Source organism: Corvus moneduloides, chromosome 5 (assembly GCF_009650955.1).
Source record: "Corvus moneduloides isolate bCorMon1 chromosome 5, bCorMon1.pri, whole genome shotgun sequence".
Taxonomy (NCBI): Eukaryota; Metazoa; Chordata; class Aves; order Passeriformes; family Corvidae; genus Corvus; species Corvus moneduloides.
The window spans coordinates 62,755,870-63,272,767 of NC_045480.1; the positions used below are offsets into that span (position 1 = coordinate 62,755,870).

A 516,898-nucleotide genomic window follows, 5' to 3' on the forward strand; every position below is an offset into this window, starting at 1 on the left:
TTCCCAGCTACATCACCCTCTCCCTATCCCCATTGGCTGAGGTACTTGGAAGGTACAGACTTCCAGACTCTCCGTCTACATGTCCCCCTCAACATGCACACTCCCCCCCTGTCCCCCTTCCCCCCCCCCCCCCCCGCCTTGCATAAAATAGTTCTATTAAGTCTTTATTCTTTTTCTTTCTAAAGTTTGGGAATTTAGCACGACCTTGGCTGAGCAATAGTCCCTAGCAAACATTTTCTGAAACTGATCGTTTCTCCCGTTACTTCCTTATCTACAAGTCTCTGGCCCTATTTATACGCAGATTCACAGCACCTGTTTGTAAAGACACATTCATTTTACTACTTTCAGTGTTATGACTTGGGCTAAACAGCACCTGCCGAACTGTCGGTCGTGAGACGTTTTTGCCGTGAAAACACAGCCTATACTTGCCGCAGTCAAGAGGTTTTTCAGTGTGGGTCCGAGCGTCGGGAAGACTGAGGGCAGGGGAGGGCTCTGCCAGGGGCTTTACAGCGGGAATTGGCGTGGGCGCTCGTTCACGAGGCCGGTGTCTCCGGGGAGAAAGACGGGCGGCGGGAGGAGCGGGTGCTCCCGCTGCACTTTGCGTGTCCCTACCGACGGGTCCCCGCTCCTCGGGGAACGCCGATGTGCAGCGGGAGGACTCGGCGGCCCCGCCCGGAGAGCAGCGCGGTAGGACGTGCCCCGGCCCTCGGCGCAGGGGGTGGGCAGGGCAGGGCGGCGCGGCGCGGCGCGAACACGCTCGGCCCGCGTTGCCCGGGCGAAAGCGGCGGCGGTGGCGTGGGGGTCGTGCGGGCAGCGCCCGCGGGAGATGCGGCTGCGGCTCGGGCAGGTCCTGCCGGCGCTGTGCCTCTGCGCCGCCTTCCCCCTGCTGTGGTACGCGGTGTGGCAGGGGAGCCGAGGTGAGAGTGGGCGGCGGGGGCGCCCCGTCCCGTCCGTCCGGGGCGCGAAGGGCGAGTGGCGCGGTGGCACCTGCTGTGCCCCTCTCGCCGTGCCGTCGGGGCAGCGAGGCGCTGGCTCCCGCCCCGCTGCGCCCGCCGGACGGCAGCGGGGGCAGTGGGGCCGTCCCGGCCGTCGTGCGGCTCCGTCCCGCCCTGCGGCGGCGAGTCCGGGCAGGGCACGGCTGGGGTTGCGGCGGGGAGCGCGTCGGGTCGCCCCATCCCCTCCCGGAGCTCCGGACCCTCTCGGCTCTCCGGGCTTGCTGGGTAAATGACGAACCTGTGTGGCCCCGAAGCTCGGCCGTGTGTAAGGCTGAGATTGCGGGTCTCCCTTGTTCCCCTGGGGTCATGGCTTAACTGCACCTAAGCACCATCTTGCGAAACAGCTTACAGGATTGGATCCTTGGGCCGTACTTGTCCTATTAAAAATACAACCCTAAATTTAAGAAATAATAAAAGTTTCTTTTAAACTTTTTTCCTAACTCTTTTTTTTCTCCTTTTCTTCTTACTCTTTTTCTAACAAGCATCTTGCATTAAGATGGAAAGAAAAATCTAAATGTGTTTGCTGTGGCTGTCACTTTTAAAGTGGTTTTGATTTTAGTGTCAGGGAGGATAAAGTAGCGTTATCCATCCTGCAACTGTATTTGTTCCTTAACGTACAGTCACTTTTTCCTGTGCATATTTCCAGGACCAGAATGCAGAGAAAACTACCTGAATTTTTGTATTTTATTTCTAAACTTTAAAATGGCACAATGTCTTTTTAATAGGTTATATAGGTGGTACATGCCAGATAGATCTACATAAAGCCATGTCTAAGATTCTCTGAGCCAATATGGGAAAGATAAAACTGATGATATTTTCCAAAAAGAAATGAGAAGGTGTCTCCAAACAGTATCTCTGAGACTTGGCTTGTTACGGGTGAGGGGGTAGTTGGTTTGGGGTAAGGGAGAGAGAGTGGATCTTTGAGTGCTTCCTACATACACCTTTACAATAGATTTGGTTTTATAAGTGCAGAAGAATAAGAATAAACCAATTAGTAATTTCTGGGATGAACACAGATAATTTGTGCTAGCAGATAATTTGTTTATATTAATTGTTCCTGTAACAAATAGAAGTGGTGGTAGAGATCATGGCCCCACAATGGCATATTGAATAGTGTGCTGATCCTCCTGCCTTTTAACATTTTTGGTCAGTTATATGGTTGTTTACCTTACAACACTTCATGTTTTCTTCAGTGGCACTCCTGTTAGGAGTGGGGAAGGAAAAATGAAGGGAGTGTCTTAGGAGACTAAGGCCCGAGAGATGTCAGAATGAAAGCATTTATCCAATCTGCAGTTACCATCGTGTTGTCTTGTGGCTCATGTTTTGGGACTCCTCATTACTGATACTCCATTTTCATTTCCCTTTCTTTTTGACGTTTCTTTGATGACATTCCATGATGGGCTGTTTTGCTTTGGGATTTTATTTGTTTATGTTTTGTTTGTTTGTTTGGGGGAGGAGGGATAATGTGTGTTGTGGTGTATATGTGTTCTCTTAACTTCTCTTTCCACAGTTTCCTCCTCCTCCACAGCAAAGTGAGTAATTAATTCCTCTCAGATGGTATAATTTTCCTAATTACTATTATTATTAGCACCTGTTTTTTTAGCAAACTTTTAATTATTGCATATGTGAATATGTACTCTTCAGAGACCCTCTGAAGCTTGGTAAATCTCAAAAATGTGTAAATAAAATAGTTAATATTATTAACTAAAGGATAAAGTAGCAGTACATGGTGAATGACTTTGTATTATGTTTATTTTACTGAAAATATAGTCTTTGCTCTCAAGGGGTGTTAGAAGACAAGCCTTCTACCCATCCAGAAAACCTTAAGAACAGCCAGCCATAGGTAACAACAACAAAGGTTGTTACCTTTTTTCACAGAGAGAGACTCATTGGGAACAAACCCACTAATGCTCTGTTGTTGTCACAGGGTATTTGTTTAAGAAAGTGGTTTGAACTTAATCTTCTGTTCTGAAAACAGGCAGGTATCTCTGCTTAGATGTTGTTAAACCTCTGTTTTTTCTTTCTGCACTGCTGAATTTACTCTCCACTGCCATGCTTAGAGCACTACAGGAATTGCCACTTTTGGTGTATCTCAAACTACCATGTGTGTTTTCTTTTCTAATGCCCTTTTCACTTAGCCCACCAGTTACTGTAAGGTCAAGTACTGTTGCAGCTTGTCAGCTTCCATCTCTTTCCCTCATTCGTCAAATGTTTTCTGGCTCATTTTCTTCCACACATTTGTTAAATCTCCTCTTACTTTTGTTAACTTCTCTGCTCTGCCCATTGAAATGTTTAGACTGCTCTTGATTTTTGACTACAGTCTATCACACTAAGCAGCAGTAGTCTGAAGTATTACCTCAGGTTTCTGTTTAGTTAATTGTTTCTTGGATAGCAGTGATTTTGGGATAGTAAATAATCTTTGTACAATTAGGACAGGGCACCCGAGCTTAGGACTAGTGGTCTTAAGTACTTCTATAACATAAAAAGTACATAATAGCCCTGTTCAGTTTGTCCGCAGTCTCAGAGCCTTTCAGCCTTTGAATATTTGAAGTTTAAATCGGATATTGGCTCTCTCCTGATTTCTGTGCAAATAAAAATCAATAGCTTAAGCCAGTGACCTTTCAATGCCTTACAATAAAGGTAGCTTGAGAGATTTGAGTTGAAATGTATTTGCTGTCAATGACAGCAGTAAGTAATTGGCTCTTTGGTGCTGCTTGTGACTATTATGTGTAGCCTGAGTATTGACTTGGAGTTGTGAGACTAAAATCGAGTACACATAACTTAAACTGGCATAGCAGGGAAGATGCTCCTCACTCATTCACTTAAAAATAAAAGATCAGAATCTACCACAGTCACTAGATTTCAGTTATTGTGGATAAGACTGTATATATTTTAACTATGGTTAGGAAGATGTTTTTATAGTCACTTTTCCCATTGCTTTATAAATATAAGCAAAGGTTTCATACTAAATATACTGATATTTTTGCGGCCAGGAAAAAAAAAAAAAAAGATAAAAGTAATTGTGAAGACAACTGGTAATGATCAGATCTTCAGCAAAAGCTAATGCTGTGTCTAAAGTTGCGTGGTGATTCCTTCAGCATCTTCTGGAGTGCTTGTGAACACAAGCTGCTGTTAGTGAGCAATCAGCTGGGCTGCTGCAGCAATTCCTGTTCCATGTCCTGCATGGTTTTGCTGTGAAATTTTTGGTACCTCCCCAGGCCCCAAGCCAAACCCGTCTGAAGCAAACAGTTTGTATTTGAGCATAGGAAAGGCTGTTGTTAGGATGATGCAGATGTTTCTACTTGTGAAACTGAGTTACAATTCACATGTTAATTTATCTGACCAAAATTGTTTGCTTTCATAAAGACACTCTTCATATAGATTTGTAGTTCTGAGGAATAGTATACCATTTACAATATATGTAGTGATTTTCTCACACAGTTTTAGCTATTGTTTTCCATGTAAATACTAATCCATTTAAAAAATCACAGGATATAAAAATAATAAAGTAAGTCTAAGGAGGTAGCAATTTTTTCCCCCACTTGAAAAACAGAAGGCAAAAACACATTATAAATTTGTTATGAATTTACATAAAGTTTCTTCAGAGGAAACAGTATTCCTGAATAAAAAGAAATTTTGGTGTGTTTGCTGAATAACAGTGAATTTTTTGTAAGTCACAGCAACGAGGTAAATCAGACCATCTCTTATGTGCTTCTTCATGATGCTCTCAAGAGTTACAAGATTAAATCTCTTTGAATTGATTTGTAACATGTTGCTGCCCTCTTCACCTAAATTTATAGGATACTTTGTCCAAGTAAATTAAAAGTAAGCTTTGCTTGGAAGTTAGGAGAAATTGATGCTGAAAATATGCTGTCACAAGGATCTAGGCATGTTAAAATATACATGTTGAGTCAAACATTGTGAAACCTGAATTTCTTTAGTTATTCCTTTAAGGTGCAATGAACAAGAGAGAAACTGTTCATATGATTACATTCACAGAAGTATATGTAAGGATCACCAAATTTTTTGGTATCTACATTTTTAATTTGTTGCACAAATCGGGGGTGGGTGGGGGAGTTTCATCATTGCAAAGGGTTAAAGAGGTATCTCTGATGAAATATTTTTTTTCCCCGTTGAAGTACAGTAATGTACATGCTAGCCCAGACAGCATGATTACACATTTCTTGTATTTCCAGTCATCTTCTGCCTATGGTGTGATTCTTTGTTTCAGCTGTGCAGCCAAGTGCAGGTCTCCAGGAGATTCTGTTGTTTGTGATGGAGTTCTTTGCAGGTTTCCTGTCCAGTCCCAACTGGCATACTCTGGCTCAAAGCTTCAATTCAATAGTGGCAAATTGACAGATTTGATAAGGAAGTCTTGAATTGCACTGCTCTCACTTCAGCCAATACAGCTTATCCCGATTTCTGAACATGCAGAAGCCAATCTTCCTGTCTTCTCTAGGACTGCTAGACTGTGTTTAATCACCATTTTTCCCAGCTGTCCCAGCTGACTGGTAGGCTATGTCTTCCCTTCATGTGTACATTTCCTTCCAGTGACACTGAGAGCAAACAGAGGTTATTGCACATTCAGGTTTTGCCCCAACATGCAGTTGGGATGTGGCTGAAATTCACAGAGTGATAAGGAAAGAGTTTTTCCCAGTCCATCAATAGCTTACTCAGTTTCTTTGTGTAGTTCTGCATTTTGGCATTAAAAAAACAAAACAAAACAAAGCCAACATACAACAGCCTCGAATGGTCCACTTAAAGCTTAGTATTTCCTGATGCAAAATTTTATATCAAAATTCGTATTCAAGACTTAGAAAAGCTGTGTAGTTTTACTGGCTTCTAAGTGTGTAATTTACTAACTGAAGAGTCTGCTGGTTCTTACTGTTATTTCAGGCAGGAGAGTGCCTAAAGAGTAGAGGAACTTAGTCATATATCTTGTGGTACAAAAAGGAGGCCAGTTATTGTTGGGTTTTGCAGAGAAAGGGATAAGGGAGCATGTCAGACCTCTCTTTGTTTGCTGTACAGTGTCTTGTCATAACCTGTACTTAAGTGTAAACATACGACCTTCATGCTTTCCTAGTGTTGTATATTGAGTCTTGAGGAACAGAGTTTTGCCTAGAAATACCCTAGTTAGTGGCTAGGCATTTAATTAAATGTATGTGTAATTTAGTAGTTGTTGCTACCTCAGGAAGAGAAGTAAAATATTTGAAATACCAACCAGAACAAAGCAATAGCCATTGCTTGAAGTGAATGAGTACTATCTTAAAACCGAAGTATATCAATTACGGGCAAACACCATGCAATATCCATTCAATGTCTATATTTTTTCACTTATTTTAATAATATTGCTTTCCTATATGGTGATGCTCTGACTGTTTTAAGATCACTTTTAACTACATTCTAATGTAGGGAAAGACTTGAGTCAAAAATGAGGACTGTTTGCCTGAAGAAAATATTATTAGAGTTAAATTGTATTTTCTTTGAAACAAGTTTGCTTATCTATTTTCAGTTAGATACAGTATGTAAATTGTTCAGTAAAAAGTATTCTATGCCAAACCCAAGTCCATGTTCATTAGACAATGGTGTGAGTTTTTAAAATCCAGTTACTAACTTTGATCTGCCTTTAATTCTGTAAGGTGTATGTTTGTTTTAATACTGGAAGTATTCTGATTGTCTTCCCAGTATGCCCTGTATGGTAATAGAGGAACCCTATCTCCCCTGCCCCAAATTGCTGGCACAGTGTTTTCTTTGATGTCACTGGGTTAATGCAAAGTCCCTCCACTGCCTTGTAGCTCCTGATGTAGGCACTGTCAAAGGCGAATAGATGTCTCAAACATTTTGGAAGACACAAATAATACTGTGCTGTAAGACTCTAAACAAAGTAGTTAAAGGTAATGCACATTGTTGAATTTAAGTGTTTGCCTAAGAACTCGCTGTTCTGACCTGAGACAGAGGCATTGTTTGGGGAATTTTTTTCCTTCCTTACTTGGAGAGCACAAAACCTGACCATGCAAAGCATGTAACAAGATTCAAAAAGGTCTCTCAGATCAGTTACGGGGAGATAATAAACTGCCAGTTATTAGTGCAATGCATGCCTCAGTGGTTTAATATGCCTCATTAAGCTGAGCAGTGGTTCCAAGCACAGAGTATGACAAGATCTTTTGCAGTTAGTGTGCTTATATAGTTTTCTTTTAAGGAGGCCATTAATGAAATTTCAGTTTCTAAAAGAAACAGTCTTTAGGTATGATAAACAGTGTAGCTTGTAATCAAGAAATGGGAACAAGATTCACTGCTAGACTTTGAAGTGTTTTCTTCCCTCCTTTCTGCCACTCCAAATTCTCCTCTTATTTTCTTTTCTGTTTGAGTGTTCGGACAAGATAGTGATGAATTATTCCACATCTCTTAGATATTGCCAGAAATCATTAATGAGACTGGAAGCATTTATGATCATAGAGGAAGTATATGTGTGTGGAGCTAAGAGAAATAATCAGTTGGCTTTTAGAATGAGTATTTGCTTTAGAGATTAGTATTGTTTCTAAACTGTTTCAATATGCAGTGCAGAAAGTTATATATATAATGTATCTATTAGGAGATAACACAAGAGTGCATTTAAAACCATTTAAAATGTTGTTATCTTAGAATTATAGTATCCATAGGTATATATGCCAATGTGTAGCTAACAGTCAGAGGAAAGCTACAGTAGAGCCGAAAATTCACTGAAAAAGCTTTGAGTGCTATCACTATGTCTGGGAGGTGGCTGGGTCTTTTTTTGCTCTCATGGCTTGTAGCCAGCGTAGCCCCACTGACTTTTCCTAGAAGGGAAATTCAGCGAACCACTCTTAGCCCAGAAGAGTGATTCATCTGCAGCTCACCAAGGGGAGAAGCAGCCTTTACATAGAATCCCAGAATATGCTTAGTTGGAAGGGACCCACAAGAATCATTGAGTCCAAATCCTGGCCTTGCACAGAGTCACACCATGTGCCCAAGAGTGTTGTTCAAAAGCTTCTTGAACTCTGCCAGGCTTAGTGATGTGACCACTGCCTTGGGGAGCCTGTTCAACCTGCTCAACCACCCTCTGAGTGAAGAACCTTTTCCTGATATCCAACCTAAATCTCCCCTGACACAACTTCAAGCAATTCCCTTGGGTCCCGTCACTGGTCACCACAGAGAAGAGATTAGTGCCTGCCCCTCCACTGCTCCTCCACTTCCCCTCACGAGGAAGCTGTAGACCACAATGAGGTCTCTCCTCAGTCTTCTCTTCTCAGGCTGAACAGACGAAGTGACCTCAGCCACTCCTCATATGGCTTTCTCTCCAGACCCCTCCTTTGGACCCTCTCTAATGGCTTTAATGTTGTCTTTATATTGTGGCACCCAAAACTGCTCCCAGCGCTGGAGGTGAGGCCGCCCCAGTGCAGAGCAGAGCAGGACAATCCCCTCTCTTGCCCAGCTGTCGATGCTGTGCCTGATGTCCCCAGGACACAGCTGGCCCTCTTGGCTGCCAGGGCACCGCTGACTCACATTCAACTTTCCATCAGCCAGGACCCCCAGGTCCCTTTGCACAGCGCTGCTCTCCAGCCTCTCATTCCCCAGTCTGTCTGTACATCCCGGGTTGCCCCATCCCAGGGTACAGAATCTGGCACTTGCCCTTGCTGAACTTCCTATGGTGATTGCTCAGCTCTGTTTTGTTGGGGTCTCTCTGCAGGGCCTCCTTTACCTTCATTTGCTTTTTGTAGTTTTGCTGTATGTCCTCATCTCGCTCTTTTCTGGTTTTATTCTGACACTCCTCACTGCTGATGGAACCATTGTTAAACAAGGCATTGCCAAGTCAGGCTGCTGCTGGGCACAGAGAATGTTTCATGCTGCACCCAAAGCTCCGTCTCCCTGGCCCTCCTTATCAGAAAGCACGGTATTTGTAAAAATGCCCTGTATCTTTCTAAGCAATCTGTTGCAAGCAGCTGTTTTAGTTCTCTGTGGGTCATTAGAAGCTGAAAGAACATTTTACACATACACACACACAAATCCATTTAAACTTAATGACTGTTGAAATATTTAGTGTGTTTAGCTTCATATTGCTTTCTAAACACACATTTTTTGCCAAATGTTTAGTAATAGTTAATGTTGCTTATTTACATGTGCTCTAGTAAAATTTAGAACATTTAATGTTCTATTTCAAACTATATATTTTTATAACAAATTCATTCTTCACTAAGGGTGAGTGAATATTATGTTCCTTGTGTCAAACCCTTGCTTCCTGAGCTATCAAAATCAAGGGATTACTAAGAATCTTGTTCTGCTGACTGAACAGAGGGTTCAATTCTGAAAGACTTAAAAATGTAGTTTCCCTTTTCTGGCCTGAAGAAATAGATAAGGCAGATTACAAATGTCAGCTTCTTTGGGTGCACTCAGTGATAGTTGAGTGTTGACCATTTTATTTCCAAGAGGCACCTGTGATATTTTGGTAGGCTCACCTGTAAGTAAGCAAATACAACTGCCATTACTTGGTGCTTGCCAAAATGTCAGCCCAGTGGTGGCATTGGTAATTTTGAGTCACACTGACACTACATAGCTGAGAGGATTGTGAAGAGAGGGACTATGATGTTGTAATTTGTCTGCAATTTCTTTACTAATTCCTTCTAGAAATTGGAATTTTAAAAAAAACCTCACACCCATGACTGTATCTTTAGCTTATACTTCTGAATTTGTCTTGGAATTGCAAGATAAATCTCCACTGTTTACATGTATTGATGTTCTATCTGGAATCACTTTCTTGCTATGAAAATGGTGTGATGATTATCTGTCAGTCACCTAAATCAGCTTAAACCTTCTGTTTTCATTTTATTCGTATCCATTCTGAAGGAAAAAATCCTAAAGATTGGATTATGGCATTGGAAACACAGCTACAAAAGAAAAGCATAAACAAAAAAGTGTATTCCTACATGGTAGCTGATGAAAAGGATCTTCCTTAGGTATACCAAAAATTTAGCTTGTTTGGTGTTCTAGCTCTGTAGCCTGATGCCTTGTGACAGATTTTTAAAATTTGAAATCTATTTTAATCTATTTTATCTATTTTATATTGTTTAAAGATAGACTCTTCATCTGTTTTGACCTTCCATTTGTTTTTGTTTTCTTTTAATTTTATTCTCCAGTTTTTTTAGGGAAGCCTATTTCAATCAAGTAGAAATGTCTTGTTGCATGCAGCTGAAATAACACAGATTTCCCCTTCCTTCAGCAATGCTAAATTTATGTTCATAGCTACATAGTATAAAATGCTCATAGATACTAACACCTTTCTTGCGAGTCAAAACATTTTTAAGAGTGTCAAAAAATTTTAGGAAGCATTCATTTTATGGGCATTTTACTAAATATACTTTAAAATTTTAATGAGGTAAATAATGATAATACAGACCACATGTTTCCTTCTTTTTTCTAGCCACCTTCTTCCTAGATGTTTTAAACTTCAGTCTTCCAATCACACAGTTCGCAATTAAATTAAGGACTTGTGTTTAATGCAAATAAAACCCCCTGCTTATCCAAAATGCAAATTAATTCCAGTTTGAAGCACCTCTGCAAATCCTCACAAATTTGTGTTACCTCTGAATTTTGCTTCTAGTGTCTTTTACAGGTTAGAATCCCTGGGAATTCAGTTTTCCAGAGGGACAATGGTGGGTCCTAGAAAATGAGAGCTGCCACAGATAAGACTCAGCACAGTCCACAAATAGAATGGAAGAAGTCTCTAAGTAACAGCATTTAACTAAAAAAAAAACCAACCCAAACCCAACCAACTAAACCACAGCAAGACCAAAATGAAGCAGAAGTCCCCTTCTACTTTCTTTACTCTCTGTTGCGAAGAGTTGATGTTACTGAAGTATTGCTTTACATTAACCATCTTTAGTAATAGTTCTTAACATACTCCAGACACTTTGTAACTCATAGATGAAGACTGGATGCTTTTAACATCTCTGTTTTATTCTTAATAGTGTTTGATACACAAGACAAGCCATTACATAATTATACTTTTCAGTGTGAAAAGGGTCATCAACATTTGTTATTTGGTGAAAAATGTAGCACCTTGCCCTGCAACTCACAGTCTTTCACTGACTTTTTCCTTATTATGAATTTCGTATTCTTGGTTTTGTCCTCAATTTACCTTTACCCAGCTGTGCTCTCTAAACTCAACCTTTTTAATACTCTTCCAGACTTTTTCTTCTCCTAAATAAACTTTATTATTTTTTATGTGCTTTGGTGATGTCATTTTCTGGACAATCTCCTATTCTTTAACTTCATTCCATCATACAAATCACCTTTTAGAAAAGAAATTGTGTTCTTATTGCAGGAAATGACTTAGATATGTACCAACACCAGTTGCTGGAACTTCAGCAGAGACTATTGTATGCTGAAGAGGAAAATAAAAAAAGATCACACGAACTGAACAGTGCCCTAGATGAAATTAAACATATAATTGCAAGAAGAATGAACATGACAAAAAACCACACAGGTTTGTAGGGGTAATCTCTGCTTTTTTTTTTTGCTTTTTTTTTTTTAAGGACGCCAATATGTGAAGTTTAGTGACCTGACTTCTTCCCATTGTTTAACTGAACTTACTAGTTACCTTGCCTTACAGGCTGTTGTACATCTCTGTCTATCTGCACACTGTAGTTACATGCCATAGATTGACAGGTTGATTTTGTCACCTAAGATAAATGATGTGGTTGTGCTGGATCTGCCTTCCTTCCTGGTGAGATTGGCAGAGCTACTTCCCTGGGGAGAGAAGGAAAACTAGAAGTGGCATCTCTGTGCTGGAGGCATTTCACAGTATACCCCAACTTCAGAAAGAATCTGGGTGCGACTGAAAACTACCATTTAACAATACTTATTTTCATTCAGCACAGCAGGCTGATAATCAGATTAAAATAGGGAATTAACCAGGACTATTACAGGGGAAGAAGGAACAAGGTGCATTTCTTCTTTGTATAGTCAGAATTGTTTCTTCTCCTGTTCTTTCCTGTCAGTTTTTGTCTGTTTATCCAATATTAATTCACTGGGACTGTTCAGACGTGTATAAACAAAGGGCTGAGCATTGGCAGGGTGGTGGCCTTAGGAGCTTTAGAATAGAGTCATGTTGTCAGCCCCCAGTAGCCCCACATGCCGTGGGCAAAGAGTTACTGCCTAATGCACAAAACAGCAGTAAAGGAGACTGCAAGTTTCCTTTGCCCCTCCTTTTGATTCTTACTGGAGCCAGCTAAATTTCAGAGAGTATTAAACCTGTCAGTTCACAGGATTTAAGGCAGAAATTTTTTTAAATCATTGAATAATTTTCCTTTTATTTTTCCTTACCCTTCTGCTTCCCATTCCAGCCATGTTTCATTATGCAACCAAAATTAAAAAGTTTATTGTAGTCAATGGAACTAAACTCCCTTGCCAATACTTGATAGGTACTACTTCCAAATAAAGAAGGAAAGTCCTTGCAAAGTTGTGAAGGTGGTTAAATAAAAACGTTTCTATGCAGCAAAATTCCAGTATATGTAATGGCTTAACAGTATGGAAAGACTTGTGGGTCTCTTTCATACACAAATGTCTGGCCATATATATACATGTGAAAAACGAGGTTCATTCTCCTCTGAGAATTTAAAAGTTTAATAAAAAGACAATAAGAGACACATAAAGCAAAGAGGTAATGGCCAGGTGCCTTGGAGCTCTGCCAAGAGCACACCCGATGCCCAGGGATAGTCCTTTTTTTATACCATTTTTACTGTCTGTTCTTTATGCATATTCAAACTTTTCCAGAACTGTTCTGCATGGCCACTCCTTGGTTCCGCCTTTTTAGAGCATGTGCATTTTTCTGCCTTGCGGTTTTATTTCTTTTGATTCTTAGGCCTGGGCTCGCTAGGTGAGAGTTGATAGTAGAGTGGGCCTCTTAACTTCCCCAGACAGTAAGGGTTGATAGCAGCTTTGGGCCTCTTTGCCCCCCGGGCAGAGTGTTGATAGCCACTTTGGCCTCATCCTCTGTTCGCTTGGAGGTTATCTTACCCACTCACACTTGCTAAATTCTTGCTAAAAAGAAAGAAAACTACATCCACACAGCATTTCTAACATTATATAATATTCACCTTAATACTTGCGAGAAGCCAATATTACGATATGCGTTTATAACATCCATGTATGCTTGTTTGGGGGTTTTTAAAACTGTTTTCTGTAAGGTAGGGAATCTCTTTTTGGTCCTAATTTTCAGTGGGAGTATCTTTTGAAAGATTAAAAACTTAAAATACTGCCCATTCAGTAAGCCTCTGCCTTCCTTGATCTGAGCTGAGTGAATAAAGCTGATGATGGTTTTTGTGATACTTGTATGTAACTTTGAAGGGTGGTAAATTTTGGGAGTTACCTTAGATGCATTTCTTGGAAAAAGTAACTTTCCATCCCAGTCAGTAAACATTCTGTTGTTTTCATCTTTATTTTAAAGTAGTAAAGAAAACAAAATCCCTACTTTTCTCTTAACTGCTATAGCCTTTTGTTTCTTGAACAGTTTTTAAAGGCCTGTATATGGTCGTTCTTTTTACCATAGGACTTTTTATAAACTGAGAACTTTTGCTCAAGCTGTGAAAACCACCATGTGTTACTTTTTGGGGAAAGCATTTAAGTTTATTAAGTAGTTAAGAAGGTTATTAATCAGAATCTGTGCTTCTTTTCATTTAAAAATTGTTTGCCAACTATGTAAAAAAGCCCCCAAACTGAACAGTTTTTTACTGCTGCCTTTAAAATAACTTCTTACTGTGTTTTAAGATGACTCAATCCTGCAAGTGTGTAGACACAGGGAAATACAGATGGTGCTCCCAGGATGTTCAAGCTTATAATGTAATATATATAACGTATAATCACTTCTGAGGAATAGTTCTGATTGAATTGTGTGTGGTAACCTGCCAGTGTTCAGTTGAGCAAAACAGGTGAAGCAATAGGCTGCTCTGCTGGCTTTTTACTTCATGTGTACCTCTGCGTTTGTTGTGTCTTTAAGGTGATATGAAGTGGAAAGAATTAAACTTCCCCAGCAAACTCCCCGTGCATCTTACAAATGTGTACTACTATCTCCCTCACCTTCGAGAATATGAAGATGCAATTTTCCCAAATGTTATTTTTGGGCAACAGAGAACTGGAGGTAGGAAATAAAGTTTGGCTTCGATTTTCTATATGTTTTTATTTTATATTAATTTCTAGCAATGAAGCATACTCAAAAGTTTGGAATGTATTTTCTCCCTTAACTTCCTAATGTTGTCAAGCTGAATGAATTTTAATAGCAATAGCAAAAGTACTTTAAAAATGCCCACCCCTATTTCAAGTCTTTATCTCAAAGTATTCTGAAAACCTTTTGAAATATCAACAAAAAATAATCTTAATTGAAAAACAAGACTATTTTTTGTTTTAATCATATATTCATATGGCTAAGATGCAGTAGCTGACATTTTTTTCCACACAAAATTATTATGGATGAGGAAGCCAAGGCGAATTTACAATGCATTCAGTTTGCCAATGTGAGAAGCAAAGGGAAAGGTGATGTGATAATTTAAAGGATATTAATATATCTTCAATATAGCTTTTTCATCCACATGAGAAATCAGCTGACACCTGTAGAAATCATAATGAATTCCAGTGAACTATAATACAAATTTTAAATGCATTGTTCTAACTGTCATGTGCCAGGTAAAAGAAACATGCAAAAATAGTAAGCAAAGAAGAAACTAGTCAACCGTTCTGCTGAGTTTTGTATTTTGTTGAAATTTTTACTTTTCTTTAGGATGATTTTATATGAAGAAACTTTGGCAGTGATTTTTGATTTAACTAAAAAAAACCCCAAGCCCTGGACCATGCTTATGACAATGGATAACTTTCTACAGACTTCTCATTAATAGGTGTAGTTGTAGCAATGTGATCTAGTGTTGTAGTTCTCACTGCAGTGCCCCATAGATTCAGTGTCACTAATGAAAAAATACTCTATGTTTAATCTTCTTTTATTTGTACGGGAAAATCACAATAGCAAGACTGCAGTTTAATAAGTACAGGATGGCCTTCAGTATATAAAATGAAACAAACCCCAGTGGTTTAGCAGGATATGTGCTGGGAGGGAACATTGGCACTTTGGTGGTTTTGAGCTGACACTGGCATGGAAGTTAAAAGTGAGAAGCAAGCCACTAACTGCACCTACTGTTTTATTTCAAACTGTTGCTTCCTCACCAGCCTTCTGAGATTTTGGAGAATGGAAATCATCTGCAAGGACTAAGATTCCACAGGTTTACTGAGCTATGTTTGGCCACTGATTTAAGTAATGCCCATACTAATGAAAAAAGAGACATGCTGCTTATGGTCTAATGATATAATACAGCACAGTGGAGTCATTTGCTACTAGTGAAGTCTTTGCCAGGGACAATTTCAGTTCCTTTATTTTTAATAACAACAACATCTTAGTTCTTTTCTTCTTATTGATGCTATGAAAATCATTGATGCATATCAATTAAACTGCTCAGAAGGATTTTTGAATTGGATTTCTTTCTGAGATACACAGCATTCACTTCCTGTGAGAACCTGCTCACTAGAGCAGTGTTGGTTTAACCCTTCCTACACAGATCTCCAAAGCAAGAGCAAGCACTTATTTTGCAATACTCACTTCTGAATCTCAGCAGCAAACACCTACGTGTTTGCCAGAGGTAGTGGCATCTCTAAGTTCTCAAATCTAAACCTGGTGTTTATAACACAGACACAGGTGTCTCTAAACTAAACATAGCTGGAGGTATCTCTCCTTCCAGGTAGTAGAGCAAATGCTGTCACAGTGCTAAGGAAATATTAACTGTTGCCAAGTTTCATGGTCATATCAAATCAAAATTAAAATGTAATTTCAATTTCCCTTAAAATTACGTGGCTTGCGGCATTCTCTCTTTGCAGTCTCCCTGGTGATGGGTATTCCTACAGTGAAAAGGGAAAAACAAAATTACCTGATTGATACATTGCATTCCCTACTGTACAAACTTTCTGAAGAGCAAAAGAAGGACTGCATAATAATCATCTTTATAGCAGAGGTAAGTTTGCGTGGAAAGGTGCAGAATGCTGTTAGACAAAATGGAGATTTATGTCTAAGTGTAATATTGCAGGAGAGGCTGCAAAATACTGTTAACTTGGCCTTTGGGAGGGATTTCTTCAGGGCTAGAGGAGATGGTGAGCAGTTAGTGCCTCAATGTTCGTTTGTGGAAAAAAAACCTGTAATGCAGAAGATTGAGGGTAAAAAGTCATATTACATTTACCAACACAGTCATTGGGTCAGATTTTCCAACAAAACCATATGAACTCATTATTTATCTCTGAATGTAAGGTCTTCCGCTTCCAGAATGAAATGTAAGTTCTCCACAGAAAAGTGCTATAGAACCTGAAGAACATAAACTTAGTCTAACAAATTTTCAATTTATTTATCTGCTGGTTTGATAACATATATCTTGCAAAGCATCTTGACATATTGGAGCCTTCTGCATGTGTTTTGGCATTTCCCATGCAAAAGAAAACTGTTCAGAGCCTTGAACATGTTTGGGAAAGTAAACAATGCTCAAGGTAAGATATTAGGGATAAATACATTTTTTTTTCTCACTCAAAAATATCTTGATTACATCAGAAAAAAAGCTACAGAAGGGATTTAGCTAGTAAAGCTTCTAGAAGGTAAAAAGACTGTGCAATTATTCAGACTTCATATTTATTCTTCATGTTTCTTTTTCCTTTCATAGACAACGTTAAATTTATACATGTATTCATTAACAGTTACAGTTTGCTTTTTTTATGGTTTAGTCATCACTTTTGCAGGTGTAAAAGTGTCAAACAGAGTATAGTTCACTTTAATAAGTTTGGCCATGGCTTCCACTTTTCTGTTTGGATCACAATGATGAGTACAGAGGACCAGTTGTATTGGCTGTAGTTCCTCTTCAGCATAGTTTTTAGGAGCTGAACTTACTTTGCAGTTGGTATTTCCCAATGAAGAGCCCTGGCAGTGATGAGCTTTGCCTGGCTGCCATTCAGGTAAACTTCTTATTACAGGGCTTCAGAGAATTCTGTGAGTTTTTAAGGGTTAACTTGTGAATAGTTTCCCACTGTGGAGAATCCTAGTGTGACACTTTGAACAAACAGGAGCTGCGGTTGTAGTAATAGTCCATATCAGCCAATTAAGGATTAAACTGCCATTCTAAGAATTACTCTCCCTTTTTACCCAACCCAAAAGTCATGTTCTCACAGCTTCCATTTTTTCAGCCATGCAGTAAATTGGAGCAGATAACCATGCTGCTATGAGAGGTGATAAGAACATTTTTTTATGAGAGGAGGACAGGTGTGTTCACTGGTCATGAATCCACACTTTCCTTTTTCCCACAAAGTTTTAAAAGAACAAGGTAAATGTTTACATCATGGGTTAAGCTTGAGTAACTTATTGACTGAGAGTGAGTTTTAAGTTCTGTGTATTATTTTTCTTAGCACAGTTCTTCACTTTTTTTTTTTTCACTTACTGCAAATTAAATATATAATCGGTAACAATTATTTGTTTAGTTAAAGAAAAAATCTGAACTCCTAAGACAGTTATTGTGTTGCTTTAGAAATCACATCCATAAAACTTTGTACTCTTAATGTAGTTAACAGATGTTTTGCACACTAAAACTGTTACTTTTTTTGAAACAGCAGTAATGAATGTACTCAAAATTTCCAAACAAAGAGTTGTAAGTTTGTTATATTAGGAAGAAATGAAATAAAAATTTTAAGTATTACTGGCTTTAGAATATTTTGCTTAGGTCATTTTTTTCTCATCAGCCCTAGGCCTCTTTTGTGATTTTTGGATGATTAACCTGAAACAGCTCTTTTTACTGACAGTTACGTGGCTGTGCTTTACTGGCATAGCTGAACAGATTTTTAGCCAGAAAATAGCCTGGCCTTCTGCAAAAGCAGTGAATAACGAAGTGCAGAATTGGCAGCTGGAGATAGTTGGAAGCAAAAGTGAACTGCATTGACAGTTTCATTGGCTTGAAAAGTCCATACTGTTCTTTAGTAGAAATGCTGCTGTAACATACCACGTTTGTTTGGAAGGAAAAAAATTAGAGAATAACAATTAAGTATTTGTGTATAAATATTCCCTACAAAGTGTTGTTTAATACAAGAATGGGTGACTTTTAATGAAACCCTCCCTTCTTTTCTTTAGGTGGATGTAGAGTATGTTAAGAGGGTTTCAGAAAGTGTTAAAACCAGGTAAGTCCCTCAGAGTGTAACACTCAACCACCAGTGTGAACACATTTTGAGCTTTTATGGAAAGAATCAGAACATTTCAACACTGAAATGGAACTGCTCAGTAATGAGGCAAAGGTGCACTCTCAGTATGTGTGCCATAACACACCGTGAAATTCAGAACAGAAGGATGTATATCAATTTATTTTTCGTTTCTTATTTGATAAATGTGCTTTAACTAACCAGTCAAGATCTCAGCTTAAATCTCTGATAAATATTTACTTCTGCCTAAGCTTTTTCCCCACAAAATTAATGATGTAATTCATGCACCTGAGACTACATGTATTAGGTCCCCACTGACTACACAGCCCTGCAGTTCTGCTTGCTCTTATTTTTCTTGAACAAGATCCCTGGGGGAGTTGATCTTTTCCTCCTCATTTGAGGGTTTCTGCACATCCTCCTTCACTCAAGGGTTTCCCCCTGTATTTTGTGTGTGGGTTTCCCCCAGAAGACTCCTCACACTGAGGCTGTTAGCTAAGTAATATTCATCATTTCCTGCCTCCAGAAGGTTTAGCTCAGCTGGGAGTACTGTGTCAAGGACCAGGGGAAGAGGCAGTCCTTGGCACTGCCAAGGTACAATCCCTACAGCAATTTAAGCACTCAGATAATTTTTTTTATTTCTTTTTGGCTTTTGCAATAGTTCTGCAGAGTATTTGCTTTGTCAGGGTTACACAGTAAGATTGATTTTTTTTTTTTCCATAATGCTGGTACTCTGATGTGTTTAACTTTTAGTGTTACCTATTTTTACTAATCATAGGAAATGGGAAACTCAGTTTTGAAAGCTCTACCTGTTTTGTGTTGGGGTTTTAAAATTTTTGTTTGTCTGTTTGTCTTTGTTGAGGTTTTTGTTTGTTTGGTTGGTGGTTTTTTGTTTGGTTTTTTTAGCTGGTTGTTTTGTGGGTTTTTTGGAGGAAGGGGGAGATTTGACTTCAAGGTTTAGCTCCCAAAGTAGGTTACACATTTTTTCAATGTCTCTTTAAATGGAAAATTTAATCCTTGGAGCAGACACTAGATCCAGACTCCCCATTTTAAACTCCTGCTCTGTGACAGCACAATTTTGCTTAGAAAGTAGAATTAGAGTTGGAGCAAGGGTAGGGAAACTGGGAGCTTTCATGCAAGGGGGAACAGTTGTGTGTTGTTCTAGGTAGTAGATTTGGTTGTGAATTACTGCTGCATTTTGGCAACTATCAGGATTGTTAGTAAGCATCTACAGATGCAGGAGGGGCAGGATTTCTGAGACACACTTCTCTCCAGTGTTTTCTGAGACTTGGATGAGTTCTTGACCTGTCTGTTCTAATGGTTGTTAAAGACTCCTTCTTGGTTCCAAATTTGCCGTCAGTTTCTTTGCTAGAGTTGTGAATTCCACTTCTGGAGAAGCAGACTTAACTTCGGGGAGCTGCTGTCTGTGGTTGCCCTTAAAAGTCTTTTTGAGGGATAGGGTCTCACTAAGATTCTCTTCTCAGCTTCCCCAGAGAAGTCCAGTCTGGAGCCCTAGAGGTTATTTCTCCTCCTGCTTCTTATTACCCAGATCTTTCCAACCTGAAGAAAACACTTGGAGATTCTGAGGACAGAGTAAGGTAAGATGGCTATATAAAACCTAAGGACTTTTACTAAGAGTGTAAAATAGAAAATTCAGAAAAAGTCAGCATTATTTGAGCTGATAATGTTTTTGCATTTCAGAGCTAAAGGACCTCCATTGTATTTGTAAAAAAAATTTACAAGGGGATCTTGAGAAAAGCTATGCTGCACATCAGCTTCAGGATAAGAGCCAAGGCATCTCCTTTGGGTCTTGACTTTAGGCATCCAACAGGTTTTAAACCACATGGATAATGCCAACAGGCAATAAGCTATTTCATCTGGTCATAAAGGAAAAAATAGAAAAATCTTTAATGTGACTCATAAGGGAGAGGCTTTGTGAACACACAGAGGAAACCCCATGTGGCCCTCTAGCTAACTACTGACAGCTACTGTGGGTTTAATTAATGACCTAACTTTTGGTGATCATCGACTTTTTATCTACTGTTAATATATCCTAAATGGTGATTTCATTCACTCATGTGCCCCAAATTCACTAAGACAGGGATTATAAGCTAAAAACCAATTATTTATTGGAGGAAAGTAATTTTCTTTCAACCAACAATAACTAATTTATCAGAAGCCTCTGCAACAATGCATCAAGAGAGCTGCCATACTGAGAGTTTAGGCTGGAGGCAATCAGCTAGTATATTTATAAATATGTGTGTATATATATTGGCTTTATAGATAAACCTTATGTGTTTATACCATAGACCATAAACAAGTTTACATACTTATAATTTGGATCAGTTACACTTTTATGTTAATTAAATACTGATAAATTACTCTCTAGTCTTTCAGTGTTGATTATCAAACATCAACTTCATCATCTGGTAAAATGAGAGACTGTCCAAAATATGTGTTTATATTTAAACCCGAAAATTAAGTTTATCAACCTGGTTTTGTGCTGTACATATGTAAAACCACTTACTTTTTCATCTTTAAATAATCCATGTGTGTTTACCTCTACTCTTCATAAAATGAGTAGAATCTTTTAAGTCATTTGACATGAACAACTTGTTAGACATTTTGTTTCAAGCTCCACTGACAGATGAAAATTTTTTGTTTATTTAATGTTAACTTTTATAGGAAAATCAAATTATTTACAAATGTTTACACTGATTGTAGAGGAATGCTTTTGCACTTAACAATGGGTTAGAATACTCAACCTTACAATTTTATTGTAGAAACAAAAAATGCAGAGCATTAGAAGTTCTCTTATTATAGAAATAACCATTGCAACCCCCTCAAAAAGCTTATCAGAATTTGCTGCTTATGTTTAGGTGGAGAACTAAACAGAATTTGGATTATAGCTTTTTAATGCTATATGCTCAACCTAAGGGAACATTTTATTTACAGGTACGTCCATATTATCATTAAGTAGCAGCAATACCTCTGTACTGATGATTAGCTGTGGCAATTTTAATTTGTTTCAAAGGCCTTGATAAAACCAGCAGTCTTTGTCATCTTCAGTGTATTTTGCCCGTGCTCTTTACAAGCATCCACATATTTCTGTATTTATATATATCTTGCAGCCAGGTACTCTTTGATTAAAACCATCTCTACCTTCCTATTTGTGAGGTTGAATAGCAAGGCAATTGAAGCATGAAGCCCTTATTTGATTAGGTTAAGAAAGTCAGGGTTTAATATCTTTTTACTTACCGCAGCCAGGAAAAACAGTGGTGATAGGTCCATGTTATAGCCCAGATGATAATGAACTGAAATCTTTCAGACAGGGAAACACAAGTAGAGTGATACTTGAGATAATGTTAACTACAAGTTGGTACAGATCCTTAATTCTCCAGAAGATTTTGAGAAGAAGATCCCCATGTGTTTAAGCTTAGCTTTAACTATCATTCTAGATTTGTGCTAATTTTCACTCCATAAAGGTCATAATCACCACCAGAGATTCCAAAATTTTAAGACCTGTTCAATCATGAAACCGGTCTATAAAATTTCACATAGCTCATTAACGTGAACAGTTTTTTAAAAAGCTCAGAAAAGCATTTTTGCCTCAGAGTCTGTATTCCATAAGGACATCACAGGATTCCTGGAAGCAGAAGACTGCAGGACCTGGCATCTCCTACAGTTTTTCTCAGGATTCAACACAAACACATTTGAGCTGGGCTACTTAAGAGTCCCCATCCTCTGTTCTCAAATGTGGCATAGGTGCTCTGGAGGCAGGTGGACAAACAAAACTGCTGTCTTTTGAACAGTTACGCTTTAATGGAAAATGAAGTATTTTCCTGTGGCTTTTGTATATTTTTAAGAACATTATCCAAGTTTACTGAGTGCACTAGAGCATTAAGGCATAGGAAACCCAGTGAAGTGAAACGTTAAGATGCTGCCAGACACTTGATGTCCCTTCCTGTTACAAAGTTCTCCAAGCATTCATATTTGCACCACAATGACTTACTTACATATTTGTATTTCTAAAGGAATTTGAGAACATGTGTTTTCTTATCTTGATATATAATGAGACATTATATAAGGACTGAACTGTGTTATTAAGAGCAAAGCCTGGATTGTGGTGGTCTGGTGGGAGTTATGTCTGTTTTCAGACTTTTCTCAAAAAGAAACTATACTTTCCTCATACCATTCCTCATACTGTTCCTACTATATCCTATTCTTCGTTTGTATGTCCAGCCTGCATCTGCTCCTGTAGCACAGATTCTGGTCTGCCCAAAAACTACTCTGTAGAGTGCAGGTGAAAAGAACGAACACTTGCTGCCATAAACTTAGTTATGTCCTTCCTCTATTTAGAATTCTTGTATTAAAGGAAAGAAAATAACTTAAAACTACTTTTCCTTAGCCTGGTACAAAGATTTACTACAGTAATCTTAAGCAAAACTTGAGCTAGCTTAGATTTTATTAAGTTTAGTCAGGAATAGTATTGATTGGGTGGCTGATACTAACTCTCAAACCTTGAAAGAAGATAAGAATACATAATTAGTCTTGATGTCTACAGAATAGTTGATGTTATGAGTCACACAATATCTTTGCTGAGTAAACACTTGTTCTAGGATACTGCTGAACCAGGATTTAAGCAAGTAGTTTTGTGAAGTCCATTGAAGCTAACAGGCTTACACTGGGGATGAACCTTACTGACTGATCAACTTTTCTACTTAAAGCATCTCTTCTCTTCTCTTTTTTTTTTTTTTGTGTGTGTGAAGTTTTCTTCATCAATAAAAAGCTGAGAGAATTTTGAGGTCCTTGTTTCCACTAAACTGCCTAGCATCCACCAGAGACCCTTGAAGCACTTACAGTTATGGGATCATAACATAGCCATAAAAGCAGGCAATCCAATCCCAGCCTAATAGTGAGGAAGTGCATTTGTTATTTCTGTCCATGTAGACTTTGTTCACTGAAGGAATCAAACATTTCAAATCTGAAAGAAACACAGTTTTTAAGTGTTTTCTATTAGCACTGAGATGAAGCAAAAATAAACCATTAAATAAATCTCAGTTTCTTCAGTTAAAAACTGTTATCAAGTTCTAACTTAATGTGTAGTAGTTAACTGAACTACTGCTATGCTTTTTTTATCACCTCATATGGACGCTGGGAAAGCTTTGTGTATTTATATATATTATATATATATATACACACTAGTAATACACATTGCCAGCAGCATTTCTCTAATGGATTTAAAGCCTGAGCAATATCTCAGTGAGTTCACTAGGACTCTTTAAATGGATTTTTTTTCTTCCCCTCACTAGACTCTAGGTTAGGCCTGCTTTTTGGTAGAGCTCCTAAAAGGAGCTTCACAGTCTCTACATATTCATTGTCAGTGAGTCAAAATGTAAAAATATTCTAATAAAATTCAGAAAGGAAGAACTTTCCTGTCTAATGCCTGAACTTTCATAGTATTCTTCCACTTTTTTGTTACTGCTTCATTTTTACTTCTCTTAGTCAGATAACCTGCATAAGAAAAATGAATGGAAACCCATTTGTTGCCTATCATGTAGGAAATTTTCATAGTCTTGCCGTAGTCTCTTGCTGATGTCTCTTTTTTCATTCAAAAGCACTGATGAGTGAAGGGAAGTTAGCTGTGATCGTGTATTTTGCTGGTCTTCCCATGGCAATGGGGCAAGATGACTAGACAGTTCATTATCTTAAACTTCCTGATCCAGGTGTGTGCAGCCACTGCATAACCTCCTTTGCTAGATAAGAGCATATGAGAAAACAAGTGGCTGTAAGCTGAAGGCAGAAAAAAAAATCAAATTAGAATTTGGGTGCAAAGTATTAAACATTCAGGACAATAAAATGTTGTATAACATACCGAAAAAACCTGATACTGGAATCTCTAAGCAATGGGATATGTTCTCCAAGAAGATGTGCTTTAGTTGAACACAAATTACAGGGTTAAATAAGTAACTTTTAATGGCTTGTGCTACATGAGATATCAAACTACATCCTCTCATAATCACTGTCAACTTCAGGAAAGACCATTTCAGACTTTTCACTATTCAAAATTACTTTCTGTTCATAACCACATTCACAATCACTTTGCATCACAGCCTCTGTGCTTTTAATCTTCACTGGTCTTGGATACTTTTCTATGGTGTTTCTTGATATGGTGGCCTCCCTAGGTTTTTGAGATACTCCAGTCTGCTTTTCATCCTTTTTTGGTGCCCCTCAATTTCTCTTTAAGGGTTCTCTAAAACCTTCTGATTCTTTGCTCTCCTCCCTTTACATCTTGCTCCTGGCTAATCCTCTAAGATCATTTAATTTTATGCAAGATAAAATTAAGGGGGGGGAGGAGGGTAGTTTGTTGTTCTCTTCTGCATAATTGTCAATTCAGCTCAATCCCCAGATCTCAGAATTTGTTAAGAAGCATTCATCTTGATCAGTTTGTCTATGTCTGTCTATTTTTTATCTTACCATCAGCAAAAGCTGACAGAGTCAAAACAGATCTCTTAATCTCATCTTTCTAACTTCATTCTATTTATTCCTGGGTTCACTGTTGCCAACATATTTCTTGTCAGCGAGCCCTACACTTGCAGTGATGCCCGAATTCAGCTAAAACCTGTGGGCCTGATCTCTCAAGCTCTTGATGATGACTCTGTGCTGAGTCAGTTGAAGACACAAAACCAGCAGGAAATCATGTTTTGTTTGTTTGGTTTTTTTCTCAAAGGATTAACTTTCTAGCTATTTAGCTTTCTGAAGCTGGTTCCAGCACCACCAGACATGCAGCAGGGCCAGTGAAGTTAGAATAAATTACTGTATGATTACATTACACCCCAGCAGTATTCTCCTGAAGTCTTAGCCTCCTCTTCCTGTGTTTTCACACCCATACTGAATTCAAACCATGAATTATTTGCTCCTTAATTATTTCTCTTGTGTCATTGCCTCGAACCTCCTTGTCTGGATTCATAATCCTCAGCTTTAGTAGCAGGAACAGCTTCTGGCTTTTCAGATGCCCAGTTCTCTGAAAGCCAGGCAAAAATGAAGCCAAGGCTTTTCCCATTTCCTTGATGGATGTCAGTCTCCTTTTCCAGGTACCCTTTAGCTGGCTCTACTATTGTACTCTGTGCCAGCCTTTACAACACCTTGAAAGCTCTGTGTATTCCTGTCTGTCAGTGTGATTCACACAGCACACCCCTTCATTACCAGTATTCCCTGGGACAGCTTGCTGTCTACTGACATCTCAGTAATCATCCACAGTCCATCTCAGTCACTTTGTATGAATGACAAAGTCTGCCCAGGCTACCAGAGCTTTTAACCATCTGCTTTAGACACCTTTCCTTTCAGACAGTTTGCCCCTGTTGCTTATCAATGCTTGTACAACCTAAGTACAATCTGTTTATTGTTGTCTTGCTTAACCTCTTGTCTTCTTGTTTAATGTTTTCTTCTAAGTGAGATCTCTTTAAGGCAGTGAGTCCTCCTTCATCAAAAAAGGGAGAAGCACCCATGGCATTATGGTCGCTCCTGTAGATAATTATTTAATGAGTGATACTAAGCCAGAGATATATGTAGAAGCTAGAGAGCAATCCACTGTAGCTTGGCACAGCTTCAGTACATGCAGTACAGCAGTCAAACACAACACAGTTTTCACTTGCATGTGGCAGTGTTACCACCCCCTCTGCAAGCAATAAAATCACTGCTTGCCTTCTCTTTTTCTCTGTTGCATTTTTCCCCCCCAGCTGGAAGATGATATTATAGCCACACCTGATTATATTGAAAGTATAAAAAGCTTTGCTGCTCAACAGTCCCAAGATTGGATGGTTCTCGAGTTCTCCCAGCTTGGATTTATTGGTAAGTATTAAGACCTCAGCAGGATCAACTGGATTTGGAGCTGTGTAGATCAAAAAGGTCTGTCTTGGTTTGAAAAGACAGGTGTCTGCTAAGGAAGGCAGGAGCCTCCCTTGGAATGGCAGATGCCACCCCCCTTCCCTCTGAGTTATTATAATTTTGAAATCAAGGGGCTTTTAGGCAAAGATGTGGGAAATAGGAATAACAGTTCTTTACTATTATATATCTATATGTGTATAACAAGGCAAACAAACAACAATAACTATGGCAGTAACAGCAAACAATCACAAACCCAGTCCCAGCCTTCTCGGCTGTCAGGCCCTTTCCCCTCGGGTGCAGTTCCGCTCGCAGCCGGCAGGGGCGCTGGCGGCTCCCGGTGAGCAGGGCAGGTGCGATGGTTCCCCCGCGGCTGCAGGGGGCGCTCCAGAGCGAGCTCGGGGAGCACGTGGCACTGGTGCCCTGGGATCCCAGGGAGGGATGGAACAAAGGCTTCACAAACCGCTGGGCAGCCGATCCCAGTGTCTGGCCGGACCCTCGGGAACAGCAGGCTGGAATGGCAGGGACGAGCACAAATCCCGGGTGGCAGACAAGGTGTATCCAAACGGGGAACCCCCCGGAGGTCTGGGCAGGCAGGGTGAGCACGGCTACAACGTAGCGAAGGCTCGAAGCAAGGGCGGGGAAGGGTGGCCATGGCCCGGCTCCCAGCAGGGCAGGGAAGGTGGGCTTGGGATCCTGGGGTTTCCCCGGCAGAAGGAAAAGCGGCCGAAGAAAGCAGCTCCCCTCTCTGAACGCTGAGACCGACTGACCCCACACCCAGATGAAACAAAAAGAGCCTCCAGCTCTTTTGTTTTTCTTAAGTACCCAGCCATTTGTTCCCCTAGCAACATGTATGGGGGAAAATTCCTTTAACAGAAAAAAACCAAAAAACCAGGAGAGCTCCTAAAACCCCAACAAGGTCTCATTCAGAATTACATCTCAAAGCATGGAAGGACTTGCATATCAAAACTTCCTCGGTTCTTCAGGAAACATCCCACTGAAAGTAGTTTACTTTTTGTTCTCTTTAAAACTGTCTTTTTAATACAGATTCTCTTCAGCATAGAATCTAGAGTTGGGTTCCCATAATGAGGAAATTGTTCCACCTCAGGGAACTATGTGCCCCTGTAATGTGTAGTTGTCTTTTCAAGAATGGAATTTGAGCAATCTATTAAAAAAAAAAATTGCTTCCTTTTCATTGTGGAGGAGACTATGCATCCCATATCATAGGGCTGGATGATCAGCAACTCTTCAAAGCCAGATTCTATGTGAAATTTTTCATTAAATATCATAATTACTTTTATGTGTGCAAGGCTGGTATGATACTTAAACGTTTATTTAAATAAATTACATTTAAACATAAAATTGGTGATTTTTGCATTGCAATAAAAATATAACTTCTTGTCTTGCTTTCAGGAAAATTGTTTAAATCAGAAGACTTGCCACTCATAGTGGAATTTTTTCTCATGTTCTATAAGGATAAGCCCATAGACTGGCTTATAGACCACCTGCTCTGGGTTAAAGTGTGCAATCCAGAAAAGGATTCAGTAAGTATAACTGTGAGTTTATGAACATAAGTAATATTCAAACACTCTCAGTGACAAAATTTATTTTCAAAAAGTGGAATATAAATCTCTGAAACTGGACTTACTTTGGACTGACCAGAGTTTCTGCTCCTTCTTGGGTTTTAGGGTTCAGGAGTTTTAACTAGTGTAGCCAGTTCCTGCTCCAGGATTTGCATGTGTTACTTTTGTGTTGATAAAGGAGCAAGAAGAGACAGGAGTTGTGCAGAGCAGGAGATTAAGGGGAGCGGAACAAGCAAGCTTCAAGTTTTACCCTGTAGCATAAGTGACTTCTGGAGATAGCAGAAGGTCCCTGGTTTTAGACTTAGTAATGCACTGCAGAGTCTCTATACCCACTTCATACAGAAAGGAGCAAGCTTTTAAATCCTGCTGTGTGGGTTAGGCCAGCTCATAGGAGTTAGAGTGAGCCTCAAGGAACTAATGTACATTCTTGCCTGCCTGTGAAAACAGATTAAAAACGAGATGCTATTATGTTGACATCACCCATTCCAGATCTAACATGTGCCAACTTACATCTGATAGATGAATATTTTACTTTTATTTTTTAAATGGCTGTTCCAGCTTCTAAGACCTGATTCCTACCTAAAATGAAGCTGTGTTCCTGAAAGTCAAGCAGGCACCTAATGGAAGTCTGCTCTGACCAAGCCAAAGCAGAGTGGTGTCCACAAGTTTCGACTGAGTTTCACTTCTGCATTTGCAATTTCAATTGCTGTGGGTAGTGAAAACCTACTTGGACAAGTCAGTCTCACATGGCCCTTGGGTGGGAATGACCAGTGGCATGACCTGCTGGGACTATTAATGAGAATACAGAAAATGGAGAATGGGAGAAGGCTGGGGATCCCAGCTGCTGTACCTTCTCTGTTTGAGAGGTTAAACCAGTGAACTTTCCGATAGGGACCAGAGAAGGCAAGCTGACAACTCCTCACCCTTTCTCCTTTCCAACCAACTAAGAGTGCCAAAAAGTGATCACACATTGTGCTTCATGGGAGGGTCAGCAGGACACTTGTTTGTGGTCTCTGTGTGCCATGCTGTGGTTATGGATGTTTGGCATGCGTTTATGTAGAATCATAGAATTGTTTGGGTTGGAAAAGATCTTAAAGATCATCTCGTTCCTATCCCCTGCCATGGGCAGGGACACCTTCCACTAGACCAGGTTATTCAGAGCCCCATCCAACCTGGCCTTGAACATCTCCAGGGGTGGGGCATCCACAGCTTCTCTGGGCAGCCTGGTTTTGTGCCTCACCATCCTCACAGGAAAGAACTTCCTCCTAATAGCTAATCTAAGCCTACTTTCTTTTAGCTGGAATCCATTGCTTCCTGTCCTGTTAATCCAGGCTCTTGTAAAAAGCCTCTCTCTGTCTTCCTTGCAAGATCCCTTCAGGTACTGGAAGGCTGTGATTCCCAAAGCCTTCTCTTTTCCAGGCTGAACAATCTCAATTCTCTCAGCCTTTCCTCATAGGAGAGGTACTCCAGCCCTCTGATCACCTTGGTGGCCTCCTCTGGATTCAGCGAGACAGGTCCATGACCTTCCTGTGCTGGATCCCCAGAGCTGGATGCAGCACTGCAGGTGGGATCTCACCAGAGAAAAGCAGAGGGGCAGAATCCCCTCCCTCCCCTGCTGCCCACAGGGCTTTTGGATGAGGACATGTTTGGCTTTCTGGCCTGAGTGCTCACGGCTGGGTCATGTCCAGCCTCTCCTCCACCAGCACCCCCAAGTCCTTTTGGGTAGGACTGCTCTCCATGTGCTCATCTTCCAGCCTGGATTGATACTGGAGGTTGCTCTGACCCAGGTGCAGCACCTTGCACTTGGACTTGTTAAACCTCATGAGATTCCCATGGGCCCATTTCTCAACCTTGTCCAAGTTTTCAGCCTGGACTGACTATTAACATACCAACAAGGTTCAGCTACATCTGCTCACTAAGATGTTGCAGAAGACAGTTTGTGATGGTCAGAGCCATCAGATCTCTGCATGGTTCAGAAACTTTGTGATGTTTACCTCCTGTGAACCATCATCCATTTCTGGGGTCCCCAGTACAAAAAAAAGTCAAGGACTTGTTAGAGCAGGTGCAGAGGCCACAAAAATGATCAGAGGGCTGGAGACAGGCTGAAAGAGTCAGAGCTCTTCATGAAGATTGAAGAAGAGAAGGCTCCAGGGGAGACTGTATAGCACCTTCCAGTACCTAAAGGGGGCTTATAGGAAAGAGGGAGAAAGTCTTTTTATGTGTTGTGACAATACAAGGGGCTACAGTCCTAAACTGAAAGAGGGTATGTTTAGATGGGGTATAAGGAAAACATTCTTTATGGCTAGGGTGGTGAGTCACTGGCACAGGTTGCCCAGGAAAGGTGTAGATGCTGCATCCAGTGTTCCTGACCAGGCTGGATGGGGCTCTGAGCAACCTGGTCTAGTGGACGGAGTCCCTGTCCACGGCAGGGGGGGTCAGAACAAGATGATCTTTACAGGCGTCTTTGAACCCAACCATTCCATGTTTCTGTGATCATATCCAGTGGCCTGTGTCTATCACCGTGCAGTGGGAACTACAGGCTGCAAGGGTGGAAGCCTTGGACTCAACAAGCAGCCTTATCTCAACTTCTGCAGAAATGACCACGCCAGCCCCATGCCACCGATTATTCTCAGCTGCTGCCAGCACTACTTTTGGTAGTGCTGCCATAGCATAAAACAAGAGATTCTAGAGCCTGTATTATTACAGGGATGAATTGCAAACCCTGTCAGTAGAAAGATCACAAATTTATTTTCTCAAAATGATTTCTTCTTTACTGAAGTATAGTGTGCCTTTCAGAGAAACAGCTGCCAATAAATCCATTTGCACACAATATATTGTGGTTTTACATTGTTTTGCTGAACATCTGCTGTGGACAAAAATAAAAATACTTAGGTTTTTTTATAGCTTTCCAGGGCATTTTGAACTTTTAATTAGTACTCCTGTGGAAACCATAAATCCCTCATGAGTTTTGGTGGTTTTAAGCCAGCTGAGTGAAGACTTAATCACTTCTAGCTTTAGAAGGCATTAATATAGTTAATGTAACATTTTTCTTTTATAGAACTGAAAGCACTTGATGGAAGAGGTAAGCACATTATCCTCTCAAATTTTAAGGTATGAGATCTGGGATACAGAAAAGTTAAATGTTCTTCCAAACTCATATAATAATTCTGTGGTAGCACCAAGAGTACAACCCAGAGAGTCTCATTTTAGTTCTTTGCTTTGTTCCTTGCCATTATGCTTCATTGCTGCATTAATTACTGTGGCATGTTTGTGTCATTGTATCAAACTACGATGCACTATAGAGACAAAGAAAATAATTACATTTAAAGAAGTAGTTTGCTATCATTCAAAGATCAAGAAACTCCAAAATTATATTACAGTTATTTAATTCCTTGGTATATGTTATGTCCCAGGTGTAGTAAACTGGAAAATTGTGGTTGAAATACAGTATTTAAGGGCTTTATCTAATTATGTGATAAAAGATCCATAACTTATAGTACATTAAAAGCCTTGCAAACACAACAGAAAGAGGCAGAATTATGACGGTTGAAATGTAACCAGAATCTATCTTAAGAAGGTCAGTTTTGGTCAAAATAGTTTAATTAGAATGATATGGAAAGGCTAAGAGTTGAAATAAAGTTTGCCAGAAACAGCTAAGAAATCAATCAGTTTCAGATTTGAGTCCATTTTTGTCACTCTGAGATGAGATTCATCGCATACTGTGCAGAAATCCCTGAATTACTGGTGGTTGAGCCTTCAAATCTATGTAACAGCATGAGTGGAATTACGAGTTTTGGTCTAGCAACAGTGTATGTGACATAAGGTGACTGTTAATTTAAGGATTACTCATTTAAATATGGATAAAAAATCTGGACCCATACCCTCAACTACATAATGAAATTGTCTTATGGAACATAGTTTGTCTCTCCTTGATTTAAATAATCCTTCACTCCCTTTTACTTTCTTTCCAGACACACTGTGAAAAGGAGAAGTCAAAGTTACGTATCCGTGCTAAACCATCTCTCTTTCAGCATATGGGAGTTTATTCATCATTGGCTGGGAAGATACAGAATTTGAAAGTAAGAATAAGAAATTAATGCTGTATTAAATTATATGCTTGTGTTCTGACTTTTCTCAAAGGAGTTTCAAGGACCACATCTTTGGCATTAGATGGCATTTCCATATCCAAATATGTTGTTTTACAGATTTGGTAGAGAATATTGATCTGGCATCTAAGCTGCAGATGGGGCACACTGCTCCTCCACAAACACCTTTGAATCTCTCATCTGAACAGGAGCATTTCATGGCATATAGGAACCCTCCTCACAACACAAGGTTTCAGATGCTCTGCTCCATGATGGTTTGTTTTGGCTGAGCAGGTCGCATTCCCAATATGAGGGACAATTAGGAAAGAAGGTATATTGGTGGGACAAAGGTGTGCCTAATGTGATGGCCACAGATTTTTAGGGAGAGTTTGCGGGGCAAACCACATATCTGATAAGGACAAGAGAAATGATGAACCAGACTTCAGGAATCTCCTGATGGTGCCATCTAGACTAGTGACAAGATTTCTCAATTGGATCAGGCTAGAGATTGACGTAGCCTTTAGCAGAGCCCAGGAATCACATGTTCTGGCAGAAGGCATCCTAGACAACTATGAAATAGCCTCCTGTGAAGATTTTTATTTTTACATCTTGGCAGTTAAGAAACAATCAGTACACCTCTGTCTACAAATTGTAACATTGAGTCCCAGTGATTACACTGGAATTAATATTCTATATCTATTAAAAATAGATTGTATATTTTTTGACACTGAGGTGATTATTTTCTGGAATAGCTTCCTATAGTAATTATAGATATCAATGCACTTTTTTTCCATTGTATGAGTGAAATTATATTTCTTTATATCAACAGGATAAAGATTTTAGAAAAAATCTGCTACTTAAAGCACATAATAATCCACCTGCAAAACTGGATACAAGCCTAAGAATATACCACCAATATACCTTGGAAAAAGTTTATAAAGGACAAGACTGTTTTTGGGCTTCAGCTCCAGTGGCAGGTGACTACATCAGGTTCACATTTTTAAATCCACTAGAAGTTGAAAAGTAAGTATTACATGGTATGGAACATGGGAGCCTACATATATCCACTTTGGAAATGCTTGAGTCTGTTCGAAATTATCAGTGCTCAACTGTTTTCATAAACCCTTTTACTGACAAAAAATCCATTATTTGCTATTTATCTTATCTTCCTTTTGAACTCCCCTCCTGAAAATACATTTCTTCCTTGGTAATCAGAGAGCTTCTTAATTTTTTTCCTTTGATTTCTTCAGGTAAATATTTTACACTCTCTGATGATAATTCTCAAAGGAATTTAACTGATTAATTTCATCAATGGAGTCAGTGAAAGCTTTATTTGTGTAGTTGCCAACAGGAAGGCTGTTTGCATGATGTCAAGTCTGTATCTCCACCTAGTGAGCTGCAGTGAATGACAGTTGTTACAATAAACACTGGTGTTCTGTATTAATCAACTAGTTTATGCTTTATGAAACTTGGGTAGCCTGTAGTTTTGCATGTTCCTGTTACTGGGAAGCTGCTATGGATGAAGCTGACTTACAAATGGTATTGTCTAATGGCTGGTCCCAGCCCTGTCACATTGCTAGTCTGTGAAAATGTATGGTTAATCCTATAATATTTGGTGGTTTTAGGCCTTGAATATTTGATATCAGAGGAGAGAGTTTGATGCTTGAAATTCTCTTAGTTCTTTTTGGATCTAAACCCCTAAGAACTATTAATGCCAGAAATTTAAAACCAAACAGGGATTTTTATTCTTAAATGGTTTTGACTGGATTCTTGTTTTGCCAATGCTCTTGCTTATTGGCTATAAAGGAAATTGTTTGGAAGCACCTGAGTTGACCAGTATTGATAAAAAAGGGGAATTCTCCTGGCATGTAGTATATGGCTTAGTAGAAACAGAAATTTTTGCTGCCATTCACCTTCCAGAAGCCCATTCCACTTCAGTCTGACAATTATAGGAACAGATGAGAGGGCAGATCTTCCTTAGCTATTTAAACATGGGAAGGTAATTTATTTGGAACTTGAGCACTAAAAAAGGGGAACACTTGCATTTGTGGTTCCAGAGAAAGATGATTTAAATATTTGTTCTGTTTAAAATAAAAAGACTCTATTATGGTTTGGTTTACAGTTTGAAGGCCTATTTCTGTTCTCTATAGTCCAAAAATATGTAAAGAAAATGTATCTGAAACTTTCCTTCAAAACTGGAAAGAATTACTTCCCTAGAACTCTTCTAACGTATAAAATACCTGCAATAATACACCTTTATCATCAGGTACTTGTTCAGAAGTGGAAACATGGAGCACCCTGGTGATAAACTGTTTAACACTACTGTGGAAGTGTTGCCAGCTGATGTAAGTCTTTCATTTCCAACCGTATTTCATTTTCAGAATTATATTCAGCATAAAATGTCATACCCTAGAAAATACTTCTTGAAATTTTATTGCTTTATTTTTCACAGGAAATGCTAATAAAAGAATTGGTTGATAATGGAAGTAAATTAAACTACCCAGCAACCAAAGACGGGTATCTAAAAATAGGTAAATTGTTTATTGTGACTTCAAAACCAGAAATTTTGTTCCTACATATAAAGTGTTTCTGCCCTTAAGGATTTCATTAACTCTGTGATAAATTCAACATTCCAAGGTGAACTAGTAAGGAAAAGAAACCCTTTGCATTACTGCATAGTGTTATGGTGTTTGCCAATGACTCTCCTATTTTGGTTTAAGTATGACCAGTGGCAAAAGCCAAGACATCTAATTAGAAGGAAAACTAATTACAGTCTCTGTAAAAGGTTTTCCTGGCAAGATTTTGGTAGCTGGGGTGGAGGGCTGGGGGTGGTGGGGGAACTACAGGTGTGGCTTCTGTGAGAAGCTGCCAGAAGCTTCCCCTTATGTCCAGTGGAGCCAGTGGCAGCCAGCTCCAGGATGGACCTACATCTGCCCAAGGCTGAATCCATCAGCGACGGGAGTAGTGCCTTGCGGGATAAAATATTTTATAAAGGGGGCGTAAAACCTCTGTGTAACAGCAATTGAAGCTGGAGAGAGGAGGGAGAATACATGAGAGAAAAAACTCTGCAGACACCAAGGTCAGTGAAGAAGGAGGGGGAAGATGCCATGCTGACTCCCCTGAGGAGGAAGGAGCAACAGAGACAATATATGATGAACTGACCACGATCCCCATTCCCTGCCCCCCTGCACCCCTGGGGGTAAGGAGGTAGAGAAAATCAAGAGTAAAGTTTAGCCCAAGAAGAAGGAAGGGTTGGGGAAAGGTGTTCTTAGATTTGGTTTTATTTCTCATTACCCTACTCTTACAAATAATTTTTTTTTTTTTTCCCCAAGTCAAGTCTGGCTTGCCCATGACAGTAATTTGTGACTGATTGATCTCTCCTTGTCCTTACTTCAACCCATGAGTCTTTTTCAAAAGACTTTTTTTTCCTTAATATATTCCTGGATCTAATTTATAGTTCGTAATATAAAGCTTTTCACAAGTTTGCTTGGAAGTATATTTCATTCTAATAAATGTTCGTATGGGTCTTGTGGGTTTTTTTTATTTAGGGGCTTTTGAAAATGGCATTGCAGAAGGCAGCATTAATCGGTCAGTAGGAAGAATACAGGCTATTCGTTTATCAGTCAGTTCTGATTCTCCAGTCTGGGCAATACTGAGTGAGGTAAGCATGTCAATAAAAGCATTTTTATTATTCATTATGAAATGAGTTTTGGTTTTTCCAATCATATAGTATTGTTAATCATTAATTTTATTTAATTTTGAATGGAATTTTGTGTGGAAAAACTCACACAAGTGAAGAATTATATTAATTCTTTTCAGGAGATAAATTTACTTCATTGAAAGTGCTGGAAATGCTCAAATGGGATGATTCTCCAGTTTTGCAGTGCTGTAACTGTAGTTGCTAGGACTTGGATTTTGACAAACAAAGCTTTTTTTCAGTCACCATCTTGGATATTAATTACATTATGTCAACATTTTCAGATGAACCTGTGATTTTTTAATTCTTCCAAGTTTTTCCCAAGTGTTTGAATGTCTATAAGTCCGTAAATAGAAAATACTTAGCAGAAGTCACTAAAGAGAATTACTACATCCTTAAACCCTAGCCATAGCTGGAAGATGGGAAAAAACTAATGTCTTAGGCAAAGCTCCTGCAAGATTTTAGAAAATAACAGATTTTGGTTTTTTCCAGGTACTTATCAAGACATCTGAAAACTGAAAAAAATACATTTTTGATGTGTTACTTGTTATGTATTGTTTGAAAACAAGGCTGACTGCAACAGAAAAAAAAAGGACTGGGTCAAAGGATCAATTCCAAACCCATTTAATTATTAATACTCTGTATTAGGAAAGAGTAGAGATAACTCTTACGTCTTTATATGAAAAGGTATATGAAAAGAATGTTAGTAGTTTCTAGAAAATGTTCGTGAGTAATATGTCATATAAAAATCTCACCTTAGCTTGGCAACATTAAATAGATATTATTATAAACAATTGAAAAGGCATTACAGCCTGCCTCAGGGACTAAAGCATAAAGGTATAAAAAGTTTCACCAGAAATAAAAATACAGACATTTTTGAAAAATATTAAGGATGTGATATTCAACTCCATTAAAAACTCTGGTCGATTTTGTAGGGAAATCAGAACTGAAGGAAAAGTTGTCAATGTTCATTACAAGTATTTAAAGTACTTCATAGGAACAACTTAATGTAATGAAAATTGATCTCAAACTTAATATAAGTGTGTTTCACCCTTAATGTAGCATAAGTTATGTTAAATATTTTTTTAAATGAGAAGTGCCTACAAATTACCATTTGAATAACTTGAAACTTAAACAGGTATTGTTTGGAAGATTGTAAAACTTCTCAGTGAATTGTGCATTGAATTAATAACAGGAAATAAGGGTATTATGTGTAACTATATTTTTGTAGAAAGAAAATCTATTTAAATAAAATTTTGGATCCTATAATTAGATAATCAGTGTGTACTGATATTTCAATCCTTGTCATAAGTCAAAATTCAACATAAATTTGAAAATAAAAAGTAAACCACAGTAGTGTCATTTGAAAAGTTTTTGGGAAATGACAATCCACCCTGGACATCTACCTGTTAATGTGCAGAATTCCGGTATCACTTCCTTAGCACTTGAAGCATGACTGCACCCTCATTCCCCTGCACAGGCATTGCATCCTGACAGCAGGAAATAAGCTGCAATGTGTGGATTTGTATTGAATGGGTTACATTAACGCAGAGTTGTATTCTTAATGCCACATTTAGAATGAGATGGAATTGATTTTTTTACATTAAAACAGTTCAGAAGAGTGTTTTTTTAAAAAACAACCTCTAGTAATATTTTGATAATATTGCTTAGAGGATTATAGTTTATTTATTTTACTGTATTTATTTAGACTTTTATGTACAGGATTGTTTATGTACTGTGGTGCTATATATATGTGCATGTAGATATATATACATACATATATTGGACCAAATATTGCAGCCTTCATTAGGTTAGGAGTTTAATGCCAGTTAAGAATTAGTGCAGTAATACAGCATGCTTAGAGGTATGCTGTGGGACACCTTTATCCCTCAGCATTTACAGTGAAAACATAAAATCTTATTTTGCCATTGCTTTCACTGCAGCTGATTCACTGTTGGGAGTAGTGTCTGCATTCAGGGTGCCTTGCATTCACTTGTTACAGGGCAGTGTCACTAAGGAGGAAATTCCAGAGCAATTATTTAATACAGTGAAAACATAGAACATACTAAAGTAATAGATTTTGCTACCAAAACATCTTATTTTCACAGTGAAATGAGATTTCACTCTAGTTGAAGCGTACTTTCAAGAAGCTCATCAGAATACCTGAAATTGTATTAGGAAATGACTGGACTTAAAAAGATATATTTTTAAATGTCATTTTTCATTCTGTGCTGCCAGCTTGGTGCTTCATTAATTGTTTCAGTTTTTATATATTTTACATAACCGTTGAAATCACAGAATACCCTTCCCATCACTCTGATGTAAATGAGGTTTTAGTTGATGTTGTAAATAATCAATGCTTCACAAGAACCATTAATTCTTCCCTGTGCTTTTGCAAGCGCAGAGGTTTCTTGCACAGTCTGCAGAACCACAACTCCACTATAAAGCCAGAGGAACCTCCTAAGAGGAATTTTGTATCTGGATTTTCACTGATGAAACAATAGCTGAAAAGTGAGTATTCCAGCCCCAGGAAGTTTACATCAAGGGAGTGCAGTGGAAGAATACCTCAGCAATAGCACTTCTGTGTTATTGGCAACAACCACCGCTGGCAAGTGAATTACCTGGGTTTGTTCACAAGGAGTGGTTATGAACACGCAGCTTCCTTTCCACCCTGCAAGCAAGATCTTACCTGTGGTTTTCCATGTAATAATCCTATGCACTGAACCTTCACACACTACAGTTCCAAGACCAGATCAAAGGCTGAATAGAGGCCTTCCCATAGGAAGGCTTCCGTTCAGGTCCAGGGAATAAGGAACTTCCTCTAACTTTACAGGTGACTGGTTTTGAAGTCTAGGCATTGTGATTGTAACTTACAAAACCAAAGATGGTAAACTCTAAGTGAAAAAAATAACTCCAAAAAGAGTTTCAGATTCTCAACCAGATCACCAGGCTCACTGAATGGGAAATTTTACTTCAGTACTTTCATGTGGTTTAAAACATAAGTCTCAAAAATAAGATCTACCTCATGCTCATTGTACATGTACTTAATCAGTTTAAATGTCTGTGTGGTAAGAAAGCACAAGTTCCAATCTAGTTCTGTTACCAAAATCCTCTGAAAACATTGGGAAAAATAAGACTCCCTCAACACTTTTATTGTCTTTTTATTGTTAGGGAGTAAGGCATTACTTTATTCTTGGCCAAGAGGTGTGTGCAGCTGACAGTTTCAGCCTCTGTGCTGGCACAGATACAAAACTTTTTCACTTATTTATACATTTTTAGTAAAGAAAGGAATTTGATGCCCAAAAGATAGACTGGAAATAGTCTATGTCTGTATCTCTATAGAGCAGGTATTTGTTTATTGCAGTGCTGGTGGTGAGGGGGATTTTTCCTCCTAACTCACTCCCCCTTGTCAAGTGCTGTGGTATATTTATACAGTAAATTTTGCTTAATGTTGCTATGTCATTACAGCATCATCACATACGTGCTGGAACTAATTTACATAGCATGATCTCATGGTTATTAGATAATTCTTTGTACTGCGTGTGCACTTCCCCAGTTCGGCGGTCTTGGGGGTCTTTGATGAAGGCTTCTAAAGTCTTCTTTGCACTTGAACTTTTCAACTTCGTTTTCGAGGTATGTGCAGTTACGATGCTCTTCGGTCCGTCCGGTCTTAACTGGCCTAAATTCTTTGTTTTGTGGCTAATTGGCTTTGGCTTGCCAATTTCTCATTAGTACTACACTTATCTATCTCTAAAACTGTACACATGGTAAGTTTGTTGGGTTTTTTTTTTTCTCTTTTCCTCCATTCTGCATATAAGCAACTAGTTAACTATATACTAGCCATTGCATTGTATAAAAAGTTATTAAACTAGATGATATGGGCATCAAAAGTTATGATTCAGGCTATATAAGCATCAGATTATAGGTATAGAAGTTATGATTCAGGCTACATAAGTAAAAGCTATGATTCAGGCTATATAAGTAGAGAAGGCTATGCTTCAGGTTATACTGATAAAAAGTCATGATTTAGGTTATGTTGATGTTAAGGTTACATAGATATCTTATAACCTGAGCTATATAGGCACTTTGTTACTTTGACCTAAGTTATATAGACATCAAATCCCTCCTTTTCTTTACTCCTTTGTAAATTCTTTCACAAGTTATATTGTGGTCTCTGCGTGCATTCCTTGAAAATATGTTCTTTTTTCTATTTTGTGCCTTAACTGGTAACTTTTCCAGTCATCATAAGAAATTGTAGTCTGTTTGCAATACCACAGGAAACATTGACTGAATACACAGGTACAAAGAATGATTATTCCTAAAAGCATGAATAAGTGTTTTAGCAAATTGAAATTTGGGAGCCAAGACGTAAGTGATTCCCACAAGTGGGTTGTCCACGAAGTGTCATCTTTTGTTACTTCATGGAGTACCCTGGCATGTTGCCAGATTGTGTGTATATCTGTTGCTATTTGCCCTGATTGATCTACATACGTACAACAACTGGTATTTACTAGGGTACAAATTAATGCTCATTGGTTCCACGTTACATAATTCTCTTAATTAATTAGTATTCTACCCTCTATTGATTTCTTGCTCTTCATGCTAATTTGGTCCACATCCTTTAGTCCTTTTATCATCTTTTTCTCAGATGGGGAGTCCCCAACTTTCCAGGTGTTAATCCCCTCTCTATCTTCTGGTTACTTCAATATCCTTGAAAGGCCACAAATTTAAGATCCCAGTTGTCCAATCTTTAGTTCCCTTTGGCTCTTTATTGAAGCTTGTCAGGTTAGTTTTAACAAACTTAAGATTTCACTGATTTAAGGATCACAGTAGAGTCTGTGAAGAAAACCAGTGCTGGCTAAAAGCAGGCATTGCTTACAATTAATTAAAATAACTAATTAAAAATTAGTTAAGAACATACGACTTTCAACAGTTTAATATTAATAATGTTTTATTCAACCCATTTTGATTTTCACTGGAGCATGGTTATTCATTTCTTTGAATGATGTCTCCATTCTCGTCTTAAATCTTTTGAGGGACTTTTGAAAGAGGCAAGCCAACACTCGTCTTCAGTACAAATGGCAGATATGAACTTGGCTTTAATAATTTATTTAAAATGTTTTTATTTCGCTCTGCTTCTCGGTACGTATATTGGAGCGTCAGGGTGAGTGTCCAGCTGTAACAAAGTGTTTCGTTAATTTGAGGCTACAGGTGTTGGAAAATTCTTTTTCCGGTCCGATCCCTGGCTGCAGCCGTGTGGGGCAGGGCGATGGGCGACGTCCCATACCGCGGACCGCGGCCATACTAGCAAAGCCCCCGTCAACGCGCCGAATGCCGCGGGGCGGGGCAGGCCAGAGGCGGCAGGCGATTGGCTGAGGCACCCCGCGCTGGGCGGGCCGGCAGCCGCAGGTCGAGCCACACATTGGCTCTCGCCTCACGCCGGGCACCTCCGATTGGCACAGCTCGCTGCCCATCTCCTGCGCCAACACACGCTCCGCGGCGGCTACGCTCGGCTATGCCGTGCGCGCGGGCTGGGTCGGGCTGCGCGTGCTGCGCCGTGATTGGCCGGCGCGGCGCGGCACGAGCGGCGGCACCTGCTCCCGCATCCCCGGGAGCGGTGGGGGTGCTGCGCGCGCGTGCGCGCCCGGGGATGTGCCGGGACGACCGGCCGGGCCCGGCTCCGGCTCCCGCTCCCGCTCCCGCCGCCGGTAACCGCCCGCCGCGGGCCGGGCAGCGCCGGGACCGCCGCCGGTAACCAGCGGTAACCGCCCGCCGCGGGCCGGGCAGCGCCGGGACCGCCGCCGGTAACCAGCGGTAACCGCCCGCCGCGGGCTGGGCAGCGCCGGGACCGCCGGTAACCGCCCGCCGTGGGGGGAGCGGCGTCGCGGTGCTTGGTAACCAGACCTGGGGAAGCGGCGGCCGCCTAGCCTCGCGATACCGGCGGGAGATGCGTGTGGGCCCCGTGTGGCGAGGGGAGGGGGCGGTGGCTGCCCTGCTCCGCCCCCCTCTATTCAGCCCCCGGTGGGCAGTGATGGCCCCGGCTCGGCCGCGCCTCACGGACGGCGAAGGGTCCCGAGGGTGGAATGGGGGGGAATTGGGTGAGGGCGCCGCACGGGAGGATTTGGGGGTCGGCCCCTTACCCGAGGCCGGGTAGGAAGAGCGCGGCCTCGCAGGTGACTGGTGGGGCAACGCCTGCGGCCCTCGTTCTCCCTTCGAGGTATCCAAAAAGGGGGTTCGTGTTGGATACTGACAGAACGCCGGGTGGCCGTTTGATCCAAACGTCTGTTTCGTTAATTGGAAATTAACGTGTTATTGGAGGTTTTAATCGAGCTCGCTGTAGCAGCAAAATATCTCGAGGCACCTGCAGGAGCGCAGCATTGCGGCTGGAGTAACTGCTGAATTTCACATTCGGCATCCATTCCAGCACAGGGTGCTTAACATCTCAGGTAAAGGGAGGGAAGTACAGTTTTCACACCCAATAAAGGAAAAATTAAAAGTTGCATAATAATTCTTGCATGCTTTTCATGGAGCAGTTTCAGCTGGATGTTGTCTTATGTCAGGTTGATGCCAATGCAGCAGAATGGGGGAGGAATAAAGCAGCTCATGGTTGCAGATGGAAAAAGGGATGTGTGAAAAATCCTCCACTTTTTTTGGCCCTGGATGGAATTGATACTTGGCCCTATGAAAAGCCCATGTGTTGGTACTGGATGCAGGAGCTTTGGACTTCGGAGTGAGAAAGGCTGTTAATGGCCGTCTTATGCCCTTTCTGCTTGAGAATCCAAAACTCTGAGAGTTACATGGAAAACGCATGACCATTTTCAAAGTCCAAAGAAAAGTTAGTAATCTAAAGGATCCTGACCTCTTATTTAGTTCTGCAGCAAATGGAATAATGATGCCACTAACTTAATGGCAGGTGTACAATACGCAAAAGGCCATGATGCGGAGGTCCAGAGGTTGACACATTTGCACTGTGCAATGACAAATCAAGTGTCGCGGGTTCGGTTTGTAACCGGGCAGAAACACCAATTTAGTGTAGTGGTTTGGTCCAAAATACTCATTACTGTTTATCTGCTGTGAGATAAGAATTAGGAGAAATGCAAAGCAGGCACCAAACTTGAAAGAATATAAAGAAGTTTATTAACAGACCTAAAAGAAGAAAAAAAAATTATACCACCTTCAGAACTCTCCTCCTCCCCCCACCTTCCTCCCTTCTCCCACTGACAATGTGAAAAGACAACCCTTAAGATGTTCAGTCTGTTTACCACTTCCATAATAACCTTGTTCAGTCCATTTAGAAAGAGAAGTCTCTTCTTGCTCATGCTATGAAAACATTATCACAACGAGACGGCCGCCCACTTCCAAATATTGTTCAGTCCATTTAGGAAGAGGAGTCTCTCTGCTCGCATGTGAGTCCCTTCCTCCAACTTGCAGCTTTTCCCACAACTGCTTTCGAGGGTCCACTCTTGAAGTTTTTTGGGGTACAATTTTAAGGTTGAGCCGTTCAGAAACAAAAACAGAGGCCCTTCTCCTTCCCTGGGAGCAAAGGGTCTTCCTCATCTTCATCGTTAGGACTATCTCTGGGAGCATCTCTAGGAACTGAGGTTTTCTCCTTTCCCATTTGGAGCAAAAGTCCTCATCAGGTTCATCTCTAGGGACTGAGGTTTTCTCCTTTCCTGTTTGGAGCAAAAGTCCTCGTCTGGTCCATCTCTCCCTGTCCAAACTTCTCATGAAATTACAGCTGCGTCAGCATCTGCCTATCTCAGCGCAGGTGCTTTTGCTTACGAGTTGAACACTCCACCCCCCATATCTTCATGGAATTACAATGGGATATTCTTATATATCATAGCTTCACAACAGAATTTCAGCTTTAAGCACCTCCTCTCTCTCTTCCCTAGGGTTTTCAGCTCTTCACAGCAATAAAAAGGGTTAATCTCACCTCAGCCTTGCAGCTTTGCAGCTGGAATGTTGAATTTTTCTTATCGCAGTGGAGAGGGGGGAGAGCCGAGCCGCTCCGGCTGCCCACGGCAAGGCAGTGGGGGGGTTCCATGGCTGGAACAGGTCCATTGACTCCAGGATGGCCGTGGCCCGGCCCGGCCTGGCCCAAGCAGGGCCTGGCCGGGCCTGCTGGCCCCCACACGGGGCCCGCAGCCACCTGTCCCAGCGCCGGAAACGAGAGAGAGCTTGGAGGGGGAGTTTGTCTATTCTTAAATGTGGATCACAGAGGTGATCACAACTTTAAGTGGCTTAGAGAATTGTCCATATTCAAACTGGCCAGCTGATAGGTTCTATCAGTTCCCAGAGGAAACTGTAAGCACCCCTTAGCAAGGACGTCCCTTCCGGGACTGTGCTTGCTAACCTATGACATCAAGTCATTCAGGTGGGAAGGGACACCAGGAGGTCTCTCCTGACCTGCTGCTCACAGCAGGGGCAGCCCTGAGGCTGGTCCAGCTTGCTCAAAGATTTTATCTGGACTCTCTTGGAAGACCCCAAGGACTGAGACTAGGCAGCCTGTACTGATGCTTACCTGTCCTCTTGAGGAAAAAAATTCTAATATCCAGTCAGAATATGCTTTCAGCTTATGCCGTTGTCTTTCATAAATACTAGTCTGTGTCTCAGAAAAAGCAGCTTGTTACTTTAGGTGCAATATTCTGCTGATGTTGCAGCACTGTTGCTGGTCCCTAGAGCATGCCTTGTATGTCTTAAATGTCTTTCTGATGTGTAGCTGTGCTGTGGTCACCCATGGTAGAAAGTGACTGAGCTATGCAAAATGTATGTTTAAAATTACAGGTCTGAACTTGGATACATTGACAAGACTGCTAGTAAATATGTTTGAGGTTTGTGTAAGAGCCACAGACTCTTTTAATTTGCTTTGTTCTGCTGATGAAGTTTTAACAGTGGGAATCCTTTGGGCTTGTTTTTATTGCCACCTTGAAAATAGAACAAGAAGTTTCTCATAGATCTTCATGTATTAATTAGGAAAGTTCAGTAGGTTTTAAAGATAATTAAATGTGTAGTGTGAGTATCTGTTTTGAGACCAGAAACTTGTTGGCTTAGTTGAAAGATTTATTTTATATTCTAAGACTGTAGTGTGGCAGAGTTCACAAATGTAAAAAATGTCTTGGGTTGGCTAAAACCATCTTTGCCTGGCAGTTGAGTGATAACTGTAATTCATCTTGATAGCATATTTCAGCATTTCTGGGATTATTTTAAAAGTGTATCAAAAGGTCAAATGTTAAAATGTGCCTTCTCTTCTTGAAGGAAGAGGTAAGAGATATAATTGAAAGCTGAACGAAATTAGGGAAGTTGTAGGTAGGATCAGGGAGTAGTGAGAACAGTGGGAACAAAGTGAAAGCATCAGAAATTTTGGAAGGGAGCTGTTTGGAAAGGTGAGTACTAGTGTGACTTCTTGGATGCCCTTGTTAGTCTGTGTGTGGAACAAAAGTGAATGGGACTAATTACAGTAAAATTTCAGTTACGTAAGCGAAAAGCATTTTGGATCATACACAATTACACCTGAAATGTACTGGAAGAGAAAGCTGTATCTCTTCATCTGCTTTAGGAGAAGCAGAGACCATCTGCTTGACAAACTAGCTAAAGTGAGGTAGGCAGGCTGTATGCTAAAAATGCAAATCTGATTCCTGGTTATATGACCTATATATATGACACTATACCTAGGAGCTAAGGAGTCCAGAAGGTATTGATATGGAATTCTTTGACTGCTTGTCTTAATACAATGATTAAGGAACAAGAAAACGGGGTTGGTAAAACTGATACTCTTCAGGCAAAGGTGTTCAAAAATACACCATAAGATTAAATGTTCACCTGTGATAAACTCAATTGCTTTAAATCTTCAGGGCAAGATTATTTTAAGTTCTAGAACTGCTAAGGACGTCTATGAATTAACATTATCTCTAGTTTTTAACTAAAAAAAAAATCAAATACAAAACCCTGGTAAAATTTGCAGATAACTGTTGAAATAGATCACCTGCAAAAAGAGGGAACCACAGACTTGCCATCTTCAAGCGAGGTTGTAAAGTCCCACATAGAATGGCAGAGATTGTGGACAGTAGTGGGGGAGAAAAAAAGAATGGTAATATGATTAATGTAGTTTTGTGGAAAATAGGTGTTAGTCCCAAAAAAGGAGGCTTTTGATTATTTCCTAGTATTGACATAGTACTAGTGTGCGATACTTCTTTATGATAATCCTGTGTTTTGGCTCTAAATAGAATCAGTGCAGTTAATATAAATTGGTAAGTCTTAAAAGAAATAAAGCCTGATACTGTTAGATCTCTATATGTGTTGCTTGATAAAACTTGCAGGTGTTAAAAAATGAATGATGAAATAATTATTGCTGCAATTATAATGTTTGAATTGCTTAGCAAATTTGATAGAGCCAGGAAAAAAGAGACTCACACTTCCAGTATAAAATAGTATCTATAATTGCTGGGATATTTAGAGTTGTAGTGTTAAACAATTTAATCTCTAAGGAGTGATGATGTAACTGAGAGGGCGGCTGCTTTCTCAGGTGCAGAAGGCACAGCAGCAGCAGAGCATTTAGTATAACTAGTAGTGGCTACAAGTAATGCAAGGTTTGAAAATGTCTTAAAATAGCAAACTAAATACTGGCATTTGTCTTTATTTAAGCTTACTGTGAATAGAAATTAGTAAGAACCAAATGATAAATACCTGTGCAGAGATGCCTAGAATCTGTCTTCATTCTATTTCCAAATTCAGACAAAAATAATTTCAGAAAGAAGCATTTTTTTGCAAGATCTTTGAGGAAACTTGCATAGGCATTTTTTTGACACAGCACTTCTTCAAACCACTGGATACTCTAACATAAAATTGTATTTGTATGTCTTACAGATATGAAACAAAAATACTGGGCAACAGTCTTTTTCACAGCAGATTAGACTGAGAGGCTGGGGCAGTTGTCTGCTATTGACATTCATACTTACACAGATTAAAGATTTTCAGGTTTCCCTGAAATTAGGAAGGTATTTGCATTTAAGCTTAAACTCTTGCTCTACCTAACTTAAACTTGAAAATTATTGGATAATAATTTTGAAACAGAAAATATTTTCTAAAACCATCTTATACTTTCTTTTGGCACTTACAGCTAAAGTCAATATACACTCTGCACTCATCTAACTGTAGTCATTGGAAGTCAGGGCAAATACAAATGCAATTCTGGTGGTGGATTCTAAATTTATAATTTTATTTTTCCTAATGAAAGGGATGTTACTTATTGCTGCATTGTAGAGACTGATTCAATTCAATTACTTGTTCAGATTGTTTACAAATGAGAAAAATAAAACTAAGCAGTCTTGCTTAGTTCTTAAAAAAGCATATATACTGCAGTCTATACCCTTGCTAGATTTGGCAAGGTAAAGGAACAGGCTACAGGCACTTCCATAGGGAAAACAGGAGGGAAAAGAGAGTCTGAGTCAGGGCTTAATAATAATAAAAAAAAAAAAAGGCAAATGAAGATAATATTACAGTGGCAACACTTTCTGATAGTTATTTCTCATTATTTTAGTGGGGTTTTTTTTCCTCTTTTAGGTAGAGTCTGGGGTAAAATTGAAAGAGTATTGATAATATCCTTGAAATGATACTTAAAATCTAAAACTTTCAGTTCTTCAGATAACCAGGATGCACTTCCAGTGGGACTGGCTGTGCTTGGGTGTCCTAATAATTAGCTCAGTGACTGCAGGAATAGAAAATGAAGAAAATCTGGATGCAGATGTCGAAGTGGAGAATTTTGACAAGCAGTCCCAAGAAGCTGATGTTGACCGAGAGAAATCTTCTATAGAGGTAAGATTATAGAAGTCTTTAGTTCAAGCTGGTTAAATATGAGATGCATAGTCAAAACTAGAGCAAGTTAATCTGTGTTTGACAACTGAGTGCATGTCAAATACAGCAGTCTAAGGTTTTCAGTAGCTACATGTGACATACAGGGCAAACTTAATGAACTAATGTCTTATGCCCAAGTGTAAAATCTCCTGCCTGTGGTCGATAGTCATGAAAAAGGTTTTACTTCAATCTGAATACAGAACCTTTTGTTGCAAGTCCTAACATGCCACTTCTAGAGAAGTAAATGGTAAGCATCTTGATCTCACTGAGACTTTGACTTTAGACCAGTTTGACTTCATCAGTCACAACTGCCTTTTGGCACTGTCTCTATTACCAGAAAATCTGTATGCTGTTCTTCAAAACAGATGTGGGCAATAGATGGGAAAACAGAAGAATGGAAAACATATATAGAAAGAAACAGGGAGGAAGCCGATTTGGTGAAAGTTCAGAAATTTTTTTTGGGTTTTGTTTCACATAAGATGTAACAAAGCTTTAGTTAGGAGCTTTAAACAGAGGAAGCAACTTCTAAAATTCAGAGAAGTGAAGTTGCTCACTGTTGGAGGAATGCACTCAAACTATTGAAATGTGGGTGGAGGAGAAGGGGTTTTATGCTGCTAGGTATTTGGAATGAACAAAATCTGTTGATCTGCCTGGGTGGATTACTTCTGGAGGTATGAGAGTGTATTTCAAATGAAAAATTGTAATTTATGTTGGGACATGTATCTGTACATATCTCTTAGGTTGTGTACCAGACTCCAAAGCCAACGGGGGAAGTGTATTTTACAGAAACCTTTGATGAAGGATTGTCTGGGTAAGCTTATGCCTTAAAATGATAAACTTTTACTTTCAGGAGTTTAACTTACAGTGGCAGGACTTACTTTGTTTTCATTTTTCTGCTAGTATCTTTATAAAAATTAATTTTTACAAGGGTTAGAATTGGGAAGGCTATTAATGCTTGCTCCAAATAGATCATAATGTTAAGCTGGACACTTAACATTCCAGATATGTTACTTTTTTGTGTCTGTTTTAAGGAAGCTTTTAATAAACTCTGAGTTTGTGGACATTAAGAAAAATAATACAAAGATTTAGCCAGTTGGGTTTAACTAGCTGAGAGGTGAAGTGCCATTACATTTCAGTAGCAAGCTCTTTCTTTTCACATGATCTTAGGTATGTGTCAATTCTAAATGTTAAGTGCAAAAGCAGCACCTGTGATGACAGGAAAAATTATTAAATAGAAGAGGTGATAATGGTTGTCAAAAAAACCAACCAAACAAACCACTGAAAACCTTGATTAACAGATGCAAATATTTAATGGTGGTACTTGAATGATACCATTCATCCAAATTTCTAGCTTTTTGAGATCTGTTATAAGATTAGTTTGTCTTCCTACTAAATCTAATGTTCAAAGTTTTAGCTACTATGCTTGGGATTTTTTTAGTCTAGCTATACATAATTTACGTAAAACTAAGGCGTATGGGAGACAGGTTTATGGGAAAGTAAGCAGCATGTTGCCTTTCTTCCCTAAAGTGTGGAAAAGAGTACAAATAAATTGACTACGTAAGAATAGAGTAGCTTTTTTGAGAATGGACCTTGAAAATCTTTCACATGACTTGTAGAGATGTTTTATTTCCTCACTGGTCTCTCTCATGGTAGGCCAAGGATCTTGTTTGTTATTTATGCTGTGAAGCTTTCCCAGCATCTCTGTTAACAGTGAACAAATGTGACTACAATTCAAGCAGAAAAGATAAAGTATTCATCCCTGAAACACTCCATGTAGAGGATAGTTCAGAATGAATGAAAACGGTTCTTTCCTGAATAAATGATTAGAATGTATTCTTGTAATTGATACAATGAAGAGTTCAGCAGTGCTATTGGCTTAAGGTATTCCTGTGCATGGCTCCAGATAGAACCAGTGTATGTCCAGATGAGGGTGGACTGCCCTTTTCATTTTCCTCCTCTCCATATGAGCGCTTTGTGTAGAGACTGTGCATATCTTTTGGTAACCTTAATAATAGGCCGAGTTTGCCTTGCTCACAGAGTCAAGGAGATCTGCTGGATCTCCTGTGTGCAGTACACTTGGAATCTTGTGTTTGTCATTTGGACACTTACCATTCCCTTTTGTCCTCTGCTATGCATGTGTACTGTTACTATCAGATAAAATTAAGATTCCTTTGGCTGAATTCTTTTTCTTTTCTTATCATATTGAAGGTATTATACTTGAAACTTGCTATTTTCTGTGCATTTTTTACATTATATGCATATTACATTCTGCCAAACTCAACTTTTACATAAAACTGAATTTTATTCAGAATTAAATAACTCAGGAATTTAATTACTTTAGACTTATAATTGTATATTCATTGACATTTTTAGGAAATATTTTGAAATGCTGTTATTAGACTACTTTCCTTTAATTTTTCTTTGCAAGTTCTCTGAACTACACACAGTTCCATGATGCTAACTCACAATCAGTATTACAGGTTCACAGTCTAGAAGCAAAAGCTGTTTTTCCTTTGTTAAATAATACAGCTTTGCATAGATAGTTCAATGACTAGTACAATTTTTGTTTTAGGTGGGTGTTGTCTGTAACACTGAAAGAAGACATGGATGATAATGTTGCTAAATATGATGGTAAGCAGTTTTAAAGTTTACCTCCACTACGTAGTTGTGGATGTAATGTTCTGTTGCTTTTTGAGAAATAACTACTCTTTCTTTGAGAAATAACACAGAACTTATCTTTGAATATCTAGATGGCATAGGTCAAAAATGTTAGTTTGTATAATGACTGTTAGCCTGAAACTGAGATCTGAAATGTTGCTCACTGGGTTACTTAGTGTGAAGATAACTTTTTTATGTCATTCCAACAATGTATTGCCATGGATGATACCAGAATACCCTCTGGCATCTGAATATTTAATACTCTTTATTTACAAATATTGTTTCTTTAGAACTGTCTTCTCTGAAATCATGACAGAGATATTTATCACTTCAATTTCAGTTGTTAAACAGGTTTCTAAAGCATCATGTTCCATCTTGCTCCATCTGTCCTACTGATTCATGGATTGGTCTCTTGGTACAGCCTCTGAAACAGGAAAGTTAAAACTGCATGATGTTTTTTTTTAAATACTTTTTCAGATTGCCTGTGCTTGAATGTAGTGGTTCTTGTACAGTTTAGTCTTAGAGTAGCCTAAAACAAATTTGGAAAGCAATAATGAAAAAGTTGTACTGATGGTTTAATCATTTGTGCTTGTGATTTCCTAGTCTAGAACTGGCTGCTTAAATGTAATTTTAAACCATTTGGCTATGCGTGATCTGTGGCAATAATTTGCGACCTGAGTTTATTTCATTCAAGAGGGAGTGGGGAGAACAGAAAAAGTTTCTACTGCAATAGAGAAGTATTTGCTACTGTTCTTATGTCAAATGAAATCAATTAATGTTAACAGAAAGTGGTAAGCAAGCATAACTTGCAGAACTTTGGTGTGCAGAACAGAGTAGAACTGATGATTCTAAATTTAGTGGTTACCAGGGTAAAACTGGTAGTTGGGTTACCTAGGTAAAACTAGGAAGTTGCAGAGGAGATATCCACGCAGATGAGATGCTTATGAGAAGTGAAGTCTCTCTGATTACTTGGTTTCATATTAGATAAAAAATTGTCTTTAATGTCAGAAAAGTTGTATTTGCCTGAAATCAGAAAATTCAACATTTAATAAAGTCTGTGATAAAGACACATTTTTGAACTACTTTCCAATTCTTTTTTTCAGTCTTGTTGTTTTGCCTTGCATTTTTGTTTGGTCTTAGTTTCCAAGAAGGAACGCTATTGAAGAGGATGGGATCTTTCTCCTTCCTGTTTATTAGGCTAGAAGAAACTAGGAATTTGTTACTGACTTACATATCTGCCTTTCCTTAACAACTTTGACTAATCACACTTCAGTTGAATAAAAGTAAATCACTGTTGCATTTGCATTTTACAGTTTATGAATCTTCTCGAAAATACATGCTGAGGAACTCCTGATTGTCGCTGTTGAGATGGTCACGACACATACACACACACACCAACTGCTCTGGGAAAAAGCCTTCTTTAATACTCCATAGCCTCTTTTATACAATTTCTTAGCATTCGTGTTACATGTTCATTTACCATTGGCTTACTAACTACAATACAATATTATTGATTGCCTATAACTAGCACACATTCTTGCTACATATCAGCCAGTTTCCCTCCCTTCTGCAGGTGTCCATCCTCCCTCTTTGTTTATGCTTCGCGCTTCTGTTGATGTTACAATTCTCATGGATACAAACTGAATTCTCAAGAGTACACAATGATTGTGTCCAAGTCGAAATCTGTAAGACTTTCAGACTAGCTGTTGGTTCCCACACCTGATGTTTTCCTCCTTTTGACATTGACACAGGCATTCTTCAAGATTACAGTGGATTGTAGAAGTAGGGTGTTTTGTGCTGTATTCTTTCCTGGAAAAAAAGCCAGTGAATCTTGTCCTGTTAATCTGTGAGACAGTGTAACTGCCCTTTTAGAAAAAATCCTGTTTTTTGGATATTGGACACGTGTATTCAACTGTATTTCTCCCAAACTTAGAGAATGTATAAATATAAAATCTTCTATTTTTAAAGCTGTAGGCTTGTTTTGGACTAAATCTGATAATTCTTGGAAAGACTTTGGGGAGGAGGAGGGAACTTCATCTACCTTGTGATTTGATTTGACTCAAGAGATTCTAATTCTGTGTAAGCAGAAAAAAAAGTAATGATGCAGGTCTTTAGCTTTACACAGTGCTTTGTGACTAACGTTTTTTATGTAATGATGGTAGGAGTAAATGTAAAATCTGGAGAAGTATTTTATGTTCCTCTAGCCATTGTCGGATATCACAACCTAAAGATACAGATCTACAGTATTAAAGTTTACTTACGGATGTTTGTAAATTTGAGAACAACATGGAATAACATCATTGACGTCAGATGCCAACATTTCTTCCCTACTGTGGCAACTAGTCTTTATTTGTTGCTAACTCTTTGCTTTCAACAAGGCTGTGATTTCTTTACTTCAGACTGCATTTTTTCAAAGACTTTTGTGTGTGTGTGTTTTAGGGAGATGGGAAGTAGAAGAGCTGAAAGAAAACGCTGTGCCTGGAGACAAAGGATTAGTATTAAAATCAGTGGCAAAGTATCATGCAATATCAGCAATGCTAACAAAAGCTTTTTTTTTTGATGATAAACCTTTGATTGTTCAGTAAGTAATCCTTCAGTTTTTTTACTTGATGTTTATTAGTTAAGGTAAAACGTTTTGCTTTCATATAAATGTTTTGACAGTAGTTACTAATACGCAGTCTTAATATATTCATAATTAGAACTGCGGACTAGCAGTTAATTTGTATTTTTCTGATACTTGGAATGTTCTTTTTAACTTTCTCTTTGCCCAGATACGAAGTGAATTTTCAAAAAGGCATTGACTGTGGTGGTGCATATATTAAACTTCTCTCCAGTAGCAATGACTTGAATCTGGTATGTCCTCTTGCTTAATATTTGCTATCAGTTGTTCATTTGAGGAACAGCTTGGTTCTCCATGGGAGATGCCTGATATCCAGGACAGATGACTTTTGTGTATGTTTTGTAGGACTTTCTGTATTAATAGAAGCCATAGGATCTTAACTCATAACTTGTGAAACAATTTTTTTACTGAACAGCACATATGTATTATTGTGTATTCCAAATACAGGAAACATGAATAATTAAAAAGATACTGACATAACTGTAATGCAACATACTCTGAAGGAGAATAGCTATATCTGATATTTTCAGGGTTGTTTGTTGCTGTTACTTAATGCGGAGAGAAAAAGGTACTGATAAAATACTGGATATTAATATCCTGGGGTTTATCTTTATTGGAAAATAAGATTGTTATGAAGAACAGTAACTAGCTCCCTTCCATCTTTTGCTGTAATGTTTGTAGAGGGATAGAGATACTTGGATGTTTTGATTTGTGACAGGCGTTCCTACTTAACATAAGGATAAAATCTAAATATATATATATGTATCCATATATATTTTTTTTTCATCTTCCTTGAAGAGACTGAGCGATAGTCCATTCCCTGAGAACAGAGAGGACCCAGCAACTCCAGAGGGCTGTTGAGTTCCTTTCATGATTTACCCTACCACTTTTCATTTACCTTTTAGAAATGGGTAACTATGCTCTATGCCAAGGAAAAGAAGTACCAAAAATGACTTAATAAAATGTCCAGTATAACACATGCTCAGTTTTCTTGCTTCTACAGGAATACTTTTTTGACAAAACACCTTACACTATTATGTTTGGACCAGATAAATGTGGAGAAGATTACAAACTACACTTTATCTTCAGACATAAGAATCCTAAAACTGGAGAATATGATGAAAAACATGCTGAACGTCCTGATGTAGACCTAAAAAAATTCTATTTGGACAAGAAGACACATCTATATACTCTTGGTATTGTTTAATTCTTACAAGTTTAAATTGGAGAGGAGAGATTAAAAATGTGGTTTTGTCTGCTGAAGTTTTGTAATTGAGTCTGCTTGTTTGTAATAGCCTGTTAATTCTGAGTGGTGGTTGCTTAATGATTTGGGTTAAATGGTTTAATGACTGGGCTTAACTGCAGGACATAAAAGTAGCTTTCAGATGCTACTGTTTAGTATTCAATTACAGGAAAAAACATATCAGCCCTGACTAGCCTTTATTTATAAATGCCTTCAGTAATTATTATAATAAAATATTTTTAGTGGGGATGATATTAAAATGTACAACTGCCCAATATTCTTGGAAGGTGTCAGAGTTCAGAGGAATTCAGTTAAATCTGTAGCATGCCACACACCACTCTTTTCCACATGTTAAGAGTTCTCACCAACACCTGCATGTGAAGCAGTGTGCATGAACAGATAGGTCAGCACAGACTCTGAAGTGAATGAATATGGGCTGGTTTTAATTCATGTGACGACTCTTCTTGTACCAGTAAACTGTACAGAGAAATGAAAGTTAATTTTTACCCCCTTTTTCTAACTTCTGAGGAAGAATAGCAAACAGAGAAGAATGGGCTGATCTGTGGCATGCTGCAAATCCAGCCAAAATGACTGTACTTACGAACTTCCACTGAATAATAATAGAAGGCATGTTCAAGTGCTGTGCCACGGGAAAACTTAGTGGTTTCTAAAACAGATTGCTGTAGTATGCCACAGCAAACTTTCACTTTTAAATAATGGGAATCTTATAATAAAGGAATGCATGTGTTCCTGTATTTGGGTTGTTTGTTAGAAATTATGAATCGAGGTACTTAAACTTCGATTGCATTTATTCTGTTATAATTGTTCAAATAGACTCCATAGAGCTATGTGATTCCAATGCATTATGTGACTCGTAACAGGAGTTTAAAAATTAGTTCTTTGTATTTTATCTAAAGGTGATATGGGGATTTCATTTTTGCATTTATGGATATATATACTGTTGAAAACTTTCAGGCTGGAAGGCCATTGTTAGATATTACCGAACTGTTACAAGACTGTTACTCTGGTTTTCTTAACCTGTCTTTAGAAAACTGTCATAAAAGTGGAATAGTAATTACTTTCACTTACTAATTTTCATCATGTTGAATGGACAGTTGAATCTGCTATTTAACCAGTGAGCACATTTATAAGTGCTTGTTAGAAATGGATCTGGATACATCTGGATACTGAGTCTGACACTGCTCAGTTCTGTGACCTTGGCTTCTCAGTTACACTTGCTAACATCCAGCAAATTCTCTTCAAATGTTTAAGCATTTGCAGTGTGGCATTTGAGGGAAATGGCTGTTAGAGGTTTGATTCTGAGAGAAAATGCTGCGTCGATCCTTCCACTATGTTACTGGTGCAGTTCTTGTGTTTTCATGCTTTCAAGTGTGAGATTGTAATTTAGTAGCAGAGATGCCTTTTGGGGTAGAGATTCTTTTTTCATTGTCTGTGCTTTTGAAGTAAAACCACAGAATTTTCCAAGTTGCTAGGTTTTTGAAAAATCTCTTAGAATGTGTTTGGATGTGTTTCAGCAATTGAATTTTCTTCGAGTTTCATTTTTGGGGGCCTGATTCAGGTCATAGATCCCCTCAAGGGCAATGTTTGTGTCCAGATCCAGTGCTTGAGTGAGGAGTCTGTCTCCTCTGCTAGTGAGGATCCTGTTTGCTGTTATTTGACTAAGTCTGTGCTCATTCTATAGTTTGGGTTAAATATATTGGTAAAATAAAATGGCTCCCTTATTTCTTTAATATAAATTTCTTCAATTTAGTGCTAAAACCAGATGACACATTTGAAATATTAATCGACCAAACAGTTGTCAGTAAAGGAAATCTTCTTGAGAATATGATTCCTCCAGTAAATCCTTCCAAAGAAATAGAGGATCCTACTGATAAGAAGCCTGATGATTGGGATGAGAGACCAAAAATACCTGATCCAAATGCTGTCAAACCAGATGACTGGTAAGGAGAACATTTTTATTTAAATTTTATTTATTTTTAATTTAAAATTTCTTTTACATACATGTTATTTATTTGAAAGATTTGACTGGTTTTATTTTGGGGTTTGCTAATGACAATTGGAATGCATTTCACTAAAAGCACTGAAATTTGAAAACATAATTGAGGTGGGTATAAGGATCTGGTCATGTTCTAAGGAGACAAATAAAAATTGTTATTTGCTGATTTTGTACTCTGCATGGTTGCAATTCATAACTAAGATTGCTACACCTGAATAAGAAGTTTTTTCTACCATAAAGTCTTAATTTACAATGAATTTCTACTTTTGTGTGAACTACTGTTCTTATGGCAACTCGGGAAGAGTAGGGAAAAACTCAGTGGGAAGACCTGACTGACACCTGCCACTTGATATCAGCAATATCTGGTCTAAACAGCACTGTAAAACAATGTAAATATAATAGATATTTATAAGCAGATAATTATATGTCTAATGCTCATGATCAGCGAGTCTAATTCTGTTGTTGTGTTTTTGAAAATCATCCCTTTCGTGCCAGTTGTAGTCCTCTGAACAGAACATTGGTCCAAAGTCAGGCTGCTGTATTTTCTAACCTAAGTCTGTAATTGAAGGGATGAAGATGAACCTGCCAAAATAGAAGATCCTGATGCTGTTAAGCCTGAGGGGTGGCTTGATGATGAACCACAGTATGTTCCAGATCCTAATGCAAGAAAACCAAAGGACTGGTAAGTGCAGGTTGTTAATGTGTCTTGTAGATAAGACTGTTCTGTGGCAGATTATTAGTTGTGGAAGTCAGTCCAAATCTCATTGTCTTTTGAGACTGGAAGTTGGAATGTGTAAGGTATGGCCAAATATTTGTTGGTGTGGGGGACTGCTTCTATAAAAACGTGAATTTGTCCTTGCCTTCTGTTTTCTGAAGATATATAAGCAACACCAGAATATGAAGGACCCCTCTGAAAGAATTTTCTATAGTTTAAGTTGATAATTTGAAATCATAATGTAAGTCTTAAAGGGATCTCTAAGCATCCTGGCTAGAAGTGTTTCAAGCTGTCTGCAGAGGCAGGAATGTAATTGAAGTCAGTCATGCTATGGTAGTTATGCACATGTGACCTTTAAATAAAAAGGTGTAGCACTCCTTAAAAAAAGTGTTTATACTGTTGGGTAAAGTTCTGTGAGCTGCCCAGAGTTCTGAGGTTGTTACAACAATATACATGGACCCTCACTTCAGACTGCCAGTGTTTGACACCTGACTGACCTTAAATCAGTTGTTTGTAATTTTTTTTTCTCTCTAGGGATGAAGAAATGGATGGAGAGTGGGAAGCCCCTCAGATCCCTAATCCAAAGTGTGAGACTGCACCTGGTTGTGGAGAGTGGGTGCATCCCATGAAAAATAACCCAAAATATAAAGGAAAATGGAGAGCACCTATGATAGATAATCCTAACTATCAGGTAATAGCCAAATTGTAGGTTATTGCTAAAAGATACAGAGTTCAGCAGAGCAAGCAAGTCACAGTTGTATATTTATTTAGGTTTTTTTACAGTATATTTATATTTTAGAGTAAGTCTGAATACCCTCACTAATTTGAGATTTTTTTTTGCTTTTCCTTTTTTTTCCTTTAAGTATATTGGGAAACCATAATGCTTCCTATATTAAAACAATTTATCTGTTTAAAGTTGCCTTTTGTACAATTTGCATTGGTACCATTTATTTAATATGGTCTTCGGAATTGTATTCTGAATTACATTGGCGTTTTAAATGTATTTTGAATTAATATTTTTTTTATATTAAAAAATGAAGCCTTTCAGTAAGCAGATCGTCTTACTAGTTCAGTTTTAGAGGAAGCATCAATTTTGGATAATAAATTCTCTTCATCCCCTCCAAATATAAGAAGTAATTGGCTGGATATTAAAGAGAGTTACTTTGTATTAGTTATGGCTGGGGAGTACTTGAATCTGATGTCTCTGAGGGTAAGATCCTAAGTAGGTTTGCAAACACAATTTGGCTCTAATTTGCACAGGTTATCATAAGGCTGAATTTTCCTTCCCTAAAATTTTCTCTAGCACTTCTGGTAAGAGTCAGTTATTACTGTAACCTCTACAGGAAAAAAGAAAAATCACTTAAGAAAAATCACTAAGCCATATAACTGAGACCCATCTGCCAAAATCCTGTAGGCTATTCCAGTTCTGTTTTAGGTAGGTTAAACTACTGCTTGTCTTTTTAAATAAAAGTTCTTATTATTTTAAAATCTCTCTCACAAGTTGTTCTTTTGGTGATCTATAGGTAATGTGATTACATTTGTTTCCATTAACAGGGAATCTGGAGCCCTCGGAAAATACCAAACCCAGACTATTTTGAAGATCTTCACCCATTCAAGATGACCACTGTCAGTGCTATTGGTTTAGAACTCTGGTCTATGACGTCTGATATCTACTTTGATAACTTCATCATATGTTCAGAAAAAGAAGTAGCAGATCGCTGGGCAGCTGATAGCTGGGGCTTGAAAAAATTAGTAGCAAGTGCTAATGAGGTATAAACTTTACTATGTTCTTGATAGTAGAAAGTAGTGAGGAAGCTGTGGTGTTGGAATAATTTTCTGTCAGTGCTGACAGAATATTAATTTGTCTGCAATTAATAATTTTGCTGAATAACTCTGATAGGTTTTCTGTCTTGTAGTTTGACTTTTTACTTTTCCCAGATCAATATTTTGTTGAGGTTAAAAGGGTACTGCATTTTACTTAAACACCTAGTGAGAAATTGACTTCCTGTGAAGCCTTCTGCTGTTCACATTGATATTAGAAATTCAGTACCTCACAGCAAGTGAAAGAATGAAGGCTGAGTTACTTACACTCAAAGACTTCCCCTCCTGCCCCCTGCCCTCTATTTTCCCTTGTGGCAATATCCATGATATATATTCTTTAGATGCTTTCCTCCCATGGAGGAAATGGATAGTCTAGTGTTTGTTTCTGTTTAATAATTTTAGGCCTTTGGCTGCTTAGATGCGTGTTATGCAGCTCCAAAAATATTGCATGTATGTTTATAGGGCTGCATCTGTTCTTCTGTTTGTATATATGCATCCACATTTTGTTTGTGTACTGCACTTTGGCGGCCTTCCTCTCTCTTCCCTATGCTGTGGGATGGATCTGCCCTGCCACACAGGATCATGAGCCAGTCTAGTGGCTGCCTGCACTCCTGTTTCTGTCTAACAGTCCTCTATTCTCTTTGATTAAATGCCAACAGCAGGCTGCAGTTGTGGGGGAGAAATGATGGGTTGGCAAATGTGGCCAATTCCTTACACCTGCTGTTTGGCACAGAGTCGCGAGTAGCAACAGCATATCTGCCCATGCAAGCAGGAAAGCTATCTCTTCCCACAGCCTTGCCCTTTTCCAAAATGTTTGGGTTTATGTCTGAACCTGTATCCATACCTGTACACACAATGGCAAAAAAATTCCTTTGAGTCCCTTCGTTCTACTGTGCCTCTCAAACTTCCTTAGTTGCTGATTGACACTGAACCGTGCCATAAATCAAATCCCTCCTGATGGGAGAGAATGTTCTAAAAGTCCTTGCAAGGAGTTTCAAAGATAAACTGAGACTTTTCCTGGAGTTTCAATGCTGCTGGATAGTTGTTTATTAAGTCTTATCAGAGGAACAGAGCCACTAGCGTGACCCAGGCATAACACAGAGCACAGAAAGCAGGAGAGAAGTCTAATTATCAAGATTTACATGGCCTTTTAAAGATAATTTAACCAATAGTTACTAAAAATATATATTATTTTCACTTTCCTACTAATTATTCAGTAACACAGGAACTGCAGAATTCTCTATCCAGTCATTCCAAACTACTTTTACTGCAGAACATGGAGTAGTAGAAGAAGGAGAAGAAGGTTTAGAGAACAACAACAATCCTCCATTTTGATATTTTTTACTCTTATCTATTTACTACAAAGAGAAGCCCAAAACCTCTAAATTTTCAACCTGTGACAATCTTACATAGTAGTCTATCACCTAATTCACACCACTGTATTTTCTAGTTCTTGTCTGACTGTTGGTAATTTTTTCCAAGGTTGGAGGTTAAAACAGTGTTGTTCAGGGGGGTAAGAACCCTTCAAAACAGGCAGAGAAATATTCTCGGCACTCTGGGTTCCTACACTGATGTACCTCTTCCAGAGATGCACCAGGCACTTGCCTAAGTGTCTCTACTGTATAAGTCAGAGCTGGGCTGGGAGGACAATTTACTCCCTGAATAATTGGCTGTCAAAGGAGAGAAGGTGGTACTACAGGTAGAGCCAGCATTGCTCCTCAGGAACTGCTGCCCTCATGTTCTTGATGCTTTGGGAGCTTTCAGCTGAGTTGGCATAGTGCACAGGAAAAATAGAGTAGCTGGGAAGGGTGTAAAGTATGAGATTGCCAAGACTCCAAATGTGACTTCACAAAGTTGAGTTGTGGCCAGTCTGGTACGTTTGGAGTTCTACATCTGTTCCTTCTTACTCAACACCTGCCATTTATTTGCAATTTGTAGAGTTGCTGCTTTACTAATATTGAAATGCAATATTGTTGTAGTCATTAAAATGCAAAGGTAAAGAAGGGTTTTGCACAACATAAATGTATACAGTACACTTCATGAACTTATTTAAGTGTTGAGAGGGAAGTAAAAGCAATTCTTTTAAATATTTTTTTTTAAATACAGCCTGGTATGTTTAGTCAATTGGTGACTGCTGCAGAAGAACATCCGTGGCTCTGGGTTCTTTACATCTTGACTCTAGCTCTCCCTGTTGGTCTAAGTGTGTTGTTCTGCTGGCCAGGAAAGGTTAGTGAAATTTACTGTATTTTTATTTGGTTTTATTCTTAATACTTTATTTGGAAATTCTTGAGCATCTGTGCAACAATTTGTACTTTTAATGTGCCATTGGTATTACTTAGCTTACAGTGCCTGTTTAATTCTTAATTGGAATTGAAATATAAATAGATTTTTAATTTGTTGTAGAAATCAGATGAGTATATTGACTTCAAAAAAACTGATGCATCTAAGCAAATTACAAAGGAAGAACTAAAAGAAGAGACAGAGGAGTTTGAAGATGATGAACTAGAAGAGGAAAAAGAAAATGAAGATACTGGTGAAGATGGTAAGATAAGTGTGTCAGCTTGCAGTTTGGTTAAAGACACGAATAGAACTAGTTCATGGATTGCATTGCCAGTAATTGCAACCTGTTATCTTAGACTATGTGAAATGTGCTTTGCTCTGAGCCTTTTTTCCTCTTTGATAACTTCCAGTGAGTGGCATCCATGGCTAATAGCTCTGATGAATACAAGCAGAAAGTAAGGCTCTACTCAGTATTTCTTCACTTTCAAGAAATGAGCATGCTTCCAACACTATTTTTTATGTTTGTAGACAGTGATACATATTTTATCCCTTCTAAATATTTCCTATATTGAGCACATTTTAATTATTCAGATATTAGTACCTGAAGCAGTCAAAGTCACTTTATTGTCTTTAAAATGTGTCTGGAATAGCTTTAAGTCTCTAACATAAATCTGCTTATGCCTCTCTGGGAGGGTTATACTATTCTGTTGGTCACTGATTTCAGTTATTCTTCTTAAAGCCTGACAATACAGTAGGCTTGAAATACTGAAATCTGCAGCTTCCTTTTATGTTGCTTTTTAGCAACCTGTTGCATGCCTGCAGACGTGTGTCCTACTGCCCAGGGGAGAAATTAATGACCCAGTAGGTTGAGCTGTACTTCAGCATCCAAGGATAAAATCATCCCATGTTACTGTATCAAAAAGTACTGAGTACTACTCAGCTTATAGCTTTGAGGTGCTGTTAGCATTTTCAACTGTGTCTGTATAATGAATAAAAACCAAAGCACCTAACTTACAGTGCACTATCTTGACTTTCATGAGGAAGTTTTTAGCTTCAGAACTCTGCAAGATTCTGCCTCTTATTTCGCTCTTCCATGGTGAGAACAAAGAAAGTGACAAGGGACTGGCATGGATAATTAGAGACATGGCAGACATTCATGTTTTGCTGGGTTTTTTGTCTTGGTTCTGACATCACTTTGTATTACTGACTGAAACTTGGTGGGTTTTGTCTGTCTTCGCACCATGTTCCATGAGTGTTGATGACTTCTGTCTGTATGACTTAAAAGTTTACTCAGCATCAGCAGTTCCCATGCCAGTACTGACAGTATTGAGTACATTTTTGGCACAGTGCTTGCCACACCAAACTTCGTCTGTCTGCCTTGCTATTGGAGAGCCTTAACCAAGGCACTTAATTACTCTGGTTATGCTACATATATTCTTTACTTCAGCTTAAATTGTAGGTATGTGATTTCAGCATTGTATCTTCCTATGTTTTCCTTTTGATCTTACTCTACTCTACCTCTTCTTTGCTCCTGAATTGCAGACTCTGTTTCATTCTACCTAGTTTTGATGCAGATCACAGATAGTTTGTACCTAATATGCTGCTGTTGCAAGGCTGCCATTCCTCAATTCCGATATTCTTCTGTTAAGTCAGTCAGTTAATTTAGTTAAGTACAACACATCACTTAATAAATAATACACTAAAGTGTGTGTTTCAATGTTAGAAATAAGGTCCAGGAAACTGCAGAGGAACACTGTTCAGCTCTTACAACTTTCTTAAATTGTGCTTGGAATGGCTGTTTGTGATGTTATAAAGGTAAGTTCTATTTTAGACCTTTACTTTTAGTTACTAAACAGAGCACAGAGTAAAACTAACCTAGCTAGCTTTTGTATGACTATTCCAGGGTTTTCCAATTAATTCTAGGCTTCAGAGGGAAGGATTACATTTTGCTGTCATATGACTTCATGCTTTCTAGCTTTAAGAAGAATTGCCTAGCTTCCGTTAGCTTCGTGCCACCTTTTACACTTGCAGGTTGAAACCTTCTTTTCTTCTATTGCTCTTTTGCCTCTTCATATCTGAAAGTATCAGAGAATTTGTCTTCTGCCTCCTTTTCCTGATTCTTTTTGCTACAGAGAGAAGAGAAATGGAGGAGACAAAAAGAGAGCTTATAAAGGATACAAAGAAGATGGGAAGGGAGGCTCCTGTTTCAGGTACTGGGAAAGGGAAGCAATTTGGGCCAGGACTCACAAGCGGGTCTGTCTCTCCTGTTTTCTTCCCTCTGCTTCCTTGTTGATTGTAGAACTTCAAGCTGGTGGATGCCAGCTTCCATCAGGTGCAGATGCAAGTTTCCTCTGAGATTTCTCCCTGTGGTATCTGTAGTCATAAATATTTTCCACTAGTACCTTTTTCTCCTTATGATTTTTATGGTTCTTTCATAGTCATTATCTCCTCCTTTGTTTTTTTGGAGTTGAAGGCAATGGGAGTTTGAGCTGTGGAATACTGAATGACTTGAGATCTGCATTGTATCATGGGACCATTTAAAAAACAAAGAAAAAGGAAGTGTGGCACAATAGCAAATTTTAGAAACACTTGGAGATTTCTTTGACACCAGTGACAATGAGTTGCTGGCAGAGTACTTCTTGAAGGGCATTGTCCCTGGGATTTATGGTTTTATTTAGTTCTATGTTAATTTTTGTGGCATTGTCTAATTGTCTGCGTTGTCTCCTTGCTTTCCTTGACCTCTAGAAAGATATTGCAAGAAGTAAAAGAATGTTACCACAAAATGGAATTTCAGGGGCACAGTCTGAACCTTATTTATCAAGTTCTACATTTATTTATATGAAATAATGCTTAAATTACTATTTGATTAAATTTAAAATAATAATTTTAAGTAGTATAGTTGTCCACTTCTGAGTTTTACAGCTTCTGATGTCTGAAGTATTTTTGTTTGGGGCTTTTTCCCCTCTATGGAAAAAGGTACTTACGGGAGGAGCTGGATTTACATCATTTATCATTTCCAATCTCTTCATTAGAATAGGAGCAAAGGCTTTGTGAATTTCTGCCAAGCTCTTCTATTAAGAGCATATTTTTAGGACAGAGATCTTTGTCTACATCTTTCTTAAACCATGATCTTCATTATTTGGTCATATATCTCCTTTTGATAATAGAGACATATTGTAGACATGTACCAGGTATATTGACAGATGGCAAAACTAACTTAGTTCATACCAATTAGTGAAGCTCTGTTTGGCTCAATTTATAGCTATACTGCAGCCAAAATTCTTGGTAGTTCTACAGAAGTCTCAAATATTTTAATAAATGAGGTATTTCTAGATTTTCATCACCAAGAATCAGGAGAGTCTCATGTTACATATGACTACATTCTAAATTTGTATGGATACTTTTGTTTCAGTTTAGCTGAGATATAACAGTAAGAATTTGGGTGTGGGTACAGTTTTGTGGTATTTGTTTTTGGTTTTTTCCTGTTTTTTTCATACCTAAGTGGTGCTTATGAGATGTAGGTGTGACCTGACAAGGACAGAATTGAGCACTAATTCACTGCTGTTTTTAAATAAGCCACTGGCAGACTGTTAAGTTTTAAAATGCTAATGTATATCCTTTTGTCAGATTTAAGATTCCTTGTTTACTCTTGATAGAAAGTATTGCAAAGGGTACTGGTAGTGCAGTAGTAGTGCAAGCTGGACATTCTTGGAGTGAGTTAAGGGGAGTACATTCTTTTCTGACTACTTTCTGCATTGCAAAAATGCACAAGAAGGGGGGGAAGAAAAGAGCTGCTTATCCCTCAGTCAAAACAGTATGCCAGAAAAATTCTCTGTTGAAAAGGGGAGTACCCTTAGGATGTAGGTGTCTCCCATGCTGGATAACTGGTAACTGCAATATTGTACTTCCCCATCTAAGTCAGAATTTAGTCAGAGTTGGGATGCCTGAGTTGTCCTGTTTTGGACTGTGCTCTCAAAACTGTCCAATACAATAACTAGTTTTAAAGTAAAGTAAATCGAGTCCTTTAAGTCAGTAACAAGTCTGAAGACAGTATGGGCTATTATGAGAAGAGGCAAAGTTGGAGCTGTTGAAATTGGTTATTAAATCTGACAGTTACCACTTGCTACTAATTAATGAGAATTCTATTCTCTGTATCACAGAGATGTTTTTATGGGTTATTCTAAACAAGCAGTTCATTCTAGGACTGAAATTGGCTTATTTTCCTTACTAATATGTCTGGATATAGTGTATTTGTAATATAGTTCTGTTTACGAAGTAAAATCAACTTCTTCTGCAGAAGATGAAGGTGAAGGTGGTGAAGATATTTATGATGATGAAGAAGAAAATGAAGTTCCAGATGAGGAAGAAAATGAAATTGCAGATGGAAGTCAGGAAGGTGATAGGTTAAATAAATCTGATTCAGAAGATGAGGTAAGTTTGCATTTTTCCCTACTTTCTCCTCGCCATTGTCTGACATCATACTTCTAATTAAGCCCAGTTACCTAAAACAAGTGTTTTTCTTCTGTTGAGCCATAAAACAAATCCTGAGGTAGAAATATGTTTTCCTTTGAGTTTGACACCTCAAATACTCTGCATAAATACAGGTATTAGTATAGAAGTGTTCAGGCAGCTCCCTAAACATGAAATGTTTTTACAGAAGTATAGTTTTTAACAGATTATTAAATTAATTTTAAGTCTTGAAAATTTGGATGCTGCAGCAGATTGGTCAGTTTTCACTGTGCTTCTTAATTGATAGAACATGTGCTTCCAACTGAATAGCCTTTTCCTGAGACCTAGAAAAACCATAAGTTTTCCAGTTACGTTTTGGGGTTTTTTATTCCAAAATAAGGTTTTAAGCAAAATGACAATACTGTTTTTGAACACAGCATCTGCAGTTTCATTTTTCTTGTGCAGATTAATCCAGTCATCCAGATATTCTACAAAATGTTTCTCATAAACTATCATTGTAGATGGAATTTGTGCTTTTCTTGTTTGTCAACTGCTCATTATTCTTTCATTTAGAAACTGGTGTGTCTGAAGCACTTTAGATCCACCCATTGGTCATCTTGTGCTTGTCACTCCCTAAAGGAGTCACTTTCCAGGTTAAGGGTGTTGTTTAATGTAATGTTAACTCCTTTTCACGTAAAACTTTCTAGGAAACTACCTTGCATGAGATTGCATTGTTTCAGCACTAAAATTTTTTATTAATTACCCCTTATTCTATACTTTTTCTTGTTCCTTTAAGAAGTTTTCTTTTCCTTGTACATTCACCCAGTGTCTGCTGAACCCTGCTAAGAGTCACATGATTCCTTTTGAAAATAATAGCAAGCTCTGAATGTGTCTGTGGCATTACACAGTGTCACAGTTATGCCATGGCTTGCTTTTCTCTGAGTATTTTCAGCATATAGGTATTTCTGTTGTGAATTGGCTGGAACACATCATGTACCCCATGTCCTCACTCAGGCTGGGCCACATTCTGTGAGTTGTTCCTTCTAAAAGAGGTGCCCTGCTATTAGGTGATGCAGGAAAGTGAGGAAGCAATGCATGGTCTGCGAATGGATTTCTTGTTGGAAAGGCTTTTCCTGTGCCTCCGTAAGCCCATTGCTTTTAAACTGGGAACAACCCATTTGATTTAAGGACAGTTTGCTCTATTTGTAGCTCTCCAAAGGGAACAGTTAAAATGTTTTAAATGTGTCTTACTTCAGAAGTGGAAATTAAAATTAGCAAAAGGTGCACTTTAAGGAAGTTTCTAAATTAATTTAAAAGTCACCACTTTTAAACCAGCAAAGACATGGGCAAAACCAAATTTTTGACATCAGTTTAGACATAGTATCCTCTTCCTTCTGAATATAGAAATGAAAAGTCTTCTACCCATTTTATTCATCATTAGATCAGTAGTGTGGAAAAAAATGTCCTATCACTTAAGTGCTGCATTTAGTGATAAAATGACTGGGGGGTTCAGGAGGAGGAATAATGTAGCATGCCAGTTTCAATAATTAAAATAGGTTTACAATGCTAATGCTGAATTTATTTTTTTTCCAGAAGAAAGAAGCTGATGAAGGAATGGGAGATAATCCACTGAAATCAGTGCGCAAAAGAAGAGTACGAAAGGACTGAGTTACTTCCAGCTGGTGTTTTCAGATCTAGAGACAGTGACAGTAACTTTTGGTGTGCCACTTCAGTGGACCTGGCAAATTCCTGAGCTTTGAAGGGAAAAGGGGGGGCTCACTGCTTTTTAGCCTCCTATTTTAATTCTCTGACCTCTTTAACCATCCCAAACTTCCTTAATTCCCTTTTTTTAAGGATAAACACTATCTGTGAAGAATTAGCTTGTATTTCAAATTCAAAATAAATGGGAAATTACAAGTTGACAAACTGATTTTTAGGTGAAGATTCTTAAGATTTGAAGTTTCTTAGAAATTAGTATTAGTTGGAGATAAACTTATTCTAAGTATTTTTTTAAATGAATACATTATAATACTTTTGTAGCTCTAGCACAAAATCAGCTGTTTACAGTTTTCAGCTAAAAGAGGATGGTAGTATAGATGTAGCATCTATAACAGTTCACATTGCTATGAGAAAAGCTTTTTTTTTCTGTGCAGAGCTATATGCAATAATTGTTTTTGTATGATGATTTTGTGCTAGCAACAATTTTTATTGTAAATTATTTATTTTAGTTGATCTTGTTACATGGGTGGTCACCTGTTCACTTTAGGCATTGGTTACAATAATTCATTTTCAAGATATATTTCAAAATAGAATACAAGTGGTAATTGATGTGACTTGTTTTACTTTTGAATGCAGATATCAAATCTGCAGAAGTGATACACAGATGACTTTTTCAAACTTTTACACTTCTCATGTTCCAAACCAGAGTGGTATAACCTGTTTATAGAATACTTGCTAAATGTATATTGTCACCTAAAAATATTTATTAATTCTTGCTTAATATGAAATTTATTAATATAGATAAGAATTTTTGATGGATTTAAGTTTTTTACGATGTGAGTAACTTGAGCATTCGCATAATGTAGTTTAAATAAACTGCATATTGTAAAGAACCTTTGTTTTGTTAAAGTTCAACTGTATATTAAACAATAAAATTTCAGTCACCAGAAACCTCTTGCTGCTTGGCAGCTGCCTGTAGTGGTAGTAATAGAATGTGTAAATGCTAGCAAAAGTAGTCATACATTACAAACAAGTAGAAATACATTAATTCATAAGGAATTGAACAGATTTTCTTGTGCCTGTCAAAAAATTTGTCTGCTTTAAAAAGAAGTATTTTCACAGCAGATTCCATGAAAGTGTCTTAAGAAATGAATGCTTAAACCTAATGAAGAAGCCAATGTCCTCAAGTGCTTCAAGTGTTTGAAAGTTAATTATATTTTACTTTTACTTGGTGTGAATTACATGGAAATGTCTCATATGTTTTGTTTAATTTGGGGCTTTTTGTGTCTTTTTTAAAGTTAACTGCAAGTTCCCACCTCTTTATTTAAGGTCTCCATGCAAAGGTAAGAAATGAAGGCTCCAGATTACTCTTCAGCAATAGATGGAAGCTGTTACCAGTGTGGTATCCTGCTAGTAACAGTTACTGTGAGCTGTCACAGAGCATTTCAGCCCATCTTTTAAATTAATTATGTCTGAGCCTGATAAAAGTCGTTTGGAATTGTTACAGCATTTGGATGTTGTTCTGGGGGTCTGGTTTGTTTGTTTGCTTAGGGGTTTTGGAGGTTTTTTTTTTCTCTGATATGATATAGTTACTCTAGTTACTATAGTTTCTTTGATGTGATTTAGTTACCCCATGGGATTGGTCACCCCATGGGGGATGCTCATCTTCCCTTAGTATTTTGAACTTAAAAGTTCCCCTAAAGTATTGATTGACACCCCATCAACTTTGATCACCTAGAACCTAGAGATAGTATACATCCTGAGTAAGCATATCAGCTTACTCAGATCGAGATTTATGCTGGTAATTAGAGGAGAAATACCAGAGATGTTGGGGATTTGAGACTCTAGATGTAGAAAGCCAGGCAAAAGGGCAATCCCTTGATTGATACAATGTAACAGTGAGATTTCACCCACACTTCCTGTGCATTGTCCATTTTTATCTGAACAGGTATTTCAGAAAAATACTTAATCTTGATATATGGCTGTTTGAAAGAGCTTTAAAATTAACAAAATAATGATTTTCAGTTCCAGCATGTCTTGCTATTAAAACTGTCAGTCATCTTTGGAACTGCATGCGTAGCAAGACCTCCACAGCCGGCACTCCCACTGTCTACGTTGTAGCTTGGTAAAAGAGCTCTTACTGAGGATGCCAGATCCCAGACTGAACACTTTTTACATGCAGGGAAGGCCAAGTAGTACTGAGGCCCTTTTATTTAGTTACAACTGAAGCTACTCTTCCGTTGGCACCCACATTCATGAAGGCATGATGAAGTAATTCTGGTTTCTCTCTAATGTAAAGCCCACTAACAGTGTAGGAAAAAGTAACATTTCTAACTTGGCTTGACAGTCTCCCACGCAGAGAAGTGCAAGTTGTAGATTTTTGACAAGACTGGATGCAGTCTACCAAACCTTTTTACTTTAGCAAGAACAGAAAAGTAGATAGAAATGTACGATTCATGGCTGAAAATAGCAAGTGAATCAGGAACTGAAGCTTTGCTAAAACTAGATTCACTAACCCAGGTTTAATCTCAATTACATCTAGTTTTTCAGAGAGCTCATCTATGTAGAAACCATTAAGATGATCACTAACCCTACTGCTTTTTCACCTTTTGACTACAGATAGTTATGAGAAGTTTTAGGGTTTACAAATGTTAAACCAAACTAATCGAGACAAATGAAAAGTTTTTATTTGGTGTAAAGTCAGAAATACAACATCTTTAAAATGTTCATAAGTTAAATGAAGGCCACAGTAGTGGGATGTAAAATGGCATGGAGATGAAATAACTGCTATATACACACTGATGGATAAAATACCACTATCCGATCTACAATACCAAACCATAATTTTAAGATTACTTTATCCTGGGAATTGCTGAAGTCTAACAAGCACATGCTGTGTTACCAGATGATCTCCTACAGTGCAGATGGAGATGGCAGTGACATGGCTTTAAAGCTACGATGGCTGTAATGCAATGCAATCTTTAGAAGTCAAGTGCTTGCTGTGATTGTTCTTCCTTTAATGCTCAAACTCTGGACTAGCCGTGTGATCTACTCTACCTGCTAGCAGTTCTTGGATTAATTTAGAGTTCCAGTAATGTGTGAAAGTAGTCCACAGAAGATTAAAATTAAGTTTAGATATTGACAAGGACTCCATGACACAAATGGTATCATCATCCATTTTTCATCATTGGGTTTCTTGACCCAGACTTGTAAACAGCCCTCAAGACTGTGCTATTAGTGCTTTGTTTGCAGTCTTTTGACTTTGTTTAGAGTCTTTTGACTCCCATGAGCATTGTACAACCATTTTAAATGGGGAGAAATGGGAAGCCTCACCTTTGGGAGGGGGAACCTCACAATGTCAACTTACACTTAGAGACACAGCAGTGCCTAGCTGCTAAGAAACTTGGAATTTGAGAGGGATTTACTCTTCTATTACACTTACTCATTCACATCATGCTTGAGAGAGATCCTTGAACTAGTGGTTTCCTTTCAAAAGGTCAAGTAAAATGGCTTCATTACTGAAGCAAGAACTCAGTCCTAGCTAACGTCCATAAATAAATCTGCAGTGCTGCTGTAGGGCAAGATGAAACAGATGCAACTAAGTACTGCTAAAATTTACATACTTGTTTGTATTTCAGCTTCTGTTTTCCTTTAATACTGATTATGCTGGACATGCTGCCTCTGTGGGAAGTGCTCAGACCCCTAATCTGGGCTGAGCCCCCCTACAAAACCTGCTCACAGCCAAGCCAGTAAAAAACAGCACCTTGACACCAGGCATTGCTCAGAGCAGCACAGTTTTGAGAGGCAAAATCCACCTTTGTTCCACTGCATGCTTCTCCCCTAGATGCTTTTATGCAGAGCCTCAAAAAGCACTTCACAAGCTTAGGCTCTGAGGCAGGAAAACAGCTGCTCTGAGGCCTGAAGCAATGAGAGGTTTGGCACTTCAGGAAGAAAGTAAAAGGTGGGAAGGAAGGACTAGTTCTCAGTTCCTCACTGCAGATTGTTCACAAACATGCAGAGCACTGCTGACCTCTTTATGGAGAGTTTATCACTCAGGTTTTTACTTAACTTTTCATCACACAACAGAAGAACTTCAGAAGATCATACATTGTGATGATGTGCCTGATCATTCTTCAGGGAAATGGGAAAGTGGCAATAGTTTCAAGTGCACATAGTACAGCACACTGATGATACTGCATCAGTTTGGTATTTCCCTGATTAAGTTGCTTGCCCTTGTTCCTCCTCTCTTACTCTCCCCCTTCCCAAAAAATCTGAGGTGTTTTTCTGTATGCAAGCCCTGCAAACAATGTCATACTGTTTCTACTTCACAGAAATGCTGAACCGGTTTACAGGTTTTTGTTTTGTAGAGCTATGAACGGTACTACACAGTAAGCACATCTCAGGTGAAAAAAGTGATGCAATTAAACTCTGAATATTTTTATCAAATGGGGTTTCAACACAATATTGTAACTATTTCTTGGCTAGTCGAGAATTCTACTCTAAGACATCAGAGTGCCAACAGACCTTTGTTTAACCTGACAAACTGAATCTGCTTTTTAACAAGGTATGCTCATTTTTAAAACAAATATGAAAATTTTGTAATTATCTACACTACATTTGCACATTGCTTAATCTTAATACACAAACTTCTGTCTCCTGTTCATGATAATGCTCTTAATTCTGTTTATTACCAAACTTTATACTTTGAGAATCCAGTAAGCCACAAACTGAAGTATTTTAGCTTATGTAGCCTATGCCAGTTAAAACAAAAAAAAAAGACAGCAGCAATACAATGACATAATCTGTGAGTCAACCCTTACTTCCTTTTGCTTTTTGTGTCAGTTGTTTGGAAAACACTAGATGCTGACATCAGATTTTCTATATACTGTCCAAGAACTTGGTTTTCTGATTTCAGTTTCAAGTTTTCTTCCTTAACAGCATCTACACGTGCTGAGAGATCTGCGAAGGTGATATTATAAGAAAAATATTAGACACTATTGCATACAATAATGAATACGTTATACGGGCCTACATCAGACTAGTCACACCTTTAATGCAGAAAACATTACCATAGGGTATTATGTTATAAAACATTCTCCTACTCAAGTTTTACCTAAAGGCCATTTTTCCTATATTATTTTGTAGCACAGTATTTTGACCCACTTGTTAAACTTACTGCTAGTCTGTAAGTTTATTACTTTCTTGAATTTTTGAATTAAGCTATTGCAAACTAGTTTATTGAGAAACAAGAGTTCAGTGATGAGCAGCCTCAGATGTGTGTCTTCTAATAAGCCTGGACACATTAGATGTATCACCCGTTCTACTTGCTGTGTATTACCAAGGTTGAGCAAACGTAATGTTGCATAAAGAGGAAGAAAAAAACTATTTCTAAGACCTTGGTTTTGTACCTTCAACTGCTTTAAGTAACATACTTCTGGACACTGTGACTAACGGCAGAGCACTCAGGTTCTCTTCTTTTACTTATTACTGTGTACTTGTAAAAAAATCTGATGTGTCAAGCTGCTAACCTTCAAGTGTGTGCTGCAGTTCCAAAACTTGATTAATAAGCCGTGTTTTCTCTTCTAATTCCACCTGATTCTCAGCCTCAACAGCTGCAATAAATCAGGAGAGTTTTAGTGCAACCTCTGTTAACAGTTAGAAATTATACAAAATAGAATAGCAATGAAGAACAAGAACATTAAGAATTTATACCATCCATGTCAGCGTTCATCATTGTAGTAGGGGCTCTTTCCACTTTTGAAGAGAGTTTTCTTGAGCGATACTCTGCTTAAAGAAAAAAAAAAAGAGAAACAAAAAACAAGAGAGGTAGCAATTATTGGAACGTCTGTTACATTTGGATTTTAGATGCATTTTTTTAATTCTGAAAGACCAGTGCTTTAGTCTAAGGCAGAGCAACCTTCTTCACCATTCTTTAATTATTTTTCCTAGGCCTCATGCCATGCATACCTATGATTCGTTGAATAACTGTGCCTCTGTTTACAAAAATAACTGATCTAGATTACTGCAAAGCATGAAATATCGCTGTTTTAATTATGTAATCGCCGCCTTCTCAGCTCCGATCATTCTGGAATGGGTTATTCCAGAAGTGGCTATTCCTGAATGCCGAAGAGGAAGGGCCCCGCATTGTCGTCGGCCCCCCCCTCCTCCCAACTCCCACTCCTGGCCAGTGCACGGGCCTGCGGGACGGGGGTCACGCCCCTCGCATCCCCCCACCCCGCCCGTTTCCATCTCGCGCTGCAGAACGCGGCAGGTGCGGTAACAGGCGGGGGGGGATGGCAGCACTGCAGAGGGGTGTCCCCGCAGGACCCGGCCGGCAGCCCCGCGGCCCTGCCCGCACACCCCACCATGCAGCTCCAACCTGGGTCGGCCTCACGCCCACTCCCACCCGCCCCGCACCTGCCCCGCACCTGCCCCGCACCTGCCCCGCACCTGCCCCGCTGCCGCCGCCTCCCGCGGGCTGCGCCCCAGCCCGGCCCGGCCCGGCCCGGCCCGCTCTACGCTCCCAACGCGCTTGCGCCGCGCGCGGGGCGGGGCGGGGCCGGGCGCGCGAAGAGGCACGAGCGGCATCGCCTCTCGTCACAGGGCGGTGCGGACGAATGCGGGACCGCGCGTCACAGCTATGTCCCCTCACAGGCTGCTGCAGTCGTACCCGGCCCCCTCCCGTCATATCCCGCTGAGTACCAAGTAAGATGATGTTTCTGATTAATGCGTTCTGTGCTCATACGCCAGTGTTCAAAGCAGCGGTCCTCAGTGGTTGGTCGCTCTGAGTAGTGTTTAGAAGAAATTAAGAAAAGGCATTTGTTCCCTGGTGCGTAACCCCTTCAGATGTAGGTATGTTGGGAAAGCCTGAGGAAGGTCCGAGAAAGCAGCATGTGTATGGCTGCTGTTGACTCCCAGGTGCTCGTATGTGGAGCTTTGGGAGAGAGGAGCCCCTTAGCCGGAGTCTAGCAGGCCCCAGTTCAGTGCCCAGCTGTTTCCAGTCTGGCACATCAGTAGCCTTTTTCACAGCAGTGTCCACAGTAAGAAACTTGTAATTTAGCTCCGTGCCTCTGGGTCTCACAGCACTGAGATCACATCACATAAGAACCTAAGTAACTTCACGGAGTCGCTCTCATCTAATGGCTCAGTAGCTCCAAAACAACACTCCTGTGTCTTTGTTCTTTCCCTGGTTCCCTGGAGGGAATAACCCTTGCAGAACATGCTACACATGGTCCTCACTTTGACCTCATAGCACAGTCTATGAGCCACAGCAAAGGAATGAAAAACATTCATGACCCGAGATAATTTTAGTGGCTTCACTGAAGTGATTGCATTGCATAACCTGTAGTACTATGTAGTTTGAACCATATGTTGCAGTGAAATATATTCATATTGCATCTGTAAATTGCAGTAATATATCTGGTTATAAATAAATAATTCAGTGCTGTGCAGACACTCAGGAAGATAAAGGCATTTGGGAAGTGAGCCCTCTACTGTATTTTTAAATACACTTCAAAAAGTGTATATTTCTAACATCTTCATCTTCTGGCTGCCTCCACAGTATTATTATTGTGTCAATGACATTTTTTAACCTTACAATCAGTTAAGTTCAGATTAGACTGAATGCTATCCAAGGTCTAAAAACGTACTGCAATTAGAGTCTTGCTGTCCGTCTGTACTGGAAAATGAGTCTGTTTCTAGTTCCACTAGCTAGTTCACTTAAAAGCATATCACTGTCCCTACAAAAGGCATTTTTAACACAGCAATCCTCCTTATTTCTTGCAAGCAGTCCTCTCAGGTGGTAGCTGGGCTTCAGGAGCTTGTTAGAAAGTTTCCTTCATTGCTGTTTTTAAAATGCCAGGTGCTTGAACTGTTTTGATCTTGCTTGCTGCACTGGCCATGTGGCAAACCTGGCAGTCAACAGGTTCTCCTAATTCTTTCTAATGAGACAATCTCCAGCACTTTGATTAACGGGGAAAAAATTATGGCCAGATTCTCCAGGTGTATGCAGATGGATGGAAACCTTGCTTACCTGGTGAAGAATGTGCTATGTTTTCATGCTGTAAGAGGGGGAATAATTATTGTAGGCTGATCTTGAGGAAATGCTCCTCTCTGCTGCAGAAATTCCACTTTTCTTGCTGCATTATAGGTGGAGATTATTGTTGAAATTGTCCCAAAATGAGCATACGGGGGAAATCCTTGATGTTAAATTATGGGACAGAATGAAAACCAGAGATATTGGTTCCTGTGCTGTTGTAGCCAAAACAGTAGTAATTTCAAGAGCTGCTGGTTTACCTCCTGTTTCCTTTTTGGTATGTGTGCTGTTGGGGGTTCATTCTGCTTTGCCTGGTTGTGGTTTCTCACTGTAGTACTTTCTTCTGATTCTGAACTCTGATGTTTGAGCATGAGCACCAGGATCAACTCCTTTTCAGAAGTCAGCCTCTGTGAGAGGTTTTTTTGGTTTTACTTTCAAGAAAGCTGTTGTTCTGAGCTTTTACTGTTGGCATTGCAGAGAGGTTATCAGCAGAGAGAGCAGACAGCATTCTTAGTCCACAGAGTGCTGTGTGTTATGAGGTTAGCATAGAACGGTCCAGGGACCAAAACATTTGGATTGATACTGCTGGGTGTAAATTCCGCAGAGAGAATGCCTAGATCATCCTGTGTTCCCTTAAAAAGGCGTGCATTCCTAACCCTTCCTCTATTTTCCGCTGCAAAGAAGGAAACTCCAGAATTCTGAATATCCAATGCACGACTACTTTTAAACAAACACCAAAAAACATGCACACACTCAAGAACCCCAAAACACAAATGCAAAAATGCCCAAACCCAATATATAACAGGATAAAGTATCCACAGCCCAAAGTATTCTTGTTTGAGAAATCAACCAAGAAACCAGAAGCTTAACGTATCACATGGCTTTTCAAATTCCTCACCTCACCTGTCTTGCATTTGCATAATACATTATCAATTTAAATTTTTGTGCACTTTAAATGTAAAGCTTTAGGGACTTAGGATATATCCCCAACAATCAGATTCCTTTTATATCATAGAATGTGCCACAGGGAAGGCACCTATGCATATTATGACACCAAATTGGGTGAGAGTGTTGGTCTGACAGGTCCTGCACTTGGGGCACAACAACCCCAGACAGTGCTACAGGCTATTTTCTAAGGCGTTTAGTTAAATCAGAGGAGGCATTCATAATATTGTCATTATATTAAATCTATAGGAACAAGTTTCAGTTTATAAATGCAACTATCTGTACTTATTTGTATCCTAAGTTCTAGTCAGATTTTCTAAAAGTAGCTGATGTCACTGGCAAAATGAATTAATTTATTCAGTTTCACTGAAAGAGCAATTTTTGTTTAAAATACAACAATCTCCCTAGGATATAAAGTATCATTAATAGTTTTCCTGAATTCATGTACAGGTACAAACTGAGAGGAGAGGATTTTATTGCTCTGCACTCTGACTCTCAGTCATTGCTGCTAACTACAAACATTTTCAGATGTTTTATTTCTAAAACTCTGTTTTACATCCCGTTTTTTCCATGGCACACAGTGCAAACCAAAAAGCCTCTGACTTCCCTTTTGGCGACATTCCAGGCAGCAGAGGCATTTGCGTAAGCTGACTGATGACAGAGGCTTCACTGTTCACCACTACAATAGAAATGTATTCTCTTTTTCACTCACAGAGGAAGGCATTGAGCGTATTTGTGAGATGACTTTGCTATTCGAACTGTAGTGTTTGCTCCTTTGACTAATTATTGCCACAAAGCAAAAGATAAAAATGAACACAAGTGGCTTAAGTCTTTTTCCTTGCAATGCTAACTCATGAGACCATTTACATCAAATCTTCATCCTTTTGTTTCTCTGCAGAAATAACAGACTCTGAGGACGGTTTTTTTTTCACTTAATGTTGCTCTACACCAAATTCTCTGCAATTCTTATTATTCTTTCAGAGCAACCTCAAAAAGCTTCTGTAGCTTAGTGCATATCCTTGTGCAAATTTACGATTAGGGTCTTCTGTTAAATGCAGAATTTGAGTGTTTCTTAGATTGTGCTTTTTCCAACTAAGTCAGTTTATACAAAATGAGCAAATACTTTGGCTTACATTGTTCTAACTCCTCTGTGTCCGTACTTATTGTGCATGTCTTGGTTTTGCCTTAGGTACTGAGAATGGGACCTCATCAGATGATGTGACCTGTGAACATACAGTTGGAATGAAAAAAGGCAGTCTCTTTAGAAAGTGTACAAAAAGCAAGCCTCAGAAAGTCATAATTTCTCTTTATCCCTGAAGAGGCCTGCCTTCATATAGCTACATACGGCTATATAGTCAACATATAGCATCCTATCCTTTGTGAGATTGAGCATGAGTGCAAAAGTTCTCATTTCTACTGACTCCGCAAAAATGCATTTTTAAATAGACTGAGGTGTTGGGGTCCCTCCTCTGCCATGGAGCCCTGGGAGAGGGGCCCTGAGGGGAGACACGGGGTTTCCCTGCCCCTGGTCACCTTTGTTTCCCATTGGTTGGTTTGGGTTCCCCGGTGTGGCCAAGGACCCTTGGGTCCCGTGACTGCGGAGTTCCTGAGCTGAGCCCCGGCCATGCGGCTGGAGAAATAAAGATCTCTGAAACATCTGCCACGAATCTGTTCATATATACTTCCTTTCCACGGGACTCCTGGTTTGAAATATGCTTGTTGCAGTAATCCCCGCTGCAACACTGAGGAACTGAGCTCTTTGCAGCTTTGGGCTGTGAATACCAACATATGTTACATAACATTATCCTCTTAACTGTTTGATCCTTCTTGTAATCATCAGCTATAGGTTTGCCACCAGATTTTGTGGAAGGATATCTAGCAAGGTTCCATAAAGCTTTACTAGTAACTTAATGAGATGAAAAACTGCTTTGTCTTTCTATAAATTAAGGGTTTGTATCTGCTTTTAAAAGGATGGGTTTACATGAGAAATGTAGTCACTAATGTTGGCTTTCTGTAAAGCATATTTGAAAAAAGAGTAAGATAATTTCTAGGTACTCTACAATGAGGAAAGAGGGCCTTGATCTGCTTATTTAACATTGATTGGAAGTACGATAAAGACATTTTTGCAGATGTTGGACAGCATTTCACTGTTTTGTTTTACTTTTGGTTTAATTTCCTCTGTGCTTTGTTTGGGTAAGTAATTTTTTGAGGGAACTTTATCTAGTGCTGTGAGTTTTTAAATTGAAAGGTACTTCTTTCATTAATGGTGAAAATATTTTCACAAATGTTTTCCTTGATTTCATGTGCTGTTACTATTGTCATTAAAATACTTACCAGAAAGTTTCTATGTTGCTACCATTTTGTGTTTGTCTTGATTTACATGGAAGTGTTTTATTTTTAATACCCGCATACTTAACAAATAGAAAGACACTGCTGTTTTGAAAGAGCAATAGCTATTAAATATTCATGGCTTGTGCTTGGTTAATGAGGCTCAGTAACCCCTGTTACTTTGAAACAATGGCTTTTCACTGTACCATAGAAAGTTTGATACGAAGGCTGTATTCTGATTATCCTTCAGATTGTACGTATATAGCATGTTGTTCTACTTGCTTGTTTAGTATCTTTCCAGTATGTTTTAAGAAATGGGGAGAAAATTTTATGCAGTAACAAATGTGCTGAAGGTCATTAAAACCAGTGCACCTTTGTGAACCTTTTTAATATTTAATTCAGGAACACTTGCATGTAAAACATTGTCATTCACAGACAAAGTCCACTTAGGATCTTCGTATTGGAAGCCTAGTTTCCTTAGTCCTTGCTCGAACTTGTTCTTGTCCATCCTAAGGAATCTTTTTCTCTCTCTCACTGTGTAGACTTTTAGCTTCCCTGCTCGTCTGGAATTGATGCTATTCTCCAGTCTTTCTGTTAGAGCCTAATAAGGCCCACTCTCTTTGTTAGCTTCAATGCCCCAGAGTTACTGTAATTAGTCTTAACTTCAGCTGGGAGAGTTAAGGAAGACTGTTTCCTACAAAGTTTATCATAGTCTCTTCCTGTTATAGGTTAGGAATTTTCCTACATTTTCTAACCTCCAGGTGTTGCCCCCTGCCAGATGAAATGGATCAAGGTTATCATGTTCACCGTGAATCTTACTATATTTACCCTCTGTGCCTTCAAGCTATAAGCTTGCCTGAAAATGTCACTTGTTTTCAGTTATTCTGATTTTACTTCTACTTTCTGAGTGGTGGTCCCCACCTCTTCACTACCAGGGGAAAAGCTGTAATACTGGTAGCAGATCTTTAATAAGGAAGCCTCTGTATTGTGAACATGAGCTTTCTCTGACCCTGGGTGTTCTGTTTCAGTCAAGAGTCACGCAAATCTGAAGTGTTCTGTTTCTGAGGTGCAGTGTTGGGGTCCCTTCCCCCCTGCCATGGAGCCCTGGGAGAGGGGCCCTGGGGGGGAGACACGGGGTTTCCCTGCCCCTGCTCAGCCTCGTTCCCATTGGTTGGTTTGGGTTCCCTGATAACGCCAAGGACCCTTGGGTCCCGTGACTGCGGAGTTCCTGAGCTGAGCCCCGGCCATGCGGCTGGAGAAATAAACATCTCTGAAACATCTACCATGAATCTGTCCATATATACTTTGTTTCCATGGGACTCCTGGTTTGAAATATGCTTGTTGCAGTAATCCCCGCTGCGACAAACTGGTGGAGGAATGCGGGCAAGATACCAATCCCTGAGGAAAATTCGTGAGTAAAATAACCACTCTAGACCTCTCTCTTCTCATCTTGGTTTGGATATTCTCTCTGGACTATGGAAGAATCATGGGAAATGGGGCTCTCTGAGCCACAGAAAGAAATGTACCTAGAAGTTAAAGGAATCCTTGAACAACAAAACAAAAAAGTAATGGAACCAGGAGACCTAGAACTTTTTTTTAACTGGCTTTTCAAAAATTTCTCCTATATTTCTCGGGAGTTACTTTTTGATATTGAACCTCCTGGATCTTGTCAGGGGTGTTTTTGGGACGAGATCTTGTGGGAGATGAAAAATCAAACAGAACATGTATTAGTGATTGAACCCTTGCGTGGATCCATGGTAGTCAATGAAGCTGAGCAGGGGCAGGGAAACCCGTGTCTCCCCCCCTGGGCCCCTCTCCCAGGGCTCCATGGCAGGGGGGAAGGGACCCCAACAGTGCAGTACAGTCCTATTTGCTGTGTTGCTAAGGAGATCTCTTTTATAGCAGTGACATCTGTCAGGGCTTGGCTTTGAGTATCAAGCCCCAAATGCCAAGATTGACTTGGAAACCCACTGGCAGTTGGTGCTTGGATAAGAGAGTTTTTAACCTTGTGCCTCTGTTTTCTCAAGGATATCAACATTTTCCAATCTGCAGGGTACTGAGGTTAGAGCAGGAGAGGAGGCTGGTGGGTGTTCACCTTCTGAAGAAAGAGACTTGACATCTCCTGAAAGACTAAGAAAGCTACATGGCAAAAACACCCTTGTGTGAGACAGGGCAGACTGAAACCCATCCAGTATTATGGAGTCATCCCTACCTCAGCTACTTCTGGATGCTTTGCAAAGATAAGACGATTATGCCACTGAATGCTGCCCCCCGTCTATTCTTGATATGTTACTAGCTGTGCAGCAGGTCACAAAACAGTGTCCTATAGGATACCTTTTCTCTACTCTTCTACACCCTGCTACAGGAAAAAAGTGAGATTCATTGTGAGGAGAACCCTTCATTATTGTACAGCTTGGACCAAGCTCTGCCAAATTGTCTTCTTGTGAATAGTTCAGGCCAACCACATCTTGGTGTCAGTAGCCCTATGTGAGGTACAAACGAAGTGCATTCAAACATCCAGCTCAGCCCCATCACACTAATATGGAATTGCTAATAGAAAATTCTGTTCTAAAAATAAGATGAACTTAGTGGATTTTGGTTGTTTTTTTGTTTGGTTTTTTTTTAATATAGGAGGTAAATACAGCATGCACAATAACATTCTTTATCTGAAAAAAAAAAGGGAGGGGAAGGAAATGTGGCTCGTATTGTTCAAAAATAAGCCCTTCAGATCCCTAGTAGTGTGAATTAGCACAGCTCTTTGGCAGCCATGCTGACATGATCAAGTTGATACTCTGGCCACACCCTTCTAAATAATTTATTGTCAATTCATATTAACTCACTCCATTTTTCCACTATGTAGGACTCTCCTACTTCCCCTTACAAGTAATTTTTATTCCGTAAGTGGGGAGGAGGGGGCTGGAGGGATAGGCAGTCTTTGCTTTTGCAGTTTCTTTTATAACAATTAAAGGCTTAACAGAGGGGCTTTAGAATACCACCTTATTTCCATTACCAATTAACTTGCATCGCTTCTCATGAGTTCTCAGTAGAGTATGTCAGAGGTTTGTTATTCTGTATACAGCATTATCTATATTTTATTTGATAGTAGTATCTACTGAGTTAATATTTCTGTAACAGTGTCTCTCTAACCAGTAAAAGCTCTATGTGCTCAGAAGATGAGTGTGTATTACCATACGCTAATATATGAAAACTGTGGTAGCCACCATACCCCCAAACCCTCAATTCTTAGCTCATCACAAGCCTTATTGAAACTATGCAACTAAAAAAAGTTTGCTGGAGGGTATTTGCTAAAAATATGTTGTACCTGGTAATCAGGACAAACTTGCCTGCTCCCACAGTGCTGTTATTCAGCCTGTGGAATTTGCATTGTATCAGTAGCGTACTGCAGTCTCTTACCTGAATCATCTGCCAAAGAAATATTGGTGAATGTGCCATCCTCCTCATCTGAAGGTAACTCCATTTTGCTGCCCTTTCCCAAAGTTTTTGAGATGTGTGTTAAGCATGGCAGTTGTCAGCCATTTTTAAGCACACACGTGATTTCTCTGGTTAAATCTTTAATGAGTCCAGCACAGGTGTTATTGGCAGGTGCACACGTCTTGCTCTGTGTGCCGTCCCTTCTGAACCTTGAGCTCTTTGCGGAAATCGTTCGGCTGCAAGGCTTCTGACTTCTCACTGCTTCATCAGACAAGTGCTGAACAAACACTGCTATTACAGCTTCTTTCTATAACAGAATTGTATCCATCCTGGCTGGCTTTTTGTTATCATTATTCTTTATTTTCTCTAGGGCTGCACATGGGGCTTTCTTGGAGAGGTTTTTTGATAGAGAAAAGAGCAAAAGTAACTTAGTGTTCAAGAAATGTTGCTTGCAATCCAAGAAAATGCAATGGACAGACCTGGGAGCAGCAATTTTAAAATACAGTCTTCAAATATTTAGGAATGTGAGTGGTTTTATTTACATGAAACAGCTGCATCAAAACAAATCAGGTAATGTGAAAAAGTGAAGTTATATAAGTGAGTGTCTGACATTCTGTGGTAGAAGACAGGAAGAAGGAAGAGAAATCAAGTCCAAAGAAAACCCCCTCCCAGTCATCTTATTTTGCTTCTTAAAGAGTGCTGGACATAGTTTTAACATACTAATTAAAAATCCACCTATAATTACTTACTTAAAGAATATCTTTAAGAGTATCTTTTGTTTGTACTCCTAGAACACAATGTTTACTTGCAGTTAATTTGAAAATGTAAAACGGCCCTGGCCTTGATTGAAGACAGAATAGTGAAAGTGAATAGTGGAATCACTATTTTCAGGGTGTTGCGTGTTCAGAATCTACCTGTCCTTTAGTTTTTTAATTTTGTATTCAGAAAAAGACTGTAAATTAAGGGTGTTGACAAATACTTTTTTTTCTTATTGTAATTCAGAACCCCTCTAAAGTCTTACTAAAAATCAAATCCTAGTTTTGTGAAGCACTGAATGAGAATTCTCTGAATTTACAGTTTGCGTTTCACACTTTTTGGCTCGTGAGACAGCTTCTATGTGCAAAAAAAATGCATATAACTTTGCAGGACAAAGGGCATAAAACACAGAATCACAGAATTAATTAGGCTGGAAAAGACCTCTGAGATCATTGAGTCCAACCTTTGACTGATCACTACTGTGTCAACCAGACCATGGCACATCCAGTTGTTTCTTTAACACCTCCAGGGGTGGTGACTCCATCACTTCCCTGGGCAGTTCATTTCAATGTTAAAAACCCTTTCCGTGAAGAAATTCCTTCTGATGTCCAACCTGAACTTTTCCTGGTGCAGCTTGAGGCTATTTCCTCTTGTCCTGTTGCTTGTTGCCTGGGAGAAGAAACTGACCCCCATCTGGCCACAACCTCCTGTCAGGGAGTTTTAGGGAGTGATAAGGTCCCCCCTGAGCCTCCTTTTCTCCAGACTGAACATCCCCAGCTCCCTCAGCTGCCACTCACAGGACTTGTACTCCCTCAGACCCTTCCCAGCTCCATTGCCCTTCTCTGGACACGCTCCAGCACCTCAATGTCTTTCATGTCGTGAGGGGCCCAGAACTGGACACAGCACTCGAGGTGTGGCCTCATCAGTGCTGAGTACAGAGGGACAATCACGGCTCTGGTCCTGCTGGCCACACTATTGCTGATCCAGGCCAGGATGCCATCGGCCTTCTTGGCCACCTGGGCACAGCTGGCTCATGTTCAGCTGCTGTTGACCAGCACCCCCAGGTCCTTTTCCACTGGGCAGTTTTCCAGCCACTCTGCCCCAGCCTGTGTTTCTGCCTGGGGTTGTTGCAGCCCAAGAGCAGGACCTCACACAATTGGCCTCAGCCCATTGATCCAGCCTGTCCAGATCCCTTTGCAGAGCCTTCCTGCCCTCCAGCAGATCAACATTTCCACCCAACCTGGAGCTTACCATCATCCACGAGCTTACCGAGGGTGCACTCGAACCCCTCATCCAGAGCAATAATGATACCAGACTGGACTCGGCCCAATAGTGAGTTCTGGGGGACACCACTAGTGAATGGCCACCAAGTGGATGCGGTACCATTCACCACTCTAATGACACCAAGCACTGGAATTGTTGCAGCTTACAGAAATTATAAATGTAATGCTCCTTTTTGGTTTTTTTCTTCTGATCTTTTAATTGCTTTGTTTTATTTAAGCTTTTCTGTTGGTGTTAGTGAAGTTATTGAGAGCTGCTTTCAGACGTTGTTGAAAACCAAACGTCTTGCATTTTCAGAACTGTGTTGAGCTGCTCATTTCTTGCTTCATACTGATCAGAACCAGGTCAAAACTTACCTTATTGGTCTTGGGGTTCTCCTGCCCAAGGATAGGGGTTGGATTAGATGATCTTGATAGGTCCCTTTCAACTCAGCATATTCTATGGTTCTTGATACTCTGTAAAGAGACTTACTGGTTTCATTCCAGATCCCTGAGTATCACAAGGGGGTTCTGGATCAGTTGGGTTTTTTTTTTCTTCTTTCAGGGATGCAACAGCATGCTTTGAAGCTCTCATGATGAAGATAAAGCTAGGAAACATTTTGATCTTTTGTCTTTATTATGTCTTTTATTGTTCTCAGACATGTTATATATGGTAGAAGCATTTCAGCAAAATAGTTTGGAAGGTCAGTTTCTAAAAACATATGCAATTATGTAATCTGTTAATCTGTTACCTCTGAATTTTTAAAAATTGTATGCTTGTGGAACCTAAGGGCTGTATCTTGTCTGAACTGTGAAGCCCCCATCCGACTGGTGTAATTAACTTCTCGAGCCTGTATCAATATTGTTCTATTATATTGGCCGTACAGGTACCCTCTGGTAGATACACTTTCCATGTAAATTATTAGCTGGTTTTAGACAGCCTGTCACAGCAGCCAAGTGAGTATGGATGTTGTGGAGTTGTTATTCATCTCTAGATCAAAGCCATTAGCAGAAGTGTTGCAGAGCAAAAGCTGTATTTTAATGAGTCAGTAAGAAAGACTCCTCCAGGTGAAGGAGCATATGATTCAGGGAGGAGTTGGGCTGTCTCCTGAGATACACCAATCCCTGCAATTTATGGAGTCAAGCTCTTGTATTGGTGCTGAGTGCATTCCACTCCATATGGCGCCAAGGAGCAAGTTACCTGAGGAGTTTTTTGTCTTGCCCTACAGAGTCAAGACTCCAAGGCTCAAAAGTAAGGCACTCTGCAAGTGTTTCAGAGCTCATTAAAGCTCCCTGTGAAAGGAGGGCCTTTGGACAGATGGCTTGTTTGATTCATTTCCTTAATCAGTGCCTCTGCCTCTGAAGGAGAGAGGGAAGGTATAGATACATGTCTTTGGGTGCAGGTATCTGCCTTTATGCACGTGTATATAAACGAAGACAATGTGGGACTCAAGACCTACATTGTTTACAGAAACCCTTTGCTTCCCATGAGGACCTGGGAATCAGGCTTGTGGGAGACTTACATAGATTGCTCATGGGAGACTCATTTACCAACACAGTGATGGGATTTAAAAGAAGTCTACAGTGTGATCTTGTTTTTTTCTTCCCCTAAGAGTCTTCATATTTAAACATGCACCTGTGTTCTATAACTTTAAAGGCACTGTAGAATTGTCTGTGGCTTGCTTGTTTCTATGAGTGCTATGATGAGAAACATTTTCTTTGGTGGTGTCCTGATATTTTACTAGTGAATAAACATCTTTGGACAGGAGATGCCATGTTGAAGTACCCATTTCTTGCTGTCACCATGTTTCTTTTAAAAGGAGGAACATAAAGGAACAGCAGCAGACAGAGGAAGAAAAAAGCTTAAAAGAAAGCTATGTAATGGAATTAACCGTCACACCACAAGGAGTTTAGTAATTTCCATGAGTGAATTATTTTCACTGGAGTAATGGACATTAATGTAAAAGTTAATTTGGTTATAAAATAGTTCATCTTTCTGAGGACTTCATTACCAAGTTGAGCAGAGGTTGTGGAATGCTGAGCAGCTGTCTGGCTGCCTTTTAAAATAGATGTCAGGAACTGTCAGAGGAGGTTGACGGTAGGGGAAGTATGGGGACATCATCTTCTACAGCTGCTCCTGAGCCTTTTGTTTGACTTTATAGCAATAATATCAGTTCACGTAGCCATGTGCTGGCCCGGTTTTGATGACTGTTGATAACAAGAACATCAGTAGATCACTGTCTGCTTGTGATGGCCAGGAAAGCAGTAGATAAATGCCCAAGAATGTCTTCAGGCTTGGTACTGAAATGAAGCTCAGGATTTTGTAGTTGGTCTATGTCAAGGGCACAATTGCAGAAGGGTGTAGATCCTTAGATTTAAAACACTGTAGCTAAACCTGCCTGGTAGTAGGTTTAATTTTTATTACTGTAAGTACTGTGTAACTGTTTTCTAATTAAAGTGATTTAATAGTGACCTGAAAAGGAAGATGGCTCTGAGTTAAGTATGGATTTATGGAGTATTTTAGCTAAACCACAGCATGTGCTATGACTCCTATTTATACAAACAGCATAACAGTGCTTATAGCAGCATGGTTGAGGCGGACTTCAATACCATTCCTTTATCTAGGGTTCAGCCTTGCTCTTACAAACTGAGCTAGAACATCAAAACATTCAACAGCGCTCTTCACCTGCTTAATTAGTTTCCTATTACAGTGCTAATTTCTTATCTCTGTGAGTGCACAGCTGCAATTTTCAGTGGCTCTATTTCAAAGAGGGAAGAGTTCAGTCGCTTGAGACACATTTTTGCTGTCTGCACCCCTTGGCAAAACCTCTCTGACTCCTTGTCCCAAAGGTGTAATCCTCTAGATGTGCCTTCTCTTGCTCTGGGACTTTCTGCGTATCAATAATAGAAAAGTTTTGGGATTTTTTTAAGTCAGAAAAACACTCAAGTAAAAAAAGGTTACTGTTGCTTTCAGAGAAACATCTGGGACAGAGAGAACTGTTGGTAAGTAAGATCCTTGTTGCAATGCAGGTGTAATGGCTGATCTTCCATCAGGTGCAGTCCTAATGTGTTCTTCTGCTTTTGTTATACAGTGGTTTGATCAAGAGTCTAACTTGAATGCACGTTTTGCAAATGTGGATGTATATGATATAACCAATGCAGTGTAGTAAGTAAGCCACTAAAAGATTCTGAACTAAGAAAACTACGTTGTGCATTCTTAGGAAATGTATTCTTCTGCTTTTAGGCCACACATTTAAAAACAAACCCAAAAATACTCCTTTTGATTTTTATTTTTTTTTTCAAATAAGACAATAAGTTCTGAGCAAAGTATTAGGAATTCTTTTTCTTACACAAAACATTCTAAAATGCATCCAACATAGCAGTTTCCCACTGTATATAAACCACAGCATTTTAAAACTACATTCCTTGTTAGGAAATGGCAGGTGCCAGTCCATTTCTCTTTTAATGAACTTTGACAGAGGGAACTGTGGCATGTTTAGTGCATGCTAATAAAGCATTAATCATACCAGTGAATTCACAGGATGTTCAGTGCTAGGCTGACTGACACTGTGGGACAGTAACCTACTTGCAGAACAACAGTTTCCTAAGGTGGTGACAGAAGTATATGAAATGTGTTGCTCACAAATTTAATCTGTAAGCTATGTTTATGCTTGTCACTAAGTGTCCTAGGTGTTTATTTTCTTCCTCTGCTTCCTTTCTCACTCACCCCTTACTAGTTTAAGGTACTTACAAGCCATGTTGAGGCTGTCTTCCAGATTTTGAGACGCTCATGTTATGCAGATGCCCATCGTTATTTGCAAATGCTGCTTCTGAAGTTGCATCCAAAATCACCACCTAGGAAGCAGCCACAACTGCCCACTTGTACTCATATCCCCTGATTCACTACATTTGATTTTCATGAATGCATACATACTGTTCTTTTCTGCATGGATATTTTTTTTTTCTTATTTGGACCCACTCTCTCAAAATGAGTGACTTGTTCATAACATCTGGTAGGTATGTCTTAAAACAGACCCACTTTCCTTCACACTTGTACATTTTACCCTCAGATTTCCTGTCATGTGTCTTTCTAGACTTGGAGAGCATCTTCTAAATTAAACGTCTTCTAAATTTAAAAAAAAGGAAAATTAAAAAATCTACTATTTCAGACTGCTTCACATACTCCTTAATGAGGAGGTATCTTTTCAGCTTTTTACCGGCTAGCGCTTGTATTTCAATGCCTTAGAAAGCCTCGAGCAACTGAGAGAGGTAGCACGGGCAATCTAGCATTTAGTAGCTCTAAAATCAGTACCTGTATCAGCTGCAAAGCAAATACCACCAGCAGAAGCAAAGAGGGAGAAATATAGCTCTCTGCTCGCTCAATTTCCCGCAGTTAGAAGCTTTCAAAAGAAACAGACGACAAGAGATGATCGCAGAAAGGTAGCAGAGCCAAGAGAGGGCGGGGCCTCCCTTGATTGTCTCTTTTATTTGGAGAAGGGGAAAGGGGAGGACTGGGGGCAGACCCAGGGTGACCGGCCAATCAGACACTGCTAAAGAGTTTGAGTTACATTTGGTTTTGCCCGCGCTTAGAACAAAGGAGCTCGGAGCACATGGCAGAGGCAAGTGTCTTGGGGAGGGGGAGGGGAAGCTCAGAACAGGCAGCAACACCTTAAAGTTTGATTCTGTTATGATTCCTGGGTAAACCAGACAGTGACTGGGCAATGGGTGAGCCTATCTATATTTCACTAGTGTGTACTTTTCCTTTCCTGTTCCTTTTTCTTTCGTCTGATACATCATCATTCTTACCTAGGTGACTCAGCATATGTACACTGTGCAGCAGAACAGGACTCTTCCCTGGACTTTGGAATGATCAATCTGCTCCTCTCTTTGAATGAAAGCCCTTTCTGCTTCAGTCCATTGATCTATGATTCTAGAGATAGCACTAATTCAGGAACAGGCCTCAAGTAATTTCTGCATCTCTGTTATTTCACTGTTCATTGAAGAGGGTACCAGTGTAGAAAATGATGAGACACTTTTTTTCTTTCATCACTTTATAGTCATACTAAATATTTCCTCCACGTCTTTAGAATAGAGAGATGTAGAGCATTTGGCAGTGCATATCCTGTCCCAGGGTGTGTGTTCCTTCTGCTTTTGACAATGTATCTGACCACTAGCATCCTTCTGAAGTGAGCGTGACCCAAAACACAGGAACTCTTCCCTTCTTCTTGGCCATCCCTAGGCCCCTCCAAGTCTGTAACCAGCTGACCCATTTGCTTCTTCCGTTCCATAGTGCAGATAAATGCAAAACATTTCAGATTTTAAACGTGTAGACATTAAAATTATCATTGTCAAATGGATGGGGGAGGCTTAATCCAAAGAAATCTTGTTGATTAACCAACAATTAAATGCATGTAATACTAATAGATTTTACTTTGTAAGAGGATTCCAGAAACGGGTGGATCCCAATATAGCCACAGAAACTTTCTGCACAACAGTTTAAGTACTGAGATACCTAGCTGAAGTACTTAAGCTATGTAAATGTTGGGGTTTTAGGAGTTCCCCTTCTGGTTTTTTTCCCTCTTGAGGAATTTTCCCCATATATGTTGCTGGGACAACAAATTGCTGGGTACTTCGGGAGGACAAAGGACCTAGCCACTGAGAGTGTGGTCCAAGAGACTACTCGCTTTCACCTGGGTGTGTGGGTGGTGGGTGCTCGGCGTTCAGACGGAGAGAGAGGCTGCTGCCATCTCGTCAGCACTGCAGGCTTTCTGCTCTAGGCTGCCTTCTTTCTACCAGAGAAACCCCAGGATTCCCAAACCCTCCTTTCCCTGCCCCCGCCGCTGCATTCGAGCCTTCACTACTCTGTAGCCCTCGCACACCCTGCCTGCCCAGACCTCCAGGGGTTCCACTACAGCTCCAGAGTTTGATACATCTCATCTGCCATCCAGGATTTGTGCTCATCCCTGCTGTTCCAGCCTGCTGTTCCCGAGGGTCTGTCCGGACACTGGGATCGGCTGCCCAGGGGTTTGTGAAGCCTTTGTTCCATCTCTTCCCGGGACCCCAGGCCGCCGTTGCCGCGTGCCCCCCACGCTCGCTCCGGAGCGGCCCCTGCAGCCGTGGGGGAACCATCGCACCTGCCATGCTCACTGGGAGCCGCCAGCGCCCCTGCCGGCTGTGACCGGAACTGCACCCAAGGGGAAAGGGCCCGACAGCTGAGAAGGCTGGGACTGGGTTTGTGATTGTTTGCTGGTACTGCCATAGTTATTGTTGTTTGTTTGACTGGTTATACACATATAGATATATAATAGTAAAGAACTGTTACTCCTATTCCTCATACCTTTGCCTGAAAGCCCCTTAATTTCGAAATTATAGTAATTTGGAGGGAAGGGGGTTGCATTTTCTTTTTTTCATTTCAAGGCAGACTCCTGCCTTCCTTGGCAGACACCTGTCTTTCAAACGAAGACAGTAATTTTAGTACAGATTTCAGTGCTGGCCTCAGAATTACAGCTGGTTTCAGGAGTAGAGTAAGTTGCCTTATTCTGCAGCAGCAAGGCAGACATTGGTACATAGTCCAACAGGGTATCAGCCTACCAGCTCTTCTGCATCTTCTCTCTAAACCTTACCACTTACCAGGGGCAAAAATAGGGGAGATACACAAAGTATTTTGCCATTTCAAGCCTTTTTTGCAAAATCAGATGCGATCTCTTCATGGCCTGTATCCTGCCTACTCTGGGTTTGATAAACTTCATTGGATACTCTTACTGGTCTGCCTGCTGTTGCTGCAGGCTTTGAAAGAGAGTCATGTGGAACTGCATATGCTGGTCTTGGGTACTTTGTGTGTGTACCGAGGGAGGACTTTGGCTTGTTCACAGCCCTGTAATATGCAACCGGTGAAGAGGACTGGGTCCAGGGTACCAGGCAGAATTCCAAGCCCTTGATGACTTATTAGCTGAAACAAATATGGCATTTGTCATTTTCTCTGCTGAAGCAGTGACCAAAGCGCATAAGCAGGCTGCTGCTCCTCACTTGGAGCACTCTGCAGAATAAGGTGTGTGTCAGTCAAAGAATGACAAAGTCTATGCATGTATATCTATTTTTTCAAAGCCCCATACTTTAATAAATATTATTGTCACTTGCATGCAGATGCCCATTTGAAGATCTCAAGTTTCCTGTTGTCACACATCTGGTTTCTAGAGGAATCTGCAGTGGAATGCAATCATGTGACACATTTGCTCAGTCATTTGTTTTTTTGCTTATTTTTGGATGTTACCTATTTGAGCTGCAGCTACGCTGGCTTTTCTTTAGTACAAGTCTCCTGAAGGGTTATTGCTGACAGCATCTGTGGCCAAATCTGGTCTGGGGAGATGAATTATTTAAGGTAACTAATGTGTTTAATGGACTTGATGATCAATAGTGCTTATAACAATACCATAGCAGGGAAAATCTCAGTTGAGAGTGAGAGATGTTTTCATGTATGATAAAAACAATTTCTGGAGGAGGAAGGGGTCTTTGGACATATTTTTTCCCCTATAAAATGGGCTATTTCCCAGTGACTTTAGTAGAATTGTGCATAAATCTTAATTTTGAGTCTTAAAATAGTTAGTGTTTCCTTAAAAAAAATTTCCCTCTGAAATTATGTGAGAATCTTCATGGGTTTCATTTCTAAAATGCATGACTTGTGATAAGGAATGAAAGCTAAAAGAAGGATACCTGTGAACTCTGGCAGAAGCTGAACACAAATGTGAAGTATCTGAATGTATTAAGGAAAAATTCTGGTACTTTAAATCCACAAGTCACAGACTTTAAATGGTGGAGCAGTCACTTTGTTCCCATGTTTCACTTTAAAAATGTTTTATCAAGGCAAGGGTTTTTTTTCAGAAGTTTAATTTCTTTCTTTTTTTGAGACTGTGGAAGTGGTTCCAAGGTGTTTGTTATCTTTTATATTTGTGTTTGAGTGGCTTTGCTTACCAAATTTCCTGGGTGGGAGTTGCATTATCTTGAAGAAAAGGTTTTCTGTTTTGATTTTGGAAAGCTGAAAGTAGGTGGGGAAAAGAGAAAACAGTAAGAACTAAATGAAACTCAATTTCCAAACCAAGTAAACTATTCAAGAAGGAAGGAATGAAGGTGTGACAGAAATGCCGAACTCCAAGATTCAAAAATGCTACTCTGTAAATGGTTTGACCTGAAAAAATAATATTTGGATTGTTCTTAAACGTTGTACTTTTTAGCCATGGGCAGTAATGCTTCTAACACCTCTTTGGCCCCAAACAAATCTCTTTTTTTATCGGGCATCAAATCTAAGATGTCATGAAAGTGTATAATTTCAAGATACAGGAGGAAGTACACCATTATTTGGACACAGTCCAGGATAAAACTGCAAGAGTTGTAAAACTTCATGTAGTGAGAACCAGTTGCAAGGCTCGTGCAACAGTAACACTACATATTCTATCTGAATGTCTGATAAAAAAAACTCACCAAAAGCCAACAAACAGAAAAGTTGTTCTCAGAAGTTGCAAGTCTAATGATGGAATTTCCTGGCATGGTCCAAAAAATGGAGCAGATGAAGGAGCAGCAAGAAGCCTTCATGTGTCTGTGCCTCAGCTGAAATTTCTGTAAACATGGGAGGGGACCTCAAAGCCCTTCACTCACCTCTGTGCTGTGGTTCACATCTTCCTAGGCTTTGATCATAAATATAAGGCAAGAGCCTAGTACCTGTTCTGGGGAGAGGGATGGGTGGGAAATCTGGCCTTACTTTTAGGAGAACTGCAATGAACAACTTAATGTGAAATGATACCTTCATAGTGCAAAGTTAAGATTGCTTTATAATTATCATGGGTTTTGTCCTTTGGGAATGAAATGCAGCGTGTTTCATTGGAACAGTTTTAGAGGTGTTTCATTGGAACAGTTTCAGACAGAAAGTGAAGGTGTCTGCACATACAAGAAATTAATGGGTGAAGAGCTTTCCTAAGCTCCATGGATTCTCTGTAAAAGAAAAAAAAAGGGCTTACTAGTTCTCCTCATCTAGTGTATGAAGAGACAGATCCTAAGATACATGCATGGTTTTTCCTTTGACAAACTCTGAGGAAAATTGTGGTTAGGAAGTAAACAAATAAACCCATCTAAGCATCCTCTCAGGATGTGACTCTTTACAGTACTTTTTTCATTAGTCAGACCAAACTGTGAGATGATGTATTTGCCTTACAAAGGGAAAAGGAGACATCTTTTTTCTTGATAATCTTTTCCACAGAAGGTCCCCTTCATCCTTGACTTTCCCAGTAGACCTCCGTCCTTTTCCTTGTATTAGTTCCCAGTGAAGCAGTAGTGCCACACTCCAGCAGTGTTGTGAATCAACAGCCAGGCTTCCGTAGTGAGTTTGACATTCATTAATGCTAATTTTTCATGCTCTGTGTGTTGTATGTTTGCATGTGTATGGATCCCAGAACTCTACAGCTATTTGATTTGATTATCTGAGAGTTTTCTAAAATCCATTGCTTTGTATGCAAATTATCCTCTTTAATGAAAGTAGGGAAGACATTTCCAAGCCATTTTGTAATGTCCCTAAATAAGTGTCTGGAAGTGGGCCCCTTGTCATTTAGATTGAAGCTGGTTTGAAGGACTGCTACATAAAGTGTTAAATTTAATAAATATTCCCCTCTCCAAGTCCATGGCAAGCATAGCATGAGACATGTGGGGTTTCGGGGTGGTATCTCTCAGATAAGATTTTAAATCATTATGCTTCTGGCTAAATTCCAAAGATGGACCCATGGGAATCAGCTAAAGGGTGCAATACCAGGCTTGACTCCTTTGGAAGGGATTTTCTTGCTGTATTCTGAACTGGAGAGTGTTGATATCTGATCCAAAGGAGGGCAGTGTTTTCTTTTTTTTTTTTTTTGAAAGGAAGCATTTCTTTCAGTTTGTTTGAAAAAGAAGTCTGACTGAGAGACTTTTCTACATTTTTTTAAATTGAAGTTGCTGTGATAGTTGTTTCTTGGGTCAGCAGAGTGCACGGTCAGCTTCCAATTACCAGTAGCTAATGGGGAAATATATTTTACTAAATCACTGCCTTGATATAGTGTCATTGATTTTAAATTATGGATGAGGCAATGAGCATTCTCATATGCTCACAAAGCAGGTCACCAAGGTGAGCTAGACTAACACACAGTGCTTGTGGCATACTAGGAATGCATCTATCATCAGTTACTGCAAGACTAACTTGGGAAGTCCAAGGGTAGTTCATTTGCATTTCATTCTGCTAAATATGCCTAACATTTATGTATAGTTCTTGTAAGTTTTTTGGTTTTTTTTAGTTTGTTTGGGTTTTTTTTACAGAATGTATTTCTGAGCAGACTAGAAAGTAGGACTAAACAAATCTATAAACGCTCCTGTTTTGGTGGGAATGTTTGGTGGAGTGCCAGAGTAACAAAACTCAGCAACTAATTCTTATGCACACAGAGCAAGGAAATCAAACCTCAGCATTTCTAGTTCTGCTTTTTGTTGTTGTTGACCCCTAATTTTAGCACTTTTATGCTGTGAATCTAATATCCACAGTACATATCCCTAATTTAAGTCGATTTTGTGTGATGAGGCTCAAGTAAGTGATGCAGTTGTCATCTGGACACACAGATTTTTAAAAGTTTGGCCTATGGATATATAAATAAATATTAGGAATTCAAGGTCTTTTGGTGGCTCAATAAGCATAGCAACATTTGTAATGCTGAGTTTCCCTGTACCATAATTGCCTTCACAGTAAAACTTACCTCAGGATTTAATGTAGAGCACAGTAATTTGTGAAGTTCTTGCTTAAAACTGTGCCAACAGCCCTGCAAAAATGCTTTTTCTTGATTTTTTTAGCTCTGAAATATTTTTGATTTCTGACAAAATGTATTTTTAAATAACATTTTTCCAGAAATGCCACCTAGAAATACTACAATTTCCTATAGAAATTAAAAAGTGTGCCAGGAAAATTTACGTAAGTGTAGTCCTCCGTAACAAATATGACTTGAGCTTTACTGGCAGCTCCTCAGGCTCTGCCCTGCAGTATTTTCTCAAAGAAACTGTGAACCTCTTTGATTTCATTATTGTTTATATTTATGGTGTACCTGATACTTAGCTGCAGATGGACAGTTCACTGTGTTTGATGCTGTACAAACAGAACAAGAAGATCACTGCTCCGACGAGGCTGCAATTAAGAGAAACTAAAAAGAGGTGGAAACATGAGGAGCCAGTGGGATAATGGCCATATGCCAGATAGTATTTTCAGCACACTCACAATCTGACTGTTGTCAAAGTTTTCTTTAGAGCATCAAGGGAAAACTGTGGAGAAAGGTAATCAGACAGTATTGTCGATATGTTGCAACTGTCTTTAGGGAATCACCACTTTGGGAATATAACAATTAGGCATCCCAGCTTGCATGGCAGTGTGATTAGAATGGAGCATCTCAGCAAGGCACAAGAAGGGGAGGGAGGAAGAGAACTGAGAAGTCTGAGCAATCAAAATGGGTTGAGTTTGTAGTAGAGAAGCAGCTGCTATTTGAAAACTACAAGGAGAGAGAGATGGCCTGGTCCAAAAAAAAAAAAAAGGAAGAGCCAAGAGAAAATATCTTTGCAGTGGTGTTTTGAATGAAATAAGACAAGATTGCATCTGCCAAGGCCAAGGAGAAGGATGTTGTGGTAATCAAGATGAGAATCAGAGTTCCAGCTGTGTGGATGGGTAAGGAAAGTCATGGCTTAGATTTGTTATCCAGTAAGAACATAGAAGACACACAGGTTGTCTGCTTGTGCTGAACAGATTAACTTCTAATGGAAAGTACAAGTCATCTGCCTCAAGCAGGTGTTTATTAAAACAGTTGTCAAACTGTTCATTTCAGAGGAAGTGGGAGGAAGGGTGAAAAGACAGGTGAAAGAGGTAAAGAATAAACTGTAAGAAGGTTTTTCAAAGCACTGCTTTCATATGTCACCATACCACAGCCAGAGGCTGATGGCATATATCTGATCATAAGGTGAAAGTTGGTCTTTTTCTTCATTATTTCAGTGCTTCTCAAATCAGAAGCCGTGGTGCTATAACATTGAAGGAGTGTTGTGCATCCACCCCTAGAGGTGATGATTCTCATGAGCTAAACTGAACCATCAGGGCCTGCAGGATTCAACAGATACACCTCTGCCTCAAACTCCAGCAGAGCAACTTACTGGGCTTAAATTATTAACCAAGCCCTGACTTAGAGGTTTTCACCAGCCCTGTGTTGTGCTGACAGTAACCACTTTCCTAATGAAGTTTGACTTGATTCTCCTTCCTTACTTCTTAACAACGTTTGGGTTCTTTTAAATGTTATTTACTGAAAATGCCATTGGCTGGAGTAACAAATACATTGTTTTCTCCCAGATCATGTACAAGTAAACCAGTTTATTTGTTAGAGTTAAGACTACAGACAGAATCTGGCAAACAAGTGGTCGCAGAATTTGCTGCTCTCTGGAATATCTAAGGGTGGTAATTGGGCCTTTTATTCTTCTGACATTCAATCCATGGAATAAAGCTTTAATGTAAATTGATTTATATGGTTAAAAAGATACATAATTCTGTCTCAGTATTACACTTCACAGATAAAAAGCACTGAGTCCTAGTTGAGTCATTACTATATTCTGTTACCAGGGGTCTTTCTCGTATGGTCCCCAAACAATCTTTTCTATGTAATGAATATGAGTTCATGTGAAAGATAGCTTGTAGCTCAGAGCACTTCCTTGGAATATTTCCCTGTGAAATCTTGTTGTGAATGTGAGGGAAGGATTGCTCCAAACAAGCAAATGTTTTGATAGCTACTCCTTTTACTTGGTTGGGTGATGAAAATAAGTCCTGAATTCACAAAAGCTGCAGTTGCATGCTGTGAGATTTCAGAAATAAAAGAGAACAGTGCTGAGACCTGGGAACCTTTTCGGTAGAGTGACTTTGCTTCTTAAGGAAAAAAAACCCCACAAAGTGCAACACATTTATTACAATGGGAAGCAAGATCTACGTTTCTGAATAAATGTGTGGCTCCTTCTGTTGCTGAAGAGCAGTAGGTGGTGTACAAAGAGGAAGGAATACAAAGAGCTCAAAAATCATGTAACCTGTCATGCAAGGTTTTAGATGACATGATACCTCTTTTCTGCTAACACTGTGTTGTTAAGATTTCACAATCCAAGGAGGCAGACAAAGTCTTCTGCAATAATTAGAGAAATGAAAATTCTTTTCCTGTCAATTGTGTTGCAGTAGAAGAATGTGTTGTCCTGAATTATCTTTGAGGATCTCAGGAACCTATTCTTTGCTTAGGGTGCTTATGGAAGAAAAAAAATCAAACATTCATCAGGTGAAATAATGTTTGTTTGGCTAATATAATCCTTGCTTCTTGAGTGGCACATTAACTTCGCCCATAGTTTCAATGCCACTTGAGTGACTTGAATAACATTTAACTCTTATGTTATCTTGGGGTCATTTTATACTTGGGTCTCCTATTTCAATAAAAATATCAATAGGAATAGCACTTACAGCTAAATGTACTTGAATTACAGCTTCCCTTTTGTGAAATTACTGCAACAGGCATCTACATCAGGAACAAGAATTTATCATTTGTTGTTCATTGCCAGAGATTTGTTATTTTTTTACTTAAAGTTCAAAACTTTCCCACCTATATTTTGTAAATATGTGTTAGTTTATTACCAGTTAAAATATTTGGTATATATTGTTACAGCCCAATTATTATTATACACACAACCTGGATCTCTGCATTTGCTATACCACTCTCCTTTGGGTGTCATGCATTTTCAAGTCCTTAAGAGCTAGTACATATAAGAAACAAAAACATCAGTGTGCTTGTTTGTTGAAATGGTCCTGTGCCGGTTTGGACAAATTTGGAGGAAAAATAAAGTCGCCCCAAGACAGGTCCCTAAGTTTGTAAGTGGTCCTGCATTCAGGGAGACATTTTCTTTTAGTCTGTGCTACTGTGGAAGCAGAGAAAGAGGAATGCTTCTTAGAGACTGACACACTAGGAAATCAGAAGACAGAATGTGGAGGGCTGGGAGCCCTTGGCACAAGAGCCCTCTGCACTCCCTTGGAGGAGAGAGGGCTGAGGGCAAAAAGACTTTCCCCAGAGATAAGCAACCTTCCTCTGGGTCATGGTGAGAAAGTGAACCACCCCCAGCATGCCTTGTTTCTATATGGTAATAGCCTGTACCCAGTTGGCTAGTTGGTTTCTACCCCACCCTCTGCCTTCCCCATATAACCTCCGTCCTCAAGCCGTGATGGGAGGGAGTCTTTGTCCCTGGCCTTCCCTTCACAGAGGCTGGGGGACAATAAAAGCCACCTCTGTGGAATTGCCATACGAGGCTGCTGTCTCTCTGTCCCCGCGTTCGCCTTGGGTGGTTTCACAAAGAGCTGAATCACACGAGCTGGAATCGCTTGAAGCTGAGAAATGCTGAAATCACTTGCTGCCCAGGGAGGCTTGCCACCACCTCTGGAAGAGTTGTTCCTTGCAGGGCACTCTCGCTAGGAAGGTCACGGCACTCTGGGTTGACCACCCCCGGCCTCCTAGGAAGCAATAACAGAAATTCAAACTGTATCACTGGTAAAAATGTCTAGGATAAGTTTGGGCAAGGTCTGGTTGTTCTTCTCCCTTTTTCTGATTTGGGAATATCTCTTCTATGATCTCTCTGGCTCATCTGTTTATACTCTTTGCCCTACTCTGGAGAACTGTTCGTTATTTTATATTTGAACAGTACCAATTTTAGTGGGGGTTAATTTATTCCATTAGTAATCTCTGTTCCCATTTGACATTCAGTTGCTCTTCCTGTTCCAGTACTTGTCAAATACTCACTTGCACTTGTTTAAGAAAACTTTGGGTTTTCTAGTGAAGATTTAAATTTTTGATTAGCAAAGTTCGAATGCAATTGTCTTCAGCATCTCGTTTCCTTGGCAACAGAAAGCAGACTTTGTTTCAAAAGAGAGGTGTCTACTATAATATTAAGGCCTATAGCACAATCCTGTAAATCAGACTTTACCTGAAAAGGATCTAGCCACTGCAATGTGACTGTCAGGATTTTTAGATTTTCAAGGAATGTAGAGAAAAACCACCTACCTCTCCATATTTTCCATTTGCATAACTTTAGATTATGACCTTTTTTTGGTACTTAACAATTAAATTGAGCTGTGTGGTTATTCTTTTGGGGAAAAGATTCTAAGTTTTCAGGCCCCCGATCTTTTGATTTAATATTTCAGTGCACAAGATATAAACCTATCTAGCTGCTTTTCCAAATACATGGGCCAGCTGACTGCATCCTGAATCTAATGTTGTCAATGACTTTCCTAAGATAAGTTATGGTATCTTGATTGCTTTTCACTAGTCATATTCTAAGCATAAGAATTTAGGAATTTACCACAAGGTGAAGTTGCACAAAACTGGAAAGGTTACAGGTCAACATAAGTGGGTGGTTTTATGTACTGATCTAACAGAATATTTGAAATAATTATATTGAACCTGATCTTATTATGTCTTGGTATTACAAAGAACAGGAGGAGAACGTTTCTTTTGTCAGAAGGTTGCTTTAGTAAGTTATGGTGACTTCTGGTTTTTGTTGAACTACATAAATTAGATGCTCCTGCATCACTGGGGAGCAACCAGAAAGTTCTCAAGTATAATTGTTGACCTTTAAAAAAATAGAAATTTAAATCTACATTCTTGTAGATGAGCTAGGAGTGCAGAGGTTTCTTCTAAAGTCTCTATTTGAGTGTCTGTTGAGGAGAAGAACTGTTGGAACTACAGGATTTTGTTGATGCAGAAGAAATAGGAGAAGTGGGTTAAGACTGGGGCTAGAGAAGCTATGATTAATTTGAGCAGAGTATCTTTGTTTGACAGCATTTTTGTGCTCACTTGCCTGAAGAGAAAACTGCTGTAGAGGGTACAAGGCAAAGGCAAAGCATCCAAGTGAACTACATTTGTTTTACAGAAAATTTAAGTCCTGTAGCTCTTCTCCTGCCTCTTCCTCCAGAAACAAATGCATATGCCTTTTATCCAGATTTGTTTGCTTGCCAGTAATTAATGCTTCAGTATTCCACAGCCTTGGTTCTAACTGTGGATCAGGACACTGGAGAGCATGACAGCTAAAAGGAAAGAAGTGAGTCCATTCCGATCACTGTATGCTAGGAACTGAAATACTTTGGCTGATTTTCTCAGAATAAAATTCCCTCTCTTTCCTTAGAAATATGATAGGTAGGGTACATATCTGCTACCCACTTAGTGGTTAAACAAACAGTTTTCTTTTTCAAACAGATGTTGCCTACAGGAATGGTTTAAAATGTACGGAATGTGCATTACTTGAGTTTCATTTATTTTTATTCTTAACATTTACTCCAAAATGTTCGGATCAGAGTGAAGTTATTAATGCTTATGTAAGTAACAAAAGAAATTTGCACATTTACAAATGAAGTGTGATCCCTTGGTAGCTTTAAGGTTTGCTTTTGTTGTTTTATTTGCTTGCCTGTGACTTTCACATTAAAAGTATGCTTCTAAAATGCTTATTTGCAGATGCCACTTTAAATACTATTTTTCAAGAGTTTATTTTTCTTAGAAAACAGATGTCTGTAATTATCTTCTTTGACCTTGAGACTTATCAAAGTCAAATAGGTAATCATCCAATCAGACGGGGTATCATTATCAGAAGAAAAGTAATTATAATCTGAATATGTTTGAACATGATTATTACAAACTTTATACAGTTACACTTCTGATTGGGGCAGAACTAAAGACATTATCACTTCATAATTCACATGATGTAACTTCACTTATCCTTGTCATTTTGGAATATGAAGAGCTAAATTTATTGAACAGTGTAGTTCTTAAAACTTGAAAAAAGTATGTAAAATCAGAAGGACTCTCAAAATCTTTATACTGAAATTAAGGAAAATTGTATTTAAAAATACAAGAAATAAAACACAATTGAGAGCAATCTCTGAAAGGGTTGAGGAGTACAGCACGTGTTTCTGTATGAAAATGCTTGGAATGAAGTAAAGCAGAAAAAAGTGTTGATAATTAGAGGATGGAGAATAGATGCGGAGAAGGAGAATGTCGTGGTGACTTGCAGTGCTGAATGGTGAGGTGCTGCGACTTTCCGAAAATGTCTCCAAGGTGAAGCCACTCAGCAGGACCACCACTCACACGTACACGCACACACACACGGATAGCTCCAGTAAATGGGTCAACAACAAAGAGACAGAAAGGGTCTTCATATGGGGTTCCATGGGAGGGGTTTATTGCGGCTACTCACATGAAGGGGTCCAGGGATGAAGACAAATAACACAGGAGGGTCCAGGTTTATATATGGGAGTGGAAGGAGCATCAGGGACCAATGATCTGAGGGCACAGGGGCAGTACACAGCCAAGACTAGGGAATGGGGGCCAATGGGGAGCTCTGAGGGAGAGGTGATGGGGCAAGGGCCAATGGGGGAACAGGGAGTGGAGAACTTTCTAGGGCAGGGACATATAAGGTACAAAGGGGCAGGGAGGCCAATGGGCCAACTGGGGAAGCGGAACTGGAGTACATTAACATAACAGAACAGAGCATCCTGGGGGAAGCCTTTTCTGTCTCCCTAACCTGGGGAAGAACCTAGGAACTGTCCCACCATTGGACTCTCTTCGTTCCTTGTTCTGCAGGCCCACTGGCCTCCACAGGAGAATTCTTAAATACACAGGGTAGATTATTTGATTGTTAGGGTGTCGTGCTTCCACCTGATCAGACAGATAAAACTTGAGCTTAAAGCTCAGAAGTCACACTAATATCATAGCCAGAGAAAGAGTTATTTTAAAAGAAAATTCCTGAAGAGATTGTACCTGCTGAGGTTTGTGTGGGTCTGAAGAACAATGTGACCATGTTCAGTTGCTGAATATTCCTGCTCTGCATGAAATAACCGTGATGATTGACTTCACCAAGTGTGAGCCAGCAGAGCCAGAACCAGCTGACAGAAAAATGTTCACCAAGGGATAGTCCGGATTCTGTTTAGAGTATTTCAGCACTGTGCTTTATGCTCAAATTGAGTGGAGCAGGGTGATCTGAAACTTTCTGCTTAGGATTTTGAATGTTTTTCCCCAACATAACCAAGACACAAATTCTATTATATTGGTCCTGCACAAAATGCATGTGTGGAGTAGGGGCTGGCTTAAACAGTTTCAAAGAGGGCAGAAGCTTCCCAGATCCCTGGGGAAATCTGTCAGACTAATCTAACTGCACCATTGGCCATTCCTTGCATCTTGCACATAGTTGGGAAAAATTACCAGCACTAGATTCTCTGTGAATTACTTGATTTGAAAATCAAGTAATTTTAAAATATGAGGTGTCTTGGTTTGAAAGACAGGTGTCTGCTAAGGAAGGCAGGAGCCTCCCTTGGAATGGCAGATGCCACCCCCCTTCCCTCTGAGTTATTATAATTTTGAAATCAAGGGGCTTTTAGGCAAAGATGTGGGAAATAGGAATAACAGTTCTTCACTATTATATATCTATATGTGTATAACAAGTCAAACAAACAACAACAACTATGGCAGTAACAGCAAACAATCACAAACCCAGTGCCAGCCCTCTCGGCTGCCGGGCCCTTTCCCCTCGGGTGCAGTTCCGCTCGCAGCCGGCAGGGGCGCTGGCGGCTCCCGGTGAGCAGGGCAGGTGCGATGGTTCCCCCGCGGCTGCAGGGGGCGCTCCGGAGCGAGCTCGGGGAGCACGTGGCAATGGCGGCCTGGGGTCCTGGGAAGGGATGGAACAAAGGCTTCACAAACCCCTGGGCAGCCGATCCCGGTATCCGGCCGGACCCTCGGGAACAGCAGGCTGGAGCGGCAGGGACGAGCACAAATCCCGGGTGGCAGATGAGATGTATCCAAACTGCGGACCTGCGGTGGGAACCCCCCGGAGGTTTGGGCAGGCAGGTTGAGCACGGCTACAACGTAGCGAAGGCTCGAAGCAACGGTGGGGGCAGGGTGGCCATGGCCCGGCTCCCAGCAGGGCAGGGAAAGGCGGGCTTGAGATCCTGGGGTTTCTCCGGCAGAAGGAAAAGCAGCCAAAGAAACAGCCTTCCTCTCCGTCCAAACGCCGGGGACCGACTGTCCGCACACCCAGGTGAAACAAAAGAGTAGCCAGATGCACCCCACCCCCATAGCCAGCTCTTCTGTTTTTCTTAAGCACCCAATAATTTGTCCCCCTAGCAACATGTATGGGGAAAATTCCTTTAACAGAAAAAAAAACCAGGAGAGCTCCTAAAACCCCAACATGAGGAAATAGATTATTTCACAGCACGATATGTCCTGTGGTGATATGAATGGGTTTGGGGTTTTTTGCTTGGGACATGCTTCAGAGCTTCACAGAGACTTGTAAGGAGTCTTGTCATACCTAGAAGATGTCTCGGTGCTTACTACACCTCTGAAGAGGAATCAATACTCTCACAAATTGTTTAGAATTACTTGAAGGCTACCAATCTTAATTCAAGCAAAAGAAATGGAAGTTGTTCTGGACAGAGAGAAACCACTTCTGGCATAACCAGTGAGATGAGAATTTGCTTGGATGAAGAGGGAGTAGGGAGGATGGAAATTCTGCAGAACTATCTAACTCCCCCCAAAACTCAGTGGTCTGCAGATTTTTGAAGGGCTCCATTCCCATTACAGAAGGTTTATCTGTATGTGTGCCCATATTTCACAATCCCTGCATAGGCTGGATGAAAAAGGGAAACCATTCCAGGAGTCAACCACATGATTTAATATTTTTCAGCACTGAAAAGGGAGTTTGTGCACTTTTCAACTCAGCTATGTCTCAGAGTCCCTCTGATGCTAAACTTCACTATTAGAACTTACTGTCTGACATAGAACACAAATGATATTGCTGGCTTGCTACAGGAGAGATCTAAACTCTCCATGGAGAAATGACTTGCACCATCTGAAATTTACAGCAGTGATTAAACATACACAACTTTTCCTCTGGTATCTGTAAGAAAGAAAGGTTATAGGCAGGAGATGACGTGCATCACTCTGATGGGGACTTTGGATGCAGAAGTTCTTCATGTTAATAGAAAAATTAGTATTTTGATGATGCTGCTGCTTTTAAGTCCCGGCATAAACAAAATTATGCTGCTGGTGTCTGTAGACAGTGTTGCGGGTGGTTTGTTGTCTTTCCATGCCGGAGAGCAGGGAAGTAACTCTTCAGTGAAAAATGTGACTGCTGACAAAGAAAGCACAGTTGTCATTTTTCCTCCTTGCTTGTCAGAAGTGTGTGAGTGACTGAGACACAGACCCAGACCGGCAGGAAATCTGAATCATTTATTCAAAGAAACGAGCTGGTTTTATACACTTTTTCAAGGCACAGTATTTCCTTACATGGTAATTCTCACTACGTGACCTATCCCATGTTGCCACATAAGCAACACACTGTCCAAATGTCCTTCTATGGGGTGATCACTCGCTGTTCATCCATCTGTCAGCTCCCGGCGGGCTCCTCTCTGTAGGGCTCTGCCGTGTGACACCTCCTCCCCCCAGGGTCCGGCGGAGACAAGCCTCTCTGTGCCGCCATGTGCTCCTTTGTACTGCCATGTGCCTCTGCAGGCATGTCCTACAGCCCGCAGTTCAATTCTATCTTATCTCTCCTCACAGAAATGGAAATATCTTAGTCCCCTGGAAGAAGGAACACGGAGACCAGAATTAGCCTCTATTGCAGTTAAAAACTTCCATGATACTAGAATAATGTATGACTTGCAATTTTAGTTTCTAGTAATGAAATAGAACAAAATGTTCATATTCTACTCCTGGCATTCCATGTCAGGGATGAACTAGAAATACCCTTTCCTCATTTGCTAAAGGAAATTTGGGAGAGAAGGGGAAAAAAGCTCTAGAGTGACGTGGACAAGACGGAAATCAATTTGGGTTTTTGTCATGAAAATGCTGAGATAAAAAGGATAAAACAATTATTCCTTAAGTCAGTTGTTGAGTTGCTTAATTCTTGCTGGACTGTGTTACTCTCAGAGCTGACATTTGGCACCCAGGTAGGAAGTGGGTTAGTTAATGATGAAATTATTTGGCATGCATAACCAGGTTTTCTTTGGGCTTTATGGAATTAGGTCCTTTTCTCAGTAAGAAAAGTGAAACACTAGAAGCTATTGCCTGTGGTAGCATGGTGTTCATGGAGAAGAGCTGTGGAAAAGCCGGCTCAGGAGAAAAGAGATTTCCCTGCTGCTGTTGCCTAATGTAGAGTCTAAGGCATTTCTAAGTGAGAACACCAGTGAAGGTTATTTGAGAGGCAAGAGAAACAGCTTGTTAAAGCACAGGATAGATTAAAAGGCAGGCTGGGATTTCGGAATGACAGCTCTTTGTCCCTTGTATATTCAAAGAATCACAATTTAATATATATTTTAGCAGAGAAATCTTGTCTTGCCAAAGAAGTATTCAAAGAATACCACATTGTTTTTGCAGTGGCTCTTTGAAGGGGTCGACATACTGTGGTTTGGTTCAGGGTGAAGGGGCAACAGTGTGTTTAATTAACCAGCTTCCTTTGGTTTATTTTTCTGATTTTGCAGTAATCTTGAATTTGTTTTACTAATGCCATCACTTCGCAACTGCAACCTGGTGTAAGTTTGGAGAATGAGTATTGTCAGGATTTATCCCAGGACTTCAGTCAATAAAGTTTGACTGTTTCTTCTAAATTCTTTCTTGTCTACACATCAGTTTATTGTAAAAATGGTCTGTAAAATTCTTGGGTAAAAAACAGGTCTCCCCAGACATTTCACTCTTCACAAATAAGTGAAACCCATGTAAAGAATGTATTTTATAGTGAAGAATTTTATTGTGTGGGAGAGACAAGAATTTCTTGTCTGTTTTCCAGCCATTTAACTCCTTGGTCAACACAGAAATTCAAAACCAGATGGGACATCTTTCTTCAAAAACATATTCATAAGTTCTGCTTACATCATCTTTACAGAGTTTTTTGAGCTAAAAAAAAAATTCTATTTTACAATTTTATTACTCTTCAGCGAGTAAAGCAATGCTGTGAATATGAAAACAGCTCTAATTATTGATTATTTAACTTTTCTCCTATTTGGAGCTTTTTTCCATTTCTTCAAGACTATGAATATTTAGATTAAGGAAGAAAACATTCAGGTTATGAATGAGTGATGAAAATTGTTTTACTGACAGGTGTTTTTTTTCTATTTTATTAACAAACTCAAAACCTGTTCCCATATTTCAGGCATTTTAAATTTCCTTCATGTGCAATTTGTTCCCTTCCCTCTTTTTTATCAAATTAAATCACATAAGTCTTTTTGCAAAAATACCTTAACAACCTAGTGCAGCCTGTTGCTTTTGTTACTGTTCTGCCTCACTACATGCTCATAAATTCCTTTACCTGAACTAAGCTTCATCTTGTTGGAGGAATCAGTCTTTTATTCCTTCGATTTCCTTCTCTTACATGATGGGTTACGGCTGCTTAACATGGCTCTTTCCATAAAAAGGTACTTTTCTTTGGTCTGAAAGATTCCACTGTTTGTATCATCTTCCCTGTCCTTCCTGCCCCCAGAGCTACCTGTGGCCACACTTCTTTCTTGAGGAGGAAGTCCTTCTGGGCACACCAGGAACATAACTTTGGAGATTTACTAGAAATGGCTCTATACTTAAAAGTGATTCCTGTTTGGAAAATATGAAACTATAGGCAGGTGCTGAACTTCTTTATATGGTCCATTCTCTAAATTACTTACATTCCAGGTTATGAGAATGAAATAAATTATATCTCCTCTTTTTAATGTCAACAGTTTGGAGCTGTGAGTGGTGACAGCACACTGGTGTTTATAGACAGCCAAGTATATTCATGGAGCTCAGTTAATTGAATAATAAAACTAGTACATGTCTCCCAGTTCAAAAGCATCCATTCTTTGGATCCAGTGGCATCTGCCTCAGGGAGCCAAACCATGCAGTAGTAGGGCTTGAAATGTCTGGAGCAGTGCTGTTCTTTGACTTAGAATAATGTAGCGTCTTTAACTTGAGCTAAAATACAAACTGAAATATAGATTCAGTAACAATGGGATTCCTATAGAATTATTTCATCACTAGGAGAATAATATTCCATGCTTCAAATTTTCAGCAGCTAAAAGCAGCAGAAATTTTGTGAGCTAACTTCTCTGGAGAAAATTACCTGCAGATAGGCTTCCAGGGAAGCTGCACATATGCATGATTATATGTTGCTGTAAGTTAAAACAAAATTTGTCTTGCAGTTTTTGTAATATATTTCTTATACAAAACCACTGGTGGTCTCCAAGAAAATTACTTTCTAGTTCTTATTTATCACACATTTACTTCCTTTCAGTGTTCTCTTATGAACTACCTAACCTAATCTTGAACTTCCAAAATTAGGCCCTTTTCCCTTTCATTCATCTGTTCCCTATCCTATTTTCAATTTCTTCCTCTGAACTTAGTCCATGGTACTTGTGCATGAAACACAGATAGTCTGCTGGCTAAGCTTAAATTAGGAGTGCATTTACATTTGTGTTGGGCAGATTCTGAATGCAGTGATAAACCCCACTTGCAAGGCTCCCAACAGAGCAACTCCAAAATAAAAGTGCTCTGAAATACAAGGTAGCCATCCCATTCTTAGTGCCAGATCTTAATGCCTTGATGTATTGAAAAGGAACTATAGTTCTCATCTGGTTTTGCACAGACAGTATAGAATTGTGCATCCTAAAAACTCCCTTGTCTCATCTAAAATGTCTAATAGGCCATGGGGTGGGTGGCAGGGATTATAGCAGTTTTATTTACATTGGATGCCTTTAGCTTCTCAGAAACAAAAGAGCAGATTTTGCAATTTTTAATATCTGCTTTCTATCCAAAGTTATTGACATTTATGTCATTTGCTAAAATTAATCATAATTTTCTAAATCTGGATGGATTTTTCTGAGAGGGAAAACCCCCTGCTTTTTCACCTTTTCTGCTAATTCTAGCACTGACTTGACACTGTGCATGTCTATTTCTATTGCAGAATTCTTCACTCTGTCTTAACCCCAGTATCTTTCCTAAGGAATCTGAACTTGCTTAATTAAGTAATTAATCTAATCCTGCTTCAAAAATTCATCTGTTCTGCATCACAGCTAATCCTGAAACTTGGCATGAAACTATGCACAATTTATTTTGCATTATCATGCTGTATTCTTCAGAAAGTCTGACAGCAAGGTTAGTGGACACATTTTCAGAGCACAAAAGACTGAGACCTATTTAATCTCTACCTTTGGCTCAAGGAAGTTCATGACCTACAAACAGTTCAGGCTGAACGGACTGTTTGATAGCTCCTCTGTAGATGTTCAATCACATTCCATCAAAAAAACTGTACCCAAATTTGAATAGAAAGTATTTGTACTGTGCTATAAATAATACCTCTTACACCACCATTGAAGTTATAGCAAGCAGATGGTGTTGATCTTGAATTACGACATACTGGTCTATTGGAACAATGGCTTCTGTCAGTTCATTAGGTGACCTGCAGCTTCCATCAGTTCTGTTTAACTTCATTGGATCTGAATGTTTGTAACATCATAAGCATAGAGAGCATTTTTAGAAGAGGAGTTCAGTTGAATCAGGGTTGATACATATGTATCTTGGCTGAAAACCCACAGTCTCACTTAAAATGCTTTTATGTGGACTTGTGTCGTTACATCCCAATGCTTCTAGACATCTTCATCTTTCACTAATCCGACCAAATATCTTCTCTTGTGACCAAGTTTGGGACAATAGGATTTGAACCTTTGTTTCATACTCTGATATCAATAGCCCTGTCTTTTGCATGATATTTACTGATAGCTCTTCAATTTAATGCAGATTAAGAACCTGTTTCAATGAGGCTCTTCTTGCTCTAATATGTGTAGCTGACAAATAAAACAATCCATTGCTTTGGAATAATTTTCAGCTTTGAGAATGGTGAATATTTAGTAAATAGTTAGCATTAATAAATCCAACATTCCATTGTTCAAAATAAAAGTATTTTTTCAAAAAAAAAATAGAGATCTAAGACTAATTAATTTATTAAGTATTTTTAAAAATCATATATTGCACGTAGTGTTTCTATAGACATTCATTTATGAGAATAATTTATGTATCTGTCTATACTCTGTCCACACACAACTAATTTGTAATAACACTATTGTGACTGCGAAGTCAAGTATTTAAAATTGTGGACTGTCATAATTAACACCTTATATTTAACCTATTTTATTTTATCTTTTTTGTATTTTGCTTTGTGATGTACAATTTGAATATCATTGTATTCTGTTGGTTTGGGTTTTTTTTTCCCTTATTGATCTGTCCCAGTGTCTAGCAAGGGTGGTGTTAAATGGAAACAAGACTGTGCCACAAAAGAGAAGTCTGTAACCTGGAAGGTACAGGTTACAGTGACAGTGGTGTAAGGGTTACAGTGACAGTTACTCAGGCTTTGCCCACTTCATAATGCCATCTCTCTTATTTAGACATTTTGTAAAATTTTGGTTCTTCCCTTTCCTTTCATCACTTCTTGGTCTTTGTACATTAGACTAGCTCTCCTAGGTATTCAAGCATCTCATCACACCTAAATTCAACTGCCCTCTGGTTTGCAGGTCGACTTCATTTACTGTGGTACCTCAATGAATCAGTTCGTTCATCATCTCTAGCTTCCCTCCTTGATTCATACTCCTACACTACTTGTCAGGAGAGTTCGTGTCTGTTTCCTTCCCTATTCCAGTTTTTAGATTGACTCTATCCCTAAATGAGGTCTTTTTTCAGAACTGCAGTGGTTCGTGCCTTACCATTGACCTCTCCATAGCTGATTCAATCAACTGTATTACCTAACTGAGAACTGACTCTTGACTCTCACAAATTTTCCCACTGAAAGGTTTTGAAGAAGGTTGAAACATTTCCCCAAGTACAGAAGAGAGATGGCAGTGACACTGCTTCCACTTGAAATCTTAGAGAGTTGCAGAAAGCAAAGATTGAAAATAATGTATAGTACTAACTATTGAGCAGCCCCACTAGTAATATATTTGATCATCGCTCTCAATTTCTGCTTATTATTATGGGGTTTTTTTAATAGCAAAAGCCACGATACATCTTGCAGAGAAGGCTTTTGACAAGTGAGGGTAACTTGTCTGACTTTCCTTGACATCCTGTGTGCTATATGCATTTGATTGCTGGTCACATCTTTGCCAAAATTTTCCCTGCATCTTTAAATATATTGATATAAAGCAAAGTAAAACAACTCCTATGTTGAACTGTAGTTATTAAAATATTATAAATATGCTTTTAAATGTACTTTATTATACTTATCTCCATAGAATCATATCGGTTAGAAAAGACCTTTAAGATCATCGAGTCCAACCACTAACCCAGCACTGCCAAGTTCACCACTAAGCCATGTCCCTAAGTGCCACATCTAGAGTTTTAATAAATGACAAGTAATCAGTTTAAAAGCAGTGCAGGAAAAAAAAGGAGCAGTGGAATGTAGCAGCAGTTTTGTTATGTTGTCTTTGTAAGAATAATTTTTTTTTTAAGATGAGTTGATTGGAACTTTTAACTGAAGCTAGAAGGGAAATAGGTATTTTGCACTTTGCCAAAAGGAAATGACTTCTCAAATTACTTTTCCAGGACTGTGTTCTTAAATATTTAAATATAGGTGCACACATGAGGAACACGGTGTATGTAAATAATCCCGGTTGCTTTAGTAAGTGATACATTTATACACGTGCTCAGGAAAAATGGATATCAGATCTGGACATGAAAATGCTGTTTTATGGAGCAAACAACAGGAGTGAGGATTAAGTTTCTGCTGAGGATCAAGGAGAACTTCCCAATGTTTTTTGACAGGCCTTGCATTGATGTGTGCCACAACCATACTTCCACCTCCAGCACTGTCACTCTTGCTTTCCTCATGCAAAGTTTCCATCCTGAACGCTGCCACTACACTGTCATAGCCACAGTGCTGCTACCACAGGGAAATTGGGTTCTGGAAGTCTAGCGGTGTCTTAGAGAAATGGCTGCCAAGCTGACAGGAGAGCAAGAAGAGGCAGGGTTTATTGGGATATCACGGCAGAAATCTGCAAAAAGCAAGTGCTTGTAATAAGATTATTAGAAAAAAATTTCTGAACAAGGCTGCTAAAAATGGTTTTAGCGTGGGATCAATGTTTTTAATTGATCTGCACTCTCTGGATTATACAGTATGCCATATTCACCTGAACTGTTCTTCTTTAAATATAAACTTTATTAACAACAAAGAATATTTTAAAGTTCTAGTGAATCTAGTCCATTGTTGCATTTTGGAAGGGAAGTAGTAATGACGTACTTCAGCTCTGTTTTGGTTTGATAGGTCTTCTAAACAGTCACTGTTAGTGTTAGCTGTACATGTTCCCTAATTGTTTTGGGGAAGTAGATTTTGTTCAGTAGGCATTTTAACATGCCTAAGTGAGAGGAAAGGATCCTCTCACTGTTCCTGAATTAAAAATTTCTTCTGATGCAATTTACACAATTAAAAGAAACTTGTAGTAGTATGAAATTTAATGGTTAAGGTTTGTGGGTTTATAATCTAGAGGTATTTCTCAACTGCTGTGTTCTATTAAACCACATGAGCTCTGGTTTGTTCCTCTTTGAGAAGCGGTGTACTTGCGTTACTAGGAGAGATCACAGTGTACTGTGAACTCTTAGAGAAGAAAGGAAAACAAATTGCAGCATTTAAAGCAGTGAGAGTATGAAAAAACTGAGGGTGTCTGGAGATATTTTACATTTGTATATCACCTCCTTTCCCAGCATCCACAAGGTTACAATAATGCATTACAGACTCGCAGTATCATGAACTGTGTATTGCTACCTCCATTTCATTGACAGGGGGCTGAGATACAGAAATACTTGTGGTTTCTCAATTCATTCCATGAGCTAGCTTAAAAAATGGAAATGTTGTTCCCCTTTTTTTTTGTGTTTCAAGTAAAAAAGGTTTTTTCCTCTCATAAAATAATAGTAAAAGAAATGGAAGGGATATCTGGCAGCTATAAACTTTTTTTGGTAATCCCCAATATGAGTTCTTTTTTTTTTATATCCGTCTCAAAATATGTTTGTTTAATTTGTTTTCTAGTGACAAATACACCACAACCTCTCCAGGCAATATGTTTCAATGTCTCCCTGTGCTTATCACTAGTAAAGTTTGCTGCAATTTAAATCTATTACTTGTTCACAATGGGCAGGCAGAACAAATTACTCCTTTCCTTTGAAAACGGTGGCCTTACTCCTCCTCAGTCTTCCCATCTGGAGATAAAACAGTTGCAGTTCTTTTGATCCTTCATTGTAGGCTGTGTTTTCTAACCCTCTGATCACTCTCTTTGCTCCCTGCTGATTTTTCCAGTTAACAACATTCTTGAAACGTGCCCAGACCAAGGTGCTGCACTGAAGCCTGATGCCTTACTAGTGATGAATACAGCAGAAGGATTACTTCACTTGTCTCACAGAGTAATTTCCTGTTGTACACCAAATATGTTTGCCTTTTCCCCCCCACAAGTGACTCTGCTGATTCACATTGCTTGTCCTGATAGTTGAAGACCTGTTTTTCTGTGGAAAGGCTTTCCTACTATTCCAGTTCCAGCCTGGCCTCTATGTACCCACCTTGCAGTTGTCATAAGACATTTGGTTTGCAGTTTTAGAATCAGGCTGTCTTCATCCTTTTTCGACTGGATAGATAGGGGTAACAGGAACATAAAGCATAGAGCCCACCCAAGCCATCATTACAGCAACCATCACCATGAAAAAACTACTACTATAAATTCTTCAAATATAAGTTTTTTTTCTTGCCTACACCATGTTGATTATTCCAGGATGTTTGTTACCATCCGAGGGTGGTGAAATATTTGATCCAGTTGAACTCTATTAACTTGTTTTCATAACAGAACATTCTCAACATTTGCACTGTATCAACAGTGTTGATACCTGTGCAAAGAGCAGCCCTGTCCCTTTTCACTATCACAAGGCCCTACAAGCCAAGGCATTTTGATCTCCTTTTGTGTGTTGAGTGCTCTCAGTGACAGGATCACTTTTGGCAGCATTGCATGTTTGACTGTTGTCTTCCTGGGCTGGGGTGACCACAAAAAAAGAGAAAAGGATAATCTGCAGCATCTGGTAGGTGATAAACAGGTGTTGTATTTTACTTTATTTTCCGTTTCTCTTCATTGTTTTCACTTGTTCTCGTCAAAACATTTTATATGAAATTTTATTCAAATGAAAGGTAATCCTCTCACTAATGTGTGGCGTATTATGTCCCGCCTTGCTGCATCAGTTTCAGGGACCATGGTACAGCCGCTCATGCTGGACCTGCCCTCTCCCTGCCCGTTTGTGCCAGTCATTTCCCTCTGGGAAGCTGCTCCTCAGCCACTCCCCCCGGGCCGGGTCGGGCGCGGTGTCGCCGCTGGCCCCCAGGTGGCGCCCCTGCAGCGGGGCCCGCCGGTCACAGCGCCCGGGGAGCGGCGGGAGCGGCTTGGGGAGGCGGCGGCTCTCCGCCGGCAGCTCCTCGGGGACAGCCCCGGCCTGGCACACGGTGTGTGGTGCCGGAGGAGCGCGCCCCGCTCCGGGAAGATCCACTCCGCAGCTTAGCTGCGGCTTGCGGCGGGTGTTCTCCAGGTCTGGTTTCCCTGCAGCCCGGGGTTCGGCGCTGTGCGCTGGTTAAAGGGCATCCCGGGTTGGGCAGCGCCGGGCACGGGACGGGCGTGCCCGCTGCCAGCACCCGGCGGGAGAGGTGCTCGACCGGCCTGGCACAGCCTTTTCGGGGGAGCGCCGCAGCTTGAAACGGGGGGCTCGTCCCGCCCTGCCGTGCGCTCCCTCCGGGCGCAGCCAGCGCCTTTGCAGCGGCAGCGCGGAGCGAGTGACGGTGCGCGGTGGAGCGGGAGCGGGTCTGGAAAGGGCCTGCTGGTGATCGCAGCGTGGAAAGGCTGGAGACTCAGTGCTCCTGCTCCGTGCTTTGAATGGTGTGCGGGGGCACATCCGTCTCCCAGAATTTACACTTCACTTAGTGGAAGTGCTGAAATAATCAAAAAGGCTAGATTCAGGAATATCAGAAGATCAGGAAGATCAGAAATAAAGAGTCACTGATGAGCCAAACCTGTAGTGTCCATGGTGTTGCTTCATGTTCTCCATTAATTTCCTAACGGTTTTTGGGAAGAGGGCTGTCAGAGACGGTAGGGCTATATCTGCGTTAGGAAGTAGTGGGATGCAGTGAGAGTGGATCTGTACAGTGAATCTAGGTGGTGCTGGATGACCATGCTATGTGCTTTTCAGGATACTTCACTTTGTGCTAGCTCTGGTCTGGAGCAGTGGACTGAATGTCCAGTAATGGCTGGAACGCATCTTTCAGTTTAGCTTCATTTGAAACTAATCCGACTTCAAACTGCTCCATGGATTGAAACAGCCTGGATGAAACTGTCAGGAAAATCTCTTCAAAAGCACACTCCTGAAATGGTAGTGCCAAGGCACTCTGTGCATATTTTTTGTCATCTAGTCTTACAATGCTTACTCGCTTTAAGTACCATGGATGTAATTAATCTATTCCATAAAGTTTAGCAGGACTGCAGGCCCAATCCTTGCTAATCACCTGTGATCAACTGGGGTAGAACAAGGGCTTTCCAAGAACAGCATGGGCCTGTGTGGATTTTGGAATCAAGATAGCTGCATCTCTTTCCAAGCCTGAGATCAAGACCACATAGTGGTTATGTTAAGTGAAAAGAGTAAGATTTTTAGAGGACTCTATGTAAAATATACTACATTTTTTTCTTTATTCCTCCAGAAACAGCTAAAAAAAAAAAAAAAACCAAAAAAAAAAACCAAACCAGAAAGTAAGAAAGTGCAAGCCTGCCTCTGAAAGTTCACAGAATCTCAGATCTATCCCTCTTCCTCGTGCTGAGCGACATTGTAACAGTACCTACAGAATCCACCTCAATTAAACAGTATCTGTATAATTTCCATTCAAACTTTGGAAATTTCAGTGTGAGTACCCAGGCTGAACACATCTGAACCCTGCTCTAAGTACAAACACAATGAGTGTTCACAGTTTTAATGTTTTCATCATAATATAGGCATATTCAAATAAAAGTAAGATAAAACATGGGATCTGTTTTGATTTCTGAAGAGCATTTGTATTTTGTGCTGGGGTGAAGGGATAAGTTCTACAACATTTGCTTCTAACAGCGGGTGCTTACAGCTGATGTTGGATTTTTGTATTTGAAACTGGAACTGGCCAGTGGAATTACCACTGAATCACAGAAAGCAGAGATAGAAAAGCCCGGTTATATCATCTAGCCTTTCTGCTTCCTGGTGTAGAATTATTGTGTACCAAATACTTCAGTGCTTTTTCCAGTGTATTTTTAAAAGTCTTCAGGGATATACCATGCCTTTTTCTTCAGGCAAATACTCCATAACTTTCTGTACTTTACCATTAGAAATCTTTTCCTGCAATTTGACCTAAATTTCTCCTTAAGTACATTCCATTTGCTGAAGATTTATTGCTTTGAAGCATTCTAAGTAATTCCAGTCACCTTTTGGTATTGACATCTCTAACATGCTTGTTCTTTCCTAATGCTTTGTCCTTTAATCAGAACAGCTATCCATGCCTAGCCTGTGTCATTACAGTCTTATACCACTTCTGCTTTGGTCTGTGGGCTAATAAGGATTTTTTCACTATTTATTGCACTTCCACCTTAAGTTCATTTTCTTGAGAGTAACTTTTATAAGAGTGACTTTTTTCATGGTTAACATGCCTGAAATTGCAGGTTTTTTCTGAAGGAAAATTGTAAAAATGCTGTTATTATGGTTATTATTTCTCAAAGATGTACAGAGAGAAGTAAAGGATTGTCTCTAATTACCAAGCAGTGGCATGGGTTGCCCAGAAAGGTTGTGGAGTCTCCATCCTTGGTGATAGTCAAAACTCAACACACCTCTGAACCTGTGGCTTGGAGCAGAGCACTTGGAGCAGACAATCTCTAGAAGTATCTCTTAACCTCAGCTATTCTGTGATTCAGTCAGAAAAGGACAGATCTGGCACTAACAGTGCTAATTACATGACAGTTTCCTTTGATTTCTCACACTCAATTGTTAGTGCTATGTAACATGAGGTGTATGAGACCCTAAACATTTTTGTTCGTCTGTTAAATCTGTTCATAGGTAGAAGCCTAAGAAATTTCCTTTAGCAAATCCTATAGCTAAGTCACTGGGAATCACAAATTGCTTAAAATGCAAGAGTCAGATGAGCTTGCTCCTTCCAACAGGTCAAGATTAGAATTTTGAGGTCCATCCTTGAAGGTGGACAAATGGAAATTTGCATTTTTCTTCAGGAATACTAATAAGGAATTAAGTTTCAGAGGTTATCAGAAATTGAAAAGGCAGAACAAAGAAGTAGCCAGTCCAGGTGTGTATCAGTGCCTACACAGCCTCCTCTGCTGCTTCACCACTTTGCTTTTGTCCCCGAGTCTCACACGCCTCAGGACACCAGGACACCATTTAGGTTTATCTTGAACTTTGATGACTGGCAGCGAGGCTTTTGCTTTTTAGAAAATAAAAATCCTGCAGTCCCGGTGAAGTTCACAGGAGCTAGCACACAGCATTCAAAAAGGGTCTTAATCTCCGGTTTCTGACCCTGTGGGGATGCACAGCTCCCCGCCACAGCGCTGTGGGATGTGCAGTGCCGGCTGTCAGCCAGGGAGGGAGCAGCACAGGAGTGGGTCACTCGGAGCAGCAGCCGGCTTTCTTCCCTTTAAATAGATGGATTTAGGGGAAGGAGAAAAGGGGGAGGGAATCTGAAATACCCAGTCCTTTTAGTATCTCTGAAGGCTAAGTTGGAATGTGGCTCTCTCTTAACTTCTACTACCATAGTGTGGGAACCTCCTTGTGGGTGTCCATGTAGCAAAGCCTGGGGGTTCCCCAATCCTGGGGGCTCCGAAAGCCTGGGCCTAGTTCTGGGCAGGAAGGTGCTGAGTGCCCTGCTCTCAGCAGCCCTCAGCAGCTGGTTGTAATTACACACTGGAGCTTCAGAGGAAGTTGGCTGTGGGGAGTGCTCAATGCTTGGCTGCAGATCCGCTGCTTTTAAGGGTACAATGGAGATGGAGAGAGTAAAAAATGATGGCACAGAGTGAAGGGGAGGGTGAAAGCCTAATTATCCCCCACTTGAACTAGCTGCCTTGTTAAATCATTACGTATTTCTGAAAGTCCCATGATAGATGTAGATCCTAAATGAAGTCAGATAAAGGAAAGACCGTGTTCAGATGCCAGGAACTCTTGCCACAAAGGATTAAAACTTAAGCAACAAACAAAAAAAACCCCTCTAAAACGTTTGTTATTTATTTTACTACTCTCTACCAAAAAAAAAAAGAAAAATTAGGCTAATTTATCTCTTTTGGAAAGAAAAAATTACATTGAGCTAACATATTGCAATAACTATTTTTGGTATTACCATTTAAAATTATAGAGTTATAAATAGAGCAGTGCAAAATGCTGCTATTTTGATTCTCACTGGGGTTCACACAAACATTTGCTTTGCTTTCTACCATTGGATTCAACCCTCCACTCAATTCAATTCTTCTTTGAATACAGAGGATTCCTCCTTTTTTAATTTTTAAACAGCCAGATCAATTTGTAGTTGAGGGTTTTTGCTGACACTTGACCTTAAGCTATCTACTGTTTTAACATCACCTCAAGATTGCCAAAAGAATTGCAAGAATTTCAGTGAAGGTGGCTTATAGTGCTGGTTTTGTGATGAAAGCCAGAATGAGGCAAATTTTGTCTGGCAGTGGACATTGTAACAAAAGCTCTGGTTATAAGTCTCAGGAAAAGAACATTTGTAATGAAAGTGACCAGTGAATCCTCAATAGCAACAGAGTATATTGCTATGAAATGTGTTTACCTAGAGGGGGAAAAAATAATCCCACTTGTGACAGAAAAGCAGCAGCTTACTCAGAGCTATTCTCAAATGTTAGAGTCAGTCATCAACTCCCTGGTTTGTGGTGGCATCCTTCTAAATTTTGGCCCCTCCAGGCAACTGTGATTTATGTTTTTAACAGAAGAAGCAGCCAAAGTGCATAGAGAAAAGGTGGGCAAGGCTACCCGCTGTGCAAGATTATATTTAGGGGTACAGCAGAACTGTGACTTGCATATATTTGGGGTTTTTTCTTTTACTCTGTTTCTCAGATGTGGACAACTTCTTGAGGCCATCCAGGTGAGTTATCTTACATCACAAAGTGTTGATTAATTACGGGCTACCTAATCAACATCAGCAGTTCTTTCAAGCAATGTCTGTGCTGTATGTGGATCCTACGTGTTGCTAGACAAGTACAGCTAAGCTTGAGTCTGGGAGATAACTCAAGGTTGTTATGGCTGCTTTACTACCAGAGTATAGTAGAGGATATTAAAACTGGGATGCTTTAGACAAGCTTCTCAGATGAGCTTTCCTGTTTGAAAGCCTTTTAAAGGTGTCTTGTTGAGACACATGTGGTCATGAGTTAAAGACGTAGTCATTTAAGAGGTCTGTGACAGGGAGGTGGGTTTAACCAAACTAGTGCCTAACTATTATGCCATTGCTTCTTTCTTTCTCTCACTCATACAACAAGTATGTAAGACAGAGTATTATGTACCTCTAATGGACCAAAGTCTACTTTAATTTACCCAGTTTAAATATACATATTTTTACATATGTTAAAAAAGTAACTTCACAGCTTTCAGTAGAATTACTCCAGAGAATCCCAACTCCAAAGCCCATTGTGTCTCCAGATGTCTCTTAAGGTTTTCCTAGATCCTGGCTCCTACTTACCCAAACCAAGAACTTGTTGCTATTCCCATCTTACCATGCATTAGGTTTCTGTGGGAATCAGGCTGTAGAGGGAAAATGCTGATATCAACATGAAGACAAGATTTGGTCAAGACCTAGGAAAACTCTTGTACTTTATATATCATCGGGTTACCTGCACAGGTGGGAGGGAAATAGAGATCTGTAGCCCATAAATCTGTGTTTACTTGGGTGAATAAATAGCTCTGTTGTTGGAGACAGAGAAATGCACCTTCATATCAGAGCAACACAGCTTATTTTATGGCAGGAGCATAATTGTAGCTTAGGTACTTATCTCAGGCATGTAGTATTATAGACAGTTTGACCCAGAGACACCACCTTTGGTGGGGCTTTTGCCTTGCAAAAAATTACTATATTTAATAACATTTCCCAGACAGTTAGACATTCAAAGGTACATTTATTAGCTGATACATTGCTCAGAAAAATACCTGACACTACAAAACCCAAAAGCTTAAAAAGCAGATGGATTTCTTCCGAGCTTAAAATTAAAATGCTCATAGGCTGAAATTTCTAGTAGAACACATTGTTAAGAGGAGCTTTTAAATCTGTACAAATAGGGAGTTACTGTAAATAGAAGCAGTGGCACTTTTTTAAAATATAGGAACAGTATGGATGCTGACAGAGGTTTATAGAGTTTGGAGATGAGTTACTGTTTCTTTGCATTAGGCATTAATGAAATAATTTGAAGATACAGGAGAAATTCTGCTCTTAATGGTGGGAGTAAGTAATACTGATGAAACCGTCTGAATTTACTTTATGCAATACTTCTTTTAATAACAATCTCTACTAAAGACATCTGCTGGAAGTCTGTAACACTGATTTAAGAGGGAGAAAAATTAACAAAGTTCTTTAGCAATTCTGTCTTCAGTGTAATATTATGAACTGTTAAAAGAGGGTTTATGTGTGCTACATTATTAACTGAAACTCTGCTCAAATTGAAATCAGGCCCACAAAATTTGCTTTTCTTCAGATCATGTGTCTTGGTTTTGAAAGACAGATGTCTGCTAAGGAAGGCAGAAGCCTCCCTTGAAGTGGCAGATATAACCCCTTTCCCGCCGAGTTATTGTAATTTTGAAATCAAGGGCCTTTAGGCAAAGATATGGGAAATAGGAATAACAGTTCTTTACTATATATATATATATATACATATATATATATATATGTATATATATAACCAGTCAAACAAACAACAATATCTATGGCAGTAACAGCAAACAATGACAAACCCAGTCCCAGCCTTCTCAGCTGTCGGGCCCTTTCCCCTCGGGTGCAGTTCCTCTCGCAGCCGGCAGGGGCGCTGGCGGCTCCCGGTGAGCAGGGCAGGTGCGATGGTTCCCCCGCGGCTGCAGGGGGCGCTCCGGAGCGAGCTCGGGGAGCATGTGGCACTGGTGGCCTGGGATCCCGGGGAAGGGATGGAACAAAGGCTTCACAAACCCCTGGGCAGCTGGCCCCGGTGTCTGGCCGGACTCTCGGGAACAGCAGGCTGGAACGGCCTGGAGCGGCAGGCTGGAGCGGCAGGGACGAGCACAAATCCCAGAGGACAGAGGAGATGTATCCAAGCGGGGAACCCCCCAGAGGTCGGGCAGGCAGGGCAAGCACGGCTACAGCGTAGCGAAGGCTCGAAGCAGCAGCAGCGGGGCAGGGCGGCCGCAGCCCAGCCTCCAGCAGGGCAGGGAAAAACAGCTTTGGGATCCTGGCGTTGTTTCCAGCAGAAAAGAAAAATGGCCGAAGAAAAAGAACCAGCAGCTCCTTTCTCTGCAGCTTCTCTCTCTGAACGCCTAGAGCGAACTGACCCCACACCCAGGTGAAACACAAAAGGGTAGCCAGGTCTTTTGTTTGCTCTCAAGCACCCAGCGATTTATCGTCTTAGTAACAGAATGGGGGAAAATTCCTTTAACAGGAAAAAAAACTAGACCTCTTAAAACCCCAATGGTCATGCTAGGTTTTTAACACAAATATTTAAAATTACACAAGAGAATGAATATACTTCCACTTTCTTTAGGATTTTCTTTTTAATCAGGCCAGGCAGAGAAATATTTCTAAACAGCTATTCTCTCTTTTACAGTATGTGACCTCTCTAGCAATGTTAAAGTGCAACAAAAAAATTACCAGCTTCCTCCACTAAGTCATTACTAGAGAAAGAAAATCACCTCCAAAGTGACTGAATTACAACTTGTAATAAAACACCCAATACTTTATACTGGCTTTGTCAGGGCTAAAAGATAAGTCTTTAGTTATGAGAAAGACTGGGGGCAGACAAAGGTGGGAATGGAATTGCAAAGATCATGGTCTGGAAGAAAGCTTCCTTACAGGAATTAAATACTGAGTTTAAATTAATCCCATGGTTGCCTAACTGTAAGTGACATTGTGGGGTTGATCTTTTTTTCCAAACATAAATTATAAAGATTAAAGTAATAAAATATTTTGTATTTTTATCACTTAAATTTGGAGAGGCCTCATGTTTTCCACACCTGTAGCCTTGATGATTCTTTAGGCAGTTCTGCCAGTGGTAAAAGGAATAAGTCACCACTGTCAGAGAATTTGCCTTTTTCATCACATGAGAGGCCAGCCTAACTCCATGGTGATTGCTGTCTAAATGACTTAATGTAGTTTCTTTGGGTACTTTTTGATTGAAGAGTGATAACCCAGGCAATGAGTTATTTGGCATCAGCCTTCAAGACAATCTGTTTTCTTTTTATAAATCCTACAGCACCTTTCAGCCACTCAATTTTAAATAAGGCTGTGGTGGGTTCGGTTCTAGTGTGCCTTGTGTATTTAGTCAAAGAATTGTTAAATTAGGTTTTGCTCCTTTTTTTATTTTTTCTTTTTTTGTAAAATTATATTTCCTGAAGTGGTATTGAGAAAATGAGAGGTGAACTGAAAGACTGTCTTTATTTTACAACATAGGAGTGTGACAGGGCATTTCCTTCCTGGTGGTAGTGACACTGTCTCTTCCCAAGAATCCAGAGGGGAAGAAATACACTAACGTCAGCCTAAACTCAAAGTCTTAGACACACCCAAGAGGAAGGAAAACAATAAGTAAAAATTTTCTACAACTGAAAAATTATTAGGGATTGTGCAAGGGGGGAGTTTGTTGTGCTTTAAATTTGGTAAACAACAGGTAGAATTATGCTGTGAAATGGACAGGTTTTCATGTTTGGATTTTTTCTCAGCTCTATCCAAGCATTTGGATGAAAATAGCAGCAGCTTCCTTGCTCTAGATTTTCTAGAGTTTTATTTGGTGGATTCCTCACATAACAGGATGACTGAGGAGTGTTAAATACAATCTGAAGAGCTGCAGAGGTGATGGGTGCTTTGAATATCCCTTTCTAAGTGTCTTTTACTCTTTTTATTAAAGTAAACCAGTTAAATCTTACAGGGAGAGTTGCAGCTTGTGTTTATGTTAAGCCAATCAATCTCTTATGTTTCTCTATCTTTTTTTCACTTTGGCTCTTAATTTTTAGACAAAGCAGTGACTGAAAGATATAGGTGAATTTTACACTATTTACGCCACAGTAATGCACAAGGGCTCCAAGTTAGAATCCATATCCTTTTAAGGCAGATGTTGTTTAAACAAATGTAAGGATGTAGTTCCTTCTTGAAACCATGTATGAGAACCATCTACATCAGGCATGTGTCTTGATTTGTGTCACCAAAAGAAAGATACCGCCTTTTGCCAGTCCCATTTAAACCTTGAAATGACAGTGCATCATCGTGTGGTTACTTTCAAATAATTCTAGCTATACAAAGTTTAGTATTTGTCTGTCATTGTCAGATTTCTTCTCTTCATTGTCAAAGAAAAGAATAATTATACATAAGGAAAGAAGGATAGTCACAAAGAATTTGTATGTACAGAGTCAAGACTGTCCACTGTCCTTACTGAGGTAGTTCAGTGAGTGTCACCTGGGTTCATTTCATATGAGAGGTTCCCGTTAGTCACCCAAAGCAACCGAGAACAAGATTATGACAGATGAGTGTTACCAATTCTTCACTTTACTCTCACTCTTCAGTCTTTTCTAATTTTTTCTCTTTCATGTGTATTTTTAGGTTTTCATTTGTATTTTTATTGTTCAGGTTGTGCTCCCTCATGAAAAAGAAGGACTTGCAGTCTTCCTCACTGTCATGGGAACAGACTGATAACTTTTTGATTCCAAGCAGCGCCCTGGAGTTCATGGCAACAGGCGGGGCAGGGCTGCTGGCCTTGGCAAACTGCAGGGCATGTCTGATATCCAGAACTGCCTGCTGTACTCAGTGGGCAGTCCTGAGAGCTCTTCTGGTGGAGAAGAAGTAGAGTTCAGCAGCAGTCCATGGGTGTGCAAACTTCCCACTCAGCCATTTCCATGACTGCTCCATTGATGCTGTGGTGGCTGCTACATTGTGCTTACAGTAGATCTTGCCTTCTACTCCACTTCTCATTCACTCTATTCAAGGGTTGCTTGAAGGTCCAAGCTTTCAGATCTGAATTTGCTTTTTTTGTGATTCTGACATTCACATTTATTGATGTTTGATTTTTCAACCTGACAAAACCTCACTTTTATTTTTTAATTCATTTTCACTCTTTCTCTACAGTAAAACCTGCCAGTCATGGGAAATTACATGAATGATTCTGTGGAGGCTAACCCAAGATTGCTGAACTAATTTTCATGCATGGCTAAATGCAGAATTGAACCTTGTGCTGCAGAAGTGAAAGGTTAGTGATTTTGGATAATTTTAAAACTATCCTATAGGATTTGATACAGCTACTGTCAGTCTACCCTAATGCTGTTTTTTGTTGACTCTGCCCTTGCGAAGGCACTGCTTTCTGTCAGTGGTTAAGAGGAGAGAGTGGTTTTCAGTGCTCTGCTGATTCAGCACAGCAAAGAATCAGTGCATTAGCAAGGACTGTGAGGGAATTTTAAATACTGGTAGAGTACCAAACTGTTACTGTCACTATGTCTTGGAGGTGAAATTTCAGTGTTATTACTTGTTGGGGTTTCAGTTTAGTCTTAGTTTTTTTTCCTGTTAAAGGAATTTTCTCCCATATGCATGTTGCTAGGGGACAAATAGCTGTACTTAAGAAAGACAAAAAGGGGGGTGGGGCGGACCTGGCTACTCCTTTGTCTACACCTGGGTGTGGGGTCAGTTCGCTCTGAGCGTCCGGAGAGATGAGCTGCAGAGAAAGGAGCTGCTGCTTCTTTCTTTCGGCCGTTTCTTTCTTCCTGCTGGAAACAACGCCGGGACCCCAAAAGCCGCTTTCCCTGCCCTGCTGGAGACCGGGCTGTGGCTGCCCTGCCCCGCTGCTGCTTCGAGCTTTCGCTACGCTGTAGCCCTGCTCACCCTGCCCTGGCCTCCGTGGGGTTTTCCCATCTGGGTACATCTCGTCTGCCACCCGGGATTTGTGCTCGTCCCTGCCGCTCCAGCCTGCCGTTCTAGCCTGCCGCTCTAGCCTGCCGTTCCAGCCTGCTGTTCCTGAGAGTCCGGGATCGGCTGCCCAGGGGTTTGTGAAGCTTTTGTCCCGTCCCTTCCTGGGATCCCAGGGCACCAGTGCCGCGTGCTCCCTGAGCTCGCTCCGGAGCGCCCCCTGCAGCCGCGGGGGAACCATCGCACCTGCCCTGCTCACCGGGAGCCGCCAGCGCCCCTGCCGGCTGCGAGCGGAACTGCACCCGAGGGGAAAGGGCCTGACAGCCGAGAAGGCTGGGACTGGGTTTGTGATTGCTGTTACTGCCATAGTTGTTGTTGTTTGTTTGACTGGTTAAATACATATATATATATATATATAGTAAAGAACTGTTATTCCTATTTCCCACATCTTTGCCTAAAGGCCCTTGATTTCAAAATATAATAACTTAGAGGGAAAAGGGGTTATATCTGCCACTTCAAGGGCGGGCTTCTGCCTTCCTTAGCAGACACCTGTCTTTCAAAACCGAGACATTACTGTACCAGGCAATGTGGGAGAGGTGACAGCTCTCTAAGCCATAAGAGAGAAAAAATGGAGAAACCTTGTATCCAGTTTTTGGCTTGTCAGCGTCACTGCTATAAAATTATGATGTGCAAAATATAGGCCTATAGAGCTAGTATGCATTCTACTGGACTCTTCATGTATTAACAACATGACATGGACAGCTGAGTAATAATTAACTCTGCCAGTTCAGTCTCTTTGCACTTTATGGAATGATACTTCATAATCTTGAGGTCTCTTCTTGTGGCTTTTTTTTTCCAATCTGCACACGAAGTTAGATGCTTTCATAAATACAATATGCAACTTGGTTGGTTTTGGTGGCTCATGAGGTACCTTTATGCACATAAAGCTCCCTAATCTGTACATCCACCCAATGGTGTGACACTGACATAGAAACTGAAGTAGTATGCCATTAAACACCAAGGAAACCCCACAAAGAAAGATTTATTTTTTTTCAGCTGGCATTGTGCATAGCTGCACTTGGGACAAAACTGGTATAATAGGGTTAAAGGGAGTAGCTGCTGAATATTCCAGCTTGAGATGGTATGTGACACAGAACTTGCCTTGGTATCAAAATATTGCTTAAAAAACTAGATGAATAACATAGATTAATAGGAGAAATGGGAGGCAGACAGGTGAAGTGGAAAATGAATTACTGTGTATCTCCCAGGACAAGAATTAAGCAAAGAACAAATCTATACATACAGGTATCGATGCTATACCCTGGAAAATTTAAAAGTGCTGTTATTTATGTCTTATTTTATCAGGTATTGTTTATGGACTATGTGCTTCCGCAAAGATAATGCTTTAGTGGTTTTGGTAGGTAATGCTGGATTTCTCTAGAATATGTCCCACATGAGTCATGGGAACACTGATGAGCTCAAAGGCCCAACAACATGAATGTTGTGTCTGTATCACCTTATTCAATCAGAATGCCTTGATGAGCTATCAAATACTAAACATGCTTAAAAAGTTAACAAGTCACCTTAAAATATCTGTTGCATGAAAATCACTCTATGTTACATTGTTACAACACAAATATTTGTTATATACAGGTGAAAGAAGGACTGGAAATAAGGATGTAAACACCTCATCTGGGCATGTTTTCCACATAAAATCAACTATAATTATAATAGCAATTTGAAAGCAGTGCCTGCAGTAGTTTACAAAGTCTGGGATCCTAATAAATAAAGGCGATGCCAATATAGGTAGCAGAGTGAAATGAAGAATAACAGGTACTGTCTTTTACCACTTCTCTGTTCTGTGGCTCATAAATGCTCTGCAAAGAGGAATAATGACACTCAGAAAGGTCTGAGAACCACATGCAACAAATGCTAATTATTATCAGTGTATATTTCAGGCAAACTCAGGAATCAGAACAGATACAAATGAACCCTCAATTATGTCTGGTTACATCCAGGAAAACCAGAAGGCCTTTTGCAGTTGTCTGTCTGTTTACCAGCCACATCTGCCCTATAGATATAATTTGCACAATTATGTATAATGAATACATACACACATACATAAGCATATATACACATATATACATATCTATCTTGCTGAACATTAAGATTGCTCTTCAAGAATGACATAGCACCCTTGGATTCCATATCTTTGGGGAGCAATAGAGGTCAAAATGCCCACTACTGTTGTGTTCATTTCAACATGGGGGAACTATGTGAAAATGAGAAAGTGTACCAAGAACAGAAAAAGAATTGCACACGAGACAATTAAATCCATAAAGGCAAGATGAAGACTACAGAAGGACACCCAACAGGCAGCAGAGGGCCAATACACACCATTTACTGAACATGCCTGAAGTACAAAGAAGCAGTCATGGCCAAACAGGAAACAGAAATAAAGAAGGTGTTCTTCCAAAAGCTAAAGACATATGCAAGTGAAAAAAAAAAACAACAAACCAAAGTATCATAAACACTGACAGATACACTCTAATAACTATTATGAGTCTGAGCCCCAACTAGTGAGAATCAAAAATTGGTCAATATTCTTTTTCAGTCCATCAGGAAGGAAAAATTTGTCAGTGAGTCTGAATATGACAAGGGTGTAAACTGAACTCTCAGGGAGGGGAAAGTCACTGGAGAGAAGCTGAACAATTTATATTCTTTGTTTGCTGTGGAAGATGGGGTTTGATGACTCTGACAGTGCTTTGGTGCCCACCAAAGCTGCTCTATCACAGCCTTCCTCATCTGGACAGGGAAGAGAAAATACAATGAAAGGCTCATGAGTTAAGGACAGGGAGAGATCACTCACCCATTACCATCATGGGCAAAACCTCCTCCCCATCCTTCTGCACTGACCTTGGTGTCTGCAGAGTTGTTTCTCTCACATATTTTCACTTCTCTCTGTGGCTGCAGTTGTGCAGGGTTTGTTGTTTCCCCTTCTTAAATACATGTCCCCATAGGCACTACCACCATCACTGACGAGCTCAGCCTTGGCCAGTGGTGGGTCCATCTTGCAGCTGGCTGGGATTTGGCTCCATCAGACACAGGGAAAGCTTCTGACAACTTGTCACAGAAGCCACCCCTGTAATCCTCCCTTTCTACCAAAACCTGGCCACACAAACCCAACACAGAGGAAATCAGGGAAATTATCTTTCCAGAGCCCTTTTGGGGTATTCCGGGAACTTGGCAGAGACTGTCTCTGAAACTGAAATACCTGGAAGGGGTAATGGTACAAAAGGCAGATGAATGCATATGAATCTCCAGGATCTGAAGGATTTAGCCATGAATTCTAAGAGAACTGAGGGATGCAATACCTACTAAAAGCAGGATGTAACGTCTCTTCACTATTTCTCAGTACATGAAAATCAGGTGTCAAATGTGGTGTCCATCATTAAGAAAGGTTCAAGGGTATCCAGCAACTTAAAATTGATGTCTGTTCCAGGTGAATGACTAGATATTGTAAGAGAGAGAATTAGTATCTACCTGAACAAAATTATCTTATCAATGAGAGTTAATAAAGCTCTCAGAGTTCTTCAAAAGGGATCAGTGATACATAAATGAGGATCATCTGACTGATAGAGTCAACTCAGACTTTTAAAAGACATCTGACAGAACTTCCAAATTAAGATGTTTTGGGAAAACCACGCAACACAAAACTGTCACTGGCATAAGAAGGAAGATGCTGAAATGGATGAGAATATTATTTAAAATATGGGAATGTAAGATAGACCATCACTGGATGGAGGAAAATGGTCAGTTCTTGTGCAGGAGGGAGAACACAGGCAGAATTTCATACTATTCCATATATTCTTAAATGTCCTGAAAAAGGAAGGTTATCAGCAAGGTGACAGAGCTTTGCTGACTATAGGAGGTTATGCAAGGCAGTAAGGATGAAGGAGACTGCATAGCCTGCAGAAAGATTGACTGTAGAAAAAACACGGTGCAATTCAATGTAGATAATTGTACAGTGGTACATTTGGGTAAGAATAATTCTATCTTCACATCTTGGATAATTTCTCAGCTGACCCAAAGGTCTTCAGGAACAAGACCTTTGCGTTATGATAGACAGTTCCATGAAAATATCACTTAGTAGTAGTAATTCAAGAAAAAAAAAAAGGTTAGGAATGACTAAGTAAAGAGAGAACAGACCAGAAAGGTTTGTTTTGTTCAAGTCTGTTCAAGTCCATATGCTGCTGTAAAAATCCAGGGTTCTGGTCCATTTATCTGGACAGGATACTCCAGAACTGAAATTATTCAGAGATGACCAAGGATGGTCAGAGGTATACTGTGACTGCCATTACAACATGCAAGGAACCCCATCCACTGAATATCCAAGAATCTTATTTGGAAAAACACATGACATAATGGGAAGGGAAGAAGAGGTCTGGAGAAAAGTAGAGTGGGATTGACTTTTCCCTGGCTCTTCTAATAGAAGCATGAAGGATATTGGAAGTTAGTAAGATCTTCATTCATAACAAACCAGAGGAACTAGTTCTTCAGACAGCCTATGTGGACCTATGGTGGTACTCCTCAAATGACTTTCTGGATCAAGGAATTTGTAAAGAGGCAAGGAGAGACTGGAAAAAACTTTTGAAGAGATGCTGTAGAGTCCACTAACTAGATAAATCACATAACCTGACTTGAAAATGTTTGAAGGCTGGGAGTCGGTATGTGCTTACCCTGTTCTTTTTTTTCCTGAGTGTCCACTCCCGTGGCTACTGTGGGAGATGGAACACTGTGCTAGATGGACCTGTGGTCATTGTACTCCAAAGTCAGAATTAAATAAATGAAGTTATTAACAGCTTTAATATATTTATGGCTTTCAAGCTCCCTAAGTAAATGTAATGTTATGAGAATTTAGGACCAGAAGGAACTTTAAGAACCTAATCCACCACTTTGTTCCATGGCAAAATCAATTACATTTGTGTCCTTAGTGGCAAATTTTTCTAACCAGTTCCTTAAAGCTTTCGATGACGGAGACTCAATGGCCTCATATGTAATTGTCATGGTTTGACACTGGCCCAGCACCAGGCAGCCATGAGAGTTGTTCGCTCACCCTCCCCTACCACAGCTGGGCAGAGGAGAGAAAGAAAAAAAAAATTAAGGCTTCATGACTTGAGATAAGGACCAGGACGAAACACTTCAAGGGCAAAACAAGCTTAATTTAAACTTAAAAATTGAATTTATTGCTAACAGAATCAGAGGAGGATAATGAGAAGTAAAATAAGCCCATAAAAAAATACCTTTTCCACCCAGCCCCTCCCTCCTTCCCACCAACAGCACAGGGAGATGGGGTATGTGGGTGTCTGGTCAGTTCATCACTGAGATTTCCTTCTGCTGCTCTGGGAGAGGAGTCTTCCCCTGTGAAGCCATGGGGTCCCTCCCACAGGAGACAGTTCTCCATGAACTTCCCTAACGTGGCTCCACTCTCAGGAGCAGCAGCCACACCGCACCTGCTGCGCTGTGGGTCCATCCCAGGAGCACACAGTCCTCCCAAAACTGTTGCACCGCGGCTCTCTCTTTCCATGGGGTGCAAGGACAAGTGCTCCAAGGACAGGTTGTTCCAGCCTGGAAGCAGGGGCCCTCTCTCTCCACCGGGTCTCCCACTGGATCACAGCCTCCTCCAGGCATCCACCCGCTCTGGCACGGGCACCTCCCCCATGGGCTGTGGGTGGATCTCTGCATCCCCCATGGATCCATGGGCTGCAGGGGCACAGCTGCTGCACCATGGTCTGCACCACGGCCTGCAGGGAAATCTCAGCTCCAGCACCTGGAGCACCTCCTCCCCCTCCTTCTCCACTGACCTTGGTGTCTCCATGTTGTTTCCCTCACATGTTCTCACCTCCTCCTCTTCTCTGACTAGAAGCAAAAACCTGTGACTTCGTTTTGATTTTCTTCTTAAATATGTTATCACAGAGGCGTTACCAACCTCTCTCATTGGCTCCGTTCTGGCCAGCAGAGTGTCCATCTTTCAGAGCCATCGGAGATTGGCTCTGCTGGACATCGTGGAAGTTTCCAGGAGCTTCTCACAGGAGCCATCTCTGTGGCCCTCCTGCTACCAAAAACCAGGCAGTGCAAAACCAATACAGTAATCTATTTAAGTGTCACTATTCATACTAGGAGAAGGATTTTTTCCCTAACTGGAATCTAATCAGCTGTTGTTTGCTGCAAACCATTAGCTGCAAGCCTGAGCTAAGATTGGAGGCGTCCTAGACTTCTGAAGAATGTTGTCCAGTAACTTCTGTGACTCTGGAAATAGCCTGCACACAGGCTTGGTTTTTAATGTAGCTAACAGTTACTTGTTTTGTATTTTGGTTAATATGACCAAGCATGATCAGGGATTTTTTCTGTATCCTTTTAGGGTTTTTCTTATTATTCTAATGTCTTATCTCTTTAACATTTTCTGGCTTCACATAAACTTTCCCTGAGCAGTACTTTCTGAATACAGCATGTTTTGACTTAGCTGCAGCAAAACCTATTTGAAAGGTGTGTCTACAGAAAAAATAGAATGAAAAAATTTCTTTTAAAATATTATTGAAAACCAGCATATAGTATTTTGTTTCCTGTAAGGTCTAATTTCTGGTTTTGCCTGTAATTCACTGAACTGTATGTGTTTGAGATTAAATGTTTGAGCTTTCTTACATGATGCTACTCAGTTCAGACGAACTCTGCTTTTTGCAGATGATCATTAATTGCATTCCTCATTCTTCAGGTACCTCACTTGAGAAGAGGGTTCTGCCTGGCAGAAATGCTAAGAACCTACAGATTCAACTGAAGTTGATGTGGGCTGCTCTTAAAAATATAGTGTGCTCTGAGTTGTGTAAGCCTTTATAAAAAATAAGCTCAATTGGGGCATTTTAGCAAAACCTCTTAAGCTTAATTTCCTTCTTCTCAATCTCCACTCTCCAGTGTAAGAGCACTGTCTTCTCACTTGCTGTGGATTGTGAAAATCAGTTTATTGGTACAAGTGAAACACTCAGGAGAAGGAGCGGCAGCCATTCTTAGGAAATGAATGTATATGAACAGGGTTTAAATTAGTAAATACCCATGAGGTGATATGAGGAGATAAAAGGTAAAAAAATGTGTTAAATAGCTCCTCACTGGTGAGTACTGGGATTCTGCGTACAGAATGAAACAAACATCCTGTGGAAAAACAGTGTGTAACGATGTATTTGAAGACTTCATCATGCTGTGGATTGTGCAAGGAAGCCAACAAAAGATGGCACAAGTGCTTTGATTTTGGTGGTTTTAAACTCATTGCAAGACTGCAACCTCAGTGATGTACTTTTAATACAGGTTTTTAAATGTATGTGATACAAAGGTTTATTTGTAGGTTGTAAACTCTAGCAGTTGCAGTGAAACAATGGCTGTTGTCAGTCAGCACATTGGCCCAGGGAGGAAAACATTGTGTTTCTCTTTCTTGAAGACTGAACTTACAAAAAATTACCACTTTGGAAAAGTACCCTTTATTTCTAATTCCTTGTAATTTAAGAATTTATAAAAATGTTCCTATTCAAATATTGAACTTGATTGATTATGCCAAGGATTGCCGAACAGTTTTCAGTTTCCCATATGAAGGAGGATGAATGATAGTTTTCAGTAGCTTCAGTCTTTCTTCTGGCTCAAAAAATTCAAAGTGATCATGTTCACACTGGAATTCTTATAAATGGCTGACATCTATACAGAATTACCTTGGAGGAAAAAAAAAATTCCTGTGACTGCTTCCTCATTACCAAAGTTGGGCATTTGATTTCAGTGACACGGGATTTTTTGTTTATTGCCCTGCGAATTCAGGCTAAGTTGAAATGGGGCAGTCATTACTGAGAAGCAGTGGGCTGCTCAGTTTAAGAGTGACTAAAGAAATTTAAGTTCCTTCTTGTATCTTTCTAGTGAAAGCTTCAAGGAATCTCCAGAATCGTCTCTCTGGGATTTTTCTTAGTGTCCTTTCTTCTCATTGTATCCTTTCCACTCCCCTGCCTCCCCCAGTTATTCTCTTGAGATCAGTGTGACAGATCAAAGGCTGAGATGGGGCCTGTGCCTGAGTGATGACTTTCCTTTCCCCCTTCAAGGTCTCTGCTAGCTGTCTCCATGGATATCTCCTACAGCTGTTAGCATCAAAACTAGAGCTTCAAATTAACAGAAGGACATACTGTGGCATATCAGGATTAATTCTCTGAATTCTTCCTAAACTAAGATGAATGGCAATAACAGTAATCTGACAGGATAGTGTGTGGATAACAATGCCCATTCATGGCATTTACTTTTCTTTTTTATGTTCTTATTGTGGCATATCTGTAATCAGAACAGGAGAGAACAAGTCCACATTTTGCATGCCTTTCCATATTTTTCCAGCCCTGGTTCAAGCAGAGTACTTAGGTATGTGTGTATCTCAGTCCATATGCCTGTCCTGTTATAATAACTGCTGAATTGGGGCTTTCAGTATTGGTCACAACTGGAAAGATTTTATAAAGATTCTGATTTGGATTCCCCATGTTCTACAACTTGACATGTACAAGCTGGAAAATTTGTTTGGAGGGTGTTTTGGTTTTGTTTGTATTTACACAGACTGATGTCTCCACTTCCTGCAGTGCCTTAAATATCTGCCTTTTGCAATTTGAACTTGCTTTCTGATTTTCTTTGTTGCTTCCCCTTCCTCCCTTTATTATTTTGTTCTTATGTTCCTCTGAAGCTTTGATGACTTTTTCCTTAACTATTTAGAGCAACTCTTTTTGCTCCAGACCCAGTTTATCCCTTGAAGAATTCCTACAGTTCTGGATGTTCTGACAGCCACAGCTTGGGGTCACCCCAACTGTCATGAGAATTTGTGCCATGCTGTAGTTGGATTTCACATATACATTTATTCATGGAGGTTGTGGGGTTTTTAGTTTTCAGTCAACCCTCAATATACGGTTTTCCTTTAACTATTCTCCAAATGACGTTATTATTATTATTCTTTTTTTGACTACGGATGTATTAGACAACATGCACTTCAGTAGCTTGTGGTAGTAATGGAAGCACATCTGATATGCTGTTAGGTAGCACTGTGTCCAAGAGAACCTACAGCAGAAATCCTCTGAAACACTTTCCAATATGTAATAAAGCTGCTCCTTGCAGACCCAAGAAGTTCAAAGTTATTCAGTGAACACATTGTGTGGTTGCCTCTAGGTTTGCCTTCCAGCAGGCGCCTGTTTCACCATGTCATCCACTGATTTAGACATAAACCATTTAATTATAGTAGGAGCTTTCAGAAAGATTTCTGCCCAGGTGGCCCCTCTGAATGTTAGTCTCTTGTCCAGGATGGTTTGAAACTTGCTGTCACAATGATTGGAGTTTCCAAGCTGACTGGCAGTGCCAGGAACTAAAGTGTGGTTTCTAATAGAGCGGGATTCCCATTTGTCCTCACTGTGGTATTCTTCATGTTGCCCATTGACTGAATAACCCTCTAGCTCAGCTGACCAAAGGAGAGTGGTATGTTGCTCTGCGAAGGCATCTTTTCTGTATTTTTTATGGAGCCCCTCCCACTAATATGACTAGCTAGATTATCTGTAAGGCTGTGCTTGTTCTGAAACCACTATTGATTAAATGCTGAGATGAAATTTTTTTTAGAAGCTGTCATTGGAACATGCTTAGACTGCACTTGCTGTCAGCTTAACAGTCATGTTTCTGTGTCTTCCTCTAAATTCCTCTCCCAGCTGGGCTCTTTCATATCTTAGCATTAAAATAGTTTCTTCCTAATTAGACAGATCTCTGTCATGATAATCATCTTGAGAACGTATGCTATATTTTCATACTGCGTATCTTTTCACAGATCACGCTTGTGCTTTATAATTTTTCAAAACTCACTGAATAGATCCCTCACCAAGCAATCATCTTCTGTAACTGGTAATTAGTGTCCTGTCAGCTGATATCGGTAGGCATTAGTGTTCATCTGCTGCCATCAGCAAGTTCATCTTACATCATTTAGAATTCTGATAGATTTCATTCTTTTAAAATTCCAGTTGTGAAGATAATATTCCAAAGCTGATGTGCAGACAGGAAAAAAAGGGTTATAGAGCAAATAAACACATTTGTGCATGCAAAGTGAATTCCTACAGAAGAGGTGTTTGTAAGTCCATGGTCATAAAAGTAAGAGCACACACGATCATGAGTGAGTCTGTGCTGGTGTCTGACTACAGAACAGAATTGTTTAGTCAAGGTTGTGAATAACATCTGCTTTAATGACAATAATCAGTAGTTAGAACAAAACTGAGATCTATTTCTTGCATTGCCCAGGCTATAATACAAGGGATTTGTTTCCTGGTTTTATTTATTCGGACTCAGAGGCTTAGCAGAAGTGTTGCCCTTCACAAAAATTGAATTTAAATAGTTCACTAAATAGCTCATTTTACTTCAGCTTTTTAGAAGCTGGTAATTGTTTATGTAAGTGTCCTTAAAACAAATGATGCAAAAATGAACTGTGAAATCTTATCTCTATTATGCTATTTTACAATTGCCACTCAATACTTGACTTCTCCTGTCAGCCTCCTGTCAGAAGAAAAATTTTAGTTAGCTCTTAGGTGCTGGATGACACCTGTAAAATAACAGAGGACAACTGCCATTTTTTATGAAATGCTGATTCTGTTGATTGTTTTGAGATATAGGAAGGAGTGCCTTATCTTATAAAAAGTTGTACTGTAGAATAATGCAAGAATCAGCACTGTGCTGTTAAAATGAGTGGGGAAATAGGTATATATTTGCTCAGCTTTAACCTCAGCCAATGAAAAAAAATCTTCTAATAAGAATCAAATGGTTTTTGAATGTATTCAGATGGAGAGGTTTTCTTGTGGGAGGGGTTGTGTTTTGTTTTCTTTCTTCTTTTCTTTGGTTGGTTGGGATTTTATTTCCACAAAACTGGTGATTTATTTGTTTGCAAAACTTCTAACAGTAAGCACTGGTTGCTCCAAAACTTTTTTTACTCAAATCATCACCCTTGGGCTGTGAAGCCTGGCAGAACCAAGGCGCATAACTGAGAGACGAAAAAATTTTAATAGGCTGGAATTAAATTCTATAGCAATACAGCATACATTTAAAAATTACCACGTTGACAGCTGCCAAAATGATATACTGGAAGTTAAGGTGTGTTTGTGGGACTTTATAGAGATTGAAAAACGCTATTAATTGTAGTCGTAGGAAAAGAAGACAGCTTCTGTAAAATGCACCAAAAATGCAGTCTGTAAGAAAACCACAGCTTTTACATGTATTTCTGACCCTGTGGGTATAAGAAATGCTGCTTTTTTTGGACTCGAGTGTTGCCCAGCCTGTGGAGCCAGGCTGCCGCACATGAGCTGCGGGCTGCAGGGGGCACTGCGGAGGAATCCAAAAAGTACTCGCTCCAAGTTAAACGTACTTCACAGCCTTCTTCCTTCCTGGCGTGATTGCATTTTCCATTTCAATTAAAAAAAAACAAACAAAAAAAAAGCAACAAAAAAACAAACAAAAAAAAAAAACCAAACCAAAAAAAAAACAACCAAAAAAACCCCAAAAACAAAACAAAAAAAACCCAACAAAAACCCACCAAACTTCAAGTCCCTCCCCCCCTTCTTTTTTCCTCCTTTTTCTGTTCTTACATTGAATCTTAACTATTCAATTCAGTAGTTACTGGAGAGTGTACAACACATCCCCCGTCTCCAAATTGAGAGGCACGAATCTCTATAACTGACTCAGGATTGCAGTTTCCCCACGTTCTTATGCTGCTTCTGAGCAGAGCTGTGTTTCCCCCCTGCTTGTTCTGTGATAAAGTAGTAATCTATGATCATGAAGAACTTTGAGTATCTGCACTGTGGTTCTCAAACTGATACTACAGAAAAGTTGGGTTTTTCTCTGGGGGGAAGACGTGTTTGTTAGTCCCAACGTAGGGAAGGTACTAATTGCTATTTTTATTTGTCCACTATTATGTTTCATCTCAACATAGTCATGAATTGTGGCCATAGGCATGAAATCACCCCCAAATTTCATACTGCTGAGCACTTAAAGAAGACAAAGACTGCTCTTTGCCACTGTATCTTAGAAATAGTATCCTATGCTAATCTGCAGTGGCAAAAATGAAGATGGTTTAAATCAGATCTCATGACTAATGCATGAGTTCCCAATTTTCTTTATATCAGCTGCATGTTAAAGAACAAAGGTGTCTCTCTGAGATAATTCTGTTCTATATAGGTGTATTTAAAAAAAAATTGGAAGTGCATTTCTCATAGGGCTAGGTAGAAAATAACCATTAATGACAATTGTGGGTGCGATGGCTTTGTCTGCAAAATAGTTTAAAACTACATTCCCGGGATGTTATTCTTGATCCATTAATCACCCGCGCTCTATATGGAGGCAGCCACCGTTCGCTTGGAAAAATGTTCCTGCCCAACGTGTCATGTTTCTTCTGTTGTTTAAAATAGAAAGTTCAGCCCCGTGCCGGGGAGGCGCAGGGCTCCGCGCTCCGCTGCCATTCATTATGCAACAGTTGACACAGAAGGGAAAGGCGGCACACGCCGCTCGGGCGCGGCTGCGGCCGCCTGCCCGCCGGGCCCCCGCCTGCGCCCCCCGGCGCCCGCCCGCAGCCCTGGCAGCTCGGCCCCGGCAGCTCGGCCCCGGCCCCGAGCGCGGGCACGGCGCGCCGCAGCCGGCGCCGGGCCCCGTGTGCCGGCCGGGAGGCACCGCCCGCCCCCGCGGTGCGGGGAGGCCGTGGGGCCGGCAGGTGTCGGGCCCCGCTCGCTGCCGCCCGCCCCACGCCGCCGCCGCCGGCAGGCGTGAGCGCTAGGGGGGAAGCGCCATGTCCGCTCCTGCTGGGCGACGTCCGTGCCGGGTTTTGCACCTTGTCCCCGGGTCTGCCTCACGGCCCAGAGGAGCTGCTGCCGCCGCTGCTGCTGCCGCTGCGGTGTTTACTGAGCGCTCCTGTCCTGATATCACTCCGCTGGCATGGAGGAGGAGGAGGTGGAGGAGGAAAGCATTTGATCATTGTGATGGTGGCAGGAGGAGCAGCAGCCAGCACGACAGAGCAAAGCGCTAGGCTGTATCAGCTCGGCGTTTGGCAGAGACTTCAGAGCGCTACTTTTTTTTTTTTCTTTTTTTTTTTTTTTCTCTCCAGCTCGGTCCGGATTGTTCATGTGTTTACTTCTCCCAACCCGAGGATTTGCTATTTAGGTTCCTGTTGAAATGCAACTGAGCAGCCAAAGTACTTTGCGAACACGGTGCGGCATAAACACCAAAACTTTTTTCCAGAAGGAAAATACAATAAGCAAGCGGTTTTGCCTGTCTTTTGATGCCGGGGAGTGCGAGTGAGTGTGCCGCGTGTGCCCAGCGTGTGCCTCTGCTTGGATGTGTGTGTGCGAACGTGCGCGTGAACGGGTGTATATATGTGTGCATGTGGAGGGGCGCGTGTTTCTCCTTATCCATGGGGAGAGAAGGCTTTTGGCAAAATCTCCGGAAATCTCATGGAATCTGTTTTGAAATAATGGATTATAAAAAAGAAAGAGGAGGAAAGGAGCTGGTCTGATATCTCCTGGAGTTTGCTAACCCGAATTGCTGCTGCTTAGTTTGTTGTGCTTTTCGTGTGTGTGTGTTGGTCGGTTGTGTGGCTGGCGATAACATTTTAGCACCTTCTCTCTTTATTTCCCTCCCCCCTTCCTTCTCTCTTTTTAATGTTTTGGAGCTTCTCGAGAGGGATTGGCTGGGGGAAAACAGAAACATTTGCTTGGGATCGCTGTTTCCCTGATACATGATGGTGCCCCCTTCCCCCCCCTCCCCCGTTCTCTAAAAAGTATCCCATCAGGACCCCAGAGGAGACTGCGTGTGTGTGAAGTGTAGGATAAAAAGTTCTACCAAAATAGTGTGCACGGGGACGAGGATGGGGGATTTTGCAGCCCCCGCTGCCGCCGCGAATGGCAGCAGTATTTGCATCAACAATAACCTGAACAGCAGCCTCAGCGGGGCCGGCGGGGCCGGTATCGGGGTTAACAGCACTCCCCATGGCCCTCCTGCCGCCGCTCCCGGTAACAATAACGCTAATAGCGGCGGCATTCCCAAGCACAGCACGGTGGTGGAGCGGCTGAGGCAGCGCATCGAGGGCTGCCGGCGGCACCATGTCAACTGCGAGAGCAGGTACCAGCAAGCCCAGGCGGAGCAGCTGGAGCTGGAGCGCAGGGACACGGTGAGCCTCTACCAGCGGACCCTGGAGCAGAGGGCCAAGAAAACGGGCACCGGCGGCGGCAGCAAGCAGCAGCACCAGAGCAAACAGCAGCAAGATGCTGAGCCCGCCACGGCGGAGCAGAGAAACCACACGCTGATCATGGTAAGGGGATGCGGGCCGCGAGGCGGAGGGGTCGCTGTCCACTCCGCGTCGCTCGCCGGGATGAGCTGGAGGTCGGCCCCGTAGATTGTCAAGGGGAACGGGGCTCGACTCAACTTAGGCGGTGGCAGGGTCTCTGGCGAGACGGGCAGGCGGGAGCAACTTCTCACGGGCTGGGGTGGAGGGAGCGGACAAACTTTTTTTTTCCCCGTCCCTTTAGAAAGGGTAGACCTGCTCTGGGGTAAGGGGGAAGGAGCAGTGCCGGGCGTGCGCCGCGGGCTGCCGAGAGCCGGGGGAGGATTTTGTGTGTGTGTGTGTGCGTGCGTGCGTGTTTCGCCACGGCTTCTCCGTGCAGGGGGCTGGCCGCCTTTAAATCCCGCCGCGGAGGAAGGTGGAAGGTGACTCCGCAGGCTGGGCTGGCGGCAGGAGGAAAAGTTGGGCAGGTTTCTCGCCTGGGCTGCCCCGGCGTGCAGCAGCTCGGCTCCCCACGCGAGCTGAATCTCTTCCCAAAGTTTCCTTGGGATTTAAGGAGCTTAGCGAAGAGCGGATGGGGGGAAGGGGGCGGGGGCTGAGCCGGTAGGAGCGTAGCGGCAAGTAGGAAGCGGAGTTTCCCACTCCCAGGGTGCACCGATAATGAATAATAAGAGGAGGTGCGGGGGGCGCCGGGCCCCGCGCTCCGCCAGAGCCTTATTTATAGCAGGTCGCGGCCGTCAGTCGTTCTGGTGGGGGGGGCTGGTGGTGTTCGTCCTGGCCGGCGGGGCCAGGCGGGCGGCTCTGCCGCGGGAGACACGCGTGTGTGTCCTGACGTGTCCCCGCGCTGGGGGCAGGGGTGCCCAGCGCTCGGGGGCGGGCACGGGGCAGCTGGGTCCCCGCCGTCTGCCGGGCGTACAATGGGCGGTGGAGACGGGCGGGGAGGAGGGGAGGTGCGATCACAGGGTCTGGTTTACAAGCCTCGCACGTCCCTCCCTCTCGCCTTCCCCTGCTGCGCGGGGAGGCGCGGCCGTGCGGGAGGGTCCAGCAGGGTGGCAGCTGCTGCCGGCCCCCGCCGGGGGAGGTCTCTCTGACAAAGCGGTGGGGTGGCGGCAATCCCGGTGGTGGTTCTTCCTCTCGCCCCCCCGTACGTGAGAGGAGGGAGCCTTGTGTTTCTCCGGGGCCGCGGCGAGCGTGCCCAGCCCCGGCCGCAGTGACGGTTCGGTGCCGGGCAGCTCCTCCCCTGCGGGACGCCGCGCAGCCCGGCGGGCAGCACCCTTCCCGCTGCCCTGCTGGGCGCTTTGCCTGCCCCCAACCCCGCTTCCTCACGGTGGGGTGGCTAGAGGTGGGGATCGCTCCGCCAGCGGCAAACAAAAGCTCAGCGCCGAGCACTGCCCCCGCCTCCTGGCCTCCCCGGGAGCGCAACCCCCGGCAGCCCGGCGCATCTCCAGTCGAGGCCAGCCGGGAGGCGGGCAGCGGGATGCGGAGGGAGCGGGGCCGGGGGGAGCACGGGCAGGAGCCGCACAAAGCGGCGGGGGTGGCGGAGTGTGTGCGTGTGCGCTTCGCAAACAGGAAGTAGAACGACCTCACTGACATCTTGTTGCTTTCCTGATGTTACCAGCGAGGCATAACCATGTCCTTCTGGCGCCTTTCCTTAGGACCGAAGCTTTTAAATACACGCTGCAGCGCAGTACTTGGCCTCGGCTTACACTATTCCCGGGACAGCAACAGAGTCACTCCCTAAACCCCACGAGCAGGGGACTAGCTTTTCGTCAGCCCGACTGTCTTTAGATCCCTTTTCACATCTCATCTCGTTTCCACAAGATACAGGAAAGGGACTGGAGGCTGAGGAGACGTTCTCAGAATAACCTCTCTTCAGGGCAGCGTTGTGGTGCCCTGTGTCCCCGTCCAGCTCCAGAGCAGTTCCAGTGCTTTTGGGCCCAGGCTAGTGGTGGGTTGTCCTTTCCCCTTATTCTCAAACCCCGGTGCTGAAGCAAGCATTAAAGCCAGGATTTTTAGATAGGCAGGTCATTGGTCTTCCCTTGAAAATGTGAGACGGAAAGCCAAAGCTATAATATGAAAGTTGTAGAAACAAAATAACAAAAGGAGGAAGTGCAGTTTCAGCTCTCACTGTTATTAGATTCTTTTAGGTTGGGACATTTGAAGAGCTAAGAGTAGCCTAATTAAGAGGTAGTTTGCTATGAAATTCATTGTAACTCAATTCCTGTGCCATGATCTTCATGTTATTTAAATATACTCAATGTGCCCTATGCTTTTAATCTTAAAAAGATAAATTCTACTGCCTTATTACAAAAAAAGACCCATTTCCTTTTTTTTAAAGGAAATACACAGATGTTGCAAAAAAATTTAGAAACATCATCTGATTTGTTTCACTTGTAAAGTGTTAATTACGAATTTTGACTCATGTCTAAGAACATTGGGGAACATCCATGGGAACATGAAAGCAATACTTAAAATCCAAGAAATTACTCTAAAGCAGTTGATAAGCATTTTCTCTAAGACACTTAAATGCTTTTTGCAGTAAAACCAAATGCAACCCCCCAAATTTCCTAATTTCTAGCAATCATAACAGAGTGGTAAGTATAACTGTTTATGTGCATCATACTTTTTATTTAGTGAAACAATTGAACTTAATTTAACTTTTTTTTTTTTTTTAATCACGTGAGAAAAAAGTTAACTACATTTAGGGATTTTCTCAATTTCTTTATTCTCTGGTAAACTTCAGTGGAGAGTTTTACAGTGGAATAGTCATAGATCTGCTACTGCTTTACTCTTCACACAAAAATCATTATTAAATTTTTTCCTCAGATTATTAACACATGATTTGGAAAAGAAGCTGTTGGGATTAAATGACTACAAACACAATGAGAACAGCAAGAAATGCATTTTCTAATTCTTTTTTTTAATCAAAGCAATTTAAAGGAAAGTAGTATCTGTGTGTGTGTGTGTGTGTGTGTGTGTGTGTGTGTCCTCCAAACTGAGAGATGCTGAGCAGGGAGAGGAGATGTGCTTGATCCCCAGTCACCCAACAAACCCTCCCAGAAGCTGGTGCTGACACATGCTGAGTGCCCTCCAGCAAGCTGAGTAAAAACACCAAAAACATCTTTAGAAGATGATTATTTAAACACACTCTGATTTTCTTTACTGGATGGAGTACAAGCAATGCAGTTTGTACAATGATTCTTTTTGCCACCCCCACAATCTGCACCCTCCCGGAGTTCATGGAAGGCACTGTGCAGTTTCCACTGTTTAGGACTCTATGTCAACTGACAAGAAGTTATCAATGGAAGCCTTTTGTCAAAATGGGGTGTAGGAGCATAGGCTTGGCTGTATTTCATGAGTTGCTGATCTACCCTGAATTTGTGTCTTGTTACAGAGAAAGTTTTCACTTGCTGAATTTTGAAATACCTGGATTTATTAATTCAACTTCTTCTATTGAGGAGAACAGTGGGTTACAGAACTAGTTTGCTCCCACGCAGGCATAGATTGGGGTGTGCACAGAAATTAAAATAGTTTGTAAATGTCTGTGGAGACCTTTCCCCCTCACCCCAGTTCAACCTGGCAAAAACCAAAGTTGTTTTCTGTGGTTTTGAGTTGGATTATTAAAATGCTGTACCAGCCTGGTTTTCAGAGGAAGTATTGGGAAAATTTGCTATTCATCCAAAACTCTGCTGCTCTTCTTTGGATTGGTTCCAGGAAATATCAACACAGTATATCAGTTCTGGGGTTCTTCGTGAGCTAATCTGCTTTCTTGTTTCCTTCTTTCAGTGCAAGAGTCTTCTTGGCTCTGCATCCATGTTATTGTGTGGGGTTCAGAGGTTGTATGTGTGTGTATACACACATTATATACAGAATAAATAATAAATAATGTATATTTAGTATATAGTAGCCAAATACATAATAAATACTGCAAATTATGTCACTTCTGTTTCTTATCCCTGTGACTGTTGTTCTTACATTGTTGTGCATTTTTTGTCCGGTGACATGTCTAATTATGACATGGCCTTCTAGTGCACATTTATTTGCATTGGAGCTCTCTTGTGAAGTATAAAGAGACTGGAGTTACTTTTTCCTATTTTAAGGTTCTTCAAGACTTTTTTTTTTTTTAATCTGGCATTATTGTGGGTTTGATACCCACTGTCTTACTGACCATTTTTAACCCTAAACCCAGTTCTTAGGAAATTGCGTTTTAAACACCATAAACCTAAAATGTTATTTAGATCAGAAAAATTAGTGACAGAAGTCAAATGACCTATTAGATCATCTTTTCTGTTCCCCTGCCAGAGCATACTATGCCAATTCAGAATTAGTTTAAAGACAGAGAAAACATGGCTGGAAATACATGGTATTTTCCAGTCCTGCTCTTCACCCATTCTGGGCTAATGCACTGCCTTCCAGCAGTTAGTGATCACACTGAACTTCTACCTGAGGGAAGGAAGATGGGCAGGCCACTCCTTTCAGCTTTCTCTGTGTTGGGATAGAATGGCATGTCCAGAATTACAGAAATTTGGTTATATGTCTTCCTTATTGATAGATATTCCACCACAGAAAAGTAGTTCCTCCCTCCACCTCAGTCTCTTCTTTTTGTTGAAAAAGGTATCCAAAGTGGAACATCTTCATTTGTCTTAGTGATTCATGGATAATGCCAGTAATGAAATTGAGTGCCAAAGAACGTTGTCAGGCTTGTGAGAAGTTTGTTAAAGCTTACACCTGCTGTATTTAATATGTACTTGTATGTATGTTCACAAACCTGAGCACATTTCTTGTGTTCTTTCTTGTGTAATATTGCTATTCAACTTACTTTACAGTGCTTAGGAGTTCATCACTTACACTATAGGAAAAGTCTATTTCTCTAGCATTGCAAAGATGAAAAAAGAAGATAAATTTTTAGATGTTTTGTTTTATTTTCCACAAGAGGTCAAATACTTGTAGCCCTTACTCATGGCTGATGACTAAGTAGGATTAAGCATCTCTTCAGTTAATAAGCTATGTCTGATCTTGTTCATACAGGGGTAAAGTCAGTAGTAAATACACAACAGGGATGATACCAGAATTAAATCCCAGGCCAGCAATGCTCCTTCTCTTTCGTAAGCATCATAGAAGGAGTCATTGTGTAACCCTTTTTATTTTCCTTTTCCTATGAGGGTGGATCTCTGTGTCTTTCTTACTCCACAGGCCTCTCCCACTTGTTTTCTCCTTTTCATACCAGCTCGCGCTTGATGCTTCTGTGTGATTACCGTCCTTTAGGACAAGGAGTTTTTGTGCTGATCTCCTTTTGCAGCTAGTCAGCACAAAAGGTTTCAGTTTAGCAAACTGAGAGGAATGAAGAGACTCTTAAAGCACTGCTAGCCTCTGATGACCTTTATTGCTCTGATGGAAAGTGTGTTCCTTTCAAAGATAGTGGGTTGGGTTATTACAAGCCATAGATGGAGCAGGGCAAGTTGTATTTTGACACAGGATATCCAGTCATAGTGAAATCTCAGCTTCAGATTGACCAAACAGAATGTGTTGAAAGTCCTGCAGTGAAGTTCTAGGCATTGTTAAGTTCGGGAAGAACAGCTTTGTCTAGAACACATCAAAAACTTGTTCTGCTAATGCAGAGCCAAAATTACTAAAATATGATTGTGTTAGGACAATTGCTTGCATTAAAATTAATGTCAATTTACAGTAACTTGACCTAAAGCTTAAGGCTTCACAAATGGCTTCAGCTGGTGTAACCTGAGCTGCCACCCCTGAGGAAGTCTCCTTTTTCCTGCTCTTGTCAGGGACTGTGTTTTCTGCCTTTGCTATGGGTGGCTCTTGCTTGTGTAGCCCCATGGCCAGCAGGTTCACTGAGCACGTAGGAAGGGCAGACACACTTTTTCCTTTTCTTCTGGGTTAGTTTTTAGCTGGATCAGATCCATCATTTGTTCGACACTCCCTCCCATGGGTAGCACAGCCTTACAACATCTTAATCCTCTTGTGAAACTTCACCCTTATCCCAGGATAAACATCTGGGACCTCTTAGTTCAAGCATGCTTGCATACATTGAGCCTCAGTTAAGTTACACCTAGTGTCAGTGCACAATTCTGTTCCTGAGCACAGACACTGAAACAGGGGAGGCTGTATGTAGCAAAGGAGTCAGGGTTCATTTTTATTTAAACACTTGCATGTATATGACATTTAGTTGCATATTACTCCAATGTGTATAATTCATGTGAGATGTGCTGGGATTGGCAGAGGTTTAAGAACAGGCCTGACAGCCAGTAACTGCTGACTGGAATCCTTCAAGAGTGTTGTTTTGTGGATTGAAATGTGAGGTACAATGTCTGACTGAAGTTACGAACCTGTAATCAGTTTTCCAGTCTGGGATCTCACGGGCTGTTCAGATAAGCAGCATGCTTGTACATTCAGAGGGAGTTTGGGAGCCTTAACAATTTGAAATACACATTTTCCTAGTTTGTCTAAGCTGGTGAATCACAAAATCATGTAACTTTGATTTGAGGGAAGCTCTTCTGCTTCCCTCTTACTTATTTTAGTTTCCCGACATTTGTAGCTCAAAAGTCACTACAAACTGCTCCTGTTTGTTTTCTGAATGCTTGAAACTCAGTTTCATAGGGCTTAAGAGAAAATGTCTTTTTAAACTTGCAGTAGTTAATAAGATTGCAGCTGCTGAAATTCTGTGCTTACACGAAGGGGGGCTTGAGCTGCCTTCTTTCAAGACTTCCCTCTTTCAGATTGATTTTGTTTGCCACCACACACCATTAAAGTTAGTGAGGAGATAAGAATAGTTCAATCTTCTGTTGACCTGAGAGAAGTATGTCCACCCATAGGAACTTTGCATTTTCTAGAAGTTTGTGAAAGTGCTAAAGCTAATGCTGCAGTGCTGTTGGTAGCACAGATCACCTATTGCTGTTTGCTTGCTATCAGTTCTTCACAACCACAGCACACACAGAGTAGGAAAGAGGTTTGAATTTATGACTTTCAGAATAAATAAGGGAATAAATAGAAAGATCAACAGGTCAAGGATTTTTTTTCTTTTTCTTTTTTTTAAATCACTTTCTGTAGGGTTTTCATATAGGGCTCTGTAGTGTCCTTTAAGTTCTCAGCTCTCATCAGCTGAAGCTTGGTGGAGTTGTGCTTTCACTGATGGAAGGTGGGGCTGTGCCTCTTCCCCTCCTCCCTTCTTCCCTCTTCTGTCTCCTCCCTACATTACTTTTACTGTATGCCATACAGGAGCAGTTCAGGTTTAATAGAACAATTCAACTTCATTTTCCTCTGCTCTTCAGATTCAGAGGAATAATTATTCAGTGCTGCAGTGAAGGTGTAGCTTTTCTGCACCATCTTTATGATGCTTTTGAAAATCTCAGGCCAATTCAGAAAGTCCTTGGATATTGTGTACCTTAGAAAAAAGCAGAGAATTGGTTTTTAACCTTACTCAGACCCTGGGCAGCATCACAACAAGAAGCCCATATGCCTGTGTATGTGTGTTTGTATAAACCAGTACCTGTACTTAAACACTGGTTTTTAAACTGTACTTCATGGCAAAGTGAAAAGATTTATGATCAGTTTTGATGGTGAAAGGGGATGTAATAGTCCAACAAGTTTAAGAATCATTGATATGTACCCATTTTCTACATATTCATCCTCTTTCTCTCTCCTTTAGCTCATATCCAGTCTCCTGAGATGTTTTGGCACTTCTGCCTTGTGTTTCATCTAAAGGAGGAAGGGAGGTGGCTATGGCAAATGAGATTGTAGAAGAGTTCTGGAAACTATGGGAGTTTTTTAATCATTTAAGGTAATTCCTTACATTAAGGAGGATAGACCAGCGCTTTGCCAAAAAAGAAACTGTTACATTCCCTACCCCTTCTGTTTATGCAGAATATTGTATTTCAGACTCTCTAGTATCTGCAAAAGTGACTTTAAATCTGACTGCCTTAGCTGGCACTAGTTGCCTTTGGACTGCTAAAGGGATTATTCCATTTCAGCTGTGAACTGTGCTGCTGTTCCTTTTTGTCTTCAGAGCTGGTGGCTGTTCTGATTTCTCTGGATTGCATTCCAGTGCATAACTGAGGCAGCAGAGGGAAAACTGCTATTGACATTAAATAACCTATTTTTAATGATATTTTTGGTAAGCGTTGCTATTCATTATACATATTTTTAGTTGTCATCAAAACAGGTAATGTAGCTTTGAAGGCTTTAGTGGACTTGTGCAGAAGACTATAGATTTCTGTAACTGAACGGGGGTCACATTATTTGAGCTCCAAATTGGCTGAAGTGTTCTGGTACGTAATCCCTGGCTGGATATGAAGCGGTGGTTCAAAATAATCTGTAGGTCCTTCTATTACTGCATGTTTCTGGGCTGAGCTTGCAGTCTTTGCCTTCCAGTAAAAGTGGAGATATCATGCTGAGGTTGTAGTGCTTTATCTCTTTTTTTTCTTTTCCTGATTTGTGTCAAGTAGTTTGTACACTGAAAGCTTTAAAGGCTGGACTGCTACAGTTTTGAAAATTTACCTGAGAGAATTTGGCTTTACATTTTTTTCATCCCATAGGATTTTGCTGGAGCTTGTTTTTTCTAACCCATGTTAATATGTATTCTACATCATGTAAAACAACAACAACAAAAAACATTTATTTTCTCTCCTCCGTTTAATTTACAAGACAAAACCACTTTATGGTCACAGTAAGGTTTACTGCCCTTCTCAGTAACACTTTTGCTGTGCAAAATTTCTGCAGTTAGTAGGGGGGATGGAGAATTGTGAATGTAGAATAGAAAAACCAAAATTAGTTTGGACTAGTAGCATTGAAAATTTCACCTATCACTGTGATAAAGTGTCCATTTACTTACACCCAGACAGGGGTTCTGGGAAGTTGGGCATGGACTATATTCTTTTCCACTTAATGGCGTCTTCACATGATACTGCCTTGGGGTTAATTAGATGAAGCAGCAGAAACAATTTGCTGCCATGAAACAGGGTAGTCTCAGGGCTGTAGTCCTACACCTACAGTCTGCCTGTGGTATTAATGTAGGAGGAAAATTAGCTGTCTAGGAGGAAAACACTGGGGTTTTTTAGGTGTGAGGTGAAGGTACATGGTGCTGTACTGGAGAGGAGGGACTGGAGGAAAGGGGAGGCAGAAGGTCCCATGTAGTTTGCTTTAAACTTCAGTAGCTCTTGTAATCAAGTTGATGTGAAAAACGAGGTTCACTCTCCTGTGAGAATTTAAAGGGTTTAATATAAAGACAATAAGAGACACATAAAATAAAGCAAAAAGGTAACAGCCAGGTGCCTTGGTGCTCTGCCAAGAGCACACCTGATGCTTGAGGTTAGTCCTTTTTATACCATTTTTACTGTCTGTTCTTTATGCATATTCAAACTTTTCCCGGAGCTGTTCTGCATGGCCACTCCTTGGTTCCGCCTTTTTAGAGCATGCGTATTCTTCTGCCTTGCGGTTTTATTTCTTTTGATTCTTGGGGTTGGGCTCGCTAGGTGAGAGTTGATAGTAGGATGGATCTCTTAATTCTCCAGACAGTCAGGGCTGATAGCAGCTTTGGGCCTCTTTGCCCCCCGGGCAGAGCGGTGATAGCGGCTCTGGGCCCTCCTGGCCCCCCAGTTCTCCAGGCAGAGTACCCTTGGGCCCTTTCGTTCTCTGGACAAAGTGTTGATTAGCAGCTTCTTGGGCCTCATCCTCTGTTCGCTTGGAGGTTATCTTACTTGCTCACACTTGCTAATATCCTTGCTGAAAAGAAAGAAAACTACATCCACACAGCAAAAAGCATTTCTAACAGTATATAATATCTACCTTAATACTTGCGAGAAGCCAATATTACAATATATGTTTATAACATTGATCAACAATTCAAAGTATCTCCTGTAATTTTGCATCTGCTGTCCTTTACAGTTCTGCAAAGACAGCAGTTTTACTCCCAGAATTCATGCATAGAAATGCAGCTATGCATTTCCATGGACAAACCAGTTCTAGATATTAGGAAAAGCTTCTTTGCTGAAAGGGTGGTCAGACATTGGATCACGATGCCCAGGGAAGTGTTGGGGTTGACACCCCTTGAGATATTTAAGAAATGTAGAGGTGGCGCTTAAGGACATGGTTTAGTGATGGGCTTGGGCAGTGCTGGCTTAATGGTTGGACTCGATGACCTTAAGGCTCTTTTCCAACCTGCCAGTTGAAAGACTGGTAGTTGTGGTGCATTGCTGGAGTTAATTTGGGAGTGAAATACTTTACACAGTTTATGGACCATCAGGCAGAACATTATTGGAAGTGTCTTCTAGTGTTATGGGTACTCTTAAGGTACTCTATAGGTACTCTTAACAGCAAAGTGATGATCCAAAGTGTAAAGGATGATGAGGAGACTATCTTTTCAATCCAATCTAGTCTGAAGAAGACATTGGTTGGCTACAGCATGGACTTGTATCAGCTAGGTGATAACTGTCCTTCATGTGAGGAAAAAAAAAGGGGGGCTTGTGTTAATTTTTTTTTTTATTTGCTAATTCCTTCTGAAAATTGATAAACTTGGTCTTTTGATAAAAGAAGGAAAAACATCATTTTGCTTGATCTTTACAGTACAATGGTTGCTTTTTTTTTTTTTTTTTTTGGCTCCTCAATGTGTTATGCTCATTTTAATTCCATGTAGAACAATAACTAGGTTAAATAATTATGAAAGGTCCACATAAAAAGTTACCACCATTGTGGTGTCTTGACTTGCATATGGGACTTGAGGTAACATTGAAGCAAGGAGCTTTGTCCAAGACAGACAGTCACAAGTACTTTTATTTTCCTTCTATCTGAATCCAAGTCTGGGCAATATGATAATAATAGTATAAGTTAGTGATGAAGAAGTTCAGTGGGTTTTTTTGGGGGGGATTTTTTGTTTATTTGTTTTTCCTTCTTTCTCAGATGTTTTATTTCAGAATTAGCTCACTTGCTAGAATCCAACCTGTTAGCACAACAGGTAGATAAGAGTATTAGCAATATTGGTATTTCTAGTGCAGTGGGTTCCATATGTTAAGTTTCGCTAGTGGTTACTAGTGGAGAAGACATTGTTTCTGGTTTGAAAATTATTTACTTCCCAAATCTGTGACTTATCTCTTGTGAGTAGTGAACACATGGTGAAAATATGTCATGAAGTCAAATAAAGGGTTTATGGGAGCAGGTTTGGACTGGCTAGCTTGTCCCTAAATTTGATGGAAGGAGCAAATTGTACTGCTTGTCTCAAACAACAGTAGAATTGTAACAAATTTTGACCAAAGTACTTCACCTTATGTTTTTTTCTCTACTTTTACAATATGACTTTTTTTTTAAGAGAAGGTTTTCTAAGCTCTTCATCTATAAACTTAGACATTTGTAAATGTAGAAAGATAATTGAGGCCAGTAAGTGAAAAACAATGAGTCATATACATAGGGCTCTGTAAGGAATGTAGCACAAACAGACTCATAAAATATTTCATAATCTTCAGAGATGCTTTTTGTTTATAAATACACAATTCTTACATGTTTCAAGATTCAGTATTTAAGCTGAAGATGAAATATCTTTCCTATTGTAAAGGGAAGAAACTAAATGCCTACAGTTGTATAAAACTTCTATTAATGTGATATCAGGCATATTTTTTAAAATTAGACAAGATCCATATTTTTAAAATTTTATAATACACAATTTTTGCAATAATTCATTTTATAGGATATTTTTCTTGCCTTTTGCCCTTGGTTTGATTCGTTGGGGGTTTTGTGAGGTGGGTTTTTTTTTTTCTATTCTTGGATGGTTTTTGGTTGGCTGGTTTTGTGGTTTGGAAGGAGAAACAAGGTGGTGCATCAGAAATGCAGGGACCTGAGGAAGCAGATGGTAGGACAGGAAGAGAGTGTGGGACAGAAGATGAATGGAACCCAGACTGGGGTAGACAGGGTGGAACTAAGCAGAAATCAGTTGTAATGAAAGGATAGAAATATATAGGAGGGTATTGGACTTGTTGAACCAGGCTGAAGAGTAGAACTTTGCCACTGCCCATGTACTTGGGCTTCACAAAGTCAGTGAGAGCACAGGTAATTGTAACGAACTCAGCTTTTGTCATGTAGAGTAGCCAGAGTTTGGTGTTGGGGCACTTAACAGGGACATACTCATGGTTAGCTGCAAATACCAGGCAAATGAGTTACTTTGGTTTTCTTGCTCTTCCAGGTCTTACATCCAGCAGACCATTACAGTGTGTTACGCTAGCTGATTTTCTGCACTGCTGTTAACTGGCTGGTGATCTTTGTTTTGTTCAGATTTCAGGAATGCTGAACACTTTCCAGTGACACAGCTAATAAATATATATGGGAATCATTCAGCAAATGTAAGCCTCTGGACAGCAGACTTGCTTTTCTTAGTTACCTGTTGCATATTCCTTGGAAGTCACCAGCGGTTCATGTGAAAACCATTGCCTAGGTAACTTCTTACACATGTGTCCATTACTAATGTGTATTTTAAATCCTTTGTGTCCAAATCCTATTTACACATTTCTAAAGTTGGTCAAGTAAGTGGTGTGGGGTTTTTTTCCTCCTGATGGATTAGCTTTGTTTTGCTATAACAAGCTGCATTTCAATGCTTCCCCCCCCCCCCCAATATGTCCACTGCTAATATAAATCAGTTTAAAAAAGTGATTGCTATGGCAGGTAGAAGGCAATGTGTATTTCTCAAACCAGTGGAACAAGTGGAAAGTATTTTAGGCGGTTTAGGCACAGCGTTTTGGTGGCTGGCTGTGATCCTGTTTTCTGATGGATACAGAGAGAAATGTTGAGCAGTATACTGCAGGCACACTCAACAGCAATGAGAAATTAGAGTTTTCCTTTCCCTTGAGTGGTACTGTCTCATATTTTGGGAAGGGAAGGAATAAGCTTCTGTCCCTGAGGTCAAAATGCCACACCAAACAGCCAGGATTTTTGGAAGATTTACAGTTCAATAAGCCACAGTTATAGTCATGTCCTCTTGTTGGCCAAGCAATCCTATCCATGCCTTAGTGCATGAAGTTGGTGCTTCAGATATTTGGGGTGATTTGCATATCCTTAAACAGGTAAGCTTGAAAATTAGTGCTGTTTTTCATCAGATCTATATGGGCCATTACTGTCTCAGGCAAAACAGCTGAGTTTTCCCACAAGAATGTCTTAAGAACTCTTCACAGTGTTTTGTAATAGGATTTGTATAATCAAAAATTAGATGGTTTGGGGAGTTGACAGAACTAAGTTTTATATGCCATATTTCATGTTTCAGTCATAATACTGAGATGTCAGCATTCCTCAATTAGTAATTAGACAATAGTAAATTAGACATTTCAGTAAGGGTATTTGTGTCGCAGAGTTGCCTTCTTTGGTCTGGAGGGTGGCAGAAGGACATATGTAACTGACTATGTGTTTTCAGCACAATGTTTTATCTGTCCAAGAAGTATCTGAGCTCAGTTTGGATAATTTGACTTTGGCCCTAAGGTAAAAAGACAAAGAACAATATGGACACTTATTCTTGGGAGAGCATGGGAAAATCCAACCATTTTCATACCTAGTATGTAGGCTGCACCATGAGAGAGACCCTTTCCTTTCCCCTGGGACTGTAGAACTGGATAGAAGGTCTCATGTATTTTGGTAATATTAAGTAATAGTGTGCGTATTTTCCTCTCTTATTATTGACAGTCGTGTTTTTGTGGTGCTTCTGTTACTTTTGTTGTTCTGTAAGTATCAATATGAGTCAATCTCTTATTCTTTGTTATGTTGTGAAGAGATTGTTTTTGTAATGAGATATTAATAGTGTTCTATAACTTCAATTTAGTTCATCTTTGAGACACAGAACACATAAGAAAAGAGACAAAGTGAAATATGTCTGTGGTGACAGAAGTGAAATCTTACTGGTAATATTTAGAACAAATTTGGGGGTATATCTTAGAAAGTTACTGCTGACAGGCAGAACCCAATACTTGCTAAAGAACTATCATAATTCCTGTAAGAAACAGAGTTTTGGCAAACTGTGTGGAAAAGAAGATGCTCCAGAAATCCGCAAATCATTGCTTACATTTGAGCCATTTATATGGATGATTTTTTTAATAATTTTTTTCCTGTCATATGTCAGCACTTCCTGGCCCTGTTTTCCAATAATCCCTATATATGTTTTATTTCAAAACCTCTAGAATTTAGAAAACCAGAGCTGCCATTTCTCACAGTTAAGAAAAACAATTTGTGTACAGGAAATTTCTGGAAGTCCTCTGCATCTCTGCCAGAAGAAAGCCCTCCCTCCCTGAAAGCTAAGGATCCACAAACCGTAAGCTATTAAAAACTAATAAAGACCTTAAGAACCACATGTCAAGTGCAGATTTAGGAGATATTAGATTCAAATGACTATTGAGGTGTGTTGGCTGGGCTCATGACTGAAAGGAAGAAGATAAAGGGTTTATGAGTGTGAAACCGATTTTTTTTTTCTGTTTTTTCTGTTTTTTCTTTTTTTGCTTTTTGCTTTTTTCCTTTTTCCCCTTTTTCCTCTTTTTTTCCCCTTTTTTCCCCTTTTTTCCCCTCCTTTCCCCCTTTTTTCAGGCCCTTGTTTAGAGTGTGATTTGATTTTTTTTTTCTTTTTTTCATGCACACACACACACACACACACTCTCCCCACCTGAAACACTGAATTTTACCTAGTTCTTAATTCAGATTTATGAGTTTTATTAGTAAAGTGAAAATTAATTTTCCAAATTAATTTCCTGCCTTTTCCCACCCTTCCCCCCCTTTCCTCACCCTTTCTTCCCCCTTCCCTCCCCTTTCTTCCCCCTTCCCCCTTTCTTCCCTTTCCTTTTCCCTTTTCCGCTCCCTTTTTTCCCTTTTCCTTTTTGTTTCTGTGGTAAGGACTTGTGTCAGTCCTTCAAGGGGAAGAGACACAAATCTTCTGAATTTTAGTGTTTATGACTGTTATTTGGTATAACTGATGTAAAAGCACATAAATTCTGTATTTCTAATTACTCACAGTAACCCTGTACTATATTTCATATATGTATGTATAAGTCACTGTATGATTGGTTTTGTTCAGCACAGGTGATGCCCACTGATGGTTCAGTTTTTATTAAGAAAAGATACTTTCACGTGTTCTCTGTAATAATAAATACGTTCTGTTACTCTATCACTCTGTAGCAGAGGATGTTGCATTAGTTTTTTAAGTGTTGGGGCAGAGCCACACAACTAAGTCTTTGCAGTTCAGTGGCCTCATGCTGAAATTGCTCAAAAGACAGTATAATTAATATAGAGAGAACCTTGCAGTGAGCAATGGATTTATTTATGGTAAATGTGTGTTTTGACAACTGGGACTATACTTTTAATTTCCGTTTCTAAGGTGGAAATTTGAAGAATTGGAGGGCTCTGACACTTCAAGAAAATTATGTGATTGGGAAAAGGCTTAATTTCCTCCAAAATCATTTTTCTGCAAAGGCCTTTCATCCTGGCACAGCTAAGTTAGTTTAATTCCTCCAAGGGAAGTGTGTGTCAGTAAAATCTCACAACAAAACTCTCTCTGTTTCTGCAATAGGGTTTACTGGCTGTTTCAATTCAGTACCCCCTATTACTGCATATGGATTTATCTCTAGAATGGCTCAGTCACATAAAGGAGATGAAGTTTCAGAAACAGGTCATATTTAAAAATTGTTTAGTGTTGGCTTTATTCTTTCTGGCTGAAGCTTCTGTCAGGTGTAGACCACTGCTTTTAAGAAAACTGGATTGTAATCTGGGCATCTCATTGAGCTGAATGTGTGGGAATGGAGAAGCGGCAGTATCTTTCCCAGCAGTGGTATGTGAAACTATTTTCATTTAGTGTGATGTTAGGAGAAATATATTCTGACCCATATAGTAAAAAAGGCTGCAGGTTTTCCTCAGCACAGCCAGAAAAATAAATGCATCTTGAATTTTAGTAGCAAATAGCCAGTGGCTTGGAAGGGCTAATTCCACACAGCCAGGAGACCCTGATGAGCAAAAATAAAATTAATTTTTATTTCAGTGCCTATTCTCAAGGTGATGCTAGCTCTGTATTTTTGGAGTTGTTACACCTGTCTGTATTAGTCCAGGAAATGAGGACCCATCCATGTTGGGTGAATGGTTTTGAGGTAGGGGAGAAAATACTCTAAAAAAGATACTGTACAAAATGTGTGTCTCTTTCATATTCCACCTCTCATATTCTGATTTTTATTTCATTTTTTTCATTTGGTATTTTTCTGCAGTGGTTTCTTCCAATGCACTTTGTTCAGTCTCTCTCACTCTGTGCAGTGGAAGAAAGATTTGACAAGAGCTTTAAAACAAACATAGTATTTCTGCCTTAGTTTTTCCTATTTTTGGCATGGACTGATGTGTGAGAAAGGCTCACAGGTTCACTGTAGCTTTGAGCACTTTTATATGGGCGTATTCCTGACTGCCCTGGTAGTTCAGCTTCTGCCCCAGAAAGCTGACAGAGGCAGCAAGGGAAGAATTCACTAAGACAGAAGAAAGAACCCCAAGGTGGATTATCCTGGTAAAACTAGCAGTTCTTGGTGTCTTTCTCAAGAACTGCTGCCATACTTAGTAAAACAGATTAGTCTGGGGAAAGGAAAAATCTACTGCCTTTTTTTTCTGCAAATAGGAGTGATGCTGCTCTTTGTGAGCTGAAGGAGTATACAGGGAGCCTAAAATTAAGCCATATCTGTTGATCACTACAGAGCAGTCTGAGGGGTTTCTTTCAAATTTCCCATAGCATAGTTCCTGTCACGGTGAAAAAACACTGATAGCAGTGTCCTACCCCTCTCATGCACTTCAGCTGGATTTTCATGTAACTCGCTTACTTTGATGGCATTAGAATAGAAAGACAAGAAACTTTGAAACAAGATCTAGATATTTAGAATATCATATCCTAATGCTCCTTTTCCTCAGGTCCATAAAGAACTCTTCTTCTCACAGGTTTTGAGGTGGTTATAGAGCCATAGAATGGGTTGGAAGGGATCTTAAAGATCATTTACTTCCAGCCCCCTTGCCATTGACAAGGAAACTTTCCACTAGACCAAGTTGCTCAAAGCCCCCATCCAACCTTGTGCTATTGTCCTCTGGTTACTTGCAGTCTATGTTCCAAAAAGATTATTCAAAATTGACCAGGTTAAACTGATGGATGAGGATGATATTTTTTTTTTTTTTTCACATGTCAGCTGCAGTTATTCTTTCATGACTCGTTTGTCATAGGTGTTTATTTCAGTTTCTCTGCTCAGGCCCTTGTTTGGAGTGTAATTTGATTTTTTTCCCCTTTTTTAACATACACACACATACACACACACACACACACTCTCTCCCCACCTGAAACACTGAATTTCACCTCGTTCTTAATTCAGATTTATGAGTTTTATTAGTAAAGTTAGAATTAATTTTCAAAATACAAATCAGATGTGAAAATAGGATAGCTTATGCTTAAACTTACTGTCACCTGTTAAAATAATCCAACCATTAAAAAAAGGCAACTGAGCACCATATTTATACTGAAATTTTGAAGGAAATTGAACCTGAAAAGGTTGATATTTAAGAAATATTCTGGAACAAGGGGGTCTTGAAATTCTAAACAAGGCAATAGAAGCCTTCTATGCTAATACTGACATGGCATCTTCATCAGTTTACTAGATTCAATTAGTTTATTTAAGGCTGAAAGCTGAGTGTGAGGACAGCTGGAGGAGATTTCTGCTTCCCAGAAGGTGAAAGCCAAGGTATCTATCTACTAATCTTTGAATATTTGTAAATACAGAAAAAAACACAGTTTGATGAACTTTTATTTTTACGTAACAGGTGCACTGAAGGTATTTTAAAAAATTAATTAGAAAACAGTATTTTGGTATATTAATGCAGAGTGGTTTGTGTGTTCGTGCAAAGGGGACATATGGAGTTGCCAAGTAACACACTTTAATAGTTACCAATCAGTAAGAATTGACCCTTCCTTAGAAAAACTAGTACAAATCCAACCATGCTCCCAAACTGATTTATTCATATCAGGATTTCCTGCTTGATACTTTAAATCCTGTTTAAGTTCAGCAATTTAAATCACTTTGATTTATATCAACCATTCTGCCTTCAAATGAAGTGGGAATGTGCTGGGACTGAGGTCCTTTGCCATTTAGCACTACACTTATTCTATCCTCCAGTTTTAAGTCGCTTACACTGTTTGACTGATACCTATCTGCACTTCCTTTGCTGTGCTCATCAGTTCAAACATCTTCCTTTGTGTGTGTTTTTTTAATGCTTATATCAGAATAAGGAAGGGGTTGAGTAGTTTAACAGGGTAATTTAGATGATAATGCAGCACAAATGTATAATTTCTACAGATGTTCATGACCAGTAAATATTTTGTATCACAATGAAACTTGTTTATATACAGTTAATTTCTTTGATGTATTTTCAGTTCTATTTGTTTTTTACTGGGCTAAAATTCAGTGAGATCTTGATGAGTTTTTTTTTTCTCTTTCTTAACTAGGCACATCAGACTCTGGCCCTCCCTGTCTCTTTTCCTTTAACTTAAAATCACAGGGGAAAATGGCACTTTTTCTACCCCAGTCTCTAGATCAGATGGGCTTTATCTGTGCTCAGCTGCCAGGTGGTGAAGGTGTCTTGTGGTCTTCAGACCAAGCAGATCTCATAAATGCACTATTCTACTCACTAGGGTAAATTGATTACTTTTATTTACTTAAGTTAGTTATGGTTTATGATATATCATAATGGGAAGGTTTTTTTGACTCGCCAACTGGCATTTTGGAATAATTTGTCATTTTGAGTGTCAAAGACATATAAGAAGGACAAAGTGTTCAAGTAAAACACAGAAGTTTCAGAGAAATTTAGTAGTGAACTAGGGGTCCGTTGATTTAGTAGAAGTGATTTAGTTAGAAGTGCAAAGTTGCTTTGGTGGAGGGTTTTGAAGAGCACACCACCAACCCCTCTCCCTGTTGAAAAACTAGTGAGCAAACATTGTGACAAAAGATATATTTGTGTTTGAATTGAAGAGTAGGACACCACATTTCACACCACGACATTTAATTAGAAGATGGGCTTGAGGGTTGTGGAATGCTGATATCATCTCCAGAGTCTCAGTTTCAGTGTTGATTGTTAAATGGCTTGTTTCCCTGTTCTTCGAGGGGAAGGAATCAAATGTAATCCAGAAAGTTTGAAGTAGTAGTAGAGGTGAGTTCAAGTGTCCAATCTGTATTGTTCTGTTAGCCTGGCTGGCTGGAATGAGTCTTTTTATATACTCTCCTCCTCAGCATTATTTAGTGTATAGATTGCAATAAAATCAGTACAGACTGGGATGTTTCCATCACCAGTGAGTTTTAAGTCTGTGTTGGATTTGCTGGAGACCTGATCCTTAGAAGAATATGGGTGGGAAATATGAGCGTGTTGGATAGTAAAATTTCTTGAGGAAATAGATTTATGTGGGGATTAAAAGAGAGAACTTGTTTGGCAGATGTTTTACTTTTCCGATTGTACAGATCTTCCCACAGTAGAAAGTGAAGAGGAGGGTTGGAGGTTTTAACCTGTCCTGGTAATTCCTTGGAACAAGAAGGCTGTGACTATATTTGGGAAGTATCTGGCACATCTGGCATGCACCACTGATCAGAGGGAATAGGCAGCATGGTTCACTGTTGTTTCAGTCAGTAAGTTTCCATCATCATGGAGACGGGTAAAGTCAAGAAACAAATTTTGAGGTCGTTTTTACAAGTGACTGAAATGAGCAGTTAGTTTAAAGACACTGTGTGTGTGTGTGTATATATATATAATGACCTGTAGTTTTGTCAAAAATGCTAATGTAAGTCTATGTTTACCTATTGAAAATATAATTGATATTGTTGCCAATTCAGCAGTCCATAGAGATCTAGTAAATCCAGTAAATGTAGCAAATTACATCCTGCGTATCTCAGGAACAATTTAAGTGTAGTTTACCAACTGTAACCTGGTTGACCATATTGGAAAGTGCTTAGCTTTAGGCTGCTCAAATCTCGTGATCTTTTCTTTATTTGTAGGTATGCATGTAAGGGAGAACTCTCTTCTCTTTTGTTCTTTGAAGTTAGATATTGAGTGCAGGGTGATAAAATATATTTGCATACTTTTCTTCCCTTACAGATTCTGTGGTTAGGAAAACATTAGCAAATCTCAACTTTGACCAGCCTTTCCTTTCTGACGATGGAAAAAGATCAAATTCTGATAGACTAAAAATAGATTTTCAAAAACTGGACTGTGGGAAAAATGGGAAAACAATTACATGGAAAAAATTAATGTAGAAACATTTATGTGGCTTGATCTGCTTTCCCAGTTACATTTGTGTTAGAATGTAGACAAGTACACCTGTATCACTTCTTTACAGACACACTTGGCACTAAAGTTCTGTAAATAATGGAGTCTTGAAAAATTAGTCATCTGGTTATGTTGTAGGAACAAAAATGGATACCTAAAGAAGTGGCACAAGAGTAGAAATTATCTACCATGCATCACAGTTGTTAATCAATAAATAACTGCAGAATTTATTTCTCTATTTAACGATACCTGGAATGCTTGGCCCAAATCTGATTGGTGTTCACAATAGGTAAAATCTTTGAACCATTCTGTGAAATTCAGACCAGGCTCTCAGTTATGCTGGAGTAAATAATCTATACTCTAATACTGATTATTCTTCCTTAATTGCTATAACTGAGAAACAATACTGAAGTCACTACCCTTCCCCCCACCTTTCCTTTTGGTGAGAAATTACTGCACTGTTTTCTAGAAAACACTTTTCCTGCAGCTTGAAACTTCAGTTAAATGTAACATTTTTTGGTAGATGCTGGCAGGCAGAGTAACTCTCAGATAATCCTGAGGACTGCAAGAGCCTGGAACAGAGTGTATGGATAAGTACCATGCGTTCAGACAGATTAGATTCAGTATGCACACCTGTAGGTGGATGTAGGGTTTAATATAATAAATGTTAATGAGAAATATGAAAACTCATTAAAAGGGCATGATGAGGAGAGAAGGTGCTGGAAATGGCAGTGATATCAATAGTGTCCAACTGTTCATTAAGTACGGTCATAGTTTTACTGGTTGTGGCTCACTAAAACTACAGTGCACGTTTCAAGATGAGTTTGGAGTTACTGAAAAGTTTCTCTCAGTTTCTCCATAGCTCCTTGTTGCGCAAGTCCTCACCTTCCCTAAATGCTGGGTTTTTTCAGGGGAAGTGCCTGTGGCAGCCTGTAATTTAACACCTCTCATTACTCATTAGCAAAGGCATCCGGGTTCACGTTGTAGGTGTTTCCCTTTAGTCAGGCTTCACTTAAGAGAGGTGGTTGTAATTTGTGGCTTTCTTTGCAACTAATATTAGTTTACCTGTTGACATATGGGAATTTTCATTCATGACATATTTTCTGTTTTCATCTGGAAAATCTCTTAATTGTTACATCATAGAAAAGGAAATGTTTTTATTAATCTTTCTCTGCTGCACATATTCTTTAGGATTAGTCTGTATCTGCTGTAGGGAGGTAGGGGAATAATACTAAGGGAGAAATGCTGTGATTTTTTTGTGGTAGATTTTGTCTTTCAGGAAGGAGAAGATCTGGTAGGGGATTTCTTGTGTTTATTCCTGAAGAATGATTGAACACTAATTCAAAGTTACATGGGTTGGATGCTTACCAGATTCTGTACTAGTTCTACAAAACAGTAGTTAAATGAATACAATTTTTCCATTAGCAAAACCATCCTCACACATTTGAGAAAGAAGTAGTGAAAGGGGATTTCACTCCTGTGAGTCTGTATCTATCAGTCAGCTACAAGTGAAGCTGTATTACAACAGTTCTCATTGAAGTAGCTGAGTTTCTTGGCTCCAGCAGGAGGTCAGTACTGTGAAAAGTGTTTGCTTGTTGTGAAGTAAACTAGGAAGGTATTGGTGAGATTAGTTACATTCTTCATATTGCATCCAGCCGGCAAGTCTGCACCATCCTTAGACTTCAGGTGGGATTTTGAAACTCAAAGAACCTGCAAGGCAAGATTTTAAACATAGGGGGGGAAAAAGTGCTAAGCAATAGGTCTTAGACAACACAAGTTAGGCATGTCTTTGGGTTGTTGCAAAGCTTAACAGACAGCTGTTGTTATGAGTGCAGGATCCTGCGTCTACTGCATCTGTATGAAAATTAAATGTGAATAAATTAAGCCTGCAAGGATAAATAAATACATACCAGAACAAAAATACAGTTAGATACTAACACGTGCAGTGACAATGAAGCTGGAGGTGTCTGACATGTCCAGTTGAACATATGACTTGTTTGTGAATGTGATGGCTCATAAATATAGAAGCAGTCACTGAATGGAAGTACTATATGTGCAGGGACATCTGTATCTGGTGTGTCCGTCTAAAAGCACCTCAGCTGACAGAGCAGGTATTGAGTATTACACCTCACCACTTCAGCATGCTGCCAGCTGCAGCACTGGCCTACAGAAGGCACCTCTACTTTTGGAGGAGATGTGTGATAGATGTGGAAGCATGTGAGGCATGGGTACACATCTCTGTGGTCACTGTTTTTGGTGTTTGATGCTTCCTCTCACTTTTAAGTGTGATTCACATTTCTGTTTGTGGTTCTGTTTAGTTGTTTAGGGTTTTTTTCTGCTGCCTGTTGTGCTCGTTACATTTTGGCTTCCAGTAGTCTTTATCTATAAATAGCTATAAATATTATATATAAATATATATATATATAAATTCAGATAGAGGAGACTATATCTCAGATTTTCTGACCCATATCAGTGGTAGGATTTTGCCCTTCTGAATGCTGAAGACTCTTTGGGTCGTTGTGGTTTCCATGTAGGTTCAAGGTCTTTGATGGCTCTTAGCCAGAGGAGTAAGAGTATTAACAGACCAAATGCCTCAGATCAGCAGAGTTCTGATATTGAGCACTTGGATTTTTACCTTTATATTTTTGCACTGGGTTTCTGCTATCAGGCCACCAGACCCGCTTCTCCATCTGGCTCTTTCCAGCTGGCTTGTTGCCAGGAAGCCACAGTGTAAAGTCTTCTGTGTGCATGCACAAGATCCTGGCAAAAGCAGTGTATTCTTCTGTCCTGTTCCCCATGACCCTGTGCCACACATGATAAGGAGTGACATCCTTGCAGCAACTGTAGATGTGAGGGAGGCTTGGGGAGAAAAAGATGCCATCACCATGTAGAAGGCCAGTGTTTGGATGGTGGGTATGTGGAAGACAGGGATGCTGGTGAAGGAGCTTCCCAGCTGCTATTCCTCTCGTAGCTGAACTGCACCAGAGACACAGAACACCGAAACTGGCTGGATTAGTGCAAAGGTAGACCTGTGACATTTCTCTAGCCTGTTTCCAGTACAATTTTTCACTCCAGACTAGTTGTACGCAGTGTCAACGAAGATCCTGTCTGGTGGTGGTCTGTGGCTGTTCCCTGTGGCTGCTTTGTGCCTGTCCCTAGGCAAAGGCACCTGCACATGGAGAGGCACTTACTGGCACATTTCACCTCATGCTATCCAGAATTTGCTAGACAAGATGCCTTCTGACCACATCAAGTTCAGTAAAGCATGCTGTTGTGGCCTTTGGCTTCCCAGGGTCATTCTTGATGTCGCCCCAAGCAGGGAGAACACTTGGGCAGTTATGAATGAAACAGTCTATTAAGGAGTTATTAATTCTAATTTTTGCTCTTTCCTGCCTTGGTAGAGTCTCAACACTCTGACCAGAGCTTGCTTTTCATTGCAAATTTGTAATAATTAGAAAGATTTTTGCATAATAAAAACCAGAGCATGAAGAAAAGAGGAGAACCTAATCCTCATATTTATCTAAACTGTTATTCTGATTTACAAGATTATGCTTTTAGTTCTTGCAGTGGCTTTGGATACCTGTTCATTTTCTGACTGTTCCATCTACAGTGGCAGCTGGGCTCTGTCACACTAATTCAGCTTGTCTTCCTTCTGGACAGTGTGTGTGTCATGTATTCTGCACAGGGACATTTATCTCAGATTAGCATTGACGAATAGAGCCAGCACTCTTCCATAAAAGCAAGAATTGGTTTGCAGACTCTACTTGTTGGTTATGCATCCCCTGTATGAATTAATAGTGGTTTAGTAAGATTTAAAAGAGAAAGAAGCACCTCAACTCTAATACCTTTCTAGAGGTTGGGTGTTGCACACAGAGGAACTCCAAAAGACGTAGCTTGTACAAGACTGAAAATATGTTATTTGAATTGATCTTTCCCATGGAAAGAAGAGAGAAAGGAATTAAGCACATAAATGTGAGGGGACAGGAACCAAATCTTCTTTGAAGAAATTCTGAAGTAAATGATGTTTGACACTCTAAGATATCTTAAAAGAATAAGATAGAAGTTAGTGGAGAAGTTTTGATAGTACTGACATGCAGGTATAGCAGAAGAAGAAATACTCACACTGCAACAGTAAGACATCAAAGAAGTGAAGACAAGGAATCTATTTGAGACACTCTACCTCTGCATTCCTAAAGTAAGAAACCAGTTTGAGGATGTTGCCTATCTCTGTCATTGAAGAGTCACCAAGCCTCCATTTAAGGGGGCTGACCCTGATTAATTCTTCACTGGGAGACGTCCAAGGCAAGCCATGGTGCTGGAGGAAGCGCTGTGCGCAGTGCTGTAGGTGGCACCCTTCCCTTTGCGATGGTGCTGAACCAGTGCCAGAAGGCAGGAAGGAGTTGGGGGCACTCTGCGCGGGGGAGCCCTGGACTAGTTGCTCGACTGGTATAAAGCCACACAGATCTACCGGGGTGCCTGCTTTACCCCAGCTGAAAAATCTGTCCTCTCCCTCAAAAACACCAGGTGAAAGCAGGGCTTCACCTACTTGTCATCAGTAGAGATTTTCCGACTGATGCTCTATGGGATCTGCTGTGTAGGCAGAGCCCGTGCCAAGCCATGGCTACTGCCGCTCCGAACGCATCCCTGTGCCCCCTTGGGCAGCCTTGGCCGTCTGTGGTGCACAGCCATAGCACTGGCTGTGTTTCTGTGGTGCAGGCACTAGGTTTGTACCAGGTTTTGGGAGGGAGTCAGAGCTTTACAGAAACTTAAAGATGCTATTACCTTTGTTGTTTGTAACATTTTATTTGGCTAACATGTAAAAAGATGGTCATTAAATCACAGCATTGCTTCTCTTTAAAGTAATTCTGCCATGAATGCTGAAGGTTATTTCAAATGCGTGTTTGAAATACATCAGGACTGAGGGTCCTCAGCCCTGTTTGTGTTCTTGTAAGTACAGACCAAAAAAGACTGACTTTTTATTTACCTTGTGGTTTGGGAGTTGAGAGTCAGGACTCTTGGGCCCAAGCTACAGTGGGGTTACTGTGTCAGCTGAGCCAGGATAACCCTGTATGGCAAATGCAAGTAATGTGCTGTGAATGAAGCTTTCATTTCCTGGTGCCAGTGCTGTGGCCTAAAGCATCCAACTAAAAATATGTCTCTAAAATGGGCAACCATTTGACATTTTATTTACTAGTGTGGTTTGGACATGGGTGGATGAAACATTTTAATAAATTACTGTATCTTTTTGTCTGTCTGTTCCTGATTTATCACCTTTTACTAATTCAAGGGGTATTTATTGCATGCCTAATAAATTGGAGCTTTGACGTGCTGACTGATTTGCATGAAGGTGCTTGGAGGAGAAGGATTGGGACAATGCGTATCAAGCAGAAAGCAAAGCTTCTCATTTATTATGGATATGTCCTGATCCTCCAGCACAAAATTATGTGCCAGAAGGTGTTGTATTTCTATCTACTTCAGGATGAGAGTCCAGGTACTCGCTGTCCAACATTTGCCATAGTTCAAAATAGGTGCTGCTGGTCTGTGTCATGGCTGGGTTCCTTCTGTCCTCTCAGTTCCCTACAAGGCAGGGAGTCATGTCCCTGTTTTACAGGTGCAAACTGTATATCATTTTACCCTGATCTCCATCCTAATTATGGCTGTGGCCATAGACAAAGGAATAACATTTTGGCATTTTCTGCCAGGGATGTAGGGAATGCAGTGATCCTTTAGGGTCAGGGATCAGAAAGGGTCAAATTCTGAAGCTTTGCCCTGCAGTTCTGCTTTAAAAATAAAAAATGAAGGGGTAGTCTGTTATAGAGGATGGAGAGGAGGAGCTGCTGCTCTGCTGTCTCAGACACAGGGTTCCATCTCTCTTTAGTGACATGGTCATCTGAAGAGCCATGCTGCTTGCTGAAGCTGCTGCTGCTGCGCAGTGCAGCATAGTGCTTGGAAGAAGTTTTCCAGGAAGAGGAGGGGCAAAGAGGGAAGCTAATATCCTCTCTTCACCTTCAGTGCAAAACTAAAAGGATCTTGAGTGATGCTCTACGAATATAAGAGAAATTTTCATTTATCCCTCTTAGTGGTTGGTACATTCCCCTGCTTCTGATTAGTCCTTCAGCACTGCAAAGAGCCAGTTTGCTCACACTGCTGCATTTTTCTATCAGGCACAGACTTGCTTTTCACTCTTTCACTCCCTTCCAAACCCACTTAAGGTTTCTTTTGAGGTTTGTTTTCTTTTTTCTTATTTCTTTTTTTTTTTCTTTTTTTTTTTTTTTGCAAAGCAGCCATGTGAGAGGAATAAAATAATTTTGAAGAGCATTATATGGTGAGAATTTTGACAATGAGTGGAAGATTGTAATTACTCTTTTCCATTAGACTCAGTGGCTTTGGACAGATAAGCTGTATTGAAACGTGTGACCAGGGCATGGGATCATGGATTGTCTTTCACTGTTGTCATGGTGACAGTGATGCAGGTGGCCTATAACTGCCTGGCTTGTCAGATCTTATACATCAAACTGGTGCTAAGTGAAAATATGTTAGAGGCATGGGGGGAAAATTGCCAGCAGTGTTTATAGGATCAGGTGGAAGAGAGCTAGACAGCTTTAAAAGCAGCTTTTTGTGAAAGCTGTGGATGGCTCTTTAGAGATGCTTCTTTAGATAGTTTATGCCTTCGTATGAGAAAAATCAGTTTTAAAGGGGAAAAATATATACAAATATACATCATTATTATGTCTTTGCTGCTTTCTCAAAGTCAAAATTATGGTGGTGTTAGGCTGAGTTGGAAAAGAAATGGGAAGAATGGCAAATACTTCTAGCTGACAGCTGAAGCAGGCTCTAGAACCCAATAGTTACAGAGGAAAAGATGATGATTCACTACTGTACCTCAGAGTTGCTAATAGAAAGTTGTCCAGATTTAGAGATGTGAAAAAATCTTAAATTGTGAAATAGCACCTCAAAGTTGAGGCATCTTATAGAAATATTTGTTAGATTTGCTATAATTTTTTTTCCAGAGCTTTTATTTCTCATGGTCTTGTGGCCTATATTCTGTGAAGTTTCAAATAGATTCTGACTCTCATCTCCTCCCCTTTCCAGCTGACGGTACCTTTCAAACTGCTGAGATTTACAGTAGCTCCTGACACTAAAATTAATCTGTGTCATTTGGGCAAGTCTCTCTTGCCTTGTACTAGCCATTGAACCATCTTCCCTCTCTAATGGAGACAAACCCTTTGCAAAGAGAATAGTGAAAGTGATGGTGAAAAAATGAACTTCTATTTTTGTCAAATGTGAGGTGTTTGTTTCCTGCAGTGCTTTGTCTATGCGAATTTAGTTGGGTTTTGTAATTTACTTTGATCTGAAGTGGAAATGCTACTTTGTCTACTGGGAGAGCCTATGGGAGACTTGCTTACCTCTTGCAAGTTTTAATTGCACCCTTGTAATTGTTAATTGCATGCAATTGTGAATTGAAGAACATCAGCCAAACAATGTAAATGTTTTATCAGTTGAAGGTTATGATCAATCTGATGTGGCTACAATTTTAAATAGAAAAATATATATATATTTTTTTTTTTAACTTCCTGGCTTAGTTCTTTCTAACCTGGTATTCAGCTTCTCTGCACTCCAGAACCCAGCATTACATGTTTTGGTTTGATGTATTTCTGGGTTTGTAGATGATACAAATGTTTTTATTGCTAGTAGGAGGAACTTTTATTTTCATCAAAATTCCCTACAGAGCATTTAACTGGAGTCAAATACTTACTTATGGATCTGTCAAGGATACTATTGATGTAGGAGTTATTTAATATTTATAATGCATTGGCAAAATTAAAATCTTTATACAATCTGTCTGGTAAAGATATATTGTATAAAGGGAAGTTTTGATCTAGGTGAGAGTGGAAGAGCTTCTGGATTCGTTCTATTTTTCATCTCTCTGTTTTTTTTGCCATTTTTGGACCAAGTTTTGACCAAGGTTAGGTCTTTGTCCTTGTTCTAAACATTTCAGTGTTTTAGACAAAAAGTGAAGGATGGGGTGGGAAAGGTCCTGCAGTTTAACAGTTGGTCCTGGCCAAGCAATCTGTTCTTCCTTCTCTTAAATGGCCTGTATGTTTGCAAGAATTTTGGGGGGTTTGCCTGCTTTTTCACTTTATTGATGGAAGGCATTAGGTAAGTTAGATACTATGCACAAATGCAAGAACCGAGCAAGAAAGATTGGGATAGTAATGAGGGAGTAGTGTCAGATGGTTAGAACACATGAAAATAAATTGAGCACTGAGGTTTCCATTTCAAGTTTTGCTGTTGGTGAACAGTGCAGCATGGAGAAGGAAATCAGCCTTTCCTATGCCTTAAACTGGAGAGGAAACAAAAACTGTAAAGATGAATTATTAGTGTTACTAAAACTTTTGAGACTCTTGCCTCAGAAGTGTTGTGAAAGTACATCTTTGCCACTAACTGCTTAAGTATGTTAAGTATGAAACCGTGTAGTGATGTTCTATACCAAATACTGGATGTTAGGTAATGGTACTCAAGTAACTCAATAGGCATCCCAGTAATCCATGAGAATTGCCTTCAGGGGGTGTTTACTGACAGAAAATAATCTTAGCTGAGATTTTGGCTTCATTTGTGGTTGTCTTTAAAAGTACTGTGGTGTCTTTAGCTTTCATTCAGACCCCAGATGCATTAGACTAGCGTACATAAAGATTTACATCTTTAATATAGCTTTGAGATCATTGAGAGCAAGAAAAGGCCCAGATGTGTGTATATATAAGGGTTTTCTAGTTTAAGATGAAAAGACCATGTTTAAGACAATGCCTTAATTCATGTGCTTGAGGTGCTTCATTGTTTTTTTAATCATAGGTTGTTGGTACCAAATTAGCATTTTGTAATAGTTTTAGCATTAGTATTCAGGACAAGTCTGGGTAGGAGGGGGTTTTTTTTTTCAGTGTTTTTTTGTTGTTGTTGTTCTTTTTCTCTTGAAGCTGGAACATACAGATGGTTTGATGTGTATGTTTACAGTAGCCATACACAATTTTAAAGAGCAAAAATAGGTGCAGAAATGTAGCTGCTCTAACTATTTTCTGACTAACAAGTTGGTCTGACTGGTGAGCTAGACTCTTGTTTCTGGTGTTGTGAATTGCATAACACAGTTTGGATGTTAATTTGGAAGTAACCACAGAAGCTAGAGGCTGGGAAGTGTTATTACCTCATTATCCATTGCTCAGGGTTAGCTGTAAGGTTTTGACCATCTGTACACACACAGAGAGGAGGAGGGAAATGGACAATACAGATTACATATTTCAAGCCAGTAGGGATCCTGACTAAGTTTGCAGTTCATCACAGCAGGACAGAGCTCTCTGGTTCTGTCTCATCTTTACAGCTCAGAATAGTGGCTGCAGCTAGTGCTTGCTGTAAACCCATGCCATTTAATAGGTATTTTCACTAGGTTGCTGACATCATGCTTTCTGTTTTGACGGTAAGCGATGTTTTCTCATCCCAGTTTTGCTGAAAAATTGGGACTTCTGACTTTTGAACAGTTTAATCATACTCTGGGTGAAAAATAAGCAAGAATACTATTATTCCATCCTCAAAGTTTTTTAAATACAATGCTATACCTAAATAATTAATAAGAAACCACTTTAGTCCTGGCACAAACAGGCTGTACTGGCATTGTGGTCATTGCAGCTACCACAATGGATGTTGTTCTACATTATTAGCAAAAATAATATGGCAGAAGCCATATGGTGGCGTATCATGAGTTTTGTACTATGCTGTTTGCTGTGCTAACCCACAGGAAATATGTTTTTGTAATATCTTGTTCACTGTCAGCCATTTGAATTAGAGCAGATTATTTGTTGGGTGAATTGAAAGATGCTGCTTCCCCGAGATGTTTCCCATTTCAGCTGCTGTGCCGCGCGTTCCAGCAGCTCCTCCCGCTCCTGCAGAAAAGGGAGCAGCAAAACGCAAGTACTGGTAGGTGCCTCCGAGAATCCAGCGCTGCAGAGCGGGGCGGGGGAGTTTCCTGTTGTAACAACAAAGCCAACAATCATCAGGATGCTTGTCTGCCATAGAGGAGTGTCTCTGTTTGGGTGTGAGCTGTGTTTCCTGCCTCCCTGTGAATCAAGAATCATTTATTTTGGACCTCTGAGGGTTTCTTTTCCCCTCTCTGTTAAAGGCTCCCTCCCCTTTCCTCCCTCCCCCTCCTTCCTGTCCCCCCCTTCCCAACATATCTCTCAGTGGGCTGGCTTTATGTAATGAAATCCTATGTCTAAGAACAATGGCATCTGCAAGAGTCTCTTGCACAGCTTCAGTGCTGCTGACAGGGATGTCTCTTGCTGCACTAACAAATAAATGCAGCAATGTACTTCTTTTAATCGGGTGAGTAGAAGGAAGTTTGGGCTCTGAAGTTGTGCAAAGGGAGAGGCTGAAGTGACACATCAGTCCCCTCTGCATATCCTTAGTTTGTGAACTGCTTGGGATGAAGATACAGCCTTTTGTCTCCCTGCAAATGTCCCTTGCATGTTAGGTAGTACTGGAAATAAGGGCAGATCAGGGTATGTTTAGAGATGAGGCTATACAAAGGCCGCTCTGGGCACTCCTGAGTTGGAGATGGGGGAGAAGAGCAGAGATTTAATTCCCCAGGGTGCATTTTTAGCTCTCAGATTTCCTATGTTACAGTATTGGAGCACACACAATTTCCTGCATTAAACTCAGTGCGGATTGGAGCGTGCCTGCCACATCCATTTGCAACTGCTTAGCATGAGCCTTAATACTGAGACACGTGCCACTTAAACCAAGTGGCTGTGTCTACTGCCAAGAGCCTTAAATCCACTCGTGGTTAGTGTGCTTTCCTGCACACTTACCCGGCATAGTTTAGCTTGTTTACAAAGAGATAAGGCAGTGCAGGCATTGCTAGGGCTGTAGGGGCATAGGAAGTAGCCCTCTGGATCTGTCTCTGTTCACCAAATCCATGCTCTCTTGCACAAAACAGTAAGAAAAGGCAGGGTTTATGAATGGTGAGCCCTCCACACATGGCAGATGGGCAGAGCTTCCTCCTTTAAAAATTGCTCCTGGTCCAGGTGTGTCCTTTTCCTAGAGTTTGCACTTTTTTTTTTTTTTTTTTTTTTAATATTGCTGCTCTTAAGGAGCCTAACAAAGTTTCCCTCTCCTGTGTCAGCCTTTGTCTCCTTTGTTCTGCCAGTGATGCTAACACTGACACGCTGTCAGTTCGAGTGCAGCTGTGGCACAAAACAAAGGGGACCAGAGCTTGTGCTTTTACATGAGCATCATTTGGCTGATCAACATGTGCCCTGGACCAGGCAGAGGAAAGCCAAAACTTTTCACTTGTTACCAAGAAGCTGTAGCTGTGGTGATTTATCCTGGCTTTAAGATGGGTAAAAATTGCAGTGAAGGTGGAGTAGTTACATAGACCATTCTCAGGACTGACAGACATTCTGTGTCTCAGAGTTTCAACTCTCTTTGAGAGCACATCCCAAAGCCTGGGCTGTATCAGGCCATGACTGTCATGCCAGTTTGATGGGTACTTCACATGCCTTTAGATTACTACGTGCCAGTGAGAGCAACTCTTCCTTTCTGTCTGCCTGGAAATCCCCTTGCACAGTAGAGGCAATAATAAATATGCTGAAGAAGAAAACGTGCCTGTCCTCAGGGGCCAGGGTAAAGAACTTCAGCAACAGAGGGTTTTTTGATTCTTTCTAGCAGTAATGGAAGAATCACAGAATCAGTTAGATCGGAAAAGACCTCTGAGATCATCGAGTCCAACCTATGACCTAACACCACCTTGTCAACCAGACCATGGCGCTAAGTGCCATATCCAGTCCTTCCTTAAACACCTCCCTGGGCAGTCCATTCCAGTGTTCACCCTTTCTGTGAATAAATTCTTCCTAACATCCAGCCTAAATCTCCCCTGGTGCAGGTTAAGGCTGCGTCCTCTCATCCTGTCCCTAAAGAAAAGAAAGGTAAAAAAGCCACTGCCCAAGTAGCAGAGGAGGTGATGATGATAGTGGTGATTTACAAAGCTTTCGTGCAACTATTTTTGATGGAGGTCAGCACATGTAAACGGACTGGTATGTGCCCCTATGGGTTAGTGTTGTAAGTGGTCAAATCTATTAAACCTTCCTGCAGTTTCCCTGTTGCTGATGCTCTTAACTTTCTTGTATACCAGAGTATCAAGAGCTTAGCCAAAGCCACGGCTCTCTTGTGTCAGGAGCTATACTAAAAGATGATTGTGTTCCAGGTATAAGAACACATCCCAGATGGACAGCAGGCAGAAAACAAAGTGGCTGTGGCTGGATATTAATCAACGTGATAGCAATGGTCTCTCAGTACATTCTCCATCCCAACACTGGAGGAATTTGAGCAATTATGAGGGTTTATGGAGAGCGTGAAGAGATTTGTTTGACAGTTTAAAAAGTAGAGAGGGGTCAGTGTCTGCCATGGGCTGATCAGAGGTGGAAGTCTAAATGTGATTTGGAAGAGACAAAGAGAGGCTATGAAGAGCCTTGAATGGGAAGAGAAGTAGCTTCCTGGAGAAGTGAATGTAATCTGTGAGACAGTAAAATAATCAGTCCAGAACCTAACACAATCTCCTTGCAGTGCATTTGGGATGGGTGTAGTGATGCCTGTTCGTTGAGGCAAGAGAAAAGAATGCTGGACTTGGTTGCCTCTCCCCACTTCTAAAGTGGAGGATACTTTTTCTATCCAAATAGCTTCTTTTAAGTGCTGAAGTACACTTCTGGGAACTTCTGGAAGCAAAACTTCAGGCAGGCAGGTTTGAAAATTACTGAGTGCAGTATAGTAGTATATCAGTGCTGGAATTGTTCTTCTGTAATAAAAGCAAATTGGTATAGCGTATATGGTTGATTTGTAAGTTCTTTACGGACCTCTGTTTGCTAGGAAATAATAATTTTGCTGAGTACCTTTTGGAAAGGGAAATAGATGATGAGAAGCAGGAGCATTCTCTGATGAACTGTACATTTGGGAGAAACAGAAGCTTTAAAAAGGTGTGTTTGATGCTATTACTATTTCACAGATTCGGTAGCCAAGTATTGTATGAGCTGGCAAAATATTGCCTTTTTCATCCTTTCCCATGGTTTGACTTTACATCCTTAATTTTCTTTTATTAGAGTTTACAGTGTACAGTGAAGTACTTCTTTGCTTATGGGATTTGGAGTTATTAAGGCATCTCTCATTCATTTATTAGTATTCATTAACTATTGAGATAGAAGGAATGTTTCATTTAGTAAGCACTGCTTGAACTGAACACGTTGGCAGTGGGCGAACCAGACCCTGCCTGGGCTCTGTGGAAATACCTTTCGATTTAAATGAGTTACCATGTGCAGTCCATTCCTCTAGCCCTTACTGGAAATGGGTTGGAGGGCTTTGGGGTCTTGGGTAGTCTTGATGGCCCCCCCCCATACACTGTCATGATCCAGTTATTAAAGTTCTTAGAAATGCCTCTGCCCAACTTAAGGTGCAGACAAGACCATATACCAGTGACAATAGTATGGATTTTATTTAATAGTAAATGTGAGAGAGAGAGAAAGGAGAGTAAAAGGAAGAGAAAGAAATAGGAGAAAGAAGTGGGGGAAAAGAAGGAGAGTGACAGAGACAGAATAAGGAAAGTATCACCATCCGTGGATCCCAACGATGTTCTGTTGATCCTCTCCAGCTGGTCTTCTTGGTGGTGAAGCCCCCCCCCCCCCAAAAAAAAAGCATAGAATCTGATGGGTTTATATACACTCAGGCTAGGTAGGAAAACGGAGGCACCACTCCGGGGTGGGGCGGGGCGAAGTTTGCCATTGTCTCTTACAACAGACTCTGGATCTGTTGCATCACATGCAGTCCTGTGGTGCAAGGCCCATAGGAGTCTTTGATGGATTATGACACCCCCTCAGCTGCCTCTCATATGAGTATCCTGTGGATGTGGCCTGTGGGGCTGGGGGTTTCACAGCTGGGCCGGTTTGTGTAGGGGAGGATGGGTGTTCACTGCCTCTGACCAGAGGTTACACCCAAAACCTTCTCCCCACCTCATTTCAGGGGGAGTAAACCTGGCTTCTGTGGGCTGTGGTCTCCCCCACACCAAACTTAGCAAGGGAAGAATCTCTGCCATGTTTGGCTCTCTTGTGGATGCATTCTTCTCCTTTGGCCTTGTTTGTTTCTCCCTAGACCTGAGATGATTAAACAATAGTGTGCTCTTTATCTTATCTAGGGGGCTTGACTCACAGTCCAAAGTTCTTCAGGGAGGCTTCTGTGGTTGTAGCTTCTTTATACAGTTTTTGCTATAACAGGCAAAACTTCATAACAATGTTTAAGGCATGAACCATTTCAGTCCCTGGCATACACTCAATGTCCATTTCTCAACCTCATTCCTGCACTTGTGCAGTACTGCGTCGTGCTTATGTCCAGGAGCTAGAACAAGGATGTTTGCCCTGGTACTGCCCTACTTCTGCATGGCCCCTTCTCCAGCTGCATCTTGTTCTTTTTCATGGTGTGTCATAACCAACAATTCTTGGTCAGCTCTGCAGCCATCTGGCTGTTGGTATTTGAGACATGCACATTAGCCCCTTATCTTCTGGGATTATACACCACCCTGTGGCACAAACATTGATATGGACTTGGTGAAAAGTCCCATTCTTTGAAAAGGGAAAAGATGAGAAAGGTTATAGAATCATCTGCCCCTTTCTCCCTCTATCTCTACTATTTAGGCTTGAAAACAAACTAGTGGGAGATCGCAAGTCAAAAATATAATTTAATAGGAAAATTAAAATAAATGAAGTAGTACAAGAACACTGAAAGAGTCAGGATACAACCTGACACCCTGTTAGTCACAGTGGTGGTAGCAGTCCAGATAAAGCAGTCCTGTTGAAGTAATGATCCAGTAGAAAAGGGGCTGGTCTTTGTTGGGGTCCCTCCCCCGCTGTGTAGCCCTGGGAGAGGGGCCCTGAGGGGACAGACACGGGGTTTCCCTGCCCCTGCTCAGCCTCGTTCCCATTGGTTGGTTTGTGTTCCCTGCGCGGGCAGAAGGACCCTTGGTCCCGTGACTGTAACAGTTCCTTGGCAGAGCCCCGGCCATGCGGCTGGAGAAATAAACATCTCTGAAACAGCTATCAAGAATCTGTCTGTCCATATATATTTCCTTTCCACGGGACTCCTGGTTTGGTATATGCATGTTGCAGGATCCCCACTGCAACATAATGGTGGAGAATTGTGAGCAGAACGATCCCCGATCCCTAAGCGACTGATTTGTGTGAGTAAACCCTGGAAGCTTTGGATTCCTCTTCTTGGTTTTGTTTTGCTATTCCATACTGTGGGAAGACTCTTGGCTCTCAGAGCCGCATATGGACATTTATCTTAAACTTAAAATGATTCTTGAACAACGATTTGTGAATTTTAGCTTGATTCAAGCTCAAAAAGAACTGAAACACTTCCTGGCATGGTTGTTTAAGAACTTTTTCTATGTTTCTTGGGATTTAATTCTTACCAAGGGCTTTTGGAAAACCGTTTGGACACAGTTAATACTGGAGTCAAAATATATGCCGATGGAAGAATATTTTCGTGAATATTATTTAGTTACCGAGACTGTTGAGCAATGTCAGCTGTGTCTTGGCGAAGGGAAGCCTGGCGCAGAGACCGTGCAGCCCAGGCCACGTGCACCGAGTGCTCTCCGAGCAGCAGCGAGGCAGTTCCCGCGCGCGGGCGGAGCCACGCGAGCCGCAGCGTCGGTGGCGGAGCAAGGAGCGGCGGGACCCGGCGGTGCCCGCATGGCCCCGCGCAGCGGGTGGTGGAGCGAGCCCCGTGAACGCCCGACCGAGAGGGGTGGCGCGCGGGCGGCGGCTGGCGGCGGTGGCGGTGGAACGGAGCCGCGCCCAGCCGAGACGCGTGCTGGAGCAGGGCGTGGGGGGGTCGTCGCTTGGGGGCCCGGCCGAGACGTGGGTGCAGCGCCCGGCAGCAGCAGCGAAGCTGCGACCAGAGGAGGCGACGCACGGAGAACTGAGCGGCACGGCCCGGCCCGGCCCGCGCAGCCCCGAACGCGACCCCGGGAAGAGCGCGCAGGCACGAGCAGCCCCGACAATTCCAACACGGGAGCAACCGAAGGAGAGAGCAAAGACGCAGCGAGACAGAAAACAGCAGCCACTCGGAAAAAGGAAAAGATCATAGTAATTAAGACCTTAGGGATAGTAAAATGGTATAATGTTAAGCAAAATTATGGTTTTATAATAAGGTGTGACAACCAGCAAGACATATTCGTGCATAGAACTGCTATTAAAAAGAATAACCCTGAAAAATGCATCCCAAGCTTGGGAGATGGAGAGGTAGTGGAATTCAAAATTATACGAGGTAGAAAAGGGTTACAAGCATCGCAGGTCACTGGTCCTGATGGTGTTTCTGTGAAAGGCAGTATATATGCTAAAAATCGTAGTCACGTTAGACAATAATCTCCCTTGTAAACCCCCCCTACGGTCTCCCTTTCCTAATCCCACCTTTCCCTTTTACCCTATGTCCTATTACCCCCAGTGTATTCCCAATCCGTTTTTTCACCCATGGTTTCCCTCACAAAACCATGCTTTTGCCAATTGTTTCCCCAAAAATCCCTTTCCAATGCCGAGTGGGGGATGAAAAGGGGGAGGGAAGAAGTTAAACCCTCTCCTGCCTCAGTTTCCCCACAAAGCATGCTCAGAGAGTCCTGTCTCCCTTCTGTCAGCCCTAAGATGTTCCAGAGAATGTGTTTGGACATTTAAAGACTCAGGAGGGTGGCTTGTTTTGTTTTGAAACTGTTCTTGTTATGTTTATCCAGTTGTTTTCATTCTCCTTTTATTAAAATAAAATGGGTGAGGTGTTGGGGTCCCTCCCCCGCCGTGTAGCCCTGGGAGAGGGGCCCTGAGGGCACAGACACAGGGCTTCCCTGCCCCTGCTCAGCCTCGTTCCCATTGGTTGGTTTGTGTTCCCTGCGTGGGCAGAAGGACCCTTGGTCCCGTGACTGGAACAGTTCCTCGGCAGAGCTCCGGCCATGCGGCTGGAGAAATAAACATCTCTGAAACAGCTATCAAGAATCTGCCTGTCCGTATATATTTCCTTTCCACGGGACTCCTGGTTTGGTATATGCATGTTGCAGGATCCCCACTGCAACAGGTCTTTACCTGAAGATCCAGTGGTAGCTCTTGTCCTCTGGGAATCCCATAAGTAAGGGCTGCCTGTGCTGTTCCAAACCTCAGATTATATCCAGGTGGGAATGCTTGGCTCCTCCCCCTAGGTGGAGCATCTCACAATGGGCTGATGTAATTCTGTGAGTCATGCAGTGGGTCCTTGATTGCCCATTAAACAGAGATAGACCCCAGAGGGAGTTACCAAGGATGAGTCGTGGTAGGAGATAACGAACATTGCCCCACCTGCTTTAACAGCTTGTGAAGATGATAATAGAATGCATGCTTTTGGTTACATCTTACATTGTAACCTAGGACAGAGGTAATCTCTCTGTAGTTCTTCACAACTTGATGTACAATGCGATTATCAAAATGAAAAGCAGAAAGGTTGATATTAAAAGAACAATCACAGGATGCAACACCTTGTTAAAAACTCCTATTGCTGTCCGCAACCATCCAAATAACATGTCCCAACAATGTTGTTCTTCATCTTTTTTCACCCATTCCATCACCTGGATTTCTTTCACATCCTGAGGAGCAGTAATCAGCCTTTTGTCCGTTTTCTTGTACTTGCTTCAGTAGCAGCTTTATCAAGCTGAGATTCATTCTAACAGGGGTAGGGTTTAGGTCTTAAATCAGTATTAAATCATAACAATTGATAAGATGTAACAGAAGTTCAGTAACTAAAATCAGATCCCATGATTTCAACACAGTTACAGACACAAAGATAAGGGTGATTGCTTTTATCTACAACAAGGTTATCTACAAGAATAAAATCTCAAGGGGTTCTTATGCAGACACATCCGTTCCATTGGGCCCTTACTCTGTGCTCCAGGGAATAGAGTACAGCTCTGTTGGGATTGAATCCTGACACAATGATTGGGTATGTAGTATATACCAAAGCATTGCATATTGTTAAAACAAAAATTTTGGCTTTACTCTTGGTGGAGTCATAAGTGAAATTAATTAGTTACCAGCAAGAGTGGAATTTCCTTTCAAATTTGGTTGCATTATCTCAGGCTACCATTTGAATTTCAGTGGGTAAATTACTTTCATTTCCTTCCTTTATAAATGCTGTCATAATAAATTGCCCCCACAGCTGTGGTGCAGAATGTACTATTGTTACCATAAACAAAGAACAGAGAGTCTCCAACCTGTGGGTTCAGCTTGTTGATGTGTGAACCAAATTTGGTTCATGCTGGCAATCATTGCTCCTGCAAGAAGGATAAGCAGTCCTTCCATGGTTAACTTGATCTTCAGTGGGGGTATACTGACATCATTCCCAGTACCATTCCTGAGATGAGAAAATAATACGAGTCCTGGTGGGGTTTGTCTGGACAGGTTACCCCTTAGTGGCTCAAGCTGTTTAATGGCTCAGGCTGATGACAAAAATGCTTTTTCTCCATTCAGAATATCTGTCTCTTTGAATGTAGTTGAGTTGAATAGTAAAGATCTCTTTGGTCTGTCAGGGCCAGTTTGGCCTTGAAGTTCCTCAGGTGGAATCTCAACTTCTACTTCATGAAGTGCTTCCTGTACTGCTGTTTCTGCTTCCCCCACCCTTTTGGGAGGCCCTCCTGTGGTTCAAGTTGCCCCCACAAATGGGATGCTCTCTGAATTTGAGTTACTATTAGAAATGTTATTATTTGTTGACAAGAACCTACTGGAATTCGAATAGATGGGCCATCACTATGTATGCAATAGGATTCCACTTGCTGGATTCCCATCTCATCTGGCTTGTGACCATAATGCTCTTGGCAAATGAACCACCAGAAGAAAATAGAATTGAGTGGGGGGGGGGGGGGGAGGGCGGGGCAGGTGGGTAAATTTTTGTGTGATTTTTCCACTCTAGCCTGGCGTCTAGTAGATTCAGGGAGACTTGAAGATAAAGAAGCATCTTTCCCCTTTTCAGTGTTGTCGGGATCAACCCTTACATTTCCATTCTATGCAAGACTGCTATACTCTTTGTGGAACTCTGGTATCTGCTGTATACAACACTGTTTTGGTAGCAGTTTGCTGACCCTGACCATTGTCTGTGGTTTCAGTTTTAATTAGGGGTCCTAATGTTACTTCCTCATCATCAGATGACAATGCAAACATTACATCTCGCTCTGTCAGAAAAATAGACCTGTCTACTGTCTTCCAACTTCTTCATTGGATACAAAAAGTCAGTGTTACAAGTGGTGTTCCTGCAAGCGGTCGAAATTCTAAATCCTGCAATTGCTCCTATAATATCTCATCCACAACCCAAAACTCCACCTGAAGCCTCCTAGTATGCTCATGCTCAGCAACGAACAATGTTTTGTCCCAAAGCCTACTTTCTCTCTTCTCATTTAACTGGTCCTGCAATCTTTTCACCAAATCCTGCAGACATCCAGTCATTTTTTTCCCCTCTACTTGTTTGTTGGTATACCTTTCCTTTTGGGTAGCAGTAAAAGCCGCTCCCAAAATCGCACATAAAATCACTTTACCTTTCCTCTTTTGTACCTTTTGTTCTCTTAATACCACATTTATGCATTTAACCACCACCTCAGGATTATACCAATTTTCATTTGCTTATTCTGTGCCCATGGGAATTGGGAAGGCATTATATTCTCTCAACTTTTCCAAAATCAGGGAGCAGTCCAGCACTGACATTTCTTGGACTGTCTTGGCTTGCAGGTGCTTGGATCCCTCCTGGCTGTTAACAAGTGATAGATCACTTCCCAGCATGCCCTGTCCAGAACTCCGGGGTAGTGATGGTATCCCAAATGGACTCTTTCAACCACAGCATCCTGCCCATGACACCAAAAATGTGATGTCACACCCTTAAGGAGAAGGGAGCACACAAGATTCATAAATGCTCATGGTCGAAAGGAAGAACAAAAGCCAGAGGGTCCACAAAAACTCACGAAGCTTTATTAGTAAATTACACTCTTGGCATAGAAATTGGTGCGTTAGTCCCTGTCCTACTATATAATCACACAACAGTGGGTTTTGGATGAAGGGGTAAGATGAAAAGGAAGAGAAAAGAAGAAAAAGAAAGGAAGAAAGAGGGCAAAAGAGATCACCAGTCCTGATTCCAAAGCCAAGCACCCAAACTTCAGTTAGGTTCCAAGATCAGTGAGTGCTGTCTGCCTCTGGAAATCTGGCTGATGGCTTGTTGTCAAGATGTAAATTATAGCCAGGTTACTTCTGCCTGCTGTAGCAATTAAAGATTGCTGTTAATTAAACTGACTGACCATTAGGAGAGAACCTGAAATGCATACCCTCTCAGCTGTTTGGATGATTTATGCGCATGCATGCACAAGAGAGCTTTGCCTCTGATGCAACACTAAATCTCAGTCCCAAAAAAGTATTTGTCCTCTGTGGATTAAAAAAAAAAAATGTAGCTATTTGTTGCAGTTCTGCCTGTGCTTTCCTTACTGAGAACCTCTGGAAGACTGCACGCATTATTAATCTTAGAGCTGTTTGTTCATATTGCTTGACTCATTGTATTTGCTTGGGGATGTGGGGCAGGCAGAAAAGAATCTGGTGTAGTGTGCGTCCTACTTGAAAGTGGTCCAGGATTTCAGTGCAATTTGTCTTGCTTTTTGTAGTTCCATGTTTCAAATAATTACTGCCACTCAGCCAAAGGTCCCAGTCTATCATAGTTAGGAGGACCCAGTGTACAGTCTCAACCTAACCAGTCAAGCTATTGTTGTCTCTTGTTGGTTCTCTCTGGTGTTCAGATAGCATAATCCTCTTAAGTATTCAGTATGAAAAGGTATTGGACATGTGAAGATGGTGGTGATGATCCCTAAAACAATGAGTTTTAGAGAAGATCTAAGATTTTTCAAGAAAATTACATGTGGAGAGTGCTTCAGACCTGCTAGTAGTACATGGAGTGTAGATACTGTGTGTTGTTAAGGAAGCAGCATCTCTGTGTAGGATGGGAGCATGTACATCCTTCAGTTGGTATGACAGGGACAGCAAAATGAGGAGCAGCAGCAGGTTTTAGTCAAAGTTCCATAAAAAGTGATAAAGGCTTCCACAAATGTGCACTAATTCAGCCACTCTCATGGGAAGCTGAGCCCTCCATGGCCAAGATCCTTTGGATGAGAGCTGGTTGGACCAGTCTCTAAAGGCAGGATTAACAGGATAAACTTGAGGTGGGGCATTTGGGAAGTCATCTCTCCTTAGTCCCAGAACTAAGGAGCCCCCCTCAGTCTTTACCTACTGTCTTTGCTGTGTCACTTTGAGAAGCAGTAACAGTCAGTGAATTCATCCCAGATGATTCCAGCAGACCGTTCTTCCCCAGCTGTCATTCAACTTCTCTTAAGAAATTCCCTCTGTGGAACTTCTTTTCCACCTAACAGTGCCTGGATCACTGTTCCACTTTTAAAAGTGTGGAAAAAATTTACTTCATAAATGCAGATTTTGAGTTTGGAGAACCAGATTGGTAAACCAAGTAACAAAAGGCTGTTATATTTTGTAGCAGGAAAAAACCATAAATAATACAGAATTACAAGACAACATGAGGCCAAGCCAGTATGAACTGAAACAGAAAGATAGCCCTGTTTATGCCATGGTGGTGTTCAGAGGCAGAATGCCTGAGTCAGGAGTTGTGTGGACTGTAGTGGTGGGAGTTTTTGTTCTGAAGACCCTGTTTCAAACCTTTCTTTGCTATCTGGCTTAGCATTTTTGTTCCTGGTGGTAAATAGAAGGTTTTCAAATTACCATTGTGTTGTGATTCAGCGCAGGGAGAGGGAGAAGACTTATTTCCCATACAAATTTGTTTTGGCTTGGAGACAGAAAGAGAAAAGAGCAGGTTTTTTGGCTCAGGTTAGCAGGTAGAGAGCCAGTAACTGATCAGCTTATTAATACAAAGGATTTCAAATACACAGTCAGCCAAAACAAACCCATTTAAAAACAATTAAAAAGAAACAAAAGAAAGGGCAAATTACTTTTCTGGTGGCCTTCAATTAACCATAGTCCAATCTCTGGCTACTTTTTAGAAGCTGCTTTAGCTTATTTGTTTAAACATCCTTTATTTTTTTTCCAACAAGAGAGGTCATGATGGCAGGGGAAAATAAGCTCTGTGTGAGCTTTACATGCAGGTGACCTTTTAGACTTGAAGTGGCAATCTAGGTGTCACAGCAAATCCAAATCTTCCATCACTTTTCTGGTGGCTAGTTGAGAAGAAAATGCAAGCAGTGTGTTTTGTTTTGGTTTTACTCGATCTCTGATTTTCCTTGGTTAGCATGGAGCAAAATGCTTCTCAGATATGCTAAGGATAGTTAGCATAGCCTCTGAGCTAATAGCCTCTGATTGCAGTGACAACATCAGTGACAAACAACCTTTCCATAGCACACTCCTAAGTAGGAGGTAGCATTTGTTCTGCACTTGCTGGCTATTTGTATCCCATTCCATTTGGGCAGTGGGTGGACAGTCTGAGTTGCCCACAGAATTTTTTTTAAAATTCTTTCATGGGAAAACCCATGGAAATGCATCTTGTCAGTAAATAAAACTGATGGTTCTGTACCCCTGATTCTTTTTGGCTGCAGAGATCAGAAGAAATACTATTTTCAGTGACAGGGGCCATGTTGAATTAGATCTAGCTGAAGTGGTTCTTCCCTCTCGGAGGTCTCTGCTGCACCTCATGTGGTGATGAGATGTCACAGAGCAGGCTGACAAATGCAGGCACCACAGACGTTTCTGTCAGTGAGGAAGAGTGATCCCTGAGCTCCAAATACTATTAAGTAAATTGATTGTTTAAAGAGCTGATATACCTCTAAAACTGGTGGTAAATTTTTGTTGTGATACTTAGCAAATAGACAGGCTTCAACCTTCAATGAAGGCAATCCATTAAGTGTTGATGAATTTTTACATGTTATTGTCTTAGCTGCACTGTTTAGGAAGCAAAGCAGTAGGTGTGAGCAGCTGTAGGTGCTGTGTTTTCATCTTGCCTCCACAGAGTATGCAGTCCAGCAGTTGTCCTCTGGAATTCCAGCCTCCTCACACTCATCCTAGACCCTCTTGCATCCATTAGCACACCACCAATATGTATTGTGACCATTCCCTAGCTGAGGAGCTGAGAATCCTTGTTTTATCCATGTTCTTCCTTGACCAATCCAGTATCTTCAACCTGCTCAAGTACACAAGTATAAGCACCCAGCATTGTGGGCCCCAATGTGCATCTTCCACATGTGGGTACTACAAGAGTATAACTACTGGTGCCCTGTACTCACACCCTGGTGAGACCTCAGATGGAGTAGTGTCCAGTTTTTGGGTCCTTAGTACCAGAGAAATGGAGCTCCTGAAGGGCTGTGAAGGTGATTATGGGGCTGGAGCATTCCTCTTCTGGAGGAAAGGCTGAGGGAAGTGGGCCAGTTCAGCCTGGAGAAGACTGAGAGGGAACCTTATCAATGTCTATAAATACCTGAAAAGGGTGTGTCAAGAGGATGGACCAGGCTCTTATTGGTGGTGCTGGGCAATAGGATGAGAGGCGACAGGCTGAAACTGGAACCGGAAGTTCCACGTGGACACGAGGAAGAACTTCTTTACTGTGCATGTGACCAAGCACTGGAACAGGCTGCCGGAGAGGTTATGGAGTCTCCTTCTCAGGAGATATTCAAAATCCACTTGAACACAATCCCGAGTTCATGAATTTTAGGGGACCCTTCTTGAGCAGGGAGGTTGGACTAGACCTCCAGTGGTCCTCTCCAACCTTACCGTTCTGTGTGAAGTACTAAAGAATAGTCATACTGAAGTACACCAACTCTGCCTGTTGTGCAGCTTTGCAGTGCAAATGGATTTGGAGTAGAAAAGGCAGCTCGGGATGATGCAATATCGGGAGACACAACAGAAACAAAACGTGTACCATTGGTATCCGGCATGTCTTTCATGTGTGACTTCCTCCTGAAAAACTGCTCTGTGGCCTCTTGCAAGCTCTCAGTTGGGCTTGGCATGTCTTTCCCATCCCTGGCCATGGCGGTTCCCTGAGTGCCCCTTGGAGCACAGCGTGATGTCGGGGCGGGGGGGGGGGGGGGAGGGAGGATCCTGGACCCCAAGGACATGGTGTAGAATGGCTTCAAGAATGGCTTGACTTTGCTGTGTGTCACCATGCCTGGTGCCTGTCCCCTGGCTCCTGATGGCACACGTTGAAATGCAAATGACAGCAGTAATTGGCTAGAGATAAACCCAGCTGGGAGGGAGCCGGGCGGCGGGGAGTGAAGTGCTTAAGTGACAATTACTGCTCTGCATCCCCCAGCATCCCCAGCAGCAGTCGCCTTTGGTCTCTGCTTTAGAGGAGCTGTAACACGTTAATTGGAGTGCTTCTCTGTTAACATGTCTCAGTTTCTTGTCTGATGCTGCTTTAGTGGGGAGGTGGAGGAAGGCTTCTCTTTGTTGAGGTGGCTGTTTATTGTTAAATCCTATTGAAATGTGTGTCGTTTGTCATGTCTGTCATGTCGTCTCCTAAGATTGACTAGCTGCTTTTTTTTTAAGATTAGAAGCTGCAAGGAGAGAAATAATACAAGCTAGATGTAATATTAGCTGCAAGTTGGAAATAGGGTTTAGTATTCCTGCTAATTACAAATTAAAAATGTACATTTCACACTGACCAGCTTAGGGGTAACATACTTCCTTCACATCTGAAGAAAAACACTGGTAGCAATAACTTAAATGGATAGATAATATATACATTTATTTTACTGAATAGTTATTTTTCAGTCTACACATAATTTATCCTTAATTTGAAGATTATTTTTTACAGCTTGCAATTCAACACTAGCCATAGTTTGGAAGACTTTGACTGGGCTTCCTCAGTGTGTTTCCACCCTGACTTGCAGTATTAACAGGTGAAAGTAGTTAATTCAATAACGTTTTTAAGTGACAACCAAAACTTCCTTCTTTTAGATTTTAAAGACTGAGGAGAAGAGAGTCCAAGAGACAGAGGCTCATGCTATGACAGAACAGGTTGGCCTGGCATGTCTGAGGCACAGTGTGGGCAATGAATATTGTAATGCTTGACACACAACAAACTCCAGAGAAAACACAGGTTGCTTTCACCCATGGAAAGGTAATGCATTACATAAAAGATTCCAGGAGCTCCCTTGCAGGAGTGTTTCAGCTTGAAAGCCTATAAAGTAGAGAAATGGCAGGGATAAAAATTCTAGGATAGATAGTAAAGTTGCAGCAGTAAGTAGTGTGCTGTCAGTCTCTGGATCAAAGCAGTGATAACAAGTGCAGCAGCTCAAGAAGAGTTTAAAGACCTGGGAAAATCAGCCAGAAGGGCAGTAATGGCTCCACCTGCCCACTAATGTGAACATGTAAATGATAGAGGACATAGCTTGTAGGAGTGTGTAAGGACCACAAACAATGTTTTGAAATGGGGTTGGTTTTAGTTTTCTAAAATATTCAAGAGAAAGACTGTTTTCTTTCTAGGAAATGTCTGGCCCATTTCAGCAGCTAGTTTTATGTCTTCCAGCAATTATCCTCATAAAAGAATGTGGTTGCACTGTACTGTGAAATGCTGTCTCATCTCATCTTTTAAGTTACCAGACTGGCAGGTCACTGTTTGGTGGGAAACACTAATATGACTAATTGTAGATGGAGAGGGAAAGGTGATAATTTTACTAAAAACATTACACTCCTGCACAGCCTAACACTCAGGTACCTACAGCTTAAATGCCTTGATTCCGTGCTCAGGTATTGTTAGCTGCATGATGAAGAATAAAGGGAAAACATAGCTTACATGAAATGTGTGCTTTTAAGAAAGGTACAGGATGGAGCAGAATAGAACTGCTCTTGCACACTCCTGATCTACGGCTGATCTGCAGCTTGAAGCAACTTCAACATTATTTATGCACCTTAATGGTCTGACACACAAGTAGAGGTGATTTACATTAGGATAACTGGCCGAGATATCACCCTGAGCTATCTGCTGACTTCTGCTATACAGGTGGCAGAGCTGCTCATGATAGCTTTTGAATCTATGGTTTGCAGCCTGATGTCTTAGGGATACTGAATCTGATGTCTGCCAACCTAAAAATGGGGTGGTTGTTACAAGCCAGGATTGGCTGTAAGGCACACAGCTGTCCATGGGGCAAATATTGTGATCAGTTGTCCCAAGTAAGCCAAAATGTGCTCATGAGTGACTGTGTGTCCTGGGATCCTGTGCATTGGCCACAGGACCATGGCAGGTCTGCAGTCCTGTCTGATAGGGGCCCACTGAAATGTAGTTCTGGGGATTCTTGTTTCATGCATAGTTTAATGGTGAACATGGTGAGGGTGCTGGTTTGATGGTTGAATTTGATGATCTAAAACATTTTTGCCAACCTTCATGATTCCATGATTCTATATTGCTGCTTGGAAACTTTTCCAGGGAAGACCATGAAGTTAGCTGTAGAGCTAGCTCTCATTTTTGCCACACCATGGGAGCTTTCATGTTGATCTTCCCATCCCTGTTTCTCTTTCAGTACACAAGTACTGAAGCAAGAGCTGAAATTTCACCTCGTGTATTTTGGATGAAGTGTTTACTCGAGAATTTGAAAAATGTTATTAGTAGTTATCCCATGACACTTTTCCTAGGAAAAGGGTGTTAACAGTAATGTTTAACCCAATTCCAGGTTCTTTTGCTCACCGAACTTCTTGCTACGTTGTCAATCTGCAACACTCATCCTATTGTGTTCCGTGTTTCCATGTGTTGATAAACAGCTGCTGCATATCCTCCTCCTGTTCATGGATGAGTTGCTTCAGTCAATGAGACTGTGTAGGGTTTCCAAAGCTCCTTGGGATTCTTTTAGATAACAGACACTATGTACACTGAAGTTATTAGTGTTAATGTGATGCCTAGCATCAAGGAAGGGTTTTTTTCAGGAAAGAAGAATGAAAGAATCATCAGGTTGTAATTACCAGAAAAGAAGACTGTGGAAACTAATTAAAAAGAGCCTGAAACAAGGTGGAGTACTCCTTTGACTTAATATGAGGAAGATCGATTTCTCTCCTAGTCTTTGGCTGCACTGAACAGCTCTATTTTAGAACATTTTGAGGATCTGGCCCTGAAAAAAAAAAATTGAGAACCTAATTGTTTACTGCATTAAACTGATGACCGCAGGGTGTCTCTGAATCCATCAGCTTGGTGCTACTGCATCTGATTAGATGTTTATATGAATAAAAGAGTCACGCACAATGATGACACAATTGTATAGTGTAATGGGAGATAAAGGAGTATAAGAAGAGAAAAAAAATATTTAAATGAGAAGAGACAAATACTAATGCAGGGCAGAGCAATAGTTGGTGAGGGGAAAATAAGCTCGATATGAGTCATGCAAGTAGTGAAGTGTATGCTTCTGTAGGAAAGCTAGAGCCAAGATGAATGAAAGGAATTTAAAAGGACAAATATATTTAAAAAAGAAAAAGAGTAATTTTCTTCCAGAATTGTATTAGAAATCCACTAGAGAGCTGATGCGCCTGAATAGCTCTGGAGGCTCAAGGGACAATTAAGAGGAGACATTTAGAATATAAAATACTTTTTACACTGGTCTTCTATACAGAGGAATACCTGGTGAGCTTAATCTTACCTTTTGGTAAAGAGTAGAGATACTTTTATAGTTAATAAGCCCTTACTGAATCTCATGATTTACCAGGCAATGAGTATGAGACTTGGACTCTGCTTGTAACTTTGCCCCATAATGCCCTTGTCTGTGCTTTGTTTTCCTGGTCTTCAAAACAGCTATAAAGATAGTGGCTTTGTTGTTAAAGCAGTTTGAGATTGACCGACATGTATATGTAAATGTAGAGAGTATTAATATTATTAATATTTGGACTACATTAATCTATTAAATCAGTAGTTAGTTTCTTTAGTATTAGCTGAATTACCTCCTAGGAAAAAACAACTTCAAAATAAATGTTATTTAATTTATCGTTACAGCTATAATAAGAATCTGGAAGATTGCCAGTGCTCTTTTTATTGAGGTAGGAGAGATGATAAGGGTGATCCAGGGAATTATTAACTCATGACCCTCATTTAAGTGCCTAAGAAAATTGTTGAGAAAGTCATCATAGATGTCATTATAAAGTACCTGAGGTGAAGCCAGCATAACTTTCTCTGAGTGTAAACTTGCTCTAGTTTATTCTATTAGAATTCTTTCACAAAGTTAAGGTAGTGCACAATAGGAGAGATGTTAGATACATCGTAACTTATTTACACTCCTAAAAAGCTTTTGTTGACATTTCTCAGAGGAGGCTGTTAGGGAAAGCTGGTAATCAAGGAATGAGTCTTATAGTCATACTGGAGGTTTAATAACTATCTTAAATAGGAAGCAAAGAAATTGCAAATTTGTACTAGGGGAAATGGCTGGTTTGTCATAGTGGGAAAATGTTAATAGCAGAGCACCTCGGGGTATGGAATGATGACAGTACTAATGGTCTGGGAGAGAGGCGAAGCAGCTTGATTACCAAGCCTTAAAAGAGATACAACATTGGTGTTGTCAATCAAGCGTACAAAGATGAACTGGGAAACCTTCCAACAGGAGTTTTCAAAGTGCTTGGTCCAGCTGAACCCTCAGTGTGAGGAAACCTCCCCTGGAGCATTAAGGACTTTGGTGGTGCCCAAAGATAAGACAAACCCAGGCATATAATAAATATTTGACAATACTTTCAAGTGTTTGTGGCAAAGTCATGTGAAAGCCTCTTCAAGAGGCTTAATGGTGAAATAGTCAACTTTGCATGAAGAGGTCAGCAGGGGTTATGTCCAGCTCTGATCCATGCTTGGAAAATAGCCTTGTTCTGGAAACAGAACAGGCTTGGCCTTATTGGTTGGGACAGAACCAGTTAAAACCAGTGTCTTCTGGGATGGTTTTGGGCCAAGTTGTATTTATTCTTCTGATACTTGGTAGCAATCATTAGCAGATCCCAAGAGGGCAGAGAGCGATCCTTCTTACATCTTGCCTTTAAGCCTTCCAGTTTGTGATAATCAGTGGCCAAGGAAATTTCTCAACCAAAGACCTTCATGTTTAGAAACAATTCTAAGGACAACAAAGGGAATCTACAGTCTATTAACTTGTTTTAATCCCTGGTTGAGCCCATTCCTAGTTTTGGTCTGCACCCACAATTGCCCAGTTTTCTGCAGTTGCATAGCAAGCAGCTTTTTCCTGTTGGTTTCAAACCTTTCCCGAAAGGCTCGGAGATGGCTTGCTGTAAAACCTGGAAAGAGAAGAAATAGTTTTCTGTGTGTGACTTTCACTACACACACAATTTCCAGCTTCTGGTATCTACTTCCTCACTGTTTTGTCAATTGTTAGGCTGTCTCAGGAGATTTTTGTTTATTTTGTTTGTTAAAACTCCCCAAACCACTGGAAATCCATGTAGCTCTCCTGCTGCCCACCCCCTATGCTTTGTACCCTTTTAACATACTAAGATGGCTCATTGGCAGATATGACAAGGATCAGTGCAACACAGAGTAATCTTTGTGGTTGGGAGTAGTGAGAGACAGGAGGCAGAAAGAGAATATGGGAGCTCCTCTTTTTTGGTGCCTGTGAGTTAAGGGGTTTTGTGCCCTAAGCATGACTTTACATCTCCTAAATACTCATCCATACTTCTCTTTGTTTGTACATTCTCATGTTCAAAAGAGTTGTTCCAAAAACTAGAGGATTTTTACAGCTTGTGAGTAGTTCTTAAGAAAACATGCAAGATGCTGAAAACCTGTAGTCAGATTTTATCTGTTTGGAAGTGAACATGCATTATTTTCCCTTTTATTGTGGGGTTCCCCTGGATACCTGCACGCCTCTGGATACACTTTTTTCTTTAGTGAAGAAATGGAGATGTGTGGGCTAATGCAAAACTGAACCCATGTCTCCAGATGTGAAAAGCTAATACATTCAGAGACTGTTTTTGTGCACACTCTTGAATATAAAGGAGACACAGTGGGGGAAACACAGCAGGAATTCTTTATGTTCTGCAGCTTCCTGGCCTTATGCTCATGCAGCAAACCTCATTGGACAGCTACTCTCAGGCTATTCTTTTTTCCTATGGGAGCAGTCACTTCAATTTAGCCCTTCGTTGCCATGGCTTCTGCTGTAACTTTACTACTCTCTTAGATTTCTTAGAACAGCCCTTCAAAGCCAAACTTCCCTTTTTCCAGAAAGGCACATGGCTGTAAACTAGGGAAAGGTTAGTATGGGAAATGTAAATCTGATCGAAGGAGTGATAGTTTAAACAAACTGCAGCCCCATTCCAGAAGGGCCTTTGATGCTCATGATATGCCCTGTTTATTAAGGTGGGAAGGGCACATGCTGCCTACCTCTGGGACTGCAGAATTCAGTTGCTCTGTTTTAGGCTTCTGTGTAGGTGAAATGGCAAATACATGCCCTGTCTACTAGAGCAGTGATGAAATATGATCTGCCAGAATTTAGTGTGTACTTCTACCAAGCCAGAAGCATTATGGTGTTAATCCCCTTCCCGCTTTGCCCTGCTGGGGTGGGGACGTGCACTGCCCCACTGTCATAGCACTAGCAGAATTTTGTGTAGATATCCACTTTGGCCCAAAAAAGCAAATGTGGCCTCAGAGCAAGGAGTCACCTGTTTACATTGTAGCAGAGAGCATTCATTACCCCAAATCCTTTTCTTTGTTGTTCCCTCTGTGTCTCTGCTCACCTCCTGGTTATCATCTTGATTCCTACAGTGAGAATTTTTTATGTGTGAGTTCGAACGTATGTATTTTCTTTTCATAGTAGAAGGGGAAAATGTTACATTGCACTGAAAAGAAATTACTTGGGGAAAAGAAGTTTTCAGAAGTGATGTTTATTTCACCATCACTTCTTAAAAACTTGATAGCTATCTTTCATAATTAAAGTTTGTTCATTATCTGGTTTTACATCAGGCAGAATTTAAAAAAATAAACGGTGTGGGGCGCCTCTCTATTCTTAATTGAACAGTTCTTTTGAAGTCTGTAAAATATTTAATGAGTGGTTTGAGGATTTTGTTGTTTTGCTTTTGATTATTTTGAATTTTTTTCTTTTTTTCTTTTAAACACATTCCTGTCCGTAGGTTGTCTTCACACAGCTGGGAAGATAGTTCTAATACTTACAGTCTTTTTAAATGTGTTCAGTTCTGGTAAATTAGTGAACTCCAACTATGTAAGATGATCTTAAAGATCTTTTTTAACCTAAGTGATTCTATGATTATAGAAAAAGTGAAGCCAGAGCATGTTAAATAAATAAGACAAAAGGAGAAGATAAGCTGTCAACCGTGGTCTTTAAAGAGAACACAGTTGACATGAAATAGTCAACTCTGTCCTTATTTTGAAAAAGAAATTTTCTTATTTCTTATTTTGAAAAAGAAATAGTCATAAGTAGTAAAGTTGTTTTGGAGACAGCACCAGCCCAAAGCTGCCTGCCAATTAGTGTTTTGTAGCAAGTGTCCCTACATGGTAGCTGGATGTCTCTGTGCAGTGTCTGCAATTACAGAAGTTATGAATCAACAACTTCACTGGGTCAAAAAGCCAGAAATTTTTCTTCTCTAACGTGTTTCCCTTATGGAGCTTATAGATGTTAATTGTAAGAATAGCAAGTGTGAAACAGAAAAAAAAGAAGCACACAACATGGGTCTTAAAACCCATGAAAAAATCTCACTACCTTGAGGTACAACTATGTTGGAGTTTTGCCTGATTTAAGTCAGAAAAATGAGATGCTTTGTTTTTCGAGGTGCTTAGTTCTGCTCTGTCTTATTCTTCAGTTTCATAATATATATTCTGCTTTATCTGAGAAAGAAACAAACTGTGATTTTGAAGCACTAGGGTAAATTCATCCTGATCAATCCAAGTGGAATTGAGGAAGAGTTTGGCCCAGGCTTTCTGAATATACTGAGAGAGCAATTAATAATCTAAGCTGAAAGGAAAGCATGGAAAAAATCTGAAAGAGCACACTGTTACCAACAGCATTTCTAAAGCACTTTTATTTGTCTTCCCATTATTTTATGCTGTTAAAGTTGTGCTAATTACATATGTTCTCTTCTTCTTTCCTGTAGCTTAACCATGGAAGGAGAAATGTATTTGCACACAAATATATTTACAATAGAAAACTTTGTCATCCTTTTTAAAGAAAAATCTATGTATTGCTTACAACTACAATTTTATCAGATCTTAAACATTTGTAAATAGAAAGAAAAAATATTTGAACTACTAGATTTGCTTTCAGCTTAGGAAGAACTAAGATAATAAAAATATACCGTGTTTGTCTCTTCTATATATATCCCATATTAAAAAAACCAACAGTATAGAAAGTTCAGATAATGTCTCCTGTCTTCTGTAAGAAACTCAGTATTCCTTACCTTCTCCCTACTGGCTTTTATAGGTTTGGACATGTTATTTAGATTCTTGGTGCATCAGGTTGTATCGTCAGTGGGATCTGTAGAATGAATATAAATGTATCTTCCTGGAGGGTGTTTTAAACATCTGAATCAAGTTGAAAATCACTAGTACCAGTGTAAGTCCATATCTGGAGCATCTTTGTTGTATAGGGGTGCTCTAGAGTCCCTCTAGCATGACTGAGAGGAAAAACCATTCCACTGGCCTCCATCTAAGAACTGCTGGATTTGATTCACCTTGCTCTATTTTCTAACTGTGTTACCTCTGTGGAAGTTATGACAGTATAAAACTAGTGTTCTAGAATGAGCTCTATGCCATGAAACACTGCTTATTGGCAGTGCACATGTTCAGTTTGGCCTGGCCAATGAGTGCTGAGGTTTGACATCCCAGGAGAGAGTTGTGGATGTCAGCTGCTGTCCTTGCATGATGGTCCCAGCCCTAGCCAAACTGAGCAGCAACTGCATCCTCTTAGCAGGTTAAACTGCACTCACAAGTTCTTCAGCCAAAAAAACCCCACACACACATAAAAAACCCAAACCCAGCAAAGTAAATCTGAACTGCTATAGTAAAATGTTAGAGTACCAAAATCTTTTTTAAATACTGCTTCAAAAGGGAAAAAAGATCTGACTTCATTAACAGTACATGACAGAAATTACATCTGTTAATAAGAATTTAGCCAATTGATGGTTTCAGGGCCCACTCAGAAGTGTGACTTACGCTGTCATCCTTTTAGCTAAGCTAAACCAAACACGATCAAGATGTTCTTGTTCCACAAGGGGTTTATCCACAGCTGCAGTTCTTCAGGATCCACAGTTGTGCTTTAGTTTCACATCCTACCTTAATCTGAATTACTGTTCAAGTCCAGGCAAGTACTTTCCTTGGAGGAAACAGACCCTGTTAGAGCAGACAGAAAACCAACTATGTGCTGTATGTGATTAAACGTTAATTTCAACATAAATCCACCCACACAGTGATCTTGCTGTTACCCAGAGTTCATAAGACTTATCATTAGAAAGTGGAAACGTTGCTATCCCAGCCCTGCTTGTTGAGGGACACAGCTTCATGTCTCAGCCTGATCCCAGCCCTACCCAAGCTCCTTCATGACCACAGCCAAGCCTTGGCAGCAAAAAAAACCACCACTCCAGCACACAGATTTGAGATGCAGCAGTTACCAAAACAAATTGTGACACTGCTTTCTGCAGCTGTGTCCCTTCCTCTGCAAGTCCCATCACTGTCTTGCTGATGTGGAGGGTGCAATGCAGCAGCCCCACAGTGCCTGCCTGCCTCTGTACCTGAAACACTCCCTTCCTCTCCCTCTCCCACCTTGATGTGGTGTCAGAGCAAGCTGCAGCACTGCTCTGAACTTGTTCTATCCAGTTTATGTAGCCAGCCTATTCCTAGAGATACATTCCTGCGGCTGCCTGAAGTTTCACAGAAGGAAAAACCTTCTTGAGCTCCCCCCATGCCTCCCAAGCTGTTTTATAGGCAAAGGTCAGATCATAATTTCTTCTTCTACTTGTTCCCCAGTTTCACACTGTCTCTTGTGGCATGACTTGGGGGCGGGGGGGGGGGAACCCAACACCTTTTATTTAAATGTGTGTTTATAAGGGACGCTGTGGAATGAGAAAGAGCAGAATTAATCTTCCTAATTTTTAAAAATGTTTCCTTTCCCTAATTAAACATTTTTAGATAACCAAACCAAATCATCAGAATAAGAGGTGAGCAGAAGATTTTACAACTCCATCTATAACTTTATTTAAGAATGCAGAATTTCTTTTGAGTCCTGTGCTGTGAACTTTGTTAGCTTAGGTTGCTGACAAAAGCAAAACTGTATTTATAGCACACAATCCAGGATAAGCAGATGACAGCTTCATTAACTAGCAGCACAAATGGCCAGGGACATGACTAACCAACAAGGGATCATGCTCCCTAGTAGCCCTCCTGGAGGACAGCTGGTGGAGGCAGCAATGCTGACCAGATCAGTCAGGGCTGGGGGAAGATGGTTTTATCCTCAATTCCTCCTTGTTTTCAGGCAGTCAGGTCATGATGATAAAGCACCCCTTGTTCCTTCATGTTAAGATTATTCTTTTGGTCTGCACTTCTGTGGAACTGCTTACACTGCACTCATGGTGGGCTGTGAAAATTTATGCCTACAGAAAAATAAAGATAGTGACTCAGCAGGCCTTACTCAGTGCAGATTATTGGAAAGATTATGTATCATGTTCACAGCTCCATGTGAATAAATGGCTTGAGAGGTATCTGTATCCCAGATGGGTGTTTCAAGGCAACCATAGACAGGTAGCTGGAAATACTTGCTCAGGGAGATTGTGTATGAAGGTCAGTCAGTGTTGATGAACGAATACAGTTAAAGTGGTGACAGCTGTGTTCTCTGGTAAGAAAGCTGCTGAGAATTGTAATTGTGGAAATGATACACAGATGCTCAGTGCCAGGGCTTAATGCTGCTCTGAAGCCTGCACAATTCAGGTTCTGCTCCTGGGCATGCTCCTGCTGGTGGCTCACTTTCTCTGCAGAAGGACCTCACTGAGGGACCAAACCCTGTTCCCCTTGGTCACTGACCTGGCAGAATTGCCGCTATGAGGAAAGGTGGAGGGAAGGGAGACTCTGGGAGTCTCCACCTTGTAGGAGCAGAGTTGGAAGTATGAAGGTCAGATGTGATGTAGCTCAGCTAGCTGTTTACTCTCATAGGCATGGAAGAATTGGGGCTCTAGGACATTGCTACGGAGGCTGCAAAAGGCTCTGCTCTGTGGCATGGGGAGGGAAGGTGTGTCAAGTAGCCTTGGGGAGGGAAGCTGTGTTGAGCATCCATGTGCTTCCTTGCCCAGCTGTCCTGGGCTGTGCTTTGGTCACTGGTGCCAGGCTCTAGAGGGACATTTCAAGACATGATCTTGCTTGGGACTGTGCCAGTAGTGTGCATGTTCCCAAGTACCTGATCCGTTTCCAAATCATCTGTGGGAGCTCTGGTACCCCAAGAGGGGTTATTTGTTAATTAACTGTAAATGCTTTCCTGTTCAGAACACTCCCACATAAGCTTAACAGCATCTGTTTCAGAAACCTTCCTCTTAGTGTCTTTAATGCTTTGGCTGGAAGAGAGTAAATCTAGGAATGTAAGAGGCCTTCTCTTTCTGGGTGATCATCATTATGCTGTCTGGGTGTGGATGACCCTTCCACAGCAGACAGGTCCCTCCTTGGTTTGGTGGAAGAGACACCAATAAGTTGTGTTGGCCATTCACTTGTCTCTTGGTGAGATTTCAGACCACATTTGGCTTAACAGCTTTTCCAAAATGCTTGCACCCCTGAGTAACAGAAAGCAGGGTGCTGAAAAGCAAATTGGTGCCCTGGTATTCAGAAACAGTGACTAGAAACCCAGCTCCTTGCTGCAAGGGGAGATGTGTCCTGCCAGCATGTGGTCAAGATGTCAAAGGTGGTTACCCTTGGTTACCCTTTCAGTATCCATCACATACCTGCAGTCTTGACTTTACAGAGACCCTGTGGCTGGCAGAGCAGCCCAATGCACCCCTCAGTTATACCTTTGCCCTTTTGCAGCATGAGCTCCATCCTTCTCAATGCAGCCACAATGTAAAACCAGGTCAAGTAGTTCTGTCCTGAGGCTGAGGCACATTCGTCCTGGATGCAACTCAAGCACAGTGAGTAAAAGTTTCCCCAGGAAATAAATTGGATCCTTAATAAGCAGGTGTTTTATGAGCTGATAAAAATGATCTCAAAGGCCAAGAATCAGCCTCACAAGTGGAGAAAGCAGAAATGATTGGTGGCTGTTTCTCCTGCTGTGAGTCAGAAATCAGTCTGAGGGTTTAGTGCAAAGAGGGTTAAAACACTTTTAATTCAGTGTCTGCCAGCTGGAAAGAATAATAAAGCCTGCATTTCTGTGTTGGTGTGGGGCAAATGCTGTAGAAACAGGAATTTTATTATATAACTGTGCCTCCTACATAAAGCTTTGGCGGGGAGGGGGAAGCTAGCAGGGCTGTGCGTCATTAAAATGACACAAAATATGCTGCCACAATCAGAATCCTGTGTGTGTTCAAGACTGTACGATACGCACATATTCCTTGTGGCCTTGCCACATCCATGGATTTCAGTTCGCTTGGTGCACAACTGGGAGAGAGGAGGCTGCCTGAGCAAAACGTGCCGTGCTTTCTGCCATGGAAATGGAACATGGGAGCGTGGGAGGGGTGTTGTTGTTTGTTATTGTTTCACCAAAGATTTAATTAAATGATTGAAAGGAAAGGGAGGGAAAATGTAACTCCCAGCTCAAAAAATACTGAGCTGGGCACACTGCCTCTTAGGAGCAGGGAGGCTTGGGAGCACTGCAGGGTCCATGAAGCCCTTCTGGATCACGTGTAGTTGTTTTGTGGTGGCCCCTTTTCCTTCTGTAGGAGTGCTGCTCACAGACACTGGTGGAAGCTGCATTCAGCTGTTGTCAGGATGAGGTGGTCCACTCACAGTAAGAGACCAGGAATGACACTTGGAGACTTGGGGAAAAAAAAAGAGGTCCTGGTAATTTTAATATTGGAGTAAAGAAGACCCTTTATCTCAAAGCACTGGCTAAGCAACAGATCATCTTAATGTCTCTTAGGATGGATTGAGCAGCACTTTTCCTGTTGTGCAAGTGAAAACTCTGATGTTAAATGATTGCAATTCTCTCCCAGAAATGGCAGCTCCATGGATTTTCTCCAAGCATATGCTTAATGGTCTGTCTGATGAGATTTCTAAGTGTTTTCTGTTGTCTGCTTCTTCTTTAAGATCCAAAGCACAAAGTTAAGAGGAAGTGAGAAGATATTTCTGGTTTTGTGTGTGCTGTCAGTAAGACACCAATGCAGCCACGAAGAACATTCTTCTATCTGATTTTTCAATTCTACGTAAGCCAAAATTAAAGCATTCTTTCTGTTCTGAAGAGCTGACAGTTAAAGGGTTTCATTCAGAAAAGTATTTAAACCATCTGTATTTAAACAGGCATTTAAGCACTTCTTTGGATTGTATCCTAATAAGGATGCTTAGTTGAATGGGGCTGACATAGAAAAACTGAAGGTAAGGTGTGTATTATATTAGTGAAATACCTGGGGAAAGCATTTTGCTGCTTCCATTTCAGTTTTGCTTTGTTTTGATTCCATTTTTGTTTAGTGAATTGGAAGGAAGCATGCAGACATAGCCCCAGTGGCATAGGGCAGGGAGAGGAAGCAAAAGAGTGATGTAGGTGATATACCCAGGGTTGTTCTACAGGGGAGTGGCAGAGGTATGAATGAAAATCAGCTTCTTTTTTTTTGACATACAAAACAAAGATCTAATTATTTTAGTTCCCATATGGTTGGGAGGAATTAAGAGCTGGGTCATTAATACTGGGTTCCTCTAGGTGTTTACTTGGCTGTTGATACCCTGTGGGGGATAATCATGTGTGGCTTCTGTCAGTACTGGGAAAAAAAAAGCCAGCTCAGAAATAATGGTTTAAATTTTGACCCTTACTGGTCCAAGCAAAGTTAATGGGTTTGCACTACCGTAATGAGGAATGCAAAGGTTTAGAGGTTGTTTAGTTACTGGGCCTGCAGAGATTTCAGACAGCATGACATAACTTGCATATCCCCCAGGTACATTTTTATCACCACAGTCATGATAACATATGTCGTGCTGCCACTCTGCCACTGCAGATGAAACATTTCAGTTGGTAGTCTGTGTGTTGTGCCAGAGCATGCTTCTGTGTAGCCTCCCACTTTTTCTAGAGGATCATGGAATGGTTTGGGTTGACAGGAACCTTTGAAGTTCATTGAGTTCCAATTTCCCTGCCATGGGCAGGAATACCTCTCACTAGACCAGGTTGCTGAAAGCCCCATCCAACCTGGCCTTGAACACTTCCAGGGATGGGTCATCTGCAGCTTCTGTGTGCAACCTCTTCCAGTGCCTCAAGACCCTCCCAGCTCTGTTGAAACCCAGCTTTTGTTTTGCCATCTCTATGTTGAAGGATCTCTTCCTTCTGTGTGTGTGCGAGGCCTCACAGATGAGCACATCAGCACCTCACAGATGAGCATCAGTACAACATGCAAGGTTCCCAGACTGCAGTGCAGCTGCTCCCAAGGTGAAACCACAGTCAAGTTCCTCTGTTTCAGGAGATCTTTTCATTGCACATCCAGCAAGTTGTAATTATTCATTTCAATGACATAACTAAGGCTTTACTCCTATTAGCATTGCTATGTTAGTGGAGTAGCACTGCTGGGTCTCTTTTGCCTGAATGCAACAGTCAGGTGGTTCTAGCACTGCTAAGTCCTTGGTAGTGGCTGTAATGCAAGAGGCAGAGAAAAGCAAACTTCGCAGTGGATCTGTTCAGTGCTGAGCTGACAATAGCAGAGGTTGGAATCGATCCAAAATCACTGAGAGAGAACAGAAAGGCTGACTTCGTTTTAACCCCATTCTTCAAGTGCTCTCTCTGTCTGTCTTAACATGCAAAATCCCAATAGCCCCACTAAGGTCAAGGAACGGGAGTGAATACAGCAGTTTTGTCTGCCTTATCTACAGAAAGCATTTCATGCCTGACTGACCTGGCTGTGCCATGAATGAGTTACTTGATTATAAACCAAGCATATTAGAGGCAGAGATGTTGTATAAATCTCCCTCTAAGTCTGCAGCTAACTTAAAGAGGAGGTCAGCAAAATTTTTTAGCAGCCAAACAGTTTGCACAGCCTGTCCAAGTATAAGTTGCCTTTATGAAGTCTCTGCCTAAACAAGGCAGGCACAGGAGGCATGTTCCATGTTCATAATGTTTGCTGAACTTTTCTTATGTAGTGTTAAATATTGAAATTAGCCTGCAGTATTTTAAAGTTGTTGTTAAAAAACTACCATGGCTGGTATGCTGTAAATGGCTCGATAAGAAAATCCTGTGCAAAGGTGAAGTTCTGGTGCTGCTGAAGAAAGTGGCAGGCCTTGTGCTGACTGCAGTGAAAGGCAGTTTTACAGTTTGCAGTGGCTAGCAAGTTGAGAGTCAGGCCTAAGCTTGTTATTGTTTCCCATTTCCTGTCACCTTCCTTGTGAAGAGACAGATGCAGCTTTATTTTTCTTGCAATTACTGTGAGCTGAGAGGAACAAGAGAGGGCTGAGGGTACATGAAAATAGCCACTGAATAGTCTGTGCAGTTACATATAGGAATATAATACACAAAATACCCATGGCATGATTTGCACATTAAAATCACAACTTGTGATGTGTTACTAGTTATTAGAAACTCTATAAATGTGTACAATAAACACCTCAAATTACTCTTTGCTAAAGCTTATAATACAGAACACACAAATTCTGTCCAAAGACCCTTACAGATGGAAGGCTAGAGGAAAACAGTCATGAAGATGTAGCTGAATAAGCCACAAGCTACAGTGTGTTTGCCATCAAGCTTTACACACTTCTAGTCAACTGTACCTGTACTGCAAACAGACTATGTCCTATTCTTTGTCTGACATGGCTGTGCTTGTCCACACAACACAGTATTCCTGGGATCAGCCCAGCATCATATGACCTGTTCTCAAGCATTTGCTTTCCCTTTATTGATTAATGAATTTAAGTGACTAATTTCTCAAGTGATGGACTTTCCCAATAGTGAACTTGTTCCCTTCCCCTGGATTATGAAACAGAAGAAAAATTTAATCTGCAAATATTGAAAGGTATGGGAGGCTGGGTGGTTCTGTGTTTAGTAAGGCACCCTCTGCTCTGAGATTATGTCCCACTATTTCCAGCAGTCATAGAGTTCAGAGATCTTCACTCAGTGTGGGGCAAGGTGACTGTTGGGGTTTTAGGAGCTCTCCTGGTTTGTTTTTTTTTTTTTTTTTCTGTTAAAGAAATTTTCCCCATACATGTTGATAGGGGGACAAATCACTGGGTACTTAAGAAACCAAAAGAGCTGGCTACTCTTTTGTTTCACCTGGGTGTGTGGGCAGTCGGTCTCCGGGCATTTGGACAGAGAGGGAGGCTGCTTTCTTCGGCTGCTTTTCCTTCTGCCGGAGAAGCCCCAGGATCCCAAAGCCCACCTTCCCCACCCCACTGGGAGCTGGGCTGTGGCCACCCTGCCCCCACCGTTGCTTCGCCTTCGCTATGTTGTAGCCGTGCTCAACCTGCCTGCCCAGACCTCTGGGGGGTTCCCCCCTTGGATACATCGCATCTGCCACCTGGGATTTGTGCTCGTCCCTGCCGTTCCAGCCTGCTGTTCCCGAGGTTCTGGCCAGACACCGGGATCGGCTGCCCAGGGGTTTGTGAAGCCTTTGTTCCATCCCTCCCTGGGATCCCAGGGCACCAGTGCCACGTGCTCCCTGAGCTCGCTCCGGAGCGCCCCCTGCAGCCGCGGGGGAACCATCGCACCTGCCCTGCTCACCGGGAGCCGCCAGCGCCCCTGCCGGCTGCGAGCGGAACTGCACCCGAGGGGAAAAGGGCCTGACAACTGAGAAGGCTGGGACTGGGTTTGTGACTGTTTGCTGTTACTGCCATAGTTATTGTTGTTTGTTTGACTGGTTATACACATATAGATATATAATAGTAAAGAACTGTTATTCCTATTTCCCACATCTTTGCCTAAAAGCCCCTTGATTTCAAAATTATAATAACTTGGAGGGAAGGGGGGGTCGCATCTGCCATTTCAAGGGGGGCTTCTGCCTTCCTTAGGAGACACCTGTCTCTCAAACCAAGACAGGTGTGACACCTGTCTTTCAAACCAAGACAGTGACTCAGAACTTATCTTCATGCCCAGGACTGCCTGCTTTTTGTTGGTCTTTTGCTAATATGAGAATGCAAAGTGTGAAGGATCCCATTTCCATTCCTTCTTCTGCAATTTTCTAATGGCCAGAATGCAGCCAAACTCCTGAAGGATGATTGAGGTGATAAGGCAGATAAAATTCCTACAGACAGGATTATGACCCAAGAGTAAAAGAATTCCACTGGGCAGAAAAAGGGGATTCAAGTTCAGTTTTCATAGACCAGAGATGCCAGTAAAGTTGAAAAGCAGATTCTGTTTTGCATTATCACCACCCACTTTTTCCAAAGATGTTCTACTTTTCTAAGCAACCTTCCTATTGCTGTAGCTATAAATAAGTATATAACTGTATGTATGTGAGAGATTCGGGTTTAAGCTTATATTTAAGCTGAAAGGTTATATATAACAGAACTGTATTAAAGATGACAAAAGCCTCATTGTTCTGTTCACGTTCTATCTCAGTGTAGCATGCGTGTTCATGGGTATGTGTGCATACAGACAGATATTAACATCTGTAGACATGCATAGGACAAAAAACCAGTCCAGATTCTCTACTTTATTTCTGTAGTTGGTGTAATTAGCTTTCATTATGCAAAGGGAGTAATTCTATTATAAGGCAACAGGCCAAATAGGCAAAACCCTGTCTGTTTGCACACACAGACTAGAATTTAAATAAGTGTGTTATGTGGCAAAATGTGTAATTGCTAAGTTTGGTCATTTCAGGTTCAGTTTAAGACACTCATTTTCTAGACCTTGCCAAAGGATTTCTGATTCTGGTTTCCTCTTGGTGTCTGGAAAGTAACCATATTTTATCCTCCCAGCAAGCTTCATAGTGCTTTTTTTATTAAGTAGAAAGCTTTGTTTTGATCATTGCTTAGAATGGCTGTGCTTTTGGGGGCATGGAAATGCTGGTGAAGTTTATATAGAACAGGGAAAGTTATTGGCACGGTAGCTGGGAAATGCTTAGATAGTAAGGATCACTTGCCAAAAAGAGCATGAGTTTGGGATGCTCATCCTTTGTTTAGAGAAGGCCTTTTGGTAACCTGCCAAGGATGTGCCTAATTTCCTAATTGAGAAGCAAGTTAATGGTGTAAGACCATAGTACCTGTAGTTCATTTTGTTGGCTACCAAGATCTCAGCACAGAGGTTTTGGAGTGTAGTTTCTTCATTGCTCTTGTTCTCTGCAGGCTATTAAAGAAGCAAACTAAACCAGCTAGAAATTGGGCAGTCACCCCTGCAAAATTGTTGGAGGACATATCCCCCCACCCAGTCTTTGTTCAAAACTGCTTCAACCAGCCTGGCTGTCAAAGGTTCAGAGGGCTATGTCAGGTCGAACAGAGAGATTCAAATGACTGTAATGAAGTTGGCTGGCATGGAGTTGTGCAGGCAGCCTTTGCTCCCCTGCCACGCTGCAGAGTGGTGACTACTGAGAACGGATTTTCCACATGGAGGATGCTTTTGCCTGTGAACATAAGGTTAGTTATTAGCCCTCAGCTTAGGCTCCTGTGCCTGAGGGAAATCCATGGCTTTGAAAGCTTCCTGGCCTCAGCCAAAGAGTTAAATGATTGTGTGTGAGCCCTTAGGAAATACCAGGTATGAAGTGTTTGTAGGTCCATGGGAAAGTTGTAAATTAATGAGCCTTTACCTCATACTTGCTATGATCTAGCAAAACACAATTACTTACTGTGGCTCATCCGAGTCCTGCTAATTTGTTGTGCTTGTAAACTTGGCTACTTTGTGAACTCACAGACGCTAGTAAAATCCAAAGCCTGCCTTATTCCGTGTATCTTCTTCTTTTTTTTTTTTTAATTATTTTTATTTTTATTTTGACTGATTTGACATCTGTTGCTAATCAAATGTATATGGGTTTTAGGTTAGTAAGATTTTATGGCTGGGTCAGCCATTTTCAATGAAAATTATTATTTTTCTTAGATACTCACTGTTGGGGTTTTAGTTTAGTCTGGTTTTTTTCCCTGTTAAAGGAATTTTCTCCCATATGCATGTTGCTAGGGGACAAATAGCTGTACTTAAGAAAGACAAAAGGGGAGTGGGGCGGACCTGGCTACTCCTTTGTCTACACCTGGGTGTGGGGTCAGTTCGCTCTGAGCGTCCGGAGAGAGAAGCTGCAGAGAAAGGAGCTGCTGCTTCTTTCTTTTTGGCCGTTCTTTCTTCCTGCTGGAAACAACGCCGGGACCCCAAAAGCCGCTTTCCCTGCCCTGCTGGAGACCGGGCTGTGGCTGCCCTGCCCCGCTGCTGTTTTGAGCTTCCGCTACGCTGTAGCCCTGCTCGCCCTGCCTGCCTGGGCCTCCGTGGGTTTTTCTCATCTGGATACATCTCGTCTGCCACCCGGGATTTGCGTCCGTCCCTGCCGTTTCAGCCTGCTGTTCCTGAGAGCCCGGGATCAGCTGCCCAGGGGTTTGTGAAGCCTTTGTTCCATCCCTTCCCGGGATCCCGGGGCACCAGAGCCGCGGGTTTCCCGAGCTCACTCCGGAGCGCCCCCTGCAGCCGCGGGGGAACCATCGCACCTGCCCTGCTCACCGGGAGCCACCAGCGCCTCTGCCGGCTGCGAGCAAAACTGCACCCGAGGGGAAATAGCCTGACAGCCGAGAAGGCTGGGACTGGGTTTGTGTTTGCTGTTACTGCCATAGTTGTTGTTGTTTTGTTTGACTGGTTATACACATATATATATATAGAGTAAAGAACTGTTATTCCTATTTCCCACATCTTTGCCTAAAGGCCCTTGATTTCAAAATATAATAACTTGGAGGGAAAAGGGGTTATATCTGCCACTTCAAGGGGGGCCTCTGCCTTCCTTAGCAGACACCTGTCTTTCAAAACCGAGACAGATCTTGGCGCCCAACGTGGGGCCCGAGGGCATTAAGAGATAGAGGTGAAAAAGGAATAACAGTTCCTCGATAACTTTATTTTGTGTGCTGGATATTGGAACCTTGTTAGGCAGCACTATGTGGTCTAGTTTACCCTGGTTTGGGTGGCATGTAGCCGTGGCTATATTCTTCCCCTTTGCAGCTCCTTACTTGAATATGGGTCCTCTGACTAAGGCTACCATTGCTGTTATCCAGCTTGCATTATGGGTCGAGAAGGTGAGGAATTCATGGGTTTTTAACTTCCTCCGGAATGTGGGCACATGGATAAACAGCTATCACACACTGAGCACATGTTTTTGGGGTTATGTTAACAATGGTACTTTCTGTGAGGAAATGACACCAGGGGAAGTTTTCTCCCAACCCCTCAACCAGTTCTTTGGGCCCACCCCATCAATTTTCGAAGGGTTTAAATTCCCTCTGAATACTAACCATCTGCTGCTGATAGGCCTACTCTATTTAGCATTCAAGGATAAGTTGAGATTGGCTTGGATATCTACCCGGACACCAGCCCCAGAGACTAGAGATCCTGCCCCAGAACCTGACATGGCCCCAGAGAGTAGAGTTCCTACCCCAGAGCCTGATCCTACCCCAGAGCCTGATCCTGCCCCAGAGCCTGACACGGCCCCAGACACTAGAGATCCTACCCCAGAGCCAGAGCCTGCCACAGCCCCAGACACTAGAGATCCCGCCCCACAGACTGATACTGCCCAACAGTCCACCTCAGAAATGGACTACCCAAACTGGGTGGGGGTACTGGCAAAAGGGATGCAGGAGATGTGCCAAGAGATGGGTCAGGTGCGCCAGGGGATATGCCAGGAGATGGGCCAGGTGCGCAAGGAGATGTGCCAGGAGATGGGCCAGGTGCGCCAGGAGATATGCCAATTGCTAAGGGAATACACCTCCTCAGCTAGTGAAAAACCCTCTCCCTGCCCCAAAGAGGGTGAGTCCGATGGTGCAGCAGCGGAACCCACGGATGTTACAACCGTCCAGGCTTCAGCTGAACCACAAGGACAACCACAGCCAGCAGCAGTCGCCCCTGTGCAAAGGAGGAAGTGTAAGACCAAATCAGTACGACCAGTTAATGATGATGGGCAACCAGGGCCCTCACAACCAGCAGGAGAGCCAGAGCCAGAAATCATCACTGAGTCCCTGTCGCACGACAGTCTCCGTGCTATGCGAAACGACATTGTGCGAAGGGGGCGTGAGCCTTATACCACCTGGCTGCTTCGGGTTTGGGACCTTATGGGTACAAGTGTGCAACTGGATAGTGGTGAGGCAAGGTATCTGGGATCGTTGACCCAGGACCCAGGTGTGGACCAGATATTTGTGAGGGAGCCAGGGCCTCTCTCTCTCTGGGAGCGGCTCTTAATGAGTGTGAGAGAAAGGTTCATTCACAAAGAAAGAATGCAGGAGTATCATCATAGAATGCAGTGGAAGACACTCGAGCAAGGGATCCAACAGCTAAGAGAGGTGGCAATATTAGAGGTACTCTTTGGGAAGGATGGACAGCATGATAATGACCCCGATAAGGTCAGGTGCACAGGATAGATGATGTGGAACCTGGCAAGGCTAGGGCCATCGCAATACACCACCTTCATTGCAACGATTGATGCTGACAATACCCGAGAAACAGTGGGCTCTGTTGCCAACAAGCTCAGGCATTATGACAGCATGATCAATGGCCCGCTGAAAGCTCATGTCTCTGCTGTGGTCCAGGACCTCAAAGAGGAGATGAAGGAGATGAGGAAGGAAATGAGGGAGGAGATGAGGGAGGAGATGAGGGAGGAGATGAGAAGGGTCAGTGTGGCACCAGTGCGAGTCACAGGCCCCGAAGTCAGAGCCCGCCGTCCCCCTGCTAGAGAGAGAGGGTACACCCCACGAGCTGAGCTGTGGTTTTTCCTGTGTGAGCATGGGGAAGACATGAGAAGGTGGGATGGGAAACCCACCTCTGCCCTGGCAGCGCGGGTGCGTGAACTCAAGGAGGGAGGCACTAACCGAGGGGGTTCCGCTAAGGTGAAGGTAGCCTCAGCCTCCCGTGACCGAGCTGCCAGGCATTACAGAAGGGAGGATGATATGTCGGATCCCCTTGAAGGTACCTCGAGCATGTACGCCCAGGGAAAGAATGATAACCAGGGCTAGAGGGGCCCTGCCTCTAGCCAGGAAGAGGCACGGGAGAACCGAGTTTTCTGGACGGTGTGGATCCGATGGCCTGGCACATCAGAGCCACAAAAATATGATGCATTGGTTGATACTGGGGCACAGTGTACTTTAATGCCATTGGGACATGTGGGGGCAGAACCTGTATCCATCGCTGGGGTGACCGGGGGATCACAGCAGTTGACCCTTTTGGAAGCTGAGGTGAGCCTGACTGGGAAGGAGTGGCAAAAGCATCCGATTGTGACCGGCCCAGAGGCCCCGTGTATTCTGGGCATAGACTTCCTCCGGAATGGCTACTACAAAGACCCAAAAGGACTCAGGTGGGCATTTGGGATTGCTGCTGTGGAGGCAGAGGGCATTAGGCAATTGAACACCCTGCCTGGACTATCTGAGAATCCTTCTGCAGTTGGGCTCCTGAAAGTGGAAGAGCAACGAGTGCCAATTGCCACCTCGACAGTGCACCGCCGGCAGTATCGGACAAATCGAGATGCTGTGATCCCCATCCACAAGATGATCCGCGAGCTGGAGAGTCAAGGGGTGGTCAGCAAGACCCACTCACCCTTCAACAGCCCCATCTGGCCTGTGCGCAAGTCCGACGGGGAATGGAGATTGACTGTGGACTATCGTGCCCTGAATGAAGTGACTCCACCGTTGAGCGCTGCCGTGCCAGACATGTTGGAGCTTCAGTACGAGCTGGAGTCCAAAGCAGCAAAGTGGTACGCCACTATTGACATTGCCAATGCATTCTTCTCCATTCCTCTGGCAGCAGAGTGCAGGCCTCAGTTTGCCTTCACCTGGAGGGGCGTGCAGTACACCTGGAACCGACTGCCCCAGGGGTGGAAGCACAGTCCCACCACCTGCCATGGACTGATCCAGACTGCACTAGAAAAGAGTGAGGCTCCAGAACATCTGCAGTACATTGATGACATCATTGTGTGGGGGAACACCGCAACCAAAGTGTTTGAGAAAGGAGAGAGAGTAATTCAAATTCTCCTGCAAGCTGGTTTTACCATCAAGAAGAGCAAGGTCAAGGGACCTGCCCGAGAGATCCAGTTCCTGGGAGTAAAGTGGCAAGATGGACGATGTCAGATTCCCATTGAGGTCATCAATAAGATCACAGCAATGTCTCCACCGACCAACAAGAAGGAAACACAAGCTTTCCTAGGCGCTATAGGTTTCTGGAGGATGCACATTCCCGAGTACAGCCAGATCGTGAGTCCTCTCTACCTGGTTACCCGCAAGAAGAATGATTTCCACTGGGGCCCTGAACAGCAGCAAGCCTTCACCCAGATCAAACAGGAAATTGCTCACGCCGTAGCCCTTGGCCCAGTCAGGACAGGACCAGAGGTGAAGAACGTGCTCTACTCTGCAGCCGGGAACAATGGTCTGTCCTGGAGCCTCTGGCAGAAGGTGCCTGGTGAGACTCGGGGCCGACCACTGGGATTCTGGAGCCGAAGCTACAGAGGATCTGAAGCCAACTACACTCCCACAGAGAAGGAAATCCTGGCAGCTTATGAAGGAGTCCAGGCTGCCTCAGAAGTAATCGGCACAGAGGCACAACTCCTCCTGGCACCCCGACTACCGGTGCTGGGGTGGATGTTCAAAGGAAAGGTTCCCTCCACGCATCACGCCACCAACGCTACTTGGAGCAAATGGATTGCCCTCATCACGCAGCGCGCCCGAATTGGAAACCCAAGTCGCCCTGGGATCTTGGAAATAATTACCAACTGGCCGGAAGGTGAGACTTTTGGGTTATCTTCTGAAGAAGAAGAGGAGCAGGTGACACGTGCCGAAGAAGCCCCACCATATAACGAGCTACCAGAGAGTGAAAGACAATACGCCCTCTTCACTGATGGTTCCTGCCGAATTGTAGGCGCTAGCCGGAAATGGAAAGCCGCTGTATGGAGCCCCATACAACAAGTTGCACAGGCTACTGAAGGAGAAGGTGGATCGAGCCAATTTGCTGAGCTCAAAGCTGTCCAATTAGCTCTGGACATAGCTGAAAGAGAGAAGTGGCCAAAGCTCTACCTCTACACTGATTCATGGATGGTAGCCAATGCTCTGTGGGGTTGGCTGGAAAGGTGGAATAAGGCAAACTGGCAGCGCAGAGGAAAACCAATCTGGGCTGCTGAAGAGTGGAAAGACATTGCCACTCGGGTAGAGGAGCTATCCGTGAAGGTCCGTCATGTAGATGCTCACATTCCCAAGAGCCGGGCTAATGAAGAACATCGTAACAACAAACAGGTAGATCAGGCTGCGAAAATAGAGGTGTCCCAGATAGACTTGGATTGGCAACATAAAGGAGAATTGTTCCTAGCTCGATGGGCCCATGATGCCTCAGGTCATCAGGGCAGAGATGCCACCTATAAGTGGGCACGAGACCGAGGGGTGGATCTAACCATGGACAGTATCTCCCAGGTTATCCATGATTGTGAGACATGCGCTGCGATCAAGCAGGCCAAGCGGGTGAAGCCTCTGTGGTATGGTGGGCGATGGTCCAAATACAAGTATGGGGAGGCCTGGCAGATTGATTACATCACACTGCCTCAAACCCGCCAAGGCAAGCGCTATGTGCTCACAATGGTAGAAGCCACCACAGGATGGCTGGAGACCTACCCTGTGCCTCACGCTACTGCCCGGAACACCATCCTGGGCCTGGAAAAGCAAGTCCTTTGGAGGCATGGCACCCCTGAGAGAATCGAGTCTGACAATGGGACTCATTTCAAGAACAGCCTTATAAACACCTGGGCTAGAGAACATGGCATAGAGTGGGTGTACCACATCCCTTACCATGCACCAGCAGCTGGGAAGGTTGAGCGGTGTAATGGACTGCTTAAAACCACCTTGAAGGCACTGGGTGGGGGGACTTTCAAAAACTGGGAGATGCATTTAGCAAGAGCCACCTGGTTAGTTAACACTCGAGGTTCCACCAGCCGAGCAGGCCCTGCCCAATCTGAACCCCTACAAACAACAGACGGGGATAAGGTTCCAGTGGTGCACATGAGAGGTATGCTTGGAAAAACTGTTTGGGTAAAGTCTGCCTTGAGCAAAGACAAACCCATCCGTGGGGTTGTTTTTGCTCAGGGACCAGGTTGCACCTGGTGGGTGATGCAAAAGGATGGAGAGACCCGATGCTTACCTCAAGGGGACCTTGTTTTAGGGTGAACTACCCATGGCTCTGTACTTGTATCAGTATCAGCATGTATATTTGTATATAATTTGGGTAATGCATAGATTTATATGGTTAAAAAAGTTAAGTTTCATGTAACATGTTAGTATGGGAAAAAATTCGGGGTGGATAATGTTGGGGTTTTAGTTTAGTCTGTTTTTTTTCCCTGTTAAAGGAATTTTCTCCCATATGCATGTTGCTAGGGGACAAATAGCTGTACTTAAGAAAGACAAAAGGGGAGTGGGGCGGACCTGGCTACTCCTTTGTCTACACCTGGGTGTGGGGTCAGTTCGCTCTGAGCGTCCGGAGAGAGAAGCTGCAGAGAAAGGAGCTGCTGCTTCTTTCTTTTTGGCCGTTCTTTCTTCCTGCTGGAAACAACGCCGGGACCCCAAAAGCCGCTTTCCCTGCCCTGCTGGAGACCGGGCTGTGGCTGCCCTGCCCCGCTGCTGTTTTGAGCTTCCGCTACGCTGTAGCCCTGCTCGCCCTGCCTGCCTGGGCCTCCGTGGGTTTTTCTCATCTGGATACATCTCGTCTGCCACCCGGGATTTGCGTCCGTCCCTGCCGTTTCAGCCTGCTGTTCCTGAGAGCCCGGGATCAGCTGCCCAGGGGTTTGTGAAGCCTTTGTTCCATCCCTTCCCGGGATCCCGGGGCACCAGTGCCGCGGGTTTCCCGAGCTCGCTCCGGAGCGCCCCCTGCAGCCGTGGGGGAACCATCGCACCTGCCCTGCTCACCGGGAGCCGCCAGCGCCCCTGCCGGCTGCGAGCAAAACTGCACCCGAGGGGAAATAGCCTGACAGCCGAGAAGGCTGGGACTGGGTTTGTGTTTGCTGTTACTGCCATAGTTGTTGTTGTTTTGTTTGACTGGTTATACACATATATATATATATAGAGTAAAGAACTGTTATTCCTATTTCCCACATCTTTGCCTAAAGGCCCTTGATTTCAAAATATAATAACTTGGAGGGAAAAGGGGTTATATCTGCCACTTCAAGGGGGGCCTCTGCCTTCCTTAGCAGACACCTGTCTTTCAAAACCGAGACACTCACTGAGCCCAGGGGAGGAATCTTATTTTTGTTTTCCCTAAAGTTGGAGGTAGCAAACACTTTTTCTACTGGGCATGAATAATAGCTGGTTTCACTACTGGTTAAGTGAAGGAGTCACATTTTGTGGGGAGTACTGGTGTTTCTGGAGCCTGAATGGCAAAGAGAACGGTCCCTGTGTATTTGCACAACACTGGATTTGCAAGGGCGTTTCTTTTTGTTAATGCTGTTTGCTTGTTCTTTTCAAATGATCAAGAATGGCGGTATTAGCAAATGAAACCCAGCACAGAATTCACCACCAGCCACTCAACAGTGTGAGGCAGAGGAGCAGGGGAGAGAGGGTTCCTCCCAAGCATGCCGGGAGGGATCAGCTGAAGGGTGACAGGCTTTCAGTATTCTGCCTGAGTGTCAAGCCTGGAAATGGGATTACAAACCAGTGACAACTGTGATGGCTGCTATTATGTGGACACCTGTTCACCCAGTGCTGGACACAGGCTAGCATCCATACAGGATGTTGAACAGTCACCAGATGGTGATTGCTTTGAGTTGTTAGGCATTTTTTCTAGATTTGATCCAGCAATTCAGACAAGATGCTCTTAGCTAGCAAAACAGCACTAGAAAGGAATTCAAATAAAAAGGTTTGCTAATGAACCACAAAATCACTGTGTAGAATATATTTAGATTATTGTCACTGAAGTTTAATTATGTGCCAAGGTCTAAGGTAGCCACTAAATAAATGGTTCCATCATCCAGTCATTAATGTCATTGTGTTACTACTGCTTTTGTTGGTGTGTTTTACAAGTTGTTTCTTTCAAGTCTAATGGTAATTATTTTTCTTGCCAAAAGACTGTGTTAATTTTACTGGACAAAATTTGGACCCTGATGTGGACCCGCCCAGGCAGGGTGGGTGGAGATGAGTTTGAGTGTGAAAGGAGGGGTCTGCTGACTTTCTTCCTCCAGTGGTTGTGTCTGTATGGCCTCTTGTTGGACAATGAGCTGTGTAGTGTCCAGGGAAGTCCCAGGGTCCAAAAGTGGGGAGAATGGAGAGGGGAGGAAGCCCCTACAGTGGCCTAGACTTAACAGAGCTCCTCCAAAGTCACTGGAGCATGGCCTTTGCTGGCAGAAACTGCTCTGGCTTCATCAGCATTGTACACTGTTATCCTCAGAGATGTAAATCAGCATAGCTCACTCTGGCCCTGAGAATGTTTGAGGTCATTGTGAAATCCACAATGCTTTTTAAATGGTGAAGATGTGGTTTATAAGACCCAAAACATACCCCCACTGATGTCTGCTCATCAATCTCTGCTGCTTAGGTATGATGCTCCTGTTCTCTGTTCTTTAAAGTGCTCCATTTGGTGCTCAGTTTACAATAATTCTCTTAATTTTGGCCATATATTGCCCTCTCAGTCCCATTTCAGATTTTCTTTTGGATTTCTCATGGTTTTATCCTAGATTTGCTGCTGTGATGTCTCTGTTCCTTGGTGTCATGTGATTAGCACATTAAGGTGAATGTCTGTCATGTTTCACTTCCAAACTGTACTAAGGATTTGCTATACAGGGGAACTTTTTATATTCGTGCTTTCAAACATTTTGCACATCTTCTACCTTGGGACTTTCTCCCATAATTATTGTGTTCTTCATTTGGATTTCCTTGCATGTAGATGACATCTTAAATTTTACATTATTGCAGAAGGACATGTCAAACTTGAGAAGAAAATGTTGAGTTGTTGAAACTTCATTTACAAGATCCACACTGCAGTTATCCTTTATCTCAGTGTTTTATCCCTGTTTTACAGAAAAGGTTAACACCTGTACTTGCATGGCTAAAGAGAATTACTGGCCTGGCTGCTAATTATCTTCTCTAGTGGGTCAGACTTTCCAACAATCAGTTTATTACAGTGAGAACTAACTGTCTCTCTCATCTCTCTCTTCAATATCTCTCTCTCTTCTTTCCCCCCCCCCCCGGAAAATATTTCAGAGGATGTGCAAAACCTGCTTTATTGTTTGATGAGGAATAGTTTTTGAATTTTAGGTGAAAAAATAGTTTGTGAATTTTTCCTTGCGGATTTATTAGTGGAAGATTTTGCCTGTATCACTAAAATGGATATATGGGTGTTACGTGGATAGTCGTTCCTCTTCCTTCATTGTATTTCTGTTGGAAAGTGGAGTCCAGCCCCCTTGATACTTGGGATAGTTTTTAGCTAGTGATGTATACACAAGGTAATGTTTAGTTCCATCTCTAGTTCCTGTATCCCTGGTCTGTGTGGATTTCTTGTTTGTGCCTTTGTGTTACCTCTCTATCACTTGATAGTATATGGCAGAGAGGAAGTGTTCCTCTTCAGTAACTATGATATTGTTCGGTGGTGGGGTGATTAACATTCAGTTCATTTTTTGTAGTGTAGAATATGGCTGTTCCTGCATGCTTTCCCATGGATCAGTTGCTTTAAATTTTTCCAGTTTCAATTACTACTCAGTAATTTTAGACTAGTGAAATATGTAATTGTAAATGCTGTTTGGGTGCCCTAGTCAATTCTTTCCTTTCCAAACTTAAAAGGCTGACAATTGAATTGTTGCAGTTGTCACTAGAGTCACATTTTGGGCTTGCAGAAAGACACCATGCACATCTCCTTGTAAGACTTAAATCTTCTGACTGTCATTTGCGGGTGTCGTTTTGCTTCATGTGAAGTTGATTTGAGGGGCACTCCTTTCATCTTCCATGCTACTGCTGTGGGTGTCAGAACCCCAGGGCCGCCTGGGGTACCTGCATCTGTGGCCAGATCTCCCTCCTCAGTTTCTCACCAGGGTATAGGACCCTGTCAGGGTAGTCCAACCTCAGGTGGGCAGAATTGTCTGTCAGGTAGCGGAGGATGTCACACTTGTCTAGCACCCTGATTTATTGTTTTGGTTCCCCTGAAGTACTTGGGCTGTTTCACATCCTGACTTTTATTATCTGAGGAATATTATCAGTGACAGATAATTTCTCTCAGTCATGGAGACAGATTTCAATTCATGCTTTCTTGAGTTTGAGACTGGGTTATTTGATTGTATCTGCCTCCACCCTTTAACTCTTTTAAGCAAAATCTAAAAGCTGCAGGAAGGCTGCTGCCAAAAATCAGCTTTTCAGAACAGAAGTCTTTAGTGTTCTGTGTTCAGTGGTGTGTCAGTTGTAAACTCTTCATGATGATTTATAAAGCTTTGCATGGCCTTCGACTGTCTGATGAAACTGTCTTGATAACCACCCACTGGTGCTGCCTTCCTGACTGGGGGACTGGATTTCATTCTGCCACTCACAGAGCATTTCACCATTATTCTTCTGCCTTCTGAAATTCTCTTTCCATGATAAGAACTATCATTGCACTGAAGCTTTGTAAAAGAAGCCTGGTTTTTGGTGGAACTACTTGACACCAACAGCAAGATTCTCAGCTGGCATTCTGTTACCAGTGATGCAAGCAACATATAGCAGCAGCTTTACCAAATAGGTCATGATTGTTTAGAAATGTGTTTTATTGTAATTTTGTAAGATGTTTTTAAAGAGACAATTAATGATGCAGTCAGAAAAAAATTAAGGCCAGGAGTTGACTACTTGAGCTTTTCATTGTCATGCTGCTATTTTAATATTTTTGTGTGATTGAGCAGTTATGTCAGCTGCCTCAGTGCTCATCTGTAGGAGGAAAGGGAGTATGTATCCTACATCCTCTGCCCTAGACATGCTGTAAATGTGCTATGAGAATTGGTCAAACAGTAAAATGTTTTGGGCTGAGTAGGGTCTGATGACTCCTCTGGGAAAGAAAGGTGTGACCCCACTGAAACGTCTCGAGTTGCTCTGATTAAATGAGGCAGAGGAAGGGCCTCCCACATGAAGAAGAGAGTCCATTATAAAAGCAAAGAGGCAATGGTTTAGTGCCAGGTCATGTTTAGTGAGGAGTCCTCAGAGACAGTGTACAGGGTGTGCCAGTTAGCAAGATCACATCATGGTGTTTTGCTTTCCAGCTGTTCATCTGTCAGCAAAACACCTTTGTTCTGTTACTGCCTTAATTTCTGTTCTCCCAACCAGCAAGGACATTTTAATAACAAGCTGTTGCTTAAAGAGGATCTATAGAAAATATAACTAAACCACCATTTTAGAAGCAGTGGGGAACTCCTTTGTGTACATTAAGAAAACCGATATATGTCAACTTTTCCATTTAGGCTACAAAACCAGTTTTGCTAAAATGAGTGGCATGGTAATGTGGGGGCTTAGAGTTTGTTTGTGTTTGTCACAACAATTGTATTTGCAACATGGTAGAGGCATGAATGGGATGAGGGATTGGGTGAAGAGTGATACCCCCACCACCACCCCCAAAACAAACCCTCCCAAAACACAGCAGGTACTGAATCACGTGCATAGAGTGAGGACGTGTGCTTTGGTTATTGCTTTATTCTCTTGTCCTGAACTATTCCTCCATGGCTACTCAGGAAGGACAGAAGATAGCTGGGTATTGAGAGAGAGATCCAGACCATTTCCAAAATGTTTTTCTCCTTTAGGTTTTTCTTGTTCTCGGTATTTTTTTCTGCTTTTCCTTCAATGTGTTGGAAGGAGCAAGTTTGTTTATCTTGTCTATACAGAAAAACTCTTCCCTCTAAGTATGCTTAGTTTTTATTAACAAAACAGAAACTAGACAAAAAGAAGGTTTGGCTTTTTTTTTTCTTCTAAAGAATTATGTATTGTTTTCCTTAAGGTAAATTCCCTATTTTCCCTTACCAAGTGAGAATCTTTAACTCCACAGAGCAGAGTATTGATTTGTCTCCTACACTGAAATTGCTGAAGCATATAGGAAATGTGATGCTTGTGGTGTTTAAAAAAAATTGCTTAATTATTCCCTTTCTCCCTGCTTATTCTGGTAACTTAAGGTACAAATTAAAAGATGGGCTGTTAACAGACATTGTTCTTCTTCAGATCATGCCAATTCAGAGGTGGGCATGCAACTCAGTCCCTCAAGTGAGAGCTTTTAAACCGTGTATATGTAATGTGGAGATTGTGGGACTTTGAGCAACCTGTGAAAAGTGGAAGGTGTCTCTGCTCATGGCGGGTAGTTGGAGTGACGCCTAAAGATTTTTAGCTTTTTCATATATTTGTAGCTTTGTAGATTTATAATATATAATTGTATAGTTTCTAGCACTTTCTTACCCTTTCTCACACTTTAGAACAGTGGCTAACCCTTTCTCACACATTATGTCACACTCTTGAAATTCTATTTAGTCTTATTTTCAAGGAAAGAATTTCTAACAGGGACATCTTGTTTTGCACCAGCACTTGGGAGACATAACAAGAAATAGGGCAAAGAACCTCCTGAACAGACTCCAAGAGGCAGGGCCAAGGGTGGGTCACCAGGACAACCATTCTCCTATTGGATGTACTTGCTAGATATACTAATTAATTAAACTTATAAAAATGTTGATAATCTGATACCGTGGGTGTGCATATCTATATTTTGTGCACCTGAAAGCTTTCATTAAAGAACTGCTCTTTGTTATCACCTGTAATATTGTTTGGAAAGTTTCTTTCAATCCTAGGCAACAGGAACAAGATGATCTTTAAGGTTCCTTCCAACCCAACTATTCCATGATTCATTATATTCAGTATCATACTTCCTGCAAGCACAGAACAGGCTGCCTTGAGAGATGCTGGTCTCTCTTGGCTTCCAACTCTTCCTAAGCTCGGAGTTCAGCAATAAACAGATGACACCTTCAGAGCAGAACTAATTCCCTCCTCTCTGCAGGGCTGTTGCTGTTGGCTGACAGTGCCCAGGACTTCAGTGCTCCGCATGAGTTGGGCACTGGGTCTGTGACAAAAATGTTACTTTCATCTCCTTCATGCTGCAAAGAATGAGAGAAGAGGAAAAAAGGCCTCAGAGTTTACTCACAGGTGGAGCATGCCAGTGCTACTGAGTTCAGAGCCCTGGTATCACAGGTGTTTTTATTTTATTCTCCACTTAAAATGCGATGTGCAGACACATGAAAATGGGATGTCAGAAGCCTAAATATATTATTGGGTCTGGCCTTTCATTTCAGTGTACTGTATTGATATTGCAAACAGATTTCACATTCATGAGATAATAACAATGACCATGAACTTCATTTAAAATTATGAATATATCCCAGTGGGAATCCTCAAAGCTATCCAATACCCAAGTTTGCGTTTTCAGTAAGTTTAAGCACTTGCAGAAGACGACTGCAAATTCAAATGTCTCAAATAACCTCCCTGCCAAAAGTGTCGAAAGGCACCTTCTAAAAAGTCCACTAACTCTCAGGTAGGCTTTCTGCAGTCCTCAAATCGCTGCTTCTTTCCCTGGAGCTGGGTAGCTGTGTCCTTAGTGCCACACATTCAGGCATTGCCAGAGCAGTTCTGCAGAGGGGAAGCCACTGTGGAAGTCACCAGGTGCCATGGTGGCTGGGGAGACAATGGCAGACTGCAACCCAGGTTTTAGGTAATGTAAAACTGAGGCCCTGGCAGAGTCTGAGGAAATGGAATAAGCCTCTTGTGGTGTCCCTTGAATGCAGGTCACCACATTCACCAACAGAACACAAATTTTAGATGCATATGCTGTCATAGACCATCATAGACCTGTCATAGACTGGCTTCTATGTCATGCCTTTCATACTACTGGTGAAAATGATCAGTACTTCTTTAAATTATAAAATCTGAAGAATTTTCAGTAAGAGAGCATTCACATTCCCACTGGCTTTGGTAAGAGTTTTCCTGAAGCACAGGAAAGGTGACCACAACAGGACCTCACTTCTCTTAGGCCACTTTCAGTCTCTTTGGCCCTGCTCAGCCAGATAAACCTCTTATGTTTGTTTTTCCCCCTTCTTTTTTTTTTTTTAATTTTTTTTTCTTTACACCAGGCTGTTTCTTATAGTACCAGTGGCCTACTCTCAATAGCCAAATTTTTCCACCTCTGCTCAGTTCCTGGAATCTGTAGATTTTTGTTGGCAAGGTGGAGTCCTTCTGTGGAGGAAATAATAGGAGAACTAGGCCTGCAATCCATGCTGTAGTTCTGTTCCTTGAAAAATATAGGTTCCTCTTTAAGAATTACATACACGTTTTGGATATATTGAATCTAGGGAAGTACCATTTCCTTTCCTTTATTACATATCCATTGTGTTGTTGAATATAAGGAAAATATAATAGAATTGTCACACAAAAGAGGTGAAAAGGATAAAACAACACCCTTGGTTGCTTTTAAGCTCCTCATTCTGAATAGAAATAGGGTCCTGGTTGAGCTGGGTTTTTTTGAGCTGATCTGTTTAGAGCTGTTCAGCTGCTGCATTTCAGTGGGCATGATTTGCAAGATTAGGAGTTCAAAGTTGGAAAGGCCAGCAGTGATACACTCCACATGTAGAGGGACTTAGATTTAGTTTTAAAATTAAAATTTTAAATCTACAGAAATGTAAAGCAATTGGGAGAAAGAATAGGGTCAGTGGCATTGGCTCTACAATTACTTTATTTGGGGATGGGTGGAGAGGAGGGAGACATGCCTTACATATGAGGAAATGATGCTTTCCCTGGTGGTTGCTCAGAGGTCTTCTGTAACAGTGACAGGAAGGAAAATATCTGATGCCAGTTGCATGGGAGGGTTGCAGGCTGTATGTTCCCTGTCGAATGATCTGCATGAAATCTCTTATGTTGCTCTGAGCTTGAAGTAATCAGTAATCTCTCAGCACAAGCCTCCTGTGTTTCATAAAGGAACTAAGATCTGCAAAATATGTATTCTCCTGTCTTAACACCTTCCTCTGCTATTTCTTTCCCTGCTCTGTAAGAAACTGTTATTCAGAAGCAGCTGAGATACAAGCTCATACTTCTGGAGGTTGAATAATGGTACAATGTCTTACTGCAGTTGGTTAAGTATTGGGTTTTTTACTAATAAATAGCGGGAGAAAAAGTAGATGAAGGTAAACTCGTTTGTCCTTTCTGCATAACCTAATCTCTGGCTTCCTTCCTTTCCCATCTTTTTCCTTCTAACACATCGCATTTTGCATCCATATTGTTTCATGCACAGAACCTGTGCTTTATGACTTGCGTTAAATACAGGCTTTATTGAGATTTCTGTTGTTGTTGCTGTTTGTAGGCTCTAATGAAGTTCCTGTATTAAAAATGCGATATGCTGAACTCTCAAGCTGCTTTCCAGCACCTGTTGCTGCCATCCCTGGAGGAGCCAGCAGTAGTGCAGAGTGGACCCTCTGCAAGCAGGGGCAGAGATCATCCTCTAAGCCATCCTTCCTATCACTCTCTCCTCCTCTCTCTCACGGGTGTGCACACACACATTGCCACAGTTTTGCTGTCTGCTGTTTCTGCTTTCTGTTGCTACGTGAACAGCTCCAGCTCACACACAGAGCAGAGCCAATAGCATCCTGACCTCCAAAGGCTGCTAAAAGCTGAAGAAAGGGAATCTTAACGGTGCCATCTTTTCTTTGCTCTCCTTTCACCCCCCTTTCACAGGGATGTGAGGAGGGAAGAGGGAGTATACAGGATGGTGGAGATAATTCATAACAGCCACTCCTGTTCTGGTGATACATGAAGTAATACCTGGGGAAAGAAATAGAATATTATGCTCCTTTGTATTTATACACACACAGAGGCAAACATGTTTTTCCTTGTGCTGTGAGCTCCAAGCTGTGATTAGGAAATGAGTTAACACTATGAAGTTATTTTGCTGTGCTCTTCGCAGCTGTTAATCTTCCACTAATCACTGTCACTGAAATATACTGTGAGGCTCATCTTTCCCTCGACCAAATACTGAGCACTGGTTCAGCCTTCCTGACACTAGTCATGACACATTTATCACCTTACAGCTATTGTTTCCCTGCTCTTCTTTAGGAGTATTTGGGAAGAGGGAGCTGCTCAGCATGCTGCAGACACTTGTGTGATGGCTGTAGTCCCGGTAAGCACACAGCCACATGGTCAGTAGCTATTGGAATTGGCCATTTTATATCATATTTTGTTAAAAAGAAATTTGTTATGACTCCCTTCTCACAAATGCAGCACAGGATTTTTGTGATTCAAGTAGTAAGATAAAGCATGTGTTTGGTAGCTTAATGTTCTGTGGGAACCTAGTGTAGGTTGTTTTGTATATGAAGTTTTTCCTGATTAAAGATGTTTGCATCTTCAGCACAGTTTTTAGGCAAAGAAATGAGTGAATTTTATCTGTAAATCATCAGTGCCAGTGACAGAAAGTACTTGTGTTTGCTCTATGGCTGGATTGAGTCTGCTGGTGTTATGTGAGGAATATAGCACTCACCTTGCCTCTAAGCAGCAATGTGGATGATTGGCAGTTAGTTCTGGATCTGGAAGGAACCAGATATAACATAACCTTCTTGCTAAGTGTAAATGAGATCAGCATGTGCAGTATTATTGTTTGCATGTCACAACCACCAAGATTTCCCAGCTGCAAATCTCAAGGCAAATGGTGGGTAGATAAAAGGTATCTACAGAGGGACAGTGGTTGGTGGGATGAAATGCCCCTCAGAACTGGTGGTTGGACCTGATGAGCAGGGTAAATTAGTGAAACTCAAATACTCCATTAAAGAAATTAGATTTTTTACAAAGATTTTACTCATAAATGACAATTGATCCCCTTAAGCCACATCATGATTGTTAACAGCTTATTGATGGCCCTGAGCAGTAGCAGTGAAGGATTTCCTGTGATAATCTAAAAGCATCAGGACAGACCTCTGTCTTCTCCAGTTGCCACCAGAAGATGATGAACAGTGAAGTCCACAGTATATTAGGTTGTACAATGTAACCCACAGGTTGTAGGGGATGTAATAAATCACATAGGCTGGACCGAAGGAGAGCTGAGCTTTCCCTGTGGTGCTAGCATCTCCTCCTGCAGTGGAGAACTGAGGGCAGGGTGGTGTTTGGGGAGGATGTCAATGTCCAGGCAAGGATTTGGGGGCAAAGACTGTTCTGTCTGCTAGGGAAGAGCAGCCTGAAATTGGAATGAATCTGAGTGATGGAATAGTTTAACATGGGGTCAGCAGTGCTTCACTGGACGTTCCTTGAAACAAAAGGTTGCTCTGCTTTTACAGTCAGGTACCATGTAAGTCACTCATGTCATTTGCCTTGACATGTCACAGCTGCCACTGTGCAACTGAGCACAGACACAATACCAGTCCTTTCAAGCCAACAGAGCCCAGCTGTATGTGGCAATCTTGTTTAGTGCTTTGTAGAGCTAATACTGTGCTTGCCTCCTTAGCCCAGCTGATGACTGTAAAAGAGTGATAAAACTTGGAAGAGCTTGCCACAGTCGATAATTTTGCATTGTACAATGAAATATAATGTTAGAGTTGTCACCTTTAATTAACAGATGACACGTCAATCTGCAATCAATTGAATTTAATTTTCAGTTTTGAACTCCCTTTGCATTATTACCAGATTAACTGTCCTTACATTAAAAAAAAAAAAAAAGGCATAAAAGCATGGAATTGTGCTTGATGAAAAAATTGTTCTGATCCATAGGTTTCAAGAAAACAAAACAACTCAGGGTGAAGTCTCATTTGTGTCTCTGCTCTCAGAATTATCTTTCTCCCTTCATGCAAAGTCTCAGCAGATTGTGAAGGGTGTAACAGGTATCTGGGCCTGTAGTCAAGGTTGGGGGAGTCCTGTTCCTTAAGGGGTCACTTTCCTTCATGCAGCTTGGCAGCTGAGCTCTCCTAGTCTGTTTGCAGCCCTGTTCTTCCTCTGGCTGCTCCTGCCTGTTCCTTGCTGCCCCTGCCTGGATGGTGCTGCATGAGCTGGTGCAGGGCAGGCACTGGTACCTGTCACCTTCTACAGATTTTTTTAATTCTCTTGTACAAAATTCACTACATACAAATCCATTTGTCTGTCTCGACTGTTGTGTTGAGTTGTGTTCCCGGTGTGCTTACTGCCATGGTATCTAAGCACTTTTTAATATGTTCCATCTGAAATCTGCCATGTGTTTCAAGCTTAACAAAGCTCCAGTGAGAGGAAGGCCTGGACTGAGGAAGAAATGACGCTTTGGAAGAGCAGTTAAAGAAGAAAAATAGGTTCAAATTATCCTAGTTGTTATGTTATTCCTTTCTTCTCCTCAGAAGATTTATACAAATGAAATTGTGGTATGCAAACTAAGGCTGATTTTCATCAGTTTAATTTATCCTCTGAACCTGGAGTTTATCGATTGCTCTGTCACTTCCCATAACTGCACCATTCACTAATTTTCTCTGCCTTTCCCCTCTTTTTCTGCCCCCACACAGCTCACTTGGGCTTTGTCTGTGTTAGGCAAGCTTGCAGTGTAAATAAATTGATGTATTAGTAGCTGCACGATTGTAGGCTTCTCTTACAAGCACCCTTCTGGCACAACGGGAAACTCAAATTGTTTATTTTGTTTGGCAATTAAATCCAATTAGGCTAATCTGGACTACAGCCTTGCAGTGTGCCCATTTAAAGATTTTTCACTGGTGTAACTGAATCTATGCATGTGCCAGTATAGTTTTTTCTCTTTGTGCTGCACAGTCCAGTAGTAGAGATGTGGGTTTTGAACCTCTCCATCAAATGGTTTAGTTGGTCAGCTCAGGTTGCTGGCAGGTGGGAGTGCCCTCACAGTGTTTTAGGGACAGCTCACGAGTGCCTGTGGCTGGCAGCACAGTTCTGGGCGTGGTTATCCTCAAATCTGCCCCTTGCTGGTGCACAGCCCAGCTGTGGGTACACAGTTACCCCCTTGCTTTATGTTGCAATATGAAGGACTTTGGGGTTTGATCCCGTTGAGGTCTGGGTGTACCTTTGCACGTGTGCACATCTGTTCACACAGAAAGCACGCTCTGTACCAAAAATCTTATGGGGAAAACCAAATATTGACTTTCCCTTGCTTTGCACATTACACAGGTGGTTGTTTCTGAGCTGCCAGGTTGGAAGTTAAGCCACTTCCTATAGAGTCAGAAGAATATACTTGAGGTGAAAGTGGAGAAACAGGCTGACTTAGTTTTGTCTTCCTTATGTTCAAAACCACACTGTACAAGGGAGAATCTTACCATTCTGTACCTGCTGCTCCTGATTGCTTGAATTTATATAATTCATCTTGTCTGGAGAGCTCCAAATGCTTTAAAAACTATCCTTGGTGTCGGAGAGTTAATTTCAAGACACAAAATAAGTGTATGTATTAGAATGTAATATAAAATCATCTGTGGCTCTTAAAATATTTAACAGCATAAAGTGGATCATTCCTCCCTGATTTTAGACAACTGTGTAGAATTCATGTAGTGTCATACACTCGCTATTAATCATACAGATAGAACTGTCATCTTCGTGGGCTTCGTTGGAATTGCTAAGGTGCCCTCTGCAGAAGATACTGTGGCTAATGTTCTCATTACCAACTAATTGGCTAAAGGAATTCTCTCACACTGCATTTAGTCTGATGGATATTTTCTATCACCTGATGGGTGGAATGGACAGCCAAACCAATTATCACAGCAAAGAGTGCTGTATACCCGAAAATTTCAGGCAGAGAAAAAAGACCCTTGTAAGATTATGTCTAGTCAGTGCCAGGTGAGATTTCGTTAAACTATTAAATGGGTTTGGGTTTGGGTTCTTTGGTAAAAGCGCAATTCAGAATACCTTGAAGCTTCTGTAAACCAGGCAGCCCCTGTGCTGATTTTGGGTTGTGGTGTTAGTGCTTTGACATTAAGTGACCTTAGGTGGGTGTGGAGGACTAAAAACAACTGGAGGCATCCTGAGGAGTTAACGGACAGTATTCTAGAGAGTTTATACCTGAATGAGCCTTGTGATTCAGAGGTGTGGAGTATGTGCTATTTACATAGTAACCCTTAGACGTAGGCATTATTCAAATTCTTTTTGTGATTATTTTCCTTTCATGTAGCTCTAACATATTTGAAAGAATATTTGTGCAGTAATTGAGATGGAAAGTTGTTTCATTTTTTTCTTTGTAGTTAATGCTTTAATATTTGAGATCTTAGCTTGAAATGCAAAAGATAATTTTCTGGAGTAAGGGAGAACATCTTGTACAATTCTCTTGCAGGCCTAGCTTTCAGTGCTTTGGGAACATTCTGTGTTTTCCCAGCATCGGTGGCAAAGCTAAATTTCCTTCTCTCTCAGCCTGGGAAATTAGCATGGCCTCTGGAGCATAGCCTGTCTGCCCTGTGGCCACCCAGAGCCTGTAGTGCTGCTGCTCTTTGTGAATCCTTCTGTTAGTGGCTGGACTGGTAAAGGAAAGGAGAGATATGCCATGCAATCAAATTTCGATGAAGAAGGCTGAGGAGAACATGAGAACTGATAAGAATCAATGACGAGGACAGAAGATGGCAGGAAGGCCAGTGCCCTTTTGTGGGGCTGGGAGTAGAAGCCATGTGGGGTTAGTTACTGTATTCTCCTTATCCCATCCTCTCTAGCCCCAGCACTATTCCCCCAGCTCCTCAGTCCTTGGGGTGTCCCCATGCAGAGCTGCCTTCGTCTTCCTCCAGCACAGCAGAAGCAAGGTGCCCCTCTCAGCCCCTCTTTAGTGTTCAGGTGTCTCCTGGAAGCAGAGATCTGCCTCCCTGATACTGTCCTCACCATGGATTCTGGAAAAACATGCTCTTAACAGAGTTGGCTAGGAATCTCACTTTTAGTAATGCATTCTTTTTTTTTTTTTTTCTTTTAAGTCAGATCATTTGTAGCAGAATCATTTTAAATAAGCTTTCCTTGCTTCATTAAAACCATAATGAGAACCAGAAGAAAAGAAATTTCTCAAGTAAGGGCAGGTGACACGGGAGAATGTAGATTCCTTTTCACATACAAAATGAAAAGTGTGTGTGCTTGTGTTTCTTTTTTGTTCTTTACTGTATATTCTGCCTCCTTACTAGAGGGGACTGCACAGGTGGTCAGATTGAGAGTTTGGACTCTGTTCCTGGGAGGCTGTAGTTCAAATGGATGAAGGGAGAAGGGCAGTGGGGAAAAGGGCAGAGGAAAAGGAGAGGCTTTCCATGAGAAACTCACGTGACTGTGTGCATGCAAGTGCATGGATTGCAGCCTCTCCAAGTGTTTTGGTTTTGAGAGGGTAGAAGCCAATGCTCTGAAAGAGCACTCCAAGAGGGCTGAGTAGAGCTGAGGGAAAATGCATTGGAGCTTTGAATTGTCTTTAAATCTCATCATGTACTTTAGCTCTGCATGGCGGGCCCACAGATTATATCTTTGGACGGCTGCAGTAGTGAAATAAGAGAAGCACTGGGCACTGCTGATCTACAGCTGTTTTGAAAAAGACAAGTTTTAAGTTAAGCATTTCTTTCATCCTTGCTTCTTATTGACTGACAAGGATGATGGAAGCTGGAAGCATTCTTGCCCTGTTTTTTGGGTAACAGTAGCTTTGTAGAGAGTCTGCACCCTCCTACACACTGGGAAAAGCCAGGGAACATGTAACTCAACATGACACTAGGGCTTGTTTGTATTACTGAATGTGTCCTCTTGCATTAGCATGTAGATTAATCGAGAGCCAGTCTAGGAAACATCATGAATATGCATGCTAAGTGTTGATGCTTTGTTGTTTCATGAATGCTCCAAATAATGTGGACCAAAGGGGTAAGTGCAGTTAGTAGCTGCAAGAACAGCAAAGTACAGGTATATTGTGATGGCAAACCACTTAAAAACACAGCAAGCCTCATCTCTTAATTCCTTGAGCAGTTCACTCCCTTGCATAGACAGGCTTTGTTTCATGGTTCAAAGTTCATTTCAGTTCATTCTTGAATATAATGCAGCTCCTTATAGGCTGCTCAATAATAAATACATCAGAATAAAACTTTAATGATAAAATAGACGCTATTCTGATCAGAATTAGACCAAAGCATTTGCTGTCAAGCTCAAGTGGGTGAAATTCGGTGTTAAACTTTATGGTTATATTAGCATTTTAATGAAAAGACTTCTCAGGCATTCCCTAAAGATAAAGAAATGAGCTATCTCTTAAAAACTATATTTTATTGAGAGATGCAACCCAAGATGCAATAAGTGCACTCCTGGGTAAAGAAAAGGACAGTTTGGGCCAAGGCTAAAATTACAGTCAGCAAAGAAGCATACATTTGCTTCTTTCACCTGCTAATAATGTGTGATTTTCCACATAATGGCCATAACCAGCTGAAGTGGGGTTTTATTTGGCATGAACATCTGCTTCTCATTGTTCTGGGTGAACCATCCCAACTTTTTTCCTTAAAATATAGAATTGTATTTCAAAAATTTGATTGTCTCTGTCCACCCTACCTGGATTCTAGCATATTGATCATAGATAGATAGAATTATGCTGCATGTGAAGAATTATTCAAGATTTCTTGACTTAAGTCTTCTGGGAGATCTCAAAGTGACAACTGCCCAAATGTCAGGATGATGTTGCTCCCTTCACATAAAGCAGCTGAGGCTGAGTTACTTTTCACTGCACAATCTCTGCTTGCCCTAATGTGAATATAATATTTTTCACTTCGTGTGTGTCTTGTAATTGTTAGCTATGTGTATTTTCTTTCAGTGTTAATTAAAAAATTGTAATTAGTGGAACAGGTAATGATGTCTTCTTTGAGACATTTGGTCTCTGATTCAGTCCTATGAACTCTGCCATTTATTTCACCATGTCTAGATTGCACTGGATGTAGTTTTCATTTTAATGTAAGCATGTCGATGAATTGATTTTTTATATAGTCACGTAAACTGAATGTCTGTAGGACCTGCCAGTACCATACAATGTGGTTCCATGCTCTTGGCACCTGTGCCATATACTGAATGTTTCTGGAACAATGTGAAAATGCCCATCCCTGGGTTGCACAGCTCACATTCAGTAATATTAGAATGAGAAAATATACTCTTTGATTATTTAGTCAAGTCAGGTGATAAAAGACACAACAGAAGTGGGCATGCAGAGAGATAGAGCATACTAACACTGAAAATTACTTCTAATAATTACCTCTTTCAGAATATTTATGAAATAATTAGATTACCCACCCTTCACATTTGCAGTCAGATTTTTGCTGTCCTCTTCTCCAGCACAAATTCACAACTGCGTTCTTTACTACAAGACAAGTTGCTTAGGCTTTTGGTTTCAGTTGCTCTTTCAATTTCATCTAAGATGAATCTGCACAACTGTCAGTAGTGAAGGTCCCACTTTTGGACACTTTTCTCATGTCAGCAGCAAATATCATACAGTCACAAAATGAACAGACTTGTAGGGCTCATCTAGCAGAAAATAAATTCAGACCCCTGCCCTACTTGTACCTACATGGTGTTATGATGTGTTAAAATGGTTGTATGCTGGCACCTGAATACTGTGAAAAGAAAGCTATATCTAGGTCCTCGGCTCTATTTTGGGAAACTTAATTAAGGATTGGCATCACATTCCTAAAATAACCCCCTGATGACAAGTTGCCTTCCTCAGAAAGCTGGCCATCTGAATTACAAAAAGTGTGGGTGATGGGATATAGTCAAAGGCCATGAAAATATGTAAATAAAACCTGTGTAAACACAGGGCATTCTTATTTTGCTTTCTTCATAATTTCAGTATCATGTTTTGAGTTATAGGCAAGGCCAGATTGGATGGGGCTTTCAGCAACCTGCTCTAGTGGAAGGTATCCCTGCCCCTGGCAGGGGGATTGAAATGAGATGATCCCTTCTGACCCAAACCGTTCTGTGATTCTATGTGTTTCCTTGCAGGCAAGAGAATGCATAGCTGCAGAAGACTATAATCAAAAAAGCAGAGTATTAGCAAGGCTTCAAATGCAGGGACAGGGTAACTATGTAATGTACTAGTTTGAAAACAAACTAGTGGGAGACACCAAGTCAGAATAACAATTTAATAGGAAAACAAAGTAAAGGCAGAAAACACTGGGTTAAACTGACAGAGTCAAGATACAACCTGACTCCCTGTTAGTCAGGGTGGTGGTAGGAGTCTGGTAGAATGGTGGCTGCAGTCCTCTGAAGCGGTGATTCTGTAGAAAAGGGTCTGCTCTTCCTCAGAAGGTCCAGTAGTGGCTGTGTAGCTCCTGTCCTCTGGAAATCCAGTGGAAGGGTTGTCTCTGGTGTTCAGCATCTCAGATTATATCCAGGATGGGATGCTTGGTTCCTCCCTCTGGGTGGAGCATCAACAGAAGATTGTCTGGAGGGAGTTATCTCTGAGTCATGCGGCAGGACAATGATGGGCCATTAACAGAAAGATAGTCTGGGGGCAGGAGGCAAGGAAACACTGCCCCACCTGATTTCAACAGCTCATGAGGATGGTAACCTCATGCAACCCAGGACAGTAACTTAACTTGCAAAGATTTTTCCAGTCATAAGACACCAAGTGAAATGTGCTGTTATAAGTTGAAAGAAGGATGTTTTATTGATGTCTTGGTTTGAAAGACAGGAGCCTGCCAAGAAGGGCAGGAACCTCCCTTGGAATGGAAAATATGACCCCCTACCCTCCAGATTATTTTAACTTTGAAATTACGGGGCTTTCAGGCAAAGATATGGGAAAAGGAATAACACTTCTTTACTAGAATATACATAGACACATACATATACATATATATATATATATAAAACAAGACAAACAAACAAAAACAACAGCAGCAGCAGCGGCAAGCAGAACCAGAAGCCAGTGCCAGCCTCTCTCGGCCGCGGGCCCTTTCCCCTTGGGTGCAGTTCCGCTCACAGCCGGCAGGGGCGCTGGTGGCTCCCGGCCGGGCAGGGCGGCTGCGATGATTCCCCCGCGCCTGCAGGGGGCGCTGTGGCGCGAGTTTCGGCCGTCTCTCTCCACATGGCAATGGCAGCTCTGCCACTGGGAGGGGAGAGACAGAGAGAGAGAGAAGGGGCTTTCCTTTGCAAACCCACAGGAAGCAGCCAGTCTCAGTGCCCCTCTGGGTCATGAAATGGACTGTAGCAGGAACTTCGGAGCAGCAGGCTGGAATGGCAGAGGCAAGAACAGCCAGGGTGGCAAACACAGTGGAGGAAAAACACCAAAGCCATGTCAGGAGCCACGGGGGTCAGGGGGACATGGGATGTCAGGTTAAAGTGTAGCAAAATGCCCGAAGCAGCAGCAGAAACAGCAGGGCTGGGCAGCTGCAGCCGGGCTCCCCCAAGCGACCAGGAGACATTCCCTCTGCAGGGGGTCGGGGTCCCGGATTTTCCCCTGAGGCACCCAAGCAGATGGTGAGGGTCCTTCCCAGTGAGGTCAGGTGTTGAAAAGGTCCCAGTACAATGGCCGCTCTTACAAGCAAAGGCTCACCCAAGGTAGGAGAAGCAGTAAAGGACAGAACTCTGCCGTGGCAGCGAATTCTCCCTGGAGTAGCAGCCCAGCACCAAGACCACGACTGTCCCCCCTCCGGTCACGAGAGCGAGAGAGGGATCGAGGGCCGAGCCCAGCCTCTCACCCCCAGCCAAAATCTCGAGGTATCTCTGCACTTCCCAAGAGAAAGTGCCCCAGCTAAGAGATGGTAGTAAACTGCACCCTTCCCCCTCCTCCTCCTCCCAGCCACACCTTTTGTCTCTTAATTATTGTCATTATCATCTCTTAGGCAACAAATGGGAGAAAATTCCCTGAGAGAAAAGAAAAAAAAAAAAAAAAAATCCTAACCTCCAACAACTGACCAGGCAGAAATGGCAGTAGGTAAATAGAAAATGAGGACAGAGTTGTAAGACAAGCACTCCTCTAACAATACAGCCTGGTAGCTCAACAGAGTCAAAGCAGCATTTACAGCTCGAAGTGGATACAAAGGGGGTATTAAAAGTGTTTGTGGTTACAGTGGATCAAACTTTAGAAACCAGACAAGGTCCTGAAAGCCAGGTCAGAGTCAAGATTTGAGCATGATCTTGGCAATAGGACAAAAAGCACAGGTAGATCTTCAAAGTAGAATGCCAAGGGATGAAGGCAGAAAGGAAGACAGGGCTTATGCTGCAACCATCAAGTTTTATAATTAGTTTTAATACACTTTTTTTGGTAAAAAGTCATCGGTCATCTGATGAAAGGATTTATTACTGTTCCCTGTATGGAGAGTGATAAAAAATAAGTGACAGTAGGGAGTATCTATTGGGGCTTCTGCCCAACCACTCCAAACAACTCCTGTTGCTGTAACAATTTAATTTGAAAAAAAGTAAAAGTCTGTCCTAGAAAAGATTTTACTTTGCATGTGGCTTAAATCTTTCTCTGCACAGGCAAGGAAGTTATATATGGTGAGAGCAAATATTTAGACTACCATGACCTCTCTTGCAAACTAAAATATACAGTAGTAAATCAGCACCTCTAAAGGATCTCTGCTCAGGCCTGCTCAGTAAGGGCTGCTTGATCTTGGAAAATGTATCTCACCTCTTCAAGAATCACAGAATTGTTAAGGTAGGAAAAGACCTCTAAGGTCATTGAGTCCAACATTAACCCAGCCACTGCCAAGCCCACCACTAAACCATGTTCCAAGTGCCGCATCTACACATCTTTTACATACATCCAGGAATGGTGACTCCACCAGTTCCCTGAGCAGCCCATTCCAGTGCCTGACCCCCCTTTCAGTAAGAGATGTTCCCTAATATCCAGTCTAAACCTCCCCTGGCATGACTTGAGGCTGTTTCCTCTTGTCCTGTTTGCTTTCTAATTGGGAGAAGAGACCAACCCCCACGTGGCCGCAACCTCCTTTAAGGGAGCTGTAGAGAGTGATAAGGTCTCCCCTGATCCTCCTTTTCTCCGGACTAAACATCCTCAGCCACTCCTCACTAGACTTGTGCTCCAGACTCTTCCCCAGCTCCATTGTCCTTATCTGGACAAGCTCTAGCACCTCAGTGTCCTTCCTGAATGGAGGGGCCGGAACCGAACACAGGATTTGGGGTGCAGCTTCACTGGTGCTGAGTACAGGGGGACAATCATGGCCCTGGTCCTGCTGGCTGGTCCAGCTGATCCAGGTCAGGATGCCATCGGCCTTCTTGGCCACCTGGGCACAGCTGGCTCATGCTCAGCTGCTGTTGACCAGCACCCCCAGGTCCTTTTCCACTGGGCAGTTTTCCAGCCACTCTGCCCCAGCCTGTGTTGCTGCCTGCAGTTGTTGCAGCCCAAGATCAGGACCTGGAACTTGGCCTTGTTGAACCTCACACGATTGGCCTTGGCCCATTGATCCAGCCTGTCCAGGTCCCTCTGCAGTGTCCTCCTACCCTTCATCAGATCAACGTTCTCACCTAGGTTGGTGTTGTCTGCAAAATGACTAAGGGTGGACTTGATCCCTTTGTCTAGATGATTTATAAAGATATTCAAATATCTTTATTTAACCCAAATACTGAGCCCTGGGGAACCCCCAGTAGTAACTGGCCTCCAGCTGGATTTAACTCCATTCACCACCACTCTTTGGGTTTGGCACCCAGCTGTTTTTAACCCAGCGAAGAGTATACTGTCCTAGCCATGAGCAGCCCATTTCTCCAGGAGAATGCTGTGGGAAACAGTGTCAAAGGCTTTACTGAAGTCTGTGTAAGCAACATCCACAGCCTTTCCTTCACCAACCTTATGCCTCCATTTCCTTTGTCTAAAGACAAAGTTTGTGGTTTGTAAAGCTCCCTCCTTTTATAGGAATGGAGTAGTGTTTCCAGCAGTGATGAGCGAGAAAAGGAAGACTGGAAATAAAGCTGATTGTACTAGCAAGGGAGAGAAAGAATGACCAGGATAACAAATCCCTGAGCACAAGGGATGCACAGATGGGAGAATGAAGGGGTAAAAGAGCACAGTATAGTGGTCTCCAGACCATACGGTCACTTGGGGTGAGCCCCCCAAATGTTCAGCATGACCAGCTTTGGGGCTGTGAGGGCAGGGGCTGGGCTGCTCCTGCTCTCTCCAAATGAAGGACACCTATCCCTGGGCTGCAGACATCACCTCCAGTGTTCCTCACAGCTAAGGAAGCAAGAGGCAAAGTGACAGAAAAGAGGAGAGTGTAGCAGATAGCGTTAGAAGCTGTAAGAAAGAGTTTCACAGAAGGACAAATGGAAGAGAAGCGGGGAAGAGGAGTAAGGAATAACACAATCTTATCAAGCAAGCTAAACAAGCCTTTTTAATGTCACTTCCTCCTCTGAGCATCCATAGACTAAACAGAATAGGGCAGGAAAAAGCTCCCTAAAAGAGGAGATAGAGGGGAAAAGGATGCTTTGTGCAACTTTATGCTGTTCAAAGGAAATAGAAATTCTGGGTTAAAAATCAAGTCTATTGCAAAAGAGATACTTAGATTAATTTATCTATAATTTACAGAAAAAAATAAATTGGCAGTTTGCTTATTGCATTTTGTGAGGAACGTGCACAACTGTCAGGCTAATGTAAAAATGGCATTTCAGTAATAATTATGGATATCTTGCTTCAGCCTCATTTAGAAATGTGTAATTGAAGTGATAGATGTAGTGCTTATAAATAGTTTAGGTTTCCTAATGTAATAATGAGCAGTTCTCTCATTCTCTCTAGTTTTTTTCCTTTCCTACATGTTTTTGCTTCTGAAACTTTTTTTTTTTAATGGCTCATTTCCCTTCCCTGCTGCTGACCAAGAGCATTCACAGGGGCGTGCTTTGACACACTTTTATGGTCTCGTGCCCTGGGAGCCCTGTCCCTGTCCCTGTCCCTGTCCCTGTCCCTGTTGCTGTGAGTCCTGGGCAGGTGTACACAAACAACACTGAGTTGTAACAGGCTGGGGAAGGCGGGTGGGTGGAAATGCAGCTGGTTGAGGGGGTCCTCACTGGTAGTGAACCAGCAGGAGGGAATGAAGACTGGGGAGAGAGAGAGAAAGGGCTGGGAGAGGCAATGCAGTGTGTCATGGATTAGGAAAATTAGTGTAGCAAATCTCAATAGTGAGAGATAGAAGACAGTGGTGATAAATGGCACAAGAGATGAGAAATAAAGGGGTAATCACGTCGTGTACTCTTTAAGTGCTAATGAAGTCCAGGGAAGGAGGATGAGCGAGGAATGAGAAACTATGGGTGCAGTACATACGGGTACAGTACATATGGGTACTCCCAGGCAAAAGATCCTCTTCAGACAGATGACTTCCCATGTGCAAATTCTGCCACTCAGCTCTCCCCAAATTTTAGGAAACTCCAAGTTCTTTGCACTTGTAAAGTAAGGATAAATGAATACTGAAGGAATGTGAGACCAGCTGAAGGAAGAAGGCATGATACAGGTTGGGGAACTGCTAGAAAAGACTGCTTTGGGGGCTGTCCCCAGCATTACGTAAAGGACTGTCTGGACCTCTAATATCTGAAGATTTTTTTAGTGTTTTCCTAGGGTTTAAGGGTAACTGGTGTCTCTTTTCACATGCTTTATGATCTACCAAGGAAGCTCTTCTAACATCTGTGAGGCAATGACTACTAGCCAGGTATCCATAACCTCTAGTATTGATACTGCAAAATGTTCTTAAAAAAATTCTGGGGACTTCTGCCCAAAAACAAGTTTCTTTGCTCTCAGTGAATTCTGATGGAGTGTTGCCACTTAGTGGTCTTTTATCTTACAAAATCTTCTCCCCACTTGCATCTTTCATTTGTGTTCTTGTGCATAGGCAGGGTAGGTGTGAATTGTTGTTATGTGCTTTTTATTTTATCTGAACAAATGTAAACAGCATCCAAACATTAAACTGAAGTACAGAATGAAGCTGAACAAGCTCATAATGGCTGGAAAGGAACATTTGTCTTCGTTTGTAGTGAAGTGGTTTGAGGTGCAATCTTCGTGTGGCAATGGCTTCCTGCATTATGTCTGCAAGGAGGACGAAAGATTATCTTCAGAAGTAGGGACAAAGTACATGCAGCATAACACCAATGCATTTCCATTTTTTGATGTTGAAATCATTTGTCAGTGTGATTTTTGCTCTTCCTTGTCATTGGTGGGGAATGTTTCCAAATATTGGCAGTGTCTTAAATTCTTTGCTTTGAACTGCAAAACTAGTAACCTCTCGGAGCCAAAATCAAGCATTAGTTTAGAGGTCTCTTAGTGAAATATTGAACATGACCCAACACAGAGAATGAGGCAGGCTCAGGGTAGTCAGTAAAAGCAGTGTTTCATGTGTAGTAGATCCTATGATATATGAAAAAAGTTGTTCTAAAATATATTTTCTTCTTAATTGCAAAATTGCAAAGAAAAACTTAGAGTCAATAGGATTCGAGTTGTTTTCTGTGATGCCTTTTGTTGGATTGGTTTTCACCTACAGGCTTATTGCTTAGTAACTCTGTGTGTGGACACACCAGGATCGGGCATCTGATACAACCTCTTTTTGCTCTCACAGAAGAAAATGGAAATGAAAATTTCCATTGAAAGTTTGATTGAAGCCGAATTGCCTTTAGAAGGCAGGGGCAAAAAGGAGGTTGGGGAAGAGAGGTTGTTTTTTTAATGGGTAGATAGCTCATTTATGTGGGGTAGAACAAATAAAGTTGGGACACAGGTCAGCATTTGAGATCCAAGTACGGCTGCACTTATCTTAGTACGGTAAATGTGGAAAGTAGGACTTTGTTTCCTCAAGATGTGAAGAACATCCCCTTCTCCTCGCTTCAGAGCAAGCTGAATAGTTTTCCCTATGCATCAATTCCCCAGACTGAAGTTGTCAAAGAGAGGCTATAGGTGGGAAAGGAGGGTAGAATAGAGCATTTAAAATAGGAGGAAACTGAAAATGTAAGCTTGAGAGGCAGATGCCTGCCCATAAGGACATGGTAATGTTGCAGGGTGGGAAGCTCCCTTAGTGCTGGTGAGTGACTAGCCAGCTTGTAGCCATGACACCTGTGTGTCACCCTGATGAAGGATGGATACCTGCAAATGATGGGTCCATGATAATGTGGGATTTAGGGTTTTTTGGAATTTTTTGCCTTTTTTTGTTGTTTTTAAACACACAAGAAGAAGAATACTTCTATGGGATGGCTACCACATCCCTCCTGTCTGGGTTATGTGCAAGGCCCTCTGTAGAATAATGAGAGACCTTTTATGTATCCTGTTACAGTTTTCCTTTCATTCAGTGAGCAGAGCTGGGTATTTAATTTCAGTGTCTACTAAAGCAATCTCCAAAAGCAGTTAAAATAAAACTCATTACAGTGTGTATGTGATATGGTATGTTTAGAATCCTGAGAATGTGCTGCAATAAAACTTTTGCTAGCTTTCCCTCTCCATGGCAGCAGATAACAAAATTTCCACTGTGTCTAGAAACTGAAAAGATGAATCCCCCCAGACTGGGGACAATTGTTTCTTTGTCTGCTGAGCAGTAGTTATTTATTTGTGAGGAAACCCAGAAGTCATCTCCAAAGGTGAAATCTGTGTTTCTTGAAGATGAAAATAAGCATTCTGTGACTGATAAACAGCTGAGTTTTCTGCAAATGTGGATTTATAGTTTTCCCCACCCTTTATTTTACCACATGGTTCTTCTGAGCGACGTGGAAATACCTTTAACTCCTTTTATTCCTGGGATGCACTGTCCTTCACAGAGGTTGGGCTGGTGTTTGTATAAAGCTGCTTATGCTGGGAAATCTTGCCTAGTGTGGCGTGGCCATGCCTGAGATAGCACAGGCCTTATTAATACTTAACATTGAGTAAACAAGGCAGCTCATATCCATTGTTACTACTTACATCCAAAGGTAGTGCAGCATCCTCAGCTGACGAAGGTCAGGTGAAAAACAGGTTTGCTCTCTGTGAGAGGGACTTTTTTTTCTGTAAAAGGTGCAGAAACTATGTTTCCCAGCTCTTGAGGGTTGCGCTGCAGAGAGGCTGTATATAAATATTGGACAAAGTGGGAACCCCCTGTGCCACAGTGCATCCCGGATGCTAGCAACCGGAGGTATTTGGAAGGGGCAGAAGAGGTAAGGGATGGCCTGGCTTGGTTTGACTGGAATATTGTTTGGTTTATTGTTAGAGTGCTGTTGTTTCTTTATGGGTCATTCATTTTCCCAGTGCATGATAATCTTTGTTTTGTTACCTCATGGATAAGGTTGCTGCACTTTGCCATCACTTGCCTCCTAGAAATGTCAGCTTTTGTTGTCACACTTGGAGAGCTTGTGACAGCTGTTTCAAAAAGAATTTTGCTGAATAAATTCACAGCCACATTAAGTATCTGTAGTGAAGCACCTGGGATTGAGGGTTTTTTTAATTACTTGTTTGAGCACATTGAAAGACATACCTCTCAAGTACTGCTGGTTTTCTGTTAGAAATCCAGTCTTGCCCTGTAGAATCTGTTAAAAATACAAAGTAGCTGTTCCCCCTTCCTCGCCTAACTCTAAAAGAAACCTCTAAAAGAAACCGCATGCCAGTGTCACAAGTAGAGGCATTGTCCTGGCTATGGGGCAGACAAGAAAGAGAAAAATGTTTAACAGAGTCCCATCCCCAAGGCTGTTTTATAGAAATTATTCCTCTGTTGTAAACCTCCATCTTCATGGAATAAAAGTTTGATGTATGCAGAAGGACAGTGCTTGGGTTAGGGTGGCACTCAGACCAGTTGGGGTTGATAACTAGAACCAAAATGCAGTAACCTGAGGTCTGCTCTTGGCACCATGGATCAGAAATACCAGAGAATCTACTTGCATATCCTTTTTGAGCTGTAACACCTCACAGCACCTGCAGTAGCGCAGGAAACATTTTGCTGAGTGTATTGTATTAATCTCAAAATGCCCTGGGGGTGGATTGTATCCATGAAGTTGTATCCAAATGACGTCTGCGCAGCCACCAGACATAAGTGGCAAACCACTCTTGTTGCCTTTGTATCAAAATAAGCGTCCAAAACAACTTGGCACCTTACTAGATTTTCGAGTTGTGGACTTTATTAACAAGTGATGATAACCAGATAAGCAGGCTCCACCTGGGCAGCTAACACAGGTGTCACCACATCGTTCTCCCAGTGGCCTCCCTCCAGTGCAGAGTGGCTATGAGCACCTGTACATTGGCCAGGGCTGAAGTTTTGCCCATTGCTGAAATGTTGCTGCCTGTTGTCAGCTGCTTACTGTGTATCTGAAGTGGGAAAAAGCCTCTTGCTGGAAGTGTTTAGCACCTACTTTTACAGATATCTGGCTTCTTCCAACCTTTAGGCCTATCCAGGGGAAAGGGTGACTGGTAATAAGCATGCAAGATCCAGTCTCAGTCTAGCAGAACTTTAGGACCTTTGAGATAAAGGATACTATATGTGATTGTTACAAACGATTTGTTTGAGTTCTGCACAAAGGCAGCTAAATCAACAGAGAGACCAGGAGGTGATCCAGGCTGGCTTGCAGGTTTTCAGAACACTGTTTTCCGTGCTTTCCAGCATAACTGAAAAAGTGTTCTCTAGCTTGTGGCTATGCACATAATCTTCCAAATGTGAAAGGAATCTAAATTGGCACAGAGCAACTTGTCAGAATCAGCACCCAGTCTGCAGCAGGAGCTTGGGAGGGATGTGAACCGCCTTTGTTCTTTGCAGTGGGGGTGTTAACGCTAAAGTCTATGATAATGTACTTGCCAGCATTGTTAATTATTCTGCTGGAAGGAAGGAGTTGGAGAGTCTGCACAATTTGCTGTCACTAAGGGGCTTGTTTTGGCATTTCAGTTTGGCATCTCAAATAGGGGGTGTCTGGGAGAGTCCTGTTCTCTTGGGGGGTATGTGGGGCTGTGGAAGGGGCTCTTTTCACCCACTGATTTGTGTCTTCATTCCTCCTTGATACAAATAGGATTCTTCTGGAAACTTGGATGAGCAAGCTCTCAATGCTTATGGTCTTAAAGAAATTATTTTTTTCCAGTTGATCCTCATGACTCTGAAGCTCATTAACCTGAATGGCTCAATTAGCCAAATGCTAACATGCTGCCAGCACTTACTGCTACTGTCACTGATGCCACTTCAAAAATGTTATGTTTCATGCATCTGCTTTAAATGTGTGTCGCTTCTGTTTTTCTCTGGGGGAAAAGATCAAGCATATGCACTAAAAATATAGATATATATCTTTGCAGTAGTAACTGAGATAGTACTAAGTAGTACCTGCCATAATATGAACTTGTTCAATAGCTTGAACAGCAATCTGTTTCTGACGTATCTGGAGTAAGAAACTTTGACTGTAGTGAGAGGGTTACTGCAGTTAGCAGAATGAAATACATGTGCTTCTCTTTGGCATTGTGTTAATGAATTTTAGTTTTACTTGAATATTTTAAAGCACATTTTTAAATAGCTGTATAGAGGTCAAACTTGTTGGTTTCAGTCATTTTTTGTCTGTTGTGTGTTGCCATTTAGACTCTCAGATGAGATGTTATGTCTTGTTTACATCACAGTGCCCATGCTCAGGACAGTGCAATCACATCAGTTCAGGGCAGTGATAAAAGAAAGCCTGATTTTGGGCATAGTGCATGACTGTACAGGCTGAATGTGCACAGTACATTGATGTGGGGTCTGATCAAAACAGGCCTTACTTTTATCCAGTTTCACAACATGATTTTAATGATGGGGGTCTTGCCAATAATTATTGTTGGGTAACTGCCTGAAGCATTAATTTCTTTAGCTTATGCAGTGAAGCTGTAAAATGAGCATAATCAGACAGACTAGCTTGTGTTTCATGTTTCCAAAGACATGGTGTATAATTTGGGTGTTTGATGTGATTTCTCCATACCTGACCAACAAGACAGAATGCATATGGTTTGTTTGGATTAGCTTTTCCTCTCTTTTTCTTAAAAGAATAAATAAATCTACTCCCTTTTTGTACCTCAGGGCGATTCTGTGTTACCAGCCTCTTTCCCAAGTGTTCCAGGATCTCTCTCAATGCAAGCTTTTGTTTTAGAAAGTAAAATAAAAACAGGAAAGGATGTTTATATTCCTTGGGTTATGAAAATAAGAATCCAACTATCAGTTGGTACACTGGCTGATTCTTCCAAATATTCAGTGTGAGCCTTCCCAAGTAGCAGAAGTCTTATTGTATAAAACACCATCCTGTGTAAAATGAAGCTCTTGCGGGCAGAGGAAGATGATTTACTGCAAAAGTTGTTGTCCGTTTGCATTCATCTGTCTCTAGAAATGGTGGTGCTGGATGAGCCTCTGCTTTTGCCTACCTCGGCTTTGCTGAAGCTTTGCCAACTCTTTTGAAGCCTGACACTGCTCCCACTGTTTCCTGTGGGGAAAGACAAAACATGAAGGCATTTGATGTAGCCAACAAGCTTACTCTCCTTTTTTCAGGTAAACAAAGCTAACTATCTGAGAGCCTTGCCCAAGAGGTGCATTGTCAGGTAGTTTAAGAAGTAATCAGGTTTGTGTGTGTTAAACCTCCTGCAGTATGTGCTGTAGCAATGATCAGGAGCAGCCAGCCAGACCAGTGTTAGGTGGTACCAGCCACAAAAGGAAGGACCCGACCCTGCAAGTCAGAGCTGAGTAGTGCGGGAAGGGCAAAGCTGTCTTTGCGCTCTGAATTTCCAAGTCTGCAGTAGCAGTTGCAAGTAATATTTTTACCTTTAACTTGTCTGGCTCTCTCTTGACCTTCCTCTCTTGATGTGCACTCTTGCTAACCATTTAGTTAGCAAGGGGACTGGGGAAACAACAGCACAGTGGAGGTTAAGGCTTTCCATTCATCCTCAGTCCAGCCATGCTACTCTGCAGAACAGTACACGTGAAACAGCCTACTGGCCTTTTTTACAAGGCCTGTTGCCATTTAAGTTTACCTCCATCCCACGAACCGGGTTCTGGTATTTCTGCACTGCAACACTTTCTCTTAAACAAAGGGTAAAAAATACATTAATGATGTGTCAAAGCATGACACGGATGTCATCTTCCTCATCTGCTTCTTTTACAGGGGATCTCTTATTTGGGCTCTTTATAATACATATAAAGGACAGAAGCAGTGGGAAGGACTTCCATGTGCTTAGCAGTGACTCAAACCTTTGTGCAGGCTGGTGCATTTGCGGGGCAAATATGGTTGGAGTGAAACTTTGTTTCTTACTTGACTTGGTGCTGTGTTTTGTGTTCCAGTCTCAAGTAATCTGTTTTGTGGGGCAGGATGGAATGTAACAGTTCGGCTATGATGGAACTATTAATACCACACCATCTTAACTTCTTGTCAACTCTGCTGTAGGTGATAGAGGGTATGGGTCTCATTTATTTGTTCCACATTGTTTAAAGAAATGAGATGGGGATTTCTTGTTATGTACTTACACTGAAATTTGCTGGTTTGAGGTCCAGAGGACCCACTGATCTCTGAAACACTCATTGTGTATTGCATGTCCCCAGAGAAGGGAGGGCAAAGATGCAGTGCTTGGGTGCAGCACTGCTCTCTGCACAGGGTGTAGCTCCCATTATCTGCTGGAAATGCTGTGAAAAGCCACCAGCTCCTAGCTGGGACACACGGAGCCACTCAGGGCAGGTAGTCCTCTCTTCCCCCCTGGGCCAACTCACCGCTCCATGAAGACTGTCATTAGCCAAAATCTTTAGGAAGGTTGCCTGTGATGTTTTGCACAGATTCCCGCCCCCCACCCAATCCCTTTTGTGATGTGCTGATTCTGAAATGATCCCATCCAGTGCTATTCCTTCGGGGGATGCCCTCAGCGTCAGGCACAGCTCAGGTCTTGCAGTGGGTTTCAGTGAAGAGAGCTGGGTGCTCGTCACCCACAGGATCCCAGGCTAAGTCAAATAGCCATTTCTGTGTGTTTTCCAGTGCATCTCCCCTCACTCAACCTCTCCTTTCTTTGTGCTTTATTTCACCTCACCCAGTAGAGTTACTTATCTAACCAGTTTAGGGGTAGGGAAGATACAGTGCTTTGTATTTTCTGGGAAAAGATGGAGAGAGATGTCTAGAGCTGAGTTCTGAACATTGCATAGAAGTAAAATAAAGGAAGGTAAATGCTCACCTCTCCTCACAAACTTTAGATTATAAACTGAGCTAAAGAAAATTAGTTGATTCCTTGCCTGGTGGCCAGCTCTGATTTGTTGTAAGGCTGCGCACAGAAACATTGCAGCTAAGAGCATGCCAGGCTTTGTTTGCTGGTTGGTTGGATATTTATGTCAGGTTGCCAGGCAAATTCATATACTGCTATGCTGCAGGCAAGGTCTTGGGGGTGGGGGAGATGAGTAAACATCTTAGAAAGATCTAAAGGTGTAGGAAGAGGTTTGGAGGAAAAGAATGAGGAGCTGGGTTTGTAAGTTGTAAAACTTGCATCTATTTTTGTCTTCTGTTGCTGAAGCAGGAGTATCCAGAGCTGAGCTGTTCTGCAGCGCTGCCAGCTTCACATCTGTGCTGCTTTGTACCCTTGCGCCATGAGCAGGCAGCATCTCATGGAAAACTTCACAAAGCAGTTGGTCCCTGAGATGTGATTTGAGTTTGTGTCACTGCCTGGACAAGTGCATGTTTATGGACTCCTGCATGCTCCAAACCTGTAATAGTTTCAGTTGAAGTTTCTTCTGCCAGTACAAACCACAAAAAAGTAATTAAACAGACAATATATCTCTCTGTGCTACGTGAAACAGTTCCCTTTCTCACCCTTAACTGCCTTCTTTCTCCAGCCTCCTCAGGTTCAGACCTGCAGTTTATGATACAGGATGATTTTCTAATCACCATTTGAGTGCCTGGGAAAAGCTGGTGACTCCCTCTGTGTTTGCAAGTGTGTGCTGTGATTTACTGGAAGACAAAGTGTGCAAGCCAAAGCAGTGATGTTCTGAAAGAAAAGTTAAATCAGGAAACAGAAATAAAGGCCCATATCAATCTTTTATATATTTAGTTACCAAACGGCATCTCGTTTGTCAGCAATACATGTAACAACCGTGAAACAGAGCTGCCCCTCACTTTTAGCTACTGTCTCTGCCAGGGCATTCTGTTCTTGTATTCACTCTCAGAAACAGCTGAAATGATTATAAATATTTTTGAGCAAACAGCAGCTTTTTTTTTTTTTTTTAGCAAGTATAATTGCTAGATAAACTGTGGGATTGCAAAATGCTGAGGTTTAACACTTTGCTGGACAAGCTGTGTATGTTTTTGAGACAACCAGCATATGGGAGATTGTCAGCAAACTACTATCAAAGACATTTTTTACTCACAGCAATGGAGAGTTTTGAAAGGGAAATCACGTTAGGTAATCACAGCCTTTGCACATCAGTGAAAGCATGTTTTTCAGTTATTGCTTGAGTCCTTTCTCAGACTTGGTTGAAAATCAGTTTGGTTTCATTCTCTTTTGATTAGGAAATTAGTAATTTGTATTTTCAATCTATCATTACTTTGCTTTCAGAATGTCTTGGGGTGATCTTATGATGTGTATCCCATATTACTGCCTATGCCCAGAAATTAATTTTTGTGCTTTTCTATGCCTCTAAACTGAGCCTGAGGGGGGAAGGAAAAAACTGAGCAAAACTTTTTCAAAGCAGTTTGCATCTTGTTCAAGGTCACACAGAGATAGCAGGGTTTTTTTTCCCCAGCTGCAGCAAGGGAGCAAGGAAGCACCCAGCATGCTGCTTTCCAGTCAGCTTTTGGCCAGTTGTTTCAGTTTCTTGTTCTCTGGAGAGAGACTTAGAGTTGGACTTTGTTTTTCCTTCCCTGGAATTCTGGATTTTCTCTCTTTTCTACTGGGCTGCTTTCAACCTCAGAGCACATCGGGATGACTTTCCATCAGGCACAGAGGGCCTGGCCCTGGCCCAAGCCCCAGTCCGAGGAGACCAAAGGGAGGACTCTAACACTTCCCCAGGTTTTTCCTCCACAGCAAAAAAATTTATTATTTAGCATTATTTTCCTTTTTCCGTGTGTTTGGTATATAAATAGTTTTATCTCCTTCACTTTCTTTCGAGGAAAATTTATTTTTTCCCGAACCTGGGGGGGAAGGGGTGGTTGTGCCTTCTCTCAGAGGATATATTTCTAAATTTGGCCAAACCAGAACAAATTTAGTGGCGCCCAACTGCGTGGCTCAAAGGAAATTGAAAAAAACCTGTGCTAATTACATTTTGGTTTGAATTTACTTATTCTGTGTTGGGGTAAAGTAGTCACCATGCTGGTTGAGTTCATAATGTCTCTCTGGCTCAATGTACTCATGTCTTTCTGGTCCTTAGGCTTCATTGAGGTACTAGTGGTTTTTTGGTCCCTAGGGTTGTTTGCCTATCCACAACTTGCTCCAATCTTGTCCCTGATATGTAAATTTTACAGAGCAGGGAGATGAATTCGGATTTCTATTTTGCTGTGCTCGGTAATAATGATTTATAAGAACTTGGCAGAGGTACAGGCAGCTGTTCGAGGTATGTATGATAAGTGGTTTCTCCGTCCTAACCCCAGTCCTAGCTTCGGTAGTCTGTTTTGGGAATTTATTAGTAATTGCACCCAGATTGTTAGAGGAGTAGGAGACGGGGTTTCCCTTCTCTTTAAATTTGGTAGGTTATCTTTTGAGAGTGTTCAGTTTGCCCTGGATGTTAAAGAGACCACCTTCCTGGTATTTCTGGTATTTTATCTGGTAAGCTTCCTCTATGTGGTTCGCAGCTTGTCTAGAATGAGAGCTCAGATTTCCCGGGCAACTGCCGAGACACCTGACCCAGAGGTGGAACATCCTGAGTAGTGTGGGGAATGGGAGGATATGGGCCAAATCTTGAAGAAATTCTCTGACCCAATGGTTTGGAATGTTCCCCCTGAACAAGTTCAGAAACCAGCTGAGGTAGCAAAATATCTGAAAGAGAAATACAATGACAATTCCAATGAGAACAAGCTCCTTGCAATATGTTGGGCTTTGGCATATGCCTATCGCACACTGCAGCAGGTAAAGGTAGAAAGGCAGGAAGATAAATCAGCAAAGCTTGCAGACACCCCAGTCACTCAGGCTGCAGATAATCCAGACAGCAAGCCCAAACCAGATGGAGAGTCTAAGCCACTGACAGTGGCTCCTGTCGCGAGGAAAAAACACACAACCAAAACTGATTGCCCAGTGAAAGATGAGGATAATGCAGGGGAAGGAACCTCAAAAGATGCAGGGGAAGGAACCTCGAAACCACCAACTGACTCAGGCACCGAAACCATTACTGAGTCCATGTCCATAAAGGACCTTCACAGCCTAAGAAAGGATTACACCCGACGGTCTGATGAATCCATGATAGGATGGTAGGATGGTCCGTATTTAGGATGCAGCAGGTGATGATGTGATGCTGGACGGTGCTGAAGCGAGGCATTTGGGATCCCTGTCATGTGATCCAGTTATCGACCAAGCGATGATAAGGGGGGCTGACTCTGCCAGTCTCTGGAGACGGGTCTTGACAGGCGTAATTGAAAGATATATGTGCGGAGATGATCTCTACATGCAGCAAACCCCGTGGAAGACCATAGAACAAGGGATCCAATGCCTGAGAGAACTAGGGGTGGTAGAAGTTGTCTTCACAAATGACCCAGGATTGAGGAGTCCAGACCGGGCCAGAGTTATTCCATATATGTGGCGAAAACTTATATAACTTGGGCCACAAGAATACGCTTCTGCTTCAGCAATAATGAAACCGGACTATGGTGCGAATGAGACCATGCGGGATATGGCAGTGAAGCTCCGAGCATATGCAGACTCTGTGCATGGCCCAACACATGCAAGAATCACAGCTGTGGAAACACGTATGCAGAAAATGGAAGATAAGATGGAGAAGAATCACCAGGAGATTAAAGAGTGCCTCCTCCGCGGACGTTCCCCAGAGAGAAGGAACATCCCACGAAATGAGCTGTGGAAATTTCTGTGTGACAGTGGGGAAGACACGAAGAGGTGGGGTGGACAACCCACTTCTGCTCTGGCAGCACGAGTGCGTGAATTGAAGGAGTGCAAGTTTCAGAAAGGAAGCTCTACCAAAAAGGAAGTAGCTCCAGTTGCCTGTAGCCAAACTGCCGGAAATGATGGAAAAGATGATGGCCGATTCCCATGAAGGAACCTCTAAGATGCAGGACCAGGGAAAGAAGAATAACCAGGCATAGAGGGGCCCTGCCTCTAGCCAGGTGGAGGTCAGGGAAAACCGTGTTTTTTGGACTGTGTGGATTCGTTGGCCTGGTACATCAGAACCACAAAAATATGATGCCTTGGTTGACACTGGTGCGCAGTGCACAATAATTCCATCGCAGCATGTGGGGGTAGAATCTGTTTCTATTTCTGGTGTAACAGGTGGATCACAAAATTTGACTTTGGTGGAAGCTGAGGTGAGCCTGACTGGAAATAAGTGGAAGAAACATCTCATTGTGACTGGCCCAGAGGCCCCGTGCATTTTGGGCATCGATTTCCTCCGGAACGGGTATTTTAGAGACCCAAAGGGACTCAAGAGGGCTTTTGGAATAGCTGCTGTGGAGACAGAGGGCATTAAGCAATTGAACACCCTGCCTGGACTATAAGAGAACCCGTCTGCAGTAGGCCTTCTGAAGGTGGAAGAGCAAAGAGTACCAATTGCTACCTCGACAGTGCATCGCCGACAGTACCGAACAACTCGAGATGCTGTGATTCCCATCCACAAGATGATCCGTGAGCTGGAGAGCCAAGGGGTGGTCAGCAAGACCCATTTGGCCTGTGCGCAAATCTGAAGGAGAATGGAGATTGACTGTGGACTATTGTGGCTTGAATGAAGTGACTCCACCGCTGAGCGCTGCTGTGCCGGACATGTTGGAGCTCCAGTATGAGCTGGAGTCCAAAGCAGCAAAGTGGTACGCCACTATTGACATTGCCAATGCATTCTTCTCCATTCCTTTGGCAGCAGAGTGCAGGCCTCAGTTTGCCTTCACCTGGAGGGGCGCACAGTACACCTGGAACCGACTGCCCCAGGGGTGGAAGCACAGTCCCACCGTCTGCCATGGGCTGATCCAAACTGCATTGGAAAAGGGTGAGGCTCCAGAACATCTGCAGTACATTGATGACATCATTGTGTGGGGGAACACTGCAACAGAAGTGTTTTGAGAGAGGAGAGAAAGTTATCTGGATTCTCCTGGAAGCTGGTTTCGCCATCAAGAAGAGCAAAGTCAAGGGACCTGCCCGAGAGATCCAGTTCCTGGGAGTGAAATGGCAAGATGGACGGCATCAGATTCCCACTGAGGTCATCAGTAAGATCACAGCAATGTCTCCGCCGACCAACAAGAAGGAAACACAAGCTTTCCTAGGTGCCATAGGCTTTTGGAGGATGCACATTCCCGAGTACAGCCAGATTGTGAGTCCTCTTTACCTGGTTACCCGCAGGAAGAACAATTTCCACTGGGGCCCTGAACAGCAACAAGCTTTTGCCCAAATCAAGCAGGAAATTGCTCACGCCGTAGCCCTTGGCCCAGTCAGGAAAGGACCAGAGGTGAAGAATGTGCTCTACTCTGCAGCTGGGAGCCATGGTCTGTCCTGGAGGAAGAAGGTGTCTGGTGAGACTTGAGGTCGACCACTGGGATTCTGGAGCCAAAGCTACAGAGGGTCTGAAGCCAACTACACCCCAACAGAGAAGGAAATCCTGGCAGTTTATGAAGGAATCCAAGCCGCCTCAGAGGTACAGAAGCACAACTCCTCCTGGCACCCGGACTAACGGTGCTGGGGTGGATGTTCAAAGCAGAGGTTCCCTCTACCCACCACGCCACCAATGCCACATGGAGCAAATGGATTGCTCTCATCACACAGCGCGCCTGTATCGGAAAACTGAATCGCCCTTGGATTTTGGAAATAATCACAAACTGGCCTGAAGGTGAAAACTTTGGTCTTGCTGATGAAGAAGAACAAGTGACACGCGCTGAAGAAGCTCCACCGTACAACCAACTGCCATCAGAAGACACACGCTACGCTCTTTTCACCGATGGTTCTTGTCGCATCGTAGGTATGAAACAAAAGTGGAAAGCAGCCATATGGAGTCCCACACGACGGGTTGCAGAAGCTACTGAAGGAGAAGGTGGATCAAGCCAACTCGCTGAACTCAAAGCTGTTCAACTAGCTCTGGATATAGCTGAAAGAGAGAAGTGGCCAAAGCTCTACCTCTACACTGATTCATGGATGGTAGCCAATGCTCTGTTGGGGATGGCTAGAAAAGTGGGAAAAATTAATTGGCAGCATAGGGGAAAACCAATCTGGGCTGCTGATGAGTGGAAAAACATCGCTGCCTGAGTAAGAAAGCTGGTTGTGAAAGTCCGCCATGTAGATGCCCATGTCCCCAAGAGTAGGGCTAATGAAGAACACCAAAACAACAAGCAGGTAGATCAGGCTGCAAAGATAGAAGTGTCACAGGTAGACTTGGACTGGAAACACAAAGGAGAGTTGTTCCTAGCTCAATGGGCCCATGATGCCTCAAGTCATCAAGGCAGAGATGCCACCTATAAGTGGGCACGAGACCGAGGGGTGGATCTAACCATGGACAGTATCTCCCAGGTGATCCATGATTGTGAGACATGAGCTGCGATCAAGCAGGCCAAGCAGGTGAAGCCCCTGTGGTATGGTGGGCGGTGGTCCAAATACAAGTATGGGGAGGCCTGGCAGATTGATTACATCACACTGCCTCAAACCCGCCAAGGCAAGCGCTATGTGCTCACAATGGTAGAAGCCACCACAGGATGGCTGGAGACCCACCCTGTGCCTCATGCTACTGCCCGGAACACCATCCTGGGCCTTGAAAAGCAAGCCCTTTGGAGGCATGGTACCCCTGAGAGAATTGAATCTGACAATGGGACTCATTTTAAGAATAGCCTTATTAATACCTGGGCTAGAGAACATGGCATAGAGTGGGTGTACCATATCCCTTACCATGCACCAGCTGCAGGCAAAGTGGAATGGTGTAATGGATTGTTGAAAACCACTTTGAAGGCACTGGGTGGGGGAACTTTCGAAAATTGGGAACAGCATCTAGCAAAGGCCACCTGGTTAGTTAACACCCGAGGTTCCACCAACAGAATCTGAATCCCTGCATACAACAGATGGAGATAAGGTCCCAGTAGTGCATGTCAGAGGTCTGTTAGGAAAGACTGTGTGGATAAATTCTGCCTCGAGTACAGACAAACCCATCCGTGGGGTTGTCTTTGCTCAGAGACCTGGTTGCACATGGTCGGTAATGCAGAAAGATGGAACAGCGCGTTGTGTACCGCAGGGAGATCTGATTGTTGTATGAGAACCACCTGTAGTGTGAAATGCCTGTGTACCCCTGCTTGCTGATTGTCACTGTCACTGTTCATATATAGCTGTGTATATATATATATATATATATGTATTAATGTGTGTGTAGAATTAGAATATCTTAGTTTGGGCATTGAGTCAACAATATGGGATAAGGGGTGGAATGTCTTGGAGTGACCTTATGATGTGTATCCAATATCGCTGCCTATGCCCAGAAATTAATTTTTGTGCTTTTCTATGCCTCTAAACTGAGCCTGAGGGGGGGAAGGAAAAAACTGAGCAAAACTTTTTCAAAGCAGTTTGCGTCTTGTTCAAGGTCACACAGAGATAGCAGGGGTTTTTTTTCCCCAGCTGCAGCAAGGGAGCAAGGAAGCACCCAGCATGCTGCTTTCCAGTCAGCTTTTGGCCAGTTGTTTCAGTTTCTTGTTCTCTGGAGAGAGACTTAGAGTTGGACTTTGTTTTTCCTTCCCTGGAATTCTGGATTTTCTCTCTTTTCTACTGGGCTGCTTTCAACCTCAGAGCACATCGGGATGACTTTCCATCAGGCACAGAGGGCCTGGCCCTGGCCCAAGCCCCAGTCTGAGGAGACCAAAGGGAGGACTCTAACGCTTCCCCAGGTTTTTCCTCCACAGCAAAAAATTTTATTATTTAGCATTATTTTCCTTTTTCCATGTGTTTGGTAAATAAATAGTTTTATCTCCTTCACTTTCCTTCGAGGAAAATTTATTTCTTCCCGAACCTGGGGGGGGGGGGGGGGGGGGGGGAAGGGGTGGTTGTGCCTTCTCTCACACAGAAAAAGGAAGGGAGTTTATTTGAAAGGTGGGTTGCAAGAGATTCATGTTCTCTGAGTATGTGAGAAACATTCTTTACATTTTGTTTAAAGTTGTGAAATGCAAGGAAGTTGAATCCTTATAGCTATGTAACAGATCCTAGGGCGGGTACATGGAGCTAGTTTGCTTTCAGCAGAAATAAGGCAGTTTCTTGTGTGGGAAGACTAGAGGAGCAGGAATTCTTAGGGAAACAAATTCTGGAAAGAGCCAGCCCAGGAGAGAGGTAGCTCCCAGTTTATTTAGGAAAGCTCATAATGAAATGGAAGATAACAAGTTAGCATGATGTACAATCTGGAGGGATGAACCTGTACTTGAGATTTGACAACACTACTCTTAAAAATATTTATTGCTGCTATTTAAGTAGAGAGTACCAAGAGAAATAATGTTTTATTTCTGTCGCTTGGCCTTCACTATAACATAGAAACAAGTAATTTAAATAGTAAAGGTTCCAGTGACTATTTTGCACATTAATATTCAACTTAGTGCACACCCAGACAATGCTTAAGTGTTCTTCCTTGGCCTTGAGTGGAAGGCTGGGTACATGTAGCCCCTGTGCTGTCACTGTATTTTCCCTGTCCTGCACCTCCAAGCAGTATCTACATGTACCCTTGGATATCTTGGGATGATGTCACTGCTTATGTTCATTGACAAACCAGTTAGGTTAGAAGCAGGATTGTTCTGTATCTGGACAAGATGATTTCTGCTATCTTCAGTCTGAATATATGCAAACTTACAGGTGTATTCTTGCAAAGGAGCAGGTCTGTCCTGGGGCAGTAACTGGATTGTAATTACTCTGCCCTGGATGTATGAACAGACTGGGGAATGAGAGGCTGGAGAGCAGCACTGTGCAATATGAAGCTATGTCTTTCCTTGTGGTTTCCCAGCAGTAGTCCAGTAACATAACAGGTTTGATTTCCTGGGGGTCCTGGCTGATGGAAAGTTGAATGTGAGTCAGCGGTGCCCTGGCAGCCAAGAGGGCCAGCTGTGTCCTGGGGGCATCAGGCACAGCATCGACAGCTGGGCAAGAGAGGGGATTGTCCTGCTCTGCTCTGCACTGGGGCAGCCTCACCTCCAGCACTGGGAGCAGTTTTGGGTGCCACAATATAAAAAAGACATTAAGCCATTGGAGAGGGTTCAAAGGAGGGCCACGAGGATGGTGAAGGGGCTTGAGGGAAAGGTCTGTGAGGAGTGGCTGAGGTCACTTGGTCTGTTCAGCCTGGAGAAGACGGAGGGGAGACCTCATTGCAGTTATAACTTCATCAGGAGGGAAAGTGGAGGGGCAGGCACTGATCTCTTCACTCTCCTGACCAGTGACAGGACCCAAGGGAATTGCATGAAATTCTGTCAGGGGAGGTTTAGGTATCGGGCCAAGGTTCTTCACCCAAAGCAGTTGAGCAGGTTGAACAGGCTCCCCAGGGAGGTGTCACAGCACCAAGCCCGACAGAGTTCAAGAAGTGTTTGTAAAGTGCTCTCAGGCACAGGGTGGGATTCTTGGGGTGTCCTGTGCAGGGCCAGGACTTGGACTCAATGACCCTGATGGATCCCTTCCAACTCAGCATATTCCATGATTCTGTGATAGAAATTCCATCAGTGCAGTAACAGGTATGCATGTCAAAGGGCAAAATTTGTCTTTAAAGGCTTTTTTGTTTTCCTTTCTTCTTTTCTTTTTATTTCTTTCCTGTTGAAGGTAGCGGTAAAAATCTTCATTGGAAACAGTGTCTCCTTTATTTTAAGCTACTGATGAAATAAAGTAGTATTTTTCTTGTGACCTGAAAGTGGGCATTGATAAAATTGTACGTATTAGTTGCTTTTAATGACTTTATACTTTTGGACAATTTTTCTTTCCTTTTCTTTGTTCTTCCTCATTACTAAGGACTAAACAAAATATTTTGCTTTACTGGCAGAGCTTTCTGATCCTGCAGTATTTCTTTTGCAAGGAGACTTGCTTTGTAGCTGTTAGGCATAGGGCAGCATTAGTCAATCACAAATAAGTTTGCTTCCCATAGTTCCATTTGAGTCCAGAACAGAAAGCAGTCAGTATGGGTCAAGATCAAGAAGTGGAGAAATCAGAAATTGTGCCATTTCCCAGATCCAGATGAAAGCATTGTCAGAGGCCAAGGCAAGATATTATTTGATGGTACAGCCAAGTGCCAGGGAGTTCCCATGGGGAAGAGATGGGGTCAGAGACAGGTGATAGGGAGAGCATCCAGAGTGCTACTGCAGCAGGAACAGGGCAGTCCCTTCCCTCAGACACCCAGCTGAGCCGGCACTTGGGCACAGAACCTGCCAAGGTGCTTTGTGAACGCAAACCTGCCAGCAGTGCTGTGGTTTAAGCCCAGCGTGTCTGAGGCTAAAAGGCTGAAAGTGAGCTTCTGGTGTATAACCTTCCATTTGAAACAACTGTGTGTGGCAAAAGTATTCTGAAGCCTTAGATCCCATAACTCTAAATGCAGAGCTTGGGGTTGCTCCCTACAATTACCTGAGATTGTAATTTTTTTATTTACTGTAATTTTTTAAATACTTTCCAGGAAAAAACCTTAGAAACCAAGAGTTGACTAGTTGAATTTTAAAATATGAAGCTATGTCTTTCCATGTGGTTTCCCAGCAGTAGTCCAGTAACGTAAAGCCCCTGCCTCAGTTTTACATGATGGAATCAGCGGTCTCTCACACTCCCACTTCCCAGATAGGCAAAGGATTTATTAAAACTCTAGCTACCTCCTTGGCTGCTTCAAGTCTGTTCTTCTTGTCACAGTTCTGCTTAATATGTTGGCATTATTAAAAATCTAAACAAGGTTGCTCCTTGGTGTGACTGCAAGTTCCTCTATCTGGTTTTGAGCTTTTGCTGTCTGTCCTCTCTCACAAATGTGAGTCTCGCAATCATAAAGAACAAAACTCTCACAAGAAAGGCAAAATTCAGCAAGGAAATGACTCTTCAACTACTGAAAACAGGACAAAGTGAACCGTTCTTAATTTGGTTTTGGGGAAGAAGAAAAAATTTTTTCTGGATACTCTTTTTTTCTGGTCAGTAAGACATTTTGTCAGGCTTTCTATGTACATAGGCAAAGAGATTCCTAAGAGTCTCCCTAAATGAAACACTGCATCATCTGAAGGCACTGGTCTTGGACAGGGATGTCTGATAGTGCAAATTTGTGTTGGAGCAAATTTCATCTTCATTTAGGTAAAGGATAGATCCCTCATGTTTGAAGGAGTAAATCTAGTAAAACATTCCAAAATAAATAACACTGCAGTTACTCTTAGGTATGGGCTTCATTTTGGATTCCCTCTCTTAGTCCCTTCTTGATGGTAAACAAAAAAACCAACTCTGAGTCCAGAGCTACAAAGGAGGCTGCTATCACCTAAAGCTGCTTCAGTCCTGCTTGCTTTCTTAGTAGTCCTCATCTGGGGTCCTCTCCTCTCTCTTATGAGCTACCTGCCAGAGGGTTGGCTGGTCTCTGGTCTTTAGTAGAAACACCTGGTTCAGCACAGCTGTAACTCTTCAAGGTCGAGGCTGCCTGCAGCCCATTCTTGTTCTCCTACACCTTCTAGCACAGCCTTCCAAGAGGCAGACGAGAGGATGTTCCCACCACAGTACTGAAGGGACTGCTAGGCAGGTGGGCCAGGCAGCTGTATGAAGTTACTTAAAAATCCATTGCAGAAACAACTGTATATTAAAAAAAAAAAAAAAAAAAAAAGGCAAAAAAAGCATGTGGCTCATACAATTTTACAGCTCAGGTATCAGGAGGTGCAGGTTTATGTTCAGAGATCAGTGCAGGACAAGTGGAATCTATCTGGAGAGTAAAGCCACCTTTTAGGCAGGTGTACCTGCAGAGTTGTATAAAAGGCCCTGGTTAAGCCTGGAATTCAAATTGTTCTTTGCAGATAGTTTAAGCAAATGTGAATTCTCAGCCCCTCCTCTCATTAAGGCAGACCGATTTACTGCATTTTGAATTTGTGTCCATCCGAGAAGGTAAAGTTTTACTGGACTTTCAATTTGTCTCCATCCCAGGGCTCATAGGATGCCTCTTCCCTCCTTCTCATTCCTTCCGGTATCAGAGATGTTGAGGAAATATTACAGAATCAGAGTGGTTTGGGTTGGAAGGGATCATGAAGATCACCTTGTTCTAACCCCCCTGTCAAGGGCAGGGAGGGACACCTTCCATTACAACAGGTTGCTCAAAGCGCCATCCAACCTGGACTTGAATACTTCCAGGGGTGGATGTGGCATCCCCAGCTGCTCTGGGAAACCTGTTCCAGTGCCTCACCACCCTCACAGCAAAGAATTTCTTCCCAATATCTAATGTAAACCTGATTTCAGGTCTAACTAACTTCTGTTAGTGTGAAGCCATTCCCACTTGTCCTGTCACTCCATGCCCTTGTAAAAAGTCCCTCTCCAACTCTCTTCTACTCAGTACTTTATAACTTATGCTGCCATGGACTGAAGCTCAAAGGGAACTTTGTATTGGAGTAGCTTGCCATCAACATACCATGTTGCTCCTGGGGATATCTGACATAAGGTGGGAAAAGTTCTTGGAAGATGGAAAAGTCATTTTGAGTTTAAGTGTTTGGAGTTAATTCCTCAAGTAAAGCTCTGTAATAGAAAATGGACAGAAAAATTGGCTGCCCTTGCATTGCTGATTTTATTACCTCTTCAGCTCTCAGAGAGGGAAGAGGTTATTGTTCCTTGTGGTTTGACCAGCTTGGACTTTTCAGACAACGGATGAGGTGGGCAGTGTTTGGAAGTGGGGACTGAGGAAGAAGAGCGGCAGGGAATGATCCCATGGGCTTTACCTAGCACTGGGCAGGTAGTGACTGTGTGTGTGACAGCGCTGCCTATGCTTGGTGCCTCCATCTGAAGTTTAAGGCATGTTTAATGGGGACCTCCTGCCACCCAGAGAAAGAGAAGTGACAGACCTGTCTGATTTGCCTTGTTGTTGATAATTGAATTTAGTTAGGGCAGCACTGCATCTGTGTTGCAAAGTTAAGCAACAGCTTCTATTTCAATCCCATGGTGCCAGCATTCATGTCTCAGTCTTCACTATTCCCTTGTGAGTACCAGGTGTTCTTTGTCTGCAGTGGCTTTCTTGTCTTGCAGGTTACTATTTTAATTCACTTTCTAATTTCTTTCTCTCCCTTTCTTCTTTCGGTCTCCCTCCAAATCTCTGTTAGGTGATGCATGTGTGCAGAAGGGGCTGTTTCTAATGAGCTTCTAGGCAGGGAGAAGGCAAAAGAGATCACTTTTAAAATTGAAAGAGAAGGGTGTGGGTGGGAGTTTACATTGAGGAACACTGTTTTTAATAGATTCTTATTTAATTAAGGGCACTTCTGGAGGGGTGAGGGATGATGGTGTCTTTAGTAACACTTCTTAGAGAACAGCAGTTAAGATATTTTTTCCCCCAAAAGCATTCCATGAATTTTCTTTTTGAGAGCTGCCTTTGTGCATTTACTTTAAGTGCTATGGTTAATAAAGAAAAGAACACAACCATAAACCCATTGTGAAGTGCCTGTGTTGTCTGAAATGCATTGAAATGAACTCTTTTTGACATACATGTGAAGTCTGATGTCTGTCTGATTAAAAATGGGGAGAAGGTTCCAGGCGTACAACTGACATTGATTGGATCAGATACACTCCCTTTAGTAAAGAAAAAGTATTTTTAATTAAAAATTCAGAAATAGAAAAGAGGTATAATCTGAAATTTAGAACTGTCACTCTAATGAATGCAACCAAAATACTAGTTAGACATAGGTCTTTTAGTACAAGCCTTAATTTAAGAAAGAAAGAAACTGATCCAACTTGTGGGAAAACCCTGCTCCCACCTAAGTTAGTTGTGGGGCTCATTTGATGTCCTTAGTGCCAGGAGCTCATCCTCAGCGTCTAGCATGATTCTGCAGGGTGGGTGGTAAAAAAAGGGGTGTGTTCCACCTAATCTGAGTGCCGCCCAGAAGTGGAAAAGGTGAAGTGAGACTTCCCTGTACCCATCTAGAAAACGGTTCAAATAGTGCTTGCATCTTCAGGTGCATTGCACAGGCTTAGTGGCAGAGGCAAGGTTGTCATAAGAGTAAAGGAGTCATGACCCACGAGGACTTGGCTGGCTCCTCATCCTTCTCCAGGCAGAGTTCCATACTCCCTCCATACTCTCCAGCTGATCACTGACTTGGGGGCTACATCCTCTCCTCCCTCTTCTCATTTCCCTAGCCTGTCTTTCCTAGAAAGCCTAAGACCTTCCATTCCAGTGCTCCAGTCATAGGAGCCATCCCACCATATCTCTGTGATGCCAATGATATCATACCCATGCAGGTGTGTGCACATCTCTAGTTCCTCTTGTTTGTTCCCCATACCACATGGGTTTGTGTACAGACATCTGAGCCAGGTCCTGGGTAAAGCCAACTTGATGGGTGGATGTACTGGTTTGAAAGTAAACCAGCAGGATGAATGAACTCCACACAATTACCTTGCAAGAGATTTCAGGTCAGAGTTACAATTTAAAAAAAGATTACAATAAATGCAATAACACACAGAAAACTGGCTTAAACCCACAAAGTTAGAATACAACTTGGCACCCTATTGTTCAGGGTGGTGTTCACAATCTGATTAAGCAGTGGTTGCAGTCCTGTTGTAGTGATGGTTGCAGTCTTGTCCTGTGGAAGTTCTGGTCCCCCTCTCGATCCATCAACTGGCGGTGGTGATGGTGTCCCAAGTCCCAAGTTACAAAAGGTCAAGTGGGAATGCTCAGTACCTTCCCTAGGGTGGGGAGTTTCACAGTGGCGTGATTTCATTATGTGCATCATGGGATATTTTTTGGAGTTGTTGGTGGTCTCAGTCTTTACAGCTGCCCCTTATGCTGGAGCCCTGTAGCCATTATGGCCCATTAGCAGACATGACACCCTCAGGATAGGTGTAACTGTGCTGGTGCTTCCCCAGAATGGGTTATCATGGTCGAGTAATTTGTGAAGACAAAATGAAGAAACACTACCCTGCCTCACAGGGTTTGCCTCTTCTTTATTTCCTTTAACACCCAGCTTGTAGCCTGAGGTGTCGGGTGTGCACTGGGCAGCTACTTCGAGCTACCCATCGTTTACAGTTTGTCAGAAATGGCAGTAGAAGAGAGTAGAATACACAGTTTGGTTACACCCCACATTAACGCTCTTCTTCTGCAACCCAGGACACTGGAGCATCTGGAATCCCTTTGCACTGTTCCAGGCATCCATTACAGGTTTTGGCATCTGACTGGCAGGACTGGGATGGATAGATGCCCTGATGAATCTAGTTTAAAGCCCTTCACCAGTCTGGCAAGTTCCTGACCCAAGACAGTTTTTTCCTTCTTTGTCAGTCTGATGGACCAATAACATCCCTGATCCAGGCTCCTGGAAGGCAGCACACTTCCCTTGAGCACAGCTCAGGCTGATAGACTAGAGCCTCTGTACCTCTCAGTCATCCACTACTATCACCCACTGCCTTTTCTTGGTTGAACTAGTTGTTAATTTCTGTATTTGTGGAGTAGGTTGGGCTGTTCCGCTTAGCTCTGGCTGTTCTTTCAGTGTGTGGATGTTGCCTCGTTAGCCTACAAAGCTAGGAAGTGGTACTGAGTGGGCATGTCCAGCTGGATGGGAATGTCTGGCTGTGAAGGAAGTCCCTTCCTTTTGTTAGTTCCTTTCCTCCTTTTATGTTGTAGGTTTTTTTCCCCCACTACTTCCCAAGCTCCTGTGTTAATGCCCTCCCTCCCTTCTATGTGTGCCAGGATGTGAAATTTTGGCTTGTCCTCAGCAGGCTGTGGTTCCCACCAGAGGGGCTTGGAACCAGCTGTCCAATTCCATCTAAGCCTCCACGATGTCTCAGTCTTTTGACTGTCTCCTGCAGCTTGACACCCTGTTTCTGGAGGTCCTTCACCAGGGCACACCAGCTACAGTTCAGTGAGCTACCTCTCTTGTACTCCCTGATACTCCTTGGCCTCTTCACTGCTTCCTTCAGCTGTGCTACCAGGCTGAGCGGATCATTCCCCTGTTCATACCTCAAACGGACGTTGTCTCGGCTGCCCTCCGGCATCAGTGACAAGCTCAGGCATTCACTGCAGCCGGAGACTTGGACAGCTGCATGTTGATGTGTGAGGTATCTGGGTCATCCCGTTCCTTCTGATAGTAGCTTTGACCATATTGAAACCATGGTTAGTCCTCTTCCAGACTGCTAGGTGATGACTGACTCTCTAAATTCTTAGCCCTGCCTTTCTGACCTGTTGTGCCTTGTGTGCCTGTTCCTGTTTGCCACACTTCCTGGAGACACTTAGATCTCCTTCGGATGCCCCTGGAAATGCCCCTCACCTGGTTGGCTCCCACGGGCTGCCAGGTCCTGATGGAACTCCGGGCCACTGACTGTGTGTCCCTGAGCTCAGGAACCCTCACTTCAGTCAAAAATGGCTTCAGTTAACTAAGTGTTCTGTATTTCCTAAGGATGAATAGTTTTAACAGAAAAACATTAGGGAGCTCACAAACAAGGGGTGGATTGTGGATATGATGGTGCCAGCAGAGATGCCAGCTAGTACCTCCCTGAGCCCGGCCATGCTGGGATGCAGTTTTTCAGCACTGAGTGATGAAGTTTGGGGTTGAGCATTTCTGTGACACTGGTTTGGGAGCTAGGCACAGTGTTTAAATCTACTTCTTTTTATCTGCCCCATGTCCTCACTATTAGCTGTGATTGTGCTATCTACACTATCTTGTTTTCTCTTGTTAAAAATAAGAACAAAATCTTCCTGCTCTGTTACTGCTGTGTTAAATACCAGTGTAAACCAAGAGAGCATTTGAGAGCAGAAAAAAGTGCCTAATGCAAAGCACTGTCTGATCCCTTCCCACCATAAAGACACAAAACAGGCTGGTTTCTTGTGATGTCACCTCAGAACAGGATGGTTAAGCAGATGCAGGTCATGTAAAATATATGGGAGTTCCTTTTAATCACTTTAGGAATACAGGAGTTTGTTTATTTTTGAAGCAATGCTATTATCTACAGGTCCCATTGTATCCTAGCAATTTAGCTGTGTCAAAGATGTGATTAAGCCTCAGCTGTGGTACTCAAGTAAAACTGCCAGATCACGTTAGTAATATAATTTGTGACTGTGCAGCAGCCATTTCCAGATTTTTTTTCTATTGCAAGGCTTTGCTGCAGATTGGGTTTTCATTCCTCACTCCTGTTCATTGAAGGGACACATGGGATTATAAATTAGTAGTTAAAATTCATATTAGTTGGAATTTAGGAATTAAGAAGTTTGACTTCTTAATGAAGAACTTTGACTTTTTGCATTCACATTTGAATTATGGTTGATGGCAAAGCTGAGTTGGGGCCAGATGTGTTCTGATTTCCAATGAGTCTTGGCTTTTCAGGCCTTTGGCATATATAGTATCTGCACTCCATATAAACCCCATGCATGAAAAGATGACCTTAAGATTTGGCCTCCACTGAATTTATATGTGATTCAAGGGAAGGTTTTTCAAAATCACATAAGGCAGGAAGGGCCTTCTTCCCTCTTTCCCTTTTTTCTTTTCAGTGGAAATGAGGTCCTAACCAGTGTATATTCCCAGATTTCTCAAAAGAATCCTAGTCCTGTCTGGGACCAAAATGTTCTGTCTAATATTTAAATAGCTTTTTAATTTCTACTATTTTTGTTTAAAAGATTTCGATGGATTCTAACTGGTTTAAATACACCAGTCCAGATCCACTAAGCATAGCAAACACTAGATTAATGGATGAAATCAGTCCATTCACGTAATTTTTCTTGAACAAGTAGTATTTTCTATTTAGCCATATATATATCCCTTTAAGACTCCCAGTTTTATGCTTGCTGCCTTATCAAGAAGCTGGGTTTGTGATTTGCAGTCTTGATCATGAGAATTGTGTAAGTTTTATTTAGCAGATTGAGAGATGTCATAAAGAAAAAAATGTGAGCAGGCATTACTTAGCCCCATGTTTCTTTTCCTTCAGTCCCACAAGTGCTAAATTCTGGTTTTAATTTCATTATTGAAATTACAGGACCTTCTAAAGATCTGGCTGCATCCCAAAATGGCCTGTTGAGAAATACCTCTAAAGTTGCAGCTGTGTCAAGTAACCTTCTGCAGACAAAACTCTCAAGGTATCAGTAATTGCTTGTTTGCAAGGACACCTTAGTATCTCTCACTGACAGATCCTTTGGGAAATGCAGACAGGGATATGTGTGCCCTGCTCTCTCAGCTACACCGACTGCAGTGAGGTAGATGAAGCACCCAGTCAGACCTGTGACTTGGGCAACACTTCAGAGGAGCTGAGCCTAGAACTAGCTTGGATCCGGGCTGGTTCCACCTGGAAATGACACATGCAGATGATGCTTCATGAGCTGTCAGTTTTGACCACATACAAAGATCCACGAAGGACAGGAATACCCCAGTGTCTGCAGCAGCTGCTGTGGTGCCCCTGAGTCTTGGAGCAGCTATAGACCATCCTGAGCAGGTCCTGTCTGTTTCAGGAATGCTGGCCTGATCTAAAACATGCTTCAAAAAGCAATGCAAGAAGAGAAATAGTTTCTCGGTTTCTAGTTTCGATTGTTTTGGTGTTTATGTTTGTTGGGAATGAGAGAAGTCTATGTATTCTGGCTGGGTGTACATCACTGCAGGTGACATGCTGCTCCATTTGAGATGAACCTCAGCAAAGGCTGTAAATTTTAAATGTAGGAAGTTTTCATCTTCAGTTCAAAAGTGCTACCCAGTAATGCCAAAACTGCAGGCACACTGCAAGCACCAGCTCACAAGGGTGCACACGAACACTTCTACTGATTGTACAAGACTAAGAGAAAGCGTTTTGAATCATTTTGCTTAATTCTTTTTAAAAAGAGTTGTTTAGGCAGTGTCTTGTGAGAACACACAAGCTTAATGTACTGGTGTCAGTCAGTGTGCAATTCACAACAGCTCAGGTTTGATAGGAGCATTATATTTGTGTTTGCTAGAAAGGATACCCTGGACAATTTTCAAGTGCCACAGCCACTTGACCTTCTCACTCATGAAGACAAAGTGTGGTAGCAAGGCTTAGCTATGCTGCATTGTGTGTGCATGAGCCTACCTGCAGGGTTTAGTGGCTGGTCATGAACATTCCATAATCAGATTTTGATGTCATCAGAAGCAGTCTCTATAGAAGCCCCAAACCATTACAGGATTCCAGTTAAAGTTTAAATTAACTTCCTTTAGTTTATTTCCTTTATGCTTCAAAAAGTTCCTAGACACGAGTACTGGCAGAATCTGAAGAGAAAAAGCAATCTCATTTTCAGAAATACTGAAGTTATATCACTGCCACTTTCTAATTTGTTTTTCAAATTAATAATTCCCATGGGGACCAGGAGAAAGAAAAAGGCAGGAAGGGATTGTGTACTGGTGGTGAAGTGGACCTATGCAAAGTTGCTGTGTATCAACTGTGTTTTCAAAACGATCAGTTGTGATTTTCAGATCCCTCAGACCATGTGAGTTATTTTTGACAGATTCTGCCAACTACATTCTGTGACGTCTGGGAGTGAGGGCAGTCTGGCAGTAGCTTTTGAAAAAACATTTATCCTCATCAGTAAGATAAAGTTGTCAGAGGAACCCAGAGACATCCATGGAAACAAATAATGATTCAATATGGAAAACTAGTTATCTGGTCACAGGGAAAGGTAAGAGAGGCACATTTTTGAGAGCTGCATTTGAGCATCCAGATGAATGAAGGAAGGGAGAATTGCAATGACATGGTGAACTGAATATTCTGGAGGACTTGAATGATAGGAATTATTTCTGAAATGTTTGCTCAAAATACCAACTTATCAAAGATAATATTTGTGGCATATGGCATATCAGGCCCTGACGTATGCATCTCTATACTATACACCTAATACACTGGAGAAAATGCTGATGTTTCTGATATTGTGTATTAGCTGGGTATGTGGAATAGCCAGGAGAATGAGTAGACTGAATCTGTTGCAGGAAAGGATTAGTTTATTGCATTTATTTTGAGAGTTGAATTGTTTAATGGAATGCAATAGCAGGTTACTAGTAATTGCCTCAAAGGAGCCCTGAGATGGAGCAGGCAGTAAGAACAAGAATTATTTGATGCATAGCATTAGCAAGTTGCATAAAAGTAGCTACCTCTCTGGTGTGTTCTCAGAATTTTGTGGCCAAGAGGCTCACTGGGAAATCATTCTTCATTGGTTTAATGTCTTCTCGTGAGGATAGGATTTGCTTCCCAGATTTTTGCCTTTTAACATACTTTAATTGAACACAGAGTGATTGGTTGGTTGGTGTTTTGTTTTTTGGTTTTTGTTTTCCTTGAATGTGTGTGACAGCATATGTTGGAGTGAGTGCATTCTATGTTAGTAAAAAGCACCTGACTAGCATCCTCCAAGCTGGCAACAAGCTCATGCTTGTTTTGGAAGTGCCTGTAAGCCCTAACCGCGTATCAGGATCCATTGTAACAACTGAAGGTATCAACACCTGTGCAGCCCAGATATAGCAGAAAAAAAGATACCCTTGTGCCTTCATTATTCACAACTGAAATAATTAATTGAAGTAATGAGAGTGCTTGTTTCTCCATTCTCACCTTCCAGTGCTGTGCTATCTTGCTGTATTCCATGGCTAAAAGCAAGAAGAAATCCCCAGAGCTATGTAGGTTCTTCCCTTAAAACCTGCATTGTGGAAGAAGGATCAAGTAGTTGCAGCTCTTGAAGGTCATCCAGCGCAGCCGCTGTTTAAAGCTGGGCCAGCTGCTTCAGGTTGTTGGGGATTGTATTCAGTTTGGCTTTGAGTATCCCCAAGGATGGAGACTCCACGGTTTCTCTGGCCCACCTGCACCAGTGTTTGGCTCCACTCACACTGAACACCTTTTTGCTGGTATGTAATTGCAGTTTCCTGTGTTGGAATTAATGCCTTGCCCCTCTATCTACCACTATGTGGTCCACTAAGTGACTGACTACACCATCTCATTCCTTGCGGGTAGCAAGAAAACCTCCCTTTTGCCTACAATTTCTAGGGCAAGCCCCAGTTTGCTGTCAATATTGTAGGCAGTAGTGGGGACAGAGGGATGTGATTGTTTGAGCTGTAGGTACCTGTGCTGAACCTGCTGCTGCACAAGGTCATTTTGTGCAGACCAAGTTTGATTTTCCCCAGCAGCCTGGCTTTATGTCTTGAACTTGTCAGCCTCAGGCAGCACTTACTGGAAGGCTGGAACATTTGGAGATAGGAGAAGCTTTTTCCTTCTGGGAAAACGATACCCCTTCTGGGGTATCTTGAGCCCTAGAACTGAGGTTCTGAAAACTGGAAATTGTGATGGATTCCTGTGCCATTTTCTGCAGGAAGAAGGGAGGGAAAGAAGGGATTAACTGTCATTGCTGCCGTACTTAGCTTTTTCAGTAATGAATAATTACTAACTAAGCAGGACTCTTAGTACAAGCTTCTTTCTTAAGAGTTTAATGAATCCTCGCTGTGCATTGTGGTGTGGATTCTTCTTTTCATTCTATGCACAATGAGTAAATTTTAGCTAAGAATCCCAATAGTTCCTGCATTCTGCCTGTTGAAACTCCCCCCTGCTGTTCAAGCAGGTATGGAATACACTGCCTTATGTCCCAGGCTGCTGCTCAGTGATGAGGTAGCCCCAGAATAGATGAGGAGGAATCTTGGCACCTGGTTTGCAAAACGGCTGGGTGGTACAGATCTGCACTATGTTAATTTGCTGGTTTATTATTATTTGAAAAGTAAGATGTTTTCTGCAGTTAATTTTCTGCATTCAGGGAAAGGGTTGCCAGTGAATACACAGTTATCTGCAGAACTAGCTGCTACAAATTCTCCTCAGACAGTTCTGTTTGGTAATTTCTTCAAAATTTATTTTTCTTGTGATGATTAAATGCAAGTGTACTTGTAAAGACATTTTTGAGTATGTTCCATCTTGCTAACTGATCCATATGGTCAGTCAGTGTTACTGTGGGACTGTCTGCCCTATAACAGAAGGAAGGCTGATTCCCCAGGGATGAAAAGTTGGTTTCAAATGCCCAGAATTCCAGTTCTGAGAGCAAAGGACCATCCAGGACATGAGGTCTGGTCTAACTTACTTTTATTGCCAATTAGAGAACTGATTTCCTCTGTCAGAGCATTACTTTTGGTTTAGCCCCTTAAAGGGGGGGTATAGTCCCCTAAAATTAAGGGTATAATTTTAGAAATTTCTAACATGGCATTATATCACTATGCAATTAATCTTTTTTCTGTATAGGAATAGGGAATAAATAACCTCTACAGTTAAAGCAGTAGAACAAGGTCTTAGTTATTTATAAATTACAATGAAAACTCCAAACCTTCACCCCTCTCCCAGTCATTAAAAGGAGGAGTGGTGGTTTAGGTTGCCTGAGACAAACTAAGAAATGTTTGCCCCAACCTTACACTCTCTGAAACCTGTGGCAAAAGTTTTACCTTCCCTAGTTGTAAAAGTTGGGAAGAGATCAACATCTTGAGCTAATGATAATGATGAGGAGGCCAAATCACACTGGATCACAGGTCAAGCCTGGGAAAGTAATGTCAGGAAACAGGTAACCTGTTACACAGACTTCTGGAAGTCAATATGTACAATGGTAATACACTTTGTTTCCTGTGACAGATCATTCTTGAAGCACTGCGGGGTCCCTGCATGTGAACTGTTGGCCCCACAGATGGCCATAGCATTTCCAAGTTGTATTGTTTTATGGGAAAGAACATGCTTACTCCTAAGCAAATACTTATTTTATAATTTTAAGCAGGGTGGCAAAGAAGGAACAAGCCAATTTGCTTGTTGACTTTGAGGATTTTGTTGGTACCAGCCCCTTCTTCCCTCTTATCTATGGGTAGCCTGTTAGTATCAGGGTGGTAGCCCTCGAGCTGCCGAGTGCTAAGTGCATTTAATCAGTATCATTAGCAGCCCCAAGTAATTGATTATCATCCATAGCTGAGTGTTCAGAGCAAGCACACAGCCAATGGCAGCCACTTAATCTGTCATGCCTGCATGTTCTTGTCCTCCTGAGATCTATCAGCTGTGTAGCCTCTGACCCCATCAGCAAAATCACTGATGGCTGCTTCGTATTTACTGTGTACCCATTATGTCACCTGTATTAACCAGCTGAACTGGCTGCAGTGAACATGGGAGAAGGATTTACAGCAGCAATGGTAGTTTGTAGGTCTTATTTTAGTCTTCCTTTTCGTGCATATCTAAGCCTGGATTTTTGTGGGAAGAGGGGGTGGTCTTTAAATGTACACTGCTCAATTATTTTTCTGGTGTTAGTATTAATTGCAAGACTCAAAATAGGTTGATTAGAATAAGACCTCACAGGGATGTTTATAATTCAGATTTTGGAGATGTGACTAATGAATAACAACCACAGCTAATCAGTTCTCAAAACTGATGGTAATGAGCAGAAGAGGGGGAGGAAGTCAACCTGGATCTCTGCTAATGCACTGCAGTGGAAGACAGCAAGGTCTCTTAACATGTGTTTGATTCGGATGGAATTCTTTATTTTTCACAGGAAAAGCCTTTTTTTAAAAGCAGAGCTTGAAGATAAATTTTAAATAACCAGTAGTCAGTTACGGCCTTTAAAGTTAGGGTAGTATTTAATTGTTTGAACTGTTCAGAGACTTGAGTATTCTTATGGCATCTTTGGGCTTTTTATTTACAAGTTGAGTTTTTCTGCATTCATAACTGCTACAGAAATGACAGCACTGAACACTGGAGTCCTTTATTCACAGAACTGGCACCACAGGGGCATTGACAGTGTGTTTTTTCTCTGTGTTTCCAAGATTTTTGACCTTGATCAAGGTCATTTCTTAACAATGAGATGATGTGGTAAGTCTCCTGCTATAACCTGATCAGTCCTCTGCCTCTGTGCACGTGTTTGTTTAACCATGTAGTGAATTTGCTGTCCTGAATAAAAAAGAACTTGAAATGTATCAGATGCTCCTGAACTGGAACTTCAGTCAGGAATGATCCTGATCCACACAGGAATTGGGATAGTATTAGTCTTGGAAAATGCCTTTAAAATCATAGGCAGACATCTTCATGTCAAATTTTCCTGTTTCTGCCATGCACCATATCCTTGTAAGGAGAGAATTTCCTACCAGCCCTTCAGGTTGTACATTTTAGTTTGGGGATTTTTTGACACTGAAGAACACGTTTGTTGTCAAAGAGCATTCTTTGCAGTTGAACAAATAATTCCACTTACACCAGTGAGACTGTGGAAGGAGGATGAGAGAAGAAACTGTCCTTGGCTGGTGAGGCACTTGTACACATTTCAGTGTGCTCAGGGAGGCTCTGCAGATGCCTGCTGCCTTTAAGAAAAAAACAAGAAGCAGTGACCAAATACAATTTCAGTAACTCAGTTTTGTCGTTTGACATAGAGCTGAGCTGCTGGTTTGTGTCATTTATCTTTAAATAATACCATAGAACCTAACTCAGTGTGACCATGAAAATGAGGTTCTTCTTTTGACAGTGAGCAGTCTGGTTTCTAAATAAAGCAAATGGTAGAAATTGATTGTGTTTAATGCTTCGAGTACTGGGGCAAAGAGTACACTAAGGTCAAGGTTATTCCAGTTTCTTATGTCCAGCAGGAGTCTTTGGGGAAGTGAGACAGGCACCTCCACATGTCTCCTGCCCTTTGCTTTCTGTTTGCACTGTTTATCATTCACAAGATCTGACTCAGGAGCAGTTCAGCTGAAAAGTTTCCTGTTTTGGGGGACCGTGAGTTCAAATCAGGGAGCAGTCCATTGTGCAGCTTCATGAACATTACTGCTGGCATGGGACAAGGAAGTGGAGAGCCAGGGAACACTTGCCTGAGAAACAGGCCTAGTATGTTGATACATGGGTGTATGGGTGTTTATGCTTGTCTCCGTTTGAGAGACAGGTGTCTGCCAAGGAAGCCAGGAACCTCCCTTGGAATGGAACGTATGACCCCCCTTCCGTCTGAATTATTGTAACTTTGAAATTACGGGGTTTTCAGGCACAGATATGGGAAAAGGAATAACAGTTCTTTACTAGTTTGTACATGTATATCAAGGCAAACAAACAAAAACAACAGCAGCAGCAGCAGCAGCAGCAAGCAGAACCAGAAGCCAGTGCCAGCCTCTCTCGGCCGCGGGCCCTTTCCCCTTGGGTGCAGTTCCGCTCACAGCCGGCAGGGGCGCTGGTGGCTCCCGGCCGGGCAGGGTGGCTGCGATGATTCCCCCGCGCCTGCAGGGGGCGCTGTGGCGCGAGTTCAGCTGCATCTCCCTCGCGTGGTAATGGCGGGCGGGCTGGATGGTGAAAATGGGCTGCAGCAGGAACCTTGGACCAGCTGCTGGAACAGCAGGGCAGGCTCACCCGGGGTAGCAAGCACAAGGTAGCAGAAACTCAGCAACTGTGACAGGAGCTGCAGGGTGTCCCGGTAGGCACAGCATGTGTGGCTACAGGCAAAAAAAACCCCTGGAGCAGTGGCAGAGAAGCAGCAGGGCTGGGCAGCGGCAGCCGGGCTCCCAAATGCAGCCAGGAGAAGCTCCCTGAGAAGAGGAAGGGACTCGGGGTCCTGGGGTTTCCACTGAGGCACCTGAGTGGATGGTGTGGGTCTTTTGTTTTGTGAGTTAGGGTGTTAAGGTCCCAGTGCCACGTCCGCTCTTATGAGCAGAGCTCCACTCATGGAAGTGGAGTAGAATACAGCAGGAGACAGAGCCTTGCAGTGGTGGTGAATTCTCCCCACAGTGACCGCAGCCTGTCTTCTCTCCAGTGCTGAGAAGCGAGAGAAAGAGATCAAGGAGCTGCGCCCAGCCCCTTCCCCCAACCCAAATCTCGAAGTATGTCTTGTGCCTCCAAGAGAAAACCCCCCAGATAAAGAGAGTAGCCAGCTGTACCCTTCCCCTGAGCCACAGCAACTTCTTTTGTCTCTCTTAAGTGCCGGTCATTATTGTCTCTTACCAACATATGGGAGAAAATTCCCTGAAAGAAACAGAAGGAAAAGTCCTAAGCCCCAACAATGGTCAAGAGAGACAGAGAGTCAGCTTAGAAAATTTTCTATCAGCAATGAAGTTTTCTGTTTCAGAAGCATTGTATAGAATAATTCTGTTTTCTGCAGAAAGTTGAGCCCTTTGCTGATCAAACAACACTAAGCAACTTTCTGTGTCTCTTAAGCATTTCACATGCACAAGTATACATATAACATCAGTCAATATATAATAGAGATGTAGAATATTCTCAAGTCATGAGAAGTTCTGCAAAAGCCCGTAGCTTTTTATGGTTCCCTGCACTTAATGGTTGCATCTCCTTTGGATGACAATGGTCACGGCAACATCTCCATTTTTGCCCGGTGCTGATGACATGATGTGGCCATTGATTCCTGCAGGAGGGTTCATGGCACCTGATGAAAGTTGTATCAGTCTTATTAGACTTTTTGGGTAACTTTTTTATGGTTCTGTCAATCTTCTGCATTATTACACTCCACTAGGGTTCAGAGGCCCTAGCATCAGCCCATTGCATGGGTGCCATTTGCAGTATAGCTTCCTTTTGGGTGTGACTGCATGTTCCTAACTCTTCCATAACCTCAGCTTTAGGATTTGCAGCAGCAGCAGCATGACTATGTGAAGACAGCTTCATCAGCACTGGGTTCCTCACTAGCTGAAGTTTTTCATGAGAAAAAGGCTCATCGGTCAAAAGGCTTTTGTGGGTATACATCACCAAAGTCCACATCACTTCCTGGGCCAGTGCTTGCTATGGAGATGTGCCTGTTACGGTTGATTTTTTTTAAGTTGTTAGAAATGCCTCTGCCCAAATTAAGGTGCAGACGAGCCCATATGCCAAAGTCAATAGTATGGGTTTTATTAAATAGTAAATATGAGACAGAGAGAGAAAAGGGAAGAAAAAGAAGTAGCAAAAAGGTGGGGGACGGAAAGAGAGTGACAGAGGCAAAATAAAGAAAATATCCCCACTCTGTGGATCCCACCAGCATCCCAATGATCCTCTCCAGCTGGTCTTCTTGGTGGTGAGGGTCCCCCAAGAAGCGCAGAATGGATTAACAAACGCTCAGGCTGGGTGGGAATGCCTAGGTACCTCCCCAGGGGAGCAGAGTGGAAGCAGTTTAACACAGTCTCTTGCAGCAGACTCTGGATCTGTTGCATCACTTTGTGTCATGTGCAGTGCTGCGGTGCAATGCCTCAGGAATGAGTCTGGGGAGCCCTTTGGGGGGTCTTTGGTGGATTATGACACCCCTCAGCTGCCTCCTACATGGCATGTGGCCTGTGGGGCTCAGGGTTTCATAGCTGGGCCGATTTGTGTAAGGGAGGATGGGTGTTCACTGCCGCTGATCACAGGTTATGCCACACACCCTAAACCTCCTCCCCCCACCCTCATTTGAGGGAAGGGGTGTCTGTGTAAACCTGGCCTCTGTGGGTCGTGCTCTCCCCCACCCCAAACCCAGCCAGGGATGATTCTCTGCTGTGTTTGGCTTTCTTGTAGATGCATTTCTTTCCCTCAGCTTTGTTTGTTTCTCTCTAGACCTGAGATGATTGAACAATAGTGTTGCCTGGTATCTTATCTAGGCGGCTTAACTCAGAGTCCAAAGTTCCAGTCAGGCATCTTCAAGGAGGAGTGGGCTTCTGTGGTTTTAGCTTCTTCATACAGTTTTTGCTATAATGGACAAAACTCCTTCATAACAATGTTTAAGGCATGAACCATTTCAGTCCCTGACAGTATGTTATCTTCATTATTGGAACATGAACATCACATCCTAGGAACTGTAGAGACAGGAATGTGTGTTGGGAATGGGGGGAAGAAGGAGCAGTCTTTCTTCTTTTGCTTTGGCTGCAGGCTCTGAGGAAGAGAAGGCTTTTCTTCATTCTTTCAACCCCTCCTCTAATTCATTTGCGGCCAGCCCTGGCAGAATAATCCTGCTGAACAGTTAAAAATCATATATTTTATATTGCAGCTGTGATCTTCACAAGAACAGAGGTGTGAGGGACAGAGCAAACTCATGCAGGAAGCACCTTTATAAACACACAGCGTTTTCATTTCTTACATTTGAGTTTTGAATGTGTGAACATTGCCTAAAAGGGAGCAGTGCAGCCAGCATTACACTGTATGCAGGAGGGAAAGGGAGCAGAGATGGAGATGCAGGACATTAGTCATTTATCTGCTTAGCCAGCCTCTTCCTCTGCCAGGGCAGGCAGCTAGTACTGGCAGGGGCAAAGTCCTAGGGCCCTGTCATTCATAGAATTGTAGAATGGTTTGGATTAGCAGGGACCTTAAAGACCATCTCTTTCCAACACTCCTGTCATGGGCAGTAACACTTCCCACTAGACTACGTTACTCAAAGCCCCATCCAGCCTGGCCTTGAACACTTCCAGGGATGGGGCATCCACGACTTCTCGGGCAAACTGTTCCAGTGCCTCACCACCCTCACAGCAAAGAATTTCTTCCTAATTTCTGATCTAAACCCATGCTCTTTCAATTTAAAGTATTTGTGTGAAAATTGCCTTGCAATTTAGGGACTAAGAACATAAAAAAAATTAAGTCATTAGTGGTCGCAGCCCCATCAGGCTCACACTCAGCCATGAGTCTGTGATACAAACCAGGGGTCTTCCAAGAACAAAACAGCTTAATACAGGCAGAAAAGATATTGACTGTCTAAAGTAGTTACACTTAAAACTGTAGGGAATTAAAGCAATGCAGAGTTTTGTACAGAGCATCTTGGCATGTAACTCAAATTAATATAATTAGTGAATCCTTGCAGTCACTACCTTCTTTTAAACTAAGAGTCAGTGGAACAAGAAAGAGAAGGGCATTTTTAACATGCTTTTCACATGCCTGCAGTTAAGCACTGAAATTTGTATCTTTGCACCCAAGTAAGAGGCTGGATGTTTATACAATACATGTAAATGAGCAGTAAATGGTGATAATAAAGACAGGATATGTCCCTACAAATAGCTCACAGCTCTAATCTAGTAACAAAATAGAGCTTATTTTATCTCAGGCTCATTTAAGGCCTTCCTAGTAAAGCCATGTTTGCAAGGGTGTTTCAGTCTGTAACATTTACTTGGCCTGCTAGTACTGTGTGAGTAGGGCTAAATGCTTCTACACTGGCAGTAAAGTGTGATAATCAATCAAATTAAGGCAGTTCACTGGAATCAGCATGTTTTCCCTAGTCTGAACAGTCCCAGGGGAGTTTTCTAAAGTTCGGTGTCTGATACTATGCTCTCAAAATGGAGGCAGCACAATCCTGTCTTTTTTTTTAATTTCTCCTTTTCCAGGCATGCAGTGAAAGTGGGTTAAATTTGGCCATGCAGGCTGGCCAAGGGAACTGGCTGAGGATAAAGTGTGTGGAGGGGCTTCCCGGTGGCCAGGCAGCACTGAGGTGGAAGGCAGCAGCAGAGCACCCAGTGGGGACACTGGGAGGGTTGTGTCCAACCAAAAGGGTGGCCATGGAATGACGCAGGCCACATTCCCACTGGCACGTCACTTTAGGCTGGGATGTCACACTGGGCCTGCTGCTAGAGCTGGAGTATACTTGTATATGTGCCAGCCAGAGAGTCCTTTTCCATGGTTTTCAGCTTGGTTTGAGGAAATGCTCCGCAAGCTGCACTTTTAAAATAGCCCTTGGCTGGTGCTTGCACTAGCTCTGCTGGCAGATGCCTTTGTGTGAGTGCACATATCTGGTTAGAGGGAGTCTATTCCACACTGTATTTAGGCAATACCTTTGCTGTCTGCATTTTCTTTTCCTTGCCACTAGCAACAGAGAGACTATGTTTGTTTTGTGCTTAAATCCTCTTTATACTCTTTATTCTCTGAAGGAGCCGGATAAAAAAAAAAAAATCTTTGGATGGCAGTTAACCACTGGAGCAGATTTTTATTTTGACTAATTATGTTTAGGTAGCAAAATATGTACTTGGATGACAGGACTAGAGAACCGCTAAATTGAACAGATGGATTTTTATTTTTAAGTGAAAAAACTTCATTTCAGATTCTGAAAGGATGTAGGCCTTTGGAATCTGACTACACCTGGGTTACAGCTGATACTAATGTGCATAACTGGGAGCAGAGGAAAGTCACAGTCTCTGAAGCAGTAATTTACTGTGCTCCAGCTCTGAAAGAGTTTTATCTGTCTATAAACAGGAAGGCACAGAAAGCTGAAGAACCTTTCAGAAATATTTTTGTTCTACAGCATGACCAAGAAAGAATTTCAATCATTAGGACATATTTTGCTGGAACCGACAAATTCATTTATGTAAATTGTGGTCTCACCTTTTAAAGTTTCTTGTGAACAGTGTTGTACAGTGATCTCTGTGAATTCCAAACGCACACTAGAGATGGAGAAGTGAGAACACAGCCTCTTGTTTTTCTTTGATAGTGGTTCCCTTCTCTTTTTTTTTTATTTCCAGCAGAAGAGCAGATGAATTCAGGGTGTTCTAAGAAATGTTAGTGGTTTGACTGATACTGTCCTATTACACACCTTTGGAATAAGCTTGCTCTTCCTAAATAGAAACATCAGTAGATGAAGTATGGCTGAGACGAAAACTTGGACTTTCTACACTGCACAAAGGCAATTCTATATGAGCACAAACAAATGTATTTAAATATCTGTTAAATATTCCTAACACTGAGCAGCAAAACTGCTATAGAAGATAACACAACTGCAGGAAGATTTATTTGTCAGCCTTTTAGTGGGACACTTATAACGAAAAATCTACTTATTTCACTTGTCCATCAAAATATGACTTGCCTTGAGTGTATGAGTAAAATTTTGCAACTCTGCATTAGAACAGAAACAGACTGATGCTGGGGCTGCCTTGGGAATTGCATTACTTTAATGTAACTTGTGCTGAGGGAGGTGTCTTGTTTATGCTTTGGTTTATTGCTTTTAGCTGGTGTGACTAGAAAAAGACACCCACAAGATGATGATTTACACAGTACTGCTGATGTTAATCCCATTACTTTGCCAGATATTTTTCATCTCTTCACCTCCCACCCCTTGAACTGAAACTTTCTTTGCCGTGAGTCAGAGCAGAGCCTGGTGTGCTGAGCAGGTGTGGCTTGCAGTGCAGATGTGCCTCCCAGCTTCGTGCAGGCACCCAGGATAAATGGAAAGGAAGAGGGGATGGCTGCTCTGTGTGTGTAAATGCAAGGGAGAGACAGAGGGAGGGAGGGAGGGAGAGAAAAAGAGGGCGCACATAATTTTCTGGCATGTAAATCCTGGAGAACACTGAGCAATATGGGCTGCTCTTACTCCCAGTACAAGGGGAAGAAAAATATAGTGGCTGCAGTCACATAGGGCAGAATATTGTCACTGTAGAAGAGTGGCTTTTGTGCTTCTTGCCACCACCAGTGCCCAGAGTAATAGAAGCCTCTGTCCCCACAACACAGTCTTGGGCTTCAAGGAGTATATGGTATATGCTGGTTGGCAGCATCATCTCTCCTTCTCCTTGGACAACATGTACAAATCCTTTCAGACTCCCCTGTGGGCTGCGTACATTGTTCCTGCATGCTCCTGAAATGCCCTCAGTATGAATGAGGAGGGCTGTGTTGTGGGTAGCTTGGGCACTCCTGATGAGGCAAATGTCACGCAAAGGGACAGGAGATGAGTTTCCCTCCCTTGTACATGCTCGGCACTGAGACCAGGGAGCCTAAGTCTGCTAATCTGCTTTCTGTCCACTGGGATGGTAAATTGGCTTCTTTCCTCAGAGATTTGAACTTAGTCTTCCATCTTTCTGGAATCCTTTATGAAATGAAGGGAAGGTTTTGGTTGACTGTAAAACCCAAGCTAAAAGGGCGGGCCTGCAAAGTGCTCAGCTTGGCAGGAGCAGCCTTGACTAATGGGGCAGGGTCACTGACTTTGCAGAATGAAACTCTCCTGCATGTGTTACTTTGGTCAGTTCAGGCCTGAAAGTGCTGAAGTGAAGCTCAGAGGGGAGCTGGGGAACTCTGTCGACGAGTAATTGGGCAAAAGATAGAAAGGATTTGTGACAGGAAGCCATCAGTAGCGTTAAAAGGAAACAAACAAGCGTCAGTGTTTTGGATTTCTTTGAGTTAGGAGCAATTCCTTAGGCCAAGCAGCTCCATTTATACATTCTTGTTGTAATTGCACAAACCATGAGACTGGTTTGTGCAATTTGAAAAACAAAACAAAACAGAAAGCCAGGGGGGTGGGGGCAGGCAGGGCTGTTCTTTACTTCTCTGGAAAGAGGAGTCAGTTCTAAACTTTTGTTCATCTGCAACAATACATAGGGGCTGTGCAGTGACTGCCTGAATGTTAAATTATAGCACTTGTTTTACTCTTTATGTCTGTGTCTTGCATGACGCAGTTTGTACCAGCAACATCTGAATGTTTTGGCTTACTTTGAAAGACTAGGAGAGTTAAGGCTCTTTCATGAAGTAAAAGAAAATCCTGAAAATAGCCTTCTGTGATTTCAGAATTGTATTCTTAGCAGTATTAGCATGTAGCTGGAGTTAATTCATTTGCATTAGTGAAAAGTCAAAGTGAGAGCAGAATTAGGCCTTTTTGAAAACCAAGCCAGAGTTGTATCTGATGCAACTCCGTCTTGGCTTTGAACGGGAAGCCTGTCACGTTGCTTGTGAACCTGGAGACGTGGATGTGTCACATTTATCCCAAATGGAAGCTGTGTGACATACCAAAGGAGAGGGTTGTCCTCAGAGTTGGACTGGGGCCCCTGGCTTTCCAGAAGTGGGCAGAGCCCCAGCACAGGATTTGCTGAGGTGATCCAGCCAAGTTTGTTCTGTACAGTGGCTTGGGGCAGAGACCTGTCCCTCCTGTCCTCCGTTCACCATCCACAGAGCCCATGCTGAGCTGGCCTCTGCTACTTTTAGAGCAGTCTGGTTCCCCAGGCTCTATTGCTGCTTGTCTCTGGCCTTATGTAGGCATAGCTTTAGATGTTTAAAGATGTAGGTTTGTGTTTTGGGGGGAATGAGGTGGTGGTCAACAGCATTGTGGGATCTCAGCACATAATTGCCATGGATTTCAGAAGGAACTGGGTGCTCAGCTTGCATAGGCACTTTGGAAATCCCAAGAGATGCTATAGTGAGGCCTTCAAGGAGGAATTTCTTCCTCTCCTTGGTTATCCCAGTTATCCTTTGGCTGATGCAGAAGGGTTGATAACCCTTATAAATCTCCTTAGCTGTGAACATGTATTATTTTTGAAATCTTTGAGACTATGACTCAAGAAGACATTGAACATTATTTTTAATCATACTGCCCTTTAGATGTATTTTCACTAAATGCCAGGGTCTTCATTTATTTCTGTTTAAGAAAAGAATAAGAAAAAGGGAGTTAGACCTTCCTTAAAGCATATATTATTGGACATAATTTTTATCATGTCAGTACTGACTTGAGTTCTCTCTGAACTGAATAGTTCGGATCTCTAAAATCCTTCCTCAGATGGATTCTCCATCCCTGTAATAACATGTATCCTTTTTGAAATTAAGTAGCAAGTATTTGAGCAGGAGTGTTCATGAAGGCTTTACTTACCCCTTTACTTTTTTTTTTTAATTTCATGGTATTAACACGTTCTCCCATCCTGTTGTTTTGTTTCTTTGCCTCTTCTTTGCCACTTTTTTGTCCTTCTGTATAGAGCAGGTGTTTTCACTCAGCTGCCTACAGCAGTGCTGAAGAATTTTCTAGGCAGTTGGAGTTAAGGTAACATCCATCAGCAGGCATGAGGAAACCACAGTTCTGTATATGCATTACCTTGCATTTGTCTACATGGAATTTCAGCTGATCAGGGAATATTTCCTCAACATCTACAGAAATTATATAGTTATTGACTGGGGGAAGAGAGAGGATAGAAATTAAATGGTCACAACATTTGCTGAATATTTGCTAGCAGCAAGGGAGGGCTCCTTTGAAATGAGACCAGTTTCTCACAATCTCATATCTCTGTGCTGTTCTCTCTCTCTCTCATATCAACCAACAGGTTTAGGGAAGGTATGCAAGAAATTTCCTTTAGTTGTCTTCATTTTGTGAAGACAGGGCAGTGTGAAGTTGCAGGAGTTGTGTGCAGGGATTGTTTCAGGGCTTCCATTTACTCAGGAAAGGGAAGGTGGATCCCCTGGCCTGGATGGGGTGGGGAGGGTGGAGGAGGCTGATGGCAAACGCTTGCCCCTAAAACTGAGAGCTGTAAGGGCGGAGTTCACAGCAGGCTTTCCAGCGTGTAATACGGCTTCCAGGGTTAGGAGGCTGCCCTTCTGTTCCCTATGCTTATGGGTGGATTCCTCACCAAGACAAGATTTTGCGAAAATCTCTTTCTCCTTGAAAGAAAAACAGCTAAAAATAATACACAAGTTCCAATGCAAAACAGAGTTATTGTTACCTCCTGCAGGTTTGTGCTTGCCTTCTGTTAGGAGGGACACTGCTCTATCACTTGAGGTAAAACTGACCAGTGCTGGGGCACCCATCTGGGGCAAAGGCTGTGTTTGCTACCACAGAGGACTCTGAATCACATTAAATAAAGAGAAAGATGACTGTAACCCACATTGGGTTCAGCTGCCTGTAGTTGAGGACACACAATTTGGAAAGTCTTAACCTGATTTTTATAAACAGAAAAGCACTACCCAGAAAGTTCAATTCAATTTTCAATTGTTCAAGCCAAGACTCAGATCTGTTTTCCATCCCAAGCATCAGGAGCTTCACTGTTGTCACTTCTGTTTCTTCCCTATGCCGTGGTTCATTTATTGTCCAGGAAGCTCTAGGGCACATGAAAGTTCATTTTCTAAGCAGATTTACACATGGTCTTGTTGAAACTTCATTGATATTGTGGAGTGATGCAAGTACATATGTATTTAGGATATGTGTCTGTAAACTTTCTAGGCAGCCTGTGGCAAAAGCAAACAGAATGTTTCAAATGTGTTTCTATCTTTGAAGACCAAACACACCAGCTGAGGCATCCACAGTTCCCATTGCCATGCAAGCCCCAAACCCTGCATACTAAAGCAGTCGGGGTGAACCAGTTTTGAGCACCACCTCTAGCTGAAGATTTGGCATATGAATTTGTGTGAATGACTTTTAAACAAAACTCTGATCATTCTTTAAAGAAAATTTCTCTTATTTCATACCGGCTGTTCATGTGTTTGATATGACACCAAAAGGTGGTAAAGCACCATTTTAAAAGCATCTTTCTTGAACGTGAGTTTTTGTTCCTACACATGCTTCTCCCTGAGCACCCATCTGCTCTGGGCTTGTAAATGGCACACATCACTTCACAGGGAAGTACAGCCATGGAAAAGTGCCCATGGCTGATGCTGAGATCAGGATCATGTGTGCAGAAAGGAAGGTTGATCTTGGCCTCTCTCCATGGAGAACACCATCCTGTCAGAGACCCATGGATTTCATCTGTGGCCTCAACTCTGGCACTGAGCTTTCAAGGCTTTAGGGGAAACTTAAACATGGTTAATGTCTTTGTGTTGGTTTGCCAGAGAACCTGCTACTGCACTGTTTCACTATGGTATGTACTGGGCTGAGTGAATTTTGGAAAGCAGAGTAGTGATCAAAATAGTGCACTGCAATGCTTTCAGTTCTTACCTGGTGTGAAAAACAAATGTCTCAGTTTTAAAAGGCAGGTGTCTCCTAAGGAAGGCAGAAGCCTCCCTTGGAATGGCAGATGTGACCCCCTTTCCCTCCAAGTTATTATAATTTTGAAATCAAGGGGCTTTTAGGCAAAGATATGGGAAATAGGAATAACAGTTCTTTACTATTATATATCTATATCTGTATAACAAGCCAAACAGACAACAATAACTATGGCAGTAACAGCGAACAATCACAAACCCAGTCCCAGCCTTCTCGGCTGTCAGGCCCTTTCCCCTCGGGTGCAGTTCCGCTCGCAGCCGGCAGGGGCGCTGGTGGCTCCCGGTGAGCAGGGCAGGTGCGATGGTTCCCCCGCGGCTGCAGGGGGAGCTCTGGAGCAAGCTCGGGGAGCACGTGGCACTGGTGGCCTGGGATCCCAGGGAGGGATGGAACAAAGGCTTCACAAACCCCTGGGCAGTCGATCCTGGTATCCGGTCGGACCCTCAGGAACGGCAGGCTGGAACGGCAGGCTGGAACAGCAGGGATGAGCACAAATCCCGGGTGGCAGATGAGATGTATCCAAATGGGGAACCCCCCAGAGGTCTGGGCAGGCAGGGTGAGCACGGCTACAACATAGCGAAGGCTCAAAGCAACGGCAGGGGCAGGGCAGCCACGGCCCAGCTCCCAGCGGGGCAGGGAAAGGCAGGCTTGGGATCCCGGGGTTTTTCTCCAGCAGAAGGATAAGCAGCCAAAGAAAGCAGCCTCTCTCTCTGTCCAAACGCCGGAGACCGACTGCCCGCACACCCAGGTGAAACAAGAGTAGCCAGATGCACCCCACCCCCATAGGCACCTCTTTTGTTTTCTTAAGTACCCAGCCATTTGTCCCCCTAGCAACATGTATGGGCAAAATTCCTTTAACAGAAAAAAAACCACCAGGAGAGCTTCTAAAACCCCAACAACAAGGTTCACTCTTCGTAAAATTTTAAGAAAAATTTAATAAAAGGGACAATTAGGAGACAACAGCAAAAAGGGTATTACGACCGGGTGTTTTGGCAGAGCCAAAGGCACAGTTCTACATCCAAAAGATCATCTTTGAAAGTACATCACTTATTGCATATTCATCATCATCATACATAATTCATGAATTCTTTAGAGTTTCTAAGTATCGTCCGTCCCATAAGCCTTATCTTCCTCCTTGGCTCCATTCTGTCTCTGCTGCCTCCATCAATTCTCTCTGGTTTCGGGTCTTCTTCTTCTCTGATAAGATATTCCAGGAATGTGAAGACTCTCTGCCCACCTTCTCCAAACCAACTACACAAACAATAGACATTCTATACCGTGCATTACATCCTAGAACCTAGGCAAAGTTTCTCCAACATTAAGTAACATGCAAAAAACCAACATCACAATACATTCATAACAATTATGTAACATGCAAAAAGCCACATCACCATACATTTATAACACCTGGTCTGCTTTTCATTTTCCCTTCTGATTTAATATTTGTCATAGAATCACTAAGGTTTCAAAAGACCTCTAAGATCATTGAGTCTAATTGTTAACATAGCACTGCTGTGTTCATTGCTAAACTGTGTCCCCAAGTGCCACATCTACGCATCTTTTAAACACCTGCAGGGATAGTGACTCCACCACTTCCCTGGGCAGCCTGTTCCAATGCCTGACCACCCTCTCAGTGAAGACTTTTTTTCTAATATCCAATCCTAACCTTCCCTGGCACAACTTGAGGCCATTTCCTCTTTTGCTGTCACTTGTTACCTGGGAAAAGAGACTGACCTCCCACCTCGCAACAACCCTCGTTCCTGACTTTTCTTCTCAAAGGGCACACCCCCCCCACCCCCCCGCAATGTACTACTGTGTAGTCTTGTTACATGTATAAAATGTTCTTTAAGCATATATCTCCTGGGACTTTTTTACATGGCATTAAAGTAGTTTTCTGCTTGTAAAGTTATACCTGCCTATGGCCTCTTGAGAGTGGGTGTTCAGAATGCAGTCTTCACCAGGGAAAGATGAAGCATGTTCACTGCTAGATTACTATTTAAAGAGAAGTGACTCAGGTGTTGTAATTGGAACACCCAAATCATGGGCTGAGTTCCTCCTCCTGGGGTCCTGTTGCAACTTTGAATTACAGACTTTGCTAAAGGTTTTGAAGCCTGCCAGGAAGAATAGTAGCAGAAAGCAGGGAAGATCAAGATATCAAAGGGAATGGTACTGACAGAGGAGAAGTCTGCAGTGATGAGGCTCCTATGGATCTTTTCCTTTCTCTTCCCAGGGTTCAAGAACTCTCTCCACCCAGGAGAAATTTAAATGGGAAGCAGTGGGCATTAATACTTTGCACTCATCAAGAGTGGCCCACCAGAGCCCAGGGAAGGAGGGAAGAGAGAGAGAGAGAGCTGTAATTTACTTCTTTTCTTGCTGACTTCAGTGAACTTGGCTCACCATGGATCCCTCTCTTGCTCTTGTAGAATACATCTGATTTCGGTGCAGCATAAATGTGATTAATTTCTGGTCTGTGTTAAAGAGCACAGAGTGGTGCTGTCTTGCTCTTGGGCTTGCTCAGATATATACTTCATGTATCACTTACCTACCATGCAGGGTAGTTACGAGGATTAATTAGTTAATGTTTGTACAGCACTTCGAAAATGTAATGCACTATTAGGCTTTAGTCTCTGTTTGATGCATGAGTAGAACATCCATTAATCTAATAGAAGTTGCATGCATTCCTCAAGCAGGGAATACATAAATGCTAAATATAGTTTTAATTATTATTGTATTTCGCAATGTTCCTTGATCATGCTTTTGTATTTTAGCTTAACTTTTTTTAATATATAGCTTGCAGAAATAAAAAAATGTTCTTAATTTTTAATCTTGCTTTCAAGAACTCCTTCAGCCTGAAATAAGCAATCATCCTTTGTTCCTCCTGTTTCATTGTTTTCTTCCCCTTTTTCTATCTTGTGCATGGTCTGACCAGAGGTAGGTTTCTGTGTTCTGCAATTGGCAGAAGTATCTTGCTAGCTAAGGAAGCAGACTCACAACACCTCACACAAATAGTATTTGATTACTGCTAATTACAGTGCTGTCACATAGACAGGGGGAAAGAACGTCGGCTGGCTTTGTCAAATAGCAATGAAATAACCTGCTGTCTGTCTACTGACTTAATGGCTTTAATTGCCAGTGCATAATCAAGATCTGGTGAATTTGTTTGAACATATCAGCAGGCACCAAATATTTCAATTAAGATCAAGTTGTATAACTAGTGTTGCTTTACCTAGAGCAGGATTCTGGTAAATTCAGGTTTTTGAGGCTCACAAAATGGTACTTGGCAAGAGCCAGCAAGCAAACTGACAGATGGGTTGTTTCTTCTTCATTTTTTCAGACTTTGAGTAACCTTCCCCTCTGATGCTACTGGACCCTTGTAGGTGTTTCCCTTTTATTTTCTTTCAGTTTATTTTCTTTCTCAGGATGATGTCTCCCAGAAGAGTTCTTGCACTATAAACTTTCTACTGTGAATGAAGTCTGGTTGTGGTGGGCCATTGAGACAACTACTTTGGCCGAGAGGAGAGTCTGTCCCAAACTCTTGAAGGAGGCTTGCTGTAGCAGTCTGAGTGGTAGTTTAATAGTCCCTGGAGAAAATCATAGAATCGTACAATGTCCTGAATTGGAAGGGACCCACAAGGATCAAGTCTTAACTCCTAGCTCTGGACAGGACAACCAAAAGAACCATGTGCCTGAGAGCATTGTCCAAAAAGAAAAGAAAAAAAAAAGGAAAAGCTGTGGCCTGGCACACCAAAGGCGGTCTATTTCTTCCATGTAAATGTTGATAGATCTTTTTTCCCCTTTTGTCACTCATCCTCTTGCCAGGACAGTCTTTTTCGAGAAATCAATCCCTTTCCTATAGCCAGTGGATGATACAAGAGTTTGGAATAAATGCTTGAATTATGTTCAGCTTTCAGAGATGATTTTGTCCCAAACTGTCAGAAGGCACTTTATTTTTGTCAAAGCCTCAGTCAAAGATTTTTGTTCCATCTTTGAAGGATCCTTCCTTCAGGGATTCACGCCCATTCAACCAGATCATTAGCAGCTTCTTAAGTACAGAAGAACAGGCCCTTTTGATAAAATCTGCAAGGCCCTGAGCCAGACTTGCCTTTGCTCTTTCATTATAGGCTGAAACAGGAACCTTGCACTTCTTTGAGTCTGCTTTGAGCACTGGATCCTGTAGACTACCCTTACCTGTCCTGTTCATATTTAATCACGACATTTGAAAAGACCCAGCTGGACCAAGTTATGTCTGTTTACCTCATCAGTTTTCATTTTGCTACATAGTTGAATTTTCTGGTTTATTTGTGTGGTTCCTATGGCTTGTTGCCTGGCGGGTATTAGTCTGGATTGGTGGGTGGATTTTCTTGGCACAGAGGAGTCTCACTTAAATGATCTTCTTAGCTTTTGTGGTTAAAATTGATGCCTTGACACCAAGAGAAATGACATTTGCTTGTCTATATGTTGTTATCTTATCTATGATGCTCTTTTACCTTCATCCACATACTACTCGGCGCAGCTTTGTCTCCAAGACACAGCTATGACCTGTCTTCTCCCTGCCTTCATAAGCCATGTAATTTTAGGGATCCTGCTCAGTAGGCATGCAGTCAAAAGCTGGCATGCAGAAAATCACAAGTTTCTTCTGTTTGTTCTGAAGGACCTTTAGAAAGTTGTACCCACCCCCTGCTTAGTTCTGGCAAAGCTGGGGTCATTCTTGCGTGTGTTTAGTGGGAGCTGTCAGCGCTCCACAACTGTCTAGATCAGACCTGGAGCTCGAGAGCTAAAAACAACCAAAATGCAGAGATGATGTATGACATTGACATTTGCAGAAAGGCAGAATATTGAGCCAGAGTTTCCTTCCTATTTTTTTTTTTTTTAAGCTGAAGAGAAGAAACCTAGACCACTAAATGCTGCTACCAGTTTTGTTTCTTTTAGATGTGCGTGTGGACATGCTTCAATAAGTTCACAATATTGTAATGGGTTCTGTATATGGATATTTTAAAGGTGGTATCGTAGTAGTAATAATAGGGTAGGGCAGAGATGCTAAGCAAAGTCAGTGGGCTTGCACATTGATGAAGTCAAAGAGTAGGAGGAATGAGGAGGGCTTGTGAGAGTACATCTTTTGTACTTGCTACCCCTGAATCTAAATTTAGCTGAATTCAGGAAACTTGAATCACAAAAAAACCCACATTAAAAAAAATCAGATATTCTTTAAATTTCTTCCTTTTTTTTTCTTTTTTTCTTTCCCAGATACTCAATTTCATTGCTCAGCTTAAATAACTTATGTATCAGTCACACAGCTGCACTGTTCTCAATGATATCACACAGAACTAATGTGATTAATAATGTGATTATGGACTTTCCATCTCTACCAATGCAGAAGATGCTGGGATAGCAGCTGCCTAACCATTGCAAGTAAGAGCCACCACTGTGATGGACAAGAAACAGTCTGTGATCCCTATTTTGGAAGCGGAAAAATAACAAAAGAAAACAGAGGTTTCACACTTTGTTCTTTTGCTGGTGTGCTTTCCATTTTCTGTGTTTACTAATAGGGTGCCATATAGGTAGCCCAGTAAGAACTTCCATGTTACAAAGTTCATCTTCATTTTCTGCTAGATAAATATCTACCCTTTGGAGGATGCTGCTTCTGTTGGTTTTCCATTTCTCTATTGGTTTTCCATTTCACTGGTTGACTGTAAGCGTCAGTGTTATTAAAAGAACAGGCCAGATGTTTGGAAAGGGTAAAGCAGCACAGCAAAGCAGCTGCTTCTGCTTTTGCCACCTGAGACCCTCTTGTTATCTTTTTTTTTTGTCTACCCTTTGTGCATTTTGTAGCTCTGAGCAAACTTTGTTAATATTGTTATTGGCAGTTATATCTTCATTAGTTTCTGTCTTCCCTATAAATGTTTCCAGCATTCCTGCCTTGTTTATTTCTGTTCAAAAGCTGTAAAGCTTTGGTAATTTTTCAAGTTGTCATCTCACACTTCCAAAATCACCAGATTTCTTTCATTTGCGAAAGTGCAGTCTTTGAAGTGTCTTTTACTTCCGGCAAAGAGGTTACATTCAGCTTTTTAAAAAACTTAAAAGTCCCGTTTCCTTCTAATTATTCTCCCCAGTAAGAATTAGTCTGCGCTGGTGCAAGATGTGTGTCTTCAGGAGCTCTGCTGGGTAGTGGTGTAGTTAGAAGCTCTGCTCTCAGTCTGCATCCTCTTTAATATTAATGAGGTGTAGGGATTGTGGGTGGCAGATGTGTGAAATCCTGAAGGTTTTTACATTGCCTTTTAAATTCAGTCAAAAATAGTACTGCTGAAATGCTCCTACCATAAAGAATTGTTGGGGATGCATGTGCTTGGGTGTTGAGAGAGGTAGCAGAGAGCTTGCAACAAGTGAGGTGGAACAGAGCAGGGATAGGCACTACCAAGGTCAGATTCTTCAGTGCTCATTCCACTATTTTGATTATTTTTGTAATTCTCATTTTATTTTTTGCTGATGAAATTTCTTGTTGGATGCCCTTCCATGGAAAACTTAGTAATTTTCCTACGTAGTTAATATTCAGATATAAAAAAACCTATTACAGTCTAAATGATGAATAGATGCTAATTTATACATATATACATATACTCAGAATGCCTAATTAATGATCTTCTGTGTCAGTCACGGATATGCAAATGGTTATATTTTGCGAGTCTTATCATAATTGTGTTGCCCTGCTGGCTTCAGTTTGGGGGAATGTTTTTACTGCAGTTTAGGAAGGGATAAAAAAGAGACTGAGCAACAAGGCAGTAAAGAACACAACTGCTGTGCTGATCAATCAAAACCAGGTAGATCCTGGTTGTTTTCAAGGGTGCCAGGGGCATTTCTGGAGCAGGAACTAAGTTAGAGGAATCCAAGTAGCTCTCTGGAGAGCTCACCTAGCCCTGTCCACTATAACGAGGGCTATATTCACTATACCTTACTGGAGGTATTCTCTGGCAAAACCACTATACCTTAATGCCTGAAGTAATGTTTGGAGCTCTTCATGAACACATCATTTCTCATTTTTCTTTCTCTTTGCCATTGATGCAGATGTTCCTCAAAAAGTAAAAGATGCACAGTGTATTTTATTAGAGTTTTTGAGTATGTTTCACTACATAAATAATTCTACTCTCCATAATTATGAAGGACATTCATAAAAATAATTATTTTCTCCTGTGATACATACTTGCACTGAATTGCTCCAAATCTGCAAGTCCTGGGACTGAGACAAAGGAAAATGGACAATGTTAGTCATTGTTATGTCTGTCTTTTTGGTATCTTGGACTGAAAACAGCTGTGAAGGTGGAAAAATCTAATCCTGAAAAATTTGATACAATTACTGGCCTTGGAAAATAGATATTTTTAAAAAATGAATGAATGCAAGCTTGTTTCTAACCTTCCAGCACTTGTATCAGGGTGCGGTATAGGCTGAGGATTTGCTGGGGGCAGCTATTTTATCACGTCCCAGGTACTTTTTAAAGGCCTCCCTTTGTCCCCTTTATTCCGTGGTGGAATTAGCTTGTATTGTTTCACCTGAAGCTGTGTCTGTAAGCAGAAGGTGGTGATTGTGCCACAGCCCAGGAAAAAGACAGGCTGAATGTCGCTTTGAGGAAACTCAGATCTTGCCTCCAATAAGGAGAGTTCATGGCTCTGCTATTGGCACAGCTCTTAAATCACCGCTGGGATTTGCAAGGAGTTCACAGCAGAATAACTATGAAATCATGGGTCTGAATTGATCCTGTGGGCTGGGATGTTGGACCCTGCCTGGGGAAGCTATTGATTCTCAACACACAGCCTCAGAGGACAGGGAGGTGGTGTGATCCGTACTGCTGTGCTCTTTCCTCCCTCACACAGGTATGACCATTGTGACCCAGGGATCCAGTTCTTCTCCATGATAGCTGGGTTACCTTGGTCCTTACTGCTGCAGGATTGCAAAGTTGGAGTCTGTGCCTCCTGACATTTCTACTTCTGCTTCTCCTCTTTGCCTGCTTGCATTGGCTTTGTGGTCACTTTTAGCCATGCCAGCACATTGAAACTTGCTAACAGTAAACACCAAAGGCATACATGCATGCTACTGAAAAAAAGAAACAACCACAAGGAAAACAGCCATGGGTAAATAGTGGATTTGCTCGCTGTTAAATGTTCACGGCTTCCACACACAGCCGGGAGCCTCCTACTAAATACAGGGCTTGGAATTTTCTTTTTAAAGGACATTGATACAGGCTGTGACACTGCTCAATTTTCCATGTGACTTTTGGTATATGCAGTAGGAGGGAGGTTTATCCTGCATGGTGCTGTACAGAACAGAAGTATTAAGACTTCCAAGAGGAACAGCAGCCGTAGGCATGCGGGGTGCTTTATGTCAGGAAGTTTGCCTGTCCATCCATAAGACAGCCTGGGGATCAAAGAGGGACACACAGGTCTGATGCTCTGTGCTGTCACTGTCATGCCCACCTTCAGGAAGGTGAATGATGTAGTGTGCAGATCAGCATTAAATGCTGTGCACAGCAGCAGGCCTGTATTTTGCACAGATTAAATGCTGGGAAAGGGAGGGCAGAAAAAGTTACATCCTTGGGCTCATCCAGGGTCATGTAGACTGGGGAAACATGCTTCTCTTGTAAGTACCTGAGCACATCCCAATATTTGGTAGTATTGCCAGGGTATTCCCATGTTCCTGTAGCTCTCCTGTAGGTTCAGCTTGGCCTGGTTAGCCATCAGGGATGGAGCTGAGGAGCTGGATTCTGCTTCTGCCAAGCTTGCCTAGGTGCTGCACAGGTCCATGGAACTGGCCACAAAGCCCAGAGCCCAGCTTTGAGCTGCATGTTGTCAGCAGCAGGGCTCAGCTTACAGAGTGCAGGGAGGAGCAGGCTGGACTCAATCAAAAATGGATTTTTGCTGGGAGCACGTTGCTATTTTTATAGTTTACCCAGCTGCTTTGGAGACATTACAGCTGTCTGAAGCAGTCGCAATGCACACCTCCTTGGAAACACTCAATCCTGCCTGGTGTTGTGTTACAGTGTGGATACTGCAACACGATGTATCAGACGAGGCCCATGGAAAGAAATATATATGGACTGGTTCTTGATAGCTGTTTCAGAGAGATGTTTATTTCTCCAGCCACATGGCCAGAGCTCTGCCGAGGAACTGTGGCAATCATGGGACCCGAAGGTCCTTGCCCGCGCAGGGGAACACAAAACAACCAATGGGGAACGAGGCTGACCAGGGGCTAGGGAAACCCTGTGTCTCCCCCCCGGGGCCCCTCTCCCAGGACCCCATGGCAGGGGTGAGGGCCCCAACATTAAACAAAAAGAGATTTAAAACTTAACATTGAAAACAACTGGATAAACATGAGATAACAAGGACAGTTTCAAAACAAAACCAGCCACCCTCCTGAGTCTTTAAATGTCCAAACACATTCTCTGGAACATCTTAGGGCTGACAGAAGGGAGACAGGACTCTCTGGGCATGCTTTGTGGGGAAACTGAGGCAGGAGAGAATTTAATTTCTTCCCTCCCCATTTTCATCCCCCCCTCGGCATCGGAGAGGAGTTGTAAGGAAAGGCAATTGTATAGGGAAGCCATGGGGTGAAAAACAGATTTGGAATACACTGGGGGTGATAGAATATAGGGTAAAAGGGAAAGGTGGAATTAGGAAAGGGAGACTGTAGGGGGGCCTTATAATGGAGATATTGTCTAATATGACTACGATTTTTAGCATATATACTGCCTTTCACAGAAACACCATCAGGCCCAGTGACATTTGCTGCTTGTAACCCTTTTATACCTTGCACAATTTTGAATTCCACCACCTCTCCATCTCCCAAGCTTGGGATGCATTTTTCAGGGTTATTCTTTTTAATAGCAGTTCTATGAATGAATATGTCTTGCTGGTTGTCACATCTCATTATAAAACCATAATTTTATTTAACATGATACCATTTTACTATTCCTAAAACCTTAGCTACGGTGATTTTTTCCTTTTTCCAAGTGGCTCCTGTTTTCTGTCTCGCTGCGTTCCTGCTTTCTCTTTCACTTTCACTCGCTCCCATGTTGGAGCCATCGGGGTTGCTCGTGCCTGCGCGCTCTTCCCGGGGTCACACTTGGGGCCGCGCGGGCCAGGCCGGGCCGCGCCACTCAGCTCTCTGTGCTCCGCCACCTCTGCTCTCAGCTGCGCTGCTGCTGCCTGGGGCTGCGCCCACGTCTCGGCCGGGCCAAGCAACAGCCCCCCAGTGCCCTGCTCCAGCGTGCATTTCAGCTAGGCATGGCTCCGCTCTGCCGCCACCAGAAGCACCTCTTAGTCGGGCGTTCATGGGGCTCGCTCCACCACGTGCTGCACAGGGCCGGGCGGGCACCACCAGGTCGCACCGCTCCCACCGCGCCTTTCTCTGCTGCCGACACTGCAGCTCGCGCCGCTCCGCCCACGCGCGGGAACTGCCTCACTGCTGCTCGCAGAGCTCTCGGTCCACATGGCCGTGGTCGCATGGACTCTGAGGCAGGCTTCCCTTCACCAGGACACAGCTGACATTGTTCAACAGTCTTGGTAATTAAATAATATTCATGAAAATATTCTTCCCTCGGCATATATGTTGACTCAGAAATTAACTGTGTCCAAACGGTGTTCCAAAAGTGTTTGGTAAGAATTAAATCCCAAGAAACATAGAAAAAGTTCTTAAACAACCATGCCAGGAAGTGTTTCAGTTCTTTCTGAGCTTGAATTAAGCTAAAATTTACAAATCGTTGTTCAAGAATCCTTTCAAGATAAATGTCCATATGCAGCTCTGAGAGCCAAGAGTCTTTCCATGGTTCCTCCATAATCCAGAGAGAATATCCAAACCAAGGTGAGAAGAGAGAGATCTAGAGTGGTTTTTACTCACAAATTTTCTGTCCTTAAGGATCGGTGTCTTGCCCGCGTTATCTACCACTTCTAACAGTGCGGATACTGCAACACGATGTATCAAACAACGAGGCCGGTGGAAAGAAATATATATGGACTGATTCTTGATAGATGTTTCAGAGAGATGTTTATTTCTCCAGCCACATGGCCAGAGCTCTGCTGAGGAACTGTGGCAATCACTGGACCCGAGGGTCCTTGCCCACGCAGGGGAACACAAAACAACCAATGGGGAACGAGGCTGACCAGGGGCTAGGGAAACCCTGTGTCTCCCCCCCGGGGCCCCTCTCCCAGGACCCCACGGCAGGGGGGAGGGCCCCAGTAGTGTTGTCCAACTCAGAGTTATGTCCACCTCTTCAGAGGCTCTCATCAGTAGCCACTTACCCACCCATGAGAAGTTCCAGCAGCATGGGCACTGCCATGGAGGGTGACCCCAGAGCTTCCTTCCTCTTTGCTTTGCACCAGAGATGGTACAGGATGCAGATGAGAAGACCTGCAACCTGGACCAGAAATATAGAGATAAAATACAGGCTAGAGTTCAATTTCTCCGAAATTAAAAGAAAGTTTGTTTGGGGAAATTATTAATTATTCTGCCATCAGATGATGCAGTTAGGATTTGGAGCTGATCTATATTAATGAAAGGAATGAGGAGGAGGTGTCTTTAAAAACGAACTGTGGGCCTGCTGGTAGATAAACACAGATACTGATAGGTGAAAGAAGCAATGCGAGGAACCATAAATTCCATAGGAATTCCACTAATTGACACAGACTGTTGCTTACCCAAGGCCATGCTAAATTCCTGGACTTTGAGAAAAAGAACAGAGACACAAAGAAAAATAAGGGGGGTGGGATGCACTTTAGAAGGGGGTCTGTATTAGGTGATTCGGGAAGCCCACACCTCTCAAGTACCTCAGCCAGTGGGGAAAGAGAGAAGGAAATGTGGCTGGGAAATTAGGATAGAAAGGAGGCTGCATCCTCTAACAATTTGAGAGACCTCAGGGGAATGCCCCATGGCCTCTCCCTTTATTTGAGTAAAGTTACAGGACTCCTCTGTCTCCTTTTTTGACATAAAACCTCTGATATTGTGGATTAATTTTCCTGACATTAAGAATATCTAATTAAGAAGATGGTTTCCAAACTCAGTTTAAATTTGGTGTGGTCTCATTCATGCCTGTCAGCCATGCTGCATTTTAGAATGAGCTAGTCCAAACTGGCTTAAATCTCTGCTTTAGACTGAATTAAAGAAAGACAATCCAAAGCTGATGGAGTCCTTACTGCCTTCCCAGCTCAAGGTAAAATGTCATGAGAAGCAGTTGCTGGAAGCTGGGTAAAGAGATCAATATTAGGGGAAAAGTCAAGGGTTAGGGGGATTTGTCTTTGTGTTGTGTGTGTGCTGCTGCCTGCTTGAGCCAACAGGCCTGGCAGAGGCTGCTCTTCCTGCCTGTGAGTAGGGGATGCTCTGCTCTGAGCACTGTGTAGGCAAGGAATAAACCAACCAAAATTATTGACACCAGAGACTACATTAAATCCCTGCTGTAAAGTTCCCTGCACTGGAACCCCAAATATGTCTTAAAGAATTACTAGGTGGAGGCTGGCATATACTCACTAATTTTGTAAATCTTGCATTAGAAAGGGGGTTGTACATTGGAGAGCCTTCTGCTATATTTAGCATAAAACTCCATGCTCCCACTGTCAGGATGGGAGCTTAATTACAGCGTGCTACAAACTTTGCTTTTGTGAAGGATATTTTTCTGCACTGCTTGCTTCAAAAAGCACAGTTTTGCTGCTATTTTTATGATGCTTTTGCAACAGTAGCAGGAGTTTAAATGGGTTAGGTGAAACTTGAGAAGGATTCTCTGACAAAACCAGCCACAGTATCTGTGGTTCCCAGCGTGGAACTTCTCACCAGCTGAAATGAAACAATGTCAGGAGGAAGTTGTAGCAGGTTGCTGTTGCTTTTTTTTCTTACTTTTTACTTTTTTCCCCCTTCCTGCAACTTGCAATTCACTTTTTTATTGCACCCTAAATTATCTGCTCAGATTTTTAACATGGATTCATATTTACTGCTTATGAGTGGGTAGCTACTAGAGAATTGCAATAGAAAAATAAAACTAATAAGTTTAGCAAGTTTTACATCCAAAAACAATGAAAAGGTGCACATGATTCAGCCTCCCTGCCTTAAGAGATAGCTGCTATTTGCTTACAAGAATTGCCAAGCTCTAAGGAGACTTTTGTCCTTATCATGAAATTGGGATGCATTGTGCAGAGGCCAGCATGCTTTGCTGCAGGGAGTAGTGTTGTGTGGTGTGGTGGTGGTTGAGAGCTTTTGGGGCAGGTGTTGGACATAAACAGCAAAGGATCTTAAGGCTGCAGAGAAAAATGCTTAGAAAACAGAAAACAAGGAAGATTTGGGGGAAATGGGGACTGGGTGGTCTGTGTTTGTTTTTTCTTAAGGACTCTTTCCCTCATTCAGAGGAGTTGTTATCTGTCTTCTTGAGCTGTGTGTGCATACAAGGTAACTTGTGGTGGGAAAGAGTTATAGTTTAAGCAGCGTAAAAACCTTGACCTCTCCCCAAACAGTGCTATGTCAAGGGATACATGTTTCTTACTTGGGCGGCACAATTTGCATAATCCTGCGTGTTTCTGAGGGTAAGGATTACAGCCTAAATTATAGTGGTACCTTTAAGAAAGTTCTCAAATGCAATGCAGGACTGAGTTCCCATTGGAGTTACTCCAAGAAATCTGCATTGCTGCTGTTAGCATTCTGCTGCAGGAGAAGGTTTCAGTGTTTTGCAAAAGTCAGATGCTGGGGGAAGTAAAGCAGAGCCAAGGTATGCTGAGCTGTCTGATCAAACAAAGGAATTTGAAAGTCCAAAATCAGTCTGCACCTAGGAAAAGATTCCCTAAAGAAACGAAGTAATTCAAAGTGAGCAGCATCTGCCCACCTTTTTAAAAAATTATTTTAACATTGATTAACGCTGTCATAAAGTGGAAAAAAACCCATTTTTTAATGGTAGCAGAGAAGTTTTCTAGAAAATATTAATTTGTCAACATGTTACACTAAAAAGTAAATATGAAATAATCTGCTAGAAAAAACATTATTTTCACTTTCTCAAATAGTAATGTAAATGTTAAATTTGCTTCTATTTCCCCTTCTTGGTTTTTAAAAGGAAAATAAAATAATTGGCCAGATGTCTTTGAAATTTGATGATAGATGACACAGTACAGAAGCTTGACACCTGCTACAAAGTCTTCTTTCTGCAAAAGCTTTTATAATGTAACAATATAAATTCATCTACCTAGGGTAAACTGTTTTCCATTCCAATGGGACCCTCACATGGTGTAAGGATTCTACTGAGACTGCTCACCCTATGAGCAGAAAATGTACACAGGTGCCATTTGCAAAATCCCGAAAGAGAGAAACTCTAGTTGGAAATAATAATAATTGAACACATTTTTAATTTAGCCATAGCCATTCTCAAAGACAGTCCAGCAATTTACTAGAATATTAGTGGTACAGTAATAACCCCAGTGGCTGGGCATAGGTTAAATAATTCAGGATCAGGAGGTGGTATTTTGCCTGTGTGCTCTGTTTCTTGGCCTTAAGAGTATCATGGCTGCCATTCCATGAGAAGCATGCTCATTTCCTATAGAAAGGATGAAAAGCTTCCTCACTTTCTGAAATACTGAAGGTCCCTCAGTTTTCTGAAACTTGCCTGAGTAGAGCTGCTATCTGAAAGTCGAACAAATAAACCTCTTCCCTGTGATTTTGGCCTCTCGGCTCAAGCAATACTTCGCACAGTGAAGGAAAGAATGTTTTGAGTTGCATTTATTAATTATGGGCTGGATTTTGACATTCCAGTTCTTTGCCTGTCTACTCTACGACAATGTAAAAACAAAGCCAAGACCTTTATAATCTGGTTTTCTTTATTGACAGTGTGCCAGAACAAAGTGGCATCACCTGGGAAAGTAGAATGAATATCTTGCCTAGAACAACTCTGGTGTGTTTATGTTTTTTAAACATAATCTGATATGTTAAAATCCTTTCTGTCAGTGAGATCTAGGCATTAATCTTTACACAATTCTTGCTGCAGTTAAGAATTACATAACAATCTGATTGTTATGGGTAAAAATAATAAACTAGTAAGACAAACAGAACATTTGTCTAGAAAAAAGGAGACAAAAAGATTGTCTTGTCTTTCTGTGGAATGTGTAGAGAAAAGCTCTTCCACAGAGACCAAAGCTTTTGGAAGAGAACAGATTGAAATGGTTGATTTAATGTAGCTTCGTAGGATAAATGTTTTGACTAATACTTTCCCCAGGTCATTAAATAAATGGTAAAGCAGAGTTTCTTTGTATAGTCTGTTCCATTGCCATGAAGGCACTTCCATGAATTTGAGTGCTTGTTGCTGAGAAATACTGACTTATTGAAGCAGACTGGGCAAAGAGCTTCATACACAGAACATTTTTACCTCCTGTTGGTCTCTCTCAATCCCATATCTTCTCTTTAAAGGTCCTGTAACATCTCTGCATTAGAGGTAGTTTTAAGTAAGGATGCTGTGATTTATTTTTTTTATTTCCCTAGTCCTAGTCCTAATATCAGTATGCTCCTTTAAGGAGAGCTGTATTAATGCCATTCATCCTCTCTTTAATGTATTGCTACTTCATTGCAAGGTTACTGCTGGCACCTCAGGGCTTGGTCTAGCAGGAATGGCCAAGAGGATAATAGACACCTTGAGACCTTCTGTTCTCCAGCTCCGCTGAGAAGTGTAGATGGGTGGAAAGGAGAAGGAGGGAAGCGCTGGAGAGAATGTTGCTCTGTCTCCCTCCTTGCTCCTATAAACGGTAGTGCTGGAAACTTCAGTCTGGGGTGTAAATCTTTCCATCTGAGACCAAAATTATGGCAGGTCTGGCTTAAAAGTAGCTTTCTATCATCTTCTCTTCCCGGACCCTAATGCAGTGACAGCCAGGCTCTGGTTTCACAACACACCCATCATGGACCTCGGGAAGCAGAGAGGAAGAGGCTCTTGACCGAAGGGTCAAGAGTCACCTGTTACTATAATAAGTTTACCAGGCCCGAAGTTTGATTGGGTAAATTAGATCAGGTAAATATTTAGCTGTCCAGCCTGTAAACATCATGAAGTCTGTAATGTATAATATATGAAGGGGTAAGCCACCAATAGCTGGGCAAAGGCCCAGAAAATGCCAGGACAGCCATGCAGGGTATTCCCTGCCCTGAGCCAGGGCACAGCCTCTTGGCAGAGCCCTAGACACAAGAGAGCTGGTCCAGGTAGGGGCTGCCCATGGGAGCTAAATGAGGGAGAGAAGAAAAAAGACATTCTCCTTTCTCTCCCGTCTTAAAATCAGTGCTGGCTGATGTTCCTGTTATTACTGACATGTTTCAGGAATAAACATCAATAGGAGCTGGGGTTGCAGAGATAAAATCAGCACAGCCTTTGTGTACTTTTGATCCACGGGGTTTCCACTTCCCTCCTGTCACTTATTCTTCTGAGGAGACTTTTTTGACTAAGACAATATTAGGCTGCTTTGTTACTGGCTCTCTTTTTGTCAGTCCACCAGCAGGAGACACTTTGTAAGCTGGAATGAAGATAAAGCCCTGGAAGACAAAGTAATCGAAATGAGGCAGGGTGGAGGGGGCTACCTGAAAAGTGCAACTCAAGTATTCCCTAACTTTGTGGCATTCACAGCTGAGTTGTGTTTGCAGCTGACACAAGGGACCTGGTTCCTAATGGATCCGAGTCTTCAACACTGTGTGTTACTTGCAAAATCTGCCAGCTTGCTGTCCTGAGGTCATTCTGGCCAGCATCGAGCAGGAAAACAGAAGCTGCTGCAGGTATTAGCTGCCAAAATCAGGCAGCCCAGAAGGCTGCTCACTTGGCCTACCCATGATGTCTGTTGTGGTTTTGATTCGCAGCTGTCACTCAGGTAGGGGATTTATGTGAAGTGTGGATCATAATCCAGAATTAAAATAATCACAGGACTGTTTAAATTCTGGAAGCTCAGGTTGGGAGTGATCACTTGTTCAAATTGCAAGAAAATAATCTCTCAACTTTTATTGGAAGAGCATCCAGGAAAGGCTTTGAACAGATTGTTTCTTTCACTCTGTACAACACTGTTGCTGACGGTTTCTGTGCTTGCTTCTGAAGGAGAAATGCCAGCCAAACAATGCAAAACTTGTCACTTCCATAGGCAGAACTATCAGCCTGGCCACTAATACAGAAATGCCAAGGGAAACATTATATTTTCCTGGATTTTTTTTTCTTTTCTTCAAGATTTCTACAAGATTTCCTTGGGTGAAACAAGATGCAAGGCAGAAGTACAGCTGAACAGATGCAAACTGGATAATTAGCAGAGACTGAAATGTGTAGTGAACTTCTTCACACATTGACATGCATCCACATCAGCACACATCCCTGTGAGCCCAGAGAGAGGAAGGAAGCTGTTATAGGAAAGGAAGTATGTGATGGTGTTTCCTGTATAAGAACACTCTCACAACATGTCTAAAGAAGTATAAGCTGGAGTTCTCTGGGCCACTGTAGAGCTGAAGTGACTTAGAGAGGATTGGATACCTGTCCCATAGCTGGGTGAGGTTTCCTGTAGGTGTCAGTGTTAATTGTCTGTGAATAGCATGGCCTCTGAAAAATTACTTTGTAATCTGAGTTTTAGGTTGACATCTGAGTTTTGATCTCTAAGTTACCTGCTACAGCGGGGATACTGTAACATGCATATACCAAACCAGGAGTCCCGTGGAAAAGAAATATATGTGGACAGACAGATTCTTGATAGCTGTTTCAGAGATGTTTATTTCTCCAGCCGCATGGCCGGAGCTCTGCTGAGGAACTGTCACAGTCACCGGACCAAGGGTCCTTTGTCTGCGCAGGGAAACACAAACCAACCAATGGGGAACAAGGCTGAGCAGGGGCAGGGAAACCCCGTGCCTCCCCCCCAGGGCTCCTCTCCCAGGGCTCCATGGCAGGGGGAGGGACCCCAACAGTTACCCTTGCCAGTTACTGGAATTACATTACTCTGATTTATTGATTTATTTTCTTTATTGTTACCATTAATAACCATTCCTCGGATTATCTAAATATGCCATAGAAAAAAGAGGAAGTATATGCTACTGGATGACCTTAAATCTATAAATCCTGGTGTCTTAGGCCAAAGAAGGCAGTTGTTAACTGGTAGAAAAAAGCCCTGATCAGCCACAATCCTTTTTATAAGTGCCAGTCCTTTCAACCAGCTGGCAGTGCTCAAGACACCAGAAGCATGCTGAAAATGGTAATTGGTTTGCCTTGCTGACATGGGCACCAAGAAAAACTACCTTGCAGGCCAGATCCAGTCCTTATGGCACAGGCTGGCCATGCTCAGTCCTTAGCATCACTGCAAGTGAAACACTTTGGCTCTGTCACACACTTTATTTGGGGAAGTACCAGAATCCACTTTGGAAATTATTTCAGTGAGGCATTTTAAGGTGAACCTGGCACTGTTTTCAGTTTGTTTTAAATGCTGTACTATGAGTTGCAAGAATCTGGGGAGATGGTTGAAATACAACACCAAAGGTTCCAGCGTGAGACATGGCAGATGACCAAAAGTGGGGATATTTTCAGCTGTTTGAAACCAAACCAGCCTCCCTTGTCTGTCAGTAACACAAAGCCATCAATCCCTAGAGTGCTTTCCAAATTCTGCCCCCTGGCCACTCTCAGGGTGTTCTGCAAAGTGCTTTCAAATAGCATCTAATTTGCCTCCATTCTTCAAGCTTCTTAAAGAGCCCATCCAAAACCACATGTAGTCAGCAGCTTCTGATGTAAGTTTATTGATGCTTGGGCATATCATAACGTTCTCATTAGGTACCTTCAGGGAAGTACAACTGATGACTTGCCATTTTTGTGCACTGTTATGTGGCTGATTTTTGTATGGTTAGTGACAGTGAATGCCAGTCTAATGTTGCTGATTTCAAGGCAGGGATTATTGATGTGAACTGGCAGGAACAAGAAACATTTCCAGAATTGTCTTTCAGTTTTGGGATACCTGTTCAGAGTTCCTTATGTGCAAAGGTCTCATGTTCAGAAATCTGACACTTGGCATTTTTCAAAACCTGGCTCCTTTATACATGTAGATGAGACACACTTAATATTTGAACTGTTCTGGAAATGGAAATGTAGGTGGTTGCTTTTGGTGTTTTGGTGGGTTTTTTTCCTCTCTTGTTTCTGTAACTGACAACCTGAATTCCACTTCCCAGGCCAGTAAGTGTATCTTCTATAGTGGAGCTTGTACTTACCCTACTCAGGACCTAGAAACCAAGATTGGAAGTGACAACCCCCGTTCCTTACTCTTCACACCTCCACTTTCTCTCGCTGCCCTTCCACTTCACAGAGGCAGAGTTCAGCCACTGCTGCTTGTAACTGAGTGCTTCCCTTGGAGTCCTGGGACTGCAAACAAACCATTTAGTCTACATGTGGTAGTTCAGATTTGTAATGATGAAACCTAGCTCCAGATTCTCTCTGGGGGAAATGAAGCAGGAAATGGCATCTTCTCCATTTCCTTTACCTCAGCATCACACTGTGCATTTTCTGATGAGATGATACTATGGTTGAGGAACACTCAGGGGATTTTTTCTTTCCCCTAGGTTTTTCTCCAGACAAATGCAGTCTCTGTCAATCCTTCCATTTATTTCCTTGAAAGTGTGAATTATAAGAATGTTCAGGTTTTTTATCTAAACAGATTACAGACAGTGGATGTACAGCAATTTATTACACTTTTCTTCCACAATATTGATTAATAGGAAACTATCTCCATTGTGTGAATCTAGGTTCTAGGTTCCTGGAAAAAGCTATTTTATTCTGAGGAATGATCAACTTAAACTGTAAATGTATAACTATGCTGTCATAGTGCATTTTATTCAAAGTGGATGGGAAGGAGGAAATTCTTGTTGCTTTAAACCTTACTGTGTTCTCTGTGCATTTCCTTGAGTCATATCTCAAAAATGGAAACCAGTCAGTCCCTTCAGAGGTACCATTTCAAATCAAATTGTGAAATATGTTTTAAACAATTAACAAGTATGTAATGTATGCCTTCAAGTAACTGAATCTTTAAAAATTGGTAGTAATTTCATTCTAAAATTAAAATCTCCATGGTGATTCAACTTCAGTGGCCCTGTCTACACATCTATTTTGTCACTTATGCTAGTCTGTGTCAGAGAGCATGTATGGTGTGGTCCAGGGCCAGCTCAGTGCCCAAGGAGGTTCTAGGCTGAAGGCAACAAGCGAAAACTGGAAGTGACTGAAATGACATGGGAGCTGGGTGAGGCAGACTTTGAACAAGCTGAAGGGACCACTGGATGCCTTCCTTGAATCCCAAGATATCTCCTTAGTGGTTCACTAGTAACATATAGGAAGACAGTGGGTGGCAGATCCTCTAGTTGCAGTGCTAGAGTTAAGAGCATGAAAATAACATCCAGCACACCTTGTGTTATTTAACAGCCTATTCTGTCTTTCATGGTGTAGCTCCCTGTGCATCTCAAACCTGAGGAATTGAAGATTATCAACTCGCCAGCACAGTGGGGTGTCAGGAGTCAGGAAAGCTTGTCGAGGAGCTCAAGGATAAGCAGTATACCAGGATCCAAAAGGAGACAGAAAAGAGCCTCATCCCGTGTTGCAGTGGGATGGAACACATGTGTAGGTGATTGTGAGATTGCAAAGCCCTTCTCTGACTGGGGCAAATGCTGATATTCTTTGTGGGATGCTGTGGCTAGACCTTTCCACAGGACTTCATCTGCAACTTCCTCTGACTGCTGAATGTAAGCAAGTGTGACATCTACCTTTCCTGTCAGCCAGAGCTTCCCCAGTAACAGTAGAAGGACAAAACTGGCAGGATTCTTGGCAGTTTTGCTGCTGCCCATAGGGTACTGATTATCCTTAATGAGTCTTACTGATTTCACGGTGCAGCTTCTTGGGAACAGCAGAAGCCTGTCTGCAGACTCAGAAACATAAGCACATCAATGGGTCATATTTGGGAAGTTATCTGTGCAATCACAAGGGCTGGGGTTTTTGTTCTTGTGCAGTCTTGTTCAAATTAAAGGCTAGATTCTGCAGCAGTTGATGATTTTAAGAGCCACGTCGTTCCCCAGTCTCATCAAGAAATCATTCCACTTGCCACTGGTGAGTAGGTGAGTGGATTTCTCAAGCCCTCACATAAACTGTATTCTCAGCTTCAAGAAAGTGAAGGAGTTATAATGTGACAAGAGCCTCTCGGGGATCTCTAGATGTGATGCTTTCAAGACAGCCTGGTTTTTGTTTTGGTATTGGTTAGGCTCTGGCTACTGCACTGCTCCACCCAGGACAATGGTGCTCTTTGCCCTGTCCTCTTAGTAACAATCTTTGTTCTAAGGTGTGGAAATTAAATCTCTGGATTCCAAGCACTAACTGAAGAGCAGTGTGTGGAAGGATTCCCCCTTTACCTAGACATTATTTCTCCAGCTCATCCTCCCCCCTGCGTCAGCTCTGGCAAGGAATGCCAGCAAAAACAAGTGCTGTTTGTTTGTTTGTGTTTTGCTGTAAAACTGAAAATAGGAAAGTTACTGTGCTTTTTTTTATATATAGATATAAACAAAACAAATGTTTCCCAGCACTTTTACACTCTTGGTTTAAAGCTCCTAATTTCTGTCAAAACACCCATCAGGCAGTCACTCTCTTACTAGCTGTACTCAGGCTGCCTGTGGCATCCTGTTGCCTGCCCTGAGTTTGGAGTCTGCAGGGTGTTTGCAGCTCCAAGAGTAATTCTAGAGCAGGAAAGGTGAGATTTTGGGATTAATTCCATCCTCTCCCCACAAGTTGTTTTCTTAAATTGTAAGAAAATAAATAAAGAAGCAGTCTCCCCTGTAGATAGCCCTTTTCAAAACTAGGCAATGCTTCTTCTCCCTGCCCTCCTTGCTGCAGTGTGGAGAATGGCAGTTTCTCCCAGTGGGAGTGATGACAGTCAGATGATATTCATCCTTCAGTAATCAGCTAATTGGCACAACCCTCTACCTTTCAGTCTGCAATTCTTAGCATCTCACTGCATTTCTGACCTGTGAGAACTTTGCTTTGAAGGGACAGCTTGATCCTTAAGCACATTAGCCAGATGTCAGCCCTGCCTGGGGCAGTGGTCGGGAACTCTGGGCATGGGCTGCTGCCAGTTGTGTTCTGCCAGCTGTGTCCTTCTACAGAGCAAACTTGGCCCACAGTATTGGAGACTCAGCTCTGAGGTGGACAGGTTCACCCTCAAAGATTTACCCCCTGATTCCCAGCTGTACACGCAATCCCTTCCCTGCAGCATGGAAGGGAAAGTTTTAGCCCCCCACACTCTCGGAGCTGTGGAACACAACTAGGGGCAGGATGCCAAGCTTGCTGGCTTGCTGGCCTCATCTGGTACAGCAAATCCCCTTTTCCTAGGTTTCTGAGGGTAGCTGCAGCCACAAAAAGTGCTTGGAAAACTTTCCATAGCATTTGCAAAGCTGCTCTCAGAGTGAGGCCATCTTACAGAGTCTGTTTAAAATCTTTCACTTAAAAGTAAAGGAAGTAGAACATTTTAAAGCAGCTTTGTTTCTATGGATTAAATGAATGGAAATGCGTCTTCTTTCTCCCTTGACTTTCTGCCCTGAGCCAGGTAAAGAGCAGGTCCATTGAAATATTGACTGTCGTTAGTCTGAGATTTGGATTTTTTTTTCATCTCTCGATGAAGCACAGATCTTTTTTTGGTTACCATCATCCCGCTATCATAGCTGCTCACTTTCCCTTTGATATGACAATGACTTTGTACAGAGGAAAAGACCTTTATCAGGGGAATAATTGTGTCAAGAATTGATGAAGGACGAAACAAAATCGGCAGCATATAATTTAAAATCACAAAAAAAAAAATAAAAGAAGCAGGGTGGAGGGGGGGAGGAAAGAGAGCACACCTTGGCATGTGGATGAAGGGGGAAGGAGCTCTGTGGAGGCAGGAGAGCATCACTACCAGGCCAGCTTTAAAGCCCTCTTAACAATGTGCAGTTGCTCTCCCCAGCTCACCCATTGACTTCCTCCTGCCCTCCACAGGCCTGGCTGCAGTGAAACCTCGTGTCTTCCTAGTGATGCTGAACTGAATCAGATTTTGCTTTTAGTTGTTCGATCAAATTTTCCTTCCTTGAGCTTAGAAGGCACACTTGGGACTTTATAGTAATTGCCTCCCCATGCTGAACTGCTGATACCTTTATTGGATTGGCATAGGGTTTCAGAGGACTGTGTTTAACATGCAGTGAGCCGCAGCAATGCAAACAGTTCCAGTGTTTAAACAAGCATCCATTAGTCTGGGAAACAAGACAGTGCCAGCCCATTTGGTGCTCTTTAGAGCTGGCAGCTTAAGAGGAAGGGTGCAGCAGGGTTTGCCGGGAGGGGGGGAGGGGGGGGCAGGATGGGGGAGTCACAAATGCAGTGTCAGGAAAACAAGCAAAACATCTCTGTAGCTTTGTGAGAAATGAGCTACAGAGGGGGGGAACTCTTGCAACTGGGGATATGTGCAAAGCTCATTAATATCTCATTATGTTCGAATTGCAGTCTCCCAGCAGACTGGCATTAATGTGTGATGTGCTGGAGGAAGGGGCTACAGGAGAGCAGCAGGGATATTTTAAGCAAGCTTTTTTTTTTTTTCCTTTTTTCCTTTATATTGAAGAAGCAGAAAAAAATAGTGTGTGCCAGCAAACCATGATCTTTTGTGCATCAGCCCAGTACAGTGCACTTCATCAAACAAGAACAGTGGTCAGTTGGGCTTATCATAGTACCCACTAGCATCTTTCAGTATTTCCAATAAACCTCCTTTATTTTCAGCACTGCTTAAGTCACTTGCAGAATTTGGCTCAGTGTGAAACTTCCAACATTTAGCATCTCAGCCCAGGCTTAATTCTCCCCACCCCAGCTGGAAGGATTGGGGAGTCCAGGGGGTATTTAGACTTTTTTTTTCCCCTCCCATATGTTTGTAGGTAGAATGATGTCCAAAATACTTTTTCTCATGCTCCTATACTGAAATAGCTTTTGTTTTATCATTAACTGGAGCAGTGCAGTCATTAGCTTATCAGCTGATAAAGTGCAGTCATTAGCTTATCAACTGACATCAATGCCTGTACTTGCTTCTGCAGGACCATGTAACATTTTTCTGATAAGATCTTGGCTGCCATGTTACTGCGAAAAGACCCATTTGTTTTAGGGCCAGTTATTCCTTGACTTTCTGTACCTGAACATATAAATTTTCTTAAAAAATAAAAGGCAACTCCCAACAATGGCTTATCCAAAGAAGAACCATGAAGGACTTCATGTAGCAGGAGCACCTCCCTGTGCTCCCAGTTGCTGAGTTGTCTGATTTATCTCTGTAAACTTTTGTTGGGAAGACTGGAGTCACGAGAGGGACAGAGAATGTGCTTCTTTTGTACTCTGCAGCACTGGGCTTTCATGAAGAAATGTTTTACTAACATGTAGCAAGAAAACCTATGGGTTTTGCTTTCCTGCAGACACCTCCTCATTCTGCAATTGCATACAAAACCATTTTTAATAGGTATTATTATAGGTGTATTGGAGGAGACATTTTTAGCCAAACTGTAGGAAAATCATTCTTCTTCAACTCCTTTTGTGCTACAAGAGCAAAATAACAGTTAAATTAGTCCTGACTCTTACGAAATGCTTGCAAGCCCATAGATCTTGGTTCAGGTTGAGTATTATGTTTGAACTTTATTGCCCAGGCTATTTATATGTTTATCCTTCCTAGTAAACTTTCTTTTGCTTTTATGAAACAATATTGGAGCCCTCCAGTGGCCAAACTAATCATTCTGAGGAATGGAGTTCAAGTTCTGCCAACGAAGTTGATTTTTTTTCCCCCTTCCCTATTAAAAAATTAATTTGGTGATTTTTTTATATTCAGAATTTATGTGGAGTTAATTTGAGTCACAGCATCATATGTGAAAAATAAGGAAAACTAGGAAAAAGAAAAAATAGTCTCTTTGCCTTTCTAGGATCTCCATATATTTATTCTTCTATATTTCAAAAAAATTAATTAGTTTATTGTTTAATTCAATTCTATTAGATTACATTTTCGGAGAGGATCCCATTACACATACAAGACAGAGAAAATGCATTCTGAGTATCATAACAATTCACATTTCCTTAAGTGACTTTTATCAGTTCTGTGACTTTTTATCTATGATGTGACTGGTCTGCTCTGTAGCAAAACCTAATTTTTCAACATAACATCGTCCTTTGTATCAGGAACCTCGGCACATTGAAGATTTTGGCCTCAAGGTTCTCTCGTCTGCAGCTCCTACTGGTGTCTTTCACTTTCCATGTGAAACAGAAACTCTCTGTATATGAAAAAATATATTTTACTTGTATTGTATGCACTGTGTATTAGTGAGAGGAGTTCTCTTTACAAAGGATGTTGAGATCCTAACAGCTAAAATTGCTTACATATGCCTCCTCATGTTTGGTGTGGTAGTTATCACAGTTCTTCCTTCTTCCGAATTATAGTAATAGTCTTTCAGAACCCAAAATCAGATAGGTAGGTTTTGGTTGTGTTGGAGCTGCAAGTTTTGAGAGGAGGTGGGGGATGAACAGGGGAAGAACAGAAAGCATGGTCAATTGGTTATCTTCTGACAGGATGGCCACAATCTGGCATTCAGTCCATGTTCAAAAAGCAGTAAAGCAGTGGATTAAGGCTGTTCTTTTGCACCAATGCCTCTTTATTTAGGGGCTACTAGAAATGAGTTTGTACCACATTGCCTTGTATAGCTTCTGCTTTGTAAAATCATACATTATCATCAAAATGCTTCATAACATGAAAATCTGGTAGAGGAAGGGTTCTGTTTGTTTTATTTTAGTAAAGATCTTCTAAGTAACATTTCTTCTGCAGATGCTGTGGGTATAGGAACTGTTGTACTGGGTCATCTCAAAGGGGCATTTAGCCCGGCGTCCACTCACCAGTGAGCAAGTAGAGTGTAAGAAACAGAGCAACCACACAGTCAGCCTTCCCTGGCACATCTTCCAGATATCCCAGGTCTAAGAACTTCTTGCTGAGCCCATCTGTACACAGTTTGCTTTTGCAGCCCCCTGCATATGTGAAGAAGGTTTCTTCTTGTTCCTGAAGAGTGAGGTGAAATGAGGAAAGCCAAGAAAACAGTTGTAGCAGAAGTTTCTTGTTTGCACTGAGTATGGGGGGCATGTTATGCAAATTCCTCTCACTGGTGGTAGATGGAATTCCTGGAGCAACCCTAGGCTTTGTCTCCTTTCATGTTTTTCATGTGAGTTTGAAAATTGCTGGAGGAGATGAATGCCCTGCTCCAATTGGCTTTTTGAGGAAACTGGTAATGAGGGCTGTTTTTCTCATGGCTTTATTCAAGACCTGTAAACACCAGCAGAGCTGGGAAGAAAGAAGTCAGAAAGATGGGGAGAGGCTGTTTGCAGCATATGAACATGCACCGGGCAAGCAGAGGCCCTGTAGCTGTCACAAGGAAAGCTCATGCTCTAAGGCTACCTTGCTTTCTGCAGCCACAAAACTTGAGGCTGCAGAACGCTCACACTGTGAGGCTGTGAGATCTGAACTGGGACAGGAGAGGGAAAAAGATGGGACTCTGCAAGGGGGGAGCAAATGTTTCCCACCTGCACATTTCACACCCAGCTCCCTGCAGCCTCACATCACTGCACAGATCTGCAATGGTATCTTGCCACTTGTTACAGCCTCCTCCAATCACTGCTGCCACCCGGTTGAGAGCTCCAGGGCTCCAGCAGAGCACTGGGAAAGCAGAGGAGGCAGGGACCAGTTGTAGCTCTTAGCAGGAGAGCAGCTTTATCCCCAGTGGGAACTCCTGTGCTGTGTGCCTTTACTAGGAAAGGTTGGAGCCAGGAATGCCAGAGCACACAGGCCTTGTGCAGCCCTGCTGTGCTGGGACCAAGAGGAGAATCTCTGCAGTTCTGTGGTTTAGTCTGAATCTTTTGTGGTTTGAACCTCTGCTCCAAAATGGCTACCTGGGGAGACGGCATTCCCAAGAAGGGTGCTATGCCCTTGTGTTCCCCTGCGGCTCCTTAGGGAGCCTTTTACCTGGGGTCCACTTAGTAGTTCTCTGGTAACATTTCCACGCCCTGTATGGAGAGAACTTTGTTGGGTAGATCATGCTGCTGTACAGACATTGGGAACACTCAATGGGAAAAATATCTGCTTTAGTTCCAGGCATTGCAGTCCTTTCTCATTAGCAGGGAGAGGAGAAGGCTGCCACTACTTTACTGATGAGTCAGGAAAATCCTCTGTTTACAGCATTGAATGTTTCTAATATGATTATTGCAGGTCTGAATTTGGAGTTTGGCAATATCAGAAAGCTTTTGAGTTTTGGAAAAAAAGTAAAGAAAATAGTAATGACTTATGTCCCCAGATATAATGAAATCACAGTCCCTGCAAATCCTACAGCCATAAGGAGCCACACTATTCAAGGTTGTTCTTGGCCTTGTGTCATCCACCTGGCATTGAAAAAAAGTCAGGCAGCTGTGCATTTTAAAGCTGGGCCCTTAATGTAATTCTGAAATATGCCAATTGCCAGGCTTTTATTTTCATTTGATTATTTTGAAAAGCTTAGAAGAAATGAGAAAAAATAAAGGAGTATTGTAAATAGCCCTAGGAAAAGCCTCAACCTGCTGTCCATGTAATTTCCTTTAAAAACAAATTTTGTACTATCGGAAATGATCACACAGCAGATTTGCACACAATCCTATACGCCCGATATCTACATGGTTTTATATAATTTCTTTAGCATGTTTTCTCATAGTTACAGTTGTTACTAAGGTTACTATAACTGTAATTAAAGAAGGAAGAAGGGCTTGCTTACCCCAAAGCTTGTCCGCGGTTCCCTGTGTGTCTAATTAAAAATACTTTTTTTTTTTCCCCTTTCTGTAGACTTTGCTTAGACCATCATGGTTGTTACACTACTTACTGTTTATCTGGGATTTAAACTGACAGCTCCTCCTGCTAGTTCTCCTCTTCTCCTTGCCTCTCTTAAATAACCCAGAAGTGATTGAACATGAAAGTTAGTTATTAAGCAAGAACTTGGAGCTGCACAACCTTCTTTCCCTTGGCAAGGCAAGAAAGTAATGCTCTTTCCAAGAGCAAATGTAGTATCATTATTATAGGCCAAACTAGGAAGATTTTAAGCTTGTTTTCTTAGAGTTTAGAGGAACAAAACTGAAGCCTCTGGAAATGAAACTGGGGGAAAGACCCAACCCAGGCAGAAATCTTTATTAAACACAGATGTCAACAGCAGTAGCATGTAATTAGTGCCCTAATTGTGACTGGGCAAATAACGGTGGCTTGGGGAGGGTCCACATGAAGGTATCTGACTGTGGATGTGTCTTTTTCAGCTAATTACCAAGGCTCCCTTTAAGATCAGTGAACAGAAAAAGACATTTCTGGAGCATGATTTATCTCATTCCCATCTCAGCCTGGTATAGGGGATATGAATTGCATTCTTAAGACTGGAATGACTTGACCTGTTTTTGCCTGCATCTTTCTTATGGTGCCTACAACAGTTCCCAGACTCCGTGTCCTGTTCATAGCTCCCCATACACACTCCTTTTTTTTCCTGAATAAGAAAAAAAGGAGACATAAAAGCACATTGATCTGACAAGATAGAAGATATTTTGTATTCCCATTGGCTGGGGACAGGATTTGGGAGATTTGAGTCAAATTCTAACCCTGCCACTTATTTAATACACAGCTTTAGGCAGCTGCCTACTCTGTCTTCTGAAGTGAAATTTAGAGGTTTAATGTATGTTTGCATCTGAATGACAGCATTTAAGTGATAAATGATGGTTGGGGGGGTAGACACACAATTAGGTTTATTTTTCTTTTTAGATTCATCTCACCTATGTTTTTCTGAGACTAAATCCACATAATTCTGGTAGTAGCCCAAGAGTACTGTGTCTTCAGACTAACAAATTAAAATCACTTAGTACTAGGTGGCTTATCATTCCTACAATATGAGAAAAAGGAGGGAAGGAGAAGTCTTTTGAAAAGGAAAATAAGATTAGTGGAAGCCCATTATATGAATTCACACTGGCTTATAATGCATTTCTGTGGCTTATTTAATAGCAAACTATGATGTCTAGTGCTTCAGACCTTCAAGGGGTTTAGGAAAGAATTGTAGTGTTCTATGTGACTTGGTCTTTGCCTACTACAACAAGTGTTTTTTAGTCTTGCATTTATTTAGCACTGTTAAAGGTCCAAACCTTCAGTGGTGAATGGGACTTGAAGTCTAAATTTAATTTTAATTAGCTGCTAATATATGCTTAGTAGGCATAGATTTCTGAGATTAAAACCCATGTGGGTATCATGGGCAGTGACTACATGTGCATGTGTGCACTTGTGTGGAAAAACCAGGGAAGTTTTTTTGATAGCAAAAGGAAAAAAGTAAAAAAACCAAAAAACTGTGTTGTGTACACTGGGAATGTACAGACATCTATAGCATTATGAGTTGCAGTTCCTTCCCTTGGAGGGCTGTTTTCAAAATACACAAATAGATTAAAGTGCCTGGTTGGAATGTGGTCCATGGCCATAACTAACTGGGAACGTGACCTGTTTGGCAGAACACTGCCCACCTTTCTCCTGGTAATCTTTTTTGTTTGTGTGGAGAGATCTCTAAGCCTTACACACCTCTGGGATTTGGGAATCTTCCTGCCGTTGCTGCCATGAGTTCAACACTGTGTATGTATATCCAGAGTAAGATGGGAGAGAAGAAGAGGTTTATCCTGTGTTGGAGACAGCTACTGTAGATGAAATAAAGAAGGTAAGATCTGAGCAAAGGTCTTGGTCTGATGTCATTTATTGCATAAACCATTCTTTGTCTTTTAGGTTGCTTAGTGTACTCAAGGTGAAGCATGTGCTAAATACTGTGCTGAATCAGGGCCTTCATTTGCTTAAAATCTTTTTCTTTATACTTCATCAGTAGACTTAAATAGTACATTTGCAGTTGATGCCACACAGCAGGTCCAGCCTTGTGAGTCTGTGACTCTGGTAATTGCTGGGAGCTGGGAGACCAGACATGTGCTTTTCCATTAGTTGTGCTGTGTGCCTTTGTGGGACCTGAGATCAGCTTGAGGTGAAGGTACTGAGGCCACAAAGAGCTAAAGTTTGTATGGTTTACTTGGCCATATTTAGGGCAAATCTGCTGTTCAGTGCTGTCTGGCCTTTAGCCCTTGTCAAATAGCTCTCAAACTGTGCTCAGAACAATTCAGAACATGTCTGGGGCATCCTATACAGTCCTTTGAGTCCTTGAGTCTTCACAGAGCTTCAGTGATCCTGCATTTTTTTTTTTTCCAGTACTGTCTATAACTTGCATTGAAGCCAAAAAATAAATGCAGAGAGGAGTTGTTCCATCAGACATAGTGTCTATCTCTGAAGAAATTTTGGTGCAGAAGAAATTACCTTATCAATGTGCCCCTGATTCCTAGTGAGCTTAAGGGGATTCACCATGGAGTGTTCAAGGCAGGTTGGATGGGGCCCTAAACAACCTGATCTGGGGTGTTATCCCTGCCCATGGCAGGCGTATTGGAACAGGATGCTCTTTAAGGTCCCTTCCAACCCAGACCTTTCTATGGTTCTGTGACCTGAGGGCTTCAGCACCTTTCAGGATTGATCCATGGGTTTTGTCCACAAGTCTTTCAAAACTGCTGCTGCCTGTCTTCTTTTAAAGAGATATGTAAAGTCAAGACAACCAACCAGTTCCTGCATTTCTCCTCTTTCCTAGAGATGGATCAAGCTGATTGTGCTGATCAGGGAATTGTCTGACTGAAGGAAAAAGCTGTCTCTGACATATTTTCTATTTTGGCATTTTCAGTTATGTGATTTTATTATTTATTTTTAAATGGTCAGTAGCTGAGCACAAATTTATTTCCAAACTCATCTGTCCCATGTTGGATTTTTTTTTCCTTTCCCCAAAAGATGTCTCATTACTATGCAAACAATTAAAATGTAGAAAAAATATGAGAATTAATTACCATGCAAAGGATTCATTTCCCTCCCCTTCCCCCATGCTTGGGTCTCCTTTGCAATGCTTACTGTATTGTTAATTGTTCAACCTGTACTTAAATAACCTGCACCCCTTTAAAGGTATTTGTCATTGCAGAAAAATCTTCAGCTGACCTATGTCCTCAGTGAAGCTGCCCATTCAGGCACGGGGAACAGATGGGGCAGAGGAGGCTAAATTCACCATTTTGTTTGCAACACAGTATAACTGATTCCCAACATTTTTTCTTTTAATGTGTTAGTTGTGGAAATCTGTTAATTTGATATTTAAATTATTTTCAAGTGGAAGTTTCATTTATGATGTTACCCCAAGAGGGTGACTAAAATGTGTGGGCTTGAACAGGTACAGTGTATAGACGATGTGGCTCTCATTTCCTTCCTTTTCCAATTGTATGAAACATTTTGCTTCAAAAAGCATGAACTTGAACTTAGTCATGTGGAAGAATCCCCAAAATTACTTAGCCCACATCGATTTGAGGAACTGGAAGGTGCTGCTTCATGCACATATGGAATAAGTATGTTGCCATGAAGTGATGTGTGTTGGGAGTTAACACCAATGATATGAATGGAAGACAACTGTGCCATTTCTGAGTTCAGCCTTCTGTCAGCTTGCTAGCTGGCTTCTAGAGATCATGCACTAGATAGGCTTTAGTAATAAAAGAGATCCAACAGAAACTCCTAGTCCGTGGAAATCTATGGTGTCATCAGGGGAGTACTGTCATGCCTTCACCATCTCTTCTGGCTCATTCTTCAGAGTTTCTCTGAGAATATTCTGGAGTAATATATTATGTATGTAGATTGTGCCATGGCAGTATTTTGCAAGCAGCTGGAAGGTAATTTGCTTGCCCTAAGTATAGGAAGGGCTTTTCCCTTACATCAGTTGGACAAGGTTTTAGTCTGTCAGTTCTGAAGTCAGGAACAGGGCTCACATCCTACTGGTGCCTTAATGACAAGGAAAGCAGAGGCTGTCACACAGCTGCTCCTCCTTTGCAGAGGACAGGAATGCTTTCGTGTCCCACATACACCTTTGCTAGTCAGGCAAGATGCCAACAGCGTATTTCACTACCCTGCTATGACTTGTGCTCATCCAAGGATGAACTAGGACAAAATTTTCCCCAGGAAACCATTCCTCATGTCACATACACAGTTTAAAGAGCTACTGAGTAGCTATGGTGCATGTGCAACAACTCTGGGTATGTTGTTTTGCTGGTTCTTAAATTAAAATACAAGAGGTTCCTGCATATCGTTTCTACCCTGATTTGTAGGAGTTCGTTTGGAGGCACAGCTTTAATAATCTCCAATGTCTTCTTTTTATCATAGCCTGTCTTCTGTCCAGATACAAAGCAGACTGGAAATGTTTTCCAAGGGTGAAGACTTACCAGAGCAACTGCCAGACAAGTCAGTTAGAGGTTGCTTGACTAAATCCTCATAACACACCCTGAAAATGCAGCTCATGCCATCTGCAAGGACACTTTCAGAGAGAGTAGAGCTCTGCTGCTGGGTGTGAGAGGCACGAGTAGGCACGGCCAGCTCAGTAGTTCAGTTTGCAGGCTCTTAGCACCTTCACTAAGACTTTTGCACAAATGGAGCAGTGCTGGCACTCCCAAAGCAACGAGGTTACTGCTTTGTCAGTGTTTACCCTATTGGGCCTGTCCTGGGTTGCAGTGTATTCCATTACCATCCGCATGAGATGCTGAAACCAGGTGGGGCAGTGTTTCCTTGCCTTCTGCCCCCAGACTATCTTTCTGTTAATGGCCCATCAATGCCCTGCTGCATGACTCAGAGATAACTCCCTCTGGACCATCTTCTGTTAATGAGTACATCAACGCCTGGCCTCATGACTCATCATCCCATTGTGAGATGCTCCACCCAGAGGGAGGAACCAAGCAAGCATTCCATCCTGGATATAATCTGAGATTCCAAACACCAGAGACAACCCTTTCCACTGGATTTCCAGAGGACAGGAGCTACATAGCCACCACTGAACCTTCCGAGGAAGAGCAGACCCTTCTACAGGATCACTGCTTCAACAGAACCACATCCACCACTTCAGGAGGACTGCAGCCACCATTCTACCAGACTGCTACCACCACCCTGACTAACAGGGTGTCAGGTTGTACTCTGTCAGTTTGAACCAGGGTTTTCTTTTATTTTTTTCCTTTTCTTTAATTTCCCTATTAAATTGTTATTCTGACTTGGTGCCTCCCACTGGTTCGTTTTCAAACTAGTACATATTTTGGCGCCCAGTGTGGGGCTTGCTCTGAGAGAAAGTCAGAATTACAATTTTGTATAAACAGAAACCTATTCACCGTGGTGCTCAGCTTGTCTATATGGATACTGTATCCTGGTCTCTATATTTTTCCTCACATGGGGAACTACCTGCCTGTTGTATTACTCCTGTTAAAACCAGGGAATGGTATAAGAATTTCTTTATTGGTTTATTATGTCTATAGCATAATAACCTGCGAGGCGATGAATACCATTCGGAATATATACTCAGTTTTGTTTGGCTGTCCTAGTCTGGGCTGCTATGTCTGGGATCTCCTCAGCAATCACACCCAGCCCCTGGTGAGAAGAGTAGAGAGTGGTTTCTTCCAGCCTTTCAGGCCAGGCACAGCAGTTTTTGAAAATATTGAGTTCCCTCTGGATGTTAAGGATGGTATGATCTTCTTGTCAGTTCTATTCTTTTTTTTCTCTATGGCCTTCATTGTGTACCCCATGCTTAGAAACAAAACACTACTTGGTGTGGTGCAACGTCTGCTTGAGGAGGAGGGAAAAAGGAGCAAAGCAACAAACACCATGTCTATACAGCCTTTCACAAAGAAGAAAGGAACCAAAAGCAAAGCAACAGTGTCCATGTCTACGCAGACTGTCACAGAGAAAGGAACCAAAAGCAAAGCAACAGTGTCCATCTCTACGCAGACTGTCACAGAGGAGAAAGAAACCAAATGCAAAACAACAGCATCCATGTCTAAGCAAACTGACACAGAGGAGAAAGGAACCAAAAGCACCATCAGCGTCTCCACGCAAACTGTCAGTGGACCAGAACAGCCTAAACCGATTGCAGTTGCCCCCGTCCAGAAGAAGAAATCAAAAAGCAAATCAGTCCGCATAGTGACCAAGGAGGATGCAGCAGGACCTTCGCACCCAGCAGAAGAAACAGAGCCAGAGATCATCACTTGGTTGCTATCCCTGGGTGAGCTGCGTGACCTGTGGAGGGAATTCACCCGCCAGACAAACGAGTCCATCCTGACCTGGCTGCTCCGCATCTGGGACACTGCAGCCAATGACACCATTCTGGACGGAAATGAGGCCAGGCAACTGGGATCTCTGTCCTGGGATGTGGTGATTGACCAGGGGATCGGGAGAACCCAAGAAACTCTCAGCTTCTGGCAGCGACTGCTTACAAGTGTAAGGGACAGGTACCTTTGTAAAGAAGACCTCCAGGTGCACCAATGAAAATGGAGCACAATGGAACAAGGTATCCAGTGCCTGAGGGAATTGGCTGTGCTGGAAATAATTTTCTCAGAAGACAAGAGATTTCCTAAGAGCCCAGATGGTGTCCAGTGCACATCACAGGTGTGGTTGAGATTCACACGTCTTGGACCAGAGATATACTCCCATTACCTGGCAACGCTGCAATGGAGGGAAGGTGAGGACAGGGTGGGCATCTTGGTCAACAAACTGAGGATTTACGAGGACACTGTCACAGCCCCATTTCGCACCCACGTCTCATCCATGGAAACAAGGCTGGCTGAGCAAGTCCGGAGCTTGATTGAAGAAGGCCATCAGAAACTGAAAAAGGAACTTAAGGAAGAAATTTACCACATCTTGCCAGAACCAACAAGAGTCTCTGCCATTAGGAGCAGGCGTCCCCCAACCAGGGAGAGAGGATACGCTCCATGAGATAATCTCTGGTTTTTCCTTCAGGAACATGGAGAAGACATGAGTAAGTGGCATGGAAAACCCACCTCCTCCTTAGCAGCCAGGGTACATGAACTAAAAAGAGGGACAACTACCACAAGAAGCTCATCTAGAGTCAACGCTGCTCCAGTCTCTCATGCACAGAACTCCAGATGGTATAGGAATGATAATGTGACCGATCCTCTTGAAGGGATCTCGGGAGCATATTCACCAGAAGAAAGCAACGTGTACCATGACCAGGAATAGAGAGGCCCTTCCTCTAGCCAGGTAGAGTTCAAGCTGCCTCAGAAGTAATTGGCACAGAAGCACAGTTGCTTCTGGCACCCTGACTACCAGTGCTGGGTTGGATGTTCAAGGGAAAGGTTCCTTCCACGCATCACACCACCGATGCTACTTGGAGCAAATGGATCACCCTCATCACGCAGCGTGCCTGTATTGGAAACCTGAATCGCCCTGGGATTCTGGAAATCATAACAAACTGGCCTGAAGGTGAGACTTTTGGATTATCTTCTGAAGGAGAGGAAGAGCAAGTGACCTGTGCCGAGGAAGCCCCACCATGTGATGAGCTACCAGAGTCTGAAAGACGATATGCCCTCTTCACTGATGGTTCCTGCCGAATTGTAGGCACTATCTGGAAATGGAAAGCCGCTGTATGGAGCCCCACACAACAAGTTGCACAAGCTACTGAAGGAGAAGGTGGATCGAGCCAATTTGCTGAACTCAAAGCTGTCCAATTAGCTCTGGACATAGCTGAAAGAGAGAAGTGGCCAAAGCTCTACCTCTACACTAATTCATGGATGGTAGCCAATGCTCTGTGGGGTTGGCTGGAAAGGTGGAAGAGGGCCAACTGGCAGCGCAGAGGAAAACCAATCTGGGCCGCTGAGATTTGGCAGGACATTGTCGCCCAAGTAGAGAGGCTGACCTTGAGGGTTCGACACATGGATGCGCACGTACCCAAGATTCGGGCTAATGAAGAGCATCGCAACAATGAGCAGGTGGACCGAGCTGCCAAGGTGAAAGTATCTCAGGTGGATCTGGACTGGCAGCACAAGGGAGAATTATTCCTAGCTCGTTGGGCCCATGATGCCTCTGGTCATCAAGGGAGAGATGCAACATACCGATGGGCCCGTGACTGAGGGGTGGACCTTACCGTGGACAGCATCTCACAGGTCATCCACAGTTGCGAGACCTGTGCTGCAATCAAACAGGCCAAGCGGGTGAAGCCTCTGTGGTACGGTAGACGACTGTCAAAGTATAGGTATGGGGAAGCCTGGCAAGTTGACTACATCACACTTCCCCAGACCCACCAAGGCAAGTGCTACGTGTTGACCATGGTTGAAGCAACCACTGGATGGCTGGAGACTTAACCTGTGCCTCATGCTACAGCCCGGAACACCATCTTGGGCCTGGAAAAGCAAGTCTTGTGGAGACATGGCACCCCTGAGAGGATTGAGTCAGACAATGGGACTTATTTTAAGAACAGCCTCATAATCACCTGGGCCACAGAACACAGTATCGAATGGATATATCATATCCCTTACCATGCACCAGCTGCTGGGAAAGTTGAACGCTGCAATGGACTGCTTAAAACCACCTTAAAGGCACTTGGTGGGGGGACCTTCAAAAATTGGGAAGTGAACTTAGCAAAGGCCACCTGGGTGGTCAATACCCAAGGGTCCATCAGTTGAGCTGGTCCCACTGAGTCTGAACCCTTGCACACAGTGGATGGAGATAGAGTCCCTGTGGTACACCTGAGAGGTATTTTAGGAAAGACTGTTTGGATTAATCCCACGTCAGGCAAAGGCAAACCCATCCGTAGGATTGTCTTTGCTCAAGGACCCGGTTACACTTGGCAGGTAATGCAGAAAGATGGGGAAACCCGTTGTAGGGTTTCATTGTATATGTATGTATGTGTGTGTGTGTGTGTGTATGTAGAGTTTAAGGACGGTATTGATTTGGGATGATGTAGATGGTAATAGAGTAAGGGGTGGATAACGTCCTGGGTTGCAGTGTATTCTATTACCATCCTCATGAGCTGTTGAAATCAGGTGGGGCAGTGTTTCCTTGCCTTCTGCCCCCAGACTATCTTTCTGTTAATGGCCCATCAATGCCCTGCTGCATGACTCAGAGATAACTCCCTCCGGACCATCTTCTGTTAATGAGCCTAATCAACACTTGGCCTCATGACTCATCATCCCATTGTGAGATGCTCCACCCAGAGGGAGGAACCAAGCAAGCATTCCATCCTGGATATAATCTGAGATTCCGAACACCAGAGACAACCCTTTCCACTGGATTTCCAGAGGACAGGAGCTACATAGCCACCGCTGAACCTTCCGAGGAAGAGCAGACCCTTCTACAGGATCACTGCTTCAACAGAACCACATCCACCACTTCAGGAGGACTGCAGCCACCATTCTACCAGACTGCTACCACCACCCTGACTAACAGGGTGTCAGGTTGTATCCTGACTCTGTCAGTTTGAACCAGGGTTTTCTTTTATTTTTTCCTTTTCTTTAATTTCCCTATTAAATTGTTATTCTGACTTGGTGCCTCCCACTGGTTCGTTTTCAAACTAGTACAGGGCCGAAGCAAGATTAAATTAGATGGATCTGAAGAGGAGTAGATCATACATACATGTAGATCATATACTTGGGCAGGAAGGCTCTTTGACAATGATAACAGCATTCCATCCATTAAATAATTTGTGCTCTTGTCGTGGTTTGACGCAGCTAAGCGTCAAGCACACAAAATCTGTTATTTTCATAAGGGGAAAATAAGAAAATATTGAGGAAAACTTGAGAGCTGCGAGGTAAAACAGGTTCAAACTGAAACAGTTGCTGTACAAAGAAAAAAAGTTTATTACTAACAGAATTAAAAGTAAAAAGAAATAACAAAAAATTAAACCAAACCTCCTCTTTTTTCCAGCACTTCTCTCACTTATACTCAACTTGCACAAAGGATAACAGAACCTGGGGTTTTAGTCAGTGTTGCAATTCTTGAAAAGTCTCTCTTTTATGCTTAAGGAAAAAAGGGTTTCTTCTGCTTCATGTGGTTCCTAAACTGCCACCAACAGCAGACCCACCCAGAAAGAAACAATCTGCTCTGGTGTAAAAACATCTCTTCCATGAAAAATCTCAGTTCCTTCACACTGCCAAACATGGGCCATCACATGGGGTTATTAATCTTTTTAAGGATGAGTTATTTTGACCCGAACACAAAGGCCTTCTTCCCCACAAGTCTCTAAAAGCCTCTCACTGCTTTTATATAGCCTGGCATAGGCACTCTTCAGAGTCTTCACGGGCCACACATGAATTCTCCATCCCCCCATGTACTTCAAATGGATTAAAGAGACAAACAGATTGTGATATTACAGTTTCTTACCACGGCAGGCAAGAAAGTTTTTTTAAGCTACGCGCGAAAAACGCGGCACCACCCTCTTTTCTCCGGTTGCCATTTTCAGCTTTGTCTCACATGACTCACTTTCTCTTTCTCTCTGGCTCTGAAACCACCACGCTGAAGAGTGTTCTTGTTCTGGCTTTACAGTGGAAGAAAGCCTCGCTCCCTCTGTGCTGCTGGCTGCATGGTGTCTTCCTCAGTTTAGCGCCAAGTGTGCTGGCTGCAGAAAGGAGGCTCCACTGGCTCCTGCTGGCTCCACCAGCTCCGCGTGGAGAGGAGAGGGACCCACCAGTCCCAAGAAGTCGCGCCAGATGGGTTTAGCTGTGTGGCAGACTATGGCTGGTTTTAGCTGCCTGCTGCTCTGGGATAGTTCCTCCCCCAGAGATCCAGGGTCCGTGCCGCGGCGTTGGGAAAAGGGGAAGGTAGCAGGGGGCCCGGCCTGGCCCAGTGGGGCCCGGAGGCTCTGAGGCCCCCCCACCTTCCGGCAGGCGAGCTGGGACAAAAGGCAATTCCTGCCTTTCCACGCGGTTTAAATACGTAAATTGCGAGAAGCGTCATTAGTCTAAAAGACTGTCCATCAACTCAGGTTCAACTTTGCATCCAGGCACCATGACTTTTTACTCTCACTCTTCAGTGAGAAACCCTTTCTGTCTGACTGGCTAAAATGTGAGGAAGTAGGTTGGTTTTCTCCCTGTTAGCTCTTGCAGGTTTAACCAGTGCCTTGATCATCATTTTTCTATTACTGCGAGGTGTTTCGTTCTTCTGGTGACTGATGGCAAAAACAACGGTGATGACAAGAGTCCCCAGCAGCCCTTTGCAGCGTAAGGGGCAAAAGGTTGACCCCTTCCCTGGGACAGAGGTTACTCTGTGAGCCTGCAGAGTTGTACAGGTTACTGGCTAGGTTGGCAGGATGAGATTTTACCAACTTCAGACAGATTTCACGTGAATTTCCTGCATATCTGAAACATTGCCCTGGCCAACAAGAGCTGGGCAGCCAGGCCTAGCATGGAAGAGCACAGCATGTGCTTTAAATGAGCAGTTGTGCTCCAAAATCAATTTGCTACATCAGGCTTCATCCTGCGAGTTAGCAGGCATCAGTGCCATGCTTTCAGCAGCATGAGGAAATTCAAATAGTAGGGGAGTGATTGGATGCATGAAATACTTTCATTTGTGGGAAGTGGTGATATGTAACTCGCCTCCACTTTGCTTGGCTGCTTGTCTGAGGTCAGTTCCAACGGGTTTTTGAAACAGGTCCTGTGATCCCCACCACCTCTGCAGGACACTGGAGCAGGTGTCATTGGGAGGCCACTATGGAGCTGGTGGACTTAAAACACTGGTGACAAGATGTGGCTGTACCTCAGGCAGTGGCACTCTGGCAACACTGACTTTAGAATGGCAGTGTCAGAGGTGATACAGCAAGGTGAGTGCAAAAAATCTTTTCAAACGCTGAAGCTGAATTGCTGGCATGCAAATGGCAATGCTGATTATTCCTTACTGATCTCAGATGCTGTCTTGTCAAATCCACTTGCTTAGTGTCACTTCACGGCCACCCCTGGGACACTTCCTAAATTGTTGATAGGATTTGTGTGCAGCACAAGTTAAGTAGCAAACTTGACTCAGTCATCAGGTTGCAGGCTGGAGGCTGCTGAATTGGGGTGGTGTTTGGCAGAGCTCATGGTAAGTACTCCCTGTTGGAGGTAAAAAGTATCAAGATCTTTCTGGAGAAGCTCTAGCAGAAAAAGGGAGAAGAAAGGTGGGGCAAACTCAGGAACAGACACACTGATGGAAGGGAGAGTAGAAACCCTGGAGGAAGGGCCAAGACTTGAATTCATTTCATGGAAAGGAACTGAAGGTCATGATGACTGGTGGGCCAGACTCATGCGACATGAAGAACTGAAAAGAACAATTTTTAACAGAAAGAGTCACAGAAGAGCATGTGGAGAAGATGATAACTCTTGTTTTTTCTACACATGCATATTCTCTGTGGAAGAATTTCGGCATTGGCTAGTTTCTCTGCTTTTCCACAGGGAGCAAAGATAGCTCCAGAGCAGGGCATGTTCCAGCAGAGCTGGGGAGCCAAGTGGACCAGACCTCTCAGAGTTGTTGCCCTTGTATTGAAGTGGCTGGAGCTGCCCTAGGGAAAGTCAGTGGCTACATGTAGCTGGTACACAAAAACATCTGTAAAAGTGATATCAGCCTCATCTGGGGGCTCACAGAGGAGAGGTGGACCTGTGTTAGACCCTGTGAATCATGTCCAACTTCTATTGGCATAGAGAGAATTTAGCCTCTCGGCTTCCCCACCTCCCCCTGGTTTTTGTGTTGGGGTTTTTTTAAGAAGCAATGAAACGACTATTCTGCTGCCACAGCCCCAGTCACTCCCCATGGACGACTGGAACAGCCACCCACCAAAGGCAGCTCCACAGTGGAGGATGGGCTAGTGAGTGGCTCGGCTGTTGCTATAACAACAGTACCTCTGTCTCATTTCTTTTGAAAAATGAATTGCTGCTGGTGAGATGAAGCGGAGCAGCTTCTCCTCACAGATGAAAGGCCTGCCAACAGCCTCCACACAGTCTTGTTTATCTATTGGGTCTGTCACGGCATGTCCAAGAAGCTCTGCCGAGGATTTCAGGATGGGTTGGATTAGACTGTTCGGGTCAGTGTGCATTTGCGTGCACAGCTTCTGTCCCCCTGCCTCTCCTCCAACTGAAAGTGATTTAAAAAGTCAACGTGCCAAATTTGACCTTTTCTCACTCTGCAACTGGAGTTTCTCCAAAGGCATATAAAGAATCGAGAGTCCTGCTTCACTCTCTTTTGCTTTGGGGTAGAAAACCGCTGTGAAATGAAGATTCATCAGCCAAATATTTTGTGTGATTAAAGCTAAAGGCTTATGAAGCTGGCAAGGGGGTTGTTTTATTTTAATATTTTCCTTTGATTTTAACATTTTCCTTTTTTTTTATGTGGCAACAGCCTTCTGTTCCTAGACATAAATCTCTCAGCTCCTGCTAATATCTTCATGATGCATGCTGTAAAACATGCACAAACTGTGTATTTGTACTAGGAAGGAGAAGGAGGGTACTTTAAGAGATACTATTTTACTTCAGGGATTGTGTTTATAGAGGGAAGTGCTGAGGTTTTAGTCTAAGACACTGTGGAATCCTGGTGGTGGTAAACTGTTTGCCAGTATATGCTCAGTGTAGGATATCCAAACCATCCAAGAGTTAACGTGGTGATTGGGAATGAAATCAAGATATGAAAAGGAAAGTTTTCATTGAAATCATTTGATAAGGGTATTTCTGTGTTGTACCTCAGAAAAAGAAGATACATCTATTGTTATGGCTCCCAACTCCTCCAAAATGCTGGAATCAAGGTGCTTCCCCACCTGCAAAGGTTGTACCCAGCATGTTGCCTTCAAACAAACCTTTCATGTTAAGTTTTTGTCTACCTACAGTTTTTCAATGAGCAAAAAAAGAAAATAAAAAGATTAGTGCCTGTTAACCTACCAAGTCCTAAAGTCTCTGAAGGAGAACAATGTGGAGGTACAAACTTAGAAGAGGTTTAATTTCTTTTTGCAACAAGGCACAACTTCTGTAAGCTTCATATTTGATAGAAAATAGTTTCCATGTCAAGCTGCTTTTTGTTGTAATGCATAATAAACATGTTTATTAATATTTATATACTGGGCCTGCTTTTACTTTCACTAAAGTCACTGTATATTTGTAGAGGAGGACATCCAAGTTCCAGCACATGATGAAACTTTAGGAACTGATATTTTTAGGGCTGGTTATTTGCCAGACTAGATAGATTCTTTTGGTGAACATTCATATACAAATAAGGTGATAGATTCAGGATAAAATAAACCTGAAAGCGTGAAACCATGTGAAAGCATATCACTCTTACCAGTATTTTGTCAAGGATTCATTCAAACTTGCAAAATGTATGGAGTCAGTTTGCTTGTATTCCTCAGGAGATAATTACTCTGACTACTCCCTGCCTTAAGACAACTTTTTTCCCATCTTTTCCTTATAGGAACTTTACTTCATGATGAGAAGCCTGCCACCAGGTCCCGTTCTTACTTTAACCCAGCATTTGGTCAATATGAACTTGGGGTAAAGGGCCACGACACATTTTGAACATTTCTTCAAATCCTGTTTTTGCCTGTGTATGCCCATTGAGTTTGGTCTTGAGTCACTTGCTGTTTGGTGAATGTTTTTCTGATGTGGCAATAGTGACTCTGTAGTGAGATGGCTTAGGAGTTGAAATGGGTGATTTCAGCTGTAAATTGTGTGAGTGGCCCATTAGCGCAATATTTAAATATGCTATTTTAACCCATTATATCAACTGACCACCTGCACTTGAGGCCAGCTCATGCTTTTTCTTTTCTTGCCCTGGAGCTGTGCTGCTGTGCCATTACCGCATCTGTACCATCCTTTCCTGTCTCCAGGGTCTGATCCAGGGTTACATAAAGATCAGTGGAACAAACTCAACTGTAGGATTCTGCAGCACGGCAGATACACAACTCAAAAAGCAGCAGGGAGCTGTAATGTCACACACACTGGTGTTCAGCTTAACATGGGTTTTTAGGGTAGGGAAGGAGCAGAGGTGAGACCTATACCATAAGTCCCCTTGTGGGATCTGATTTTGATCCTTCACACTAGTCTTGGGTGTTGACTTCCTTTCCACATGGCTGCTAACTGGCACAGATTGAGGCAATTACCACCTCTGGGCAAGCACCCAGAGCTCTGCTGCCGTGGCACAGAGCTGAGAAGGTAGTCCTTTCCTGCAGGGCTCTGCGCTCTGCAGCCTAGTGGGTTCCTGCAGACTATGGCTGATAAACCTGTCTATGCCAGGCATTAATCCAGAGAGAGTGGCACAGTGTGCATTCCCACCTGCATCTGCAGAGCTCATGGGGACAAGAGCTGCTGCAGGTGGGAGAGGAGTGGTAACACAGTGACAGGGACTTGATAGGGAGGCCCAAAATATGCTCACAGCCTTCCTGACCTCCACATTGCTGCAGGCTGGTTCCTCATCACAGCCTGCAACACAGGGAGAGGAACTTCGTATGCAAACCACTGACTGGGCTGTTCCCTCATCTCCAGAAACTGGGGAGGGGAGAGTCTCAGGGTGCACAGAGGCAGTGCTGCACAGGCATAAATGCACAGAATGGTCTAAGTTGGAAGGGACCTTAAAAATCATCTAATTCCAACCTCCTTGCCATAGGCAGGGACACCTTCCACTAGACCAGGTTGCTCAGAGCCTCATCCAGGCTGGCCTTGAACACTTCCAGGGACGGGACATCCACAGCTTCTCTAAGCAACCTGTGCCAGTGCCTCACCATCCTCACAGGGAAGAATTTCTTCCTAATATCTAAACCCACACTCTATCAGTTTGAAGCCATTCCCCCTTATCCTATCACTTGGAGATAGTCCTTCTCCAGCTTTCTTGTGTGCCCTTTGGGAATTGGAAGGTGCTATAAAGATCTGCCCAGGACTTTCTCATCTCCAAGATCAACATCCACAACTCTCCAAATTCAGAGTTTTAAGAGCAGACACCAGAGGAAGAGATCAGCCATGTGGCAGAGGCTGTGGTCACCACTCGGCTGGTCTGTGTGGCACCACAGAAGCCAAGAAGTGGAGGAATTTCTGCCTGTGGGAGCTTGGCACATGCTGGCTTTGTGCAAGGCAGAACAGGCAGCAAAGTCTCAGTCACTTATGCCAACAGTGACCCACTGGCGACTCTTATTCACATGTTAATTGATTTCCTACATTAAAAAACTGTTCTGCTCCAGTGCAAATCAAAGAATTGATGGTCTGCTTAGACCCACAGCCTTGCCTTTCTGCTTGGTTCTCTGCAGAAGAGCAGCCTCACCAGTAGCTTGGTGTCCCATGCATGCTCAGCTGTGGCTGCAGCAATGCCTGTGCCAGCCACATCCCTCTGCATTGTGTGCTGAAACAGGCCACGCTGGCCTGAGGGGCAGGAGGAGGGCACAGCCTTCCCAGAACCACTCCCTCCAAATCCTGAGCAAGATATGGATTTGCTTGCCTGTCTTATACATGGGATGAAAGGGGAACCAGCCCTCTGGGATGGGAGAAATAAATGGGATCTGGATTGTGAAAAGAAAGAAGGTTGAGGACCTCTAGGTTAGGGAAGGGGTGGGAGCTTCGTATCTGGGACTTTTCTACCAGTAAGAATACTTTAAAAATTGATAAAATCTTTCAGTATTTTGTCTTCTATTGTTCTAGTATCAAGGATGCAAGTGTGTCCTGAAGGCATTTGCTAGAGCTGTGACCTCTTTGCTTCCTCTCCTCCCCACTATTGTTTTTTGCCTTAGCTGAAGAGAGATGCTTTTTTTAGCCTGGTACGTAAGTGAAGGACTCAACTTGGGTGTGAGTGGGGAGGACTGTACCTTGTTACAGTTCTTTGCTATGCTTCTTTAACCTGACTTAAAGCTGATGTTAACACATTATATTTTATAAAATTCTTATATTCCAATTTATTTGCTTTTCTGGAGACTTATCTTGCTATTATTTCTGTTAGCTATTTACATTTTATGTTAGCTCCTAGCACACAGCTGATTTCCTTTTTTTTCATTATTTGATTGAGTTAACGTTATGCAAAGTGCCTTCTATTTTCTAGGGTGGATATATTTTTTCCTCCCTTAAAAGTGATTCTCAATATGTTAGCCAAGAACAGAGGGCTAATCAAATGAAACTATATTAAAAATGTTTTTTGTCAACAACACATTTCAATATAAGTAGTCAATCAATTGTATTGCAGTTATATTTAAAGAAGCTTCTAGAAACTTCCAACAAAAAGAATTTCAGAGGGAAAAGTAAATTTTAGTGATTCCTTTTTTCTTTTTTTGTTCCAATTTAAGAGTCCTCACTGTGTTAGGCACACTGCTTAAATCTCATCCCTGTATTAGGCACTAACAAGCTGAATTAGTCAACTTGCTCCCTAAATTTCTTGGAAGTTAACACAGACTTGGCTTGGAAAGCACAGACTTATTTTACGGTTCTGCTTTCCTAGTCAAGGGAAGGTTTGGTTTGGGGCAGGGGGAGGTGTTTGGTTGTTTGGGTTTTTTTATACTGTGTTTTCAAATTGATCAAGCATAAGAATGAAATCAGAGGAACTTCCTAATCAGTTTTAAAACTTACTGTCACTGGCTTGATGAGGAGTATCTTGTCACAGTGCCCATGAGCACTTTTTTTGCATCTGCAAATGGTTAATTTTTTCTTTCCTCTTATTTTCTTTAAGCTTCAAGAGACAGTCAAAAGGAAGTTGGAAGGCACACGTTCACCTCTCAATGGAGAACAGCAGAACGGAGTTTGTGATGGGAACTTTTCTCCGACCGGCAAGCGGACACGAAAGGATGTGTCAAGCATTGAGGCAATCAACAGCTTGCCCATTAATTTGCCTTTGCCTGCTGTTTCTCCTCTTCACCAGCTTGACATGAAAGCTTCTCTGCCCCTGCAGAACAGTGGAAGTCACAGGAGTGGTCTAGAAGGCTTGGGTGAAAATGGTGGGCTTTCCGAGATAAAGGTCCCTGTTAATGGCTGCAATGAGCTGGATGATAGTTTTAACATCCTGCAGAACAAGGAACTAAAGCAAGAGCCTTTGGATGACTCCAGCTGCATAGACACTTCTGAAACATCTCTTTCAAATCAGAACAAGCTCTTCTCAGACATTAACCTAAATGATCAGGAGTGGCAGGAGCTCATAGATGAGCTGGCGAACACTGTCCCAGAAGATGATATACAGGATTTGTTCAATGAAGACTTTGAAGAGAAGAAGGAGCCCGAATTTCCCAGGCCTGCCACAGAGACCCAGGAGAGTGCAAGCGTAAAAAGCGATCCATCCCATTCTCCATTTGCTCATGTCCCATTAGGGTCTCCCCAGGTCAGACCATCTTCTTCCGGTCCTCCATTTTCCAACATCTCCACAGCCTCCAGCATTGCTTCTGCATCCAGCGCACCACCGGCCCCAGTCCGTGCTGGATCACCAGCAAACTGTATTGCCCAGTCCCCTCAGACTCCCAGCCAGGCCCACACTCCCGGACAGATGCAGGCACGCTCTGGAAATGGCTTCCTGATGAACCCAGCATCGGCTGTTGCAGGATCGGGGCCTGGGCCAGTGTCCCTGCCGAGCGCTGACCTGTCCCCAGCTGAGCAGCTCAAGCAGATGGCAGCCCAGCAGCAGCAAAGAGCCAAGCTCATGCAGCAGAAGCAGCAACAGCATCCAAATCAGCCCTCAAGCTGGTCACCGGTGGGGCCTCCATCTAGCCCCTACGGAGGACCCTTCAGTGCAGACAAACCAAATAGTCCAATGATGTACTCTCAAGCCTTTAGCAACCAAAACCCAGTAGTGCCTCCTATGGCAAACAATCCCCAGAAGACCACAATTAATAACTACCTCCCTCAAAATCACATGAACATGATCAGTCAGCAGCCAAATAACTTGGTCACAAACTCCTTGAGCAAACAGCCCAATATGCTTTCTTATGGCAACACCAAACCTCTGACCCATTTCAATACTGAACTGAGTCAGAGGATGACCTCACCAATGGCAAATCCTGGGAAGAACCCCATGATGCCATACATCCAGCAGCAGCAATCCCAGCAGCCACAGATGCCAGCTCAGATGGCACACCTGAGCGAGGAGCAAAAACGCATGCTCATCATGAAGCAGAAAGGAATGATAAATCAGCCCATGGCATATACAACACTCCCTGCCCTTGGTCAGGTAAGTGTGAGTGCATGACAACGAGAGGCCAATACAAAGGCTTAGTACCTCTTTGTCCAGTCTCCTTCACTCACCTCCTCTTTCTCCTGGAAAGCATGGAATATCATTGCAGATGCTTCTTAGATTTTTCACATGGTATTGGAGCATGATCATTTTAAGAAACAACTGAAATTACGTTGCATTATACTTTAGACCTGTTGTTAATTCACTGCTCTTTCCTGTGCTTCCTCTGATGAGTGTGTAGGGCCACTCTGGGAAATTTTGGGTCAGAAATCACTTCTCCTTGGAGGGTTTGTTTCCTTTTTTTTTCATAATGCAAGACTTGATGGTTGTGGATCCCAAACCACTGCATGGCTTAGTTTCCCACAGTGCAGTTAGCATTGTAACAAAAAGATGGAGTGGTTGGTCCTTTCTTCTTGGGGTAGAGATCAAGCCAGCTTTAAACAGCATTTTTGGCATTTTGGCTCTGGGAACAAAGGATGAACATTTTGGGTGCCGAGTGCCTTTGGTTTTGACTGGAAAAAGTAAGAACAACAGAATGCTTTTAGTGGTGCTTGGACCATGATGATGAGATGAGATGGTTTATTCTGGGACTTTCAAGCAGTCTTTAGCAACCCAAAGTGTTTTGTCTTTCAGCAAGAGGCTAAAGCCATTTGGCTTCAATGCTTTGGCATCACTGTCTCACGTGTATTCCACGCTAAGCTACGGTGCAGCAGTTGCCAGACTTGGGGAATGCTTTGTAATGAGTTAATAACCAGTTTGAATAGTGGTTACATCAATGCCCTGTCGCCTCCTGGGTCAGCAGGGTATTCTTAATTGTGCAGCCCCTGTAAAGATCTGGCCACTGGTGTGATGGAAAGGTTCAAGAACAAATTTTCTAAATGTTGTTTTGAGAGTTTAAAAATTATTAAAGTTAGTAATCAATTACCAAAGTAGGTAGAGTTTAAAAATGGATTAAAGTTAATAATCAATTCCCAAAGTAGGCGATACCTTCACAGAAGTTACATGCCACCAAAACATGTCAAGAAGTCTGATATACACTAATAGTGTATAATACACGAATAGAATTGTTAGTTGATCATTTTAGCATAACAGCTTTTCACCAAATTAGCTGTTTCCACACCACCTACAAGGAATACTTAATTCTGAGCATGGTTTAACTGTGACTCACACTGTAATGCATGTAGAAATACAGCAAAATTTGTCATTCCTTCAACTTGTGGAGTTTGGGGATCAACCAATAAGGAGGAGTAGGAGCTTTACCAGGTCAGAGGACATCACATGTTATTTAAAATTAATTGCAAAACAAAAAGAAATGTTCATCTGCCTCCTGGTTTTGGTTCAGGATGTATGGTGACAGCTCAAAGCTTTTTATTTTTACATTAATTCTGCTTGCCTATTGCATTAGACACAGGTGATCTAAAGCCTCTTCTCTTTGGGAAGGCTTATCTAGAGAACTACTGCAATAATGACATGGAACTCAGACTGTAATTGGAGCTACAGATTTGTTGGTTTGTAACTGAGAGGCAGAGGATGCTTGGTCATGCTGTCTAATGCTTTATTGTTTCTTTCTTTTGCTCTTGTCAAATCTGTTGAACTCAAAGACCCATCAAACAGTTGAGAGGATGAACTGCCTGTGTGAAAGAGTTAATGCCACCTTCTCTATTTCATGAGTCAAGAAATTCATGTTAGTATCTCTCTGCAATTCCCCAATATGAATGGGTAGTCAAGGTTTCATATATCTAATCTCACTCAGTTCCTCTTTTTTTTTTAATATAGGAAAAACTAGATATTTGGATACAACTAGACATTCTTCCATAAACAAGTCCAGATATTAAGTCATTTCTGTGGCATACAAAGAAGAAACTTAAGGAAGAGCCATACTTTGTTATATTTTATGTGCAATTCACATTTATTGATCCATCCAGGATGAGGGAGTTCTTGCTTTGGTGTAGATGTCAAAAGGCCCCTTTACTACTTGTGGAACCCACTTGCCTACACTGAAGGGATTTTTTTGTGAGAAAGGTTGAAACAATAAGTTTCTAACTGTAATTTCTTCCTTCTTTCTCTCCTGCTTCCCTGAAAAGCATTTTCCTGTGGAAAATTAGAAAGCTTATTATTGTGAGATGCGCTTGATGGAATTTACTGTTTTTGCAAAAGTGGTAAAATGTTGATATTGTTAAGTTAAACCCAGACTGATGCAGATTATCTGCTTACTATGTGGTCACAGATGAAAAACAAGAATATTGCACTCTTCAGTTTGAAATACATTTCTGAATGTAAAGTGAATGTATCTTTCTGTCAGTTTATAGTTTCTACTATAAACTATAGTTTTGGGGTTTGATGGAGATTTGTAAAAGTGTATGTTTGTGTTAAATAATCACAGTGATTTAACAAATTGTATTTAAGAGGAAAAAGAATCTACCTATTGCATCTAGTTAGCAGTGACCATATACTTCTGTCAAGTTACTCTTACAAGGGCATATTTGAGAACCAAAAGCTGATTTAGACATCATCAGAAAGGCTTCCTCTCTTTACAAGAGTAGGCTTTGGGCTTGTGTCCTGGGCATGCTGAGCATCACTGCCTACTCTTGTAAAGAGAGGAAGCCTTTCTGTTCAATATGTGTATGAGTGGTTGGACAGGTGGAGTGCTAAATTAGCAACCTAGCTAGCAGAACTAGTATCCAGCAGAAGTAGGATTTCTCTAAAGGCTCTCTGCACTGTGGGTATTGAGACTCTTCCTGTCAGATGTGTTAGTCCTTTGCTTTTCTGTGGAGATCCAGGACTGGTACTGGCACTACAGTTGTAGCCCTCTACACACTGTTGCTGAACAACCCATGTGCCCTGAACCATTAAGTCCTGTATCTTATTCTATACCTTGTTTCTCTTCAAAGGGGCATTGGATGGGGTGTTTTTGCATGAAGCAGATACTGGTTTGGATTTTTGAGGCAGGGATTTTTCCAGGGGTGGCCTGAAGGTAATTTTAATGGGATTTTTTTCTGGAACTGAGTGTTAAAACCATAGGCAGACCCTGACCCATCTATATCCAGCAAAACTCATGGTCGTTCCTGACTCGTCTACTTTATCAAGACTCTGTCCTACTAATATTCCCTCATGCCTGACTGTTCTCTACTTGGTCCAACTCGTACTTAGAATTCCCTGCTCTTTACCTTGCTCCATGTACCCTGATCTGCCCTAAACCCAGTTGTCACAGGCGTTGCCCTTTTTTGCTCTTGCTTCTTCTGGGTGGTTCTTCCATTTTTGCTTAGGTGGAGTTTATAGGCTAATCCAGCAAGTAGATTTTCACAGGGATGCTAACTTAATAGGTATTTGAGGGGTAGAGGTCCTCTTCTCTTCTGGCTCTCAAGTGATAATAAAAGAAATCAGTTCCACACCAAGATGCAGAAGTGACTTTGTTTAGACTTTTTATACGATTTTAGAAATGAAAGGAAGAAAGCCTGAACCCACCTCCTTTTCAAAAATTACACTGTTGTTTTACCTAAAATGTTCCATTAAGTTTTTGAGATGTATGCAAGGTTTTATGGGAGGCACTTTTTTCTCTTTTTCCTCAAACCAAAAAGTAATTTCAAACTGAGAAAAATAAAAACGTTTTCTTTGGGAAATTTAAGAATAATTAATTATGCCCTTTCTTGGTTCCAGCTGTTCAATACAAATGCATAATGGTAAGAGAAAAAAGCAGCCCAATGGAAAAAAAGTTGGAGGGCTGAGGCAGAATTTGATGTTTGGAGCCAAGTGTGTGAGGGCAAGTAATGAGAGGTCAAAACAAAACAGAATTCTCCATGGGTGTAAGAAAAATAAAACTAGACTGCAGCTCTTTGCCTGCATGGGACTGTGAGGATGCCACAATTATTGCCTATTGAAACCACTGCTTATATTGTTAAAATTGTAGGGATGTGAATGAAGGAGAAAAATGACACCATCCTGCAAGCATATCTTCACATTTAATTATCTGTCCTTTGTTTTAATCTTACACATTCAAGAGGTATCATCGGCTCAGTCTGGTTTTGCATGCCAAAGATAAAGGGAGAGACCTGTGTCTGAGAACATTTCCAAAACATAATCATTGTTGTCCTTTAGAAGTGAAAAGGTGTGTTTCTCTCCGGAATTGTAAAAGAGATTTTGCACTTTTTTGAAGGTTATCTTTGGGACAGTGGGAAAAAGAGATTGTTCCTGTTCTGGAATTTGGCCTTTTTTAAAAGCCTACCTGAAAGTAAAGAAGAAAGACAGATTTGTATTCACTCCATGAAAGTGTGACAGAGACACAACTGTCTTACCAGATTTTAGGAGAGACAGGCTGGAATGGAAATAAGGAGACAGTGAGGATCATTTGCTGAGCTGCCTATAGAGCTGTAGTGAATGCCTACATGAATGAATATGTCTATGTTATATTTGACTTGTAGACACTGCTTTCCGCAAAAGCTTTGACTTAGAGTTTAGATGCAGTGCCTGCCTTTTACAAAAGTCCAAATGTGCTCCCTAGAAATCAGTCTCTGGTAGACTTTTAAGGACAGGTGGGTTAACAAAATTTGCTCGGATGGATTCTGACCATTTTACCAGGTAATTTGTGAACATAGCCTAGCCTTCTTACCATGCCTGCTGTCATCTGTCCATTGTGTTGGGAAGGAGGCCATGTTAGCATGAATCACTAGAAACAAATATTGGATAGCATTTGGCAAAGATCTCCATGGCATAATCCTAAAACCCAATTTTGTTGGTGTTTCCTCATTTTGTGACCTGTGGGTGTGTACTTATTAATGTAATACAAACTTCGTTCATTTCATATGGCAGTGTTTTTCTTCAAATTTTTTTCCCCAGCCTAAACCTTGCAAAATCAAAGTATAAGAACATTGCTCCCATGCCCCAACTAAACCACTCATCCTATTGTAAGGAAATGGGAACAGACTGCTCAGGAAAGTGATTGATTCACCATCCCTGGGGGTATTTAAGAGACATGCACATGTGGCCCTTAGGGCTGTGGTTTAGTGGTGAACTTGGCAGTGTTGGGTTAAAGGCTGAACTCGGTGATGTTAGAGGTCTTTTCCAGCCTAAATAACCCTATGATTCTATTAAATTATTTGGTGAAACCTACTGTCCTGAAACCATGCTGACCAGTATTCACTGTTAAATCCTCCAAGTCATTGCTGGTAGAGAGCTGAAACCAGTTGTTCCATTGTCTTGCTAGAGAGTGTGTCTGGTCTTTTCCACTTTAAAAAACACAGTTGTAGTGGTAAATCTTTGATTCCTAGAAACTTCTCCATTTGTTTAAGATTTATAAAAATACATTGTTGAGTTATTTTCTTCTTATCTAGTTTCTTGAAGACTTACAGTGTGTATTATTCACATCTGTAAAGAAAATGTCCTACGTTATTTTTAGATGCAGATAATTTGTATTACTGACTGCACAAAGTGTATATTAAATGTCCCCTATACTTTTTTTTTAGACTTTTCCTTTCTACATGACCTAGATTGCTATGTAAAATGCAGTTTGTCCTGTTAGTTAGCAAGGTCCAATAGTTTAATGATTCGATGTGTGCCAATCAACTCTCCTTCAGTTTTATGCACTACAATTGCAGTTGTGAAGCACTGTGGTTTTGAAATGTCTATAGCCAGTAGCAGCATATTTTTACATAGAGGGCTACCCTTTCCTTGGGGGCTTTTTGTGCCATTTTTTCCTGAAAGCGCAAGTTAGCATCATTCATTTTAGCTTTCCAGTCCCATGACCTGTTCCACCTGCTTTCAGCAATAGCAGCCATAACCAACTTCTTATTGTCCCCGGGCCTTTGTAACTCTTCGTGCCCATTGTGTTTATTGCAAACCAGCACCTGTCCTGTTTTCACATAGATAGTGAGTTCAGCTCATGAGTTAGATTTTGTTATTTTCCATTTTTATTTTGAGAGAAGACTCATTCCAAAGACAAAGAGTAAGTTTCCCATCCTTGAGAGTACTTTGTCTATTTAGCCTTTAGTGCCTCACTACTGGTTGCCAGAGCTTGCAGAGCACTTGTCTGAGCATTTTGGTTTGACTTGTTCAGATACCTTTTTCTCCAGTCTGGGATCTTGCATGACCAAACCATGATGCAGATTGAATCCTAGCTTGCACTTAGATAATATTTAAGTTTTAGATTTGTCCCTGTGTAAATTTTGTAAGTCCATATATCCTTAGCTTTACCTTTTCTTGGATTGTAGACATTTAGAATACTTCTTGCCCCTATATTTATTCATTTCCCTTCCACAATTTCTGAGCTTGCCAATTTGCTTCTCAACATCTCAAAAATATTAATCAGACCTTAATTTTACAGGAATGTATATTCCTGTGTTTAAATTCATAAATATAGAAGTCTGAATGTCTAAAAAATAGTCAACTCATGCCTCATAACACTGCTGGTTGGAAATATTCAGAAATTCTAAAATTGCTTTAAGATCATGAGCTCATAAAATTAATACATATTGGGGATAAGGTAGTAGTTATCTTCCTGTTTTCTGAACTCCTAGGATTCTTGACTTCCAGCTGTTCTGTATCCATCTGGGACAGGAGTTTGCTTTTTAGAGTAAAGCTGTGATTCTCCCTTCCCCTTTTGGCTTTAGAATATGAAAGTGAAGGGAAAACATGTGAAATTATGAATCTTGCAGTGGCATTATAAGATAATGTAATACTGGGGATTTCCCTTATCCCCATTCCAATCCAACCTGTTCTTTTACCCAACTGTACCATCAAGGTTCTGGTGCAACTCCAGACCTCTTTCTTGGAAGCTTCCCTTTGGTTGTACTTGTATTTCTAAGGTGTCACATAGTCCTTTTTGAAAATACACGTCAAAAAAAGGAAATTACATTGTTTCCAAGTTACAGTCCATACTGAATACACAGGTGAAGTAATTGCTCAACGTGTACCAAAATTCCTTCATCTGCCACCAACAAGAAGGCTGTGAGTGCAGTGGATTTACTGGACCTTGTAGTTTGCAGCAGTGATGAAATCAGCAGCAGCTCCTGGCCAGATTTAACAGTACAGATCCAGGGCCAAGAAGGTCTCTCTACTTCATCTCTTTTTCAGAGGGGCAGGGAAGATCTCTTCTTCCTTCTCTGCCCAATCTTCCAGGTCTCAGGCTAACCAGTGAGATTGGTGGTCGGCTTTCCCTTGCTGGTAGTGGGAGTCAAGCAAGTCTTGCAACTCATTTTGGAAAAGAACAGGCCTTGCTGGAAAGGCCAAGGAAAGGCTTTGCAGTTGTCCACCCATTTTCTCTGGCACTGTTTTGGATCTGAACACATTCAGACCTATCTTATTTCCACAGAATAACCACTTAAAGGGGAGTGGGTGAGGGTCCTTATAATTTCTAAAGATCTGAATACAAATAATTAAATAAATAAATGTTTAGCCTTCATCAATCATATAACAATGAACTTTAGATTACTGAGATCTGGGCCCTTACTGCTCTCTGTACTGATTATAAGAGATGAAACAAACTGCCTCCTTTCAGGCTCCATTTCCACCCTCAGCGGCATTTCTAAGCCTCAGTGTCATTTCATGTATCTCTGCCGACATTAGATTTAAAATTGCCTTTTGACTATCCTGTTCTGCAGGAAACAAACTGTTAGCAAATCCCTTAAGAAAGCCTCTTCTGGGTAGTCCGGGAGTTTATTTTTCAGTTTAAGCATAGTCTCATTGTCTTTCCCACCCTTTGTAAAGAGAACAAGAGACTGGATTAAAAATTAACTTTTTCCATCTCTTTTTGCATCTCCCTCCAAAGTAGGGGCATATACAAGCTGAGATTTAATTAAAAGCAAACTTGATATTTAATTTTTTCAGTAGTATTTCAAGAAGAGTTTAATTGTACATATAGAAATATTCTTGCAGCAATAATTATTCTTGAACAAGCAGTATTCTCCCCTGTGCTCTCTTTACTGTGTGAAGGATGGACTGTCTTTGCTGCTTAACTCAGTTAAGTAGGTTTCATGCAGTTTCAGTTCCACCGTGATCACCCAGCCTGCTCTGCCATGGACCTCCTTTTCTTCCCCTGCATTCTCCCTCTGCTCTGTTTTCTCTGTGTCAAGGAGCTTGCAGCAAAGAAAACTATCAAATAATCAATCAATAAGGGTAAAGAATATAGGGTATCCTCTAATTTTTGAACTAGATTGTGATTATCTTAAAAGCAACCTCCATCCTGTTGTTATCTTTATTTTTCCTCAATCTTCTCCCTTTTTTTTTTTTTTTTTTAAAACGCGTGGGTGACTCCTTCCCTGCCCATGGCTGTATACTTAGGTAAATGGAAGAAGAGACATCCTCGGGGGAGGAAGGGGGGGGGAAATTATGAAAGTCAGCATGGGGTCCTCCTCCCCCCACAGGACTGTTTGCTGACTCCCCATGCTGTACACATCCTCCTTTTCTGTCTCCTGCAACACCTCCTCTTTCCTGTTTGTAGGCTAGCTAGGAATGGCATTGGTTTTTGTGGGGGGCAGGCCAGAAGGGCTGGTGCACACAGAGAGCTAGCCTAGGGAACAGGGGAAAATGCAGAGTTCCTCTCCCCATGTACCAATCACCAGTTACCAGTGTAATCGGGAAACGGGTTCCTTTGCAAATGGGGGAATACATGGCAATCCTTTCCCAACTTCTCCTTCAGGCAGTCCTGTACACCTGATCAAGCTGTTAAAAAAACCAACATTGTGAGGGAAGAAAATCTAGGTATTTCTGCTGTGATGGAGCTTTGTGGAGGGTATCAGAGCCACATGTCGGAAGAGGCACTCCCCACCTCAGAGGTGTTGCAGCTAATTAAAGATTACACACAGTGACAGCTTCATTTTGGGTAGCATTGTGAAGAGCACTGAAAATCAGAAATGCCACAACTGGAATGTCCACAATTACCTGTGCTGCTCTGTAAGGTGCAAGAAATGGCAGAAGAGAAAGAAAGACACAGAGAGAAGTCTGGGAGACTAAGCACTGCCAAAAAGAGAAAATCCCCTCTCTGTTGTAATCCCTGTGTTCCTTAAACGTCCTCCCTCCACTCCCCTGCCCCAGGAACATTTTGATGGCACTGAAAGAGGCTGTTTGTCCCAGAAGCATGAATACATCTCAGCTCTTTTGCTTGAGGAGGACATCAGTAAGTACTGACTAATGTTCTAGCTAGGAACTTAGGACCAAGTAAGTCTCGTATTTTCAAAGGAAAAGTAATAGTCCCATTTTTAGGGGCTCATTTTTGTTTACCTTTGTTTACTGCAGTTCATGAGTGTAGCTCAGGAGTGTTCCGAACTTGTGAGCAAATGTCATTGTGTTTTGTGGAGTTACATGTGGAGCCCAACAGCCCTTTATAAACTTGTGTTTAGATACTCCTTTGTGGCTAGTATAACTTTTTGGCTTTTCGGACATATAATACCAGGAGCTTTTCTGTCCCTTCTCTACAGCAATGTGACTTACAGCCTGGTTGTGCCTCAGCAGAGGGCTTGACCACCTGATCCCAGAGCAGCAATACCAGAAGCAGTGTCAGCATCCATTCAAAGCTTTGAGCTCAGCTTCTACCTAACCTGTGTCTGTATGAAGGAGTGCTCTCTGATAATCACTCTGTGCTCTTTGGATGGCAAGAATGTTCCAGCTCAGCAGCAATGTGTACCTTTCACTTCTGAATTCCTATTTTGTCTTTCATTTTATCTATGTGGATCCTATTTCTGGTGCTTTCCAAATAATTTCTAAATATTCAAGCCTAATGCTACCTAGAAGCAGTATGTTATCAGCATGTGTGTTCCCTCCAGAAAGATTTCCTAATGCTGCAACATGTATGTGTCCTTAATAGGAACACTTAATACTTCTTGAAAGACTGTCCCAGTAAGTGGTTAAGTGCAGGTTTGGAGTCCTGTGCTCAGGAGGTTCTGCCAAATCCCAGCTGATGCATCTAATTTGCTAAAGAACGTGGCTTCTGCTCTCTCAGCAAAGATTTCATTCCTCATGGGCAGTGGGGAACTTGCCCTCTTTATGTTAATGTTCACCAGCTTAGTGTTGTCTGAGACAGCCAAATTTGTTAATAAGAAGAGGAACTGGTCTGTTGATCTCTATGTACTTTGCTCTGTTGTTGCTTTCTGAAGTCCTCCCATCCTGTACTCAGCCCCTTTTTCATGTGTGAGAGGAACATTTTGTATGCATTAGCCTGCAAGCATATCTTACACATTGGGACAAAACCACCCATTCTATGGCAACACATCTTCTTCCAAACAGGTGCTTCCTCATTTACACCCGGTGGGAGCTTGTTAGCAGCTCTTCCTCGACTGTTAATAGAAGAGCTGCCTAGAGAGGGTCAAGTATCTCATAAGAAAGCAAACCCGAGTTTGGCAAAACGTGTTTCCTCTGTCTCCTTTTCACTTCTGTTTCACATTTGGGCAGCATTAAAGCCGATTACTCACTCCAGAAGCTTTGTCTTTGGCTGCTCATGCTAGCACCCTTCTGTAGAATCTGTTCTGCTAGGTCCCTCACTTCTGGTTAAAATCTGCTGGTTTGAAAAACAGGTAAACCTATAAGATGCCTTTTGTTTGCTTATGTTGTTTGGAGAAACTAGAGAAAAGTCAGTGTCTTTAAAAAACAGAAAGAAAAATAATTTGAAAGTGTCTACCTAGAGAGTGTGTAAGGTCCATCCTGAGATGACTCCTCCTTTTGTGACATGATATTCCTTCAAGAGTAAACATTCTCAAAGGAATCTGAATTTTAAATTCATTTTTGTACGTGATATTGCCTAGAGAAAGCAAGATTCCTGAGACTGCTCAATATGCACTTTCCAGGGAATTATTTTTCCAGTGTGTACTTCTTTCCCTCTGAATTCAGCAGGTTGGGGAGGTTTGGGGGTTTTTTTCCCTCTTGTTTTTCGGTTTTAATCTGTCCTATATTTTTTGTCTGCTCCTTTTCTCTCTCCCTCTACTCCATGATCCATTTTTCTTTCTCTCCCTCTAAGTTCCCTGCTCAAGTGTACCTCCTGTTTCCTCTCATCCAGCTTTTCGCTCTCTGCTTCCCCTCCTTACCCATTTAATAGCACAGGACCTTGTTTTGGTATTGCCACAGTTCACAGGAAATTACTGCTGACACCACGGCTTTCTGTGATCTGTATACCTCTGGAAGATGGAAATAGTATTAAATACTTGTTGCCATATTAAATGGTTTTTTAACCAGTCATGGGACAGATGAAGGACTGGGGAATCTCAGCTATAGTCTTACTCATGTAGTAGCACCATCCATGAGATAAATTTGGCCTCCCCACCTGCAGTCTGACCACTAATCCATCTCAACTAGAATTTTAGTATTCCAAACTATGGAAATGCTTCACTGGATCAAGATTATTTGTAGTTTTCCCTTATCACAAATGGCTAAAACAAAACTGAAAATGTAGGAATTTTCTATTGTTAAGTTGCCAGGGACATACACACTTAGAGGATTTGTCTATGGCAGGAGAATGCAGTAAATTAGGGTTACAAACCCTTGCAGACTTACAGATGGAAAAGCAATTTTAAGTGATTTTTTTGGGAGAGTGACTTTTAAGCCCTTCATATCATGTGAAACTGGTCCCATCACTTGAAGACAGCTTCATTGTTCCCACAGACACATGCATAGAACAGAAATATTTAAAACCTTTTAAGACATTTCTGGAGTAGTTACTATGTGTATCACAAACTACACAATGCCCATGGGTGTACAGTAAAATTTAGTGTATGCGGTCACTCTGAAGATGGATTCACCTTATTCATCTGACTACATGGGGGTTGCTAGTCCAGGATCAAGGAGAATCATTTCTGTGTTTGTCCAAGCACCTGCTCACATCCCCTAGGTAAAAGACAATACAATGGGGAAACTGTATGTACCAAAAATTTTGTGTCTGAAGCAGGTAAAGCTCTGGATGTCAGTGGGAGATGTCAGAGATCTCTCACCATGACACAAGAGAAGTCACCAGCTGTGCCGCTCTGGAAATTTCCCTTTCCACTTACCCATTCCTGTACCTGGTTTGCAAACAGCACAGGGATTACATCCCCAGTCCTTCCCAAGGTGCAGACAGGAGTGAAAACTGCTATCAAAATAAAAAATCCAGGTTACATAAGGGGTGGGCTGTTTTCCAAGGGCCCTGCTGAAAGGGACATGGGTGTCACCTGCAGGCACCCTTGCTCGAAGCCTGCTTTGGCTGGGGATGGACAGCGTGTCAGATGCACTGCAAACCTGGGATTTTTGTGCTAATGGAGCAGTGGAAAAGGCCCCAGCTTGGCAATAACTGGGGGTCAGGAAGGGGGAAAACCATGGGTACCAGTGCAGTCCTTCAGGAGAAAGCAGACTGTGAAAAGAACAGGGCCCCTAAGCCCTTCTGCCTTTCAGTAAAAGCTGCACTGCTCACACCACGCATGTCAATCCTGCATTGCTGTCAGCAAGATGTTTCCCACTGCAGCTGGCCAGGGAAAGCTGAATAAACGCCAACAGAACCCTTACGCCTTATTATCCACTCACCTGTCTGGAGCATCCTTCTTGCCTTCTCTGCTTCCCAACTACTTGGCAAGCCTTGTGCCAGAGAGGGTGCACGCTCTTTGGCTTCTGGGCAGCACAGGTCAGAGTAGAGTGGAAATGTCAGGGCTGTAACTTAAGCAGAACTTCCAGCATTGTGCTTCCTATAGCAGACAGCAGCTGTGGAGTGGCCAGCACAGACTGGGAGCTCTCCTGGGTGCACTCTGGCACCTTTGGCTCTTTCACCCAAAGGCAGCTGATGTGTCTGCTTTGCTCTGCTTCTGTCTAGGCTCTCTGCTATAATACAATGTACTGGGTCAAAAAACCCAAAACATTCATGTCAGTATATAGGGTAGTTTATTCATGCTCCTGAGCATCACATTCCTCTGTAAAAAGCAAGGACTTTTGGAAAATCCTAATGGGTAAGTCTGAAAACAGGTACTGGAGGGGACACTGAATGGCAGGGCATTGTTGTTTGTTTTTCTTTTAAGGTGGTCTTTTATCACCTCTCAGATTTCTTGAAGAAAATAACATGGGTCATTGTGATTGATTTTCAGTTAATTGAGAATACGTGGTGTCTCTCTCTCTCCTCCATTTTTCTTATCTATTCCACCACTTTTATTTTCCTATTAATAGACCCTGCTTTGCCTTTTCAACTTAGTGAGAGATTTCTCACCTACACAACCTCAATGGGAGCACTTATGTAAGGACTGCACAGTCTGCCCCTGTGCATCTTAATGAAATTGGAGAAATTAAGGGGTTTTTTTTTCTTTTTCTTTGGGATTGCATTCTTCTTTCTTAAAGACTTTTTTTGGCCTCACAAAATTAGATCACTACTGTGCAAAAAACAACCCACTGTGATCACAGCTGTGATTGCACAATGCCTGAATTTTCTTGAATGTTGTTCCCATCTCTTCAAGATTAAGTAAGATCCAGTGGGTTGGACCTTTGATCTGCACAATAAAAGGCAAGGAGGTAGCTTGTAAATTCTTCCTTTTCATCTTCATTCTTTGCAGTTTGGGACCTGAAGGCCTGAAATAATTTTTGCTTGCTACGAGGAAACTTTATGTAATATATGTGGAGGTGCTATTATGATAATTAGTGTTGTTAGGAAAAATCAATGTGTGTAAGTCATCCAACAGCAAACAATGATCTTCGCACAATCAGCAATTTATCATGCGTTGCCAATGCAGGAGGGCTAGGACTATTTTATTCAGATAAATTTCTCATTCATTTAGTCAGTAAATCATGGTGCACTTCATGATAGTAATTTTTAATGTGACTGCATTTTGTTAAGTTTTAATCACACATAATGGATTTTATCTGACAATGAGGTCAACCTGTAGTCTCTTCCTCTGTCATTTGTATCTTACCATCTCATCATGGGCAAGATCACAGTCATACCCGGATGCCCCAGACTTCCAGGGGATAGGGAAATACAAAAGGCACAGGAAGATGAGCTGTTAAGACTGATTTTTAAAAATTGAGGCTTAGGTGAGGATTTACTCTCAGTGGAACAACAACAGATTATAAACTTGATGTATCTTTGTGTCTGAGTGTAGCTGAATTTGTTTGAAAACTGTTTGCATGAGCTCTCTAATGACACTTTTGAGCTGACCAGTTTGAGTCGGGGGTGCAGGAGCACCTTTAATCCACTGGATACCCTGGCAGGGATGTAGCTTATGCTGCTCTTTTGTCTGCATTCCATGGTGGACTTTTTCATTGGAAAAGCAGTGGAAGATGAGGCATAGAAGTGAGGCAAGGAACCTTTGTGGTTTTCAATGAGAGACAGGCTCTTTTCTTCAGCGTCCTCATCTTGAGTCTGAACTCTGCTGCGACTTGCTCATTCTTAAACTGGTAGAAAAAGCCCTGTGATGCGATGCGCGAGTGGGGGGGTGGAAAGAGTCCATCCTGATTGCGTCCCTGTCGGAGCAGCTCTGGGGGATGCCGCGCAAACGCACTTGGACACACTCTGACACACCAGAGTTGGTAAATACTCGCAGCCACTCACACACACAAGTTGGATAGCTCCTGCAGCGTCGCCGGGGATAAAGAGGCGGGAGGGGTCCTTTGTATGGAGTTCCAAGGGGTTTATTGGGGTCCCCGCTCGAAGGGATCCAGGGACAAAGAACACAGAACACTGAGGGGTCCGGGGTTTTATCCAGATCGGCGCCAGGGGAGGGCAGAACATCAGAACCTGGCATTTGGCAGCCAGCGGGTGGAACGGACATGGGGTGACAGGACAGTGACCACTGGGGAAGGCAAGGGGTGGAACAAGGGACCCGGGAACCAGTGGGGTATCAAGGAAAGGAGAACTAACTAGAACATAGACTTTAAAAGGGTAAAGGGGGGTGGTCTTAGACCTTTGAGCCTGCCCACCAGCAGACCTCCACTGTTTTGGGGCTCTGTGGCTCCTTGGTCATTCCTGCAGTGGACTCAACCACTGCAACAGCCACGTTGTCTTCTTCTACAACAGGAACGTGCCCTGGATCTCCCTTGCAGCTTCAATACAATTCTCCAGGTCTTGCTTTTGTTTCTGAGTGGCTGTGGAGTGTTTCCATTTGCTTCTTATATATGTGGTTTGACTTGTTGTCCTTGCCCTTTAAAGCAAGCTGTGGCTGTTTTTTCCCTCTTTCCTTCTGGCTTCCCTATGGTTTGGTCATCTTCTTTCCCCCTATGTCCCGCACGGGGCCCGCAGTCACCTGTCCCAGCACCGGAAACAAGAGAGAGATGTGGGGGGGGGGGGGGGGGGGGGGGGTGGTTGTCTATTCTTAAGTGTGCATCACAGAGGCGGTCACAATTTTAAGTGGCTTAAAGAATTGTCCATATTCAAACTGGCCAGCTGATAGGTTCTATCAGGTCACAGAGGAAGCAGTAAGCACCCCTTAGCAAGGACATCCCTTCCGGGACTATGCTTGCTAACCTATGACAGGATGAAAGGTACTACAGAAGTATAAAATCCTCATAATGTCCCAGAAGGCTGGCCACTGATCTTGAAAGACCCATTTCAATTCTCCCTCCAGATCCCCTGATTTCTGTCTTTTGTTGTTCCTCTGAGAGAGTGACAATCTGGAGACTGATGACCCTTTCTCTTACTACAGTACTAGAGGGGGGAGAGGGAGAATTAATTGTCCATGAATTTTGCAGGAGTTTTTTCCTCCTGTATCAAAAGATTGGGATACCTTGTGTGTACTGAAGCTGTGACTTGCCACCCTGTCATGGCTTCCATGTGGAGCCTGACCTACTCTTTCTAGGTCAGACTCTCTCTTGTTACACTGCTGCAAGTCAGGAATATTTGTTGAAGATAATGAACTTATGCAGAAGCCATTTTAGAAAAAAAAAAGGTCATTTGTTTGGTAAATTGAAATTGAATAAACCTTCTCTGATGTTGGGCAGTTGAGGGGGTTTTTGTTAGTATTGAAGAGAAGAGCAACCTGAAAACATTTTGTCTTAGCAGGTTTTTAGTGTCTCTCTCTGTGTCTTTCTCTGTCTTACTAATGTGACTTTGCCTACAGCCTCATGCATTAGCAATGCAAAGCAGATTTTGAAAGTCAAGGGAATCCAGGCTCTTCCAGATGAACACTGATTTTAAAAAAGACAAAAATCTAGAAAGAATAAAGGTTGTCCAAGTGACATATGGTGTGACAGTGACCCTACTGTAAAGACAGATGTACAGAGCTAATGGTAATCCTACACCAGAGCCAGATAACATTCTGAGGTTAGGAAATCAAAGCCCCATGCTTTGGCTTAGCAGAGAATTAGCATGTGGAGCCTGCCTTAGTTCTGGAAACAGGGCGATTCAGTTCTTAGTCATGTTGCATTTGGGCTTTCAGCTTTGGTAGCAGCAAGATCCTACCTCATCCTGTGCAGGAAAATCAGACCCATGTAGTTTGAGAAGGGAACAGAGTGTATTTAGTAAAGCTTCAGTGTTTAGATGGATTTGTAGAGAAGGTGTATACTCCTTCTGATAATTAGTTCTGAGAAATTCACATCTATTACTGCAGAAACAGGTCATACACTGCTTCAAAGCTGTGGGGCTTTTAAGTTGGGGAATAAGTGCTGGGGAATAAGCAGCAGTTGGTACCCAAGGGATATTTTGGAGCCTTTTTCACATGGGGACCCCAGGAAGTAACCTACAGCAAACTAAGCCTCAGGTTTGTCCAAGAGCCACCTCTGCGCATGGAAGTTTGCTATCCTTTAATGACAGAACCACGTCCCAAGGTTTGGAGTGCAGCTGTGGTTGCCTTGAATCCCAGCACAGGCAGCCCCCGGCCAGCAGAGTTTTGGGGCAGCTTCAGGTGGTCAAGCACTGTGCAAAGGCACATTCTTCTTCCAGAGAAGACAGGGGAGTACATCCGATGCAATTATTTTATTTGCCAGTGGCTTGGTATTGAGTGAGTGAATTCCTTTTTGCATAAATGCCCTTCTTAAAAAAAAAAGTTGTGGTCAGTAGTGAAAACCAGGAATGTTTTGTGTTGTCTGGCAAACTACCTCTACCTCACGCAAGCCCACCTCTCTGCTTGTGACTCCCCTCTCTTTCTTCTGGTTTTTAAATATATTTAGGAATGAGATCTTCCTTATTTGTATTTTCTGAAAATACAGAAAGTAGGTCATGTCTTCCAATCGTTATATCAGTAGCAATTCTTGGAAAACAGAAATTAATAGGGTAGGACCATAATTTTTTGGTGCAGTTTTGGATGCCTTAGCAGCATTCAGTTAGGCTTGATTTTTAAGATGGCAAAATCATCCCAGTATCACCAAAAAAGATGATCATCACTGAGACATTTTGACCATACTCATTGCATTTCTTTTTTATGTTTACTTTTGCTTTCCCACAAAGGAAGTATCTGGATACAGGAGAAAAACACAAATCTAAAATGCCTAAAGGCAACATATGATTAAAAAGAAAAAGGTGTTTTCAGGCTTATTTTGGAAGGAAATATCCTGGCTCAGTTGCAGAAGGCAGACAAGGGTTTAAAGAATTTGTTGATGTTGTTCTTCAAATCCTATGCACATGTTTTGTACCATTATTGGTCAGGAATGGGGACCTGTCATATTTTTTTTCTATTTGCTATCAAATGTTTCTGTCATAGTATCTGGATCCAAGTACAAAACTACAGTTATGACAAAGTGTTGTATTTAAGTCACTCTAAAGTTGAACTGTTTTATCTATTTAAAAGGCACATGTCAGATTTTTTTAATAAAATCTTTTTGAAGGATTTTTGGGCTTATTCATTCCTTTTAGAAGCAAGCTTGGGTGTTTATCGTCATTTCTCTTTGCATTTTGCATTCAAATGGTGGTGCTATTAAAATAATTTTTTTTAATTGGCCTCTGTGCGTATCTGTCCATGCTTTCCTGTTGCATCATCTGCTTCTTGTTTCCATCCTGCAAGCAGAGTTACATCCTCTTGCTTAGAATAATGCATGATGGGGGAAAAGAGGAAACTAATTTAAATCCTTAAACCAGGAAACAGTCCACTTACGCAATCCCCTCTTGTTTTTGATGGTGTCCCTGGAAGCCAGAGCACATTTAGTCATTCCTGCACACACAGACAAACAGCCACCATGAATAGTGAATATTTAAAATCCAGGCTGTTAACACAGGATCTGTATTGGGTTTTGTTGCAAGTGATGGATCGCTAATAGTTTAAAACTCAGAGACTGGGAACTTCTTTTGTAAATTGAAGGGGATTATTTCATGCTGATTGTCCCTGTCAGAATAGAAAAGTCTATTAGCAGAGGTGGGATTGTGCATCCAGGGGTTGCTTGCAATATGTAATTTACTGAAAACACACATGTAGCAAAAATCAAACCAAGCAGCTAAGATTTCCAGTCTGTGCTGCTACTCTCAGATCAAGCACCTGAAAAGGAGACACTACATAATACTCACCTGGCAAATGTGGCCCGATCAGGTTTTTGCCTTGTGAAATGTGGTTTGGCTCAGCAATTGATAAAGTTGCTTGTAATACAGAGGGCTTGCTCAGTAATGGTGTTGTGAAAATTCTTTTAATTATTACACATAATCAATCCTGAACTTTATGGTAATTCCGTTTTGGAGCACTAAAAATTAATTTAATAGAATCATAAGAACTGAGGGGTGCAGACACAGTCTGCCTGTTCTTGTTCCATACTCTTGACAGCAGGTCTAGCATTTCAGTTCACATGACTCTGTTCTTCACATGCAAAGGGAAGTTTTCAAAAAGGCAGTGATGCTCCTGAATCCCACAGAAAGTGAGTGCAGGTTGAGTCTCTAATTCTCATTTCTTCTTTTAAAAATTTCTCTCTGTATCTTTATTATTTTGATCTGACTAGACAAGAATGCCCAAACATCTTCCACAGTTGGTAAATTTTATTAGTAACACTGACAGATAAATATAATCCCTGTTACCCTTCCTATATTCCTGGTTTCACAGGCATTGGCTGTTAGCCCTCAAGAATTGGCAAATAAAATGTAATAAATCTTTCATTTCACCTGTTTGTCACCCTGTTCCTATCAGAGTTGCACTAAAGGGGCTTTTGGTCCCCATGACACCTCTCCATAGCCTGTGTCAGGGATGATACAATACTGGCATTTTGGGAAATCCCTGTAGTTTTGGGGACTTAAAGATTGGGCTCATGGCCCCTTTACTTGAGTCAGTGATCTTACTAGAGAAGTGTCCTGGAAACAAAGTTGTAAATTTTTGGAGAAAGATGGACAGCCAGCTGCAGGACACAGTTTTTTCCCTAGAACCAATGAGCACCTCTGTCATCAGAGTAGAGCAAAAGGCTCCAGAGTGGCAATGCTGTCTTGGCAAATGCCTTTTCCATCGCAAAGCTGAACTGCTCAGGGTCCCTCCAAAATAGTGATTGTCAGCAACTCAGACTTTGACCTACTCAAATTTTATCCTACTTCCGTGCATCTGCACTCCTGTTCCTTTAAAAATCCCACTGTTCCTTGAAAGGGCAAAGGAATGTACTGCTAATTCTTACTTTCCGATGAATTATGCCCTTGAGTGGCCTCTGAGGGAGATAACACTTCTCAGGTTTATCACCTTTTTCGTTTGGAAAACCTGTTTTTTCCCCTCCAGGGGAGGTATGTGTCCTTGGGTCTCTTGCCTTGAAGTCCAGGATAAGCCTTTGCTCTCTTTCTCTGACAAAAGCACAGGGAGTGGAAGGAGACTGGGGCATTCACAGCTGGCATAGAAACCTTGTGAAATACAGAAGCTTCCTTCAATATAGAGTAACTGGGATGTCCAGAGTTATCCATGGACATAGAGAGGAGGCCTGGTCGCTCCTGTTGAGCAGACAGGTGATCACTGAGAAGTGTCCCTTGCTGCAGTTCTCCTTGGGTTCCTCAGCCCTCACTCCCAACACAGCTGCTAAGGACTATTCTTAAATCAGAGGGAGATTTCTTCCCCTCCACACACTAAGGTCACTTTGCCAAACAATTAAACAAAAGTGAGATAGAGAGAGGGGCTGAGACATCATCTTCCAAGATGGCAAATGTTGCAGTACTCATCAAACCCCAGCAGAGAAAGAAGGTGCCTTTTTCTGTCTCATCTGTGGATGTGCAAGGCCCAATACATCCAGTCTCCTTGACCTTACCTATGATTAGTGCACATCTCTGTAATTTCCAGAACTGTCTCACTTTAGGAGATTTGATCCTGACTAGCTCGGAGTCTGGCAAATAGCAGAGAGTATATAAAGGGTGCAGACACAGAGAACTACTTCTAGGCTTTCTGATTTGTGAGCTAGAATAATGTGTAGCAATAGTGACAGCTTCATATCAAAATGTTCTAAAATACAGAGCTTCTTATTTGGCTTGCTTTGAGTCACACCTCCCCAGAATCCAGCCACCCACAAATGAAGCACCAACAGCTTCAGCTTGACACTTTTAAATTTAGTAAAAAGCTCTTGAGAAGACTTCCAGGACAGCATATGCTTTTTGGGAGATGTAGATCCATTTTTCTCTGTAAGAAGGAGAGGCTGCTCTGTGCAGCATGAACAGGACTGTGGAGCAGCAATGGGAATTAGAGTGAATTTTACCCCATCACCCTAGAGAGTGATCACTCTAGAGTTCCACCTTGTTAAATGGCTGGCTGAAATAATGCATGATGAATGGACAAAATGAAAATTAGATTATGTGTCTTCACTCTTCCTGTGACCTCTACTTTCTCCTGTATCAATTGAAAGCAGCTGGAGGCAGGTGGGGGGGGGGAGGGGGCGGGGCGGGGAAAGGAAATGAATTAAAGTCCTGTATAAAACTCCAGAAGAGAAAGGGAAGAAGAACGGGAAGAAGAAAGGAAAGGTGCAGAGCCCCTCTGTAAATTGTATGCTGTCCCCAAGAATCGTAGCTTCTGAGGTATGAATCCTACAGTACTAAAGCTTGAGGAATTAAAATGTGGAACAAATGCCAAAGTTTCAGGGTGCCTGTCAGTAGTGCCTGTCAGGGTGCCTGACCATCTATGTCAATCACCCATGTGGAACTGCATCCTATGGGGAATTTGGTTTCCCTGCGCAGCTGCACACAGAAGGTGACCTGGGGTTCAGATACAGTCAACCTAACTGGAACAGATGCTTTCCCCTTTCTGGAAGGAAGTTTTAGTGTGTTGCCCATTTTTGGACTCCTGTTTGGGCTATAAATTTGAAGATATGAGTCTTAAAGGCAGTGGGAAATCACTGCTTGCCTGCAGTCATGGGGTTCTTCAGCAATTTTGACATCCTTCAGTGCTGTCTTGTGATCGGAGCATGGGTCTCTGCACTCACTCAGTGGCACCTGCATGTGTGGAGGCACCAGGAGCCTGTTCTCTTTTCATACCTCTGTCTGTAACACTAGAAAGCAAAGGTTTTCTTTTCCACTCACAGACTGCTTTGACAGAAAAAATGTGTCTTGCTGTGCCCTCTACAGCTTCGTTCTTTGAAGGAAAAATGCACATATAGATCCTATATTCACTTAAAATAGCTAAAAAATCAATATGTTACATGATTTGCTACCTCAACAACCTCAACGGGTAGGTTAACACAGGGCGAGTAGCACAGGAGTATAGTATCAGACTGCATGAAATTGCTTATTCCCCCCTTTTTTCCATATGTGGCCATTGGTCTTGGGAACTCAGGCAATGGGATTTCATTTGAAGAGACCAAAACACACATGTGACTTCTCCCTATTCCTGTGTCTCAGAAGTGTTGATGAATGAGAACCATGCTTTCAGAAGACAATCCATGTTTTCCAGCTTACATTTTAGCCTGGAGTTGTTATTTGGTGTCTTCTTTGAAAGGTTTCACACTCTAACAGTCTTCATTTTTGTGTTTTGGAAAAGGCATCTTCTAGGAAAGGAGAGCTTGAACCTGGCACCTGCAAAAATGGACAAAGGAGAAAAAGACAAAACATTATACTAAGAAGAAATATTGAGGTCTGATCTCTTATCTCTGGTGACCAGTGACAGGACCTGAGGGAATGGCCTGAAGCTGAGTCAGGGAGGTTGGACATCAGAAGAAACTTTTCACCCTGAGGGTGGTTGAGCCTGGAACAGACTCCCCGGCGCAGTGGTCACAGCATCAAACCTGACAGAGTTCAAGGAGTGTTTGCACAGTGCTTTCAGGCACAGAGTGTGATTCCTGGGATGTCCTATGCAGGGCCAGGAGTTGGACTCTGTGATCCTTGTGGGTCCGTTCCAACTCAAGATATTCTATTCTATGATTTTAGGGATTCGCTTCCTGATTTTTAAGAATTCAAGGTTGGCTGCTGTGTGATGGTCTTTTAATCTCCCTTGCATAAGAGTAACAAAAATGCTGTAAGAAACTTCAGGGTTTCCTTTGGGAGTCACTAACTAGATCGTGGGTATTGCTGCCGTGTAAGTACATATAGTTTCCTTAAAATTGTACTGAAAATCAGAGGCTTAAAGGAAGAGAGGATGGTTCTGTGAAGAAGCTCTATTTTAGGATTGGCATGTTTCTCCATCCTTTAATCAACTTGTCCAGAGTCCTTTCCTCTTTTGTTGTCACTTGAGTTATCAGAGTTGGGCAGTACAAAACTGAGGTGGGTAACGCTAACTGTAACAAGGACCTCACATGACCTCTTTGTGCCTAACATTGCACAGTTCTCAACAGGTTGGTTTGGCCACTTTCTGCCTAAAGTCTTCTGCTGTTCCACTGGCCTACAGCAGGAGATCACATCTCCATGGCATCGTGCAGCAGGGGCATGCTGAGGAACCCAGGACATGGTGCACCCTTGTTCTTTGTCTCATTCATGCCTTTTTTTTTAATCTGACTTCCATGTCAGAATTCTCTGTGCCTGTCCTGTCATCGTCTAATGGTTTCTTTTGTAAAGGGGAGCCCTCTGAGAGTGTGTCGTATCTGCTAGGGCTGTCTGTTGCTACCAGGAGAGATATAACTGAAGTGACCCACCTCTGAAAATCATAGTGCTTGGGAGACCAAGCACGGTAGTTTTTATCTGGAAGTTGCTCATCGAGGTCAGTCTGGTCCCTGAGAAATCTCTCTGTCTCCTGTTTCTGGTACAGTTCTACAGTGAGCTTGCAATTCATCGTTCAGTTTGCTCCCTGTAAAAATCATCCTCTTGTGTGAAGGGAAAGGTAGAGCCTTAGAGAATTGCAGAAAACATCTTAAATGAGATTTTTGAAGCTCCTTTGTAAAGGCTATAATTTTCTTATGAAGCCCATTGACTCAAATGCCTCAAACAGCAAGTTAAGGACCATGTTCTTCGTAGAGGTGTAGGTGGTCATGATACATGTCCAAGAGTTGAATACATGTATAATTGAACATACATTTCTACTCAGGTACTTTGACCAGTCAGCTAATAGCTGTGAATAAGATAGTCTGCCCTCTTCTATCAGTTCAGGTGCCACTCTCACTTGCTTAGCAAGATATATGCTTCTTCTTACACATATAACTCTTGTTAATGCTAAGGATCATTATGAACGTGGTTTGAGAGGTGTCCTTGCTTCATCCTTTCAGGATATTGTCCCTGAGGAGAAGGAGTTACTGTTTTGTACAACACGGCTGTCCAGAAATGCTTACAAATCAAATGCTTTCATTTGCTGTTTATGCTGGGAGTGGGGAGAAGGGGGCTGCACACCTTAAAAAATCCTCTCACTCAGCATCTGACTTTAAAGAATAAAGTCTTTTTAGGTTTGCAGGAGTGCAAAAAGGCATTCAGTCACATCCACTTTGAATAATTTGATGTGAACCTGTCAGTTAGATATCTCTCTGTAAAGTCTATTTTTAAAAAAATTCGTTTTGGTTTGGTGCTATCTCTGTCTAAGCAAGGGAGCGGGTGTCAGGGAACCCTAAGTTTGTTTCCAGCCTCTAACGCAGCTGGCCACATAACATACAGTGAGTCAGTCACTTAACATCTCTTTTTCTTCTTCTCTTACAACAGTTTCCCAATGTATCTTTTTTTTCATGTTTCCCATCTGTTGAGTTCTGTCCTGTTGGGTTTTTTTTTTTTTTGGCCCAGGATTTCCATTATTCCTCCAGCAAGGCATATAGTCAGGGCATAAGGCGTAGCAAGTGGTGATTGTCTGTTCAACATATAGCAAACATGAGTGAAGAAAAGCAGAGCTTTATTTACACAACAGTCACAGTCTGTGCTGTGGCGCCACAGTCAGTGTGCAGGAGGCTCGCAGCCACGCAGCTACACATGTTCTGGAATATGGGTACTCCATGTGTTGTTTTTCAGCCTCCTGGGAGAGCTTGCCTGCTAAAGCTGTACAATCTGGATCTGCTGTGTATTCAGTGTCATTTTTGTACCAGCTGATAGCATAAAGACTGAATAAATTTGCTTCATGTTAGACGTAGCCCTCTGCAAATAAACGTACATGTTAAGAAAGCCCTCCATGACATAATTAGTTGTCTGTAAGCTACAGTATCATTGTGCAGGGTAATTAATTCTGTTTATTTAAAGGAGCCCCAGAAAGCTATTAGCAGTTGCCATTGGACCAACAAGAGGAAAAAGAAAAGATAAAGCCCCATGTGTGGTGGTTATTAGTCCCTTCATCATACTAATGGACAGCTTGTAAGAAATTGAACTTGCTATCAGTGGCCCCAAGTACCAGCAATCATGCACGGGCATTGTTTCTCTTTGCCAGTGATAAGGGCGACTTGTGGTGTCTTGGGTAGGATGCTAATTTTTATCTGCTAAGTGCATGATGCTTGTAAAAACAGCAGTGGCCTTGTTACCACTTGACACGACACTAGTTTTGGCTATTTATGCTGACACACCACTGCAGTCTTTTAAAGCTCCAACCTGGGCTCAGATTCATTAGAGAACTTCTGAAATGATAGTGATACAGCATCTGGGCTAATTTCTTTATGCTCCCTGCTCCAAGCAAGAGGGAGAGAGGCAGTGTAGCCCGGTGGATGGTCTTCACTTGCTTGTCAGATTTACTTTCTGTGGTGAAGTAGTGGCTTTTGGAAAAGCAAATGAGGTACTTCATTTATCTGTAGGTTGACTTACATGAGGGATAGAGAAAGGAACTCTGTCTGCAACCATTGAGAGATGGAAAGGAAATGGGCTCCAGCATAGGTTGTGTGCAGCTGGCTGGTAGCCCCAGCTCCCAGCAGTGATATTTCTGAGGGAAGAGCTGTCGCAGTGGCTAGGCTCAAACAGATCTTGCAGAGATCTAGGCCTCCTGAACTCAAAAGGCTTAAAGAGTGTCGCCTACAGCATTTGTTTCTGAAACCTGTGGCATTTAATAGATTGGAGTTTTTTCCTACAAGATTTCTAAACCACCTTATATAGGCTATTAGTGAATTATTTCCCTGTTCTATAATTGCCTTATAAATTTTACAGAGTGGTTATTAGCTATAAAGCGTTGTGACAAATGACCTGTGCAAAGGAGGAAAACTTAGTTAAACTTTTCTGCCCTGCCTCCACCCCTAGATTTAGCAGCTATGCTAAGTGTACACAGGCTTTCCATCATTGTAAAGATGGGTACCTGTGAGGAGATCAGTGAGTGATCCCAGGCTCCAAGGAAGGGGTATCTCCTGAGACGGGGAGAAAACCTTCTGGAGTTCCCCATTGAGACTGCAGTAAGTATTAGTGATGAGCTGCCTGAGTCAGCTGAAATAGAGACTATAGGTAATTGTAGGGGCCCTGATCTGAGCCTCTGCACTGAGAATGCTCCCATTTACTACCCTAAATCCACACACAAGTTGGAACAGTTTTGACGGAAGCAAAGCTGCATCTCTCAAATTCTGTCAGGTCAGGCAAGAGGATGTTGCTACCTGCAAAAAAGGGACAGTCTTTACAAAGTGCTAGGAAACCTCTGGCAGTGGTGTGTGACTAGAATCCACTTAATATCTGTCAAGGCTCCTTTGTCTGAGTTTCTGCAGAAGTTTATTTTCAGATCTCTGCTCTCCAAGGTGTCCTGAGTAATTTCTGTATACAAACCAAGCCTTAAATAAATAAGTAAACCCCATCTTCTCAGTACCCTCAAATCACATTTTGTATCGGGGCTGTTCCTTAGATGTCTTTTACTTCTAAATGCTCTCACTTCAACATACCATGTGATATAAATAATACTGCTAGCAATCTGAAGGCTGCAGCTTTTTATGGCCAAATTGTGATATTATTCTCTGAATTCACATTACTAATTTTCCTGCTTGTAGATGGCATCCGGCCCTCCTTTACATGCGGCCATCCTGCTCTGTTCCACCATCAGCTGCCCTGGGATTGCTGCATGTGTAATGCACCTGTAATCATTCAACCTGAAAGCATGGGGGAAGGTAGCCAGCCAAACATATGAGTAAGATTTTTGCAAGCATATTTGAGTAATTTGTCAGGAGCTTCTTGTTTCCATGGGAATTAGTGAGTGAGAGAAGACATAAGTGAATCTTATTCTTTGCTTTAGCCTCAAGTCTGGCTGCATCAACCTGCAGGCCCTATAATTTAGACCCGTGGGGGACTGAGAGCTCATTTTCCTTTTTAATTATTATTGCAGTGAGTAGATGGTGACCTATGATGGGAGGAGAGGAATTGTGTGTCTACTTCTTAGAATAGCCCAGCACTGCAGTCCAAACTTCCTTGTGCAGCTGTAAATATGCCAGGCCTGCCTTTGTGGTGAACTACAAATGCTCTCAGACTTTTGAGAAGCCCAGGGAGTCAATTCCAGATCCTAAGGAAGAACAATTCATCTCTTTTCCCATCCCCCTGTACACACATACACCATCCCCTTGTCTCTTTTTAGGTCATTTATAATCAGCAGTCATGGAGCACTGGCCTCATTAGTGATATAGCCATTCCTTCAGTGTTTCAGAAATAATCATTTAGAAAAAATGCACGGTTTTCTTCCCTTGAGAGCCCATGAGTGATGAATTTATTTCAATCTGGCTGTCTTGGCTGTCTTGCTCAGCCTTATCTCCGTATTTATTTCAACAAATAATGTACTATGGGAACAACAAAACAGAGACAGACAGGACAGTCTGGGCAGGGAAGGGTCAACCAGGGAGATGGCATTGGAAAGCCGGGGCTCAAGGGGAGGCATTTTTATTCAGAATAATTTTTTAATGTATATACTTTCTGAGTGTTTGTGTCTGTAGAGGTTTAGAAGCCCTGGGATTTGGACATTGATTTATTCATAGGACACCATTTAGAGAACAGACATTGTCCACTGAGTGGTCCCAGCCACCAACCTTTCTCCTCTAGGGACCATCCCTTTTGTAAGAGCAGACAGGTGATTAGCTTTCCATGCCAGCTAATGACTTGGGTCTCTCACTAGCAAGCACTGCTAATTGTGACTGGCCGGGAGGGCCACTGTCCTGGGACCCATGTCCTCAGCAGCCCCTTGCACTCAAGGTCCAGCTGCATATTCTCCATCTCCAGGAATCAGAACTTGCAGCTGCTGTAAAGCAGGCTCACAGAGGGACTTAAACTTGTGATTTTCATTATGCCAATGACCATTCCAGTAATTGAGTGTTACACTCTGGAAGCTGAAGCTCCAAGGTCAGTAGCCAAGGACTGGGAGGCAGAGCTCTTTTTCAGCCATCCTGGGTAGCCCAGCTGTGCCATCACTTCCCAGTGTGCACATCAGAATTAAACACACTCTTTCCCTCCAAGCTACCACAGTCACAGTAGGTTTATTTGAATAACAAGCACTCTGAATTCCTTGAAATTATGCTTTCCATGGATTGGCTTTCCCAATGGGTAAGCTCTTCCTGTTAGACCACTTTGCATCCCTGCTGCTGGATTAATAAATCTGAGTATGTGGCATCACTTCATGCTATGTGGTTGCAAGCACAAGTCAGCTCTGCATGACAGGTGTTTTATTTGAAGTTTGGGTTTATGTGTACTTACAAAAAGGAGCACTGAGCTTGTCCTCTGCCAAAATATAGCCCCTCTCCTTCCCTCTTCCCCTCTCATGCAAGCTCACATGTGAAGTGTTTTTTCCACTAGGGCTTGTGCCTGCGTTTCATTTGTTTCCTGGGATGGCTTTTCTGAAGCATCTGGAACTTGTCGTTTTTGTGTGCAGCTGTAAAGTATGTGTAATTTGCCTTGCTCTACGTTTTCAGAAGCAGTTCCTATCCAGATTTACTTATGGGTAGCCTTTGTGAACAGAGGACCCAGCAGCTGACTGCAGGGTTCCAAGCACTGATGCACATAGCAGCCCTGTTGTATCTTTTGTGTATGTGCACACATATTCTTAATGCCTCTTCCAGGTTTTGTTTTCCTTAGTGAGCATGGCATTCATTTACTGAAAACCCTTCCCCTGCTGGCTTGTTAATTAATATATATTCCCAAAGTTTTCTTTCCTCCTCTATCCCTTTTATACTGAACTTTCAGAGGCCCAAGCTAGCCAGCTTTCTGCCAGGTTAAGAGGTGAGCGACTAATATTTTAAAGCCAGCTCAAATGCTGCTTGTGTCAACCTTCAAATTTACAGACAAATATCCCCCTCCAGTCTTTTCTTTTAAGGCAAAATGATTTTTTAGTTATTTTCAGCTGGTTTCTTTATGCATTGCTGTCTAATCACCTTGGTAGCAGGACTGTAACCAGGTAATGGGGGCATAAGTAGCAGTTGGCTTGCTGTCTTCTTCCCTAAGAAAAATCAGTGCATGCATCTGCCCTACCTTAGAGATAAGCATCAGCAGCTCAGGAAGTCTGGGGGGGTAGTGGTATAACCAGGAGGGCTCGGAAAGGTGGCATCTCTCTGTGAACAGGCAGAGTTCTCAGGGGAGGAGTTTAGCACTTTGTTCTTTCCAGCTGCTGGTTGGGAATGCTTTCAGCTTTTGCAAAGTCATACCTCCCTTGCCTTAGAAGAATTTACCTAAGAGCAAGCACAGAGCCATATCTTTGAAATACTGTGCTGGTCACCTTTATTTTACAGGTGGAGAAAATGACTTAAAAAGAGTTTCACATCAGACAACAGGGGAGAAGGGATGGATTCTGAAAGAGAGCAGGTAGCTTTCACTTTGCTGTATAGGCCTCAAGGATATCTCTACTTTCTGACAGAGAAACCCCTGAAAGTCTCAAAGACATTTTTTTCATCTTTATTGAAAAGCTGGAAGCTTTGCATTTACAGAACAGATGTCCTTTGTTACAAATTCTTCATTCCTTATTGAAATAGATATGAGGAAAAATTCATACCACACAAACTCAGAGGGAAGCAGCATTTTAAATGGAATGATTAAAAACCTTGCCTTCTGCCATTGCTTCATTTTTTACTTGTGACTCCTGTAATGTCACCCGTTTGCTTTCCTCCAGTTGTCATCGCTTTTGCTAGAGAAGAGAGAAGAAACTCACCTTGGGTGTCCATATTCAATGTGAAAGGTAAGGGAAAAAGAAAATAGAGGAGTATCTCTCTTAATCTCTTTTAATCTTTCCAGATCAGAATGAACTCAGGATCAATCCTAGGCCCACACTTGATATGCTTTCTTGATGCTCATTAAGTTGAGCTTGTGGTAACCTAGTGTAAAACATTAAGGCTCCAGAGCCAAAAGCAGGCTAAGATGCTGTGCTGGCCATCACTCCCAGATGAATGATCAGAAGTGATGGGTCAATACATCCAACAAAACCATGACTGAGACCAAGCTCATCGTTAAGGCAGGATGGAAGGAGGTCCCTCTGTGCAACTGAGGTTGCTGGATCCTACACCTAATGGGTGAGCCAACTAAACCACAGTTTACACCAAAACCTTGTGAGCTTCTGGGAACTGTATGCTTGCTAGTGATATTAATTTACTACAAATTCTTCCTGTAAGCTCTTTGTACAGTTTCACACTGTGAGCTTCTTTTTCTGTTAATCTCCTCTTTTGTGAGGCTGAGTTTAGTGCTGGTGAGGAAAGGCAGCCTGATGTCCATGGAAAATGAAGTCCTTTATTTATCCATAGACTAAGCACCAGCTGTTCCAGCAGAAGAACCCACTGCAAGATTGAATTCAGCTCAGTCAGCCCTCTCCTTCCCCTTGGTTTGCCTTCTCCAATTGCCTGTTGTGCAGTGAAATTGGTAAAATGGATGTATCATCCATTCTAAATTAGACTGACACCACTCAGTTGCCTTTCAAAAGGTTTTCAGGTTTTGTCAAGTACAGTGAGACTGAGCCACTTGCTTCAAACCTGTCAGACAAAGCAGGTGCTTCGGAAGAGATGTGCTTTACCTTTGAGATTCACAAACTATATGCTAACCACTAGCAGAGCTCAAGGGTGTAGGAGTTTCTGCATCTACCTATGGAGAAACCCTGCAAAACCCTGGCCACCACCCTGCCCACTACAAAAACACCACACAGAGCTCAGTTGCTGCTGCTGCTTTCACGCGGGATGGGTAGGTTGTCCTAGAGACACCACTCTTCCAGCATCCTCATGTCCCAGCTGGACCACAGGGCTCCCTAAAAGGCTGAGTTGTAGGATCCCTGCTTGACCACAACAAGATTCAAGCTTCTTCACTGCCTGGGTCTGTGACCTGTGTGTCATAAGCAAGGTGACTTTCAATGTGCATTCTGGCCTTAAGAAGTGTTGAAGCCTTCATCAGAAAAGAATGATTAAAGGAGACTCAACAGAACGCAGACCAAAAGCTGGAGGAAGTAGTGAACGTTTTAATGAAAAAAAATATTAAATTTTCCATTTACTTTTGCTCCCAACACTAGGTCGTGATTCCTTTTTATCCCTGTTATATTGGTTTGTCAACAGCTACTGAGGCCAGTTTTAAAGCTGGAGCAAAACCACCAAGCTTGCACTATTTATCCTTATGTTTCAGCCTCAGGTGTATTTGCTTTAGGCTGTGAACACTAGCCAGCCCCCTATAGTGCTTACCTTTTTTTGCATCTGTTGGTGTATCACATAAGAGAACCTAGATTAATTGTATTTTTCTTCCCCTCTAGACCTGACTATCTTGAATGTCTGTAACACTTGCAGGATATGGTTCAGTCAGGGATTCAAATGGATTAACATCTTCCTTTAGCCCATGGCCAAATGCAAGATATCCCATCCCAAAGCATCCTAGCTTGCTTTAGTTTGTCTGTTGCAATACTGATTTTAGACTTCATCAGATTTCCACAGCTTTGGCTTGTAGATGATATGAGCAATCCTCCTTACCCTCCTTCCTTGTACGCTTAGTTTTGCTGATATTTTGGGAGTGAGCAATTCATCACACTGAGCAAATTCTGCCCAAATCCACACAGAGTGATTGCATTAATGGGAAAGTGATGTTTTTACACCAGAAATCCTGAAACAAAAGCAGCGCCTCCAGTTACCAAGCTGGCATTGAGCAACTGGGCCCTGTTTCTAGTCTGTGCCTCGCTCTCAACCCCACAGCCATTTTTTAATTGCCTCGTAATAGTTTCGCTACTTCCACCACCACTGAGCCCCGTTCACCAGAGCCACCAAAAAAAGGAAATTTTGCAGAAATTTGTGCAGCAGGATTGTGGCTGGATATGGGATCAGAAGTCACTAATTGTTGATAGCTGCTGGTGAAGCTGCTGCTATAAGAGCTCTGCGCTAGCATCAAGCTAAGCCACCATTCCCCTAACAAAACTGGCTGTCAAATTTTTGCAGCCTTTGGCTGATATTTCACGCAAGTTTGCTGAAAAGTTTGCAGGTTTCCTGACAGACTTACCAGGATCAGGATTTAACCCTTCTTAGCTGGTATGGTGCTGAATGCCATAGTTTGGCTTATTTCCTCCAGGTATGGAAATAAGATGCATTGTCTTATGTAACTCAGGGGCTTGCAGTCATGCCTGAATGCAAGGCTCTTTTTGTTACATGTAGAAAAGTTGAGGTGAGATTCATTTTCTTGCAGTTTCTTTCATTTTTCTAAAAATCTGTTGGAGATGGTAGGGGCTAAGTCCTTGGTTTTAATTCATCTGAGCCTAAACTTAGGTTTATGTATAGGAGAATAACCTCTGACAAAGCTGTGGGACCAGTAGGTAGGGATGATATAAGCAGCAATGGCAGAAACATCATAGAAATCTGCATGTAAAGTACAGGATGCAGGTCTGGTATAATTTCTGCTGCTGGCACATCTCGCTCCCCTACACACACAAAAATGGGGAGTGAGGAGCTTTGGGTTAGAGTAGGTTTTGCAGCCCTGCATCAAAATGGCCGTGCTTTGTTAGGGCTTTTCTTCCAGAATTCCTTCTTTCCCGGCTGACACCAGACAGGAATGAGAGTTACGGTGTTTTCTTGGTGCTTCGCCTTGGTGCCATTCTCCTTTTCTCCCCTCTCCATCCTCCCCCCTCCCCTACTCCCCTGCACTCCTCTTACTCCCCACTGCCCACAATGAACATGTACAGATTTCATGGTTCATTGGAGAATAAGTGGCTGTCATTTCACAGATGGGCCAGGATGTAATTAGCCACAATGCATCGAAGTAATGGAACAGATGTCTCTTTGTAAACTGAGTTTGCTGTTGCACACTCTGTGTGTGTGACCTGCCGACTGCTCCAGACGATTCCTCCTGGCCCCCTCTCCCCCTCCCCTCGCTCTGTTGCCCAGCCAAGGGCTCAGCTCACATCAAGTGTTTGTGTGTTTGCAGGTTTGTTTGTCTCCCTTTCTCATGCAGTCTCTCCTGTTGTAAGGCCACTGACAATGTGATGGATTGTTAGCAAGCAGAATCTGCATTTATCGATGGAGTCATTCAAAATAGAAAAGGTGATACCCCTCTTATGAGATAATTGGCAGTTTCAAGTTGTTCTTATTACCCAATGATAATACACCAGTAAAATCATAAATTACTGTTATGATGCCCAGCCTCATCGTCTCTTTTTCTCTTCTTTCTTTAACTGAAAATAAAATAGCTGTTCTTCCTGAGCCCTCAAATTAGTATTTATATTTTAGGTAAGAGATGGGCTGTTGGATTGATTACAATGTGATAATGCACACAAGCTGACAACAAACACAGGCACTCTCAGAAAGGTGCCCATCTGACTCAGATAGGAACTGCTATCCAACCACCAGTACAAACTTAAAAGGGGCAAAAACAGAACCTGCTCATTTTGTAGAGCATGTTTTTCTCTGTCAGGTACAGAAAATGGATAACTTTAATTCAATCTAGTGGAAGGTGTCCCTGTATGTGGAGGGTTGGAACGAGATGGTATTTAAGGTCTCCTCCAACCCAAAACCGTTCTATGATTCTACAGTTCAAAGAATTTTCTCCCTTAATATTATTGATATGTACTTTCAGGCTATATCTATGCAAGTTTTGCATTCCTTTAGCTCCTGAACCTTGTGCATCTTAACACTGGCAGCTCTCCAGCTGTGCTGCTTTAGCTGCTCCTGCTGAGGGTTTCCTAGCAGTGCTCCACACCAGGGCAGGGGGCAAAGAGACCCACAGGGCCAGGCCGGCTCTTGGCCTCCAACGCTGAATTTGTCTCCACTTATAGCTCAGCCAGGAAACAGAGGAGCTGAACACCACGACCAGGCATCAGTTACTATTGGCAGAAACCTAATGGTGACACAAACAGGAAGGAGATTTAGAGAAAACCCATGATTGTGTTCTTGATGCTTCTGGGTATTGTCATTGTTTGTGTGTCAGAACGCTCATAGTCAAATCATGTAGGCAGTCCTTCTGTCTCTCTGTGTGTGTGCTTGCATGCAGTTATGGTTTATTTTCACACAAATTTCCTGAAGAGACACAGTGTTTCCCCAGGGCAGTTGTGATGAGAAGTTCCCCGTTAGTTCCCCCGACTTTCACCCAACAAGCTTAACTTCAGATTGCACATATTCTGAGTGTTAACAGTGGTGTGATACATTCATTAAGGATGGCAAAAAGCAGGTCCTTTGTGTAGGTAGGACTAAGTTTTTACCTCGAGCTAAAATGATAAAGAGGCAAAGTAGCACAGTGATGTGTGTAAATACACTGGATGTGTGGAACCTAGAGAACAGTATCATAACCCAGGATAATCCTCTGCTATTTTGTGGATAAGGCATTGGCCTGCTGCCATCTTCAGCCCATGGAGTGGTTGATTAAATATTTTAAAGGACACAAGAATTTGGGATAGGGCTGCAGCTTCATGGGTACATCTCAGAATAGCCATAGTGAAACACGAGAGAAATAGTAACCCAGCTGGTGCCTGCCCTTGAAAGGAAGTCATCATGCAGTGGGTTTCTCTAACCTACCACAAAGGTCTTTTCACTTGTGTGGACACGTGCACTGAGCAATCCCCATGCTGGCCTGAAAATCAGGAAACACAGAACCTACCAGCCATGCAAGTACCCATCATGGAGGGCACCAGAGCTTTTCCAGTAGTCTTTCAGGTCAGCTGGGTATGTGCACAGGATTGACAGTGCTGGAGAAGTCTTCAGAGTCTTATAAGATCAGCAGCAAATTTTACAAACACTGTAGTGCAGATTCCTTTGAGTCAAAGACCATATTATGAGACATGAGAAGTAGCCTTTAGTGCAAGAGTGTGCATTTCCACAAGAAAAAAAATAAAGCAAATTATGCTATGGAGGTGAGAGTAGTTGAGAGCTTTTAGTTTCCTCTGACAGTTTAAGCAGTAGGTATTTTGTGAGACAAGGAATATGGAATTTTGACATGGTTTTGTTATGCTGCTATTCCTGGCCAGGTCTTATTTCTGCCTAGCAACTAGTGACGAGAGCAAGGCACAAGGGTGCAGCCCAGGCCCATGACCTCACTAAACCCACTGACCCAAAGATCTGCGTATGGGGTTGAGTGTGCAGGTGTCTCGCTCTGGCAGAGCCATTCACATCTGCAGTCACACTTCCATGGAGTGCTGTCGATGCTGATTCTCTGCAAACCTCATGTCCCCCAAGGAGGACTTCCCTGAGCTATCTGCTTCCAGCTCCTTCCTTTGTGTTTGGTTTTTTTCCTTTTGACACTCATCTCACCTGCATTGATAGAAAGTACTCTTAACCCACATTAATGGGAGAGAAAAAAATGGTCATTTGTTGTGATTTTTCAAACTTGTTTTTAAAAAAATGGTCCTATGGTTTCCTTGGGTTTCAGTCAACATTGTACTCTGTATAGGTCGGTCTGTGATGAAGCTGATACTTGCATGGTATTTGTGGCTAGTTTCATCTGGTCCCTGCCTTTCAAGAGACAAAACTTGAGGTTTGTTATGTCTTTGCAATACAGTAAAATTGCAAAGCAGGTACAGTGGTTGAGCTTTTCTTTTGCCTTGTCTCAGAAGAACCAAGCCTATTGTTGCAAATGCAGGATGGTCTCACGTTAGGGAGAAAGAGGGAGTTTCTGTTTGGGTCTAAAGGAAGGCAGTCTCTGGCAGATTAAACTCAAAGTGGTTTGTCAGTCCCTCATCAGTGACAATTACACAACACTTAGGAAGTGACTGTACAGCAGGAAGTGCTTATGACAATGAACTATCCCTACTGAACTCTTTTTAAAATAGTATACAGTTTATTTGACAAGAATGATTTTGTTTTACTGAGTAAACAATAACTTTCATGCTCCCAAAGGCCTTTCTCAGGCAAAGCTCCCCCTGACCCAGCAGAAGGAAGACTGAGTTGAAACCGTGACAACAGCTCTCACAGAACCACAGAATAGTTTGCATTGCAAGGAACCTTAAAAGATCATCTCATTCCAATACCCCTGCCATGGGCAGGGACACCTTCCACCAGACCAAATTGCTCAGGGCCCCATCCAACTTGGCCTTGAACACTCCCAGGGATGGGGCATCCATAGCTTCTCTGGACAACCTGTGGCAGTGCCTCACCACCCTCACAGAAAAGAATTTGTTCCTAATACCCAATCTAAACTTACCCTCTGTCAGTGTGAAGCCATTCCCCCTTGTCCTGTCACTACATGCCCTTGTAAAATGTCCCACTCCAGCTCTCTTGTAGGCTCTCCCTTAGGTACTGAAAAGTGCTATAAGGTACTGGAAGGCTGCATATAGTATTTAAGTGCATGTTACTTGATTTTAAAAAACAGCAGGTGATCACCAATATGCGCATCTGTCTTTGCAAACACCTATGACAGTTCTCACACCATCCCAAGATGGTAGTTTTTCTGTATACTCTGCCAGTGTACCATTTATGGATGGGGTAAACTGAGGCAGGAAGCAATTAAGTACCCAATTCTGTCCCCAGCACACAGTGAGGGTCATAAAGTGTGATTCTGTGGTTCTGAATGGTAGGACATGCATTAAATGTGGAGAATCATGACTTGTCGCTGATATTTAATGCTAGGTTGTATTAGTGGAAAGACCTTGCCTGCACATCCCTGTGCTTCCAGCATATGTGTTATATGTTATACACATATAGGAACCCTCTAGCTTGTTAGTTAGTGGTGGGTCCCTGGCACTATGGTTTTGGGGATTGCTGCTGCAAACCAGCACAGGTACTGAGAGCAAAACCATTTACCCTTCACAAGAGCAGTGCAACTTTACTGTGATGTGAGGGTGACCCTGAAGGAAACACAACCAAGCGCTCTTGGTTTTGTGCTCAAGTGCTACTGGAGTCTGGCACCACTTGGGCTCCTGTGTAGCTTTGACATGTTTCAAAGTGTGTCCCTAGGTCCAAGGGCAACTTTATGTACCTTTGAAAAACATGGCCTGACCCCTTAGGGCAGCATAGTGGCCTGGCTAAGGTGGGATTAATTCACTTTATGGTGAAGCAAAGCTCCTGCTTGCTGTGCTGTGCTGCAGGGAAAAGCTCTGGGTGCCAGGAGCAGGCAGCCCAGGAGACAGGCAAGTGTCCAGGAAGACATGGAAAAAGCCTGTGTCACAGGGCAGGTGAAAGCTGGGCCCAGGATAATCATCCATCACGACAATCATTCAAGAATATGTATTCCTTTCTCTCTCTTTTTACATCTGACTGGTTATCTATTGCTCCTCTTTACTGCAGTCTGCTTGTAGGGCTTCATAGCTTTTGAAGGTATAAGAATAGGGCTTTTTTCCTCTTTTTTTTTTTTTTTCTCTTGCCTTGAAGAAATCATCTATATTTAGGTCAGTGACATGATGAAAGATGTTTATGTGTTTTTATCTAAAGCTGGAAATTGCCTTTCCGGATATCACTGAATGGAAAAAAGCTAATGGAGCCTTGTTGTGCTTTCATTGTTTTTGCAGTGGTCTTCTTGTTTTAGTACTAAGGCACACGAAGCATCCCTTCCTCACCACATGGCCCTCGGCTCTCAGCTCCCTCTGAGTCCTCTGGTGGCTCCCCTGTACAGAGGGGACTCAGAGAAGGGCAAGGGGAAGGTCACGTAAAGTTGTTTCAGTCTCCAGCTACCTGAAGCAGGCATTGCCAGCTCTGGCCTATTAAGTAGAAAATGTGGCACTGATAAATCCTGTCCACTAAGGAGCTGAGCCTTTTTAATATGCAAGTGCTCAGTCAAAGAAAGTAAACAGACATCTCCTTCTGCTGGGAATTACTAGACAAATGTCTCCCTCCCCTTACCCTCCTTCCTTCCTCCTCCCTTCCATTTAAATGTAGGAAATTCTGCTTGCTTTATTTGATGAAGAGGAGGAGGGGAAAAGACATGTACTGAATCATGGTTAAGCTGCTGTCTTCTACCTCAAGACCTTTCAGTGTAGATGTGCTTCATTAGTTTGATAAGCAGAGACCAAAAGGGGGGAGGGGTGTGCATGAGGGGATCTGCCTAGGGGCTGCCCGAAGGTTTAAGAAGATGAACTGCTAATGATGTTGAAGCTGTACCTTTTTGGGACCTTGGCTCCTGGAGGAAAAATGGGCCCTTTTCACTAATTGTGTTGTGCTCAGTAGTGTGATGGAAAGGATCTCACAGGGGAACAAAACAGAATGAATATTGGCTGGGCTCTTCCCCTGCGCAGCCCCCTCTCCACTCCTCCCCCATCCCAACCCTCCTCCTTTCAGCAGGGTATCTGGCATGAAGTAATCCTAAATATTGGGAGATAACATTAAGAAAAGAGATTAACTGGTCATTTATTTGGACAGTCTGGTGCTAGCCTTGTGAACTGAACATAGATTTTTAACAAATGTTGTCCAAATTGGCAGTGGAAATATTTTGATGAATAGCTACCAGCAAGACTGTGAAACTTGGATCTGGCCCCGCCTGTGTGCAAACACGGGATCTGAGGACTTTCAAATGTTGCTCTCTCTAATCCTGTGCCAGCCCCTTTCCTCTCTGACAGATCCATGTCTTGAGAGTGGATAACTGTATTTCCCCTGTGCAGCAGGGTATGCAGGTTTTCACCTCAGGTGCTATTGTTTCCAGGTGTATTTATTTTCCTTTCAGCAGCTGGATGCCGCCGCAGTTGGGAAGGTAAAGAGCAATTCCCAGGTGCGATTATGGAGCATCCTGACTCACCATGGCATTTCCTTTCTCCTGCAGGGACGTTAGCCCAGCTCAGCAAACTCTGGTGTTACACTGTATTCTCTGTGAGTTTAGGGTGGGAGGGACTGGTAGTGGAGTGACAGGCTGTGCTAGGCTATGCCTGGGAGCCTGTTTCCAGACTTCTGCCAAATGCCACCCCAGTGAACCCCACGTTAACTGGGCTCCTCCTCCCCTAGACAAAGGAGGCAGAGGCTTGGCACTTCTACTTTCTCAAATACCAGCAGGCACAGCAAGCCCAAACCATGCAGATTGATGGGACTTTTTTAACCTAGGCATAGCATCATCCTAAAGTTGTATATCCCTGCCACAATCAATGGCTGCCTAGTCAGTGACAGACAGGTGGGAATCACTTGAAAAGCTGTTCAGTAAAGGAGACGTGGAACTTCAGGAAGCAGCTGGGTACCCAGGGAACTGCCCCAAATGTGAGATTTCCCATGATAATGTAGTGTCTCTGCAGCATTTCAGCAGCACAGGAGTGGGTAGTAGGTTTAAAACTGAAGCATGTTTTCATTTTCATTTTGTTTTGTTTGTTTTTCTGCACAACATCAACTCAATATGCAGAATTCCCTGCTGCATGCTGCTGCAGAGATTGTATGTAAAAGGAATCATTTAAATGCACCAAGGAGAGCTTTGCAGTTGAGAACAAGGCTGTTAGATCTATACAGTCAACAGCACAGGATGCTCTTAATCCTAATTGATGGACACTGGGAGGGATCCCAGGGGCCGGCTCACTGTGCATCTGTCCTTTTTCCTTTTACACTTTCCTTAAGAATTTGTGGCTGGCTACTATCAGAGATGGGACACTGGGCTAACAAAGTCTCTAAGTGTAAGAACATTATGTTACCCTGACAGGACAAGAATAGAATGAATGCCTGAACTGGGACATGGTGGGATAACCTGGGCAGCCCAGGCTGCAGAGCAGAGCTTTATGGCACTGCTGCTGATTATAAGTGGTTCCATACATGACTTCCTCAGCATTCCTTTGATGGGGTTGGTAAAAGGAGGAGTGCTGGCAGATGGTGCAATAAATGTTGATGTTATATGTGTTGTAAACCACTTCACAGGGAGAGGTGAACATTTCCCAGGGATTGGTGTGGCGAGGCCGAGAGACAGACCATTTGAAGTTATGACCAACTGCATCTCTTCCTTTCTTTTCAGAGGTGACTTTACATAGTGGGTGACACAGACAACCACAGACAACCCCAACTAGAGCTTATTTGAGAGTTTTTGCCCACCTTCCACCCTGCTGGCTCCTGCCTCAGCCCCTTGCCTGTCCTCTGACACTCAGAGAGGGACCGACAGGGGCAGCTGGTGGATGCTCCCACCCAGCCTCTCATTTTGTAGTGCTACTGGTCCTCCCTCTCACTCAGCATATGTTATATTTGCACTGCTGCCCTGACCAAAATCCCTGCTCTGTCAGCTCCCAGCAGCAGAGGTGGTGTGGGGAGGAAGTTGGATCACCCCCACTCATGGGGGGATGCAAGGCAGTCTGTTCTTGTAGAGAAAATGTGCATCATATGGGGTGGTGGAGAAGAGACTGTGCCTTGGTCCCTGTAATTATACCCATCTGTTACTTCCCTGTCTCTGCCGCCACCGCTGAAACACACAAAGAATCACAAGCATGATTTAAGACCCTGGAGAATACAATGGCTACATTTGAACAAGCCGAGCTGACCTCCAGTGCCCCACTTTTACTGGCCCAGTGCTGCATGCTGGGCTGGGGAGGGCTGTTCTGGTCCAAGCCATCAGCTCTCCTGCCCAGTCATTATTAACTCACTGTCTTTTTGTGGCTTCTGCTGCTGTTGTCAGACTGGTGCAGAAGGGACAATGTTAGAGCATTTCCTCCTTTCCCTATCACAGTGACTGGTTCGGGAGTTCAGTGCTTTCCACATTAGTGGGACTGGTAAACTGGTTTGCATTGCAGTTGCTCTTGTTTTCTGTGCCCTCTTGTCATTGCTGTTGACTCATCAGGCTGAAGTGTCTGAGCTTAATTGAAGCAGTAACAATGCAATCAACATTTCTCTCTATTTTTATCTGCATCTCCCCCTCCCCTCTGTTTTTTCTGCTGCTTGACATGCTATTTCTGGGGCTGAGAGCTTGGCAGCCTTGCCAAGGGTTGCACTGGAAGGGAATGGAGCCACCAAAAGAGAGTAAACCCACCTAAAGTAACAGGGTTTTTTTCTTTTCCTGAGTACTGCTGGACTCCCTGCATTGCATTCATCCTTACTGTGCCTTGTCACCTCCCCCTGTCATCCTTTCTGCAGCTGAAGAAGGCCTGGGCAGGGGGAAGTAATTCTATAGCAGGGCTGCATGGATACACCTAATTAGCATAAAATTAGCATAACCCTCTTTGTTTAACAGAATACTCAGCTCTCCTCCTTTATCCAAGTGATATGACTAGAGGCAGGGAGGAGTGACTGATCTTGGTGCAATCTTTATAAGAGATTGTGGGTGAAGATGCTGCCAGCTTGGTCTTTAAACACCAAAGCATTCACCCCTGGCTTGAGGAGGAGAGCAGAGTGTTCCTACCAGCTATAGCCTATAGCAAGGAGATCATTCTCCTGGGGTATGGGAGCTGGAAGTTCTTAAGTCTCTGTAAACATGCCCACTTAGGGGAAAAGTAGTGATGGGAGGCAGGAAGGAATAAGAAAATGTGGCCATATTGTAGTAAATGAAGTAACATCTTTTGAGTGCAGTTTCTGTGGACAGAGTAGCAAAAAACACATGTAGCTTAAAGGTTTTGCATTTAAAAGGATGCTAGCTGGCTTTAAATTGTTTCTGCTTCTGAAATCAGTTAAGGTTACTATTGATGATGGCAAAACCTAAAGTGCCAAGGGGAAAAAGTATGAGGCAAACCAGTGTTTTAATTTTTTCCCCTATCAAATGTTTTGGTGCACTGAGCAGCACACCTGTCATTGGTGTCCGAGCTTTTTTCATCACCCCAAATGCATGTTTAGCTCTTCTGCAAAGTGATGTCAGGCAGAGAATCATCTGAAAGTATGAAAACATCAATAGAAGAAAAACAGAAGTGAGAGCAGGCATCTGGGTAGGTGAATTTATTGAAAATACTGTAGCTTATGTCTGGGAAATGCCTGGATTTCAGGTTGACAGAGTCCTTTGCCATGAGACATGCCTCTTGCTTGTGTGAACTATGCCACCCTGCATCCTCTTTCTGTACCTTTTTAACATTGTTATTGGACTGCTCATCTCTATTTTGTAATCCTATTGACTTTTTTAAATACAGAATTAACATGCTCTTCTCCTTCCCCCTACCACCCTGCAGTACAGAGAAAGACTGCTGCTTTGTATCAAACCCAGAATTGTTTTTAAGGCAATAAATATATATCTAGACCTCTCAGCATTGATGCTGTAATCTCTGCTGGCATCCTCAATAATTTTATGTCCTTGTGTTAGACTTTGCGTCCCAAATATATATACAAAGCCCAAATCATGTTATCTAGAGAACAAATGCTTTCAAATCTGTTCAAAGTGTGTGCAAGAACCAGCCACTAAAGCAAAGGAAGGCAAGAGACAGCTGACTTTGTTAAATACTTGTTAATACCTCTTGCTGTTGGCAGTGCCTGAAGTTGTAATCAGCTTTGTCTGTGTGTCTGTCTATGCCTTCTGCCTATGCATGTGCCTTTTGGGCACATTTTTGGGTGATTTGTGTGTAGCTGCATGCCTGCTGGCATGTCTCCCGCGTGTGCGCTGCGCTGCGGCGCGTGTGCCTGCCTGCTCTACACAGTCTGCTCCGGTGTGTCCCAGCATGTCTGCCTGCATGGGGTCTCTCTGAAACATGCCAGTATCTGCCTCCCTGTGCTCCTGAGTGGAATATGTGTATGTGGATGTCCCTGGCTGCCTGTGCACATCTCTCCCTGTGCCTTGGCATATTTGTGGAACAGGATGCAGGAGGCTTTGTGTGCGGCAGGGCTGACAGCATTTTAAGATGACTGTGCTCGTGTTGAGATGGAGACTCCATCGTTTCCCTCTGTCAGCCTAACAGACACTTGCACTGGGGAGGAAAAGCTGTTGCTTTCATGGCTTCAGTGAAGTGAAATAAAATGCCGCTTCAAGTCGGTGGGAGTGGGGATCACTTGCAGATGTCAGCTCCTTAAAAATGGCCTCACTTAAAATATATATAGAGAGAAGTAAATGGATTTTTCTCTTACAGGAGGGGCTTGTACCCTCATATGGTGTTGGATTCCCTCCCCCTGCCAAAATCCAGGCAGAATGCTGTGCTCTGAAGGGAAGGTCTTTAAAAACAAAACAAAAGGCAGCTGTCAATTTAATCCAAGCTCCCTGATAAAATTCCAGCAGAGTTCCTTTTTTCAGAGATGAAATAAGAACCCTGGCAGGCCCTCTTGACTGGCCACATAAATCATTTGTGGTAATTGCACTGAGAAAGATGAGTGCCTCTTAAGTGCAGGGAGGGGGGAAGGCACCCACAGCCACTGCACAGCACCCCAGGTACCCCAGCTTGTGGAGACCCCTGCCCCAGGGGCCAGCTACCTGCAGCAGGGGTGGGTGCTGCAAACCTGAGGGGACAATGTGCTGCAGAGGATGAATAATAGGGTTTCCTGTCGCCTTCCCTTTGTTGTTGGTCCTGCTTTTAATTGCCCTAGAGGGATTAGAAGTCAGACAGTGGGGGGGATTTGGGGAAGGAGGGGCTGAGAAGGAAGAGAGGGGGAGGGAAGAATGAAGGCACAGGGAAGGTGGAGAGAATGAGATGGAGGTGAATGGAAGAAGGAAGAGATTGATTTGACTAGCATTTAGTGCAGTGAGGCACAGTTTCAATTAGCTAGTATCTCCTTGGGTTGGTGCATGACTCCGCATGCTCCTTGTCACTCCAATTAGGAGAGGAATGGCAATAAAAAGCAGAGTGCCAGGCTCTGGTGTCAGCTTTTGCCGGCTGCAGCAGTGCAGGGGGACAGCTGCTCCAGGAAGCTGCAAAGCTGTGACTTCACTTTCCCTGGGCACTCATAAAGATGGGGATACTAAAATAACAGGGATCTGAAGCAGTGCTTACAGGAGTGGCCACCAGCTGCAAACTCCAAGAAGAGGGCATTGCTCAATTCAATCCTTCTCTTTCTGAGTAGAAGCAGCAGGGTGTAGTTGTTATTGTATTTAGTATAAATCTGCAACTGCTGCTTCAAAATGGCCTGAGTAGTTTTTGTGGCATAGCTGCGACTAAGAAAAAAAATGTAAATTTATATAAAATAGAGTCAGTGCATATAAGCAAGGAAGCTAAAGGTGACAGGCATGAGGACCAGAGTAGGAGCCTGGAGGTCTGGCTTGTGTTCCTGTTCTGCCACTGGGCCACACTGGACCAGACTCCTCTCCCCTGAGCCCACCACCCCTTGGAACCTACCTGGAGCAGCCTCTGGCTTATGGAGGGATATGTGAGCTGGGCAGCAGAGTTGCATGATGGCACAAGAGCCACTGCTGTGGGAAGACCAACATGCTGGCTCTCAGCATTTCGTAGGTGTGCTGCTGGTTCTCTGTGTGAGCCCTGCCTGCTGCCTTGCAGGTGAGTATTGCTGTTCAGCAATTTATCTTTGAAATACAACCTGCACCAATTGGTTCTGTAGTACCCACTTATTCTTCTGATCTCCCCAGGGGAAGCCCACTGCCATTCCTAGTGCAGCGCCAGAGCTGACATGGCCTCTTTTCCTTGCTGCAAACAAGCTGCTCTGCCAGTGCGTCAGACATCTCATTCCCTTCCTTCTTTGTGGGCATGGAGCCCAGCTGCAGTCTCCCTCTGAGCAGGGCCCTAAGAGAAAGACTAAGGAACAAAGGAGTGCAGCCAGCATGGCTGACAGGCAGCTGGAGTCAGTCTCCCAGACAAGTTGCTTTTACTGTCTCCAGCACAGTCTCTGGGCTGAGAAGAGGGGACAAATGTGTGCTCACTGTGCATTCTCCTGCTGCTCACTCCCAGGTTCCACAAGTGCCGGGCCCTGGGCATGGCTCGCAGAGCCAGTAGCATCCTCCCCTTTTTGGGTTGCCATTTCCATGCTCTTCAGGCACTCCTCTCTCCATAAAAGCACACAGGCACTTGCAATAGAGAGGAAAAGATAGTTTATGGGCTTGTCTGTGGGTGGGAATGAGTGAAGGTGTGTGGGAGAACAACTGCAAAGGGATGGCACATGGCCTTACACATGTGTGTGGCACACCTGACAGGGTCTATATTAAACCAGACTGTGGTAAGTCCCTCAGTCACCCTCCCTCCTTCTGAGGGCCCTGGCCTGGAAGAATGTGTGAGTTAACATGCAGCAGTGGAGGAAGTTGCTGTGCCCAGCTGTCATCCATCCCTGATCCCAAAGTAGCTGCCCCTGGAGCAAGAGACACTTAATCATTTTTGAATCAGCTCGTGAACAGCCATAGCTCACAGCCCAGCACATTAAGGTGAACTGACACAGACTGCAGTTTGCCTTAATGGACTGCAGCTGTGCAAGAGAGGCTTTTCCAGCAGTGAAGCTCTCCCTACCACACAGGTAGCCCACTGTGGAAGAGCAGTGGGATGGACACAGCTCCAGTCTCATCTGTCAGAGCTGACAGATGGAAGGTGAGTGAGCTTGCATGCTTGCAGGGGAGTGCAGGGATTTTAGCCTGCTTCCCACACATGGTGGGCCAAGCCTGGGGAGCCCTCCTGGCCCAGTACCCCTCTGTCATCACCAGTAGGTGTGCCAACAGCACAGTTAGTGCTGGGGTTAACCTCCTAATTATCAGAAAGGAAGCAGTTGATTTCCCTTTTAGGAGAACTGGGACACAAACAGGTAAAGAGCCAAGGGTGAAGAAGTAGTTTGGGATAAAGACCTCTGTGTCAGCAGTGGCATCCTACTATTTCTCTAGTACACACTTCTTGCTTTCTTAAACCCTCTGGTTCATTCTAATCAGTTCTGCATGAAATGTGTGTACTGTCTTGCAGGTACAACTTTCGGTTTCCTGTTTCATTTATTCTCTCAATTGCCTACATTTTTGCCTTTCTGTTCTTACCACTTTTGTAAAACGTATTAAACTACATTTCCTGCTGTTTAAAAATGAACTAGAATTAAAAAGCACCTTGCCTTTGAGGTGAAGCTGTTAGGAATCATAAAATGGTGTTAAAATATCTGTATCTGCATTCTATCTCACAGTGAGTCTCAGTTCTAAGGAGGCTGCTGACTGAGTGGAAAAACTCGCAGTTCCCATGTGGATATGGGAGGGCTGATTTCCTGCACTGAAATCCTTGTGACAGTGGTGATGAAGCCCTTGTGTCACTCAGCAAGGACTGTCACCTCAAGAGCCACTCTCCCACCCTTGCAGATGGGTTCATTGATCCTGCAGGCTGGCATGGGAGAGAGAGGTGAACTGTCCCTGCTCCTTGCTACAGCCTCTGGATAGCCTCACTGAGAGCCACATTTAGTCACTGGCATCTCTCACCAGCTCTCACTGATGGCATGGGAGTGGTTCCAGTTTCACTGGGGGAGAGACAGTGTGAGGGACTATGGGAGTTCCCAGTCAGAGGGAAAAGGAGGATGGTCCAAAGAAAGGGCCTGTCTCTCTCTCCTAGCAGTTCCAAACAGCAATTGCAGGGCCAGCTGCCAGGTGTTTCATTTGTTACATTGCTGAATCCATGGATGCTGCTTCATAGGATGGCTGTCCAGAAAATTGGGATAGATTCCCCCATGAGACCCAGGCTGCTGAAGTTGGTGTGTTCCAGGTACCTCCCAGAGAGCTCCTTTGTGAACAAAGCTCTGGGAAACCTTCACTGAAAGTGTAGAAGAGTCTGTGTCTCTTTTAGAGTTAGGTGTGTGCTCATCTCTGTTGACTGATTGTGACCTCTTGAAGCACTTCTGAGTCATGGTAAAGTTGTTTCATTACTTGCTTGATTTTAAAATAGTCTTCTTTGTGTCTTCCTCAGAGTTTACTAGGGCTCTAGTTTGCACATGGTTCTGCTGGAGGTGACTTGAACACATTTATTTCTACTTAGCCAGCTGAAATGTCTATCTCACTGCCATCTCTTCAGGTGGAACATTCAGAGATGCTCTCTAAACCTGAGCCATACAGGCTCACGAGGGCTGGTTGGATCCCAGGGGTACTTGGACACCTTGTGTTGATATTAATATCAGTTGTCAACATGCCAGTCAATGTAGTGATATAAAGGTAAGCAAGTGTATGCTCCCAGGACAAAGCTGGAAGCTTCCCACAGAGAATAGGATAGGATTTTTTTACAGTTAAAGCTATCTCCTTTTGGATCTACAAGCTGTGCAGATGAGTCCCAGTTGCAGTGGGAGCTCTCCCTTATTTTTCCTGGACAGCACAGAAGGTGGAACTGAGGGAAAACTTTACTACAGGTAACCTCATATGTGCTTGGGATCAGAGAGAAACACTGTACTGGCATTAACCCAAACCCCAGTCCTGTTTTTAACCTCTACTGTGTGAAATGCATAATCCAGGGTTATCTTTTACTTAAGTGTAAGCAATGGCTAAACTAAGTTTCCAGCTGTGAATACAGCTTACCCTATTACTGCAGCACTTGGATGCTGACAGATGTGTGTGTTACCAGCTGACACTTGGAAAGCCTGATTGATTGGCTCAAATAGAAATTCAGAGATTTATTTGAAGGGTTGTATAGGATCTTCAGAGCATCTCCTCCATTCAGGCTGTCAGTTCTGCCTTATAAGCACATCTGAAAGGCGGCTGTACAGGTTCTGTTTAGATGCAACATGGCAGAATTACAGTTTGTTCTAATTTTTTTACAGATATAGAAAAATAAAGTCAAAGGTTTGTTTCAGTTCATTGCATAAGGTTATCTGTAAGCTACAGATCTGGGAACTGTTTGCTTAGTTCAGGCTGTGGTATATCTAGCCCCTCCTCTGAGGCTGTGCAAAGTATTAAAGCAGAGAGCCTCAGAATCTAAATGGTATTTTAGCATTATATATTTCATTCTGTTTTCACTGTAATGTCTCTTTAAGGACAGTACAGAAATCTCTGCAAGGTGTACTTTCCACCTGTATCTCCATACTCAGGTCTCATACATTTGTATTCAGGAGGTATATCCACTTCGTTCTTCCTAAGTTGGATCAAGCCGATTTTGTTTGAGCACATCTCTGGCTGTGTTATGCCTTATACCTGAATAATCACAAATTGAATTCCCAATTAGCTTGCCTTTTGCAACTAAAATCCTGTTGATTTCAACAGTATAGCCTGGTTTGAAATACACAGTGAAACTGCTCTCCCAGTGCATCCCAGGGGAACCTAGTAATCTTATTAGATGCACCTGCTGCCATTTCATTTTAGCCTCCAAGTTTTTACCTGCAGCATAATGAATTCAATATTCCTCTGCCACAGAAAACCTTCCCAAATGTGCTTTGCCATCACTTTGAGGAGAAGCATACCTGCCTCTGAGGAGCTGCCAGCAGCACCTGCATCCTCCACTGCCCAGCCTGGAACAGCTGGGAATCACCTCCACCTTCTGCAGGTACCAGCAGACCCTCCCAGGTCCCATGGGTGCTCACACGACCATTCCTGGTGTGTGCCCCAACCCCAGAGAGGCACTGCGGGTGCTTATGTGGAGCTGTGTGGTCCTCTCAGTCTGCAGAAACTTGGCTCTAAATCTTTTCATGTGGCTGTTAAATCAGTAATAAAACAATATAAAGTGTTTTTGCAGCTTCTGGGACATCACGCCTCTTCACTGCTGGCTTCACAGCTGTTACCTCTAATCAGCTGGGCAGGCACCATAGAAATGTCAATATTAATAAACACTCTTTCATTTCAAGTTGGGTTTAGGTTTTACTGGTGGAGAGGGGGGACTGCTGACCTTGCGATCTTCCATGTCAGAGCTGCTCACAGAATATATGTTGCTTCCTCCCTTGCTGCCCTCCCTGTCCTGAAAATGCTGGGGGCGGGGGGGACATTAAGCACCTGACAGTGACCAGCCTGAGCCCATGGACCTGGCATCCCAACCTAGCATCCCATCCTGGACAGTGGGTCAGAGCCAATGCCTCAGGAGGAATGTGAGGGCATGAGAGGACTATGAAGCTTTCCCCAAGAGACTCTCTGAGCTCTCAGTGGTCTTCATCTTAGGGACTTCAAGAACCACCCACTATGTCTCTGTGTTTAATTAGAGGTGTTTAATTAAAAGTGACTCCGTTTGGATCTCAAGCTGCTCTGAGTCCAGACTGTGCCAAACTTAGTAAGTACTGTAGAGCAGCCACTTAAAAATCTGGGAATAAATAAATGGCAGAGTCAGCATCTTGACTTGAATCCCTTCTAGGAGCCTGACATGATGGGCTGAGACCTGGATCTTGCCTTCAGGGCTCAGGTTCCTCTTTGCACCTCCTGATCCGTGCCAGGCCATGAGCTCTCAAAGGAGAAGACCTGCTCTTGCCATAAGGCTTCAACTGCCCACCTCCCTTCCCTCACCCCTTCTCCCTGCCATCACTGGCAGTGATGTCCCCCACCCTCACCATCTCTACATAGGCCATGTCCATCCCGTTCCCTCCCCTCTATGAGCCAAAAACACATGGGCATCCTGTAACATTTTTATTGCTCTTTGTTGGCCTTGCTATGTCTGGGAAAACTCCCAGGTGTTATCCAAGATTTGGGGAGAATAGCTTCTTGTGGGTGCCATTTTTTATCAAAGCTGTGTGAGTTAAGGGAAGAAAAAGAAGAGGAAGAATACTGATTTTTACATTTTTCAGTCACTGCTGTGGAGTCACAGGCACAGGAATGAATCCATTCCCAGGAAGCCACCAGCAGAATTTGTTAAAGGCTATGAGATGAAGTATTCTCAGCAAGTGGAAGTAAATCATGCTGGGAAAGAGACAGGGAGAGGGGGAAAGCCCCCATGAGCCCCATTGCAGATGCTGCCTTCTCAGCCCAGCAGCATCACAGGGCAGACACTGATGCAGTTTGGCTCGCCTGACTCCCACCACCACTTTCAGACCCAGGAAAAGCATTCCCCTCTCACAGTGCTGTCAGCAGCTGTTGCACAAGAGGCTCTGCGTGTCCATGTGCCGCTTGTGCCTGTGCACCTCAGCATGGGGGGAGAGCAGGCAGGGTTTCATGCTGATCCTGGAGAATTTGGCTTCCTTTAAACTCAGGATCTCTGCTCAAACTCATTTTTTCCCCTAGCAATCCCTCTTTGTCAGGACCTCAATATTTTCTGGAGACATGTAATATGTCTGGCCATTTCTGTCTGTTGAGGAGAATCGACGTATGGGTTGTAATATGTATTAATTCCCTGGAGGAACATTGAACTGTTTCCTCTGCCCAGGTGGAAAAGGATAAACACAGCCACTGACATGCTGTTTAGTCTGAAAATAGCCCACTGAATGCATAATGAAGAGCCTCCTGAGGTGTTACTCTGCATGTTAAAATGGTGTTCAGCAGCCTGTGCTGTCACACAACATAATTTGACAATAAATGTGCATCTAATCAGACTCCCAATAGCTGACTGTCACCGTCTGGCCATTAGTATTACCTGCCTGTTCAATGGTAGCTGCATCTTTGGGAAACGAGAACTTCGTTGGTCCCAAAATACGTCTTATGTGTGAGAAAGACAAATGAGGAACTCTGTGTCTTGGCTTTGTGCTCAGTGCGCATTTCAGGCTGAACAGCCACTTGTGTTTAGCTGGTGAGGACAAAGGAAAATGAACATTTTTCTTCATGGGAGGAAAATGGGAGGATTTCTGAATGATCAGGAGAAAGAGCACCCCATGTCCTTTGTAAGCCTAATGAAGGCAGAGCGGCTGAGGGTCCTTCAGTGAATGATGCTGCATCTTCTTGTGCACGCAGTCCCTGCCTGCACTGAAATAGAAATCGTCAAGCTTCATCCTTTAAAGTGCAAGCCAGGGTTTGAGCAAAATGGCTCAGGTTGGAATCAATTGACAAGTGACTTCTGCTGTTTAATTCACACCCTCATAACAACACTTGCATGAGTGATACATAGACAACCACTTTTGTCTCTGAACATTTGACAGCAATTAGGGCTTCACTCCAGGGGCAGAACATCATACTAACATTGGAGTGCTGGAGACGGAGGTTAGGGTAAAGAAATTAGCCATCTGTCTGGTGGAGACTGTATCCTCCAGGAGGCAGTTGGATGTCAACAACAGGCAAAATGTTTCCATTCTCATTGTCCCACACTTCAGTTGTACACAAAGGCATGAAAGACACGCAGAAGCCCCATTCACTCCCAGTTATATAGAGGTCTGCCACCAGCCACCCCAACAAACACCCCCTGGCTGTTGCAGCGAGTGGCAGCTGAGAGCTGCTCGCCTTTGTGCTGTTTGCAAAGCAACCTCTCAGTTTTGGCTGTCCCATCATGGAGAGCTGAGAGGCAGGGACATAGGTGCTCAGCAGGGGAAAGCAGAGTCTGACTGCAAATGAGGCAAAGTGGTTCTTAAGCCTTTCCCTCCAGGCAGGATGGTGCAGGCTTGGGCTCCGCAGCACGTTTCTGTGCTGTGAGTCCTGGATACAACACTGAGGCCGTGCAGGAGAGGAGCAGGCAGATCTCATCAGCTCTGGGTGGCTGTTTATCAGCTCACCCAGCGTGGCCATGCTCCACACTGCTTGGAGCAGCGCATCTATCACACTGATGCTTGGATCCTTGATTTAAGGAACTCATCTCTGAGGACAGTCCTGCTAGATTAGGCTGGTTGAGGGTTTAGGGAGCATGTGTTGACATTTGGTCATGTTAGTCACACTGAGCTACACAGCCAGAGAAAACTGCCAAGTCTCTTGCTGCCTGCTCTGAAAGACTGTTTCTATAATTTCGGCTGCACAGGCATGTTACTTTTTTCTTTTGTTTTGTTTTCTTTTTTTTTTTTAAGAAACCAGTCAGCTACAGCATTTTCTGACAGGAGTCTAGTTCTGATAAACACAATGCCCTTGCACAAGTCCCCTAGCTTGATGATTAAAAAAAATTCAAATATAGGACAATTTTTCTTACTTAATTTTTACATGTGCCTGTATGTCTATAGAGAAAAGCGCTTGTGAGAGAGCAAGGGGCAGCAGAACATATATTTTCATTGTCTGTATTTGTCAGCTCCAAAGGGTAAATTATCAATAGCATAACTTGATTCCAAACTACTGTCATGGTAAAAAAATACAGCTCATCAGTAAAGCTCCTCTATCAGCCTTCCTAATGTGCAAAGAAAGCCACACACGATGGCTAAGATAGGGCTCTGGCCCCCTGGTGTGTCCCAGATGTCAACCAGTGTCTCCCTCCAGATCCTTCAAACTAATTCTGTACATTTATTAAGTGGAAGACTGTAATGAAAGTTAACTTTCTGAAGCTTCCAAAACTCAAGAGAGACTTGCAACAGTGACAGAACTAGGAACTCCTCTGTTTCCTTCCTGGACTTCCTCAAGTCTGCCTTGCAAGGCTTGCGCATCAAGCTGTTACCTTTCCCCAGTCTCATGTCTGACATCTTCCTACTTCTACACTGTATGTACTAACTTGTGGTCAACTGGGCTGAGTTTGGACAAATCTGTTTGGCTTCCTCATAGGAGCATATGGCCAGTGGCAAACCAAGTTTTCTTTATTAACAGTAGGGACAGTCCCCGTGATTAAATATATTTTAAATCAGTGGTGCCCATGCACACCTGCCTGCCCAGCAGATGATACCTCCAGTAGATTTTTCAGGACATCCCAGTAGATGTCCTTCTCAGTTGTCTTTCCTCAGCAAATGCTTTTCTTTTTCATAGAGTCCCTCTCTGAACTTCTTCAGTTTTTGTTCTTGCTCCCCCCTGATTTGTATGGAGTCCTTCCCAAACCATTTGTTAGCTGGCTAGACGCAGGTAGTCAGACCTGCAGTGCTGACAGGGCACATTTTGTCTCCCAGCAGACCCATGATCACTCATGGATGGCTTGCCAGGACTACTTATTTCATTCTTGGTAGCCTTTAATGAAAAAAAATCATTACATTTATGCAGTAAACATTACACTAACCAGGTCAACTTATACAACTCATAAATTGTTACTGTGGCTGTTTTAGGGAACGAAGATCCATTAACCAGCCTGGCACAGAGATGCCACAGGACACTTCCTGCACCTTGTATGAAAGTCATAGATTTAGTATTTCACAGATTCAGTATTTAGTATTTCAGAGCAAAGTTTGGTAGGAACCCCTTCTTCTTACCCAGTTGTTAGGATTTAATTACATATTCCAGAAGCAGTCAGTACCTAAAATAAGTGGAGGACTGATGTGAAATCCTCCAACCTCTTACAGTCCCCCACACCCCTTGGTAGAAAAGAGCAGGGAAAGAAAAAGATTAAGTAGACAATAATGACAGTAGAATCCTTGGGAAAAAAATGTGAAAAGAAAGTAAAGGAGAAGGAGAGAAATTTTATTACTCCTTTCCTTTTGTAGCATGGATTGGGTTTGGATGTCTCTCTGCAGCTGCTGCTCTTGCTGCTGCTGCCACCAGTACTTAATATTCATTATTTTAGCACAGTTAAGGAAAAAGAGTTGAAATAAACTCACGAGCATGACACTGGGTAACAAATGATTTTTAATTCTGTCCTCCAGCATAAAGTTTCAGATTCATATTTCAAAGGCTATATAGATGGAAGATCCCACTGTGGATGAAAATAAAATCCAACTGGTGGATATGTGGGTCTGTAAATAGATGCTGGTGGGTTTTTTTCCCTAATCATCTGGCTGCTGAAACTTTCAGTAGCCTGGACCTGACCACAAGTGCATCTCTGTCTTCTGACAGAGGTACTTTTTGAGAGGCTTAACACTGTACCCAGTGTTAAGTTCACAAACATGAGTTATGAGTGAGTTTATTATTTCAAAACAGGCAGGTCACAGATGAGCCCAGTACTGCAACAGGGCTTTGAGCTGTCCTGCCCCTCCTGGCACCCCAAATTCTGAAATGGCCTCATCTGGGAAACCCCATTTTCTACAGAAAAAGGTTTTAGGTGTTGGTATAGAAGATGTAAAAATGCTAAGCATCAGAAACCTACCTAAGCAGTTTACACAGAGTGTTGAAATTATGTGGGTAGAGATTCTCTGAGAGGCATTTTTGGTGAAAGTGAAGATTTTCTGGTGACAGCAATAGTTGGGTGTTACTGGCTCATTTACCATCTTCACGTTGGTTGTGATCGCTGCAATCTAAAATTGTTGACTTTTGTTGGGACTGGTTTGTACAATACGAGTTTCATTTAGGTCAGTAGAAAAGATGCTGGTGTGAAGGAGAGGGCCATATGTGTGCCTGCCTGTTAAGTCCCTGAAAACAGATGTTTCTGTTGGATAAAGAAACATGTTGAGGCTGAGAATCCTGGAGCACTTTACATGCTGCTGCAGACTAATATGGAAAAGTAGAAGAGAGCAAGGATGGGCCATGCACTAAAACAGAGAACTGTTGAGAATGGGTGGAAAGCCGTCAGCATAAAGAAGCATCATGTAGAAGATTTGAACAGAAGTTACCATAGTTTTGCTGCCCCAGAAGGTAAAAATTTGTTCTTTCCCCTTCCCTCAGCCAGATGTCCCTTCTCTTTCTTTGCATCAAAAGTGGACACAGCAGTAAAATTCCTCACGAGCGTTGTTTCTTCATGAAGGGTAACTGCTTCCTGCCACATCTCTATGATGTGAAGTCTGGGATTTGCTTCATGAAATGAGGCAATCGTGAACCTCACAAGCAGAGATATATGTGGACAGCAATTAAAACTAAAGCTATGCAATGTGTACCACGGCCTAGAGGAGAGGCAGATCATTTAACAATGAGAAAAATAAGAAAAAGAAATAAACGCTTCCTTACAGACCTTGGTGCAGTCCCTTCCTGCTTTCCCAAATGAATCCTCTTAAGTTTCCACAGAGGGCATGTGTGGTTGAGGAAAACACTTGTAATTTGTTGTTTTGCAGAAGGGTGGTTCCCTGTACCTTTGGAAAGAGGCCTTTTCTGAAAACCAAACAACAACAAAAACTTTCCCTCCACGAAGCCAAAACCTGGTGTTTGAAGGTGTACAGGCACATCCATTGTTTTTGGCATGGTCTTTGTGCAAGCGTCCAAGAACAAATTTTGCTCTGTAAGCAGTGAGACGTGTGTGGAAGAAGCAATAACATTCTGCACGTGTGTCACAACACACTGGAAATATTATCCTCACTGTATAATACATTCAGGATCTCATAGTGGATTCTGGGCAAGCAAAGGGCTGCTGCATCTTGTATTTCTTGGCTTGTAGTGCTCCATTTAAACTTTGGGGGAAAAGTCTTAAGAAATGGGTATTAAGCAAGAAGCAAAACCTATCTTCCAATTCTAAACATAACTAAATGCCATCATAACATTTTGTTACATTGGCAACTCTATAAATAAATTTAATCAATTTCTACATGATTTTGCCTTAAGTTTCTGCCTTCCCAGACCTCTTCAGGGAGAACAGTGTCTCTTCTGTTTATCCCTTTTGGAATCTGACCATGTGGTAATGTTGTTACACCGTGGGATTTTATCTGTTGGGTTTTGTCCCAAGACTTGGATTCCTGGAGTGAGATGACTGAATGTCTCACTACAGCTCTTGTATTTTTTAAGCAAGTTTCTGTACTCCATGGATGTAAAGTTTTACATCTGGAACAGAACAGAACCAAGTGCGGGTGTATCTTCTGTCCTTAACTCTGGTGAACAAAGGCAAGACGAGCTCCTGATTTTGAAACATGAGAGAGCTGCAGCACTGAGATTTGCAGCACTCCAGAAACCAGGAGCATCTTGTCATTCTGCGAGTTTCGTGCAGAAGCAGTGATCGTCAGGGAGACGCATCTTCCAGTGGTATTTACAGCTTGATGTTGATTGTAGGGCACAAGTCATTATAAGCCTGACCACTTTCTTATCCTCTTCAGTAGTGTGAGTAGGGTATTTCACTCCCAGGCTGTGGAAGCTTGCAGATCACTTTCTTGCCTATCTCTCTCCTTCCCATTGGGAGGTGTTTGCCAAGCCTCAGCAGCACTTTGGAGCTGAGTGAAACTCAGAGGCATCTTCTGTCTGAGTAGGCACCTCAGGTTAAAGTTAAGCTCCCAGATCTCCTCTCTCAGTGCCAAGTGGCAGCTTCAGGGAGTGCATCCAAGGAGGGTGGTCAAGTAGCACCTTGCTGCACATGCAGGGATGTGGTTTCACTGCCAGTGTAGCCTTTACCCACTGGCATGTCACCCCTCCTGGGGCAGGGACCCAGCAGGCTTGTGGCATGTTGGTGGCTCTGACAGAAACTAACTTGGAAAGCTTCTGATGGAGCTCATCAGGAGGAGGCTTGTAGGGAAGGCACCATTCCCCTTTTGTGAAATGCAAAGGCAGTTTTACTCCAGAGAGCCTCTGAGGATGCTCCTCTCCCAGCAGCCATGCAAATAAAAGACCACAGGTAAAGGCTACTGGGGAAAAATATCCACCACATTCTTCCTTTGTACCTAGTTTGACTTTTTTCTTTTAGATGTGAAAGAAAGAGCTGGCAGAGAATGCCTTCCCTTCCTGCAAATGAGATTTCAATACCCAAAGAACTTGACGGTGTTCCTCTCTATCTTGTTCTCTGACACAGTGGAAAGCTTCAACTTAACCCTGGTAGTTAAGTCATAATTGTCTGAACTGAGCCAGGAAAGAGCTGTGGAAAAGTGACACATGTATCCCTTTTTTTTTTTTAAGTGTCACTCATCCCACTGGCTTTTAACAAGAGCACTCTCCAGGCCATCTCTAGAAGGACCTCTCTGCTAACGGGCATATGTATCACAAAGTTCTTGATCACCTCCTCTTCCCTTTTCATTGTTTGTTAAGGAGCATTGATGTGCTGCAAGATTCTCTCATTACAGTAATTCCAGTGCGTTGGACTGAAAAGTCCTCATGGGAGCTGAGAGACAGGCTAGCTGATCTTCTCCATCACTGTCTCCTGTGATTCCGTTGTTCATACATGACACTTCTCTAAACAGTGCCCTTAGAGAGCACTGCTGGCAATACAGGTCTAAAATGCTGGGATTATCCAAGGAGACCCTTTTTAGCTCAAAGCACATCACATAATAGAAAGTATAGACAGCTTAACCAAAGCAGTGGTTTTGCAGTCTAAGTATCTGGTGCATACTCAGGGGACTGTGGCTTGACTCCCATTATCTGCCAATCAGGTAATGACTTGGCACGGCAACTTTTTGGGAGTATGGCACATTGCTCTGCAGAGCTGTCACCATGCTGAAGAGCCACCCCAGGAGAGCAGGCTGCTGAGCAGCCTCGTACCCTGGCACATGCTCTTGCAGCTGGACCAGAGCCTTGGTGCAGAAGAGGTCCACAACTTCCTCAGTTCTTCCACTCATGGGAAATCTGTGGGGTTGCTCCCTGCTTGGGGAGTCTCCTGTTCACTGAACTTTGCTTCCTGTGGACACAGCAGTGAGTGAGTGCTGGTGGTGTAGCACAGCCTGAGAGACACCATCACCAGCCATCAGCGTTGCCATCAGCGCTGCCAAAAGCAGCCCAGAGCAGCAACCATGGCCAGCCTTGGCCCTCATCTCCACATCCTCCCTTAAATCTTCTGATGGCAACCGAGCATTGCTCTGGTGCGGCAGAGGTGCCTGTAAGGAGGGGCCAGGTGTGTGCCTGGTAGTGTGCAGCACTCAAGTGACACATGACAAAGGGGAAGCAGTTTGCTGAAGTGGGAACACATGGCTGTCAGCTCCCAACAACCGTGATGGATTCATGGGGCTCTGCCGCTCCATCTCACCCTGGCAGAAATGAGGAGATGCTTGTCTCAGCATCCGCAGAAGCTGGCACTGCCTGGGCCACAGCAAAGCCCTCAGTTTTAGCCAAGAATCCTGCTGTCCTTTTCCTGCCTGCTCCTTAATCTATGTTCTTAGTGACATTGCTCAAAGGAAGTGGGAATCACATAGGATAGAGAAATTTATTTTCTTTCTTCAGTCTTGAGGAAAGGTTTTTTGTCAGTTGATTTGTTTAGGCACATGCAGACAAGAAATAAAATTCTGGGCTTTTATTTGGAGAAAATGTTTTATCTGAGGATGTAACTAAAGCGTGCTGGCACTGTAGCTCCCTGGATCCTGTTGCCTTTCTGGGGTTGGGGCAGTTTGTTGGAATCAGAGGAACTGTCACTGTTCTGTCTGTAGGGGTAGGGATGCTGAGGCATCAGGCACAGCAGTGATTTGTCCAAAATGTGGATTGTGAATATATCAGGCTGCCAAACACCAGTCTTACAACATCTTCTCCTGTGTAGGGTTGATAAAAACATATCCTGCACACTTCCTAGGCTGCATACACCTACCTGCCCCCTTTCCACCAGTTAATGACCTGTCTGGAAGCAAAGAAATTTATTTGTTCTTGGGAGACCAGTCAGCTGTAGCCAGGTGGCACCACAGGCTTTTTGCCTGAAAGAAAACAGGTTGATCTAAATAAGATTCTGAAATCAGTTCCTTTTTTTTCTGTATCAACAGCATGCAGGACCCTAAGACCACAGTACTTCCTTACAATGCTACTGACAGAACACTGAATCCCAAGGAGCTCTTCAAAGAGGGACAACTTGTTTACATTTACACATTTTTGATCTTGCTTCATAAACACACAGAGCTGTCCTGTCACTGAGCAAAGAGAGGTGTACTCTGGCTGACTGGAATTGCTTGGATGGTACAGAGCATTCCCAAAGCTATGAAATGCAAACAGTCAGCTAGCCATCACTTGAGAGAAAATGACAAGACAGAGTAAGAAAGCACCTACTAACAGAAAACAGGACCTGGTTTTGCATCCTGCCTTTTCATTATCTCAGTAGGGAAAGGTTCTGTGTCATGTTCATGCCTTAACTGTGGTGAAGTGAAGGGGCCTGATCCTCCTCCAAGACTGAGGCAGTAGGTGAGGTTATGGCCAAGGTACCCCATGCTTGCCCAGTGCTGGAGAGATTGCTCAGGAGCCATGAGAGCATCAGGCAAAATGCCATTTAAAAACATCAAGAACAAAGATTTGACAGGATTCTCTGTCTGTTCACTTGCCCTGCAATTGGTACCACAACCCATGTGTAGATATTCTTTAATGGAAAAGAAAGCCTATGTTAGATGTGTGTTCTTTTTTATGATTTCTCTCTCTTGAAATGGATCTGACAACTCTTAAAATTTCTGAAAGCTTCAGAGGAGGAGGAGATCTCTGTGTGCTCGTTCAGCACAGTAGCGCCCAGTTCTCCCTCCTCAGACTTCTCCCCCTCCCCTCTACTCATGAGCGTGGGATTGGGAACGGGATGTATCAATTCAGCCTTATCCCCAGCAAGAGAAGAGCCTCCTCTGTTGCTATTTTGGGTTCCGTGGGTGCACCCTGCCTGCCATGAACCCAGCACAGTGAAGTGTTTAATTCAGCCTCCTCGCTCATTTGAAAGGAGGCTGTTGAGCACTCTGACCACCCCACTTTTACAGCTGGCCGTGAATTTCTGAGTGTGCAGTGATATCTTTAGCTCTGACTCCAGAAATTTCCTGTGGAGCTGCGAGATGCAATCCCGCAAGTGCACTGGAGCTAAATATTCTTTCTGGGCTGACATGCAGCCAGGCAAACAGGGGCAGTGTCAACACTAGCCTTTCCAGTGCTGAACAGGTCGAGTCATTCTGGAGGAGGTGAGGCCTAGTTCAATTAATTAGGTAATAAGTTTGTTTTGGTATTTAACCAATCTTTGGACCTCTCTGTGCTAATCTTGTTTGTAAATCCCTAGAAAATGCCATGTGACCTGCATTGCAGCACTGCACTCAGCTTTGGCAACCAGGGCCATTGCGGAGGAAGGTTTTCACCCTCCAGGCAGACTTTGGCTGCAGAAAAGTGTTGTAGGTTTTCACTTGTGCAAGGCCACAGCACTTAAGAAAGATGAGAAAGTAAATTTTGAAGCAGTCCAAGTTTAGTGAGGGATAATAACAGTAAAAGCCTGGAAATTAGACACACAACACTGGCTCGTTTCGCATAAAATCACCGAACTGCCAAACTGGTGCCACACATTTTAGACCATAAGGAAATATTTTGAGGGAATGAAATAAAGCTAATTAGTCCTTCAGGCTGTGCACCTTGATTTTGTCATTATAAATCTTCAGTCATTTTATCCTGCAAACAGCTGTGTCCATGCCCAGCACCTGCTGAAGATGCAGCAGCTTTCCTCCTCTGCAGCTGCATTTGGTTGTTGACCGGTGTGAGTGTGGAGCTGTTTGGTTTTCCAAAGCAAGGGTGCTTCCAGATGACATCTATGGCTCTCACTGCACTTACAGTCACTGTAGAGAGCTACAGGATAGAGGTTCACAGTGTGCTGTGAGGAGGAGCAGCAGGAAGATAGGGCCATTCCACAAGCTTCCTGTACCACTTCCCCCAGCAGCTTTTGAAGGCTTGCGGCTCTGCCTTGGCTTGCATCTTTGCTGGTTTTAGTGGCGAGCCAAAGGAGCTGGAGTTTGCTGCAGAATTGTTTCTGAAATATCAGGGAGAGGAAGACTGTGGTTTATTTATGCTTGGGGTTTTTTCCTGAGCATCGTCACCATGCCTTTTTCAGGCAATGGTGTGTTCATATCTTTTAAGAGAGAAATGTCTCATTGTAAGCAGTGAAAACACGTACTACTACCTCAGCTCGGAGTAACAGATTAATTTGGAAGGAAGCCAGCAAAGAAAACATGCCACTTACATTTAAACAAAAATAATAATGCTGGTTGATGAGTATAGGGCAACAATGTACATTGCTAATGTGCTATGCTTGTTAAGGAGCTGGTGTTTTCACAGTGACAAACTGAACACTGAAGTCTGACTCTGTTACAATTTGGAGATGTCTGACAAAGTTAGACATGTGTCACCATGCTGAGAATCCAAATCCTTTTTATACAGCTGAACTGCCTTACTGGGGTGCACAGGTATTCTGGCTGCAGGACAAGGAAGCGTGAGCACTGCAGTTGAGTTGCTGGAGATGTCCATGAGGTGTAAAAGCAGCACAGCACTGGAGAGTCCTGACACTTCTGCCAGTAGTGTGGCCTTCCTGCCTGACCGCTGGGTTTCTCACAGAGGAAATGCCCCAGATCACACCCTGACCACTGGCTATCTCTGGCAGTCCCTAGGATGTCTTGGAGAAGAGGCCTGGTAACTTTGGAAAGACCTGGAATCAGCACACTGAAAGCACAGTAACTCAGACGATATAAACTTGGCATTTTTCTAAAAGCAAAACCCCCACTGCATTTCATTCACAGCCGAATGGGTAAAGGCTTTCTGTCTTTGTGCCTATCTGTGGTAGCAGATCCTTAGCAGCATCTTCAGCTCCTTGTTTCCCAGAACTTGTTGGTTGCTTTTGGTGAAGCCCAGAAAGATGCCAGCACCAGGATGGATGGTGATTCTGATGGACACCCCAGCTGCCAGTCTGTGTGTCAGAGATATCTCAGTCTTACATATGTGTTTTCATACATAATATCTAGAAAATCAGGTGTGGGGTAATTAGGTTGAAATCCAGTGAAAATTCAACAAAATGTTTGCACCCAAAGGATACAGCTCAACATTTTCAGTGGGCTACCGTGGAGATGCCTGAGTGCTTTGATTTTTGGACACTAAGAAGCAGATGAGAATCTGCAGAGACTCACAAAAATTGTGACACTCCTAGTAGTGATGACTGCATCTTTTATTTGAAACATTATGAACCCAGCTTACCAGCTGGAATATGGCACGGGAATATTGCCTCACATGGTGTTAGAGGGAATATTTGATTAGCGAGTTTGCTAATGAAGCAACAGTGCTGCTGAAAAGTGACCCAGAGCCGTTAAACCTGTCTGAAGTAAGAATTGTGATTCATTTAGGTGTTTCCTACTAGGTTCCCAGTCTATTGCAGTGTTGTAGGTAATTTTGGAGGAAAAAATTTTTAGGATGCTAATAACAGAGTTACAGCTACAACCTAAGGGGACGTGGAACTAAACAAAAGAAGGATTCATTAGAGAACAAAAGAAACATTGGAGACTTTGAACCTAGGAGTCTCCCACACATTAACTAGGTGTACTGCCAGTATGCTACAGATATGTGTTACATGAACACATAAGGTAATGATATGTCTACAAAGGGCTGAATGTATCTGTTTGATATTTTGTAGTGAATTATATTTAAGCAAGTGGGAAGCTGCACACTCCCCAGTCCCTCCACCTATCAGAAATAAGGTATTAAGAGATCCAAAGCTATCTTCTGCAGTTTTTGTAGACTTACAGCTGACAGCCACACCACGTGTTGGTAAATTGGAACCTGGCTCTATCACTGGGAAGTACAGCCCATGGTTTCACAGAGCCACTGTTGGCTTTGCTTTGTGAAGGGTTTGAGATATCAGCTCTCTGGGCAAAGTCTTTTGAACACAGACAAAGGATAAGGAAGGAAGGAAGCAACCCATATCGCTGGGGATTTCAGAGGCTCCCTTTTTCCATGGTGCACCAGGTGAATACTGGTGGGATGCTCAGAGAGGGACCCGTGTTTGGGACAGGACACACACAGAGCACCCAGCCAGCCCCTGTTTCCACAAATACCAACTGATTTCAGCCTGGGAAGCAGGGGGTGTGCATAGCACTGATTACCAAGAAGACTGTGCAGTCAGACTCAAAATAATTTGGCTTCCAAATCAGGATTTAGTCACTGGGAAGTGACTGCTGTGCCAGTAACCCAGGGTGTAGCAGAAGGAAGCCTAAGCAGAGGTACTTACACCAGAAAGTTGTACTGCAGGAGTTTGCCCAACAACCTGCTTTGTGCTTCACCGCAGAAAATAAAGCAACATCAGTGTCCAGGACTGTCCCTTGTGATCAGGATTGGGAGTTCCTGGCTTTACTGTAGTTTTTCTTATTCTTTCCAAGGAGAGCACAGCTGGGAGATATGGATAAGGTGTGGCTTTTGCTAGTGACTTCTACAACAGTGAAGCTGGACCCTTACAATGGGGCCAATGAGATCACAAGGGAAGCAAGAAAGGGGATGGGATTCTTGCAGCTGCAAAAAGATCAGGGTCAGAATGCAACTCCATTACAGACACTTATTCATCCACAGAGATGCAACCAAAATATGCCATTAGCACCAAGTTCTTCAGAATTAGATTTAGCTCTCGGTGCATCTGTATAGTTTCTCTCCTGCTGTTCCATTTTTTGCTATTGCACATTGGTTTCTCATTGAGCATATAACAGAAAAGGTATCAAAGCTGTTTTGGAAGTTCTTTAATTGTAGGTTGTTCCCTTTTTCATTATACATTATGAAAAAATGTAGTAAGGAAATGTGAATGCTCGGCTAGAGGAGGTCATCAATAATCTATGCAACTGCTAATGCCATTAGCTTCTTTGGATTTTGCACTGTATGGGGCCTAAAGGAAATGTTTCCTAAAAATAGCCTTCTAACTTCCAAAAATGAGTCAGCCAAACTTTCCTTCAGCGGAGCTGCAGCTGTCTGAGCATTCTGAGCAGTGGTAATAGAAAGCTGCAGTACGGATGCTTTTTCCTTTTCTCAGGAGACTCAACTTTACAAAAGATAAAGAATGATGGATGGGAGATCTGCCCTGTTTTCAGTTAAATAACTTCTAATATCACCTAAGAGGGAGCAGAGAGATTCTGTCATCCCATCAGTATTTTAGATTTGTGCAGAGCACAGCCTTGGTTTGGTGTCTGGGATTTTGAGTCACCAGTGCTCTGCCACTTACTGTTGTTTTTTTCAGATACACATATAGCTTTGCATTGGGACCCTGAGACATGGTCAAATTCACAGTGATGGCAGGGTGTATTAATGAAGGGCATCATTCTTTGCGAACAGTGGTGTTTTTAATTAATAACTCCAGCAGGACTTTTCTGAGATTTGCATTTTTTCTATTCCATGTCCTTTTTAAGTTAGTGAGATAATGAAATTACAAGGATGAAAGTGGGGGCAGGGGGAACCCAACTTAAAGTCTGGAAAATAATTGCTGTATTTTTTTCTAAAGAAAGACTGTAGTCTTCATTCCTGTTAGTGATAGCTCAAACAAGGCACCGCAGTTGAGTGGCAACTGCACCAATTAGCAATGCTGCTGTTGGTTTGTGAATTGCATGTGAAATGTAGAATTTGTCCAGAAGTGCTAATGCAAATTGCTCAACAAAAATGTGCCCTCTGTGTCAAGTCTTTTCATTTGTTCTGACACACTGCTGTCTCCCCAGATTTCTCTGATCGGTAGATCCCTCTCTCAGTTGACAGCTACCAGAGCTCGTAAAGTAATGAAAATATTTCTTATTGCCATTAGCTGTGTCTCTTCAAGGAGGGCACCAAGCCGGCACCAGCTACTTGCTATTCAACATAATTCTGACTTTCATTTATAGGGTATTGGACTTCACATTTCCAGACTTAAATGCTAAAAGCCCAGTAAATGCCTAAGATTTTACCTGCACAGAAGTTCAAAGACCTGGCTATCTGCCATGACAGTAATTTGGTCACTTTGCATGTGTTCAGCATCCCCTGTTATTGTACATGATGATAACCTTTGTGCTGCACTGGAGGGGGCTGAGTTACAATTGCCGTGGGAACTGTAACTTATTTCCTGGCTTTTTCAGCACACAATAGCTCATCCTTATTTAAAAGAAGGAGAAGTGAAGCAAGGGCACAGTAAAATGTTGGTGTTTTCATACCTACAGAATATAAAATAGTGTATTTAGCTGTATGCAGATTGAAGTTTTATTTGTTACACTATTTATTGCACCTCTGAGCCATGGTCCCAGTTTAGGAGTCTCATTGTTCTGGGCTCTCTGCAGATGCAGGATGTAAATATGTTTCTTTCCCTACAAATACTTCTAACTTAAGAGTAAGATAAGAGATAATGCAGGGAAACAAACACACCAGGGAGTACAAGGAAACAGAAGACAGCTGGACATCATGGAGACAGAAACTTCTACAAATGTAACTATACTGGGGGCAGAATTCAGGGTCAGATTTCTGTGATTTGGAGGCTGTCCTCCCAAGAATGAGATCCAGCAGGGAGGAAAGCATGAAGGCACTTCTAGCTAAAATGTAGCATGTGGAAAAGAGTGGGTTGTGATGGGGTGACAGAAAGTCTCAGCAGTGAGAGAGAGATGATGTGTGAGGTGGCATATGCTGCAGCTGAATTTGAGAGCAAGGGAGGGTGTGGAAATCCAGAGTAAAGGGAATCCAAGAGAGGTCTGCAAGGAGAGAGATGGCACAGGCGGGATGACAGGCAAAGAAAATGAGCAGGACAGCAGAACTTGGGCTGTCTACAAGCAGGGTAAGATTGCAAGTGTCAGGGCGTGAGGCAGTGGGAACCTGGCTGTGGGACTGCACAGAGCATGGGGGCATAGATAATAACCAGGCCATGGACTGAGTGACAGCCAGGCCATGGTGCTGCCCACAGGGACTGAAGGAACAGGAAGGAGAGCAGGCCTAGGGAGTAAGATGAGAGCCTTCTTCGAGCTTGATCTGACAGATATCCACAAGACAATCCCAGAGGCAGAGCATGAATTTAGTCAGAACAGCTGGGAAGTGGCCAGGGACAGAGAGGCAGGTCGGTGAGTCACTGGTGCAGAGAAGGTTCCTGAATGTGTACAGAGGGAGAGCTCACTCGGAGACACAAGGGAAAGGGAAAGGAGACAAGGAATGAGGACACAGAGCCACAGAATGGCAGCAGGTAGAAGGGTGAGCAGTGACGAACTACTCTGAGTAACCCTGAGCAAGCACATGAAGGTGTTGGGGTCAAGTAGGAGCACTGGGAAAGGAGGACCAGATTTTCAGAAGGAGTTGACAGGCTATGACAGAGAGCCTGGTGTAGTGCAGACCTGCAGCCAGACAAAGGAAATTAGAAACTCTGTGATTCCGGTTTTGTGACAGGAAAGATGTGAAAGCCTGTTTGGAAAAGAATCTGTTGGAGATGGAGCCTAAATTCAGTCTAAATCATATAAATCAGCAGCAGCACACTCAATAAGCTTAAAGCTGACAGTGAGAAGAGATAGAGTGAGAGCTGGAGAGTCACTAGGAGTCAAGGGTTGACTCATAGTGACTTTTTTTTTAAGCATAGAGATAAAGCATGCATGTGCTGCAATGGGAAAGAGCGAGAGAAGAGTGAGATATAAAAAAAGGAGAAGGAAGATGGGGGCAAGAGAGATGAGAAGAGAGGACCCAGTGAGACTGCCAGGACAAGCAGAAGGGCTGGGAACCATGGATGAAGCCGCCTCCTCTGTGGCCAGGAGCAGAGAGGTGGGCAGGATGGGAAGTGGGGGTAGAAGGAGATCATGTCTTGCTTTAAGTCTCTCATGGGAGAGATCAACACAGTTCTGTGCAAAGACCTGTCTCCAGTGAAGGCAGGGTTTCAGAGGTGAGTCAAAGGCTGCAAAAAGGCAGCTGGGATTGCGCTGGGAGGGCTAGTTAAGCTGGCAAAGATAAGTAGGCATTAGGAAGATGGCAGCATAGAAGGAGGCAAAAAAAGCATTCATGTTGTGGAGGAAGTAAAAAAAAAATTTAAAAAAAAGGAAATTTAAAGCTTAAGCGGTATCAAGGCTATCTAGAAAGCCTCAGACAGCATAAATAAGGGCTTGATCAGCAAAGCAAGCTATACCTTAGAGACCTGGAAGTCTAGGGATAAAGTCAGTTCTTCTAAAACCTGAGCTGAGCTAGGCCTTGCAAAGGAAATTAATTCAATTGTGAGGTTTTCCTTAGTTATACAAATAGAGGAAACCATACATATGGGACATGTCAAGGTGAAAGACCTTAAAGACAAGCTAGGCATAGCCCAAATCAGAATACCTTATCTCAGTTTTCAGTAGGACTAAGATGACTGAGTGTCAAAGTACAGGCCAGGTGGCTGATGGAAATACAAAGACCACATCCAACAGGGAAGAAAAAATCAAATGAGTTTCAAGTGCTGCAACTAGGTGATCTGGGTTGCTTGAATTCAAGGATGTTAAAAGAACTGGCTAATGAAATCCTACACCTGTTGTGCCGTCCCAACCAGCTTGGTTTATCAGCAGCTAATTATGTGAAACCACAACAAAGATCCTGTGGCTTTGCCAGGCAGCTGGACCACTTCCCTTGGGCCTGCCGGCTACCTTATGGAAATATTTGGCTCTTGATTCGAGATGGAAGTCCCACCTCCAGAGGGCCTGCACAGACAAGCACATACAAACAAGGCAAGGGAGTTATTCCAGCTCTTTGAAGTCACTGTCAGGCAGAGGAAGATCATGGAATTTATGCATGAATAGATACAGATGACCATTCCTCGTAAGCACCAATGCTTTTATCAGTCCCACTTGTAATCTGCTGAAGCCCACCAGGGATCTGAGTTACTGGGTATCCACGGTACACTCTCCCTCTGTGTCCTGTATGGGCACAGAGCAGAAGGAAGGCCTCACTGCACCCGATCCTGCTGGTGTGTGATCTCGCTCTCCTGAGGGCACGATGTGAATGAGGGAGAAGAGAGCAGTGTGAAAGGAGCAGTTGTGAGCTGCAGATCACGCCCAAGCTGTGCCAGGAAATACCCAGGAAGACAGTGCCGCTTTACTGCAAGCACCAGGGACATGGCAAACACACTCCCTGACCCCTCCCTGCATTCCTACCAGGCCAGAGACCAGCCACAGGGTCAGGGACAGTGCAGGAGAGGTCCCTGGAGCCGTGCAGGAAGAGGGCTACTTTGTGAGAGCCTTTGCCATACATCTTTCTGTGGATATTTTTTTGCCTTGGCAGAAGCAACACCATGGGGGTGATCGCAGCTTCTTCCCAATTTTTGAGGTAAGGTGCCTTCTGCATATGAGAAGGAGAGCATATGGCCCACTGTGTTTATTTCTCAGCCAGGATTCTTTCAGGCTTGGCAAATTACACACTGCTTGCTGAGGAGCAACACAAGTGCCAAGTTGGAATTTCTAAAAATGAAATATTTCATTTATCACAGCACTGAGAAGAGGATCTGAAAAACGCCCCTAAGTGTGAAAAAATACCTTTTGTTTATGCTCAAACAAAACAACCAAGAGGAAATTTAACAAAATTCCACCTAGAGTAAAAAAAATCTCTGCAGTCATCCACAGGAGACTTCAGGCAGCTTCTGCTAGGCGTGAGCTAGAGCCAGGCTCTGCAAAATACCTCAACAACCAGTGAGCTCCATGGGGTCCAAGTGATAATATGGTAGAGGCTCAGGCCATTAGAAGGAAAGGGGTTGCCTGGTAATGGGGAGTGTTAACTGCTAGAGAGCTCCATTAGAGCATCTTTTTCTTACACTTTTGCTTTTTCCAAGCCCCACATTTTTCCCTGTGTGTGCTTAGAAGCTTTTCTTTCTCTTACAGCATTTATTTTTATTGTGTCATTTTCCTCTGTTCCCCCTTTTCATTGGCCCTGTGTGAGTGTTTGTTTAAACCATTTGCCTGCTTTCATCTTCCATTTTTCTTCTCTCCCTCTTTCCAGGGGCTCTCTAGCTGTGATTATCCTTACGCTTCACATTAGCTTTCCTCCCTCCTGTTCCAGGATGGGCTTGAAGGGGGCATTGATTAAAGCTAAAACCTGCAGCAGGAGAATTTCTATCAGGCACCAGCTTCAGGGTCCAGTGGCCTCCGTGAGCTCAGCTCTCACTTAGTTTTTCTCCAGAACCAGTTTCCAAAGTCCCAGGAAATCGACCAAGACAGAGCCGAGCTGGCACTGAAAGGGCAGGTCACAGCTCCTCTTGAGGGGCTGATTTGTACCCTTGGAAGCCCTCAGCTGTGGGAGAAGGCAGCGGGGATATGGCATGGAAAAGTTCTGGCATGGGCCAGGTTTTCAACTCCCTCCTCCTGCCTTTTGCTCCCTGAAGGTTCCCTCTTGCTTTCTGAGTGGTAGGACACACTGTGGAATGCCATGATGGCACAGCTTCACGCAGCAGTCTTTGAAGGGAGTAATTACAGCCTTCATAATACGCCTAAATTATAAGGTTGGGCATTTCAGTGTTTCTTCAAATCCTTGCCCTCCTTCCCACCCTGCCACCAGCCTTGCCTGGGGGCCAGTGCTTATTTCTCCCTTTTTTTTTTTAAGGTATGAATGTAAAGAGGCTATTTTGGTTTGAATTTGGGCTGATCCACTTTTTTTTTTCTCTCCTAAAAATAATAAGACCAATAAAAATTGCAATTACAAGTTATTTGAAAAATAGTTATTTGAGATAAATTAATACTTCTCAGTGCACAAATCCAACTGTATGAAAGACCATGGCAACCGGGGGCCTGGGGGGAGAGAAGAGGTTTGTAGCCCCTCCCTGAGGCTAGATGACAGAGGAAATAGGTGAAGCAATCTGCTCTGCTGAGCCTGCTGCTGGAGCTGGAGTTGTGAACCAGCATATTCCATCCCTTCATCCTATACACTGTTTTTTCTGAGGCAAAAAACATCCCCAGAAGTCTGAAATGAATGGATTTGTAATTCCCTTAGTCTGTCAGATGGTACCATTCTGAGAAAGGTGGTTTTCCTGTGGGCAGTCTGATTTAGAGAGAGGATGAAGATCCCTGCAAGACACAACAAGTCACAACATTATAAGGAATTCAATAGAAATATTTCTGGGGGAGTATAGGAATGTGCTTTCAGGTTGCCCTGAAAACACTGGGTAGGGATGATGTTTTACTGTGACCTAGTGTATGGAAATGGAGTAATATTTTTGATCCCAGTAATAGGTTGAAGATCCCCCTTCTTAACACACACACACACACGCAGTGCCTGTGTGCCCAGCAGCAGCTCAGGGCTGTGTAGAGGTGAGGGCTGTTCTACCTTGTACATCACAGCCATTCCATTGCAGTACGGTTTTGTTTATCCAGAAAGGCATTCATCCTTGAAGACATCAAATTGTGGAGATCTGCCGTTTCTGATGCGTAATGGAATCAGAGGGTAAAAATGTGATTCTTCTTTCTGATTTGAATCTGTCTTCAGCTTCCAGTCCTTGTATCTGGTTTTGCCTTCTTCGCTGGATAAAAGAGCTCTTTAAGGAATTTCTTGCCTCAGGAAGGTATTTTTATCCACCATGGTCAAAGCATCTCTCCGTTCTTTTTGTGGTAAGCTAAATGGATTGAGCTCTTTAAGTCACTCACTGGCAGGCACTTTCTGCCACAAATCATTTTTTTGTCTTCTTTTTCTGCTCTGACTCTAAAATGTAGATGTCTGATTGTATGCATTTTTCTAGTGTCATTCTTCGTATGCAGTGTGCAGGATAAGCTATCTCCTGGGTTCTATTTGCTTTGTATATTCAATATCCATTCACTCACATGCCACAGAATATTATGTCTGTTCATCTGTTTTGCACATTCACACCCTGCTTTCCAGGCTATGTTTCTCTCAGCTTTTTGGGCAACAAGTTGTTCCCAGACGTGGAATACCCATCCTCTGTTGATTTCTGCCAGTAGTTGCCTGAGACAGCCCCCTTTTCCCTGAGATGCCACTTTGCCCCCTGACCTTCAGCGGAAGCATAGCTGGCTCCTCCACATCCAAGGGCTCTGATATCAGGCTGTGCACAGAGGGATAATGGGCAGGCTTGGCTGTCCCTGCCTGGTTCTTGGGGCTTCACCTGGTGGTTGTTCTGCTTGTTCTGAAAGGAAATTGTGTGACTGCTTTTAGCTGCAGTTGGGGGATTGAATGACATGTGGAAGGAATAAATTGCTGCATGATAAGGAAGAGGCACATAAGATTTGAGACAAAGAGGAAAATCTCATTTCCACTCCCCTTTGTTATCTTTTTACTGTGCATAACTGTACATATCACACATGTTACTCCGAGATCCTGCAGAGTATCCCATCACTCCAGTAGAGCCCTGGAAATACACTGGGAAGACACAGGATTTATCTTTCTGTTGCTTCACTAATGATCAGTTTATCCACAGGGGGCAACTCCCGTGGAGGCATTAAGTAAGCAGCCAGATCCTTGCACAAGTTCATCTTACCAGGTGCCCTGCAGCTCTACAAACCTGCCCAGGTGTGTTATGCTGACCATTTGTAAACAGTGGCTGCTTTTTGGCTCTGTGAACAGGCCGCTCTTTGGCTCCTTCAATACCTGGTTTTGCTCCCAGGGGCCAAGCTCTCGATTCTGTCCCCAGGCTGCCTTAAAAGTGGGCAGCGGAGGCTGCAGGGGCAGGAGGGCTCCTGGGAGGCTGAGCCAGGGCCAGCCTGTGTCTAAACTCACTCTGTGGCACAGCTGAGGGGCCTTGGCACCATCCTTCCTTTATGTAACCAGCTCTTGGCTTCACCTGTCCCTTGGCAAGGACCCTGCAGTGGAGCTGCAGCACCACTGTTCCTGACTGGAATGCCTGTGACTCTGCTTGAGCCACTGTTAGCAAGAGAGAGCTGTTTGCAGCCTGAGAGCAGCACACAGTGGCTTTGGGTGGTGTTAAAAAGAGCCAGAGTGAAAAATGAGAAATCACATTGTACCATTTTCCCAGATATCACAGCCTGAGAATACAACTTGTGTTTCCCCTTCTAGGGCATCTTGTCACTCTCTTCAGGGACTACCTGCCCACAGGGCACCCCCGTACACACATGTCCACATGCACACAAGCACAGGGCCCTGGGGGAAGGAGTTGGGCAGTCCCCTTGCTGCTGCAGGTCTCTGGGAGTTACAGGGTGAGCCAAGCTGTGAGCATGGGCCACTGGGGAGACCAGCATGGGCAGCTGCAAGGGTGATATGCAGCCACAGGCTGGGTGCTGATGGGGGTGTTTGGAGAGTGAAGCAAGAGGCAGCAGTGCCAGCTGGTGGAGAAGGGAAAATGCAAAGGCTGGGCAGAGGGTGTAGGAAGGAGAAAGGGGTAGCAGGGAATGAGGAGGAGGAGCAGGAAGTCTAGGGGCAGGAAGGCTCAGGGTGCAGTAGGACAAAGAGGGAGCTGTCAGGCAAAGCAGGAGCAAAGAAGGTTGTCAGTGAAGCTTGAATTAGTTTTGTTTTTAAGCTAAGTGTGGAAGTGCTGCTTGACTTGGTGTTCGGCTCCTGTGGTGAGACTGCACCTGAGTCTGGAGCTGCCATGGCTTGTAAGAGGCAGCCCTATAGAGTCCAGCATTGCTTCCTTCATCCCCAGTTCCCTTCCACACAGCCCATTGCCAGGTGTCATCTCCACTCACTCCCCTCAGAGGATAACAGCAGCAGTGCTGGGCTGCAGAGCACTGGGGAAAGAGCTCTGCTCCCAGGTGCTAGGGAGCATTTTCCCGCCTGCAGAGAACTTTTGCCTGGGCTGTATTGTTATTTTCAGGACACTCAACCCAGGGCTGCTCTCAGTGATCTCATAAGGGCCTTTCATCATCAGTTGGGAAGAGCTCTTGCCAAGAAAAAAAAGGAAAGGAGAAGAAATATTCTGGGCAGGAGGGTGGTCTAGATGAAGAAGGCCTGGCTTTAAACCTGTTAAAACCAGAAACAGGAAGTTTTCATGATGTACCTCAAAATGACTAAGCACACAATACTGGAAATGATACCTTTGCGCTAATCTTCGTATTTTCTTCAGCTGCTGCACAGTGCACCAGGCTCACGTCAGCTGGTGGGGGTCCTTTCAAAACTTTCTTCCTTTTAAACTCCAGAATTAATTTATAATATAATCCAACAGAGAATGGAGTGCTTTTTGCTTGGGGTGAGTGTGTCCCTCAGCTAAACCCATGTGTGCATTAGGAGCCAGTACAGGAGTTCTGTAGGAAGATTTTTTTGAAGGCAATTCAGTGACAACTTGGGCTGGAGCCCCAAAGGCAGCTGTGCACTGAAGCTCGCAGAGGAAGTTCCAAGGGATGTCACTTCACAGCATGCCCTTCGGCTCCTGGGTTTTTTCCCCTCCTTTTTCTCTGCCTTGTAGTGGCTGCAGCAAAGGCTCCATTATTTGGCAGCATGGCACTGCTTTTGTCTATAAATGGAAGCAGTTGGCCTGTCTCCCAGGCAGGATAGTCCTGTGCGTCAGTTATGCAATTGGTAGCTTGATGACTTCATCTGAAGCTGGGGGAGGGCCAGGGGGTGGTAGGAAAAAGCCTTTGCCATCAGCTCTGCTGGAGACAGCCAATGAATGTGTGTGTCCCCCCAAAGCAAAGAAAGCAGGAGCTTAGCGACAGGTGTGGATGAAGAGTTTGGTGCAGGAGCAGCTGAGGGATCCTTAGCAATTCCTGGACTCTAGCTTAGGGGAGACGCAGCCACTGCTGCAGCCCTAGTCCTTAGGATGCTTCAGGGACCGTGCTTGACCGAGTTGTAAAGTGCAAAGTGCAGTGGGGGATAGTACTGGGGGAGAAAGTGGAAAGAGGAACAGGGAGAGAACTTTCAAACCAAAACAGATGTTAAAAGGGGAAAGAACCTAAATACCAGAGAGCTGCCTTTCAGCAGAGAGCCCTTAAGGGAGTATCTGTGCAAAGTAGAAATGTGGACAAATTGTATTTTGTTATTTCCTCAGAAGGGTCATGAAAACCTGACCTTCATGCAGAAATGCTGATCTTCATTTCCCAAGCTACACTTCAGCATTGAACTTAACCCTTTCCTTGACTGGGTTGGGGTGGGTGCTGCAAGATCACCTTTCTGTACGTCCAGATCACACAGTGACTGACGTAACTCAAACCCGCAGTGAAGCAGGTGAACCTGAACCTCACCCTGGCAGGTTTTGCACAAAGGGTGCTAAAGTGACACAGGTCCTTTCCATCAAGTTGGTGGTTTTGAGTAAGTCCCTGTCGTCTCTGTTCATCAATTAAAGAGGTTCTACGGGCTCTTAACACCCGAGACAGGGACCGGGCACGCAGTCGCTGGTTTTCAAATACGGCATCAGGGGCGGCGTGGTGCCAGGCCGGGCCCCTCGGGAGCTCTGGAGGTGTCGTGAGCCCCGTTTGCCCTGGCCGCGGGACAGCCTCGGGCAGGGCGGGCGCGGCTTGGGAGACCGCAGCCGACTCCTGGGAATGCTCCCTGGAGGCGCCGGCAGGACGCCGGCCCCGCACGGGCAGGGCCGCGGGCGGGCAGCGCCACCTGCCGGCGGCAGCAGCGCCGGGAGAGCTCCGCTAATCCCGACCCTGATCCCGACCCTCCGCCGGGACGCGGGTTGGGTTTTACCCCGGGCTTTCGTTGGTGCTTTTCCTAGCACTAAAAGGCAACAAATTGGATTTAGAACATGAAGAGAGAGTGAGGTGTGTGCAGGGAAGGTGCTTGCACTGCGTCCTTCCAGCCACACACACTGATTCTGTGCTGCAGGATGGCAATCTTGAATAAACACTAACTGGAGTTAAATCCTGAGGATCTGGAGAAGAATTAGTGCTGCCAGCTCCCACTATTCGTTGTGGGCACCTAACAGCTTGGCTTCTCAATCCAGACGGCTTTGTTAAATTGCTGTTATGAAGAGAGGGAAACAGAATGGAAGAGAAAATGTACTTGTCTCCTTGAGAAGGAAGAAAAAGTTTAGAAAAACATGACTCTGAAGCATGAAAAAACTTAGCACACAGCTTCACTGTTTCATTATTAATGAATTATAAAGTACTCCTGCTTTACCTGAGGGGCTTTGGATTCCAGGAGAAAAGAGGAACCTATTCCCTGTGGGGAGCAGTCCATGGCTCAGTCACAAGCCATGAGCATCTTTCCAAGGACTCACTTTCTCCAAGCTCTAGGCTTCACCCACAGACTCTGTGCCTCCTCAGCTTGGTGATCTGTGATTTCCCTTGCCTGTGGAGCACCCCGGTAACAAGGTCTTCCCTCTCTCTTTGCACAGGAGCACCAGGTGGGATTGTCGCGACCCACAGGGCCCATGCAGCCTTCTGTCCCGGCAGGCTCCAGCAGTGTAGTCACAGGCACCAGCTCTGGGGGGCCCTTCCTTGGGAGCCAGCCCCAGGTGGCCATCATGAAGCAGATGCTGATCGAGCAGAGAGCGCAGCTGCATGTGATGGAGCAGCAGAAACAGCAGTTTCTCCAAGAGCAGAGGCAGCAGCAGCAGCAGCAGCAGCAGCAGCAGCAGCAGATCTTAGCGGAGCAGGTACAGTATCCGTCTCCAACGCATGCTGGGATGAGCATGAGCACTACAGACAATGCAGCACCAGCTCTTCCTCCTAGATTTGGGAATTCCCTCTCTGTGGCTCTTGTCTGGGTGTTTCAGCAATAGTTGTCAAAGAAGAGGCAACTGTATCAGTCCTACCATTATCTTGGCAAATATTACCCATGTTTCCAGTAGTGGGCTTGACAGTCACCTTGGATTTTAGGCACTGGAAAAGTTAGCTCTTAACCTGGCATCTAATGGTGCATTTACTCCAGCAGAAGCAGACTCAGCTGCAGTTACAGTCATAGGTCCTCTCCCCTAGCTCTGATTATGGTCTTGCACTGGCAAAATCTGTGCATAGCTGCACAGGAATCTGGGACAAAGAATGGATATGGGTTAAAAGAAGCCTTAGCAAAGAAAAATGTTACTATTTACCCAGACCAATTCCTTAATCTGGTTTATTGAGTGCCAGTAGGAGCAAATAGGTTATACAAGGGAGAGACAGCAGCAAGGGGAGAACCAGAGACTGAAGTGGGACAACAGTGAAACTACCTCTGGCAGTGGCAATGTGGAAGAGCTGCATTGGAGCTATCACCTGGCTTCCTCAGCTGTGCCACAGAGTGAGTTCAAACACAGGCTGGCCCTGGTTCAGCTTCCCGGGAACCCTCCTGCCCCTGCAGCCTCAGCTGCCCACTTTTAAGGCAGCCCGGGCTTTGCAATATGGATGTTAAACTACACAGTCTGAATGGCGGTGTGTGCTTAATTCAGCTGTAGTTTCAAAGCAGCCCAAGAGAAAACCACTGGAAAGTCACACTGTTGATTGACTAAACTTGATCCAAGTTTAAAGTTCCAGCCCCCTAATGTTACTTAGATAATGCTCTGGTAGGTCAGCAGTTGCTTTAAGCTTGGCTTCTCCTCTCTTGCTAAGGAAAAACAGCTTAAGACCATCTGCTTAAATTTGTGTTAGAAAACATGCATGCTGTGTAACCACAGAAATACAGATTGCCTCCCCCCCCTTTCTCTTGTTGCTTCTGAGAAACAGAAAAATTTACTCTCAGTGAACAGGAAGGATGCTCCTAGAAATATTTAGGATAAAGATGCCTGAACTGATTCAAATGTGAACAAGTGCATGAGAGTGAGGATGCAGTAATGCATCCCATGGATTGGGCCAATTCACATGCATAAAGCCAAGAGCCAGTCAGTGACTTGGCTGCTGGGGGCAAGCCTAAAAGTATTAAAAAGCCACCAAGCTGAGGCTGTCAATTATGCTGGCAGAGATGAAAAGTGGCAAAGTCACAGTCCTCAGGTTCCTAGCTTTGGGGTAGTTTGTGCCTAACAAGAGTCCCTCTTTCTTTTTGATAATTTGTAACAGATACTTATGAATGCAGGGATCAATACTTCCTTCTTTCCCATCTCTGCCGTTCTTGTACCTTTGTTACACATCCTTGGTTTTGGACACAGTATTTGTACGGCTGCGGATGATGTTACAAGACATGTCCTTTCAGTAAGTGCTTAGTTGAGTACACCTTAGCATCTGAAAGCTCTGTTTTTATAATCAGCCCTTGATTCTGTTTTAAAATATTCACAAGTATTTGTAGAAAACAACCAGAGAGGAGCAATGTGGTCTGGATCAAGGGAGCAATGCATTTTGCAGTCACCACTTCCCAAATATCATTCACTGAAGCACAAGAGGAAATGTGCCTTAGTATCCATTTCTGTTTTGGCTGAGGAATGTTTCTAGGCTGCAGTGCTTGGGTCAGGATGCAGAAATCCTTGCAGCTGAGTGTTATGAGTGCAGACATGGAGCAAAGTCTTGCACCAGGAACACAAACCTCTGGACCTTGGCAGGACTAAGGGAAGGAAAGTGCGTGTGGATACAGTTGCCCTTAGACCTAGGTGAGCAAAGTTAGTTCACATCCCTCCTTCTCCTTTCTGCATGAAGACAGTTAAGCTCATGCTGTAGAGGTCAGGATGAAATGGCTGTAGGTAAGATGCAATGATGTCGGCCTCAGTGCTTGTTCCTTTTTGAGCCAAAAAGAGTCTGAGTGCTGAGTAGCCCAAGTGCTCTGAGGAGGACTCTCCAGATGACTCTACCTGTCTGTCCAGAACACCTCGCCAGATAAGAACCAGTGCAGTTCTGCAGTTTTGCAATCAGTCCATTAATTAATTAATCACCTCTGTCTTCTGTCTCTTCTGCTTTTTTTTTTCCCTCCTTCATTTGCAGCAGTTGCAGCAAGAGTCACATTTGCCTCAGCAGCATCTGCATCAACAGCGAAGCCTATATCCAGTGCAACAGGTCAATCAATTCCAAGGTAAAAGTCAAATTATTTTTCCTGTTTTGGAGTCAGTGCCCCTCAAGGTAGCAAGTGAAAGCTTGTGCAGTTTCTGAATACCAGGGTTTGAGCAGTGTACAAGAAGAGGAACACAGGCTGTTGCACACACCACATATTTTACCAAAGGGGAATTCCCAAGTTTGCATATTCAGTTAAGTTTATGTTTTCCTTTCTGCTTCCTTCAGTGAAAGCTGCTTTTTTTTTTTTTTTTTTGACATTTGTTTTGCCTCTTTGACATCCAGACATCATGGATTCATTCACAGGTTTAACTTGTTTGCTTCTACTCTTATGAGTTTTTTTTCCTGATAGCATTTCTGACTGTATCTTGGTTTTTCCCCTCCTTCATTCCCCACTGTATCTAATTTGATGAGCAGAGAATTTCAGAGAGGTCATGCTTACCTGGAGAAGGACTGATAAATCTCAGGTGTGGGAAACACAGTGAAATATCTGAGATGTAAATAGAGATTTTTTTAATGACCTCAAAAAAAGCACAAGTATTATTTTGATGTGCTCCCAGGTAACTGAAGAATGTAAGTGTACTCATTTTAACTTAGGAAAATAAGTTAATTCTGAGATTTTAGGTGCAAAGCATCAGCTGAATGTCTTCACTAACCATGATTTCTATACAGACATGAAATGAACACACACCTGTGCTGTATTTTCATGGTAATGTCCTGTAGCTGCAACAGAAAACAAGGGAGGCAATTCTGGACAGTTCACATTGCCATTCTGGTTCCCAGGATATGAACAGGCAGCCACGTCTTCTACTGGCATATATCAGGGTGACTTCTTCTAATCACCTCTTCATTTTTATCTTTGGCTCCTTAAGTTCTGTATGAAATTACTTTTTTTCCCCAATAACTGATTTTCCAAAATTAAGAAGTGTGTGCACGGTCATCCACTGAGATGCACACATACAATCTCTCTGCATTCATGCTTCTTTGGAACATTGCCTTTGTATGTGTTATTTAAAAGAAACAGAGAAGAGAGTTCAGGCTAATCTGACAGAGCAAGGAATTCATTTTCATAAATTAACTAATTTAAATAGTTCACCATTTTTTCCTTTTTAGTCACGTGAATGTAATCCAGTGCAGTAGGTTTTGTGTAAATGAGACCAGAAGGTGGCCTAAAATCTTAAAATCCGTTGCATCTCTCATTTAACTATTCCTTGTCTAATCTCCTGTCACTTATGCCAAGGACAGTAGTTAACAAAAGCAGTATGTGAACCACTTGCTGTTATTGACTCCTTTGGAGCTTTTCAGCTGCCATTTCCAATTAAAAAATAGCTGAAGATGCATTAAGATTTTAACAGATTCTCTGTATCTTACGCACTTGCTGGAGTCATCATAAAAAGACTGTTTCTAATCATGGAAGGAGCTGATCCAAATTAAGAGAAATCAAGGGAACCCCAGTATCCAGTCATTAAGAAAGCAGTTTGATAGCATGAATAAAATAAAAGCTGCCACAACATGTGGCCTGTTCCAGTGAGATCCAGATGGTCTCTCTTCATGCTACAAAATGTTTCATTTAGCTGTGTGCTGGAGCTAAAAGCACCCACCAGAAGCTTGTGGTGCTGCAGAAAATGGAGTTGTAGCCATCCTCTGCATTATGTAATAGAATGACATGTATAGACATGATGCTTCCTTTATCCAGACCCATTTCTCATGGAAACCAAGCCAACATCAATAACAGGGACCAGTGTTCAGGGATGTTGTCTGCCACTGAGGGACAACAAATAGGGGCTGATTTAAAAACATTCAGATTCTGTTGTACAGTTCTGAATTCTTAAGCAATGATTTTATATTTACACCTGGCATTTAATAACATTTGAGCCTGGAGCAATTGTGCACCTCATACACTCTGAGCTTCACCTGCCTTGTGTTGTATTTAGTTAGTCACTCAAATCTGAAGAATGTGACTATTTAGTTAGTGACTCAAATATGACTGTTGTATTTGGTAGTGACTCAAATCCCCAATGAACCTATGGCATAATCTGGGCTCCAGGTAATTGTCTTTAAATAAAGATAGTAAATACAGAAGCATATTGGCTTCCCAGAAATCAATAGCTCCCCCCTACCCCTGAAAGTAAGACGCAAGCATGGTTAAGTTATCTGCCACAGTGTGGAATTTAACAAGGCTAGGTTTTTCTGGTTTCCCATCACTGGCCTACGGTGAAGTAAAATGTGCTTATAGTATTGATTCACTAATATACTCTCCCTGCTTTAAATGTCCACAAAAGCCCATTTTTTCTTCTTTCCTAGAATTAATCAGTAGCAATGCTATAGAAAATCCATTCATTTATGCCTCCTGAGCTATTAAAAACATTGATTGGCCTTCTGGGCCTGACATTTCCATTTTAAAGGCTTACTTTCCAAAGACAATGGAGATATTTAAAAGAGAACTTCAAATGGTAAACTGAAGTTCAGCTGTCTTGCAGCCAATGAAGGAAACCAGTGGAAGTTTTCCCATTTGCTTGCTAGAAGCTGAATTAGGTGTAGCTGAAGTAGATAAGTGCTGCTGAGGAGGCTCCTACAGATTCTCTCTTATGCAAAGATGTGTTAATTAAGCTTTACAGGGTTGTGGGCTCTTTCTTACCTTCCTCCCTTTTTGGTGCAGGTTCACCCCAGGATATAGTGGCTGTGAGAAACCAAGTAGCACTCCAGAGCATGAGAACATCCCGAATGATTGCCCAGAACGTGAACATGATGGCCATGGGTCCCTCCCAGACCCCAAGCACACTGCCCACCACTGCAGGCCAGTCGGATATGGGCATGGCTCCTTATAGCTCTTCCAGCCAGCCAGGAATGTACAGTATGAGCACAGGGATGAGCCAAATGTTGCAGCACCCAAACCAAAGTGGCATGAACGTGGCACACAGCGCAGGCCAGGGAACAAGGCAGCCTGCCTCTGGACAAGCAGTGGGAATGGTTGGCAGTTTTGGTCAGACCATGCTGGTAAACTCTGCTCTTCCCCAGCATCAGCAGCAGATGAAAGGACTTGTGGGCCAGGTCTTGCCAAGGCCACAAGCACCACAACTTCAAAACCTGATGGGGTCTGTCCCTCAAGGAACACAAAACTGGCAGCAGCGAGGCTTGCAAGGCATACCTGGAAGGACTAGTGGTGAAATGGGGCCCTTCAACAATGGCATCACCACATATGCGATGCCATCCGGGCAGTCACGGCTATCCAAGCAGCATTTCCCACAGGGGCTCAATCAGACAGTTGTGGACACAAGTGGGACAGTGAGAGCCCTGAACCCAATGCTGGGGAGACAGTTGCTGCAACCACTACCTGGGCAACAGGCAGCCAGCCAGGCCAGGACGATGGTGATGCCAACAATAACCCAAGGGGTCCCTGCCATGTCAGGCTTCAGTCAGCCCCCAACGCAGCAAATGCCAGGCGATACCTTTGCTCAGAGTGTCCAAGGCCAGGCCTACGAGAGGAATCCCACCCAGGACATATCTTACAACTACAGTAACGAAGGAGCAGGGGCATCATTCTCCAGTTTAGCAGAGGGCACAGACCTTGTGGACTCCATTATTAAGAGCAGACCAGGGGATGAGTGGATTCAAGAACTTGATGAGTTGTTTGGAAACCCCCAGTGAATGTGCTTGTATAGTCTGGAGCTTTGGTTGTTATGTTTGAACAAGCAAAGAGGGAGTCAGATGTTCTCCCCATCCCTGGATTGTTGGGTTTTGTTTGTATTGGTTTGGTTTGGGGTTATTTTGTTTTCTTTTGTTTTTAATTATGTAAACTGAGCTGATCTTGTAGCCAGCTTTGGAAGATTGAGGGGACGATGAAAACATCAGCATCCCAAAACTTCCACCAAGCAATCTTTGTTGTGTGGGGGCACCCACTCTGTGTGTGTGTGAGGCAGAATGGGGAAACTGGAAAAGCCAGCTGATGCCTCTGGCTGGGAAAATTTGTTCTCTCCCCACTTAAAACAAAGCTTCATTGCACAGTAGTGTGGGGTGGTCCCATATCTCCCACCTTATATGACTGTGCACATTGCAGCTTCCAGGGAAGCAGATGGAAGAGCTGGGAGCAAAGCCTAGAGATATCCAGGGGCAATTGCACAGGCCCTGGTCAGAAAGGGGCTTAACCCCGGGGGCAAGCAGGTCTCGGAGAGCCATGGCCAGGCCCATGGGGCTGGCTCTGAGCTGTCCTAAGGGAACATGCAACACTCACATGACAAACCTAAACAATCACAGGGAGGTGACCATTTTCACTGTAGAGTGATAAACCCCACTACAAGTGCAGGAGAACATAAATTTGGCAGTGTTGTGAGGGCAGATTGATTATGTGACTGCTGCTGGAGACAGCCTAGTGGTGGGTAAACTTAATGAACTGCTCAGTCCCCTTGGGACTTGCAGTAGTGCTTCCCAAGTCAGAGCACTTGGCATGGCCCTGCTGCCTGGGGTGTTGAAGGGCTGAGAGGTACCAAGAGACATTAGCAGAGGTCCTCAGTGGGACCCTCCCTCTCCTTCCTCCCCAGGTTGTTCTCAGTTCACTCCCTTCCCCTCCTGTTCTTTCAGTGTAAAGCAAGCTGAGCTGGCTGCACTTTTTTTTCAGGCAAGCCACAAAGGGGCAGGCAGGGGAGGAGAAAATAGGCATGAGTACAGTGAGGGTTTGGCAGACAGGAAGACTTTCTCCTCCCCTCTTGAAAAGTGCAGGTTTGGCAGGTAGTATTACCCCAAGGTGTCTGGGCTCTCTATGTGATATGTTCAGTTTTAAACAGATGGTTTTGGTCTAATCCCTCTGGTTTGCTGGAATAAAATTCACTGCAATATTTGAAGAGCAGGAGTCAGTGAAGGATGACTGTAAAGAACATTCATGAGTGGGTAAAATAATTGATATTACAAACATGGGGTCCGCCCAAATAAGGTTGTAGTTAATAGGGATGTATCACTATCTCCACTATTTGGACCAGTGCTGAGCAGCCCTGTGATGAAGTTGTGATAGATCTCACACAATATTGAGTCACCATCCATTCTGAGTGTGTACCCAAGCTGCAGTTGGAGGCTGTTTTCTGTAACCTATCACCTCTTTAGTGTTTTCAGCTGAGAGCTGCTTATCAGGTTACATAGTTGTGCATAAAAAATGTTAACATGACCCACAGTCCAGAGCTTTAGCACCCTCTGGCCTAGTGCTGGCCTCTGTGAGCCATGAGTCTTGCTCTGCAGCAGAAGTGCACAAGTGCCAGTCCCAGTTCCCCAGCTCCTGATCACCTCTTTTTGTGCTGCTCTCCCTGGGCCCAGCTATGCCAAGTGCTGAGCCCTGAATTCCATGGAGGCTGAGGGCCTTGGCACTTGACACTTTCATGTCCTGCCTTTTCCTGTGGAGCACAGATATGCATCACATTAAAGACCAGGAGCAAATGAGCCTGGAACCATCTCACTGCCCCACTGAGACTCTCTTTTGAACAGTTTCCCTTGCTGCGCTTGCCTAGTGGGGGGAATTACCTGTTCTAAATGCTGCGATGCAGCAGTACAAGCTGCATTTTTAATGGGCTCAAGGTGAGCCATCAATCCAGCCTGCTCTGACTGCTACATTTTAAAAAATGGCTTTAATTACATCTCTTTTAGCTGACCCCTTTTTAAAATACAGCACAAGGGCCAATTGCAGCTCCTCCTGAGGATGAGCATGGTTTGCCTGCCTGCTGCTTCAGCAGGAGCCAGGTTGGGCCCTAATTCAGTGAAAGGGAGCACCAGCCAAAGTTTTTGGTTCATCCTGTGGGTCAGCATCTCTTGGTCAGAATGGAACAGATAGGCAAACGTTGGGAGAAGCAGCACCCTGAAGGGACCAGGGTGCTGTGGCTCTGTGTGTGTCAGCGTGAGCATGGGGCACAAACCTGTGTGACAGAGCTGTGACAGGGTGAAGAGGCAGCCACCCTCCTGGGCAGAGGACAGCGCTGGGGACAACACAGCACCTGTGCCTCGGGTGAGAGCAATCAGGGCTCACCTCTCAACACAGAGCTGGGAAAGGAGGACTTAGAAACACACATCCACCACACAGCAGCCAATGCAAGTCGGTGTGCATCAGGGAGATACAGGCCTTGGTAATAAATGGTGAAGACGAGTCTCTGTTGTCTTTGTAAAGCTTCCTCCAAATACTCCATACTGGGATCAAGTACTAGAGAATAGATTTTACTAGATTTGGGGTTGTTTGGGTTTTTTTTCTTTCTTACTATGGTGCTGATGTATATGTAATGGTAAAAAAAAAAGTCATTTGTAAATATGTTTTTACAATTCTACAGATATCACTGGGTCTACTATCTGTAAAATATATACATATGAAAATATATATATATATATATATATATATACTGTTTGTTTAAAATAGAGTATTTTTATTTCATTCCTTGACTCATCCTTACTGCAGTGGTATTGCACTTCAGATGACGTCTAATTACTAATTTGTACTGTATCCCTGACAGCAACTTGCTCCATTTTATTCAGATTTTTCTAGTTTTCTGGTTTTACTTGGTACATTAAGTATTGTTTATTTCCTGTATTTCCTAAGACCTGTACAGAGTCTAAAAATGTAGAAAAATACCTGATGTTAACACACCTCTTTTAAAGAAAAAAAACCAAAACAAGAACAAACAAAAAAAAAGAAACCTAAATAAAAGATGGTTATCTGAGTCATATACCTGGTGTATATGGATCATGTCTTGCCCCACTCCTGCACCTCAGTGAGCAATCTTCCATGGAGGAGAGGGAAGCTGTATGCAGGCAGGTCTGAATCAGCCCTGGGGTTTCTGTATGGCTGCATCACAGCACCTGGTGGAGTTACAGGTGTTACACCTCAGCAGTTGCAGGCTGGGTATGGCACATCCCAGGATGCCCCTCTTGCTCCAGCAGGTTCAGCAGCCAGTGAATAACGCAGGGTTTGGTGCTCGAGGCACGAGCTCTGGCGTGCTCCAGGTCAGAGACAGTCCAGTTGCATTACTTCTGCCCGTCACAGAAGCGACTTCGGGATCAGGAAAAGAGCTGCTTGCTGAGCTAGCTAGCTGGCTTCTTGGCAGAGGAAACATGGCAGGAGTCGATGGGATCGGCTCACGTTAGCTCAGAGACAGAGGAAGAGAGAGGCTGTTCAGGTCTGGCTTCCAACAGGTTTAATGCGATGGGATCATGATGAAGTGGGATTGCTGAGAAGGGATGGAATGGCTCCTTGGAGCCTTGTCCTCAGTTTTATAGAGAATTTGAAAACCCCGGTGAAAGGGGAAAACAACCAATGAGTTATAAGCCAGGGAGAGGATACAATGTAACAAGAGCCACTGGGATAAACCGAGAGGCCAGAGTTATAACAGAACCAATGAATGGCCGAGTAACCGAGAATTTTCCCGAACCGGGGGAGGTGGCTTGGACCCGGGGTCCGCCTAGGGGGTGCAGCTTAGGCTTCTGAGCCGCCCTCTGAGTCTGACTCTTCGGGGAACTCGATCCAGGGGATGGGCTGGGATTGATTGGCACGCTACCCCAGCCCTGCAGTGGGCTGGGTCACCCCAACAAGTGAATCCCTGCATCCCAGGCAGCTCCAGCAGCTGTCCTGGTGCAGCAGAGCCCAGACTGCTGTAATGAGCTGCTGGATGGGACATGCTTCACCACCTTCTCCCATGTTGCTGCTTTCTCCAGCAAGGTGGGCCACCAAAGCTTCCTGTGCTCTGAGGAGAGGCTTGTGCTCAGGCAGATGCTACAGGGAAGTTGGTCTTTAATTTGGCCTGTTAGAGGTGGCAGCTCCAACCTTTTGTGTTTATTCTGTGCTGGGAGCGAAAGTAGGGAGTAGGGAGGTGCTTTCAGGGGAGGAGACAAGATGGAGATGAGGTGGGGTGGAAGAAGGGAAATGCATAGCTGGACATAGAAGTTGGAGAAAATGGGAAAACTGGGAAAGGATAAAGACACACGCTTAGAGTTATTCCCTATCACCTACTGCTACAACAGGGTGAGAATTGTGTTTTCAGAAGCCTTTTGGAATGTGCACATGGACATATTGGACATGTATGGTCCAAGGTAAAAATGCCATGCAGCCTTCAAGGCTTGACACTACTTCCTGTCTGTTCCCAGCCTACCAGGGAGTCATGGAGGATCAGACACTGGATCTCTGTTCACTCAGCTGGCTGTTTGGGATGTCAGGTGTGGTTTGGCTCCACACACAGCCTCTAAGGTGAGATTCCCCTTCTCAATGCCAGACTGAAATACTATAGTTTATGACTTAAACATCTTCATGAAGGACTTTTGCCTATTGTAGCAAAAACTGTATTACAAAGGCTGCAGAGAAGACCACCACACCCTGAATGGGGTCTTGACTGAGGCCCTACACTGCTCGCTGATGAAGATAAGATAAAGTAACAACTCAAGGCTGGGGGAGAAGAATAGCACAAGCTTAACACCTTCAGCCAGCCATGTTCAAACAGGCCCTCGCACCAAAGGGTGGGGGAAAGAAGCTTTGGGCGTGTGGTGAAGAAGCCTCTGGTGAGAGGCAGTGAGTGCCCATCCTCCAATGTGCAGACCAGCTCAGCTGTGGGGTCCTTCACCCTGGGAGAAGGTGCATCCACAGCAGAAGGGAGTGTCATCGCCCATCAAAGACCATGGGGGCCCAAGGAGTCCCCAGACCCTGCACCAGAGCACTGCAACATGAAGCAACAGATCCACAATGTTGCAAGGGACAGTGCCAAACTGGCCGCCTGCAAGGGAGGCAATGTGGGCATTCCCACCTGCCCAAAACATATATTAATCCACTGGATTCTATACTTTTTGGTGTGGCATGGCGTGGGGTGGCATGGCGCAGCAGCGGGGGACCCTCACCACCAGCAGACCAGATGGAGGGGCGCAACGAGATGTCATTGGGACCCTCGGATGGGTGATATGCTTCCACCTAACCCCTGTCATTCTCTCCCTGTCCCCCCACCCCCATACACACTTATTTTTCTATTTCTTTCTTTCTTTTCTCTTTCTTTCTCTTTGCCTCTTTTGCTATTAAATAAAATATATCAATTTTTTGGCAACAACATCTAACATCATTTGGTTTTAATAATGGTTTTGGGTATATTTTGAACCTTTCTAGATTTTATCTGCTTTATTTGCAGAGACTTAGTTTCCTCTGCTCTTCTGTGTTTAAATTGGATCGTAACAGCCAGTTCCTTACGGTTCTAGATGTGGGTAAGGAGGCACAAAGAAGAAGACTGGCCCACATCAGAGCAGCTTGCTGGAGTTGCCCCTCAGCATGTGCTGGCACAGAAGAGTCTTTACTGGGAAAAGATGCTTTCAGCAAGAGACCCCTGGATATCAACTGGCTTTGAGGCCGCATCCTCATTTCTGGACCATCATCATTTCTGGTCGTGACTGACAGATGAACGTTTGCAACAGATGAACATTTGCATGTTGAATGTGCAGCCTGGTAGCCTGGTACTGACTCCTCCATCAGCAGGCAGGAAGTGATGTGCCAGGAAGTGACGTGCTTCTCACCATAGCCATATTAAATACTGACACTGCCAGCATCCATCTGTTATAGGTGTATTTTGTTTTTAATTATAGTTGAGTCAGTCTTTAACACTTTTCCATCCCAGACGTTCTGCTCTGGCTTACTGGGGACAAAGCAGTGATGCAGTAAACAGGTGGCATCCTTAACTCCAGGCCGACTTTTGCCCTCTCATTAGCTGGAGGAGCTTCTAAAATGTTCTGTTTATGTTTATCCCCTTGCTTTGTGTTGCTGGATGATGCTTTGCATTCTCACACCTGCCTTTTCTGGCATGTGAAATTGTCTCTGTTAATTTCTTGGAGGGGAGGGGAGGGGAGGGGAGGAAACACACCAAAGCACTACAACAGGTAAGCTTGGAATGGAATCATTTCAGGGGCAAAGAAAGACTGATTTGAACCAGTAGGTGACCTTTGGACCTCCTCTAATCTGTATTTCAAGTCTGTTACATAGTTTGGAGCTTTGTCTTGATTTTGGTTCTGGCAGCAGTGCTTCCTGCTGCCTGTGTGTCTTGGTTTGAAAGACAGGTGCCTGCCAAGGAAGGCAGGAACCTCCCTTGGAATGGAAAATATAACCCCCTACCCTCCAAATTATTATAACTTTTAAATTACAGGGCTTTCAGGCACAGATATGGGAAAAAGAATAACAGTTCTTTACTAGTATGTCTATGCATAACAAGGCAAACAATCAACAACAATGGTAACAACAACAAACAATACCAGAAAACCAAGTAAGCAGTCTCTTTCCACTCTTTAAGCGCTTTCCCCTTGGGTGCAGTTCCGCTCACAGCCGGCAGGGGCGCTGGTGGCTCCCGGCCAGGCAGGGCGGCTGCGATGATTCCCCCGCGCCTGCAGGGGGCGCTGTGGCGCGAGTTTCGGCCGTCTCTCTCCACATGGCAATGGCGGCTCTGCCGGTGGGAGGGAAGAGACAGAGAGAGAGAGAAGGGGCTTTCCTTTGCAAACCCACAGGAAGCAGCCAGTCTCAGTGCCCCTCTGGGTCATGAAATGGACTGTAGCAGGAACTTTGGAGCAGCAGGCTGGAATGGCAGAGGCAAGAACAGCCAGGGTGGCAAACACAGTGTAGGGAAAACACCAAAGCCATGTCAGGAGCCACGGGGGTCGGGGGGACATGGGATGTCAGGTTAAAGTGTAGCAAAATGCCCGAAGCAGCAGCAGAAACAGCAGGGCTGGGCAGCTGCAGCCGGGCTCCTGCAAGCGACCAGGAGACATTCCCTCTGCAGGGGGTCGGGGTCCTGGATTTTCCCCTGAGGCCAAGCAGATGGTGAGGGTCCTTCCCAGTGAGGTCAGGTGTTGAAAAGGTCCCAGTACAATGGCCGCTCTTACAAGCAAAGGCTCACCCAAGGTAGGAGAAGCAGTGAAGGACAGAACTCTGCCGTGGCAGCGAATTCCCTGCAGCAGCAGCCCAGCACCAAGACCACGACTGTCCTCCCTCTAGTCCTGAGAGCAAGAGACCAAGCGAGGGCCAAGTGCAGTGTTGTATTTCCCCACTGCTTTTCTTATTAAATTGTCTGCCTTCCACATCGCCCCTTCCCCTGCCCCTAGTCCTGGCCACATCCTTGGATTCTCCCTATTGGTTCCAGTACCCCAACTCCACCCATGTACCACCCCTGCGCCCTGAGATAATTCATTCATGTGCTCTCTCCACCCCCCTCCTCCCCAGATAAGACCCCAAGCTCTCTGACCACATGGTCTTTCTGCCTCTGGGAACTAGCTTGTCATCCTGTAAAATAAAAGTTCCTCTGAGGTTGCTATGCAGGGACCCTTCTGCCTCCTTTACCATCACTGTGTTGCAGAGCTGACAGCTAACCAGAGCAGGAGTGCGGAGCCTCCTGAAAGGGCTACGGGAGAGCGGAACAGCTGCCCTCCCCAAAGCAGCCCTGCTGCGCTCTCTGGGAAGTCTGCTTGGCTTGCTAAACCAAACCAAGCAACACAACAGCCAAGCCCAGCCCCTCACCCCCAGCCAAAATCTCAAGGTATCTCTGCACTTACCAAGAGAAAGTGCCCCGGCTAGGAGATGGTAGCAAACTTTGCCCTTCCCCCTCCTCCTCCTCCCAGACACATCTTTTGTCTCTTAATTATTGTCATTATGATCTCTTAGGCAACAAATGGGAGAAAATTCCCTGAGACAAAGGAAAAAATAGGAAAAATCCTAACCTCCAACACTGACTGACTGAAGGCATCACTGGCAGGTTCGTATGTGGATTTTTCATATTTTAGCCCATGGATGGAAAATTAGTGGAAGAATTCCTAAGGATTTCTGTGGTTGTTAAATCTGGCCCTGATATACTTTCTCCGTGAAGGTAAGTGATGGAGAGCTGCCCTTTCTGCAGCTGTGTCAACTCCAGCCTGTTCACCATCATGATCTATCCTTTTCCCCTCAGCAAACACTGTTGGACTCAGATCTTGCATCTTTCTACTTGTTTCATCTTATGGTTTCCAATGCCATTTCAACCTTTCCTACCTGCAGGCACTAAGTTATGTCTTTTTATCATGAGCTGACTTAATAAAATCACAGGATGGCTTGGGTTGGAAGGAACCTTAAAGATTATCTTGTCCAGCCCCACTACCATGTGTCCATACATGTCCACCTTTTTAATATGAAAGGTTATGATGAACCTGATCCACCTCTCAGTTATCTTGTGGTCTGGTTATCAACCTCAGTGTACTACGGAACAACAATAAGCATGTTCACTATATAAATTTGACTGAACGCCACTATGAATGTGCAGTGGTTTGGGCCAAATCATGTCTTCAAGAGGCATGACAAGGAAAGTTTCTTCTTGCTGGCTCTCACATGAGTATATTCAGCATTGCCTAAATAATTTGAATTATCAGGAGCTGCCAGAACAGGCATGGCCTTGCATCTCTGTTCTTCTACATAGTTTAAATTGGTCATTGGCATACTTTGAGCTCACAGTGGTAAGCCATGACTTTTCCCTTCTTCTGGCAGAAAACTGTTTTTAAAGTCCGTTTACTTTTCACTGTGACTTTATGATCGCCAGAGCTGTGGTCATGCTCTGGGAATCTGGGAATGTTTGTGTAGTCTTTCTCACTCCCCAGCCGTCTTGTGCCTTGGTGGGAGGTAGTGCAGTGGGTCCAATTGCTACATGAGCATCTGTGCCTTCTTTTTGTCTGGGCTGGTCTCCACAAGTGGTGTGTTTTGGGCACAGCCTGTCTTCAGGAGGCTTCCCGTGAGGACTGGGATATGCCCACAGGACGGCCTCACTTCTACAAGGAAGAGTGTTTGAACTATATGTGTTGAACTATAAGCACATTCCAAAATATAAAAGCCAAAAGTCCTTTGCAGAAACTTGGGGCCAAGTGAAGCTTTAAACATTTTTCTGAAGTAAGCAGTGTTTCCATATATGCTTATACAGCAGTGGCATTGGATATACCTGTAATATGGGGATCTTGCAGCAGCATATTGCATGGAAGTGTTTTTACATTTGCACAAAACAGAAGGCACGGCTGGGGGAAACGAAGAGCAGTGCAGGAAGATACAGAAGCATTGGCAAAACTGAAGGGCAATGGGTAAGATGGGCTGATGCTTGCAGTGCCAGTTGCAACTAAATTACTTAGTGAATTAATGGGTTTGTTTTTATGTGATTTGTTTGTGGGGTTGCAATACCATAGAGGGAAAGAGAACATTTGAGAGAGCAAATGTAGATGTGACATGACATTCTGTCTCACTGACTTTTCCTAGAGTGTAGGGAAAGGAGCAAGTGTAAACAGCTCAGGAAAAACATGCGTTTTACATTGCAATGAGCTGTTAGGAAAGAGCCCTGATGTTTTATTCACATACAGCTTACCATCTTTTTTGGGGTTCAGGCAAAGCGTCCATGTCATTCATTTATTTAAAAAAAAACCAGTCTTCAGAGCAATTTATGGACTTTCTCCATTATGCTGAAGTCCAAGTATTCATCCAGAAAGCTGCTGACAGTCCCAGCTTCACCCAGGGTTATCAAGCAAATCAGAATTATCACACTCAAATAAAACCCTGTTAACCTCGAAGTGGAATGCAGGAAGTTATGAGCTGTTATGAGCTGTCCATAGTATGTTGTTACAGTGCAGATACTGTAACACACGTATCAAACAACAAGGCCCGTGGAAAATAAATATATATGGACTGATTCTTGATAGATGTTTCAGAGAGATGTTTATTTCTCCAGCTGCATGATCGGAGCTCTGCTGAGGAGCTGTGGCAATCACGGGACCCGAGGGTCCTTCCCCGCACAGCGGAACACAAAACAGCCAATGGGGAACGAGGCTGACCAGGGGCCAGGGAAACCCCATGTCTCCCCCCCAGGCCCCTGTCCCAGGACTACATGGCAGGGGGGAAGGCCCCAACAGTATGTTACAGTGAAACTGCTGGTCCAAAACAGTTGAAGTCTATGGAATCAGAAAGGACATGGCTGGAACACTGCCTTGGAGTGTTTTAGTAATAAACCATTCATATGCATGACTTTTGCTAGAGACAAGAGATTCCAAGTACCCTCTCTAAGGGAAAACTTTCCCCCAGTGTTTCTAAATTTTCATGTGGAAGTTAAGAACTTGCTCCAGGATGAGGCTACCTCATCCTGTGACATGAAGACCAGTAGGTAAAGCCACAGAAAATCTTGAGCACCTGATTGCAACTCCAGGTGTAGGAGTGTGGGAAAGAAGCCTTAAGGAACTGACGGAGAGGTGTGCATGTCTCTTACATCCATATCTATTGGGCAGGTACCCTCTGCTGAACTGGGAGATCTGCTACCAGTCATCACTTTGACTTGGAGATGGATTTCTGGACCAGAAAGGAAGAGCCTGAGAATCTCACTGGTGCCTAAAGACTTGATATAAATAGCCTTTCAGGGCATGCCATGTCTAGATGAAAATAGTGAAGTATTTTCTCAGTTTCAAGAGAGCATGAAAAGAGTCTTTCGCTTAGCCCTTCTTTGAGGATGCAGATCGGGTTTGTCTTTATAACTAGCAGGCCTTGGAGGAAAACCATTTCCCAGGGCTGCCAGGCTGGCTCTCAACACCTTCTGTTTGGTTTAAAATCAGTCTCACCGAAGTGTGATGCTCTGTCTAATAATGAAGCCAGCCACTCTTCTACAATTTCCTTGAGAGGCTGAATCTATTGGTTTAAGTAAAGCATGGGAAAGATTTCTTGAACAAAGGACTTTTTCATTTGTTGATTAAAGAAAAGTCCATTATGCTCTGCTTGTTTGTTTATTTACGTTTCTGCTCCCTAAACTTCCTTAGCAGTTGCAAGTCTTCTAGCTGGTGTTCATAGCACTATTTGAATTACTGCATCTCCTACTGGGAGATATAAAAGTATCTCCATATATTTGCTCTGGAAAACAGCCTCTCCCTTCTCTCCAGCAGCAGCTCTTCCAAAGAGGGTAAAGGATTGGTGGAGCTGTAGTGAAGGAGAACGGGAACATCAGTACACAAGCCATGGAAAATAGCCCTGTAGGACAGTCTTCCTGCTGCTGCAGGATTGTTCACTACAAAATAGTCTGATTGTTTCGTATCTTCCTCTAGAAGACATTGCAAGTTTTTAATTTTATGACAAGCATATATTGTGCTATTTTCTTCTTATGACTGATAATGGGTGGTGGAAGAGAGCCTTAGATCTGGACACAGAAGACAGTGCAGTGCCTTCAGTGAAAAGAAACAAACCATGTATTTCAGTGTTTATAGTGGAGGGTTCTAGAGGAGAAAGTTTCACGAAGGATGTCTGGACTTCAGGCGGCTCTCTTGAAAGCTCTTTCTTGCATAGGCGAAGTTACAGCATTTCAGGGAGTGGGTATCCAGAGCCAGCCCTACAGCTGCCAACTCCAGCTGTAGGCATACCTGAAGCCACTTTCTGTTCAAGTTACAAAGCATTATATACTTTTTTTTGCAGAGTATCTTAATACATAACAACCAATAAGCACCATACACAATACCTTTACATTTGCCTATAGCCTATCATAACTACTACTATTACCATCTTATAGTCATTATTATCCAATCACGAGAGTAAGTTACAATTTAAGCTTACCATGGAGAATTCTCAGACCTCTCTTCTTCTTCTTGCTACATCAACATTTCTTGTTTGCCTGCGATAGCTCTTTTTGGTAAAAACATGTTTTCTATTTACATATGCTCTTCTTGAGACTTATTTACTTGGTGAAAAACAGGTGCTTGTTTGTAGTCACATACCTTTGTCCTATTCCTAAAAATCTCCTTCCAACTCATCTCCAACCTTTGCCTTCTCAGTTATTCAGGGGTCAGCGTTTCAGCAAAACATCTTTTACTCTATATCAAAACTTGCTTCCATTTCTACCTCATCATCAGTTTCTACATTCAGAGATCTTTCTGCCAAGCCTACATAGCTGGGAAACTTTCTTACCAAACTTTCATCCTCTCCTACAGTGTATACTGCTTTACTAGTTTGAAAACAAACCAGTGGGAGGCACCAAGTCAGAATAACAATTTAATCGGGAAATTAAAGAAAGGGGAAAAAAAACTAAAAGAAAACACTGGTTCAAACTGACAGAGTCAGGATACAACCTGAGTCCCTATTAGGCAGGGTGGTGGTAGCAGTCTGGTAGAATGGTGGCTGCAGTCCTCTGAAGCGGTGATCCTGTAGAAAAAGGGTCTGCTCTTCCTCAGAAGGTCCAGTGGTGGCTGTGTAGCTCCTGTCCTCTGGAAATCCAGTGGAAAGGGTTGTTTCTGGTGTTCAGAGTCTCAGATTATATCCAGGATGGGATGCTTGGTTCCTCCCTCTGGGTGGAGCATCTCACAATGGGGTAATGAGTCATGAGGCCAAGTGTTGATTAGGCTCATTAACAGAAGATAGTCCGGAGGGAGTTATCTCTGAGTCATGCAGCAGGACAATGGTGGGCCATTAACAGAAAGATAGTCTGGGAGGAGAAGGCAAGGAAACACTGCCCCACCTGATTTCAACAGCTCATGAGGATGGTAATAGAATACACTGCAACCCAGGACATTATCCACCCCTTATTCTATTACCATCTACATCATCCCAAATCAATACCGTCCTTAAACTCTACACACACACACACACACACACATACATACATATACAATGAAACCCTACAACGGGTTTCCCCATCTTTCTGCATTACCTACCAAGTGCAACCAGGTCCTTGAGCAAAGACAATCCCACAGATGGGTTTGCCTTTGCCTGACGTGGGATTAATCCAAACAGTCTTTCCTAAAATACCTCTCAGGTGTACCACAGGGACTCTATCTCCATCCACTGTGTGCAAGGGTTCAGACTCAGTGGGACCAGCTCAACTGATGGACCCTTGGGTATTGACCACCCAGGTGGCCTTTGCTAAGTTCACTTCCCAATTTTTGAAGGTCCCCCCACCAAGTGCCTTTAAGGTGGTTTTAAGTAGTCCATTGTAGCATTCAACTTTTCTGGCAGCTGGTGCATGATAAGGAATATGATATATCCATTTGATACCATGTTCTCTGGCCCAGGTGTTGATGAGGCTATTCTTAAAATGAGTCCCATTGTCTGACTCAGTCCTCTCAGGGGTGCCATGTCTCCACAGGACTTGCTTTTCCAGGCCCAAGATGGTGTTCCGGGCTGTAGCATGAGGCACAGGGTAGGTCTCCAGCCATCCAGTGGTTGCTTCAACCATGGTCAACACATAGCGCTTGCCTTGGTGGGTTTGGGGAAGGGTAATGTAATCAACTTGCCAGGCTTCCCCATACCTGTGCTTTGACCATCATCCACCGTACCACAGAGGCTTCACCCGCTTGGCCTGTTTGATTGCAGCACAGGTCTCACAACTGTGGATGACCTGTGAGATGCTGTCCATGGAAAGGTCCACCCCTCGGTCACGGGCCCATCGGTATGTTGCATCTCTCCCCTGATGACCAGAGGCATCATGGGCCCAACGAGCTAGGAATAATTCTCCCTTGTGCTGCCAGTCCAGATCCACCTGAGATACTTTCACCTTGGCAGCTCGGTCCACCTGCTCGTTGTTGCGATGTTCTTCATTAGCCCAAATCTTGGGTACGTGCGCATCCATGTGTCGAACCTTCATGGTCAGCTTCTCTACTCGGGCAGCAATGTCCTGCCATATCTCAGCAGCCCAGATGGGTTTCCGTCTGCGCTGCCAGTTGGCCTTTCTCCAGCGAACCAGCCACCCCCACAGAGCATTAGCTACCATCCATGAGTCGGTGTAGAGATAGAGCCTCGGCCACTTCTCTCATTCAGCAATATCCAAAGCCAGCTGGACGGCTTTAAGCTCTGCAACCTGACTCGATCCACCTTGTCCCTCGCTAGCTTGTGCCACTCGTCGTGTGGGGCTCCATACTGCAGCTTTCCACTTCCGGTTAGCCCCTACAATTTGGCAGGAACCATCAGTGAAGAGGGCATAACGTCTTTCAGTCTCCGGTAGCTCATCACATGGTGGGGCTTCCTCAGCACGAGTCACTTGCTCTTCCTCTTCTTCAGAAGATAATCCAAAAGTCTCACCTTCAGGCCAGTTTGTTATGATTTCCAGAATCCCAGGGTGATTTGGGTTTCCAATACAGGCACGCTGCGTGATGAGGGTGATCCATTTGCTCCAAGTAGCATCGGTGGTGTGATGCGTGGAAGGAACCTTTCCCTTGAACATCCAACCCAGCACTGGTAGTCAGGGTGCCAGAAGCAACTGTGCTTCAGTGCCGATTACCTCTGAGGCAGCTTGAACTCCTTCATAGGCAGCCAAGATTTCCTTCTCTGTGGGAGTGTAGTTGGCTTCAGACCTTCTGTAGCTTCGGCTCCAGAATCCCAGTGGTCGGCCCTGAGTCTCACCAGGCACCTTCTGCCAGAGGCTCCAGGACAGACCATGGCTCCTGGCTGCAGAGTAGAGCACGTTCTTCACCTCTGGTCCTGTCCTGACTGGGCCAAGGGCTACTGCATGAACGATTTCCTGCTTGATCTGGGCCAAGGCTTGTTGCTGTTCAGGGCCCCAGTGGAAATCATTCTTCTTTTGGGTAACCAGGTAGAGAAGGCTCACGGTCTGGCTGTACTCGGGAATGTGCATTCTCCAAAAACCTACGGCCCCTAGGAAAGCTTGTGTTTCCTTCTTGTTGGTCAGTGGAGACATCGCAGTGATCTTATTGATGACCTCAGTGGGAATCTGACGTCATCCATCTTGCCACTTTACTCCCAGGAACTGGATCTCTCGGGCAGATCCCTTGACTTTGCTCCTTTTGATGGCAAAGCCGGCTTCCAGGAGAATCTGGATGATTTTCTCTCCTTTCTCAAATACTTTCTTTGCTGTGTTTCCCCCACACGATGATGTCATCGACGTACTGCAGATGTTCTGGAGCCTCACCCTTTTCCAATGCAGTCCGGATCAGTCCATGGCAAATGGTGGGACTGTGCTTCCACCCCTGGGGCAGTCGGTTCCAGGTGTATTGCACACCTTTCCAGGTGAAAGCAAATTGGGGCCTGCATTCTGCTGCCAAAGGAATGGAGAAGAAGGCATTGGCAATGTCAATAGTGGAGTACCACTTCGCTGCTTTGGACTCCAGCTCGTACTGAAGTTCCAACATGTCCGGCACAGCAGCGCTCAATGGTGGCGTGACCTCATTAAGTCCACGGTAATCCACCGTCAGTCTCCATTCTCCGCTGGACTTACGCACTGGCCATATAGGGCTGTTGAAAGGTGAATGGGCCTTGCTGACCACCCCTTGGCTCTCCAGTTTGCGAATCATCTCATGGATGGGAACCACAGAGTCTCTGTCGGTGCGGTATTGCCGACGGTGCACTGTTGCTGTGGCGATTGGTACCTGTTGTTCTTCAACTCTTAGCAGTCCCACGGCAGAGGGGTCATCTGAGAGGCCAGGCAATGTACTCAGTTGTCTGATATCTTCTGTCTCCACAGCAGCTATCCCAAAAGCCCAGCGATGTCCTTTTGGGTCCTTGAAGTACCCATTTCTGAGATAGTCTATGCCGAGAATGCACCGGGCCTCTGGGCCAGTCACGATGGGGTGTTTCTGCCACTCGTTCCCAGTTAAACTCACTTCCGCTTCCAGTACAGTCAGCTGCTGGGATCCTCCTGTCACCCCAGAAATAGAAATGGGTTCTGCTCCCACATACCTTGATGGCATCAGATTACATTGAGCGCCGGTGTCAACCAAAGCCATGTATTTTTGTGGGTCAGATGTGCCAGGCCATCGGACCCACACAGTCCAAAAGACCCGATTATCCCTTTCCTCTACCTGGCTAGAGGCAGGGCCCCTCTATTCCTGGTCATGGTGCATGTTGCTCCCTTCCGGTGAATACATTCCTGAGATCCCTTCAAGAGGATCGGTCATATTATCATTCCTATACCGTCTGGAGTTCTGTGTGTGAGAGACCAGAGCAGCGTTGACTCTAGATGAGCTTCTTGTGGTAGTTGCCCCTCTTTTTAGTTCACATACCCTGACCGCTAACCAGGAGGTGGGTTTTCCATGCCACTTACTCATGTCTTCTCCATGTTCCTGAAGGAAAAACAAGAGATTACCTCGTGGGGTGTATCCTCTCTCCCTGGTTGGGGGATGCCGGCTCCTAATGGCAGAGACTCTTGTTGGTTCTGGCGAGATGTGGTAAATCTCTTCCTTAAGTTCCTTTTTCAGTTTCTGATGGCCTTCTTCAATCAAGCTCCGGACTTGCTCAGCCGGAAGACTTGTTTCCACGGATGAGACGTGGGTGCGAAACGGGGCTGTGACAGTGTCCTCGTAAATCCTCAGTTTGTTCACCAAGCCGCCCACCCTGTCCTCACCTTCCCTCCATTGCAGCGTTGCCAGGTAATGGGAGTATATCTCTGGTTCAAGGCGTGCGAACCTCAACCACATCTGTGATGTGCACTGGACACCATCTGGGCTCTTAGGAAATCTCTTGTCTTCTGAGAAAATTATTTCCAGCACAGCCAATTCCCTCAGGCACCGGATACCTTGTTCCATTGTGCTCCATTTTCATTGGTGCACCTGGAGGTCTTCTTTACAAAGGTACCTGTCCCTTACACTTGTAAGCAGTCGCTGCCAGAAGCTGAGAGTTTCTTGGGTTCTCCCGATCCCCTGGTCAATCACCACATCCTGGGACAGAGATCCCAGTTGCCTGGCCTCACTTCCATCCAGAATGGTGTCATTGGCTGCAGCGTCCCACATGCGGAGCAGCCAGGTCAGGATAGACTCGTTTGTCTGGCGGGTGAATTCCCTCCGCAGGTCACGCAGCTCACCCAGGGATAGCGACCAAGTGATGATCTCTGGCTCTGCCTCTTCTGCTGGGTGCGAAGGTCCTGCTGCATCCTCGTCAGTCACTATGCGGACTGATTTGCTTTTTGATTTCTTCTTCTGAATGGGGGCAACTGCAATCAGTTTAGGCTGTTCTGGTTCAGTGATGGTTTGCATGGGGACGTTGACAGTGCTTTTGGTTCCTTTCTCCTCTGTGTCAGTCTGCGTAGACATGGATGCTGCTCTTTTGCATTTGGTTTCTTTCTCCTCTGTGACAGTCTGCATAGAGATGGACACTGTTGCTTTGCATTTGGTTTCTTTCTCCTCTGTGACAGTCTGCATAGAGATGGACACTGTTGCTTTGCATTTGGTTTCCTTCTCCTCTGTGACAGTCTGCATAGAGATGGACACTGTTGCTTTGCGTTTGGTTTCCTTCTCCTCTGTGACAGTCTGCGTAGACATGGACACTGTTGCTTTGCTTTTGGTTCCTTTCTTCTTTGTGACAGTCTGTATAGACATGGTGTTTGTTGCTTTGCTCCTTTTTCCCTCCTCCTCAAGCAGACGTTGCACCACACCAAGTAGTGTTTTGTTTCTAAGCATGGTGTACACAATGAAGGCCATAGAGAAAAAAAAGAATGGAACTGACAAGAAGATCATACTATCCTTAACATCCAGAGGGAACTCAATATTTTCAAAAACTGCTGTGCCTGGCTTGAAAGGCTGGAAGAAACCACTCTCTACTCCTCCCACCAGGGGCTGGGTGTGATTGTTGAAGAGATCCCAGACATAGCAGCCCCGACTAGGACAGCCAAACAAAACTTGAGTATATATTCCGAATGGTATTCATCACCTCGCAGGTTATTATGCTATAGACATAATAAACCAATAAAGCAATTCTCATACCATTCCCTGGTTTTAACAGGAGTAATATAACAGGCAGGTAGTTCCCCATGTGAGGAAAAATATAGAGAGCAAGATACAGTACCCATGTAGACAAGCTGAGCACCATGGTGAATAGGTTTCTGTTTATACAAAATTGTAATTCTGACTTTCTCTCAGAGCAAGCCCCAAACTGGGCGCCAAAATATGTACTAGTTTGAAAACAAACCAGTGGGAGGCACCAAGTCAGAATAACAATTTAATCGGGAAATTAAAGAAAGGGGAAAAAAAAACTAAAAGAAAACACTGGTTCAAACTGACAGAGTCAGGATACAACCTGAGTCCCTATTAGGCAGGGTGGTGGTAGCAGTCTGGTAGAATGGTGGCTGCAGTCCTCTGAAGCGGTGATCCTGTAGAAAAAGGGTCTGCTCTTCCTCAGAAGGTCCAGTGGTGGCTGTGTAGCTCCTGTCCTCTGGAAATCCAGTGGAAAGGGTTGTTTCTGGTGTTCAGAGTCTCAGATTATATCCAGGATGGGATGCTTGGTTCCTCCCTCTGGGTGGAGCATCTCACAATGGGGTAATGAGTCATGAGGCCAAGTGTTGATTAGGCTCATTAACAGAAGATAGTCCGGAGGGAGTTATCTCTGAGTCATGCAGCAGGACAATGGTGGGCAATTAACAGAAAGATAGTCTGGGGGGAGGAGGCAAGGAAACACTGCCCCACCTGATTTCAACAGCTCATGGGGATGGTAATAGAATATACTGCAACCCAGGACAACCGCCAATGTTTGTCGAAGCAGAATTCATATCAGGAGATGCTGTGAACTCAACATTCATTAATGTATACTTATCTGGAGACCTGTTCTCTTACCTGATTGGTAAAGGTTCATCAGCCTACAAAGCCAGATTTGCTTGCTTCCTTTAGTGAAACTTGTGTGGTTAGAGAAAAGGTCTTAATGTGACAGAGGGGAAATGCAGATAGCAGACAGGCAGACGTGGTGCAAGTCTTGCATGAGCAGCCTCCTATGAGGAATTATAAGGTAGAATTGGTTGTGAGCTGTAAAACTTGCCTGCAGAGGCACATGGCAGCACAAAGGAGCACATGGTGGCACAGAGAGGCTTGTCTCCGCCGGACCCTGGAGGGAGGAGGTGTCACACGGCAGAGCCCTACAGAGAGGAGCCCGCCGGGAGCTGACAGATGGATGAACAGCGAGTGATCACCCCATAGAAGGACATTGAGAAAATGTGTTGCTGATGTGGCAACATGGGAAAGGTCACGCCATATAAGGAAATACTGTGCTTTAGAAAAGTGTATAAAACCAGCTCCTTCCTTTGAATAAACGATTCAGATTCCCTGCTGGTCTGAGTCAGTGATTCAATCGCTGACAGCCTCCCATCCTACAGCAGTCCTGAGATGCAAAACTGCTTCTGTTTCCAGATCTCTCTGAGTGTAGCTGTAAATTACACCCAGTACAAAGCAGGTGCCCATAACGTGAGCATCAAAACTCTTCTTTTTCCTGGCCTGCAGCACATGCACATCCTAACCTAGGCTTATGCTGTAACACCCAGCCCTCTTCTCTGAGGGTTTCCAGACCCATTGCTGACACTTTACACATGTTGCATTCAATTATAATCACTTTTCACTGCCAGTCCGTGGCTCTCAGCCCAGCTTCAGAGCGCAGCCTGGAGCTGTTAACCTGTATCCAGTTGGTAACTTCTTACCTTCCTTTCACAGACTGATGTAACCATGGAAGTACTTGTAGCAGGCAAAAACATACAACACACCCAGAAAGGAAGCTAATTCTAAGAAAGAAAATATTAATATGGAGGGAAAAACAGTTAAAAAACTAAAAAATGAGGATTGCACATAGTTAACCACTCTAGTTATGTTTTCTAGTTATATTGCTTTGGGAATTTTTACAGCTACCCATAACTTGGGAAGTTATCTTGGAAAAGAATCATTCAAAAGAGATGTATGTATTCTTACACAGTCACTGAAGGAGGCTCTTCATATGGGTTTACAGATAGGGGTGGATATAGGACTGTCCAAAAATATTCAAAAGCATTCCTTCAAAAGGACATCTCAGGAACTGACAGGAATCCTAATCCCCCCCAGTCTGGTGATTATCCCACAAACAGGATAGTGGGTTGGAGCACTGTGGCTTGACCCAGCTCTGTCATTTTGTATTGTTATGGCAGTTTGTGCTAAGGGGGAGTGTTTGTTTTGGGAAGAGAATCCTATTTATGTTGTTAATAACCTGCTTTGCATTTCTATAGCAGCTTTTATCCGAGGACATGGAAGGAAGCTGTAGTGAAGTTAGCTTTTTGACCTCCCTGAGGGAAGAGTAAAAAGTCAGCTCCACTTTGTGGGAGTGTGTTTTGTTTGGTTCAGTCCCGGTCTCCCCTTTGGGTTTTGTGTTACTGTACCATCCCATTCCACCGGACCCCACGGAAGGGACTGATTGGACTTCCAAGTGCGTCCTTGGGACGCCAAGCTACCCCAGTTGTAGCAGGCTCCGTTTTAGTGAGCTGCGCTCCTGGGGAGGAGGACGGTAGCTCCACCAGCACCAGCAGAGTCATCTTCGGTGGAAATCGGGACGCCTGGAGCTTGCCTGGACACCAGCAGGTAAGTATTTCCCTGGGGGGGGAACTTACCGTAAAGCCTATCGGGGCAGTTCCTGCGTGCAGGCGGACCCACGTGAGCCGCAGTGTCGGCGGCAGAGCGAGGCGCGGCGGGCGCGGCGGGACCCGGCAGTGCCTGCCCGGTCGCGCGCAGCACGTGGTGAATGGCTTCGCACGGTACGCGGCTCGTAGGAGCCCCGGGTGGGCTGCGCAGCCCCGGGGCGAGTGTGGTCCGGTCGCCTCCGGTTTCTGGTGGGAGCTAGTGTCCAAGGGTTGGTTTATTTTTAAAGCTCCAGACATCGTGCTGTGGATTATGGGCGCAAAATTGTCCACAGCACAAAAGGGGGTATTTTTCCAAGTTGCGGGACTCCTGGAGGGGGGGGGAAACGTTTTTCTAAAGGGTGTTTAAAACGGTTCGTGCGGTGGCTGTTCCAGCACTTCCCTCAGTGCTCCCACAGTTCGGTTTTAAGTGATCCCTTTTGGAACGCCGTGGGAGCAAAATTGGCGCAATCTCAATTGGCAAAAGAAAAGGATTTAGATAAGTTTTCTTTGTTATACCTACAAATTCGGTCTGCTTTAAATCAAAAAAGGGAGAGGGAAGCACAGCCTACCCCCGGTTCCCCAGTTGCTACCCCTAAGCCTTCTCCTAAACCCGTGTCCCCTAAACCGGGCGTCCTGAAGGAAGCAAACCGCGATGCTGCGCAGGGTTGCTACCGACTCCCTGGCTTCCCTCGGGATTCTCGGCCCCCCGGCCCAGACAGTCCTGGCCAGACTGCCCGGGGCTTATCCCGTTCCCCGACTTCCCCAGTTGCTAGACCCCGTGTTCGCTTTAGTTATATTGAGAACTTAGAAAATGGATTCCCTGCCCGACGAGGACAAGATGGCGGGTGCCACATGGCAGAAACCCCCTCTTGCCCTCCCCCCGTTTCTTCATCCCAAAACCCCTTTCTCTCAAGTCCCAACCCCTTTCGTCATGACCCCTCCCAGTACCCTAACTCCTTCCACACCCAAGCTGGGTCCACCCCTGTTGCCCCTCCCACTTGTCATCAGTGCATGCCCCCGTGCTCCGCCCCTAGAAGTTGTTGTAGGTCCGTGTCTGGTTGCCACCCGCTTCCTGCTTCCGGTTCCCACGCTTGGCCTTCTGGTTCCCACGGTGAGGACCGGAACCCAGAACTGGACTCCATTCCTTCGGCCGCTCCGGTTTTTTATCAAAGGTCCAGGAGTGGGGGAATGACCCCCACCAACTGGGAACCCCTCTCCCACCAAACGATCAAAGAACTCTGCAAGGCCCAGAAGGAGTTTGGGAGAGAAAGCGAATATTTTCGCTGTCTTTTAAGGGCAAATCTCTCCGGAGCAGTAATGACGCCTTTTGATTTGCATCAGCTTTTCTCGTGCTTGCTTTCCTCAGTAGAGTTTCTGCTCTGGAAATCAGCATGGGAAAAGGAGCTCCGTCGACTCCTTCCGGTGCTTCTGCAAAGTTCGGATATGGCCATTGATGCCGACAATCAGGAAATAATGATGGACCATTTAAGTGGCGAGGGGGAATGGGCATTGGCGCCGAAGCAGGCCCAGAGTCTGCCCCTAGAGGTGCTGCAGCAGGTCAAGGAACTGGCCGGTAAGGCATTCCTTGGCCTGAGACCGGATGCGCCCGTAGAAAGTTACTCACGGGTCTGTCAGCAACCCACTGAATCGTTCTTAAGGTTTGTGGAGCGATTAACCCGAGCTGTAGAGTTGCAGGTTAAGCAGCCGGTGGCCAGAGAGGAGGTCATCACAGAGATGGCAATGATCAACGCCAACCCGCAGTGCAAGGCGGCCATCCTGAGCCTCCCCCTGGACCCTCCACCGACGATACAGGCGATGTTAGAGGTTTGCGCTGTGAAGGCGCCACACCTACAACCTGCCGGCTCGGATAAGCAGCGATCCCGGGGAACGATTTCGGTGGGAACAGCAACACACCATACTGCTGCGGACCAGAAGAGGACCGCGGGCGGAAGCAACAGACCACCTCCAGCAAAGAACAGCCAGAAGCGGCCTCAACAGCAGACCAAGAACACCTGCTTCCTCTGCGACCAGCCCAGGCATTGGACCAAAGATTGTCCACTCAAGAGACAGTTTTATCAATTTAAAAGAGAACAAGGGTCAGGGGGGCTTGAGGGCCGGGAACAAAAAAAACTGAATGAGGAGCACGCGCCCACCCCACGTGAAGACAAAAAAGGGACGGGACGCGAGGGGGAGGAGGGACAGGGGAGGGCAGGTAGCGATGACACAAAATCACTGGATATGACACTTCAGCCAAACTTGACTTCCTTTTCTGACGGTTCTTTCAGGTTGCAGCTGTTGACACCGCTCCTCCTGAGGAATAGCGAGTGGCACGCCGCACCGGTGAGCACCGGTGGTGAGCTGGGGGCGGGAGATCAGAGCCCTGACAGGTATGTCATCGTCGGAGATGTTAACTGCACACCACCCGAGATTGAAGTCGCTCCGGGGCTAATGACATCTAGTCCCGAAGGACCCGTTCTCTGGCTGCGCTGTGTCCGTCCACCTCTGTTTCTGCCCAGAGGGCAGATGGTCGCCCAGGCTATCCGTGCAGGAGGGCCACACCCAGTGGTGTGTGCCACTCATGTAATAGGGAAAGGGAAGCCGAGGGTAGACTGTAAAATCAACAGAGGGGAAGAAGTCCTTCACCTCAAGGGACTTCCGGACACAGGGGCAGATGTGACGATCATTCCCACACAGGAATGGCCGGCACATTGGGAACTGCAAAACGTGGCAGGGCACGTAGAAGGTGTTGGGGGCATCCAATTGGCAAAACAGTCTAAAAGCGTCGTACAAATTAAGGGGCCGAGCGGACAATTGGCCAATATACGTCTGTTCGTATTGGATTACAAGGAACCCCTCTTGGGGAGAGACCTCATGCAGCAGTGGGGAGTCACTATTGACATTCCCGACCCCCCACAGAATTTTTGCGCAGTGGTCACTGAGGAGCGCCCTACCCAGAAACTGACATGGAAAACGGACCGTCCAGTGTGGGTAGAACAGTGGCCGCTCTACGGTGAGAAATTAGAGGCGCTTGAGAAGCTCGTGGAGGAGCAGCTCAGGAAGGGGAATATCATGGAAACCAACAGCCCCTGGAATTCCCCTGTCTTTGTAATTAAAAAACCTAACAAAGACAAATGGTGGCTCCTCCAGGACCTTCGCCAAACTAATGATGAAATTGAGGACATGGGCTCTCTCCAACCAGGGATGCCGTCCCCGACGATGCTTCCCCAAAATTGGAATTTGGCCGTGATTGACATTAGAGATTGTTTTTTCCAAATTCCTCTACACCCTGACGATGCCCCACGTTTCACCTTCTCGGTTCCGGTCATCAACCGAGAAGCCCCAAGAAAGAGATATCATTGGAAGGTGTTGCCACAGGGCATGAAGAACAGCCTGACCATCTGCCAATGGTATGTCTCTTCCTTGCTTGCCCCAGTTCGCACAGCCGCAAAGGAGGCCATCATCCTTCATTACATGGATGATGTCCTCATGTGAGCCCCCGATGATGACATGCTTGCGAGTGTGCTTGACCTGACAATCGGAGCATTGGTTGCTGCAGGGTTCGAGCTCCAAAGTGAAAAAATTCAAAGGATGCCACCTTGGAAATACCTGGGTCTTGAAATTACCAAGCGGACCATTGTGCTGCAAAAATTGGCAATTCAAACAGATATTAAGACATTGGCGGATGTCCACAAACTGTGTGGGTCCTTAAACTGGGTAAGGCCATGGCTGGGTCTGTCTAATCAAGACCTAGCCCCCCTTCTCGATTTGTTGAAAGGGGGAGAGGAGCTTAGTTCTCCCCGGATGCTTACCCCAGAGGCACGAACAGCCTTGGAGAAGGTGCAACACCTGATGTCCACCAGGCAAGCAAGCAGGTATAGACCTGACTTGCCATTTAAGTTCATCATCCTGGGTAATCTGCCACACCTGCACGGCGTTGTCTTCCAATGGGAAGACAAGAGGAAGAGCAAGGAGGACCAGGACCAGAGGGACCCCCTCTTGATAATAGAGTGGGTCTTCCTCAGTCATCACAGGTCCAAAAGGATGACTAAGCCACAAGAGCTGATGGCGGAACTGATCCGGAAGGCTAGAGTCTGGATCAGGGAACTATCAGGGTGTGACTTTGATTGCATTCACGTACCAATCAGGACACAAACGGGCCAAATTACCAAGGCAATGTTGGAGAGCTTGCTTCATGATTGTGAAGCCTTGCAATTTGCTCTGGAAGGTTACACAGGCCAAATTTCTCTACATAGGCCGGCCCACAAAATTTTCAATTCGGAAGTTCAATTCGAATTAAGCACAAAGAGTGTTCGGAGCAAGGAACCTTTAAAGGCCTTGACCGTTTTTACTGACGCGTCTGGGGCGTCTCACAAGTCAGTCATGACTTGGAAAAACCCCCAAACTCAGCGGTGGGAGGCTGATATTAAAGAGGTGGAAGGATCACCTCAAGTCGCTGAGTTAGACGCAGTTGTCAGGGATTTTGAAAGGTTTCCCAAACCCCTAAATTTAGTTACCGACTCCGCATATGTTGCAGGAGGAGTCTCCAGAGCCGAGTATGCCATCTTACAAGAGGTCTCCAACACGGCTTTATATGAGTTGCTCTCTAAATTGGTTAACCTAGTCTCCCACCGAGAGCAACCCTATTACGTGATGCACGTTAGGTCACACACGGACCTGCCCGGGTTCATCGCGGAAGGCAACAGGAAGGCAGATGCCCTTGCTGCACCAGCCGCGATGGCCCCGATCCCAGATGTATTTGGGCAGGCCAAAATTAGCCATCAGCTGTTCCATCAAAACGCACCTGCCCTGGTCCGGCAGTTCAATCTGGAGCATGACCAGGCCAGAGCGATCATGGCTGCGTGTCCAGAATGTCATCAATTAGCTCTTCCCGCCATTGGCACCGGCATTAACCCCCGTGGACTCAGTAGTTGCGAGGTGTGGCAGATGGACGTGACACATGTTGCTTCATTCGGCAGAATGAAGTATGTACATGTGTCAGTGGACACCTTCTCCGGAGCCGTCTTTGCTTCTGCCCACGCAGGGGAAAGGGCTAGCGATGTCGGAAGGCACCAAAGTCATCAAAACGGACAATGGCCCTGCGTATTCATCCAAGGAGTTCAGGGGCTTCCTGCAGCAATGGGGAATAGAACATAAGACGGGCATCCCCTATTCCCTGACAGGTCAAGCAATAGTCGAGAAGGCTCACCAAAATATCAAGAGGATGCTACAAAGGCAAAGGTCCTCAAAGAAATTAGAATCCCCAGCTGTCAGGCTCTCAAGGGCACTGTTCACACTAAACTCCCTCAACTGTGCCTTTGAGAACCTGAATCCATCGATCGTGCGGCACTTCAGGCAGTCTCAGCAGCTGCAAATGAAAGAAAGGCCTCCGGTGTTGGTTAAAGACCCGGAGACTCGGGAAATACAGGGGCCTCATGAACTAGTTACATGGGGGAAGGGATATGCATGCATATCCACCCCCGAGGGCCCCAGGTGGATCCCATCAAAATGGGTGAAACCGTGTATTTCCCAGCCCACTGGAGGAAGGAATCAAGCACCCCCTAAAACCGGGGTGGGTTAATCCTACACCCCTTTGGACCCTAAGTTCGCCCCCAGGTATTCTTCCCAATTTTAATATTCTTCCTTTTGAGTTTCTTTCTAGTTTAGAGACTACAGAAATGGATCCTGCACCGTCCATCCGAGCCGTCGCCAGAAGCCTGCAGCTTGTTGTCATCCTGCAGCTGCTCCCATGGCCTGCGTCGCCGTGGATAGTTCCCCAACAGGCAGCAAACATGTGGTCAGTCCTGGCGCAAACCATGGGCCAAGACCACATATGTTTACATCAAGGGCAGAGAATATCCACAGACAAGATGCAGGCCATGGTGATGCAAATTCGGAAAGAAACTGGTGACTGGCTCGGCGACATCTTCAGCAAATGGGGACTATCCGGATGGGCAGGATCTGTTTTCCGACCTGGACTGATTTTTCTTTTTGTTTTGTTGGTTGCCCTAATTTTGTTCGGACTCCTCAAGAGAATGTTAGTAAAGTTGATTACAAGCTCCCCCTCCCCTACGGATATTGACCGAGCCGAGGTACTCCCGGATGCAGAGACCCTGCAAGAACCGGAGCTCGAACCTACGGCTCCTGAGTTGCAAGAGTTCGAGGTCTTTTATCCAGACTCTGAATATTACCCCCAGCCGAACTTTAAACCATCTTAAAAAACAAAAAAGGGGGAGATGTGGGAGTGTGTTTTGTTTGGTTCAGTCCAGGTCTCCCCTTTGGGTTTCGTGTTACTGTACCATCCCAGTTTATACCCTCCTGGTTTCGTGTTCATAACCCTGCTTTCTCTATTTGTCTCCTCCCAGACCCCTGCCAATCTCTCCGTCACCCCTCCCAAGCTTCCAGAAAGCTCTGGCAGGGGCGTCGAGTGATTGGTCTTGGGGGGAGGATCCCTCCCTTCCTTTCCCAGGATAGGTTCCCTTGTGTGTCCCTCATCCCGCAGACCCATCCTTCTCCTTCCCTGATTCGATGCCGTTGTCATCCCTCCCCTGTCGCCACCCTCCCATAAAACCCCTGGCAGGCGCGCTCAGGGTTGCTCATTGCTGGACACCCCCGGGGGGCGAGGTCCCCTGTTCGGAGACACAATAAACCTTCCGGATTTCATCCACAATTGAGCCTGCCTCCTTCTTCCACCACCTGCCTCTATTGCCGCGGTCCTGTGGAAGGACCCACGAGCCAGACCTCTGGTCTCCCGGATTCTGGAGGCTGGCCCCTGCAGCCTGCTGCGTCCAGAGCTGACCGGGCAAAGTGGGAACTGCTCCAAAAAGGACGCAGAGGCACCACTTGATAGATGGAGTAGTGTATGGAGATCAGTTGTATTACCCAGGACTAAGCAGCACTTGTTAATTTTGTGGTTTTAAACTCTGTGCGTATATTATAGAGGACAGCTTTCACTGTGTGCTGGATTAACTCCTGTAAACATACCTGTGGGACATAGCTGAAACATTACTTCAAGGGGAGGTTATAATAATCTTTCATTTCTTTCATGTGACAGCACCTGTGTTGCTGGCTAGCAGCTGTGATCTTCCCTGATTCAAGTGTCTGTCTACGAGCACATGTATTATTTCCTATCAAATTTGCTGATTTAAGTGGTGCTTCTTTGGATTTACAGTGGATTTATAGTGGAGATGAGACTGTAAGAGAGCCCCAAACAAAAAATTACTGATTTGGAGCAAAGAGAAAATGAAGAAGTTGTTTAGGAAGGAGTGATGGACATGAGCTAGTTATCCTTTCCCCAGCACACACACTTCATGCTTCTAAAACATTACCTGGGAAATGGTTAATAAAGGAGAATGCAAAGGTTAGGCTGTCACAAGTTCTAGCTCTATGAGAACTCCTTGGTTTGCAGAGAGAAGGGAAAGCTGTTGGGGCTCTATGAAATGCCATGGGGACTTCAGTGTCACTGAGCGTTCTTCTAGGAAGGCTGTGTTAAGGTAATGCAATTAAAAGAAGGGAAAAAGATGTCTACAGTCAATTAGTTCCTGATAATGCTAACATTTTAAAAAGTTATGTAAAACTTCTCAGTCCAAGATAAAAGCAGAAAGTGTTTACCTTGACTGAAAAACATCCTGCAGTCCAGAGGTCAGTCAGGAATAACGGGTAAAACTCCACACAGTTTTGTCTGCAGAATAAATTTGAAAGAACATTGGTCCCGAAAGGTGGGATTTTCAAGGAGAGTCAGCTTTGGCCTTGTTTTGTTGCCACTGAAGTTAATGCTGTCATATCCAGTGGGAGTACAGTCAAGCCAGCATTAGGTACTCTTAAAATTTCTCATTTTTGAAATCTCTGATATAAACTGTTTAAAATATTTTCCTGGCATTTAAACTTAGGCAAAGATCTGGATCCCAGCTACATGGAAATAAATAGGACAAATAATCCTCAATCAAGTGCCTGTGCAGCAGAGATAGGCTGAAATTCCAGTTCATTGATGTGATGTTAATCACTTATCTTCACACTTGGTATGCAAGTTTTGTGGGTCAGCATTCCTGGGACTGCCAGAGGAATTTGGATTACTCTGCTGAGGTCAGCTGCCTTTATGAAGGCACAGGCAGCACATCATAGATTTTCTTATGGCAAAGACCATAACACCTTTATTTGTGGACATCAGTTTTCCCACCAATATATTGTTGGGGTATCTTTTCTCAGTTGCTCTGAATTAATTTCTTTTTAAGGAATTAGGCAAAATTCTGTGTCTAATGAATCATGTTATCTAACAAGTTGTCTAATGCATATTATGTCTCATTATTGTTATCCACTACAACTACAGTTACAGCAGATGAGATTGCTTGAAATAAATATAAATAATTTTGGACAGGGTCATTAGTTAATCACCAACTGAAGCCCTTTAGGAAAACAATCTTCTTAGATAGGATATTCTACCATTATCCACTGCAGACGCAGGTTTTCTTTGCTCATCTTCATCTGTGGTGTTAGCCACAGCCCAAGAACTGACAGCACAGCTTGCTAGATCCAGAACATCTGAATTCCCTAGGTTACAATCAGTTGGATCTGAGACCCCAGTTAAGTTTGGGTAATCTGATTGCCTAGTTTGATCAGAATTTGAGCAGTGACTTTGAAATGAGCTGGACTTACCCTATTATTATTATTAAAATAATAGCTGAACCATTTGAAAAACCATCTGTTCTATCAGTTTTTTTTTTTTTTTTAAGCAAAAGATGCAAAGAAAAGGTGACTTTTTAAGAGAAAGTTTTTGCTTCTTTTCAGGACTGAATTGTTATTCACTGCCACCACCTTAATGATCTCCAGATTTAGTGTGCATTAATTGTTCTGTGAAATTCTGGAGCTCCAGTGACAGCCGGGGTATGACCTTGTGCTTCATTCTTAATTTCCCCACCAGCCAAGCAAAATGACCTGCAAGCCAAAATTAGGGCTCACATATGAGCCCTGCACAGAGTTCTTTGGTTCAGTTGCATCTCTGACACATAATTTTTTTTTTGGAGGTCATTGTTCTTCAACTTTTTCCAGAGAAAGACCAATATTACACAAACTAGTTTTTCCTTACAGAAGTTTAGACTTTATCTTCAAGAGTGACATTCGAGTTGGACTTGATGATTGATCCTTCTGGATCCCTTCCAACTCAGCACTTTCTGTGATGCATGGGGAAGGGGGAAAATTGTTACTTTAGAAATATATTCTTTTTTTTTTTTTGCATTTGCTGCACTAGCTATGGCTTAAATATCCTTGTGCCTCATCTGGATCCTAGAACCATACCGCCCTGGGGTGCTGCTTAGTCATACTATAGTGGCCCCAGCGGTGCCTCAGTAACCAAACTGCACTGGTGGAGGTCACTGCCCCACCGGCTTGAATGACATATGGTCATTTTTGTTTAGTGACACTAAAAGCTATGAGGCTTTGAAGTATGGGGCAGCATTACAGTCTTTGGAAACAAAAATCTGGTAGCTGCCTTTTTAAAGTTTTTTAGCCATAACTTATAGTGCATGATTTTTCATCTGTCTTGGACTCTCAAAATTCAGTCTGTTGAAAAGAGCAAAGAGAGTTGCAACCGGGGAGGCTGTAGCCTGTTCCTTGCTCTCCAACTGATCTGCTGGAGAGCTCTGAGAGTTATCTGTTGGAAAACCTATGCTGTTTACCCTCTACTGACTGGAGCTGATAGTACTTTCCTGTCTTGTAAAAAGCACTTTTTAGAACAGAGGTAGTGGCATGAAAAGAAGAGATTATTCACTGTACAGTGACTAAATTCCAGTCATTTACCAAAAACCGCCAAACCAATCACACACTCCCCCTACAATTCTGACCAGCATTTTAAGATTACATCTCACATATATATGCACACCTCATTTTACTGATGCCCTCATTGCAGAAGTCTCCCCCTGAAAGCTGAACAGAGGCTGTCACAGGGACAAAAGGAAATACACAGCAATTTGCTATATGCAGCAGAGCTATTGGGAAACATCCTGTTCATCTTTTAAATTCCCTGGGTACCTGGAGTTAGTATTATTATTATCGCCAAGATATTTTCCTGGCCATGTTGTAGCCACCCTGTATGAGAAGCTCACTGCCTACCTTGTACCTAATCTACCTGGATCCAGAAACCAGGCACCCACCTGAGCCCACTAAAAACACTTGTCTAAGGGGGGAGCCTAGGACATACCTTCCGTATTGCCTTGTGGGATCAGTGGCAGTAAAATACAGCTAGAGATATTAGTGATGCTGCCCTGTGCATCTCTGATGTCTTAGCCTTGTGGCTTGGACCTTGTTTGCCTTTACCTCAAAAAAACATTTTCCAAGCTGTCTTCTCCCCACATAAGCAATCACAAGCCATGTTCAAGTGACCTCTTAACCTTTCTCTCCAGAGAGCAGTCAGGGCAGCTCAGCTATCTCTCTATAAGGCCGGTTTACAGGACCCTTCTTTGTATTTGTATCCAGCAAGACCCCCTCTGCTCCCACAGGTCTGACCTGATTGGTCAAAGTGGTAGGTGATCTGTAGAGTTCTGTGCAATGGCATTTTTAGCCAGCAATGTGTTCCTCATTTTCTGACTGCACAGAGCCATTCAAGGCATACAATCAGTCTGGGAGCAGGTTTTTCTACTGAGGAACTAAGGCAAGCCAAGGCAGCTCACTGCATCCAAAGCAGTTTTTTAAAAAAAAACCTTCAATGGATGCTGGACAAAATAAACTTACTGAGGGAGATGAGAAGATTAAGGCACTGTAGGACCAAATCATCTTTGTTTGTTCAGTACAATTAACCAAAGCAAATCATCAAGGCTATGGTTTATCAGCTGTAGCGCCATTTGCCCTCGCTACTGGTCAGGCAGCAAGGCTCTGGTTTGAGGGACACAGGAGACTCTGATTATCCACATCGTCATCCACAGGTGAGCCTGGTGTGCAGAACAAGACAGATGCCAACCAGGGATGTGAAAACCACTCAGGAGAGGAATAATCACTGTGGGTTTTGTTAACTGCATAGGAGTTGCCTTTTAGTTCCCCCCTGGTGAATGGGAAGTAGCAGTGTAACTCCAAATTTACATTTTGTGCTGATGGTTTAACAAGAGCTAGAGTAAATAAAGCAGTGAAGCAGGAATAAGTAAAGATTTTCATAGCTTTTCTTACCCCTGTATCAAGTTGTTAAATTCTAACAGGCTAAATTAAATTGACTGAGGTAGTTACAAAGTATGCTTGACTAGTCTTTGCATGCCTTTTTTTTGCTTTCATCTTCAGGTGGCATTAATGGTTACTGAGCCAATGCCTTTACTCTGAAAACATGGGACAAAACAGGCTTTCAAGGAATATTACTCTCAAATATTTTATATGTTTAAAAAGCCTGTAGAGAAGCTGCTACCTGTATCACAGTGTATGATAGTGTCAGGAAAATTAATCCACAATGTCAGAGGTTTATGTCCAAAAAGGAGACAAAGGAGTCCTGTAACTTTATTCGAAGAAAGGGAGAGGCCATGGGGCATTTCCCCTGGGGTCCCTCAAATTTTTGGAGGACGCAGCCTCCTTTCTATCCTAATTTCCCAACCTCATTTCCCTCTCTCTTTCCCCATTGGCTGAGGTACTTGAGAGGTACAGACTCCCTGAAACCCCTAAGACTCCCTTCTAATGTATAACCCCCTCTTTATTTTAATTCTTACGGAATTTATGGTTCTTCTCCTTGTTTCTTTCATCTCTCAATATCCAATTTCATTTATCAGCAGACCTATAGTTTATTTGTAAAGACAAATCTCTTTCTTTCCATTCATCAGTCAGTGGAATCTTTCCCATTGTTTCTTTTATCTCTCAGTACTAGTTTCATCTTCCAGCAGGCCCACAGTTTGTAAAGACAAGTCCCTCATTCCTTCCAATAGTGCATATTAATTTGCACGGCCTGGCCTAACAACCTGTAAAAAACCAATCAATCCAACCAAACCAATTACTTTTTAATAATGTCTTCCTAGGTCCTGAAATTAGTAAAAATTAATTTTAAAGTGACTAGTTCAGAGACATCCTTCAAATTAGAGGAGTAGCGGGACTCCTGTGTCCCTGCCCTGCTCTTTTCTGTATCAATGAGTGGGATTGACTCTGCTCTTTTTTTGGATTCTCTTGTTTTCCCATCAGTCTATAAAACACTAATCTCTCATCAAATCTCAAATGCTTAAAACTAGATTCATAACTGGAAACCAGTTCCTGCATTGTTTCTGCTCCTTCTTTCTACCCTCGAGCATTTCTTGCACAACTTAATCTTCAACTGACCTGATTCTTTGAAAAACTCCTGGTTCTGAGACACTAAATCTTGTACCTCTGATGGCTGCTAAGTGAAGCAGGACTTCCATCACTGTTCCAGGGAGGTTGTATTGCCCATTATCACCTTTCTAAGTGTCATAGGTTAGCAAGCATAGTCCCGGAAGGGATGTCCTTGCTAAGGGGTGCTTACAGCTTCCTCTGGGACCTGATAGAACCTATCAGCTGGCCAGTTTGAATATGGACAATTCTCTAAGTCACTTAAAATTGAGACCGCCTCTGTGATACGCCCTTAAGAATAGACAGACTCCCCCCCAGCTCTCTCTCTCTCATTTCCGGCACTGGGACAGGTGGCTGCGGGGCCGGAGCAGCGGGGCCCAGTGGGCCTGGCCCAGGCCCTGCTCAGGCCAGGCCGGGCCAGGCCACAGCCATCCTGAAGCCATGGGCCTGTACCATCCGTGGAACCCCCCCCACTGCCTTGCCGTGGGCAGCCGGAGCAGCTTGTCTCTCCCCACCTCTCCACTGTGATAAGAAAAATTCCAGCTGCAAGGCCGAGGTGAGATTAACCCTTTTATTGCTGTGAAGAGCTCAAAACCTGAGGGAAGAGAGAGAGGAGATGCTTAAAGCTGAAATTCTGTTGTGAAGCTATGATATATCAGAGTATCCCGTTGTAATTTCATGAAGATATGGGGGGTGGAGTGTTCAGCTCGTAAGCAAAAGCACCTGCGCTGAGATAGGCAGATGCTGACGCAGCTGTAATTTCATGAGAAGTTTGGACAGGGAGAGATGGAAGCGATGAGGACTTTTGCTCCAAACAGGAAAGGAGAAAACCTCAGTTCCTAGAGATGGACCAGATGAGGACTTTTGCTCCAAATGGGAAAGGAGAAAACCTCAGTTCCTAGAGATGCTCCCAGAGATAGTCCTAACGATGAAGATGATGAAGACCCTTTGCTCCCAGGGAAGGAGAAGGGCCTCTGTTTTTTGTTTCTGAACGGCTCAACCTTAAAATTGTACCCCAAAAAACTTCAAGAGTGGACCCTCGAAAGCAGTTGCGGGAAAAGCTGCAAGTCGGGGAAAGGGACTCACATGCGAGCAGAGAGACTCCTCTTCCTAAATGGACTGAACAATATTTGGAAGTGGGTGGCTGTCTCGTTGTGACAATGTTTTCATAGCACGAGTAAGAAGAGACTTCTCTTTCTAAATGGACTGAACAAGGTTATTATGGAAGTGGTAAACAGACTGAACATCTTAAGGGTTGTCTTTTTACATTGTCAGTAGGAGAAGGGAGGAAGGTGGGGGGGAGGAGGAGAGCTCTGAAGGTGTTATAATTTTTTTTCCCTTCTTTTAGGTCTGTTAATAAACTTCTCTATATTCTTTCAAGTTTGGTGCCTGCTTTGCGTTTCTCCTAATTCTTATCTCACAGAAGATAAACAGTAATGAGTATCTTGGACCAAACCACTACACTAAGTCAGGACTGGAGGCTCAGCAGAATAAACAGAAGAGCAAACAGAGCACTGAGTGCTCTGCATGTTGTATTTAGTTTACAGGAAAAGGTCACAGGCTGGGCTTCTCCTTTTACATGAACTGGTTATAACACATGCTTGCAGTTCTGGTTTCACAACATTCATCTGAATTCCCATGAATTAGTCTGTGTTGGGTTGCCCATGCTAGAAAGCTGCAATAGTTAAATCAGGTCAGCTGGTCAGATTCTTGCACGAGTTTCTCTTTGGGCTTGATGTCAGATTGCCAATATAAATGAAACTCCAGCTTATATAATCTTTTCTGTGATTTTAACTAAGATTAACTAATATAGGTTATCATAAGGAGGAACATACGTATTTTTCACCTCCCTTCACAGTCTCAGTATCTGTAGAATTCCTTGAGTTTTCAAGATACTTTTCCGAATAATGTCTGGGGTTTTGATTGGTTGTTTTTAATCCTTCACACTTCTAGGTTAAAAATCAAGGCAGGCAAGCTGAACTTTCTCAGAAGTTGATGATAAGCACTGCCACTAGATAGAAACATTAAAATCACAAGGTATATTGGAGCTGATCTGATGACAGAAAAAGAGGATGTAAATTTTCAGTCCTTTTTATTTGCCTTCTGTTGTGTTGGGGTTTTTTTAACTGGAAGGGTCACATTCTCAAGCTTTTTCTTTCTGCTGGGTATAAATGTTTCAGTAGCTGAGGCTCTGAAAACAAATAAACAAATAATCAAGCCACATCAATGAGTTACTAGATAAGTTGGCAGTTCTATACATATTTGGAAAAAAAGGCAGAGTAATTATTTTTAACCTGCTCTAAAGCTCATCCTAGTATAGCACAAATGCCTTCAAAATGCGTCTTGTTCCCTGGTGTAAACACAACTATATGAATCAACATATTTCAAAGAAAATAATGACAAGCATTAAAAATTATACTGCAGTTTTAGACTGATGCACAGCAAAAAGAGCTTCTCAGCCTTGCCCCCTTCAAATCATAGAATAGAATCATTAAAGTAGGAAAAGACCTCCAATATCCTTGAGTCCAACCCTTAACCCAGCACTGTCATGGTCACCACTAAGCCATGTCCCCAAGAGCCACATCCACATGCTTTTTGAACACTTCCAGGGATGGTGATCCCACCACTTCACTGGGCAGCCTATTTCTTGATTCTCTGAGGCCTCTTAAAGAAATTTAATGATGAGAACATAAGATGTAATATCTCTTAATTTTGTTGTCTGATGTAAAGATTTGCTTTCTCATTTCATTTCAGATACTGAGTATGTATCTCTGGTACTGGAAACATCTTTTTACAGCACTTTCAGTCCAGTATTGGTGTATTTGATTTCACAAATTTACTTTCATTTTTGAGGTTTTCACTTGTGTAGGTGCCTTAAATAAGATTCAAATCAAGACACAACATAGCTTTGGGGTAACTTTACAGCTAGTTAGAAGCTCTGATAATGTTATGATTTCAAGAAGTCAACAAACAAAAGAGAATTGAGATCAAATTAGTTTCTCCCACAGGGAAAAGTAATCTGTCCCACTGAGCCAACTCCCTCTGGCTGCAGAGAGGGTAAACAATGCTCTGGTGAGAAAAATTTTAGGACTTCTCAGAAATTAAAGTTGCAGAGCAACCAATTTATCATAAAATAATTCCCAGTGGTTCAGAACCAGTGGAAACCTCCCCAAACCCCAACCATGCAGCCCACAGCTCTTTCTTACACTGCTGGAAAGCAGAAAGAAGAGAGACAGCTGCCAGCCACAAGCAAAATTAAATCACCAGCCATGTTCCCAGCAGCTTCTGTGTGCCAACAGGATGTGTATATGGGAGAGAGCTCTTCAGTGAGCGATAATGAAAAACAACAGGTGGGAGACTTACAGTGCTTTTCAGCATTGCAACAAAGGCCTGCCCCGGAAATAAAACAGACTAGCTTTTTAAAACAAGAGTGCAAAATTATGGCCAGGTTTTGTTCCTGAAAAAGTTCAGCCCTGTCTTCTTCTTGCCTGTGTGAAAGCGCAGAAAGAACAAAACCAGCCTTTCTTGCCTCTGTGGATTCAGCTGTTCCTTTATCCTTAGATTTCAGTTGCAGCCTCTTTGGGGGCAAAGTCTTTTTCTGTTTTTGTAAAGGGTCTATGTCCATCACCAGCAGTGCCCCTCAGAAGCAGCAGGTATGAGACATGTGAGGGAGGAGCAGAGCTTTGTGCTGTCCCTGCTCTTGATTTACAGGTTTTGCTGCACATGCACGACATAGGCTCTGACATGGCAGTCAGCCTGTAGAAAGGAACTGTTCAGGATAGTTCAAAGGGTAAAACAACTGACGAAGAGAGAAAGGAATATCTCTCTTCATCATACTGCCTGCAACACATTTCTTGTAGCTTATGCCTAGTCTTAAAACTGGGAAAGAGTCTCTCAAGGGACATTTTTTCATCACCTAACTAACAGGAAGCTTAATGTCATTACCCTTTACAATCCCATAAGAGAACTGGAACAAAACCAATGTAATGTTTGTTTTGACTCCAGGTTTATCGATCCACTTTGCCTACAGCTGCTGTTAAAGTGGGATATTTCATTACCTTTCATCAAACTTGCTAATTTTAAGGGCTAACATATAAAAAGACTTTAAAGAGGTTATTTTACCTTGCCAAATTTTACTTTCTTGAGTGTTAATATTGTTCTTTCTAAAGATTGGAAGAGTAGATATACTGTAATAATAGTAGTTTGACGTTTGTGCTTAGTAACTCTTTAATTGCTGATTTAGGCCCTTTAATTGCAGTTCTTGGTATAGTATGGGTTGACTTTCTGACCACACAGTCTCTGTGTTTTTAGGAGCTGGCTCAGAAGTGTTCAAAGCGTTGTCACCTTGCTGACAGATGAATGTGACGGAAAACTCTGACAGAGCTGGTCACTTAAAAAGTTAAAACCACAAGGGCTAAACATTTTAAGGCCAGATGTCATTGAAGTTATATGGTTTTTCTGACTTTTTTCAGAAGATGCGAATTTCAAAATGGTGATTGACATGCAAAATCCAGCAAAGATTGACATAAAAGGAGGCAGGAACAGAGGTTCTGAGCAGTGAAATGTCATGTAATTCAGAGATGCTGGTGGTGTCTTACTAGACATAGGTCTCTCCTGTTTGGAAAGAGTGGTATTTTATTGCCTCTTAGTGATGTTCCCGAAGAGGCTGGCTCCTCTCTCAGGAGAAGCTGCTGTTGACCAGAACTGCTGTCACAAGAGAGCAGATGGCTGGGCTAGTGAGACCAAAAGCATTTTAAGCATGAAACCAGACTGATCAAATAAGTACTTTTAATGGAATTACATTACCAGAGCTGCTCAGGTTTTGACTCTGGAAGAGCTGAAAAGAGCTTTGCATAGGGCAACGCTCAGCCTGTGCTGGGGTGCAACTTCTTGAAGACCAGTCACAAGTGGCAGCACAGCATCTTTTATTCTTGAACACCTCCTAGAAGACAGGCTCTGAAGAACAGAGAGGCTCCCCTGAGTGGAAGGGAAAACATACCTGAACTCTCATATATTTCACTGGAAATGTTTATAGGGTAAATCAATGCTATTACAATGTATGAGGCTGGCTCATTGTTATGATCCAGTTTAAACCCAGAAAAGGAAAGAAAGGTAAGTCTCTGTGCATAAACCAGAAAGAACTTAGAAGGTTCAAAATATTCCCAGAAATGAGATTAAAACCAAACAAGATTAAATGTTCATGCCCAAAAAAATTGATGTATTTTATTTAATAGTAGAGAGGGGAAGGGAAGGGAAGGGAAGGGAAGGGAAGGGAAGGGAAGGGACGGGAAGGGACGGGAAGGGAAGGGAAGGGTAGGGAAGGTCAGGGGCGGGGAGGGAAGGGAGGGGGAGGGGGGGGGGGAGGGAAGGAAGGAAGGAAGGAATTCGGAAGGAATTCGGAAGGAAGGAATTCGGAAGGAAGGAAGGAATTCGGAAGGAAGGAATTCGGAAGGAAGGAAGGAAGGAAGGAAGGAAGGAAGGAAGGAAGGAATTCGGAAGGAAGGAATTCGGAAGGAAGGAATTCGGAAGGAAGGAATTCGGAAGGAAGGAAGGAAGGAAGGAATTCGGAAGGAAGGAATTCGGAAGGAATTCGGAAGGAAGGAAGGAATTCGGAAGGAAGGAAGGAAGGAATTCGGAAGGAATTCGGAAGGAAGGAAGGAAGGAAGGAAGGAAGGAAGGAAGGAAGGAAGGAAGGAAGGAAGGAAGGAATTCGGAAGGAAGGAAGGAATTCGGAAGGAATTCGGAAGGAAGGAAGGAAGGAATTCGGAAGGAATTCGGAAGGAATTCGGAAGGAAGGAAGGAAGGAATTCGGAAGGAAGGAATTCGGAAGGAAGGAAGGAATTCGGAAGGAATTCGGAAGGAATTCGGAAGGAAGGAAGGAATTCGGAAGGAAGGAAGGAAGGAAGGAAGGGAAAAGTGTGGGGGGGTTGGGGGCACAGGGAGAGGTGACAGGGCTTAGGTGGAAGCATATCAGCCATGTGAGGGTCCCAATGATGTCTCGTTGCTCCCCTCCATCTGGTCTGCTGGTGGTGAGGGTCCCCCGTCACTGCTGTGGCCACACCGCCACATGCTACCACACACTGCCACACTACACCACACACCAAAGTACAGAATCCCATGGATTAATATATGCTTTGGGCCAGGTGGGAACACCCATGCATCTCCCCTTGCAGGGGCTAGCTTGACACACTGTCCCTTGCAACACTGAGGGCCTGTTGCATCATCTCTGCTGCTTTGGTGCAGGGTCTGGGGACCCCTTTGAGGGGGCCCCTTTGATGGACCATGTCACCCCTTCTGCTGTGGATAAGCTTCCCCTCCTCCCCCCAGTGAGGACCCGTCAGCTGGGCTCTGCACAGCCGAGGATGGGCAGTCACTACGCCTTTGACCAGAGGCTTTTCCAAGATACTCAAAGCCTCTCCTCCCTCCACCAGTTGGTGCGAGGGTCTGTGCGAGCCTAGCAGCTGATAGCCCTGGGGCTGTGGTCCCCACCTCGGAGGTGTTAAGCTTGTTCTCCGTGAATGTCCCCAGCCCTGAGTTGTTAGTTTATCTTATTTTCATCAGCGAGCAGTGTAAGGCCTCAGTCAGGGCCCCATTCAGGATGCAGTAGTCTTCTCTGCAACTTTTGTAATACAGTTTTAAAAGTCCTTTAAGAAAATGTTTAAGTCATAGACTATAATATTTCAGTCTCTGACAGGTGTCTCAAAAGCAGTTTAGCTACAGTAGTAACAGTAGTGGGCTCTGCTGCTTATTAATTTACTCTGCTTTTCAACAATATATTACAAAGAACATGGGCCTGTGTGGCACAGGGTCATACTCAGGCTTTATTATAAGAAGTACCTTATGTAATTACAATGTGGGGTTGTCTTTTGTTAAAACACTGCTATTCTGCTGCAAAAATGGTTCTTTAAAAAAAAATCTCCACCTGTTCTTAGCTCTGAGGAACTCAAAAGTGCAAAGGCTTGGAATTCCTTCAGGAAAATGGTGCACACACAAGAAAACCTGCACTGCTGTACAAAAGCTGTGTGCATGTGGTAATCAGGGAGCAGCTGGGGCAGAAAACTGGGTAGAAGCTGAATATTCCTCATTTCCCATGTCTCAGACCTCCTCCTCCTCCTAATTTGAATGTTTCTGGAACAAGCAGTAAATCAACAGAGAAGAGGTACAGCCTAAACCAAGAAGTGAATTCTTCAAACTCTGCCTCTCTTGTTTAGCAGCAGAGGAGGAGGAAATGCAGTAAACAAAGCTGCTCTTTCCTTTGACTTTCCTTGTGAGGAATTTAATGTGTGCTGCAAAACCTACAAACCTGGAGACAGTATGTGATGGGCCTTGCAGTCACATGTGTGAGGAGGGAGTTAGGCAAAGTCATATTTCTTTAGTCAATGCCTGTGATGATGCCTGAAGATTAGAAGCCACTCTCTACCCCATGGAAATCACTGTGGCTTACACTCCACAGCTCCCAGGCTAAAGCTGCTGAGGACCAACATGATCATCTTGCCTGTATATCACAAATTGGCAGCATTTCAGCAATGAGAAACAACTCATCAATAAGTGATGGGAGCTGGGAAAGAGTGGTGCTGCCAGATGTCAAAATACTTCCTGCCTCGCACAGTTCCACTGGCCCTGCATGTAGTGTCTCCCATTTGCAGCAGAGAGTCTTGGGAGAAACAAAGGCTGGGCTGCCAGTTGCGTATCCTGTGCAACTTATGTCTGGATCAAAAGGAGGTTTAAAGATTTTCCTGCTGGCATTGACCAAGTGGATGCAGATCCCCCAGGCCAACGTAACTGCTCTGATATTTAAAATGCGGGAAATTAATGAAGATTCAGCAAGATATTTGAAGACATATTGGCTGTACACCTCTTGTCTCTCTTCACAACACCTAGTAGATTTGTGATAACATAATACTTGCTGGTTTTTGCCTTCCTAACCTTGGGCAAACAGTTATTTTAATTGCTGAACTGCTTTGGCTCGAGGTAGGCTTTTCATCCAAACAAAAGTTTAATTTCATCTTTGTGTAAATCAGCTGTGCTTAGGAAACACATGCTCATGTTCAACCTTACCTGATGCCTTTAGACAATGAGGCAGATATCAGCATTTGCTCAAGAGTCTGGTAAGCCAGGCCCTGAAGACGGGTCCGTTCTTGAGTGTGCCTTCTGTTAGAGACAGTCACAGCTGTGTGCCATGATTTATGGCTTGCATCTATATTTTGAACCAAACCACTACAATCTTCAACTTTTCAGAGACACTATTGGTAAATGTTGGGTTTTGGTGTCAGAGTGATGCTTGCTTAACCCCATGTACTAATTTGAAAGCAAACCAGTGAGAGACTCAAAATCAGAATTACAATTTAATGGGAAAATTAAGATAAAGGCAATAATACAGAAACACTGGCTTAAACTGACATGGTCAGGATACAACCTGACACCCTGTTGGTCAGGGTGGTGGTAGCAGTCAGATTAAATGGTGGCTGCAGTCCTCCTGAAGTGATAGATTGGTTCTGTTGAAGCGGTGATCTTGTAGAAGGGTCTGGTCTTCCTCTGAGGGTCCAGTGGTGGTTATGTAGCTCTTGTCCTCTGGGAACCCAGTAGGTAAGGGCTGCCTGTGGTGTTCCAAACCTCAGATTATATCCAGGTAGGAATGTTTGATTCCTTCCCCTGGGCGGAGCATCTCACAATGGGATGATGTAATTTTATGGGTCATGCAGTGAGGCTTGATAGCTCATTAACAGAAAAATATCTCTCCGGAGGGAGTTATCAGGGATATGTCATGGAAAAAACAGAAGAACACTGCCCCCCTGGTTTTAACAGACAGTGATAGAACACATACTTTTGGTTACATCTTACATTGTACCTAAGACACCCCAGCTACTGGGGGAATTTGGCAGCTCCAATCACTGTCACAACTGAAAAACTGGCACTTTTCCAAGGTGCCTGCTGCAGTTACACATTCAGCTGCTCCCAGATTTCTATCAGGTGTGTTGCCTGAATTCCTGAGATTCATTGAAAGTCTGGGTGTGACTTGGCTGTGCTGACAGAGGAGGTTAATGGTAGAGACCAGGTATCTGGCTGCTGCACTTAAACTTTGAATTCCAGAGTGCAACCTCCTCCCATCAGGCAGGTTGCAGAGCATGCAGGGCCTAGATGTCAGCTCCCTCGAGAAAAATAACCCAAGTAGCTGATGTTGTGAATGCCATATTTACATGAGCATGTTTTAAAAGGAAAAAAACCTCTCCAGAGTCCTTCTACCATGCTCCTCCATATCTCTCTTCAGCCAGGGAAGCCCCACTCACATCCAACCCTTCCACACTGGAGCAGGGTTTGATCCAAGTGCTATTGAAGCAGCCACACTCCGAGGTTGACCACTCTATCCTGAAATTGCTTCTGTCTATCCTGTCTACCCTCGGCTCTTTTCTTCACCCCGCCCCCCCTTGGCACAATTGCCATTTCTTCCCTTGGTCTCACGCAGACTCTCCTTGCCAGTTGATAGGCTCTGCCCTCTTTCCCCTTTCCTGCTCCCTCACTCTACAATATGTCCACTCTCCCCTGATGGATTCCAGCTCAGCTTTCAGAGCACTTGTACTGGAAGCCTTGTCTGCTCCTGAGCAGGGGAGGGGGTGCCCTGGATGGGGTCTCGTTGCTCGGCAACCTATTTCTCTCTCCTCCAATAGTAATTTTCCCTCACAGTGCCTGCTGATGCAGGCACAACAACTGAGCAATATTGCAGAAGCAGTTGTCACTGTTTACTTGTTATTTATGGTTATTGTCGTGAAAGGATTTGTAAACATTTCCTCACTTCCTTCCTCATTCAAAACAGGTATCATTTTATGCTTTTGTAGCATGCCAGCATAATTAATGGATGGTCACTGCATTTCAGTGTATGTGACATACAATTTTATTGGTGGTTTTTTTAAAGTGGTTCCTGGTTCTGCGTGCTTCTACTTTTCAGCCCCAAATTGAGACATACAAGGTTTTATATTCAGAAGTGTGAAAATCCAGTGTAAGAGCGTCTGGCTCAACTACCTCAAATTGTGGTTCTTGTGTTTAAGTGCACGTATACCTAAAAAAGTCTGCTCTGAATCACTTTCTGTCACCTTCAGGAGGACCTTAAGTCTAACACTGATATTTCAAAACAAAATGCTTCCATGAACAGAGATAAAGGAGCCAGGGGTTTTCCTGTTTGCCATTTCCTCCTCCACACTAACCATTTCCAGCTTAGTCTTTCTGGTTTGCATTTGTGGATGTGCCAATGAAGATACACAGCTTCACTTATTTGTTTTCTCCAATAAGCACAGTAAGAAAGCCAGACCACATATGTTTTCTGATCTTACAGTGAAAATGCTGCTGAGGCCTTTCTTTACTTAACAAACTGTAGTCACTCAGGACAGATCTGGAGAGTTTCATGTGTGCTGCTGGTGAGTTACATGCTGCCAGATCTTCTACTGGTCCTTGATTCAGCTCTAGATAGGATTTATTCCATTTATTAGCACCAAGTGACTCCTGAGCTTGTGACAAGATCTGGTAGGCAAGGGAAAACTTAGTTTTCTGTTGTAGGGGTGCTTTGCAGGACCAGACTCAGCAGTACATCTGCCATTGCCCTCTGCTGGGGTATGCCAGAACTACTGGTGTGTGCCTTCTGCTGCAGGACCCTTGGAATTTCCTGAGGAAAAGCCTCTCCTTTATTCTACAAAATTACTGCTTTGGGAGCTCAGCATGCCTGGCTGGCAAGCAAGATTTGTGATTTTGTTCAGCAGGTGACTGTCACACAGAATCAGTTTGTTACTATACTACTTAGACAGTATATGTAGTTATTGTTTGTATATTTATGAACAGTTGCAATTGGATGCAGAGATGGTTTCTGACCACAGCTCTGCGGCATATTGCCTGCACAACATCCACCCACTTATCTTCATGCTGAGTAGAGACAACTGCAAATCTCAGCCTAAAAGCAGTTAGGTGGTGATCCTGAATCTACTTTAAAATCTGGTCTTCCCACAACAGGCCTTATATTAAGGACAGCCTTTTTGAAATGGCTTTTTGGAATTAAGACCTTTAAAAGGCCTTGAACTTAAGTCGTTTACAGAAATGAAGGCTCAGTTCTGAGGCACTACATATCTGCACAGAAGGGGCATCTTGCATTTCTGTGGGATTTTTCCAGTAGAGAAGGAAAAGGAGGATTTCACCAGTAGAGAAGGAAGAGACTGTGGACCAGCTGTTCCCCAGAGGAAGAAAACAAGCTCCAAATCAGGCATTTACCCTAGGCAGGCTGGTTGTTTAAGAGGGAGTCGTCTGAAATCAAACCAGAACAGAAGTGATCTGCAGTAATGACCCACTGTCAGCCATTTCTTTCCTGAATCTACACCGACCAGGAGAAAAGTATATTCTTTAGGGTTTTTGTTTCTTTTACTCTGCAGCCTTTCTAAGCACAGACTGCTCAGAGCCAAACAGAGATCTGAGTGAGTTTCCCAGTTCCACCTACTCAGCAGTGGCTCTGGACATGCTGGATGCTGGTTGGGTTCCATAGGTTGCAAATCAGGAGTTTTGTGAAACTCTGAAAAGAGATTTGGAGAGTGCTTTGAAATCCTTGAATGAGTATAGCCTGGCCAAGGGTAGTTCTCAGCCTTATTCATCTTGAAAATCCTTCTGTGTTTTCTGGTGGAAACAGAATTGGAGCAATATCAGTTCAACACACAAACCTGATAAGTCCTCATGTAGTGGCTCGCAAGAGTTAAACCAAGTAACAAAGGAATGCAATTTCCATGTCCTTACCCTGGTCCCTGTCTGAATCAGCTAACATACTTGTGCTGACTGACTTGCCTCTCTCAACTCAGAGAGAGATGATATTGCAGAGTAGAGAAAACTGCTGACAAATTAGGAGATTTTAGAGTAAATCCCATTCCAGTTCCAGAAAGGCCTTATTACTCTTTGAACAAGCCAAATGTTTCTTGATATAGTTCATTTAGCCAGCTCTGAGACAGGGAATGTAGAAATAGGTGGCATTGACTTGGGACATTTATTTTTAGGTAATGGTTTTGGTTCCCTTTCTCAGCATAAGAACTACTTAAATCTTCTTCAGAGACAGAGTTATAAATATCCTCCACTGAAATCTGGGGCCTCTGAGATGAGTGTGTAGCACTTCTCCTTGCTGTCCATAGCAATTGTATTTCCTTCCATTTCACAACACTCTTTCACCCCTCTGACAGAAAAAAAAACCCTCATCATGTAAAATCCATTAGTTATTTTCCGGAGGAGGAAGAGGATGCTTGTGGAAAACTGCACGTTATGTGTTGTATCAATATGAAATATAATATGTCCCATTTCTGCCTATTCCTAACCAGTCTTACACACTTCACAGCCCTGGATCTCAGTGGCCCTGGTTCTTCTTTGTGCAAGCAGTAACATGTGCAAAGTGCTCCTGTCCTTGCTCTCCTCTGCTTATTGATGCTTTCACATTGCAGTTCTTGCTCATGACACTTCAGACATGACAACACTTTATTTGTCAATGTGTGTTATGGAAAGGACCAAGCAAGAAAGAATTGAAAGTCTGTCAATGGCAAATTTACTTGCTGCTCTCAAAATATGTGACAGACCCTGTACAGATTTGTAACCCATTTTTCCCCTAGAGAAGGACCGAGGCTTGCCTTTTGGTTGATTTTCTCTGATAGGTACTGCTCCTTTAGGAAGCCTTGCTGAGGTAATCTAAAAGAAAAATGACTGAAGAAAATAAATAGAGTCATAAATAAATAAATAGGTGGGGGAATGCCTACCTGACAAAATCTGGAGATGCAAGTAGGGAAGTAGCATTTCCTATTAACTATCTTGACTTTCAAGTGCATCAGCATATATTTTGTGCTTAGTTTCCCTGGTGGATAGAACTATGGATGCATTACAATCCATGGGCATGGTTGGATAAGCAGTGTTATAAAACACTCGTAACCTGACATAAGCACAGTGTGACCATGAGCAGAGAACATCAGAATGTACTTCAAGTTGTACAGTTTCAGCATCATTCATGATTTAGGAATGTTCAAAAGGAAATAAAAGCATTTTAGGTCATTTTGGAAATGTGTCCATTTTTAATTTCTTACGGTCATTATTATTATGTTGTTTCTTAATTAAAATCTAATTTTTTGGCACTTGCTAGCGTTGGGGGTTAGGTTTCTTCAAGGAATTTTCTTCCCATTTGTTGTCATGGAAACATTAAGAGACAATACCTTGGCATAGACTTCAAATGGTTCTGGGGGAGGGGGGCAGGGGGGAAGCAGTATGGTTTTGGCTGTTTCTTAGCTGGGGGTGGTTCAGTCTTTGCCTGGCTTGGAGAGGAGATGCTTGTGGTGTTTGGTGCTGGACTTCTCCTGCCCAGGGGTTCAGTGGTGCTGTGAAGTTTCCCTTGACTGCCTATTGGTGAGGCCACTGGTTACAGTGAACTGTCGGTGGACCGGGACTCCCTCCGCAACCCACCTTCACCGGGAGATGTTGCAGCAGGGATTACTGCAACATGCATAAGACAGCAAGGCTCGTGGAAAAATATAGGGACTGATTCTTGATAGATGTTTTAGAGATCTTTATTCTCTAGTCGCATGGCCGGCGTCCTGCCGAAGAACTGTCCCAATCACAGGACCACCAGGGTCCTCCCCATGCAGGGGAACACAAAACAACCAATGGGGAACAAGATTGGCCAGGGAGTAGGGAAACCCCATAGGCTGCGCCTCTACTCCAAGGTCCCCCTCCCCCCGGACCCCACGCCAGGAGGGAGGAACCCCAACACTTCACCCTTTAGTTTTAACTAAAAGAGATTTAAAACTTAACATTGGAAACAACTGGACAAACATAAGATAATTTCAAGAGAAAAAAAGCCACCCTCCTGAGTCTCTAAATGTCCAAACAGATTTTTTCTCTGGAACATCTTAGGGCTGGCAGAAGGGAGACAGGACTCTCTGAGCATGCTTTGTGGGGAAACTGAGGCAGGAGAGGGTTTCTTCCATTTGTACCTGTTGGAACTCTAAACAACAATAATTAATTCCCCCCCCTCCCCCCCCGCCTTGGTCGTCCGCCAATCGGCATTGGAAAGGGATTTTTGGGGAAACAATTGGTAAAGGCATGGTTTTGTGAGGGAAACCACGGGTGGAAAAACGGATTAGGAATACGCTGGGGATAATAGGTTATAGGATAAAAGAGAAAAGTAGGTTTGGGAAAGGGAGACTGTATGGGTTGCTTATAATGCGGATATTGTCTAACGTGAGTACAATTTGCAGCATATATACTGCCTTTCACAGAAACACCACTAGGCCCAGTAACATTTGCTGCTTGCAGGCCTTTCCTTCCTTGAATAATCCTGAGCTCTACCACTACTCTGTCTCCTAAGCTTGGGATATATTTTTCAGGGTTATTCTTTTTAATGGCAGTATGATGAACAAATATGTCTTCTTTGTTGTCACATCTCATTATAAAACCATAATTTTGTTTGACATTATACCATTTTACTATTCCTAAAACCTTAGCTACAACGATTTTTTCCTTTTTCCATGTTGGTGCTGTTTTTTGTCTTGCTGTGTTCCTGCTTTCACTTTCACTTTCACTCATTCCTGTGCGCTCTTGCTGCGGGGTCTCGACTTCTTGGGGTCACATTCAGGGCCGTGCGGGCCAGGCTGGGCCGGGCCACGCTGCTTAGCTCCCCACATGCCACCACCTCTGGTTATTAACACAGTAAATATTACCGTATCCCGCAGCCATAGGGAGGAGGAGAGAAATCCAGATGGCAGGAATTGTGCAGCAAGATTGCTTTATTTAATTATTTTACAAACTCTTTTATAGACTTTTTTCTTCATAGTCTAATTGAACAAAGGATCAGCCACCCCTTGGGGGTGATTGGCTAAAATCCTAAAACATCCATTGTCAAAATATTTTCCTACTGTACTATAAACAAAGCTCGGCAAGGTCGCAGGTGTTCATAGTTTATAAGCTCTGCAAATATCTTCTTGAGAGAGAAAAGTATCCCATGGCTTAGAAAGCATCAAGAAAATTTCTTGCTAACGGCATTTTTGTATCCACAATTCCCCCTTTTTGTTTTATAAGATAACAACTCTACTATTAATCCTAAATAGAAATTTACATCAATTATTAATTCTAAATATGTCCTTAAGGCTTTAACTATCTGACTCCATAACGAGAAATTTAAAGTTCAGTCTCTGCTTGTGGAAGGATCATCCCAGTTTCTGCTTGTGGAAGGACCATCCGCCTGATGGTTGACATCTTGGTCATCATCAGAAGAGTCATTAGGCTGATGATCTACATTCTGGTCGCCATTTAGATGGTTGGCGTTCCGGTCATCATTTGGAGGTTGCCTGTTCTGCCTCTGGTGCCGTAGGTCAGGGTGAACACATTTTGAAGGCAGCCACCCTATCCCAGTATCTGTGGAAACGCAAGCATACCCACAACCCCAAACGATAAGCTCATGCGGGCCTTCCCACTGGTTAGTGAGTAAATTCCGTACCCAGACTTTTGCTCGGGGCAGTTGTGTCTCGCCTGAAGACTGCAATGAGAGAAAATGATTCAGAATAACAGGATTATTTGAATTTTGTGGTACTGTAAGGTGATTAATTGTATACAAAGCTTTTTCTAGTCAGCTTCAGTAACCAAATTTAAAGGTTCCTGTGAGAATCATTGAAAAGCCATCGTAACAGCCCTTAATTCAACTAACTGAGCAGAGCCTGACTCGGATTGGTGTGTTAGTCAGCCACCACCAAGGCAGTGTAGGATACTGCGCGCCCTTACACACAGCGAACCTTGTCAAAAATTTGTCCCAATCCATACCCCCCAAGCTGCCAACACATCCTGCCCCCAAGGGTTAAGGGAAGTTGTAGTAACATAAGACCTAATTGTAGCTGTGCGTCCCTCTGGGTCCCTCACCATCACAGGTCGTTTGCTTAAATAGCTCTGTGTGGTTCCTCCTAATCCTGCGATGGCCAATCCCACAGGGGCTAAAGGCCATGAGGGAGGCCACGCAGAGAAGGAGATGATAGTTACATCAGCACCCGTATCAATCAAACCTCGAAGCTGAGTCCGGGGCGGATGGGCATTCGGCAGGATCAGGGTACATGTCATCTGTGGCCTTTGATCAGAGATGTCTGCAGTCCAGAAAGCCTGTGGAAGTCCTGTAGATCCACTGCCGCTATATTCGTGAGTTTGTTGTCCTATCTTGGGGACACAAGACTTAAAAGGCACTAATTTAGCAAGGCAGGTCTTTTCAGGAATAGTGACAGGGGGTTTTTGCGTGGAGACCATAGCGCAAATCTGACCTTTAAAGTCAGCGTCAATAACTCCTGAGCGCACTAAGATTCCCTGATGGGTAATGTCAGGTTTTCCCACCAGCATCACACTGGATCCCTGGGCTAAGGGTCCATATGCATCCAAGGGAACCTTATAAATACCTCTAGAGTCTAAGATGACTGCTGCTGAGGTGTGGACGTCAGAACCGTCTGATCCCTGGGTGCTGTCTCTAGGGTGACTGAGTAGGCCTGTGCCTGTACCTGTGCCACTCTCTGGGGGAGCCACTGCATCGGAGAGCAATTCCCCCTCCTTGCACCCCGGTGGAAGTTTCCCGACAAAAACCGACTGTCGGCATGAGTCTGAGATCTACAATGCCCTGGTCTGCTGTAGAGAAATGGCTGAGTGAACAGGGACATGTGTACGTGAACAATCCAAGCTATATTAGTGAACTGTCCTTGACTAGGGAAAAAAGAGAGGAGCAATGCTGATGTGGCAAGCCGACAGGATGTTGGGGAGGGGGATGCTGACCATAGAAAGAGAAAAACTTATGTTAGTTAGTCGCGTGCATATTAATCTGTAACCAATCGCTTGCTATTAAAGGCCGTGTGAACAGTAGCTGTAACCCAATAGTATGGAGCTTGCTTAGGCGTGCTTGAGGAATTAGAGTATAACTATGGGTCTGACAATAGAATAAACAGAGTTCCATCATATCTCTATGAGAAGCGTGGTTCATCCCAGCAGATCTCTGGCTATTGTCTGCCACACCTCTTGCACTGGGGGATCAATGTGTTCTCTTTTTGGTTTGGTTTAGGCCGCTTCTGTTTTTTCGTGTGTTTGGGTTGCTTTGGTTCACGACCAGAAGATGAGTGAACAGGCTGCAGAAACGCAGCCAAAGCAGACCTTCTCTGGTTCCCAGATCCCACCTTAGCACAGGCCTCGACCATTTTGGCAACATCAGGTTCTCCTTGTAAGGCATGATTTTTCTGCACTCTTCATTTGCATTGTCTCTCACTAACTGCCTTAACAACAAGATCCTTAACCCGTCATCGTCAACCTGCTTCTCAAGAGAAGCAGCAACTTTTTCTACAAAAGAGAGGTATGACTCTGATCTCCCTTGAACTATTTCAGTATATCGCTTTCTAGGAGCAGACAACTCTATGGTTTTCAACAGGGCCGTCATGACAACCTGTTGAGCTTGCTGAAGGACGCTAGAGGGAAAGGTACCCTGTAGATTGGGATCAGAGAAGGGACCAGTCCCCATAAGAGCATCCATTCCCACTGTACATCTAGGATCATCAGCAGGAACTGCATATTCCCTAATGCAGCCTTGTCAGCTAGCTTTCTCCAGGTTTTCTCAAAAACTCCAAACTGTACAGGTTGAAATAGGATTTGACCCAAGTGTCTGATATCGAATGGAGCAAGCAAATCTGTATTTATCACCCTTATTATCTGCATAACCTCAGCAGAACCAAGCCCATGTTGTGCCACCTTGGATTGCAGATCCTTTGCAACCTTCCAAGCAATCACTTCGTGCTTATCAAGCTGGCCTGAATTTGGGAGAGCCTTATACACTGGGAAAGCTTGGATCTCCCCTTTCGGGGAGTCACTACCATCCTGAACTACTGGCACAGCCTCAGGATGCAGTGTAACAGCTTCCTGATTACTCCCAGAATCCTCAAATCTGTTTGGCATCCCAAGTGTTTCCAATAAATTCCAGTCACTCTCTATTACCGCAGGCCTGGTTCCTACGGTATATCACCGTGTCCTGCAGGCATAGGGAGGAGGAGGAGGAGAAGATCCAGCAGGCAGGAATTGTGCAGCAAGATTGATTTATTTAATTATTTTACAAACCTTTTATAGACTTTTTTCTTCATAGTCTAATTGGACAAAGGACCAGCCACCCCTTGGGGGTGGATTGGCCAAAATCCTAAAACATCCATTATCAAAATATTTTCTACTATACCATAAACAAGACTTTCCAAGGTTGCAGGTGGCTTGGTTGTTTACATTCCCTGCTACCTCTTCTGTGAGAGAGAAAAGTCTCTCACGGACTTAGAAAAATAACAAGAAGATCCTCACTAACAGCATTTTTGTACCTACAACTCTCCTCTAAAGCCCACATCTTAACTGACTCTAAGAAACTATTGTAGTAGGTCAGACGCACTGTCATAGTGCAGTCCAGAAATGTCCAAGGGCGAGACCAGAGCAGCCTTTTCTTTCGTCGCCCGGCTATAGCCGCTTTATGACCTGGGGCCAAAGCCTCCTCTGCCTCACTGCCCAACGATGAGTCATCGAGTAAAGGCAACTCTGAGGTGCCGTGAACAAACAGAGGTGGGCGGGGAGGAACGGGTTGACCAGAGGCAGCACAGACTACAGTTGGCTGCGCTGTAGTTTGAACCACAGCCTCTTTTCAAGATGCGATCTCAGCCAGTTTCAACTGAACTGGTGCTGGAACTGCTGCAGCCGTCTCCGGGGCTGCAGCAGCGCCTAGAGCCGCTGCCTCCTCCCGCACTGCGGTCGCCCCCTGAGCCGCTGCTGTCTGGGGCGCGGTCGCCGCGGCCACCACTTCTGTCGCTGGTCTCGGCTTCACTGGCAGCTGGAGCGCGAGCTTGTTGGAGAGGATGAAAGTTTGGTAAGAAAGTTTCCCAGCTATGTAGGCTTGGCAGAAAGATCTCTGAATGTAGAAACTGATGATGAGGTAGAAATGAAAGCAAGTTTTGACAGAGAGCAAAAGGAGTTTTGCTGAAACAGTGATCGCTGAGTAACTGAGAAGGCAAAGGTTGGAGATGAGTTGGAAGGAGATTTTTAGGAATAGGACAAAGGTATGTGACTACAAACAAGCACCTGTTTTTCACCAAGTAAATAAGTCTCAAGAAGAGCATATGTAAATAGAAAATATGTCTTTACCAAAAAGAGAGATATGGCAGGCAAACAAGAAATGTTGATGTAGGAAGAAGAAGAGAGGTCAGAGAATTCTCCATGGTAAGCTTAAATTGTAACTTACTTACTCTTGCGATTGGATAATAATGACTATAATATGGTGATGGTAGTAGTTATGATAGGCTATAGGCAAATGTAAAGGTATTGTGTATGGTGCTTATTGGTTATTATGTATTAAGATACTCTGCAAAGAAAAGTATATAATGCTTTGTAACTTGAACAGAAAGCGGCTTCAGGTATGCCTACAGCTGGAGCTGGAAGCTGTAGGGCTGGCTCTGGATACCCACTCCCTGAAATGCTGTAACTTCGCCTATGCAAGAAACAGCTTTCAAGAGAGCCGCCTGAAGTCCAGACATCCTTCATGAAACTTTTTCCTATAGCTGGTGCTCTGCCGGCGGGCAACGCAGGGATTGCCGCCACTGCCACGTTGGGTTCCAGGTTGGGAGCCGCTTCTCTCACGGGCGGCACGGGCGGTGCGGGCCCAGCGCATCCCGCACAGCGGGGTGTCTCTGGCAGCTGCAGCAGCTGCTTTTGCAAGCTGAGCAGTTCTGACATTTGCCGTGATATATTTGGCAATTCCAATAGCTGCTGTGAGATATTTGGCAATTCTGTCAACAAAGGCAGATGCTGTATTAGAAGGTCAATTGCTTGCTTCTGCTTTTCCACAGCGGTGTCCGGCACTGCGCCAGCCAACATTGTCCATGTGGGCATTCTCAGCGTGGCAGGCACCTGTGCAGCCTGGCTGGCAGCTGCCATGGAGGTCCAGAACGCAAGACCGCTGGACCGTGGTGCCAGAAAAGCTGTGGCTGCCGCCAAGACGAGCAGCAGGGTGGGCTGCATGCCCTCCTGCTGCCCCAACAGCCCCACCTCTGCCGGCGCAGGGTCCTTGGGGGCCACGGAGCCCTGCGACTGTGCAGGGTGACCCGGTGCAGGCTCTGGGGCAGGCTCCGCCTGTGGAGCTGGGGGCGTTTTTTCAGATCCACCACCACACGCCCCAGGAGCCCGGTCAATGGGGTCCCCTTCCGATATCTCTCCTTCACTCGCCACCAAGACAGGCGAGCCAGCTCTGACGCCACAGTCAAGGTCTGTCAGCAGAATAAATAATGAACGCCAAGTTCGGAATAATTCTAACACTACTGGGTCCCCAGACAGGAGCTCATGCCATATGGCACAGCCAAGTTCCTGCCACAATCCAAAGTCCAGGGCAGTGTCTCTGTCCAGGGACATGCCATACAAGGCAGCCCAGTCTAATAACTCACAAAGTGAGTTTTCAGGAACGGAGGTGTGCATTATACTGAAAATACCTTTCCAGACCATCACCACAGCATTGGTTTGTAAGCCACTGTTCGCCATTTTCTCGGTCCCGTCGGACATCCCAGTCCTATGGGGGGAGAAGAAGGGAACATGCCTCAGAGAAATTCAGCTTGGCTCGCAGCGTGCAGGACACATCGCAGCATGCAGGACACATCACAGCGTGCAGATCATGTTGGGGTCACCAAATATTAACGCAGTAAATATTACTGTATCCTGCAGCCATAGGGAGGAGGAGAGAAGATCCAGCAGGCAGAAATTGTGCAGCAAGATTGATTTATTTAATTATTTTACAAACTCTTTTATAGACTTTTTTCTTCATAGTCTAATTGGACAAAGGATCAGCCACCCCCTGGGGTGATTGACAAAATCCTAAAACATCCATTGTCAAAATATTTTCCTACTGTACTATAAACAAAGCTCGGCAAGGTCGCAGGTGTTCATGGTTTATAAGCTCTGCAAATATCTTCTTGAGAGAGAAAAGTATCCCATGGCTTAGAAAGCATCAAGAAAATTTCTTGCTAACAGCATTTTTGTATCCACATCTGGTCACAGTTGCCTTGCTGCTGCCTGGTGTCACACCCACGTCTCAGCCAGGCCTCAAAGTGGCAGTCGCGCTGCGCACTGCAAACGGCTCCGTCCTGGCACGTGCCTGGGCTTCAAATGGCTCCGCTCTCCCGCTATTTCTGCCAGCCGCTGCCCACACGCCGCCCCTCTCGGCCAGGCGTTCATGGGACTCGCTCCACCACGTGCAGCACAGGGCTAGGCGAGCACCGCCGGGTCGCACGGCTCCCGCCGCGCCTGGTTCCACTGCCGACACCACGGATCATGCCACTCCGCCTGCGCGCGGAAACTGTCTCACTGCTGCTTGCAGAGCACTCGGCGCACGTGGCCGTGGTCCCACGGTCCCTGAGGCACGTTTCCCTTCACAAGGACACAGCTGATATTGTTCAACAGTCTCCGTAATTAGATAATATTCACAAAAATATTCTTCCGTCAGCATATATTTTGATTCAGAAATAATTGTCCAAACATTCTTCCAAAAGTCTTTGGTAAGAATCAAGCCCCAAGAAACATAGAAAAAGTTTTTTAAACAACCATGGCAGGAAATGTTTCAGTTCTTTTTGAGCTTGAAATTAAGCTAAAATGTACATATTGTTGTTCAAGAATCTTTTCAAGTTTAAGATAAATGTCCATATGTGGCTCAGAGAGCCAAGAGTCTTTCCATAGTTCCTCCATAGTTTATGGAACAGCAAAACAAAAGCAAGAAGAGAGATCCAGAAAGTTTCCTTACTCACAAATCTTTGGGGATCTTCAAAATCTTGATTGTTTCACAGTCGCTGACTCCAGGAAATCATTCTTCCCGCATTCTCCACCATTGTTGCAGCAGGGATTATTGCAACATGCATAAGACAGCGAGGGCCCGTGGTAAAAATATAGGGACTGATTCTTGATAGATGTTTTGGAGATCTTTATTCTCTAGCTGCATGGCCAGCATCCTGCCAAAGAACTGTCCCAGTCACGGGACCACCAGGGTCCTCCCCACGCAGGGGAACACAAAACAACCAATGGGGAACAAGACTGGCCAGGGAGTAGGGAAACCCCATAGACCTTGCCTCTACTCCAGGGTCCCCCTCCCCCCCAAACCCCACCGCCAGGGGGGGAGGAACCCCAACAGGGAGAGATCCATCTGTGTGGGTGTTTCCAACAGAAAAGACTGGGCCCCCACCTCCTCTCTCTCTTCTGAGAGACCACCTGTTGGGGAAGATGGAACAGGAAAACCTTGGAAATATGATTGCCTGACAAAAGATTTTGGGAATATGAAAACTACAGGCAACATCGAATGAAAGCCACTTTTGAAATACCAGGTCTTAGTTACTGAACAACTAGAAAACAATGGTATGGCCACTGAAGATAATCCCCTCTTGATTGAACAATACCCTCTGCTTGCAGGCAGGTCCAAGGGTCAGAGCAGACCTACTAGCTCAGCAGAAGGGGTCCAAAGAGTAGTTTTTAGAAGTTTAAGATGTAACACTCTATGATAATATAAGAACTCTTATAGGCTGTATGTAAATGCTATAGGATTTGTATCTTGTATTAGATTGGTTAGTGACAATTAGAATATTCAGTACAGAAGATGATTTATTGTAATGTAACCAGGACTTCAGACACTTCTTCGCTTCTTCTCTCTTCCACTTCTACTCTTGCTCCTACTCTCTCTCTCTCTCTCACCCGTTTACCTGCTTACTCTCTTGGGCCTGCTCAGAGCTGAGTCTAGCAGCTCTGAGCAGTGCCCCAATACCCACGCCTTTACAATAAACCGACTGTGTCCCGAGACCTGCTTATAGAGATCTCTCCGTCTCCACCCGTCTCCGTCCGTCCGTCTACGCCCGGTCCCGACCGAACCCGCCCGTAACCTACAACCACCTCCTCCTGCTGGTGGACTGGAACCTCACCTGGGTACCACACCAGACATGAGAGCATGGGGAAACTGAACACCCTTCCCCCCATCTCCACCTTCTCTCTCTTCCAGGGCCCCTGGCGAGGCTCAAGGCTCGCATTGGAGCATCCCCTGGAGTCACGGGGTGTCACTGCAGTCCCTCTGCCTTGCCAGGAGCCATCAGCACCCCCTGCCAGTTATGGTCACAACTACACCAAAGGGGAAAGTGCTTGACAGGAGAGAAAAAGACTGTTATTGGGTTTTCTGGTTTTTTTGTTGTTGCTACTGTTGTTGTTTGTCCCTCTCCGTCTCTCTCTCTATATATATATTGTAGCAAAGAACTGCTATTTCCTTCCCCATATCTTTGCGTGAAAGCCCCTAATTTCGAAGTTATAATAATTTAGAGGGAGGGGGGTCATCTTTTCCATTACAGAAAGGTTTCCCACCTTCCTTGGTGTCTTGGTTTGAAAGACAGGTGTCTGCTAAGGAGGCAGAGCCTCCCTTGGAATGGCAGATGCAACCCCCCTTTCCTCCAAATAATAATAATAATAATAGTAATAAGTAAGTCAAGGGGCTTTCAGGCAAAGATATGGAAACAGGAATAACAGTTATATATATATATATATGTAAAAACAAGATAGGGAAAAAAAGAACAAAACTGATTTAAACTGACAAGAGTCAGATACGACCTGATCCTGTTAGCAGGGTAGCATTAGCAGTCCGGTAAGGTGGTGGCTGCAGTCCTTCTGAAGTGAACAGATGTGGTTCTGTTGAAGTGGTGATCCTGTATAGAAAGATCTGGTCTCCCTCAGAAGGTCCAGTGGTAGGTATTGTCCTCCGGAAAATCCGGTGGGAAAAGGGCTGCCTGTGGGTCTTCAAAAATCGAAGTTTATATCCAGGGATGGAATGCTTGCTTTCTCCTCTGGGTGGAGCATCTCACAATGGAATGATGAGTCATGAGATAAGGCACTGATGAGCCGTTAACAGGACATAGTCTTGAGGGAGGAGGCAGGGAGCACTGCCCCACCTGCTTTTAACAGCTCATGAAGATGGTGATAGAATACATGCTTGTGGGCACATCTAACATTGTAACCTAGGACACTTGGTAGACACTTGTCTTTTGAAAACAGCTAGCTTAGCATTAGTTGAAAATTTTGGATCAGATTTTACCTGCCACTTTAAATCCACATTTCCCTGAAGGAGACCAGAAAGGGCCACAGATCTATAATGGGCAAACAGGTTAATATTGCAAACATTTGTCTACTTTGAAATTAAACCAATAATTGTACATGGAGAAAAATATTTAGATGTACTTTAAATGCAAAAATTTAGTTTAAAATAAATTAAATTTGGCCTTTCTTGAAATAGTTTTACCACTAAAGCACACTAGTGAAAGTATTAACATCACTGCTAAAAAAACAGGTATCCAAATAAGCATACTTCTTGTTAAATATATGCTTTTAAATTTTTTACTCTGTTTATTGATTATATAAAAATATTAAGGATGTAGTATATATGAAAAATTGAGTCTTTCTAGATTATAAACTTTGAATAAGGTAATTTATATAGAAAACAGAATGGGAAAAATTTTGGTTTGAGGCATGTCCTGGTATCAACACAAGTCATGAATTCATGTCAGATCCACTTTCTTTTAAACTTCATGGACAACTTGGAAGCATTCTCTGTAAAGGTTTAAGACAGTTCTGTTTCTTTCCCATGATCCAAAACAATGTCAATGTGACAATGTTCAGTACTCGTTTTTTGAGACCACCAGCTTTTTAAAGAGAAATGAACAAACTAGCATTTTTGGACTCCAGACATGCTGTTGAATATGTGATGTACTGGAAAAATCCTTACATTGATTATTGTATTTTGTATAGTTGGCAAGGCAGTGAATTTAAAACAGCAAATAAATTAATACACTCCATTGCTTTCCCTCTTTTCCTTGCTTGTGGTTGCAAATTGCAAGATGAAGTGAGGCAAAAATTGGATTTAAAAAAAATACATGTCTAAAGGAAAACAAGGTAGTCAACTGTAATCCAAAGGAAACCACTTCCTGATACAACCTGGAATATTATTATTGAGCTGACCCTGCTTGAAAAGCACAAGAAGCCCTGTCTTTGGCTGAAAGGCCTTTGATTGCTACACAGCAGTATCCACTCTCTAATTGAAACCAACGCTCTCATACCATCAGGGATCTGACATGGGGCATAAATTTGCCACAGTTGTAGTTTATAAATTAGCATCGTTTATTACAGTGATAAGAGACCAGGGCCATTTTGGCACAGAAGTACTTGCCATTGCTCTTTCCAGGCTCAGGTTTTATTTCCTTGCTAATCTGAAGAACTACTCTTGAGTCAGGTGAGGCAGTCTATGCAAATCCTCTCCTGTTGTAAACCTCTGAGCCTATATTTAACATAGAAATTAATTGAATGAATCAGACGAAGAACTAGAAGGAACCTGCTGGAGCCTAGGAGAGCCTCATAGGCTCCATGTATGCTGTAGGTGTGTTACAAGACTGATGGTCTGGGCTGGGGAGCCATGGAATGATAGTTCTAATCTGCTCCCCAGCTCCTTGTTTCCAGGAGGAAGGTCACATGACACTTTGTTTGCCTCTCTTGCACACTGTCTTCCAAATAACCCACGTGGGGCCCAAGAGGCTGATTGCCAAGTGTTGGCATCTGAAGCACCATTTAGTTACATTCCCGATTTGTGCTCAAGCTTGTCCTCAGATGGATGCATAGCTGCAGGGGAAAAAGTAAGGAGATGCTCCTCAGCCTGCAGGTCTGCATGGGGCCAATGCAGAGCCCCATTCCCTGTGTGCTTCTGCCAGAGTTGCTCCTTTTGTACCATCAAGAGGGAGGTCTCAGGTTCACTGGCATCATTATTTACTGGTTTAACTGAAGGGATGGGGCTCATGCTGTCTAAAAATCAGCTTGTCCTCCAATGCCCTCTGGCGATAGGAACTAATTAGATGCCACTGCTTTTACAGAATCCAGTTGCAAAACACTTATGTTATTTTATTCCTATTAAATATTTTAGGCAAATACTGAGATTCAGCACAAACCAAATCCATTAGTTTGAATAAAACCCTCCCCCTGTAATTGCTACAGCACTTCCTAGGAGTTGAAAAATAAGCACTGTCTAGACACACCATAACTTACAGAATCTCCAAAGATTATTAGGTTGAACCTTTAACTAGTTTAGCCCTGATCCTTACTGCAGAGAAGTTACACTTGTGTGTGTGTATATGTGGCTGCATGGCTGCAGAAATGCCTTATGTCACCTTCCACACTTAATCTCCCAGGATGGAAAAGTGGTGGCCCCAAAAGACTTTAGGAAAACAGGTTGCTTAAATGATCACAACAACTTGTTTGTGCTAGGGTGCAACTTCTGTCCTCTACCTGTCAGGGCTTGTATGAGGTGAAGGCACAAAGCAGCCAGGAAGCAAGAGGGAGGCCAGGAGGCAAGACAAGTAACTTTAATTTGGTATTTGAAAGTCTGTCTGCCTCATAAATGTGTGGACACTTTTCAAAACCAGGCTTAATAGGAATGGCAACATGTGACAGCTATCCACTAGCCTTTTTTTTTCCTTAGCCTGACTTTACTGCTGCACCATTTGTGATAATAGGGAAGCAGGTAAAAACACTGAAATGCACAGTAACTGGTTGGTGAAAAAATATTGAAAATAAGCAGGTCAGATTTTCATTTTATGAGTCTTCTGAGTGTTTTTTTTTAATTGTTTCTTCTACTATTTGCAATCTCTGTTTGTTCTTCAAAAACAAACCCCATAGAAATAGCACATGCTTTAAGAACAAAATGTTCCAAGACAAAGTGTGCTGCCATAGACTGAGAAGCCTACAGCTTAGTTACTGACCTATGATAAAGAGAGTTTGTAATTAAAACTACCAGCAGAGCCTTGATTACTGATGGGGATGTAAGTCCTAGTATCAATTTGATAAGGTCCTTGGGCATGCAGATCTGCAGCCGTTAGTTACTGCCTACAGCAGCACGGAACATCTGTGTTGTACCTCTATAGCCTCTCTACGCCTGTAGCCAGCACCAGTTGCTGTTCACTCCTGCCTTTCCCCAGCAGCAAACCAGCTGTGAATGCCATGTGGGATTGCAAAAGCATGCCTAGGGTTGTGCTCCAGCTTCCACCCTGTGGGACATTGGCAGTGAGTATGTGAATGTAGGGTAGCTGCTGGCTTTTTGCATCCTAATAAGGAGATCAGGAGCTCCAGAAGTGACACCAACCTTCCTTGTTTATGTTAGCAGAAGGTTCTGCCCAAGACAGGTGCATCAAAGAATGTTTTCCTTACTTGTATCAGAGCAGTGCTCAGAGGAAAGAATGGCCAGAACAAGCTGGCCATCAGGGTGTGCATAGATTTACCCCTCCTGCATGGTCAGGGTCTGCAATCTCCCATATTTGTGCAGTGACCTTTCTAACAGAACTCTTACCTCCAGCCCCCAGAACAGCTCCTTCCATGCCAACAGAGCCCTCTCCCTGCTCCAGGGGTCATCAAGCCAGTTGCCTTGCATTTTATACATGAAATAGCCTTTGCTGTAGCCATGCATCTGCCTAACGAATCCACTGGAGCTTCAGAAAAAAAGACAAAAAACTAGGCATTTTATGAGCTTTTTGGAGAAAGGAGATCCATCTTAAAATTAAGCTGGGCATAAGCAAGGAGCATGATAGAAAACCTGTGCAGATTACCTCACCCCTGTGCAATGGAAGACAATCTTTTGGAAAAGATGGGTGCCTGTTTATTACAAGCAATTACCATTGGTCATAATCTTTTAGGATATACATGGAAAATGACTCTGTTAATTTGATGAGTTTTACTGCCAGTTTTCCCTGAAGCACTGGCCCAGCAGAATTACTAAGGCTGGCCCTAAGCTTTTGGAATGGGAGGGTGTTAGCGCAGCATTTGGGTGAGCTCATGGTAGCAGGCAACTAATGGTTTGGGGCAGACTAAGGTAAAAGTGGCAGCATGTGAAAGCTCAGCAGAGGTTTGAGTCTCCCTCAGTGGGCATCTGCCCACACCATCTTTCTGTGCTCTTTTGGTAGGTCTACAGCAAAAGAAGCTGTGAGCTTCTAATATTCTAGCAATACTTCAAATTTCATGGCTGAGGATCTCAATGCTTTACAAATATTAATTTAGCTTCAAAGCAGGTATGTGAATGGGATCCCACATCTTCACATCTACAGCAGATGTGCGGTATGGAGAGAGAGAGAAGGAGAATAGTTTTCCAGTCAGTGAGAAGCAAGTCAAGCTCAAGACTTTGTTCAGGCTTGCAGAAGCAATTTATTCCTGCACAAGCAGACATCAATGGCAGTAAGTAGATGTCCTGGGTTGCAGTGTATTCTATTACCATCCCCATCAGCCGTTGAAATCAGGTGGGGCAGTGTTTCCTTGCCTCCTCCACCCAGACTATCTTTCTGTTAATTGCCCATCAATGCCCTGCTGCATGACTCAGAGATAACTCCCTCCAGACTATCTTCTGTTAATGAGCCTAATCAACACTTGGCCTCATGACTCATTACCCCATTGTGAGATGCTCCACCCAGAGGGAGGAACCAAGCATCCCATCGTGGATATAAGCTGGGACTCTGAACACCAGAGACTACTAAGCATCCCCATCTGCTTCTCAACTGAGACAGATTATTAAAAATCCCTGTGGTATAGATAAGAACTTAAAAGAGTAGTATCCAGATGTTTGTACACATGTACACATTAACCATGTCAGTTATTCACCCTGAGTGACATCAGGTTGCCATTCTGTTGCTAGCTGCAGTATCTGTTGACAGATGTGATCGCTTACATCCCAGCACCCAAGTCCCACTCCATGGCCATGCACATACACAGCCACTGTTTCTACACCATGGTCTTGCTGTGCCACTGCAAACTTTTCAGCTGGGTCTCCATAGGGCAAGCACTGTTTAGTGAAGGTGTTAACATAATCTAGTCAGACAAGATTTTGTCCCACCTCATCAGATCTTGACTGAGTTTGCCTTTTTACATTACACATACATCCTCAGGAAGGAAGAATCTTATTTCTCCCTCCTCTCTCTTTTTCTCCACTGCCGTCTCAAACACCTGTGCATTGCCTTGTTTATTTTTACAACTGGTCCATGGAGAGACAGGCCAAGGATGAGGCAAGTCCCTGCACCTACAGCCTCATGGTCTCTGCATCGTGACACATCTTCCCAGAAACAGCAGGACATTAAGTGCAAAGGAGAGAGTTCGTTGGTGCTGTAAGCTGAAGACTCAGCAGCCAGTCACATGTGCTGGCACCTTCAAAGGAGCATCAGAGTCTCCATTCTCATTGGCTGGTTCCAGAAGTACAACTGATTCCCAGAAGTGATAATTGGTACCAGTTACTGAATCATGTTTTAATTGAAAGCTACAGTTAACTCTGCACATCCCTCCAAGAGACTAGACTGCAAAACTGCAAGCAGACAGGAACTCGTCTTGTTGTTAACAAGTGTCAGAGTTTCTAAGTCATGCTTTTTACAGTATTTAAGTCCAGAATTATTTGTGTGGATCAGCTTGGCTTCCTCTCAGGCTGACATGGATGCTTACACAAATGAAATCAAAGCCTCTGAATAGTACAGGGGGGTCACAGATAAACGAGGTGATAAAAACATCACACAGCTCTGTGCAGCACACACACGCTAACAAAGGTTTTACAGTAAAACTTCTCATTTATCACAACTACTGAAATGAGATCCTTCTAGCAGACGGATCTAGCAGACTTTTAGATTTAAAAGTCCTCAGTCAGTGCTCAAAACTAATCTTCACTTTGAGATGGGCAAATAAATATTGGCAGGGGTGTTGTAGAAACAAACAAACAGCAAGGTCCGAGACTCTCCTTGGCCTTTTTCCTTTACCAGGGGATTCTTCTGAAGTGCTGGGATTAAACTCTAGCACACTGTATCTGGTGCTGTGCTGTAGCCCTGTAAGCAACTCAGGCTTTGGCTGAGCAACAGGCAGGTGCAGTGCAGAAAGAGGGTCACCCACAAAGCTGGAAGCTGGGAATAACAACGGCCATATGCCTTATTCGTCTTCTTTTAGCCCTCTACTTTAAAAATGGCTCACGATGAGTTGAATGAGGGGTAGGTAGGTTTGCCTCTGAAAGATGTTTCACAGGAGTATCTTTGGCATTGTAGCACCCTAGAAGTGCAGGTCGGTGGCTCCATCCCCTCAGCAGGTATGTTCTCTGACACACACACACTCTCGAGATCCTCAGTCATAGTTGTGGGACTGAAGGAGCATGAAGGATAAATTTATGTGTCTCCAGTCACCACTAAATAGCTGAGAGTTGAGGAAAATAAGACAGCTGCAGTAGAAAGGTTTTAAGACATTTGTGTGATTTTTCCTACCAGGAAGAAAGCCCCAGAGAGGGAAATGAAATAAGAGTTCTGACTTACTGAGTCAAGTACTTTTCCATAACCATGTGTCAAAAGCTTGTCTGCCATATGAGCTCTAAGCCAAGGCTGTGGGATGTGCACATTTATTTCTTAAGTGCCAGACACTGACTTGGGTCAGTATAATACTTCCATACATTTATCTCTCTGCTATTTTTTTAATAAGAAATCTCAGGGGACCCTTAAGGTAATAGAGGGCAAACTCACTCACTGATATGCCATCCAATGTCTCTGCAGACACTTGGTATTAAACTCAGTGGCGTGCACAGTAACACGACCATTTTCCTAATCCCTAATTTCTCCAGCCACAAGTGGGACTGGGAATGACCTGAAGGACTCCAACCAGCTTTCACTGCTCTACTGTCCAGAGGCTTGCAAAGGCACAGGCTGCAAGAGTGTTCAGGCTTGCAAATGGCACATCAGTGGAAAACTAATGCAATGTTATTTTGAGAGAGAAAATACCAAATACCGAACCCCTACTCAGAGAAATTACATGAGAAACCACTATGTGGAGCCAGCCACTAATTATTTGGCAGATGAGAAAACTGGATTCAAACTAGTTGTTACCTGAATTTTAGGTGCCCGTGCTACCCCATTGGCTATTGCTTTACCTCTCTCAGAAGTCTAGACATGGTACAATTTGCTGTAAATCAGATGCATAAAACCACCAGTGAACTTACTAAAGTGATGCTGTGAAGACAAAAAGACACATCCTTTCCCTGTCACTGAGAGAGAAGTCTCCACTAGGGTTGCTATGCTTCCATCTACCTTATTCCTTATTTTACTCCCATCTAGTGTAAAGTCTTGTGGCTGTGAAAAGAGTACTACAAGTTTCCCAGACTAAACAAGAGAACAGAGTGTAGCTCAAATTACTGACAACATTCTGTGGTTTGTGGAGTTCATCCAGCAGATGCAAAGCCTCTTTAGCCATTAGATTAGGATGGAATTTGATTTAGAAAACAGAATAGCTTCTAGGCAATGTCTATATTCAGAAGGCTGGGAAATATGATAAACTTCTTCAATCTCAGCCATGGCAGGCAATTTCAAATGTTACGGAAGAGGACAGTAAGAAATGCACACACCAGGCAAACCTTATCTGTTACACAAGACTTTCTCCACTGATTAGCCATGAGAATTTATGGACTAAAAGTTAAAACTGCATTGCACTAAAAACTTTTCTCACCATTTACTCCATTACTTAATGTGAATACTTCTCTGTGTTTCCAATACTCAGTTTAGAGGTTTTGTCACAGGCAGGCAAATGACTGGGATATTGTCTCGGTTTTGGAGACAAAACTTCAGGAGGAAACACTCCGGAATGAGTATCTCCTCCGAAGAGAAAAGGGCCTCCCCTTTTCCTCCACCAAGAAGACAAGTGGGTCACAGCAAGTGAAAGTGGAAAAAACAAACTGTTTATTAACACACAAACAAAACAGAGTAGAACAGCGTAAAAAAAACCCCCAAAATACAAAAAATTCCCAGAGAGGGAACAGACACCCGGGCTTGGACAAGACAGGGCTTACCCCGCGGGCCCGCCAGGGCCGCCCCCGCAGGCTCCCCGGACCAGCGAGGAGGGAAGGGAGGCAGGAAAGGGGGGAAAAAAAGAACAAGAAAAACCAACAGAACCTTTCTCCAGCTAGCCGGAACAGAAAAGGAACCCAAAGATCAACACAGCGCTCCCAGCGCACTCCCTCCTAAACCCCGCTGAGCCCCCGAGCCCCCCGAGCCGTTTGGGGCTGAACCATTGAACCAACCCGCCCCCAGGTCTAATGGCTCCGGCCCCGCCCCCCGGGTCCATCTCAAAGGCACAGCGTCCTTGGGAATTCGGCAGATGGTTAAGAAATAAAGCGGCTTCATAGCGTCACCCCAGGACGAATATAGCAAGATGCAGGCATTTTTTGTTTGGGAAAAATCCCTCAAGGAAAGAAGAATCTCAATAGTAACTCAGGTTTTTTGTAACAATGTGAGATCCATCTCTTTTATTCCTCCACTATCTCTGAGGAAAGAGAGAACTGAAATACAGAAAGGAAAAATTCTGACACCCTCAGCAACCATCAAGCAGTATTTATTATTTGATGCAGGCAGCAAGAAGCCATAGAGAAAAGATGCATATTGTTGGTACTAGGAACTGAATGTCATCTGCTCAGGAGTGTCACTTTGTACGGAAAATCACGCTATGAAAAGCTAGCATCCATAAAGGAGACAGAGGAGTCCTGTAACTTTATTGGAATAAAGGGAGACAGTCCACTGGGACACACACCCGCAGGCTTTTCTCTCTCGAGGTTTTGGAGGGCACAGCCTCCTTTTATCCTAAACTCCCGGCCCCATGTTGCCCTCTTCCTTTCCCCACTGGCTGAGGCACTAGGAAGGTACAGCCTTCCCGAACCGCCTACCACATATTTCCCCCTTGAACCTACTATTTCACCCCAAAATTCAGAAACTCATGCTTGTGCAGACCCTTGTCTGTTTCAGGAGCCAAGCCGTCTGGGCTCTGTAACAAACCTGCTGCCCAAACTTAGTAGAGACATTAAGACCCATTTCAAAGACGTTAACACCCATACCTTCTCCCATCTAATTGTCTGTAAAGACATCATACATCTTCCCTCTCAACTTAAACAGTCATGTCTTACAGAGCACTCAGTTGCAGAGAGAAGTCTTCTGTCCATACTGAATGAGTAGCTAGGAAGAGCATGTGATCCTATAAGAAGTAAGAGTCACACAGTCTCTGCCCTGCAGTATATTTATCTGTATAGCACAAGCCTTTAAGCACAGTTTGTGCATCTGAGAGGGACCAATTTGATTTTTATTCATGCGTTATACATGAGGTGAAAAATTACTATAGGGGCTGTACACGTGCCGTGAGCCATGTCCCAGAGAGACTTCGCCTGACAGCCAATCAGAGCAGAGAAAGCTTCCATAAGCAGGCTGCAAGCGACCAAGCCCCTGCCAATGTGGCAGATCCCCGGATGCCAGGGAAAAAAATGCCCGGGAAACTGGACTATGGGAGGAGTCTTAGCGCACAAAAGCAGTGAACTGCAACACGGTGTGCGCCACTTTTCTTTGGGGTCCTTGGAGGCGCGCGTGCACCCCCCACTCCCCCGCCTTTTTCTCCCTGCGGTCCTGCTTGTTCCCTGGCTGCTTTCCCTGTCCGCACCTGTCTGCCCTGCTTCACTGCTTCCCTGAGGCGGCTCAGCATCATGGCAGCCTAGTGCTCCTGTGTTTCCCGATGGATCCGACACCGCCTGCACCCCGACGCTGACAACCTGCAGCTGCTCCACCCATAGCCACGGCAACCTGTTTGTCGCCAGTGGAAGAGACACACAGCCTGTTGCTTGGAAATCGCACCGAGCCGCTTCTGCTGAGCTGACGCTGACGGAGCGCCCCGGGGCACAGCAGTAATGATCTGTCCTGGTGTTCTGTTTCTTCTCGCCGTCTCTCTTTTCCCCTTTTTACTCCCTTTTCTATCCCACTTCGGTAGGAACACTTACTTTCTTTATCAATAAACTGCTCTCAGATACAATATTTGCTGCTTTTGCATTTTATTTTCGTCCAAGAAATCGATCGAAAAGAATCCTTACTGACTCCTTGTCTTGGGATGACTTCATGATGCTGTATCCCTTATCGCCTGCTCTATGCCAGACATGAGTTTAAGGGGGGGGGGGGGGGGGGCGCGCGAAGGCGATGGAATTCTTTCGGTGGCCTGTGTTCAAAAGCACAACTCGCTTGCTCTTCTCCCTAGCTCTTGGCGCTCTGCAGCAGGGAAGAGAGGTGCATTCGTTTGCTTCTTCGTTAGCTGAAGCAAGGAGTTTTCCTGGGTGTCTTGGGGTGACTTTATGATGTTGTATCCCATATCACTGTTCTATGCCCAGAAATTGATTTTGTGCCTTTCTATGCCTTTAAACTGAGCCTGGGAGGGGGGAGAGAAAAGTGTACTTTTTCAAAGCAGTTTGCAGCTTGTTTTCATGTTTTCAAGGACACCTCTTGCTGCTAACAGCAGCGGCGGGAGCGGGAGCGGGAGGAAGCACCCCGGCTTGCTTTCTTTCCAGCCAGCTTTCAGCCAGTTTTTCAGCTCCTTTTCCTCCGGAGAGTTGAACTTTGTTTTCCTGGGACTCCAGTTTTTTCCCTTCTTCTCTGCTGGACAGTTTCAACATCAGAATATATTGGGAGGACTTTCCACCGAGGCCTTGGCCCTGGAGGTGGGCCCACCACCCTGTCCCAGCTCCAAGGAGGGGGAGAGAGAGACTATGGAAGAACTCTGAAATTTTCCCAGGTTTCTCTCAGCAGAGCAAGAGGTTTTACTATTTAGTATTATTTTTCTTTTCCTGTGTGATTGTTAAATAAATAGTTTTTATCTCTTTCACTTTCCTTTGAGGAAAATTCATTTTTTCCCAAACCTGGTGGGGGAGGGCTGGTTGTAACCTGCCTTTTATCAGAGGATATATTTCCAAATTTGTCCAAACCGGCACACTGGGACTTTGGCTTCTTTTTTGTTCTGGAACTGTTCAGCAATGCCACAACATCACTGAGAGTCCCTACACCGCAGCCCAGAGGGGCCAATGCTGCACCCCAGCTCTGGAGGGAGCAGAGCCACACCTACAGAGAGGACTCTGAATTTACCAGGTTTTCTCTACAGCGAGAGGTTTTATTATTATTTAACATTACTAATTTGGTTTTTTCTTCCCTCTCTCGTGCCTGCATGCACCCTGCTTGTTAAACAAAGAGGTGGTTTTTTTCACTTTCTTCCGAGAAAATTTTTTCCGAACCTCGTGGGGGAGGGGCTGCTGAAATCTACCTTCTATCAGAGAACGTTCATTTCAGACGTTTCCTCCAAATTTGTCCCAAACCAGGACACTCCCCTTTTACAGCTGGACAGGACAGCATCCTATGATATTATGATGAAAGAACTTGAGAACATATATGTATTTTTTCCCATAGCATCCTTTCTCTGGATTTCTCCATCTAAGATTATAGACTGGCAAACAGCCACGTAAATCCTTCAAGTTTTTGAGCTAAGGCTGCTCATACAATTCTGACCTGCAAAAGGCATTCACCGCACCTGGTGAAGTACCTCAAGTAGCCAGTAAGGCATGGAGGAGACAGGAGTTGTAAATTATCTGCAGAAAGGTTCAGGCTTCATGAATAAACAGCCCAGCCTCCATTAGCCCAGCTGTAAAGAAGTGTCTTGAAAATTGGGCATTCAAGTTCAAGCTTTGTCAGTCTATCAAGTGAAACATTCCCAAGGAAATAGTTCAGTGTTCATTCCAGGTAAACAACTTGGACATGTTTGTCTCTTTCAGCTCTGAGTCTCCCTGGGTTTGATAAGATAGTTCTTGACTTACCCAGTCTCTGGGGTTTTAAAAGCAGTTTTTGTGGCATTATTGGGGGTAGTTCTGATCCTCCCACAGCAGAAAAACAGAGGAAACTTCTGTCCAACTATCCAGTAAAACCCACCATCCCAAGGTGTTCATACCCAGACAGCCCTGAGAGCCTGACAGTCCACAGCAGCCCTGAATTTGGGGGCCTCCTATAAAAATTGGAGATAAATGGCTGCCTCTACCATTGAAGTTGCAACTTTAATCCATAATAGCATATCCATAATGCTAGAGCCTCTCAGCAGAGACCCAAGCTGTTACAGCCCTAGCCAGAAATATCAACCTGTCTGACAAAGGAGCAGTGATAACCAATTTCAGCAATAAGAATAAAATGACAGTGTTTTAAATGTAAATTGGATTAATAAATTACATTGCTGCTTTGTTAAAAAGATGGAAAAGTTTTCATGTGTTAGAGGAGCCATTTTTTGTTTAAAATGTCAGAAGGAACACGTCAGGAATCACCAAAGAACAATCCACTCTGCCTTGATTTAAGCCTTCAAGTACTGTCCTTCCAGAAACAGACTATCTTGTAAACACACTGCAGGTTAAATAAGCAACAGTGTGGGGTGTAGAAAGGGTTATTCCTTATTTTAGCATTTCAAGTAGTTTTAGGAAGGAGTCATTCCCTTTTCTGTCTTAATAAAGCTTGTCCTACTTCGAGGTGCCAAAAGCCATTTGCTATGAGGTGGCAGGACCTGAGCTCTGGCAGAAAGGGCAGTTGAGCCTGGCACACGGGGGCCTGGGAGAGAGCTGGCAGGGCTCAGTGCTGAGGGGAGGGAAAAGGATCATAAGAGTAACGAGGGGGGAAACTGTAAGGAAGGGGCAGGAAGGCAGATGATGAGGGATAATTTTTTGTTGTCTTGTTGATTTAAAACCAGCAAAAATCTTCCCAAATCTCAGAGATACCAAATCTCTGGATCCTCTAGTTGCTTTGAGCAAGCAGCTCCAACAGCCGTTTGGAAAACAGTCACATCTTGCCCAACCATCTCCTCCCCATGAGTGACAGTGTCCTGGTGCTACCAGTTCCTGCATTAATTCCGTAAGCTTAGGAGCACAGCTGGGATTCACTGTGATACTTTTTGTTGTTGTATTTAGCAATCTTTTGAACTTATGTTTAAAGAGAATGCTTTTCCAAACTGAAATACAAAGGAAGTAAAGGAACAGAAATTGCATGTCCAGTCTCACCACATTATTCTGTGTGTTTTGCTGCTGTCTTTCATTATGAGCTTGTTGCTAAAGGATTGTTATCAAAGTCAGAGTAGTGCAGGGAGATTTAGGGTATTTTTTTCCTCCCAGAGGTTGGCATTAAATAATAGGGAAGGCAAGGGATTGTATAAACAATAATACCATTAGACTGTTGGATGCGGAGTTAACATTTAAGGAGAGCAAGCCAGCATCAAGCCCCTGCTTAGATGAAAATAAAAGAGGCAACCAGTCTTAGTAGCTGGAAGAAGCTTGAACAATGCCTAGTGATGTGAAGATACACTGTGAGCCCCAACACGTCTGCTTGCCTGTTTAGACAGTTAATAAAGCTAAACACCAGCCTAGAGGTGCCTCTGCAGTCTGCCAAGTCTAAACTGATGAGACCCTTAAACACTGCAGCCTACTAAGAGTTTGCTAGGGATTGCTCCCAAGGTGGACACACTGGCTGAACCCAACTGTTGGCAGCTGATGGCCACTTCTATTCCACTCCACAAGGAGCACTGGGGAATAGCTCAGCAGATGGCTGAGCTCTCCTGCAGCAGCCTGGCTTTGGGTAATGAGTGGGTGGGCTTTTCCTAGTTTGATGTTAAACTTTCCCCCACTTCTTAATATCCAACATGAAATGCTAAAACAGTGTGTTTATCAGCATTTTCATTTAGGGTTGCTCTGCTGTTCTTAGAGCTGCATTTGAAGTTAATGCAAATTACACTTTGAACATGTGAGACACTGTGTAATGCTAAGAGCTCTTGACAACAATCCGGCACTTGATATTTGCCAGACACTTTAATAGCTTCAGCCCGAGCCTTTTAGTTCTCCTGCTGCAGACAGGATAACATGCCTAGTGCCATCACTGCTGCAAAAATATATTAATTAATGTGGGAGGAAGCTGGGTGCCATAGAGAGGGAAACGCAGAAGCTCTCACCACTGTCACCCTTGTATGCAGTGGGAGGGTAGGAAATAAAATAAGCAAGGCCTGAGGCTGTATGTGGAATGATCAGGGCAGAAGGCAGCACTGTAATCATAGAGCAAGGCATGGGCCCTGTGAAAGAAGAGTATGCGGTTATGCAGATAAAGGCAGAAGACCTTGTGCACAGAGCCGGGCACATTGCAGCTGGAGGGGGATTTCTTACATTTGGAGAACTTGTAACTTTAGTATTTTTACTGTGCAATTTTGGCCCAAAGGTGTGCTTTTAGTCTGAATGCTGCTGCCTCATATCCTGATGAGTACTCACTGTACTACCATGTTTAAAGGTCCTGTTGATTTGCACTTTGTGTGTGTAAGTCACAGCATGCCCTTTTCCTTGCTTTCTGTTGTATTCCGTGAACTCTTGTTATCTTTCAGTAAAAGGGGTACCTACTACATGTTCCAGCTCCAGCCCCACAGCCTCATCTCCTTTCTGACTACTAGGTATGTTCACAGCTTAAGCACATCACCTTTGATAACTCCAACACTATGTATGTGCTGATTATGAATTAGTCTCTTCAGGGACTCACAATTAGTGAAACAAAACAGGTACTTTGCATAGGGGTTCCTACTGTGCTCAATAGTTACTCTTTCCTTTTCGGAGGGTTGAGATCAGAATTTTTTTAAGTATGTGGGCTTTAAACCATAATCGTCTCTCCTAAACAGCAAAACTGACAGTCCTTTAGTTAAATTAACCACCTATGATACAGAGGCAAGCCCTTCTGTTCTGCTCAAGCTTCCTGTAAAAATCAAATCCTTCCCAAAACTGTCAAGATTAATAAGTTCTCATGTCAATTAGGTGAAATACTAACCTCATTATCCTATTGTTCAAAGATTTCCAAATTCTCTCTCTGCAGACATATCTAATTATTTAGTTTTGTTAAATTGTAGCTGTCCTGTTTTCCTGGTGGGATGCTGTCCCTGCCTTAAGCAGCACTGCCTGGCAGCATGTGGCTGACTCAGCGTAGACTTACTGAGACTTCAGGTGGGAAGGAACCCCCAGAGATCCCTACTACAGCCTGCTGCTCACAGCAGGGGCAGCTCTGAGGTCAGGTCAGGCTGCTGAGGCTTTAATAGGTCAGTCTTTAAATGCCCCCAAGGATGGAGACTGCAGAACCTTTCTGGACAATCTGCTGCACTGCTTGGCTGTTCTCAGAGGGAGCAAATTTCTCCATATGTCATGTCTTATGTCATGTTTTCAGTCATTCCCATTGTCTTTTGTCCTCCCTGTGGAGCACTGTGAAGAACCTGTTTTCAAGGTAGCACTGCTGTAAGTGCTGGTGGGCTGCTGCTGGGTCCCCCTGAAGCTGTCTCTTCTCTAGGCTGAAGAAGCCTCATTCCATCAGTCTCTCCTCACAGAGCCCCGACTGTCTAGGTCACCTCCAGTAGGATGGAGACACCTCCTGTGCTCCCAAGACAGCTGTCTGGAAGACCTAGAAATACTCTGTCTTTCCTTTAAGGTGATCCCTGCATATTGTCGAGCTGTGGTGGAGAGGAAGGTCCCTGCAGTACACTGAGACATGGTGGTGACAAAGCACCATCCTTACATCCCCTGGGTAAGACCTCAAAATTGCACCCTCTGCTTGGGGCTGTCACCCTTCCTGCAACACTGAGATCCAAGAGTGTGATTCTGTGTGTTTTGTGAATTAAATCCTTCAGCGCCATGAGGGGGAAGTCCTGCTTGTCCAACACGATTTCCTTCTACAACAGGGTAACCTGCCTATGCCTAGTTGATCTAGGAAAGCCAGTAGACATAACCTTTTTGGACTTGCGCCATTCTTTTGATACAGTCTCTCACAGTATCCTTCGGGACAAAATGTCCAGCACACAGCTAGATAACTGTGTTATGTGATGGGTGAGCAACTGGCTTACGGGTCGGGCAGAAAGGGTTATAGGGAATGGGGTGACATCAGGCTGGTGTCCAGTGACTAGTGGGGTTCTGCAGGGCTCCATCCTTGGTCCTGTGCTCTTCAACGTCTTCATTAATGACCTGGATGCAGAACTCAAAGGAATACTAAGTAAATTTGCTGATGACAGTAAATTGGGAGGAGTTGTCAACTCCCTCAAGGGCAGAGAAGCCCTGCAGAGAGACCTCAACAAATTAGAGAGATGAGCAATCATCAATTGTAGGAAGTTTAACAAGTGAAGGGCCAGATTCTGCACCTGGGATGGGGCAACCCAGGATGTACAGACATACTGGGGAATGAGAGGCTGGAGAGCAGCGCTGTGCAAAGGGACCTGGGGGTCCTGGCTGATGGAAAGTTGAATGTGAGTCAGCGGTGCCCTGGCAGCCAAGAGGGCCAGCTGTGTCCTGGGGACATCAGGCATAGCATCGACAGCTGGGCAAGAGAGGGGATTGTCCTGCTCTGCTCTGCACTGGGGCGGCCTCACCTCCAGCGCTGGGAGCAGTTTTGGGTGCCACAATATAAAAAAGACATTAAGCCATTGGAGAGGGTCCAAAGGAGGGCCACGAGGATGGTGAAGGGCCTTGAGGGAAAGGTCTGTGAGGAGTGGCTGAGGTCACTTGGTCTGTCCAGCCTGGAGAAGACTGAGGGGAGACCTCAGTGTGGTCTTCCACATCCTCACGAGGGGAAGTGGAGGGGCAGGCACTGATCTCTTCACTCTCCTGACCAGTGACAGGACTCGAGGAAACAGCCTGAAGCTGTGTCAGGGAAGGTTTAGGCTGGATATCAGGACAAGGTTCTTCACCCAAAGCAGTTGAGCAGGTTGAACAGGCTCCCCAGGGAAGTGTCACAGCACCAAGCCCGACAGAGTTCAAGAAGTGTTTGTACGGTGCTCTTAAGCACAGAGAGGGATTCTTTGGGATGCTGCTGTGCAGGGCCAGGACTTGGACTCGATGATCCTGATGGATCCCTTCCAACTCCGCATATTCCGTGATTCTGTGATTCTGTGATTCTGTGGTAAGAGCAGAAGGTCAGCGGTCCATGGTGTGGGAAGGGAGAAGGGGTGTCCTGGCGCTGCTAGGGACCCTCAACGAGGACGGCTTTGTGAGGTGAACTGCAGCAATGCCAGTCGGGGTCACCGGGCCGAAGGATAGACAGCACGGAATGCGCTGGAGGACTAGCGCTGAGTGGGCTGGTGTTCTCGTGCCCTCGGTGCCATATGTGAGGACACGGAACCAACCCCAGCCCACCGCGGAGCTCCCCGCTCCATTATCCTGAGGGGCAGGATCACCACACCCCCGTGTCCCCCCGTCGGCCACCGGGGCCGCGCTCGGATACGCCCTCAGGGCGGGGCGAGGACGAGACCCCTCCCCCGGGAGTATGGCGGAGGCGGGGCGTAGACCGCGCGCGCGCCTGCCTGGGGTACCGCGGCTGCGCCTCGCCCGCGCCCGTCGCCGCCGCTATGGACAGCGACGAGGAGACGTTGGAGGAGATCGTGGAAGGTGCGTGTCCCGCGGCTTGGGGAGCGGGGCTCGCCGGCGCCGCGCGCTGCTGCAGGAGCTATGAGGATGCGGGGCGGTGGCGGCGGCCGGAGCTGGGCGCCCGGGGTCGGGCGGCAGCGCATGACATCAGCGGGCTTATGCAACGGACGGGCCGAGGCCGCGCACGTGGCGGAGTTTGTCCGGCGGCGGGGCCGGGGGGAGCCGGGGCCACGCTGGCGCCAGTACCGGGCGGGCGCTTTGGGTGCCTTCTGCCGCCGAGTGTTCCGGCCACAGCGGGGGGCTCCGCACCCCGGACGCGGGGATGGCGGCTGCTCAGCAGTTATTGTCAAAAATAACTCGTGACCGTGGTTTTCTGCCGCTGCTGTGCCCCCATGCGGGCGGTGGCCTGCAGCCCGCACTCCCCGGGCGGTGCGGCCGGTGCCCGGTTCTTCCCCCGGCGGCTGAGGGACATGGGGATGCCCGCCCTTGGGGAAAGCCCAGGGACAGACGTGCAGTCACATACGTGCAAATGGTGAAGGGAAAAGAAAGAGTAACTCCAAAAAGATACTGTTGCCATATCTATGGGCATCAGAGCTGGAGCCATCCGTATGGGAGTGGAGCGGGCCACCTTAGAGCTAATATACACCGTGTGTGTGCAGTTCACTTCTCATGTGTGGATAACTAACCCTTGTAGAGTTTTAAACCCAGAGGCAAATGCCCTCAGGAAGTGAATTGCTGATGGAAGCCTTAGCAGGCAGGGATGGAGCTCCCCAGCACACTGTCGTCCCGTGAGGCGTCTGGGAGCAGGGAAACAAAGCACAGCATCTCTGTGGGAAAGAACCCAAAGGTTCCTCGCAGAGAGACCGTGGTCCTGCCTGGAATAGCAATCTAAACTGTTCAGCAGTTGGGACAGGGAGTAAGGAGGTATCTAAGATGCAGGTAATGCCCATGTTCGCCGTGAGCCGTGAGTCTCCTGTGGCAGAAGGATTAGGCCTCAGACCGAGTTGCTCCGGAGGTGTCTAGCACGGCAGCTTAGTCTGACCACAGATGCGAGCTGAATAGCTGCTGCTCGGAGCTGGATTTATTGTCTAGGTGTGTAGTGTCGGAGCAGAAAGAGAAGCTTTGTTGTGTAGAACATGGGTGTGATGGGAGCGAGGCTCTCCTATGAACGAGATGTGTCCTGTGCCTTAACAGATGTGGTTTTCCACTCCCTTTCGTCCCCACTCCTCGAATGTTTGGATTACAGTTGTCTGGGGCAAGGAGTTATAGTTTTCATGCTCATATCACAGATAAAAGTCTTCTGCTGTATCCTGGATTTGTTTGGCATTTCCATGGGCTAAGGAAACAATTTTTTAAAGCATCTTTTGTTCAGCAGTGTATATGAATGTGTGTGTTTTTCTGAGCAAGACAGAAGGAGGGTGCTCTTTGGGGCTGAATAGGGTTTTGCACTTACCCAAAGGAAGTTAGAAATATCATAGAAATCATCACTTTTATTTTTGTAGGGGGGAGTTTGATTTATTGTTGTTATCTCCCAAACATCCATCTGGCATCTTTGTGGACAGAATCTTTTACTGATGATGCATCCTGTATGTCATCTGTTAAGTAATAGTGATACTGACAGTAAAGGGCTTTTATTTTTTATTTGTGTACATCAGTGGTTTCAGTAAGTGACGCCATTGTGAACTAGCCCCTATTAGGGTAATTCCTTTTCTTGAAAAGTTCATTTTTTGAGCTTAAGAGGAAATCTTGGGGGACCCTTAATGAAGCAACAAAAGTGAGGTTTTACAAAATATGGTTAGATGTTTTGGGTTTTATTTTTCGCAAATGGAGGAGAGTGGTGAGAAAGGAAAGTGGAACACACTCCCCATGAAATGATGAGGATTTTTTCCATTGACTTAATCAGAATTACAGTCTACAATTCTAAAACAGAATTAAAGCCGAACCCCTCAGCCATACAGAAAAAAAGTTGTATTTATGTTATGAAACTTGAAATTGCTTTTTTTCCCCATGTTGTTGGCTAAGAGAGACTGTGTTTCTTGTTTTGTTGCAGTGGTGGGGGGATGGTTCCATTTTTTTTTTAAATAAGGGGAAACTTCTAGCACATTAAAATAATTGGATTCTTTGTATTGTGGCTGAGCTTAAGACCCTGTATAGACGCCATTGGATCAAAGTTGACCATTTAAATCTCTGAGGTAGTCTGTATCCTGCTGAGCAGAAGTCCTGACGTGTTCTGCGTACAAGCATGGCAGCTTTTGTGTTGGGCTTTGCATTCCAGCAAAATCTTGACAAAGCTGAATAGTCACAGAGAACAAAGTTGCAAGGGTTTTTTGTTGTTATAGCTTTGGGTATTTTTTTTTTTAATATTAGAATGTACCAATATTATCAGTGTATTTTTTAAATCCAAGTGTTTTATAAAAGTTTTGCCACTGTAGTGAGGGGGAACCTGGTACTGTATTGTTTAGGGTTTGTTAACTTACAGCAGTGTACCCTTCCTATATTGATAAAACTTTTAATTAAAAAGGCTTTTAATTAGAACTATAAATGTTGATAGAGTTTTTGGTCTAAAAGAGATGTCCACATCAGAAATGTTACTGACCTTTATTTAAATTGGTCATTAATTCATTGGTTATTAATATTTAACCATTAATAATAAGTGGTTCAATGTAGCTAAAACTTGTCCTTTGTACAAAAATGGGTGTCCTGACAGAATGGGAGGGAAAAAAGCCTTTCTTCTCTTTGGAACAAACAGCTTCTGTTTAAAGGGTTCCTCCTCAAAATAATTAAAAGCCTTTAGTGATAGCGATTTTTTCCTTCCACCTTTTGCTCTCTCTTTTTACTCTTATTTTCTCTCACTTTGAACTGATAAGCAGTGCCTTGATGGGTTTTACTAATTTCTTAAGCTTTTAACTGTTTTCAATCTCATTTGGACTAGGGACTTGAAGTGAGAGCACAGTCATGTGCAGGTGCAAGAGAAACTGTGGAGCATGCAAGAGAAGGGTGAGGGAGGGAATCCTGGCTCTTGGATGAGTTCAGATTCCTCACTGTTATTTTCTCCTGTACACCTTTCTAGGTGCATTTCCATACTCAATGAAATCTGGCACAGCTTGTTCCCTCTCTGGGCACAGGACTCAAGATCTGGTAGTACTGAAGTGCCTCTTGTTGCCTGCATCAGCCTGGGCTGTAATTCAGTCCCACTCACACTGAAGTTTGTTTCTGCCTTTCCGTATGTGTGATGAACCTTTTCAGTTTAGGGCAAATTTGGTCAGGAAAGAGCTTGACCCAAAGCCTGAAGAAGTGGATGCATATACTGTCACTGATCTCTAATAGGCTGTGTATGCGTCACCAGGGAACTGGGGGAATCAGAGGTAATATTTTAGTTAGAAGCATGGAAGAACGTAAATATAGGTTAGCTGTTCTTTATTTGACAGTTTTCATGCAAAATTTATATGTGGTAAAATGTCACTGTGGGAGCACCTGCCCAGGTGTGTCCCTGTGCTGAGAGCAGCCCTGCAATAACCATCGTTTAAAACACTTCTCTGTCATTTTCCTTTGGCTTTGAAGAGGCAGTTAGAGATGCAATAGGAGCCTTCTTATGCTTTAACTTAGTAGAATTGACCAGTTATATTCAGTAAAACACAAACCATGCAGGTGAGGATCCAAGTGTGTTGTCTCTGCTTTCCCCCTGTGCAACAGCTATAGGAGAGAAAACTGTATCAGCTATGGGTGGGAGCAGGATATAAAGTTAATACATGGGAAAGGCACTGGAGAACAGCCTTTAAAATATTAAATACCAAGTTGACTGACATATTGCAGGGGCACAGCATTATGCATATTACATACTTTTGTTTCTTTAAATTCCTGTGGATATGGCTGCAGGGTGGCACACCCACATTATCATAAGGCCTGTGTTTATCAAAAGAAAAAAATCAAACCTTTTGTTATCCTGTTCTCACCAATAAAGGCATGTTTAGATAAAGAATTATTATACTTTTGAAGATGTATATTAATACAAGTTAAAATAATATAAACCTTGTTTCTTTCAGAAACAAGTTTTGCTTATTATTCTCTTCTCTCTCCTGTCTCTCATCCCTTTTCTTTTATCCTTTTATTTTTATTTTAAGCTATGTGTTACACAAGTACAAACTTCAGTTGTACAGAATCTCTGATCACCGTTCCTAACAGCAATGATCTGAATTACTGTTTTGTACTAGGGAGCTACTGCATTTCAAGCAGCTACGTAATGAGAGCAGGTTTGAAATCGTGTATAATAATTACTGTGTTCTGTTGCTCTTTGTTTGGATTTTATTTCAGGGCATCTAGATGACGATGGGCTGCCACATGGATTCTGTACAGTAACCTATTCATCGACAGACAGATTTGAAGGAAACTTTGTGCATGGAGAAAAGAATGGCCGGGGCAAATTCTTCTTTTTTGATGGAAGGTACATTCTGACTCTGATTTTTCTTCTGTATTCTTCCTTCTGCTTGTAGAGATGCAAAACTAATCTACATTGATTGTATGCTGCTGAGTTTCTGGATAAGATTTCTCATTAAAAACTGTAGCTGAAAAGTTTGCTGCTGCTGTAGCCATTCCTGTGGCAGCTTTGTATGTAATGAAGTGCCTGCAGTTGTTTCCTGGAGGGATAATGCAGTGGTGTGAGCTCTTTTAACACTGTAAAGTTATGAGCTGATTAGAAATCGTAAGAAATGGGAGGTGGTCAAAACTATTGAAAACCGTGCTGACAATGACTTGGACATCAAAGTTCTTAACTGCAGGTGGAGCTCTTTGCCTTATAGAGCTACACAGAGAGTGCAACTGGCCCAGGAGCTCCCCTTGCTGGCCCTCACACACAGACATAGGACTTTGACAGAGAGGGTTGCCCTCTGCTTTGTCAAATTGTTTATCAGTTAATGGATTAAGTTAAATACAGGTTTGTTAGCAACTCTAGTTAATCCTCTTGTGGCCTGTTTTACTTTCAGAAAAGCCCCTATTATTTCCCCTCTTTTCACTGGCAATTGTGACAGTGAAATCAGGCTAGTCTGTGCCTATGCATGTGTTTTCTTCTCTGATGTTCATTATGAGCACCTTGTAAGTCTTCCCCCCACCACCACTGCAGCATTCCTGTCTGCAGTTGCTCAGAATTTCCTCCGAGGGAGCAGCAGATGTATAAAATGACACGATTCTTCATGGTTTTGCAGCTGTTGGTCACACTATGAATAGCAGCTGTTAAACTGACAGTCATACCGGGTCTACTCTCTTCCTGCTCAGCAAAATTCTGAGCAGGAGCAGAGGAATTGTGCTGTCTCAGTGAGTCAGCTCCTTGTCTGTACTTGCCTTTGCACTTGCTTCATACTGGGGATTGTGGGATTTTTTTCATGAGAAAGATAATAAGTTTATTCAGTTATGCAGAAAGTGATCAGGCTTCTAAGCTTGGATGAAGAAAAATCCTCACTGTTGTTGGTAATGGCCTTATTAAATCTTCTCTGAGTAACTGAAAATCAGTACTGCCCAGCAGCTGACTTCTCTAAAATAGTTTTGGGATTTTGATGTTGTCAGACAGCGTGTTTATGGACACATGTACCTAATGTTTCTGTGCTGGTAGATGGTCTCAACAGAGTAGTTGCTGGTTATACAGTCAGAGGAACTGAGCTGCTATTTTGATTGTAGGGCTGTTCCTCCATGTAATCCAGGGTACATGCGGCATTTAGTGGGAAGAGTCAAGTTGCTGGTGAGTCTTTTCTGTACTGCTTAAATGTTGCCAACTCTTCTTTTTTTTCTTTTTTTTTCTTCATAACCCTTGAGAAACTGGAACAGTTGGCTACTGATGACTTCAGGAACTAGCAGAATGAAAATATGCAAAAATAGTCTGCAATGTGTTTTTGGAAAATGGGATATTTTCATTAACTATTATACGTTTTAATTTAGCTAAAGGAGCCTTATCTGAACAGTAACTAATTACTGAAGATGTCATTTATCTAGCTATGCCCAGCTAGAAAGACTAAGTTGCTTTCTGAAATGGATGGTTCAGGAATCATGATGTGTCGTAAGCATGACCTGGCATAAAACAGGACGTGCTATTTCCATTAACTGTGCCATGGGCAAGGCTGAGTGCTCATGAAGATGAGCACTAAATATCCAAAATGTCTCAAAACAGCTCTCCCTTTGCAGAATCCTGTGCAGTAAGCTAGCTGGTTTCAGCACTCCTGGGTGTGTTACCCTTGCAGACTGCTGGGCAAAGGCTGACAGCTGTACTGCGGTAGCTCTGTTGTTGGGGAGCAGCTGAGTCCTGTCAAATATAGGACTGGCTGCAGTGTAAGCATTCTCATTTTTTGAGTGTTGGGGAATAGGACTGGCTGCCTGGCTGCCTTGTTTGGTCAAGGAAATTTTTCCATTTGCTGGAATAGCTGCCCCCTGCCTGTTGATTATTTAAGGGAATGGAAACCTGGAATGAAATATCAGTTGGTTTTTTCCTCCCCATTCAAGAAAATACAACAAATTGCAGCATATTCTTTAAGAGAGAGAAGTTTCACCTCTGGCATACTCCCTATTTTGGATTGTGGACTTGAACTTTCCTTGGTGCTGGTGCTTCTGGAGTGCACTTTGCAGAACACTTTGCACTATAAAGGCAGGCATGAGAGCTGTGCTTGGCACAGAGCTGCAGCTGCCCTTTCTCCTTAATTGGAAATTCCTATAAATTGACATCTCCCAGAACACAGTTGAAAACTGTTATTTTTAGGGAAAAAGTTTTCAATGTTCCAATATAGAGGGAGCAAGAGATGAATGGATCAGTCTCTATCAATATTAACTGGAAGGATAATACCTGGAGTAAGTATTTTCCTCCCCAATTCATGTCGCTGGTTTAATTTTTAGGTAAGGAGTATCTTCAATCCCTTCTAGGCATAGTGGATAATGGGAAGACGGTACATCTGATAAATCTTGACTTTGGTAGAATTTATGTTGTCAGAAGTATGATCAACTGAGAAGCAAACCAGAGAAATACAGGCTAGCTCAGTGTTTGTATTAAAAATGTTTTGCATATGGAAGACACAGAAGCTATTTATTCCTCTTTGTGCTGGTCAAGTCTTAGTTGCAGTTATTGTGTCTGTCTGCAGACACCATACTTTGAGATCTTAAAAAGAGGAAAGGGGGGAGCAGGGTGGAAATAATTCAGAAACTGTGAACAGCATAAACGTTTCAGAGAACATGACTTTTTAGGTGAGCTTGAAGGACATAGACTTCTTTCTTAAGGTATCATCCTTTTGATTTTATTAGATTAGGTGGATCTTTTGAACCCTGTTTGGAGCTTAACACAAAGAGAGAAAACATAGAAGTTTGAGTTACAGTAAAAGAAAATATATTCTTTGCAGGGCTGAAGCACTGTTGTAATTTAGCAATGTTTTAACTTCAACTAGTGCAATTAAAGGTAACAAGACAGGGTTTTTGGTGTTTTTCATTACATAAACTGAGGGTGGCTGCTTCTTTTAAAGAGTAATCTTACATGTGGACGCTGTGTGTGTTGTCACTACAATGGAATTCAAATCCAGTGATCTGTGATAAATTAGAGGGGAAAGTGGCATCATTTATAGTTAAGTAAGGACCCTGATTTCTGGTGGTTCCCTCATCCTTCCCTGTGCTGTAGTGCTGTAGCTATCTGTGCAGCTCTGTAGCAACTTGGATCAAGAAATCCATTTGACTGAAAAGTAAAATAGTTTTCCTGCCCCTTCTTAAAACACGAAGTGCATCTGGTGTGCACTGAGGCTTTTACTGTAATGTATTTTCCCATGGAAACCTCATCCAGCTTGCCAGAGTTATGTAAAAACAGAGCATGAAGCAAGAAATAAAAAAGTGAATTCTGAACAAAACATTCCTTCCACAACTCTTGAAAATCTATTTTGTAAAACATGTAGAGTCATGTGCTCACAAACATTGTTTGGGCTTATACCTTAGATGTCTGCATCTGAAAAAGAATTCTGCAGTGAAAATATGTGTATGCTGACAGCTGGCTGTTAGCTAAGTGTGCTGAAGTAAAAGCTAAACAGGTTGTGTTCCCTTATGCTAATTCTAACATGAGAAAGAAATATCTGAATAGACCCTCTTTTATGGTCATTCTAAATAGACCTCTTTTATGGTGGCCAGAACGGCAAGACAAAACCAAAGTGAAAATTTTCTTTGTTTAACTCCAAGTGCAGCACTAGTTCTGTTTGACAGGCTGTGTTCCATTTTAAGAGAAATACATGAAAAATGACCGTTTTTAGCATGGTCTGTACAAATGGCTGCTAAGTGTATTGCTGGGGAGCTGACGCTGAACTGTGGCAGGTTGCAGTTCATGCCCTATCGTGGTTCATCTGTACAGCAGCTCAATTTCATCTCAGCAGAGACACGTCAGTAAAGGTCCACACGTAGCACGTAGAAAATCCTAATGTGAGAGTAGCCTGCTTGAGCAAGAATTCGTTCTTTGACCAGGAGTGTCCATTTGATGACTATTCCAGCCTACAGAAAATGCCAAGCATGTGACTGAGATGAGTGATGCTGTGTCCATGCAGCACACCCTGATGAAACAGTGCTGTAAGTTGTTTTCTCCCTTTGGAGCTCTGTAGAAAGAAGCTCCTGGTTTTCACCTTGGCGTTCCAGTGTGTTGAGGCTTTGGGTTCACCCCTGAGATGTCAACAGTTTTCCGCTGCTGTTTTCTTTCTCTCTTCACCAGCACTCTGGAGGGGTACTACGTTGATGATGCTCTGCAAGGCCAGGGAATCTACACCTACGAGGATGGAGTGGTCCTTCATGGCACCTACGTGGATGGAGAGCTGAATGGCCCAGCCCAGGAGTACGACAGTGATGGGCGACTGATATTCAAAGGGCAGTATAAAGACAACATCCGACATGGAGTCTGTTGGATTTATTACCTGGTAAACCTGACCTCCTGCTCTCCTTATTGTAGAATTAGGTACCTTTCTTTTCTCCCCAGCTGAAACAAATACCCGCCATGACCTAGCTATCCAAAAATCAGCACTTAAAGATCTGTGCATTCTGATTTTGGATAATCCAACACAAAGTTAAAAGTTTTTGGTGTTGAATGTTTGCTTAGTAGATGAGATTCAGCGAGGCTGTAAGATGCCCTCCACAATTTTCATCTTCCAGGAAACCCAGCCCCTTGGAAGTGCATTTATATATAACGTGTATGTAATGTAAAAATAGGATGTGTAATAATTTATGCATTATCTCTTTGGGAAGGCTGGACTAATGATTTTGCCACTTTGTAGTGCTGGCTGTAGGTGAGGAGCATGGAAGCCATGCAAGTTATTGCAACCTGCTGCTCTTATTAAAGTAGGAGGAGAGACTGTCTCCATTTCTGCAGGCTATGTTGTGAAGTCTGGTTTTGCCCAACACATCAGATGTAACTGGTGTGAGAGCTGTGCCTCTGAGTGGAGTTGTGGACCAGTGATTTGCTAATTAAGCAAGTCAGTATTTTATCTTTTTTAATTTATATGTTGTTTTACAACCATGCTAGTTAAGGCGATGACTGTTGTACTAGTTTTTAGGGAGGTTTTGATGCAAAATTTTAAAAAATATCATTCCTATTCAGCCTTACACAGCAGAGTTGAACCTTTCAATCTTACCTTATGCCAAGAAGGGGGTAACATCTGCTTGTAATTAGGCTGCTGGTCAAAACCCAGTCTAATTCTGTGCTACATATGGCACAAACTTAAGTTGCAGGTTGATTACTAAATGCTTACCATTACTGGCTGTTCATTTTATTTACAGGCTTTCACTGTTGCCATTAAGCATGTATTAAGATCAACAAATGCTTGGTATATGCTGCCAAAAGTTTTTTCAGTCCTAGTGTATAAAATACACACTGCTGACCCTTCACTTCATGTGTTCCTGCTTCATCTTCCAGCTGACAAAGTGTTGCTGTACATTTTGGAAATGTGGATAATTAGAGGTTGTTTACCATTATCATCTTGCCAGACTAAAGGATGCAACGTGTTCCAAAAAAACTCCTTTGCCATGGAACTGATTGTTTCCTCATGACTCTGTGCAGGATGCTATGTGCACAATTTTTTCCCCACACTGAAGCTTCACTGTTCCCTATTACAGCATGCTTGAAACTCTTTCATCCTTGGAGTTGAACAAAATGGTGTCACTTTGAAATAGAGCCTGTGCACAGTGGTTTTGATATAAGTCAGTTTGTTTCCACATCATACCTGCTGGTCTTGCTCCAGGGTGTTATTTGGAGATGCTTCCTTGTCTTTTTTGAAATAAATACCTGAAGTGGTGTCTCAGTTTGAAAGACAGGTGTCTGCCAAGGAAGGCAGGAACCTCCCTTGGAATGGACAATATTCTTCCCTCCAAATTATTGTAACTTTGAAATTACGGGGTTTTCAGGCACAGATATGGGAAAAGGAATAACACTTCTTTACTAGTTTGAACATGTATATCAAGGCAAACAAACAAAAACGTCAGCAGCAGCAGCAAGCAGAACCAGAAGCCAGTGCCAGCCTCTCTCGGCCGCGGGCCCTTTCCCCTTGGGTGCAGTTCCGCTCACAGCCGGCAGGGGCGCTGGTGGCTCCCGGCCGGGCAGGGTGGCTGCGATGATTCCCCCGCGCCTGCAGGGGGCGCTGTGGCGCGGGCTCAGCTGCATCTCCCTCACATGGTAATGGCGGGCGGGCTGGATGGTGAAAACGGGCTGCAGCAGGAAGCCTCGGAGTGGTGGCCAGGACGGCAGGGACAAGCAGGTGCCGGAGTAGTAAATGAAAGTAGCAGGAGTTGCAGGGTGTCCTGGCAGGCAGGGGGTGCAGGACTACAGTGTAGTGAAAAAACCCGGAGCCATGGCAGAGAAGCAGCAGGGCTGGGCAGCAGCAGCCGGGCTGCCAAACACGGCCGGGAGAAGCTCCCTCGGAGGGGCTTGGGGCTCCGGGTCCCAGGGTTTCCCTTGAGGCACCCCAGTAGATTGTGAGGGGCCTTTCTAGTGAGGTGGGGTGTTAATAAGGTCCCAGTGCAATGTCTGCTCTTACGAGCAGAGCTTCACTCACGGTAGGAGAATACAACAGGAGACAAAGCCTTGCAGTGGTGGCGAATTCTCCCCACAGTGACCACAGCCTGTCTTCTCTCCAATGCTGACAGCGAGAGAGAGCGAGACAGAGGAGCCCAGCCCAGCCCCCGTCTCCCCACCCGGCCAGAATCTCACGGTATCTTTGCCCTTCCCAAGAGAAACCCCCACCAAGGTAAAGAGAATAGCCAGCTACACCCTTCCCCCTCCTTCCAGCCAGATCTTTTGTTCTCTTAAGTATCGGTAGTTACTGTTTCTTAGCAACAGATGGGACAAAAATCAATGAGAGAAAGAAACAAAAGGAAAAATCCTAATCCCCAACAAGTGATTAGACCTGTGCTAATGTGTGCATCTCTGCAGACCTAACCTGAGCTGCAGGCAAATCACAGATGGCAAAGCCCAGGGCTGAAATGTGTAAACCTTGGAGAGGAAAAGCGTTGCTGTTGTCAGGAAAATCCACAAACGCCAGAGGTTTATGTCCAAAAAGGAGACAGAGGAGTCCTGTAACTTTATTCGAATAAAGGGAGAGAGTCCACTGGACACGCACCTGTGGGTTTTCTCTCTCAAGGTTTTGGAGGGTGCAGCCGCCTTTTATCCTAAACTCCCAGCCGCATGTTGGCCCTCTTCCTTTCCCCACTGGCTGAGGTACTAGGAAGGTACAGCCTTCCCGAACCGCCTACCCCACATCCCCCCTTGAACCTACTGTTTTACCTGAAAGTTCAGAAGCTCAAGCTTGTGCAGACCCTTATCTATTTCAGGAGTCAAACTGTCCAGCCCCGTAACGAACCTGCTGCCCAAAGTCAGTAGAGGCTTTAAGACCCCCTTCAAAGACGTTAACACCCATCAAATTGTTTGTAAAGACGTTAGCACACATCTTTCCTTTCACTGTTTCCACAAACAGTTGTTCTCGCTGAGCCCCACCTGATACTGGGGGTCATTCTAGGACAGAGAAACTCTCCGGGAATCATTTTTCCTTAATAGGCTCAAGTCTTTAGAGGTTCCATGAATTAGCAAGGCAAAGTTAATTTTTTTTTCCTCTAGCACAGTATCATTGTAATCAAACTTGGACACCTATGTGGCTTTGGTCCTTGTTTTGCATACTGTACACATAAAACTTTCACCAAGTGAAATTGAATATTTGTCATCTGGAACAAAAGGCCTTGGGTTTTGCCGATTTTAAACAGCATAGAAAATCAGTTTTATCCTAACTGGAATGACTTCATCCAGCTTCTTCGTGTGTCTGTTTCTCCCTCACTTTCATAATTTCACATCTGAACTTACGGTTGCATTTTTAAAAAATTGGGGAAAACCCTTTTCATTTACTGAGGATGTTGCCTAGAAAATAAAATAGATCTTCCTAACAACATTAGAGTGAATATAAAAGCAAACCTTTACTTGGAAGCTTTCAGGTACTCAATATGGTGAAAACTGCACGTGGTACAGTAATTCCACCATTTTTCTATGGTTTCTTGATTAGCATACCTATCATATATTGTCCAATTAAAAGGTTAGTTGATTAGGTAATAATTCCTGAGGTTCTGCCCCACTGGAAGCAGTCCAGAGGCTTCTTTGCCCCACTTTTGTTAGGTCTGGTCCAGATTCTGGTTGGAAAACAGCATGTCTTTGTAGTTGGTACTCTTCTTGGAGTAAGACTAAAGAATATTTTAGGAATGTGTTTAGAAGGTTAGCTTATTGTTCCTAAATGTAGGGAAAAAGGATAGGAAAAGTACTAGAAGATACAGCCATGCATTTGCAATCTACAAAGCTACAAATACATGAAAAATATAAAAAGCTGAAAATCTTAGGCATCAAGGATAGTAAAGTATTAACTAAATGCTTTTGCCTTTTCTTTCTTGCCTGTGCTCTCAGGATGGAGGCAGCCTTGTGGGAGAAGTGAATGAAGAAGGGGAGATGACTGGAGAGAAAATAGCCTATGTGTATCCTGATGGAAAGACTGCATATTCTGGAAGGTTTATAGATGGAGAAATGATAGAAGCAAAACTGGCAACTCTGACAGCTGTGGAGGATGGGAAACCTCAATTTGAATTAGTACCAGGCAGTAAGTTCAGCTAACACAAACTTGTATTCCTGCTACCAGCCCTTTGCTGCAGACAGCTTGGTTCCTTTGATATTCCCCACTGCAGACTGGCTGTGATGACACAGGCTGTTAGTGAGGGGCCCTTTCTCCAAGTCACAACGTTGGGCAGAGAGGAAGGTGATCTTTGCCCTGGGAACAGATGGGAAGTGCCCCCTGCATGGTCCTGCCCAACTGCATTTCATAGCCCTTCTCTTACTCCTATGCTCATGGGCACAGTCCTGCTTGTCACACACCCCACTGCCCTCTGTGCCAGCTGGAAAACCTGCTCGGTTCACCCTGTTAATGGTGGCACAGCTACAGGCACAGCCACAGTTAGTGAAATAACTGCAAGAGGAGGGGGGGGGGCCCTGATTTGGTTGTAGCTCTGTCAGCTGGGTTTGTGCAAGTCAGTGTTTGCACTGTGAATGTTCTGGCACCTGCGTTGCTGGGCTGAGATTGGAATTAGTGAACCAAATTCAGTCATTGTCTAACAGTCTGATTCACCAGCACCCCTCAGCGTGTCTGGTCCTGCTGACAGAAAGCGGCTGTGAAGTGCATAGGAGCAGGGTGGTGCCTTCTCCAGTGGCTTGAACCTGTAGTTCTGGTGTGGGTTTGTTGCTCTGAGGTGTATGTGATGTTTTGGAGGAGTGTGGGTTAAGCTGCAGTAACAAGGAGGGACTGTGCTAAAGCATTTATTGCTCTGCCAGCAAAAATTGTCTCACTTGCTATGAAATAGGCACATAAAGCTCAGTGAAAAGGTATTGACAAGCAAATGCATGTGAGCTTATCTTTTAAATTGCTCAGTTATGATGGCAAGTCAAAATTTATCTTAAATCTTTTTTTCTAAGATGGTGCAGTTGTGCTTTGTAAATACGATGAAGGCTGCCTTCAGCCAGAGCAGATCCTGGACACCAGGGACAAGGGCCTTTTATCACACTTCGTAGTATTCTGTTCTGTGGGGCTTTTTCCCATCTTATTTCCACCATCTTCTTAATCTAGCTCCAAGATAGTCCTCTGTAAGAATATAATTAGAGCTGAACCACTGAGTTGCTTATTAATGGCAAGAAATAATTGACTGTAGCAAGGGTGCTTTCTGATTACTGAATGCTGTCTTCTGGCTGAAATCTCTTCAGGATTTGGACTAGAAAATATCTCGTATTTGCAGTAATCAAATTTTTGGGATTTTTTTGGGTTTTTTTTTAATGAGCTATTGAATATATCCTTTTAAATTTTGCTTTACTTTTAAATTATATTTAGAGACACTGGGAGGGTGTATTTTGAAAGATTGTCCAGTCATCCTCTACAAGTTGGTAATTTGAAGGACAAATGTATCACCTTTTTGTGTTAGTACTGTTACTCTAGAATGTTGAGGGGAAAAAATCAAGAAGCAGTGTGGAAGGTATCTTTTCAGCTTTATACCGGCTAGGCTAGTACTTTAATGTCTTAGAAAGCCTTGAGCAGCTTAGAGAGGTAGCACGGGCGATCTAGCACTTTAGTAGCTCTAAAATCAGTACCTGTATCAGCTGCAAAGCAAATACCATCAGTAGAAGCAAAGAGGGAGAAATATAGCTCCCTGCTCACTCAATTTCCTGCAGTTAGAAGCTTTCAAATGAGACAGACAACCAGAGATGTTCACAGGAAGATAGCTAAGCCAAGAGAGGGCGGGGCCTCCCTCGACTATCTCTTTTATTAGGAGAAGGGGAAAGGGGAGGACTGGGGGCGGACCCGGGGTGACCGGCCAATCAGACACTGCTAAAGAGTTTGAGTTACATTTGGTTTTGCCCGTGCTTGGAACAAAGGAGCTCAGAGCACATGTCTTTGGGAGGGGGGAGGGGAAGCTCAGAACAGGCAGCAACAATTTCCTATTTTTTTTTCTTTAAAGCTGGGTTGTAACTCTTGGTAATTTAAAGTGCCTAGAACAGTAACAAAACAACAGTGCAAAACATAATTGGAATCTATCATCCCTACAACTCGACAGTACCTAGGATGTCTTTAAACTAGTTGCCCAGTCAAAACTCAGGGGTTTAGTCAGGACATCTATGGCATGGAGTATCAGGACGAAGATTTACGAAATACAGTGCAAAACCTGAGTGCAAAACAGTGCAACTTAACTTAAGGGATTAACATCAAAATCTGCAGTAGGGGTTTACATGAGGGTGCAAAATCAGGATCCTTTTTACGGCGTCTCTTCCAGGAGGCAGTTTTAACCTCCTTAACTTTTGAGGAAGTGACATAAGGTTTTACCCATTTCCCTGGGATCCATCTCAGTCCTTGAAGGGTAGATACACTGGCATGCCCACGTCCCCAAGTTACAAGTTTGTGTGGTCCTTGGATTTTTTGAGTCTCTGGGTCCCGGATCAGGACTTCTGGATTTTCCTGCAGTTTCTGTCTCCCGGTGTTCTGGAAATGACGATAGATGGGAGGGTTTGGATCCTCAAAGGTGCCATTCAGGAAGTTTATGGTAAACAGTGCTTTGCTGAGTCTGAGGACAGGTGAGTTGAGTTTGGTGGTCCCTGATTGTTGTAGCAGCATTCGCTTGAGGGTTTGATGGGCACGTTCGACAATGCCTTGTCCAGTTGGGGAGTGAGGAATACCTGTAACATGTTGAAATCCCCACTGCTGACGAAAGTTTTTAAATTCCTGAGAGGAGTAGGCAGGTCCATTGTCAGTTTTTATCTCTTTAGGTATACTGAGCACAGCAAAAGCTTGGACAAGATGTTTTTCAACGTCCTTAGCCTTTTCACCTGCATGTGCAGAGGCATACATAGTACCAGAGAAGGTATATCAATAGAAACATGAACGTATTTTGATCTCCCAAATTCAGGGAAATGTGTGACGTCCATCTGCCACACTTCACCGCTATTAATGCCTCTGGGATTGACCCCCATGCCCAGTGATGGAAGCTGTAGCTTCTGGTAGTTGGGACATGTTGCCACTATTGCTTTTGCCTGTGTCCGCGATAGATGGAACATGCGGATAAGAGCAGGAATATTTTGATGGTACATGGCATGGCTCAATTTTGCTTGTTCAAAAACTTGGGGGAGCTTTGGTAAGTCGGCTGATAGAACTATGTCTGCTGGCATAGCCAGAGCATCAGCTCTACGATTACCTTCCACAATAAATCCTGGCAGGTTTGTATGGGACCTCACATGCATGACAAAATAGGGATGCTCTCTGTGGGAAACCAGATAAATTAATTTTGAGAGCAAATCATAAATTTTTTTGTTTGAGATTTCTTTTAGGAGAACATGCTCAGCTCTAACAGTTACTCCAGCTACATATGCTGAGTCTGTGACCACATTAAAGGGTTCTTTGAACCTCTCAAATGCTCTAACGACAGCTGCTAGTTCAGCTACTTGTGGTGATCCCTGGATTACCTTGATGTCAGATTCCCACTTTTGCGTCTGTGAATTTTTCCATGTGACCACGGACTTTTTACTTTTTTCTGAAGCATCGGTAAAAATGGTAATCGCATCGAGGGGTTTTCTACTTTGAATCTCTCGAGGGATGAAAGAGAATGGCAGATTAAACATGTCATGTTTTGGGTAATGATTGGAGATTTGGCCTGAGTAACTATCCAACGCAAATTGTAAATTTATATTATTTTGGAGTAGGTGATCTAATGCATCAGTTGTTACAGGTTAGTAGATGCATGCAAAGTCACATCCTGCCAGGGTGCGGAGCCTTGCTCTACCCTTCATGATAATTTTTGCCATTAGTTCTTGTGGCTGTGTGATGGTTTTAGGAGGTTGGAGTGGAAGGAATACCCATTCAATTATGATGAGGGGTTCCTTCTGCTCTTTGTCCCACTGAAATATGAGGCCATGAAAGCGTGGTACCTTCCCTAGAATGACAAGCTTAAAGGGTAGGGAGGGCTGATACCTGTGTGCTTGTCTGGTGGAAATGAGCTCTTGTACCTTTTTAAGAGACTGCCTTGCCTCTTCTGTCAGGGATCTAGGGGATACTGGACCACCTTCCCCTTTTACCAGGTTTCAATAGGAGCTACATCCTCTGTGGTGAGTCCTAACCAGGACCTTAAATACTTCAGTGTCCCACAGATCTGTTGCACTTCCTCTAGTGTTTTTGGGTTATTATTAATGGTGACGGGTGTTGGGGTGATAGAGGTTTCTGTGATTTTGAGTCCGAGGTAGTTCCAAGGGCTTGTTCTCTGCATTTTTTCAGGTTGTAATTCAAAGCCCTTGGCCTCTAGGGCCTCAACCACCATGTTAAGTGTCTGCTCGAGATACTGATTATTGGGAGCACACACCAGCACATCATCCATGTAATGCAGGATGATGGCTTTCTCTGCTTTGGCACGGATGGGAGATAGAATTTTAGCAATATACTCTTGGCAGAGAGTTGGGGAATTTTTCATACCTTGGGGAACCACAAGCCAATGATAACGTTCCATGGGAGTTTCACGATTAAGAGATGGTACAGAAAATGCAAATCGAGGGGCATCTGCAGGGTGGAGTGGAATATGAAAGAAGCAATCTTTAATGTCAAGAACAGCTAAATGCCAATGTTGCGGGAGCATTGAAGGTGACGGCATACCTGGTTGAAGGGGTCCCATGTCTTCAATAACCTTATTAATTTCTCTAAGATCTTGGAGTAGCCTATATTTGTTCTTTCCCGGTTTTTGTATTACAAACATGGGTGTGTTCCACGGGCTGTTAGTTGGAACTATATTTCCTTTAGCCAATTGTTCAGCTACTAATGTTTTGAGTGCCTCTAAGTTTTCTTCTTTTAGCGACCACTGGTTAACCCACACTGGTTCATCTGTTTTCCAAGTTAATTTCTGTGGATGGCACTCTGCTCCAGCAGCCTGCAAGGGAAAATTTTGATGTCTAGGGGTGATACCGATTTTTGTTCCCCAGAGACATGGCATCCCTTCCCCATAGGGTGAATTTGGTGTCTGGGACATATGGACGAAGCGTCGCTATTTGTCCTTCAGGACCTTCAATTTGAATGGTGTTTTTGGATTGCTTCGCAATTTGGGTACCTCCAATCTCTTGTATGATGCCCTGAGATTGCAACTCCCATTGCGCAGGCCACTTATCAAATGGAATGATAGACACATCAGCACCTGTGTCTATCATTCCCATTATACTGATTTTTTGTGATTTGTGATGGAGCTTACATTCTATTACAGGTTTGTTGTTTCCCAAAACCTCAGTCCAACAGATGGCTGGGATATGACCATCTGTGGGCAGGTATTTGGGCAGTGGAATGGCCTGTGCAATGACTTGACCCTTTGGCATAAAGTACGGCGGATATATACATTGTACAATTAGGTTAGAACACCTGTTCTGATCCATTTTCATGAGTGTGGGTGTAACCTCTATCCCAGCAGGTGTTTCCCGAGTGTCCCCAATAACAAAAAGGTATGTGAAGTCTGGCATGTGGTCCACATTCTGGAATGAGATGGGTATTACAGTCTGTTTGTTGTTGTTGAAATGGTGGGCTTTATCACAGGTTACCTTAAACCTGAGTCCAGAAGTCCAAGTTGGTTTGTCTGCAGCCCTATTTATGTCTGAACGAGGAGCTGTTAGGACGCGTTGGGTCGCTAGTTTCCCTGCAGTTGACCTGGGGAAACAGTCTTTGGAGAGTTTTTATCAGCAGTTATAATTGCTCTGCAATTGCAAGCTACATGTCCCTTTTTCTGACAACGATAGCATATAAAGTTACTACGTGATTGAGTTTCCCCTGTACCCGTAGCATTCTCCACAACTTCCCCAACCATCCCCACTTTTTTCAATAGGGGAGCAGCTGTGTTCAGCTGCACCTTCTTTGTACAGACTTCAAGGATGGATTCAACAGTAGGAGGACGATGCAGAGGGAGAGTGAGGATGACTTGTTTGCAAGTATCATTCGTATTAACTTGGAGAAGTTCGAGTAGGAGCGCTTGTTGGTCAGGATTAGGGACCTGGGAAGAGACAGCTTCGCACAAACGGTTATAAAAGTGAATAATATTTTCATTTGGCAATTGCTTGATGGTGGTATAACGAGAGTTAGGAGTTTGAGATGGTAATAATGTTAAGGCCTTTTCAGCAGCACGTGTGATTTCAGTAAGAACTGGACAAGGGATAAGCATTGCTTGTTTTTGAGGATTTGCCATATTATTGTCACCAGATAAAAGGTCTAATGTGATATAATTATTCTCAAAGTCCAGGTAATTATCTGGAGTTTGCCACAAAATTTTTAATAAATCAGATAAAATTATTTTCCATTGCTTTTTCCACATCATAAAATCACCAGATGTGAGAAGAGTTTGCATCAATGTAAGTAAATCATGAGGTACAAGTGAGTTGCAAAAGTAGCACTTAAAAGGCTCTTAAGATAATTACTATGCATTCCAAACTCCTTAATTGCCTTGCACAAATCCTTAATATTAGAATAAGGAAAGGGTTTCCAGTCAGGGTTTGAGAGAGTGTAGTAGAAGCAGTTGGAGTTACTTCCTGGTAGCCATGGGTTCCCAGATTTAGAGAGGTAGTCACAGGATTGTGGGAACCTGGGGCGGGACAGTGGGAAGCAGGGACGGGGAGTGGAGGGGCAGGGGTGGCGAGTGGAGGCAGGGGCGGTACTTGAGTCATGGGCGGGCACAGAGGGAGGGGTGAAACATGACACTGTGGGGGTGGGGTTAGGGGCGGGGTCAGGTTCTGATGCGGGAGTGGGAGGGGATGGGGACAAGAAGGGATTTGTGGGGTGGGGGAGAAAGGGATTGTGGAAGGTGTAGTTTGGGGATGAAGAAACATGGCATCCGCCATTATTGGGGACAAACAAACTCAGAGAAAAGGGGTTGGGGGGAGGGGTTTTTTCCCAGGCTGCGAGCACATGGCAATGGCTGACCCTGGGAACAAAGAGATCAGGGGAGAAGGGGTTTTTACACACACTTGAAACATGAGGGCTAGAAACTGGGGACAAAGGAGTGGAGAAGAGGGGTTGGGAAGGTCCTGGGACGGGCTCCAGATTCCCGTCCAAGGCAGGGTGCTGAGGAAACACGGGTGAGCCAGGAGGACGATAGCTCTTCTGTGCTAAAAAGCAGTCTGCTCTAGCTGTGTTTTCCAGCGTAGGGGAAGACGGGTCGGGGACACAGGGGTTGGAAGAGGGTGTAAGGGAATTAACAGGGGGCTTTTCAGAGGCTTTTCATGTACTGCTTTTTTCTCTGGCAAATTGTAACTTAGTAACAGGAGAGGAAAGAATTTTGAAACTGTTTCATTTCCTGCACACCTAAGAGAGGAGAGTTTTCTCCCCACCTTATCCCAAAATTCAGCAGATCTTATGTCTTCGGAGGTCAGATTAGGAAAGTACTGAAAAAGCCATTGTACAAAAGATTGAACTAGATTTTTAGGGTATTTATGCCCAGTTAAAGAAAGGTAACTTTGAACTTGGTGGTATATTTCTCTATGGTGTGCAGAAACTTCAGATCCCATTACGAATGCACCACCACAAACCTCAACCCCAACTTGCCAAAAAGGAGGAAAAAAAAGAGAAAGTTTGCACCGGCACCAGCTTAAGACAGGAGCCCCTAAACCAGCAGGGAAATACTCACCAGAATTCTGGATTTATCACAGGAAAGCAGGTCCGGAGAAAAAAAAACATGCAAGAAGGGTCTTCTGCTTACCAGCCGTTCCCGCGCCATGTGGTGTGGGGAGGGTACAGGCTGAGGCTCTGGGCTCGATGTTACACAAAAAGTAACACCTCGCTACACAGAGCTGGCATGGCAGGAGGTGCAGAGCTAACTCCAGCAGACACGCAGCTGCCAGGACACCCTGAAAGTCTCTCAGAACCGGAGTTCAGAGATAGCACGTTGGGCACCAGATGTGGAAGGTATCTCTTCAGCTTTATACTGGCTAGGCTAGTACTTTAATGCCTTAGAAAGCCTTGAGCAGCCTAGAGAGGTAGCACGGGCGATCTAGCACTTTAGTACTTCTAAAATCGGTACCTGTATCAGCTGCAAAGCAAATACCATCAGCAGAAGCAAAGAGGGAGAAATATAGCTCCCTGCTCACTCAATTTCCTGCAGTTAGAAGCTTTCAAATGAGACAGACAACCAGAGATGTTCACAGGAAGATAGCTAAGCCAAGAGAGGGCAGGGCCTCCCTCGACTATCTCTTTTATTAGGAGAAGGGGAAAGGGGAGGACTGGGGGCGGACCTGGGGTGACCGGCCAATCAGACACTGCTAAAGAGTTTGAGTTACGTTTGGTTTTGCCCGCGCTTAGAACAAAGGAGCTCAGAGCACGTGGCAGAGGCAAGTGTACAAAGCAGTATCTCAAGGCTTTTTACAGGTGCAGTTCTGTTTAATACCTTTTTTTGGAAGTGTAACATATATTCTTTACAGCCATTAAAATTAAATTTTTGAATATCTGGATTAAGTTAAGGATTGCATACTCTCAGTATTGGCAATTAGTTTATCTCCTTCATTGATTTCTTGGTTTTTTTAGGCCCAGCATACAGTTTTGACAAATCTACTTCATCCTGCATTTCTACAAATGCCCTTCTTCCTGATCCTTATGAATCAGAGAGGTAGGCTTTTTTTTTCTTCTCCACATATTTCTTTACTGGTACATATTTAGGGCCTAATTTTGCAAACCTTTTCTCATCCAAAACTTAAAAGATGTGTAAGGGTGTGTAAAATGGAAGCCCTGTTCTGTGTGTACCTCAACCATAGGCTCTTTCTGATACTCTGAAATATCTAAATAAGTGATTAGTAAAAGACTTGCTTTAATTTCCATCGAGTACTTGAAGATATGGTGCTTCACCTTGAGAACTCTTGCTCCTCAGTGCATGTACATACCAGCAACCCCAGCTCTGTGGGGACTGCTGGGGTTCTGATATGTTATTGAGGGTGTTCCTGAATTGAAGCCATCATTGTGCAGTAACAGTAGATTGGCACTTTAAAAAAAAAAAATTTTCCAAGTCAGCCCAAGCTTCCCACCAAATCTCAGTCTTGGCAAAATAGAACATGTGGAAAAGAGGAAGGGAAGGAGTTCCATATAGATGATGATGATGATGAGAAGAAGTTTTGTTGTTAATGTTATTAGGTTTATTATTAGCTTTATTGTTACACTGAAGTATTAGGCTTTATTCCAGTAGCGTTGTACTTCTTGAAAATTAATACTGCAGCCACTCGCTAATTCTATGCCCTGTTCCTGTTGCAGGGTGTATGTGGATGTCTCTCTCATTTCCAGTGCTGGAGAAGGATTGTTTTCAAAAATAGCAGCAGAAGCCAGTACAGTGATGTCCTTCTATAACGGAGTGCGAATTACACACCAGGAGGTAAAGAAGAGAAAAAAGTCAGTCTGAATTTTCATTGCACCTTCTGAAATTTTCTTTTCATAGTAGGATCTTACTCCCACCACCTTCCCACCCTTGATTTAACACAATGGAGTTTAATTGAAAGAAAGTGCATGCTCACCTATGTACAGATTTTTAAAAGTGTGGGTTGTTTTTTTTAATTACATATACCCATGAAAAGCTTTATTTGCATGTGTTTTGAATGTTGGCTTTCAAACTGCTGACAAAGTTGACCCCTCCACACAGACACTGGATTTTTGCCTTGCAAACTAGGTAGACAGCAGAGACTGGGCCCTCAATGGAAATACAATATCGCTCGATGATGAAACAGTCATAGATGTGCCAGAGCCATACAACCACGCTGCTAAGTACTGTGCCTCACTGGGGCATAAGGCCAACCATTCCTTCACTCCTAATTGCACCTATGACCCGTAAGTACAGTCCTGTGTTTTGGGGCAGAAGCTGCAGCCCAGCTGTCTGTGCTCACACGGGGGCCCTGGGCAGCTGGATGAGGAGCAGTGGTGGGCTGAGAGTAAAGAGTTGAGGCACTGAAGGAGTTTCTGCTCACCTAGGCTGAGTTGGAAATGGGCTGGCATTATGGGTGCTTGATGTCTATTGGGACTTACACCATGGAGTATCTTGAAGTTTGCACTAGTTAGTTTTGTCATGAATTTTATGAGTTGCTTCTTGATTGTAAAATGCATAATCACAGCTCCCTAAATCCTAGCTTGGCTAAAACTGTGCTATATTTGCTGAACTACCGATGCTTTGATAAATCAGTATTTTTGCTCTTATTCTTAAGTCTTTATGAGGTTGACTCAACTGTGCTAATTCGATATCAGATTATGCAATATTGCTCTGAAGTGAGTGAATTCTGAAACTGTAAAAGGGACTGGCAGAGTATGTGAATTGACAGCTGGGCCTAGCAAAGGTGTTTTTTTTCCTAGGTTTGTTCATCCTCGTTTTGGGCCCATCAAGTGTATCCGTACCATCAGGGCTGTGGAGAAGGATGAGGAATTGACAGTGGCTTATGGGTACGATCACAACCCTGTGGGGCAGAATGGGCCAGAAGCACCGGAGTGGTACCAGCTGGAACTGAAAGCTTTCCAGGCTGCTCAGCAAAAGTGACATGGGAGCGCTTTCTCCATTCAGCAAACTGAAACAGAAACTTGGATCTATGCACTACCTTTATACTGAAAACTGGACAGCCAGGGATTGTTCATGCTGTTGCATCATAACTTTGCGTTCTGTGTTAAGAGATAAGTTTCTTGCATACTAACTAGGTTGACTGTGTTACTCATAGCAGATTTTAAAAATAGCTAGCATTGCACCAGTCTTATCTGAAGAAATTATTTAATATTCTATACAAGGTGTGGTATTCTCTGGTAGCTTCTGCTTTTGCACCATATGCAAAGATGCCAAAAGACTAGAAAGAAACTAAAATGGGTATATCATTCACTTTTAGTCGGCAGACTTAGTGTTGCTCTCTCTCTGCCTAGGCATTATTGTGCAACTGCATTTTGCATATATGCCACTTGTGATGATAACAGTAATATTTTGATATTCTCTAATAGTAGCATAATTTTACCTTTTTAAACCTTTGATCTGAATCTTGCAATAGAGCAGTTTATTTATTAGCATATAGGAGGCTGGATTTTAACTCCCCTTTCCTCTTGTCTGTTGTTCTTTCTACAAATCCCCTTTTGGAGGAGAAAATCCTTTCTAACTAGTGGAAAGGCTTATGTGTGTATGTGAGAGTGCTGTGTGTTGGTCTCTGTAGCTCTCTAAATATTATAGCAACAAGTCTAAACCTAGTATTTATTTAGCCTTTACGGCTGGCTTATTTTATTTAATTTATTATTATGACATGCAAATGAAGCTGTTCTTTGCATGAAGATTTTGTGAAAAGGAGAAAACAGACTTGCTGTTGAAAGACTTTCAGAAGTACGTGTTCTGGAAGGTGAGCACATTACTTGCATCAGTGTCCATGAGTTGGTTTGTGTATTTCACCTGTTCAAGTGGCCAGTTCTCAAGGCAAAAGATGCTTGGATCTCCCATGGATTCTCTGAAAGGAGGTGCATGTATTTGAGGGAGACTGTAGTGCTTGGTGAAGGAGAGCAGTATCTTTTCTGTGTGTTCGCTTGACAAGACAACATAGCCTTATAGCCATCTTTTAGTAGTTCTGGTTTAAGACGCAGTGAATTAATATAGTTTCAGGTATCAAAATAAGACTTTTTTTTAAAGAAAAGATATTAAAGGATTGTTTTTGAAGGACAAACAATGAATGTAAAAACATCACTTGATGCTCATATTTAGCAACAGCAATCAATCCATAGCTTTGTTGCAGCCAACAGTGGGGGCTTGTGAATATTCATCTGCAGGGCTATGTTCTGGGGTTTTTCAGGGGTAGGGAAATTGTCGTGCAGTTTTTCAGATACTGTACTGGTCTTGTCTAATGCTGTATAAGAGACAAATAATGTATTGTCTTGGTCTGGATACTGGGGCCTTTCTGTGACTCTGATGTTCTCTTTTGGGTTTAGCAGCTTAGGAGAAACTCAAATGCATTTGCAACACTTTCTTTAAATGTTTGTAGTTTTAAAAAGTTTGTATATATATAACATAAGTTATTTGGGAATCAGACCTACCTTTATTGCAACACATTTTGGTTGCTTGCTTGAACTGTTGGAGGTGTCTGGCTGTCTGGGGAGCTGGGCAGGGAGAATGTTTGGTAACTGCGGGTGGAAGGATGAGGTTGCTGTTTATGTGCAGTCTGAGAATCCCTGCTCTGGTACCTGAGGAAAGTTAGGAATTACTCATAAGAACCTAGGGTTCTAAGCTGGGCCTCTGTTTAATCCCTGTGGCTGCTCATAAACATTTTCCATCACCTCACCATTTCAGTTTACATGGAAGCTACTCTGTGCATGTGCTGGGACGGGGGACAAGCAGGCTCAGGGTATTGTGACACTCCTTCAGCAGTGCACACTCACACTGCACGTGAGCTGTGACACCTCCCATCTCGTCATGCTGGACACTCAGGTTGCAGCTCTGCGTCTCATCCAAGTCAGAGGTGACAGCTCAGGGACTAACCTGAGTGTGCAGAGACACATCTAACCTCACAGGTGAGAGGGAGTTGGCAAAGGTCAGTCAGCTGCTCAGCTTCGGTAAATGATTCTCAAAAAGAAATATGCATGACTTCATCTTTCCCTACTTGCCCATGGGTAGGTCATCAGCCACTTGCAGGAAAGCCTCTGGTAGGGAGCTATCATGTGCATCTTGGGGATTATTCTGCCAGGATCATGAAGTTTGCAAAGTTGAGGCTTGAGTTTACGTGCAGGGAAGAGCAGAATGAAGATATGACTGAACCCTGCTGTGAATTGATCGTAACTCCTTCCACAGTCTTGATGAGCTGCTTGGGACTGCTGGCGTATCTGTGCTCGCTGGGGAATTGTGCTTAAAATGTTCTGATCTCTAGAGCTCCTTTGCCTTCATTCCTGATCAGTCTCTGATTCCTCTGCTAATCTCCTCTTTGTGTGGAGTTGCTTATGTTTTAATAGATTTGTCGGTCTTCATACTGCCTGATTTTGAGATAAATAGACTATAGGTGCTCTTTGTGCATCAGGCTTGAAGACTGTATCCTAAAATAGGGAAATTCTAGGAAAGAGGGGCACTGAGATATCCTGTGTCTTCACAAAAAATTTGGTGAGAGTCAAGCAGATTCTTTTGTACGTGTGTGTAGCCTGGCAGGTAGTGTGCCACAGCTGTGGCTGTTGTCTCTGTTAGCTCTGCTATCCTTCTCAGCTCTGTAAAATCTGTTGGTCCTTCTATAGCGCCCTTCTTCAGCGACCAACCTTCTATAAAAGTTGTTATTATGGAGCTGCTTTGGGTTGATTCAGGACCAAGCCTGTTAACTCTTCTTTGTTTTCTCTCTCTTCCTGGTCTGTTAGAGTGGAAATGGCTGGGATGGCTTTTGCCACTGGGTGGTGAAAGGGCTCAGTGTGTCCTTCAGAGGTGTGCGTTGGCAGCTGCTGGTGCAAACACAGGTTAGTTACAGAACTCCAAATAATGCCTTAACTTGGTCAGTGTGTTGCAGCCCAGTTTCTGGGGCTCACTAGAGGACAAGACCAGCTTCACAAAGCTCCTCAATCGTAGTGTGATGACATATCCATAGACACGAGACCCACACCCAACCACGGTTTTCATTTGGGGCAGAGGAAGCATCACCTTGCACAGCAGTCTTCTCGGGTGTGTGGGATGCAGCTGACTACTGGTGAATATGCAATAAGTAAAGAAGCTCCACTTCTTAGAGTTTGCCCAAAGACCTTTCCTGTTGGCACACAAGCTGGGAGGAGAGCTGATGCCTGTCAGCTGAGCCTGGGTGTGCAGCTGGCTCTTGGGATACCCATCGTGACTAAAGAATAGCATAGAAGAACCTTGAATTACTGTGTTTTTCAGGTACAGATCAGTTCCCAACATCTGCCTTTGGTCTGCAGTGCTGCACGTGGCTTCTCTGTGATGGGAGGTTTACTTGAGCTCCTCTATGAGAAGCCTGTATCACCCTGTATTAGAGGCTGCTGATTGTCTCTTTAAAAAAAACCAAAAAAATCTGGAGTGGGTCTTCCTGCAGTGGCAGCACAGGGTTTTGTCACCAAAAATACAGAAACTTTGTTTCCTGAAGAAGTGGGTACTCTTTGAGACATGAGAGCCAGAAAAGTTGCAGCTCAGAGCTGCCTGCTGCTGGGGTCATTCCTCTGAAAAAGAAGGAAAAGGAAAAGGGCTTAGGCTGTGGAGGGGGTGTCTGAAGTTGAGTCTTGTGCTATAATTTTACTTTTGGGGATCCTGATTTTCTTTTAAAAAATCTGAAAATGCTTTTTTTCCTTTTTTTTTTTTGATACTAATTATAAAAACTTACCCTACATAAATACCTGTAAATCTTGACTGCTGAAAAAGTCAAAGGAAATACATGGAAGTGGCTTTTCAGCAGTAAAATCTGTGAGAGCTTTTTGTTTTTTTACATAGGTGCCACGATACCTGTTAGGATGGCTCATGCTTTTAATCAGGTGGAGCTCCTAGGGAGGTTTTGGGAACTTTGGAAGGCCATGGGGTGAGGCTGTGTGTTTTGGGAGGAACTAGGCAGGCTTCTCCTTGGCACAGCCTTTCCAGATGCAGCAGTATTGCACACAGATGGCAGTGGGTTCTTTCCTGGGCCTCTCGTAGCGTGTTGTTGGTGTGGAAGCAAGAGCTCTGTCAAGGATTTCTCACCCTCCTCCAGGCACTGGAGGAGCAGAGTAGCAAACATATCCCATCTGGTAAGAGAAACTGGGAAATGATGGAAATTGCACTTTTTTGTTTCCTTCCCAGCTGTCTGCCCTTGTCCTTCAGTCAAACCAGTACTCACCACTTGGGTTGTGCCAGGGGTGCAACGGTGTTGCTTCTGTCCCAGAGACCTCTGTGGTATGTGTCCTTTCACTCAATTTGATGGTCTTCAGGAAAACAGTCCCGTTGCATGAGGTAACATTACACAGAGCCGGGTATCTACTGCTTTGTTCTCCTGTGGCCCAGCAGACTTGCTGGAGCTGTGGGTGCCTGAGGAATTCACCCCCGAGCACTTAAAAAAACCAAATTGCTTTGGAAACAATGTTACTGAAGTGTCTCCTTACATGCTGCGGTGCTGCATGTAGATGCCTGTTCTTCACTTTCACTGCACTGCTGGTGTGCAGTGGAAGTGCACTGCTGGTGTGCCAAGAGCATCCGAGGAAGGAAAGCAGGCATAGGAGCAGCTTCACCTGCAGGTGGAAATGGGCTTCATCTGCAGTGAACTTGTTCCTTTTGCTTCATGTACTAGAAACATGAGAACTATATTTTTGGACAAAGAATTTCTAAGCAGTCTTATAAGGGATTTTTTATTAAAGAAAAAAAAAGGTGCAAGATTGAGTGCGTGTGTACTTGCCCCCAAATCAAAGGTTTTGAACACTAGGGTCTCTCTCTCTTGAATGGACCCTCCTCTGTCTTTGGGCAATGGAACTTCCTGCCCTTTTTCTCTTTACCATTTTACTGTAACTCTGGTTTTTTCCCCTGGGAGAAATATCTATACAAAAACTATAAGCAATTAAATGTTCAAGCCATAAAATCACGAGTGTGGGAAGACCCGCTTCGCAAGTTTTACCATTTGTATGTAAAATCATGTTTGTATGAAATATTTTCATGGTAGAATGAATATTTGAACAAAAAAGATAGTAAGATCTAAACCAGATTGAAAGGGTTGTCTTTTTGTAAGATGCAAGTATAATTGAATACCAGTCAAGTAGTTGTTTGGTTTTTTTAAGGGGAGATGCAACAAATGATCCTTACAGATGGTCATTTCTGCTATTGGGGGAAGTATTTATGCAGCATTACCTGCAGTTGCCATAAATACTTGCAATAGCAAGGCTAGTCACATCTTCAAGACGTACGTCTCAGCTTGTCCCTTCATGATATCGTACAAACGACTCATCCCTCCTTTCTGCAGATTCCCTTCTAGAAAACTTTTCCTACTGTAGCTGTAACAAATTTAACTCTGAGCTAAGATCCAGACTAAAATTGTGTATTAGGTAACAGTTTCTGCTGGGCCTTCTACTATTTTAATACTCTTTAGCCCATAATTACTGGGTGTCTCTGTTCTGAAGAGCTAAGTGCTAAAGAATATTCTTTGGGGTAAGCTTATACATGTGTTAACAGTTTACCCCAGAGTATCTAACTTGTATACAGTACTTGATAGGTGTTTTATGACATTTGTACTCGAACTATGAGCCTTACTGAACATCTGTAAGTTTATTCATGACTTTTAAAAAACGGATGACTCTAAGAAAGATGTTTATGTGAATGATGATTGCCCTTCCTTTGATGTTATGAATGAGGTTTTTATAGTGTGTTTGGGTGTATGTGCAAGGAAGCAAGAAAAGTGTTTCTGGAGAAAAACAGACTTGACAAACATTTGTAATAAGTGAATTTTAAAGATTGCTTTAATTGCGCTATGAAGGCAATGCAAAAATAAAATATTCAAAAGAAAACAATTGTCTCTCCTTATTATTTATGTGTCACAGTTTTGGGCATCCTCTGACCTCACCCCCTTCCTTGTGTCCTGTGTGACCAGTTTTTGCTGATGCACAGGAGCAGGATTTCACACAGTTAACACGTCTAGGCCACATTATGTAAATAGTGAACGAATACCTGACACCACTTGTTTTTTTCTGGCACCTCCACTGCTTTTCTTACTCTTCTTTTTCAATGCACATAACATGGCCTTCAGTTATGTTGTGGTATCAAAGAACATCCCACCCAAAGTATTATTAACTGTTGTTTTAAGGTGTGGTATATTTTCCTCTAAGGCAGTGGGAAGGTGCAGCAGGGGTGCCCAGGCAGGTAACTTATTCCTCTGTCTCCTAATTCCATGTACACACCCTGCTGGGTGAGTGGTGAGGAAGGGGGCGGCGCTTTCAGTGCCTGCCCTGCCTTCTGCTCCTTTGTGGTCACAATTGCTGAGGTAACTGAGCCTCTCCTGCCTGTGCTGGGTGTAAGGTGTGCAAAGACTGTGTCCTCCCTTCTCTGCAAGGATGCAGAAATGACATTGCCCCTTGAACCTTCACAGTTGTAAAGGGCTGGAAGAATGGGTGCTTGGTATGTATTTGCAAGCTGTGTGGAAGATGACACTGGGATTGTGGATGCTGCCATGTGCTGGCTTCACCCAGCCTGGCTGTGTTCCAGTCCTGCCCTGGTGTAATAAGCCAGTACCCTGTGGAGGTGCAGTGGGTTTATTTAAAGAAATTATACCTGACCTGTGAGCTGATTTCTTAAAAATGTTTCAGGGGTAGGCAGGTTTTAGTGGTGTGCTTGTTAGGATTTGGCTGGCAGTGCTTGGGGGGGGTGTTAGAATCATAGAACCATTGAATCATAAAGGCTGGAAGAGACATTCAAGGTCATCCAGTCCAACCATCCGCCTGCCACTACCACTGTAACCCCTAAACCACATCATCCAGATGCCTCTTGAATACCTCCAGGCATTTGTGACTCCACTGCCTCCCTGGAAAAACCTATTCTAACACCTGACTGCCCTAACAGTGAAATATTTTTTCTAATACCTAATCTGAATCTCCCCTGTCTCAGTCTAAGGCCATTTTCTCTGGCCCTCTCACTGCAGACATGGCAGGAGAGACTGATCTCACTGCAGCCTCCTCTGAGGGAGTTGTAGAGAGTGATGAGGTTCCCTCTGAGCCTTCTCTTGAGACTAAACAACCTCAGTTTCTTCAGCGATTCTTTGTAAGACATGTTTTCTACACATTTCATGAGCCTTGCTGCCCTTCTCTGGACATGATCCAGCGCCTCAAAATCCTTTTTAAACTGGGTGGCCCACAGCTAAATACAGCACTTGAGGTGTGGCATCACCAGTGCCAAGTAAGGGGGATGATCACTTCTCTAGTCCTGCTGTCTACTCTATTCCAGATACAGGCCAGGATGCCCTTGGCCTTCTTAGCTACCTGGGCACACGCTGGCTCATGCTGTATCAACTGGCACCCCCAAGCTCTTTTCTGTCAAACAGCACGGGTTCTTATGCTCTTTCCAACAGAGTGGGCACCGATGTGCCAGGGGAACCTTTGCCTGTCAATCTAAACAAACTGATCACACAAGTCATTAACTGTATGTGTAGAGTTTCATGGAATCTTACAATCACAACATGGTTTAGATTGGAAGAGATCTTAGAGATCATCTAGTTCCGCTCCCCCACCACGGGCAGGGACACCCTCCACTAGAACAGGTTACTCAAAACCCCATCCAGCCTGGCCTTGAACACTTCCAGGGATGTGGCATCCAACAAGACCTCTGAGCAACCTGTGCCACTTTCCCCAACTCACAGTATTGCGCACGTATGTCGTGTGAAACAGCACTTACAGCTGCAGGGGAAAAAAAGAAAAAGGCGCAATTGCTGTGGAGAAGGGCTGGGTGGAGTGCCAGGTCCCGGCAGCCCGGGCGTGCCCCGGGGCGGGGCGGCTGCTCCCGGCTGCAGGCGAGGCGGGAGGGGGCGGACGGAGTAGCCGCGTCCCTGTGTGGGTCGGCAGGATTTCCCGATCTCGCCGGCTTCTTTTGGCATAGGCTCGGAACTCCTTTCCCCGGGCGAGGAGTAGGAGCTCTCCCGACGCTGCCCGGGGAATGCCGGCCGGGCCGGTGCCGCTGCAGGTGAGGGCTCTGCCAGCGGGATCGGGACGGAACAAGGGGACACGGGAGGACACGGGAGACGGGGCTGGAGCCGCCCCCGGAGAGGGCGTGCGGTGACCGGCAGCACCCACGGGGAGGGTCGGGGCTCTGCGCTGGCTGCCCGAAGGGAGCAGCAGCACCTTCCTGGAGAGGTGCAGAGCTTAACTTCCAAATGGGACAGAACCCGGGCCCCTGCGCCTCTGTGGGCTGCAGAAACCCCGAAGGGAGAAGGTCAGCGGTGGGGTTTGAGGTGACGATCCCACATTCCGCTCCAGAAACATCGGGAATGGTGTGCCAGTCACCTGCCAGGCAGTAGCCCTAGGGACTTCCCAAAAGGCCGCTTGCCTTCGGTCACTGAGGAGTGAGCCCTCTACTCGTGGTACCGGTCCTGCGCACCAGCCGGTGCCCACGGGGTGCTGATGCTCCTGTCCCTTCTCTCTCTCCTGCCTAGGAAGAGCCATTCTCCCGACCCTGGAAGGCCTTGGCACAGCTCGCCAGTCTCTGTGTTCGGGGGTTTATGTGGCAATCAGAGCAGAATGGATCGGTATCGATACTTCATCTTTAACCAGAAGAACATGGTCGTGCTGGGGATGTTCCAGATAGCCTTCAGCACTGTGTGTGTCACCAGTGGGTTCATAGATGGCATTTTCAGAACAGAGTCTCAGCTGGGCAAATCCAGAGCTCCAATTTGGGCTGGCATGGTAAACTCGTGCTATGTTTGCTATGCTTTGTTCTGCAGTGCTTTTTCTCCCCACTGCTACCTCCTAGTACTCATACTGGTAGTGGGGAGGGAAGCCAGGATTTCTTGCCAGCTCTTCCCTTGTTTTATCCTTTGAACTCAGTTAATAAAAATTTCCTTATCATGATATAGGCAGAGGAGTGCAAGCAGACTTCCCTCTGAAGGAACTAAATTAAATACATTTCTGCTGGATAATGTAGAAAATGGGGCATAGTGACAATTGACAGGGGGTTTTTTTTGCAGAACTACAGTGACCACAGAGAAGCCACCAAAGATTAGGAGGGAAACACTTCATTATCTGGTCGGGTAGATGAGCATCTGGGTGATGATCTCTGTCCCACAGCACAGTGCCCCTAATTTTGGTACTGCAGTGAGGAGTGGGCAGGAGGTGTCCCTGCTCCCTGGCATTCAGCACCCTGATTTACCCTCCTGAGCCATGCTGCAAGGAAATTGCACTGAAGAGCTCTCTCTAGTGCAGAGGCTACCTATCTCCTTTCATTAGTATATTTCTTTCCTCTACAAGGTGTATATGGACCACCTTAAATCAGACTTATTCAATCAGTTTCATTGTTTTGCCCTACCCATAAAGCTCTAATTAGCAGTAGCAAGGCTGTGCACGTAGCAAGATGCATCTCACCCGTGTCCTGCCCCCCAGGAGATGCTACAGAGGAAAAGAGAATATGAGCAATTCTCTTCCCATGTCTGATGCAGCCATTACTCTGATCCAAGCCTTGAAAACAAGGGCTTTTCATTACTCTGTAGCAGTTTATCTTCCAAATCTGATACTAGTCTCCCAGTTGCCAACTCCTTTTGTGCTCTACAGGTGATGGGAGTCCCAGGCATCCTGGCTTTGTTCTCCTCACAGAGGAAGAATCCATTTCTTGTAAGCTAGAGGGGCAGATGGGTGTTTGTATGTATGGGGCAGGGGCAATATGTTGGGGCAATCAAAAGCAATATGAGGAGGGAATGATCTGATCGGTCCTCCTGCAGGATTAAGAGCTTATTTCTTTGAGTTATCTTCACAAAAGCTGCTGTGTTCATAAGCGAGAGGAGGATGCAGTGTTGCCTTGCTTTCTGCTGTAGCAGACAGACACTGGGCCTAACAAAAAGCAAAAATCTGTAAAAACACTTGGTTTCAATGCTTTTCTTTTGGTGGTCCTTCATGTTGTTAAGCACTGTGTACACTAAAATATGAAATAAGAGGCTTGCATTTCCTAGTCAGGTTTCTCCAGCCGTGTAAACTCCAACAGGGGATATTGTATATAAGTAAGAGAGCTCTAAGACAAAGTCTTTGGGAAGCACCTCTGATTAATATTCAGGACTCGGCTGTAGCTCAGAAACTCAGTATTATGAAAACCTCTACTTCTCTGTGTTTGGCTTCTAAGTGACTGTTGCTACTGGGGACATTGTATTGTTATGGTAGGTCAAAGACTACATCTAATGCTTGTATTTGCCAAACGACAACTTTAATTCCTGCTCCCCTTCTTTTTCTCACTAAAATTCTCTATCTATCTAGGTGAATGTACTGATAGTTGCCTCCATAGTCTCTTGTGTTGCCATCCTCATTGTAATAGTTTACAGCTCCTTCACACTGAAGTATGGTGAAGAGGAGGAGCTGAGTTCTGCCCCAGTCCATGTTATCCATACTGTAAGTATTGATATAATGATTATTACTGGGAACATGACGCCCTTAATCTGCAAACAGTACCAGATGTGGCTTACAAACAGAACCAGATTTCTAGGAGGGGTGACACTAGGTCAGGTTGGCTGCTTTTGCTTCTGAGTGCAAAGGGGTGGTGTGGGTTGAGCCATGAAAAAATACTGGTGCTGCTCAGGGAAATGTGCTGAGAGTATCCCTGCCCTGGTTTGAGACAGTGATTTCAAGGCTCGAATCTTTCCAGCAGGCACCTCAGGTGATAAAGTTAACAGCAGTTACAGGTCAGCTGGTTAAACCTGGTGTTATTTCAAGTGTATCCTCCACAGTACAGCTGAAGAGAAGTAATGAAGCCCTTTTGTATCTCCAACCTACAAGCAATGGCTTGCTGTGGGGGTGAAGGCATTCCAGATAGATGAAGCTGATCATTAGTTTATTGCAGGACAAATCTATAAGGTGCAGTGCAGCAAGATGATGTTTCTCATATTCAGTATGAAGAAGAGCAGCCGTTCCTTGGGTTTTTACTCATTGTTAAAGCTATTTCCAAACCCCATGCCATTGCACAGCATCTTACATTTAATCATCAGCCTTACTTCACTGCTTGCTCTGTTTGAGGTTCACACTTGGTTTGTTTTTCAGAACACAGAAAAACGTTAAATAACACTGACTACGAATCAATCTCCTATCAGGCAATCAAAGCATTCTTGCAGTCATTAGATTATTTTTTGGTGGGGAGTGTCACTTTTTGAATATGGCTTTACTGTCTCCTTTTCTGTTTGCAGAGGTTTGTACTCAATAAAGTTGTCAAGGGTGCTAACATAGCCATGCTGGCTGTATCCATCTGCAGTGCATTTTTTGTGCTGGCCATGGCTTACTTGGGATGCCTGAGTCTTCCACGCTGCTCCTGCTATGACAGTGTAACTGGGATGGTGAGTGAGGAGCCCAGGGCACAAGTTTATTTATACTGAGTGCAGGTGAGAGGGGAAGAAACTGGGGAGAAAGTCTGTTTTTCTCCTATAAATCTAGTCTCAGCTCCTACGTCAGTCATGCAGGGTAATTCTAAGAAATCAAGTGGGATGTTAGAAGGGTTTTATATTTCTTATATTTTCTCCTTTTACTATCTTCCTCTTATTTACAGTCTCACGTAAGATCTAATATAGGTTATCTCTATTTTCCAAACCATTTGTGGTGAAGCTACTGTGGTCCCATTTCCCATAAATCCTGCTGTCCTCAAAAACTGCTTCTCTCATCTTTAAGCCAACAGTTGCTTCTGGTGCAGCATTACGAATACTCACTGGTACTTAAACACTGGAACTTCAGTAATAAAAGTATCTCCTGTACTGTGTGTGAAGTGTAGGGGTGCTGACATGTATCATTTACTTCTCGTTCATAAGGAGTCTGCCTCAAGTGGTGGTGCACACAGTGTCTCTGCTAAGTGAGCTCAGTAATAAATACCAATTACTTCTCTACTAGAGCAATTCTGATGCTGTGTCATTAAACATGTACATCAGACCATTTGGTTTGGTAAGGAGTTAATGGGTGCAGGCCACAAGGCAGCTGTTCCTGAATAAAGACACTGAGTGGGTAACGTGAGCCTGCTTTAAATTTTCAAACTAAAACTTGTTAGGAGGAGTGAACTGCACAGACTTTTAAAATGAGTTCAGGTGTATCTTCTTGAACAAATTTCCAGGTGAGGTATTTGATGGTGCTGTTTTTTTCATAGGAATGGTTGCAACCTAGTGAGGACCAAAATCAGACTGTGGAAATGGTTTGTGCTGTACAAAGTGAGTAACTCTTTTGCCTCCATGTATCTGGATGTTCACCAGGGATGAGGAAGGAACATTCTGAATAAGATTTACATCCCAGTCCAAAATCCTGTTAACCAAAGGGATTAACAGGATCCTCAGGATTTTGTGCAAACATCTATACCAGGTTTAATGGTTTTCTCTTTCTTTTCTCACACAGGCCCTGGGGGGAGAATTTTTAACTTCAGAGATCGGTTTCTGGCCCAGGATGTAGATGCAGAAGAAGACACATCCAAACCTCCACCATATATCAGAATGACTTGAAAAAGTAGCCAAATGTGGCAAGAGAGATGCAATAAGTTCTTAAAGATGGTTATGCACTTTTCCTTGGCCTTTTGAAAAACACACACAGAAAGAGAGAACTACTGAATGCCCAATACTGAGCAGAGATCACAGTGCAGAGGGAAAGATCTGCAGGTGATTTTGTACTTTCAGACTTTGTATAGTGAAACTACCTTATTGCCTCTGGAAAGTGAGAGCATTTTTTCCTCCAGCTTTTGTACTCAGATCACGTCTTATTTCACTAGAATTCATCATGCAATTTGTGTAGCAGTTCTAGCCTTAGGCATTTAAATATTAAATACAATTCCTTTTTTCTTCAACTGTTATCTCAATTACTCCTTCTTACTGCATTAATTATTTGGATGATAATGAAGGACCCACTTCATCCTTGAGCTTCAGAGTGTTTTCTTCTTGGTAGGAATGGAGGTTTTTAATATCAAACCTTGATAACACCATTCAGGTACTGCTGTCAAAATGTGGCTTCTGTGGGATGTACATGTGTCAGTACAATTAGTTTTAGTGCTGAAGTGTAACTAGAGTGGAGCAGGAACTGCAGCTGCAGTAGCTCCTCCTATGAAGTAACTTAAATATAATGAATTCAGCTCAAGTTTTCCTATTTCTAATTTGTAGATTGAAAGTTTAAAAGAAATCCTTATTTTTGGGCCCATTCTGCTAAAATTTAGTACAGATTTAGACCAAGGTCTTTTGTTGTATTCTCTCTAGGGGGCCTCTTGGTCCTCTAGACCAAGGAATTACAGTTTCCAGTCAGGTTCTGTCATCTCCTGAAGCACACAGAATTCACATATGTACTTTATGTTTCAGTTTTAGGTGAATGTCAAGTGTTTATCTTGCCTTCAGGCCTTGTGCAGGAAGTGGTAGATGACTTATCCCATGATATAGATTAACAGAGCATTTGAACAGGGCCTGGAAAATAAGCTCCCATCTTGAGAAAGTGGGTAGTAGGGTAAGTCATGCCCACCATGAGCTATGTAACTCCAAGAATGATCTCATATAAAACTTCTCTAATTGCAGCAAGTAAGGTACTTTTCATGGTCCCAAGACAAGAGTTGTTCTTGAGTTATTTTTTTCTCTAAAGACTGAAGTCCTTTTCATAATGCTGGTAAAGGGACTCCAATACCTAAATGGCTTTAAACTAAAGGGGGTGGGTTTGGATTAGATACTGGGAAGAAATTCTTCCCTGTGAGGATAGTGATGCTCTGGCACAGGTTGCCCAGAGAAGCTTTGGATGCCCCATCCCTGAAAGTTCAAGGCCAGGTTGGATGGGGTTCTGAGCAACATGGTCTATGGAAAGGTGTCCCTGCCTGTGGCAGGGGAGTCAGAATGAGGTGATCTTTAAAGTCACTTCCAAACCATGTTATGATTCTGTGATGATTCTATGAAGATGTTATACAGCTTTTGTTGTAATCTTGAACAGAGAAAGAGTCTGAGCCACGTATTGAGGAAGTCCCAGTGAACTCTGGCACCCCTTTGTGCGTAAGGTGCTTGCCAAGTGCCTCTATTACTGACTTCAACCATCAGAATTACTGATGTCTAGGAATATCTCAGATCAAGACAGCAGCCCTAACCACCAGGCTCCCTCCACAACCCTTCTCAGGTCACATACTGCTTCCTCCACTGCCCAGCTTCAGCCAGGGAAGCTGTCTCCATCTTTGGATGCTTGGGCCAGCACCTTAACTTGGGCCTGCAGGTCCTACTCTGGCAACTGGAGGCTTAACTATGTGCCACAGTAGCCAGATTCCTCCTGACTTTGGCTCTAAATATCTTCATGTGTTTGCCTGCAGAGCCACAGGATGGTTGAGGTTGGAAGGGGCCTCTGGGGATCAACTAATCCAACCCCCTCCTATGCCAACCAAAACACAGCTGGTGTCTTGTTCATTTGAAGGTGTCAATGTTTGAATTGCTTTAATATAGTAATTCAAACGTTGTGATTCAAAAAGGGACGCTGTGCTTTTTCCTCGGAAATAGTGCCTGTCAGCAGGCATCAAAGCAGCGAGCGTGACTGCTCTCCCTGTCCTCAGATACTTCTGGCACAACTCCACACCATCTGCAATGAAATGCTGGGAAGTTTCTTCTTGATTAACACAAACTGTTGTTCTTGTACATCAAAAGAAAGTAAGACTCCCTGAGAGAGTATTGGGCTCACTGATAGCTGAAAACAGCATGGCTCTGGTTAGTCTAAAACTGCTCAGCTTCTGCATCATTTCTGGGTGAGAATTACGGTCCCATCCAGAAGTGCTGTTCCATAACCAGTCATTGCAGTGTGACATACTGAGCATAATTCAACAGTGTTTGACTGCTGGTTGAACAGGCAGTTTGCTTTTAATGTGAGTGTGCAGAGCAACACATCACTAGTCCTTGTTCAAGTGCTGTGCTGTTTCCATTGGCTCAGGCTGATAATTCCTGGGATGAGGGTGGCAGTGTGTCTTGGTTTGAAAGACAGGTGTCTGCCAAGGAAGGCAGGAGTCTCCCTTGAAATGAAAAAGAAAATGCAACCCCCTTCCCTCCGAATTATTATAATTTCGAAATTAAGGGGCTTTCAGGCAAAGATATGAGGAACAGGAATAACAGTTCTTTACTATTATATATATATATATATGTATACAAAACAAGTCAAACAAACAACAATATCTATGGCAGTAACAGCAAACAATCACAAACCCAGTCCCAGCCTTCTCAGTTGTCAGGGCCTTTCCCCTCGGGTGCAGTTCCGCTCGCAGCCGGCAGGGGCGCTGGCGGCTCCCGGTGAGCAGGGCAGGTGCGATGGTTCCCCCGCGGCTGCAGGGGGCGCTCCGGAGCGAGCTCGGGGAGCACGCGGCACTGGCGGCCTGGGATCCTGGGAAGAGATGGAACAAAGGCTTCACAAACCTCTGGGCAGCCGATCCCGGTGTCCGGCTGGACCCTCAGGAACAGCAGGATGGAACAACAGGGACGAGCACAAATCCTGGGTGGCAGACGAGATGTATCAAACTCCAGAGCTGCAGTGGTAACCCCTGGAGGTCTCAGCAGGCAGGATGTGTGGGGCCACAAAGTAGCGAAGGCTTGAAGCAACAGCGGGGCAGGGCGGCCGCAGCCCAGCTCCCAGTGGGGCAGGGAAGGCGGGCTTGGGAATCCTGGGGTTTCCCTGGTAGAAAGAAGGCAGCCTAGAGCAGAAAGCCTGCAGTGCTGATGAGGCTGAGCACCGACTGCCCACACACTCAGGTGAAAGAGAGTAGCCTCTTGGACCACACCCTTAGTGGCTAGGCCCTTTGTCCTCCCCAAGTATCCAGCAATTTGTTCCCCTGGCAACATATATGGGGAAAATTCCTCAAGAGGGAAAAAAACAGAAAAGGAACTCCCAAAACCCCAACATAGTGCCACCACAGCTGCTGCAGGTCAGGTCCTTTGGGGACACCTCTGGGGCACAAGCCAAGTACCCAGCCTGGCTTTGAAAGCTTTTGATCAGTGGCATTTAGTGACAGGTGTGGCAGGTACTCTTTTGGCTGTGAAACAGCCTTAGCAGCAGATATTGAAGTATTAGGGCATAAAAGAGAAGTATGCTCTATGCTACTTCTAAATAAAAATGTATGCAATTGATTCATCAGCAGCTATAAACTGGCTTATTTCTAACACAGTCCTTCTAGTGGTGCAACTATTGCAGATCACTCAGAGACACATGATTTCAACGGTTCTTTCTACAAAAGTGGGGATTTCTAGAAAAATGACAGCTGCAGAAGGAAATTGGTGGAAACTGACTACTAGTTTAATGTCCCTCCTCTTTGGTTAGCATTGCAGAAAATACATTCCTGACTGCAGTTTCCAGTGCTATATTTAGCAGCCTGTTCCACTTGCAAAGTACGATACCTTCCCAGAGCCTGCCTGCATCTCCAGGGATATTCCATGGCTTGTGTCACATCCAGCTTTTACTGGTGAAGTCAGGTGGAGTTATGGACCCCCGAGCATTTTGTGCTCACCTTGTGTCAGCATTGCTTGTATTAAGTCAAAGACAAGGCGTTTACATAAAAAAACCTTCTTTACCTCAAGTAGGCTGAGACAAACATTACCCTATTCCCTGATGCACAGAACAAGGCATACAAAATCCCCGGATGGATAAAAGCAAAGCCTGCCAGCCTCTCCATTAGCAGTGGTCAGAGTTAATCACCTGGCGTAATCAGAAGGTTAATCAGGGAAGTAGATTCTGGGGGTTAATGTTCAACTAAGGGCAAAGAATTTTTTGAAGTCATTTCCTCAACAGAAGGGGCAGGAGGTGAGGGAGAGGAGAGAAAGAGGAGGGATCTTCGTCATGGTGAGGATCACGGAACCCTTTCAAGCACTTCTTCGACAACAAGCCTGTTTTGAGATTTTTTAATATATATCTATTTTTTAATATTTGTATTTATTAATTTATATCTGGATTTTTATTTTTCACAGATATATGTTTGGTGCAGTTCCTCCCCTGTGCTGCTGGGTTGCTGGTGTTCAGGGTCAGGGCAGTCTTTCCTGGGCATAAATGTCCTTTCCCCTTTGCTGGCAAAAGGCAGTGAGAAACCAGGGGATACAAAGTCACAGTTCTGCATCTCCATAGCCCACCCTGTTCCAGCAAGAAGTAGTTGGAAATTGAAGTAAAGCTTCACTGTAGGTAGATGAACTGGCCTAAAATATTTTGAGTTGGGAGTACATAGGTCTTGATCTTTAAACATGGTGCTGACTACTAGGAAAAGGCAGGCTACAGAAGAAAGCCTTAAAAGAGCTGGGAAAGGACAGGAGTAGTACTAATGAATCGAAATACAGATACGTTCTGAAAATAGGAAGTGGTATTTGCCTGCAGATGAGAGGAGGAACATTCTCTTTTTTGGTTTCTGGGGTTTTTTTCTTATAGTCAGTAGAAACCTCACCTAATATAAGAAGCACAACATGCATTTTTTGGAGTCAGACTGTGTGATTTCTTGTTTCTTAGGATCATAACCACAGACTTCTTTAGGTTGGAAAGGACATTTAAGATCATGGAGTCCAACCATTGCTCCTTATAGGTCCCCTCCAAACTGAGATATGATTCCATGGTTCTCCAGCACTGACAGTGTGTAAGTACAGGGAAAAATACTTGGACTTACCACTAACTTGAGGAGGGAAAGCTCATCAAAGCAAACAGCATTTCCCAGCCTTCCCTAGCAGCCTCTCCATAAAAACAGGAACTGCTTTGTCCTGCACCTCTTCAGGTCAGTCTAACCCTAGCACATTATCAAACTGCACTTTCTGAGCTGCTGTAATGTCT

At 43.2% G+C, this 516,898-nt stretch overlaps 7 protein-coding genes and 1 long non-coding RNA gene across 23 annotated transcripts; 5 read left to right on the forward strand and 3 right to left on the reverse strand.

The window, feature by feature from the left end:
• Window positions 1-238: 238 nt before the first annotated feature.
• Window positions 239-36,786, forward strand: MGAT4D (MGAT4 family member D). Its single transcript, XM_032110458.1, has 15 exons — window positions 239-917; window positions 11,332-11,493; window positions 14,005-14,145; window positions 15,924-16,057; window positions 18,202-18,248; window positions 19,748-19,861; window positions 21,143-21,218; window positions 26,003-26,114; window positions 27,561-27,691; window positions 31,702-31,809; window positions 32,645-32,838; window positions 34,082-34,160; window positions 34,268-34,346; window positions 35,364-35,476; window positions 36,005-36,786. The coding sequence occupies exons 1-15, from the start codon at window positions 827-829 to the stop codon at window positions 36,029-36,031; spliced, it is 1,608 nt and encodes a 535-aa protein (XP_031966349.1). The 5' UTR covers window positions 239-826; the 3' UTR covers window positions 36,032-36,786.
• A 4,226-nt stretch (window positions 36,787-41,012) lies between these two features.
• On the forward strand, window positions 41,013-68,130 carry CLGN (calmegin). Of its 9 annotated transcripts, none has more exons than XM_032110509.1 (16): window positions 41,013-41,220; window positions 47,148-47,326; window positions 48,106-48,176; window positions 49,938-49,996; window positions 52,463-52,604; window positions 52,795-52,876; window positions 53,647-53,839; window positions 55,658-55,847; window positions 56,472-56,585; window positions 57,153-57,309; window positions 58,173-58,388; window positions 60,546-60,665; window positions 60,843-60,981; window positions 62,852-62,929; window positions 65,017-65,150; window positions 66,762-68,130. In XM_032110509.1, the coding sequence occupies exons 1-16, from the start codon at window positions 41,028-41,030 to the stop codon at window positions 66,834-66,836; spliced, it is 2,142 nt and encodes a 713-aa protein (XP_031966400.1). In that variant the 5' UTR covers window positions 41,013-41,027; the 3' UTR covers window positions 66,837-68,130. The 9 variants fall into 9 exon arrangements, with proteins under 9 accessions (XP_031966400.1, XP_031966401.1, XP_031966402.1 ...); XM_032110510.1 differs by having other exon boundaries at window positions 66,765-68,130; XM_032110513.1 differs by lacking the exon at window positions 41,013-41,220 and adding an exon at window positions 41,265-41,366.
• Window positions 61,105-65,051, reverse strand: LOC116444822. Its single transcript, XR_004240539.1, has 2 exons — window positions 62,967-65,051; window positions 61,105-62,845 (listed from the first exon to the last, which is right to left on the reverse strand). It is a non-coding gene; the product is annotated as an uncharacterized LOC116444822 (long non-coding RNA).
• A 1,422-nt stretch (window positions 68,131-69,552) lies between the features above and the next one.
• On the reverse strand, window positions 69,553-73,445 carry SCOC (short coiled-coil protein). The gene is made up of 4 exons (XM_032110518.1): window positions 73,338-73,445; window positions 72,600-72,671; window positions 72,416-72,499; window positions 69,553-71,846 (listed from the first exon to the last, which is right to left on the reverse strand). The coding sequence occupies exons 2-4, from the start codon at window positions 72,619-72,621 to the stop codon at window positions 71,704-71,706; spliced, it is 249 nt and encodes an 82-aa protein (XP_031966409.1). The 5' UTR covers window positions 72,622-72,671; window positions 73,338-73,445; the 3' UTR covers window positions 69,553-71,703.
• A 63,194-nt stretch (window positions 73,446-136,639) lies between these two features.
• MAML3 (mastermind like transcriptional coactivator 3) lies at window positions 136,640-406,928 on the forward strand. Of its 3 annotated transcripts, XM_032108899.1 has the most exons (6): window positions 136,640-138,213; window positions 319,866-321,350; window positions 395,090-395,350; window positions 397,575-397,662; window positions 405,747-405,846; window positions 406,836-406,928. In XM_032108899.1, exons 1-6 carry the CDS (start codon window positions 137,770-137,772, stop codon window positions 406,843-406,845), a joined length of 2,388 nt encoding a protein of 795 aa, XP_031964790.1. In that variant the 5' UTR covers window positions 136,640-137,769; the 3' UTR covers window positions 406,846-406,928. The 3 variants fall into 3 exon arrangements, with proteins under 3 accessions (XP_031964790.1, XP_031964788.1, XP_031964789.1); XM_032108897.1 differs by lacking the exons at window positions 405,747-405,846; window positions 406,836-406,928 and adding an exon at window positions 400,300-404,334 and having other exon boundaries at window positions 136,643-138,213; XM_032108898.1 differs by lacking the exons at window positions 405,747-405,846; window positions 406,836-406,928 and adding an exon at window positions 400,300-404,334 and having other exon boundaries at window positions 136,643-138,213; window positions 397,578-397,662.
• Window positions 406,929-411,049: 4,121 nt separating this feature from the next.
• MGST2 (microsomal glutathione S-transferase 2) lies at window positions 411,050-451,498 on the reverse strand. The gene is given in 8 exon segments (XM_032110417.1): window positions 411,050-411,182; window positions 420,989-421,007; window positions 421,010-421,159; window positions 425,326-425,458; window positions 426,605-426,754; window positions 430,765-430,808; window positions 430,811-430,858; window positions 451,492-451,498. Coding segments are annotated over 8 exon segments (684 nt in total).
• A 23,911-nt stretch (window positions 451,499-475,409) lies between these two features.
• On the forward strand, window positions 475,410-504,970 carry SETD7 (SET domain containing 7, histone lysine methyltransferase). 2 transcript variants are annotated; one of them, XR_004240087.1, is made up of 9 exons: window positions 475,410-475,520; window positions 479,811-479,940; window positions 484,204-484,405; window positions 488,419-488,608; window positions 497,072-497,153; window positions 497,789-497,906; window positions 498,198-498,355; window positions 498,872-501,964; window positions 503,283-504,970. XR_004240087.1 is itself a non-coding variant. In XM_032108724.1 (8 exons), the coding sequence occupies exons 1-8, from the start codon at window positions 475,481-475,483 to the stop codon at window positions 499,050-499,052; spliced, it is 1,101 nt and encodes a 366-aa protein (XP_031964615.1). In that variant the 5' UTR covers window positions 475,410-475,480; the 3' UTR covers window positions 499,053-504,970. The 2 variants fall into 2 exon arrangements, 1 of the variants encoding a protein (XP_031964615.1); XM_032108724.1 differs by having other exon boundaries at window positions 498,872-504,970.
• Window positions 504,971-506,808: 1,838 nt separating this feature from the next.
• Window positions 506,809-512,021, forward strand: LOC116444453. Of its 5 annotated transcripts, none has more exons than XM_032109866.1 (7): window positions 506,809-507,131; window positions 507,601-507,850; window positions 508,712-508,771; window positions 509,405-509,536; window positions 510,325-510,471; window positions 511,266-511,326; window positions 511,508-512,021. In XM_032109866.1, the coding sequence occupies exons 1-7, from the start codon at window positions 506,824-506,826 to the stop codon at window positions 511,609-511,611; spliced, it is 1,062 nt and encodes a 353-aa protein (XP_031965757.1). In that variant the 5' UTR covers window positions 506,809-506,823; the 3' UTR covers window positions 511,612-512,021. The 5 variants fall into 5 exon arrangements, with proteins under 5 accessions (XP_031965757.1, XP_031965759.1, XP_031965758.1 ...); XM_032109869.1 differs by having other exon boundaries at window positions 507,017-507,131; window positions 507,601-507,693; XM_032109868.1 differs by lacking the exon at window positions 511,266-511,326.
• The last annotated feature ends 4,877 nt before the right edge of the window (window positions 512,022-516,898 follow it).

Bases quoted from the DNA above. Each gene is read 5' to 3' on its own strand.
- MGAT4D (XM_032110458.1), top strand. From the start codon at position 827: ATGCGGCTGCGGCTCGGGCAGGTCCTGCCGGCGCTGTGCCTCTGCGCC. The intron at 26,115-27,560 runs GTAAGTATTAAG...TCTTGCTTTCAG, and splicing joins CTCCCAGCTTGGATTTATTG to GAAAATTGTTTAAATCAGAA. The intron at 34,161-34,267 runs GTAAGTCTTTCA...TATTTTTCACAG, and splicing joins TGGAAGTGTTGCCAGCTGAT to GAAATGCTAATAAAAGAATT.
- CLGN (XM_032110509.1), top strand. From the start codon at position 41,028: ATGCCGTGCGCGCGGGCTGGGTCGGGCTGCGCGTGCTGCGCCGTGATT. The intron at 60,982-62,851 runs GTAAGATAAGTG...TTTTTGCTACAG, and splicing joins TGAAGATACTGGTGAAGATG to AGAGAAGAGAAATGGAGGAG. The intron at 62,930-65,016 runs GTACTGGGAAAG...CTTCTTCTGCAG, and splicing joins AAGGGAGGCTCCTGTTTCAG to AAGATGAAGGTGAAGGTGGT.
- SCOC (XM_032110518.1), bottom strand. From the start codon at position 72,621: ATGATGAACGCTGACATGGATG. The intron at 72,500-72,599 runs GTATAAATTCTT...GATTTATTGCAG, and splicing joins GATGAACGCTGACATGGATG to CTGTTGAGGCTGAGAATCAG. The intron at 71,847-72,415 runs GTTAGCAGCTTG...TCACCTTCGCAG, and splicing joins ACTGCAGCACACACTTGAAG to ATCTCTCAGCACGTGTAGAT.
- MAML3 (XM_032108897.1), top strand. From the start codon at position 137,770: ATGGGGGATTTTGCAGCCCCCGCTGCCGCCGCGAATGGCAGCAGTATT. The intron at 395,351-397,574 runs GTACAGTATCCG...CTTCATTTGCAG, and splicing joins AGCAGATCTTAGCGGAGCAG to CAGTTGCAGCAAGAGTCACA. The intron at 397,663-400,299 runs GTAAAAGTCAAA...TTTTTGGTGCAG, and splicing joins ACAGGTCAATCAATTCCAAG to GTTCACCCCAGGATATAGTG.
- SETD7 (XM_032108724.1), top strand. From the start codon at position 475,481: ATGGACAGCGACGAGGAGACGTTGGAGGAGATCGTGGAAG. The intron at 479,941-484,203 runs GTACATTCTGAC...TCTCTTCACCAG, and splicing joins TTCTTCTTTTTTGATGGAAG to CACTCTGGAGGGGTACTACG. The intron at 488,609-497,071 runs GTAAGTTCAGCT...TGGTTTTTTTAG, and splicing joins ATTTGAATTAGTACCAGGCA to GCCCAGCATACAGTTTTGAC.
- LOC116444453 (XM_032109866.1), top strand. From the start codon at position 506,824: ATGTCGTGTGAAACAGCACTTACAGCTGCAGGGGAAAAAAAGAAAAAG. The intron at 508,772-509,404 runs GTAAGCTAGAGG...CTATCTATCTAG, and splicing joins AGAGGAAGAATCCATTTCTT to GTGAATGTACTGATAGTTGC. The intron at 511,327-511,507 runs GTGAGTAACTCT...TTTCTCACACAG, and splicing joins AATGGTTTGTGCTGTACAAA to GCCCTGGGGGGAGAATTTTT.